Here is a 418496-nt window from a genome sequence, read left to right as displayed (position 1 = left end):
ACCACCACCATCCGAGCGCACCATTCCGTGGCTTCCCCTGCTGGGATTGGGCGGATCACCCCCCCTCTTGACGTCGTTGTTGAGCTGTTATTTGACTTCAGTCTCCCAGTGCTTGGGGACCGAAGCGGGGGTGTGGCAGGCATGGGGTTTGGCACCAGGTATCAGGTGGATGTAATGAGGGGCACCTGCCATCACAGGGAGGGGATACCTATCCGTGTTGAAGTGGTAGACGAGAAGTGGCGGATGAACCATTCCTCCAGCCTTGAGGCGTTTTCTTCTAGTGGGTGGGGCAGCATGACAGGTGGCCTGGGCGGGAGGCTAGTGTCACCCCTATCCGCCGTCCCCGTAGCAGAAATGGAGGGAGGTGGGAGTGGAAAGTCCACATGCACCAAGCTGAGGTCCTTACAGGCGGTGAGTGATAGGTACGGAGCTCGACAGACTTGACGAAGTGCACGTCCTGGAGAGTAGATCAGTCCGGGAGGCTGATGCAGCAGGGTGCGGAAAACAGGGTGGCCAGCGGGAAGTTGGCCAGGTCACGTAAGCCAGACCGACACTGTAACAGCGTAGGCCGGAGACCCAATGATGACACGACCTCATCTGCAAATTTGGTAAGAAGCTTCTACACCATCCCCGACACCGGCTCCTACTACCACCTGAGATCCCTAGTCCGAGAATTGCTGTTCGATACCACAACCGCATCCAGCCCATACGTGCACGAACTGATCGCTATAAGAACAGCCCAGTCCCAACCATTGTAAAAATTATCAATAACTTGTAATAAACCAGTGTATTCACTCCCAGTAAACACTACTTCTTGCACTGTCACTATGTTGAAATGCCCTGTAGTTTGAGCTTTTTCCCATCTAGTTATTATATGTCTTATTTGTGTCACTTATGTTACTTGTATATTATTTGTAATTCGTAACCCATTCCCCAAATATGTAACTGTATATTTTCAGCCTTCTGGCTGCCAAGCTCTTTCAATAAACCGTTAATTATTATTATTATTATTACATTAGGGTGGGACTGGTCACACACACACCTGGGTGCCAGTGTGTGTGATGGCCATAGCTGGGTGGAGAATATCACTAGCGAGGCGGGCAACATCAACGCTTAGCAATGACTGTTGAGACAGGTGGGCATCAGCCACCACCACACCAGTAACTGCGTCTGTAGCTATCTGGCCACCGTACTGCTTCTTGGCACTCCTGCAGTTTCTTCAGGTGGCCCAGTTTCCCACAGCCATGACAGATGACCGCCTTGGCCGGGCAGGATGTCTGTCAAAGGCATGGTGGCCCCCACAGTTACCACAGTGTCAGGGGAAAGTTTGGCCGGGAGAACAGCTGAACGGGTGGCGGCTACCACTATGGTGTCCTTGGGTGTGAAGACATCCTCAGTAGCCTCAGCCGCTGCCACTGATGGGTCGCGCCCAAAGCGGCGTCACGTTGTGCAGCCTCGAATGTGGTGTAATAGGCACGGAAGCTGTTAACATTACTGAAAATATTACAGTTCTGAAACACTTCCCGTCTTAAGGCTGAGTCACATAGCCCAGCAGTCAACTTACGCAATAGCACGTACAGTAGTCTGAAATATCACTCACACTCGGGGCACTGAAATCCACAGTCCATGGCTTGCTGGGAGCATCACAAGAAATACGCACTGATGGGCTCGTTAGGAGCATGAACATCACTAAAGAAATCAGACCAACGCACTGCCTGATTTGAAGCACGAAGGACAAACTTGCTGTTGGCATCCAAAGCCTCCACAGGGGCCATGGCCCCCCACTGGAGAGCAGGGACACACAGGAGGCGGATATGTAGTACGGCGTCAGCCTCTGGCCACTTGTTGAGCTGCAACCAGCACTCAGTTGAGCACCTCCAGGACCGAAAGGCCGCTGAGGACATCTCCAGGCCACATTTCTCAGGCACAGCGGCCATAGAGACTCGTGGCTGAGATGACATCGACAACAAACTTGCCTGCAGCGAGACGATGGCTTGCTGTTGTGACATCAGCACTGACTGGGCTTGAGCCAGAATCGCGGGTGTCGCTGAAAGGTGGCCACCGCGGGTCCTGGAGGCCGTTGAGAACTCCAGATGGCATGAGAGCGGCATTTGAGGTTCAGGTTCACAGCTAAACTCACTGCGCCATGATAGGTGTTTTCTCGAAGGGAAGGAGAAACACCGTGTAGTAGCCGAGAACTTTAATGTAGAGATGCTTACTCCAAGCCTGACAGGCAGCAACTGGCCCTGCAGACTCTCTTCTACCAGGGGTTGCCAGGTAGTATGAACATAACAATAATGTCTACATCTTTCAGGATATATTTGGATAAATATGTTTATGCTCAATTTGCATAAAATTTCTAGCCTTCCTTTTGCTTTTGTATTGTTTATAAATAACTGAAGTGACTTTCAACTACACTAACAAATAGCACTCCACTGTTCACTAGTACATTGAATGACTCTCAGCTTGGCTGTTCGTGGTCAAGTGGTTATAAGGAGTAATAATTTCTTAAATCTTAAGGAATAATAAGAATTAATGCAATACTTATTAAAAACTTGGTGAAATTGGTATTTTTCATACAAATTAATTGAGATTTCATCTGGAAATAAAATGCTCTAAAAAGTGGCACAATAATGACCACCCTTCTACACCATGCTCAATCCATGTTAGAGACTGGATGAGTACTGGGTAGACAAAAATGATCCTAATGCATCTCTAACCCTTGCTTCACAGGGTAAAATTTTTTTGTTCCAAACCATCAACAGGGGGAAAATCAATGTTGGAAATGTTTACTGTCCAGAAATTAAAGTGGTTACAAAATTACCGTAAATTGAAACAGAAATTATTTCTCGAAATATTTTACAAATGCTGTTACCAACACAGTATAATATACCTATTGCCTTTTATTACCATGGTATACCCCTGGTAATCAAAGGCAATAATCGGTCCAATTTGAGGATACAAAAACAAACGGACTGATAGCTTGCATAGCAAGATTTTTTTATTTTGCTTTACAAAAATATTGGTATATCATGTACAGTACACAATGTATTCATTAATACTACATGTTAGTTAATGAATAAAAAGCAAGTCGGAGATTTATTAAAAACAAATCTTTGACAGTCTTTGTTAATTCCATTACAGTGATCCCTCGGTTAACGAGCGCCTCGGTTAACGAATTACCTTCCATAAGATTCTTCACTTCGGTTAACGAGCAATCCCTCGATTAACGAATTCCTTACGAGCGCCCCTCAACATGTTTTCGCTTGCTCACTAGCTGTCGTATTAGTCTGCCAATACAGTAATCGGTTCTAGGGCCTAAATTCCTTACCATTTTAGTAAATATCAAGAAGGTTGTACTATTCTATCATTTTAAAAGTTTATATTAAATTTTTTAGTCATTTTAACAATTATTGAACATAATTGAAGTACAGGAAACAAGTTTTATGCGTGCCAAACAGCCACTCAACACAACAAGCTTGCCGTCAGTTTGTTTACAGGTTCAGAGAAAGGAACATCTTGTTTGAGACTCTTCAACTTAAATGCTTTTTTTTCTGTGTTTCCAGTCAAATTATTGGTCATTTTGAAATATATTTTACATATTGATAATATATAGCACAGTGCAGTGTTGATTTAAAGAAAATAATCTTGAATTACACCAAGTGAACTAAAATTTTATGGGTGAAATAGCAGCATGGGGTGACTTCTTTTCCACCCCAATGCCTTCTCTTCTCCCTTCTCCTCCACCCCCATTCTAATTCCCATCATCATCATCATCATAAACCAGGAGCCTTCTAGATGCACACCTCAAAGTAAGTGTACTTTACTACATTTATTTATTTTTTGTATGAAATTTTCGGTGAGCTGGAACCAATTACCCAAAAACCCATTGAAACAATGGTTTCGGTTAACGAGCAACCTTCTGGAACGAATTGTGCTAGTTAACCGAGGGACCACTGTACACTAAAAGTTTCTTTATTGCCATGGCAGTCAATAAAAAATAATAAACTTATTAAATTCCTAAATTTATGGCTGTAAATCCTTTTACTATGGCATGGATGAGTCCATTGATTACAATATCTCAACCCCAAGAGTGCAATGGTTGAGCTGGTGAGTACAGTTTTGAATATGATAACTGACTCCTTTGAGTTCAATAATATTACATGAGGATTTTATCAAAAGCAAGTACTGAAGTTAAAAATATTTTGACTTGTAAATGAAATACAATTGCACAATATATGCTACATAATGGTAACTCAGATAACCATCTTAATTTCACCACCAAATGCATGTTCACATAATGAAGCCAGATGGGAATTTTTAAAACCAGTACTATAGATGAGGGTAAACAATGTAACAATGTACACAATATGTACATCTTCACTAGTGCATTTACAGAGGCTCGTCATACAAACATTTCACAAATAATTATCTTTGAGATATTTGTTTTAATGTTGTTTTAATTTGACTTCATAGTACTGTATGTTTACTATTATGAGTTTCCTTCTGTTAAATGTAAACAAACACATCGCTGCCACACTGCACAAAATCTAGTGAGCAGGCAAAATGCTTCAGTAATCAAGAATATAAGGATATCTAATCTATACCAGTATTTTATTGATATTAAACTATAGTACTATGATAAAAGCAATGTTATTACATTCCATTTCTCAAATTATGGGTAGTTTATATTATCCACTTGTTGTAGCAACTGGCCAAAAGAAAATTTGACTCGATCATGTCTGTAATACTGGATATCAACATTATCACTGAATCCAAAGGGGTAAATTAGGGGGGAAAAGGTTAATTAATATTTTCTTTGGTGCACTTTCTTCCATTTTCTCCAACAGTTTCATTAACATAAAAATCAGCATAATCACTTCATTTTAAACATACCATACTGTATACAGTAGAAGTCCTAAAAGCCGGACTGCTTGTGGATTGGGTCGGTCCGGATTTTCGGATTTTCCGGATTCTCAGGCAGTACTTTTAAAATTCAGATTTAAGGAGGAATAAAGAAGAGATGAACAGGTACATTTTGATAGTTTATTCATGAGCAATTATAGCATGCTTCATTTATCAAAATGAGCAGTTTTTAAGAAAAAGCTGTGAATTCTAGAATTTTATTCTCTGCCTTTTTATATCATATACTGTATTGTAGACTTTCCAATGTCGTATGTTTCCATTAGAACAGTATTGCTCACACCACGTTCTAGTTTCTTAATTATTTCAGGTTTGTCACTCAATTTCAACATGTTCTTCTTTCTCTTCACACAACGAAGTTTATCTACTTTAGGAGCCATTATTATGGGCTTGTACAGTACAGTACAGTACTCTGCAAATGGAAAGAATAGGACTCAAAATTACATACGTTGTCACAGTTTGATTGCTCATTTTAAAATGGTGACCGTGTGGTCGCTTGTTTTCGCTGTGCAGCTGTGGCGCTCACGCATGCGCACATATGCACAAAAGCCAACTAAAAAAAAAAAAGTTTGATTTTTCAAAAAGTCCAGATTCTCAGGTGGTCCAGATTTCTGGCATCCGAATTTTTGGACTTTTACTGTACTTGGACAAGTGAGATGATAATGGTAAAAATTACCCCTTTTTTTTTTGTTTAGAAAGTTTTTTCAGATTGCATGCCCACAGTATCCCTAGCTCCTGATTTTAATTTGAAATGAACTTCAAGGAGATAAATTTTTCACTGGGGTGGGGTCAGGGGTTGAATCATTTTTGGCACTACAGGGTACTTGTAAACTTCCAACATTATAATATAAAACCTCATTACAGTATTTTAAACTAAATGTATGAGTCAAACTTGCCAAAAATTTGAACTGGTGGAGTGATATTTACATGTAGCTTCCACTGTGTGAGCACAACAAAAATTTATGAGAAAACCATAGGTCAACGATGTTAATTTATGCATGTTAAATGAGGAAAGAATGAGACGCTATCAAGTCATACAGGATAAGTCACATGAGGAGGTGGAGAGTACAGTAAATGTAAACAATGTTTTTAGAGTTAAGTGCTTGTCTCTTACAAGTCCAAGACCCACAATATATCAGATATTCTACAAAGTCAAGAAAATACAGTTGACCCTTTTTATTTCAAGGTCCAATACTTCACTTTCTTTATTTTGAAGAAACCTAAATTACTTAATTTTCCTTCACTGTGCTGTAAAACTCCTTTAAAATTTTTAATGGACCACCACATTCATCAGCTGACAATATGGGCATCTTAGCTGGGGCCAGCCACTCTTGCACCTACAGATGATTCCTAGATAATATGATCACCTTATTCTTTATGCCCAATTCTCCAGTTGAATTTAAATAGTGTTTTTAAATTAAATATTAATGAAATTAAAGGAAATACAGTACTATATTATTGAGTACAATGACTAAAATTGGTAGAGTACTGTATATACAATTGCGTATGAAGACAATTAAATACAGTGTTTTTTTCATTTCAAAGAGAAGAATTAAATATTTTCAAAAATTTTCATCGAACATGATTTCAAAGTTTCTTTGAAAACTATTAAACTTTATTTAAACGTTCATTTCAAGTCCCAGGAAAGCAGGGCTCTCGGGGGTATGAACAGCATCTTCTGCTAGCAGGGGGTGGTGTGGTGAGTTGGCCTGGTGCCAAGGTGGTCTGGTGGTAGGTCCAGATGGATGAAATAAATGTCTTTAAGGAATCTTTTAGTGTACTTTTTCGAGCTCCAGTCCCATTCCTTATATTTTCTACTGAAGTACATAGACGAAATATAAAACAATTTGCTATTTCACGGTAATTCTCAATCCCAGTCCTGTGATATATCAAAGGTTTACTGTGCCAATATTTGTGTTCAAATATGAGAAAGCTGTTGGAGCACTGAAGACTAATGTGAACAGAAAAATTTTGAGTCGGTAAATGGATAGGGTTCTTAGGAATTCTAATGTCTCTGACTGAAAGAGTTTAGTATGTAACATAATATGTATAAACAATATTGCAGATAAGGAGCATAATTTTTTTTTTTTTGTCATTCAGTCAAAAATTTTGAGATCAGGAAAGTGAACGGAGAGAATAAGAAAGTTGGAGGACTTACCAAAATGAGAAGATCATGAAAGTTAAAAGCAGCATAAAAAGATCCAGGAATGTGGACCGATAACTGTGAGATACAGAACAAAACAGCATGAAATAGTTTACTACATCAAACACATAAGATGAGGATGGCTTGAGTGAAATTCTATGACTAATTTTGGGAGTATATTAAAAACCTCTGTTTCAGTAAAGGATAATTGCTGCTAGAACTACAGTACAAGGAAGCATGAATGGAGGAGGTCTATCCCTGGGTGCTTTATTATACTGTATTATGGAAGGAAGCTCCTAGTTCTATTATATATCCTAAGGCATGAAATTATTGCTTTATAAATTGTGTAAGTTTTTGCAAACATTTTATTATGTTACATTCAAGAACATTCAAATGACTACTGCTTACTTTTACAAGTCATTATATATATATATATATATATATATATATATATATATATATATATATATATATATATAACCCCCCTTGTTTATAGGTCGATCCTGATTTTTTGACCAAGAAATCGTTAATTTACGATATTCCTCGGTTATAGTTCGACCCACGTTTTTGAGGGTAATGGAACAACAAAACCTTCACTAAAAACGCTCTACGTCCTATAAACTGAGGCTCGCCGTGCATGAAACACGAGTGTCGAAGGCAAATTGTTTACCATTTATTATTACGACACTTTACACTGAAACGCAGGTAGTTTCAACAAAAATATTGTATATTTCCATTCAAGTATTTATTCAAGTCAGTTAGGAGGGAATATTATTGTAATACAACAGTTTTTAACTAAACCATTCGAAAAGCGATTACGGTAACAACTTTTGAACGAAAGAAAGCGAAAGTCATTGTTTTTGTCACGATTTTATCCCACTTTCCACTTTAATACGTACGTAATTTCAGCAAAAATATTACATTTCCGTGAATGTATTATATCAAGCACAGTATGAATAGAATATCATTGTAATATAACAGAATTTTAACCGAAAACTATTAAAAAAACGAGTAACATCTCAAGAACAGAAACTTAGGTAAAGTCTTTTGTTTTCGTCATGTATTTTATCCTATTTTACATTGAAATACATCACGTTTCAGCAAAACTACTATTTATTTCCGAGAATATATTCATTCAGGCACAGTTTAGGTAAAATATACGTGTGATGTAATAGTTTTTTAACTGAAAACGATTCGAAAAACACGTGTACCCTCTAGCCCTGTTCAAGGAGAGGACTGGGAGAAGCTGTTTGGTGCTGCAGACGATGACAAGGAAAATGATTTTGATGGATTTTAATGAAAATATTCAGAAATATGGTATCGTAATATTTATTCAAGTCAATTAGGATATTATTGTAATACAATACAACAGTTTTTTAACTAAACCATTCGAAAAGTGATTACGGTAACATCTTTTGAACGAAACAAAGCGAAAGTCATTGTTTTCATCACAATTTTATCCCACTTTCCACTGTAATACGTATGTCATTTCAGCAAAAAATATTACATTTCCGTGAAGGTATTATATCAACCACAGTATGAATAGAATATCACTAATATAACAGTATTTTAACCGAAAACTATTAAAAATACGAGTAACATATCTTGAACATCGGAAGGTTAGGTAAAGTCTTTTGTTTTCTGCATGTAGTCTATCCAAATTTACATTGAAATACATCACGTTTCAGCAAAACTACTATTTATTTCTGAGAATATGGAAATGTAATATTTTTGCTGAAATGACGTACGTATTATAGTGGAAAGTGGGATAAAATCGTGACAAAAACAATGACTCGCTTTCTTTCGTTCACAAGATGTTACCGTAATCGCCTTTTGAATGGTTTTCAGTTAAAAACTGTTATATTACAATAATATTCTATCCTAATTCACTTGTGATGTAAAAGTTTTTTAACTGAAAACGATTCGAAAAACACGTGTACCGTCTAGCTGATACGGCAGAGCCCTGGTCGTGGAGGCTTTGTTTGCATCGGCCCTTCTTAAGCAGCTTTTAATTTTAGCGTACGTTGAAATTGTGTTTACCGGTGTATTCTTATTTTCTTGCTTCTTATTTTCCAGAAATATGACAAGTTTTTATATAATACAATTTTACTTTTAAACAATATTCAGAAGACACCAAACAAATACTAGTACGGATATTTGCGTGACTCTCCCGCCAAAAAAGACCAAACAGCTGGTACTCTCTCCCTCAGCCCTACCAAAAATAGCCCAACATCTTTCTTGTTTATTCTCTTCCGATTTCTCACTTTAACTGGTATTTTTTACTTCATATTGCCTACATCAGATAAACTACAGTAATTGAGGTTAGATATTGTTATAAATTTGATTACCGGGTCCTGGCAGGTACCGTTAGAACCACCTGACCCTACCAACAGTGTTGCAAGTCAGACAGCATTTTTTTTTTTTACATTTTTGGTGTCTCCATTTGTTAATTTTTTTCTGTGGGGTTTGCACAATAGTATACTGTTTTACCTACAGTATTGTAAAACGATTTGGGAAAAGAAATACTCGGTAACTTAAAATTTTAAAAGGAAAATTTTGAAACTGGCAACTGCGTGTAGATGACCTGACTCACATCATATTGATGTTTCAAATTTAATTAACAAAAATTTATGTATCTATAAATAAACTTTTAAAAATGAATACTTTATGTTTTACATAATCCTGTGCATACCATACCATGCATTTGGCTACTTTGGGCTTGCTATGATGACGCAAGAGATCTGCCCTGGCAACTGTACCGACACTCACAGCGGGCGGTGCGTTGGTGCGTCGTTTCCATTGTTTACTGGTAGTTACTGGTAAATATTTTTCAACCTAACGAAACTATTACCCGTATAGAGGTCGACCCCCAACTTTTTGCCCAAAAATTTGGTCTTAAGAACTCGTGCTATACACGGGTATATACGGTAACTTTTTTTGTCACCTTTAGAATTTCTCGAATTTTGTCAATATTTTCTTTATATATATATATATATATATATATATATATATATATATATATATATATATATATATATATATATATATATATATATATATATATATATATATATATATATATATATATATATATATATATATATATATATATATATATATAATGTGGACGATTCGATTTGAAACTTTTTGATTAGTTCTTGTTAAAAATATAATGTTTATTTGTGAACATCCATAACATCTTAGTCTTATATATTCACAGCCTCATTAGAAGGTTTCATCACTGCAGTCACCAGTTTCATGTCCAAACACTGTAAAGACAAAAGGAATTATTTAGAATTAAAAATATAATTAAGAAAATCTTTCACGGAGAAATGTCTTTCTAACACACACAGAGAAAACTTTAATTCTTATGAATTTACCCTTTTTTCAGGATTCCATCCTGAATTAACTGAAGTTGTAGGAATTTATGCACATGATGCATTAATACAAGTCATATCTGCATCATTAAGTGCTTCATGGCAAGTCATACATTTACAGTGATCCCTCGGTTAACGAGCGCCTCGGTTAACGAGATTTCGGTTAATGAGTTACCTCCCATAAGATTCTTAACTTCAGTTAACGAGCAATCCCTCGGTTAACGAGTTACTTACGAGCCGACCTCAACAAATTTTCGCTTGCACTGGGCGGTCAATCAGCTGTAGTATTAGTCCGCCAATACAGTAATCGGTTCTAGGGCTTAAATTCCTTACTATTTTAGTAAATATCAAGAAGTTTATACTATTCAATAATTTTAAAAGTTTAATATTAAATTTTTTAGTCATTTTAACAATTATTGAACATAATTGAAGGTAAAGTGACTAGTTTTATGCGCGCCATCCAGCCTCTTAACACAGCAAACAAGCGTTAGTCTCTCTCTCTGTTTTCAGTGGAGGTAACATCTTGCTTGAGACTCTCCTCAACTAAACGCTTTTTTTGTGTGTTTCCAAGCAAGTTATTGGTCATTTTGAAATTTATTTTACATATTGACAATATGTCGCGCAGTGCAGTGTTATTTTAAAGAAAATATTCTTTATTTACAGCTAGTTTAACTTTAAAAAACACGTGTTGACATTGCTTGAATCCAGCATGGGGCCTAAGAGATCAAGAAAAGCAATTTTAATCCAAACCAAGCAGGAAATTATAAAAAAAACATGAACAAGGCATTAGAACAAATGCGCTATGCAAAGAATATGGCATGTCGACATCAACTGTGTCGACAATTCTTGCACAGAAAGACAAATTTAAAGAAGTGAAAGTGAGAGACAAATCTACCAGTGTTTAAAAGTAGATCCTTAATTGCAGAAACTGAGAGGTTACTTCTCATCTGGATTAGGGAAAAACAGATGAAAGGTGATTCAGTTTCTACTGAATTCATTTGTGAAAGAGCCAGGGAGATATACGAACATTTAAAGACAGATCAACCTGGTTCTTCAGGCACAGAATTTGAAGATTTTTGGGCCAGCAAAGGCTGGTTTGAAAAATTTAAGAAAAGAAGTGACATTTTCAGTGTTGTTAGGCATGGTGAGGCTGCTAGTGCTGATAAGGAAGGGGCAGCTAAGTTTTTAGTGGAATTTAAAGAACTAATGGAAGAAAATTATCTTCCATAGCAAGTGTTCAATGTGGACGAAACTGGGCTGTTCTGGAAAAAGATGCCCAAAAGAACATTTATCACCAGAAATGAAGCCTCTTTGCCTGGGCATAAACCCATGAAAGACCGTCTCACTCTATTGCTTGGTGCCAGTGTTTTAGGGGATTTCCGACTGAAGCCTATGCTTGTCTACCACTCTGAAAACCCCAGGGTGTTCAAGCAACAGAAAGTGATAAGAACAAAGCTTGGAGTTTATTGGAAGTCCAACCATAAGGCATGGGTGACAAGACAGCTCTTTAATGAATGGGCTGTTGATGTGTTTTGCCCTTCTGTCAAGAGCTACCTAACCACCAATAAACTCCCTTTAAAGGCTCTTCTCCTCATGGATAATGCTCCTGGTCATGACCCAGAACTTGCCAGAAATTTGGAGTATCAATTTGAATTTGTGAAAGTGTTGTTTTTGCCTCCCAACACTACATCAATCATACAGCCAATGGACCACAATGTGATCAGCAACTTCAAGAAGTTGTACATGAAGAAAATGTTTAGGAGGTGTCATCAGGCAACTTCCAATGATCCCGAACTAACACTGAAACAGTTCTGGAAGACACAATTCAACATCCCGGAAACTGTAAAATTGATTGTGTCATCATGGCAAGAAGTCTCCACTAGATCCCTAAATTCTTCATGGAAAGCACTGTAGCCATCAGTAGTCCATGATTTTGAGGGATTTGAGGAAGAAACAGAGTTGCACCAGGAGATTGTGTGCATTGGTCAGTCATTGGGCCTTGAAGTGGAAGAGGATGATGTCGAAGAGCTTGTGATGTCTCATGAGGAGGAACTTACTCCTGATGACTTGAAGCAACTGGATGAGATGTTAGAGGCTGACAGTGGTGAGGAGGAAATTGAAAGTGTTGACCATATGTCAACTAAAGAGTTAAAAGATATGATTTATCACTGGGAGAAGTTCAGGGAACTGGCTTCAAAGCACCCAGATGTGGAAAAAACTGAACTAGCTTTGTGTCATGTTGAGGACTCAATGGTCTCCTTCTTTAAACATAAGTTAATGGTGAGGAGGAGAGATGCCCCACAGACCACAATTGACACTTTCTTCAGTAAAAGGCAGAGGGAACAAGATGCTATCCCTCTGCCTTCCACTTCAAGAAGGAGAGAGGATGATGCTGGCCCTCAGCCTTCCACTTCAAGAAGGAGAGAGGATGTTCATGGTGGAGAATCTGTCAGTCCAGAGGTTCCTGACATTTTCATGGAAGGTGACTCACCTTCCAAGAAGCAGTAAAATGCTTCTCCTCCACCTCCACTTCCTTCTCTTCTCCCTTCTCCTCCTCCACCTCCCACTTCAAATTCACATCAGCATCATCATCCAGGAGCCTTCTACACACACACCTCAAGGTAAGTGTCAATTTCTAAAATTTTTGTTGAATTTAGGCAATTTTTGGTGAGCTGGAACCAATTACCCAAAAATCCATTGAAACAATGGTTTAGGTTAACGAGTTTTTCGGTTAACGAGTTTTTCGGTTAACGAGCAACCTGCTGGAACGGATTGTGCTCCTTAACCGAGGGACCACTGTATACAGGAATCTCTCGATTTATGCGATAATTACGTTCTTGATAATGTACATAGTGGAGATTATGGGTTTGTTACTAATAAGACAGTACCCTATATTATACCAGTTAAGAACTACAGTCTACACATACCAGGAAATATAAAATACTCCGGACCTTTGCTCGTATCACAAGCAAACTGACGGGAATATTTTCTTGTGTTTAGGGTTTGATCCTTGTACTCAACATTTGTTCCATTCTCTCCATAACTAAACTTCAGAAATACAAGGTCTTAGATGCACTGATTAATGTTGCACTCTTGGCACTCTCCTTGATCTTCTCTGCACTATCACGAATAGTCCGTAAAGAGATTCACCAAGTCCAAGTGTATGCTTAATTTCAGCTGTTCGTTCATTTTTTTCATAACGTTTGAGCACATCCATCTTAACCTTAATGGTGAACTTAAACCATGCTTTGGTGCCATGATGCATGGGGCAGAACATGTTCAATATACAGTATACTGCAGTACAAAATACTGTAGCACTGTGACAATAGACTGTATCCACGCACTGAGGACTGCAAGGTGGGAACCTGCATATCTAAGCCATCTATACATGCACTTTTCATACAGCTCTAGCAACGTGACCCAATGATGATGTATGTCGATGGCCGTGTTATTTCTAAACATAAGCCCATGCAAATTAAAAATGGTGTAAAAATTGGGGTACAGTCGCCCACAGTTCCACCTGTAACAGTGGTTGGCACATTTTATGAGATGTGGCATCTGTGGTTGTTTATATTACAGTAAAACTCTCGGAATGGCCCTAAGGAACCTCACAATAGTAAGCAGACTAAGTATGCTACCTCTCTATTTACGTGGGCTTATGTTTAGAAATATAGCGGCCATCAACAAACTTCATCATTGGGTCATGTTGTTAAGAGCTGTACGAGAAATACATATACAGATGGCATACAGGAATACCTTGCTATTCACAACTCTGCTTATCCACAACTGATATTTCAACACCCCTATTCAATATTCACATAACATACCCCACTTATTCACAAATGAAAAATTACAATACACTACAGTAATATTTCAAACCTACCGGGCGGGCTAGCCGCAGCTCACATATTCCGACGTAAGGCCCGCTTCACACGGGTGTTCTGCTTAGAAATTAATGACATTTAATGGAACTGTTCACATGGAGCAGATGCATGAAAAATCACACATGGGAGGTGCTCACCCCACACCTGTACCTGTACTTCCAAATCGCAGCTTGAAAAAACACACTCGCAGAACAAAAATGTTAGTGTGGAATAGGCCTAAGTAGTGTGAGTCATGCTCTGCAAGCACTATGTTCCATGACATTTTGTTGTGTATTCATATACCAGGCTATTGAACATATGTGTGATAGTGTACTGTCTCTCAAGTGCCCTTATTCCTCTTCTACTGCCTCATCTGCAAATAGGCCTCGTCTGTCTGTGACCTTGGATGTTAACTTGGACATCAAAAGCGGCATAAGAAAGGCGAGGGCACGAGTCTAATTGGACATGTGCATGGCTTAGCCCCTTCAACCATGCACTCCACTGTGAAAAGTGCTGTGTAAATTAAGGAAATGGCTGGCATGCTTGTAACAACAGTGATAATCACAAGGTTTCATAAGTCTACCATAGAGAGGATGGAGAGGTTACTGCATGTGTAGATTGACGACCAGACCCAGCAATTATCCAAAAGAAAACCCGTTTGCTGCGGCATGATATTAAAGATGAAAGTGAAGGAAATGGCACAATGGAATTTTCTGTAAGCCGTAGATGGTTCGACTGCTTTTGTAAACGAGTCAGTTTTCACAGCATAAAAATGTCAGGTGAGGCTCTAGTGTCGACGTGCATATCGTCCAAGATTTTCCTGTTCTTCTGAAGGAGATGATTGAGGAGGAAGGCTTCACGCCACAGCAGGCCTTCAACATCGATGAAATGGGCCTCTTTTTGGAGGAAGATGCCTTCGTGCAGCTACATTCCAAAAAAGAGAAGACTATATCAGGTTTTAAAGAAGCGAGGGACCGTTTGATTCTCCTGCTGGGGGACAATACCAAGGGTGATGTTAAGTTAAAGCTCCTCCCAGTTTACAGCTCAGAGAACCCTCATGCCCTGAAGTGTCGTGTGATGGGGCAGCTTCCTGTCATCTGGCGGACCACCCCGAAGGCGTGGGTGACGTCGTCCATCATCCATGACTAAATCATTGAATACGTCTGAGTAAAATCACTCATGGTCATCCTCCTTTGATGGTTGATTGGTATGACAATGTAGAGGCATTTCTCCCCCACCGCCGCGTCGCTGCTGCAGCACATGGACCAGGGAGTTATTGCCATCTTTAAAGCCTACTACACCCACTGTGCCATGAGGCAGATCATCGAGGAGAATGACAGGGAAAACAAGCCCTCTCTCCAAGACTTTTGGAAGGTCTACAACATAAAGAAGGCATTGGGGAACATTAAGGTATCATGGCAGAAAATTACCGCACAAACTATGAATGGCGTGTGGAGGAAGATCTGACCCGAGTGTGTGCATGAATTTCAAGGCTTTTCTCCTGAAGTCATGAACAAATGTATGGAAGGACATTGTTGGCTTGGTAAATTAAGCTGGCTTTACCAAGGTGGATAACAATGACATTGACAATCTCTTCAAATTACGCACTGAGGACCTAATAAATGAGGATTTGGCCATGTTGGAGCAGTGTTGAGTAGTGGACAAAGAAGACCAGCAGCTCGAGAGTCCTCCACTTAATACCTTCACTGTTCCAATTCTGAGGGAACTTCTTTCTTCATTCGAGATGGCAATGGACATACGTTGGACGTTGACTCGGATGTGGAAAAAAGCACCACTGTCATCCGAAATGTCAGGAACGACATTCAAGCCTACTATGAACTTCTGGAGATGAGGAATACAGCTCGCCAACTAAACTTTATGTAATTTTCAAGCCCAAATTCTCATCTTCTCCTGATGTAGCTTCCACCTCCAAGTCCTTGTTCCTCCAGCAGCAGTGACCAGGAACCTCAGCCATCTATCAGCAGGGAGCCTATGCCTTCTATGTCAGTGCAATTTTTAGTAATTAAGAGTGGTGAGGAAAGTGATGCTAGTGCCAGTGCCGTCTCCAGAGGGGAGGCCGATGACCCTGGCCCCTCCTCATCCTCACCTTCTACACCTAATTTTAACGTGGTATATGACCAGTGGACCCCGAACCTGACCCTGAATACTGTCATCAAGAAGATTATCCATAATCCCAATTCTTCCTCAACTCAAGAGACAGATTCTACTTTGTTTTGTTCTGTTATTTACCGTATATCTCGGCCTACAAGGCGACGGGGTGTATAAGACGGCCACCAAAATTTTAATTTAAAAAGTAGCTTTTGAGCCCTATTCGCTGTATAAGACCGGTACCCCAAATGTGACACTTACCATTGGGAGCTTACTGACCCAGTAGTCCTTTACCAACCATCCCATTGACCAGTGCTGCTTACACATCCTTGGTTTTTTAAAATAAGGCCAATTCACTTCAAGTACGTAATGGCATCAAATGTTACAGGTTGGTGTAGTGTAAACATTAGTGACTCACTTAAAAGTCTGTTATTTAACTTGAACTAATGTCGGTGTCGAATACAATTGTTTCATTTACTTGAAATGGATTTACCGATTTATTTGCTTATTAATTTATTTATTTATAACATAAGTGTACAGTGAGTTCTGCTATAACGCGTGTTTTGATAACGCGAATTTGCTCTAACGCGATTTATGAATTCGGAACAATATTTGTATAACGCGATCGCTTGTTTGCTATAACGCGATTTTTGCTTACTATTTCTCCAATTTTGTGGTATTAACTGTGAATATGGTAAAGAAGAATATCTCCAAAAAGCATTCTGATGATAGAATTCCCGGTGATTATCGTAAAAGAAAGGATATAACACTTGAAGAGAAGCTTGATGTTATCAACCTCAAAATCACCCTTCTCCCCATCAAGTTACATTCATATTTTTTCAAGGTAAAGTGTTAAATTTACTGTATGATTTCATTATTAGATATGAATGTAACATTTATTTAGACTGTGCTATCCTTTGTGTTAGGCTAACTACTAAATTTTTTTCGATTTCGAGTAATCTGCACCTAACCCTATTTTCTCCATAAGCCCTGTTATTTCTATTACGCGATTTTCTATAACACGATATTTTACAAGAACACAATTATCGCGTTATAGCAGAACTACCTGTACTCTAATATATTAAACACACTGCAAGTATTTTCTTTAATTTATAAGCTTGCTTCAACCAGCTACAGTATTCTAATTCAATGGTGTTTCATTAGGATTTGAGTGAAAAAGATTGCTGTACATACCTTACTACATACATTTATTACACATATATATATATATATATATATATATATATATATATATATATATATATATATATATATATATATATATATATATATATATATATATATATATATATATATATATTTTACCTGCATCTGAAAATAAATACAGTTAACCCTCACTTTACGCGGTCCCGCATTCCGCGTTTCCACGTTAACGCGGTGCCTTGCCAGAACCTCACGTGCTCACATTACGCAGTACGTGAACCCCATTACGCGGAGAGTGTCCGGCGCGACGCTATTTTTAGATTCGCCCCACCCGCCACCCGCCCGCCTGCCTGCCTGCCTCTCCCTCCTCCTCCCTCCGCTTGGGCAAGCGGCGCGGTAAGGTTGCGCAGTGTGTGTCTTTGTTGCGTTATTACTGACGTCATATGACGTATCAGACCTGTGATTGGCCATGAATCCCTACCCCCCTCTGCTGCTAGCTGTAATTGGCTTAAAGTATTATGACGTGTCCACCCGGGGGAGGGAGGGAGGAAAGACGACGCTTGACCTAGCCGCGGCAGTTTCATCCCTCAAGGCCACTCCGTGTAAACGCGCATCCATTGTTCCGTAAAATGGCTTCCGCCGGACCACCACCCCCAGGGAAGCCCTGACAACTGTAAGTGACAGTGATGGTGATTCACCTAGTAATGGTGATTCACCTGAGGGCCAGTAATCTGCCCTCTGCCTCGGAACCAGCCTCCATCCCCGTATGCCGACCCATCTCTTCTACTACCGTAAGTGTTACACCTAATTTTTAGTTTTCTAACCTAACCTTTATTTTTCCTATGTTAACCTTTATCTTTCCTAACCTAACCTCTTCTATATTACTTGTTTTTTCATACCATCATAAAGTCAAGATAAAATTTTTACTACAACATAGTTGTGTGTCGTCAAAAAGTGGAGTTTGGGGATCGGCCCGGACTCCATTTCAATTAATCCCATATGTTATGTTATTCACTTTACGCGGGACCCTCCGGGTTACATTAACCGCGTAAAGTGAGGGTTAACTGTATATATATATATATATATATATATATATATATATATATATATATATATATATATATATATATATATATATATATATATATACAGTTGTACCCCACTTAACGCGGTCAATAGAACCCAGAGGGTCCCGTGTTAAGTGAAATCCGCGTTAAGTGAACAACAGAACATATGGGATTAATTCCAATAGAAACCGGCCCGACCCCCAAACTCCACTTTTTGAAGACACATAACTATGTTGTAGTAAAAATAAAATCTTAATTTTATGATGGTACATGCACACAATTAATACTTAAGAGAAATAGAGAAATACAGTCGCCAAGTTAATGTCCATTCAAATAATGGACTCGACTCCCTCCCCCTCTCACACTACACTGCCGGCTCTTCCTCTCTGAGAAATTTTTGGGGGAAAACCACTAAATTTTAATAAATAATACCTCAAACTAAAGTTAGGATAATACAATTGACATTGCTGGATTCCTTGTAAGACCAGGAATATTTTGAATATAAATGTCATATATTTTGCACAAAAGATAACATAGTTACTAGAGAAAACATTTTATCTAAAATTTGTATGTCTAATGCAAAATATATGATGTTTATATTCAAAATGATCACCAAATTATAAGAATTCCAGCAATGTAAATTATATTCTGGCCGGGTAATTTGTATGAATTTTATGAGCTAAAACAAATATCTTCAGTTAATAAAAAAAAAATATTCTTCAGACACTATCTGTCAATCAAAGTACCCCACCTTGCCTCCCCCCTCTTCCAACCGCGGTCAGTCCCAACCCTCCCCCCCACCCCCCACCAATCCTCCCTTCAAGAGAAGAGTGGGTGAAAAAAATAAATTTTAACATTTTGTATTAAATAATACCTCAGATTAAAGTTAGGATAATATAATTGACATTGCTGGATTCCTTGTAAGACCAGGAATATTTTGAATATAAATGTCATATATTTTGCACAAAAGGTAACATACTTACTCAGATTAAACATTTTATCTAAAATTTGTATGTCTAATGCAAAATATATGATGTTTATATTCAAAATGATCATCAAATTATAAGAATTCCAGCAATGTAAATTATATTCTGACCGGGTAATTTGTATGAATTTTATGAGCTAAAACAAATATCTTCAGTTCATAAAAAAAAAAAAAATTCTTCACAGGGTAACAGATGGTCGGTCGGTCCCTCCCTCCCCCCCACCCCCCACCAACCGTCCCAAGGAGATGTGTGGGAAAACCAGAATACTTAACTTTTTTGTAATAAATAATACCTCAAACTAAAGTTAGGATAATATAATTGACATTGCTGGATTCCTTGTAAGACCAGGAATATTTTGAATATAAATGTCATATATTTTGCACAAAAGATAACATATTTACTCAAGAGTAAACATTTTATCTACAATTTGTATGTCTAATGCAAAATATATGATGTTTATATTCAAAATGATCACCAAATTATAAGAATTCCAGCAATGTAAATTATATTCTGGCCGGGTAATTTGTATGAATTTTATGAGCTAAAACAGGCAGTCAGGCAGGGTGGCGGGTGGGGCAAATCTAAAAATAGCGTCTCGAGCCGGACACTCACCGCGGGGTAATACTGTATTCACAATATTTTATAATTGCAGTCATGTACTGAATATTCTATGTAAAAAATATAAATTTTAAATGAATTATTTCTAGTGTGGTCAACTTCCTACACAAAGACAGGCTATAAATAGTCCTCTTATCTCCCCTCCATCTCTTACCCTCTGATCTGAGAGAGGTCTTGGTAAATAACTTTTGTTTGTTTATTTTCATTGTTTGTCTAATTTATCATGTTGTATCAAAGTAATATTACTAAAGTTTTAGGCAGCTACCAAACAGGGAGATTCTACTGCCTGGGAAGATATTGGAAGCATAATGTACAGTATTGTCTAATGGTAGACCCTACTTCCATATGGCATCACGAAAAAAGTGACCAAGTCTTACGTTGCTGATTTATCTTTCTGCCTCATTTACACACAATTGCAGTTTCAATTGTTTCTCTTCCTTTGACAACACAACATACCTACAATATGATGTTTCTCACCTCTGATCTTTTTTCCATTTATTTATGGTTGGTCATTTAAAATAATGCCAATTCACTTCAAGTATTGGCATCAAATTTTACCGGCTGGTGTACACTTGTGACTCACTTAAGCGTCAGTTATTTAACTAGAACTAATGTTGGTGTGAGTAAAATATTTCCATTTACTTGAAATAGATTTGCCGATTTATTTGTTTATTTATTTATTTATAATATACTGTAATACATTAAACACACTGCAAGTATTATCTTTAATTTATATACTGTACTTGTTTTGCAAAAAAAGGAGGCTACCATTATACCTGGTAGGTGAAGTTGACCAGAAATTTATGGTGATCATTAAGGACCAAACTCCGAATCCATGACGTGACTTCTGTTCATCATTTATATCCTAAATTTACCACTGTCGGTAGTTTCAAGAATTAATGCAGTCATTTACTGAATATTCTTTGTAAAAAAATAAAATTTAAATTAATTATTTATAGGAGATAAGTATTATGATCAGTAAATATACAGATATGCATTACTGACCACCTCCGAACACAAGGACGGCTAAAAATAGCCACAGGCGGTCACAGTCAAGGTCACTTTCCCTTTCTTGTCACTGGCAAATGGGGGTGGGGGAGGGGGGGGTGATGATAGCAGCTGTGTTTATTACCGGGGTATATTGTTCTTTTATGGTATGTTAGACAGGTTTATAACACATTTTTATTATTTTAATATACCGGTAATCTTCATTTTAATCCAGCTTCCCAAACGTAAGTTTCAGTATAAAATAATTAGTGGTAGGACCTTGTGAGTGGTTTACCATGTTTCCATCACCACTCTTGACATGCTAAACCGCAATATTTAAGAGGTAAGAATTTTATCTCTGGTGCTTAAGACGACCCCCTAACTTTTTGCTGATTTTTTTTGTTCAAATTCCGTCTTGTAGGCCGAGATATAATGTAGCTGAAGAGGGTCCTAGTAAAGCAGCTCGAGGATTTTCTTTTATTTCTCCAATGTGAGTTTTTACCTTATTTACCAGTGTGATTATTACACTTTCGGAATATCATCTACTGTACATATTATCAGCTCACCTCGTAATGTAAGTGTTACATTTATTTATTACCGTATTATTTACTTTAATTATAGCTGTATATAATGTACAGTTGGGGTCAAAAATCTTGAACACTTGACAGTATTTGGCATGTAAGTACCTGAAGATCTTAGGTATTAAGGAGAGTTTTATCCCATTTTATGGTTCAGGCATAATATGTGATGACAAGTAGTGTTATTAGTATATCCCAATCATATATGTATAACTCACAAGTAGATGCCAGATATTACTAAGTGTTCAAGACTTTTGACCCCGACTGTACATTTAAAAAATATTTATGTTTGCACACTAATTACCAATAGAATATTTTATATGGCAGTCAAGGCATGGTAACTGAGTATGTTTGATGGTTGGAATAATGAGAAACAATATTTGGTACAATCTGAATAAGGTGCAAAAATTAAACAGAAAACAAACGAATAACTGAACACCAAAATTTAGAAATTGTTGAATGTCAAAATATTTCAAACTCAGTTAATTCGTTTCTCTCGGTAATTCAAGTGTCCAAGAGGCCCCCCCCCCCCCGCCCTTTTTGCCAAATTAATGAGGGTATAGTGTACTCAAAATATTTTTGAGGGGTTAAAATTCATACATTTACGTGGGCTACCAGTAAGCTCCTTTATCCTGAGCTAGTCTGTCGTACATTTAAATTATTTATGTTGATACATGAAGACCAGAACCTCATTCACAATACGGTATATGCCACTAGATATATACAAAAAACGAATATAAATGAAGAGTTACAGATTTTTTTTTTGTTACTGTTAACATCACTGGTGGCACTGTTGCCAAGTTTGATTCATCACTGTACTGAAGCTGCATTTCCCTAGCCCTCTTGCTACCAGCCAACCTGTGAGCTATGTTATGGTTATTTTTCCACTCATAATTTTGGGTAGATGTTTGTAGCTTTCTCTATTTTTCTTACTCAGTTACATGTACATAAAATCCAACATATTGGAACATGGAAAAAAAAAATTATCATAAGGCTAAAAACACAAAGGGAATAAAAAACTTTTGTGTGCGAGAGTTAGCTGGCCGAGTATGGCTGAGTAGAGAAACGGGATGGGGGAGAGGAGCGAGGCAGTCCTGTTGCTAGGGGAAGGACAGAAGCAGCATCCAAGCTAGGCTGCATTGCTTTGGCGAGCATAGAGACCGGCAACCAGCGTTCCTGAGGCTTTATGTATACTCGATTAAAAATGCATCTGTACACATTTTGCGTGAAATAATCTGTCATTACAGATGAGGGCTATTGCAAAATACCATATATTGCTTGTTAGTGACATTTCCTTGTTTTATCCATAGTAACTACATTACTGAACAGTATTGTTATTATATGCACATTCACAAAAAGTAGACTAATTTTGCGAACAATGTGTAGTGTGGTTCTTGTTGGTGGTTACATTGTGGCATGGGTGTATTGATCATTGGACCCAATGTGCACAGATAATTTTTTGATTGTGTGTAAACAAACTTACAAACTTATTTTTCTATCTGAAATGTCTTACTGTTCACGTTTCCATAGTTTTACTATGTTCTTTGCATATACAGTATTTTCATATCTTATGGCAAGCTTTCACTATGTCCCACATCAACAATCAGAGTTCTTCAGCAATTATTTCAAGAGGTTTTCTACATATGATGGTTGTTAGCCAAAGTGCTTGGAGAAAACAATTATGCATGTGCAAAGTAAGTAAGTAAGTAAAGAAGAAGAGATTTAAAACAAGTCACCATCTCTCTCAATCACCCTGTAATTGAATCAAGTCACCATCTCTCTCAATCACCCTGTAATTGAGACAAGTCACCATCTCTCTCAATCACCCTGTAATTGAATCAAGTCACCATCTCTCTCAATCACCCTGTAATTGAGACAAGTCACCATCTCTCTCAATCACCCTGTAATTGAGACAATCAAAATATTATTCTCTATTTAAACATACCTTCACAAGTATCACAGTAGGATCTGGTGGAACCTCTCTGTCCATGGTGTTGAGAAGGAGGAGGAGAGTCTGAAGAAGCCTGTTTTGGACAATCCTCTGTATCATGGGCATCAAAGCAGTCACATATATCACAGTACATCCTCGGTGCCACTACATGACGCCCAGCGGGACTGATTCCATTCCTGTTAAAAAGTAAACTAATTACTATTTTTTTTTTAAACGTAGCATTTCTAAGGGTGACAACCTTGATCAGCAGTGATACTCTGCATTTATAATTTATATCTCCAAAGTTCACTCCCAAGGCCAAGTAGGATAGCATGGACCAATCCTTAACAGCATATATAGAGTTTTGATACTTTTATTTTAAGGCATAAGACAATGGGTATAATTTTAATATAATGGTTGATCATCAATAAATGATTACCAACTTGCTAATTGTAATTCAATCCCATGGTTAATGATCTGCAAAGATGGCAATCTACTTAACCTGAAAAGCCCAGGCTACGTAAAATGTGCTGGTGCCCCCACGCGGACATAGGTCATCCAAAATACTATATAAAAAATATTCCACTCTATATAGAAGATGTGACTTAGAAATTAAAGAAAATATAACATAAAACTATAAAATAAGATAAATGAAGAGCAAGGGTGTGCATGTGTAGTATGTGAACATGTGTGAAGGTGGTGGGCTAGAACTGCATGTCTAACTCGCCTGCCAGGCTTCCGCATCTGTTGTTACTTGTAATAAATCAATAAAAAAGTTGTTGAAAAATAATTACAATACAAAAATTTTGCTTAGATATAAACAAAATATAATATAAAACAAGAAAATAAAGAGCATGGGTGTGTACAATATGTGTAGAAAGTGAAAGTGCGTGGAGGCAGTTATGGCCAAGGCCTTGGTTATAACTATGTGATAGACCAACCAGCCTCGTATATTGTTACCTGTAATGAAACTCTAATGTGGCTTAGAATATGGACTATTTTATATAAAACTATAAAATAAGAAAAATTAAGAACAAATGTGCGAAGTGAGTGTGTGTTGAGGCGATGGGCTACTGGACTATAAATATGTGACTGTGATCCCTCCTGAAATAACATCACGGCATACACACTAGCGTGGCAGCCGCACGTCTGTGACTCAGCTGGTTGACTGCCTGAACTGTGTCCATTGCTCAGAGGATGATTTGAACATGGAAGGAGCTATTTTTGTACACAAAATATGTGCTTTTGTATTTTATGATATGCTATGTATCAATTTTATTGTTTATTATAGCAATAAAAATGGCAGCTACAGATTAATGAACAGAGGTCGAAGGACGTGCATCCCTCATGATAGTTGGCGGGTAACTGACCACAAGGCACAAGTTTTGAGTAAAAAATTACACACGAGTTAAGTTGCCAATTGAACAAATATGCAATACGGTCCCACCTAGACATTCAAATTATGCCACAAAAATTATGAACTTTGAGGACCGTCACCCAGGGTCGCCTTAGTGAATGTAGAGGAATGTCACCCAGGCTGTAAAGGGTGAATCAAAGGTGATTTAATCACACATGCAAATAAATAGAAATAGGAAATCTAGCACAGAACGCCCAGATAATTTGTGGATTTTTATTTTGCAGTCCTATATTATTTGTGGATGACACCCTGGATGTACCCAAGAATATCTGCAGGTAGTTTTAAAGTTGCCGGCATTTTCGCGGATGGGACAGGGAGCCATTCATTCTAGAGACAATAATTTCTTTTCCTGCACTGTATATGTGTGTGTGTGTGTGTGTGTGTGTGTGTGTGTGTGTGTGTGTGTAGACACACACATATATACAATAGAGGTAAAATAAATAATTGTCCTAAGGGCAAACACATAAAGGGAATATACGTACATTTCTTTGTACAAAAATACAAATGTACCCCCTCCCTCCCGGTCAGCAAATGTTATTCGCAGATTTAGTGATTAGCGGCCATTTTGAGAACCTAACCCCCGCGAATTTGAAGGGCAAGCTGTACTGTAAGTCTCAACCATTTCACTGGTTAGGTACCAGAAGACACCGTGAATTATTAAATCGCAAATAATAGTTTAAATAGTTTGAATGGAAATAATTAGTGAAGTTCCAGAGGTAAAAAAATACACTGTTCCAAAAAGGCTTTAGTAAACACTATATATTGTACATAAAGCAGGAATACCCTGGTTATTGCAAAGAATGAGTTATTAAAAATCATTGCAAATAATGAAACTACAAATACCTGGGCAATTTTCCCCATAAGAATTAATGTAAATAGAAGGGATGTGTTTCCACGCGTGTAAGATTGTACCATTGTACGATATGTTTTCCCATGTTGAGGTGGGAGCTTGTCTGTGGCAGCGCCCGGTTGCCAGTCACCAGATGACGCTGTAAGAATAAAGTCTTCAAAGAACGTGGTCTATCATTCAAACCTCTCACATGGGGCAGTGAGTAGGATGCCGGTGCCTAACACGCCATTACAGCCCTGACGAGAACGCCAACACGGCCCCCACACGTCCACGATTCTCGACGCCCTCAATGGGACGCCAGGGCATCTCTACACCGGCGGGGAACACCACTCACGCCTGTTCTAACCCCTATCAATCAGTATTATGTAAATATGGGCTAAGGACATATATTCATTATATACATTCTATCACCCAGACTATTGAGCATAAAGCTACATAAGCATTTGTTCTGTCACACCTCCTAGGGTGGACAGCACACATAAACATTTGTAGTTTCACACAGATTCAGGTTACAACCCATAAATATATGTCCCCAGGCCTCCATGAGAGTAGGCCTGTGGAGTGTAGCCTCTTATCTCTGTGTTGACGTATAGATTACATACCCCCTTACAAGCAGACAGAGAGAGGTTCGCCTAGTTCACAGTTTCACACAGTACACCAGTTCACAGCCAGACACCGTACCAAAGAGACGTGTGTGAGCATAGCTCCCAAGGCTGTATCTCTCTCTAATTTTATCAGCTAATTACAAGCTAATAGCTAATGCTCAGTAGTCTGTCAACAAACAATTCTGTAACTACCAGAGCATCCAATATAACTAGAAAATCACCACGTGTGTTTACATTAAACCAGGGAACCACAAATGAAGATAATAGAACCTGTGTTCACTTGTGTATACTTACAAGCTAAGATAATTACAAGTGTAACCCAGGTGGGCTTGGACGACTCAAAACTACGACTGTATCAAAGGTGACACGCCGTGAGACTACCTATTATCTCACCCAGCTTCATCAAAGGTACCAGCGACTACTCTACACTCATTCAGGCAAGTGTTAACAAGTGAGATCCTTTGATATCAAACCCCGGCCCAAACAAGCCCAGCAGCAGACCATGAGTGCATTGATGGCTCAGATGGCGTCTCTAGCTACTGGCGGTGGTCATGCTTCTATGCCGGTCATGAAGCCCTCAGCAGCTGTCGCTCCAGAGAAGTGTGAGGCAGAAATGCCAGCAGCAGCGTTTAGGACATGGAGGCTGTCCATGGAGTCGTGGGTGCTGTTGAACGGGTGGTAACAACTGGTGGCCACACTCCACATTCGCCTGAACTGCGTCCCTGCACTCCAAAGGGTGATTGACTTGAGATACCCCAGCGGTCAGTGGGAGCAGCTCTCGCCCAAGGAAGCCCTGGATGTCATCAGTGGAATGGTTCTTCAATCGTCAAACCAAGCTGTGAAATGGAACTAGTTTTTCAACAGCAAACAATGTGAAGAGGAGCCCATGAAAAGGTATTTTCAACGCTGCTTCGCAGAGACAGTGGAGTGTGAATTTAAATGTCCCACCTGTGATAACGATCTCTCTGAGTACATGCTATTACGTAAAGTTATGGTGGGCCTGAGTAACCCAGTGTTGAAAAGGGAAATTTTCCAGGGGTACTCGAGTTATAATAGTGTTGAAGTGCTTAGAAACGAATGTATGTTATTTGAGGCAGCAGTGAGAGATACTGGTGAATTGTGTCGTACGTCTGGCCAGGCAGTGGTGGGAACAGCCACGGAGGCAGCGGTGGTTGGTGATGACGTCACCGGTGAGTCTGAGGTAGCTGCCGCCCGACCTGGACACCCCAGTCGCGCGCACTGTGGGAACTGTGGCATGTCACATGCCTCTGGTAGAAGTAACTGCCCTGCAAGTGGGGCCACATGTCGCAATTGCTCTAAGGTTGGTCACTTTAAAAAGTTGTTGTAGGAGTAAGTCAGTCCTAAGTGCTTCTGTGGATGTGTCAGGTGCTGTCACAGTGGCAACAGCCCAGCTATCCTGCCACCCCAGGTTTCAAGTGTTCGTGACCCAGGCCGGGGGCAATTCCCCCGCCACCCCTGTGCTGGCTGTAGCTGACACGGGTGCTATGGTGTGTGTGGTAGGGCCATCCCTGCTCCGGGACATCGGTTTGTGTCCGGGGCAACTTCGGGCCCGTAATGGCCTGAGGGACGTGGCGAACAAACAGCTCAAGTGTCTGGGGTCCGCCCCCTGCCGCCTCAGTGTGGGCGAGGGGTCCACCGTCCAGTAGGTCTACTTCATGCAGAGAGCCAAGGCCCTCTACCTGTCATAGGAGGCCTGCAAGTGCCTCAACTTGGTGCCTGTCGACTTCCCGCTCCATAGACGTGCTGTGGCTGCCGTGGGCGATGGAGGGGAGCGGCACACTGCCGAGGCCAGTTGAGATACCCTTGCCTCCTTTGGAGGAGAATGTTGCCAGGTTGGAGGCATGGCTGCTCACGCACTTTTCATCGACCACATTCAACACCAGCAGGTCCCCACTGCCAGTCATGACTGGTCCCCTTCACCGTATCCACCTGACGCCCGGCACAACCCCCTACGTCTGTCACACACCTGCTCCCGTTCCGAAACACTGGGAAGCGGAGGTGAAGGACCAGCTGGAGGAGGACGTCAGGAGAGGCGTCATCCAGCCAGTGCCTGCTGGTGAGGCTACAGAGTGGTGCGCCAGGATGGTCGTGGTGGCCAAGAAAAACGGTCAGCCCAGGCGCACTGTAAACTTCCAACGCCTCAATGCAAGCTGTCTGACGGAGATCGCCCACTTCCCCAGCGAGGCCACCTCTGGAAAAATCATAGCCTGTCTGCAGGCCTACTTCACGAGGTGGGGGGCACCTGAGCAGATCTCCACGGATGGAGGTACCAACCTTGCCAGCCTTGAGATGACAGATTTCTTCAAGTCATGGGGGGTCGAGGTGCGCCTCTCGTCGGCCCACTTCCCCCATTCCAATGGCAAGGCAGAGGCTGGGGTCAAGGCCGCCAAGAGGCTCCTCAGGGATAACGCTGGGCCCGGGGGTAGCCTGGACTGCGATAGGACATCCCAGGCCCTCCTCCAGTACCTGAACACGCCTCTGCGGGGGTGAACAAGTCGCCCGCCCAACTTGCCACCGGCCGCCAGCTCCGTGACGGCGTTCCCATGGCCAGACAGCACTAAAAGGTGGACCAGCACTGGCGGTGGGCACTTTGTATGAGGGAGGTGCGCTTTGCCGAAACCCTGGACGGGGTCCTTCTGTCACAGGGGGGAGGTGTCCCGCCAGCTGGCTCCCCTAGTCGTGGGCACGCAGGTGCGTGTGCAGGACGCAGCTACCAAGCTCTGGGACAGGACAGGTATAGTGGTGGAAGCCCGCCTTCACAGGCAGTATGTCGTCAGGTTGATTGGCAGTGGCAGGGTGTCCATCCACAACAGACGCCACCTGCGAAACGGCGCCACGCCTGTGCCTACTACTCCGGTGGTACACCAAGCTAGGCCTCCTGGCCCCCCATCTGTGGTGCCCTCAGTACCCTCGCCCTCGCTCGCACCCCCGGCCCCTCCCCAGTCGGGCACGGCCAGGCCCAAGGAGAGGCTGCAGGCCCCCGGGCTGGTTGGCGGACTACGTGGTGTAAAATTAGTTCAGAGGTGTTTTTTTTTCTTTGTTTGGCTGGTTTTTCTTGCATTATTGTTTGTTTTTATGAATGCATTGTTTTCCTTTTGTTAGTTCAAATGTGCATTGTCATTTCCTTTTAACTGGGGATGTAAGATTGTACCATCATACGATATGTTTTCCCAAGTTGAGGTGGGAGCTTGTCTGTGGCAGCGCCCGGTTGCCAGTCACCAGCTGACGCTGTAAGAATAAAGTCTACTAAGAACGTGGTCTATTGTTCAAACCTCTCACAACGCGGCAAATTTGACCATATATTTTTCGACACAGGGGGTCCCCGACTTACAAACATTTGCTGATACGAGCGAGGTCCCATAAGGTCAATTATTTTAAGAATTCAACATAAGTACAACTGGTTTGTAGTATTTACGTACGAGAACTAGATAGTAGATATACACTGATCCAAATAGGTATCTAGATGAAGGGGAATACTGCTGATGTTATGGCTGATCAAGGAGAAGGAATGAGGTAGTAGGAGACTAGAACTAAACTCGGGGGAGTCAGGAAAGTAATAGTTACAGTTTGGGTTGGTGTAACCCAGTGAGTTTTGTAGAAAGACATCAGGATCGATATGAGGGAGTATTGTGTCGACATACAATCTAGCACATCTAAGGGAATGACACTAGTATCATTATTGTGGGGACATTGATACTGATTGAGGAACAGTAAAAACTCAGGGTCACTGAGGTGTGAAAAAGGAAGATCTAGGAGCATTATAATAGTGGGGGGGGGAGGGGGGTAACGTACTCACAAGTGCAACAACCAACAGAATTAGGATGACTGTACATGTACTAAATGATTACGGTACTAAAATTGTTATGTCTATTGCGAATATAGCTTGTTTATACAGGTATTCAAATAAATTACTATCTTACAAAAATCCCTCCAATGTAAGTTATATTCACCCAGGTCGTTTGGGTGGCAAATTATGAGAAGAGCTTAGTCACTCTTAAGTAATGATAAATAAACACGCAGGCAGGCCTTCAGCACCAACTGTCAAATCTTATCTCAAATAAATAAACAAACAAATGCCAGACATTCTTTCACCCCCCCCCCTCCTTGTGTTCCCAGACAAAAGATTGGTGATTTCTTTATGTTTATTTTATATAATATCTCAGACTAAAGTTAGGATAATATAATTTGCATTGCTGAAATCCTTGCAAGACAGAGATTAATTTGAATATAAGCATCATATATTTTGCTCAAGATATAAAAAATGTAGTACATTAGTGTACAATACTGTAGTACATTTTATAAAAAAAAGTTTTTCAACTGTATTTTTGGGTAGATTTACATAGATTTCTTTATTTATTTTCATCCATTTACATGCACACACCATACTAAAAGAAACGTAATGGAAATACATGACCTTAGTGCAAAGCTGGAGTGCACATGTACTAATTTGATCACGGTACTATCATTGTTTTGTCTAGTGCATATTATAGCATGATTATATTCAAATTAATCAGTGTGTTACAAGAATCCCAGCTATGTTAATTATATTCACCCAGGTCATTTCACTGGCTTTTTATAAGAGAGAAGCTTAGTCACCTAAGAACTGATAAATATACACGCATTAGACCTGGGCCTGTGCCAACTGTCAAACGTACTACCTCCCCTCCCCCTACGCCCCCTCGCTCGCTCCCACCCTCTCTCTCCCCCATCTGCTCGGCGTTGCTGGAATCCTTGTATAACAGTGAATAATTTTAATATAAATGTCATATATTTTGCACAAGAGATAAAAATTAATCACTTGTATCACATTACAGTAGTGATTTAAGAGTAAAAGTGTATATGTACGTATAAAGTATTTCACATACATGTAAGTATAAATAAAAAGTTTATGTGATGATCGGACAACGTCCATTTCGGTTAATGCCACGTTTCCAAGAACGTATCTAGGACGTTAACCGGAGCATGACTGTATATATATATATATATATATATATATATATATATATATATATATATATATATATATATATATATATATATATATATATATATATATATATATATATATATATATATATATATATATATATATATATATATATATATATATATATATATATATATATATATATATATATATATAAAATACAGCCACTCCTCGAATTACGACCACCGGGACATACGACCGCCACAGTCGTACCAAAATTTTTTCAAATTACGTATTTTCGAGTCCCGACGTTAGTGATTGCGCTGTGTATTGACAAAATTTTCGTTTGTAATTCCCTTTAAAATGGCTGGCAAGCTTAAAAGTGAGAGTTTTGTGGTGCTGAGAAGAAAAAGAGACACCCATTTTAGATTTTCTATGTACTGTATTATCTTCGCATTTTCGACTTACGACCTGGATTTGGGTCCCTAACCCTGTCGTATGTCGAGGAGTGGCGTCAGCAAAAGAAAGAAAACTATGCTGTACTATATGTAGAATGTTCGCACTATTGTAATCTTCAGTCGATCAAAAAACAAAATCATAACAAAAAACATAAACAATAAATATTATTAAGACTACAGAAAAAATTAGGCACAACTTAATTTAAGAGAAGTTTAGAAAGTGAGAGAAATATAGACTTTGTAAGATTAGGTAACAACAGCAACTCTTGAGTACTATATACAGTACCTAAGTTATTATAAACATGGCGATAAACACTTACATATTGGCCTTGGTGTCATCAGATACATTCCCAAGCTCAAAGATCTCAATACGGGACTTAAGTTCATCATTTTTTCTCTGCATATCTACAATTACAGAGTTGAGGAAATTGACTTGTCCCTCAAACTGATCTCTCTCTTCCTTCATTTCTTTTACAAAATTATCTGAAATACAAAATAAAAATAAAGCAGGTGCTGGAAATAGTGGTAACATATTCCAGTCCTCCTGTAGACATAAGGATAGTTTCTTAAAATAATAAATAACACACCAATAAATAAGTTAAAACAAAAAATATTGTAACGTTTTCAATCTGGCTGCTGGACGATGCAATTTGTAAATAGTTTCACTACACACGGAAGACAGCTAAGAACAGTTGGAAGCTGTCGTTTCCCCCTCTCCCGTTTAGTGTGAACTCTTAACACACGGAGAAAGTTTATTCACTTTTGTGTTTTTGACCATAGCATAATTGTTTGTGTGCACATTCTGTATGTAAGAATGAGTGTGCATGTAACATAATAAAAAAACAGGAGAAGAAAATTATGTGTATCTATCAGAAATTAAAAGGTTGAAAAATAACCATAAATTAGCCCACAGCTTTCCATGGAGTGGTAGGGAGAGGGCTTGGGGTTGTGTGGGTACAGTGACGAGTCTTGCGATACCATTACAAATACAAAACTAATATAAAATACTGAAAACAAGCAAAAATAAATAAATAAATAAATAAAATAAGGAATATTATCACAGATGTAAAGTAATGGCCTAGAAGGTAAGTCAAAAGGTTGAAGCCAAGTCACAAATCCCTGTACAATACCTCCTTCCCAGCATTCATAAACTATACCACCTACTTTCTTATGTTAATTAATAATTGTGTTATTTCAAACAACATTTGTATAAAATCTTGCTTAAAAAGTGCAGCTAAAGCCATTCAAGAAAAGTTAAATGAAAGTTTAACACAACAGCCATTTGCGTAGACACTGGCTGCTTTGCCATAGCAACATAGACCAGTAGTGACACAACCTCTGCTGAAATCCTTAGCAACACCTCCCCCCCTACTACCCACACTCTACGCCCTCCTCCCGCTCCCCTGCTGAGCCTCTAACATGAGTGCAAACAAATAATTATTCCCTTTATGTGTTTGACCTTATGATATGTATTTTTTAATTGATTTTTGCACAATATGTATGTAGGGTTGTCTGTGCATATAACCAAGTAAAAAAAAAAAAAAAGGAAGTTACATATATATACCTGAAATTACAAGTTCAAAAATGACATAACTCCCCCCTCAGCCTTATAATAATTGTTTCAAATTTTATTTAATTTTTTTGGATGGAGGCTTGCGTGTGCATGTAATGGAGTAAAAAAAAGAAGAAGATAAAAGTTAAGTACAGTAATCCCTCGGTTAATGAACGCCTCAGTTAATGAAATTTCGGTTAACGAATTACCTTCCATAAGAATATTCAATTCGGTTAACGAATTCCTTACGAATTTTTCCCAACATGTTTTTGCCTGCTCACCAGCTGTAGTATTAGTCTGCCAATACAGTAATCGGTTATAGGGCTTAAATTCGTTACCATTTGAGTAAATATCAAGAAGGTTGTACTATTCAATAATTTTAAGGTTAATATTAAATTTTTTCGTCATTTTAACAATTATTGAACATAATTGAACTACAGGAAACTAGTTTTATGCGCGCCAAACAGCCTGTCAACACACCAAACAGGTGTCAGTCTCTGTGTCTTTTCAGTGGAAGTAACATCTTGCTTGAGACTCTCTTCAACTAAACGCTTTTTTTGTGTGTTTCCAAGCAAATTATTGGTCATTTTGAAATTTATTTTACATATTGACAATATATAGCGCAGTGTAGTGTTAATTTAAAGAAAATATTCTTTATTTACAGCAATTAAACATAAAATATCACGTGTTGAAATTGTGTTTGAATCCAGCATGGGTCCCAAGAGATCAAGAAAAGCGATTTCAATCCAAGTTAAGCAGGAAATTATTAAAAAACATGAAGAAGGCATTAGAAGAAATGTGCTATGCAAAGAATATGGCATGTCGACATCAACTGTGTCGACAATTCTTGCACAGAAAGAAAAATTTAAAGAAGTGAAAGTGAGAGATAAATCTACCAGAGTGTTTAAATGTAGATCCCTAATTGCAGAAACAGAGAGGCTACTTCTCATCTGGATTAGGGAAAACAGATGAAAGGTGATTCAGTTTCTACTGAATTTATTTGTGAAAGAGCCAGGGAGATATACGAACATTTAAAGACAAATCAACCTGATTCTTCAGGCACAGAATTTGAAGATTTTAGGGCCAGCAAAGGCTGGTTCAAAAAATTTAAGAAAAGAAGTGACATATTTAGTGTAGTTAGGCATGGTGAGGCTGCTAGTGCTGATAAGGAAGGGGCAGCAAATTTTTAGTGGAGTTTAAAGAACTGATGGATGAAGAAAATTATCTTCCACAGCAAGTGTTCAATGTGGACGAAACTAGGCTGTTTTGGAAAAAGATGCCCAAAAGAACATTCAATCACCAGAGATGAAGCCTCTTTGCCTGGGCATAAACCCATGAAAGACCGTCTCACTCTATTGCTTGGTGCCAATGCTTCAGGGGATTTCCGATTGAAGCCTATGCTTGTCTACCACTCTCAGAACCTCAGGGTGTTCAAGCAACAGAAAGTGGTAAGAAGACGGCTTGGAGTTTATTGGAAATCCAATCGTAAGGCATGGGTGACAAGACAGCTCTTTAATGAATGGGCTGTTGATGTGTTTTGCCCTTCTGTGAAGAGCAACCTAACCACCAATAAACTCCCTTTAAAGGCTCTTCTCCTCATGGATAATGCCCCTGGTCATGACCCTCAACTTTTCAGAACTTTGGAGTCTCAATTTGACTTTGTGAAAGTGTTGTTTTTGCCTCCGAACACTACATCAATCATACAGCCAATGGACCAGAATGTGATCAGCAACTTCAAGAAGCTGTACATGAAGAAAATGTTCAGGAGGTGTCATCAGGCAACTCCAATGATCCCGAACTAACACTGAAACAGTTCTGGAAGACACAATTCAACATCCCGGAGACTGTAAAATTGATTGTGTCATCATGGCAAGAAGTCTCCACTAGATCCCTCAATTCTTCATGGAAAGCACTGTGGCCATCAGTAGTCCATGATTTTGAGGGATTTGAGGATGAAACAGAGTTGCACCAGGAGATTGTGTCCATTGGTCAGTCATTGGACCTTGAAGTGGAGGAGGATGATGTCGAAGAGCTTGTGATGTCTCATGAACAGGAACTTACTCCAGATGACTTGCAGCAACTGGATGAGATGTTAGAGGCTGACAGTGGTGAGGAGGAAACGGAAAGTGATGACCATATGTCAACTTCAGAGTTGAAAGATGTTGTTCACCACTGGGAGAAGTTCAGGAAACTGGCTTCAAGGCACCCAGATGTGGAAAAATCTGAACTAGCTTTGTGTCATGTTGAGGACACAGTGGTCTCCTTCAAACATCAGTTAATGATGAGGAGGAGAGATGCCCCACAGACAAAAATTGACAGTTTCTTCAGTAAAAGGCAGCGGGAACAAGATGCTAGCCCTCAGCCTTCCATTTCAAGGAGAGAGGATGTTCCTGGTGGAGAATTTGTCAGTCCAGAGGTTCCTGACATTTTCATGGAAGGTGACTCACCTTCCACGAAGCAGTAAATGCTTCTCCTCCACCTCCACTTCCTTCTCTTCTCCCTTCTCCTCCTCCACCTCCCACTTCAAATTCACATCAGCATCATCATCCAGGAGCCTTCTACATACACACCTCAAAGTAAGTGTACTTTTCTACCTTTTTTTTTTAATTTAGGCAATTTTCGGTGAGCTGGAACCAATTACCGAAAACCTACTGAAACAATGGTTTCGGTTAACGAGCAAGCTTCTGGAATGAATTGTGCTCGGTAATCAAGGGATCACTGTACCTTGTAATGTCCCCTTTGTTCAGCCGTGACTTCCATTTATACACCTCGATCATATCGCCCCTCACTCTACGTGTCTCAAGGGAGTACAAATTAAGATGCTTTAACCTGTCTCTGTACTCAAGGTTGCTAATGCCCGAGATTAATCTTTTTCACAGTCGGATTTCTCCATAACATCGTTGTTCATCTGGTATCTGGTTTCTCTACTTACATCTCCTAGACTAAGTACTTTACATTTGTCTACATTGAATTTCATCTGGAAATTTTCAGACCATTCGAAAAATTTGTTTAGATCTTCCTGTAGTTTTGTGGAGTCCTCGTCAGTGTCATCAGCAAATGTACTTATGTTGCTGTCTATGCCTACATCTATGTTGTTTATATATATATAATAAACAATAATGAGCCTTGGGGTACTCAACTAGTGATATTACTCCAATCGGATTTACTATCGTTAATGCTCACTCGCTGTTTCTTGTCCCGTAACCGCGCCCTAATCCATTTTAGAATATCTCCTCCAATGCCATGAGCCTCCACTTTTCTTATTAGTCTTTTGTGGGGGACTCTGTCGAAGGCTTTGCTAAAGTAAAGATATACCACATCATAGTCGTGCCCGTCGTCCACTGATTCAAAAACAACTAAAAAGAATGTTAATACAGTCTCTCCTCGACTTACGACAGGGTTCCGTCCCGACGACCAGCTCATAAGTCGAAAAGGCGAAAATAATACATAGAAATTCTAAATTGGGTGTCTCTTTTTCTTCTGAGCACCACGAGAACTCTCACTTTTACGCTCGCCAGCTATTTTAAAGGGAATTACAGCGCGATCACTACGTCAGGACTCGAAAATACGTAATGTGAAAAATATTTTATACGCCCAAGGCCGTATGTCCAGGTTGTTGTAAGTCGAGGAGAAACTGTAGATTAGTTAGACATGAATGACCGCTTGTGAAGCCATGTTGGGAATCATTCGTCAACTTGCGCTTCTCCAGGTGATTTCGAATAAAGTTTGAAATTATAGCTTCCAGTAATTTGCCTACAATTGATGTTAAACTGATTGGACGGTAGTTAGAGGATAGTGATCTATCTCCCTTCTTGAAAATCGGTATTACATTCGCTATCCTCCAGGATTCTGGTACTACACCCGATTTAAAGGGCATGTTAAACAAATTTGCAAAGGGCATACTAAGCTCTTCCTTACAATCCTTTAAAACTCTGGCAAATATCTCATCGGGACCTGGTGACTTATTAGGCTTTAGTTTGTCTATTTGCTTACTAACATCGTTACTAGTCACTACTATCTTGCTTAACCCATTTTCTTCACTATCTCTGTATATAGTCGGTGCCTCGGGTATCATGTTTAAATTTTCGGTGGTGAAAACTGTTGAAGCATATCTATTCGGATTACTGCTCCTTTCTCCGTCATTATCAATTAGCTCGCCGGTATCTGACTGTATTGGTCCAATCTTTTCTCGTGTTTTAGTTTCATACATTTGAAAGAATCCCTTGGGGTTTCACTTCGCCTCCCTTGCTAACTTCAGTTCATTATTCCTCTTTGCTTCTCTTATCTCGGTCTAACCCTACCGGCCAATACCTTATAATAATCTCGGAGGTAAACTTCACCACGATTTATTCTCCTACCTATAGCCTTCCTTTGTCGAATAATATTTTTTAAATAATTATTTATCCATTTAGGGTCATTGTTGTTTGATCTTAGTTTTCTGTATGGTATGTTCTGCCTTTGTGCATTAAGTAACTAATTATTTAAATTGTTGTGGAACTCGTCAACCTCAGATCTCGTGATCAGGTCATCCTCAACCGTCATATTTTGTGAGGATATCGTTGTCAGGTCTCCAGGTAAAGTGAGGTCGCCCTCTGTGGGTACATTGTGTGAGGTCATGTAATCCATCCCCAAACGTGATACCCCTTTCTCTCAGCTGCCTTTTCAACCTATCAAGGTTTGCCCTTCTGAAATCTGGGACTTTAATGGAATTTTCCTTGTGACTGCCATTAAATTCTAATTTGAATCATACTTCTTTGTGATCGCTGTTTACAAGTTCAGTGACATTTTATAAGATAGAAACATTAAGCCTAAAACCACCTTCACCCTGGCTGGGAGGAAGGGGGAGGGGGAGGTAAGGTGTTGACAGTTGTCAGGGAGGGGAGATTACAAAGTGTGTAGTTGTCAAATAGAGGGAGTTTAAATTTTGTGCTTATAATATGTCACTGCATTGATTTAGCAGAATATAACTTACATTGCTGTAATTCTTGTAAGATGGTGATTAATTCAAGTGCAAACATCCCATAGTTTACACTAGACATGAAATTTTTAGTAATTAACTTAGTACATTTGAGTACAGGTTCACCCTTAGGACAATTATTTCTTTTACTCCTTTTCACAATATGTATTTAGGATGGTGTATGCATGTAAATGAGTAAAAATAGATGAAGAAAGTTACTACTATATCTACCCAAAAATTAATTTGAAACATAACCATGACACCTCACAGCTGGGCCCAGTAGCCTGGTGGTTGCAGTGAAAAGTTTAACCTGGCTACAGTGCCATGATTAATCACTATTAAGCACTATTATATCAGTAAACACTAATAGTAACAGTAAATCCAGTGAAATATGGCAGAGAGGGAGGAAAGTTAAGTGCTCTCTCATAATTTTTTCCAGACTAAAGGAGGTACCGGACCATCAGTTTCGGAAAATCGGTGGTGTACCTGTAACCCTAAATATACAAAAAGAACAAGGATGATCATCAAGATCAACCGTGATACAAACCCAATCAGAAAGAATGAAAAGTGAATAAGAAAAGTGGTATAAAGTTCATAAAACTGTGGAGTTGAGATATTTTACATAAAGTTTTGTATTCACAATACCTGAGTCACTATTGCTGATCTCTGTTGATGCTACCTGGACCCGAAGATCAACTATCTTGTTTTCAAGTCTCCGCTTCTCTGTTTCCAGGAGATTCACTTTTGCACGGAGAATGCTCGTAGTTTCTACATCTGCCTCAGACTCTTTAACTTTCTTAGTGGCTTCAACAATCTCCGTCTTGAGTGCAGATACCTGGTTTTGTAGACTGACAACATCTTCCACCAGATTAAACTTCTCTACTTCAAGCTCACCAACACGTCCCTCATGACTACGGCATCAGATAAAAATCAAAGCATTAGTACAGTATCTCTAAACAGAATTTATTACTTAAAGAAGAAATCATAATAAGTAATTTAATTTTTACTTATTTTTTTACAATATTAGTAGTCAAATATATGAACATTTCTTTCTTTTAATACAAAATTTTATGAATAAATGTATATATAATATATAACATTAGCTACCCTACATCAAAAGACTCAAGTACTACTCACACTTATATCTCTTTTGCTTTCCCTTAAAATGTATAACACTTTTTCACTTGTAAGAATAAAATCCATTTTAAAATATTAATGTGATTAGCTCTGTACACAATAAAATAAGTGTTGACCCTTACAAGAACCTTAAAAAAATATGGTGTCCATATCTTTACTCAAAATACCTGATGGCTATAATAAGCACTAAATATCCTGAACACAATATAGTAATAAAACCTGTTGGCTATGATGATAAAATAATTTGTGTTAAGATAAGATCCTTGTTCTTTAAACCTTGTGGAGACAGCCCTTCATCATATATTTCATTACATAATACACCAGACATATCTTTCCTTCTCATCTTCTATCTTATGTAGCTGCTGCTCTTACACAATTGAGAGAAAGCTTCACTTTCAATCATACTCTTCTTAGTATAAACTCCATCTAACATTTATTCTGAATACATGATCTGGTGAATCACTCACCCTACTCAAAGGGTAGCAGATTCTGTGTTAAGAAGGGTGAGTTATTCACCAAAAAATGTTTCCAAGTAGAGTGGTTTTTCTTCAATACATTATTATCAATTTTGTCGCTATTTATTTTTTTGCACATAAAATGTGCCATTGTATTTTATGATATGCTATGTATAAATTTGATTGTTTATCAAAGCAATTTTTGGCATATGCAACTTGAAATACAGTAAACCCTCGAAGATCGGACCCTGTAAATCCGGATTTCGGAAGATTTAGAAAAAAATTTGGGGGTTCTGGACTAAGAAGTCTCCCTAAGAAGCATTCCTAAAACAAAGTGAAGGTAGTTTTAGGCTTAAAGTTTTTTATCTTATAAAATGTCACAGACTAAACTTAGCAGAATATAACTTGTATTGCTGGAATCCTTGCAAGACAGCAAATAATTAGAGTACACCATATAGACATCACATAGTTTAGAAAAGAGATTCAATTTTAGTCCTTTAGTGTAGCACATTTGAGTACAAAGTGAGTACAGTAATATGTTGCTCAAAATTATGGCTTTTTCACAGGAAAAAGTCTGTATAACTAACCCCAGTGGTGAGGATAATATGTACTGTATTTTTTATGTTTTTTATATAACCATTCATCATTTTTGTATTCAGTACAGTCTCACCCAAAAGTTTGTTAACTCTCCCAGGCAGCTATTGCAGCACTGCCTGTTTCAGATGTTTGAAACTGTCTCAGTACCAACCAGAACATGAAACCGATACAAATGAATCTAAAGGTAAGAAGTAACATACTCAAGTGCATACATCTGAAGCAGGCAGTGCGCAATAGCTGGCTGGGAGAGTTAACGAACTTTTGGGTGAGACTGTACATTCACCGGAAGGTTCGGACAATCGACTTTTTCGGACAGGTGGTCCCCCTCCCTCTTTTAGTCCGGATCTTCGTGGGTCCACTGTATGTTCAAATTAGGCTAACCTTGTGCTTATTGAATCGTTTAACTCTTAACCTCATCATTTATATTTGAAGTTTGATGTTAATATATCGATCCTTTAACTTTGAAACCGTTTATAAAAAACTCGTTTAATATTATTATTAGGGAGTACAATAATATCTCTGTTAGCCAGAATCCCTCTTAAAAGGAACATTCCGATAGACGGAATTAAAATTTTCTCAGAAAATCGTTCCCAAAGACGGAATTTTCTGGAAAATTCCGGCTTTGGTAACGTTTTTCTGAGGGGCATATTTTCAAAAAAATTCCAAGAAAATTTCCCAGTCCCCAAAAAATTCCGGGGATAGAGGAGTCTTTCCCGGGTTTGAGAGATGAAAATTAGGTGCAATTTCGGGAACTTCTAAGAAAAATTTTCCGTTACCCAGAAAATTCCGAGGGATGACGTATTTTTTCCGACTTTAAGAGAATTGTCTCGTTACCCGGAAATCTCTCATTCCTGGAAGTGCTCTACACCAATTGTTCCGGCTAACGGAGATATCACTGTACTGTACTCAGTCGTTTGAACCTGTTGTTCGCCCTCAATGCTCTGCTGTTATTTCCTTGTTTAGCGAGAATTTTGCTTAAAGTTAGGTTTTCTGAAACGCAACCCCATCGCTAAATGAGGGATACCTGTATACAGTAGGCTCCCGCCAATAACGACTTCCACAATAACGTTTTCGACAATAACGGTAAGTTACAATAGATACCCATTTTCGATAATAACGTCTGGATTCTCTTGAATAATGGAGATTTCGCGGGAAGCATCCGAGCGCATCAATGATAGCGTTTGTTTGCCGCCATGTTGATGACGTAGGTGTCCGCTCCGCTTCACTCTCACACACGCTCGGTGGAATACAGCGCTGCGCCCACGTATGAGATTTTCGCCTCTATAACCAGTGGTTGCTAGGGTTGGTGATCAACAATGGCTTCCGCATTTTTGCCTTTGGGGGTTAGGGGAGGTGGTGGAGGGAGTGATTTGCCGCCTGCATGCCCGGAACTTTTAAAGTGAATGAGAAAAAAGACCCCAAAGCTAAGAGACAAAGCCTCAAGAAGCGTGCCTACTCGGTCAAGGTTAAAGAACAGATTGTTGTGCTCATTGAAAGTGTTGCACGGAACATTGATATTGTGAGGAAATTGAACTGTTCTGAGTCTACAGTGCGAAATATTAAGAGGAACTTAGAGGAGACCAAGAAGAGTATTACACTGGCTAAGAAATATTTCGGTAGTGATGGAAATGCGAGGCGAACTATGAATGATAAAAGTGATAGAAACAGGTTGGTAGTGATAACAGAGCATTTTCTTGTGAAATGGTTAGCTTGTAGAATGAAAGACAGTGCAAGTCTTAGCGGCCCTCAGATACGGAACAATCATCACACCAAGCACCTCAAAAACTCCCCCAAGCTAAGTGTTATATTACTCAAACTCTTTATTTTGATGATTGAATAACAATTCTTTTTATTTCAGCGAACAAAAAGTGTTAGGAGGGTTTCTAAGGGGAAAAATTGGGTGAAATTCTTGGGGCGGCAGCACCAATAAACCCTTTTTACATGTATTTTAATGTCACACAAATAACGTTTTCGCTAATAACGGCATTTTTCAGGCATCTATTAAACGTTATTGGCGAGAGCCTACTGTATATAGTGTAAACCCTCACAATTTCAGATTTCAGAGCATCATAATACTGTATAGCCTTTTTATATAGTAATAGAAAGTTGTGGGACAAGTCACCACCACCATCATCATCATCATCACCACTGTTTTACAGCCATTTCCAAGCGTGTGTGAGAAAATCGCAAGTATTTATGATGTTGGAAAAGTCTGAAACTTCAAATGCATGGTATGAAACTATTGTGACCTACAGTATTTGATGATTTCTCACACGGGGAATACTTGTTGTGGGGTACCACTGCCAATCTCAACCTCTGATTAGCCCAAAAAAGGTGACTTGACTCCTGTGATGTTGGGATACTGTCCACCTTGCCTCCACATGCCATGATATCAATCTTTTGTGTACTTGTTCTGGCAATATGGTATTCTTGATTCCTCTATGCTCAGCCACAATGGCATTATACTGTACAGTACACTTGAAATTCAAAGTTTTATGACACATCTAGAGCTGTGCTCTATCTCCAACACTGTTTAATATATATTTATAATTCTTAATGAGAGAAGTTATAGGTGATAATGGAGGACTAAAAGTTAATGGTACAGTAATATCAATATACACTATGCAAATGATACTGCTCTTATCACAAATAGTGAAGAGGTATTACAATAACTCGTTAACACTCTCAGGATTGCCTGAAATTTATTTAATGAGCCTGTTACTCACTCTGTTTGGAGCCCACAGAATGACCAGAAATTGCGGAAAAGACTTTTTCCGGAGCGCTATTCGTGGCTAAGATATTGTCAAGTATTTATTCAAATGATACCTTCCTACATTAAAAAGGTTGGGATATCACATGAAATCCTCAAAAATAAACAAATAAAAATAATAAATAAAAGCCATTTTTGCAAATATAAGTGAAAAGTGAGAGTTTGCTGTTGATTTCTCTTTGTGCTGTACCCAAACATTGCGTCAGTCAAAAGATAATCTAAAAAGTAACAGAGTTACAGAATAAAAAGTGAAAATAAGTGGTGGTAAGGCATGCAGTCACCAAAATATTTATACACATTTTTCTTCTTTCTAATCTTTTTGTTGAAATCTTTCAAAGTTATTATCTTTTATGAAGGATTATTACTGTACACATACTAAGGAATAGAAATAGACCAGTTAGAAGTTTCTGTGACAAAAAATTTAAATATTGGCAATGATATTTCCACCAAAGGATGAGGTACCAGCATACCCATATCATTTGTCGAAGGGCGCAAGCGGCAGTAGTAAGACGCCTCAATATCAAAAAGTAGTTGGAGTCTTTATTTACAAGACCAGCACCCAAAATGTGACACTTACCCACTGAATTAATTAAACCATCCTGATTTTTTAAATAAGGCCAATTCACTGGCACACCAATTATACTAGTGACGTCACTGAAGCGTGGTGGGAGTGTTCCCTCGTCTGGGTGGTGTGACTATTTATACAACATGTGGTTCAACAGCAACCACCGTATTCTAATTGTGATGTTTCATTAGGATTTGAGTGAAAAAGGTTACCAGTATGTACTTACTACATACATTTATTACACAAATATATATATATATATATATATATATATATATATATATATATATATATATATATATATATATATATATATATATATATATATATATATATATATATATATATATATATATATATATATATATACTGAATATACTATGTACAAAAAATGAATGTTCAATGAATTATTTATGGTGCATTAGGGTACTGGTCACTTCTGATGGGCTATAAATAGCCTTCTTTATCTCCCCTACATCTCACCCTGAGCCAGACGGAAGGGTCTTGGTAAATAACATGTTTGCTTATTTTCCATTTACTTTAAATAGATTTACCTAATTATTTGTTTTATTTATTTATTTATAATATACTGTAATATATTAAACACACTGTAATTATTTTCTTTAATTTATAAACTGTTTTGCGACAAAGGAATGTTCTCCAGTAGTGTTTCATTAGGATTTGAGTGAAAAAATATTACGTACTTACACAATTGTTCCTCTTACTTTGACAACACAACATACATACAGTATATTATTTCTCAGTTTTGATCTTTTTTTTTAATTTTTGTATTTATTTATAGTTAGTTACTTAAAATAAGGCCAATTCACTTCAAGTAATGGCATCAAATATTACCAGCTGGTGTAGTGTAAACACTAGTGACGTCACTTGAGCGTCTGTAATTAACCGTGGTCACTTTTCCTTTCTTGTCTCCTCACTGGCAAATGGGTGTGGGGAGGGGTGTGTGATGATAGCTGTGTTTATTACAGGGGTATAAATCTCTTTTACGGTATGTTAGACAGGTTTATAATACATTTTTATTATTTTAATATACCGGTAATCTTAATTTGAATCCAGCTTGCCAAACGTAAGTTTCAGTATAAAATAATTAGTGGTAAGACCTTGTGAGTGGCTTACGATGTTTTCATCACCACTCTTGACACAGTAAACCACAATATTTAAGAGGTAAGAATTTTAAACTTGGTGGTTTAGACGACCCCCTAACTTTGGGCAGATTTTTTTAATGTTCAAATTTCGTCTTATAGGATATATGGTATGCAAGACAATGGTGATGCCATTACGAATACGTATCAAATAAGCACAATATATTCATTATAATTCACCATACCCATATGCATGCCTTTACTGCACTACATTTCACTATCACTTATTATTTATCCAAGCGAGGTCTATATATTACAACATGCTTTTGTGTGGTATATGTGACTGTAATGTGAGTAGCTATTTCACCAACGTCTCATAAATTAAAAAATATTTCACAATATCATATTTCAATACACATCATTTTATCACTTCATAAGAATAAATATCAAGATTGTAAGTAATAAATATTTGGAGATAGCGGCGCAAACACCACGGTAGCCATTATTAAATTGCGCCCGGGACGCACACACCTCTCACTTACTGAGCCAGACGAGAACTAAAGTATTTGTCTGGAGGCCGCATGGTCCACTGCACATAGACAGGTTGGCGTTGCCACCTAGTCTTAGAACTTTGTTACACGCAGGAGAGTGGCATGAAGAAAGTGGCATTAAAATTTATGTATTTTGGCCAAGAACTTTTAGAGAAACTGAACTATACGTCATGGTGGCATATCTGATCGTGAGGCAAAAGTTTCATTTTCATTAAATAAAAAATGCCACTTATGAATGAATGACCCCGAGAGTGTTAACAGATTAGTGGAAAAAGGTGAAAAATATGGTTTAAGAGTTAGTGCTGTAGAGACAAAAGTAATGGTTGTTTCCAAACTGCAAATAAATCCTAAAATAATAATTATGGTAGGCAACAGGGAACTTAAACAAATTAAAAATTTTGTGTGTTTGAGAAGAAACATTGGCTGTGTTGGTAGATGTAGAGAAGAAATCAAAGCAAATATAGGACAAGAAAACAACATTTAACAATCTGAAAGACCCAATGAAAAAGGCCATTAACTTCAATTTGAGATAAGGGCTGCTGAAAGGCTTAATATGGCAAGGATGGACCTTGCCTAAATAAAAAACAAATGATTCTTGGCAGTTCCCAACTCCAATTTTTTAATATCTATATTTTCAGACTGGCTTTCACCCCCAGTTGGTCTGAAATTGCAAGAGTTTATTTACTCTAACAAAGAAATCAAGGATGCCTGAAGAAAAGACTATGATTGACTACTGAATGAGGAGTATGACTGGGGTAGTAGAACCAGTACAGGGACCATGTTGAAGGACTGAAAGAGAATGGATGAAGAAAGCAATTGATAGAATGAAGAATGGAAAGGCATTTGGAAGGTCTGGGAGAATTGCAAAAAATGTTGAAAGCATTAGACAATGTAGGCATGTCAATGATGGAATGTATTGTTCCAGACAACTATTGCTGAAGTTGCCAGATCAGGTTATGAAAGTTGAGGAAAGAGTGATTGAGAAATTGATAAGGGAGAGAGTAGACATGAACAGAATGCAGTTAGGGTTTATGCCAGATAGGAAGACTACAAAGGTACTATTTAAGGCCAGACAACTACTACCGCATATATGATAAATATCAAGGGAGGGAGAGAAAGTTATAATCTGTATTTGTAGATTTAGAGAAGGCATTTGACAGGGTACCACATGATGTAAGAAAAGCAAGTAATGAGAAAGCTAGGAGTTGAGCGCCTTGTTGGGGTGGTTATGGCATTATATGAGGGCTCAAAAACCTTTGTGAGAGTAAATGGTGTGGAATTTGAGGTGAAAATAGGGTTTCATCAGGGGTCTATCTTGACCCTTGTTCTATTTATTATGACGCTGGAGGCAATATCACGGGACTTTAAGACTGATCTGTCCTAGGATTTGTTGTATGCTGCTGACTTAGTGCTAATAGCAGATATTATTGAAGAGAGAGTGGAGAAATTTTAGAAATGGAAGGATGGAATAGTGTCAGATGGCCCGAGAGTGAATGTGGTGAAAACTAAGGTGTTGACTAGTGGCAAAGGACTCATGGTGAAGGGTGAAAAGTGGCCATGTGCTGTAAGAAAGATGTTGGCAACTCAATAATGTGTAATGAGTGTGGAAGTTGGTGACTTTATGTGTTCTGTATGCACAGTTAACCATGTGTCCAAAGTAAGGCTTGAAAAACTCAACATTGGGATATACACTTGGAGAGTTAAAAAGTTCTGTTACCTGAGTGACATAATTAGTATTGGTGGGGGTGCTGAAGCCTATTTGGTTGCAAGAGTCAGAAGTAGCTGGAGGAAAGTTATGTAGCTGGGATGAAAACTGTGATGTTGTATGGCAGTGAAACATGGGCAGCTAAAAAGGATGATGTAAGTAGACTTGAGTGAGAATGGTGAGGTGGATGTGTAATGTGACAATGAAAGACAGGAAATCTTGTTCAGAGTTAAAAGGTATTGAGAATATTGGTGAAGTTCTAAAAAGAGACAGGCTGAGATGGTGGAGAGAATGGATGAGACTAATTGGGTCAAGAGGCACAAGAGCCTAAATGTGGATGTGAGGAAAGCCAGGGGTAGGCCACGAGTGGCATGGGGAAAGGTTGTAGGAAATGACATTCGAGTTCAGCTCCTGCCAAAAGAGAACTGCCATCAGGTAATTGCAACTAACCCATACAAGAGTGGAAAATAGTGTGAAAACTTTCAGGATGATGATGACCTTTAGTTTATACACACATACATACAAATAAAGCACCACAAGTTCTTGTACCCTCAGGACCCACAACATGGCATACTTTATTACTTGGCAAAACAAAGGTACTGTGGTACTGTATATAACGTGAGGTATGGACAACGTCTATAGAGTACAATATTGTACTTGTACTATACAGTATATGGATATATGGACCAAAGGACCTAAACCTAAATTATTACATTCATAAAAAATATTTATGATACAGGTAGTTCTGCTATAACGCGATAATTGTGTTCTTGTAAAATATCGTGTTATAGAAAATCGCGTAATAGAAATAACAGGGCTTATGGAGAAAATAGGGTTAAGTGCAGATTACTCGAAATCGAAAAAATTTAGTAGTTAGCCTAACACAAAGGATAGCACAGTCTAAATAAATGTTACATTCATATCTAATAATGAAATCATACAGTAAATGTAACACTTTACCTTAAAAAAATATGAATGTAACTTGATGGGGGAGAAGGGTGATTTTGAGGTTGATAACATCGAGCTTCTTTTCAAGTGTTATATCCTTTCTTTTACGATCATCACCGGGAATTCTATCACCAGAACACTTCTTGGAGATATTCTTCTTTACCATATTCACAATTAATACCACAAAATTGGAGAAATAGTAAGCAAAAATCGCTTTATAGCAAACAAGCGTTCGCGTTATACAAATATCGTTCCTAATTCATAAATCGCGTTAAGAGCAAATTCGCGTTATCAAAACACGCGTTATAGCAGAACTCACTGTATGGCCATGACTCCCCTTTCAAGTCTATTAAAAAGTGCAAGCTTATCTTGTAATGACAGATAATTCACCCCCCCTTGTTTTCTGTGGGTTACACCAATGAATGTAAAGGATTCTTGCTTACTAGCAATAGTATTGTAATATAGGATTAAATATGCAAAAAGAATGTTCAAGCAGAGCATTGCAACACCAGCTCCATCAAAAACAAGCTTACAGATGCTGTAGTTCATCTGAGTGAAAGTTTCCAATCCACTAAACTTAACACTTTCATCACCTTTTTTTTTTGCTGTTCCTTTGGTTCAAGATTTTTTTTTTTTTTTTTTCCCTTTTTTCTGAATTTTCTTTTAATAATCAAATTGGTGCATTACCAGCATATGACAACATGGTAGAAAAGTGAAATGAGGTGCATTCACAACAATAAAGAAACAGTGAAGCACAAAATTCCATTTTATGGTTAAGTAGTCTAGCAAAAGCCCTTGAAAAAGGTACCACTGCCAAGAACCTCGAAGGTAGAGTCTGCTATAGTCCACAAGGTGTTTTGATTTGATTGTCTCAGGGGCCTGTGCAGCTAATGAAGTCAGAAACAATGCTTGTTTCCCTAGTCACAAAATTTGATTTTCTTTCTTTTTTTATCCTCATCACCACTTTTTGGATTACTAGCCAGTCAGGCAGTTAGTCAATCTACTGATGTGCATTGTTAAGAAGTACGTACAGGGCATGCAGGGATTCTTAAATATTGTATACGCTGTACATAAATATTCAATCCTCCATTTATGGCCTAATTGATCCTTTGAAAAAAAAAAAAAAAAAAAAAAAAGGTTAATTGTTAATGTATATGATTGTCTGTAATGGTCCCAAAATAAGACACATATCCTTCATAAAAACAAGAACAATGCTGGACTTTTTGTGCTCCCCAGGGCTGATCAACCATATAAACTATGTAAGCTGTAAAAATACCTATCCTTCCAGGTTTGTCCACAAGACCATTGCTAAAATGTTTGATAGTTAAGATAAATAAATGAGAAGTAAGGGCACTGATTTTCACCTAATTAGCTCACTTGTCCCTGAGAGAACTACTGAATTCATACAAATTTTAAATGGGTTATACATAAGTTACAGGGGATCTGCAAACCAGGTACATATATCCTCGATAATCGCGGGGGTTAGGTTCCAGAAAACTACCGTGATAAGTCAAACCGTACATATTGAAACACATAACATATGGGAAAAATTAGTTTTGTCCCACAACCCCAAAAATGCATCCCCTAACTGACCAAATTATGCCCCCAAAAATGTGTAGGTACACTAAAAGATACAATACTAGTAACATGTCTTTACTAATTAATGAATAAGAAATAAACAATGCACAGTACTGTACAATATTGTATCATGAATGACAGTCATAGTAGAATGAGAGGCAGGGTAACGGTGAGACCCAGTGGGTGGGAGAGAGAAGGAAGGTGGGATATCGTGAAGTGGACATCGTGCTAATCTGCTCTGGCTAAAGCAAATCCATCACTGAAATTTAATGTATGTATAAGTGAACAACGCTGTACTCCTTCCACATTACGTTACATAGATTTTAAATTATGGAGTAAGAAGGCAGAAAGGTGGGGGGGGGGGGGTTATTAAAGAGGCGGAGTGGAAGGAAGTGGTAACACACAATGGGTGTGTTGTCAAGTGCATGCTTATCCTTGTTGGGAACATCGGAACATTCAACCAGAGAACACACACGTCTTCATTGCTTGGCTGGATTAGGAACCTTGATCACGGGTGCCATGGTGGAGGGTAAATAGAAGTTACAAAAATTGCACCAAAAACCTTGGTTGGATAGTTTGAGTACCTTTGTTATATTACCTTTGTTTAGCCCTGCCTTCCATTTAAACACCTCGATCATATTGCCCCTCACTCTATGTCCCTCGAGGGAGTGCAAATTAAGATGTTTTAACCTGTTTCTGTAATCAAGGTTCCTAATGCCCGGGAGTAGTCTTGTCATTTTCCTCTGAATTCTTTCTAGGGATTCTATATCCATTCTGTAGTATGGTGACCAGAACTGAACTGCCTAATCCAAGTGAGGTCTCACAAGTGCAAGATATAATTTTAGGATGATCTTGCTAGTTTTGTAACTAACACTCCTTTGTATGAACCCAGGTACTTTGTTAGCCTTGTTTCGAGCAAATACACATTGTTTGCTTGGTTTAAGATTCCTACTTATCATTACTGTACTCTTAAATCTTTCTCAAAGTCGGATTTCTCTATAACATAGCTGTTCGTCTGACATCTAGGGTCTCTGTTTACATCTCCTAGACTAAGTACTTTACATTTTCCACATTAAATTTCATCTAACGTTTTTCAGACCATTAAAATTTTTTTTTTAAATCTTCCTGTAGTTTTACGGAGTCCTCATCAGATTTAATTAAACACCCTATTATAGTGTTATCACCAAATTTACTTACATTGCTGACTATGCCTATACTGTATCCATGTCGTTTATGTATACAGTATAATAAATAGTAATGGTCAAAGTACCGAGCCTTGGGGTACTCCACTAGTGACGCTACCCCCAATTGGATTTAGCGCCGTTAATGCTTACTCGCTGTTTCCTGTCCTGTAACCACGCCCTAATCCATTTTAAAATATTGTATTCACTACAGGTAATAGCAGACTTTGCCTGTGAGGGTCTAGGCAGTGGTGCATCTCTCACAGGTCTTTTATAAGAATCCATAATCATAAAAATTAAGCATTAGTACAGTGTCATTATTTGCTATAAACAAATAATTTTTGTACTAAGAATATTTCATAACTTATTCTGAAAAGTTATTTATGGAAATAATCATTTCATATAACGTTACGTATCAGCTAGGGAGTTTAATTCAAAAAGATTAATTCTGCAACATTTGATATTAGAATAAATGATTACAATAATTTTCAACTTCATTATATCAACAAAATTAACATACACTTAAGTGCTATGCTTTACCACATAAATAATGAGAGCAAACAGAACTATAGTCTATCAAACTACATCTGCGATCTCCTGTACATTAACACTTAAGATGAATTAAAACCTCAACTACGATACAGATGTGTAAATATTGCTACACAAACATACGCACAGTCATTCACATAATGTACGTAAAAATACCGTATGCAGTAAGAATCTGTCCTCAGGAAGGTAACCATTAACTGATATATCACTATAAGGCACACAGAATGCTCAGGTCCACACATGCAACACTCTAATGATATGTGACTAAAGACGTGTACTTTAGGTTGAGGGCTCAATACTTCCTATGGTAATACCTAAGAGTTGGAGGAAGACATTGATCTCTGGATATGAAATTGCCTATACAGTGGTCCCTCGGTTAACGAACGCCCCGGTTAACGAATTACCTTCCATAAGGATCTTCATTTCGGTTAACGAACAAAAATTCGGTTAACGAAATTCTTACGAAAATGTTTCGACAGGCTTTGGCTTGCTCACCAGCTGGAAGATTAGTCCACCAATACAGAAATCAGTTCTAGGACTTACATTCGTTAAAATTGGAGTAAATATCAAGAAGGTTGTACTATCCAATAATTTTCCAAGTTTTATATTAAAATTATTAGTCATTTTAACACTTATTTAACATAATTCAGTACAGGGAACTTGTTTTTGGTGTGCCCATCAGCCACTTCACTCACCCACCAAGGCCTCAGTTTGTGTGTCTGTTCAGTGGAGGAAACATCTTGCTTGGGGGTCTCTTGAACACAAAGTATTTTTATGTTTTTACAGTACAATTATTGGTCATTCTAAAATTTATTTAACATATTGACAATATATAGTGCAGCGCAGTGTTGATTTAAAGAAAATAATCTTGAATTACACCAAGTGAACTTAAAATTTTAAGGGTGAAATGACGGCATCAAGCATGGGGTGATTTCTCTTCCACCCCCACTTCCTTCTCTTCTCCCTTCTCCTCCACCCCCACTTCTAATTCCAATCATCATCATCATCAACCAGGAGCCTTCTACATACACACCTCAAAGTAAGTGTACTTTACTGCATTTTTTTTTAGTTTGTATGAAATTTTCGGTGAGCTTGAACCAATTACCCAAAATCCCATTGAAACAATGGTTTCGGTTAACAAATTTTTGGTTAACGAACGACCTTCTGGAACGAATTGTGTTCGTTAACCGAGGGACTACTGTACATTACAAAGACTTGGTCCATCTATGAGTCTGTTCTACCATTATTCAAAACATATCTTAATTTTTAAGTTCATATTGACAAATTGTCATTTTAAGATCAGTACAATTCAAGTAATTACACGCACAGCCTAACATTCAAGGCAAATTCATTTTAATGATAACACAATTTTATCAAGTATAAAGTACAGTATCTGAACTTCATACATTTGCTTCACTAAAATAAAATCTGATTAATTTCAAAGAAACAATTTAAATAACTAAATTACAATCACATGTTCTCATGCATTCTCGCTCAAAACACACTGTCATCCTAACACAAACATTTCAATGTCCTTAATTTTCTTCACAACTTTTTGCTGACATCATGGATGAGGTTTGTTCAGGAAGTGTGTGGGCTTGAAGTGCGTATCCGAGCCTCTGATACTAACTTGCGTAGAGACAGTAGGCTCGATTCTATCTGGCTATTGGTGGTATAGAATATTATAGTTAGTTATAATCTAACCTCTAAGTATTTATCTAACCATTATTACTAGCAGTATTAAAACATGATATTTATGTAAGGATTAATAACTCAAAACTAGTTCACTAACAAAAAACAATCAGATTTTTATCAAAAGTTATGTTATTACTGTAATATCCTAATTCTTCTTAAAAAATAAGCATCTTAGATCATATAAAAACGTCTCAGAGACATACTGTACACATTATATTACAATCTAGGAATCACTGCATCCCCTACATCTAAATACTGTACAGAAGCTATATACAGAAAACACAAAAGCCAGACAATTTTCGCACATACTGTCTCTAAGCAGCCTTCAGCAGCACATGAGCAAGAAAGCGCTATACAAATTGCATTTGTTCTGTTGGTTACCTCAAAAAATCAAGTACTGCACTGTAGTTTTATCTACAAAAATATATTACAGTATCAATCAAAAGCAGCCACTTATCTACTCTAACTTAGCATGATGATTATGACCATGTTACAATGGGAGGATCCTCACCCACATCAATGTGGTATAATTTTATGTTAAAAATAGCACTTTCTATATGGTACTAATAAGTTTCAGGCTATGTATATAATTATCATTTTCACCCTTCACAAATATTTTTTACCATAAAAAAGTTGGATTTATGGATCAAAAACAAAATTCCTGCATACTGTACTGTATTTAAAAAATAAAATCAATAAACTAATATAAAAGCCTCTACTAGTTAAATGAAGTAGACAATGATACAACATGCAGCAACCTTTCCCATAAGCCTTGCACAAGACCTACCCAATGTACCAGGCACTTCTTACCTTACACAAACAAGTCCAGAATACTGGGATCTGACTCTTGACTAGAAAAAGAAAAAAGTGCACTGGAATTCAATAAAATCAGTATCATTAACTGCATCTGTATTAATTACCATGCAACTGCAGTGGTGATTCTGACTAAGTTATGCACTAACCATTCTGTATATATTATAAAAAATTATCCAGATATAATTCAAGAATATTCAATAAACAGCCATGTAAGGCAAGCAACATTAGAAAAGCTGGACCATCAGAAATACTACTGTAGGTCTTGTGGAGGGCTTTCACTGACAAAGTGCATTCTTTCCACAATTAGCAATGTTGTGCAATCAACAATACTTTCAAACTGCTGTCACCTCTGGGATAGGTTCCTGGTACTGTATTTACAATACAAAACTTCATGTAGCACTTACATCAATTTAAAAAACTGAAGTTCAAAAATCTGATCACCACTGGAATAAAACAGCGCTATTCATTTCAAACACAAAACAAGGTAACACACAATTCAAAGTCTTGCATTACATTCTGACTAAAGACTTTCTTTCCACCTCTTAATTCACAGTAAAGCTCATAATCTTCCATTTAACCTTTGCTTCCTTAAACATTCTTAACCAATTATTTCAGTCATTCTATAAATTTAATTTCTGTCTACGTGCCCTAACCACTTTATTATTGTACAGGTATCCCCCGATTTACAATCTCCCCATCTACAGTATTTTACTTAAACAATGGTGATGTATTAAGACCACCTCCCCCCCTATTTATGATGACAAAATTTGCATGAATAATGGGCATTGTCTGGCCAATGCAGAATATAGAATGCATTTTTTGATCACTTGTCAGTTACAGTGTACCTGCATGACAGTCCAAGCTTTGTTCTATGGTAATCGCACATGCCTGTGATCATGTAGCTCAATGATTATCGATCAGTATTGGTGTTGTTAATTATCATCGGTGTTTTTTTTTTATACCTTAGAGAAAGAGGACTTCACTAACATTTACATTGTACTGTAGTCTGTTTTGGTGACTGTGAAGTGAAATTTGCTGTTTTTTGTGACTGCAAAGTGCTTTGCCTCTGAGAACATGATGTGAGCGGTGTTGGCCATTATAACTGTTTTTATGTTATTATTATTCACTCTGTTTTTGTGACAAGTGCTTTCACACTGTTTTTCTGACTGTGAAGTGAGCAGTGTAACTTTGAAAATGTCTGGAAAGACCAAGGCACCCAGGAAAACTGTGTCTCTGGAAATGAAACTTGACATTATGAAGCTGTGGGGGTCAGTGACGTCTCCACTCCACCTTCAAGAGTTCCCTTAGCCTTGAAGGGCAAATGTAAAGATGACCAGACCTGTTCTTATATGATGTGGTGAGTGTTGTTTAATTGTATTTTATGTATATTATTATTACAGGAATTTGACTTTTGGTGATACATTGGGTGTGAACATATCCCATTGAACCCATGTTATAATGATCCAAATTTACGATATTTTAACCTGCGATGGTTTTCAGGAATATAACCCCATCGTAAATAAGGGGATACTGTACCTGTATCCAGTTATAATTACTGGATACAGTAACTGATCTACCCACTTAATTCTGCAATGCATTCCATCTAAAAGTGACATTAAATTCACTGTTATTCCCAAAACATTCTAGTGTAAGGTCAAAATGACAAGAGGTAATTTTTTCCTCCTTATAGTTTACCTGAGAGTACTGTATACAGTAGTGACAATTCACCCAAATGACACTTTGAAACAATAATGAATTCTAATGACATACAGTAGACTCGCAACCTACGCGTATTTTTCTTACGCGGTTTCAACTACGGTATACGCAGATTACCCCGGGGGTTAGGTTACAATTTCAAACTCAAAATTTTTATGCCCAGTGCAAACTACAGTATCTTATTAGATACTGTTAACCTCACCTAACTTAACCCAACCTAACCAAAAATAATGTTTCCTTCATGTTTTGTAATAAAAACTCAGGTAAATGTTTTTGTTTTCCAATCATGATTATCATAATAAAAATACACCCTAAGTTGGTTTTCCTTCCAGAAATAATAATAATCAATGAAAACTAAAAACAAATTTTTCAATAAAAATAATAACCATTAAGACTCGGTACATTGACATTGTACGAAAGCAAAAACGTCATTAATACTGTAATGCATATTATTGTAATGAATATTATTGTAATGCTTATTATTGAAATGAATATTATTGTAATGATTATTATTGTCATGCTTATTATTGTAATGAATATTATTGTAATGATTATTCTTTTTATAAAAAACAAATTCAACGCTCACTCTATCTCCTGTAGTGGTGTTTCTATGGGATTGGTCCTTCCTCCATTCCATTACAGTAATCTTTATTCAGTCCGACTTCGTCAACAAAAGGGTTAAAGGGCGAGGGCTGTGGCACTGTAGACGTAATCCATAGTGTCACTTTGAGGGTCATCCACCTCATCTTCATCACGGGCAGGAACAGGACGTTTTATCTGTTTTTGATGTGCTACAATCCCTTCCAGCTATGCCCGTTTGGACATAGGATTAAGGAATGGCAGGAGGGATTTCAGGTCCTTTGTTTTTGCCTTCTGCAGGAGACGCTCTTCACTGTACTCGGGGTTGAGTGGCACGGTGTTCAGATGAAAGTCACAGTGCTGAAAGCTTCGCTGGCCAGGCATCAAACATACTTCGGTGGCTCTTGCATCACTAGCTTTGTAATCCTCCTTGAGTAGGTAACCTTCCTTGTTGTCATTTGTAGCAATTATTTGGGAAGCTTTGGAGAATTTCCCCTGGGAGGGCCTTCTAAGTGTGACAGCACTAATCATGGCTTTCAAATGTAAAAATGTAAAAAGTCTTCATGCTCATATGAGTGACAGGGAATGGTACTTTCTTGGCAGATTTGGTTACACTTATGTAGTCATCAGGGGTAAGAAGAGTCTAACACAAGTGTAACTGTTTTTCAATTAAGCCAAAAGATCTACCGGTATTACAGGGCATGTAGGAGTGTCCAGGAACCAAAAAAAATAAACTCCACTCATGACAATCTGCACTTCACGCATCACCGTTAAAACCATTACTGTACAATGTTTTTATTTTGTCCAGCACTGTTATCAGCAAAAATAGTCAATATATTGATATTTCTGTCTGCCGCTGACTCTAGCCACTTCAGCCAGCAACTCCCTATCTCTTCTGAACCACAACCAGCCACAGTTTCCTCCCAGACAAACATGGATGAGACACCAGTCTTGACAGTGTGGATAAAAAAATTGTAAAGCCACAACTTACATTCGTAATATGAGTGGCCATTTGTAATGCAGGGACAAGGGAGGGTTTGTTGCAAATCCGTACAAATTACTAATCTGTTGGCATCAGTGTCATTCTTCAGGGACTTCAGTAGTTCCTGTGCCACCTTTGCTTTCCTCTTGTGTACAATAGCTTTTCCTCTGCAGCATGTGTGTCCTTTCCCTCTGCTCTCCGCCTAGTGATTTCAGCATTAGCTAAATCACAAGAACTACAGGTGTCCTTCATTGGAGGGGCAAATCCAATATTAAAATTTTGAATAAAACTCATCACGATAAAAATGTGCAGACACCTTTCTTCACCCTTGTGCTGATCATCCACCCACTCATAATACTTTGCATAAAGTTTCTGAATGTTTTCACAACTCTTGAAGCACAGTAATATCTCCGTTAGCCGGAATCCCTCAAACCCAGAACTCTCCAATAGCCGGAATTGAAATTTTCTCGGAAAATCATTCCCAAAGCCAGAATTTTCCGGAAAATTCCGGCTTTGAGAAAGATTTTCTGAGGGCACATTTTCCAGAAAATTACCAGGGATGGTTGAGTTTTTTCTGGGTTTGAGAGATGAAAATCAAGCACATTTTCTGGAAATTCAGCAAAAAAAAATTTCCGTTACCCGGAAAATTCCGGGAATGAGGGATTTTTTCCCGGCTATGAGAGTCGTCACTTTACCAGGAAATCTCTCATTCCCGGAAGTGCTCTGCACCAATTGTTCCGGCCAACAGAGATATCACTGTATAAGGGGGGATTTGGCCTCGTATAGTGGCTGGCTGTAACACCCTTGATCCTGGATTTAGGGGTTGACTTTCCTCTGCTGTCTGGCAAGGGGGTGCCAGTCGGGGAATGTTTATGGGCCACAAGGTATCGGAGCTGCCCCATCTTAATGCCATGAAAGGCAAAGAACCCTTGCCTGCATATCTGGTGCTCACTCTCACCATGCTTCACTATATAGTTAAAATTACAGGGCTTGTTGCTAACTTCCCTATGCGTTCGTTTCCTCTTAATCGCAACTTTACGAATGGCACCGAGTAGATAGGCATTTTGGACATTGACATCTCCAAGTTTCCAAAATTCCTCAAACACAACCTTTACTACATCCTCTCCCAGCCTCGTAAAACACCCCTCATCACACTGGGTGCCAATGCTACGTTTGGCAACAACTTGTTGAGTGTATGCACTAATGTATTCTTCACCAACATTCTTTTTCTTCTTGACTACTTGTCTTTTCCACATCTCAGGCCTACGAGCTCTTTTTCTTGCTACAGGTAGCAAGTAGTAGGTATTAGGCAGCTACCAAACAGGGAGGTACTACTGCCTGGGAAGATATTGGAAGCATAATGTGTTGTTTAATGGTAGACCCTGCTGCCACATGGCATCACGAAAATTGTGACCAAGTTCCAGGTTGTTGACTTGACTTTCTGCCTCATTTACACACAATTACAGGGTCTCAATTGTTTCTCTTACTATTGACAACACAACATACATATATTGTTTCTCACTTTTGATCTTTTTATTTTTGTATTTCTTTATGGTTCTTTATTATTATTATTATTATTATTATTATTATTATTATTATTATTATTATTATTATTATTATTATTATTACATTTTCGCCCCCCAGGCCCCAATGTGGGTCAATGTCCTGTGCCCGGGTGGGCTAATCCCCATAAAAAAAAAGGTTCACCATCATCATCATCATTATCACCTTCATCGTCACTAGGTACAGGCTGTCTTTCTACAACATGTGGTGCAATACCACTTGGGCCTGAAACAGGTTCAACACTTTCATCACTCTCACCATCAGTAGTACAAGGTACTGTAGTACTGTATCACCTTCACCACTAACCCCTTCGACACTATAATTGGGATCAGCATCAGTATCATCCACCGTGGGAGGCTTCACTGGCATCAGGCTCTGGGACACCGACTCCCTAGGAGGCTTCTGAGAATAAAACATTACTGAAGAGAAGCCTCCATTCGACGTAGAGGGCTCAGGCTGGGCCTCAACATCAACGTAGTCACTATCACTTGACATTGTTGTGTAGTGACAATACACAACCGTAAACGACGATATTAATGAGGAAAAGCTCGCTCCCTTAGCACGAGATGCACCTCCTCCGCGCTCAAGATAAGGACTGAAAAAAGTGCGCCACCAGCCCTGCCTGGCATGCAGTTCTGCTTGCTGATTGGCTGCCTCCACCAACAAACTCCCTTCTTACCCCCAAACCCCCACCCCAAGCCCACAAAAACACTTAAGGCCGTATGTTTCACACAAAGAATTTGGCGGATGTGCTACATTCACCACGCAAAAATGGTCAAAATGTTGCTTTGATGAGATGCAGACCAGAGTTAGGTTTTGTCTATGGACTTTCAACCATATGGTCAGTGGCATTTTTGCACTTCATCCATCACCTCATGAAAATAGAGTGTTTTAAGAACCGTTTGCAGTCATAAACATGATTGTGGCCTGGGTGGCACTTGTGCTAGTTTCTCCACGCAATGCCTCATTTAACACATTTATGTATAAAATATATATCTGTAGTTCAATACATGTGACTACAAAATTGGATATATAGTATTTACAATATATGTTTATATAAAGATACAGGGCTCCTCGCTATACATTGTACCGATACATATCATTTCACGTTTAAGTTCTTAATAAATATAAGAAGAAATTTTCATAACAGATGAGTATACATCAATTGCCCCACAAGGACACATATACGTTGTCTGCATCATCCACTGTTCTATACTAAATCTGTGTGTATCCAAATTTTATGCATAAATAGTATTAAAAGCATATAACATAATGAAAAAATAATCATAATAAGTAATAAAAGTGTCCTACAAGTGTTAAGTTTCTACCACGCCAAAATACATCAGTCACCTCTTACACGACTGCAAGCTAATCCCATAACCACCGATTGGCACAACCAACGATTACATATTAGGGAAATACCCCACAAGTTTCGTTTATACCCTGGAGATCCGACGAACAGGAGAGGAGCGGCACAACTGTTTTGAATTTGGCGGGCGGTGGTGTGGTGCAAATTCTTGCTTCGAGAGGGCTCTGTGCACTGCCTCTAACTCATTCTCTCCTCTCTGCACTTGTTTACACTTACATGTGTCTCTGATTTGGTGTTTTTTCGTTATTTCCTAATTCGTGTATTATGCAATTATGTCTAAACACCCCAGTGATAGTTTTTCTTGTACTGGGCATCTTGATGTGATGTGATATGACATGATAAGGCATAATAAGAGTGGTGATGGACCAGCAAAGATTGGTAGAGACTTAAACTGGCCACCCTAGACTGTCCCTGCCATCCTCAACACAGGTAAATAACAATCTCAATTTATGCTTTACATTGCTTATCTAAGGCTTATTATGCTTGCTTTATATGTCTGCTTTATTTTCTTGCTTGACAGTGTGCAGTACAGAGATATATCAAGGGTAGATGGGAGTCTGGAGGATGGCCGGTCCCTAACCCCTTGAATTTGTTATGTTCTTATGGGATTAATTGCTTTGATAACCATAGATTCACTAACCAATGATTTTTCCCGGTCCCTGTACGTGTCGGTTATTGGGTATGCCTGTAACCACAGAATTTTCATAAAAGTCATTTAAATGTGTTAGTGTGCCTTATGAATAAAGAAAATTCTGTATACTGTACAGTAATATGAAGAGTGTTGGGGGTTAATTCTGTGTGGGAAAATACGGAGTCTAGGAATCACCATAAAACCCAGGCACTTGTTAGCTGTGAGAAGGCTGTGCATATACCCTTGTTACATAAGAAACCATAAAATTTATGGAAATATCATTTTGATGCTCTATTGCCACCTATAAATAATGAAAATAAACTATAAAGATAGAAAAATCAAGAGTGGAAAGTGAATCCTATGTGGGATAAATGGGAGGTAAGGTGAGCAGGTGGCTGGACAACTGCCTCTCCCCTCAACCCTGTTAACAAACAGTACAGTATCCAATTTCATCTTAATTCTCATACTATTTACATTCATTTGGTGCCAAGTTGATAAAATATTATCACAAAATAATCACTTTCCCTTACAAAAAATCCCACACCCAACCCCAGATGAGCTATTGCATTGTATTAAATTCCTAATGCCTCGTTTACAAAGCGTGAAAGGCTGGCTGTCCTCACCTTCCCTAGCAGTGTCGCCAGAGCTCTCCCATCTTTCATGTACCTCTGCTGTCACTGCTCAAGAGAATGAACCATTACATCTGTCTTCAACACTTAGTAAATAATATTGTAGTCTATTTATCAGCAATTAATGAATAATATTGTAGTGTGTTATGTCTGTATATACCCTGGTTTATACATTATCAGTTGTCTAAGTGTATAAGTATCCAAATTGAACCATTATGTATCACTCAAAGGTAAAAAATATTGTTGTTAGGAATGTATCTCAAAATCAATACTATATAGCGCATTATAATGACATCATTGTAAGCTGATTTGCTGAGCTTTCCAGGGATATTACTGTGCATGTTGGAATGCATATACAGTACTCCAAATTACATTAATTCTCATGAGGGAAAAGGCCTTATTCCAAAACGTTTTACTACAAGATGTGTTTCTGTGGATTGACTGATTAACTGTTGTAATTACATCCCTGGCGATGCAACAGCCCAGGTCATATGTCACTGAATTAAAATAAAGGCTTAAAAGACTCAAATCAAACAATGCAAGGTAAAAAACATTGGTAACAAATAACAAAGAACTTTCACAAAAACATTTAAAAGTTAATAGATAGAACTCAAAGCTTGAGAAAAAATTATTATTTCGCTCGGTAATAGTGGTGTATATTTTGCATTCTGATGAGCGCGTCCAGGCTGAGTACAGATTACTGTATTCATTTTTTCCCTCCGGGCACAAAAAGAATTGTACATACTGTAATGACTGCTTGTTGAAGGGTGAGACAAACTATCACTTACACTAAAAGGGCCAGGGACACTGGGAGAGGCCTCAGGAGGCACCACACTATTCCCATGTGGTACAATCTCCTTGTACTTTTACATTTTCCCACCCCTCTACCCTCGCCAGCAACACGAGGCATGAGTCAAACTTCTCACAACACAGTTATGAATAAATGAAATCATTGTGATGCACGAGAAATAAGCACAAGCCGCAAGCAAATGTGGGTCAGGATTATATCCTGGGTACTTTAAATACAAAAGGGAGCCTGGTGTGGTAACCTTGGAGTGCAGTCTACCTAGTTGCCAGATCGTGATAACGTTGCCAAATGTGTGTCTTGCGTGTCTAGCATTCATGCAAAAACATAAAATTATTTGAGTTTAATTTTTACTTCACTACTAAATTTATGTACGAAAACCCTAAAGCGATAATTTATATCATACAGAATTTTGCACATGAAAACTTCAAAAGTCTGACGAGCCACCACAGTGTTGCTTAGAACCTCGTGTTTCCTTTCAGGTTTTGGTGTTCCCATTTCATCCTTCCATCCTGCGTGGGTGTCTGAGGAAGATTCATATGGCCCTCCATTCCATATACATTATACACACCTCATAATGTATACTTATACATGAATGCATCTGAGATGAACATTCATTTTCTATTTCACTGAACCCTGGGGTTTCAATATTTTTTGGATTGGCTGTACAAGGGGGAAGAATTCGTTGCAAGTGCACTGGAAGAGAACCAAAGGAATGGACAAGGGGGAACAGCAAGACATTCCTCAGTCCCAAAACCTCTTACCCAGGAGGTGCCCACCATATAAATACTGTATGATGATATGTCTGACCAAGACCCACACAGTATGGTGAATATAGTAAACGAAGTGGCTGCTGAGAATGAAAGGAAGCCAGATCCACCATTATGTTCAGTCACTACCAAAGACCATTTCTTGCTTGAAAGTTAAAAACACTGACATTTTCTTTGAAAAGAGAGCAGAGTTTGAAACTGTATTCAAGACCCATCAACCCAATATACTGGTAGGTGTTGTGGAACTGTTGTATAAGAACAGGAGGATCAACCCAGTTTAATATAGATGGATATGGTTCATTAAAGAAGCTCTTGCAGACATGTTAGAGGGGTGTGGTTATTTATGATAAATAGGACTTTAGGGTCAGCCAGGTGAGGGTAAAGAGAGAGGATGTTTTTGAAGAACTGATATGATGTAAAATTAAACTGAAGGGACAAGACTTACTCATTCTTGGTTATATTTATAAATCACCAAATTATAGTTTATTGGACCAAGGGAATTTATGAGTCATAACATTTTCATGGTCCTAGCCCCCCATGGTCAGCTTGAACCAGACACAGCATTGGCGACCCAGCATTTTTTTCCCAGTAAAGTTGTTGTCTTTACATACAATACAGTACCGGATGTTAATCGATTTGTGGATCGTATTCCGGGGTAATGGTTAGCCAGTGCAGTTGGCGAGTTGTCCGGTCTTCTCGGATTATTCCTAGACGCTGGGTCATGCAGCTCGTTAACTCAGGGTGTGATTGTTGTGTTGGCGACAGCTTCTACACCTTAAACAAATTCACGCCTAGGTGGCCCTTGGGCCGTCCATCCTTGTTACACGAGGGGCAACCATGATTACAACATTATTATTACATCTTCAATTTATGCATGCAAACATTTGAGTTGCAAAGTGACATTTTATTACATGTTAGATTTGTTATCTTTTTGAAGAATGTACACTCACGTTCCATAGTTTCGATGCACCCTCTACCGCTACTCCTGGCTCAAGGGAGTTGGAGTCAGGGCTGCAAACCGAACGGTCCCTCTTGTATAGTGATGTTAAGTACTGTATAGTGATGGTAAATAAAGTGTTGTGAAGTCACTAAAAAACCTGTATCGTCCATATATTCTCTCAAATATTACATCATGAACTGCTATTCGTACAATACAGAGAATCTTCGAGCAACCACATTGCACCACTGAACGACGGGGGAGGGAGGGGATGTTCGGTGTGAAGCCAAGGCTACAACTTCCACCGAGTCAGGAGTAGGGGTAGAGGGTGCTTCGAAACTATGGCGCGTGAGTGTACCTGTACAGTACAGTACAGTATTGTAGATAAAAAAAAATATGATTCAATTTACATAATTCAAATTATGGTAGGGTTTTCAGGAAAGCAACCTTACTGTAAATTGAGGTATGAGAGCATTCCCTGATTTACAAAGTTCCAGTTTAGAATAATCTGAAGTTGAAAAAATTAATACCCTCTGTACTGTATATAAACTGCCCCGTGTTTCAATTTATGTGAGAAAAATCCAAAGTTAATAAATAGAAATTGATTTTTTGTGTATTTTTTTCACAGCACTGGGAGGAAGACACTAAGGTGGTAGACAGTTAACACAGGTCTTCCCGTCCTGTACAGCCCTGGGCCCAGATTCACTAACATAACTGTAACTTTGATAGTATCTTTCTCCTTATCTAGATAGGCTATGGTGACCATATGATGTCTGTAATAGGCATTTCACTAATGGTTCATATGGCGACCGCAAGTAAGTTTAGTTCAGTAAGCTACTGCTAGAGGGTGGTGTGGTGCATTTGTTTAGTTTCTTCACTAGACCTATCACTGTGCCCTGAATAAACACTGAAGAAATATTAACCAATCACAAGTTACCCCCGGTCAGCTGATAAAACATAAAAATAACAATGGAGGGACAATTTTAACCCTTACGCCCCGAGTGACGTTCCAGAATGCACGTCTTTTACCGCCACTGTTTAAATGCCTAGTGTGAGTTATCAGGTTCCAGCATGACTATTTGCCTCTCACACCACACCTCGGCCACAGGGAAGCTTCCTGAACATAATTATCTACTTTTGTTTGTTTCATTTCATTGTTTGTCTATTTTATCATGTTGTATCAAAGTAATATTGCTAAAGGTAGTGTACAGTATAGTCTGCATTTACGAGGATTTTGTTTACGCGTTTGGTCATTTACGCGGTGCCTTGCCAGAATGTAAATGCTTTAATTACGCGGTAAATTTGGTCATTTACGCGGAGAGCGGCTGGAGGTCCAGAGGCTCCACGCCATTTTTTATTCAAGCGGTCCATTCTCGACCATACGCGGGAAGTGGCGCAGATATGGATGCGCAGTATGTCGCTGTTGCGTTATCACTGACGTCATATAACGTATCGGACTGTGATTGGGCCACGCATCCTTACCACACACGCATTCCCTCCGCCGCTAGCTGTGATTGGTCTAAAGTTATATGACGTGCCCAGCCACGGGAGGGAAGTTACTGACCCAGCCGCGTCAGTTTCATTGTTCTCAGTCGCCGCGTATACTGTTCTCTCTTGTGCTCGCTAATCTGTTCAACAATGGCATCCACTGGACCCCCACCACCCCAGAAAAACCTTGATTTACCTGGACCCAGCCGCCCCAAGCCCAAGAAGATACGACGTGCCCTAAGTTACGAAGTTAAGTACAAGATTGTGCAAGAGTTGGAGAAAGGAACGAGACAAGTTGATTTGGCGCGCCAGCATGGCGTGAACGAATCTACGATCCGGATGACCACGAAGGATGCCGCCAAGATTAAAGAACACATGAGCATTACAAAGTCTGCAGGTGCTTCAATGGTGAAGTATTGTCAGAATAAGGTGCTGCTCAAGACTGAGAACTTACTGGTGAGCTACTTAATTCGTCAGGCAAGCCGGAACATGGCGGTCGACACGTGGGCAATGCTGGACTACGCTCGTGAACTGTACGCATCAGTGGCGCGCAAGATGGGAATTGCAGAGCCCAAACCCTTCACTGCTTCCTCTGGGTGACTGCAATGGTTTAAGAAAAGGAACAAAATTATTAACATTGTTGGTGAAGGAGCCAGTGCTGACCGTGCTGCCGTCATGGATTTTCCTCCATTCTTACGAGAAGTTATGGAGGAAGGACAGTACACCGACGACCAGGTGTTCAACATGGATGAATCCGGTCTGTTTTGGAAAAAATTACCTTCCAAGACCTTTGTTGTCAAGTCTGCCAGCAAGTGTCGGGGCCGGAAGTTGCAGAAGGAGCGCATCACCGTCCTGTTTACCACCAATGCTTCCGGTACCTGTAAGCTCAAGTTGTCGGTGATCCACACAGCCCGCAAGCTGCATGCCTACAAGAACATGGACATGACCAAGCTAAATGTCCACTGGCTAACCTCACGTAAGGCGTGAATGTTCACTGGTCTGTTCCTCTCCTGGTTTGACGAGTGTTTCGTTCCTGACGTCAAGAAATTCTGTGCGCAAAATAATGTGCCATTGAACATTTTGTTGCTGCTTGACAACGCACCAGGACACTCGCCCCTACTGTTGGATCATCACTCCAATGTAAAAGTGGTCTTCCTTCCTCCAAACACTACATCGTTAATCCAGCTCATGGACCAGGAGTTGATATGCAACGTTAAGGCTGCATTCTCTGCAAAGACGTTTAAGCTCCTGAACGACTGTACCAACACCAAGGATGAGTTGCGTAACCTTTTCAGTGGCACAGATAGCGAGAGCGACGACAACGAGGATGCAGAACAAGAGTTGGCGGAGCATGACGTGCGAGTTAAACAGTTTTGGAAAATGTTTAAAGTAAAGAAAGCTGTTGATTTCTTGGTGGAGGTATGGGGGCAGCTGTCTGTGGCAACGATTCGTCATGCGTGGCGGCATGTGTTGCAGGGTATCCCAGGTTGGAGGCACAGTCAACCTGTGGCTGGCGAGGTTCAGTCTGTTAAAGTGGCAGTGGACCTTGCAAGAGAAGCTGCACAGAGTGTTACAGCTGCAGGCTTCTCCGAGACCACCAACGACGACATCATGGAAGTAATCAGGGATCCTGAGGTGACTGCCGACGAGATGTTGGAAGATGATGACGTCAGTGAGGAGGCAGGTGGTGCGGCAGCAAGAGAACAGAAGTTAACTCATGGTGATGTAAAGGATGCCATCGAGTTTGCCGAGAAACTAAAGCTCATCCTTTCAAAAGACCATGTCAATCACCGGTATGAAGTCTTCAATAACCTTCTAGACCAAAGTATGGAGCAGTACATCCAGGTGTATCACTACCACATCAACACTAGCCGTCAGCGTAGCATCACCGACTTCTTCGCCCGCAACCCACCACAGCCAGCCCAAGCCAGTGACAGTGATGGTGACTTTGAGGGGTTTGTCAGGGAGGCCCTCACAACTGTGGTGGATAGTGATGGTGATTCACCTGAGGGCCACTAATCTGCCCTCTGCCTCTGAACCAGCCCCCATCCTCGTATGCCGACCCATCTCTTCTACTAACGTAAGTGTTAAACCTTGATTTTTCTTTTACCTGGTACAGTATATTATTCTCTTATTGATATTTCTCTTCTATATTATGTGTGTGTGCATACCATCATAAAATTAAGATACTATTTTTAATACAACGTACGTATTGTGTCGGAAAAAGTGGAGTTTGGGGGTCGGCCCAGTCTCTATTTCAATTAATCCCATATGTTCTGTTATTTCATTTACGCATTTCTCGTTTTACGCGATACTCCGCGGGTTCAATTGACCACGTAAATGCAGACTATTTGTATTGTAGTGTAGGATTACTGGAAAATATTGTAATGATTATGTTATAAATGTATTTATTTGTGGAATTACGCATTACTTGCTCTACCAAACACAGAGAGAGCCAGACAGCTGGCGACAGACTGCGTGTGTGTCAGGGCACTTCCCCTTATTTCCCTCGTCACTGAGGCGCTATGGAAGTTTCTAGAGGGACAATATATAGTTTTCTTATGTCTTTTTGATTGTTTTATTATTTATAAAGGTTAAAAATTATGTTTGGAAAAGATGATTTTCTTGTTTTACCCAGCGTGGGGGGTACGACCAGCGACACCCTAGCCCGGGCCGTAGGGGTTAAAAGAAAAGGTGGCTGAATTTCTCTAATGAGATATTTGATACTAATAATATTAATATTAATAATAATAAAAAGAGTAATAGTAATACAGTATTTTCTCAATTTAACAAACTAATTCGAGTCACCGCTTTCCGTTAAATATAAATTTCCGCTAAATTGAACTTTCCATTATTTTCGCTCGATTTAGCAAACTAGTTCACTAAATTGAGCGTGATTCCGTTAAATTCCATGCCAAATGCCGCTTGGCGCGTGGAGTTTGTTTACATCTGCTCAGTCTGTGACCTGCCGCTACCATGTGTGTTGTTCACAGCTACCTCTCGGTCAACTAACTACTGTGCTTAGACATCATGCCGAAGGTCTCTCAGGAGTCTCAGAAAGGAAGTGGTGTGGGGGAGAAAGTCAAAAGAGTGCGGCTATCAACTGGAAAAAAGTTTGGAAATACACTAATGGAAAAAAATTTAAAACAATCACTGAACCCCATAGTTTAAGGTAAGCCAAGAATAATGTTTCTAATGGTTCTATGTACATATCGTGTGTCTGAGGTGTCTCCGTAGGCGTGAGCGTATTAACGGAATTAATCTCGATTTAAGGAACAAGTTCACTATATCGAGCAAAAAATAACGGAAAAATTCCTTCCACTAAATCGAGAGTTCATTATATCGGATTCCGTTAGATCAAGAGTATACAGTATTCTATGCAATAATATTTTTCCGTAGGCCGGAATTGAAATTTGCTTGAAATTTTTCCAAAAAATTTCTCTCAATTCTGGGTTTGAGAAAGATTTCTCGAGGTTGAAAGTCGGGCAAAATTTCTGTACAACTCTGAAAACAATCTGGTAATTCTCCAATTTTTTTCAGGGTCTGGGAACAAATTCTGAGGTATAAAATCAGGTGCATTTCCTGAAATTGATGAGAAGAATTCCAGAAACTCTCTTCAAATTTTTTTCTGCAGTAGACTTACTGTTGCACCACTCCAAAATTAAGACCATGTACTGTACTGTATGTCTTGGCTGGGCCTCATAATCTCGCACTGCATCACAACCAGTGGCACAGTTTCTCAGTAACTTTTGTGTCCTCTATCATGTAAAGTATTCCTGTATTTCACTTATCACTTATGTTTACTATACAGTGGGCCCTCGGTGAACGAGCGCCTATGTTAACGAGATTTTGGTTAACGAGTTACCTTCCATAAGATTCTTAACTTTGGTTAACGAGCAATCAGTCGATTAACGAGTTTCTTACGAGCCGACCTGAACATGTTTTCGCTTGCATTTGGCGGTCCACCAGCTGTAGTATTAGTCCGCCAGTACAGTTGGGTCTCACATTACGCGGTTAATGTAACCCGGAGGGTACCGCGGAAAGTGAGGAACGCGTAAAGTGAACAACATAACATATGGGATTAATTGAAATGGAGTCCAGGCCGATCCCCAAACTCCACTTTTTGACGACACACAACTATGTTGTAGTAAAAATATTATCTTAACTTTATGATGGCATGCACACACAATTAATAATTAAGAGAAATATCAATAATATTAGGTTTTTTAACACTTACATTAGTAGAAAAGATGGCTGGGCACACGGGGATGGGGGGTTGGTTCCGAGGCAGAGGGCAGATTATTGGCCCTCACCTGTATCACTGGTATCAATTGTATCACTATCCACCACAGAGGCTTGCAGGGCCTCTTTGTTAAACCCCTCAAAGTCCATATAAGTCCATATCCTCACTATAATTATCACTATCACTGACTTGGGCCGGTTGTGGTGGGTGGCGGGTAAAGAACTCGGTAATGTTTTGATGACTGGGCGACCTTGTGCGCACCATTTTCGCGCCTCTTACACAACATGGCGGATGGCGGGAGGTTTGGATCCAAAAATGGCGCGGCTTGCCAGCCGCTCTCCGCGTAATGGGGTTCACGACCGCGGAATGTGAGCATGTTAGGTTCTGGCAAGGCACCGCGTTAACGGTGAAACGCGGAATGCGGGACCGCGTAATGTGAGGATTGACTGTAATCGGTTCTAGGGCTTAAATTCCTTACCATTTTAGTAAATATCAAGAAGTTTATACTATTCAATAATTTTAAAAGTTTAATATTAAATTTTTTAGTAATTTTAACAATTATTGAACATGCCATCCAGCCTGCCAACACACCATACAGGCGTCAGTCTTTGTGTCTTTTCAGTGGAGGTAACATCTTGCTTGAGACTCTCTTCAACTAAATGCTTTTTTTCTGTGTTTGCAAGCAAATTATTGGTCATTTTGAAATTTATTTTACATATTGACAATATATAATGCAGTGCAGTGTTGATTTAAAGAACATAATCTTGAATTACACCAAGAGAACTAAAATTTTATGGGTGAAATGGCGCCATGGGGTGACTTCTCTTCCACCCCAATGCCTTCTCTTCTCCTCCACCCCCATTCTAATTCCCATCATCATCATCATCATCCAGGAGCCTTCTACATACACACCTCAAAGTAAGTGTACCTTTCTACCTTTTTTGTTGAATTTAGGCAATTTTCGGTGAGCTGGAACCAATTACCCCAAAACCCATTGAAACAATGGTTTCGGTTAACAAGTTTTTCGGTTAACGAGCAACCTTCTAGAATGGATTGTGCTCGTTAACCGAGGGACCACTGTAATATATTGGCTTGTATTACTGTGTACACTAAAGAGTGTCATTAAAAACATGTTTTGTAGCATTCTAACACTCTCGGGATTGCCTGAAATTTATTTTTTGAGCCTGTCACTCACTCTGTTTGGAGCCCACAGAATGACCAGAAATTGAGGAGAAGATATTTTTTCCTGAGTGCTTTTCGTGGCTAAGATATTGTCAAGTATTAATTCAAATGATGCCTTCCTGCATACAAAAGGCTGGGATATCACATGAAAAGTGAGAGTTTGCTGTTGATTTCTCTTCGTGCTGTACCCAAACATTGCATCAGTCAAAAGATAATCTAAAAAGTAACAAAGTTACAGTATAAAAAGTAAAAATAAGTGGTGGTTAGGCATGCAGTCACCAAAATATTTATACACATATTTTTCTCCTTGCTAATCTTTTGCTGAACTCTTTCAGTTATTTTTTTTATGAAGGATTATTACTGTACACATACTAATGAACAGAAATAGACCAGTTAGAAGTTTGTGAAAAAAATTTAAATTTTGGCAATAATATTTCCACTTACCACTCAGTTGAGGTAGGCCTTGGCATATGCAAGACAATGACAATGCCATTACGAATATTAAAAAAATAAATAAATAAATAAATAAAAAAATACGAATTAAAAATGTCGTGGGCATTTTGAAACCCAAACCGCGAATTTTACGGGTATTTCATTATTAATATTCCAATACACATCACTTTATCACTCCTAAGAATAAATATCGAGGTTGTAAGAGATAAATATGTTAAGACAGCGGCACAAACACCACGGTGGCCATTTTTAAATCGTGCCTGGGACCGAGACACTGAGGCAGTAGCATTACTGACATTTGTTGTCCGTTGCCGCGTGGTCCACCGCACATAGACGGGTTGCCACCTAGCCTTAAGACTTGGTTCTGAGCAGGAGAGCCATGACAAAAGTGGCATTCAAATTTGAAGTAATTCTGCCAGAAACTTTAGGTGAAAATTAAAAACAAAAAAAGCCATTCTGGCATGTCTAATCACAAGCCCTTGTCATTTGTGGGTTTGCAATTTGCGATTTTGATCTTTTTTTTCATTTTTGTATTTATGGTTCTTTATTATTATTATTATTATTATTATTATTATTATTATTATTAGAGTTGTAATTATTATTATCATTATTATTTTATTTTTATTTTTTATTACAAATTTTATTTACTATGAATTATTATTATTAATACATTTTCGCCCCCAGGCCCCGATGTGGGTCAGTGACCTGTGCCCGGGTGGGATAATCCCCGTAAAAAAAAAAAAAAAAAAAATGGTGGCGATGGTGGCTAGCTTGTGAACCTTTTCCCACAGCACAGTGAGTCACCCCACGTAGTATCTCGTTTTGTATTCTCAAAACTTTAGTGTTTCTGTGTGAGATGGCCCCTAAAAGACTAACTTGTGTCAGTGCTAGTAATGCTAGTGGAGTGAAATGTAAAAGGCAGAAGTCAGTGATGACCCTGACAAAGAAAGTTGTATTATTAGGTAAGTTAAAAGAGGTGATGAGTGCTGCTGTGGATGGTCAGTTGTTTGGTATAGGTATACAGTAGTGCACTAAGGTAGTATAAGTTCCTATTCGCTGTTTTGCCTATTCACGCCATTCCTTGGAACATAACCCCTGCGAATAACAAGAGTTTACTATACACTAAGTCAAATTGCCACTTATGAGTGTATGATCCCGAGAGTGTTAAGATGTTTTTGGAAATTAATTTATTATTATTATTATTTTTTTTAGAGGAACTTACCTCGGGTTTTATGACGAGAGTCTATTTTATACGAAAATGTGATCAAATTTACATAAAAATGATAAGCGAAAGGTTTAGCAGGAACAGAACCCTTTCATACACAGAAGAATGCCTGTACATAACCTGTATTTGCCTCATGACCTTCATAAGTTAATCAGGTCAAGTCAGTATCAATTCATCCAGTCTTAAGATTTTGTATACATAAACCTGGGATGGGTGATACAGACAAGGAAAAGCCACAATGCCCCAGACTTAATGTGGGGCATTACATTCTTCACCTTACTTCCTGCAAACACTGACATAATGCTCTTCTCATTGGCTCACATACAGTATTAAATCTGTTGTTTATCTTCGTTCAAGACTTTTTTCACCAATACAAAACAGTGCAGACATCAAAGGCGCTAAACTAATGATCAAAGAATTACTCTCCTTTAGGGATATCCTAAGTGACAAGTCTTTCCACTAAAACTATCTTTGAATAAAGAGTCTTTTGAGAAGTACAAATAACATAAAACATTTTGATGTCCAGTCTATTATGTCAAATTAATATGTCAACATCCTCAACCCCCAACATCAAACAGTAATCAAATTCAGCAGCAAAATATTACTAACTAGCACTTGCTTAGCAACTAGTCAACTTCTGGCACTCACTACGCTCAACACACAAAACTTGAAAAAATAAAATAAATCAGACTACCTTGAATGCTTAATAACTCAAGAGTGTTCTCTCATGCGACGGAGCAACATGGTTCACTGAGAAATACACAATTTGTAAGAAAGGACTCGACGACAACTGTCCATTTTTCATTTCTACTACTACTGACATACTGTATTGCCGATCAAGAGCAAAAACAAGAAAAAGTAAAGTACAATAAAATAAAACAAAGTACACAACACACCAGTTAGCTTCACCATAATAATCAGAAACAAACCAAGAATCTAGCAAATATCTTTATATTATACATAGGCACAGCTGCAATGTATAATATTATATGCAACTCAAGCTGCCGTCTCGTCTGTGAAAATAAAAGTTTAAAGAAATAAAAATTAGAAAGGCATTATGACAAAAAAGAACTCTAACTACAATTCCTGGAACAGAACAAAATGCCTTAAATATAAGTAAGAATTTACAGTACGTCAAAATAATGATACAGTACTGCTGCGCACCAGACCTGACCTTAGCAATTTATAGCGGACAAAAAAGAAATGTGTTACATAGGTGTTCCAGTTATAAATGTACTGTACAGTACAGCATATGGAACTGGAATATGATACATAATGAGAACATAATCTTAATATTAAACAACAATAAACAGATATTGGAAGCATAATGTGTTGTCTAATGGTAGACCCTGCTGCTATATGGCAACACAAAAATTTTGACCAAGTTCCAGGTTGCTGGTCTGACTTTCTGCCTCATTTACACACAATTGCAGGGTCTCAATTGTTTCTCTTATTTTGACATGACAAAATATATTGTATACAGTATATTCTTTCTCACTATAGATTTTTTGGGGATTTACAGTATAGTCTGGTTTTACGCGGTTAATTAAACCCATGGAGGTCCACGTATAAAGCGAAACGCGTAAATAAAATAACAGATCCAATGGGATTAAGTGAAATAGAGACTGGGCCGACCGCCAAACTCACCTTTTTTTGGCTATCGCCAACACAATACTGTACATTGTAGTAAAAACAACATCTTAATTTAATGATGGTATGATGGCTTGGGCCAGGTAGTTCAGGGCCTCTTGGGGGTGGTGGGGGTCCAGCAGAAGCCATTGTGTAGAAAGAAAAAAGCATTGGTTCCTGGGCACGAGTGAATATACGTGGAGACAGTGAGGCCGACGCGGCGGCGGAGAGTGAGGGTGGCGGGAGGGCAAGGATGCCTAGACCAATCACAGCGTGCGGCGGAGGGGGTGCGTGGGTGGTAAGGATATGTGGCCCAATCACAGTCTGCGACATCACCGGTGCGAGTCTGACTTCAGCGCCCAGCACCTTGCACTGCTGCTTGCCGCGTACGTGATGGAATTTATGGTGTAAATAATAATTATCTCTTCTGACAGGTGCCGTGTAAATGGCCTTCCGCATAAAACCAGACTATACTGTATATATGGTTCTTTATTATTACAGTATTATTATTATTATTATTATTATTATTATTATTATTATTATTATTATTATTATTATTATTATTATTATTATTATTATTATCATCATCATCATCATCATTATAATTTTATTTTCGCCCTCCAGGCCCTGATATGGGTCATTGACCTGTGCCCTGGTGGGCTAATCCCCATAAAAAAGAAAGAGTATAATTACCTAAAGTAATAGAGTATAGCACATTTAAGGTCTTTCTATCTAAACTGAGGATATTTATTGAAGAGCAGATAATATAATATGATGTGATTAAGCAGTATAACACAGGTATCTCTCGTTTAGTAATTGGGATGTGTTCCTAAAACACCAATCACTAAGTGAAATGATCACTAAACATGGGAATATGAGAAATTATATCCTAAAAGAGGAACAATATCTGTGGAGATTGCCCGTCATTGTGTAGCCGGAGTTGCCCCACTAGCCGATTTGTTACCCAGTTGCACTCAGAGCAGGTGACGCTGAGCTGTGAGCTATGTTATTGTTCAACTCGTAATTACTGGTAAATATATAGTGATATCCCTGTTAGCCAGAACAATTGGTGAAGAGCACTTCCGGGGATGAGAGATTTCCAGAAAAATCCCCCATCCCCGGAAATATTTCCGGTGACTGGAAAAACTTTCCGAGTATCTAAACTATGCATCTTGTACAGACAAACACTAGCCCACATCCCCATAATGCTTCACTGTGTTGGGGAGTTTTCCAAGAGTCTAAACTAAAAATCTATATGATATGGCCATGAATGAAGCTGTGTGTTACATCAAGGACTGGTATTTTCCACTCCCCTGGAGCTGTGGGGGATTAGTGGATCTCATATAACTGACCTGACCTGACACAATGTCAGGTGAAGGTAGGGTGGGGTATTGGTGGTCTTATATTATTGACCTTCTGATACAATGTCAGGTCACCCATTGTCGGGTGGGGGATTAGTGAGTCTGAGGACCTGAAGAGGGCTTGAATAAACATGAAAGGTAAGATACAGTATTGTTTATACTTACACTTATCACATTGTATCCCTTCAACATTACGTTACATAAGATTTTCAAATGTGGAATGAGAAAGCTGAAAGGTGTGGGTGATTAGAGAGATGGAGTGGAAAGGAGTGTGTGGTGCCAAGCTCTTCAACAGCTGAACTTTTAATTCACCGCCACGTAGTTAACCACGCATAAATTTATGTCCAGCAATATAGGGGTGTTAGGGTGTCTGGGTGTGATGTTGTGGTATTAATTAATAAATAAGCAATATTGTATTGTCAATGACAGTCGTTTGATGAATAGTAGCGTACTACAATTGTCACTACTCTTCATCAAACTACTGTATGTACTGTCATTAACAATACAATATTGTTTATTTATTATTCATTAAATAATACCCTAACACAACATCATACACACACACACAACATGTAGTTTACAGTCTTTTGAGTGAGACACTGTGAGTTGGAAGGAGGCAGGGAGGCTGGCACTGCCCTTTTCACCAATGATCAGCCTCTTATGGTGTATGTTCTTCGCCCGCAACCCACCACAGCCAGCCCAAGCCAGTGATAGTGACAGAGGTAGAGACAGTGATGATGACTTTGAGGGATTTGTCAGGGAGGCACTAGTAAGTGTGGATGACAGCGATGAAGACTCACCTGAGGGCCAGTAGCCTCCATTCCCCTACGCCGACCCATCTCTTCTACTAACGCAAGTGTTAACCCCAGCCTTGTTTTTTTCTAACCTAACCTTCAGTTTATTCTTCTCTTATTGACTGTTCCCTTCTATATTATGTGTGGGTGAATACCATCATAATGTTAAGAGGTTATTTTAAGTAAAACGTACGTATTGTGTCGGGAAAAAGTGGAGTTTGGGGGTTGGCCCGGTCTCTATTTCAATTAATCCCATATGTTATGTTGTTCACTTTACGCGGGCCGCCGTGGGTTGAATTAACCTCGTAAAGTGAGGGTTCACTGTATTAATATTATTATTATTATTATTATTATTATTATTATTATTACATTTTCGCCCCCCAGGCCCTGATGTGGGTCAGTGACGTGTGCCCGGGTGGGCTAATCCCCGTTAAAAAAACAAAAAAAACATAACACACACACACACACAGGGGAATTGGTGGGTCTTCTGACCTGAAGATGTACTATGTTGTACTGTATTGTGTATAGAGGGTACAAGTATTAATAATAAGCACAGATTATTACAGTAACGTATCTGTACTAATTAATAAAAAACAAACAAATAGTACAGTATACACAGTGAGGGACCCTTTTGTGGGGGGGGTCATGGTCACTTTTACCCTCCCTATTGGACCCTTCTCCCAGGATGGGAGTTAACACTTGGTCAAGGATTATAAATGAAGGAGTTTAGTTTTTCCTTATAATATGTCACTGCTTTGACGTAAGAAAATATAACTTGCATTGCTGTACATTTGAGTACACACACACACACACACACAGGAATTAAGACAACAAGCATCCAGTGAGGGTCTTGTTGTGTAACTGCATGGAGGTGAATTAAAAGATCAGCTGTTGAGGAGCTTCTGGCAACAAGTGCTTTCCACCCACACTTTTCTGCTTTCTCACTCCATATTTTATAATGTTATGTAATGTAATGTAACCCGGGGAATGTCTGTATTAGTGATGACAGGGACTGGACTTTGGTTTGAGAATGCTTGTTGCTGGGTAAACATAACAACATATTTCTGCTTTTAACTTGGTGGTGTACTCATTAACCATTATTATACAGTACAGTATAGTCTGGAATTACGCGGTTTTTGTTTACGCGTTTGGTCATTTACGCGGTGCCTTGCCAGAATGAAATGTTTTAATTACACAGTAAATTTCATCATTTACGCGGGAAGCGACGCGGGCAGGGTGCGCACAAGGTCACCCAGTCATCAAAACACTACCGAGTTCTTCACCCACCACCCACCACAGCCGGCCCAAGTCAGTGATAGTGATAGTGAGGATATGGACTTTGAGGGGTTTGACAAAGAGGCCCTGCAAGCCTCTGTGGTGGATAGTGATACAACTGATACAGGTGAGGGCCAATAATCTGCCCTCTGCCTCGGAACCAACCCCCCATCCCCGTGTGCCCAGCCATCTTTCCTACTAACGTAAGTGTTAAAAAACCTAATATTATTGATATTTCTCTTAAATATTAATTGTGTGTGCATACCATCATAAAATTAAGATGTTATTTTTACTACAACGTACGTATTGTGTCGGAAAAAGTGGAGTTTGGGAGTCGGCCCAGTCTCTATTTCAATTAATCCCATATGTTCTGTTATTTCGTTTACGCGTTTCTCGTTTTATGTGGACCTCCACGGGTTCAATTGACCGCGTAAATGCAGACTATACTGTATATCATTATTGTCATTATTTCCTAGTGTAAAAGTATGAACTAATTGTTAAGAGGTATGGTCACTGGATGTGAGGAAGCCCACAGGACTGTACTTGTATTCTAGATACTTTAATATTTCTAGTTGAGACAACTATTACCAGAAACAGTTGTACTGTGGTTGGCAATATATATTATACATTAACAAATGCTTTATTGTGTTAGATTTAAAAGCATTAGAAATGCAAATTAGTTGTAAATCTCAGCAAAATATGCCGCTGACTATTTTTCTCATGGATGCACATTTTCTTATATTTGAAATGTTGGCTAATATTTAAATAATGACTGTAGACTCAACTTTTTTATGTTTTCCATATCCCATATGTCATACTGAATATTCAAAAGTTATTAATTTTCTGTGCAAGAGAAACAATCATTACAAGTTCATGTACCCAAAATTTGATAAAAAAAATGTGGGAAGAAAAATTACATTTTATATTGTTATCATGACTGGCAGTTACTTTTTAAAATTAAAAATATTACATCCAAGTACCAGGTACTTTAATAGAATGTTATAAATAAGCCTAAGCAATCATTCAAATGGTGCAACTATATATTTTTTTTCACCTTTTGACAATGAACATGGCAGGATATTGAAAGAAACATCAGAAAGTTAATAAAAGGCAACATATTGATCTAGGGTATCATAATCTAACCTCACCTACAAAAGGTAGCAGTTAATGGCCTCAGCCTGTCCCTCGGGCACCCCAGCATGTCCCTGGCTATCCCTAGCCTATCTCTGATTGTCCCAAGGAAATCACCTAGCCATGGCTGTCCCAAGTCCTTTGTTGACTAAAAAAACTAAGGAAATCAGTGAAGAAAACTTTAACTTCCACTGTCAAAAGTTATCCATCTTGCTATGCCTCCTTTTGGCATCCAGCAATCAAATACACACGATGATACCAGACAACCACAGGTGAACCCCAATATCCAACATCCAGATGACCGACAATTACATACTGTATAGGGAAAATACCCCGCAAGTTTCGTTGATACCCCAGAGATCTGATGATCGGCAGAGCTAGCGTGGTATGAATTCTTGCCAACACAGGGCTCTGCGCATTGCCTCTAACTCATTCCCGCCATCTTTACTCTTGTTTACACTTAATATGTGTCTCTGACTTTTTTTTTTTTTTTTTCACTTAATGTGTTACTCAATCATGCCTAAACACCCCAGTGATAGTTTTTCTTGTACTGGGCATCTTGATGTGATGTGATATGACATGATAAGGCATAATAAGAGTGGTGATGGACCAGCAAAGACTGGTAGAGACTTAAACTGGCCACCCTAGACTGTCCCTGCCATCCTCAACACAGGTAAATAAGTCTCAATTTATGCTTTACATTGCTTATCTAAGGCTTATTATGCTTGCTTTATATGTCTTCTTTATTTTCTTGCTTGACAGTGTGCAGTACAGAGATATATCAAGGGTAGATGGGAGTCTGGAGGATGGCCGGTCCCTAACCCCTTAAATTTGTTTGTTCTTATGGAATTAATTGCTTTGATAACAGCCAATTCACTAACCAATGACTTTTCCCGGTCCCTAAAAGTGTCGGTTATCAGGGTATACCTGTAATTAATTTATACCTACATTAAATACATGACAGCTGTATATATTAACGTGATACTCACATTAAAATGATCTACACAACAGTAGAAGCAGAACTCTAACATGGGAAACTCTCAGTGAGCAGTAAACCACCACATCTTCCTTCTCTTCATTTCCCTCGGTACCAAGACGAATATTTTTCCTGGTGTGGCTCTGTCTGTACTCTTGCACATTGGAACGAAGAACCAACAATGCCTTTTTTTTCTTTCCTTGAACATTATTTTTGGTCAAAGGTGGTTCAGAGCATGCAACTAAACTGGCTGACTCCCGCCCTTGGCTTTACCACTAACGGGTGACGTCACAGCCAATCACTGGCCGTTTTGTGGTCATGTGACTTTTGAGCAACTTTAACCCTTATCTTTTATACTTTCTGGCCCAATTTCTTTTAAAACATGGCTACCATAGTAAAATTTAGCAAATATATTGCTTGTTGACGTGTCATTTTATAAATAATCATGAACATCTACTCGTCCATTGTGTGTGCATGTGTGCAGGTTACAGTAAAAAAAATAAAAATAAAATAAAATATACAGTGGTCCCTCGGTTAACGAACACAATTCGTTCCACAGAGTCGTTCGTTAACCGAATCCAATGTTTCAATGGTATATTGGGTAATTGGTTCCAGCTCACAGAAAAGTACAGACTGTACAAAGTAAAAAAAAAAAAAAATGCAGTAAAGTACACTTACTTTGAGGTGTGTATGTAGAAGGTTCCCGGTTGATGATGATGATGGAAATTAGAAGTGGGGAGTGGAGGAGAAGGGAGAAGAGAAGGAAGTGGGGATGGAGCAGAAATCACCTTTCAGGGGACCCGTGCTTGATGCTGTCATTTCACCAATAAAATATTACGTTCACTAGGTGTAATTCAAGATTATTTTATTTAAATCAACACTTAACTGCGCTATATATTATCAATAAGTTAACTAAATTTCAGAACGAAAATAATTTTAATGTAAAAATGCAAAAATATTCAAGACACCAACAAAATCGATGTTCACTCCACTGTCAACAAAGCCAGACTGACACCTGGTGGCTGAGTCAAACGGCTGATGGGTGCACAAAAAACTAGCTCCCTGTACTGCATATATTATCAATATGTTAACTAAATTTTAAAATGACTAATAATTTTAATATAAAAAAAGCAAAAATATTCAAGAGCACAACTTTCTTGATATTTACTCCACTGGAAACGAATGTAAACATAGAACAGATTACTGAATTGGCAGACTAGCCCATCAGCTGATGCTCACAGCAAAACGTGTTTGTCGTAAGGATTTCGTTAATCGAAGTTTTGTTCGTTAACCGAATTGAAGATCCTTATGGGAGGTAATTCGTTAATTGAAATTTCGTTAATCGAACCGTTCGTTAACCAAGGGACCACTGTGTGTGTGTGTGTGTGTGTGTGTGTGTGTGTGTGTGTGTGTGTGTGTGTGTGTGTGTGTGTGTGTGTGTGTGTGTGTGTGTATATATATATATATATATATATATATATATATATATATATATATATATATATATATATATATATATATATATATATATATATATATATATATATATATATATATATATATATATATATATATATATATATATATATATATATATATATATATATATATATATATATATATAAATGTTGTTTGTCCTCAGCATGTCGTTGTGGCTAAAAGGAAAAATATAAAAGTGCTGCACATGTGGCATATCAGGCATCGCTGCGTGGTTTACCTAGTGACCGGTCATTCCCCTCGAAAGTGCACACTACCTGTACTCTCACTAAAACTGGATTTAGTCGCCTTGTTTAGGCTAAGTACAGGATGGAGGAGAAGGGGGGGAGGGAGAGGAACATCATCAAGTGCTTCAACATCTAACAACAAGTAAACAAATTCATTTATTTTTGTAAAACAACAACAAAATATACAGTATACAGGGTATGTAAATAAAAATAATAATATTTGTATGCATTACTTTTCACCAATAATTTACAATTATTATTTCATATGAATTTTGAAAATAATAAGCATTTTAAACACATTACAATATTTAAATTTATGTAAAAAATATAGAAACTTTGAGCAAGGCATATTCACAGTTGGGAGCTTGAGAGGCAGCATGCACTACAATTTGTTAAACTCGCACTTATGTACCGTACAGTATATACTACGTGTGTAGTTCGAGTTTTTAAGACCAAATTTTTAGGCAAAAAATTGGGGGTCGACCTCTACATGGGTAATAGTTTTGTTAGGTTGAATCTGTGCATGATGGGAAGGGCTAGGAGCAACTTTTAGTGTTAGACATGAAAAATATTTACCAGTTACTGCCAGTAAACAATGGGAACATAAAATATGTACCAATTAGTAATAAAAAGCTGTGCAGTGCCTTCAGCAGATGAAGCTCACCAACTTACAACAGGCTAAATTACCTTACAACGTGCTTTCAGTAGCCTATGTTGAAGTTCTTAGCACAGGCTAACTTATCATATCATACACGGTATCACAGTACCCATTGATCTACAAAAAATACCGGAAATAAAAACCTTTTCGATATTTCACACTTAATATAATACCCAGTAATCCACCTCAACCTCATATTGTTTACGATGATCCACGACGCACCACCAAAGCACAGACGGTACGTGTTTTTTTAATCGTTTTCAGTTAAAAAACTGTTACATCACAAGTATATTTTACCTTAACTGTGCCTGAATTAATATATTCTCGGAAATAAATAGTAGTTTTGCTGAAACGTGATGTATTTCAATGTAAAATAGGATAAAATACATGACGAAAACAAAAGACTTTACCTAAGCTTCCGATGTTTTTGAGATGTTATTCGTTTTTTTAATAGTTTTCGGTTAAAATACTGTTATATTACAATGATATTCTATTCATACTGTGCTTGATATAATACATTCACGGAAATGTAATATTTTTGCTGAAATGACATACGTATTACAGTGGAAAGTGGGATAAAATCGTGACGAAAACAATCGACTTTCGCTTCCTTTTGTTGTTCAAAAGATGTTACCGTAATCGCTTTTCGAATAGTTTTCAGTTAAAAAAACTGTTGTATTACAATAATATTCCCTCCTAATTGACTTGCATAAATACTCGAATGGAAATATACAATATTTTTGCTGAAACTACCCGCATTTCAGTGTAAAGTGTCGTAATAATAAATGGTAAACAATTTGCCTTCGGCGCCCGGTGTTTCAGGCACAGCGACCCTCAGTTTATTGGACGTAGAGTGTTTTTAGTGAAGGTTTTCAGAAACGAGTTTTATATGCCATAAAATATGGTGCTTTATTACCCTAATTTGTTGTTCTAATAACCTCAAAAACTTGGGTCGACCTATAAACGAAGCATATCATAAATTAATGATTTCTTGGTAAAAAATCAGGGTCGACCTATAAACGAGGTAGAATTATAGACCAGTATATACGGTATACAGATTTAATTATTTTATTATGATTACCTATACAAATTATTTGTAAATAATGTATTAACAATGTTAATGCTCAAACCCGACCTTTTTATCTCCAATAGTAAGCTTACTATGACTCAATATGTGCAATTATCTCTTGCACTCTGAGGGTAAAACATTAATAATCTGTACTTGGCCTGGGTACACTCATCACAACACACAATTTATACCACTACTGTACTGTATTGCACTAGTGAAATATTATTTTTTTCACAACTTTTCTTGTATAATTATTTTTTTTTTGCTAAATATGTACGCTTTATAATGGAACAAAGTTCATATTGCAATCACATGAAATAACGAAGGTATAAAGTGATGTATAAACATGTTTATTAAGCGTCAACAAATATTTTGTGTTCTACTCGCCCTTACGTATAGATATAATTATTTTATTGTGATTACTCACATAAAACTGTTTGTAGATACAGTGATCCCTCGGTTAACGAGCACCTCGGTTAATGAGATTTCGGTTAACGATTTACCTTCCATAAGATTCTTAACTTCGGTTAACGAGCAATCCCTCGATTAACAAGTTTTTTACGAGCCGACTTCAACATGTTTTCGCTTGCATTTGGCGGTCCACCAGCTGTAGTATTAGTCCGCCAATACATTAATCGGTTTTAGGGCTTAAATTCCTTATTATTTTAGTAAATATCAAGAAGTTTATACTATTCAATAATTTTAAAAGTTTAATATTAACTTTTTTAGTCATTTTAACAATTATTGAACATAATTGAAGGTAAAGAAACTAGTTTCTGGCATGCCATCCAGCCTGTTAACACACCAGACAGGCGTTAGTCTCTCTCTGTTTTTAGTGGAGGTAACATCTTGCTTGAGACTCTCCTCAACTGAATGCTTTTTTTCTGTGTTTCCAAGCAAATTATTGGTCATTTTGAAATTTATTTTACATATTGACAATATATAATGCAGTGCAGTGTTGATTTAAAGAAAATAATCTTGAATTACACCAAGAGAACTAAAATTTTATGGGTGAAATGGTGCCATGGGGTGACTTCTCTTCCACCCCAATGCCTTCTCTTCTCCCTTCTTCTCCACCCCCATTCTAATTCCCATCATCATCATCATCATCATCATCATCCAGGAGCCTTCTACATACACACCTCAAAGTAAGTGTCCTTTTCTACCTTTTTTGTTGAATTAAGGCAATTTTCGGTGAGCTGGAACCAATTACCCAAAAACCCATTGAAACAATGGTTTCGGTTAACGAGTTTTTCGGTTAACGAGCAACCTGCTGGAACGGATTGTGCTCGTTAACCGAGGGACCACTGTAATTTATTTACAATACTAATGCAACAAACCTCACCTTTTTATCTCCAATAGCCAGACCCCGAGCGTCTCACTGGAGAGCACCTCCATAAACCCAAGAGTGTTAAAATGTTAGCCATCATTTATGGGTTAAACAGAAGAGGAAGTATTACCGTGGCATTTAGAAATGTTTGCATAACACACCTAACACACAAAGTAGAGAGAAGAGAAGAGAAGAGAGAGAGATAATTTTTCCAACAAAGATACCATAGAAGGAGACATATTTTACATTAGCTTTTTTTTAATTTGATGGTGAGAACTTTTATTTGCAAAGGTCATATGCTGCATCTTCTATCTTCTAAAACAGGGGTGGATCGGGGGTCTGGACTACCCCCTCCCCCAGTCTTGATAATTCATGAAATACAAATTTGCATATTCATGGCAAGAATTCCCACCAACCGCTAAACTCAAAAGAGCTCTGCCCCCCCCCCCCCAAAAAAAATCGTCGTATAAACTGGGTACTGTAGTAATGAAATTTGCGATTTCCCCAATATGTAATCGTCAGTCATGTTTGCTGTTGTAATGGACATGCGCATTTGACCCCATCCCTGCTTTATATGGCCATGCCTGTCAAACGTGCAACAGAGAGGTCAGGGGTGCTGGAGGGGTTCGTGGAGGGCAAGGGGGGGGGGGCAACTAGTGCAGCCACTGTCTATGTCATTTTATGTTCTTGAGGCCTGTTCTTAGATATTTTATAATGAAATATGCTATGCGACATTTGGGCAACTATGTCAGCATACTAGTAGACAATTCTTCCTCAGTACAAATGCAGATGTCAGTGTTTGTATGCTACAGCCACTCTTGCTGTCTCTACTCTATTTTGGCTTTATTTGATCTTTAACCTTTATAAAAAGTTCCAAAAATATTTGAGAGATGTCTAGGAAGAGTGATGTAAGTCTTTTGAGGGTTGAGAAGGATTATAAAATGCAACAAACCTAAAAGAAGGCAACTCCAACACCATGCCACCCACCACTGCTGCTGCCTCCCACTCTCCTCCCTCCAGGTGTGTTACTCATTATTGGCATATAAAATGCTAGATATGACTCATATTCACTTGTAAAATAAACTAGTAGCCTTTCCAGCATATAACAACACCATTGCTTCATTAGTTTCGAACTTGTAGGGAAAAAAATGGTTTTCTCCAAACTTAATTTTTTTCAACTTCTGGGCACTAATACTCATAAAAAAAAAAAAAAAAATATGGACCAAATTTCAATGTCTAAAGTCCAATGGGGGTTGCTTTAAAATAATTATTGTATAAATGAACGTTCATGAATGAATACAAATTTACCAAGAGTGTTTTCCCCCTTGGTAACATGAAAAGATAGACTAAAATTACTAGTTAAAAACTTAGCTCTAGTCGGTTACTTTATACTTGTACAGTTCAAAGAAAAATGTATTATGATGAGAAGCGAGTGGAAAATCAACTGGAAGACGAGCTCAAAATGTGAAACTTTAAGGTTATAAATTTATCATGACCAAGCTATTTGCCTCATATGAGCTGAAATATTAAGTGAGGCATTACCAATAAAGTTTTTGATAAAGATCCACAAAAAAAATGTGTAACTGCTTAAGTGAGTTTTCAACTCCAATTTTATGTCATTTCCTTAACTCCCTTTAGAGATTGGCACAAAATAAACATGGCAGAAAACACCTTTATTTGTCTGCTATTCTTGAATGTTTAATGAAGATTCACAGAGCCAAATTCAACCCTTGAAGTAGATATGGGTTTCACCTAGACTGAAAGCTGAGTAGAACCACCCAACCACCCAGAGTTACAGTGAGGCTATATCTGAAGTGGTGATCCTGATGATGTTATTTTATAGCCAATGTCAAACAAACAAATGAGTGGACCAAAGCTTATGTGTCTCATATGTGTCCTAAGAAATACCCCTTATGCCCAACAGTTCCTTCACATATCCCAAAATGAAGGTACAACAACATTTAATTTTTTCTACTAAAGGAACATCATATGATGATTTTACCTTATTTTTGTGTAAAAGTATCGAATCAATGTTAATGACACACCTAAGAAACGTATTTCTCTAATTAACTTATCAACATAAAAATAATTCAGTTTTCAAAAATTAGAAAAACAATTTTTCAAAAGGTATGGATTTTTTCTAATACTGTACAGTATTCTGTATTATAATAAAAAGTGCTTATCACATGTTTACTAACTCTCCACATAAAGCTATGAAAATGATGCTCATTGAAGGTTTGACAATTCCAAACACCGATGGTAGCAAGAGAACTGCCAATCAATGACATGATGTCAGTGGACTAACAAGTAATTTAGGCATAGGATAAAAAAGAAACTGGATTACAGTGGCACACCTACAAACTATGATTGTGACACCTTCTCTCAACTCAGCTTGAAGTACAATTCACATTTGATGTGACTGTAATTCAACAGAAAATAGTAGTCATATGAATAAGTCAGTGATACACCCACAAAGCTAATGGAAAAAGCAAGAAAAAAATCCCTACAAAGATACCATAAAAGGAGACTTATTTTACATTAGCGAGTGAGAAATTTTTCATTGCATAACTCATATACTGCATCTTTTAAAACAGGAGCAGATCCAGGGGGGAGGGGGTCCTTGGGGGTCTGGACCAACTCCCTTTTCATCAGAAAATTCCAATAATTATGCTTAAATGCAGTACTGTGTTGAACTCAGGCATTTTTTTACAGTAACAAGTAATTACTTCTGAACTCAGAATATCTCCAAATATCAAGTGCACATGGCCTCAAAATGCCAATGATATTGGTCAGATTTTAAAAAAATTCCAGGGGTATAAAGTCCCTCCCCCCCCAGCTGGGTGGGGTTGCCGTGCTCGCCATGTTCCCCCACCCACAACTTCTTGGATCCCCTCTTTTGATATTCCTGGATCTGCCCCTGTAAAGGTACAAAGACCTGAAATGCACAACACAAAGTAGTTCACAACAGTAGTGATTATTTACACCATCTGGTAAGAACTATGATGTATTTAATGCTTAAATCATAACTAGAAATTATTATTGAATTCATTGGAGAAAAAGTTGAAGGGCACAAACAACATACTCAACACCATATTGAACTCACATTTCTGTTATTCTGTGGTTTAGTGCTCACATTGCAAGCACTTTGTCATGGGTTTGATTCTGGACCAGAATGGAGGATTGAGTTCCCTCCATGTACACTTAACCCTTCTGCACTCACCCATAAAATAAGTATGTGTACACTATCAAGTAAGACTGCCAATGATGGACTCACAACCTGCTATGTGGGTAAGGTAACCCTTTAGTAATTAATCATGAAGAATCAGGAATCAGCATCCAAATGCCTACCCCGCATCATTGCAAGAGGAGGCTTGTATACCTTGGGCAAATATATACCTGTACTGTACTGTATACCTTAAAAAAATTAAATAAATAAAATCTTATATATATATATATATATATAAATATATATATATATATATATAAATATATATATATATATATATATATATATATATATATATATATATATATATATATATATATATATATATATATATATATATATATATATATATATATATATATATATATATATATATACTAGTAAGTATATTATTGTAGGCAAGAAATTCCTGTAGAAACCAAAATAAATTTGTTTCTAGTGAAGTACCATTCTCCATATAGAACTACGATATGTTACATACCTGAGTTTAAGCTCCTCCATATTCTGGGCGAGAACTATATTCTTTGATTCTAAGTCTCTCTTCTCTTCCTCCACTAATCTTAATTTCTTAACTTCTTCCTTCAGCTTTACCTTTTCCTCATCTATCTTCATTTTCTCTTGCTCTAATTTCTTCACTGTGTCCTTAACTGTATTATAATCACTCTTAAGATCTTTCACTCTGTTGGCTGCCTCTGTTTCAAGTCTCTGTATATCGATCAGGAGCTTGTTCTTTTCTTCAACAGAACTCTTCAGGCTCGAGCTTAATCGTATATTGTCCTCCTCCAATTGTTTTTTAAGTGTTAGTTCCTCCTGCTTAACTTTTATATCAGAGAGGAGGTTTCCTTTTTCTTCTTTAATTTTCTCCAGTTCTGATGTTAATGTGGAGTTATTTTCCTGAATCTGTGTCATTTTTGTTAGCTCAGTCTCCAGTCTTTGAACATCTCCACCCAGTCTAGACCTCTCCTCTTCCGACTTCCTCAGACTACGTAATTCTTCTTCCATTTTGCTCTTCACCTGGATCAACTGGTCTTTCTCTGCTCTAAAGTTTTCAATATTTTTTTCATGCTCTTCCTTAAGCTTATTTTTTTCTTGCAATAAATTGAAATGTTCAGTTTCAAGCATCTTCAGTTTTTTTAATTCTACATCTAATATGTCTTTTTCTTTGACTAGATTTGCTCTTTCACCCTCAATGCCCTGCAAAGAGTAAATTAATTAATGTCTGGAAGTGATAGCATGCTACTGAAACAAATGATAAAAGAGGAATCAAATATATTAAAAATCTGTCCAAGCATGATTGTAGATTACACATTATCAAAATAAAACAGACAAATACATTGAAAACATCCAAATTCAAATTAATTGAGGTGGTAAGGGATGTAGAATTAAATGGTTTACAAATTAGCACACAGTACAGTTCTGTAGTTATAACAGAGGCTGTGTGACACATCCTGAGCCTCACATAGCTAATATTTCTTACAACCTCTCCCCATATTATTCTTGGTCTACACCTGGCTTTCCTTCCCTCTACATTTAGGCTCTTGCACCTCTTGAGCCAATTGGTCTCATACTGTACATTCTCGGCACATGCTCAAACCATCTTAGCCTGCAGAACTTTGCCACTTTTAATACCCAGTTGCCCTCTTACCTCTGAATATGGCCTCATGTCTTTCAGTGTCACATTACACACCAACCGTATCATTCTCATTTTAGCTCATTCAAGTCTACTTATGTCATCATCTTTAACTGCCATTCAACATCATACTTCTCACACCAGCCACATGCATTCTTCCTTTCACTGAGAGGGAAGGTCCTCTTGCTGTCAATAAAGGCAACAACTTCCTAAACCTCTTCCAGCCACTTCTAACTCTTGTATCCACACTGGCACTGACCATGTCACCCAAGTAACAGAACTCATCAATACAGTCCAGGAATATAACCCCAATGTTGAATTTCTTCAGCCTTGCTGTGGCACATGGTTACCTGCATATATAGTACACCTAAAGTCAGCAACATCCCACAGTCTGCAATCTACTCCACTGTACCTCTTGTATTCCCACCTTCCACACACATGGCACATTTTTGGGATGCTGCCAATGCCTTTTTTTTTTTTGACAGCACACTGCCATTTTCTATTTTCTGCCACGACTCCTTCACCCACACCACTAATCAATACTTTTGTTTTCACCACATATGCTCTCAAGCCTTTTGCCTGCAGTCCAACCTTCCATTTCTTACATTTATCCACTGTGATATTGACTCCAGTACCATGATATATAGAAGGGGCTCCAGACAAACTCTTACCTAAAATTCTTCACTTTTCTCACCATTTACTCTCACAGAGGTTTATAAGCCTTCCTATATGCCATGCCACTCAAACAAGGTGCTCCTCAATTCCAAGCTTTCTCATTCCACACTTTACAACTTCACCTGGTGCCCTGTCAAATGCCCTTCTCTAAATTTACAAATAAGAAACGCAATTTTCTTTCCTTCCCTAAACATTTTTCTAGCAGCTGCCTAGGCATACCGTATATGGCGGCGTATAAGTTGACCTTTGAAGCCAAATTTTTAGTGTCCAAAGTTAGAGAGTCGACTTATACGATGGGTATAAAATGATTACCTCTAAAATCATGACCGTAAGTGAGAGTATTTCGTATTACAACCTTCATATACGGTAATTGCTTCAGGCATAAATCTGAACTACAATTTGTTCATGTTCACTCTCTCCTTCCCTTATCAATTTCTAAATCACTCCTGGAACTTTCATAACCTGATCAAGCAGCTTCAGGTCCCTGTACAGGGCCTGGGGGCAAGGTTTCCCAAGGTTATGAAAGATTGCGTCAAATACAGCTGCATCCTCACATGGTTGGTTCATGGGTGGGAGGCCCAACCGCTTGGGTAATGCTGGATTTTTCTGCTCGTGGTCTATTTATAATTAATGTGCAAATAAAAATATTTCTTTAAATGTACATACAGCACTAAAAAAGTAAAATAATACAGTCATAAATCAATGTACTTCCGAGCTGAGCTAACGAGGCAAAGGGTTAGGTGCTGGCGTCGGGTGGTTAGGTGATGGAGTCAGATGGTGAGTTGACATATCAAGACACTTACACAGCACACAAATTAATAGCTCTAATAAACCATTGTCTTATAACAATTTTTTTTAAATATATATATTTTTTTAATTAACTGATACATGACAACTGATCAGTGAATAAACCAGGGCATATGGAGACGCACTATACACTAGTGACGTCATGAAGCTTAGCAGCTGCAACCACAACTGCTGAGCAACCTCATAAATTATCACAACCTATACTCAAATGTACTAAGTTAATTACTAAAATTTTATGTCTAGTGCAAACTATGGGATGTTGTACTCAAATTAATTACTATCTTTCAAGAATCCCAGCAATGAAAGTTATATTCTGCTAACTCAAGTCGGTGACATTTTATAAGTGAAAAACTTAAACTCCCTGACTTTTATAATCCTTGAGTATTTAAGTATGTGTTAATCTACCCTCCTGGCTGTCAACACCCCCCCCCCCTCCTCCTCCAAGCCAGCAAGGGAGGCAGATGGCAGTGATAACAATTAATGGGTTAAATTTTGTTTAAGGCTTAAAGTTCTCTCTTATAAAATGTCACAGACCTGACTTAACAGAATATAACTTGCATTGTTGGAATCCTTACAAGTTAATGATAATTTGAGTATAAATATCTCATAGTTTGCAGAAGAGATAAAAATTGTAGTCCTTTAGTGTAGTACATTAGAGTACAAAATGAGTACGTACAGTAATATGCTGCTCAACATTATGGTTTTTCACAGGGAAAAGTCTGTATAACTAACCCCAGTGTTCAGGATATTATGGTATCAAATGTTACAGTATTTCAAATAAATTCTTTGTCTAGTTCTGTACATAGAGACTTGTGGATAGAAACTGTAATAATTTGAGCTTATTAATACCAGTACTGTACTCTTCACATACAGTAAAATACTTATTTTTACCGTATTATTCGGCTTGTCATTTAAGAATATCGTTTTGGAAAGGTCTCAAGAGTGAATTTATTCAGGATTATTATGGTATCAAATTTACCTCTCGAACACAAATACTGCAGAAGTTTATAAGAAATGCTTTGAGATGGGGACAGGAGAAGGGTCCATTGGAATGTGACCGTACAGCCCCCTCAAAGGGTCGGCTCACTGATTTTTTTTCACCCAATACTGTACTGCCTCATTCATGATAGAATATTGTTTTTGTCTTTTCATGAATTAGTAAGGATACATTACTGTAATAATCTGTGATTATTAATACCAGTACTCTTCATATACAATACAGTACAGTACAGTGGGGTATGCTATAACGAACGGATCCTACTACGAATATTCCTATAACGAACGGTTTTACCTATAAAATTGAGAATGCTATAACGAACGCAACTCCTACAACGAACGCGGATGAATACGGGACTATTTCGTCTGGCGCATGAATATTGTTGTACCACGACCCAAAACAAGAGCGTCAGGTGCCATCTTTGTCTCATTGTGTAGCCAGTGCACCACTGTTATTGTTGAAATTTCGTCTTTTGATGTGGAAATACGAGTTATTTGTATAAATGTTTTGTTATACAAGTGTACAATTGTAACAATGAATCGTCCAAAGCGAGTGAGAAAGCTCATAACTCTTGAAACTAAGAAAGAAATCATAAAGAAACATGAGAATGGAACAAGCATTGCGAAACTTAGTGATGAGTATGGGATGGCTAAATCGACTATATGTACGATTTTGAAGAATAAAGAGGAGTTGAAAACTGTGCAAGTGGCTAAGGGAATCTCTAGACTTAGCAAAGCAAGGTGTAATGTGATTGAGGAGACGGAAAATTTACTCTTAGTGTGGATAAAGGAGAAAGAAATGGCAGGTGATAGCATTAGTGAAGCTATAACTTGTGAGAAGGCCAGACAATTGTTTGAGGATCTTAAAAGCCAAGACTCCCAGGGGAAGTGATAGTGATGTGCCATACCTTTTTGCTTTCTCACTCCATATTTTAAAATGTTATGTAATGTAATGTTGAAGGGATACAACTTTGCTCATTTATACTTATCACAATTTCCCTAAAAATACTTTAGGTTTTGTGTTTAATAAGACATCTAAAGAGAGCTCAGGTTCTCAACTGGCTCAGCCATGTTAATATTGTTATTATTATCCACTCTGTATCTGTGTTTTTTCTGGCTAAATAAACTGTTTCAAGTCAATCCAATTCAATCTTCAGGTTATGAGACCCACTAATCACCCACCCAAGAAAGAGAAACTTGACATTCCATCAGAAGATCAGTTACATGAGACCCACTAATCCCCCACAGCTCCATGGGAGTGGAAAATACCAGTCCTTGATGTAACACACAGCTTCATTCACGTCCATATCCTATAGATTTTTAATTTTTAAATATATTTATTTAACCAAGCTTTTAGATAAACTATTCTGGATTATTATAGTAAAGAAATGTATTTACAGACTCCGGTAGTTTGGACTCGAGGAAAACATCCCCAGCACCCAGAAACGTTCTGGGGAAGTGGGCTAGTGTCCATTTGTGCAAGATGTCTAGTTTAGACACTCGGAAACTTTTCCCAGTAACAGGAAAAGATTCCTGTAATAAGGAATTTTTCCGGGCTTGAGAAAATCGTCTGGTTACCCGGAAATCTCTCATCCCCAGATGTGCTCTGCAGCAATTGTTCCGGCTAAAGGGGATATCACTATCACAAAAAATATTAATATATATATATATATATATATATATTAGCATAAATCTCCTCACCTTTAACCTTGAAATCTCCTCTTCTAATTTTGTTTTCTCAGTCTGCAGGGTATTCTTCTCTTCCTCTGACACAGCTAAACTTTCCTGCAGACAACCCAAGCGTGTCAGCTCGCCCTCACTGAGAGAAGAAATTATATTTAAATCTTTGATAAAACCTGCTTGTACATCCACAGTAATAGCATGTCTCTAAATACCATTTTTTTTATCAGTACAGCATCACATTAGCTATAACAAGACATAAAATCAAAGAAAATTTTATTCATATAAATTTGTCGTTCACTACTGAATATACAGTACAATCTAAATGCCAAAATACTATTATAACTGAATAAAGGCATTCACAAGTCACAACCCACAAGCACAGTGCTAACGTCAGAGATCAAGAGGCAGTGACAAGGCAGTGACAAAGTGTTAGGCAGGGATTGATTACTTTGTCAACTTAAACCTCACCACATAAAATTTTCTTGCTTGGTTAACATACCACACTGGACACTTGCATACAAATTAGTAGTTAGTAGATGTAACTTGCTTGCAAATCCCTTAAAAGTTATCAAAACTGAATGACCTCATCAGGATCCTGGCAAATATGGTAGGTCCGTACTGAAAGACTTAAGACCCTCAAAATGCTACTATCAAGTGGGGAAAAATCTTTGGACCAGTCCAAGGAGACTACAATATAGAGAATGACTTGATCACAGAAGATGATGAACTGCAAAAATTCATTCTGCCTTCCAATAATAATGAGGTACAATCTGTACAGGTAGACACTGATTTACAAAGCATCAGTTTATGAAAATTCTAAGTTATGAAGAAAAAAATATTCAAACACTGACTTATAAATAAAAATAACAAAGTTATGAAATTCCTGCTCATTATTTTCATGATTTTTTTTCCTAATAACAATGAAAATATACTAAAAGATTGTTTTGTTTTGTTTTACTTACTTATGCAAAGTTATTTTTCCATCATGAAACAGTTGAAAGAAAAAATATATTTAATGAAAGCACTTTACTGTCAGGACACATGAAGAAACACAACAACAGAACAGGTAACTCGCATTTTACGCGCATTTGATTTAAGCGTTTTCGGAATAAAACGATTGTTCAATTAATACCAAAAGCTAATTTACGCGCACCTATTTTTTAAATAACTCGGTCAAGACAGTTTAAATTTGTCGCACGTATTTGCCTGGTCGCCTGGCAGTGGAGTCGCATGTGATGCCTGGTGAGGTGCTTGTAAGTTATTACTATAAAGTCGCAGTCATATCAACATCAATGAATTTAATATTATTAATACTAATAATAATAATTATTATAATAATGTATTATAATAAAGATTATTACTACTAAAGATGAAGATAATGACGATAATGAAGTATTCTGTACAACAACTGTGACAACGTCCAGCAAGCTTCCCGTGTATCGCTTTCTCAGGTCACACCAGCGCTACTTTTTTCTGTGCTCTCATTTGCATTGTGTGTTTATCACGTACCTTTTTAGTGTTAAACGCTGTTTCCCCCATTGAGCATGTCTGGAAAATGTTCATCTGCCTCCTCTGGGGCGCCTAAAGCTAAAAAGGCACGAAAAACAATCGCAATGGACGTGAAATTAAATGCGATCACCCGCCTTCAGAGAGGAGAGCGTGTGTCGGAGGTTGGCCGCGTGTTTGGTTTAAGTGAGAGCACTGTTCGTACCCTGTGTGGTATATGATGGTTCCCCTAACCTGTACCATTTACATGTATTCTTATGGGAAAATTGTTTAATTTAAGCGTTTTTGAATTAAGCGGTGGTTTTCAAGAACGTAACCCCAGCGTAAAACGAGAGGTAGGTGTACCATGCAGTTATGGTGGTTATGACTTGTTTTTTAAGTGATTGACCAGAAAAATGATCTTTTGTGGTCTGTATGTACAGCACAGTACAAGTATTGTACACAATTTTATAGTTTGCTTGCATGCTCCTATAATTTCATATAATTCATTAACTATTATAAACAGTATTACTTGGGTAATATATTTATCATAAATGTTGGCATAGCGTTTCACACTGTTCACTTTATTTCCAATCTTGTCCAGTATATCAAAAGTACAAAATTATTAATGTACTGTTCTGTATGTACATCACTTACTGGATACGTATTATGTCTTTCACTGAAACATTTTCAAGGACACATCCCTCCCTTAACCAGGAGGATGCCTGTAATTGACATAAGAAACTTAAGAATACAGGGCATCCTTGCTTAATGTCGGGGTTACGTTCATGAAAATGCGACATTATGCGAAACAACGTTAAGCGGATCAATTTTCCCCATAAGGAATAGATAAAATACTGGAGTTATGTTCCCCAGCCTCCCTTTGCCCCTTGGAAAAAGTTACATATCCAGAAAATCATTGCCATTTCTGTAGAAAATAGTATATAGAACTGCAGTACTAAGTTTGTATTGATACTCACCGATGGCGGAGGAGGTAGAGCGAGTGTGTGGTGGGTAGTGGAATGAAGGAGGGGGTGGCAGGAGCGAAGGAGGAGGGTGGCAGGAGCGAAGTAGGATGGGGGGAGCTGAGGAGGATGGGGGAGCTGAGGAGGATGGGAGCTGAGGAGGATGGGGGAGCTGAGGAGGAGGGGGGGAGCTGAGGAGGAGGGAGCTGAGGAGGAGGGCTGAGGAGGAGGAGGAGGGCGGTGAGTCACTGAGACTGCAGCTGCCGCCTCCTCCTTCCTGCGCTGACTGTGGTTCCTCCGCCACTGCTTGCTCCTCCTCCATTGTTGGCGGGAATATCTCGGAAGCAACCGTAGCTGAACTGGCTGCTTCACCAGTCATCTTTATGTTGTGGAAGTCATACCGATGCTTAAATCATTTAAACCAGCCTTGACTGGCTGTAAAGGTCTCTTCCTTTGATCCTTCACCCTTTATTTCATTAATGTCGTCAAAACAAGGATCTGACCATATGCTGGATTACCATAAGGCTCACAGGGGCATTGCGTTGATTCTGATCCTCCATCCACATTGCCAGCATCTTTTCCACCTTCTCTATCACAGTGCTTCTAGTTAATCTAGCACGATTCGTCTTAGTAGCACTCAGAGAAGAACCACTTCCAGCACTAACCTTAATCTTGTCAGCGTTGGTCAGGATAGTACGCACCGTTGTGGAGGTTAGGCCAAGCACAGCGGCTATGTCCACAGAATGTTCCTCTTTTTCAAACCGGGTTAATACATCCATTTTCGTAACAAGGGTGATGGTCTTATGTTGCCACTTCACTACACTAGCATCAGCAGCACTTGATGGGTGCTTGAAAGCCATTTTGAAAGGTTAGAGAACAATTTTAAAGCAAAAGCACTTAAGCACACACAAATGATGTGAAGCCGTAACAGAGACTGGCTTGGCGTCGCTTGGGGACACTGTGACGTTCCGTGAGTGAGGGCAGCGCGCCGAGCCGAGAGAGCGTAGCGCGGCCAGACACGAGCGGGTGATGCGCAGTAGAAAGTAGTCCGCGACGACGCAAAACGACGTAGTGTCGTATCACCGGGAAGTTAAACGAATTTTTGGTCTCTAAAGTTCAGCGACGTAGTACCGAAACAACGTTAAGCGGGACGACGTTATGCGAGGACTTACTGTCCTGAATTCTTTTCTGTTAATTAATTTGCCACATACTGTACAGTATTACAAAAGAGTTTATGTGGAGAAATTGGACAATCAGGCAACTATACTATTTCCACGCTAACCTGACACATAAGCTACACCCCTCGTCTATAACTACAAATAGCCGATTGGTTCATAGGAAATGTTCTTGTAGTTGTCCATTTATTCAAACTAAATATGTTCACAGTTGGTAAGCAGACCTGTTATTCTCTAAAATACAGTGATACTGTATTTGTCATAAAAGGTCGAAGTCAAAGATGAAATTCGCTTTCAAATGAAGTCTTTTCATGTTATAAAAAATATAGCACAATCGGTAATGAACTACAGTTTGTAGAGCTGTATATATCCCAAATCATTTATATAACTGATAAAACTCAATATAAATACGTGCAGTCTGTGAGGGAAGTAAAAGGCTCAGGGGAACAGCCACTGGACTTTGCAGCCACATCGACGAGGTGATCAGCTGAGTGACAGATCAGCTGGACACTTGACTCGTACTGCCAGTATGGTAGAGCTTGCATTAGAATGCTGTGACACACAAATTAACTATACCTTGTCAATCATTGGCCGAGATTTTCGTTCGCTTGCACCAAATTTCTTGATACTTAATGACAGAGGATGAAAATGTTAAACCCCTACATCGCTTCTTAATAATTTGTAGCATATATTATTACTTAAATCTTGTCACAACGCAGCATTTAAGATGGAGAGATGCCAAGTTAATGGATAAAGTATTTAATAATCTGCTCGTGGGTGTGAGAAATGTTTTTCTTGGTTAAGTACCACAGCGCTGACATCTGTTAACAGTTGACAGCTGACGTCTGCTGGTTGTTGTGTGTCAAGATGAGCGACATTACCGCTAAGTCCAGTGGCTGTTCCCTTGAGCGTTTTACCTCCCGCCGGACTGTGCGTATTTATATCGAGTTTTATCAGTCATATAAATGATTTGGAATAGTATATCCAGCCATACAAACTGTAGTTCAATACCTATTGTGCTATACAGTATGTTTGATATCATTTGTTTCTGTTTGCTTATATTTGGTAAAAAAAAATAATAATAATGAAAAGACGTCATTCAAAAGCGAATTTCATCTTTGACTTCGACCTTTTATGATAAATATCAAAAAGTTTCTAACATCGTCTCTGAAGCGCTAATGCCTTGAAATCATTTGCATTTTGATAGTCCAAATATTTAACATTATTTTAGAGAAGGACAGGTCTGCTTATGAATAACGAACATATTTAGTTTGAATAAATGGACAGCTACAAAAACATTTTCTATGAACCAATCAGCTATTTTTATAGAAGAGGGGTGTGGCTCACAGGCCAGGTTAGTGTAGAAATACTATAGCTGAGTGAATGCTGGAGGAGGTGAGTCTGTTTGTCCTCAGAGAGTTTGAGATATAACTTCAATGGAGATTGCAGGAGAAAGATGACACACTAAAAGCTTCTTTGTAGACTTAATAAAAAATGTTTTTTTTTTTTTGCATATTTTCATTATTACTATGGAAAATATTACAAATCATGCAACAACAACAAAATAGGATTTTTTCATGAATCACACAAAGCAACAAAATTAATTTTTTTGTAACTTTGAATTTGGGTAAACCAAACCTTTGTAAATCAGGGACTGACTGTCTACAGTTTCCACAAGGACGCCAGTATCCAAAGGTAAAACCGTTTTATTAAGTTAGGTTCTAGGGTAAGACTTACTTGGGCTGGAGTGCATCTCAAATTTTAACCCTTTGCAGATCTATCATACAACAGGTGCAGTACAGTACCAAAAATATCCTGCAACTATTGCAATATATTTCTCACAGGCCCAAGTAAAAACTCCCAGGCTTTGTTTTGCAAAGCATCTTTATGGGGACTTCTAGCATATGCCCTGGGGTAGTGTAAGCCTCTCACACACGAGAAGTGGCTGGATCAAGGCTGAGGCAAGACGTGAGGTGCCCCCTCATACAAGAGGAAGCTGATGCCATCATATTTGATCCTGGAGACAAGGATGACCCCCACCCCCATGCAGAGAGTTATGGAAGAGAAAATGACCAAGACAATCTCTCTCTCTCTCTCTCCCACTCTACTCTCTCTCTCTCTCTCCCACTCTACTCTCTCTCTCTCCCACTCTACTCTCTCTCTCTCTCCCACTCTACTCTCTCTCTCTCCCTCCCACTCTACTCTCTCTCCCACTCTACTCTCTCACTCTACTCTCTCTCTACTCTCTCTCACTCTACTCTCTCTCTCTCCTCTACTCTCTCTCCCACTCTCTCTCTCTCTCTCTATTCTCTCTCCACTCTACTCTCTCTCTCTCTCTCTCTCTCTCTCTCTCTCTCTCTCTCTCTCTCTCTCTCACTCTACTCTTTCTCTCTACTCTCTTTCTACTTTCTCTCTCTCTCTTTCTCACTCTACTCTCTTTCTACTTTCTTTCTTTCTCACTCTACTCTCTCTCACTCTACTCTCTTTCTCTCTCTCTTTCTCACTCTACTCTCTCTCTCTCTCTTTCTCACTCTACTCTCTTTCTCACTCTGCTCTCTCTCTCTTTCTCACTCTACTTTCTCTCTCTCTCTATTTAGTCTCTCTCTCACTCTACTCTCTTTCTACTTTCTCTCTCTCTCTCTTTCTCACTCTACTCTCTTTCTACTTTCTCTCTCTCTCTCTTTCTCACTCTACTCTCTCTCTCTCTCGCTCTACTCTCTTGTAATGATTGTTTCTCAGGCCACAACTTACAGCCCAGAGATGAACAACATATATAATAGTAAGAAGATGCCCACGTGGTAACCCACATAGGTTGACACACCCTACAGTGACAGTAAGACCTGACCCAGGAGAGGGCACGGCCACTAGGTACCCAAGTTAACCCGGCGTTATGACCGTCTTACTCAAGAAACTACACCTGGGAAAACACAGCTGTCTAGACCTGACCTAAGAGAGGTCAGTGACATTTATTCAGAGTTCTCACTGCCACGCCTTTAGCTGAACCCTGTGACATGACCGTGTGACTCAAGAAGCAACCCCTCCAGCCAGTACACCGTGTCTAGACACACCCAGGTGGTGTTAATTAGGAAGCATTACCGACCAACGACATGACCACGCACCTGGGCAAACACAGCTGTCCAGATCTAACCAGTTTAATGTTAATTAAGAGAGGTCATCTGCCAGTTCTCCTCCAATATAAGAGGCCTGCAGCTCCTTCCACAGGGGACATTATTATTATAACAGGGAAGGGGCCGACAGCTCCTTCCCAGAGTCAGACAGGGCGAGACAGAACTCAAAGTCACGCTTGTCACCAGTCGAGGTTGGGAGGGAGACTTCCCTCCCCAACTAGCAGAGTCTCCCACAGGAGACAGAGTCCAGCAGCACTTGCAGACAGCTTCCCTAGCCACTGAGCCTCCCTCAGGTCACACGTGAGTCATTGTCAGAGCGATCCATAGGGTGAGTTACTTACGGTGTGAAGTGTATCCATTTCATGTTCGTGTCCGAGTCATTGTCTAGTAACGTACATATAATGATCTTTTAATGTGTCCATACCACTGAGTTGAATAATAAATAGCTGTACTTGGACTTGGCATTTAGAAAATTCCCCTAAGAATATATATTAACATATAAATAACTAACTGGTCACACTACCAAACTTTGCTCACTTTACATCTTACTATAATTTCTAATCTTAGTTTTCACTCATTACTGTATACTCTTTCTCATGTATGTATCTGTGTGTGGAGGAGAGCAATTTGTTAATAGTATTGTCAATAACCTTATAACACTCATATACAGTAATAAATACAGGAGACAGCACCAAATACCTACATCCCACTAATATGTACAAATTTAAGCAAGTACAGTACATGAATCACAAAACCAAATAAAGCTCAAGCAACAAATCAGAATAAATAAATGGGCATCGTGAAAAAGAAGCAGGACATAAATAAAATTATCACAACACAAAAAAGTGTACAATACTTAGGCAGAAGTGAATAAGAAAAGGGTGAACGTACAAGGTCTTCCCAATTTCAGCCATGGCCTCCTTGTCAGCCTGCGCTTGCACCAACTGTTTCTGCAGCTCCTCACGGTGGGTGTTACACATGGTCATCAAATGCTCCACTTCAGCTTTCAAGGCTGCCACCTATAGTTATGGAGGGCAAATATATGCCAGATAGAGGATAGGTGAGCCAATAAAGGAACAAGAGAAGGTAAATCACCTTTCTAGATGGAATATATTGTTTAAGAACAAATAAAAGTTAAGGGGTTAAAGAAATTGTCAAGAAACAGACACAGAACATGAGACAGTTACTGTATATACACTCATGGTGCATGCACTGATTACCTTGGAAATGAAAATGTGAGTGATGAAAAACAAACAGCAATAAACAATTTTAATGCAGATTACAATTCAGAGAAAATGTGATTTGTTAATTACTGAAGGCTATGAAGATTATTTATAAAAAGAGAGGTTAGAAACAACTAAGAGGATGATAAGAGAGACCATTTGCTAAAAATGTAAATGGTACACATCCCAAGATGACAGATGTGATATCATTATGATGGCTATCAGGGTAATGATGAAAAACTTTGGGTTAAAGGAAAATTACAAGAAAGGATAAAGGTAACATGTACTGTGGGTGGATAGGAATACACGGCAACAATTTTAAAACCAGAAGACAGTGAATGTAAGACAAACAATAGGTAGAAAAGGTTATCAATAAAAAAGATGTTCAGCAAAAGAGGTTGTAAAAAAATCTTAAATACAGTAATGAATTGTAGGCGAGATGGGGTGTAAATTTTGAGAACCGAGGAACAGGTTATACAGTACATTCAACAAGTTTCAAATATTGTTATTGAAGAGTATAGTAGGTCAGTAGTATACATATCACGAGCAAAAGAAGGTTGGTTCAGGTTTCAGAAAGAAGACCAGATTTATGAGGGAGCACAGTATGAGTGGGCTATAAACACAGGACTATCAAAGGTTGACTGGATGGAGCACAAGGGACACAGTGACAGTATGATAGAACAACGGTGTTAAGGGTTGTTGGGAGTACAAACTGGGGTACCAATGGTGGATGGTAATAAAGAATTAAAGCAATCAACAACTGATGTGCTAATGTTGTAGTATAGGAGAATACAATACAGAGTGGTACAAGGGTAAGGTTATAAAAGACTGGAGGTTATAACAGGTTAGAGTGGTGAAAGACTGGAGGTTATAACAGGTTAGAGTGGTGAAAGACTGGGATTATAACAGGTTAGAGTGGTGAAAGACTGGAGGTTATAACAGGTTAGAGTGGTGAAAGACTGGAGGTTATAACAGGTTAGAGTGGTGAAAGACTGGGTTATAACAGGTTAGAGTGGTGAAAGACTGGGGTTATAACAGGTTAGAGTGGTGAAAGACTGGGGTTATAACAGGTTAGAGTGGTGAAAGACTGGGGTTATAACAGGTTAGAGTGGTGAAAGACTGGGATTATAACAGGTTAGAGTGGTGAAAGACTGGGGTTATAACAGGTTAGAGTGGTGAAAGACTGGGGTTATAACAGGTTAGAGTGGTGAAAGACTGGGGTTATAACAGGTTAGAGTGGTGAAAGACTGGGGTTATAACAGGTTAGAGCAGAAAGATGTTATAACAGGTTAGAGGGTGAAAGACTGGGGTTATACAGGTTAGAGGAGAAAGACTGGGGTTATAACAGGTTAGAGGGTGAAGATCAGTTATAACAGGTTAGAGTGGTGAAAGACTGGGTTATAACAGGTTAGAGTGGTGAAAGACTGGGGGTTATAACAGGTTAGAGTGGTGAAAGACTGGGGGTTATAACAGGTTAGAGTGGTGAAAGACTGGGGTTATAACAGGTTAGAGTGGTGAAAGACTGGGGTTATAACAGGTTAGAGTGGTGAAAGACTGGGGTTATAACAGGTTAGAGTGGTGAAAGACTGGGGTTATAACAGGTTAGAGTGGTGAAAGACTGGGGTTATAACAGGTTAGAGTGGTGAAAGACTGGGGTTATAACAGGTTAGAGTGGTGAAAGACTGGGGTTATAACAGGTTAGAGTGGTGAAAGACTGGGGTTATAACAGGTTAGAGTGGTGAAAGACTGGGGTTATAACAGGTTAGAGTGGTGAAAGACTGGGGTTATAACAGGTTAGAGTGGTGAAAGACTGGGGTTATAACAGGTTAGAGTGGTGAAAGACTGGGGTTATAACAGGTTAGAGTGGTGAAAGACTGGGTTATAACAGGTTAGAGTGGTGAAAGACTGGGGTTATAACAGATTAGAGTGGTGAAAGATCTGTAACAGGTTAGAGTGTGAAAGACTGAGTTATAACAAGTTAGAGTGGTGAAAGACTGGGGTTATAACAAGTTAGAGTGGTGAAGACTGGGGTTATAACAGATTAGAGTGGTGAAAGACTGGGGTTATAACAGATTAGAGTGGTGAAAGACTGGAGGTTATAACAGGTTAGAGTGGTGAAAGACTGAAGGTTATAATAGATTAGAGTGGTAAAAGACTGAAGGTTATTTACTACTAAAGATGGGACGGGTTGGAGAGGAGTTAGGGAGGTGAGGATTGGACGAGTATAAGGGTGTCAAACATTAAGGGATTTGGGGAATGAAGACCTACAAAAAAAAGTCTACCTCTAGTTGCATACTTCAATATATGTAATAGTAAACTGCAGGATTAATCTTCTACTTTTCTTCAAGTTTGTAAACCTTTTTCCTAATATGATGCAGAATGGCTGGAATCAAGAGCCAAACCAGACACACACTTTCATTTAGTGTTACTTGTCTTCCCTTTCCACACTATCCTGTGATTCAAATTGTTCAGGCATATAATTTCTAACGCTGGTATTTCAAGTAATTTAAGATAAATAAATTTGGTGACCACCTCATGTGTAGGTCTGGTACATTTTATCTACAATATCAATCACAATTAAGTTGATTTTTTGTTTAATTCTTTTTCAATCAAATGTTAGCCAAATTCTTTACCCTAAATATAAATCATATGCTCCACCCATGAACTTAAAAGACAAGTGCTCAAGCCACAACCAGGAGCATCAAACAGTATCCCTAACCATCTGTTTAATGTGTTAATCCACTGTTTATATTTTAGCAATGTTCTCAAATTTTTTCAGAACCATTACATGTTTTCATCTTTTCTTATGGTGATGTTGTCTTGTCACTTTCTAAACTGGTTTTATATAACTCTCCTTATAATTTCTCTCATGTGATGGAGTTTCTCCCTTTTGATCAACACAAAATAATACAAAGAGAGGATGCAGATCATCATCATTATCATCACCATCATTTTATGGCCATTTTCCACACTACTGAACAAACAATGACAGGTTGAGAAGAAACCATTTGACAGATGCTTGATAAGATGTGTTATGGAAAATGGTCGTAAAACATTGGTGATAATGGTGAAGATGGAATCAAGGACGGCATCACTGTATAAATATTTCTGTATTACAGTTACTGCTTAAGAAAAATAAAGTAGTAAATATCATTAAAAATTTCTCACCAAATTTGCAATGTACAGTACGTAATTACAAGCAATCTGTATTACTTATTTTGACTCACGAACGGAACTCAAAACAAACATGAATATCTAAGAAGATGGGAGCTTAAAGAAGGGAAGAACAGAGACAATAAAAGGATGCAAAGGATATTACAATACATTGCAATGCAGTACAGTACAGATGTAGAATTTCAGAAAACAATCTGTATGTGCAATACAAGGAAAGATTATATCAATACAATACAAAGCATTTACTAAATAATAAAAGAAATGCAACTAAAAGAAATGTTTTACATAACAAAATTTTAGCTTATTTTTTTTATGAATGTTCTTCATTAAACTGTACTGGTGTGTCTCGCATAATTTAATAGCATATATTTACACACACACACTGTAATTTATAAAGGTAAATACTTAAAGGTACAATGAATACCTGTATATGGCTTCCTCATATACTGTACAGGATTTAGTTTGTAAAGAACCTTGTATAGCATACTGTACATTATATTCCATGACCTCAACACACATAAACAGGTAACACCACCCTAAAAGTCCTCCCTCAGTCTTTCTATCGACCTTAGTTTAGATAATCTTTTAAAACACAGTCATTGGCATCACTTCTATAATACTGCTCCAATCTACCTTTAAGTATCCCCATTCAGATTTATCTACTATTCTTTAACTTCCTAATTTCTTTGTGCAGTCACTCCCTCAATTGCAAATCTACTCTCCTACAGTACAGTACAGCACAATACTCTGAAATTCTTTAGTATGTGATTTCAATCTACATTTCACTTTCCGAGTGTTACTCTAGCATACAACAAAGTCAGGTGCAATAGTGTTCTAATAAACCTCTCTAGGAAGGGTAACACAAATTATTCACTGCATTACTCTCCTTCTGAGATTCAACAATCTACTTGTCTTTGAAAACTCAGTCTTATTATTTATTTATATTACACACACTATTATTTTTAACACTCATCAGGGTGAGTAGCCTGGTTCCCCATCCCTGAAGATTTAATGTTTTAGTCTCTAGCCATTCGTTACTCTTTGAAACCCATTTAATGCCTTGGCCGCCCTTCTACTTTAAGTACTGTCAAAATACTGGAATTCTTATAGAGTGTCTACTTTCTGTTCATCCAAACATACTTCAGAGCAAGTTCCCCTTTCTTAAATATTGTTAACTTTTATTAACTTTCTCTTTGCCTTAAAATCAAGCATCTTCTTTCATCTTAGTATTGCAGTGAAACCTCACAAATCTGAACCTCATTAATTAATCAACTTTTGATTAACCCTTAGGCCCCGGGTGACGTTCCAGAACGTCCGACCAGAGCGCCCCGGGTGACGTTCCGGAAAGTCTGTCTATTCCCGCCACCTTTTTTTTTAAGTTGATTTTTTATTGATTTATCCTTAGAGGCAGGGGGGGGGAGGGGTACTGCCAGCAGCACCCTAACCCAGGGCTTAAGGGTTAAATAATGCAAATCTGTCCAAAATCTTTCTTATGTTAAGTGTATGTGCCTCATCCACCCATACATACACAGCTTGGTATGTGCCTATATAGTTCCAGTAAACCCTCAGCACAAAGTAATTGGCATATGTGAAATCTTTGCCTTGATTTGGAAAAATTTTATGCAACTTTATGTGCTGAAATACAGAAAGACCCAACTATATCATGGTAATGTATACCAATAGCTGCGGTGACATAGTTCAGGATTACATTCCAGGACAGTAAACTCCACAACACTGATTGCTAATAAAACTTATAGGGAAATTTGCATCACTGCTGCCAAGGTAATACAGCAAATAGCACCACTCTCCCACCCATGGATTGGACATATTCACATTTTCCCAGCAAGTCATCACCTCTACTGTCAAACTCCTACCCTGCCCATCAACACCTCCTGCCTATCTTCTGCACAACATATTTCCCATCCTCCCCACCATACCTTACTGACTGTCTCCTGCCTTGTCCACCACCCATCACTGCCAACCTTCCATCCTGCCCACCATGCCTTACTGACTGTCCCCTGCCCTGTCCACCACCCATCACTGCCAACCTTCCATCCTGCCCACCACACCTTACTGACTGTCCCCTGCCCTGTCCACCACCCATCACTGCCAACCTTCCATCCTGCCCACCATACCTTACTGACTGTCTCCTGTCTTGTCCACCACCCATCACTGCCAACCTTCCATCCTGACCACAATCCCTTCATGCCTTCTGCCAACTCTGCTCTCCACCCTTACTGCCAACCCCCTGCCTTGCAAATTCCTCCCTCCCACCAACCATTACTGACAACCTCCTAACTGCCCATCTCCTATCCTGCTCACTTCCTCTCAATGCCAAGAAGCCCTGACCACTACCACTCACTGTCCTGGCCTGCCCACCATATTTGAGAGGTGCTGTTAACATCAATTACTGTTGCATGGGTTTGTTGTATGCCACTTGTAAATATTAATCCTGTAGTTCAAATTATCAGTAATCTGACACACCCTTATCTCCATGTATTCAAATGAGTGTGGTTTCACTGCATCCAAATATTCATAATCATTCTTACAACTTCCTTATAATTTTGATGAATGTCTCTATTACAAATTTAAATAATATCCACCCATCAAATCCTAGTTACCATTCTTTAATCTGTATTGTCAGCCATACCATCCCTCACCATCCCACTAATGAGTAAATTTTTTTTTTTAACTAGACCTCCAATGTTACTGTACCAGCCTCTCAGAGTTACACTCTTACACCATGTATGGTTTTCCCACTACCACAGACATGCTTCATAATTATGTTTGTGTTAATTAAATAATTCCTAAATATATAAAGTATGCACAGAAACATATACCAATGATAACATAATGCATGGAATTATGCAAAAATAAATAAAACTGCAGTATTTGGGGATCCACTGGTCACAGGTAAAGATTAGAAAGAGTGGTATATGCTACTGTATTTTCCACATCCATATACAGTATACACATACATACCTTCTGGTCCCTTAGTGTTACAGCTAACAAGCTTTCCTCCCGTTCGGTGCGTAATTTGCGGTTTTCCTTATCCAGAGCAGAGAGCTGTTCTTCTATTTCTGCTTTTTTCTTAAATACCTGAAAATATTATATTACTATTACAAAACATATCTCCTATCTACTTAACACCATAAATTTTGTTTCTTATAAAGTGGTTAACACTTAAGAATGGGTAATACTGTACAGACCTGATCTCCAAAACACTCACATCAAAATATAACCCCACAAATTCTAGAGGCAAGAACCAAGCAATAACACTTATAAAACATTTACAATTTGACAGGAGCAAGTATCACAACCCAGTAATGACCTGTAACACATACAAACACTTCAGTATACAATATTGGTAACATTAATGAAAGAAAAAGCTGCCATTAGGGTAATACTAGAGACCTGGTCTTATGATAATGAGACTTGGAGTACAGTCCTGTACAGTACGTAAATGAATATTACACAATGAAGGTACAGCATGAATAATAATTATTTTCATTTGGAGTTGAAGTTTATTTTATTCTATCCTGCAGTCACATTGTTTCTACTCTTATAATAATTTAGAAAAAAATACTTTTAAAAATAACCTGACATATCATGTGGGTAGAATTTTTTATATTCCCTGTAATCCATTACAAACATTTAAAGTTAAATATTGTATTACCCAAATGGAAACTGATTAATTTTCATAACATCTTTTAACTTACAGTTTTACTGAAACAAATAGCATCTTGGAATGGACTCATTATATGAAACAACACATTTTGGCTCTCCAAAAGATTCATTGTCATGGAATGCAAAAGGATGCACCCAAGTCGTACCAACGGTGAGGAGGCTTAGCATATGTCCCAAATAGGATGAAGAAATATCATTAATGGATTAACAGAGACTAAATGTGAAAATAACCTGGGTGTGTGAATTGACAACAAACTAAAGTTCTTGGAACATTGTGAGAAGATTGTGAATCATTCAACTAAGCTAATAGGTCTTATAAGAAGGGTGTTCAGATATGCTCTTCAAAAGTTAAGTGTTTCCACGACTGGAGGATTGCCACCCTGTCTGGTCCCTGAGATAAGCTAGACTAGCGGTTCTTAATCTGGGGGACACGCACTCCTAGGGGGTGTTTCAGTGTGCATTTATTTTGGCATAATTAGTATGATACTCGGTTACCAAATGTAATCGGATCGTTTTGCCACAGAGCCACACATACCAATCCTTCCGGGTCATCACGAGTTACATGTAGCATTATGGAAGTCATCGGACCCATCCTGGCAGATACATTTTTTGAGATACTGCACATTTGTTCCCAGTAATTCTTTAATATAGTTATTACAATCTTTATATGTTTGCTGAATAAATTTGAAGGAACTAGATTATATTTCAACATAGCAACAGATTATTACAATCCCTGTACTATGATTTCTAATTACATAAGTACAGTGGTCCCTCAGTTAATGAATTACCTCCCATAAGGATCTTCAATTCAGTTAACGAACAAAACTTAGATTAACGAAATCCTTACGAAAAACATGTTTTGTTGTGAGCATCGGCTGATGGGCTAGTCTGCCAATTCGGTAATCTGTTCTATGTTTACATTTGTTTCCAGTGGAGTAAATATCAAGAAAGTTGTGCTCTTTAATATTTGTGCATTTTTATATTAAAATTATTAGTCATTTCAAAATTTAATTAACAAATTAATAATTAATAATATATGCAGTACAGGGAACTTGTTTTTTGTGCGCCCATCAGCCTCTTGACTCACCCACCAGGCGTCAGTGTGGCTTTGTTTACAGTGGAGTGAACATCGATTTTGTTGGTGTCTTGAATATTTTTGCATTTTTACAATAAAAATATTGGTAATTCTGAAGTTTAGTTAACATATTGATAATATATAGCGCAATGCAGTGTTGACTTAAAAAAAATAATCTTGATTTAAGCCAAGTACCCCCTTCTTTCCTCACCCAGCCAAACTGTGTTTCCTTGCTCTTACAATCTGTCTCACTTTAAAAAGCTGGTTTTCCGGCATCTTCGTGGTGTAGATTAATACAGTATTACCTTTTTTCTATATTTTCAATTTCTTTCCATTCTTTTTTTTTTCGCCCCCCAGGCTCCGTTGTGGGTTGTTTGACCTGTGCCCGGGTGGGCTAATTCCCGTAAAAAAAAAAAGTGACTTAAAACTTTATTGGTGAAATTACTGCAGCAAGCATAGGTCCCCTGAAAGGTGATTTCTCCTCCATCCCCACTTCCTTCTCTTCTCCCTTCTCCTCCACCCCCACTTCTAATTCCCATCATCATCAACCAGGAACCTTCTACATACACACCTCAAAGTAAGTGTACTTTACTGCATTTTTTTTTTACTTTGTATATGTACTTTTCTGTGAGCTGGAACCAATTACCCAATATCCCATTGAAACAATGGATTCGGTTAAAAAAAATTTTGGTTAACGAACGACTCTGTGGAAAGAATTGTGTCCGTTAACCGAGGGACCACTGTACTGTATATTTTCAGCTATTTATTAATCATATCAATTGAATTTTGTCTGACAGTGATAAGTGGGACCATGGAGTGACTAAAACTGGTAAACATAATAACAGATGAGAGAAAGGCTGGGCCTTGCACAGGTACTGAGTAATAAGGGCCTGCTGACGAGCATTAACACGGGACAAGTACAAGGCCTTGTATTCCTCCATACCCTTATCAAGGGCAGAGCACATAAGGTTCAGAGGATGAGGCCTGGTATCATATTCTTCTAGCTGTTCACTGAGACGTGCGATGTTTGTGAGCAACTCAGTCAGCTGCTGTGTTGTAGGTTCACCAGGCTTAACGTCATCCTCTTGTGTTGGGTGCTGTTCTTCCTGTTCTTCATCCTCCTCCAACATTTCTTCAATTGTCAGTTGCTGCTGATGTTGACCAACGATTTCTTGCATATCTTCAACCTAAACATCGGAAAATCCCGGTGCTGTGTCCATTAGTGTTGCCGCCACTGACTGCCTCTCCACTTGCCTCGGTCTGCTGTGCCCCACTTATCTTGGAGTTAGTGAACAAAGGCTTCCATGCGTGTAGCACTGTTGCAACATTAATCTTACGCCATGCCTCAACAATTCTGTTCACTGCATTTTTAATATTATATTTCTTCCAAAATTCACAAACTGATAACACTTCACGGTTGCGGGGTGGTGAGGTACTAGGAGTCAGGTCGTCTACCATCTCCTCCTCCACCTGGTTAGCTGACGAAAGTCTTTATAGAGTGACTGATAGTAGAACAGTTTAACATTACTGATGAATTCGTGGTCAAGTGACTGCAAAAGTGATGTGGTGTTAGGAGGAAGGAAGATAACTTGTACATTAGAGTGGCATCCAATTAGAAACTTAGAGTGTCCAGGAGCATTATCCATCACCAGGATCACTTTGAAGTCAATGTTCTTCCTCCGGCAGTACTGTTGGGCGTCAGGAACAAAGTGCTTGTCAAACTAATCGGTGCATAAAGACGTTGTAACCTAAGCTTTCTTATTAGACGTCAAATAAACATTGAGCTGCGACATGTTGGCATGACGGTGGGCTCTAGGACAGGCAGCACGTTTAACAACCAAGGGTTTCATCAAGAAATCTCCACTTGTATTAGCTGTGAATAAAACTGTAATCCTGTCTTTTGAAGTCTTTACACCCCTTGCCTGTTTTTCATCCTTGGCAATGAAAGTGGTCTTAGGTGAACGCTTCCAGAAAATGCCAGTTTCGTCACAATTGAAGATCTGGTCTCAGAAATAACCACCCTCTTTCACAAGAGCTTGAAAGACAGGAGGTAATTTTTTTGCTGCTATGACATCAGCCGATGCACTCTCCCCATGGTAGTGGACAAACTTTATAATGCTTCTTAAAGGCAGCCAACCAACCAACAGAAGCATTGAATGGTGGTAGAGAGTTAACGTGTTTCTTCTGTGCAACTGCAGCGTAATAAACACGTGCCTGATGCCTTATCTGTGGCCCAGACAGGTCGCACTGCTCACGGTTTGTTCTGTGATAACTAACAGTAGGTTTCATTGTGAAGTATTGGAGAATGTCCTGTTACTAGAAAATCTTGAGAATATATTCACAGAAGCAGTTTTGGCTTCCTTGTTCTTCTTAAGGGAACGTATGGTTGATTCGGGCAGTTGAACCTACTCATGATTTCACAGGTACGAGCACCACTTTTGATCATTTCAAGCATCTCGTTTCATTTCAAGGGTGTACAGTATTTCCTCTTCTTGACCCCCTTACGGTAGTCACGCTTGGCTTGGGGCTTTACTTGTTGACCTTCTCTATGGCCATCATTACCACCAGAACCGCTCCCGACATTTACATTACGCACTTTACTCATTATTAATGCACAAGAATCATTAATAATTAAACAAGAATCTCACAAAACATAAGCACGATGGGTTGTTATCCAAGGTCACTGCACCGCTCGCTCATTTAAACTAACTGCCATTACGCCGTAAACAAAAAACACTCGGCGGGTCAACGGATAACAAAAGACCGTAACAATGAGCGTTGTCCACTCAACAATGACTCGCGAAACTGGTAATGAAAATCGCTATTCTTGAGAGGCTGGAAATTTTTAAAGTGACGAGAAACACATGAATCGTGAATCTAAAGCTTGCTAGACTTGAGATCCTACTGTAATGAATATTGAATACAGTTAAAATCAAATTAATTTTGCAGGTTCTGTGGACACGATTTGCCTGAATGAGTTGGGCTGGGGACCACTAATTGAAAAGTAACTGAAGTTATCTCAATAATCTGCCAAAATTCCAATTAAGTTAATCCATATTTCAAATTTAATTAACCAAATTAATTAACTTAATTGGCAAAAAGTTAAGTTACAGTAATTAAATTAATGAACCCAACCCTGGCAAAGTGTTCATGTTATTGCCACGCACAATTGTGCGCGCTGGCCACATGTTAAGTGAAGAGACTGTTTACAACTCAGAATAGCTTACTAAGCGAGATGGAGCTGGTAGCAGCTGTGTGGGAGCCTGAAGGGCAGACTATCGCCTTCTACTGTAGAGGCAACATCTTGACTCTCATCAGCCAACATCTTCCTGCAGGACATTATATTTGTTCTCATTGGTCTAACACCAGACCCGTAAAACGTGAGTGTGATTGTGAACTGTTGGATCCTCTGAAAACTCTAAATAACTTAAGTAAGTGTATTTATGTACTGTATAGTGATCATATTATTTAATCTGTGTGTCCTGATATACCAGCAGTTGTTATATGTGAATTGTATTCAACAGGTATTGACCGAATTATACTCATCGTGTCAACGACAAGGGTCTTATTGTCCTGCACAAACCAAAATCGCTCCTATGAGCGATTACAGTTAATACCTGTACAGTATAATTATCAAAATGAACACTGTGGCCCCTTTTGTCTTGGTAGGGTAATCAAAATAATTCGTCCATTGTGTCATAAAGTCTAACACAAAATTAGAAAACTTCTTTGATTCTGTGTACATGTGAAAGTGTATATGGGAATAGAAAGTACCATCTTTCATACAACAATACACACCTCCTCTTTCTCCTTGACCAGACGATCCTTCTCTGCTCGTAGGTCAGCCACGGCCTTCTCCATGCTTCCCTCTCGGTCAACAGATGCACTGGTCATGGCACTTACTTGGCTCTCCAAGCTTTTGACTTTTTCCTATAAAACACAAGTAGATGCAGCTAGGCATTAATGGAAACCAACACCACTAACAAACCTGATAATGAATAAAACTTCAGAGGAAACTAATAGTGAACAAATATTTTGATAAGTAGTACTGTACAGTAGAATCCCGGTTATCTGGTATCCTTATAAACGGCAGATTCAACTAACCGACCACAGAATGAAATTATAATAACATGAATAAAAATTCCTCTCAAATCAGCTAGAATAGTAAGTTTGAATGCCGTGCACAACAGGGATGAGCTGCCATATTTATTGCTATGTTAAACAATAAAATCTATAAACAGCATATAATAAAATAAAATAGTACATATTTTATGACCAAAAAATAGCTCATTCCACATTCACACCATCCTTTGGGCAACATGACCACAGTTCAGGCAGTCACCCAGCTGACTCACAGACATGTGGCTGCCACGCTGGCAACACAGTTATATCCCAGTAACCCACCGTCTCAACACACATTCATGCCCCACATACACACCTATGCTCTTCATTTTTCTTATTTTAGTTTTATATTATATTTTCTTTATTTGTAAGCCACATCATTTATATAGAGTGGAATTAGTGTTAAAGAAGTACATTTATCTGAGACACAAATTTGTGAGGTTAGCCTGTAGCACTGTACATTGTAGGATTTATTGGGGGATCCTATGAGTGAGATTCAACTGACCGGAATATCTCTCTATCCGGCACCTCTCAATTCCCATAGGTGCCAAAAAAACCGCAATTTAACTGTAATTTGTTTTATTATAAACATTAAGGTTTCTTATCTTTATACTGTTTACCTCTGTGGCAATCTTTATTGACTATAACTATACTGCGGACAGATTTGCAACAGCCAATCGGCTGTAACTCTTGAGGAGGCGACGGGGCGTCTCTTCTCAGTTGGGAAAAAACGCACTACAACACTTACAATCCCAGTCAGGAGAATCAGTCACCACCCACTAACATAATACTACAGTATTACCCCGCCTAACGCGGTTTCACTTAACGCGTTTTATCATATACGCGGTGCCTCGCCAGAGCTGAACTTTCAATTAACACGGATTTTTTCCACATATACGAGGTGAGTGTCCGGCTCGAGACGCTATTTTTAGATTTGCCCCACCCTGCCTGACTGCCTGTTTTAGCTCATAAAATTCATACAAATTACCCGGCCAGAATATAATTTACATTGCTGGAATTCTTATAATTTGGTGATCATTTTGAATATAAACATCATATTTTTGCATTAGACATACAAATTTTAGATAAAAATTTTTCTCAAATTAACTATGTTATCTTTTGTGCAAAATATATGACATTTATATTCAAAATATTCCTGGTCTTACAAGGAATCCAGCAATGTCAATTATATTATCCTAACTTTAATCTGAGGTATTATTTAATACTAAATGTTAAAAACCCTGGAAGGGAGGATTGGTGGGGGGTGGGGGGGAGGGTTGGGACTGACCACGCGGTTGGAAGAGGGGGGGAGGCAAGGTGGGGTACTTTGATTGACAGATAGTGTTGTGAAGATTATTTTTTTTTTTATTAACTGAAGATATTTGTTTTAGCTCATAAAATTCATACAAATTACCCGGTCAGAATATAATTTACATTGCTGGAATTCTTATAATTTGGTGATCATTTTGAATATAAACATCATATATTTTTCATTAAACATACAAATTTTAGATAAAATTTTTTCTCTAGGTAACTATGTTATCTTTTGTGCAAAATATATGACATTTATATTCAAAATATTCCTGGTCTTACAAGGAATCCAGCAATGTCAATTGTATTATCCTAACTTTAGTTTGAGGTATTATTTATTAAAATTTAGTGGTTTTCCCCCAAAAATTTCTCTGAGAGGGAAGAGCCAGCGAGTGTAGTGTGAGAGAGGGAGGGAGTTGAGTCCATTATTTGAATGGACATTAACTTGGCGACTGTATTTCTCTTAAGTATTAATTGTGTGCATGTACCATCATAAAATTAAGATGTTATTTTTACTACAACATAGGTATGTGCCTTCAAAAAGTGGAGTTTGGGGGTCAGGCCGGTTTCTATTGGAATTAATCCCATATGTTCTGTTGTTCACTTAACGCGGATTTCACTTAACACGGGACCCTCTGGGTTCAATTGACCGCGTTAAGTGGGGTACAACTGTATACAGTACTGTGCTGTATAGTGGAGGCAAAATATATTTCAACAGATATTGCCACACAGATGTATGTGTATTATGAAGTGAAATTAAAATACAGAATTATATACAGTAGAACGTCGATTTAAAGCGATTCAATTTAAGATTATTAATTTAAAGCGACACCCACAATTAAGGACAATGTTTTAAATTAAAGAGAATCTTTCCTATTTTGCGCGAGTCAATCTGGTGCATCATATTTTAAATTTTGCGCCTAATGTTTCTCTGGGGACGCTACACTGTCCTAAGGGCAAAGCTCTACTGTACATGAAATCAAAATAATGTACTAAATGATTATTATAATTTTTGTCAAGTGTAAACTATAGCATGTTTATATTCAAATTAATCACTATCTTATAAGACTTCCAAAAATGTAAATTATCTTCTCCCCGGTCACTTCTATGACATTTTATAAACAAAAAACAAAAACTCAAGCTAAAGGACATACATAAACAACTGTCAAACATGTCACTGTCACTTCCTCCTCCCCCCTCCCAGCCAGGGTTTGGTATTTAAGACTTACAGTTTTTATCTTATATAATATCACAGACTAAAGTTAGGAGAATATAATTTGTATTGCTGGAATCCTTGCAATACAGCGAATAATTTGAATATAAACCTCATATATTTTGCACAAGAGATAAAATTTTAGCCCTTTGTAATAAAATTAATTTGAACTAAAATTTGTATGTCTAATGCGAACTATAGCATGTATATATTCAAACAAATCACTATCATGTAAGAATTCTAGCAGTTTTAATTATATTCTCCCAGGTCAGTTCAGTGACATTTTATAAGAGAAAAACTTAAAGTCACTCTTAAGGACAGATAAATAAATAAGCACTAGACCTTGGCATCAACTGTCAAACATATCACCCCCCCCCCATCTTCCCAGCCAGTAAACAGACCATTTCACATCCCATAATTTTAGCTGTGTTGATTTATGAGTGTTTGTTTTAACATAATACAGTAAAAGTCCAAGAATCCGGATGCCAGAAATCCGGACCACCCGAGAATCCGGACTTTTAGGAAATTCAATTTTTTTTTTTTTTGCGGGCTTTTGTGTGTATGTGCACATGCGTGAGTGCCACAGCTGCACAGCGACAACAAGCGACCACGCGGTTGCCACTTTAAAAAGAGCAATCAAACTGTGACAGCGTATGTAATTTTGAGTCCTACTCTTTTCATTTACAGAGTACTGTACTGTACAAGCCCATAATAATGGCTCCTAAAGTAGATAAACTTCGTTGTGTGAAGAGAAAGAAGAACACGTTGAAATTGAGTGACAAACTTGAAATAATTAAGAAACTAGAACATGGTGTGAGCAATACTGTTCTAATGGAAACATACGACATAGGAAAGTCTACAATTTATGATATAAAAGAGGCAAAGAATAAAATTCTAGAATTCACAGCTTTTTCCTTAAAACTGCTCGTTTTGATAAATGAAGCATGCTATATTTGCTAATGAATAAACTAACAAAATGTACCTGTTCATCTCTTCTTTATTCCTCCTTAAATTTGAATTTTAAAAGTACTGCCTGAGAATCCGGAAAATCCGAAAATCCGGACCACACCAATCCCCAAGCAGTCCGGATTTTTGGACTTCTACTGTACTACAAAAAACAATGTTTTGTTTATTCTAGGAGATGGGCTGAGGTGCATCTGGGTAGACTCTCAGTTTTTTTAGTATTTTGTGTTTCTCTCAAGTACCAAACTAAATTATTCCATTGAAACAATACTTTGTTTTAGTGCGAATTCGGTTTAAAGCGACCTCTCTTGGAACCTATCTCTTGTTATATCTCTTGGAACCTATCTCTTGTTATATCGACGTTCTACTGTACTGTACCTTCATTCATTTTGCAATAACAATAAATTCCCCAATTTATATAGTATCATTTTACAAAAAAATATTATTTTATGGAATGAAAGCGACTCATCATAACTTTTTTACAGCCAATTTCTACACTTGTGTGAGTTAGCCACTTTTACCTGACACCAGCTATTGGGTAAAACCAGAATGGGATCCCCTCACCCCCACCCTACTGAACAATCCAAACTCTGGGTGCCAGTCCTGAAAATTCAACAAAGGCCAGGGGATGGACACAGCTTTGGTGACCTGGTTGTCATCAGACATTATGCTAGTAAAACTACCTTTGGTTTGAACACAAGGAATATTAATGGGTGTACCTTACATACCCACGTTGTGACTGTACCCTATGTGTTTAAAGTGAACAAAAAACTATACAGTGGTCCTTCGGTTAACGAACGGTTCGATTAACGAAATTTCGGTTAACGAATTACCTCCCATAAGGATCTTCAATTCAGTTAACGAATAAAACTTCAATTAATGAAATCCTTACGAAAAACATGTTTTGTTGTGAGCATCGGCTGATGGGCTAGTCTGCCAATTCAGTAATCTGTTCTATGTTTACATTTGTTTCCAGTGGAGTAAATATCAAGAAAGTTGTGCTCTTTAATATTTTTGCATTTTTTATATTAAAATTATTAGTCATTTTAAAATTAGTTAACATATTGATAATATATGCAGTACAGGGAACTAGTTTTTTGTGCGCCCATCAGCCACTTGACTCAGCCACCAGGCGTCAGTTTGGCTTTGTTGACAGTGGAGTGAACATCGATTTTGTTGGTGTCTTGAATATTTTTGCATCTTTACATTAAAATCATTGGTCATTCTGAAATTTAGTTAACATATTGATAATTAATATAAGACTGGAGAAAAAGCCCCGAGGAGGACGTCTGGTGCCGAGTGTTCGCTCTCCCAGAGTGAGAAAACTGTGTTTAATAAAGGAAAAACTAGGGTGGAGGTGACAAACGCAGTGTGGTCACTCGAGCAGCAGCCACCACCCTCCTGTCCGATACTCCGGCTGTTCCACCCAATATGCAAACTGCCCGTCGCCAATAATATATAGCGCAGTGTTGGTTTAAATAAAATAATCTTGAATTACACCTAGTGAACTTAAAATTTTATTGGTGAAATGACGGCATCAAGCATGGGTCCCCTGAAAGGTGATTTCTCTTCCATCCCCACTTCCTTCTCTTCTCCCTTCTCCTCCACCCCCACTTATAATTCCCATCATCATCATCAACTAGGAAACTTCTACATGCACACCTCAAAGTAAGTGTACTTTACTGCATTTTTTTTTTTGTACTTTGTATGTACTTTTCTGTGAGCTGGAACCAATTACCCTATTTCCCTTTGATACAATGGATTCAGTTAACGAAATTTTTAGTTAACGAACGACTCTGTGGAATGAATTGTGTTCATTAACTGAGGGACCACTGTACTGCAGTTACCAATATGTAGAATATCTTTTATTTAAATATCTTAAAATAGTGGAGTCTTGATAATTCAAGGGTTAGGTACCAGAAGACATCGTGAATTATAAAAAAGGTGAATTACTGAATAATTTAATTTACTTAAATGGAAATATCTAGTTTGGTTTCAGAGGCCAAGAATCACTCAAAGGTAACAAATAATAACATTAGAAATGTATCTCCATATTTGCTGAGATTTCAAGGTATATTATTGTACAAGGTGGAATGCATATACTGTACTCCTAATTTCATTCACTTTTATGAGGAAAAATTCCTCATTATTAAATGTTTCATAACAGGTCACTTTTGTATGGAAATTTTTTGGGGGACAATAATAAATAAAAGGTAATTAATTGTGTACAGCAAGGGCCTTACCTCCAATTCAGATGCTTCTCCTTCCTTGAGTAACACCTGTTCCTGCAGCTCATAAAGCTCCAGGTCCTTTCTCTTTGTCAGTTCTTCTTGGTCAGTTACGTGCTGTTTCCTAAGATTCTCAATATCTTTTGTCTTAGTACCTATCTTCACTTCCATTTCCATGATCTTATCCTTCATCTGCTTTAATTCCTCATGATATTTATCTTTTTCTTGTTGCTGCTGTTTACTAGCACAATTGTTATCATCTGCTCTGGCTGCCTGCTCTCGGGATAATGCAGATTCTTTTTCACGAAGCACCTCTTGGACCTTCTCTAACTGTTTACCTTTTTCTTGTAACTGGTTGTTCAGATTGGTGAGTTGTTGGGAGGAATCAGATGATGATGAGAGGCTTGCATTGACCTGCTCCTTCAACTGATCTCTCTGTTCTTCCAGAGCTGCAATTTTGGACTCTGCTGATGCCAGCTGTCGGGAAGATTCACCAATCTCTGCCGATTTTGTTGTAATGCTGGTTTCCTGTAACCATAAAAATAAATGCAGAGATATTGAAATCTTTAAAAAATATTAAAATTGTAGCAGCCGTTTACTGCAACAATAGCAGTTGTTTAAACTGGAATATTCTGAAGCATTAAGAGCCCCATGACACCTCTATGTCCATCTACTTGTACGATGACAAACATTGACATTAGACACATATTTTGGAAGGAGACCATTCAGTATACTGCCAGGATAAAAAAAAAATATATACATATATATTGATACCAGTCATGCATAGCAATATGAAACATTGGGTAAAGATGTTTAATGTATACAATCATGTGGTTATGGGCGTATGCTGGTAAGCTTGCTCCACTTGTACGGCACTGTTGCCATACAGCAGTCGCATTTTTTTTTACAGCATAATCATCCACATAGGAATCGTCCAAGTGGGATGGCAAAAACCGCACAGAAAAGATGATCGTCAAGATGGGAATCATCCAAACGGGATGACACCCAGCTCTGAGCCCCTCATATCCTTAATCTGGCCCTGGTTACCCGACATTGTCAAAGGTGATGCCACGTGATGCCTCAAGGGGGAATCCCAGGTGGAGTTCAGGTGATATGGGCCCTGATGTGGGTCAGTGACCTGTGTCCGGGTGGGCTAATACCCGTAAATAAAAAAAATAAAAAAAATCCTTAACTGTGACTTTACCCCACCCCCAGGCCCTGCTCCGATTATCCCATCCCAAGAAATGGTTTGTCAAATCTGCCCCTCAGGTACGAAAAGTGACAGCTATGGTCAGAAGCTGGTGGGCCATGTAGGTCAACACTGACTATGAGATCACATTACCGACAGGTCAATTATTTGATTGATGCAAATGCATCAGTTGCATCGGCCTTGATCCGACCCTGTGGCTGTACATCCCTAAGAATATTTAGAAATTACACCAGTTTGGCAGAAAGGTTGTTACTAACTAATAAATTAGTGGGGTTATTTGTGAGTCACTTGGGCAGGGACTGGGATGGATGATTGAAATTAAAAACTGGGTTCCCAGAGATACAAAACCTTAGAGGACAGGTAAAAACAGCCCGAGAATGTTTTAAGTGGAGGACTGTGGTAACCAACCCTCATATATGAGCACAGTACTTTGATTAATTGATGATCATAAAATTGCATTCATACATATATGTGTACTGTATTCTTAATTTTCATCAGTTACTGTTCAGCAAACAAACTTCTCCACATGATATCATTCAGGATTTTGTCACCTCTCAGTGGCGGGCCGTTCAGGTTCCCCGCTTTCACATCCTCCTTAACACACTTCATCTGTGCGTGTCAGATACTTCTAAATTTTTAGTCAGCATGTGTACTATATGAGATAGAAAAATGTAGGTTGTCCCTAAAAAATAATATGTAAATTATCTATAAATAGTGTTGGATAAGAAATCTTGATAAAATAAGTTTTTCATACGACAACGTGTGTCGAAGAAAACAAATATCAGTAACCATACGACAAATATTTATACATGACATTATACCAGCATTATCATATGTGTATGAGATCATGAAAGTTGTTTCTTGGTAACCATACATGTTTAGCATTAAATAATTATAGAAGAGCAGTTGTAAAAAAATTACCGGTAGTACAGTTTGTCAATGCATAATGGCATTTTTTCTAAGACATGGCAACGATACACAACTTTAACATAAGAAAATTTTATCATCACATGTTCATACAAATTTTCATGTATGAAGACCCCAAGGTGATAAATTCTTCCAAATGCATTTATGCATATGAACACCCTGAGAGTGTTAAATTCTTTGTCATTTATCATATCTATCCAGTGATTTAGTTCTTAAGCATCCATTTCGACTGAACCTAAAGAAAAATATGTTTCTGATTATCACAGAAGTGTACTTACCATAGTTTTAATTTGTTCTTTCAATTCCTGTAATTTCTGATTGTATTCTCTTTCCGTCACTAAATACTTATTTCCTGCTGCCTCACTCTCAGCTGCTCTTGCTTCCACTTCACTTTTAAGAGATGTTTCTGTTTTCTGAAGAGTCACCTGAGATAAAAGTAGGGCAGAGAAAAATTATGTTTGATTCTAACCAAAGACATTACCAAATTTTATTCACTCATTCCACCAGATAAAATACCAAAGGTAAAATGATGTGAATGCCATGCTGCCTAACCCATGTCCAAATTAATCCAAGATATAACAATTCTGGAATACAAAACACACAGAGCACAACATTACATTATAATATAGAATTCTTTATAATATGGCTGGAGTAAATTTTTCAGCATATGGAGGTGGGTTTCATGTTACTGACCTGACCTGATGCAATGTCAGGTCACCCATTGTATAGAAGCTCATCTCTCATTTGCAATGGAGGTTGGATGGGGGATTTATTGGTCTCATATTACTGACCTGGTGCAATGTCAGGCCACCCATTGTCGGAGTGAGGGATTAGTGGGTCTCATGACCCAAAGAAAGATGTCTTGAATAAAGACAAAGGCTAAGGTACTCCTTTGTTTCCCTTTTCCAGTACAAATGGTACTTTAACACACATACCGAATGTACAGTACAGTATAGTATATATAACGGTAATCACTTTTTACCACTTTACACTGCTTTAACATTGTATTCTTGGCTTGTTAAATGGCAGAGAACTATGAAAAAAGTGCCTCATGAACTAGACTTAGAGGAGATAAGGTAGGAAATGCATCATCCTATCACAAACATCCCATGCAAACACATGGCAGCACAGCATTAGCCAACTGCAGCGTGCAAACCTAGGCCCAAGTTACCCAAGCAGTCTTCCCACCCACGCACCTAGCACGTGAGGACACGGCGGAGCACTACAAAATTTTTATCACTCCCGGAATCTTTGTCCTCAGGCCAGGAGCATAAAGAATTGGAGGGATTTTCTCAGAAATTTTCTGGAAATTGCACATTATTTCATCCTCTGAATTTGTTCTCAGACACAGGAAAGATAATTGTGGACAGAGTTTCTAAAATTTGGGGGGAATCTAGCCAGAAAATGTAGCTGATTTTCAACCTCAGAAACTCATTTGTGTACCCGGAATTGAGAAAAGTATTCAGGAAAAAATCCACGCCGATTTAAATTTTCCGGCTAATGGGGATATTACTTATATAAGATCAGCATAGAGGTAATACTGTACTTGCTGCATCATATGTGCAGGTAATATGGCTATCTTGAACTTGTTTTGTTATTTGATAAGATATAAAAGATTTAAACAGTTTCTCAGCTAAGTACCCAGATTATGCAACATAGTTTAATACAGTACTATATTGTCTTGGTAATTGTGACTATTTACTGCTTATACAAAAGTTTATTTATTTACCAGTATTTTTGTGAAATAAAAAATGCATTTATATTTGAAAGGGTGTGATGAATAATATACTGTACTGGATGCTATGTTTTGAAGCTTGATGTTTTTTATGGTGTAGATGCAGCTGTAACAAATCTTCAGATGAGTACAAAACAGATGCTATGAAAGTTATAAACAATACTTACATGTGTTCACTGTCTTATTATTTTGTGAGTGTTTACAACTATAACCTCATAAAACCCTTACCAAAATGGATAATAATGTTTAGTTCAATAATAATTGTTCCTTAGGAAAAAACACTAAAGGGAAACTGTTAATAAAAGGTAGTTTAAGATACAAGGGAGAGTAAGATTTGGTAGCACTGTGTACTGTTGAGGAAACTGCAGCAGCTTCAAATATTTTTTCCTGGATATTCATTGTTTAGTTTAAAGGTGCAACTGTGATGTAAAAAATGTGGTACAGCATATGATTTAAGGTTCATATTTAGCATATATGATGACACCCAGTTTTTGAGGATATTTTTTTCAAGTTTCAAAAATGGTCTTGCACACCAGAATATAAGCTACAATAAATGTGTCACCTTTTACATGGTCTCTTTCTGCATTAGCAAGCAAATGACAGATATAATATTTGGCACATAATGTATAAATCAATAAGAAGAATTGAAATCCTACCATGAAATTTTGTAACTGCTCCTCTTTCTGTTTAAAGTTTGAAGTAACTTGAGTGAGCTTCTTTTCAGTGTCAGTTACTGTAGAAATGGCAGTCTGCAGCTCCACCTCTATCTTTGACTTATGGTTCTCCAGTGACGCAATCTACAGAAAAGAACAAAAAAAATTCATAAAAATGGAACTGTTTGTGAACATGCAACAGATACACACACACACACACACACATAAAAGGACAGAAACATACAAAAAGAATACAAGTGACGTATATCCTGATGATCTTGAACAATTTCCATGCAATATAGATGGGAATGGTGTATGCTTGAAAGCTGACTGTACACGTACTCCTTTAGAACAACTATTACTATTTTTAACAATACATAAAAAGTGCAAAAGCACAGCATACATCAACACAAGTCTCATATTTACAGAATTACACTTTCCAAATGACCTGTACTGTATTACATTTCTGTGCCAAAAGTATGGAAGATACAAAACAATCACTGTCGGGAACAACAACCTAAGATGTCTGTGCTAAACTAGCAAAAGTAAAAATATTTACTGTATTTGCAACCGTTAGATTCAAGAAAATATATGATTAATAATCTTGTTTACTATCAAATGCAATAACCATACATGTAGTAAATGGGAACCAAAATTATTTTTGTCATGTGGCAACTAACTTGCCAAGTCCTCTAAGTTTTCAAGGTACTATGCCAAACTGGCCTATCATTAATTATAAAGTCAAAACAGAGTGACCCTGCACATAATCTATTACTTTTAACAAACAATCTGGTCTGTTTCTCAAAAAAATTTAACTTCTCTCAATATCTCAATCTTCTTAATTGATTCATAAAAATTAAGCCTACTCCACTTTCTTATATTTATCTTCATCATTAACATTTTACAGCTTTTTTCCACACTTGCGTGTGTTAGCCACAATTACCAGATGACAGCTCTCTATGGTGAACGGCCTCTTGCAGCCTCTCTCGTCAGGTTTTTAACTCGAATATTATTTCTTACAACCTCTATCCTTGTCATTCTTGGCTTACCCCTGGCTCTCCTCCCAACCCCATTTAGACTCAAGCATCTTTTGTCCCAAATGGCCTCATCCATTCTCTCCACATGCCCAAACTATCTCAGACTACCTCTGTGAAAAACATCATCAGGACTCTTAATGCCCAGCCACTCTTTTAGCTCATTCAAGCCTTTGTATGTCCTCTTCTTTAACTATCCATGTTTCATTGCCATACAACATCAAACTTCTCATGCCAGTTGTATACATTTTCCTTTCTTTTGAAGGAAAGGTCAATTTGCCATCAATAAAGGCATCAACTCCCTAAACTTTCTCCAGCCACTTCTGACTCTTGAAACTCAGCTAGCTTCAACACTCCTTCCAGCACTGATCATGTCACCCAGGTAACACAACAGAACTCATTGACACAAGCCAGGAACATATTCCTAATACTGTACTACAGTATTTTCTCCGGCCACTGGCGTACCCACCTTTCTTACAGATAGCACATGGCCATTTTCTACTTTCCACCAAGGGTTCCTTACCCACACTACCAATCAATACTTCTGTTTTCATCATATTCACTTGCAAACCCTTTGACTCTATTCCACCCTTCTATTTCTTAAATTTCTCCACTACCCCATCAATAGTATCTGCTACCACCACTAAGTCATCAGTAGACAACATTGCCCAGGGCAGACCAGTCCTAATGTCCTGTGATATTTGCCTCCACATGATAAACAGAAGAGACTCGGAACAACGGACTCCTAAAAAAATTCTCATATTTCTCAATTTCCACACCATTTACTCTCACAGTATATTTTGGAGCCCTCATATAATGCCATAACCACTCAAATAAGACAATCCTTGACCCCCTACCTTTCTTATGGCCCATTTTACTTCTTCACATGGTACCCTGCCAAATGCCTTCTCTAAGTCTAGAAATACCTGTACAGTACTACAAAAATGGAGTAAAATGAGCTGGAGTCAGCAGATTCCAGCTATCATCCCTGGATGGGAAGGTGGTGAGCACATGATGATATACTGTACTGTGGAGGTGTGAGGATGATGCTACCCTTTATTGAAGCTTGTTTAAATAAGACATCACATCCTAGAGGATTATCTATTGTGTCACCCCTCAGAAATTCATAAAGGAAATGATGTATCACAAATATTGCTTCCTCATAACCAGTATTCCTCAATCAAAACTACATGTCCTACTCAAATGTTAAAACTCTATATGCCTATTCCCTTTAAAAAAAACAATGGTATTCCTAAACACTTTCTCCATGACAAGCATTCCATGACACGTGAAGCAAGTTTTAAGTCACTGATGAGGGGCTCAACACATGAACTTATTAACCTACTGTCTAGTGGGGTTACTCTATCAAAATTCACCATAATTCCTCTTCACAAGCTGTTTGTGCATCACAATCTACAGTAGTTTACAATTGATGTTTTAATGATACAGGCAGTCCCCATGTTACAAATGCTAAAAAGTCTGTAATAAAATTATATATTTTTACATTAAATATATTGTTTAATGTCACTTTATTTACAGTAGTTACATTTTTTGCTATGCATGGGATAATACTGCATTGTTGTTTTTTATGGGCAGGGTTGTGTTTTAACCTAACCTAACCAGGAACGTAACCTATTCATAACTCAGGGAATACCTGTATATAAACTGCATATCCTATGAAAAATCAAGTGTACGTAATATTAATACTTTTTAATCAAATTATTTTTCTTCGTTGTAATTAACTCTTTTAGAATCTTAAAGAAATTAAGTTCCTACAGAATACAGTACAGTATATACATCATTACCACAATAAACCTTTTATTAATATTTGTACTGTAATATATAAGCATGTGAAACTGTAAACTCTCCATGAGATATACAGTACTGTACTACTGACTTCTACTGAAAAATGCAAGAGGTATTCAATAAACTGATGAAAAGTGGTTTAAGGTATTATGCTTATCTGGCAAATGAAATTCTATACACAGTACAGTACAGTACTCTGCATAAGGTGCAAAAATGTATTATGCCAAGCCTAGCACATCTGCAGAAAATACAGAAACAAATACAGTATTATATCAAATTACCTTTTCTGTGGCTTCTTGATGTTGATTGGTTGTTCCTCTAAGCTGTTCCTTCAGTTTGCTTATCTCACCTAAGAGATCCGAGACTTCTGATGACCCTGACTTCAACTGTTCCTGGATCTCTGTTAATAGCATACCTTAAAATTAGGATTCATCAGATTTATTTACTGTTTACAGGTAGAATATGCATGTCCAGTTTCAAAATTTACAGAATAAAAAAAATCAATACTGTACTAACCTGTTATATCTTTTTGTAAGGCTTCTTTTTCAGTTCTTTCCTTTGTTGTTTCCTTTGAGAGAGCCTCTATTTGTTGTGATGCATCAGTCAATTCCTTCACGTTTTTATCCAGCTCTAGCTGTAACTCTCGTATTCTCGAGTCTTTCTCAGTAATTTCTGTAGACCTCTCTCTAGAACGGACCTGGTCTTCATCCCTGCTGGACTCCATTAACTTGATCTTTTGTTCCCGTTCATTTATGTCATTCTTCAGGGCTTCGTTGTTAGTCTCTAAATTCTTGAGTTGTTCCATCTGTTTAGATAACTTATTTTCCATTGTTTCTTTTTCTCCTTCCATATCCATTATCTGAAAAACAGAACATGTTTACCATATTTCTTATAGTGAAGTATAGCTTATAGTGAAGTACTGTACAGTACGCTCGCAACTTTCGCTTATTTTTCTTACGCGGTTTCAGCTATAAGCTATACGCAGATTACACCGGGGTTAGGCTACCATTTCCAATTTCAGACAAAAATTTTCAAAATGGGTCATAGCACACCACACGCTACCACACCAAAACTCCAACCCCGCCATCCAAGCTCTGTCTACATAAAGTTTTTCAACTAATATTTTTGGCTCGATATAGTAATATATGTAACTTTCTTCATATATTTTTACTCATTTACATGCACACACTGTCCTAATGGCAAAGCTGTACTGTACATGTACTCTTTATAATGTACTAAATGATTATTAAAAATTTTGTCTAGTGCAAACTATAGCATGTTTATATTCAATCTTATAAGAATTCCAGCAATGTAAATTACATTCTCCCCAGTCACTTCTGTGACTTTTATAAGCAAAAAACAAAAACTCACTCTAAAGGACATAAATAAACAAATAAATACTTCACTAAAGCACGTTTTTTCCCAACTGAGAAAAGGCCCTGCCTCCTCCTCAAAATTTACATCTGATTGGCTGTTGCAAACCTGTCCGATTTTGTCCTGAAGAAATGATGTATTTCTTAATGAGTTTATTCATAATCATTGAGATGACCGTTTCTGACGAGAAAGATATTTAGCTAAATTATAAAAAGATACATACAGTCATTATTTCAAGCATAAGCAAGTAGGAAGTTTATCAGAAGTATTATACATAAATTAACTGTTGAACTCTGGTAGCAAATTCATACTACCCACAATAAGGCATACTAAGACAAATTAAATCTCATTAATACTACATTATGCAAAAACAACATTTTAAAAGATCAGAATCACATTGAAATATTACACGACCGTCAACAGAGGCGGGAAATATAACTGCAAACAAATCCATATTTTTCCCGCCTCTGTTAACATTCATGTAATATTTCAATGTGATTCTGATCATTTAAAATTTTGTTTTTGCATTATGTAGTATTACTGATACATAATTTGTCTTAGTATGCCTTATTAATTTTACATTTTACTTTTATCCTCTTCACCACTGATCGGCTCATTAGCCGCTTGGGCAATCGGTAACGTCTCTGTTACGCACTGTTGGCAGGTACTGGACATGCACTAGCTCCTGAATGTACCCGAACCTGCTCCAGTGTTGGTCAAGTCTTGTCTTGAAAGAGCTCACACTCGGCGCTGTCACAATACTTTCTGGCAAATTGTTCCAAGAGTTTACAACTCTCACTCCGAAAAAGTTTGCCCTCACAGTTTTCTGGACTTATGGCTTCTTCAATCTTGAGCTATGACCCCTTGTGAGGCGAGTGTCCACCAGCGCCAAGTAAGGACACTCGACTGAGTAGTGCCCCTTGAGATGCTTATACACCTCAATTAGATCACCACTTGCCCGTCTGTAGTATAAGCTAGGCAAGTTCAGGCGCTCCTTATCTCTCAGGGTAGCTGAGGTGCCAAAGTGCAGGCACCAGTCTGCTGGCCCTCCTTTGAACATTTTCAACCAACTGACAGTCCCTAGCATATCACGGGGACCAGATGGGGTGACAGTACTCCAGATGGGGAAGCACTTCACTCTTAAAGATCGTTACGAGGGAGAGACCGTTTAGATATCTTAACGACCTTCTTATAAGACCCAATAATTTTGCCTGATTTACCTTCTATAAGCAATGGCCCGAGAACTTCAGCTCATTGTCAACATACATACCTAGGTCCTTCTCACATTCAGTCTCAAATAGTGCAGTTTCTTCATCCCGTTGGAACATATGATACGCCTCCTTTCCATTGGTACGCCCCAGGTGCATCCTCTTGCACTTCGTGACATTGAATCTCAGCAGCCATTTCTTCGACCATTCTTGGAGCCCACAGAGGTCCTTCTGCAGCTCTTCACAGTCCGCCTGGTTCTTGATTTCCCGAAATAACTTGGCGTCATCGGCAAACATTTGTATGGAGGAGTGTACGTCAGGCATGTCATTTATGAAAAAACAAACAAACAACAGCGGGTCCAATACACTGTCCTGTGGTACCTCGCTTGTAACAGGTACGGATGATGATTTTGTGCCATTAATCACCACACACTGCTTGCGGTCATGTAGAAAGTCTTCTATCCACACTAGGACATTTCCCCGAATTCCGTACCCTTCCAGTTTGATTTTCAGCCTTTCGTGGGGTGCACTGTCGAAAGCCTTGGCAAAATCTAGGTAAATATTGTCGATATTACCACCCCGTTCCAGAATATGGGTCCAAATATCCAATACCTTGAGCAATTGTGCTAAGCAGGAGTGCCCCGGCATAAAACCGTGTTGGCAATCCTTTACAAGGTTGTTTCGTAGTAGATGTTCCATTGCGGCACCTCTGATAATACTCTCAAGTACTTTACATATTATGCTGGTCAGGCTCACCGGTCTATAGTTGTTCGTGGAGTGACGATCGCTCTTCTTGAAGACAGGACTCACATAAGCCACTTTCCATTCACTGGAGACCTTTTGTTCATCCAGGCACTTACAAAACAGGATTTTCAAGGGCCCAGCAAGCTTGTTGTACAACTCTCTTAGCACTATAGGATGCACCATGTCAGGGCCGGGACTCTTATGGACCTTTAGCTTTGACAGTTTATTTCTAATACCCTCTTCTGTGAACACAATGTGGGTCAGTGCTGTGTCGAACCGTCTGTCCTCAACTGCAGGAAGGTTATTCGCATCCTCTCTTGTGAACACCGTGGAAAAGAAGCTGTTCAATGCCTCAGCTTTATCCTGGTCAGAATCTGCGTAACTACCATCTTCAAGCCTCAGGTCTAATACTCCTACTCGCTATTTTAATTTCGACATTGCATAGCGGTAAAATGTCTTTGGGTTTGACTTGACCTCGCTTGCAACCAGCCTCTGGAACTCCTTTTCAGCCCTTCTACACTCTATCTTTGGTTGGTTTCTGGCTCTTGCATACATCCTCCTGTCCTGCTCATCGTTTGACCCAACCCACGTCTTGAATTTCTGGGTTTTCTTCTTAACTTTGTCGACCGCCGCGTGGTTCATGTGTAGATATCCCCTGGTATTCCTAGAGGCACTGGGTTTGGTCTTGGGTATATATTTATCGATCAGATGGGTCACTTTACTAGTTATGATATTCAGCGTAGTGTCTGCGTTCTTGTACCTTAATGAGTCAGGCCAGTTGATATCCCTCATCTCTTCCCTCATCCCGTTGTAGTTTTCCTTGTAATATTTGCACCTTGGACTGGCCTTATCTTGAACTAGGTAACAGTTAAATCTGATTGACAACACTGGATGGTGACTGGTGCCAACTGGGGCAAGGTGTTCCAGTTTGGCCACCATACCCTCCTCGTTTGTTATGATGAGGTCTAGTGGCTTGGGTGTTTGCTCCCCTCTGTAGTGTGTTGGGTCTCTAACATGTTGGAACAGAAAATTATCTCTCAGGGTTTCTACAAAAAGAATGGCAAGGCTATTCAAGTCATTTGGGGTGGACTCGTTTCTCCAGTCGATGTCGCCATAGTTAAAGTCCCCCATGATAAGGAGGTGGCTAGGGTTGAGCATCGCCACGTTGTCTACTAAGGCTCTTTAGTTCCTTTGATTTAGTGGGCCACAGTTTCAGGATCTGTAGATACACCCAACAATAAGAAAGTCCCTTCGCTTTATTTTAATTTTACACCACTTGACCCTTCAAAAACATCCTCTCCCTGTATCCTCGCCTGGCTGGCTCTACGGTCTTGCCTAGCATAGATAACCAAAGCCCTCATGCAAGTTTCTTGAGAAAGGTTCGTAAATGAGTCATATCCAGTCATACTGAACTCACATTCCTCTGGGTCGATTCTCCTGTTCTTGTACAACAGTTCGATGACTCCTACAATATCTGGTTGGTGTAGTCTTAGTAGTGTTTCAAACTCCTCTCTCTTATCAAGGAACGTGTCATTATTAGTGTACATGACATTTAAGCCAGAATTTGTACTCGGTAACGTCTCTGCTCTTAGTAGTAACCCCCCCCCCCCATTCTGAGAAGCTGCAGCATTTGCTAAGTACACTGCATTTTGCAGAGTGTGGTTAGAAATAGCATTATTTACACGGCGCTGTGGGTAAAAATAAGAATATATATTAAATGCATCCTCCGAAAGCGTGAATTTGCTACCAGAGTTTGACAGTTAATTCATGTATAATACTTCTGATAAACTTCCTACTTGCTCCTGTTTCAAATAATGAATGTATGTATCTTTATATAATTTTGCTAAATATTTTTCTCGTCAGAAACGGCCATCCCAACGATTATGAATAAACTCATTTCGAAATACATCATTACTTCAGGACAAAATCAGACAGGTTTGCAACAGCCAATCAACTGTAACTCTTGGGGAGGGGGCGGGGCATCTTTTCTCAGCTGAGAAAAGATGCGCTATAGACCTTCGGCCCCAACAGTCAAATGTGTCACTGTCACCCCACCTCCCCCCTCCCAGCCAGGGTTTGGTGGTTATAGGCTTTAAGTTTGTATCTTATATAATATCACAGACTAAATTTAGGAGAATATAACTTACATTGCTGGAATCCTTGCAAGACAGCAAATAATTTGAATATAAACATCATATATTTTGCACAAGAGATAATAACTAATCACCTGTATCACATTACAGTAGTGATTTATGAGTTGTAGTGTATATGTACTGTACTGTTATGTACTTATGTTTTCCTCAGTCATCCCATTAAGTGTCTTGTTTTCTCTTGACACCCTATAATCACTGTGAAGGTTAAAGTCTTCTTAAGATTGTGATATATGTTTTGTTATTCTGATTTGTAATATGTTTTAGTAACTGATATGATTAAAGAACATTATTATATGATTTTGTGAAACAGTTTTCAATGTGAGAATATTGCAGTGGTTTAAATAAAGAATGTAAACAAAATGGAAATAAGTTAGTGAAAACGTATTGGAACATGGAGAAGCAGCTCTCTCTCTCTCTCTCTCTCTCTCTCTCTGGGTATTATTGGTGAAGAACATGGTATTTTGTATCGTGAAAAAACCCACAGGTTGTAAGGGTAATCCAGTGTTTTTTGGTAGTCACAAGATATTGTACAGTGACCCCTCGGTTAACGAACTGCCTTCCATAAGGATCTTCAATTCGGTTAACGAACAAAAATTCGGTTAACGAAGTTCTTACGAACCGACCTCAACATGTTTTCGCTTGCACTGACCGGGCAACCAGCTTTAGTATCAGTCCGCCAAAACATTAATCGGTTCTAGGGCTTAAATTCCTTACTATTTTAGTAAATATCAAGAAGTTTATACTATTCAATAATTTTAAAAAGTTTAATATTCAATTTTTTATTTTAACAATTGTGAAACGTAATTGTAAAGGATACAGAATAGTTTAACTGAATGGCAGCTAGCTCACAGGCTAGATCGCTGATCTCACAACAAAACGTTGTTTTTCTAAGGGAGTCATTTTGAAATATATTTTATATTGAATGTATAATTAGTTTTCTTCTAACTGATATATATATATATATATATATATATATATATATATATATATATATATATATTATATATATATATATATATATATATATATATATATATATATATACAGACCTCGCTTAACTAACACCTCGGTTAACGTAATTGATTAACGAACTGCCTTCCATAAGGATCTTCAATTCGTTAACTAAAAAATTTCGTGTTAACTTTCTTACTAACCGACCAACATGTTTTCGCTTGCACTGACCGGCAACAGCTTTAGTATCAGTCCGCCAATACATTAATCGGTTCTAGGCTTAAATTCTTACTATTTTGTAAATATCAAGAAGTTTATACTATTCAATAATTTTAAAGTTTAATATTCAATTTTTAGTCATTTAACAATTATTGAACATAATTGAAGGTAAAGTGACTAGTTTAATGCGCGCATCCAGCTCTTAACACAGCAACAGAGTTTCTCTCTCTGTTTTCACTGGAGGTAACATCTGCTTGAGACTCTCTTCAACTAAAGCTTTTTTTTGTTTCAAGCAAATTATTGGTCATTTTGAAATATATTTTACATATTGACAATATATAATGCAGTGCAGTGTTGATTTAAAAGAAAATAATCTTGAATTACACCAAGAGCTAAAATTTTATGGGTGAAATGGCAATGGGGTGACTTCTCTTCCACCCCAATGCTCTTCTTCCTTCTCCTCCACCCCCATTCTAAATCCCATCATCATCATCATCATCCAGGAGCCTTCTACACACACTCAAAGTAAGTGAACTTTTCTACCATTTTTGTTGAATTTAGGAAATTTTCGGTGAGCTGGAACCAGTACCAAAAACCCATTGAAACAATGGTTTGGATTTAAAACGACCTTCTAACTTATATATATATATATATATATATATATATATATATATATATATATATATATATATATATATATATATATATATATATATATATATATATATATATATATATATATAATCAAAAATTGGTGTAAGAAGTGTTGTGATAACTCTAGGTTCAGCAGCTAACTATGCTTGGTGCTCACTTTACCATCAGCTAAGTTAAGTAAAGAAAAATTCCAGTCGAGTGGCCAATGATTAGCACTCTATTAGGCTTAGGAAAATCAACAATGAAATGTACAGGTATGCTTCATTTAGCAATGAGGATGTTTTCTTGAAAACCCTGGTTAAGTAAAATTATCGCCAAATGAAGGAAAACGAGAAATAATATCCAAGGAGATGGAATGTAATTCTGTAGCCAGCATACATAGTCACACACACACTGCTACTTCCCCCTTGCCAAGGAGATATAAATCATTACTATAAACTACACTTAAGTTTACAAGCAATGTCAGACCTGTACCACTTTATAAGTTTGTCATACATTTCATGAAGGAGCTTTTTATATATTCAGTTTTTAATGGAAGAAATAGAGTATAGCAGGAAGATATTATATCAGTGTAAGTAACTAACTAAAGACATAGAGCATACTATACAGTTCTTAATGCAAACAACTTACTATTTCACACCACCAGTGTCAAATCTACTTACTCTTGCCTGCAGCTCTTCTACACTTGCTCGAAGATTTATTTCTAACTCTTCCATTTCAAATGCTCTGTTTGCCTCGACTGTTCCTCGTTCCTTCAGCTTCCGTCTCGCATCTTCCAGTTCCTTTTTCATTTCTTTAATTTTCTCCCCATCTGTTGTGTTCTGACTCTGTTGTTACAAAAATCAATTGGTATACATCAACATAACATAATTTTTGTAAAAAGTAATTCCAATCCATTCAGTATAAACACCAGCTACTGAACTATTCTAGTTTAAATAAAGCCTTTCTAAAAGTAAACAAAATATATATATATATATATATATATATATATATATATATATATATATATATATATATATATATATATATATATATATATATATATATATATATATATATATATGGTAATATATATATATATATATTATTTTATCTTGTTTTAAACCCACACTACTATACTGCTCCTCTCTTAATTTACAGTCTGCTTTTGCTATAATTTTCTCAATATCTATCATCTACTGTACTGGTATACTGAACAAAGATTCACGTATAATTCCTGCACCCATTCTCACCATCTTTCCCTTCACCCAGGGCACTATACATGCTCTTGCATCAGTCCTCTGTAATACACAAGACTAAACACAGTCCTTGCCTTCTGTCATATCAGTATTTTAACTCTCATCCATAACTATGGTTCCAGCCACTCCTGTACCTTAATATTGTTTAGTTTACATAATGTCCCATATCCCACTCAGCCACTCCTGTACCTTAATATTGTTTAGTTTACATAATGTCTCAATTACTTCACTTTTCATGACACTGCTCAATCCATGATATCCTAACAGGATAATTCTTCCTCTTCCTCACCTTTATCAATTATCTGTTGTACAAAATATTTTACTCTGGTCCCATTTTTTCTTCTTCAATTAATTCCCTCCTTCATCCTTAAATACCATTTTTATTTCGTTCTCACTTTACATTGTTCCCTCCAGAACAGAACATCTTTCTGTTTTATCTAAACATTTGTGGCAATCTTTCAGCCATTTCATATTTGTTCACCACTCTTTTAATTCCCTCCTAATTTCCCTGTATTTTTCCTTTCTCCATCACTCCTGTCATACAGCTAACAAACAAATACCTTTCCCTCCTACCTCATGAGAACTGTCAACCCTTCCCTCACCTTTTTTAATATACTGTATACAGTACAGTATATATTCTTATACCCAAACGCCTCAGCTGGACTAAACAAGACACTTTTACTGTTCCCATTCTTCTTTAACCCCTTCACCCTCATATATGTGCCAGCCTTATTTATCTTAATCATTACTTCAAACTTTAAGTTAAATTCTCTTTCATTAGCTTCAGTGGTTCCCAAACTAGGGGTAAAAATTTGACTTTTTTATTGTGGTAATTGGGTATTCTGCCAAAAAATACAGGAAGTACTGTAAATAGTGCATGAACAGAATGACCAACTACAGTAAAACCCCCATAATTCAAAATAACAGCGGCTCTAGCCCTTACGAATTATGAGATTTTACAAATTACGAAGGACACCTACTCCCGAGGGAAAAACAATGGTATTTTTCTATTATCTGCCCCAATCAAAATTTTAATTTCCAGATTTAGGGTCATCAGCGATAACTGCTCAAACACTGGGCAATGATGGAAAAACAAGTGGATAAAGCTTGCGTGGTAGACCATAGATTAAGTGCACTCCATGACTGACCCATATGAACTGACCAACATGCATATACTAGTTTACACTGAGGCATCCCATGGCGACATGTGCATCATACATATTTGTAAATATCTCATAATTCAAAATTTTACCAAATATTAAGAAAATTTTTAAACTGTACTGTATATTGTAATATTTCTAAGCGGCAAAACATTATGAATTATGAGTGATTTTTTATTAGGAGAGGACAAATTATGGCATTTTACTTTATTGTGAAGTGTGCAAGGTCAGTTTTTCCTGCTTCCTCCACAGGAAAACAAAGAGCCAGAACAAGTTGGATATGTCATATGATGCCACATTGGCACTATCCACTGCCAAGTCCCAGATTGGGCATCTGCCTGTAGCAAAGCAGCCCCATCACCTCACAAATTATTAATATGTTATTTCTAACAATGGAAGCAGAGTTGAGTGAACAACAAAACTTGATGATCTGTAAATATGCTTCCATGATATCAGTTGATGATCCAAGTACAGCACAGAACCAGTTACTACTGGAATCAGGTGAGGTCAGCCCATTATAAAGATAGCAATATGAAAATGGAGTAATGATTAAAAAATAAAAATTGGGAACCACTGGCTGGGAGTATTTTAATTTATTTTTTAAATTAGTCATCCACTCATAGTTTATCCCACTACTAATGGTCAAATACTCCATGCACATCCAACCCATCATTTAACAATACCATATCTTCTCAATTATCCAACTTCCATGTATAATTAAGATTTTTTCTAGTCACATAAAGGTATTTTCAAATATCAACCTTCTCACACCACAGATCTCCATCACTCTCTCCACTTTCATTTATTCCTAACACACTATACAGAACTTCCCACAGTCTTCTCCACTTCCCTACCTCCAATTATTTCCGTTAAACTCGCCATCATTCTCACTTGAGTTCACATTCTGATCCTTCTAAAAAACAATAAAACTGGGCTAATTTATTTTGTAATTTCAATTAAAGGAAGAGGACTATACACATACTGGCTAGCAATAAATCAACTTATAAAAGCAATAAATGAAATACACTATACATTACTCAGTATAATTTGGGGAGGCATATTACATATAATAATAATCCCAAATTTAGAAACAAGCTCAAACAACCATCTTGAACATTTTACTGGATATTACACTGACAATAATATAAGAGTTTTTCTACCCAGAGTTCTATTGAGTTCAGAAATAGGAGGTACAGTAAGTGTGCCTAATGTTACTTACAAATGCTGTCAATTCCTATGACTGAGTAAATATTTAGATGAATAGATCAATACTGTACAAAGTCTGACCTTCTAATTATGTGTGAAAGAAGATGAAAAGAAATAACTAAGATGCAGCAAAAAAGGATATTAAGAATTAGTTTAGAAAACAGTGAAAGATATAATACAGTACTGTATAGATAGTTTTGAGAGAGATGGCACCAGAGTTCTGAAGAAAAATAAATACAGAAGTTTTTGGATATGTGAGCTAAGAAACACTTACCGTACTGTATAGGACCACTTGTAACAACATCAATAAAGCTCACAATGTGAATGGGAGGTCAGCAATAGAAAGAAAAGTGAACTACAGGTATGGGATCCATATAAAGACAATGATAGTGAAAGCTTTTGTTGGTTGTCGGTATAAACAGACTACGTATAACTAATACAAATTTCCAACATAAAGATAACCATGGTTTAGATAGTCGCAAGAGTTGCCCATATTCATAAAAAGAATGTGATATTTTTTGTGCATACATAAGTCAATAGAGCTGATAATTCATCAAATTACACACTCAGGTACTGTACTTGGGTTATAAAGGTGGCAAAATATTCTCACTGATCAAGAATTAGTATGAGCATTGTAACAGTGAGAAATGGAAATACAGCAACAGAACGACACTATAAATATGCATTTCATAAAGAGATTAGAGAAGCATAAAGGGTTCAGCTTAACAAGCGTAAAATGAAAATTAAGTACTATACAGAAACCAAAATATACATTAGGAGCGGAAGTTACTGGAGTAAGGGAAAGGTACCAGTAAGTTGAGGAAACAAACAAAAGTAAAAGAAATTGAAAATGATAAAATAGTTGTCTCGGATGAAATAATAAACTTAAAAAAATAAAGAACTTAATACCAATAAAACATAAAACAGAATTTTCAATTATGGGAAATCTTATAATGTGAAATCATCATATAGGCAAAGGAATGTGCAAATATCAGAGACCATCTTTCTTGAGCATGTGGCCATGAATTTTCAATTAAGGGAGATTATTAACTGAAGATACAAGAGTGTACTGCATTTCACTGCAACAAATTAACAGTTGAAATGTAAGAGCCTTAACAGAGAACTGTTGATGGATAGGATAATTCTACTGCAGTAGGTTCCTGCATCATCAATATTGGGCCATAAGAGATTGTGGAAAGGAGAGTGTAGAAAGTAATAGTTCAGAGGGAGGGAGGCTGTGTCAGATGTAATAGTTCAGAGGGAGGGAGGCTGTGTCAGGTGGAGTGTAGAATAAAATAAGTTAGAATTCACAAAGTTGTAGAAGCTAAGGGCAACTAGGAGACGATTGCAGAAGAAAGGCATTAAAAAGGAAGAAAAAAAGAACACAATACAGGGGGGGGGGTGTACTGTATATCTGAACAAAACAGACAGCCTGAGTGGGCTAGTGTGATGTGTGTATCATCATCATGTAGCACCTATGATGGGTGAGTTTTCTGACTGTGCAAGGAGAAATGCCAGGAAAAAAAGTAAATTGAGAAACAGGTTCTTATTATTTATATTAGGAGAAAATTACTTTTCTGTTTCCTTAAATATGTTTCCAGACCACAATTGTGAGACCATTATGAAATACATATGGTGGGCATCAGCCATTTTTCTCAGCTTCAATAAAAGTAATTTCAATTGAAACCATATTCATAAAAAAGTAGAAGATACTGTATTCCTTTTACATTTAAATATAAGTTACCCTCACTGAATTTGGAAAGGAGCTTCAGCAACTACAGAGCTAAATATTAAATAAAGATTTATTATTAATATAAATATACAGTATAGTCTCGATTTACGCGTTTGGTCATTTACACGGCACCTTGCCAGACCGACAATTTTTATTTACACGGATCATTCCATCATTTACGCGGGAAGCAGCGCGGGCAGGGTACACACAAGGTTGCCCAGTCAACAAAACATTACCGAGTTCTTCACCCGCCACCTACCACAGCCGGCCCAAGTCAGTGATAGTGAGGATATGGACTTTGAGGGGTTTGACAAAGAGGCCCTGCAAGCGTCTGTGGTGGATAGTGATACAATTGATACAAGTGATACAGGTGAGGGCCAAAATCTGCCCTCTGCCTCGGAACCAACCCCCCATCCCCATGTGCCCAGCCATCTTTTCTACTAACGTAGTGTTAAAAAACAAAATATTATTAATATTTCTCTTAAATATTAATTGTGTGTGCATACCATCATAAAATTAAGATGTTATTTTTACTACAACGTAGGTGTTGTGTCGGAAAAAGGGTAGTCTGGGGGTCGGCCCAGTCTCCATTTCAAATAATCCCATATGTTCTGTTATTTCGTTTACGCGTTTCTCGTTTTACACAGACCTCCACGGGTTCAATTGACTGCGTAAATGAAGACTATACTGTATAAAATTTTCCAAGCATTTTTTCAAAGGAACACAGGTAAAGTATTTGGGTCATGGGTAAAACTTCCCAAAATGTCCAAAAGGACCACTGCTTCCTGATATAATTCAGTCAAAATAATTACTGATGATACTGTGCTGTGCCACCGGTACACTCTTATGTCCAATGGGAGACTTTGGTGGATGAGTATTGTATAATAATATGCAAGGCTCAACTCACCACACAATTACACATCATCACCATCACCATCATCATCGATTTACAGCCATTTTCCATGATTGCAAGGGTGAACCATGGTTACCTGATGGCAGTTCTCCATGCTGCACAGTCTGTTGCAGTCTCTCTTGTTAGGTTCATAACTCTAACATAATTTCTTACAACCTCTCCCCATGTCATTCTTGGTCTATCCCTGGCTGCCCTCCCCTCCACATTTTGGCTCTTGCACCTCTTGACCCAATTACTGGCCATCCCGGACGCAAAGACAAGCAGAAAACGGCCGCTAAGTGCGCAGTGACCACGAGTGCTAACTGTCAAAACAACACTGTCCCTTTATCTCCATCACCACTGCTGCCACAGGGAAGTTTCTAGAGGGTCAATATATTGTTTTTCTTACTTCTTTTTTATTGTTTTATCATTTAAAAAGGTTAAAAATTATTTTTGGAAAAGTTGATTTTTCTAGATTTACCCTGCGTGGGGGGTACGGCCAGCGGCACCCTAGCCCGGGGAGTAGGGGTTAAGGAGCAATTGTGTCAGACAACATTACTGCCAAAATTTAATTAAGTGTCATCAAATTAAATTACCATAACCTAAGTCATACCTAAACAAAATCATGTTTACCAGGTACTATAAAAATATTTTCAATGCATGAGGCAGGAAGTGGTGGTGGTGGTAACGGGTGTGTGAAAGAAATTCACTAACAATATTTACGTGAGATCAAACTAAACATTAAGAAAAATGTACAGTACAATACTGTTACTGTATTTAACCCTCTGTTACTGCTAGCCATGGTTGGAAATCTCACTCCCTCACAGTCCTTAAATGCAGATTGTGTCAGTAACAGGAACAGTTCTTCCATTATAATGAACATTGGGTAGAGCGATCCAAATTGCACCTTTAGAGATGCATCTGCCAGCCCAAGAAGCAAGTGGGATGAACTTAGTCATTGATAGGGCCAGTCCACTGTTCCTGTGTTTCCGCTTATCTCAGTGTCAGATACGGCTGGGCGGGAGGGGTTGCACCAGCACGGGAGTGCTTAGTGATGCAATTTGCGTCGAAAGACCATGAGAGGGTTAAGAGTACCTAAGCAAAATTTTGTTTCTGGTACTTCTAAAATATCTTAAATGTGGCGTTGGTAGCTGGCGCTATTCATGCTCTACCAGTGAGGGAAGGGAGCCTGTCCAGTGCACTTGTAAACTCTTTTGCTACAATACCACACCAACCACAAGCACAATAAATCTTCAACTCTGATGGCTACATATTGCATATCAGTTTATAACATGGGTTTTGGGGAAGAATAATTTTGGAATGGGTACCATTTTGGCTTTTAACATGGGATCTTAAAGTAAAATAGGTCCCACTTAGTTGAGAACCTTACTGTAAGCAATTTCAAGTTAATTTTCTTGCATCTAGCTACTTGATTCAAAACTCTGAAGCAACTTAGCACCATATTGGCATGGTTAACAACACAATCTTTTCATAACAATTTCCATTTTTAGCTTTCAAACCTTCAAATATACCAAGTCAAACATTAAACTTTATAATCATTTCCAGACAGAGTACAGTACAGTGCTACAGTAGCAAAGGCCACATATGGTTCATAGTTCCATACATAGTCAACATCACTTCAGCATTTCTAAGGCACAACAGGAAAAGATTTAGGGAGAATAAAAAAGCAATAATATATTATCATTACAAAGCCATTTTCAACTAAAAGCAATGAATGCAATTTCATTTTCCATAAATTCTAATGTTGATTTAATTACCTTCACAAGGAATTTAAGCCAAGTCAACTGATGATGTGAAGGATAAATTACACCTAAGGCTATATTCAGTAGATACCTCAAGTCATTGCTTAGTTACTAAAATTAATACCAGGTAATATCTTTGACATTGACTTAAATAAAGCTAAAAACATGCTTTACACATAGTTAGTTATTGAAATAGACTTCATTCAGCCATGTGAAAACTAAATTAAGAATTTAAATAGATCAAAAAACATTTTCAGTTATTTATTAGTGAGAATACACAATTAATTGAGGTCCATCACTGAATAAAGATCTATAAATCAAGAGCCAAAAATAATTTGTCAAGACTCTATTTACAAATCACCAGTGGGACAAAACTCATGGAGAATGACTTACAGATTCCAGGTGTTCCACATTCTGGAATGAAACCAGTGGTGCATATACAGTGTATGTGCATACTAAAAAAATGTACAGTAAACAAAATTATGCAATTAAAACCTATTTTTATATTGTTTCCCCTTAAAAACCAGTCACTAGTGGTCCCTCGGTCAACGAACACAATTCGTTCCAGAAGGTCGTTCGTTAACCGAAAATTTCGTTAACCGAATCCATTGTTTCAATGGGATATCGGGTAATTGGTACCAGCTCACAGAAAAGTGCATACAAAGTAAAAAAAAAAATGCAGTAAAGTACACTTACTTTGAGGTGTGTATGTAGAAGGTTCCTGGTTGATGATGATGATGGGAATTAGAAGTGGGGGTGGAGGAGAAGGGAGAAGAGAAGGAAGTGGGGATGGAGGAGAAATCTTTGGACCTACGCTTGATGCAGTAATTTCACCAATAAAATTTTAAGTTCACTATGTGTAATTTAAGACTATTTTATTTAAATCAACACTGCAATGCGCTATATATTATCAATATGTTAACTAAATTTCAGAATGACCAATAATATCAATGAAAAATGCAAAAAATATTAAAGGGCACAACTTTCTTGATATTTACTGCACTGGAAACGAATGTAAACATAGAACAGATTACTGAATTGGCAGACTAGCCCATCAGCTGATCAGCTGATGCTCACAACAAAACGTGTTTGTCGTAAGGATTTCATTAATCGAAGTTGTTTTGTTCGTTAACCGAATTGAAGATCCTTATGGGAGGTAATTCGTTAAGCGAAATTTCGCTAATCGAACAGTTCGTTAACCGAAGGACCACTGTATTGCCTGATATCCACTAATCAGGGATATATTTTACAATAGACATGTAAACTAATTAATGCTTAAAAACAAACACCTAAACACAATCTGGTGACCACCAAATAAATTACCCATCTATAAAAACAGAGTTGGAAGAAAATATCTTTTCATTTGTCAATATATATAATTTACCCAAAAAAGTCAGTCAATATAAATATTAACAGAATGGCTTGGTAAGGATAACAAAAGTGGATGCCCTCATCTGTTTCACATCACTCATTAGTAAAAAAAAATTACAATTGGAAGCTACAGAAGTTACAAATTTACAGGAATATATTTGAAAGACATTTGTGGAATATTCCAAGATGGGGGACTTTTATTCCAGCTTTGAGAGAGTCGTCTCGTTACCCGGAAATGATCTGCACCAATTGTTCCGGCTAATGGAGATAACAACGATCACTGTATATTGGTTTTTACAATTCAATTTAAATAAAAACAAACTTAAATTGATCCAGCAGTTCAACTATCAAAATAACTGAAGGGATTCTATAAAAGTTCGACCAAACTTTACAAATAAACCAGAAATATGAATATAAGACAGAATCTCATGTTTTTTTTCCATATACTGTACAATGCATAAGATACTTATAAATTAGCTACTTAGCTGAGAATACCAGCTGGCAGACTGGAGGCTGCATAGCCAGAAAACCAATCATGACAAGCTGGTATGCCTGCCCAGCAACTGTATTTTGGGCTAAGTAATGTGCCACTCTAGAATTACACTGTAGTTATATATCACTTACTATGAAAAAAATAATGTATAAAAAGAATTAATATAAATTCAAGTTTTTGTAATTTTAAATGTGAAAGAATTAGTTTCCTGACTGAATACAGTACTGTACTTCCTAATGATAATAACAAACGAGTTCATTTTAAACAGTTTCAAAGCTAAACGATTTATTTGTTAACATGAAACTTCGATATAAGCAATGTGGTTCCGAGTTAAACAATTCATTAAGCACAAGGTGATTCTAATCAAAACAAATTTCAAATTGCATAACCTCATATGTGAAAAAAATTTGCTGCGTTAAAAAATTTAATTGATAAAACGCATATCATAAAATACAATAGGCACACAACACAGTTCAGCCAGGCTGACTCTGAGACGTATGTGATGTGTGTCTGCTGCATTGTGTGTATGCCATCATGTCACATCGGGGAGAGGGAAAACGCAGCTGGGCTGGCAATTCGGTGACTGAGTTACAGCCCACTGCCTCCACAAATATGTTCATTTTCCACATACAGTATACACATCCATGCTCTTCATTATTCTTATTTCATAGTTTTATATTATATTTTCTTTACAGTATTTCTAAGCCACATTGTTCAGTTTAATTATATGTAACAATGGCAACACGCCATCTCACAGGCAACCTCATTCCAACTTTTCCCCTTCCCACTGAATGAACCTACTACAGTATTGCTAAACCAAATTTTGACAACGTAAAGCGAGAGATCGTAAAAAAATTATTTTTATTACTAAAATAAATTAATGTTAAGTGAATTAGCGAGGGATACCTCGAAATCTATATTAAGTAATATTCAGGTCATGAGCCAAGGTCTGAAGGTTCTCTGATCTAACCACCTGAGGTCACGGGGAAATAAGTTTGACAAGGACAAGATTTTTTTTTGTGAATTTAAGAGATACCTGGCTGGTAAGAGTGTGGACATACCTGTAGGTGTGACCCTATGATCTGTTACTGTAGTGACAGCTCCTACCAGCCAGGTCAGATACAGTAAGAGAGGTCAAGAGTGAGGACTTAGGTTTTCAGCATTACACAACCTTCACAGGGTCATCTGATTTCCTAAATCTTTTTTTTTTTTAATAAACAACCAACAGGATACTTATTTCTTCACATTTAAAATGATAACTTAAATATGAATAAATTCTTTCTACATTTTTTTTCCATAATAAGATAAGCTGTATATACCCATGGTTAAATGCACATTAGTCGAGAATATGATCACTTAGCACACCATTTCATCCCGACTGGTTTCCCAGCGAAATAGCCTCCATATTTTTTTACAAGAAATAACCCACCCGTGTACAGGTCATTGACCCACAACGGGGTCTGGCTATATAGCCACTTCCTAATAATTATTGGTGAAGCAAATATGTAACAAAATTTTCATATAAAAAAAAATTAACCAAATGATACCACTGAAATATACTTGAAGCCTTGAAGCCCTTTCCAAGATCCACCAGAATCCACCTATATTTTCATATTACAGTCAGCCCTTCACATACGCGGGTTTAGCATACACGGATTCGCAAATACGCGGATTGCCCCGCCGGAGGAATATTCTGTACACTGAAGTAATTGAAGTACATTCAAATCAGGCGCCATTCAAATCGCGTGCGGCACCGCACACCGCCCGCCACCCCACACACACACACACACACACACGCGCGTCACGCCACCCCGCGCTCCCTCACTCAGTCAGTCTCACTGTAACCACGCTTGTGTTGACATCAACACTCTAGGTCGACCCTGATTTTTTGACCAAAAAATCGTTAATTTATGATATTCCTTGTTTATAGGTCGACCTAAGTTTTCGAGGGTATTGGAACAACAAAACCTTCAGTAAAAACACTCTACATCCTATAAACTGAGGCTCACCGTGCCTGAAACACAGAGTGCCGAAGGCAAATTGTTTACCATTTATTATTACGACACTTTACACTGAAACGCGGGAAGTTTCAACAAAAATATTGTATATTTCCATTCAAGTATTTATTCAAGTCAATTAGGAGGGAATATTATTGTAATACAACATTTTTTAACTGAAAACCAGTACTGTACACTAATGTACAACAATTTTTATCTCTTGAGCAAAATATATGATATTTATATTCAAATTACCTGTATTGGCTGTCTTGCAAGGATTCCAGCAATGCAAATTATAATCTCCTAACTTTAGTCTAAGATATTATATAAGATAAAAACTGTAAGCCTAAATAAACCCCTGGCAGAGCAGATGGGGGAGGGAGGGAGGGTTGGAGCCAGCCAGCCAGCGAGTGGTGGGGGGGTGGGGGGGGTTGAGGTGATATGTTTGACAGTTTGAGCCGAGGGTCTCTGTGTGTTTATTTAACAGTCCTACTACGCTTCTCCCATTTTAAAATGCCAGTGAAATGACCTGGGAGAATATAATTAACATTGCTGGGATTCTTGTAAGACACTGATTAATTTGAATAGCAACATGCTCTAATTTGCAGTAGACATAACAATTTTAGTACCTCAATGAAATTAGTACATGTACACTCCAGCTTTGCACTAAGGTCATTTATTTCTATTAGTATGGTGTATGCATGTAAATGGATGAAAATAAATGAAGAAATTTATGTAAATCTACCCAAAAATAGTTGAAAACTTTATACTGTATTATAAAATGTACTACACAGTATTGTACACTAATGTACTACATTTTTATATCTTAAGCACAATATATGACATTTATATTCAAATTATTGGCTGTCTTGCAAGGATTCCAGCAATGCAAATTATAATCTTTTAACTTTAGTCTGAGATATTATATAAAATAAACACCTTAAAGAATAAAGTTATCACCAATCTTTTGTCTGGGAACACAAGGGGGAGGGGGGGGGTGGGGGGGGAGGTGAGGTGACAGTGTGGTGTTTGTTTATTTATTTGAGATAAGATGTGACAGTTGGCGCTGAAGGCTTACGTGTTTATTTATCATTACTTAAGAGTGACTAAGCTCTTCTCATAATTTGCCACCCAAACGACCTGGGTGAATATAACTTACATTGCTGGGATTCTTGTAAGATAGTGATTTATTTGAATATCTGTATAAACAATCTATATTGGCAATAGATATAACAATTTAAGTACCATAATCATTTAGTACATGTACAGTACAGGTTTGTTCCACGGAAAAATCTTTTGAACAACGAAAGAAAGCAAAAGTCATTGTTTTCGTCACGACTTTATCCCACTTTCCACTGTAATATGTACGTCATTTCAGCAAATATATTACATTTCCATATTTATTTCTGAGAATATATTCATTCAGTCACAGTTAAAGTAAAATATACTTGTGATGTAATATTTTAATGAAAATACCTGGTATTTAGAAATATGTTATTGTAGTTTTCTTTTGTTTCAAATTTAATTAACAAAGATTGATGTTTCAAATGTAATGAACAAAAATTTATGTACAGTATCTATAAATAAACTTAAAAAAGTGAATACTTTATGTTTTACATCGTCCTGTGCTACCATACCATGCATTTGGCTACATTGGGCTTGCTATGATGATGCAAGAGATCTGCCCTGGCAACTGTACCAACACTCACAGCTGGTGGTGCGTTGGTGCGTCATTTCCATTGTTTACTGGTAGTTACTGGTAAATATTTTTCAACCTAACGAAACTATTACACGTTTAGAGGTCGACCCCCAATTTTTTGCAAAATAATTTGGTCTTAAAAACTCGAACTTCACACAGGTATATATTGTAAATAAGGACATGGGGGGCCAGGGTTTTTTTTTAGGGGGGGGCAGCAAAAGTACACGGATTTTTAACATCCACGGGTATGTCTGTTACCTAACCCCCGCGTATGTTAAGGGCCGACTGTACAAATATTAAAAGTACCTCCAAAATATGCATTTTACTTTACTGTGAAGATTAATCAACATGCTCTTCCTTAAATGGTAAACCACTTAAAAATAAAAGTTGCTTCCTGTACAGCAGCTGCAACAAAAAGTTAAGTGTTCAGGTTTATAAAGAAAGGGTGGAGCTTTTGAAATCTTTAACTCAGGAGTGATATAGCACTTGACACTTTTGAGGGTATATATACTGCATAAGCCACATAAACACAAGTGACTACAGGGTAATAATGAAAATGAAGTTCCTGTTTTGAAAAATATAATGTTTCCTTGTATTGTCATGTATTATGTTTGGCAGCTAAATTAGTATGTACATATAATTCTTCAGGCAACAATCTAAGTTTTAATGGTGAAGAGTCTTCTTATGCGGTTTTCTATTAATGCCCGGGGGTGAACAAGACACAGGTAAACATGGTACAGTATGTATTAAATGGGTACATGGTTCTTTACCAGAGTGGAGCTTTTAGTTTCGTCTAACAAAAAATATTTGTAATTAGTCAGTAAAGTATTTTATAATCCTAAAGCTATCAATCACTTAGACAAGTAGCCACCCTAAGGTTAAAGTCAAGCCATCCATGACACACTACTCCAAAAATTTTCAGGTTATCTTTACCTATCCCAATAGAATCTGTCTCTCAGGGGATCTTGATCATTATCCAGTCTTCCTTAATTATGTAACTATAATATCTTAATTCTTCTCATTGCTTAATTTTCAGTATTACTATCAGTAAAACACATTTCAAAGGTCTCTGGCCTTCTTCTGATGTCTGGAGAGTGCCCACACTTTTGATCCATTCAAAATTACTGTCCATTTATTCCATTTTAGTTGCCTTTTCCTCAAACTAAAAAAATAACTAAGGGCACTCCTCAATTTATGAAAGTAAACAATTAGCACCTTTCTTTCGATTGACAACAATTTATAAGTAATTTTGATTTTACGATAGTTCTTTTTTATTTTGTTTTTCTAAGGAAAATGCATTACTTAAGTTCCATCCAGTGTGATAAGCTAGGACATACCATAACATTGTTCATAAGCACACTGAATCTGCTGAATCCAGTTCCACACTCCAACAGATCTCTCCAGCAATATCTTGCATTTTCCACAAAACTGACCCAGCAATATCCCCAGTAGTAAAAATACTCCACAAGGCCATCTCCTTAGATATTAAGCTGGAGGTGATAGTGTGCAGTTGAGTTTTAGGACTATTGCAGTTGACTGTGACAACTACAGTACAGTATTAACCCGCTTTACACGGTTTCACTTTCCGCGATTTCTCATTTACGCGGTACCTTGCCAGAACCAGACTTTCACTTTCCGCGGTGCATCTACTCATATACGCGGTGAAGTATAATTTTTTTTATTTTTTATTTAGCTCATAAAATTCATACAAATTACCCGGCCAGAATATAATTTACATTGCTGGAATTCTTACAATATGATGATCATTTTGAATATAAACATCATGGATTTTGCATTAGACATACAAATTTTAGATCTAATGTAATAATTTGGTTTACACAAAGCAAATATTTTATCCTTTGTGCAGAATATATGAAGCTTACATTCAAAATATTCCCTGACCTGCAAGGAATCCAGAAATGTCAATTATATTATCCTAACTTTAGTCTGAGTTATTATTTATTACTAAAATGTAAATATACTATTTTCTCCCAATCGCTTCTGTGGTAAGGAGGGAGGGAGGGAGGGAGGGAGGGAGGGACCGACCCAGCTAGGGCGGAGTATTTTGATTGACAGATAGTGTCCTTGAAGAATATTTCTTTGTTTATTTACTGAAGATATATGTTTTAGCTCATAAAATTCATACAAATTACCCGGCCAGAATATAATTTACATTGCTGGAATTCTTACAATATGATGATCATTTTGAATATAAACATCATGGATTTTGCATTAGACATACAAATTTTAGATCTAAAGTAATAATTTGGTTTACACAAAGCAAATATTTTATCTTTTGTGCAAAATATATGAAGTTTACATTCAAAATATTCCCTGACCTGCAAGGAATCCAGAAATGTCAATTATATTATCCTAACTTTAGTCCGAGGTATTATTAATTACTAAATGTTAAAATCTAGAGTTTTCACCCAAACATTAATCAGAGAGGTAGGAGCTAGTGAGCTGGGAAGAGGGGTGGGGGGGGATTTGAGTCCATTATTTGAATAGACATTAACCTGGCGACTGTATTTCTCTTAAATATTAATTGTGTGAGCATACCATCATAAAATTTAGATGTTATTTTTACTACAACATAGTATTGTGTCGGAAAAAGTGGAGTTTGGGGGTCGGGCCAGTCTCTATTGGAATTAATCCCATATGTTCTGTTGTTCACTTTCCGCGGTACCCTGTGGGTTCAATTGACCGCGTAAATCAGGGTATTACTGTATCAACACAATCAGTCTTGTTTTTCATTAAATTGTTGTCTATATATTTTGTATTTTCAGTCTTTATGTATGTAGGATTTTTTTGCAAAGCGTCATTTTATTACATGCTGGAGAACCTCTTTTATTTACTTTTGAGAACTATAGAGTAGGTTCCAATTCATAATGGCAATCAATAAACAAATACATGAGATTTATGAGAACTTGATATACAATAAGGTTTTAAGGAACACAACCCTATCATAAAGAGAGGGACACTTGTACTGTCACTTCATCAGATCTCTCAGATTATTAAACTTCTCTCAAATGTTTTTTGTTGCCTATCATTATCTTGATTTTAGGAATTATCTCTAACATGGAAACAATTAATTCCGTCTTTTTTTAGCAGTAACGGCTGACTAGTTTTTGCAATGTCTCTTTATTATCTGCAACAAAAGCAATATCACCTACATATCAATGAATATTCCTTCAACTTCTCTTACTAAAAACTATAATTAGGTGCACTATTATACAATGCTGGAGATAGCATGCATTCTTATCTAACTCCCTGTACAGTATAAGTATACCTTAACCAACCAGTAAGCTCATTATGGTACCTACAAATATTGTATCAGCTTACTGATGCTAGTTATGATTTTTTTTAATTCTAATAGCTCCATCATTAATGTTGTTTTTTATTTGTTTATTTGAGAAGTAAAACAAATGTTCGGAAGCAAAACTTGACACAGTCTACAGGTGGGTCCAGGGCAACAAATAGATGACTAGACCGGAAAATCCTCAAAACTAGTTCAGTCTTGATCTCAAGGGTCTACAGTATACATATCTGTATTTGAAAATATGTTTAATAAAACTTTCCATGCCGAGCTTATTAACCTATACTGTATTAAACAGTGGACACTCATAGGCTCCTGGTTGTTTTGCTAATAGCACATAAACAGTACAGCACAGTATATATATTCGTTAAAATCACTAGTGTCTCAACTTTGCAAATGACACATTTTAGACAAATATTTATTCATATACAAACCCATATGTTTTCGAAATTCTGGTGAAAGCTGGTCAACCTAACCAGCCATACCATTAGTCATTTTATTCACAGCTGCCTTAATTTAAACATTCAAAACTGGTAGCTTTATCATCATTTAGTGGCCCCTTTCCCACACTTACATGGGTTAGCCATGATAACCTGACTGCAGCTCTACAAGATGTATGGTATCTTGCAGCCTATCTTATCAGGTGCTTAACTCTGAGGTCATTTCTTACAACATTTTCTAAGTTGTTATCGGCATACCACTAGCTCCCTTCACATTCAAACTCATTCATATCTTGATCTAACTGGTCTCCTCAAAAATCGTCACATGCTCAAACCATCTCAGCCAACCTCTGCACAAAACCTCACCAATACTATCAATACCCAGCCACCCTCTTAGCTCTGACCAGTTCCCACTTCTCAATGTCACATTACACATACACCTCACCCTTCTTATTTCAACTTACTCAAGCCTACCTCCAGTACAGTAAACCCTCGAAGATTCGGACCCTGTAAATCCGGATTTCGGAAGATTTGGAAAAAAATTGGGGGGTTCTGGACTAAGAAGTCTCCCTAAGAAGCATTTCCAAAACAAGGTCAAGGTAGTTTTAGACTTAAAGTTTTTATCTTATAAAATGTCACAGACTAAACTTCGTAGAATATAACTTGCATTGTTAGAATCCTTGCAAGACAGCGAATAATCTGAATACAGACATCATATATTTTGTACAAGAGATAAAAATTTTAGTTCTTTAATGCAGAGTACATTTAAATACAAATTTTCAACTCAAATTTTTGGCGAGATATATGTAACTTTCTTCATTTACTTTCACTCATTTACATGCACACACCATCCTAAATAAGTATTGTGAAAAAAGGAAAAGAAATAATTGTCCTAAGGGCAAACCTGTACTGTACACAAATGTACTAAATAATTACTAAAATTTTTGTCTTGTTTATATTCAAATTTATCAATCTCACAAAAATTCCAGCAATTTAATTTACATTCCGCCAAATCAATTCACTGAAATTTTATAAGCGAAAAACTTAAGCTCCTCTATATGATTTATAACTAGCAATGGGTAATCTCCCCGCCGGCTGGTCAATACACCTCACCTCACTTTACCCCCCCCTCCTCCCCCCTGCCTGGCTGTCAACACCTCGCCTCCCCCTTCCCAGGAGTGAAGGTAGTTTTAGGTTTAAAGTTTTTATCTTATAAAATGTCACAGACTAAACTTCGCAGAATATAACTTGCATTGCTGGAATCCTTGTAATATAGAGATTAATTTGAATACATGTAGACATCATATATTTTGCACAAGAGATAAAAATTTTAGTCCTTTAGTGTAGTACATTTGAGTACAAAGTGAGAACAGTAATATGTTGCTCTAAATTATGGCTTTTTCACGGGAAAAAAGTCTGTATAACTAACCCCAGTGGTCAGGATAATATATACTGTACTGTATTTTTGTGTTTTTTATATAATTATTTATGGTTTTTATACATTTAGTACATTCGATGGAAGATTCGGACAATCGTTTTTTCTGGACAGGCGGTCCCCCTCCCCCCCCCACATTTTAATCCGGATTTTCGAGGGTTCACTGTACAATATTCATTTTAACTGCCCTTGTTACACTGCCATTCAAGAAAACTCTTCTCATGTCAGCTATTTACCGTACAACATTTTCCTTCATGTGAACAGGACCTCTTGCCATTAATAAGCCAACAGCTCCCTAAAATTCTTCCAGCCATCTCTGACTTTTGCAGCTAATCTAGCTTTGGAATCACCTCCAACATTTATCACATTACCCAAGTAACATTCTTAATAGTTACCAGCCTTCTGATTCTCCTTTCCATCTGGTTTCTTGTACACAGTAGGTATTCACTTTTCCATGGCTCAAGTGTCTTGACAACCTAACCCGATCTTCCTCACATAGTACAGTCGGCTCTCAGTTTACAGCTTTTTGTACATGATTTCACTTAAACACAGTCAAGTAAGTGGGACCCTTTATATTTGTACACACACAGGATCCACTTACACAGTTCATCATGGTTGCTTAATGGGCCTGAGGTGCATGCCTTGTATGATCAACATACAAATCACATGTATACATCCTAATATGCGGGTGGTCTCTCTGTCTCAAAACACCAAGTCAATCATCCCCCCTTGACCAATAGCATCTCAGCTTTTAACATTTGTTACACTCACTGTACTTGCTGGAAGGACAGCATAGCAAGCTGGATAAAAAAAATATAAAAATATCTGAATAAAATACAGCATTTCACCATCAATGCATGTTGGAAAAATTAATGGCCAAAGGCAGTGAATGTTTTTTGTGGTTTCCTGAGAGTGCAACATGTGATAGATATGGCTCACCATGTCAGAGGTGATCTTCAGGTGGCAGATGTGGAGGACTTACTGGAATCCCACTGTACTGAGATCAGTAAAGATGAGCTGTAGGAGCCAATTCAATGAGTTGCCAGTGGTGAGGACAGTGAGAAGTAAGGGTGGAGGCGACACCAAAGTTACAGTTAACAATGAAGAGTCTGGATATGTAATTTTGATTGGCTAAGGAAATAGAAGACCTTAATTCTGCTAAGGATCCATTTTTTGGAACAGAGCTTGAAATTCAAGAGAAAGCTTGAGGGTGTACTGACTTTTTACTGAGAAGTGTACACAGAATTACAGAATTAATCCAAACAACTGACCATCAGCAGTTTTTTTCTTTTTTATGTCTACCACCACCACCACCACTGCTACCTGCATCATATTCTTTTGCAAGTGTGGCACCATTGCCGCTGCAGCTGTCTCCACCTCCACCAGCTCCGCTCCACACTCCCCAGCCTCCCTAGGGTATTCAGGTAGATCCTCAAACTTCTGACTCCAACATTATCATCATATTAAGTTCATCGTCATCACTAAAGGTTAATTGCAAATTTAAACATCATTAACATTTTTAATTTAATGTTTTGTTGTGTGTATGTTAACTTATTAGATGAAGGAAGTCATCTTGCAAATCTGGAACCTAATTCTGCTTTCCATAGTCCCTCTGTCTTCTTTTACATGGTGTTTTCAAGAACGTTATCACTATATAAATTGAGAGTCAACTGTACCAACATTCACACTTTTATATTTTCACTGCATACCTCCACTCAGTCATACTGTTCTCCAACTTACTCTGCCCACCTTCTTTTATTTCATCTGCCTCAAATTGTTTTTTATGTGATGTACTCTTCACAGATCCATCTCTTCTATGTCCCGTTCTATTTCATTTCCTTTATCTTTTTGTACATTTCTCAGCAAATATATCTTCTAACATAATCTTCTATCTCCTTGTACTATATTTCTCTGTTCAGAATGTATTCTTATCCCCTTCACTACTGAATGCCATTTTTAATATTTTATTTGGCTAACACCAGACAATTTTATTCAACACACAGAGATCCCTCGTACCCAAGAAGTTAAGCATGTCTACATTTCTCTTTAGTTTTGTATGGAATTCTTTGAGAGCCTTATGAGTTCTCTGAATTCATTTTTTTGGGGGATTAAAACTTCAAATTTAACCCCTGACTTATTTTCAGCCTTCTAAATCGCTTCTCAATTTTATCCATTTTTTCAATTTCTGAAGGTTTTAGCTTCATTACAATATCATGGGAGTGCAGTGGTCAAGTGGATACAGTGTTCACCTCCTGTCCTAAAGGTCATTGGTTTTTATACCAAACACTCCCACTCTATCAATCTGTAATGGGTACATAACTTTGAAAATTGGGAAAGTGAAGGCAGTTTATGCAGTGCCAGCCATACTGTCTCTTTCTATACTGAAGGCATATTATATGGTGTCCTGCATCCACATGGGACAGAACCAGTAATCATGCCTATGGGACCAACTTTCACTTTCACAAAATAATGAAAAATTACTCAAGTTTTAAAGTGGATTCCATATATTTGGTGACCTACAGTACACTGACAGCTAATCCTCTATTTTCTCCTCAGCTGTAGAGTTAAGCGCCTATTCACAATAAGATGGAGTAGGTGTCCTAAGGGTACAAACCAGCTTTCCTTAGGATGATGTTTACTGCCCTTGGTACTACAATAACAAGACACCATTGTCAAAGAAGGTCATTTTAAAAGCATTACTCATCCTGGGATTCACCTTTACTCCTAAGCTCTATACAGTGATATCGCCATTAGCCGGAACAGTTGGTGCAGAGCACTTCCGGGAATGAGAGATTTTCGGGTAACGAGACGACTCTCTCAAAGCCGGAAAAAATCCCTCATTCCCGGAATTTTCCGAATAACGGAAAAATTTTCTCGGAAGTTCCAGAAAATGCGCCTGATTTTTATCTCTCAAACCCGGAAAGAACTCCCCCATCTCCGGAATTTTCCGGGTATCGGGAAAATTTTCTCAGAATTTTCCGTTAAATGTGCCCCTCAGAAAATCGTTCCCAAAGCCGGAATTGTCCGGAAAATTCCGGCTTTGGGAAAAATTTTCCGAGAAAATTTCAATTCCGGCTATCGAAGAGTTCCGGGTTTGAGGAAATCCGGCCAACGGAGATATTACTAAATAACCATCAGAACCAAACCACGTCCCATTCCCATACCTTCCAGTTACCTAGCTTATTGTCCCCAACTCATCTTTGTATTTTGTTTACTGTAATGTTAGCAAGACAAATAATCCAACAATACATGCAAAAACATTTGGTTATATGAACATCTTTGGTATGGTCTTCCAAAAAAGGAATGTCAAGTGTATAATAATGAGCTCCACTAGTACAGTACATCAAAAATATTAGGTAAAGACAACACTTTCTGACCAAACAGGTGTTAAAAAATATTACACATGCATTACCCTCCTCTGAGTACATTAGCTATATGTTATCATATACCATACTTTTATCCTTTCAAGAATTAACTGCTTACTCAAAACAATAATATAAACAGAATACAATATATAACTAACTTATAGGTCCATCTATTGTGGCTGTGATGTTTCATTATTACAGAATACAACAATACCAATACACAATAATCATTTCTACTAGACTAAACTAGTAAAGAATTGTAATATTTTCTTCTCAATATATCAAATTTTTTAATGTCAATATTTTAGAGGCTGTGACAGGAAGGAGCTCTGTGCACATTATACCTAGACTAAACTACCTTTTGCAAGACATCGCAAACAAGCACAGGCATCCCCCGCGTTACAGAATCCCTGGTTACGGAATTTCGCCCTTATGGAATTTTGAAATTATGACCAAAATTTCAGGCTACTGAAAAAAAATCACCCTTACGGAATTTTGGTAAATTTTTAAATAAAAAAATGCAATTTTTAACCCAAGATTTTACCCAAATTTTTTAAATTATTTCATCTGGATTCTCTGTGGTAGCCACAAGGCCACTCACCTCCCCAGTTACCAGCAACCACTACAACAATGGTGCTACTCTGTTAGAATTCTTTCCCCAGCTTATGTTCAGTTATGCATCAGTGTTCAGGACTGTATTCGCCCTTACAGAATGACGGTTAATTTAGTAATATTTTCAAAAGAAAAAATCACGATATAAAACAAAACAAATTTACCGAAATTGTAAAATTTACTTTGTGTGGATTCTGGTGGTAGCTACCAGATGGCTGCCAGACAGCTCACCTTACCAGCTGATAGCAGCCATAACAACAATAGCGCTGCTCAGTTAGAATTCTTTCCCCAGTTTGTGTTCAGTTATGCAACTATGTTACTGTGTAACCTTATTCAAGATGAGTGGAAAAATATCATTAAGTTCAAATGAAAGCAGTGATGATAAAATATTTCATAAAGCAATTGTATTGAACACAAATACGATGTTTTAAGAAGGTAACTCCCAGTAACTCCGATCGCATCATTTAACCTCATCACCTCCTGCAGTACTCATCATTTCTGGTAAGTAAATATCGAGTGTTTTGTTCATTTATTATCATGTTATATCATGAATGACTCATTGCATGTGGTTAAAATCATCTAATTTCATACAGTATATGTGCTTGTGTCACGTTTTTGGGCCTCAAAAAATTTCTGTGAACACATCTTAACTTTTATAAGGGAAATCAATGAGAATAATGGCTTCACGTTATTGAATTTTGCATTGCGAAAAGATTTTTAGGAACGGAACCCTTCTGTAACCCAGAGGATGCTTGTATACAGTATACAGTAGTGTATAACAAGAATAATAATAGTAATGTTTGCCCCTCGTGTAACGACTAGGCGTGAATTTGTTTAAGGTGTAGAAGCTGTCGCCAACACAACAACCACACCCTAAGTTGACGAGCTGCATGACCCGGTGTCGAGGAATATTCCAAGAAGACCGGACAACTCGCCAACTGCAATGGCTAACCATTACCCCGGAATATGATCGGCAAATCGATTAACATCCAAGTTCTCAATTACTGCTGGGTAGACAGAGGCAAATGGCATAGAGGAACTTGCCCATAGTTTTACCCTGCCTGGGGATCAAACCCGGGTCCACTCGCTTGCTGACCATTACTCCACAGGCCTCTCCAGTGTATAGCATATGTACGTACTCTCAGCCAGTTTTGACACAGGCTGTCTCACTAGAAGCATCCTTCCAATAATAAAAAGTTTTCTTAACATTCAATACAATATTTAAGCATCCTGCAGAACTCTGTAATTTGTATTTGTCAATTTCATAAAATATATTAATAATATACCAAGGAATACCTGCATCTGGGAAGTTTCCAGTCAATGGACTCAATGAACCTATGTTAATTTTCATGTTCACCCCAGTAATAGCAGGGTCACAAAAAGCATGTTAACAAAAAATTATTAAAGCAAATTTATTAAAAAAATAATAATAATAAATAAATAAGCAAATAAAAACAAAGATATGTTAACTTTGTAACAATGAAAAGCATTCTCATCTGTGTTCAGAAATTTTACCATGCAATGTTATTTATACTATCAATCACAGTATCAGAATGGTATGAAAATGGTTTAAGGTATTGGCTGAACAAATAACAAACCAGCCCTTACCTCCAAGTCAGCCTTTGTGATGGATTCCTCCTCTAACCTGAAAGCTAAATCATCAAGCTCTCTTTGTTTATCTTCAAGTTTCGTGAGGAAATCTTCTCTTTCCTTCTCCAAACTGCGAATTCGCTCCCCAAAATCATGTAAACGTTCTTCCGATTCAACTTGCAACTGAAAGAAAAAATTTATACTGTTTATGGCAATATATACATTCACACAATGTAAAATATGTATATTTTCACATTCTATAAATGTGTATTTATTTATAAAATGAGCAAAGATGAGGTCAATTCACTAAACTGAGCAGTAAATGTGGACACAGACCTTGAGGACCCAGGTTGTGTGATAGTGTCAGTTAGCAGTGCCTGCAGTGCAGTGTCACTCAACAGTGTGTGAGTGTCAGTTAGCAGTGCCTGCAGTGTCACTCAATGGTGTGATAGTTTCAGTTAGCAGTGCCTGCAGTGTCACTCAACAGTAAGTGGCAATGTCAATTAGCAATGCCAACAGTGTCACTCAACAATCTGTGAGTGTCACTGGGGTACACAGAGGTGTAAAAGTGAGTGGGCTACCAGCAGTAATGTTTCACAAGGAACCTGTGTGTAGAGCGGGCAAGTTTGCTCCCCACCTGGGGCTTTGTCTGAAGGGTTGTTAGTTCTAAGGCCCTCAGTCTGCTTGGATAATTGAGAAGACATTGTTCCAGAATCACCTTAGTCACTCTGTGTTACACCTATTCTAGGGATGTTAGATCATATCTACAATATCCTAAACTAGGACATACTTGAGATTTGTACAGTTGAAGGAAAACTTTCCTATCTTTGTATTCAAAGATACGTTTTATAATTACCAAATCTCAATTTGCTTTTCTCACTCACTTGTTGCACTGCCTTCAGTGAATAACCTATCACAATGCCAAGATCTTTCTCTTTATCAACAGTATCCAAAAAAGTGTCATTAACTGAATAGTTGTGCCTAGAGTTGTTGTATCATGTATGTAGGGTCTTGCATTTGACAATGTTCAAGAACATTTGTCAGTCTTGAGACAATTTGAACAGCTCAATCAGGTTTTCTGCATTGTTGTGACATCCTCTTGATTTGCTACCTTCCCAAATATCTTTGTCATCCACAAACTTGACAATGTGGCTCAATATACTGTATTTTCATAAACGGGAATACCCTGTTTATCTCACGGGATGTGCTCCTCAAAGTTGTTGCCATTAATGAAACTGTGAATATTGGGGTAATTTTCCCCATAAGAATTAATGTGAATTGGGGTGGATGCGTTTCCAGCCGGCAAATTACACCACATATTTTTTATATACAGTAGTACCCCGATTTACGCGGTCAATTGAACCCACTGGGTACCGCGGAAAGTGAAAACCGCGTAAAGTGAACAACAGAACATATGGGATTAATTCCAATAGAGACTGGCCACACCCCCAAACTCCATTTTTTCTGACAATACCTATGTTGTAGTAAAAATAACATCTTAATTTTATGATGGTATGCTCACACAATTAATATTTAAGAGAAATACAGTCGCCAGGTAAATGTCCATTCAAATAATTGACTCAAATCACCCCCCCCCTCTTCCCAGCTCACTAGCTCCTACCTCTCTGAGAAATGTTTGGGTGAAAACACTAGAATTTAACGTTTAGTAATAAATAATACCTCAGACTAAAGATAGGATAATATAATTGACATTTCTGGATTCCTTGCAGGTCAGGGAATATTTTGAATGTAAACTTCATATATTTTGCACAAAAGATAAAATATTTGATTGTGTAAACCAAATTATTACATTAGATCTAAAATTTGTATGTCTAATGCAAAATCCATGATGTTTATATTCAAAATGATCATCATATTGTAAGAATTCCAGCAATGTAAATTATATTCTGGCCAGGTAATTTGTATGAACTTTATGAGCTAAAACAAATATCTTCAGTAAATAAACAAAGAAATATTCTTCAAGGACACTATCTGTCAATCAAAGTACCCCACCTTGCCTCCCCCCCCTCCTCACACTCAAGCCAGCTGGGTCGGTCGGTCCCAACCCTCCCCCCCACCCCCAACCTTCCCTCCATACCAGAGAAATGTTTGGGTGAAAACACTAGATTTTAACGTTTAGTAATAAATAATACCTCAGACTAAAGTTAGGATAATTTAATTGACATTTCTGGATTCCTTGCAGGTCAGGGAATATTTTGAATGTAAGCTTCATATATTTTGTACAAACGATAAAATATTTGCTTTGTGTAAACCAAATTATTACATTAGATCTAAAATTTGTATGTCTAATGCAAAATCCATGATGTTTATATTCAAAATGATCATCATATTGTAAGAATTCCAGCAATATAAATTATATTCTGGCCGGGTAATTTGTATGAATTTTATGAGCTAAAAAAAAAAAAAAAAAATCATACTTCACCGCATATATGAGTAGATGCACCGCGGAAAGTGAAAGTTCGGTTCTGGCAAGGTACCGCGTAAATGAGAAATCGCGGAAAGTGAAAACGTGTAAAGCGGGTAATACTGTATAGCGCAGTGCAGTGTTAATTTAAAGAAAATAATCTTGAATTCCACCAAGTGAACTAAATTTTATGGGTGAAATGGCAGCATGGGGTGACTTCTCTTCCACCCCAATGCCTTCTCTTCTCTTCCACCCCCCCATTCTAATTCCCATCACCATCATCATCAACCAGGAGCCTTCTACATGCACACCTCAAAGTAAGTGTACTTTACTGCATTTGTTTTTAGTTTGTATGTAATTTTCGGTGAGTTGGAACCAATTACCCAAAAACCCATTGAAACATGGTTTCGGTTAACGAGCAACCTGCTGGAACGAATTGTGCTCGTTAACCGAGGGACCACTGTACTGTCAACCTCTCATTCCACTATTTCCTCTTCTTGTTTGTCTTCTTATTTTCTTACACCCACACACTTAAGACTGCACTTTCTAAGGTAATAGCTTAAATATCATAGAATTTCCTAACATTTTTGTTTAGTTCTTACAAATTTCAAGGTCTACTGCTGACCAGGGAGAACAAAAATTATTTAAATTTTGCTCAATAAATTGGGAACTTTACATTTCTGATTGTCTCATGTACTCCTACAAACTGTACTGCACTCTATCAACATTAACAGCTCATTCCCTCTCCCATCTCTTTTGTATGTGTACAGTAGCTACATGTCAGCTTGCACACAAAGGACTGTTCACCAAAACAACCTTTCTCTGCACATTAGAGCTACAGCACACAGTGCAGCATATACCATATTACACTAAATAAGGATCATCATTCAAGTGTTTTTGATTATCATATGAAAAACTGTTTACCTGATCAAGCTGTGCTCTCATTTCATGTGCTGCTCTGGTAGCTTCATCTGCCTGTGCAGCCATTCGAGCCACCTCGGCTCTTTCCATGTCTCGTTCACGCATGAGCTGATCCACATGTTGTGTCTTTTCTGCTAGTGCTTCCTGTGGGGAACACCAAGCCTTCAGTGTTAAATGTACATAACAAGTCAGTTGTCTTCACGTATACCAGATGTTATAATGAGCCACACAGCACTGGACATTCCTTATACAGTAAATAACATTCAGTTATTAGACAAAAAAATACTTATTAAAAAATTTATGTATAGTACACAGCAGTGATGGGCAAATTGATAGTAATTTGTAATATACAAAAGTAGACTTACTTGTTGAGTAAAAGTAAAATTATTAGCCTAAAAAACTGAATTAAACATAAAAGTAACTGATGTCTACATAGTAACAAAAAGTATGAAGTAATTATCCCAATTGATATTTTATTACTAAACACACATTAAGAACTGGTAGTCTAATAACACTTTCTAAATCCTATAACAACTGAAAGAAATAATAAGTGGAATATCAAGTTTAAAATGCCACCTTAAAGGTACAACTGCAGTACAGTGCTGTATATATTGGGCTCACTCAGAGAACTGAGAAAACAAAAAGGAAAATAATTTTCTCTAACAGTCTTTTAAATAGTGCTTCTCTGAACCACACAACATTACTACCAAGGTAATGGAATGACATAAGAATACTGGGTAACATAAACAAGAAAAAGAATTTTTTGAAAAAAAAAAAAAAAAAAAAAAAAAAAAAAAAAAAAAAAAAAAATCTCTCAGTAGGCTACATTACATTACACAACAAACATTACCACTCAAGATTTGCTGGAGTTTAATTTCACCAACAACTGATGTTCAAAGTTCTTGTCACTAATACATGAATGATGGGGTGTAAAAATTAGTCCTGCAAAACTATGGGAACCACACAATGGTTCAATCACAAGACATTTTCTGTGATGTATGTCAACAGTGTTATAATATTTTAACCATTGACTAACACTGATGAGCCTTAATTTAAAAAGTCTGAATATTTCAGCAAATAAGAGAAATCTTACCTTTAACTGTAGATAATTTCTTTCAAAGACAAACTGTGTCAGCTATGAAGAAGGATAATTCTATACACCAATATTTTTAAGTTCAATATTTTTGGCATGCTATCTTTGTACATGTTTTGCAAGGCTACTACAAATGGTTAATCTATAACTGATTTATTACTTATATTTACTTTTCTAAATGTATCTATCAAGAAGAGCTACATTAAAGGAATGATCAGCCTTCACCCAAATACTTTCTGAATGTCTCATTCCTCAATGATAACTCCTATTTCCCCAGTATACATCTATTGAAGTATTTGGTCGTCATATATGTTTCATAAGTTCTAAATATTTATTACAAACCGAGAATAACTTCAACATTCATATTTACAATTTTTAAATGGGTTTCTCGTTGAAGAATCCCAGACTAATGCTTCAGAAATAATATGTTCACCCAAAACACATAAGCTTTAAGATGTAAAACAAATAGTTATCATATGAAACTTTAACCTAAAATTACTTACATAAACTCTATCTCCCATGACCAAGTTTTGTTACGGGGAGTAGTAAGTAGTTTAGTAGCCCATTTATTATAACTATCCCTTACACACACACATGATATACCACACAAACCTTCTAACTATACAGTACAGTATTTCTTAAAGACAGAAAAGTAAGCATATCAATAAACTGCGCTAGCGCGCGCACGCACACACACAGGTATAAGACCATTTATCCTGCGTCCTGGTAACGCTCCAAAGACTGGCTATATTCTAGAACCAATTATTTAAAATTATCGTAAAATGTAATTCCTAGGCTGAGAGGATATTTTCAACCACTCCCCACCTGTTATGTTATGCTTATTTTACAATTCTTAATATTGGGTAGATTTATTCAAATTTCTTAATTTTTTTTAACTCGATTACATGCACACACAATCCTACATACAGAAAGTGCAAAAATATATAATTATCATAACGTACAAAGTTTTACATATCCACAGGTGCCATCATCAAGCTGTGTGGTTAGAGGGTAAGCGGAGGAGCACCATTGGTAAGGACGCTGCTGTGTTGCTGAGGTGAATATCAGAGGCGACTGCAATGCAGTGTGTACATTAACTTTTAATGTTACAGTGTACAGTTAAAGCTATTTTTAGAGGTGAATTTAGTGATCTGAACAGAAGCTTCACAGCCAGTTACCGAGGGTTTGAAGTACATTTTAGGCCTGGCGCAACAAATTACAAAAAAAAAACATCCTGCAACCCCCAGGTCCCAAGCAGGCCTGATAAATGGTCCCATACCTGTATATAATTTTTCTTTTGTAATTATGATAAAATATATTACCATCTGAAATATATGATCTCTTCTCAACTGAGTACTGTACTATCTGTCATGTCCTACTTTATAAGGTGAATATTTAAAAGATATTGACATTAATTTTTACCCAAAACAATTACAAAGGATTTTTGTCATCAGACACACATTTTCCAATTCAAAATACGGTGAAGTATCCAATCATACCAACTGCTACTTAAGATTAACTGTTTTGCCAAAATTAAATTACCATTCTTGGCATATATTTTATAACCACAAGATTGAAGTTGAAAACTGGCATCTTGTACACACACTGACATTTTTCTTGACCAGAGATATACAAATGATAACCCTCTAAAGTGTTTCATCACTGATTGAATAAACTGTTATAAAGCAACACATTATAATGATAATCATAACATCTGGTGCCAATTCTCAATTCCCTCTTGCAAAATAGTATACAAATTTCAATACAGTAGAATCAGAGTTATCCGGTATCTGGGCAGCCAGCAGATTCAACAAGTGGCATCAAAATGAAATAATAATAATGAAAATAAAAATTCCTCCAAAATCAGCTAGAATCGTAATTTTGAATAACTCTCGCAACGGGGATGAGCAGCCATATTTATTGCTAGGATAAACAATAAATCGATAGACAGCATATCATAAAATACATTAGCACATATTTTATGGACCAAAAATAGCTCCTTCCATACTCAAGCCAATCTCTAGGCGATGCAACACAGTTCAGCCAGGCAATCAGACATGGGAGCTGCCGCACTGGCTGTGTATGCTGTGAAGTGACATCAGGAGGAAGTGCAGCCATGCAATTATATCCCAGTAATCCACCGTCTCAACACACATTCATGCCCCACATACACACCCATGTTCTTCATATTTCTTATTTTATAGTTTTATATTATATTTTCTTTATTTCTAAGCCACATCGTTTATATGAGCGGAATAATTGTTATACAAGTCTGCTTTTCTGAGACTGACCGGAATTATTTTTTTATTCGGCAGCTCTCAATCCCTGTAGGTGCCAGATAGCTGGGATTCTACTGTATATGGCTACATAAAAATAATATACAACTCTGTGTCAACTATTCTATAAAAATATACAGTAAATATGGAAGAAAATATTGCATTCAGTATAAAATTATTAAAGTTAATATCCTCTTCATGTAATATCATTTCATCCTGTAAATTATGAGATGGCACCCATAGATAAAACATCAAAAGATTACACAATAGATATTTTATAATGATCATTACATTTAAAGCACCCAGCATCCTGAAAATACCCAAATTTCAACCTTCTCTGCCTTTGCCATCATTATATCAATGATATATAGTCTTTGAAATGGATCTGTTATATTCCCTCTCCCATCATTGCAAAGGCAGCTTCTCAGACTAGTACAGTGATGCCAAGTCTGAGGGAGGAGGAAGGCAAAGCGCACGTTGTTGTCAAGTCTCAGTAAAAGCCGTCTTGGTCCATCACATGCTCATCCGGCTCCTGCACAGGGAAGACACAAAACAACCCCTTAATGATCAACCCAATCGCTTCACCCATGACCACCATTTTAGTGTGTTGCAACATCCCTGTGTTTCGCTTTAGATGAGACTTTTAATGCAGAAATGTGACGCATCAGACAACTTCACACTCGAACTCTGTTGTTATAAGAGCCATTCTAGTGCATCTGCAGTATGTCTGGTACCCAACGTGGACTGTAGAAAGGCCTATACAGTACCCTTTAGAAAAAAAAATTTATGACGACTTTCAACATAATTCTGTAGAAAATACTGACAACCTGTTAATAACACAGCCATATCAGCACAAAACAGTTATAGGCTGACAGTGAGTCATCCATAAAAAGGAGCAATAGTCAGTATCTTCCATCTAGCAGAAATTATGTCCTTTTTTGCATCACTATGGATATTTTACTTCACCAGGAGATGAACAAAGATATCATTGCACTGAAGTTGTAAATTTTGCTTTCTTCCAAAGTTTTCTTTAAGAGACACTATTACTCTAATAATACTCAATTTAACACGAGGAAGATTGGTCCTTCAACTGATCTTCAGTGACATTAATAATACAGTACTGTACATCATTCTCAATTTATATAATAGATATTGTTTATTTGATGTTTAACTATACTATATATATCTTACAAATCTGTTTGTACATGTACAGTGTAAAAGAAACAAATCTTGTCAAGTTGCGGTGTTACAGAAAAAACAAGAGAAAACTTTTGACATAGAACTTCACTTACAACAAGTTGCATAAAAAATGTCTCCCTTTTTTGTTAGAGTACAGTATATCATAGCATAAGTTGACATCCTGAAACTTTATCAGTATTCAGACTTCATTGTCATCCCACATCTTACAAAATATGTACTAAAGTTATGCAAACTGCACAACCCATCACATATATTAATTATGCTGATATGACTTTCTTTTACAGAACTCTACTTATAATAAATGACATCACATTTCTGCAAATTTTAGTGGTTAATTCTGCTCAGTGTATTGTACAGTATCCTACTTTATCATGTATGTTACAGAAGGATTATCATTGAGGATATTAGTAATTTAAAAAAAATCCAATATGATGTTATGTCTAACTGAGCAAAATTATGGATGACTGACTTTTTTATTTTATTATACAGTACTGTACAGTCTATATCACTAATTTAGGGTAACCATTTTTAGCTTGTTAGTGTGAGTGAGAGAGGAAGAATGTTGTACTTCATACATCTCTTTTGCACATGACATATAAGTTTGGGAGTCTTCATTACATCTATATTAAAAATTAGTAAAGGATGTCCAACTATTCCCACAGGTAAATGTAATTCACCTTCATCAGACATAAGAAATACGGTAAAGTTGCCAAAGCCTCCTTAGCATCACACAGAGAGGTACTGATGATTTAAACACATGAATGGCAAAGGCGAGATTATCACAACTGCAAAAATGACAGAAATGCAGAGGTCTTGCAACACTTAGTCTATATTTGCAGTGCAATAATTTTTAGTTGAAGTTGAGCATTTTCAGCATAGATGTGGAGATAACCCAGGAGTAAGGTACACGTCCTGAAACAGACTGCACACATTGTGTTAACAAGGATGCGAGTTATATGGGGTTAACATTGTATACAACAGACCTTCACCTTTAGTTAAAATGCATCCAGTATTTGAAGAAAGAAGTACTGTACCACATCACAGAAATGTATGTTTAAATACAACCAAGGGTCAGTTTAATATATAACTAGTGGAATTAAAGCAAACACTCTTTCAAAAGCAGATTGGCTCATAAGGCAACTACAGCTAAAACTGACTACAGTGGGGTATGCTATAACGAATCTAATTGGTTCAAGAACCTTGTTCGTTATAGCATTCGTTCGTTATAGGATTAATTCGTTCCAGGCCCCCAAATACAACCACTTAACACTGAAAAATATAATATAAAATTGCAAAAATTGTAAAAAAGTGCATAAATATGCATCTAAACCCCTGAAATAAAGAACATCATTAATACTTGTAATAAAAAACAATAAATTGGTAAAAAAAAAAAAAAAAAAAAAATTCTAAATAATGTTCGTTGTAGGAGTTTCGTTCGTTATAGCAATCTCAATTTTATAGGTAAAACCGTTCGTTATAGGAATATTCGTAGTAGGATCCGTTCGTTATAGCATACCCCACTGTACTTGAAGAGGTCATTAAATGATGCATCAAAGCATAACCATTTAAAGAGCAGAAATATATACACTGTCTTGTGTCTAAGTTAATTAATGTTACCAGCCTGAGTGTTGTACTGCACAGACAATTAATGATTTTTACGTCTTCAAAATAAGCATAGAACATTTATGTATTATAGACAGCTATATTATAACATCAATGTATCTGAAGAGGAGAAAATAAAACCCTACCAACATGAAAACAAAGTTATTCTTAAAAATAACTTTAAAAATTTTAATTCTTGAAGCTATCATTTACAACAATATTTCAGAAGTCTGTGAATATAAAAAGATGAAAGAAGGTTTTTCATTATCCTTACCTGTATACTAAATATGGTAAGAATTCTAATAAAATGAATGACTTGTAGAAACACAATATTGCTATAATGAGTCATCTAGTATTTCAAAGATCAGCATTATTGAAAATAATTTCTCAATTCTTCCCAGACCAACACTGGAATGCTGATCCAACTACTCCAAGTATACTTCATTACAAACTTAGACTAAAACACACTACCATAGGTCAAAGACAAAGACCAAACCTCAATAAACTGTGTTACTCAAGGCTTTGGATTAGCCTATCTTACATCCATGTAAAATGTTCTCCAATTTATTTTGAAGTTTAACGCAGCATAACTAAAATAACAGAATAACTGCTGAAGCATGTGTGTACCTTATTCATGTTTTATAAAAAAAATATACATTTCAGGAAAAATAACATCTCTGAAAATGATGAAAGATTAGGTCAAATAAATGCATAATCCTACCTGGAGAGCCTTGGTGCTGGGAACTGATGATGTGGAAGTCCTAGTTGGTCTCTGTAAAGGTTCATGCCATTAGTCACTCCACAAAAACTAACATCATCCTCACTGTAAACGACTCGTTGGTCACATGCACTACTGTACCAGAAATGCTCAACCTCATTCATCTTCTCCAATAAATTTACTGACATCATAAAAAAATCACAAAGGAGGACCATCAATGCTTCATACCTCACCCCAGTAATTCACCACAAACTAAAGGAAACGGTACAGTACTTTCAATTATTTATACACATGAATTGACTATTTTTCTCTCTATTGTGCACTAATGGTACTGTACAATGAAAGGTGAAATCTGGCATTCCTATACAAAATTCCAGCTACTTTAATAAAAAACCAAAAGGTATAATTTTAAAAAGCTGCACAATAAAAAAATGCTCTGCTTCTAGATTTCAAAACTTATTGTCTTCACTCACTGAAACTACAGGTAATAAGGGTTGTCAGTGATCTATGAAATCTCTAGCTCTAAAGATACACAGTGAATGAGGTTGAGCAAGATTAAACTTCAGTCAACAAAATAACTGCATGGTCTCTATAAACACAACTAATACAAAGGTAGATCAAGTCAGGTAAGAATAATATACAGGTATAAAAGAATTAATTTTCACTTCTTAAAAAGTATCAAATTGAGAAATAAACAAAAAGGATAAGGAAAATGACTGTGTACCATGCTAAACACACACCACCATCCCAACCCAAGTGAGGAAAAGATGACAAAATGTCCCAGTCTCATTAGTAAGGTAATAATGGACATCACTGAAGAGTTTACAAGATGTGTATGTATAACTTCTACATCATTTTTGTACAGTAGAACGTCGATTTAAAGTGATTCAATTCAAGATTATTGATTTAAAGCGACACCCACAGTTAAGAATAATGTTTTAATTTAAAGAGAATCTTTCCTATTTTGCAGGAGTCAATCTGGTGCATCATATTTTAAAATTCGTGCCTAATGTTTCTCTGGGGACGCTACACTGTCCTAAGGGCAAAGCTGTACTGTACATGTACTCAAAATAATGTACAAAATGATTACTAAAATTTTTGTCTCGTGCAAACTATAGCATCTTTATATTCAAATTAATCACTATCTTATAAGAATTCCAACAATGTAAATTATATTATCCCCGGTCACTTTTGTGACATTTTATAAACAAAAAACATGAACTCAAGCTAAAGGACATAAATAAACAAATAAATACTTCACTAGACCTTCGGTGCTAACTGTCAAACATGTCACTGTCACTTCCTCCCCCCCCCTCCCTCCCTCCTCCTCCATCTTCCCAGCCAGGGTTTGGTGTTTTATGCTTCAAGTTTTTATCTTATATAATGTCACAGACTAAAGTTAGGAGAATATAATTTGTATTGCTGGAATCGTTGCAAGACAGCGAATAATTTGAATATAAACCTCATAAATTTTGCACAAGAGATAAAAAATTTTGGTCTGTAAAAATTTCTTAAATTAGAACTAAAATTTGTATGTCTAATGTGAGCTATAGCATGTTTATATTCAAATTAATCACTATCTTATAAGAATACCAGCAATGTTAATTATATTCTCCCATGTCAGTTCAGTGACATTTGATAAGAGAAAAACTTAAAAGTCACTCTTAAGGACAGTTAAATAAATAGGCACTAGACCTTGGCATCAACTGTCAAACATATCACCTCTCCCCCCCCCCCTCCATCTTCCCAGCAAGTAAACAGACCATTTCACATCCCATAATTTTAGCTGTGTTGATTTATGAGTGTTTGTTTTAACATAATACTACAAAAAACAAATATTTTGTTTATTCTAGGAGATGGGCTGAGGGGCATCTGGGTAGACTCAGTCTTTTTAGTATTTTGTGTTTCTCTCAAGTACCAAACTAAATTATTCCACTGAAACAACACTTTGATTTAGTGCGAATTCGGTTTAAAGCGACCTCTCTTGGAACCTATCTCTTGTTATATCTCTTGGAACCTATCTCTTGTTATATCTCTTGGAACCTATCTCTTGTTATATCTCTTGGAACCTATCTCCTGTTATATCTCTTGGAACCTATCTCTTGTTATATCTCTTGGAACCTATCTCTTGTTATATCTCTTGGAACCTATCTCTTGTTATATCGACGTTCTACTGTATTATGAAGTTTTCTATGCTCTTGGACACATCACAAGTATGTCTAGTAAATGAAATATTAAATTAGAGGACTTGTAAAAAAAAATATAAACAGCATAATTCACAAATGTAGGTTAAGCGACTATAAATTTATATAAAATCTATTGTAGTGGAGAAAAAGGCACAATACAGTATACACTGTATACACATCTCCCAAGGACCACATTATTTAAGTGTATTTAATATAAAACAAACTTTCTGGTTTTCAATGAAAGCACCAAAAAGTTACTGTGTCAATTATATCAATTACTGTAGAGTTTTATAAAAATAATCTACCCTTTCCTCAGAGTATGAACCAAACAGCTTCTTTTGTGTCTAGCAGCTGTGCCATTTATTGGGGTTAAGTTAGAGTGTGGCTGAGACACCTGAAGGGACATTAGGAGTAGCTGACTCATATATGACCACCAGTGATGACCAAGAAATACTCACAACAGCGGGAGCCAACTGAAATCACTATGTTGTATGTGATGGTGATCAATTTGCAAAAGTATAATAGGGTCAATAAGAAAGAGATTATAGTGATGTTAAAGGAGGGGACCTGGAGTAACTAGGAGCAGGACAACTATAAGGAGTTGGCTGAGTCAGGGATGGTGGTGATAGTGTTCTGCTTGGCTGTTATTAAAGGAGGGAACTACAGTACCTATTTGTAAAGAACACAATCATGTCCTACACAAAACATTATTAAACACAAGTCCTAATAAATAAATTACAAACATTTTGAAAGTAATGAAAACTACTACATTATAACTCTTGCCTCTGAGGAAACAAAAATAAAATTTCTCCATTTACAGACAAAACAAACTTGCCACAGAAACCACATATCAAGATCCTCTTATTAAGCAATAACTTAAATAAATAATAAAAAGAAGGAATAATCAAGAGAACAGATAATAGAACAGCAAACTGGCGAGTTATACTCAATGAGTAATGGACACTAAAAACATCAGCTGCTCCTTCATACATTAATTCTACCATGGCAATAACCGTACTGATAAAAATTCCATTCTATGTTGAATTATATAAGAATTAATTTCATGTCCTCAGAGGCAGATTCTTCCCCAATCTGTTCAAAACAATCTTCCACATTTCTCTATTGGTCAATTTCAATAAACTAAAAAAAATCCAAATCTATATTAAATACTGAATTACAAAATGTGTGGGCATCACATCATTTCTATAAAGATAATAAACCGTGTTTCTTGGATATAATGAACTTAATCTTGTGGGGATGAAAACATTAACATTTCAGATTCAATCCCAAGCCTCAGAAAATATGGACAGAGAATTTTGGTCAGGACTATACAAAGAGCTGGTCACCCTGTAAACTAAAGGCAAACTAAATTCTCTTAAGGGTGAAAACAATATATTTTGTGTTATCAAAACACTCATGAGGCACAAAAACCTTTACAGAATAAGAAAATGAGATCAATTGAATTGTGATATCACTTCCAGAGACCCACAAAAAATTATGAACATCATACACCCTGTATAGTAATTCTCAAGATTTTCTCTAATTCAAATAAGTTTTGAAGAAACTTAACTTATTACAAATTACCAATATTAAAATAAATTATGATGACCAGTTTCACATGATACATTATTTATCAAATAACTTTTCACCAATATTTGAATGATGAATAGATATAATGATAATGTCTTAATTCAACTAACTTGTTTCAAACAAACATGTCCAGAATAACATAATTTCTGGCTTAAACTAGGACATTCACAATTACTAAATGTCTTACTAAGCAACAATTATGAACAATGGTGTATGTGTGGAAGATCATTCTGGAACAGATGGGGGATACAATAAGGCATTCACACTACATGCTTAAGTGATGAATGAAGCAGGCAAGTTTGTGCTACTTATATCTTAACATGCAGAGGTGAAAACTGCAACAAAACCATGAGTTAGGCTAAACCAGGCTATCATACATGACTCAACAACAATAATGTACAGGGAAGATGAAACGTACTCACTAAAAACTGACATACAGTATACCATTACATAAAAACAAATCTATGCACAGTCAAGAAAAATGCCTTAAAATACATGTAAACCCAAACTCTAAAGGCTCTCTATTCTATGCATACCAAACATAAGAAAATAATGAAATGCAATGATACCTGCACTGCAATTCTTGTCATAAATAATGACATCCTTCATATTTACATCCTATTTAACTGTGGATTTCAATTAAATATGTCTTTAGCATGAATTAAGTTTCAACAGAGGTGAAGAAAAAGATAAAGCACCAGTGAATACAAACCTAGGGGCTGCATTCTATACACAGGAAATAACTATGAAAGCTTCTGCACATGACCATTTATTAGGTGCAATTTACTCATATTGTACTGCATATGTAAACACAATAATGTTACATCAACAGAATATATGCAAACATTGAAGCTTACAATACAGTAGATATAAATTGAAGTACAACAAAAGTTTTGCACAAAACATTAAACTTGTAAGAGATTGTAATAATTCAAACCAGCTGCAATGCCAAGTAACATAAGCAATTTGTCCTTAAAAATATCCTGTCATTCTGTTTTACTCCCAACATACCAGGTATTTCTATTTTTCTCCAAGACTGACACATCGCCCAACATGGTCCCTTATACTGTATTAACTTTGTGGCAAAATTTGCCACTGCTATGATCTAGTGATCCTTTTTTTTTATGATAATAAATCAGCAGTTCTTGTTGAACAAGTCTACCTATTTAAAAAAGATTTAATGTTGAAATTTATTTACCGGGATATCACCTACTTTTCAGCATGGACAGAGCTACAAGAGGTGGTTTGTGCACTACTGACAGTAACCAAGGCTCACTCTAGATCAGAGGGGGGGAGTAACAAATCTTCAGTCATCCCAGACAGCACCTAAATCACATGCTCTCATCACAGGACATTTTAATTTCAAGATGAGAGAAAGTGGGTGAAACTTACCTCACCTCACAAGCTGAAGGAAAGGAATTCCTCAACCTCATACAAGACACATCATGTGACAGAACCCATGAAGGGAAGCAACATTCTTCACAACTGGTGAATGAGGTCCACATACAGTAATTAGCTCCAGCCAACTGCCAATATATACAAAGGTGGAATACAATGTTTGAAGGGCAGGATAGAGTAGATGAACAGGAATATTATAACTTCAACTGCAGGGATTATCACCTCATGAAGGAGAAGTCTGAGAGAATATTCTGGGGAAATACCGTTAATCATTTGTGCCTTGTGTTAGCCAAATAAAATATCAAAAGTGGCATCCTCATAGTGAAGGGGTTAAGGAGGAATCAGGTACAGACAAATTATGGCAAGAATTTATGGAAATCCTTGAGACAGCAGAGGAAGAATGTGTACCCCAGAAGTTAAGGAGTGAAAGAAAATCCAGATGGATGAATAAACAATTCAAGAGAACCATCAAAAGAAAATACCAACTGTGGAAGAAACACCGAAGCAAAAACATGATGTAGATTTTATAGTAAACTAAAAAATCCAAATTATTAGGAAGGTTCCAAGTCCTTTTATGCATATACCAGAAGCAAAATGAAGAGCAAAGATCACCTTGGCCCTCTGAAGGATGAGGACAACCTGGCTTTGGAGGACAATAAACTGTCACCATATACCCAAAACTATTACTTTTCTCAGAGTTCTTGTGAGATACTGAATAATATGCCAATATCTAGGAGGATACATACCTAATGGATTGTCAATGAACTGAGAGATAGCATTCACAGATGTCATCATCAAAATTAAAGCAGCGAGCCTAAACGAATTCTATTTTTCAGAAGTGCACAGACCAAGGTGATAAAGGAGGTAGCAAGCGAGATGCACTCCATTCCTACAGTATTTAAGAAATCCCAGTCAAGAAAACCTGCCTAGGAATTGGAAATCAGCTATTACCCAAATATACAAGAAAGGTAAAAACTTTGCATCAGAAAACTATATACCAATCAGCATACCATCAAGTACAGTAAACTCCCTCTAATCTGGACAATAATCAAGGGGGAAGGCCTGTCCAGTTTAACCAGGCCCTTAAAACTGATAAATCTTCAGACTAGACACAATAGGGTGGATCTCATAGATACATTCAAAACCTAGAAAGGGATGGATGACATAAACCCTGCTCAATTGTTCAAAATTAAAACGACACCATCACAAGAAGACACAGCTTCAAGCTCACCAAGGTGATGTGCATAAAAAGCACTTTTTAAAGGGTGTTTGACCTATGAAACAGTTTACCAGCTCAAGCTGTGGAACCGATAACAGTACTGAGCTTGAAAATAGCCCTCTACAAGAATATAAAAAACAATGGGGGAACTTACAAAGACCATTGGCCTCCTCCCATTTTGAATGCCTCCAGCTGGGGGTGGTCATTAGGTAAATAAAGCAAACCTACAAGTACAATGGGGTTTACAGTGATGATGTCACCACAGGTTTAAAAGTTGCTGCAGTAGATAGAGCTTTCCCACATTGTGTTTATACAACTTAATATGTCAGATTTTATAATATACTAAGACATTATTATCTACATCTTATCAGTAGCTTTGTATTTAAAGGCCAAGAATTTATTGATACAAGTATATCATTAAATTTGTAAGTGATGCACTGAGTTTGTTCACTAGAATACTTGACAAAAAAAGTACTTTACATTTCAATATGTTTAAAACTTAAAAAAATATATGAATTGTAATTAGACACATAACTTAAAGTCTATGGATCACAAGCACACAAGCAATTAGTCTCAAGACAGTACAGAGACAGTACAGTATATATTGCAGTACAGGAATACCTCACGATTCACAACCCCAATTATTTGCAATTGATGTTTTAACACCTGCAATCGATACTCTCAAAACGAATTATAAAAAATAATATCAGTTTGTCACAAGTAATGAATACTCTAATGTGGCTTAGAAAAAATAATAACATAAAACTATAAAATGGGAAAATGAAGAGCATGGGTGTGTACTGTATGTGTGGGAAGTGAACGTATATGTGGACTTGACATGTTGCCAAGTTAGACTGTCACTGTAGCTACATCCCCTTACCAAGCCAAGCTGTGATCTGTGTTACTGTTATTTTTCAATTTGTAATTTTCAGGTAGATACATATTAAGTAATTTATTTTCCACTCTGTTACGTGTACACACAATTGTTCATACAGAATGTTCAAAATAAAATTAAAGATATGATTATCATGAGGTCAAAAACATTAAGAAAATAAACATTTCTTTGTGCATAGGAGTTAGCACACAGATAGTGGGGGGGAGAAGGGGGAGCGGTGTGGAGGTTCTCAGCCGCTCCTGTCTCCCATGTCCTGTGTGTAGTGAAACTATTGCCAAGTGGCATTGTGGTATTTTTTTATTTTATTTTATTTGTACTCTATTACAGTATTACCCGCTTAACGCGCTTTCACTTAACGCGTTTTCGCATATACGCGGTGCCTTGCCAAAGCTGAACTTTCACTTAACGCGGATTTTTCCACAGCAACGCGGTGAGTGTCCGGCTCGAGAGCTATTTTTAGATTCGCACCACCCCCCACCCGCCACCCTGCCTGACTGCCTGTTTTAGCTCATAAAATTCATACAAATTACCCAGCCAGAATATAGTTTACATTGCTGGAATTCTTATAATTTGGTGATCATTTTGAATATAAACAACATATTTTTTGCATTAAACATACAATTTTTAGATAAAATGTTTAATCTGAGTAAGTATGTTATCTTTTGTCCAAAATATATGACATTTATATTCAAAATATTCCTGGTCTTACAAGGAATCCAGCAATGTCAATTATATTATCCTAACTTTAGTTTGAGGTATTATTTATTAAAATTTAGTGGTTATCCCACACATCTCCTTGGGACGGTTGGTGGGGGGTGGGGGGAGGGAGGGACCAACCGACCGACCATCTGTTACCCGGTGAAGAATTATTTTTTTTTAACTGAAGATATTTGTTTTAGCTCATAAAATTCATACAAATTACCCGGTCAGAATATAATTTACATTGCTGGAATTCTTATAATTTGGTGATCATTTTGAATATAAACAACATATTTTTTGCATTAAACATACAATTTTTAGATAAAATGTTTAATCTGAGTAAGTATGTTATCTTTTGTCCAAAATATATGACATTTATATTCAAAATATTCCTGGTCTTACAAGGAATCCAGCAATGTCAATTATATTATCCTAACTTTAATCTGAGGTATTATTTATTACTAAATGTTAAAAACTCTTGAATGGAGGATTGGTGGGGGGTGGGGGGAGGGTTGGGACTGACCGCGCGGTTGGAAGAGGGGGGGAGGCAAGGTGGGGTACTTTGATTGACAGATAGTGTTGAAGAATATATTTTTTTTTTATTAACTGTAGATATTTGTTTTAGCTCATAAAATTCATACAAATTATCCAGCCAGAATATAATTTACATTGCTGGAATTCTTATAATTTGGTGATCATTTTGAATATAAACAACATATTTTTTGCATTAAACATACAATTTTTAGATAAAATGTTTAATCTGAGTAAGTATGTTATCTTTTGTGAAAAATATATGACATTTATATTCAAAATATTCCTGGTCTTACAAGGAATCCAGCAATGTCAATTATATTTTCCTAACTTTAGTTTGAGGTTATCCCACACATCTCCTTGGGACGGTTGGTGGGGGGTGGGGGGGGGGAGGGAGGGACCGACCGACCATCTGTTAGCTGGCTGTGTACTGTAGTGTGAGAGGGGGAGGGAGTTGAGTCCATTATTTGAATGGACATTAACTTGGCGACTGTATTTCTCTTAAGTATTAATTGTGTGCATGTACCATCATAAAATTAAGATGTTATTTTTACTACAACATAGTTATTTGTCGTCAAAAAGTGGAGTTTGGGGGTCGGGCTGGGTTCTATTGGAATTAATCCCATATGTTCTGTTATTCACTTAACGCGGTTTTCACTTAACGGGACCCTCTGGGTTCAATTGACCGCGTTAAGTGGGGTACAACTGTAATTTTATTCATTCCTGACATTTACTGGTACAGTATAAAAATGATCCTTCTGAGTAACATTTAGTGTCTTATAGTCCCAGTCAAACCCTGTTTCTATTATTTCTTGTGGCCAGAAATTTCCCACTTTAAGTGGCAATTTTCCAGTCCCTAATAGCCTCAGATAATGAGGACCCCCTGTGTACTGAGTGTATATGAAAAAATGTGGAGAAAGTTGCCATCTGGGAATGCATCCCCCCTAATTACATTGATTCTTATGGGGAAAATTTACCCAATATTCGCAAATTCGTTATCCACGTTAACTTTTAGGAACGCCAACCTTGGCGATAACCGGGGTACTCCTGTACTGTATATCATTACCAAATTAACTTACAATTAACAAAATTGAAAAATGTCCTTTCATACATCCCCCTGCACAATACTGCACACAGGCAAAAGGACAACTGAATCCTCAGTCATAAAGACAGTTCTTTCTGAAATATGAACATAAAATATGTCCTTAAAAAATTTGAATTATTTTCATTCAAACATATACCGGTTGTCTAGAAAAGTCAGAGCTTTCCATACCTAATCTTTTACTTGTTAATATTTCTCACGTATATACTGTACTGGACTGGACTGTACTGTACATACATATAGTTCTCAGCAGCTCTCATACAATCAACATATTACATAAAATGTGGTTTTAGAGTCTTAACCTGTTATTGTGACTAATTTATCTTAATACTCCAGTATGTGTTAGAAGGCCAGCTTTGTTAACACATCAAACAGCTGATTGTAGAGGCAGTCGATGATGTCATGCCATATTCTTTACAGAGTGCATTGGTTCTAATGCCTTCTTCGTGTTTCATAATAATTTCTGCACTGTATATAATCAATAAGTTAACTAAATTTCAGAATGACCAATAATTTTAATGTAAAAATGCAAAAATATTCAAGAGACCAACAAAATCGATGTTCACTCCACTGTAAATAAAGTTAAACTGAGAAGAATTGGTGGGTGATTCAATCAGTTGATGGGCGCACAAAAACTGTTCCCTGTACCGTATATACTATCAATATGTTAACTAAATTAGAATGACCAATAATTTTAATATAAAAAATGAAAAAATATTCAAGAAACCAACTTTCTTGATATTTACTCCGCTGGAAACGAATGTAAACATAGAACCAATGACTGTATTGGCAGACTAGCCGATCAGCTGATGCACACAACAAAACGTGTTTGTCGTAAGGATTTCGTTAATCGAACTGAAAATCCTTATGGGAGCTAATTCTTAAACCGAAATTTCGTTAATCGAACTGTTCGTCCGAGGGACCATTGTACTTTAAACCTTCCATCAAATTAAAATAACTAACAAGACTAAAAAAAATTATACATACAGTACAGTTAAAATGTGACTAATGTACTTCATGAAAAATATGTTACTAAGCCCTTCTTTCATATTAACACTACCTATGAAATACATCGTACACACACAGTAAAAAAAGTATCGCTCGGGGGGCGGGGTCTGCTGACTTCCATGATGATCCATACATCACCCAATGTGTTCATATTCAGTTATACCATCACCTATATATGTTGTTAGCAACAGATATGAGAGGACACCCTCAGGCAAGGACAGCAGGAGTACCACCACAACACAGGACCAACACACACACATATTCCACTATCCCTCCTCCGTGGTGTCATATTGTTTTGTACATAATCCGTGAGGTACTTTTTTTACTGTGTAAACAATACTATGTCATAAAATATGACAAAACAACCGATTCATCTTCAATTAATAACTGATCTATACGACATTTCTCTAAACATTAAATAAAAAGTTTCAGAGTGTTTATAAAGTTGCCAAACAAGACAAAAAACAATTTGAAATTATGAATCATGGTACAGTATTATAGAGGAGTTGCACAAAACCACACAAACTTTGGTATATATGGATCGAGCTTTTTCACCTACAAGAAGACCAAAAATACTTCACTATTTCTCAGTACATCTATACTGTATACTACTGCTATTTATCACACTCTTAATTTTCTTTACATGAATAATACTGTATCTTAGTTCCTTAAACTATGGCTGCTCTTTATCATCTTCTACATACAGTATGTATTTGTGGTTACTGTAAAAAACTAAGACCAACTTAATGATTCATGAAGATATGATACAAATAACTAAGTAAGGAGAGTAATTTATGAATAATTTTTGGGTAATGAAAGAAAACAGAAGAACGATACACAGTACAGTACACGAATGACAAGAACATTACATAAATTATTGGCTTAAATTAATAATTCTCAAATTAAGTAGGCTATTGAAGTACCAGTAACTTTCAAGAAGCCACCAACTGTGCACAGTAATATAACCGAATAAAATAAAGCTTACAAAAAAGTTTCTCAAGATCAATTATCATAAATGTAAAACAGTTATGCTAATGTTTACACTACAACAAACTATTTGTGGATTTATGAAAATTATAAAACTATTAACATGCAGCACCATGTTAATTCTGCTCCATCTTAACTCTATTTAGCCCCCACACACCACCATTAAAAGTCACTCCCTAAGCAATAATAGTTGCCACATTGGGTTAGATTCTGTTAAATCAAACATCATTAACTTTCACCCTTCACCTTATTCAGTCCAGAGCCAAAACATAACAGTGAAATTAAGGTCCATCAGTATTATCACAATAAGTAATTTATTTCAGTTACACTTAAAACTTACACTTGCTTGAATGTGCATTTATGCCAACACAAACAAAATATAACTCACTCTAAGATTCAAACTCATTCTATTTCCAACACAAAATATGCAGAGAGCAAAGCACACACAGCGAAGTCCTCATAAAAATGTGTTTTATCTATTTTCTTTCAAGTTAATATCAATCGAGCTGACTGTAATAATGTCAGTGATCCAAATTCTAAAGGAATATTAACTGTGGAGCTGAATGAACCTGAGTCTCAAGGGCAGTATGATAAAGCACACTGCATACAAAGCCTTAGCACCTAGGAGGCATTGCACTCATTTCCCCTACTCTGAAGGTAGGTACCCATTCACAGCTTGATCAACTGGCATTGCCCTGGGCACAAGCCAGCATCCATAAATACAGGAGAAGAGAGCTGTATAAGTACATTACAAAACTATCAGCATTTGTGAGTAACAATCCGCTTCTGTTATAAACCAACAGACCACTAATATCCACTTAAAATTTTGGTTGGGTTCTGTTTCAATGTTAAAATTTTGTGTGTACCAATAACTGTCCAAGAAGGCTGGTCTAGCTTACCCCATATTTCTGCTGCTTTATACTGTGATCCATTGAAGCAGTGGCTTTTAAAAGTTATATTATAAACATCATTTCATTATGGTATTTACAAGAGGCATGTACAGTATAGTAGTGCAGTGAATGACAATCAATAAGCCTCAAGAAAGATGCATAATGATTTAAAAACTTTCTACAACAATACATTTGCTCAGATCTTACAAAGCTGGATAAATTTTATTATTTAAAAAATGATAAGCTCTTAAACTTGCATTCAGAACTGGTTTGTGAGTGAGTCAAGACAGACATTTAGCAATCACTTGAATAGCCATTCACATCTACAGTGCTCTGTAATAATCTAATTACTGTACTGTATTCCCACAAAATATTCTTCAGAAAGCCACTGCCCAGGATAACATCCATGAATAACAGCAAGAAGTTGGGAGACACCGTACCTGGCCTGGTGTGAGGGATGTGACGCCAAGTCTTACCCTGGTACCCCGGATAGATGAAGTGGTGGATGATGCAACCGATGATCCACCTAGTGACTCCCTGCTGTTGGATCGACGGACAGTGGATCGGGGAGTCTGGGGCATTACAGATGTCCGACGAGGAGTGGCTGACCCACCAGTGAACTTGCTCACACGAGCAATAGGAGCAAAGAGTCCATACTTGTCTTTGCATTCAAAATATCTGCAGAAAAATAATTGTTGGAATGAATACATATACAGTTACAGTATGTATGTACGGTATTTATATTACAGTACAGTATACATACACAAGTAATATCTCCGTTAGCTGGAATCCCTCTTAACCGGAACCCTGCGATAGCCAGAATTGAAATTTTCTCGGAAAATCAATCCTACAGCTGGAATTTTCTGGAAAATTCCGGCTTTAGGAACAATTCTACGAGGGGCACATTTTCTCTGGTACCCGGAAAATTACGAGGCGGGATTGTTTTTGGGTTTAACAGATGAAAAATCAGGAAAAATTTTTCCGGTACCCAGAAAATTTCAGGCATGGGTGATTTCTTTATGGGTTCGAGAGATGATGTAATGCACAATCTCTGCAACTTCCGAGAAAGTTTTCCCAATACTCGGAAAATTCAGGGGATGAGGGATTTTTTCTGGTTTTGAGAGAGTCATCTTGTTACCCAGAAATCTCTCATTCCTAAAAGTGCTGAGCTAACGGATATATCACTCCAGTATATATATATATATATATATATATAAGACAGCATCATCATTACAGCGGCACCGCCATTTTTAAACACCACTGTATTTAAAAATCTCTCGCGCTCACTAATGACATCTTACAGCCAAATAAATGAAAACGGGACTAGTGGCAACTGTCTCAACATCCTGGGTGCCCTGATGGGTTGTAGGTGGGGGCAGAGCTGGCCTCCCTGCCTTATTCCACATTTATCCCTCTCTTGTTCACTCTCTCCTTGACAAAGACACACTAGCATACCACACTACATATTCATTTCATATCTAACTTACAAAGAAAATCATATTGTTTTGGTGACGAGAGGTAGAATGTCCCAGGCGCTGGGTGAGTTGGGGGATGGGGGAAAAGTGGGGTGCCACACTACAGCCTGTCATTCCCCTCTTGCTCAGCCTAGGAGTGAATTATGCCTGGCCTCCCTGTCTTATCTCGTATTCATTCCTCCTTTGTTCGCCGTTTCCCTGACAGACAAACACTAACATGCCACACCACATAGCTTAAGAGGTACAGTACTAACAACTTATATTCAAGTGTTTTTGCATGGTGACATATTTCTTTCATATCTAACTTACAAAGAACACGGTATTGTTTTGGTGACGTGAGGTAGAGCGTGGTGAAATGTTTAGTTGCAAGAGGTGTTGAAAATGTCATGTTAGTTTTTGATAAAGTGTTTACATAAATATTTTGTTTATATTTTTGAAAGTCACATAAATCAAAAGAAATAAACAGAAAAAGGTAGAAAATAAAATATATTGAAATAAAATAAAAATATAGCATTGTTTATGTTCAGTCAGCAGGCCAGAGAGTCGAGGCCCATCGTTGCTGTCACATGGTCCTTATTATTCTATATCAAACATTCGTCATGGCAAAATTAGTAAAACATTTATTCTTTATTACTTAGTTAACCATGAGCAAGTGAGTAATGAGTGGAAATAAATAAAACATTTATGAATGCAAAATAGTAGAAAAAAATCATTTTAAATTCATATTTGGCTTACTTGCCTGAAAGGCTCGGGAGAAATCTCCAAGATGCATGTAGTGTACATACAGTGTATTGATGTGTACCAAGAAGTTTAAATCCCCAGAGCACAAAATTATGCAAGTGTTCTGTCTTTTGACAATAAAATACTGTACACCAAAAAAGCTCTTTTGGGGGAAACCTGGCAGGATGACTTATACCAGAACTGGTGGACACTTATTGAGTTAACTGTTAATCTTTTACTTTACATCTACACTATTATTAGTTTTCATACCCACACAGTACAGGTACTGTATTTTATGTACAATATCTCTTAATCATTCACTTTATTGTTGACACGTCAGTTTGGATTGTGTTACTCTAACATTAGCAGCGTTAACCCTTATACTGCTCCCGACCACCTGGACGTCACTAAGTTTCGCTATTGTTTGATTTGAGTCCATTCAATGGACCATCAAGTTTGAGGACAAGTTTATCTTCAGACACGTCACTGGAGCAGTTGCCATGCAGCAATAAGTCTCAGTTACCCCCTTGATGGGCAAATATTACATGAGAAATGTAGAGTGTAGCAACAAGTGCTGTGGCTCCCCTAACTATCTCTTTCTCTTAGCACTGCCTTCTCACCCATTTAGGCAGCCTATTTTAATCATAAAAAGTGGTATAAATTTTGTTATCTTACTGTATTGATAAAAATCATTTTACTGTATTTTTGTAGACAACAGGTCCAAAAAATAACTCTACCACTCTCTCATCTTTTACAATCAACATCTTTTCAATATATTTGCTTCATCCGGCAGTCACTCCTCTTTTTTTCCAGGTATATATATAAAGTACAGGTTGTACCTCTCTAGTCCGGCATTCTGTGGTCCGGAAACTCCCGTGGTCCGGAACGACTTTAGTTTGTCCAATAGATAGATAGGCAGCTTTTTTTTCTTTTTTTTTTACTTATCTGAATTATTATTATTATTATTATTACAGGAGTATTAAATTTTTGCCCCTCAGGCCCCAATGTGGGTCAGTGACCTATGCCCGGGTGGGCTAATCCCCGTAAAAAAAACAAAACAAAGCCGCGGGAAATTAAGGTTTGTTTACATCCGGCAGTTCGGCTGCTCTCTTTCTCTCTCTCTCTGCTTGTCTATACAGAGTACAACATTTAACCCTTCAATATATATGAGCAGTAAATAAGTGTTGCTTTCATATTCTTATGTAGAGTAATGACGATATGTTTTCACATGTGCGCACTTACATACGCGGTCTCACTTTTTTTTACCATTAATGGTTAGCTACTTATATTGTTCCATTTATTAACATTAAATAACATTACTTAAAACAACCATATTAATTTTACTACAGCTACAGCCAGGGTCTTATTTTCTTCAGTTTTATATGTAGAACCAGTCAGTCACTGGTTTTGTAATCAACGAAAACAATGCTGTGTCATTTCCTCGTGTTTTAATATTCTACATATTATTAATGAATTGTATTGCTCATTTTGCACACATAAACATTAATTCAATAAAAAAGACATTCAGTAATAAACAATAATGAATCTTTTGTACATAAGAGAAATGACGCTGTTTACACGATTATGCACATCATCTGCACGTTGGCGGGCCGTTCAAACCCGTCGAAATTCAAGTTTCCGCCGTCAAAATTTTTATTTATTTATTTTTTTGTGTTCCAATAAAATACGTTAAGAATTAAAAACTCGTGAAATTTGAGAAGCTACTATATGACATTTAACCCTTCAATATGTCTTCAAAGAGACCATGATGCAGAGAAAGTGGTGCTAGTGCTTCCAAGCATAAGCACAAGTCACTATCTATCCAGGAAAAGGGTGAATTTCCATGGTCCGGCACCGGTCAGGTCCCGAGGTTGCCGGACTAGAGAGGTACAACCTGTACCTCCTTCATTATGAGCTATTTCACTTGTTCTGTTGACTTTCTCAACCTATGTAACTAGTTCCCCAATGAAGCACTAGCTCCTCTTGCAAAACTTTTAACAATCCTTCAACCTATTCTTTATCAACTCTTTGATACCCATTCTCTTTACTGTACTGTACTTAATTTCTAATACAGTATCTCATCTGCCCTTTTCCTTAGAATAATAATCATAGCTAATCTCTCATCCTTCTTCTTGTCATACTCAGGCTGTTACATTTCAAAATTATGCCAAAAAGAAAATATAAATGGGTAGACACTTTAGTGTAATAGTCTCTTGAAAACAAATGAAAAATACAACCCAAAAGCCTTTACTGTGCTACCTTACTATACATAACCAATATGGATACAGGAACAGCTAACAATGGATATCATAGATGAATGTACAAAACGCTAAGATGATAATACAATACATGATGGCACAAGAAAAATTAATAATGATTGCCATAAGTAAAACAATAAAAAGGAGACAGCTTCAGAGTGAATAAGAATTTGTTACTTACTTTTTGCCAGCCACTGACCCATCATTTTTCCCAGTAGGTTCATCCAATTCCACGCCAGCCCAGACACCCTCAGCAAAATCTGCCTTGCCGACAAAGCGTAGGGCACCATGTCGGACACCTGTAGCACTAGCGATGACTACACGATCTCCAACTTTCATATCGGGTGAAGACGAAGCTAAAACAAATGAAGGAACCTATATATTTTATCATCTCAAGACCCCAAGTGTCATCGTGTAATACAAGTTCCATTCACTGGCCATTACTATAACAGTCTACGTGCTAAATACAGAAACTCTGTATATTATACTGTACTAACCTCTGGAGGTAGACAATCACAGCTAATCTTAATAGAAAAAAAGATCAAAGTAAAATTTGAGAAAAAAAAATGACTGATGAAGGTTTAAGAAAATAACTAACCAGTCCATTACTAGGAATGATGTATGTAGAACTCAGTAATAAATGTTATATGAAACTTTTTTCTTGGCTGTAAAAATAAAAATGAGATAATAACTTTTTATAAGTTGCCAAGATGACACATCTAGACAAAATTATAATTGAATTATGAGGTAATACTGCAATGTTTTGCCATCCTCAGCTCTGAATACAGTACCCATATTTTATATACTGTACAGAATATTGTACACCATTTTACCAACCACAGAATTCAGTTTTAGATATACTGTACTGAACTGTACTGTACAAGCGCATCCACAGTCACCATAAGAGATTTCTAGCCCAGCACAGCAGGTTTGTTCGGTGGCTCAGGACTATCAAGTATTATTCACTTCATTCTACTCTCTGTGTTCCTCAAATGACAATTTGTGATCATTTACAATGCTCTAGTCCTCTTCCTTTGCTAACCTCTTTAAATCAATTTGCTTATTTTCATCCTTCATATAATACGGGAGAATACAGTCACCTCTCGATTTACATGTTTTTGATTTACACTGCCACTCTCAAGAAAGTACCTACCGTGTAAATCAAGAGATGACCAAATATGACTTTTTATTGACCTGCGACAGCAGCCACACCCTTTGTGGTCTGACTGTAGCCAATGTGCTCACTCACTCAATTCACTATTGTTCAAAAGTTTTTTTAATTTTATTAATAAAATTAAGCAATACAGAAACATCATTTTTTACCATACTTAAGAAAATTATTTCAACTAGAATTTGATCAAACTTTTTAATAAAATGAAGACAATAAGTTCCATTGCACGAGATTTCAGTTTAACGAGCTTAGTGTTTCAAGGCGTGAAATTTCAAAGAATTAACTTCTATTTACCAAGCAAACATCCAAATGAACCGTAACATTCTCGGTGTGGGGCTCGTCACACTCTGTCATTGGTTTGAGTTGCCGACCAGAGTAGTACATTCATAGGACTCAATTTTTATACAGTACAGTATTCTGAGAAGTCAATGGTCAGCTAACCCAACCTGGCTAGCCAGTGCACCAATACAACATGGTGGTGCTTGGTGATCATCATGCTCAACCAATAATGATAGGCCAGCACCAGCAGCAGTCATCTTCAGCTCTGCTAAGTACAGCGCAGTATACAGTGGTCCCTCGGTTAACGAACGCCTCGGTTAACGAAATTTCGGTTAACGAACTGCCTCCCATAAGATTCTTAAATTCAGTTAACGAACAAAAATTCGGTTTACAAATTTCTTACGAACCGACCTCAACATGTTTTCGCTTGCACTGGCCGGTCAACCAGCTTTAGTATTAGTCCGCCAATACATTAATCGGGTCTAGGGCTTAAATTCCTTACTATTTTAGTAAATATCAAGAAGTTTATACTATTCAATAATTTTAAAAGTTTAATATTCCATTTTTTAGTCATTTTAACAATTATTGAACATAATTGAAGGTAAAGTGACTAGTTTAATGCGCGCCATTCAGCCTTTTAACACAGCAAACAGGCGTTAGTCTCTCTCTGTTTTCACTGGAGGTAACATCTTGCTTGAGACTCTCTTCAACTAAACGCTTTTTTTCTGTGTTTCCAAGCAAATTATTGGTCATTTTGAAATATATTTTACATATTGACAATATATAATGCAGTGCAGTGTTGATTTAAAGAAAATAATCTTGAAATACACCAAGAGAACTAAAATTTTATGGGTGAAATGGTGCCATGGGGTGACTTCTCTTCTCTTCTTCCTTCTCCTCCACCCCCATTCTAATTCCCATCATCATCATCATCATCATCCAGGAGCCTTCTACATACACACCTCAAAGTAAGTGAACTTTTCTACCATTTTTGTTGATTTTAGACAATTTTCGGTGAGCTGGAACCAATTACCCAAAAACCCACTGGGACCACTGTACTGTACTAATTCTTATTAGGTTAAGTTTTAGGGCCTAAATTCTTCCATGGGGTTTAAAGTAAACTTTAGGCTGGGAAATTGGTTCCGTAGAGCAAGAATTCACCTAGCATGCACTTTTCAAGAATGCATATTGCTCATTAAGCAGAACCTTACTGTAATCTATTTGTATTTGAAAATTTTTGTTAAATTAGTATCACACGTTTTGAAGATTTTACATTTTTCTGTACCATAATTTGTTTTCATTTAATTAATACAGTACAGTACAGTGGTCCCTCGGTTAACAAGCACAATCCGTTCCAGCAGGTTGCTCGTTAACCGAAAAACTCGTTAACCGAAACCATTGTTTCAATGGGTTTTTGGGTAATTGGTTCCAGCTCACCGAAAATTGCCTAAATTCAACAAAAAAGGTAGAAAAGTACACTTACTTTGAGGTGTGTATGTAGAAGGCTCCTGGATGATGATGATGATGATGATGGGAATTAGAATGGGGGTGGAGGAGAAGGGAGAAGAGAAGGCATTGGGGAGGAAGAGAGGTCACCCCATGGTGCCATTTCACCCATAAAATTTTAGTTCTCTTGGTGTAATTCAAGATTATTTTCTTTAATCAACACTGCACTGCATTATATATTGTCAATATGTAAAATAAATTTCAAAATGACCAATAATTTGCTTGCAAACACAGAAAAAAGCGTTTAGTTGAAGAGAGTCTCGAGCAAGATGTTACCTCCACTGAAAAGACACAAAGACTGACGCCTGTATGGTGTGTTGAGAGGCTGGATGGCGTGCATAAAACTAGTTTCATTACCTTCAATTATGTTCAATAATTGTTAAAAGGACTAAAAAAATTAATATTAAACTTTTAAAATTATTGAATAGTATAAACTTCTTGATATTTGCTAAAATGGTAAGGAATTTAAGCCCTAGAACCGATTACTGTATTGGCGGACTAATACTACAGCTGGTGGACCGCCAAATGCAAGCGAAAACATGTTCTGGTCGGCTCGTAAGAAACTCGTTAATCGAGGGATTGCTCGTTAACCGAAGTTAAGAATCTTATGGAAGGTAACTCGTTAACCGAAATCTCGTTAACCGAGGCGCTCGTTAACCGAGGGACCACTGTATATAAATACAATAAATTCAAGTATGAAAATAGACTAGCATAATACAAGAAAATTACACTCAAAAAGGGGGAAAATAAACATAAATACACATAGTACATATACTTGGGGATAACTGAGAAGTGTGGCTGTCAGATCAGATGTCTTAAGTAGATAAAGACTTACTAGACAGACCCAATTCTTATATGCAGTATACAGTCGACCCTCGTTAATTTGGACTAATAGGGGGGGAAGGGTGTCCGTTTTAGCCGATTGTCCGAATTAATCGATTTAGGGGTTAATATTGCATTATATTTCAAAGTCATTGTTTCCGTCACGATTTTATCCCACTTTCCACTTTAATACGTACGTAATTTCAGCAAAAATATTACATTTCCGTGAATGTATTATATCAAGCACAGTATGAATAGAATATCATTGTAATATAACAGTATTTTAACCGAAAACTATTAAAAAAACGAATAACATCTCAAAAACATCGGAAGCTTAGGTAAAGTCTTTTGTTTTCGTCATGTATTTTATCCTATTTTACATTGAAATACATTACGTTTCAGCAAAACTACTATTTATTTCCGAGAATATATTCATTCAGGCACAGTTAAGGTAAAATATATGTGTGATGTAACAGTTTTTTAACTGAAAACGATTCAAAAAACACGTACCCTCTAGCCCTGTTCAAGGAGAGGACTGGGAGAAGCTGTTTGGTGCTGCAGACGATGACAAGGAAAATGATTTGATTGGATTTTAATGAAAATATTCAGAAATATGGTATCGTAGTATTTATTCAAGTCAATTAGGATAGAATATTATTGTAATACAACAGTTTTTAACTGAAAACCAATCGAAAAGCGATTACGATAACATCTTTTGAACGAAAGAAAGCGAAAGTCATTGTTTTCGTCACGATTTTATCCCACTTTCCACTGTAATACGTACGTCATTTCAGCAAAAATATTACATTTCCGTGAATGCATTATATCAAGCACAGTATGAATAGAATACCAATGTAATATAACAGTATTTTAGCCAAAAACTATTAAAAAAAACGAGTAACTTCTCTTGAACATCGGAAGGTTAGGTAAAATCTTTTGTTTTCGTCATGTATTTTATCCTATTTTACATTAAAATACATCACGTTTTAGCAAAACTACTATTTATTTCCAAGAATATATTCATTCAGACACAGTTAAGGTAAAATATACTTGTGATGTAGCAGTTTTTTAACTGAAAACGATTCGAAAACACGTGTACCATCTAGCTGATACTCAACAGCTGGTGGTGCGTCATGTGTCGTTGTAAACAATAGGAGGTTGAAGTAGATTACCGGGTATTATATTAAGTGTGAAATATCAAAAAGGTTTTTATTACTGTGATACCGTATATGATATGATAAGTTAGCCTGTGCTAAGAACTTCAACATAGACTACTGAAAACAAGTTGTAAGGTAATTTAGCCTATTGTAAGTTGGTGAGCTTCATTTGCTGAAGGAACTGCACAACTTTTCATTCCTAATTGGTACATATTTTATGTTTCCATTGTTTACTGGCAGTAAATGGTAAATATTTTTCATGTCTGAAGCTAAAAGCTGCATCCCCCCCCACACTAGTGGTGGAGATGTTACATTTAACCAAAAAGATGCTGGTGTTTTATCCCAGCCGTGGGTGTACCAGCATTTTAGCTTAAGGTCCGCGTAGATAATATTCCTACAAATCTTTAAAAAAAAAAAAAAAAAGATTTTGTCCGAATTATCCGAAATCCGGATTAAAGGGGTCCGAATTGACGAGGGTCGACTGTATTTACACACAAAAAATAAATGTTTATTAGCGCATTAGTTCTATTATCATAATATTTATTGATGACGCTGCAGCAAGAACGAGAAGAGTCTCATGGGTGAGCATCTGCTGCAGTTTGGGTGTGACATCAGCCCACGTGATGCTTAAATGGAGGCAGGAAACATATAAACGTAAAATTATGATCTCGCCAGTTTGCCATGTGTCATAATAGTATGAAGACTACAGCTTTTTAAGCGTAGTTTAATTTCAATTTTTTTCTTCAATACTAACCAAGTGCTGTACAGTAACAATTGGTCACCCACTCTACCATATTTAAGGTTTACTATGGAGAACAAAATGTAATAATATTTCTTTCTTTGCATATGTTGGGCTCAAAGACCGAAAATTACCACAACGCATTGTGGTAATTTTCAAAAGAACCGGAAAGTGAAATTTTGCGTCTTGGGTTTTACCCAATAGATACAACCTAACCTAACCATACCTAACCTGTAGCAAAATTTTGCTTTCTGGTTATTTTCTAAGCAACCACAACACGTTGTGGTTAGTTTTCGGTCTTTGAGCCCAACATATACACTAATTACATTGGAGTTGAAGAGTTGTAAACTTAAAATATGTCACGTACCTTTTTTTCAGTCAAAATATTTTATGGTTCCTACACTGAACAGTACTGGCCATGGTGTACACTTGCTGACTGACCCTCATTAAGTCTTGGGGGAATTTTAACGTCTTTAATACTGTATTGTACTAACCATTTAAGGTTTTCTTTTTGCATTACAGTACTGCACTCAGTACCATCACCTTTTTATTTGTTTTGTAACATTTTACAGGCAGCACACCTGGTTAGAATCCACAATGAATTATTCACTCTCATGGAAGAATTACATGTGAGGACCTCAGCATAAAAGGGAAAAAATCTATCATGAGAGGAAAGCTCCAACAAAAAGATGCAAGATATTATCAGCCAACATAAAGCCTCAGCTCCGGGACTACGGAACAGAACACACAAACTGACACTACAAAACAAACACAATTTCCATGACATATCAATAAAATAAAATGAAAGGATGTTAAACAAGAAATATTTGCCAACAAGTAAACCTTCTGAAACATAGTTATTCACTAGTTCTCCATATTTTCACTTTAATATGCCATGAATTTCTGGCCAAGTAAGCTTGACCAGGTACAGTAAAACAACTCAGCTAGGGTGCAATACAAAAGGATAAACATTGCTGGGGACAATAGAAATGTACTCAGGCAGAAGCACCTAAAATGATAAGAGTGAAATAAAGTCTGCACCATATATAACAGCAACACACAGTACAAGTACAATATGTCCGACTGAAACTGACAACCTGACAAAATAATTCAGAAAAATAATGTTGACATTCAGAATACATCACAGCACTCAAGTCTTAATTGTTTTTTTTTGTTTTTTTAATAAGACCTCCAAGCCTTATATTCGTTATGGTAAACTTGCCAGGAGAAAATTTGCCTCCCACTTCTTTACCTATTACTGTATACTACACCATCATGCTCTGAACATATGAAGCTTAAAAGTGTCCAACATCTCTCATTGTCAAGCCTCTCTGTGGCCTACCTAAAGAGGTTTTAAGTAAATAAGACTGCAATCATGCTTAAAACAATAATACACTATAGTACAGGCATCCCCTGGGTTACGAAAACTCTGGTCACGGAAATTCGCGCTTAGGGAATTTGGAAATCAGCTATGACCAATAAATTTGGGTTACAGCCCCAAAATTTGCTCTTTCGGAATTTGGGCAATTTTTTTAGTTTTTCAAACGTGAAAATCGCGATAAACCGTGGAACAAAAATTTGAATTGAAATTACAAAATTTATATCATGTGGCATTCTTGGTGGTTGCTGCAATACAGTGGAGGATGGAACACCCACATCAACAGTGCTCAGTTTGATTTCACACCACAGATTGTTTGGTTTTTCATGTGTTCAGGACTGTGTTCTGTGTACCCGTATTCAAGATGAGTGGAAAGAGACCATCAAGCTCAAGTAAAAGCAGTGGTGCTAAAGGATCCCATAAAGGAATTACAGGTGTACCCCAATAACCAACACATATAGGGACCACGAAAAGTCGTTGGTTGGCGAATCAACAGTTATCGAAGCAATTAATCCCAGAAATAACAAATACTGTACGGGGGTTAGGGACCGGTCACCCTCCAAAAATTCGCATATACCCTCAATATATCTATCGTGCATATTGTCAAGCAAGAAAATAAAGAAGACATATAAAGCAAGCATAATAAGCCTTAAATAAGCAATGTAAAGCATAAATTGAAACTTATTTACCTGTGTTGAGGATGGCAGGGACAGTCTAGGGTGGCAAGTTTAAGTCTCTATCAATCTTTGCTGGTCCATCACCACTCTTATTATGCCTTATCACATCACATCAAGATGCCCCTAAGAGAGGCAGCACAAGAGGAACTATCACTCGGGCGTTTAGGTATGATTGCATAATGCATGAAGTCAGAAACAACGAAAACACAGTCAGAAACATGGTAAGTGTAAACAAAAGTAAAGATGCTGGGAATGGGTCAGAGGCAGCGTGCAGAGCCCTCTGGTGGCAAGAATTAACGCCACGCCACCACCCGCCAAATTCAAAACAGCTCTGCTGCTCCTCTCCCAATCGTCGGATCTCTGGGGTTTCAGGAAAATTTGCGGGGTACAATATTTCCCCTATATATATAATCGTCAGTTATACAAAACAGCGGTTATTGGGGTGTCAGTTTTTGGGGTATACCTGTACGTTAGACATTAAACTTATGTTGTAAGGAGGCAACTCCCAGTAACTCCAATTGTACCACCTGACCTCACCACCTCCTGCAGCCCTCAACATCATTTCTGGCGAGTTAAATTCAAGTGTTGTGTGCATTTATTACCATGTTATATCATGAAGTAATCGATGTATGTGTTAAAGATGTTTATTTTCATTCGTATGTGCCAAAAATATTTCCTTGGGAACACATCTCCAATTATATAATGGGAGCCATTGGAAAAATTTGTCCCGCGTTACGGAAACATTTTCAAAGATCCCTTCCATAACCCGGGGGATGCCTGTATAGTGATCTAATTCCCAGGAAAGAGAGAAAAAGTAGAGGATCATGAGAGAAACAAGAGTACTGTATGTAAACCCTCTGAAAGAAACAACACTTAATAGAAGCTAATGATCTCTGACTATTGTATGCTTTAAGCTCCAGCAACATATACCTGGGGTGGAACTAGAAGCTTTCTTGGGTGTAGAAGCAGGTGCAGGAGAGCTTGACTTAACAGATGCAACAGTAGCAGGTTTACTGTTTGCTGGAGGACTAGCTGGTGTGACCTTACGTGTGGTTGTGGTGGGGCCAGAGGCCACGCTTGCTGCTGGTGTTCCATTGGCTTTTGGAGAGTCTGACCCAAGTGTCGATGATCGTGAAGTCAGGATCTCTATGTCTTGGTCGGTGAGAGGAGTACGAGAGAGTCGAGTAAGTCGTGAAAACACTCCCTTTTTAGGCTCACACTGAAAGTAGCGCACACCTGCCACACTTCCATCATTTTTACCTGTGGAAAAAAAATTTTACTTGTAGTTTTCCAATTAATTAAAAAAATTCACCTGCTTACAGACTCACACATCCTTCAACATCCTAAGGAAGGGTGTTTGAATGTGCATGGATTCTTTAAATAATAGCAATATAAACCCAATGACATTCTTTAACAAAATATTGAACCTAGATGTCTTGGGTTTTGTGTAAAACAATGCTGTAGTACAGTACCTACTGTACATGATTAAGTGAAAACTTGGAAAATTGTAAGTCACAGAAATGTCCATATTTGTCACACTCAGGTGAGATCTGGATGCAATGACCTTCATCCACTAAACCTAAGTAAGGTAATAAAGGAGAGGTAAACTAAGAACAAGAGAAGTACAGTATACCCTGGCAGAAGTAAACCTAAGTAGTAAATAAGGGAAAGGAAAACTGAGAACAAGAGAAGTACAGTATACCCTGGCAGAAGTAAACCTAAGTAAGGTAATAAAGGAAAGGAAAACTGAGAACAAGAGAAGTACAGTATACCCTAGCAGAAGTAAACCTAAGTAGTAAATAAGGGAAAGGAAAACTGAGAACAAGAGAAGTATACCCTGGCAGAAGTAAACCTAAGTAGTAAATATAGGTGTTCAGTGATGAACATGAACTGATGGTACATACAGAACTAGCTACTGTAATAGTGGGATATAACAGATGGGTTCTTTTAAGAGCATATACTACAGGGAGTGGAAGTAAGGGAGAGTTTTGAGAAGACAAGAATAACTGCAAGGAAAGCTTCATTGTGTGATAGAATGATTGTCAAAGACCTTCATGCAAGAAGTAGTGATTGGGAAGTGGAAAGAATCGTGATGATAACTAAACAGCGCGCCAAGGATGAATGGAAAGGTAAAAGAATCAAAGAAATCAGGTTCAAAAAGAAATTCATAAGCAAACATGGAAGCAGGACAATGGGGATAATAGAAGGTTGTTAAGATATGAGATGGAAGACAAATATACCGTATAACTGAAATTAAGCTGCATGATATTGTGGATGTACTAAGAAGAGTTGCTATGACTACTGTACCGGTATTCAGAATAATGATGAATGGAAGAATGGAAGGATCAAGATGCTTTAATATTGAATGAGCTGAGGGTTGAAATGGAACAAGAGGAGCTCATGAATGCAGTCCTGGAGAGTTCAGCCGAGGAATGTGGATTCGAGAAAATAGGAATGAAAAATAGATGATGCGGGAAGAGGCAGGAGGTGCAAATTAAGGAAAAGAGAAGGGCACGTGTGCATCAGGTGAGAGTCAATCAATCGGAGTAACGTCTTCATATCTGAGGGGTGGCAGACACACTCCTCAAATCTAAAGGTTTGGAGGCTATTTTTTTACCAATCCTCCAGGATTTTCCATCTCTTTGGGGACCCAGTTTTTAATTTCAGTCAACCATCCATCCCAGTCTCTACCTTCCCCTGGCCCTCCTACTGAAATTTTGCTCATAAAATTTCAGTTATTATCGCCCATCCCAAATTACACAGTGTGACCCAAGTACTGAATCTCATTTTTCTTTTTCTGTAAATTTCAAGTACACAGTATAAGAATTTCTCTTGAAGTTTTTGCTAACCTTAGCACTTCTTCACTTGTTTTCCAGAATGATGACTGTAAAAACTGAACATTCTTTGGTTTTCATTGTCAATGTAGTTGAAGCACATGGGAAGTGAATGTGGTTATATTCACAGAAATTTGTTTTCAATTTTCAATACATAACAAAGTTCAAGCAAGCTAGCAGTCATAAGATCACAGCATATGGTGGTAAAATTCCAAGCCTTGCTTATTATGTTATGAAGATACAGGTATCCCTCATTTAACCATCATTTACTTAGTGATATTTCAGTTTTGCAATTTAAAATTTTTAAAACCTTTTGTTGTTTAAAAATCATCAGTTTTGGGTTTTACGATATTCGACTCACTGGGAAAAATTCAGGAAGGAGGTCGGGTAAACTGGGGATTCTGTGCTCCAAGTGCACATCATTACAATACTGTAATGTGGCTTAGAAATAAAGAAAATACAGTACAATATACAGTATTTTATAGTTTTATCGTATACAGTAATGTACTGTACTATAAAACTATAAAATAAGAAAAGTGAAGAGCATCGGTGTGTATGTGTGGGAAGTGAATGTCCAGTATGTATTGATGCACTGAGCTGTAACTGCAGTCAGCTATGTGAGGTAAAAATAAAAATAATAATAAATAAGAGAAAAGAAAAAATACTGTAATGCTAATTGTGGAATTGTGATGAAACTGGACTGTATTGGAAAAGAATGCCCAAGAAAACCTATCTAATGAAGAGTGAAGAAAAAGCACCAGGGTTTAAGGTCAGCAAGGACAGACTGACGATTTTCCTCATGGCGAAAGCGTCAGGCACCGCACGAATGAAGCCACTCGTCATCCATCATTCAGCTAGACCTCGTGCCTTGAATAATGTGCACATCTCGAAACTTCCTGTAATTTGGCGATTAAACAAGAAGGTGTGGATGACTTCTCATATTTTTGATGAGTGGTACATCAGCCATGCCACCCCATTTATCGATGTTAACAAAAAATTGAACCTTAGCAACAAGGCCTTGGTTCTCATGGACAATGCATCTAGGCACTCCAAACACCTGTGCAGTGTGAATAAAGACGTAAACTTGACCTTCTTCTCGTGACTTCACTTATTCAGCCACTTGATCAAGGTGTTATTGCCTTGTTCAAGAGATATATCTCAAGAATACCATGAGGCAAATGGCTGAAGCTATGAACAAGGACAACAATATGACTGCAGCAACGTTTTGGAAGAGCTACACCATCAAAGATGCCATAACTAACATCACAATTGCGTGGAAAAGTGTGCCAGAAACTGCACTAAATGGTGTGTGGCGTAATCTGTGGCCCGAGGTAGTCCATGATCTCAAGGGCTTTAATGAAGGCGAGGACGTGAAAGACATTATGAAGCTCGTTAAGGAAGTGAGAGGTGATTCAGGATTTCAAGAAATCCAAGAAGAGGATGAGACTGAGCTGCTTGTTAGCATGGAGGATCCTCTCACTTCTGAAGAAGTCTTGGAGATGGTGGAGATGGCAAAAAAATACGAGGAAGAAGAGGAAGTGACAGATAAGCCCCAAACAGTGGGGAAGGAACTGACAATTCCTAAGCTGAGGGAGTTTATGCAGCACATCACTTCTGCCACCGTCTGTACTGCAACATGACCCTGATATGGAACGCAGTATGCAAGTGATGGAGGCGTTGAATCGGGCTGCATCTACATCTCTCAGCTGCTAGATTAACTGATTATAGCCCAGCAACAGAAGAAAATCACCTCATTCTTCCATCCATTATCCTCATCAGGTGAGTTTGTTCTGAAACTGTGTGTTATGAAACTGAGTGTTCATTGCTTGGAAAAATAGACATTAAATTTTGAGTGTATGATATGAAATAATTATGTGGTAGAAATTCAATAATTTAATGAATGTTTTCCATTCCTCCAGCTCCTGGGGTAGCTGGCCCATCTACATCTGGGTAGACACGGCCGTCATCCAGTGCTTCCCGGGTGTCAGATGTGTCAACAGCCACAGCACTAGACAGTGATGTGGATGATGTGTTGGACAAGTTTTAAGGTGATTAAAATTCTATTTTTGATAGCATAAAGTAATTAAAAAATAAGTTGAGAGAAAAGTGAGTCAGACGAGAGGCGGGTGGAGTGCGGCACTAGCGCCACCAGCCTCCTCCATAAGCTGATCGCTAGTAAACAGACCATTTCGCATCCAGTAATTTTAGATTGTGTTGATTTATGAGTACAGTATTTGTTTTAGCATATTACTGCAGCCTGTACAAAACAATGTTTTGTTTATTCTAGGAGATGGGCCGAGGTGCATCTGGGTCGGGGAGGGCCAGTGGCCCGAGACAGCAGACAGTACTACACAGTACAGTATCAGTACCGTCCAGCTCTCAATTTGACCGCAGAGAGTGCTTGCTGCATATATACCATTACACCATATATTTTTCTCATATTTACTAGTTAATAAAAGTCTCTTTAGTATTTTGTGTTTCTCTCAAGCACAAAACTAAATTATTCCATTGAAACAACACTTCGATTTAGCGCGAATTCGGTTTAAAGAGACCTTTCTTGGAACGCATTTCGCATTAAATCGACGTTCTACTGTACTAGCTGTAGTTTATGGGTAATGAATGTGAATTTACCCTCAATGTACTGTAGCTTGCTGTAAAACAAAAGATATTTTGTAGATTATGTTTCACCCCAGAGATTTCAACCCCATGAAAAATTGCCAATACCTTGTATTGGTACAGGACTAAAGTTGGGGGTTGCAAATGGTGAATACTGTATATAGACATACATATAATAAACCACAAATAATTAGAATTTGTAAATTCAGAAACTGTATATTTAAACAATAAGCATTTTATCACATTTTATCATTTTAAGCCATTTGTTCCACAGTTGTCTTTCATTTATACACAAAAACATTTAATGGTACACATAACCCTGCTTGTACTTCAAACACTTAGCTATAGCCTATTTTTTCCAGCTGAAAAAAAATGCCCCGCCCCCTCCTCAAGAGTTACAGCTGATTGCCTGTTGCAAACCTGTCCGATTTTTCCTGAGTACTGATGTATTTCTAAATGAGTTTACCTGTATTCATAATCATTGGGATGACTGTTTCTGGCGAGAAAGATATTTAACTAAATTATATAAAGATACATACCTTCTTTATTTCAAACAGGAGCATGTAGGAGTTTATCAGAAGTATTATACGTGAATTAACTGATAAACTTAGGTAGCAAATTCACGCTTTCAGAGGATGCATTTAATATATACTGTACTTATTTTTACCCACAATAAGACATACCAAGACAAATTGCATATCAGTAATACTACATTATGCAAAAACATTTTAAAACATCAGAATCACATTGAAATATTACACTGCCGTCAACAGGGGCAGGAAATATGACTGCGAACTACTTCATATTTTTACTGCCTCTGCTAACGGTCGTGTAATATTTCAATGTCATTCTGATCTTTTAAAATGTTGTTTTTGCACAATGTACTATTACTGATACCGGTATGTAATTTGTCTTAGTATGTCTTATTGTAGGTAAAAATAAGTATATAATAAATGCATCCTCTGAAAGCGTGAATTTGCTACCCGAGTTTATCAGTTAATTCACGTATAATACTTCTGATAAACTTCACACGTGCTCCTGTTTTAAATAAAGAAGGTATGTACTGTATCTTTATATAATTTAGGAAACAGTCATCCCAACGATTATGAATACAGGTAAACTCATTTAGAAATACAAGGTACATCATTACTCAGGAAAAATAGGACAGGTTTGCAACACCCAATCAGCTGTAACTCTTGAGGAGGGGGCGGGGCATTTTTTCTCAGCTGAAAAAACGCACTATAGTGTGTTTACTTCTAAGACACCTCATCTATTAGATATTTTGGAAAACTTAAAAGTTATCCTACACTGAATAAGTGATACATGGAAAATAATTTCCACTGAACCAAAAATATAAAAAATCAAACTACAAATTAAACTCACCGATAGGATCATCAAGAGTAACACCAGCCCACTCTCCTGGTGCAAACTGTGTCTCTCCAATGTAAGAGATGACGCCGCCCTTGCTGCCACCCACCCATACTCTGTCTCCGATGATGAAACTGTCAGTATCCTCGGTCAACACAATAGAGGCGTCTGGAATGAAATAACAAAGAATTTATGTTTAATTACATTTACCTGTAGCTACGGTATAGTAGCCATCATTGTTATAGCTAGCCATAAAAAGCGTATGGGTCAATTATATTGAATACATTACCTTAATGTTTAATTGTTTAATCCCTTCAATACGGGAACACCAATCTTAATACCGTACAGTATATTATTTAGCTAATGCCAGACAATTTTATTCAGCACAAAGGGGACCCTGTACACAAGGTATATACAGTAATCCCGTGTTTTTCGCGGGAATTGCATTCCTGAAACCCCCGCAAAAAGCTAAAACCGCGAATACTCTTTTAGGAATCACTGCACCTGTGGCTACCAAACAGCTCAGGTAGGTCATGCACTTAACCACACCATGCTCTCCACTCACGGCCCAGTGGTCACACTGATCACTGAAGCACTGTACCAGCATTTACTAGCATCATTATTTGAAACTAATCATATTGTCGTATAATATTGGAAAAACGTAAACACAGTTATATACCAAACAATTTTATTTACAAGTTAATAAAAAAAAAAATTATATTTAGATGAGGTCGGCAACACCCGCATTGTCAGCCTCTCCCTGCTGTCCCGGCGTCTGCCAGCCCTCACGCAGTCACAGTAGCGTTCACAGTACGGTAGGCACGTGTGGACTGAGGCTTCTCGGAGCAGCGGGTGTCTAAGGCAGGAAAGGGTGGCGTCTGTTTACCATGTAGGGTTACGTGATATTATGTTGTCTCGCACTCAGGATGGATGGATGGAAACTCTAGGTGGTGGTTTTCTTATATAAAATATATTATATACAAGACAGTCTGGTGCTGGAGATGCCGTGTGGTGAGAAGCTTGGTCAACTTACCCAATGTGGTGACAACCCGCACTAAAACCGCACCTCACAGGGGAATATCGAAAATGGCGCGAAATTTAATTTTTTGGTTTTTAAATGATATTTTATATATGAAATTAAAAAAACGCGAATGGTCAAAACCGCTAAAAAAAAAAACAGCGAAAAACATGGGATTACTGTACTGTACCCCACAATGTTGGTAATTGGGGTATGTGGGGTCACATCTCCAAAAGTACCGGGTACTGAACTCCTTTCTGCCGGATATGAAAGTCGTATTCGTGTGAAACAGTGAAAAACATTATATTCTACTGTATAATTATATTTTAAAAAAAAATTTCCGTGAAAGGTCACTACAGAATATTTACCCTTGCCTAACCTAACATACCTATGCTAGGATGGAAGAGCATCATTTTAGGTTAGGTTAGGTTAGGGAGGTTGTTATTTTGTTAGTAGTTAACAGTTCATATGGGAATGTTCACTAGGCAGTTTGCTCAATGTTTAGATCGCTTCTTGGCTGGCGAGCTTATCAACAATCTAACTTAAACATGACAACAATGACAACGTCGCACTGGATTTCCTCAAAAGAAATAACACAGAAAAACTACTGTAGGATAATTGTAATACAGTACAAACTTTTACTGATCTTCAAGAGGCAAGAAACAAGTTTTCTTCTCAAGACTTTTTTCCTTGATTAGCTCATAATAACATGCAACTGTGTAAATTATTTCCGCATGTTCTATGATGGTACAGTACGTACATCCTACAGTAGGTAGTTAGGGCAAGGCACGCACATGATCTGGGCTATAACCTTATCAGTAAAGATTTGGGTAATACAGTATAGTCTCGATTTACGTGGATTTTGTTTACGCGTTTGGTCATTTATGCGGCACCTTGCCAGAATGACAATTTTAAGTTACGCGGTTCATTCCATCATTTATGCGGGAAGTGGCGCAGGGAGGGTGCGCATTAGGTCGCTCTTATGTTATCGCTGACGTCATATGACGTATCAGACTGTGATTGGGCCACACATCCTTACCTCCCTCCGCCGCTAGCTGTGATTGGTCTAATGTAACATGACGTGCCCTGCCACCAGAGGGAAGAAGTCGCTGACCTAGCCGGGCCAGTCTCATTGTTCTCAGTCTCCGCGTATACAGTTCTCTCTTGTGCCCGCTATTCACTTCACAATGGCTTCCGCTGGACCCCCACCGCCCCGGAGAAACCTTGAACTACCCGGACCAAGCCATGGTTATGTGAAGGAGGTCATCGAGTTGGGGAGAAAATCAAGCTCATCCTTGACAAAGACACAGTCAAGCATCGGTATGAAGTGTCTAATAACCTTCTGTCGAAAATTATGGAGCCGTATGTCCAGATGTATCACAACAACATCAATGCTAGTCGTCAACGTAGTATTACGGACTTCTTCGCCTGCAACCCACCACAACCACAGCCAGCCCAAGTCAGTGATAGTGACAGTGACGATATGCACTTTGAGGGGTTTGTCAGGGAGGCTCTGCAAACCTCTGTGAATAGTGTTAGTGATTCACCGGAGGGCCACTAATCTGCCCTCTGCCTCGGCACCAGCCGCCATCCCCGTGTGCCGACCCATCTCTTCTACTAACGTAAGTGTTAAACACCTTTATATTTGTACAGTAGTGTAGTTTTTTATTTAGATATTATGTGTGTGTGTCAATACCATCATAAAATTTTGATGTTACTTTTACTACAAGGTACATATTGTGTCGGAAAAAGTGGAGTTTGGGGGTCGGCCCAGTCTCTATTTCAATTAATCCCATATGTTGTTATTTCGTGTACGCGTTCCTCGTTTTACGCGGACCTCCACGTAAATGGAGACAGCGTAAATGGAGACTATACTGATATCATTTCTCACTCTTGATCTTTTTTTTTATTTTTAGTTCTTTATTATTTTTATTATAATTTTATTATAATAATTTTGAATTTTGAATTTTTTATCAAATTTATTATGAATCTTTTAAATTATTATTATTATTATTATTATTACCACTTTCGCCCCTCCCCCAGGCCCAGATGTGGGTCAGTGTCCTGTGCCTGGGTGGGGTAATCCCTGTAAAAAACAAATAAATAATAATAAAAATAAGTTTGATTGCCGCGAAACATTAAGTAGTGTCACTAGCATGAACCCAGGGGCCTAATTATCTACCAAACAAAGCATTTTCCCAAGACATGAATATCATATCCAAACTGAGCTAACCTAACTTCCGAGCCATGCCCCCGACATATTAAACAGAAAGATCATACAGGTACTATGATATGGTGTAATTTTGCATTTTTTGTGCACACGAGAGCAGCCACCCGGACAAAGCGGATCAAAAATGCTCATTGAGCATCGATCAGGGCGCCTTACCAATTTATTGCTGTGGAAGACTTAGTAGGGTTAATATTTAGTAGTTGCCAACATCTAACTGAATATTGAGTCATATATGAGGAGACAGAAAAAAAAAATTAACTAATTTATTGTATAATGTTTCCGTTGGAAATTAATAGTTTCCGAGTTATTTTAACTTTTATTTTATAATATTTGGCCAATCAGTGTGAGTGTTTATGCGACGTCCTAGTTGTGTGTGCCAATCAGCATGAATGCCAATGTGACATTATTTGTGCACCAATCTTTGCAAGTCTCAATTCATGGGCAGTTGGAAGAGGGTGTCTGTGTGTGAAGGTTATACATTGGCTGACTGGCGTGTTATTCAGAGAGTTTTGGACAATGAAACAGCAGCCATTGACATTTTTAGGGCTCATGGTGTTCTTGCTTTATCTATAAAGCATCCAAGAAGTAATTCAATATCAGTACCCTGCAGATCCCCATGCATGATACTGTAGTAAGAGCCGGATATTCTTGAATAGTAAGAGATCTGGTCAGTGTGGATTTTCTGAGTCTACATTTAAGGGCACTTGGTTGGACAAACTGCATATGCCAGCCTGGAAAAATTTATTGTTTAGCAACATGTTCGTTAGGAAACACCTTTCTCGGTAGTATATCACAGGAAATTTGGGAATATCATCAGCAAGTTTTGTGGACTGGAAAATTTTTGTTCCGAGGTATGCAAACATTGGCTAGATAACCAGGAGCCAATTGGCAAGCCTGGTATTGCTGTGGAAGTGGATGAAAGTAAATTTGGAAAATCAAAATATAATCGTGGATGTGAAGCAACAGGAGTGTGGGTGTTGGCGGGAATAGAAAGTGTCAAAATGAAAATTCATTGTACCAGTGTCTGACCGCAGGGCTGAGATCCTCATACCACTTATTCAGCGTTATGTGAAACCGGGTACAGCACTATTGCCCATACTGACCTTTGGAGAGCTTACAATACCCTAAATAAATTTGGTTATAGTACTGTATTCACAAAACTGTTATTCGCAATGAGATTTTTATGGATCATCTACTGGTGTGCATACACAAAATATTGAACGTCTGTAGAAAGACATTAAAAGTTGGGTTCTTCATGCAGGGAACAAAAAAGAACATTACCGGCAATATTTTGCTCGGTATATGTTCCAAGAACATCACTTAGACGAGGACACCATACTGCACCATTTCCTCGTTCAAGTTGCACCACTTTATCCTCCTGTATCTCTGACTTCCGGTAAGTCTCTTACACACTGGGGGTGGGGTTAGGTTAAGCTAGGTTTTTTGAGGGCTTTACATTTTTTGACCTCACGCTTTTTTCAATATCTCAGCAACGGCTCATTTCCAATGGCAATAAAGGTCATAATTGTATTTAAAACAATGATTTACACTATAAAAACCCACTTTCAAAAGTCATTTAGGTGCTGTCAACTACAGGTACTGAATATTTACCCAAGGTAGGGCCACTAATGCAAGCCCAGGGGTCTAATTATCTACCAAACAGAGCATTTGCCCAAGAAATGAATATCACATCAAAACTCACCAATGAAAATTTGTCGAAAAGAAACATCGGTAAATTTTTACTTTGAGACGAGAGTCCCTAAGGGTTGACCAATAGGTTTTCCTGAGTATTTTGGTGTGTTTCAAACGAATCTAACCTTCATTTTGGAAGGAAATTGCTCGTTTTTGCCCCCCCCCCCCCCAACAATAATGGGGGAGAGCCTGGAAAATCAGGGTGTTTGGGTAGGGGAGAAAACGAAAACAAGTCATCTTACCTAAGAAAACCTAACCTCACACCTAGCAGGGGGCTTCGCCCCTGGACCCCCGGTAGGCCTTGCTGAAACTAACCTAAATGTTTCAGTTGTTTAAAACTTTGGGGCGCCCCATGTCCGAAAGTACAATACCTGAGTTAGAAGTGGAAGGTCCAGGGATACATAAGAATTGAATAGAATGATCATCTTGGTCATTTTATAATAATGCATCAGTCTTTATTTTGAAAATAAAAATAGGTTTTTCCTATGGTATCTGATGAGTTTCAAACGAATTTGATATTCATTTCCTCCGGAAATCCCTAGTTTTTAGATTAACCCCCCCCCCCACCCAAGAATCATAACGGAAAAAGTTGGATTTTTTCTCGAATAAATCACATAAATAAAATACCAACCAACCAAACCAAACCAAACCTAACCTAACCAAAGTTGCACCTCTTCCGTTTCTTACTGTTCGGCTGAGGAAAACTGTTGACACCTCCAAATGTGTTGTTCTTCACGCAGTGTACACTGATTATTACACTTTGGACAAACACGTGTTTTCTAAAAAAAAAAAAAAAAAAATTGCATCACCATTTTTCTGATGAAACTCAGCAATTGGCATAAAATAATCTCCATCACAATGTCGGCACATCTCTTCCACCTGTTCAGCCATGTCTGGTACCGAAAATTAAAATCTCCGCTCCTGACGCAACCACACATTGTTCATTGGCTAAGACAAAAAACTTTTTCCCAATAATAAGTCTCCCATCGCTATAGCCAATAAGAAACTCTCACACCACCCCCTGCACATGTGCTGTAGACTCGTAAGTGAATACAGAGGTAAGGAGAACTGCATGAGGGGGTGTCAGACCTTTTCCGCGAGATGTAAACAAATCGTGGCGACACTTGTGACTGACCAAATCTAATAATATTGAAAAATGAATACCTCGCTTATCCTTAATTTCTGGTGGAAATATCATAGAATAAAATTTTCTTAGAATTGTCTAAACATTACAAAACATATATTAATAACAGTGAAAGAAAGAACGGTGTAAAACTATAAATTCACCATCGTCTTTCTCGTAAAACTCAACAATAAACTTAAAATAATCGTAGGAGCACAAATGACAACCAACCTCCACCACAGCCATTGTGAGACTGGTCTATGAAATTAAAAGCGTACCCAGGCTGCTTCCTTTGAAAAAAATCAAATGTGATTGGTCGAAAAAAATTTGCGTGATGATATCGATGCATCATCGGTCACGACTGGATGACGTCAGTCAATATTGCGCATGCATGATGCGCCGATAACATCTCACAAAGACTGAAAACTACGTAAAATCAATTAAATTAAATTGTGTCGCTATTATCCATTTCCGCCTGGTATATATGGGGTTCAAAATGCTCAGAATAGGGAGAACTAAATGTTTATAACTTTCGGGTGCTCTATGTCCTAAAGTAAAATAATACCCAAACATCAACATAACAAACATGGTTGCAGGAATCTCGTCAACATTAAGTGATCCATCACAACAAATAATAGTACACTACAACGGGTATGTCGTCAATAATAACCAAATGTTCTAATCACTGAGCTATATCACATACTGTGAGTTACAACTTTGATTTTCCAAATCTAAGTATTGGTGAGAATCATGCAAAATATTTGAAAAAATCTAAATTAACAAACCATTTAGCCTAATCTAACACTTTAAGCTAGTAAGGTTAAGTATGATTCGTTTGCTTAAAAAAAAAAGATATCGCAGCCACCATGACTGTGATACTGATCTTGACAATCACTGAAACATTTATGTGAACAAGACATGTGTGTATAATCACCTGTAGCAAACCTCTTGATGGTGGGCGCCCTGGGCCCTGGCAGGGACGTGGTGCGGCCTCCTCCAGCAGCACCTACAGGCCGCTTCAGGCTCCCCATTGTACTGTACTGTGCTGTTTACACTGTCCTCTTTATTATGAAGATGAACACTTATATCTCATAAGAATGTCAACAACGTAGTTTCTTGTGGTATTTCACAGTTCAAGTTTCCTCAGGTCCACATTGCAGTACTGGACATGATCGCAGACGACACACACACTTCACATCTTCCCACTGGATCTACACATCATTCCCATTATTGTACATGGACGGAGTTATGGACGTCATGAGATTAACAAACAAAGAAAAGAAAGGAAACCCCAATGACACAATTATTTACCCAAGGGGGCACATATAAACACGGGGACAACGACGTCACCCGCCACACCAGCTGAGCAACTACGTCACTACTGCCACTCTGTTCTATTTCCGACGATTTTACCTTCTTGACTATGTGAAGTAACTGGTTTCTTTTTCTTCATTGATACATATATTAGATGGTATCATTCTATGATTTTTTTATGTAATCACATACAAACACTCATGTGAAACACGATTTTCCAATCACATAAATATTACACATATTTATCATTTTCGGCACCTTGTTGGGCTAGCAGTTTTAGCAGGCCCCTGTTAAGTGGCTCCAGTGGTCGTGGATGAGTCACATTCTTTCTCGTAGTCACACACTGGCTGACTCATGACAGGTTACGGGGAAAACGTTACTTGACAAAAACTACAACATGCTTACGTCCGAATTCACAATGAGATTTTAAAATTTGATTCTTTGCAACTGGAATTCCATATGTTGACTTCAAGGAAATTGTATTATTATTATATAGGGTTATTTTTCTTAAACTATGTTTTGTAAAGTAACAAATTCAAATTTGAATTAATTTATCTTTGAAAGTAAGCCAGTAAGCAATCAGATAACAATAAGCATTGCAATCATTGTCAGGCCGCATAAGAAACTCTACTTGTTACATGCATCCAGTCCTTTTATGAACATCGATGTCAGCAAGGCCGCTAACGCGTGGATTCCACTGAAAGTTGGGCATTTCCTCTTGACATAAAGAAGCAGATGGTTCACTCTTGGCTAATAGTGTCACAATTATGGACACCACGACAGGGGCGGATCCAGGGGAGGTCCTGGGGATCCGAACCCCACTTTTCATTAGCAAATTCCTACACTTTTTCTTTAATGCATATTGTACTCAGGCGTTTTTTAATGCTAAAAAGTAATTAATATTGACCTCAGAATATCTCTTAATATCAAGTGTACATGGCTTCAAAACGGCCTGAAAATGCTCATGATATTGGTCAGATTTAAAAAAAAATCTGGGGGCTTACAGCGCCCCCCCACCCCACCAAAAGGGAGGGATCGCTTTGCTAGCCATGTTCACCCACCCACAACTTATTTTGATATTCCTGGATCCGCTCATGAAGAGCGGTACACTACTCTGCTTTTACGAGTGAATATTTTTATCACTAAAGTAAAAATCTTGGATGTTCGAGAAGCGTCTGACGAGGTGTATACGCGGGCGCAGGCTACCGAGGGCAAGGTAGGTTATCTACCTACCTTGACCTAGGGGCAGTTGGTCACTCGCTCCTGTTAAAAGTGTAGAGATTAAGCCTAGCAGAACAACTGAAGACAATTGTTGTGCAAGTATTGTGAAATTGCTGTGATTAATTTAAAGTGAGACGACTAAGGAATTGTACACTGGTAGCGTGCTGATGTTACGAGTGTCCGCTGTTAGTTTCTGTTCTTTGTACAAAATTCGTTGTTTCTGATGGTGTGTGGGTGTCTCGGGCAGCTTCGCTCACTACTCGCCCACACCCTCTGAGCCCTTATTTAAGTATTAACTTTGTTTATTACATTGTATTATGTTTTATTGTATTGTTTTATTACATTAGGTTTGTACATAGGTTATAAAATATGTGGAATTAATGTCAGTAGGGTAATTTAAATATAGTTTTATGTTTTAGCCAATCAGGATATGTTACGTCAGTATTTGGCGGTAAAAGGTGACGTCGGTGACCAACTGGTAGTCAGTCTAGGAACAGATGTCTTAAAGTTAAGTAATATACTCTCTCTCTCTCTTATGTTTTGGGAGTTGGTATTTGACTATTGTGATTTGTGTTGATTGATATTGTGTGATAATGTTGGACCTTCAGTCGTACTCAGCCACTTCCAAACATCTTGTCGTATTATTGTTGTTTTAGTGTTACTTCATGAATTTCAATATACCCCATAGTAATGAGGTGATGAATTTGGTGGGGTCTATTCCTGGACCCATAGTACAAAGAGAAATTTGAATTTGTTACACCCTATGAGGCCAAGGGTCGTAACACTGACTATAAAAATCTTAGTTTGGGGTTAAGATGTGTTGTGAAGAATTACTGTTTATTAAAGAAGAATACAGTGTTCATGTGTATTTCTGTGACCTGTGGAAATCTACCTGACTGTTGTGACTGTAAACTGTACCGATCGTCTGAAAATTACCGGAGACTAGCGGACGACAGCCAGTGGTAATTCGACAACACTTGTGAGATATATACTGCTTCTGTGGAGCTGGGTAAGTGGTGATGGAGGAGGATGTCATAACACTGTAAATGACTGTGTTCGTGTACAGTAAACTGATACCGATCGTCTGAAAATTACCGGAGACTAGCGGGACAGCCAGTGGTAATTCGACAACACTTGTGAGATATATACTGCTTCTGTGGAGCTGGGTAAGTGGTGATGGAGGAGGGTCATAACACTGTAAATGGTGTTCGTGTACAGTACCAAGAAAGATATAGTCTGGGGCCTTATGTTTTTCCGTGGCCTTGGATGTTTATTTTGTATTGGGTGGTTGGTATTTTGATTGTTACGAACTTCAGTGACCAAGAGTTAATATTGGAGGAAATCGGAGTATTCAGAGGAAACCTGCGATGTTTGGGAGGGTCTCACGAGTGTCATGGGGTCAGGATTTGAACCCATTATATATTGGTAAGATGTGTGTGCCTTACCACCAAAACTTGGTTAGTCTCCCTTCCCTCCCCCCCACACACACAAAGAAAAATTAGAGAGGGAGAATTAGCTTTTTTAACTTAAGGTAAAAATCTTTATTGGGTTTTCTATAAAAAAACAGCGAGAGCGTAAAAAATAAAGACACCGGATCTAAGCTAGAGGTCGTCTGATATAGGGAATTATCCACCATTGCACTCCTCACCAAGACTCGGTGAACCGTGGAAATTTTTTTTTTGTCAAGTATGAGTTGCAGGTGTTCTCGAATACCAGGACGTCCACCACTCATTCCTTCTTCAACTTTCACATTCCTAATTTTGTTTCTGTAGGTCACACATTTCTCTCTCTCTCTCTCTCTCTGCTATTCCGACCCCCTTCTCCTTTATCCCTTTACTAGCCTTCCACTCTCTCTCTCTCTCTGCCGTCACCCCCTACCCTTCTGTTTGTCCGTTTACCTGCCTATCACTGTCTCTCAGTTCCTATTTATAATCATATGTGCCTAACCTAACTTAACCTAACCTGACTTTACCTCCTATCTTTACCTATTTTATCTAACTTTACCTAACCTATCTTTACCTAACCTATCTTTACCTAACCTGACTTTATCTCCTCTATCTTTACCTATTTTATCTAACTTTACCTAACCTATCTTTACCTAACCTGACTTTATCGCCTCTATCTTTACCTATTTTATCTAACTTTACCTAACCTATCTATACCTAACCTATCTTTACCTAACCTAACTTTACCTTTGCCTTGGCAATTTTGTGTCGTTTCGCGATAAACCCAACAGTTAAGAATCAGTAAAATACAACCAATTGATATTTCTTTTGCCTAAACAAAGGGCTCTATATTAATGATGAGCTGTATACTGTACCTATACAGTACCTGCATAGTTATATGCGTGACAATTTCACTGAATAAATATTATTATTACTATTATTCCAACTTGGAATAATGTAGCCTGATTTTCAAAAATGTTCCACTGTAGGAGCCTAATTTTAAAACTAAGTCTTAAATTTCTAGCAATACATTGGTAGTTGCGTAGCTCTGAAACTGTACTGTACTTTAAAGAAAGTTGGTCATCAATAAACTAGCGAGCACAATATAAGATGTGAAAAAGTGGTTTCACTGTCAACTGTTACCAGCTTGTAAATACCACGATGTTCTTTGCATCACTACTAAAATGGCAGTGTTAAAAAATCTACAATAAATTACACTGGTAAATGGTCTGCGATATTTTTGTTCATATTAAATGGTGGGTTTTTTTTGGTTTCATGTACTGTGTAAAAAATATAATTTTGAATGTAAATTTTCCTATCGATTGTAAAAATATAATATAATCTTAACCGAACATAATAAAAACAATGTATATTTTGAAAAATCAATTCTCCCAAAACCAATTTTTTGGGGGGAATAAGCAGGAAATGTATACTGTATTAAAAACATGTTGCTTTGTGAAATTATCCCTCGATATCTAAAGTTGGATGTCGATAACCTACTGACTATATTTAACTGTTTTTACTGAATAATCTGCTGTTATTGCACAATAGCAAATACTGTCAGGTGCAATGGGCTTTGCGACACGACCGTAGCGGAGGATCAAAAATTTAATATTGAGTGAGCTATCCTCCATTACTTTATTTTTATTCTCCTCACCACTGATTGGCTCGTCAGCCGCTTGCGCGTTCGGTCACGTCTCTGTTACGCAATGTTAGTTAGTACTGGAGATGTACTGGCTCCAGAATGTATCTACCTGTGTCAGTGTTGATCAAGTCTTGTCAGTCTTGAAAGAGCTCACAAGTTCAACATACACTGGCATATTGTTCCAAGAGTTTACATTTCTTACTATAATCTCAGAATTCTTGCTTGAATGCAACTACAACCTTTACATAATCCACCATTGGACGGCAACGCTGGTGAATAGTGTCTACTATAGGCTATGAATGGTAAAACTGGACTCCTCCACATAACAGCTTCATCCCCCTAAAGAAATAACGAGTAGTATAAAGACCCCTGACCCCCTCCCCCCCCAGAAGCTAGGGGTGGTGAGATGTTCCGTCAACAATCCGCCTCACCACATACTATTTATTGTCTTACTGCTCCCCATGGTATGTGGAGCGTAAAAAAAAACCTTGTATAGATAAGGCTGTGCGGTGCTGATATACCGAGGGAAGTAACCCCTTCCCTCCCTGCTGGCCTCTCTTGCCTCACACCATTCATCCTGCTCCACACTGTACATTATCCAATCACCTGTGTGCTGTGTACTTCGTGCATTTTCTTTTCTTACTGAAGGAAACATTACGTATTTATTATTGAAATTTACTTCATTTTCTTGTATTAGAGTCACACTTTATTTTGTCTGCCAGTAAACTAATATAATGATTGCATGTTGAAGAAGTACTTTGTAACTCATGTTTTATAATACTTGTCAGCAAGAATCATGAAACAGTGATAAAAGTGTACTGTAGAGTGCAGATACGAAGCGAAGTTGTGCCCTGCCACTCTCCACCAGTGGTCGTCTACCTTAATTATCGAGTGTGAAACTCGTAGACATGTTGATACCCTCTTATACTTAATGTTGATATAGTCCATGAAACCCCCACACGGCTTCCTCTCACACCAGTTTATGGCTGGGTTCACCAATGCTGAAGGGTGAAATCAAGGCTAAGTGACAGTGTGTGGTTCCTGAGTGACCGTTCGCCATAATATGCACCACGACGCACCACAACCACACATTAACAGTTACCACCACTGTTGTGCACTTTTACTGCATACTGACTGTAGCACTGCGACTTCTCTGTCTCACTGTCTGTATAGTTTACTTGTTTCGCTCTGTAAATATTATGAATATGACCTAGATTATTAAGTTTCAGAGGTTATCTGAATATTTACAGCTATTACGCGTTTTTTGTCTCTTGCTGCGTCAGTTGTAAACTTGTGATTTTTTTTGCACAGTATGGTCGTTATGCCCCTGTTACTGTTAACGTCAACATATTTACACTAATATTCAATCCTTATTCTAAGTTCCTATATTTCTCTTCAATAAACACCAATGTAATAATGGTGAGGAAAGGTTCAGGGAAAGTACTGGGTCAGCAGTCCACTACATACCACAGTCATCTTTCTCATCTGGTGTAGTAACAAGAACTCTCCGTGATTAATGTCAATAACCTTCACAATTAATGGTTTCATGACATCAAAGCCTTATACGGTCAGGCGGGTGATAAACGTCCGACAAGGAGACTGGTTAGATAACACAGAGAAGGTATGATCAGTGGAGGCGGGCAGTGGTGGCCATCGGGGATGTGGCAGTAGTGGTGGAGTGCCACGACCTGCTTGCTGCTGTCCGCCCTATATTACACTACTAGTTCCCACAGTCACGTGCTGGCAGTGGAGCGCGCCTGCCTACACTGCCTGGTCGCACTGGAGGACGCTCACACGGAAACCTGCTTACTTCCGCGTCTCTATATGGTGCTCTCTAGTCTCTGCAAAATTGGCGACATTCCTTTTCCACTTTTTCGAGGTAGACCGTGATTGTCATGTTGTAATAAATATAATACAACTAAACTGGAACGCATGAGTGACTAGAATATAAAACAGAAGTACAAGAATTTAATCCAGTGAAGGGGGTGAGAGTGCGACCAGCTGACAGTGAGACGCCACACAAATTGATCCAGCAAACACGCCAAGTCTTCACCGTAAGCACCCCTCCCACACCTGTCTTACTGCAATGCACCACACACACACACACACACAGCACTATATCACACGCACACACACTTCGCACTACATCACACACACACACACACACACTTCGCACTACATCACACACACACACACCGCACTATATCACACGCACACACACTTCGCACTGCATCACACACACACACACCTGCCTTGAAACATACCCACATGCACACATCTGTCCTACTACACCTGCCCCACACTCACAGGTTCCCTCTAAGTAGATTTCCGACAGGGGCTTACGTCGCTGCCTCCGGCCTTGCTTACTGAGTCCCTCACCGCTACCATCACCACCATTAACTTCACCATCATCATCACCAACAGCACCACCATTACCTTCACCATCATCACCAACAGCACCACCATTACCTTCACCATCAGCACCACCATTACCTTCACCATCATTATCACCACCACACCACCATTACCTTCACCATCATTATCACCAACATCACCATCATTACCTTCACCATCATCACCAACATCACCACCATTACCTTCACCATCATTATCACCAACAGTACCACCATTACCTTCACCATCATTATCACCAACAGCACCACCATTACCTTCACCAACAGCACCACCATTACCTTCACCATCATTATCACATCACCACCATTACCTTCACCATCATTATCACCAACAGCACGCCACCATTACCTTCACCATCATTATCACCAACAACACCACCATTACCTTCACCATCATCAACAGCACGCCACCATTACCTTCACCATCATTATCACCAACAACACCACCATTACCTTCACCATCATCAACAGCGCCACCATTACCTTCACCATCATCACCACAGTACCACCATTACCTTCACCATCATCACCAACAGCACCACCATTACCTTCACCATCAGCACCACCATTACCTTCACCATCATCATCACCAACAGCACCACCATTACCTTCACCATCATCACCAACAGCACTACCATTACCTTCACCATCATCACCAACAGTACCACCATTACCTTCACCATCATTATCACCAACAGCACCACCATTACCTTCACCATCATCACCAACAGCACTACCATTACCTTCACCATCAGCACCACCCATTAACTTCACCATCATCACCAACAGCACCACCATTACTTTCACCAACAACACACCATCATTATCACCAACAACACACCATCATTATCACCAACAACACACCATCATTATCACCAACAACACACCATCATTATCACCAACAACACACCATCATTATCACCAACAACACACCATCATTATCACCAACAACACACCATCATTATCACCAACAACACACCATCATTATCACCAACACACCATCATTATCACCAACAACACACCATCATTATCACCAACAACACACCATCATTATCCAACCAATCATTATCACCAACAACACACCATCATTATCACCAACAACACATCATTATCACCAACAACACACCATCATTATCACCAACTTACCATCCCATTATCACCAACAACACACCATCATTATCACCAACAACACACCATCATTATCACCAACACACCATCATTATCACCAACAACACACCATCATTATCACCAACAACACACCATCATTATCACCAACAACACACCATCATTATCATAACACACCATCATTATCACCAACAACACACCATCATTATCACCAACAACACACCATCATTATCACCAACACACCATCGGTATCCACCAACAACACACCATCACACGGTATCACCAGCTTACACCATCATTATCACCATAACACACCATCATTATCACCAACAACACACCATCATTATCACCAACAACACACCATCATTATCACCAACAACACACCATCATTATCACCAACACACCATCATTATCACCAACAACACACCATCATTATCACCAACAACACACCATCATTATCACCAACAACACACCATTACCTTCACCAACAACACACCATCATTATCACCAACAACACACCATCATTATCACCAACAACACACCATCATTATCACCAACAACACACCATCATTATCACCAACAACACACCATCATTATTACTATATTAATTTGCTGTCAGTCCGAACAGAGTATGACGATCATCCAGCTTTGATACAATGATATGAGTTATGGGATGTCATCTAGGTTGGTGAGTTCTGAGGTGACTAAAGAGGCCGATACGGGACCGGCAGAGTTGTTCACATTCGTTGCACATGTGGAGGGCTACATCTAGTGCGGGAGGGGCGGCGACAGCGTCTTTCCGGCGTTGGCGTTTGTCTGCCTCGATTTGAAGTCGGGCTAACTCGAAAGTATTGACACCTTCTCGTGTGGTGCTTCACCAAGCGTTACGGTGTGGAGTAATCGTCTCCCAGGGAAGGGGGTCGATTTTGCACCTTTTCCGGTTTGTCTTAAAACTATCCTTATATCTTTTCAGTTGCCCACCAGCGCTACGTTTAATGTTCGTTAGGTGCCTGTAAAGTAGCTGCTTTGGCAGTATACTGTCATCCATGCGGGTATTATGGTCAGTCCAGCATAGTTGTTCATGGATAATGGTAGCCTCGATGCTCCTACAGTTGGTGTCAGCAGGAATACTGGCATTTGTTCTCTTGTCTTCCCAGCGAACTCGGAGGATGGAACGTAGACTACGCTGGTGAAAGTTTTTAAGTGCCTTGATGTGCCTCCTGTATGTGACCCATGTCTCGCTGCCATATAGCAGGGTGGGGAAGACCACTGCTCGATATACGTGTAACTTTGTATATAATTTCAGCTCCCTACAGCTGAAGACACGGTTTCGGAATCTGCCAAAGGCTTGAGATGCACATCTGATCCGATGCTGAATCTCTTCATCGATGTCTACAGTGGTGGACAGGTGGGAGCCGAGATGCCGAAAGTGGGTACCATTAGAGAGGGTAGTACCGTTAAGATGGATGGATGGTGGAGGTGTGTCTGAACCAGGGACAGGTTGAAAGAGAATCTGAGTCTTACGTACATTCACCTCAAGGCCAAAGTGTGCATACGCATCTGTGTAGGTGTTCAGGATCTCCTGTAGGTCACGTTCAGTGTGAGCCACAAGATTGAAGTCATCTGCATACTGAAGTTCAGTAATGGAAGTTGCTGACACCTTTGTTCTTGCCTGGAGTCGTCTTATGTTGAAAAGACCTTTCATCCGGTACTCTATGTCCACCCCGTCGTCTAAATTGGCACTGGTAAGAGTAAGGAAGGCACTCAAGAAAATGGAAAAGAGAGTTGGTGCAGATACACACCCTTGTTTAACCCCCGTTTGGATGGGAAAGACCTCGGACTGGGTGCCATTGTGCAGGACACTACCATTCATGCCATCATGGAGTTGCCTCATAATGGCGATTAATTTTCGGGGGCAGCCAAAACGGCTGAGGATCCACCAGAGGGCTTCCCTGTTGATCGAGTCGAAGGCCTTGGTTACTGTAGATCGATGAAAGCCAAGTACAGGTCACTAGGCTGTTCTCTGCACTTTTCCTGTATCTGGCGGGCAGCAAAGATCATGTCAGTGGTGCCACGTGATGGTCTGAAGCCATATTGAGATTCTGGGAAGAAGTTTTCCGCCTCAGGGAAAAGTCTGTTTAGGAGGACTCGAGCAATATTCTTGCCAGCTACGGACAGCAGCAAGATCCGGCGGTAGTTGCCACAGTCTGACCGGTCTCACGTGTTCTTATAAATATTGATGATTGAAGCTTCTTTAAGAGCTTGGAGGATTTCCTCCTTTTCCCCTATATACTCCAGGAGAGAGTGGAGACGGCAGGTAAGCAGAGGCCCTCCTGCTTTATACACCTCAGCTGGGATTCCATAAGGCCCCGAGGCTTTGTTATTTTTCATCTGTTTGGTGGCAGTAGCTACCTCGTCCAGGGATGGAGGATTGCTGAGGTGGGTCAGCTCTGGATGCTGAGGGAGCTGGTGGGAAGTCAGGACATCCACATCAGTGTTTCGGTTGAGCAGTGAATGGTAGTGCTCTTTCCAGCGCTGAAGGAGGCCTTCATCGTCTTTAATTATAGAGTTACCGTTGGATGAGCAGAGGGGGGCTACGCCCTGAGTGGTTGGCCCATTAAATGTTTTGGTGGAATTAAGAAAATCGTGCATCTTGTGCTGATCTGCAAATTTTTGTGTTTCACATGTGTTATTTTTAAACCAGTCATTCTTTAAATTGCGAAGTTCCTGCTAGGCCACAGCTTTCTTCTTGGGGAAGGTATCAGGTTTAGTCCGAGACTGAGGGCTGTTCTGCCAGTCAGTTAAAGTATCACATTTATCATTGATGAGTTCATTGATTGCCGGGTCATTTTCAACAAACCAGGCTTGGTGTATTCTTTTGATCTGGCCGAGGGTCTCTCTGCAGGTTTTTGTCATGACAGTGTTAAGAATATCCCATTCGGCACTGGGATTTGAGTTGTTCATTGTTGGGTTGTTTATCGGCTCATGTTCGAACTGTTCTCTGAAAGCTTGTGCTACCGCTGGATCCTCCAGCAGCTTAATGTTAAAACCTCTTCTTGAGGCTCGCTGCCTTCGCCGTTTTGGGGCGACGTGAAGTGAGAGCTTGGCTCTGACGAGACGATGATCAGTGTCGCAGTAGTCTGAGCCACGCATGGCACGGGTGATGAGGACATCTCGGCGATCTCTTTTTCTGATAATGATGTAGTCAATGAGATGCCAGTGTTTGGATCGTTGGTGTTGCCACGAACCTTTGAACTTGTCAGCTTGCCTAAACAGGGTATTGGTGATAGTGAGGTTGTGTGCAGCCCACTTGCTCAGGAGGAGTAGGCCGTTGGGATTACACCTGCCTTGTCCATTTCTCCCAATGGTTCCCTGCCAAATGTCAGCATCTCTGCCAACTCATGTCATTGAAGTCACCAAGGAGCACAACCTTGTCTTCTATGGGGATAGAGGTTAGCACTCTGTCGAGGTCGGCGTAAAAGCCCTCCTTGATGTCATCCTCTACCTCCAGTGTTGGGGCGTATGCACTGACGATAAAGGCATGACGTGAGTGATTGTGATTCAGTGGGACTTGGAGCGTCATGAGGCGCTCGTTGATCCCAATAGGTATTTCAGTTAGCCTGTGTAGGATGCATTGGCGGATGGCAAAGCCAGCTCCATAAATGCAGTTTCTCTCCACAGCAGGCTTATCCTTCCAGAAGAAGGTATAGCCAGACCCCCGTTCTGTGAGTTGACCCTTGTCTGGGAGCCGGGACTCACTAATGGCTGCTATGTCGATGTTATACCTAGCCAGCTCGATTGCCACAAGGGCGGTTCTTCTTTCAGGACACTCAATTGTGTCATTATCCAGAAGGGTCCTGACATTCCATGCAGAGACCATAATAGGCTGTATAGTTTGTTTTTGCTTGGATCTGTGATTTTGATTGTGTTTTCGACCGCATAAGGATGACCTTCTGGATGCGGTTGCCCAGTCAGGTTGGTTTTTAGGCAGGCTATGTTTAGGGCACCTTTTCTAGCTCCCTCCCCATGTTGGGTGAGCAGAGTGGCTCCTCGAAAGGGCTGCCCAGTCGCACAGACAGGACCGGATTGCACTGCTGCCTAGATTCCAGTGCATAAACTACCATCTTATCTTTATTTATTTATTTATTTATTTATTTATTTATTTATCTATTTATTATTTATTATTATTACTTTTTTTACGGTGATTTGCCCACCCAGGCACAGGTCACTGACTCACATCGGTGCCTGGGGGGCGAAAATGTAATAACAATAATAATAATTATTATTATTCATAGTAAATGAAATTTATAATAAAATAAAAACAAAATTTATAATAAAATAATAATAATAATTATAACAATAATAATAATAATAATAATAATAATAATAATAATAATAATAATAATAATAATAATAATAATAATAAAGAAATACAAAAAAGAAAAAAAGAACAGAAGTGAGAAACAATGTATGTACGTATGTTGTGTTGTCAATAGTAAGAGAAACAATTGAGACCCTGCAATTGTGTGTAAATGAGGCATAAAGTCAGATCAGCAATCTGGGATTTGGTCACAATTTTCGTGATGCCATGTGGCAGCAGGGTCTACCATTAGACAACAGATTATGTTTACAATATCTTCCCAGGCGGTAGTACCTCCCTGTTTGGTAGCTGCCTACTACCTACTACCATCTGTGCAGAGTTGTGACTGGAGACTCCGGCAGTCATCTCTGCCTGTCCCCGTCACCACTCGTCCGTCGCCATAGGACTTTTGGGGGTAGAGGGGTTTTGATGATGATGAGAGGTATGATGAGCTGGATGATGGCTGTGCGTGAGTTGATTTATGTGGTGAGGCAGGAGCGCAGGCTGCAACCACACATCTTGGCTCTCCCTTTTCCTGATCCAGTGGTGCATCATTATCACCAACAGCACATCATCATCATCATCAGCAGCAGCGCATCATCATGATCATCATCATCACCATTTTGATACAGTCATGAAGTCGGAGGGAGACAAGGAAGAACTGGCCTTTAGGAGACTGTTGTAATGGTTTTGTGTACTGGGAGAGAGAGAGAGAGAGGTACGAGCAACTTGGGTAGGGGCTGAGGGCGTGGGAGCACATTAGCAGGGGTCCGGGTGCCTGGGGACACACACATATACAGTACACTTGTCACCAGCACCTTGGATGCCCCACTTACTCCTCAGCTGAATGACGAAATTGTCACTTGAGGGCATCACGTTTTACGTAACAATTTCAACACTTTTTCCTTCCGCTTGAGCACATAAATTTTCATGATCAACATTTTCATCCCGATACACCCTCAGTATTACTTATCTCCCGTTATTTAGCCTAATGGTTAAATTGTTTTGTGGATACAAAATACAATTTGTTGTATTACGATTCTAATTTATAAACTATCAGTTGGTTTCCAAATCAGCTATAATCGAGTGGAACTGTTTGAGAAAAACACCAAACGCTGCTCAAAACACGGTCGACAGCTTAGACGTACAGCTGCGCCCGTCGTTCACAACTCCCAACACGCGCGCCACCTCCTCACCCACTCACAGGCTATACCAGACTGACTACGCTGGTGGTGCAGTGCTTACCTGCCACGCCTCACCTTCCCCGCCAGATAGGTGTAACAATTGTTATATGTGGCAACGCAGCCCCATTGCTGGACTGTCTGTCTGTCTCTATCTGTGATTGTCTGACTTTATTTGTGGTCAATTTTATCTACAGGATACGAGTACCAAACTGTATAAGGAAACGGTCTCCCTCTGGTCTGTTGACTGACGTTATTTATATACACGGCTGTGTTCCATTTAATTTTCCACATTTGTTTGTTTATGATTGTTGGTAAAGTAACAAACAAAAGGTAAAGGTGCAATGAATCTCAACCTTTACCTGGTGATATACAGTAGAGAGAATGGAGTAGTGACAGCTGGCAGTAATAGAGGCACGTAGCAAGGACATGTCATGGAGGACGACTCTGCCATGCTTCCCACACGACTCATCAACCTTCATCAGAGTCACTGGACGTGCGAGGAATGCTCTCATATACGGAAACACGCGACAAGAAGTGAATGAGAAGAGGCAAACCTAGAAAACTCATTACAAATATATAAGAAATGCAAGGAATGTGAGACGGGAAACGGGAAGGAAGTGAGGAAGGAGACATAAATAGAAACGAGCCAAACACGGAGCAAAAACCAAAGGAAATTGTAAATAAACTTCCGACTTGAAGAAAGAGGACGTGAGGGTCTAGCCAGGATGAAGAGAGAAGGTCGGGTTGGTACAGCAAGAGGGTGGGACGTTGAGGATAGGGGAGACTTGCTGGTGATGGTGGACAGCATACACGATGAGGATATTTAGGCTGTAAGGGAAGTATGAATGATTCAGGGTGTCAACGACAGCCACCAGTATATGGAGTTGACGGACCCAAGGGTCTGGACGGACCATCGACATACCCGATTACTACCCGATTATACTTTTTACTTTCATCCTCTAACCCACTGATCGGCTCGTTAGCCGCTTGGGCGATCGGTCACGTCTCTGTTACGCACTGTTGGCAAGTATTAGGCAGGCACCGGCTCCTCAGTATCCCGCATGGTGCCCTTCCTTCTCACCTCTATTAATGACCTTGCTTTCCTTTTCATCACTTAACCCATCAACATTTAACCCATCATTATTTAACCCATCACCACTTAATGTGAATCATTAGTTTATAAAGATTATGGGGTCTATTTGTGGCGTGAGGATGAGGCAGGTGAGGGGAGGGATATGTTGCGGGGATGGCCGGGGCGGAGGTAAAATTCCTGCGTTCGGAACTAACCCTGACTGGTGAAACCCAAGACTAGTTAATTCTAAGGCTGTAACCCAAGCTTCGTCCACCAGCATCACCTGACTTTAAAACTCAATGTTAGAAACATTTCGGAGTTCAAACATTACGCTTAAATATAAATATCTTATAAAAGCCATTTTTTCATAACTCTGAAGTTAGTAACTCCAACACCTATGCATTACGGGTTAAATATTCTCTTTTTTTGCCATTATACATGACTGTGGCAGACCAACCGGTGAGAAAACACGGCATAAAACAATGACGCTGTTGTTGACACCGGTTGATGAAAGAACATGATGAGGTGACTGTTGTTATCATAGTTACTCCTGTAGTTTTACTCTTGAATTATTCAGGACCAAGATGTTAAGTTACTGTCTCATCCTTTTATCTTCTTCACTATCTCAGTTAAGTCATTCAAAGTGTTACACTATTATGTCTCTGATAAAAGTGTACTGTAAGTGGAAGCGTCCAAGGTGTAACTGCTAAACACCAGATTTAAATTATAATCCTGTAAATATTCCATGACGCCCCTCAGTAATTTTGATCAGAATGTATAAATTTATCAAGTGATTTTTCGACGCTCAGCCATACCAATAAAAAAAAATATAATTTAAATTTGTAACTTTCTGGTTAAATAAACTACTTTGACTTACAAAGCATTGGTACTGTTAAAGAGGGTGACGGGGTGTGTGTTTGAGACTGTTGTGTGGCGTGAGTCAAGAATGAAGCAACCGTTTACCATAGGGCGTGGCTGGTGTGATGTGGTATGTCATGGGTCGTGGGGGTGATGTGGGATGGCATGGGTCTGGAGGATGATGTGAGTGTAATCTATGGTCGGTTTAGTGGCGTGAGGCTGGTATAAGGCGTGGCGTGAGGCTGGTATAAGACGTTGCGTGAGGCTGGTATAAGGCGTGGCGTGAGACTGGTATAAGGCGTGGCGTGAGACTGGTATAAGGCGTGGCGTGAGACTGGTATAAGACGTGGCGTGAGACTGGTATAAGGCGTGGCGTGAGGCTGGTATAAGGCGTTGCGTGAGGCTGGTATAAGACGTGGCGTGAGGCTGGTATAAGGCGTGGCGTGATAAGGCGTGGCGTGAGGCTGGTATAAGGCGTGGCGTGAGGCTGGTATAAGGCGTGGCGTGAGACTGGTATAAGGCGTGGCGTGAGGGCTGGTATAAGGCGTGGCGTGAGGCTGGTGGGCGTGGCGTGAGACTGGTATAAGGCGTGGCGTGAGGCTGGTATAAGGCGTGGCGTGAGGCTTGTATAAGGCGTGGCGAGGCTGGTATAAGGCGTGGCGTGAGACTGGTATAAGGCGTTGCGTGCGGCTGGTATAAGGCGTGGCGTGAGGCTGGTATAAGACGTGGCGTGGGCTGGTATAAGGCGTGGCGTGAGACTGGTATAAGGCGTGGCGTGAGGCTGGTATAAGGCGTGGCGTGAGGCTGGTATAAGGCGTGGCGTGAACAGTAATCCTAGACGAGGGCGAGGCCGCGAGGGTCGTGCTGAGACAAGAAAGGGTGGAGGGGACCTGAGGACTGAGATAAGGCCTACAGGATGCCACCTGTCTTTATAATCTTATCTTCTCATGTGTTGGAACAATGGCATTATGATGCCCATTATTATGGAGAGACCAAGAGAACAAATACCTGGGAGTCATAGACAAAAAATTAAAATGCTCCATGATGTCCGCGTGTCCTCTGCGTTACTGGGTGGAGCTGGTGGCGCCTGCCTCCTTTATCACGTTGTTTCTGATAGCTGACTCTGCCTCAACTTGTATTTTTTTCTTCTTTCTTTTTCTAAAGTATTCTTGCATAGGTTGGTGATTTTATTTTCGTTAGTCAATAAAAACCAACAGAATTCTAAAACTGAAAGTAAAATTAGATAGTGCAAAATTTTTTAATACAATAAATGTTTTTGCACTGAGCTCAAGATTAGTTTGCGGAATTCTCGCGAATTATGAGTTGTTATAATTTCCAGCTCCGCCTTAAGTTTAGATATATGAAATTCTCAAAACACCGAGTATGAATATGATATTTGAGTGAAAATCGGTGATGCATACAACACCGAAGTCACCCTTACGCTTCTGGCGCCAATCACGGCTTCGTATCTTTACTTTATTTGATGTTCTTCGCCACTGACCTGCTCGTTAGCTTGGCAAGTATTGGGCGTGTACTGGCTCCAGAATGTATCTATACCCAAGAGTTCACAACTCTCATTCAAAAAAAGTTTGTCCTGACAATTTTCTGAACCTGTGGCTTCTTCAGCCTTGAGCTGTGACCACTAGTGGGGCAGGCATGTGTGCAAGTTTTATACTCCAAGGGCGCGCGGTCTGTTCTGTCCTGCTTGGTTTTCCCCGAGTCTGGTTTGGCCAGTATTATCTTGGTGTAACACTTACCATGTATTTATTCTTTTCTAGGCACTGCCTGGCACCACTGTGTTTTGTTTTCATCAGCCTTACATTGCTTTAATACACTAAATAACGGCCTTGTACTGATGTCTCCTTCTGTGGCACTGTTCGCAGTGTCTTGTAATAAAAGGGAAGTCTTCTGCCCACGATAGCCACCAACGGCTTGCCCGCACGCCCACGATAGCCAGCTGTTACAACTAAAAGACAGGGCAAGATATTTGAGCTTGTGTTGTATAAAGCTATCAACCATCAGACCAGTTGCCGACTGCCAGTGCCACCTCCCATAGAATGACCACTCAGACAAAAGTTCCTTAAAGAATCTTTGAAAGATAGATTTTGATTGGATAACCGAGAGACAACCCTCTTTATAGCTACAAGCCATGGATAAGTCAATCGGGTTGGGTGTACTAAAGGTGTGGCCGGGGGCGGGCAGCAGTACAGGGCGGCGTACTTTGGTGAGCGTAATATCTCTTTAATTGTGTGGGTATAAAGTGAAGCCTCCCACGTTATTGAGGTAGAACAAATAGGGATAAGACCTGTCACCTCATACCAATGCCATTGTTTGAATAAATCATAAAACGTAGATACCTCTTTATATGTCCCCTAACTAATATAATAACAGTAATGGACGACTCAAGTACACGTAAAACGGAGGCAAACACCTGTTAAATAACTAGGTAAAGAAATCAGCGCGAGAGAGTACACGTAAGTAATGAAAAAAAACTAATTACAGTATTAAGAAGGAAAGAAATAAGAACATTTTCCTTAATTAATATAATAATCATACAAAATATACAAATAGGTAGGTATACATAAAAATAGGTAGGTATACATGAGTCTCCTGCCGCTCCATCACTCACATCTACTATTATGTCAGCGTCTGGAGAGCCTTGGCACTGTCCTGTGTCTCGCCACGTCCCTTTTTCTCACTGTTACTGTCATAACTGTCACTGTTACTGTCATAACTGGTACAGTTACTGTTTAAACTTGCACTGTTTCTGTTTCAACTGACCGTCACTGTCTTACTTGGTATTGTTACACTCAACTTACACTGTTACTATCATAATCTGCCTTGTTACGGTCTCAAGTGCCGCTGCTTCCGTCATAACTGTTTTACTTTTACTGATTTAACCAGTACTGTTACAGTCTAGACCAGGGGTCACCAAATTTTTTTCACAGTGGGCCGGATAACTGAAAGAATGACGAGCGCGGGCCGCATAATCATTCTGTTCAATACTTGCAAGCCAGAACGAAAGCTCTGGTAACGTCAGAGCGTAGGCGGAGCTACCACGAGCCGGGTAAGGACTTGGGATCCGGCCCGCAGGCCGTAGTTTGGTGACCCCTGGTCTAGACTGTCAGCGTTACTATCTTAACTGGCACTGTCTTACTGGTATCGTTACAATCTCAACCGTCACTGATAGTCTTAACTGTCACTGTCACTGTCTTAACTGTCACTGCCTTAACTGTCACTGTTACAGTCTTAACTGTCACTGTCTTAACTGTCACTGTTACAGTCTTAACTGTCATTGTCTTAACTGTCACTGTCTTAACTGTCACTGTTACAGTCTTAACTGTCACTGTCTTAACTGTCACTGTTACAGTCTTAACTGTCACTGTCTTAACTGTCACTGTTACAGTCTTAACTGTCACTGTTACTGACTTAACTGTCACTGTTGCTGTCTTAACTGTCAATGTTGCTGTCTTAACTGTCACTGTTACAGTCTTAACTGCCACTGTTACAGTCTTAACTGTCACTGTTACAGTCTTAACTGTCACTGTTTCTGTCTTAACTGTCACTGTTGCTGTCTTAACTGTCACTGTCTTAACTGTCACTGTTACTGTCTTAACTGTCACTGTTTCTGTCTTAACTGTCACTATTGCTGTCTTAACTGTCACTGTTACTGTCTTAACTGTCACTGTTACAGTCTTAACTGTCACTGTCTTAGCTGTCACTGTTACTGTCTTAACTGTCTATGTCTTAACTGTCACTGTCTTAACTGTCACTGTCACTGTCTTAACTGTCACTGTTACAGTCTTAACTGTCACTGTCTTAACTGTCACTGTCTTAACTGTCACTGTCTTAACTGTCACTGTTACTGTCTTAACTGTCACTGTCACTGTCTTAACTGTCACTGTTACAGTCTTAACTGTCACTGTTACTGACTTAACTGTCACTGTTACTGACTTAACTGTTACTGTCTTAACTGTCACTGATACAGTCTTAGCTGTCACTGTTACTGTCTTAACTGTCACTGTTACAGTCTTAACTGTCACTGTTACTGTCTTAACTGTCACTGTTACAGTCTTAACTGTCACTGTTACTGTCTTAACTGTCACTGTTTCCGTCTTAACTGTCACTCTTACAGTCTTAACTGTCACTGTTACTGAATTAACTGTCACTGTTACTGACTTAACTGTTACTGTCTTAACTGTCACTGTTACAGTCTTAGCTGTCACTGATACTGTCTTAACTGTCACTGTTACAGTCTTAACTGTCACTGTTACAGTCTTAGCTGTCACTGTTACTGTCTAAACTGTCACTATTACTGTCCTAACTGTCACTGTTACTGTCTTAACTGTCACTGTTACAGTCTTAACTGTCACTGTCACTGTTACAGTTTTAACTGTCACTGTCACTGTCTTAACTGTCACTGTTACAGTCTTAACTGTCACTGTCTTAACTGTCACTGTTACTGTCTTAACTGTCACTGTTACTGTCTTAACTGTCACTGTTACAGTCTTAGCTGTCACTGTTACTGTCTTAACTGTCACTGTTACTGTCTTAACTGTCCCTGTTACAGTCTGAACTGTCACTGTCACTGTCTTAACTGTCACTGTTACAGTCTTAACTGTCACTGTCTTAACTGCCACTGTTACTGTCTTAACTGTCACTGTTACAGTCTTAACTGTGACTGTTACTGACTTAACTGTCACTGTTACTGACTTAACTGTCACTGTCTTAACTGTCACTGTTACAGTCTTAACTGTCACTGTTACTGTCTTAGCTGTCATTGTTTCTGTCTTAACTTTCACTGTTACAATCTTAACTGTCACTGTTACTGACTTAACTGTTACTGTCTTAACTGTCAATGTTAGTCTTAACTGTCACTGTTACAGTCTTAACTGTCACTGTTACTGTCTTAACTGTCACTGTTTCTGTCTTAACTGTCAATGTTAGTCTTAACTGCCACTGGTACAGTCTTAACTGTCACTGTTACTGTCTTAACTGTCAATGTTAGTCTTAACTGCCACTGTTACAGTCTTAACTGTCACTGTTACAGTCTTAACTGTCACTGTTACAGTCTTAACTGTCAATGTTAGTCTTAACTGTCACTGTTACAGTCTTAACTGTCACTGTTACAGTCTTAACTGTCAATGTTAGTCTTAACTGTCACTGTTACAGTCTTAACTGTCACTGTTACAGTCTTAACTGTCACTGTTACTGTCTTAGCTGTCATTGTTTCTGTCTTAACTGTCAATGTTAGTCTTAACTGTCACTGTTACAGTCTTAACTGTCAATGTTAGTCTTAACTGTCACTGTTACAGTCTTAACTGTCACTGTTACTGTCTTAACTGTCACTGTTTCTGTCTTAACTGTCAATGTTAGTCTTAACTGTCACTGTTACAGTCTTAACTGTCACTGTTACAGTCTTAACTGTCACTGTTACTGTCTTAGCTGTCATTGTTTCTGTCTTAACTGTCAATGTTAGTCTTAACTGTCACTGCTACAGTCGTAACTGTCACTGTTACAGTCTTAACTGTCACTGTTACAGTCTTAACTGTCACTGTTACAGTCTTAACTGTCATTGTTTCTGTCTTAACTGTCACTGTTACTGTCTTAACTGTCAATGTTAGTCTAACTGCCACTGTTACAGTCTTAACTGTCACTGTTACAGCCTTAACTGTCACTGTTACAGTCTTAACTGTCACTGTTACTGTCTTAGCTGTCATTGTTTCTGTCTTAACTGTCAATGTTAGTCTTAACTGTCACTGTTACAGTCTTAACTGTCACTGTTACAGTCTTAACTGTCACTGTTACAGTCTTAAATGTCACTGTTACAGTCTTAACTGTCATTGTTTCTGTCTTAACTGTCACTGTTACTGTCTTAACTGACAATGTTAGTCTTAACTGCCACTGTTACAGCCTTAACTGTCACTGTTACAGTCTTAACTGTCACTGTTACTGTCTTAACTGTCAATGTTAGTCTTAACTGTCACTGTTACTGTCTTAAATGTCAATGTTAGTCTTAACTGCCATTGTTACAGTCTTAACTGTCACTGTTACAGTCTTAACTGTCACTGTTACTGTCTTAGCTGTCATTGTTTCTGTCTTAACTGTCAATGTTAGTCTTAACTGTCACTGTCACTGTCTTAACTGTCGCTGTTACTGTCTTAGCTGTCATTTTTTCTGTCTTAACTGTCACTGTTACTGACTTAACTGTTACTGTCTTAACTGTCAATGTTAGTTTTAACTGCCACTGTTACAGTCTTAACTGTCATTGTTTCTGTCTTAACTGTCAATGTTAGTCTTAACTGTCACTGTTACAGTCTTAACTGTCACTGTTACTGTCTTAGCTGTCATTGTTTCTGTCTTAACTGTCACTGTTACAGTCTTAACTGTCACTGTTACTGTCTTAGCTGTCATTGTTTCTGTCTTAACTGTCACTGTTACTGTCTTAACTGCCACTGGTACTGTCTTAACTGTCACTGTTACTGTCATAACTGTCACTGTTACTGTCTTAACTGTCACTGTTACAGTCTTAAATGTCACTGTCACTGTTACAGTTTTAACTGTCACTGCCACTGTCTTAACTGTCACTGTTACTGTCTTAACTGCCACTGTTACTGACTTAACTGTCACTGTTACTGTCTTAACTATCACTGTTACTGATTTAACTGCCACTGTTACTGACTTAACTGTCACTGTTACTGTCTTAACTGTCACTGTTACTGTCTTAACTGCCACTGTTACTGACTTAACTGTCACTTGTCACTATTACTGTCTTAACTGTCAATGTTAGTCTTAACTGCCACTGTTACTGACTTAACTGTCACTGCCTTAACTGTTACTGTTTCTGTCTTAACTATTGTCACTATTACTGTCTTAACTGTCAATGTTAGTCTTAACTGCCACTGTTACTGACTTAACTGTCACTGCCTTAACTGTTACTGTTTCTGTCTTAACTATTACTGTTTCTGTCTTAACTGTCACTGTCTTAACTGTCACTGTTACTGTCTTAACTGTCACTGTTACTGTTACTGTTTCTGTCTTAACTGTCACTGTTACTGTCTTAACTGTCACTGTTGCTGTCTTAACTGGCACTGTTGCTGTCTTAACTGGCACTGTTGCTGTCTTAACTGGCACTGTTACTGTCTTAACTGTCACTGTTACTGTCTCAACTGGCACTGTTACTACCTTAACTGTTACTTTTTCTGTCTTAACTGTCACTGTTACTGTCTTAACTGTCACTGTTACTGTCTTAACTGGCACTGTTGCTGTCTTAACTGGCACTGTTACTGTCTTAACTGGCACTGTTACTGTCTTAACTGGCACTGTTACTGTCTTAACTGGCACTGTTACTGTCTTAACTAACACTATTGCTGTCTTAACTGGCACTGTTACTGTCTTAACTGTCACTGTTACTAACTGGCACTGTTACTGTCTTAACTGTTGTTACTGTCTTACTGTTGTTACTGTCTTAACTGGCACTGTTGCTGTCTTAACTGGCACTGTTACTGTCTTAACTGGCACTGTTACTTAACTGCTGTTACTGTCTTAGCTGGCACTGTTACTGTCTTAACTGGCACTGTTGCTGTCTTAACTGGCCTGTTACTGTCTTAACTACTGCACTGTTGCTATGCTGTGCTGGCACTGTTACTGTCTTACTGGCACTGTTGCTGTCTTAACTGTCACTGTTACTGTCTTAACTGTCACTGTTGCTATCTTAACTGGCACTGTGCTGTCTTAACTGCTGTTGTTACTGTGCTTAACTAGCACTGTTGCTGTGTGTCTTAACTGGCTGTAACTGTCTTAACTGGCACTGTTGCTAATTGCTGTCTTAGCTTACTGGCACTGTTACTGTCTTAACTGTCTTAACTGTGTGTCTTAGCTGGCACTGTCTACTGCCTTAACTGTTACTGTTTCTGTCTATAACTGGCACTGTTAACTGTTAACTGTTTCTGTCTTAACTGTTGCTGTCTTAACTGGCACTGTTGCTGTCTTAACTGGCACTGTTGCTGTCTTAACTGTCACTGTTACTGTTTTAACTGGCACTGGCACTGTTACTGTGTTACTGCCTTAACTGTTACTGTTTCTGTCTTAACTGGCACTGTTGCTGTCTTAACTGGCACTGTTGCTGTCTTAACTGGCACTGTTGCTGTCTTAACTGGCACTGTTACTGTCTTAACTGTCACTGTTACTGTTTTAACTGGCACTGTCACTGTCTTAACTGGCACTGTTACTGTCTTAACTGTCACTGTTACTGTCTTAACTGCCACTGTTACTGTCTTAACTGTCACTGTTACTGTCTTAACTGCCACTGTTACTGTCTTAACTGCCACTGTTACTGTCTTAACTGGCACTGTTACTGCCTTAACTGTTACTGTTTCTGTCTTAACTGGCACTGTTGCTGTCTTAACTGGCACTGTTGCTGTCTTAACTGGCACTGTTGCTGTCTTAACTGGCACTGTTACTGTCTTAACTGTCACTGTTATTGTCTTAACTGGCACTGTCACTGTCTTAACTGGCACTCTGTGCTGTTACTGTAACTGTCACTGTTGCTGTCTTAACTGGCACTGTTACTGTCTTAACTGGCACTGTTACTGTCTTAACTGTCACTGTTGCTGTCTTAACTGGCACTGTTGTCTGGCACTGTTGCTGTAACTGGCACTGTTGCTGTCTTAACTGCACTGTTACTGTCTTAACTGTCACTGTTACTGTCTTAACTGTCACTGTTGCTGTCTTAACTGCCACTGTCTTAACTGGCACTGTCTTAACTGTCTGTCTTAACTGGCACTGTACTTAACTGTCACTGTTGCTGTCTTAACTGCACTGTTACTGTCTTAACTGTCACTGTTACTGCTGTCTTAACTGGCACTGTTACTGTCTTAACTGTGTTACTGTCTGTAACTGTCACTGTTACTGTCTTAACTGGCACTGTTACTGTCTTAACTGTCACTGTTACTGTCTTACTGTTACTGTCTTAACTGTCACTGTTACTGTCTTAACTGTCACTGTTACTGTCTTAACTGGCACTGTTACTGTCTTAACTGTCACTGTTACTGTCTTAACTGTCACTGTTTCTGTCTTAACTGTCACTGTTACTGTCTTAACTGGCACTGTTACTGTCTTAACTGTCACTGTTACTGTCTTAACTGGCACTGTTACTGTCTTAACTGTCACTGTTACTGTCTTAACTGGCACTGTTACTGTCTTAACTGTCACTGTTACTGTCTTAACTGGCACTGTTACTGTCTCACTTACTGACTGGCACTGTTACTGAACTTAACTTGCACTGTTACTGTCTCAACTGGCACTGTTACTGACTTAACTGGCACTGTTACTGTCTTAACTGGCACTGTTACTGTCTTAACTGTCACTGTTACTGTCTCAACTGGCACTGTTACTGTCTTAACTGGCACTGTTACTGTCTTAACTGTCACTGTTACTACCTTAACTTACTCTCTTGGTGTGACTTATCGTTTATAAAATCTTATTTACTGTATGAAATAATAATTGTTTTCATTGCCGTAAGACATATATGTCTCTTACCACAATGTACAAGATTACCGTCTCGCCCAGTATTACATTGAACTGCCAGGGTCTTTACAGAGCATCCCATGTGAGAGTTATATGACTGTTATATGACTGTTGCATACAAAACAGCCATCCCCACTGCCTAGGGAGGTTCTTAACACATACGTGATAGTTATTTTACGACGCACTCACCCGTCACACCATTCCGTCAACTTGTGAGAATACTCCACATTTACACAACCCGCCATAAACGCTCCACCTCCACCCGCGGTGACATTGGCGGACCACAGGCAGGAATTTTGGCGCGCTTGCCACGATTATGTATAGCTGTGACGCCATATCTTAAGGTTAATCAGTTGCTGCTGTTTATCAAGGCGCGCTAAATAGCAGGGGATGCTGTGGGCATGATAGTAGTTCAATTTAATGAACATGTGTTTGCATGAACATTGACTGATACTTTTTCTCTATAAGAGTTCATATGGAAATTCGTTCATGTTTCTATATAGCACAGGTATTTTAATTTTACTATAATATGTATTTGAGAAGAAATTAAAAGACAGAGTTTAGATGTTGTGGTCTCACTCATTATTATAAGAAATAAACACTACATCTGTGTTAGCGTACTGTAGCCTCGGTGTGAGTTCACAGGATATTATTGAATCGTGTTAGCCGTTGTGTCCGAGTTTTCTTTTTAAACTTTGATGAGAATAATAAAAGAAAATCCGATTAAAACAAGCAATTTGGTAGCCATATTTTTTTTTGTGAAAAGTCGATAAACATCATAAGCTCTTGAGGATCTGTGCGAGTCTAAGAGTGTATATCGCGTGTTTGTCATTGTATCCTTAGGTATTATACTGTACATGAACCTTACTGCGTCTTATCTATACTCAAATTTGATTTAACTATTGTTTTGTGTGTGTGTGTGTGTGTGTGTGTGTGTGTGTGTGTGTGTGTGTGTGTAACGCTTGGAGGATCACCACAAGATAAGGTGTCAATACCTTCGAATTAACCAGATTGCAAACCGAGGCAGACAAGCTCCAGCGCCGGAAAGATGCTGCCGCCGCCCCTCCCGCACTAGATGTAGCCCTCCACATGTGCAACATCTGTGGATGACCCTGCCGGTCCCGTATCGGCCTCGTAGTCACCTTAAAACTCACCAACCTACTGGAGGTGACATCCTTTGTAACTCATATCATTGCATTATAGCTGGATGACCGTCATACTCGATTCCGAGTGACAGCAAAGTAGCAGTAGTAGTAGTGTGTGTGTGTGTGTGTGTGTGTGTGTGTGTGTGTGTGTGTGTGTGTGTGTGTGTGTGCGTGTGTGTTTGTATGTGTGTGTATAGGTGTGTAATAATTAACGGTTTATTGAAAAAGTTCTGTAGCCCGATGGCTGAAAATATACATTGAACATCAATGACTTATTCCATACATAAGAACATAAGAAAATAAGGAGTCTGCAAGAGGCCGATTGGCCTGTGCATGGCAGCTCCTGTCGAGAGTTACTACCACTCTCTATCATCCATGAATCTATCTAGCCTCCTTTTAAAACTTTCCAGCGTTCCAACACTTACTACAAAGTTGCTAAGCTTGTTCCACTCGTCCACCACCCTATTTGTGAACCCGTTTCTTCCTCTCTCCCTCCTAAACCTAAACTTATCCAACTTAAATCCGTTGCTCCGAGTCCTATCCTGCTCGGATATTATAAAAACTTTATCTATATCTCCTTTATTTATTCCTTTCACCCACTTAAATACTTCTATCATATCTCCCCGCACTCTTCGTCTTTCTAGGGAAAGCAAGTTTAGTTTCTTTAATTTATCTTGATATGGAAGGTTTCTAAGTCCCAGAATCATTGACAGTGGTGGTTTAGCAAAAGCCTTCATTACAGAAAGGTAAAGGAACATACAGTGAACATACATATTAGTGTTTACAGTGGAGGTCACGTAGATCATGTGCGCTGAGATGTTGAACAGCAAACACGTAGTGTAGTAACTCCCTCACAGATGGTGTTATGAGGGACCTCACGTGGTGTAGTAATTCCCCCACAGATGGTGTAATGAGGGGCATCACGTGGTGTAGTAATTCCCTCACAAATGGTGTTATGAGGGACCTCACGTGGTGTGTGTGTGTGTGTCCAGGTATGAAGGTGATTCACCTGCTGGCCAGTACCTGACGTACCTGCCAACCTCCCCCCTCCGCCTCTGGGCTTCAACCTGCGGTTCTTGGCTGGCTGTGGCGGGGACTGGGTGGTCGGGAGATCCCTGAGGGAGGCACTCTCCACGAATATGCGGGCAGGACGTACTGTGATTGGTCTGTGTCCGCCATGACGTGCTCTCGCGCCTCTCCTACAGATGAGATAATTTACTTCATATAACGTAATCCCTGTTAGAGGAGCTGCGACACATGACAGATTGTGTTGTTTGCCTCAAGTTCTCATTCCGTCCACTCAGTAATATGGAAAACTCTGTTAATATTATATAAATTCTCAACTGAGAACATAACATGAGGAGTAATTTTACAGGTAGAGAATTTACCTCTTCATAAAACCCGCAGTACGGAAGTTTTGTATTTCACAACAACGTGAGTTGTAATCATATATACCGCCAACTAGAGTTTATCAATAAACTTGATGGTTTATTATCGTTTCGTATTCTCTTTTTTTATTTTAATTCTTCGTTGGAACGATTTGATCGTCGTTAAACTTAAGTCACAGAAACCGACCACAGCCAGAATGCTGTCAACACAATCAAGTCATTAAAATGTGTACAGCCTTGAGAAGGTCAGTGACGGGTGCTCACAGCCGGGGCAGGGTCATCATAACTTGTTCCCGGTTTTTTAGTTCTCGGAACTTGTTGCGTTTTCATTTACTTCATAAAATATTTGTTGTCTCAATTACCATTTAATTATCGTCAGTATCCTTTGAACATATTCACAAAGGCTAATAGATCAAAGAGAACTAAAATCTCCTCTGATAAGATTACACATACTTTATAAAAAAATTATGCGTAAAATGTTATATTTAATCACTGTCTAATTAGTGATATATTAATAAATTTAAGACTAAATTTCTTCACAAAAACATTATAAGCTGAGAGTCACTGGTAAGGGCGTGAAGTAACTGCCTCAACATTCCACAGGAGTCTCCCGCCACCGTGTAAGGCAGAAGGTGCAGGAACATAAGTAAACATCACAGTGAGGTGCCCTATAAAGCGGCCGCTGATGACCTTAAGAATAGCGCCTTGGTCCGTGAGTTGAAATTGTAGAATTAATTTGTACCTTCAGAACAAAAGGAACCTGACTGTTCGCAACAATTATTGCAGGGCTCTGATCACACATGTTTCAGAAAAATACATTTGACTAATCTGTACAGTGTACTTGTACCGAGAGACCAGCACGTAAAGTATCATTTCATTGCTCCTGTGTCATGAGTATGGCGGGCTATGTGTCATGGACACATACAGTATACTATTACACACTTTGGCACAACACACTAGCTGTATTTTCTGTTTTTTATAAATAAAACTTCACCGGGGACTAAGCTGTAATCTCCACTTGACCCGGACTTAGGGGCCTCCCTCCTCACTACAGGGTGACGGTGTTTTGGTGCTCTTGACTGAGGAACACTTCATCACCGGCCATGATTTTATGATTGGGTCCGGGCCTGATCATGACCGAGTGACGTCATTGTTCCCACAAATCCCTACCGGAGGCTGATGGTGGGTTACAGTATGTGTCTTCCAACCATTTAAACATTACACTAAGTATATGACATGAACATTCAGTGATGATTTCTGTATTTTCTCTTCGAACTCGTGTGATTTCACTAACATTTCACTCACGATAAAGCTTTCGTTTATGTATAAAGTTTCTCATATAACAAACAAGTTACTCAAGGGGTAAGGCACATACGACGTCATGATCAAATCCGCGGTGCTCCTTAGTGATGCACTTATAAAAACATATTTGGTCGTGATTTCCTGGTGTGTAAAGTCACATTTATTCACAATGCTAAAACACGCGCTTTATAAACACATGCATCATGGAAAAAACGTTTAGTTATTGCCTATAAATGCTTACTCCAATTACTTACTGATGTTCATTTGGCGACAGAAATTTGACATTTCCACCCCCTTGAAAAACTCAGTTCACCCCTGTAGGTGTTGGCAGGTCCCGGGTTTTATTGTATGAGCTACACAGGGTTGCGGACGCGGGTGCCGGGATTGGAACACACTGGTGGTAAGGCGAGGTGTGTGGACTGCAGTAACAGTGGAGGGGAGGAGCAGGTTCACCATTCACCTGAGCTAGTATGGCTTCCCCGGAAACTTTCAACAGAGGTGAAGGCCTGTAAGCCATCTTAGGGTGAGGGAGAACCTTGTCTTAATAATTAAGGCTCGGAATACTTCACCTGGCATTTTAAAATATAGTTTGACGGCATTCCATTGTTATTTATTCAACATAATTCCCATTGTTAAGTGAATAAGTGTGAAGAGTCTTCACATCCCCAGGTACGGGGAAATTTAACGCATAGATATGTGAGAACGCCACCAAAGACAGCGCCACACTGTACCGTACACATACTGCAGGTCGTTCACTACCCATCCTTCGTGTGTCACACGTCTACCAGTTTATTTTACTTAACCTTTATCCTATTCACCACTCATCGGCTCGTTAGCCGCTTGGGCGATCGGTCACGTCTCCGATTACTTTTCCTTTTCTTTTATCCTCTGTACCAAAAGATCGGCTCATTAGCCACTTGGGCAATCGGTCACGTCTCTGTTACGCACTGTTGGCAAGTACTGGGCATGCACCGGCTCCTGAATGTACCTGAACCTGCTCCAGTGTTGGTCAAGTCTTGTCTTGAAAGAGCTCACACTCGGTGCCGTCACAACACTTTCTGGTAGATTGTTCCAAGGGTTCACAACTCTCACTCCGAAAAAGTTTGCCCTCACAGTTTTCTGGACTTGCGGTTTCTTCAATCTTGAGCTGTGACCCCTTGTGGAGCGAGCGTCGCCAATTGCAAGTAAGGACACTCGACTGAGTAGTGCCCCTTGAGATGCTTATACACCTCAATTAGGTCACCCCTTGCCCGTCTGTAGTATAAGCTAGGCAAGTTCAGGCGCTCCAACCTCTCAGGATAGCTGAGGTGCCGAAGGGCAGGCACCAGTCTGGTGGCCCTCCTTTGAACATTTTCAACCAACTGACAGTCCCTAGTATATCTCGGGGACCAGACGGGGTGACAGTACTCCAGATGGGGAAGCACTTCACTCTTGAAGATCGTTACGAGGGACGGACCGTCTAGATATCTGAACGACCTTCTTGTAAGACCCAATAATTTATTTGCCTGATTTGCCTTCTTCTCGCAATGCCCCGAGAACTTCAGCTCATTGTCAACATACACACTTAGGTCCTTCTCACATTCAGTCTCAACTAGTGGAGTTTCTTCATCCCGTTGGGACATATGAAACGCATCTTTACCGTTGGTACGCCCCAGGTGCATCCTCTTACACTTTGTGACATTGAATCTCAGCAGCCATTTCTTCGACCATTCTTGGAGCCCACAGAGGTCCTTCTGCAGCTCTTCACAGTCCGCTTGGTTCTTGATTTCTCGAAATAACTTGGCGTCATCGGCAAACATTTGTATGGAGGAGTGTACAACGTCAGGCATGTTATTTATGAAACAAACAAACAACAGCGGGCCCAATACACTGCCCTGTGGTACCCCACTTGTAACAGGTACGGATGATGATTTCGTGCCATTAATCATCACACACACTGCTTGCGGTCATGTAAAAAGTCTTCTATCCACGCTAGGACATTTCCCCAAATTCCGTACCCTTCCAGTTTGATTTTCAGCCTTTCGTGGGGTACACTGTCGAAAGCCTTGGCAAAATCTAGGTAAATATTGTCGATATTACCACCCCGTTCCAGAATATGGGTCCAAATATCCAATACCTTGAGGAATTGTGTTAAGCAAGAGCGCCCCGGCATAAAGCAGTATTGGCAATCCTTTACAAGGTTGTTTCGTAGTAGATGTTCCATGGTGGCATCTCTGATAATACTCTCAAGTACTTTACATATTAAGCTGGTCAGGCTCACCGGTCTATAGTTGTTCGTGGAGTGACGATCGCCATTCTTGAAGATAGGACTCACATAAGCCACTTTCCATTCACTGGGGACCTTCAGGGGCTCTGCAAGCTCGTTACTCAACTCTCTTAGCACTCTAGGATGCACCATGTCAGGGCCGGGACTGTTATGGACCTTTAGCTTTGACAGTTTATTTCTAATACCCTCTTCTGTGAACACAATGTGGGTCAGTGCTGTGTCGAACGTTCTGTCCTCAAACGCAGGAAGGTTAATCGCATCCTCTCTTGTGAACACCGAGGAAAAGTAGCTGTTCAATGCCTCAGCTTTATCCTGGTCAGAATCTGCGTAACTACCATCTTCAAGCCTCAGGTCTGATACTCCTACTCGCGTTTTTAATTTCGACTTTGCCTAGCGGTAAAACTCCTTTGGGTTTGACTTGACCTCGCTTGCAACCAGCCTCTGGAACTCCTTTTCAGCCCTTCTACACTCTATCTTTGCTTGGTTTCTGGCTCTTGCATACATCCTCCTGTCTTGCTCATCGTTTGACCCAACCCATATCTTGAATTTCTGGGTTTTCTTCTTAACTTTGTCGACCGCCGCGTGGTTCATGTGTAGGGATCCCCTCGTATTCCTAGAGGCACTGGGTTTGGTCTTGGGTATACAGTATATTTATCCATCAAATGAGTCACTTTACTAGTTATAATATTCAGCGTAGTGTCTGCGTTCTTGTGCCTTAATGAGTCAGGCTAGTGGATACCCCTCAACTCTTCCCTCATCCCGTTGTAATTTCCCGTGTAATATTTGGTGACTGGTGCCAACTGGGGCAAGGTGTTCCAGTTTGGCCACCATACCCTCCTCGTTTGTTATGATGAGATCAAGTGGCTTGGGTGTTTGCTCCCCTCTGTTATGTGTCGGGTCTCTAACACGTTGGAACATAAAATTATCTCTCAGAGTTTCTACAAAAAGAGTAGCAGGGTTATTCAAGTCATTTGGGGTGAACTCGTTTCTCCAGTCGATGTCGCCATAGTTAAAGTCCCCCATGATAAGGAGGTGGCTAGGGTTGAGCATCGCCGTGTTGTCTATTAAGGCTCTTAAGTTCCTTTGATTTAGTGGGCCACAGTTTGGGGATCTGTAGATGCACCCGACAATAAGTAAGTCCCCTCCCTTTAGTTTAATTTTACACCACTTGGTCTCTTCAAAAACATCCTCTCCCTGTACCCTCGCCTGGCTGGCTCTAAGGTCTTGCCTAGCATAGATAACCACACCCCTCTTGCAAGTTTCTTGAGAATGGTTCGAATATCGTTCCAGCCTTGGGGCAGCCTTGGGCAACACCAGCCTTGGGACAACCTCGGGCACTGCCAGCCTTGTTGTAATGTCCTGTTTTTTTAGAGTAAAATTTTCTCAAAACTCAGTTTAGAGACAACAGTTTCTCGCCAAACCAAACCGCCCAGTGTAAGCTGTGAGATTCCCGGCAAGTTTATAAGTGCCATGTATGGGCCTAAACTGTAACCAATCGCAATTATCTGTGAACGTGACGTCATAGGTACAGCTAAGCTGATTGGTTGAGACTTGTGATGCTCCCTGACACAAAAAGACGTACGCGATTTTCAAAATTTCAGTCTGACGAACATGGCAGGTATTTGTGTGTACCCTATTTGGTATATTCCTTATTTCGAGGTTATATTACGAGATGTGACCCTTTAAATTTATTAATTAAGAGTGTCAGCTTGATGCAGTGATTAAGTCATTCTTAATAACTTGTTTTAAATAAATAAACATTGAGAGGTAAGAGTGATACCAATCCTCCCTTGCAGGGGCGGATCCAGGAATATCAAAGGGTGGGGGGGGCGGTTCCAAGAAGTTATGAGTGAGAGAATATGGCGAGCACAACGAGCCCACCCAGCTGGGTTTTTTTTCAAGCTGACCAATATCACGAGCATTTTGAGGCCATGTGCACTTGATATTAGGAGATATTCTTATTTTGAGGTCAACAGTAATTACTTTTTACTATACAAAAACGCCCAAGTACAAAATGCATTAAAGAAAAATGTTGTAATTTTCTGATGAAAAGAGGAGCTCAGACCCCCAGGACCCATTTGGATCCGCCCCTGCTTTGTACTGAGTTAAAAGTTAATGGAAAGAAAGTAACTTGATTTAAATGACGTAAGTGAAAGTACTCATTGAGTATTTATAAACAAGTGAGCATAAATTAGTATAAATCTGACTGTACTGTATAAAGACAGTATCATGTTGTGTAGTGAGTGGGTCAGTAGTGACTGTTAATCCTTCTTCTCACACGTCTTCCCCCGTTCCTACAAGTTGTGTGATGTAATGAAATAGTGTTATTGTAAACCAACTATCACCGATTCCTCCAATCCCTCGGTTATTATTCATTACACCTCTGTGCGTCTCATTTCCCCTCTCCCGCCTCCCTCCGCCAGACAGTTGTGGAGACGGGAGGGAAAAGTAACCGCTCAGATACCTCCTTCACTCTCTCCCCTCTTATGTCTCATAATACTACAACTATTTTACTTTAAAATTAAATATCCTAATACATAAGTAGCTATCCTAGCTGTGTTGAGTTAGTTGAACCGCAGATCTATGCGGCATTCAGTGACTGTTGCCTCATAGTCAATATCTGCAACTGTTGTCGGCTTTGGGGCCGATGCTCTCGTTCCCCTGAGGCAGAGCAAAGCAGACCTAAGGAGAGAGAAGGACAGTCGACATCTCATCCAGGCTGTAACATAACTTCTGGGCTGCTGCTTCTGTTCGGATAGCACCTCCGCGAGTCTGGCGTAGAAGCATCTTACACTTGGTCCCATCCCTCCAGAGGTTGTGAACACCAGAGGAGTGAAGCTGCCTTGATCAACGTTCTGAATTCTCTCCCCGTATGCCCTTACCTTGTCGTTCTCGTTCCTCCTGTGTGCAGCATCAAGAACTAAGTTACAGTGACATGCGGCCATGGGATCAAAAATCCTGATGTTGAAGAAGGCTCGCTGTCCCAGCGTCCAGAATCCTCGAGCACTGACGTCAACACGGGCTTCGTTGGATGTGTTTGAAGTCCTATGTTGGAAATTCTCACCGTCCAGTGGAAGGAGGGTCGGTTCTACCCTGACATCACGGCAGATTTCCTTCAACATATTTGCAGTGAGATCCCTTACTTCGTCATGCCTCATGCATATGAAGCCCTCTTTCTTGCACACCATGGCGTGATCGACGTCATAGGAAGAGCCACACATGCATTGGGAGGGCAAACCTTCTATTGGCCTACCATACTTTAGAGCATTGGCATCTGTAAATTCTTGTTTATTGAGACTGAAACCATTTGCCCTTATCGGTAATGAAGTTAACCAGTTCGAGGCGCCCACTTCCTGCGCTATAGCTACTTTTTTTTTTTTTTAAATTCTCTGGTACTTGCAGCAACAGTTGCTGCAACTTATCACTTTGGCCGTGCTGTTGTTCTGTCGTAATGGACTTTCGAATCTTGTTTACTTCACTGGTATCCACCTCACCTGTTGCGTTCTGAGCTATTATGTGGTCCATGTGGGCTGCCGTGAGCTTAACTGAGTTTTGATGTTCAGTGGCCACAATCTCCTCTGGATTGGTCAATCCCATTCCTCCCAGTCTCGGTGTTAGTGCAAGGAGTGATCTTTCTGCTGGGGTTAAGTGAGGGTGTTTCACTATTTTGGTAATGAAATTGACGCTGATAGATTCTTCCAGAGAGTGGAGGAGGGGTCCGACATCAGGGATAGTGCGCATCAGGTAGTTCCAGCGATCCTTGACTCCATGGGTGAATGCCGCAAAAGCCGCATGTGGCTCTGTGTTAGCAATCTCAGACAGAGCTTGGATTTCCCAAACCTACTCATTCACCTTTCCAGTTACGTACTCGGTCTTGAAGTCCGTTACTGCGCCTAGGTGTCTTTGGCCATTCTTTGTTATTTTGACTTCACTTCCACCGGACACCTCCATTGCCCGTTCATAATGTTCTGGCTTCACAATGAGGAAGGACTTGCTGGCGTTTGCGTGATACTCAATTTGTGGGCCTCGTGATGTTACCAGGTCCCACCACTTTTTGCTGTCCTCCGTTTTTCCTGCTCCTGTAAGGTCATCAGCGTACGCCACTTGCTTGACCTCAGTAGTTAAAATTTTATTGTGTGTTGGAGCACTGATAGGCCTATTGCATACATTGCCATTGCAACAGGGTCCCCTTGCGTTGTTCCCTCGGTTGACTTTATGATGGTATCACCTCTTAGAGCCTTGTTGTTTACTATATGAAGGCCTGATGGATTCCTATAGGAGTTTTCAACATACATTGCAAAGCTTGGACACTTGATCTTGATGTTGTGCAGTGCGGCCTTGCGGTTAAGTATGTTGAATGCATTTGAAGCGTCCACCAGGAGAACGGCCTCACAATCACGCTGCTCTGCTACTACTACTACTACTAATACTACTACTACTGATAATAATTATAATAAAAATTCAGTAAAGTTGTCATACAGGTTTACAATTGGATAAGCATGTTTTTAAAACTGTGCAGTTAAACAGTGCAGCATGAATATAGACAATGTAGGTATGCCGTGCACGTAAGCTGAGGGAGTATACAGTTTCCTGTATGCCGAGACAGTGCAAGTAAATGACAATGGAAAACAATAAGGTAAAAAAAAATGACCAAGTATAGCCAACAAAGCTGTCAGGAGCTCATTTCCGTTATTCTCTTTTTTCCTCCCCACCTCCTCAACCACTCCTTGTAAATTTTTAGTAAATAAGAATTAGGGAAAATATATGTTGAATTAAAAAAAAAAAATAATATGATGGATTGAATATTGAAAAAAATGCGTGAAGAAGAATAAATAAGACAAAAGAAATATAAAATAAATAGAGAGTAAACAAAAGAAATATAGACAAGAAAAAACTCTGTTACAGCCTTGGGGCACCACCAGCCTTGGGGCACCCTCGGGCACCACCAGCCTTGGGGCACCCTCGGGCACCACCAGCCTTGGGGCACCCTCGGGCACCACCAGCCTTGGGGCACCACCAGCCTTGGGGACACCACCAGCCCACAGCCTTGGGCACCACCAGCCTTGGGGCACCACCAGCCTTGGGGCACCACCAGCACCCTCAGGCACCACCAGGCACCACCAGCCTTGGGGGCACCACCAGCCTTGGGGCACCAGCCTTGGGACACCACCAGCCTTGGGCACCCTGGGCACCACCAGGGCACCACCCAGCCTTGGGGGCACCACCAGCCTTGGGGCACCACCAGCCTTGGGACACCACCAGCCTTGGGGCACCCTCACCACCACCCAGCCTTGGGCACCACCAGCCTTTCGGGCACCACCAGCCTTTCAGGGGCACCACTCAGCCGGGCACCACCAGCCTTGGGACACTACCAGCCTTGGGACACTACCAACCTTGGGACACACACCAGGGCACCACCAGCCTTGGGGGGGCACCGGGCACCACCAGCCTTGGGCACAGGCACCACCAGCCTTGGGGCACCACTGCACCACCAGCCTTGGGACACCCTCGGCACCACCAGCCTTGGGACACCCTCAGGCACCACCAGCCTTGGGACACCAGGCCTTGGGACACCCTCAGCCTTGGGACACACCCTGGCACCACCAGCCTGGGCACCACCAGCCTTGGGACACACTCGGGCACCACCAACCTTGGGGCACCCTCGGGCACCACACCAGGGGCACCACCAACCAGCACCCTCACCACCAGCCTTGGGACACCTCAGGCACCACCAGCCTTGGGACACACTCGGGCACCACCAGCCTTCGGGCACCAGCCCCAGGCACCACCAACCTTGGGGCACACCATGGGCACCACCAGCCTTGAGACACCACCTTGGGGCACCTCGGGCACCACCAGCCTTGGGCACCCTCGGGCACCACCAGCCTTGGGCACCCGGGCACCACCAACCTTGGGTACCCTCGGGCACCACCAGCCTTGGGGCACCACCAGCCTTGAGACACCACCAGCCTTGGGGCACCCTCAGGCACCACCAGCCTTGGGACACCCTCAGGCACCACCAGCCTTGGGACACCCTCAGGCACCACCAGTCCTTGGGGCACCACCAGCCTTGAGACACCACCAGCCTTGGGGCACACCACCAGCCTTGGAACATCCTCAGGCACCACCAGCCTTGGGAACCCTCAGGCACCACCAGCCTTGGGGCACCCTTGGGCCAGCCTTGGGCACCCTGGGCACCACCAGCCATGGGGCACCACCAGCCTTGGGACACTACAACCTTGGGACACCTCGGGCACTACCAGCCTTTCAGGCACCACCACCACCAGGGACACCACCAGCCTTGGGACAGGCACCACCAGCCTTGGGGGGCACCACCGGGGCACCACCAGCCTTGGGGGCACCTCGGCACCACCAGCCTTGGGGCACCACCAGCCTTGGGGCACCCTCGGCACCACCAGGGGCAGGCACCACCAGCCTTGGGCACCACCTTGGGGGGCACCACCAGCCTTGGGCACCCTCGGCACCACCAGCCTTGGGGCACCCGGGCACCACCAGCCTTGGGGCACCCCGGGCACCACCAGCCTTGGGACACCCTCGGGCACCACCAGCCTTGGGCACCTCGGGCACCACCAGCCTTGGGACAGCACCACCAGCCTTGGGGCACCCTGCACCACAGCCTTGGGGCACCCTCGGGCACCACCAGCCTTGGGCCTCGGGCACCACCAGCCTTTGGGGGCCAGCACCAGCCTTGGGGGCACCCTTTCCCACCCTCGGGCACCACCAGCCTTGGGGCACCCTCAGGCACCAATGAAAATAAAATTGTAAAAGTTATGTGTCGCGTGTTTATGTGTGTGTGTGTGTGTGTGTGTGTGTGTGTGTGTGTGTGTGTGTGTGTGTGTGTGTGTGTGTGTGTGTGTGTGTTGGTACACGTTAATGGAAGGAGGAGGACTGCAGAACTTTTTCAGAACTTTTTCAATAAACCGTTAATTATTATTATTATTAATTTACAAGGGAAAGACATTAGTGTAACCATAACGAAAACACTCGACTGTGTTTATGGGGGATGAGTATAGCTGTTATTAGGTGAACGGCATAAACTCACAAAGGAAAAAATTTATAAAAATGGGGATCACCTGAAGATTAGACGATCCATCTTATCTAACCAGAAGATTACTCACCCTACCTTTATTACTTAATGGCCACCCACTAGAGTTGGCCATAACGAGGGAAGGAGGCCAATGGCCTGTGTACAGTAGGTGTGTAGGATCCCTCCAATAGTCTTGATAATTTTGTCAAGGGCTATTTTGAAGTCCAGTCCTGTTCTTGATTCCACAGCTTGTCTGAAGGGTTGTTAGTCCTAAGGCCATCAGTCTACTTGGATAATCAAGATGACAGTTCGGGAGTCATCTTTGTCGCTCTGTGTTGCACCTTTTCTAGTGGTGTTTCGGGAGGTAAAGTTTCCATACCTGAGTACAGTAATCCAGACTGGGACGTTCTTGGGATTTACACAGTTGAAGGAACATTTTCCTATTTATATATCCAAAAGTACGCTTTATAATTCCCAAATCTTCGCCTTTAGTTAATGATCTATCACAACGGCAAGATCTTTCTCCTTATCAACAGTATCCAGGAAAGAGTTATTAGCGGAATAGTTGTGCTTAAGGTTGTTGTAACCTACGTGTAAGGTCTTACATTTCGTATTGTTAAAGAGCATTTGCCAGTCTTGAGACCATTTGAACATCTCATTCAGGTCTTCCTGCATTGTTGCGACACCATCTTGACTTGCTACCTTCCCAAATATCTTCGTATCGTACGGAAACTTGATAATGTGGCTCAGTATACTGTATCATCTGTATGTCGTTTATATAGATCATAAACAAGGTGGTCCAAGGATAGAGCCTTGTGGTACTCCACTGAGAACCTACCTAATCTAACGTAACCTGACCTAACCCTCTCAGGTAGCGTTTGGGGGGTTAATCATCAGGTGAAATAAAATGGGGTGCTTAATATTCAGGTGATCTGGAATAAGAATTAAATTAACGGAGGGAAATACAAAAACAATAGTTAGGGGAATATTGGTGGTAAATAAGGAGAGGCAATTATTTGGACACCCAGCCAAGGTTTCAAGAAGACCTGCATCCAGGCACTACAATGACGCCGAGAAACAACGATCATCTAAATCACATTTCGGATGATGAAAATACAGTAATAAGGAAAACATTGTATAGTACACACAATGACAAATACAAAAACGCCTGTTTACGAGATGGATGAATAGTTTTAGATGAAATATCTGGAGATTGCAGTATGAAATGCATGGAATAATTACCCCGCAGAATGAGTCACCTTCATCAGTCACCCTTGTGTAGATGCGCTTGAGTGGCATGACCGCCATCTGCGGAATTCGCGTCCGGAGGCTCGCACTGGCTGCGCCTTCCTTTATGTTAGTGTTTGAATGATTTACTGGCCGTCAATAGCTAAGGTCATTGCGACCGTCCTTTAGGCTAACAAAATATATTGTGAACAACTGTTTTGTCTCTTGTTTCATTGAAATAAAGGTGAAAAATATGTTTTCACTATTTTTAAAAATTTATTTTTTACACAGATTCCTATGGTTTCCATTTCAATTTCAGTTTCAAAAGTCTTTTGTAAGAATCATTTACAAAAATAAGTAAAGCATGTTTACAGTATTTGCATCTTGCCATCTTGTGATTTAAACTTTTCTAGGAGGAGATTGTGTCCGTGATGATATAAATAATAAACAGGCGCCAGACACCACCGGTACACCTTGTGTATGCATCTTGTCAACTGATATGGACATTGATAATTATCAGATGACGAAGCACGATACCACTTACTAGTCTGTCACCATTATGTTATTGTGCAGTACATTGAATTACACGGTAATAAGAATAGTCACCGTTGCGGAGAAAGCAGCAGCCAGACTTCTCACCCCAGCAAGAACTGACAGCCAGGTAGAGAATGTAGACAGTAAACACAGTGCCAAGGTGAGGATGGCAAGGGAGGAGTGAGTGGTGATGGTGTTGGTGGCCAGCGGCCAGTCATGGTGCTGATGATTCTGGCCCAGCCACCACCCCTCTCTCCGTCCCACCCTTCACTGTCCATTCACATTCCCCCACTGGTGTATGGTGTTAAAGAGAGAGATGCACAGTAGCGAGGTAACATGCACGTATTTCTATGCTTCACCTTACAAAGAAAACAAAACAGAGTGCAGTCTATACTCACTGCCCACTGACCAAAGATTATAAATGTTCACAACAACACTCATTAAAAGAAGGTCGATCGAGGTGTGTAGAAGATAGACAGATATTACTTCGTAAAATCGTCATACAAGTTAACATTGTTTCGTCATATACTGTACATAGACAGTGCATAATATACTCACACAAAGGTCAGTCGCTTCAACTAAAGTTAATCCAAGAAGACCAATAAATACTTTACAAGAGTTTGCATGTTTAGAGACAACAGACACGAATACCTAACAAAGGGTTATGTACTCATAACCAGACGAAAGCTAAACCCTTATCTAATTAACTCTGACAGTTACAGAGGTATACGTAATGAATGGCTAGAAGAATAAGGTCTTATTTTAATACTGTACACTGATGTACAAAAGTGTACGTAGCTTAGTGTGATCTATCTTACCATGAACAGTACAACTTTATACTAGAGTGACATGTTCTTTACGGTCCTGAAATCTCCATCCGGTTGGTGTTTAATTATCTAAAAATGTCCGGGATTTTGTCCTACTAGTTATTTTTCAAACGAGCAAGACAAAAAAGGACTGAAGAAGGACTGGTGAAGGGAAAGGATTCACTACATGTAAAGAAGTACAGTACATTAAAATTTAAATAATTAATTGCATTGATTTGTTGAGGCCATAACACTTGTTCTTATTTATAGATACTCAATGTAGACAACGTGCACTACACAGTATGTTATATAATCACTCTGTATACTCACTGTTACATGTTGTGTATGATGTACTCTTATTATATGACACATTAATACAACGTGAGATACACACCCTGACAGTAGTGTCCACTTTTTGGAAAGTTCAAATATGGTGACCCAACTTTATACAGAAGAAAAGTGGGTGGTGACCAGGGGTGTTGGTTCTCCTCCAACATTGTTTCCTCACCTTTACCCCACCCTTACCTCTCCACCCTCACCTCCCCATCCTCACCTCCCCACCCTCACCTCCCCACAGAGCGCTCCTCTACCTCAGAACCTGTAATTGTTTAGAGAAATGACCACCGATAATGACAGCTACTGCAACGAGTCAAGTGAAGTGAATATTCTGTTTACTGCGTGGTCATAAAATAGACGATGGTGAGTAACATTGTTTTATATTATGTAAGATGGTTGCTAGTCACAGGTTAATTGGAGTTGTCATATTGTGGATATACTCCAAGGTCCTTACGAGACACATGACTCGAACAAGGTCTATACTGTATAGGTAGACCTTGGGCTCAAAGGAATGAGGAGTGGATTCATCGTAACTGCAGATTTAAGAATGACACCTAACGAATTGATTTAAGGCAAGACACAATAATAGCATCAAAAGAACACTGGGATGCTAGTTTCATGAGATATTTTCAAGTAACTCCTCCTGGACAAACGGTCAACATGTGGCATGTCTTACAAAGTTTGTCCTTACTTTAGTCTCTTAACTGACGGTCTCGGTGCAGTAGCGACACTTTATGGGTGTTATTCTTTATGCTTTAGGTTAAGTTAACAAGTTAGGTGTATTGTAACCAGGGCCGGATTCAGGAGTGGGCAAAGTGGGCAGCTGCCCAGGGGCCTCCACAATCTGGGGGCCTCCACATATTACAATGTGGTAAAGGGAGGACTCAGAACACGACTAACTTAAATGTCTACTACGCGAACAGTAGAAGTATGAGAAACAAAATGGATGATATTAGGGCCTTGGTATGTACCGAAAAAATCGATATAATAGTATTCACTGACACATGGATCAACCTAGACTTACGTGAGTTACCTGTTGAATACCAAATTGCGGATTACAAATTGTTCCATACCGCTAGGCAGACCAGGAAAGGAGGCTGAGTAGCCATCTATGTCAGGGATAATCTGAAGTGTGAAATAAATAAGGAAATAAAAACTGAGCGGAAAACAGAAACAATTTGGATAGAATTAATCGACGGTAGGGAAAAATTAATCATAGGAGTAATATATAGACCTCCCAATCTTGATAGAGTTAATGAGCGACTTATCTGGGATGAAATGCGCAGGGCTTCCATACACAACAAAGTCTGTATAGTAGGCGACTTTAACCTTGGCCAAATAGATTGGACTGACCTTAGTGGTAACTCAGAATCAGAGGATTTCCTCGAAACGATCCAGGACTGTTTCCTAAGTCAACATATAACCGAACCCACCCGGGGTAATAATATACTCGATTTAGTTCTGTCGAACAGAGAAAACCTCATTAGTCATGTCGAGGTAGGGAATGAACTTGCAAACAGCGATCACAAAGAAATTAGATTCCAGTTAGATTTTCAGGTCAGACGTAAAGGGAATTCCATTAAAGTCCCAGATTTCAGAAGGGCAAACTTTGATAGTTTAAAGAGGCAGCTGAAAGAGGGGGTGTCACGCTGGGATGTGAACCTGACAGATGACACCGACCTGATAACGAGATCTGAGATTGCCGAGTTCCACGACAATTTAAATAATGAGCTACTTAATGCACAATGGCAGAACATACCATACAAAAAACTCAGATCAGACAACACTGACCCTAAATGGGTAAATAATTATTTAAAGAACATTATTGGCCAAAGGAAGGCTATAGGTAGAAGGATAAATCGTGGTGAAACTTACCTCCGGGAGTATTATAAGGTATTGGCCGGTAGGGTCAAGACCGAGATAAGAAAAGCCAAGAGGAACTATGAACTGAAGATAGCAGGGGAGGCGAAAACAAACCCCAAAGGATTCTACCAAATGTATCAAACTAAAACACGAGATAAGATTGGACCAATGCGTTCAGATACCGGCGAGCTAACTGATAACGACGGAGAAATGAGCAATAATCTGAATAAATATTTTTCAACAGTTTTCACCACCGAAAATTTAAACATGATACCCGAGGCACCGACTCTATTCAGAGATAGTGAAAAAAACAAATTAAGCGAGATAGTAGTGACTAGTAACGATGTTAATAAGCAAATAGACAAACTGAAGCCTAATAAGTCACCAGGTCCCGATGAGATATTTGCCAGAGAATTAAAGGAATGTAAGGAAGAGCTTAGTATGCCCTTAGCAAAGTTGTTTAACATGTCATTAAAAACAGGTGTAGTACCAGAATCCTGGAGGATAGCGAATGTAATACAGATTTTCAAGAAGGGGGATAGATCACTATCCTCTAATTACCGCTCAATCAGTCTAACATCAATAGCAGGTAAATTACTGGAATCAATTATTTCAAACTCTATTCGAAACCACCTGGAGAAGCACAAGTTGATCAATGATTCCCAACATGGCTTCACAAGCGGGCGTTCATGTCTAACTAATCTATTGACATTCTTTTCATCAATTTTCGAATCGGTGGACGAGGGGCACAATTATGATGTGGTATATCTCGACTTTAGCAAAGCCTTCGACAGAGTCCCCCAAGAAAGACTAATTAGAAAGGTAGAAGCGCATGGCATCAAAGGTAATATCCTTAAATGAATTAGGGCGTGGTTACAGGACAGGAAACAGGGAGTGAGCATAAGCCGCACTAAATCGCATTGGAGCAACGTCACTAATGGAGTTCCCCAAGGCTCAGTACTTGGACCATTATTATATATTATATACATAAACGACATAGATATCGGCATAGACAGCAACATAAGTAAATTTGCTGATAACACTAAAATAGGACTTGTAATTAAATCTGATGAGGGCTCTGCAAAACTACAGGAAGATCTAAACAAATTTTTCGAATGGTCGGAAAAATGGCAGATGAAATTCAATGTGGACAAATGTAAAGTACTTAGTATAGGAGATGTAAACAGGGAAACCAGTTACCAGATGAACAACGATGCCATTGTGGAATCCGACTGCGAGAGAGATTTAGGGGTAATGATAAGTAGGAATCTTAAGCCAAGTAAACAATGTGTTTTTGCTGGTAACAAGGCTAATAAAGTACTTGGGGTCATACAAAGGAGTGTTAGTTACAAGACTAGCGAGGTCATCTTAAAATTATATCTAGAGCTTGTGAGACCTCACCTGGATTAGGCAGTTCAGTTCTGGTTACCATATTACAGAATGGATATAGAATCATTGGAAAGAATCCAGAGGAGAATGACAAGACTAATCCCGGGCATTAGGAACCTTGAATACAGAGACAGGTTAAAGCATCTTAATTTGCACTCCCTCTAGAGACGTAGAGTGAGGGGCGACATGATAGAGGTGTATAAATGGAAGTCAGGGTTAAACAAAGGGGACATTACGAAGGTACTCAAACTATCCAACCAGGAGCGAACTCGTAACAATGGTTTTAAATTAGACAAATTTAGATTTCGGCGTGAAATAGGTAAACACTGGTTTGGAAACAGAGTAGTGGATGAATGGAACAAGTTACCAAATATCATCATTAACTTGAATACGCTGGATAGCTTCAAACATAGGTTGGATGCTTATATGAACAATAGGGGTTGGGTATAAACGGGACTGCCCAGTATGGGTCAATAGGCCAGCTGCAGTTTCCTCCATTCTTTTGTTCTTATGTATGTACTGTACATGGTAATAAGTCATGTCTGCCCATTGTATATTTTCTGCGTTTTGGCTGCTAAACGTTTTCATTAAACTGTAAATTTTGATTATTATTAAATATTACTATTATTACAGGAGTGGTGTAGAGAGAGACAGAGCGGGTGAGGGAGTTACTGGCCTAGCGCTGGCCATCTCCAGTTACACCCTTCCACTGTCCCTTCTTACCACGTGTCCTGCTGCCCTCATCTCACCTTACTTCACCTCACCATCCTCACGTCACATCACTACCCTCCCTTCAGCTAACCAACTTCACTTATTACCCACATCATGCCTCACCGCCTTCTCTCTACCAACCACCCTTGTGTACTGTAGGTGTTGAGAGAGAGAGAGAGAGAGAGAGAGAGAGAGAGAGAGAGAGAGAGAGAGAGAGAGAGAGAGTTGTATCTGGGGAATCAACGCGGGCAGACTTTGGACTTTCGCTTGATTAATAAGAGGTAGTGGCTAAGCCCCTCCTCCTCCCTGCTATATGCTAAATGGTTGCCAGTCACCACATTACTTAAGGTAATCTTTCACTGAGCATTGCCAGCAAGGGAGGTAGCTGTTACCTTCCCCGGTGCATAAAATTATCAAGAACAGTCACCCGGGATTTAAAGTTGGTGACTAATCATAAAAACAAAACAACAACTAAACAGTGAACGCGTCAGTTTGTACAACGTCACGTATATGTTTTCTGCCCAGAGGAAACAGTTTGAACTCTTTCTCTCTCTCTTCTTTGTTTATGTCTGTCTGTCTTTCTCGCTCTAACTTTATTTTTCCGACAATTTAAATAGTTGTTGAATTATCTTTTCTCTTTACATCCCCAACAGGCCAGAACCCTTCCTTACTCCTTAACAAACTTTCTCACTCAGTCACCATGAATAACTCTCCCTCACCATGGTTCTTATCCTCCCTTCCTCCCTTCACTCACTCACTCATTTACTCCTTCACTATGAATCTCCTCCACCATAGTTCTCCCTCCCTCCCTTCCTCCCTCCCTCCTTCCCTCACATCCACGACTGTGATAGTCTTTTTTTCCAAATATCATAAGAATGGAGGAAACAGCAGCGGGCCTATTGACCCATAATGGGCAGTCCCATTACACCCAACCCCTATTGCTCATATATCCATCCAACCTATGTTTGAAGCTATCCAGCGTATTCAAGTTATTGATGATGTTTGGTAACTTGTTCCACTCGTCCACTACTCTATTTCCAAACCAGTGTTTACCTATTTCGCGCCTAAGTCTAAATTTGTCTAATTTAAAACCATTGATACGAGTTCGCTCCTGGTTGGATAGTTTGAGTACCTTTGTAATGTTATGAGTACCTTTGTAATGTTATGAGTACCTTTGTACTCATAACAAAGTTTTCTATGTGATAATTACCCCAACGTTCTTATGAGCGACGCCTTCAGTCCCCCAAGAAGACAGGTCTTACATTCAACATCAGTAACAGTAGCGAGCAGCGGTGTGTCAGTCTTCTACATCACTTACCCGTGTCTAACATCCTCACATCTAGGTAAACCTTCACAGAATACTCTACAGTTTTCACACACATATTTCCTGCCTTCAACATGACTTTCTAAGATGTAGAAAATACGAATCGCTGATTTTTTCTCTTCTTCCTAATTTCTTAGACTTTTCAAACATGTAAATTATTGGTCAAGTCATTTTCTTCTCATTTATTGTCTGGCTGTTCACAAGTTCACCTCAGTCTCCAGCAGCAACCATTCAGTAAGATTACCTGAGTTTCTATATATTCCCAAAGGATGTTACAGTGTTTCCCTTTCTTCATCCATATTTGTTTTCCCAAATATATAACATCAATATCTCATATACATTCCTCATAAAAAATGTGTCTTTCATCAGCATCGTCACGGTATTAACTGTGAGCCAAAATGTAAATTATCTTTCTTTATAATCTTCTCTTGGTTTCGCTGAAGAGTTATATAAGATGCATTTATTGTACGCTCTACCAACATTGTAAACTCTTCCCCTCACGCCTCCAGGTGCCGCGAGAAGCTCAAGGGAGGTACAGGTATTTACTGTTTGTTTGTCACGAGTCTGAAGCCCTTCAGTACGTGACGTCACGTTTGATATTTCATATTAACGCCAGAAGATTTTATTCAGCGCAGAGTGACCTAGAGTACCCAAGGAGTTAAATGGTAGGCTGTCCTGGCGATATCTCAGGCACATTTGAGCTAGAAATCTGAAATTTGGACATTTTAGTGAAGAAATGCTTTGGCATTTATACTTCTAGGTTTTGAATTCTATTTTGTTGTAGATTTTAACCCACTTTGTTCATGGCATGCCATGAGGGGCGATGTACTGCACCATTACCTGTTCCTTATCTGTTTTCAGAGACCACAAGTCACTTGTCTTTTGTTTATCTTGGTCCCCAGGAAGTATCTCTCGTGTTCCTCGGTACACTCCGGTCTCCCCACACCGTCTTCAACAACTTCGTCTCCCAACAGTAGATGAATGATTACGACAACCGCCCCTCACTCTGCCAGATGGAGATTGCTCATGTTGTTCTCTCTTCCCAGTTAGGAGTCCTTCCTTCATTTTTAGCTCGTTTGTTTTTGAGAAAATGAAGAGCTATTATCTCACCCCGGCGGCGTCGTCTTCCTATTAACTCAGTAGCCTTATAGAGACGAGCGAGCCTTCACCCCGGTACTCTGACGTCTCTCCCAGTGATCCTTTATTCCTTCTCTGTTTTGTCTCTGCCTTCAGGGGATAGAAATGTTTTGTGGTGTTTCTTCCTCTCCTTAAGATCAATTACAAATTCATTTTACTACTCGACCTACAAACCCTTCATGCTGAGTCTAGAAGAAAGGCCCCTTGACCGAGTACACGCAGACACATGATTTGTTCTTTGTTCCAGTTTTGAGAGGTCGAGGTCTTATGAGTTGTTGACCGCTGATGTGTGGGTGTGACTGTAGAATTGAACAGATATGTTTTAATGACGACTTTTCTTATTGTCGTCAACTTCAAATTTGTTTAAATTTTCTCTTGAGTATAACTTCCACACTTTTCGTATAATCTTCGTAGTACAGTTTACATGAGTCTTGAAACTCATCAGTGTGACCCGGCCCAGGTGTCTTTTAGTGTGATCCTGTAGAGTCAGTAGTTATAGACTGAACATGGCAGGTGTGCTCTGGTTTCCTTCTGTATTAACACCGGACCCAAGCGTTTGAGGATGAAGACTGGAACACAGAGGTCTGATGCCTTCCACCACTGTATTGGTTCATCTTTTCGCATTTCTTCATTCATCACCACACTACTATCAATTGTGGCAGGCTTTTTTTTTATTAAAACTACTAATACTAATAATACTTTTGGTATGGCGGCCGAATGGTTGCAGCGTTCGCCTCCTGCCCTAAAGATTGTTGGTTCGATCCTGGGGTACTCCTATTCCATCCAGTTGTAAATGGGTAACTGACTCTACAATTAGGAAAATGAAGGTTGTAACATAATGGGCTGCCCACACACCCACGCCCGCCCACCCAGGCCCGTAACACACACGTTTTCACAGGAAGGAATATAAATTTGATCTTGTGTTTATAACTCTTGCCAAACATAATTGCTACACAATGAGTAAACCAACCGTCCTCTCTCCAGATAGACACCCTACCTGCTGTCACTTGGGTCCCAGTGCCACACTAAAACTTCGCCCACAATATTGTTCGACCAGTCACAATGCAGAAAAGAGGCCTATTTATAAAGCTTTAAAAAAAGGCACGGTGATTGGATACTGGGCTGGTCCTCAGAATTGCCAGTATTCTTTCCCTGTGTGTGTGTGTGGGGTGAGAACAAAGCCTAAAGTCGTGCGATCATTTCATACATGATTAATTAAGTATTAATCCTGATAATCGTCCGGGTGTATGAGCGAGGCGGTCTCTTGTGTCTCAATAAAATAGAAATAAGGTAATTTTCTCCTTTCATTTTCCCTTGACCTCCATAATAACTAACTGAAGTTCCCCCCAAAATGATGGACAAGCGACAGTATTGGTCTCTTATTCCTTATGAAGACACAATGATGAGTGAGGCTAATATATTATATACATTCTTTTAATGAGTGATGCTACACTTAAATCACTAATAGGATGAAGTTCAGCACCTGTTACAAGGCAGTACCTGTGTGTCCCTAATGGGCAGTCATGGTTATGGGGCCCATTTTCACGTTCACATTACACCTGTTACTAGAACTTTATAGCGAATTCTTCTCTGTATTATTACAATAATTTTTTATTTTTTCAAACGACATCTCCAGAAAGAAAATAGTTCTCTGTATGACTCTAAAAGATTTTCAGGTCAGATATTAATGACATCTTCAAGCCGAAAAATAACTATCCACGGAATTTTTTCAAATTATAATTGAAAATACCCTAGTGACTGATGACGTCACGCTAGGCATTAGTATCGAGGTATTGGCCTTGGTGAACGGCCCTAAATACCATACCAAGTCCATCAGCTGCTTTTCGTGGTGAAAACTTTTGCTTTAAAATGGCAATACCTGTTTACTGTACCCCAGGACACTAACATTGAGTCAATCTGCACAATGAAAGTTTCTGTACCTGCCAGTGTCACTGTATTGTGTCAGAGCACTAATATGAGATCAGGACACGAGCACTCAACAATTAATTCATCATCATGTAAATTATAACATATTTATATTATATTTAGATATTGTTAATTTAAGGATAAAATAATATGTTCTTTGAGTATTTCATTTGTGTTTACATTTTAAATCTTTTAAGTACCTGTATTACGAATAATTTACCTTGAATATACCTGTATACTATTGACCATTAAACTGAACAGTAATGCAGCGCTGACCATCATCGACTGTTTACTTGAAAACAGGTGATGAATTTCTTTAGTGAAATAACGAATCGTTCTCAAAGTAAGTATTGAGGAAAATAATAATTCTTTGTCTCACACTTGAAACTTTCATTTATACATTCATTGCTTCTAACAGTTGCTCTTCTGTCATAAAGAAAACCTTTATGGGTGAAACATCGACCATTCGCTTTTTGCCCACAACCCGCCATTGCTACGTTCCCTCCTCACCACGTATATTTCTTTCCATATATTAACTTATTTCAGAAGATATGAACTTGACTCAATAAGCTCCCCGATGAGGCATTACTTTGAGTAGATGTGTAAGTTCAATCTTCATTACAGTTTTGGTCTATGAATCATCATCATCATCATCATCATCATCATCATCATGTATCAGACAATGCACAGCTGAAAGAAGATGTCTCCCTTGTTTCATAAAAAAGTTAGTCTTTCCTCACTCGTGGAATAATGCAAATGTATAATTCATGGTATGTGTAAATATGTGTGACAAACATTATGTGTTACCTCATGATGTAGCAGCGAGGGCCTCAGCTCCGTCAGACCTCCACAAAATAAACAATCTAGTCATTTTGGGCTGGAGTTATTTAGACTAGTGAGTGTATCTTTAGTCAATAAATACACGAACATGGGATGACATCATCGCCATCAGGGTTACTCTGTGTCCAAGCCAGGCAAGGCAAAGGTCACTCCTCTACCCACACCTCGCACTGTACTTAAACTGAGTGGCCCGCAATATACAGTATACACCTGGTGGCCGTTCCTGAGTAGGGAGGTTGGATACCCAGGAAGAGGAAACCGTGAGCCCCCAGAGTGCGGGAGGAACTATGTGGTGCTGTTGCAGGCTAAGTGACGGTCATCAGATTCACAAATTCATATTCTAATATAATCACATTTTCTAAGCTATGAATAATAAAGCTGTGTCTTGCACCACAGGAATGCAAATGAGGCAACAGAATATAACAAATATTTAAACAACGTGAATCACTGTTTGCTTATTTTGTTGGAGTTGTCAGCCGTGACTCAGGGTCGTCCCCAAGGGTCTCCCGGGGCAGCAAGAGACCACTAATGTTACAAACAAGAAATCCTGAGGTCGACCTTCACCTGGGATACGGTTCGGTTTACTTTTTGAACTTGCAAGAGTTAAGACACATGTTCCTTCACTCCGCGGAAGGTCACGAGATGGATCCCATGGATACTAGAATGATATATTGTAAAAGCAAACAAAAAGCGCCAAGAGCCAAGGGGCATCTTTCTTCTTGGTGTTAACCCTTGCTGTACGCTGCCCAGCCGGGAGACGGTCTGGTTAATCGACTGCACGGTGACCGAGTACCACAACGCACACCATAACCAATATGTTATAACGTCACCAGAAGTATACTTAATATAACTCAAGTATTAATTCTTGACCAGGGCACAGGAGTGTATGAGTTATAATACGCTACACAGATCAGAGTACTCCTTCATTATTAAGTAATTTCAAATCAGTAACCTTCAACCTGCCTTCTGATATCCTCTCCTGCATCCTGATACAGGGGATGCAGAGGCAGGTGAGGTGGTGTAAGGTCAGGTGTGGTTGTGAGGGCAGGTGAGGTTGTGTGAGGGCAGGTGAAGCTGTGTGAGGGCAGGTGAGGTTGTGTGAGGGCAGATGTGGTGACGTGAGGATGAGTAATTATGTTGGTCTTCATTTCCGAGTACAAGTATTAGTTTCTTACAACACACAGCTCTTGGGAATGTATAAGGAAGCCATGCCAATAATGTCATCTTATCGAGAAAGAGACAGTGAGTGTGGGGAGCCTGTTATCGCCCTTCCTCCCGGGACATTAAACATGGCCCACATCTGTATGTTGTGTGTTGGTCGCTGCAGCAAAGGTAAACACCGTTGCCAATACTAAATCCAGTTTTGGTTTGAAAGCATTAAGCGACAAATCGTGTGATGACTGGCGCCACTGTTGTTAAGGTATTCATGGTGTTTACTGTGTTTATGAGAAGCTTACCAATATTTATTGTTGCAGGAAGCCACTTTTTGTTGATCAAGTCTCGTTGGAGTGTTCGTGTGGACCTGTAAGTGTATGAACATGAGAGAAATACGCCAATATTCCGTCCTAGGAGACCAAAATAAACTAATGATTAAAGAAAAACTAGCAACTTGTCTATTAGTTAAGGTCTTACTCTCAGTTCTAGCGACATGACGAAACTTAAGACTTTATAAAAAAACATCCGAACAAAATCGTGCACAAAGACGCAGATGATGTTTACATGAAATGAAAAGACCGTAAGTGCATACAGTACACTAACGTTTCAGTAGAGCTGCACACATACATATATACACAGACATACATACACTGACTGTTCTCCCATGATAACAATTAAGTTCACACGTAAAAACAAAACAACATCAACGCGCACAGCATACATGGGGAGTAAGTGTTGGTGCTAGATTGTATACTTAACGCGCGCACACACACACACACACACACACACACACACACACTACTACTACTACTACTACTTTGCTGTCATTCGGAATCGAGTATGACGATCATCCAGCTAAGTTACAATGATATGAGTTATTAAAGATGTCTCCTACGTTGGTGAGTTCTGAGGTGACTAAAGAGGCCGATATTGGACCGGCAGGATCGTTCACAGAAGTTGCACATGTGGGGAGGCTACATCTAGTGCGGGAGGATGGCAGCAGCGTCTTTCCGGCGTTGGCGCTTGTCTGCCTCGTTATGCAGTAGGGCTAACTCGAAAGTATTGACACCTCCTTGTGTGGTGCTCCTCCAAACGTTACGGTGTAGAGTAATCGTCTCCAAGGTGAGGGAGTCGATTTGACACTTTTTCAGGTTGATCTTAGACTATGCCTATACCTTTTCGGTTGCCCGGTAGCATTACATTTACTATTCGTTAGGTGACTGTAAAGTAGCTGCTTTGTGAGTCTACTGTCGTCCATGATGGTAACATGGCGACTACAGCGTAGTTGTTCATGAATAATGGTAGCCGCTATGCTTCTACAGTTGGTGTCAGCAAGAATACTGGCATTTGTTCTCTTGTCTTCCCAGCGAATTCGGAGGATGGAACGCAAACTACAGTAGTGAAAGTTTTCAAGTGCCTTGAGGTGCCTTCTGTATGGGGAGGACCACTGCTCGATATACATGCAGCTTTGTAGATAATTTCAGCTCCTTACAGTTGAAGACACGGTTTCGGAGTCCGCCGAAGGCTTGAGATGCACATCTGACCCGGTGCTGGATCTCTTCAGCGATGTCTGCGGTGGTGGACAGGTGGGAGCCGAGATACCGAAAGTGGGTAACATTAGAGAGGGTAGTACCGTTAAGCTGGATGGATGGTGGAGGTGTATCTGAACAAGGGGCAGGTTGAAAGAGAATCTGAGTCTTTCGTACATTCACCTCAAGGCTGAAGTGCGCATACGCATCTGCGTACGTGTTAATATCTCCTGTAGGTCGTGTTCAGTGTGAGCAACAAGGGTGAAGTCTTCTGCATACTGAAGTTCAGTAATGGAAGCTGTCGACACTTTTGTTCTTGCCTGGAGTTGTTTTATGTTGAAAAGATCCCCCTTCACCCGGTGCTCGATGTCCACCCCACCGGCTAAATTGGCACTGGCACGAGTAAGGAAGGCAGTCAAGAAAATGGAAAAGAGAGTTGGTGCCAGCAGGGCCGTCCCTAGGAGGGTGCGGGGCCCGGGGCAACTCAGCCACTGCGGGGCCCCACCAACCCCCATGGGACTGTCGCTATGGATGGTAAGGTCACGGTTGCGATGGTGGCTTAAGCCGTCAGGTCAGATTAACCAGTCAACAGGCAATGTGTCCGAGGTCACTGGGTCTAGTGCTGGGCCCCGCGGGGCCCCCACACGCCCGGGGCCCCGGGCGGTCGCCCCTGTTCGTCCCCCCTTAAGGGCAGGCCTGGGTGCCAGTACACACCCTTCTTTAACCCCTGTTTGGATGGGAAAGAACTCAGACTGGGTGCCGTTGTGCAGGACACTGCCATTCATGCCATCGTGGAGTTGCCTCACAATGGCGATTAATTTTGGTGGGCAGCCAAAACGGCTGAGGATCCACCAGAGGGCTTCCCTGTTGACCGAGTCGAAGGCCTTGGTTAGGTCGATGAAAGCCATGTACGGGTCACGACGCTGTTCTCTTCACTTTTCCTGGATCTGGCGGGCAGCAAAGATCATGCCAGTGGTGTCACGTGATGGTCTAAAGCCACATTGAGATTCTGGGAGGAAGTTTTCAGCCTCAGGAAGTAGTCTGTTTAGGATGACTTGGGCGATAATCTTGCCAGCTACGGAGAGGAGCTAGATCCCGTGGTAGTTGCCACAGTCTGACCGGTCTCCCATATTCTTATAAATATTGACAATGGAAGTGTCTTTAAGAGCTTGGGGGATTTCCTCCTTTCCCCATATGAGGTGCTCCTACCTTCAGTTTTGCCCATTAATAGGAATACTGATAATTATAAGTAGACTCATCCAAGGAGAGTGTAACGAATCAAATAACATTACTAGTACAAAGCAGATAAACGAATTTGTGATTACAAATGTGTCTTCAAAACACCATCCACCGCACTAACGTAAACAATTATATAATATAATAATCGTCGACAGTATCAGCTTGGTGTACAGTACGATACTGGTGTTTATACGGACACTCTTCACCTACTATAAAAACCTAACAACGTATGTCCTTGTCTCATTCTCCTGTAAACTAGTGTCGTGGTTGATGAAAAATCTACAGTGGTTTGTGTCTAATGGCCGGTAACGAAAAAAAAAATAACTAAAGGGGCTTCAGTGGGGAATTGTATGTGTTTTATGACCGCATCATCTGTTTAGAGTTTGTTGAAGAATATTAAGTGGTTTCTGTATAATGAGTGGTAACGCAGCAAGTGACGACGGGCAGATGGAGAACAAGCCTCGGGTGAGACCAGCAATGCACTAAACTAAAGGAGCATAACATGTTATATCTACGACCAGACTGACTACTTAAACACGTTAAAAACTACAGTAAAATGCCTGCGGACCGGAAGAGTGAACAGGTGCACTGAAGGTCACTAGTCTTATATCACAACCATACGAGCTGTTGCTGAACAAACACTTAAGTTGCGGGAGAAGATAAAACCAGTAATTTTCCCATATACATTACTACAAACACTTTACCTGCACTAAATCTTGTGTACAGTGAAGCACAACAACAGCCTTCACCATCACCGAAAACTATAAATTCTAAAACCTGCTCTCGCGTCGATAATGAGGCAAGACTTCTTTTTCCCTCTAAGAATTGTATACATTAGAGGTCGTTGATAGCGAAGGGTATGCATTCATTGATACTTCCGTGCTACTGACTTACAAACAAAACAACAAAAACAACTAAAGAAACAAAGGAAGAAAACAGGTAATACGACAGATTCTAAAAGTCACTTCCTGGCGCGTTCTGAAATTGCAGTTAACTGTCTCCACAGTTTTTTACTGCCAAGCTAACAGTTTTCGTCCGTTACTGTGACGCAGCTGATGTTCTCAAGGGGTCTCGTGTAGTTTTCCTGCTGAGTCACTGGCATTTTTGTTAAATCTATATTAATTCGGGACTAAGCCAAAAGTTCACAGAAGCAAAGCAAATATCTTTTATTTGGACTATTGGACTCGGCTTTTGTTTTAATTTGTCTGACGAGGAAGGGAAACGAAAATAATTGATGACGGTGAACGAATGATGCTGTATTGTCGTTTGTAAAGTGAACAACATTGTTGTGTGTGGCAAAATATGCATGGATCAGCCTGCTGTAACAATGCAAAAGACACGTCTTTTACAATAAGGTACAATACATACAGTACTTGTAGAATGTCAAGAATTATCGTGTGGCAAAATGTGGCAGCATCTTGTGAAGCCGCCCCTCACAGTGATGGAGGAAAAATTAAGGATAGTTCATCTCTACAGATGAACAATGTCACACGAAGGCACAGATCTACCCCAAAATTATAGAAGTATTTTTTTTTAGTCATTAAGAACTGATTAGGGTTGAAATCAGTGAAGAAATGGGGTGGGGGGGGGGGCACATACGGTATAGAGCATGGTTCTGTAAGCTTTTGCACCCGATTTCCCCTTTTCTATCTTCCTCTTAGGACTTTTCCCCCTCCCAATTCGAACAAAAGAAACCGAAAACTATTAAAATTTTTGTTCACGATATATCTATATAACTTACTAGCAGAATCGCTCATCCGCTAGGCCACGGTAGGACGCCACCCTCCGGGAGGCTCCACATTGTCTCTGTTCAGTCCCCAAAACTTCTTCTTCCATCAATAGTTCATTAACGGTGTATGTAAGTTCCACCATGTTTTTCACTACAACGGTACAGCAAAGTATATTTTTTCAGCACTAAACTGCTATTATTTTATTGTCTAATCATCACTACATATAACACCACCCATTATCACTACATATAACATCTATCATCACTACATATAACACCATCCATCATCACTACATATAACACCATCCATCATCACTACATACAGTATAACACCACCCACCATCACTACATATAACAACATCCATCATCACTACATATAACACCATCCATCATCACTACATATAACACCATCCATCATCACTACATATAACACCATCCATCATCACTACATATAACACCATCCATCATCACTATACTGTATATAACACCATCCATCATCACTACATATAACACCATTCATCATCACTATATATAACCCCATCCATCATCACTATATGCAGCACCACCATCACTATTATCACTACTACCACCATCATCATTACCACCACCATCATTACGTCTACTATTTTCCAGTCTCTACCACCACCACTATCGCCACAAACATACTCTATCACCATCACCACCACTACCACTGTCACTACCACCGTCACGACCACCACTACATATAATACCATCCATCATCACTGCATATAACACCAGCCATCATCACTACATATAACACCACCATCATCACTACCATATAACATCATTCATCATCATTACATATAACACCATCATCATCACTACATATAACACCATCCATCATCATCATCATCACTACATATAACACCATCATCATCACTACATATAACACCATCCATCATCACTACATATAACATCATCCATCATCACCATATAACATCATCCATCATCACTACACATATCACTACATATAACATCCATCATCACTACATATAACATCATCCATCATCACTACATATAACACCATCCATCATCACTACATATAACATCATCCATCATCACCACATATAACATCATCCATCATCACCACATATAACATCATCCATCATCACTACATATAACACCATCCATCATCACTACATATAACACCATCCATCATCACCACATATAACATCATCCATCATCACCACATATAACATCATCTATCATCACCACATATAACATCATCCATCATCACCACATATAACATCATCCATCATCACTACATATAACACCATCCATCATCACCACATATAACACCATCATCATCATCACCACATATAACATCATCCATCATCACCACATATAACATCATCCATCATCACTACATATAACATCAATCATCACCACATATAACACCATCCATCATCACTACATATAACACCATCCATCATCACCACATATAACACCATCCATCATCACTACATATAACACCATCCATCATCACTACATATAACACCATCCATCATCACTACATATAACACCATCCATCATCACCACATATAACACCACCCACCATCACTACATATAACATCATCCATCATCACTACATATAACACCATCCATCATCACTACATATAACACCATCCATCATCACTACAGATAGGTAAAGTAGTTTCCGAGATTCTCGTGCGGACACACACACAAAAACACACACACAAACAAACAGACATACAGTACTTCCTTGTTTTATATAGATAAATAACAAGCTAACTCATTGATGAACAGAAAAAGTAATTATTCTTCGGTAATGATAGGCAATACCTAAAATTAGTTAACAAAATCACTACAAATATCTATCCCAGTGAGATTTTTGGAACTACTTCATATCCACAAGGTGTTACACTGCATAAATTTTTCTCCGTTTAAGGACCTCTGGTACAAAGGAATAAATGTGACCATGATGTTTTTGCCAGGCACTATGGACTTTTGTTTGAGGGAATTTTGAAAAATGCTGGTTGTATTTGATCGAAATTCTAGTAAATGTTTTAATATCACTCTTTGAATTTTGCTATATTCTACTGGCGGAAACATTAAAACAAAATCCTGGCAAATGTTTTAAAAATTTTCGGGTGGAAAAATGTGACATCGGCCTGTGTTGTCGGTACAGGAAACCTTAATGTTGATCTCACGTGTGCAGGAGACTAGATGACGTCATCTTGCTTGTTTCCAAATTCCCGTCTTTATTTCTGGAGTGTTAAAAGACGCGCTATGAGTGGTCAAACAACAAGAAATATTTGGTCTAAACTGTAAGATTTTAACTATTATTTATCAACTGTAACGTAATATTTACGTTAGCTGAGAGTCAAGTGAGTGGGTAGAAGAGTTTTGATCAGGGAAAACTCTTGTAGTGGACGTCTCCCCTACAACTGCATAGCCGCATTCCACCTGCTACGTCTTCCCTAGCAACCAAACGAGCGGCCCAGGGGAGGGGCGTCACCAGATGCCACAGTATCCTAGCAACCAGCCACCAGCTGCTACCGTTCCCTAGCAACGGAGTCAAAAGACCGGCGACTTCCCACGGTCTACTTCCGGCGGCTGTGTATATAAGCTCTGTCTCTCCATTGAGATTCATTCTGGCCTCTCTTCTTGAACACGCAACACCTCCTCCTCCGCCGCTGCCTGGCGGCCCTCGCTTCTCCTCCGCCTGCCTGGCGGTCCTCGCTCCCGCCGGCGAGCATGGCGACCCACCAGCTGTCCTTCTCTGAGCGTCCTCACCAACCAGCTCTCTTATTCTGCTCTCGGTTCCTGAACATGCAACACCTCCTCCAAGCAAGCTCCTCGCTGTCCCGTTCTCATTCAACCTGGAGCCAGCAACAGGCAACATCTTCTCTAACGAAGCTCCTGCACATCTACCTCCTTCAACACGCTACTCACCGAACGTGTCTACTGAGCAGCTCCTCACCACACGGCATCTCCAGCACCAGACTGTCTACCATATAACTTATATTATATAAGAAAACCACCACCTTAGAGTTTCCATCCATCCTGAGTGCTAGACAACATTATATCACGAAACCCTACACTCTATTGTAATCTTAAAACAACACTGTGAAAGATAATAATGACCACGAAATATTCCATGAGATCAGTAAGACTCCGGGGAAATCCAAGAGCCTACTGGAAATCGCGATATACTGTAATGGCTTTGTTGGCAATCCTTGGTCGACTGGCATTACTGTTAATATATACCCGCACTGTCTGCGACTCAAGGTACAGTACATTGTATGGACAGTATACTTGCACTGTGTATATTTATTGTGTACCTGCATTGTCTATATTCATGCTGAATTGTATTCCTGAATTGTCTACACATGTTGGATCAATGTTAACTCGTCTGACGATTTTATTTAATAATAATGAAGTGGATTGAATTGAACTTGTCTGTTTCAAGGTAAATTCATGCAATTGAGATATAAAATAAAAACATAAATGTGTTGTACTTCATTTGAAAAAGACAAAAACTACCAACAGACAGATAAGAACATTGAATAATCATATTTATTCATTTATTTATGACACTGGGAGTTAAAATAATGTAAAGTGGATATTGTTTCAAGTTAACGAGATTAAACGGCGCAGACCGTCACACCGGGATAATAAGTAAGAGGAATCGTGTACAACAACGTTCAAACATCTGTTGATAAGGGCAAAATGAATCCCAAGTACAAACCTGGTTGATAAGTACAAAAATGGCCACGTTGTAATACGGAGGTAAACGTACTGGACATGTTTACAGACACGGAATAACTATGTGCGATACTGAACATGTAGCTCTGACTTTCGCTACCAGCAACTTTTGGAGCTTCTATTACTCGTATTTACATGTAGCTGAAATTTGAAATTGAAACAGTTTAATTGGCCAAAAAAAAAACTGATCCAGAGTGAACATTAACAACAATATTGACATGGCTGAGCCAGTGAGAGCCGGGGCACACTTGGTGTCACCTGATAAATACTGTGCATTTAACTTAAGGGAATTATTATACAGGGAGGTTAGATAAATCTCTGTGCATCGGCAACAATAAACAATATACTGTACAGTAGTTGTTCCTTGTTGCACCTACATTGTTATATACCGTGTTCTACTTACAGTAAATATTGGGATAGTATCCACTTTCAACATTTACTGCGACCATTTCCAATATACTGTATAAGGTATTATAAAAAGGAAAATACTGTCCCTACATTTTTAATTATTGCAGGTACACGGGAACTTTTGTAACACCCTGTAAAACATTTAGTATCATCTGGATTACAACATGCTACATTGAGCTAGTTAATACTGTATATTTTATAATTTTACCACATTTTTCACACATGTATTTACGGTGTGTACCATTTAAAACGCAACCCAAACAACAAACGTGTTGTGCCTCGATTTTTTTTACCAGCCGGTGTTTTGTTGTTTTATTTGGCACTTGTGTCTCAGGATAAGCATTAGTGAATACTTCACACACAACTGCAATCCATTTGGATGCAAAGTAATTGTTACCGCAATTTGTACTGCCAGTAAGGCCCACTCACACCTAGTGACGCACCACTGTCCAAGGGAGGGAGGTAGTGGTGAGGCATTCATTAGGCTTAGCGCAGTTTGGAGTCGCACTCAACAGGGTGTTGGCAGCTAACGGGTGCTATATGTTAGTTTGGCATGGGATTGGCTGCAAGGACTGGCGCAATGCCTGGCAACATCACCTCCTCACTTAGTCTAATGTCCGGGGCCCAAGTTTTGAAGCTCCAACAACTTTTCCCTGAATACGAATTCGCAACTTTTCGATTTACAACATGTACCTACTTACTGCTAGGTGAACATGGACCAAGGGGGCTAGGAAGAGTGTCCAAACAACTTCCGCCGGCCCGGGAATCGAACCTGTGACATCTTGCTTGCGAGGCAAGAGCGGTACCGTTCTACCACCAGCGCCCCATCTTTTTACCGCATTATAGATAGTATGGCTAGAGCCTAGGGGTAGCGCTTATTAAACGATAAAAGAATTCTGCACTGATTCCTCCACCCCTTTGGCATGGGTGCGCGACACCGCGGATTTTATTTTATTTTTTGTTATGAACATCACGGAAAAGGTTAGGAGAGTCCATTACGCAAAACAGGGGGAGGATTTGTCTTCTGATTTCGTATTTGTAATTTGTGATATATATATATATATATATATATATATATATATATATATATATATATATATATATATATATATATATATATATATATATGTGTGTGTGTGTGTGTGTGTGTGTGTGTGTGTGTGTGTGTGTGTGTGTTTGTTACAGTAAATGTCCGTAATCAGGAAATACAACGTAATTTCTAAAACTTTCAGTAAAGACCTGTAATCCCTGATTTACTCAGGAATTTAATGTACAGGGTATTTACTAAAAGTGGAAGGGGATACGTGTATTTCCTAATATTAAGGACTAGGTATTCCATATATTTACGATATATCATGGACAAATTTATAAAAAATATTGACATTAAAATTAATTCTATAATGTTTCATTTGACTGAGTAATTGCATCATTTTTTCGTACAGTTTATGTTGCCATGGCGTCTAGAATTACAAATAAGTTTTGCTTTAAAACACTTACAGCGATTTGTGTGACATTTCTTTGGGCCAATGTAGTTACATTTAGTAAATCCTTGTCCACCAGATGTAAACTGAGCAATACAATAGACCGTAATGATACCGATTTAACTTGACAAACATCATCAAATGTTACTAAGCGCTAAGGGCACAAATCTAATTAATTTCTAGGATATAAACCTCTCAATATCCCTGCTGTAACAAGTATTTAGTACTGCTCTGTCTCTAGATCTTTGTAGATGATAAAACCAAGTAAATATCTTGGGCTCCCTTTACCATGGTCTACAGCTGGAAAAATAATAGCAACATTATCTTCAGGCTCCGCAGTTTTGCTGTTTTAGCGACTTCACTTTACCAATCTTTGTCAATAAATTTGTTAAACTAAAAAAAAATTACCATTCTCTCAGCTTGGCGCGATTATCCAGAACATGCCGTATCACGCTGCTTCTTCAGCTATTCCTTGTGTGTGTTTTGTACATCTTGTGGTGTAACAGATGACATCCCTGATGCAGAACTAATATTAGTTTAGTCACCAGGGTTGTCCTCGTCAGGGAGTGGCTGGCTGGGTTGATCTGGTTGGTTGTCATCGGGAAGTGGCTGACTGGGTTGATCTGGTTGGTTGTCAACAGGTTGATCAGAGCTGGCTGGGTTGATCTGGATGGTTGTCAACAGGTTGATCAGAGCTGGCTGGGTTGATCTGGATGGTTGTCAACAGGTTGATCAGAGCTGGCTGGGTTGATCTGGTTGGTTGTCAACAGGTTGATCAGAGCTGGCTGGGTTGATCTGGATGGTTGTCAACAGGTTGATCAGAGCTGGCCGGGTTGATCTGGATGGTTGTCAACAGGTTGATCAGAGCTGGCTGGGTTGATCTGGTTGGTTGTCAACAGGTTGATCAGAGCTGGCTGTTGATCTGGTTGGTTGTCAACAGGTTGATCAGAGCTGGCTGTTGATCTGGTTGGTTGTCAACAGGTTGATCAGAGCTGGCTGGGTTGATCTGGATGGTTGTCAACAGGTTGATCAGAGCTGGCCGGGTTGATCTGGATGGTTGTCAACAGGTTGATCAGAGCTGGCTGGGTTGATCTGGTTGGTTGTCAACAGGTTGATCAGAGCTGCATCAGAGGCTGCATTGTTGTGGGGACCCACATTTTTCTTCATACATTCACTAAAACTCCTCCAGTTAATCATGATAAAAATCACCGCTGTATTTAAAAAAAATGTACTGTACGTATACCCTAGCTGTTGTAGTAAATACAAGAACATTCTAGGTTAATCAGGGATCACACGTATTTACTGAAAGTTTTAGGAATACGTGTACGTGCATCATTTCCTGATTACGGATTGCTAACTAATCTAATCAAACAGAAACTAAATTAATCCACGACTTGACATTTTTAAATACTATAGACACGAGACATTGTACAATCAGCATACGGTGATGCACACTTCAACGCCATGCATAAACAGTAGTTATCAAACTTGGCTCAATTTTGTACATAATGTGAGCAAGGACAGGTTTTGTGGTGGCTGAGCACCCACCTCGCCACACTGACCTTGAGGCAGGACAACTTGCCACCTGCTGCTCCCTCCCGAGGCTGTACAGATTCCACAAGTCTTCTAAAAACTATCAATATGACTAAAATCTCCCAGCCTTGCACTTTCCTGTAGAGCTGACTAACACACATGATTATATACGTCAGATCCCACAGGTTAATCTCGTCACGCTAAGATCTGATCAGAATCCGTCACATCACATCATACAGGTTTGGTGTGGTGTTGCAGATGGTGACGGAGTGTGTCCGGCAGTGTGACGGTGATGGAAGGTGCCCAGCAGTGTGACGGTGACGGAGGGTGTCCAACAGTGTGACGGTGACGGAGGGTGTCTAACAGTGTGACGGTGATGGAGGGTGTCCAGCGGTGTGACGGTGACAGTGTGTGTCCAGCGGTGTGACGGTGACGGAGGGTGTCTAACAGTGTGACGGTGATGGAGGGTGTCCAGTGGTGTGACGGTGACGGTGTGTGTGTCCAGCGGTGTGACGGTGACGGGTGTCCAACAGTGTGACGGTGATCGAGGGTGTCCAGCAGTGTGACGGTGACGGTGTGTGTCCAGCAGTGTGACGGTGACGCAGGGAGTGCAGCAGTGTGATGGTGATATGAACATAAGAAAAACATAAAAAAATAAGGAGTCTGCAATAGGCCGGTTGGCTTGTGCATGTGCATGGCAGCTCCTGTCGAGAGTTACAACCACTCTTTATCATCCATGAATCGATCTAGCCTCCTTTTATAACTTTCCAGCGTTCCAGCACTTACTACAAAATTGCTAAGCTTGTTCCACTCGTCCACCACCCTATTTGTGAACCAGTTCCTTCCTATCTTCCTTCTAAACCTAAACTTATACAACTTAAATCCGTTGCTTCGAGTCCAATCTTGCTCGGATATTATAAGAACTTTATCTATATCTCCTTTATTGATTCCTTTCACCCACTTAAATACTTCTATCATATCTCCCCGCACTCTTCGTCTTTCTGGGGAATGTAAGTTTAGTTCCTTTAATCTATCTTGATATGGAAGGTTTCTAAGTCCCGGGATCATTTTCGTCATTCTTCGCTGCACCGATTCCAGTGAATTGATATCCATTCTATAATAAGGGCACCACAACTGAACCGCATAATCGAGTTGCGGCCTGAATAGCGCAAGATATAGTTGCAATTTGACCTCCGCACTCTTATTACTTACACTTCGAGATATAAAACCTAATACTTTGTTTGCCTTATTTCGAACATTGACGCACTGTTTTCTAGGCCGAAGGTCCGGGCTTACAAGTACCCCTAAGTCTCTTTCACAAGTCGACTTCTCTAGGTTGATGTTGTTAAGGCTGTATACATTGACAGTATTTGTTCTTCCAATATTAAGTACGCTGCACTTGCTGGTGTTGAATTTCATTTGCCATTTCTGACCAGTCCTGCAGTTTATTTAAATCCTCCTGTAGTGTCATCCGCAAACTTGCTTATGTCACTGTTGATCCCAGTATCTAGATCGCTTATGTAGATTATGAACACGAGTGGGCCCAGTACTGACCCCTGGGGAACCTCACTGGTTGCACAGCCCCACTCAGATTTCACATCATCTTCGCTGACCCTCTGTGTTCTATCGGTGAGCCATAATTTTATCCAATTTAAAACTTTCCCCTCGATACCATAAGCCTTAACTTTTCTCAGAAGCCTCTGATGTGGAACTCTGTCAAACGCTTTGCTAAAGTCTAAGTAAATAACATCGTAATTTTCGTCATTATCTACTACCTCGAAGACTTTCCTAAAAAAACGTCAGCAGATTTGTTAGGGTGTCCAACAGTGTGACGGTGATGGAGGGTGTCCAGCAGTGTGACGAAGGGTGTCCAGCAGTGTGACGGTGATGGAGGGTGTCCAGCAGTGTGACGGAGGGTGTCCAACAGTGTGACGGTGATGGAGGGTGTCCAGCAGTGTGACGGTGTGTCCAGCAGTGTGACGGTAATGGAGGGTGTCCAGCAGTGTGACGGTGTGTGTACAGCAGTGTGACGGTGACGGAGGATGTCCAGCAGTGTGACGGTGATGGAGGGTGTCCAGCAGTGTGACGGTGATGGAGGGTGTCCAGCAGTGTGACGGTGACGGAGGGTGTCCAGCAGTGTGGACGGTGATGGAGGGTGTCCAGCAGGACGGTGATGGAGGGTGTCCAGCAGTGTGTGATTTTGGTGATGGAGGTGGTGTCCAGCAGTGTGACGGTGACGGTGTGTGTCCAACAGCAGACGGTGATGGAGGGTGTCCAGCAGGATGATGGAGTCCAGCAGTGTGATTTGTGACGGTGTGTGTCCAACAGTGTGACGGTGATGGAGGGTGTCCAGCAGTAAAGACGTGATGGAGGGTGTCTAGCAGTGTGGACGGTGTGTGTCCAGCAATGTGGCGGTGATGGAGGATGTCCAGCAGTGTGACGGGTGATGGAGGGTGTGTCCAGCAGTGTGATGGTGATGGAGGGTGTCCAGCAGTGTGACGGTGACGGAGGGGTGTCCAGCAGTGTGACGGTGATGGAGGGTGCCCAGCAGTGTGACGGTGATGGAGGGTGTCCAGCAGTGTGACGGTGATGGAGGGTGTCCAGCAGTGTGACGGTGACGGTGTGGGTCCAACAGCAAAAGACGGTGAAGGAGGGTGTCCAGCAGTGTGACGGTGATGGAGGGTGTCCAGCAGTGTGACGGTGATGGAGGGTGTCTAGCAGTGTGACGGTGACGGAGGGTGTCCAGCAGTGTGACCAGCAGTGTGACGGTGAAGGAGGGTGTCCAGCAGTGTGACGGTGATGGAGGGTGTCCAGCAGTGTGACGGTGATGGAGGGTGTCTAGCAGTGTGACGGTGACGGAGGGTGTCCAGCAGTGTGACGGTGACGGAGGAAGTGAATGATCGTAACAGCCCTTCAACCATGCCGACCCTCGACTCCACATTGCTCATTAAATAATGATTCACGACTTGAGAACAATAATGACCACCATATTATGTCTAAAAGTTAATTTGTTAAATAATAAAGGATTTTTTAAGTCCGTAATATCCCAGACTTCTTGCTGAAATAGATAATCATTAAGGTAATTCACTTTATGAAATGGTAAAGTCTTGGATGACAGAGATTACCAGAATATTGATGTCTAAACGATGGACAGTTGTTGTGCAATTTTATGACGAACAATCAAAATAAGTCTTTGCTTTCAATGCGTGTAAGATGATGGGCCAACTCATGTACACGCGGCAGTGTTCGTATACTGTTGTCAAGGTAGCTGAACTTGCCTATGTCCCTGTATCTATAATGTCATTCCTGCGAAATAATAATAATAATAATAATAATAATAATAATAATAATAATAATAATAATAATAATAATAATAATAATAATAATAATAAAAACAAAAACAGGCGAGAGTGAGTCATCCCCAACGCACCATGTTCTTATCTTTCTCCTCGCTCTCAACACCTATCTAGTGGAACAGTGAGGGAAGAGTTACGAAAACTCACTCGTGTGAGCTGCCAGTTCCCTTCACACATAAACCCAGAACACTAATGCCATCAGGGAGAGAGGAGGAGGCGATGTTAGAGTTAGACAAAGCCGCTTGTGCTCGAGATGATAAGCTTGGTGACAACTAGGCGAACTACTAGGTGACGTACGTGTTAACAGGCACAGTATGGTGAAATGTTTGGCGATACACATGATGAAACACACTCGTCAGTATTCAGGTAACCTTTACCTCCCTACAATAGATAGTCTACCTTATCAGTGTGGTACTAACTCAAGACGGTGTTGGTGGTCCCTTCACGAGGTCCCCCCTCCCGTGCCTAAGGTGTCGCTGACTCGCTGGTAAGAAGAAACTCATTATAACATGACGGGTGCATGTGAGATGGAGGTGAGGTATTATATCATATACCTGACTTATGTTATGAAAGTTCCTGGCCAGGTGTGGTGGTCAGTGTGGTTGATCCAGCATGGTGGCGAGTGTGGTTAAGTATGGTGGTGAGTATGGTTGAGTCAGTATGGTGGTGAGTATGGTTGAGTCAGTACGGTGGTGAGTATGGTTAAGTCAGTATGGTGGTGAGTGTGATTGAGTCAGTATGGTGGTGAGTGTGGTTGAGTCAGTATGATGGTGAGGGTTGGTTAGGTCAGTGTGGCTGGTGAGTGGAGATGAGTCATCGTGGTTGGTTGGTGGGTGAGCCTGGTGAGAGTGGTGAGGCTAATTCCTACAAATAACTCAAACTGTGTGTGGGGTGTCAACATGACTACGGCGGTGCAGGTTTTCTATTCTCTTACTCACATACCTTAATATCTTTCCTAACTAAGTTTGGGGTAAGTCTCAGTGCAATTTCCAGGGCCCTTTGGTTTGTCTTCTTTGTACTAAAGTATAAGTGAGGCCATTAAATGTGCTCTAACTTCACCTAGACAGTTACCCAGGCCGTGGGTGATCTGTGGTGAGCGTCGACCCCAGGCAGTGGTCACGTCTTACCAAGTCAACGGTTGACACGATGCGGAACGTATGTGACACTGTGCCAGGATATATTGGCGATAAAGAGAACTGGGAATTATAATAATTTTATTTATTATGTAAAGATGTTGTTTCACCAGCTAGCACATTTAGGCAGAAGCACTATGTATTAAACTGGGTTTGGCATAGCTTTGACTTGGGTTATTTGATATCAAATGTCAAGCGCGGCACCACTGATTGTCACGTCACACCACAATGGTGTTATTCATCAGGAAGTAAAGCGTGTTTTGTTAGTAACAAACGCACTATGTTTAGATATGTGTTCACGGGAAAATGTGCTTACTCAGCTTATATATTTTTTCACACACATGGACACGAGCCAGATCATGTGTTTATTGTGGCTTAAGAGGATACATGAAATGTCAAATGAAGTTATTTTAACTAACATGTCAGCGGGTTACATTCTTCAACTATATTCTCGCACTGAACAATCGTCTCTCTCCCTAGTGCCCACACAGATAACGTTATTCCGCCTCTACCGTGTTGACTTTGCGAGGAATGAATACAGTACTGTAAATTAATATGGAATGATGAACCCGATCGTCCTATTATCCACGCACACACACACACACACACGAACTGATCGCTATAAGAACAGCCCAGTCCCAACCATTGTAAAAATTATCAATAACTTGTAATCAACCAATGTATTCACTCCCAGTAAATACTACTTCTTGCACTGTCACTATGTTGAAATGCCCTGTAGTTTGAGCCTCTCCCCCACCTAGTTATTATATATCATATTTGTATCACTTATGTTACTTGTATATTATTTGTCACTCAGAAGACCCATTCCCCAATTATGTAACTGTATATTTTCAGTCTTCCGGCTGCCATGCTCTTTCAATAAACCGTTAATTATTATCATTTTTTATTACAAGTGATTCTAACCGATTTTTCAGAAAAAAATTAATTTTTTTACTCAAGAAATTTTTAGAATAATTTTCCGGTAAATCAACGAACTATACTGATGCAGAAGGATATATGAGTGTGGCAGGCCGTGATGTGGCAGGGAGGGCTGGCACTATTGATGCAGTGAAGCCTTGTGTTGCCTCACAGTGGGCTGCTCCACCTTACCTATGACTGATAAACTCTTCAAAACTTGTTCACACAATAATCTTACACCACTAGACGGGTTCACGAGATTTCTAAAAGTAATTTTAGATTAAGTTCAAATATTTAGCCTGAAGCTTTAAAAAATTATAAGGAAAGATCAATTAGAAAATTAATAATGATCTTAATACAAATCTTATTTTAGACTTAACTTCAGAAACAACAGCAAACTTAAAGAGGGAAAGGAAAAGCTTTTAATGCGAGTTAAAGCGATAACATCTGAGACGCTCTGATATACAGTTGTTATTTGCACATTTATCCCTACAACTGGGATGAAAGCTCACACACAACATGGTGATGAAAACGTCATAACAACATGTTGGGATTAAGATGAACGCAGCTTATACTACCACTCCTTGTATGTCGGGAGAGCAAGTGTGCTTCACTTTACCTAAATGCAACAACAACTAGGTTGTTAGAGGTCTTCACCATTTTGAATTAAACTAAACATCTAGACATTGTATACTCATGACAGTGGGAATCAGTGAGGAGCCTGTGGACACTCTGGAAGCATACTATTCTCAACGTTAAAACACACTACCAGAGAGCTATTTTAAGGAGTGACGTGTTAACGAAGATGTCACAACCTGGGGTGTTACTCACCCTGTCAGCCCACCAGTGCTATATCTTCCACCAGGGGTCAACTAGCCCCGGGTCACCCAGGGGACGAGGGTTAAGGAGAGGCTGAGAGAAACAGACTGTACAGGAGTCGTAGATGGAGCTGGGACTTGTGAGATGTGTTGGGGACACCATGAGAGGAAATTATTGAAACAACATTTCTCTCTCATTGATGGCGACATGATGACGTTGTGATATAGATGGTAATGATGAGAATTAAGTATGGAAATGATGATAGTGGAAAGTGTGTGGATGATGAATATTCCCACCTCCTCCCCCTGACCTTATAACAAAACATACACTTTAAAATCATGAACTTTGATCTAAAAGATCTAAGATATGCAATTGCACAGATACCTGATAGTTGTGTATGAACCTCTGTCCTGCGTGGCAGTGATCAGTGATGGCACCCTTAGTGTCAAGACCTGACCGAACTACTAAGATTGGGCAAAACTGTACATAAGAACATAAGAATGGAGGAAAATGCAGCGGGCCTATTGGCCCAACTCCTATCGTTCATATATCCATCCAACCTATGTTTGAAGCTATCCAGCGTATTCGAGTTAATGATGATGTTTGGTAACTTGTTCCATTCATCCACTACACTATTTCCAAACCAATGTTTACCTATCTTGTGCCTACATCTAAATTTGTCTAATTTAAAACCATTGCTTCGAGTTCGCTCCTGGTTGGATAGTTTGAGTACCTTTGTTATATTACCTTTGTTTAGCCCTGACTTCCATTTATACACCTCGATCATATCGCCCCTCACTTTATGTCTCTCGAGGGAGTGCAAATTAAGATGCTTTAACCTGTCTCTGTACTCAAGGTTCCTAATGCCTGGGATTAATCTTGTCATTCTCCTCTGAATTCTTTCTAGGGATTCTATATCCATTCTGTAGTACGGTGACTATAACTAAACCGCGTAATCCAAGTGAGGTCTCACAAGCGCAAGATATAGTTTTAGGATGACCTCGCTTTGTATGAACCCAAGTACTTTGTTAGCCTTGTTTCGAGCAAATACACATTGTCAGTAAAGTTGTTTAACTAATTACCTCCTCTATCCCCTCTTTTATGCTACTGCCCTTAACACCTCTCTATCCTTCCCCTCCCTCTCTATGACTGCCTCTTCTACAGCCCTCTCTGTCTCCCTACATAGGTTGAGGTCGGACCCACGCTTCGCATTCTCACAGTAACGTCACTGTGTATTTGTTATCTGGGCGGACGTGGCTGCTCAGGTTTACTGACGACACACTGATATTAAGTCTCTTTCGTCAGTGTCGTTGTGGTCAAGTAAAGAAGAGGTAAAGAAAGAGAGGCAAGATAATTTTTTTACTGATGTAACTAGGTATTACTGAGTTGTTTTATTCACCTCCCAAAATAACAGTGATGTAGGGAGGCGCGGGAGAGGAGGGAGGGAGGGAGGCAGGGATGGAGAGAAGGTCAGTTATCCATGACCTAACAGTTGAGGTCATGACGAAGCACTCCCTTTATCAGCTTCTTGCAACTCCAACCTATACATATTTCATCTCGAAATAGGCGTCCTGTTTATACTTACATTACCTCCATGTACAGTGTACTCGTCACTCCATATGCACGTCATTTAGATAAACAAGAGGTGTACGTACACACACACACACACACACACACACTTCATTAACTATATTACAACTATATTACCCAACACCTGTACACACACAGAGCAGATTACAGGCATGTGTATGTCGTGAACGAACGCATAGTGTTCCTTCAAAGTGGACACAAAATGAAATATATAGTGAATGTATATTGGCACTGGTAATGTATATTCTTGTGTGCATCCGTGTGCGCGTTTACATGGGTTCGTGCGCGTGTGAGAAGGCGCATGTGCTTGTACGGACCTATATCAGTAAGCATGCATAGAAATATCTGAGAACCCGTGTAGAGGAGATGATGTCACTCAATGAGGCATGACGGCACGATGACCCCCACACACGCTCGCCGCCTGCCTGTCCCACACTCACGACTCGTGATTTGTAGAGGAGAAAGTGGAGGCTATTTTGTGTGTGTGTGTGTGTGTGTGTGTGTGTGTGTGTGTGTGTGTGTGTGTGTGTGAGAGAGAGAGATAGAGAGAGACGGATGTTATAGTAATCATCTTCCTCGAAGTTGTCCTAAACCTAAACTAACATAATTTTCTCTTGAGCATTTCTGATTCGTCAACATGCATACAGCCTCTAAACTTGCCAATTTCTCCTAATTGTTCCTAAAGCATTACTCATATGTATCGTTTATTTTATTTACGGAATATTACTGAATTTATGATCGTAAAGGTGACTGAGGTCAGTGCGTTCTCCACCAGCTGTTGCACTCAATTGACGCTCCCACCCTCCCTCTCCCGACACTGTACATTAGTGTATTTTGCACTCAAACAAATATAAACAAGTTTCCCCCGAGAAGTGTTTCTGGAGTGATATGACACGAGAAAATCACTCATTCTGCTTTTTTCTTATTTCCAAAATAAAATTGCACCCTTACGAAAAAGAAAAAAAGAAAAACAAAACACCAACAGCGTCTGGTGTTATCACAAATTATGTCCCTGGTATACAGGTAATAACTCTTATGATGAGGTCCTGATATCCAGCAGGGCACTATTAGCATCTTGTGCCGGTGGTCCAGGGGTGGACTGAGGACCAACGATAGTTCCTAGGCTATATGACCAATGGGCAATGTACCTTATTTCAGCTGGGCTAGATGCAGTCAGTCTCCAGGTATTTTACTTTTCTAAGTATAGTGTGGTAACAGAAACGAACAGGAATCATAAAGAATCAACCTATTCACAAACAATTGTTGCTATTTTCATGAAAATTTATGTTGCTGGGAGATGCTCAACTCTTTAAAAACATTAAATTGAAAATGTAATGTTGCTATGAGGATAACGCCATCGTATCGCGGTTGTACAGTTTCCAATACATACCAATTAGTATCAATGGTATAGATCCAATAGTTCTTATTAGATATAAATACCAAAGATAATTGCGTACCTCTTTCTGATACCTTTAAAAGACTTACAAGCCATTTAGTTCATTAGTCAAATACTCGCACTAGGATGTAAACTTACCTTTGATGGTTTATCTTCAAATTCAGGAACAAAAAGTAATATAAAGTCAAATAATAGACTATTATTAATGGTGTTATAGTAAGTATGACCAGCCAACAGCAGCACTTGACACTTACCAGAGAGGCGGCGGACCCCAGCCTCAGACAGACGCCGCTGGTGCTTGTGGATGTCGTCGATGACGCCGCTCGTGTCTACAGGCACACCAACATGCTCAACACTACATTGTTATTATAAGACGAGGATTATTTGGTTCATTCACAGGGTTTTCAACATGCCAGTGAAAATGCGGACTATATAATGTGGTGAAGGGAAACAGCAATTTGACATACACTGCAAGTTACACACGACAAAAAACAAACATAAAGACTGCATTCTGACAAATACTTTTTAAGCACATCATCACAACATAACAATTTAAACTACAAGACTAGAAACTCTAAATCTGAATCTCAAGTTTAACTAATGACGTGCAACAAATCAAAGTTAAAGTCTAAACATAAGAGACAAGTATCGTCTTTTAAGACAAGAAAATAACTTACCGAAGGACTTCTTGCGAACATCCTCACTGAAGCGTCGCCTGGCCACCACCTCATCCTCGTGAAGTGTAGCTGGTAGGGGGAGGGGGCACACACACCACAGTTAACACAATATAATAAACTAAACGATATTGTAAAGAAAAAGTTAAACTTTAATGGCTAGTGCAGGTAAATAAAACGATGTAAAGTAACAACAAGAAATCAGGAGTGTATTTAACTTCATAAGTATGTAAGAATGATAAGGTGATGATATGTTTAATTAAAACTGGTAATAGTGGAGGAATTTATAGAAAGGGTAAATTTTTCCGGAGCTGTTTGGATGATAGCAAGTAATAAAAATGAAACTACAACTTTACTCTTTAATATTAAGTATTTTTTGTGAAAGAAGAGCAAAATTACAGTGTAAAACACTGCGAAAACTGATTAAATGGCAGTAATTTAACGTCTCTTGTGCGCAAATAATTATTTATAGTAAATATGGCGGCGTCAATTCTCCAGTAGCCACCATGTTGCGGTCTGATCTTAAGATATAAGGAAGGGAATCCCGGTACTGTATCTGTCAATATGTAAAGGAAACGAAGGGGGGAATTTCATCGGGAGTTTTTAATACCGTATTTATTGACTTGCTTGTCTTTATTTCTTATTTTATAGGACTCAGTTTCCACTTTTCCGACTCTATGTCTGCGCAAATCCTTTATATTTTATCATTACTACGCAATAGGTTCCAAAACTCCTTTTAGGGATACAGAATGAGAATCATATCGTGGACATTGAATCCCATATTAGAGGTTTAGGTACCTCATATTTCAATTTGGAGTTTCATTGGAAGCGAAGTCAACTGTATGTTCGTATTCTTATTGATCTTCCTCAAGGAGACGTTTAGTTTCATGGCATCGTGTACTGGATATTTTTTCTATTAATTTTCGGAAGCTATATGTGCTTGTTGAGGATCAAGACCGTGTTAAGGCCTGGTTAGCATCTTAATATGGCTAAACGACTTAATATTTTTACTTTTATCCTCTTCGTCATTGATCGGCTGGTTAGCCGCTTGGACGATCGTTTACGTCTCTGTTACACACTGTTGGCAAGTACTAAGCATGTACTGGCTCCAGAGTATATTTGTACCTGCGTCAGTGTTGGTGAAGTTTAGTCTTGAATGAGCTCACACTAGGTGTTGTCACACCACAACACTGGCAGGGGGTTCCCAGAGGGCGGATCCCCCCACGGTTAGCAAGTTTGGTTCGGTTCTTATTTAGTAACATGCAAATAACAGCTCTGGAAATTTTAGTGCAATTACATAAAGTTCCTTGTGGTGAAAACTGTTGTAGTGGACGTCTCCTCTACAAACTGCGTAGCTGCACACCACCTGCTACCGTCTTCCCTAGCAACCAAGCTTATCCCCATTCCAATGCCCGCCGTATCTTAGCAACGGAACTAGTCACCGGCTACTTCTCGGGTTTTCCCAACATGACTCATAGAGGACTGGCGGCCGCTACTGGGTGTATATAAGCTCTGTCTCTCCATTGAGATTCATTCTGCCCATTTTCCTGAACAAGCAACATCTCCAGCAAGCTCCTAGCTGTCCAGCATTCATTCAATCAGGAGGCCAGCAACAGGCAACATCTCCTCCAGGAAGCTCCTTGCTGTCCAGCATTCATTCAATCAGGAGGCCAGCAACAGGCAACATCTTCTCTAACGAAGCTCCTGCACATCTACCTCCTTCAACACGCTACTCACCGAACGTCTCTATTGACCAGCTCCTCACCACACGGCACCTCCAGCACCAGACTGTCTATCATATAACTTATATATTATACAAGAAAACCACATTAGAGTTTCCTTCCATCCTGAGTGCTAGACAACATTAATATCTCGATACCCCTACAATGGTAGAGTGGAGGGGTATCAGCATTGCTGGAAATATTCAGGAAAATGGGCAGAATGAATCTCAATGGAGAGACAGAGCTTATATACACCCAGCAGCGGCCGCCAGTCCTCTATGAGTCATGTTGGGAAAACCCGAGAAGTAGCCGGTGACTAGTTCCGTTGCTAAGATACGGCGGGCATTGGAATGGGATACGTTTGGTTGCTAGGGAAGACGGTAGCAGGTGGTGTGCAGCTACGCAGTTTGTAGAGGAGACGTCCACTACACTGTATCCTCCACTTTTACCTTAAAAATTTATCCTAAACTTAATGTTACACTACGAGTCTGAAGAAGTGTATGTCGTTAAAGTCACGATAAGGACAATGGATGAAGTGTATCTGTGTTTTAAGCATACCCGATAATAGAAACACGTACAATATATATATATATATATATATATATATATATATATATATATATATATATATATATATATATATATATATATATATATATATGCTGATAACCATAAGGTTATCAGCATATACCTGGATCACCTTGCACCTACAGTGATTTACTTGCATATATATATATATATATATATATATATATATATATATATATATATATATATATATATATATATATATATACTGTTTGTGTGTATGTGTGCGCACACGCTTGTTATTGATATTTTATTTATTTATTTAGTTATGCTTCAACACCGACTTACATTTTCTATTTTTTAAACTAAGTTTTTGTTTTCTTTTTAAGACAGCATGAGAGGCTAACTCGTGTAAACTTGCAATATAATAATATATACACATCTGATTTTTTTTAGTTGAAAATGCTTGTAAATTTGTGTAAACGCCAGAATGAAAAGTAATTGCTATATATGAACCAATAGTGTGCATATAGTTTGGGTGTACACTAGCTATAAAACGGTTCACATTGAAAATTTGTATTATTAATACTTTATGTGTTAACTTCGTGTATATATATATATATATATATATATATATATATATATATATATATATATATATATATATATATATATATATATATATATATATATATATATATATATATATATATATATATATATATATATATATATATATTACTGTGTGAATGTTTATACAATAAAAAATAAAAATTAGATCACATCAACTATGTTATTTTATATAGGAAAGTAATTTAATTGCCATCAATAGTTACCAAACACCTAATACTTCACAAGAATGTGGTGTTAATATAATCCAATAAAACTTATAATTTAAAGCCTCTAACAATGGCCAGGTATTGATAATATATAATTACAAACCGTAACTTTATGCAACAGTGATGTGAATATGAATGATAATATTTGAAGAAAATTTGGGGTCTAATATTGGCCTTGATATGACTAACAGGGACTAAATCTGTAAGTCCTGTCATTTCTCATTAATTACAAAATACCCAGTGGGTTATCATCTCATGTTATTGGTTCTGCGATTGATTGAGTGTGTGTGTTGTGTGTGATTCAACCTACCCAGTGGCCGGCGGAAGTTAACATCCTCACTGAAGCGCCTTTGGGAGGGCATCTTGTAGGATGGCAGGTCGGGGAAGGTGAAAGGAAGGAAGGGCTCCTCTGGATCAGCCTTTTTTTCCACCAACACGGACGGGGACAGACCGTTCTCTCGCAGTGGGGACTTGGCTCGTTTGAAAGGGAAGCCGCTGTTGTCACCGTTTACTCCGTTGGTAATGCTATTGTTGTTGATGTTGGCAATGGGGACGATGATGTTGTTGTTGTTGTTGTAAATATTTTTGTGAGTCTTGTTAATCGAGAGAGGTGTGGGTCTGGGTGGTGGCGACTGACTTTTGGGGCTGACGGTGCCGTTTAGGAATGTGGAGTCTGGTGTAGGGGAGGGAACAGGGGAAAAAGAATTAGTCGACGAAATATCTGCCATATAATAACAACAACAAAAACGGGAGAAAACTAATTGCTTATGGATAGAAAAATAAAAGGAGAAAACAATCTTAAGGATATATATATATATATATATATATATATATATATATATATATATATATATATATATATATATATATATATATATATATATATATATATATATATAGTATATTAAAGAGTCTACGGTGTGGTGGTACTGGAAGTAGTGAGAGTACACCCCGCCTTACCTTCCTTTCTGGTGAACTCCTCACTGAGGCGTCGGAGCTTCTCTACCTCGGCGTCCACCCGATCACCGTCTACAGGGTAATAAGGAACAAAGGTGAACAACTACTCAGGCTCATGCACACAAGTGAACCGACCAACTACATCATCATGCATGAAATAAATCTGACAAAGAAAAATGAAAATGGTGATACTTCCTGCGATATATAAAGCGTGCAGTGTGCAGAAGTATAAAGTAAATAATAAGTGAGGGAAGTGACACGTACAAAAAGTGAGTTTGAGAGGGACACGTCCGTCACACCCACCTGTAAACCTACCAGAATGATGCATCAGTTTCTGAAAACTGTAAACCTCTTTATAAATTAACATAAATAAATATAACAACTATTTCCTTATTATAAATTATTTTGAGTTGAAAACAATTGACAGTCGACCATTTCTATTAATTGTAAAGCATGATAATAAGATATCACGAGTAGAGATGAACACTACTACAGCAGGAACCGCAGCAACTTTCCACAACACTGTCGGGCCTGACGTTCCTATGAGAATTTGTGGATGACTGAACTGCTTTTCAATTTTTTCTTCATATTTGTGGCTTTTCATATCAACTTCAAGAGGGAACTGTAAGCTAAAAGATACCGTCGCCATTAGCATAAAATATGACCTAGGTATTGTTACAAATAATTATCAAATTGAGTCTTAAAAATAATATAAATATGAGATAAAACGAAAAAAAAGAGAAAACAAACAATTTTGCACCCATATATGTTGAGGTCTTTCAAAGTAAAATTGGTCTCCAATTTTAAACTTACTTTCTCTGCAGAAAACGTTCTCATCTCCCCCCTCCCCCCTAGGCCCCGTTGTGGGTCACTGTCCTGTGCCTGGGTGGGCTATTCCCCATTATAAAAAAGAGAATTTAAGTTACTGAACGAAAACAAATAATATTTATAATCACCTCTAAGGACATTACTCAGTGAAATATTCATATTAGGAGTTAGCGGAAGACCGACCCACTCGATGTCACAATTTTAAGTTAAAGTAGTTATTAATACAGGAAACTTACAGAACTAACACATTTGGAGTCTACCAATCAATTAATCAAAGTGCCATCCTCGTGTCTGATGGCGATCACGGTCCTCCACTCAAAATGTTTTCATGTTGTCTTTACCAATTCATCCAGATTCTCTCTTCTCTCTGGGGTTTAGAGAATTTTATTTTATTCATCTATCTCATTCTCTTCCTTCCCCTGGCCTTCCTAACTTTAATTATGATCAGTAATATTGTTACCAATATTCCCTCATTATATGGCCAAAATATCTAATTTTCCACATTATATAAAGTTTCCAGTAATTTTCTCATTGTTTTCGCCAATCCTAGGAAGGTTTCCTTTGTTTTCTTATCAGCACATTCTATTTTTAGCATTCGCCTGTAACATCACATTTCAATGGCCTCTAACCTCCTAGTGTCTACTGAAAATTTTCAACGTTTTTTCACTATCCACGATAAAATCTATATTATATCATATGTATAGCGAATATTTGATATTACTTTGCCACTGAATTTGACTTTTTCTTTGCTATTTACAACTTTACTCGTTTTTTTTGTCATAGTCCCACCCTATTTTCCTTCTTTTCTGACTTTACTTATACTTTTACTTTTTTATAATTTCCCTGCAGTTGTGTCTGCTAAGAACAATAGGACCAATTGGCCCATACTAAGCAACTATGTTTACATCCAATCCCTATTATTCATACTCGTATATCTGTGCAACTTTTATTTGAAACCTCCCAGCAGTAGATAGTAGGCAGCTACCAATCAGGGAGGTACTACCTCCTGGGAAGATATTGGAAGCATAATGTGTTGTCTAATGGTAGACCCTGCTGCCATATGGCATCACGAAAATTGTGACCAAGTCCCAGGTTGTTGATCTGACTTTCTGCCTCATTTACACACAATTGCAGGGTCTCAATTGTTTCTCTTACCATTGACAACACAACATACATACAGTTTATTGATTCTCACTCTTGATCATTTTTTTCATTTTTGTATTTCTTTATGGTTCTTTATTATTATTATTATTATTATTATTATTATTATTATTATTATTATTATTATTATTATTAATAGTAGTAGTAGTAGTAGTAGTAGTATTACTAGCAGAATCGCCGCCCTCCGGGCAGCTCATCCGCTAGGTAACGGTAGGACGCCACCCTCCGGGAGGCTCCACATTGTCTCTGTTCAGTCCCCAAAACTTCTTCTTCCACCAATAGTTCATTAACGGTGTATGTAAGTTCCACCATGTTTTTCACTTCAACGGTACAGCAAAGTATATTTTTTTAGCATTAAACTGTTATTATTTTATTGTCTAATCATCACTACATATAACACCACCCATCATCACTACATATAACACCATCCATCATCACTACATATAACACCATCCATCATCACTACATATAACACTATCCATCATCACTACATATAACACCATCCATCATCACTACATATAACACCATCCATCATCACTACATATAACACCACCCATCATCACTACATATAACACCATCCATCATCACTACATATAACACCATCCATCATCACTACATATAACACCATCCATCATCACTTCACATATGTCAATTCATCCATCACTACATATAACACCATCCATCATCACTAAGCATATAACACCACCCATCATCACTACATATAACACTACCCATCATCATTAAGTATATAACACCATCCATCATCACTACATATAACACCTCATCCATCATCACTACATATAACACCATCCATCACATATAACACCATCCATCACTACATATAACACCACCCATCATCACTACATATAACACCATCCATCATCACTACATATAACACCATTCATCATCACTACATATAACACCATCCATCATCACTACATATAACATCATCCATCATCACTACATATAACACCACCCATCATCACTACATATAACACCATCCATCACTACATATAACACCATCACTACATATAACACCATCCATCATCACTACATATAACACCATTCATCATCACTACATATAACTCGATTCATCATCACTACATATAACACCATTCATCATCACTACATATAACACCATCCATCATCACTACATATAACACCATCCATCATCACTACATATAAACACCATCCATCATCACTACATATAACACCACCCATCATCACTACATATAACACCATCCATCATCACTACATATAACACCATCCATCATGACTACATATAAACACCATTCATCATGACTACAATTAACACCATTCATCATGACTACATATAACACCATTCATCATCACTACATATAACACCATTCATCATCACTACATATAACACCATTCATCATCACTACATATAACACCATCCATCATCACTACATATAACACCATCCATCATCACTACAAATCGGTAAAGTAGTTTCCGAGATTCTCGTGCGGACACACAAACAAAAACGCACACACAAACATACAGACATACTTCTTTTATATATATATATATATATATATATATATATATATATATATATATATATATATATATATATATATATATATATACATATATATATATAAATTATTATTATTATTATTATTATTATTATTATTATTATTATTATTATCATTATTATTATATTTTCGCCCCCAGGCCCCGTAAAAAAAAAAGTTTGATAGCTTGTTCAACACATCCACAACTCTATTTTTAAATCAATGGTCATCTAATTCACCCTTAAATCTAAATATACAGTATCTAATTTAAAAACCATTGCTGTGTGGTGTCATAGTTTAAGCACCTTAGTTTTAACACCTTTATTTGGTCCTTCACTCCACGTCACCTCAATATAATACAGATTCAGTTTTCTTATTCTGCCCGGGATTAGCTTTGTTATCCTCTTCTGGATTCCTTCTAGGGAATTGATATCCATTCTGTAGTACCTGTGACCAAAACTGAACAGCATAATCCAAATGTGGTGTTACTTAATCACACGCGACATAGTTTAAGGATAATCGCTTGTCTCACGTCACCTTATATCTCTTTATATTTCATATCTAGAATATATTCTTTCGTCCGTTAACAGTCCTTTTTAATTTATTTGTGGATATCTTTGCCATTCTTCTTTCCTTATAAAAAAAAATCCCTCTCCATTTTGTATAAAATTTCAACTGTGTTCCACTTTCTTTTAGCCTGGATCCTTTTTTGTCCAATAAGTTTTCGCTCACTCTAATATTATTTCTTTGAATGATTCCACTGCTATTCTATTTTTTTTCTTCAAGTCTTTCCCCTGACAGCGCTGAAATTTTTTTGGGGGGTTTCAATTTCATGGTCTATTTCTGTTTCTGCTTCCCTGATTTCCATTTAATTTTATTTAGCCTTTAATGAATTAGCAAATAATCTGTTTGACTCCTGACAATATTGCTTATATCGCCTTGAGGTGGTTTCCATATATAAAGATGGCTTGAGTAATGTTGAAACCATGTATTTACAACTATCGTCTGGTTTCATGTGTATTACCCATCCCATGTTGTCCTATTCCTAATAGTTCTTCACACCCCTCCCAACCTTAGCATTAAAATTACCCATTTTAATCAAACATTGAATAAATTTCACATCTTGTTTTGCCTTCTTTAGATCTCTGTAATATTTTACATACCCTCTCATCCTTGCTATCATTTCTTGGTGCATAAACCAGAATTATTACCAAGTCTATAGGTATAAAATAACGCGGTCTGACACTGCCCAATATCCCTTTACACAACTTCCCAACTTCTGGTTTACAAAAATGCCGACACCTCCCTCGTTGTTTTCTTCTCCAGGTACACTATTTGAACCTATTCATCTTACTTCACTTAATCCCACAATGTCCCACTACAACATTTTCATCTCCCTGTAAGCGTTGGAGTATTTTCCACTTTCATACAATGTCCTCACATTCCAACTTCCTATTTTGGGTTAATGGTTGTTTACCTTTAAGCTTTTTCACTGACGTTTACTGTACTGTTCATGGCTTTGTTTTGCTAATATTTACTAGCTCTTGGTGACACACTATCTACAAGCGCAGGAGCGGTTTAACCTTTAAGTGACGGTGATCCAACTGGAGGGCCCAATTTTTTCTTATTGGGTCTCTCTAAGGTTGTTCACGAGTAAGAGATGAAATTCAATGAGAGTGGCTCACCCCGTCCATTCGTCCCAGAAGTATGTAGGGAAACAGACTAAGCTGTGGTAAAGGAGGTGTGGAGTCGGGTCAGGAGTCGAGGAAATGGGAGTCGGGAGTTGTCAGACCGACTCGACTCGACTGGCTTTCTGTTCAAGAACAAATATATGAATCAGGCATTATTGCAGTGATGTCCCTAATTTTCTATTATAAAAGAATTTATTATTTTATGCTATGAATTTTTGTAATATAATTTTGACGATAGTCTTTTACCATTTGAATTTTTTATATCAAATTTGTTTCGTTAAACTGAAGAGGTCCGCTACAACAATTAGCACAACTTTGGTGAGATTAAGGCAAATTAATTTAATAACTTTCATGTAGTTCATTTTAATAGTATTTTTTAATAATTATTTACTTAAGGAGACATCATTGATCACTAGTATGAACAAAATTTTGCGAGATCGAACTTTGATATATGTAAATGGTGTTATCTAGTTATTCTTGAATTTAATAATTTATTTTTCTTTTGATTGAAACTTTGGTCGTAATCTTTTGTAGTTCTATATCGTCAGATCTTAATAAAGCTGTAGCAGTAGCACGTGTTTACTTTTACCTATGGGTTAAACAAATTAATTAGGATGGTAGAAATAGTTGTTAAAATAGGCCAGGGTCGAGTCGTAGTCAGGGGTAGTAGCATAAATGAGGAGTCGGGTGGGTGGTCGGGTTTGTCTTGACTCGCGTAAAGGACTCACTTATTTGGAGCAAGAGATGCGAGTTCTTGGCAAAAACATGCCAGAGAACGATAGGGCAGCTCATGTCAGCCCAGAATTTGACCAACACTGGCACATGTTCAGGAATACTAAAAAAACAGTATAGGCCCAGAACTTGCAAACATTGACAACAGTAAAGTGATAGTTAATGACACAACGTTGTATTACAGTACACTTTGAATTTTGCAACTGTACAAAAAAAAAAACACTTCTTATTTGTTAAGAGAAGTAATATTTTGACCTTCATGGTTCCAACACACACCCACACACGCACTCCACATTTCACCATGGTTGGAGAACTTCTTACGGTGTGAGGGGGAAGGATATGGAAGGGGTGGAATACGAGGAACACGCGAGGGGGGAGGGAAGTAGGTGTCATCCTGAAGGGGCGAGTGACGCAGCTCCCATTCCCGAGCCCTCTGACTCATCCTCCCTTTGAGGAAGACGAAGTCATCTTATACGGTCACAAATTCTGACTTGCAGTTTGTGATGATTTACAAGACCAAGCTGCACTGCATTTAAACGCTCTTGTATTGTGTGTAAAGTTGTACGGGACGTTTTGTAGCCGTTCTCACATGATAAATGAAGTCGTACACTGCATTTACAGACGCTTTGATAGGCTGTGCAACAGTGGAGCGCCTTTACATTTTTTATGTTCGTGTGTATGTCGTTGCTGTATACAATTAACTCAACTGCTGCTTTTCTTCAAATGTTAGTTACTGTCCATTGTACAGTGTGATGAAGCTACTGGATCACATTTTAATGATAAACGACTCGCAACGCGGTGGGGGGTGGCAGGCCCAAGCCAGGCTCTCCGTGATCCACGAGTAACTAGTATCAGTGAAGTGGGCCCCAGTCGTAATAATTTTCAACCTAAATTAAATATTAGAATTAGGGCCTTTATATTAGGATTAGGGTCCATTAGGACAGCTACCGGCACACCGATTCCAAAATAAAAAATACGTCTCCTCGTTAATATAACGAAGCAACAAAGATTATCTGGTGATATATACCATAATGTACAGATCACATCGTCAAAATAATGTATATTTAATGCAGACGGCACACGTCCATAAAAACAATAATATGAATGTCAAAGTCTTTTATGTGAGTGACATACAGTGATCAAAAGGTTGTTAAGAATATAAAAATAACAAGTGTTCATAGAGACGATATACACTAACTCATTATACAGTATTGTTAAAGTTACCTGACGACACACTTGAGTCCCATCCTAATGAGATGGGATGTGACAGGAGTCCAAGCTTAAAGACAAAATATAATATACCCAAACATCTTCAACTTCTGGTGAGTGAGCCACAATTTGTCACCTTGCGTCATCAGAGTCTAGTGTTCTAATACTAAACTGAAACACTTTTTATATTAAACAAGACAGGAAGCAGATGTTTCAATCTCATTTAAAACCACTATATTAAAAATGACCTTTGAAAACAAAAAATGCTGATTACCAATAAATGGAAAAAAGAAAATACAAAGTTCCCAAGCGCTTTTGTGTAATTTACATCTTCAGGGGTGAGTACAGACTAAGGAGTAGTTTATAACTAGGCTAACATATACTGTACAGTAAAAGAGAGTAACATTACGTGCCATGGGACAGCAGGTGTTCACCATCCGAGTATGCAAGTCATTAAGTAGTTACCCAACCCCTATACTGGTTGTAAATCTTCTTAATGACTAAATTATCCAATTTTTACATGCGTTTACTCAAATTCATGTTAAATTGGACTAATGGCTATACAGTACAAACTGGAAGGAGACGCAGCTCAGCAGTCACCAGAAAGTCTCTCCGTTCATCCACCGTCTGCCCACTTAACATTCAGTACACAGTATCGGTCTCCCGCGTGCGGTCAACAATGTACTTTCACTTAACCAAACACGGGAAGAGATCCCTACAGGAAGACCAATACCGAAATGACTACAATCTGCAGGAGCAGCAGAGGACGACCTGTATTAATAGCTTCAGGGATAACTAACCGTTAGTTCATCTTCGCTTCACCAAAGTATTCAGTGCAGAATAGTGAGATTATTCTTAACTCATTTGTAATTCACGGAGAACAGACAAGAAAATGTAATATTATAGAAAATTTTGGCAAAATCTTATCTAAATATAATAAAGATAAATGTGACTCGTGGTATTTGTTAGGCTAACAAAGATGAGATAATATGTGGGCGGTAGAACCTTAGTGCTACACCCTCAATATTTGTCACACGATGGTAATGTGGCTGAGAACATACCAATTAGAAGGTCTCAGATAAGGGAATCTAAGACTAATAAATATTTGATGTGTGTTAATAAGTGTAGAACGAATGTGTTTAGAGGATCAACCTACAGGACAGCGGCAACATTGGTACTAAAAACTTTCCAAGTATCAGCGTGAGTGCGCACAGCAGAGTTAGTATGTTTATAAGGGATTAAGTCTAGTTCGTGTGTGGTGTCGGGTGGCCCTGTAATGTCCACAAATATGGACATAATTGGTGGCGTCAGACCTCCGACGGGCCTTAATGGGGTGGCCGCCTTACGATACTCACTTCAGATAAAAGTAGCTTTTTGTTAGGGTTTCTATAAGGGAATACTGGCCAATTTTGTCTCCTGGTCCCAGGATGCATATTATACGGTGTGTACCTCGAGTGGCAAAGTAAGCAATGCAGGGCTAGTAAGAGCATGATGGTATACAGAGGACCTTCCAACTGCAAGCATATACAATATACTGTCCTTTTTGCACTAATAAACACGACGGAGGCACTATAAGCCTACAATACACTGTGCTGTGCAACAACCACCTGACATTTGATAAACACGAAGACTTTTATGATTATATCTATCTACAATTCCTCACGACCCTCTGAATTTCTACCCTCCTGCACAGTACCTCAGCCCTCGCTACCCTCCTCCCGCCCTACCTTCTACTCCGGTACGCATATTTCTGACTCCGGGAAGAATTTATTGACAATCGTCTTGCTGGTAAGGAGGAGGAAATTATGTTGGCGTCCTTGTGGGAGGAACTGATCCAGCGTGGGTTGGAAACTGATACCAGGAAGACTCAAACACTGGACGTGGGAAGTGGGTGTGTGAGCTGAGGGCTGTCAGGGGAAGGGGGGTGGGGGGGGAAGTCCACACTTGATGCAGTCAGAAATACTCACTAAAGCTCAATATACTGAGGACAAAGCTACACGTGAAGGGTTAATGGTTTACACTGTATACAAAACATTATCGACGCGAGGTAAATGACGCAACATTTAAGTACACACAAAGCACAAAATAATATGTCACTAAGGAAAGAGAACGTAGTTTTAACGATAAAAATCTTTCATAAACACGAAAAAATTAAATAATAGATGTGTGTTGTAAAGACTTGGAACTCCTCTCATATATATATATATATATATATATGCTGATAACCACAAGGAAACAACACAACACTAAGTTCCCAAGCGTGAACATGTGAATTACACAGAAGCGCTTGGGAACTTCGTGTTTTCTTGTTTCCTTGTGGTTATCAGCATATACTTGGATCACGCGCACCTACAGTGATTTACTTATATATATATATATATATATATATATATATATATATATATATATATATATATATATATATATATATATATATATATATATATATATATATATATATATATATATATATATATATATAATAACTGTTTACTAAATTCAACTTACACATACTCTTGTTCCAGAACATGGCGAAGTGACTTAGGAAAATATTTGTCGATAATTAATTCCCAAAACAAAGCATCAACTCTTCATTCCACAACAGATATTTTCTTTACCTTGTAGCTGAACAACAAGCTTTTATGCTTTAATTCTGACTATCAGGATAAAGAGTTAAACGATTGAGCGGTGTTGGGTTTCATCAGGTTGAGCTGGCCAAACTGGGGTTAATCCCACGACCTGTTCTGCTGAACACTACCACACAGCCCACACGAATGTTTAATATCTGATGCCAAACTATTTCCTTTGTGACCATGAACTTGTTACAAGGATTACATCTCAAGATTTACTTTGCGGTTTTGTATATAAACCTAAAACCGGTTAAAGACAGATTGATGAAAACCTTATGATGAATGCGAATAAATAAAAAGCTGATAGCATAACTCTGGCAACAGCTTCAGTATATATCAAAGGATGTAAACCTACGTGATACAAAGGAAGGTTCATGGCCTGAACTTCACCCCAGATCCTACACTGTGGTGTGGAGGACGAGACGCCTTTGTGGTTCACCACCATCTTCCACTGCCACGCCCCGGGGCTCCACTGGTCACCTGCCTGATTCTTAAATCCCACCAAGATGTCTATTTATGGCCAGGTGGGCGAGAAGAGAGCAGCAGCACAAGGTGGCTGTGTCTTACCGGGAAGGTGGCCTTAAGTCACCTCCGACAGGCAATAATTTTGGTTATTGAATGTGGAACACTTGTCCTCCACCAGGATGCTCATATACTCCTACAGCTGTCGGTTACCAAAAAAATTCTCTCACAACATGCATTGTGTATTTTTGTATTTACCTTCATAAATGAATTTTATTACACTTCTGATAATAGTCGTTTTACTACGTACAAGTCAGTATGGTTTTATATGTACAGTACAGTACCTTACCATGTTTCAACCCGCCTTCCTAACTCTCCGGGAAAGTTTATTAGATATTTATGTTCACAACAGCGACGGGTGTTGGTACGGCATCAGCCACATCCACTACACGCGTCTCCTGATAAAATCCCTACCCCTACCTTATGGATATGTTTCCGGTTGAAATTTTTGGGCTTTATTTGTACAGAAGCGTAGGAAGATAGTAGAGGGTTGATGGCAGCGGTAGAGCAATGTGCGGCCATAGACCCCGCCACGAACAGGACACAAGGGGAAGAAGAGGATGTGGAATAGACGTCAGCCACTAGATGTCACGAAGCCTTCAAAATTTTTTTTTACAATTTGTCCCGCGAGGGGGCTAGTTTATTGGGCACCCCCTTGCATCCTGTGCAAGGAGAAGCGTAAAAGCGTTTACAGCACTCTGCAGGGAAGCGTGCGTAGTTCATGCTTGCCTGCGTGACTCATGCATTAAGGGCGTAAATGCTGAAGGGTTATGTGTTTTGTCACCAAGTTACATAAAGTGACAAAATGATGAGTGTGTGGGGGGAAAGTTCCCGGTACATTTCATCTGTTTATGGCAAAGCGTGGCAGGTCCTTAATAATGTCAAGTGCCAGGCCTGTCACTAGGAGGACGTATATCTGGTCAGGGAGGGAAGAGGTGTTGGTAACGGCTGGGGACCTGCAGGAGGAGGTCATAGGGCAAGTGAGGATGTAGTGAGAGAGGATGTGAGAGTCGGGTTGACCACAAAGTTTATAAATAATGCGGTCAGGCTCAGGGTTGCCAATGTACTCCCATAGGTACCTGTACCCTAGGCGTAGCCTCATGTACATAATCTGTTGAGATCGAGTCAGGGATTGATACTCTTTGTAGTAGCGGTTGTCGTCACTGGTTACAGCATCATAGTGGCCTAGTGTGACTCTACCCCGTTGTTTCAGGTGTGTCCAATGTTCGTCGAATGCATCTCGTTGCGCGGCGTGTATGTGACATTTGAGATGATTTAGGGCGAGGGCGAGGGCGAGGGTGGCTTCAATATCTTCTTCTTGTGTCGCTTCTTCGGCAAGCCGATCAACAGTGTCATAGGCAGTTATTCCTACATGTGACAGAATCCAAATAAACTTGACACGGACGTCATCAGTTTGCTCTAGCCCGTGCGACGGCGGCTAGGGTGTGTTGGGCGGCAGGGGAGAAAAGGGAGGGTAATTTGAGTTTCGCTAGCGCAGACGTGCTGTCACTGATTATAAGGAGGTTCCGGCGTTCAGTGCGGGCATAGGTCGCTCCCTCATGAATGCCCGAGAGGATGGCTATGCTCTCAGTGTCAGTGGAGGAGGCCCAATCATGGACCCTGATTTTCCTGCGGGCCTGGCGCTCAGGAATCCACACAGCTGCCCCAGCGCCGCCCAGCGTGGTAACAGACCCATCACAGTAGACAAGGAGAGGAGGGTGGGAGGTCGTACGAGAGGAGGCGATTGCATCAATCTGCTCAAGGCAGTTAAGTTTGAGCATATACTGCAGTTGGGTGGATTTACGACCAGGGAAGGTGTGGACGACAACATCAACACTCGGGGAAGTCCACGGCGGTAGAGGTGGATGAGTGTACTCGGGAGGGAGAGAGGTCGAGGGGAGTAGAGATGATAACGCAGGAAGTCAGCAGCAGTGTGGACGGGCCAGTGTTGAGAGGGGGAGGGAAGGGTAATGGGGACAGGCCAGCGCAGGAGGGTGTTAAGATGTGAATGCAGTGAGCGCAACAAGGAGTCAGTTGCCCACTGCGAAGAAGTTTAACACCAAGGATGGCATTGAGGACAGTAATTCGATCGCAGATGGAGAGCAGGATCAGCTCCCGCTGCATGATTTCTGTTCTGGTGGTCATAGGGCAGCCGAGGATGAGTCTCATCGCTGTTTTGGATTTTCTCTGTGCTTTGTTTCTCGCTCTGGGAAGCAACTACAAGGACAGGAGAGGCATAATCTATGACAGCTCTGACGATGGCAATGTATATGAGATGTAGAGGCCTGACAGAGGCTTCTTTGAGGCCGTGGGTGAGGAACTGGAGGGGTCTCGTTCGTTGGCGGCACTCGGAGATGACGTGGGCGGCGACAGCGGAGGTGGTGGCTCTGGTAATGGCACGCACGGGTAGCCCAAGGTATTTGTAGGTGTGTACTTGTTCAATGTCATGTCCTTACAGAGTCAGCGGTGTCTAACGCCGGAAGTGCGAGATGAACTTTGTTTTAGTGTGTGAGATGACTAGCCAGAGTGTTTGACAGGTCCGGGCGAACGTGGAGAGTATACAGTAGGTTGTTCATGTTGCACTGTAGTAATTTGGAGAAGATCGTCAGCGTAACTTATGCTGTGTCCGTCTGGAGCGCGCTCAGCAAGAATGTCGTTGAGGCGACAGATGGAGTTCATGAGAACATTAAAGAGTGTAGGGCTGAGAACACTGCCCTGAGTTGTGCCAAGATCAAGGGCCCTGAAAACAGACACGGGCCTGTCGATGGGAGAGGTAGTCAGCAATCCACGTGAGGAGTTTGCCCTTTACATCCATGTGCGTGAGGCCCTCAAGGATCATTTCACTGTTGGTTTTATAAAATGCACCCTTGAAGTCGACGAGGAGGAAGGTTTTAGCTGAGGTGTTCGCCATGTAGTGAGCGATGCAGTGAGCAGTATTCTTTCCAGGGCGAAACCCAGAGAGGTCAGCGTGCAAGTGGGCTTCAATTTTCCAGTGGAGGCGATGGCGCACCATGCTTTGAGAAGCAGGAGATGAGGGAGATTGAACGATATTCGTCTTGTCTGCCTGTTTTAGGGGCTGGGATGGTGGTGGCAGTCTTCCATAAATGGGGCAGCTGTCCAGTATCGTAAGAGAGGTTAAATAGACAGAGGAGGGGATCACCAGGGGTGGCAACAAGGGCATGTAGCACATCATATGTGATGCCGTCATCGCCAGAGGCGGTGGACTAATCGCGTTTAACACCATTTAGTAGTTTACACAGTGTGAAAGGCACGTCAGTGTCTGCAGGCAGGTCTTGGCACTCAGAGATGTGCTGTCGGCGTTGTGGTTACAAAGCGAGGGTGAGGTCACGTATAGCGAGTGGTAGTGCGTCGATGGAGGCAGCCTCCTGCCACGTCCGGGAGAGTGCCTCGACACGGGCAGCAGACCTGCGGGGTGGAGCGCCGGCCCGGCGTTGGAGCCCCGGGCATGGTTAATGGTGCGCCATTCATCACCGATAGATGTAGACTGGTTACTAGAAGAAGCGAAATCAAACCATTGCTTCTCTCGTGGGAGAGTGATGGCAAATTGGAGCCTTTTATTTGTGCGCATTAGGAAGCGTAGGGCATCAGGGAAGCTGGGAGACTTCTTCTACTGGTCAACTGCTAGTTGGTGCCATACTCGGATAGCTTTAACATGAGGGTCGCATTTAACATTCACACTGACTCCTGGGCTGGTAGTTGTAGCGACGGTGTTTTGGGACAGGGCGGAGGAGTGTAGCGCATTGTTTGGACACATCAAGGTAGAGTTGGTCTGCAGTGGTAACAATGTAACCCTGAAACCATTCAGCAATGGCGGTGATGAAGGCAGGTTCGTTGGGAGGGGGTAGACTGAGCCTAGGGCCCTTGGGTGGGGCGGCTACTCTCACGTACTGGAGGGTAGTGTGGATAGGGAAATGGTTACAAGGGGAGTGGAGGATGAGGATGGAGTGTGGACGGTGAGGGTCAGAGTAGAGAGCAATGTAGTCAAGTTTCCCTCCCCCAATGTGGGTGGGTGATGAAGGGCAGAGAAGACGTACAGGGTCATCAGTGGTTTGTAGGTAGGAGAGCCAGGAGTTACCCTGGGAGTTTGAGTGGGGCCCTTGGGAGCCGAGACTAGGGTGTCGGGCATTGAGGTCCCCCACAAGGAGGGTGGGGGTGGAGGTGATATGTTGTGGTAGGATAGATACAGTAGAGGTGGAGGGAGGCACATGTACTGTATATTGACAATATTGAGGGACATACCTTTTAGTGTGATTGTGATGGCGTGTGCGTCGGTAGTGTTGGCATCAAGGGGGATATCGAGAGGTTGGTAGGGAACATTCTTCTTGAGGTAGATGCGTAGTCCACGTGCATGTCCTTGTGGTGGTCCATCGACGTGGAGAACAAGAGTGGGGGGGCTTTCAACACACGTGTGGCCACTGAGCACATAGGTAGCAGCAGCGTACCGCATTTCTTGGAGGCATAGAACGTCGATTCCTTCGGTATAGGCGTAGGTTTTGAGGGCAGAAAACTTGTTTTGCAAGCCATATACGTTCCAGGTGAATACCTGCAGTCCTGTAGCGGAACTATCCATTGTGGTGTATTTAACTGGTAACTAGCGAGCCGGTTGGGTACATGTGTATCCCTGGCATAAACGGGTGGGTCCCAAGTGCCTGTATGCCGGTGGGGAACAGGGAGCCGGGGGTGGTGTCCTCGGGTCCAATGGGGAACCATGGTGGAGACAACACAAAGACAGGAACAGGCGTGGCTTGTGGTGAGTGGAAAGATTGAGGCACAACATGTGGTGATGAAGCAGGACGTGGATCGACGGCACCGGGACACACCGTGTCAGGCCCAGTAGGCGCCACGCCAGCAGTGATGGCCAGCGGCGGTGGAATAAGCAGTGAGCATAAGAGGTACACAGGGAGGCTACCAGCTTGTGTCAAACAAGAAGAGGAGAGTGACTGGTTGGCAGCAGAGGGCAAGAGTAGTCGGTGTAGGTCGGAGATGGTGGTACAGAGTGAAACCAAGAGTTGTTCAACACGGTTGTTATGGCTCACAATTTCGTGGAAGAAGGATATGACCTGTGTCATGTCAAAGTATGGGGGTTGGGGGCCATCGCTGGGAGCAGGCCTGACAGCGTCAGAGTAGAGACGGGGAGGAGGCCCAGTAGTGGTTGAGTTAGGAGATGGCAGGGGCTGTTGGGCTGCAGCCAGGTAAGACCAGGCAGGGGTAGGTGTTGTTGAAGCAGGCATTGCTTGAGGCAGAGGAGGCGATGCAGTGGAAGGTGTCCTGGTAGACTGGGGGAGGAGGTTGAGGTTGACGTGGCTCTTCGGAGTTATGGTTATGTGAACAGAAGCGACATCTGGGTCGATCACGTCGGCAGCAGGCGGTGAAGGTGTGACCCCAATGGGAACAAATAACACAAAAAAGCAGGCCCGGGATGATAGGGATGTGCATAAAGATGGGGGAAGGACTGGGTGGGCCTCAACAGTGGCTGGGCACTCCCTCCCCTTCCATTTAACAACGACGGCGGCTTGTGGGGTGTTCATTCGATAGTGTCGACGTATATTGAGTATATGAGGATCAAAGTCACGAGCATCTTCGATATCAGCATATGGGGGAATTGTTTAACTAGGATGTTGCAGCATTCAGCTGTGTCCACTGGTGAGGACTACAGGACAACCCCGTAAAACCCAACAGTACTAAATTTTTCATAGACCTCAGGAGTGTGACACTTGACAAAGTTCCGGTTCCTACCTTTTAGGAATTGAATGGTAAGACCGTGTTGTCTGCAATACTTTGTTGTCCAATTAAACTGAACAGAGACGTTTGTCAGTGAGTCCTTGGGGAAGTACAGGTTCAGCTTATTTGGCTAGTTGGCATAAGAGAGGGTGGCAGGGGACGGCCCACCGCCCATGGCATTGGTGTTTCCACACCGGCTAGTGTTTCCCATAGAAACATTCCTGTTACAGTCACAATCACTGAGGTCTGAATCTTGAAGGGTGTGGGATACAGTATGACCAGGCGAGATGGCAATGGTATCCGTATTAGGGATGTCTGTATCCATGAGAGAGGAGGTACCTCCCCTGCGTTTTCGTCGGTGGTGACTCCCCATTGCTGGCAACACTTGCCGGCTGAGGAGACCTTTGTGAGATGATCAGAAAGACAAGAGCACCCATGGGCAAATCTGTCCCTTTATGTGGTCAGACCACAACTGGAAGCCTTCAAGGAAAAAATTCTAAAAACAAAATCTCCCTACGACCTTTTGAACAGGCGCTGTGAGCCACGGGACACCACCAGGAACTTCGGCAAAGTAAACAAACGAGTTATGTGAGGGGGCCACATTTCGAAGAGTAACTGAGGCAAACTGGTGACCGCTGTTGGCTGACGGCCGGCCTGCTTTGCCCAGATGGAAGTGTTGTGGGATGACGAAGGTATCTTATGACATCGGGAAAGTTTACATCTAGTCATACAATTTGGGAATTCTTAGTGGGATGAACTATTGTTAGTATACGTGAGAAGTGTTCTCAGCTACATTCTTAACGCTGCATACTCTGTGAGCATGAAAGGAAATTCTAAATAAAAGGAAAATGTTTATTGCTAAAGTTCACCGAAGCTCATAATATTGGACTTTATAGAGACATTCAGAATCTTGAAAAGGATGGAAGACGTAAACCCAGACAGATTTTTTGTGATGCATCACACCCAACCAACACAAAGGAACACAACTTCAAGTTCACTCAGGTGTCTAGGGAGAATAAAAGGAAGTACTTAAGCCGTGGAAACAAGAACAGCCCTTAACAAGACTACCAAGAACAGTGGGGAGACCCTACACAGGACACTGGCCCTCTTTCTCTATCTTGGCCACCTCTAAATAGGGTGGCCATTAGGCAGGGAAGTATATTAGGCAAGATGTACTACTCAAGCGAAATCTTAAACAAACTTTGTCTAGGTATTAACTTTTATTGGCAGTTTTGGAAAGTGCTGAGGACGTCAGATGACATTTTCTACAAAATATGTTAAACTTTTTTGTTACTTACAAATAAGACTCCAGTCATGGGCAGATGTCCTTATAGAGACTAGGTCTTGTCGGAAAAAGCTGGAATAGTCTAAAAAAAATGAAATGGAGGACAGATCTTAGTTAATACAAGATAAGTGAGAACACAGAGATCCAACACAGAGAGAGAAACAACTGCAAACCGACCACACAACCACACAGTGTCTTATCGAGTTAATGTAGGCTGGGCTAAGTAAAGTCATCAGCAGACAGCTCTTGGTGGCAGAATGCGTCTACCATGTTTACCAGATGTTGCCCAAATATTCGTATATAATTTTTATGATATCCATTAATATAATCTAACGACAAAGGCTCTCACAATGGTTGCAGACATCCTTTCAAGGCTAATGTTATTATAACGCCTAATGTAATTAATATTGGTTTTATCTTCTAAACAATATTCTGGTTATATAAAAAAATAACCATACTTTGCAAGTGACCGCCTGTTAGGTACGTAACAGTCCACATGATAATTAGGTGGAAGGTAATAACGTCATGATTGGAGCTGCAGTGTTCAACTCTGCTCACAGGCGCCGCCATCTTATTCACAGACAGAAAAAAGTGGTCATTTGAACATCATTATACTATATACATATGAGGCTTGAATATTTGTGTCGTTGTTTAAGTGAGCCCGTTTGAGGCGTTCTAATGTCATCAGCTGAAGGAGGAAGTTAAAGTGAGAACTGTTGAGAATATTGTTTACTTTTATTAAATAATATATATATATTTTAAATAAATTTCCTTTATATCCTTGAGCGGAATGTCAAGGACCCATATACAGTGACTGTCTCACCCCTAAGGACTAACCTCAATCCATTCTCTCCTCCCAGTTGGCAGGAAAAAATAAACTGTGGAAATCTTTAGGTAACGCGCCAAGCCTCACGCCCCAGCATTTACCCCTTTAATGGGTAGACCTCTTGCATGCAGCGATATTTCACCCGGAGTTAGGTGTATGAGGCCCAGGTGTTAAATATGAGGCCCAGGTGTTAAATATGAGGCCTAGGTGTTAAATATTAGGCCCAGGTGTTAAGTATGTAGTCCAGATGTTAAATATGTAGCCCAGGTGTTAATTATGAGGCTCTGGTGTTAACTATGCAGCTCAGGTGTTAAATATGAGGCCCAGATATAAGATGGACGACCTACATCTCGAGGGTGACTATCGAATCAGGGTAACACGTTCCCTCGGTGAAGAAGTTGGTGGTCAATTATCAACACATTAACTAAAAGTCACAATGAGATAAAAAACGTTAAGCAATACTGACAATTTAGAAATATAAATAAATCTTATTATAACTCACGTAACTCTTCATTATCCCCCAAAAGGTGTGGTCTTAGTAAAATACAAAGGGATAATAATTCATGGCCGCAGTACCGTCGACGTCCAGCCATACAAGGTGTTCCTCCTCTTGCCCGCGACGATCCTCCCCCTCTCTCCCACAGTAAACACAAGTGACAAAGCAATTATGTGAGTGCCCGCTCTGCGCCAGATACAACAAAGAACACTACTATACAGGGCGGGTATAGCAGGAACCAATGACTGGTCGTTTCATTAAAGTCTCCTTAAGGGAAGATCCATGTTGTTGCGCCATAAAGCTTCACGCCAGGACACGCCCAACGCCGCCTACCTGAGCGGGTAGCTGGTCACCCAGACTGCTCACCAAAAAGATCCGAACTTGAGTAATTCACTGAAGGAGATAAAAATGTCACAGATCTCCTAAATAGACGCCTTGATTGATCTACACCAGTTAATCTGGCGTTGTCCCCAGTGATAGCTGGCCAGCCACGGCAGTGACGACGCCCCACGTATAACCAACCAGGTCCATCATCTCCACTCTGTCGTGCAGAGGTCAATCATTTGCTTCTGACGGGTCTAAAATTTTGTGTGTTGAGTGGAATACACACACACAGTGTGTGTATATGCATATATATATATATATATATATATATATATATATATATATATATATATATAGAGAGAGAGAGAGAGAGAGAGAGAGAGAGAGAGAGAGAGAGAGAGAGAGAGAGAGAGAGAGAGAGAGAGAGAGAGAGAGAGAGAGAGAGAGAGAGAGAGAGAGAGAGAGAGAGAGAGAGAGAGAGAGAGAGTCATAAGTGTATATTAAGTGGAAGTATAAGTGTTTAAGGAGGAATAAGTTACCGTGCCCTCAAATGACGTGTCGCACCCTCAAATGATGTGTCACGCTCAGATGGCGTGTCACAATCTCAGATGGTGTGTCACACCCTCAGTTAGTGTGTCACAATCTCAGATGGTGTGTCACACCCTCAGTTAGTGTGTCACAAACTCAGATGGTGTGTCACACCTTCAGATGGTGTGTTGTTACCATGTTACTCCAGTAAGTTAAATAGGTAATGGTGTAACTGTAACAGCTTGTGTCATGTAAACACCTGATGGCCGCCACCCTGCCTGTCTGCGGGGTCGTGTTATACAGTGTATAGTCATAAAACGCCATGGCCTCGCTGCTCATATATCACACTCCAGGCACGATGAACTTTTTTTTGATCTTGTTAGGAGAGGCATAAGCAGCAGGCGGCGCCACACACACGACCAGCTCCCGCTCAGCTGTGACACGCCATCCTTACGAGATTCCAACGTGGGAGTGTTTGAGGATCCCCAGCCGGGACTGTGCTGGGCGGGGCCCTTGACCATCTCTCCTCAGGAAGATGGTCGCCTCCCTCACCACATCCCGTGAGGGATAACACCAGCCCTCTCAGTATGGGGCGGGTCGCTGTTTACTGAGCTATTTTGTGTACTGGTTACAATGAAGGGCTGGGTTCTGCGATTTGGTTTTAGTCTGACTGACTACCTTTTGTATGTTTTGCTATTATTAATAATGTTGTCATGATTGTAGTTCCGATACTCCAAGATTACTAAGCTCCTCCTTATGTGTTAATGGTTCAACATTCAATTATACGAATATAAAACTTTATGGGTTTGTTGAATAAGCCTCAAGGCTCAGGCCAGGCCTTCCGACGTTAATGCCCTTAGTATCACCCTTGTCATCACCATCTATAATGAGTCACAGTACAAATTGCTGGTGTAGGTCAGCGGGCTGATGAACTTTGGGTTGTGTACGGCTGGGACCAGGCAGCCCCGGGTCCCATAATATCTCACACAGCACACTCGCTTGCTCTCATCCATAACTCTGCGGAAACACACTTCCCCTCTGGTCACCTGTCCGTCAGTTGCATATTCATCCATTACACAAACGACTGTCACGTGTCATAAACACGTGAGGTCGTGGAGTTGTTTGCCTGTATGAAGAATGATGATGTAGGTGGACGCGTAAAGATCTAAACGTTTACTCAATAGTGATATATTATGTTACAGTCACGTAATTAACGTTGAAAATGGTACAGTCTTGCATAAGACGAATGGTCGTGGCAGATCACTAACATCAGGTTGAGGGACTACATTAGGCTGTTGTTTTGGTGTTGTCTGGCAGTTTGTCACACCTACGCTGCACCATCCACGCAGCCGTTCATATACGCCTAATACACCCCTTTACTTTCTACTCCGTTGACAGTTTTTTCATTCTTTGTTTTCTTGAGCAATTGTCTTATTTCTTATGTGTGTGTGTGTGTGTGTGTGTGTGTGTGTGTGTGTGTGTGTGTGTGTGTGTGTGTGTGTGTGTGTGTGTGTGTGTGTGTGTTTTCATACAAAGGAGTGTTAGTTATAAGACTAGCGAGGTTATCATAAAACTATCTATATCTTGCGCTTGTGAGACCTCACTTGGATTACGCAGTTCAGTTCTGGTCGTCGTATTACAGAATGGACATGGAATCCCTAGAAAGCATTCAGAGGAGAATGACAAGACTAATCCCGGGTATTAGGAACCTCGAGTGACGTAGAGTGAGGGCGATATGATCGAGGTGTATAAATGGAAGTCAGGGTTAAAAAAGGTGATACAACGAAAGTACTCAAACTATCCAACCAAGAACGAACTCGTAGCAGTTATTTTAAATTAGACAGATTTAGATTTAGGCGCGAAATAGGTGGACATTTGTTTGAAAATAGAGTAGTGGATGAGTGGAACAAGTTACCGAACTTAATCATTAACTCGAATACGGTGGATAGCTTCAAACATACAGTAGGTTGGACGGATATATTAGCGATGGGGGTTGGGTGTAAACGGGACTACCGCAGTATGGGCCAATAGTCCCGCTGCCGTTTCCTCCATTCTTATGTTCTTTTGTTCGTATGTGTGTGTGTGTGTGTGTGTGTGTGTGTGTGTGTGTTACTAGCTCTTCCTCACTGGATATAGAATATTGTGAACTCAGTATTTCATACATGTATTGATAAATTTTGATGAAACTTGACAAATGAATTCGGTGTTGGCTAGTAAAGAACTTATATGTATTTGATTTAGGTGAGTGTAAAATCAAAGAACTCTGTGGTTGTGTCTGTGGAGAAAATATTCTAAAATTTGGTGAACGGATTTTCACACAACTCGAAAAGTGGATTAAGTAGCACAGGAGCTGGAAAACGAATGACAAAACCGTTTATTTTTTTCAGGAAAGCTACTTGATGTCTTCACAATACCAAGGAGTAAAGTTCTCGATGATTCTATCTGAGGAAAACTAGTAATCTAATATGGCCGTCGTCGCAATTCTAGAATATCAGGAAAACACTAAAAGGGCTATAAGTTTGTTACTATTTGTCGTAGGAAAATTAATTTAGGATCTAGTGTTTCCTAATATTTGCGTATTGGGGCGGCGATCATCTTGGATACTGAGTTCTCCTTGAGTGTGATTTCTGGGGACTTTACTCCCTCGTGTTGTGTGGACGTCAAAGAAGCTCTCCCGAGAAAATCAGCTTTCAATATTTTTTCGTAGTTATCTGTGAAATTCAGCTAATGATCTTGTGTTATGAGTGTTTAATCGACAAGAATAAAACTTATACAATAGAAAATGTTGAGAGGATAAAGATGGCGCTGTCTTGATCAAAGTTGTGTGAAGGTCGGGTGTTGTGCTCAGGTTAACATTTTCTTACATTTAACTTTGATTTATCGTTTTTTGTTTGGATACGTTTTTTTCTTACTCCTTTTATGTTTTTTCTGGTGTTGTGATAGATAATGTACCAGAGGGTGGCTCATACTGGTCAATACTGGGAACAAACCCTACAAATGCCACTGACGATGACGTAACCTTCACCTGTCATAAAACTCTTAAGTCTAGAGTTTTATGACGGGTGAAGGCATCAGCCCTGAGTGACGTCCGTGGTTTGGTTCCTGAGACGAGAGAGACTACGTTGAGCCTTAGGAGAACACTGAGTCCTGGGGTTGTTAACACTTTCTCTCATTTAAACGTTATGTTTAAACCATTATGATAAAAGATCATGACAGTACACCTGAGTAATTTGACTTAAGATTAATAATAATGTCTGACTTTCCATGTTTTTATTTCCCTTTGGGTGAGCAGGTGCTATACCTCGGCTACTTCAAGGAATTACAGTGCGTGAGGGTGCCAGAGGCTGCCTCACTCCACTACTAGGGAAGGTGGGTGTCATCCGACCCAGAGCCTGGCTGGGAGGGTAAGGCGTGGGCTGGGCTCCACACCGCGACTGCATGACGTCCTGGGTGAGATAAGGGAAGGGGGTATGTGTTGGTGGTGATGGACCAGCCAGCAAGTCACAAGTGTTGTTCTTTCGCCCGATACTGGTGACAGCTGAGGTAGAGTACCACTGTGCCCCTCTCGCTGAGTCAGGGTTACACCGTCCCCCTTTTGTACAATATACAATTATACGCACCTTTACAATACATGTAAACTGAAATTAATCCACGCTCTTACTATGGACACATGGCCCAAGTGTCCACTACAGCGATTAAGGTGGAGTACAGAGGTAAGCGAATAGTTCACAATATACAGTCCATACACTGGAGGTATGTTGGGGGTAAAGAGCCAGTCAGCCGTCTACCTCTTCTCCACACACCTCAACATTCACAACACACCGATAGCAACACAACACGGACGAGCCATTGTCATGTCAGACCCTAGAATAACTAGCGGCCTCTCACTCGACATGTCAGACCCTGGACTAACTAGCGGCCCCTCACCCGACATGTCACACTCTGTACTAACTAGTGGCCCCTAACTCGACATGTCAGACCCTGGACAAACTAGCGGCCCCTCACCCGACATGTCACACTCTGTACTAACTAGTGGCCCCTAACTCGACATGTCAGACCCTGGACTGACTAGTGGCCTCTCACTCGACATGTCAGACCCTGGACTAACTAGCGGCCCCTCACCCTGCATGTCAGACGCTGGACTAACTAGCGGCCCCTCATCCGACATGTCAGACCCTGGACTAACTAGCGGCCTCTCATCCGGACATGTCAGACCCTGACTAACTAGCGGCCCCTCATCTGACATGTCAGACCCTGGACCAACTAGCGGCCCCTCACCCGACATGTCAGACCCTGGACTAACTAGCGGCCCTCATCCGACATGTCAGACCTGGACTAACTGCGGGCCCCTCATCCGACACATGTCAGACCCTGGACTAACTAGCGGCCCTCATCCGACATGTCAGACCCTGGACTAACTAGCGGCCCCTCACTCGACATGTCAGACCGTGGACTAACTAGCGGCCCCTCATCCGACATGTCAGACCCTGGACTAACTAGCGGCCCTCACTGACATGTCAGACCCTGACTAACTAGTGGGCCCTCATTCGACATGTCAGACCCTGACTAACTAGTGTCAACAATATCAGGTTTAACTTTGGTCTATCTGGTTGGCTTATATGGTAAGTCCGGCTGGTAAATGGGTGTGGTGGTGTGGCTGTGCAGGGATGTGGTGGTAGGGTGGTGATGGTGGTGTGGTAGTGGTGTTGGTGATGGGGTAGTGTGGTTGTGGAGTGGCGTGGTGGTGTCTTTGTGTAATGATGCGGTGATGGTGGTTTGGTAGTGTGGCTGTGTACTGGAGTGGTGTGGTGGTGGTGTAGTGTAGGATGATGTAGTGGTGTGGTAGTGTGGTGGTGGTATGCTGGTGGATGCATTGTAGTGGTGTGGTGTTGTGGTGGTAGGTGTGTTGTGTGGTAGTGTGGTGGTGGTGGTGTTGTGATGGTATTATGGTGGTGGTGGTGTTGTGATGGTGGTAGTGGTGATGGTATTGTGGTGGTGGTGGTGGTGTTGTGATGGTGTTGTAGTGGTGATGGTGTTGTGGTGGTGGTGTTGAGGTGGTGTTGTTCTGGTGGAGGTGGTAGTGTTTGTAGTGATGTTGGTGGTGACGGTGGGACTAGTGGCGGTGGTATGGTGGTGTTGTTGTAGTGATGTTGTGGTTGTGGGAGTGGTGGCGTAGTGGTAGTCATGGTGGTGGTAGTAGTGTTAATGATAGTCGTGGTGGTGGTGGTGTGGTGGTAATGGTAGTCGTGGTGGTGGTAATGGTAGTGGTGGTAGTGGTGGTGGTCGTGGTGATAGTGGTGGTTTGGTGGTGGTAGTGGTAGTGGTGGTAGTGGTAGTCGTGGTGGTGGTATTGTTAGTGGTGGTGGTGTGGTGGTGTTTCTCTACACCATTTGCCTCTGTCTACACAGCAGTAATTGGGAACCTGGATGTTAATCGATTTGCGGATTGTATTCCGGGGAAATGGTTAGCCAGTGCAGTTGGCGAGTTGTCCGGTCTTCTCAGACTATTCCTTGACACTGGGTCATAACAACATAAGAAAATAAGGAATCTGCAATAGGCCGGTTGGCCTGTGCATGGCAGCTCCTGTCGAGAGTTACTACCACTCTCTATCATCCATGAATCTATCTAGCCTCCTTTTGAAACTTTCCAGAGTTCCCGCACTTACTACAAAGTTGCTAAGCTTGATCCACCTGTCCAACACCCTATTTGAGAACCAGTTTATTCCTATCTCTCTCCTAAACCTAAACTTATCCAACTTAAATCCGTTGTTACGAGTCGTATCCTGCTCCGATATTATAAGACCTTACAGCTCGTTGACTCAGGGTGTGGTTGTTGGGTTGGGACAGCTTCACTAACAAATTCACGCCTAGGTGGCCTTTGCCGGGCCATTCTCGCTGCACGAGAGCCAACCATTATTATTGTTATGGTGGTGTGTGGTTCTACGAGGTAGTGGTGGCGGTGGTGGTAGTGGTAGTCGTGGTGAAGGGTGGTCGTGGCGTTGATAGTGGTCGTTGTGGTGTGGTGGGTGTGTGGTAGGTGGTGGTGGTGGTGGTGGTGGTGGTGGTAGGGTGGGTGGTGGTGTGGTGGTGGTAGGGTAATATTAGGTGGTAGTGGGAGATAGTGGTGTTATGGGTGGTGGTAGTGGTGGTGGTAGTGGTTGGGTGGTGGGTGGTGTGGTAGGGTAGGTGGTAGAGTATGGTAGGTAGGGTGGTGGTGGTGGTGGTAGGGTGGTGATGGTGTTGTAGTGAGTAGTGGTGGTAGTGGGTAATATTTAGGTGGTGGGGTAGATAGTGGTGGTGTTAGGGTGGTGGTAGTGGTAGTGGTGGTGAGGTGGTAGTGGTAGTGGTGGTGGTGGTAGTGGTAGTGGTGGTGGTGCTAGTCGGGTGGTGGTGCTAGTGGTGGTGAGGTAGTGTAGTGGAGAATTAATTGGTGGTGAGGTGGTGGTGGTGGTGGTGGTGGTAGAAGTGGTGGAAACAATTGGTGGTAGCAGTGGTGGTGGTAGTGGAAGTGGTGGTGCTGGTGGTGAGTGGTAGTAGTAGTTGTTGGTAGGCGGTGGTGGTAGTGGTGGTAGTAATTGGTGGTAGTAGTGGTGGTAGTAGTGGTGGTGGTGGTGGTAGTAGTGATGGTAGTGGTGGTAGTTGTGATGGTAGTGGTGGTAGTTGTGATGGTAGTGGTGGTAGTGGTGATGGTAGTGGTGGTAGTGGTAATGGTAGTGGTGGTAGTGGTGATGGTAGTGGCGCACATTATTCAGAGGCAGTAAGAAGGACAGATGGGGGACACAGATGGCCGCTCATGTAACACACTAGTTACTGTCACTTCTTGTTAGCGCCAGGAGTGACCAGTCAATTATGTGTTTTTATGCTCAGCCTTAGATATATAAGGGTCGAACAACAACTTCAGTAATTATCCCGCTTACTGTGCTGCCTCACACGTTAATTTTAAAGTGTAAAAAGTTTCTTCTATGCTTATTTGTACTTTACCATACAGTTATGCGGATGTAGGTAAAATAAAGGCAGCATAATATATCAATTTGTCAATAAAACAATGGAAGAGTAAGTGGGCTACACATGCCTAACGTCCCGCGAAGAGCAGCGTGGATACGGTGCACTGTAGCGGACACCACAGTCGACCACCTTCATTTTCCATAAATGTAATCTTAGAAATTCATTCTGAACTAGGTGAACTGGGGTGCCCTGGACGCGAACCAGCGATCTAAGGGGACGCTCATTGATGACTTTAGTGACATTGGTATGGCGTTCTAGTAAAATCTGTTTTTCAACATTTACTTTTTAATCTGAAATTTTGCTGCTGATAAAAACGACACTGAAGCTAAAATACCAAGAGGTTCACACTGAAGAGCAACATACTGTATATTAAATGTAGAAATGAGCTTATAACAGCTTCATTAGGCTATCCTTGGTTGAGACGAGTTACTATTTGCAATTGTTTGTAATCCACAACGTTTTTGTACGTCTTTAACCCTTGGCGGTTCAGCTGATTACCTTTTTTGTGCATCTAATGGCCGAGATGCGAGACCCGGGAGTGTCCCTGGGGAGGGGATGAGACACGCAGCCTGGTGGAGCAGGTGACGCCCACTGTCCCACACTAGGTGGTGCTGAAGCCTCCCTGCTGTTTCACAACAACATTACAAGTCAGAAAAATCAGGTCAGGGACACTGAGTGGCGTTAGGACACACCCGGGGACACCGAGTGTGGGCAGAACACACACAGGGACACTGAGTGAGGATAGGACACACACAGGGACACTGAGTGTGGGTAGGACACACACAGGGACACTGAGTGTGGGTAGGACACGCTCAGAAACACCAAGATATGCCAGGAACAAAGTAAAGGGACCCCACACTGTACTGTTGCCCTTCCATACACTAATGATGGTCGTCTGTCATGGCTGAACCTGTTTCACCATACTCTCTCAGGCAATGCTGAGCCAATATATCTATACACGTAGATATTTGACACGTGCTAAGTACTGTACGTAGAGCGTAATGTCTCTAGGCTGTTGTTTACTTATCAGTACACGCGCACACACACGCGCACACACACACACCACCAAGCACTAGCAAGGTTTAGCAGTGGACTACTGCACCATCCTCGTCATCGCCACCTCCTGCCACCAGCAGTCCCCCTCCCACCTCGTCTGAAAGACGAGCACTGCCGCACCTGACACCACTAACAGAGAGAGTTGTATGTATGGAAGACTAGCACTGCTGCACCTGACACCACTAACATAGAGAGTTGTGTGGCTGGAAGACTAGCACTGCCGCACCTGAAACCTCGCAGTGAGCTGTGTGTTTGGAAGACTACATAAGAAAATATGAATGGAGGAAACAGCAGCGGGCCTCTTGGCCCATACTGGGCAGTCCTATTTACACCCAACCCCTATTGCTCATATATCCATCCAACATATGTTTGAAGCTGTCCAGCGTATTCGAATTAATGATGATATTTGGTAACTTGTTCCACTCGTCCACTACTCTATTTCTAAACCAATGTTTACCTATTTCGCGCCTAAATCTAAATTTGTCTCATTTAAAACCATTGTTACGAGTTCGCTCCTGGTTGGATAGTTTGAGTACCTTTGTAATGTCCCCGTTTTTCAGCCCTGACTTCCATTTATACACCTCTATTATATTGCCCCTCACTCTGCATCTCTCGAGGGAGTGCAAATTAAGATGCTTTAACCTGTCTCTGTGCTCAAAGTTCCGAATGCCCTGGATTAGTGTTGTCATTCTCCTCTGAATTCTTTCCAAGGATTCTATATCCGTTCTGAAATACGGTGATCAGAATTGAACTGCGTAATCAAAGTGAGGTCTCACAAGCTCAAGATATAGTTTTAGGATGACCTCGCTAGGCTTGTAACTAACACTCCTTTGTGTGAGCCCAAGTACTTTCTTAGCCTTGTTTCAAGCAAGTACACATTGTTTACTTGGCTTAAGATTCCTACTTATCATTACTCCTAAATCTTTCTCGCACTCGGATTTCTCAATAACATCATTGCTCATCTGGTATCTGGTTTCCCTGTTTACATCTCCTATACTGAGTACTTTACATTTGTCCACATTGAATTTCATCTGCCACTTTTTCAGACCATTCGAAAAATTGGTTTAGATTTCTCTAGTTTTGCTGAGTCTTCGTCAGATTTAATTACACGCCCTAATTTAGTGTCTATATTAAACAATAATGGTTCAAGTACTGAGCCTACAGGAACTCCACTAGTTACGTTGCTCCAATGGGCTTTAGTGCCGTTAATGCTCACTCTCTGTTTCCAGTCCTGTAACCACGCCTAATCCATTTTAGAATATCTCCTTTAATGCCATGAGCTTCCACTTTTCTTATAGGTCTATCGTGGGGGACTCTGTCCAAGGCTTTGCTAAAGCCAAGATATACCACATCATAATTGTGCCCCTCGTCCACTGATTCGAAAACAGATGAAAAGAATGTTAATAGAGTAGTTAGACATGAACGCCCGCTTGTGAAGCCATGTTGGGAATCATTGATCAACTTGTGCTTCTTCAGGTGATTTCGAATGGAGTTTGAAATGATTGCTTCCAGTAATTTGCCTACAATTGATGTTAGACTGATTTGACGGTAATTAGAGGATAGTGATCAATCTCCCTTCTTGAAAATCGGTATTACATTCGCTATCCTCCAGGATTCTGGTACTACACCCGTTTTTAAGAACATGTTAAACAACTTTGCTAAGGGCATACTAAGCCCTTCCTTACATTCCTTTAATACTCTGGCAAATATCTCAGTGGGACCTGGTGACTTATTAGGCTTTAGTTTGTCTATTTGCTTACTAACATCGTTACTAGTCACTACTATCTCGTTCAATTTATTTTCTTCACTATTTCTGTATAGAGTCGGTGCCTCGGGTATCATGTTTAAATTTTCGGTGGTGAAAACTGTTGAAAAATATTTATTCAGATTATTGCTCATTTCTCCGTCGTTATCAGTTAGCTCGCCGGTATCTGACTGTATTGGTCAAATCTTTTCTCGTGTTTTAGTTTGATACATTTGATAGAATCCCTTTGGGTTTGACTTCTCCTCCCTGGCTACCTACAGTTCATTATTCCTCTTTGCTTTTCTTATCTCGGTCTAACCCTACCGGCCAATACCTTATAATAATCTCGGAGGTAAACTTCACCACGATTTATTCTCCTACCTATAGCCTTCCTTTGTCCAATAATATTCTTTAAATAATTTTTTATCCATTTAGGGTCATTGTTGTTTGATGTGAGTTTTCTGTATGGTATGTTCTGCATTTGTGCATTAAAACTCATTATTTAAATTGTTGTGGAACTCGTAAAACTCAGATCTCGTGATCAGGTCATCCCTAACCATCAAGTCTCCAGTTAAGGTAAGGTCGCCCTCTGTGGGTACATTGTGCGAGGTCACCTCATGTGAGGTCCTGTAATTCACCACCAAGCATGATTCGCCTTCTCTCAGCTGCCTCTTTAATCTATCAAAGCTTGCCCTTCTGAAATCTGGGACTTTAGTGGAATTTTCCTTGCGGCTGCCCTAAAATTCTAATTTGAATCTTATTTCTTTGTGATCGCTGTTGGCAAGTTCGTTCCCTACCTCGACATTACTAATGAGGCTTTCTTTGCTTGACAGAACTAAATCGAGTATATTATTACCCCGGGTGGGGTCGGTTATATGTTGACTTAGGAAACAGTCCTGGATTGTTTCAAGAAAATCCTCTGATTCTGAGTTACCTGTAAGGTCAGTCCAATCTATTTGGCTAAAGTTAAAGTTGCCTACAATACAGACTTTGTTGTGTATGGAAGCCCTGCGCATTTCATCCCAAATAAGTCACTCATTAACTCTTATCAAGATTAGGAGGTCTATATTTTAATCCTGTGATTAATTTTTCCCCACCATCGATTAATTCAGTTTTTATTTCCCTATTTATTTCACACTTCAGATTATCCCTGGCATAGATTGCTACTCAGCCTCCTTTCCTAATCTGCCTATCGGTATGGAATAATTTGTAACCTGCAATTTCGTATTTGACAGGTAACTCACGTGAGTCTAAGTTTGTCCATGCTTCGGTTAATGCTGTGTTAACGATTTTTTTGGTACATACCAATGCCCCGATTTCATCCATTTTGTTTCTCATACTTCTACTGTTTGCGTAGTAGACATTTAAGTTAGTCGTGTTCTGAGTCCTCTCTTTGTCACGTTTAGGTTTTAACTCCCTGCTTAATTTAGTTTTGTCATCATTCCTAGCACTATTTCCCTGTAACCTTTCACTTTGTTTTCCCGCTCCCACTGCAGTCTCCTCCACCCCTGTGCTCATATGTTCTCCTAGCAGTTTAAAGACTTCGACATCTTTTGAACTGCCCTCTCGAGAGAGCCGGCCAAAGTTGCCACCCCATCCCTAGACAGATGCACCCCATCCCTAGCATAAAGGTCCCCTCTGCCGCACCTGACACCACTAACAGGGAGAGCTGTGTGGCTGGAAGACTAGCACTGCCGCACGTGACACCAGTAACAGAGAGAGAGTTGTGTGGCTGGAAGACTAACACTGCCGCACCTGACACCACTAACAGAGAGAGTTGTGTGGCTGGATGACTAACACTGCCGCACCTGACACCACTAACAGGGAGAATTGTGTGGCTGGAAGACTAGCACTACCGCACCTGACACCACTAACAGAGAGAGTTGTGTAGCTGGATGACTAACACTGCCGCACCTGACACCACTAACAGAGAGAGTTGTGTGGCTGGAAGACTAACACTGCCGCACCTGACACCACTAACAGGGAGAATTGTGTGGCTGGATGACTAACACTGCCGCACCTGACACCACTAACAGGGAGAATTGTGTGGCTGGAAGACTAGCACTACCACACTTGACACCACTAACAGAGAGAGTTGTGTGGCTGGAAGACTAACACTGCCGCACCTGACCCCACTAACAGAGAGAGTTGTGTGGCTCGAAGACAACACTGCCGCACCTGACACCACTAACAGAGAGAGTTGTGTGGCTGGAAAAATATTTAGCCGCATCTGACACCATTAATAGTGTTAGTCTATATTAAGGCGGGGTAAGTACTAATTAAAGATCCAAACCAGTTCCCGACAAAGCGGAGGCAACAGCCAGTTGAGCTAAAAGTATTAACCCAAGTGATGAGTACCAATGTTTCATAACTAAATGTCTTCTAACTGGAGAGCGGCCAAAATATCCTCCATATAGTATTAATGAGACTAAACAATAACCCTATTTGTTCTTTTATATTTATTTTATATTGACTTATAGAGAAAAAATAATATGGGGAACTCAGAGACCCCTGGTGTAGGATGATAGTGTAGCTCCCTGGCCTGACTGAGAGACCCCTGGTGTAGGATGATAGTGTAGTTCCCCGGCCTGACTGAGAGACCCCTGGTGTAGGATAATAGTGTAGCTCCCCGGCCTGACTGAGAGACCCCTGGTGTAGGATAATAGTGTAGCTCCCCGGCCTGACTGAGAGACCCCTGGTGTAGGATGATAGTGTAGCTCCCCGACCTGACTGAGAGACCCCTGGTGCAGGATGATAGTGAAGCTCCATGGCCTGACTGAGAGACCCCTGGTGCAGGATGATAGTGTAGCTTCCCTGGCCTGACTGAGAGACCCCTGGTGCAGGATGATACCAGAGACCCTGGCGCAGGATGATAGCTCCCGGCCTGACTGAGAGACCCCTGGTGTGGGATGATGGTGTCCCCGGCCTGACTGAGAGACCCCTGGTGTGGGATGAAAGTGTAGCTCCCCGGCCTGACTGAGACCCCTGGCGCAGGATGATAGTGTAGCTCCTGGCCTGACTGAGAGACCCCTGGTGTGGATATTAGCTCTGGCCTGACTGAGAGACCCCTGGTGCAGGATGATAGTGTAGCTCCCCGGTCTGACTGAGAGACCCCTGGCGCAGGATGATAAGCAGCTCCCCGGCCTGACTGAGAGACCCTGGTGTGGGATGATAGTGTAGCTCCCGGCCTGGGAGGACCCCTGGTGTAGGATGATAGTGTAGCTCCCTGGCCTGACTGAGAGACCCCTGGTGTGGGATGATAGTGTGCTCCTGGCTGACTGAGAGACCCTGGTGGGGATGATAGTGTAGCTCCTGGGCCTGACTGAGAGACCCCTGGTGTGGGATGATAGTGTAGCTCCCCGGTCTGGACTGAGAGACCCTGGTGTGGGATGATGGTGTGGCTCCCGGCCTGATGAGAGACCCTGGTGTGGGATGATGTGTAGCTCCTGGCCTGACTGAGACCCTGGTGTGAGGATGATAGTGTGCTCCCTGGCTGACTGAGAGACCCCTGGTGTAGGATGATAGTGTTCTCCCCTGACTGAGAGACCCCTGGTGTGGATGATAGTGTAGCTCCTGGCCTGACTGAGAGACCCCTGGTGCAGGATGATAGTGTAGCATCCCTGACTGAGAGACCCTGGAGGTGCAGGATGATGAGTGCTCCTGGCCTGACTGAGACCCCTGGTGCAGGATGATAGTGTAGCTCCTGAGGATGCCCCTGAGGATGATGAGTGTAGCTCCGGGCCTAACTGAGAGACCCCTGGTGCAGGATGGTAGTGTAGCTCCCCGGCCTGACTGAGAGACCCCTGGTGCAGGATGATAGTGTAGCTTCCCGGCCTAACTGAGAGACTCCTGGTGCAGGATGATAGTGTAGCTTCCCGGCCTAACTGAGAGACCCCTTGTGCAGGATGGTAGTGTAGCTCCCCGGCCTGACTGAGAGACCCCTGGTGCAGGATGATAGTGTAGCTTCCCGGCCTAACTGAGAGACCCCTGGTGTAGGATGATAGTGTAGCTCCCTGGCCTGACTGAGAGACCCCTGGTGCAGGATGATACAGTGGCTCCCCGGCCTGACTCTCACTGCCTCTACAAGACCAACCCGGAAGGACCACAGCAGCAACACCGATAATCGCTACCCAACAGCTAAACGGCCATCGATGGTGTAATCTAGCCTGACAAACTCTAGCCTCCACCTGTAGCTGATTGTCACTCTCTGAACCAGAAAAAAGCCCAACTAGTACCAGGCGTCTTAAGTGGACACAAGAAACCCACAACAACGTGAGTGAAACACAAGAACAACATCATTGTCTCTTGCAAGATTCGAACTTCACATGACTCAGATAGCAAGCCTGGGCACCACCAACTATAGAGTAATGACAAAGATTATTTAAACCTGCCCTGCCACTGACGGAAATTCTAATTACAGAAGAACTTAGAAATTCAGAAAATATTGTACTGGGAATAATTCACAGATATTCTACTTCTAATGTCAGAAACTTTTTTGATAATTTGAATGAGGTAATTGGTAATCATAGTTACATGGCAGACAACATCAACCTAGATATATTAATAAAAAAGTCAGACGCCACTCTGGCGTGTAACGACTACCTGTGCGACTGTAACATTATAATATAATTTTCTCCAAATTCATCAACTCAATTGTAAGCCAAGTGTTCTAAATTTCTCGCCCCAAATTATCCGGCATACATAATTATACTATAAGACGTTTCAAGTGAGGTGCCATTTCAAGAGACTCACGGCTCTCAGAAGTCTCCATCATGTTAATTTATTCTATAACTGTCATACTAACATCAATACCTTTCTGGCTCAATAAACTGTATCAGTCGCCCCTTCAAGTTATGGTGAAGACTGAATGTTAGTCGTGTGCTGTACTGAGAGTGATGTTGATTCTCTACCAAGACGTTCGCTGTGATGTGATGTTACTTTACAGTACATGAAACAAGAACAGTAGCAGACTCTAACGTTATTGTGGTTGTTAATTCAGGGTGTGGTTGTGGTGTTGGCGACAGCTTCTACACCTTAAACAAATTCACGCCTAGGTGGCCCTAGGGCCGGTCATCCTCGTTACACGAGGGGCAACCATTATGTATGTATGTATGTATGTATGTATGTATGTATGTATGTATATATGTATGTATGTATGTATGCATGTATGTATGTATACACGTATGTATGTATGCATGTATGTATGTATGTATGTATGTATGTATGTATGTATGTATGCACATATGTATGTATGTATGTATGTATGTATGTATGTATGTATGTATGTATGTACGTATGTATTTCAACTGACGTTCACCGAACGTCAATTAATAAGAACAAAGAAAACGAAGGAAGGTTGGACAAAGGAGTCATCCACACCAGACCCTCCTCACCCACATCACACATCTACCCTCTCATCCGTCATCCACATCAGCCCTCATCATCAGCAACACACATTCACTCCCTTCTCCGTCATCCACAACCAGACCCTCCTCATCCACATCACACTCCACCCCCTTCATCCGTTATCCACACTCGGCTCTTCTCATCCACCTCCAAGTATTCATGATGGTGTTGTGACGCGGCCCTGGAGGCGTGGGTGGAGGTGCAGCAGGGGGCGTGGCTGAGTGGGTCATGGCGAGGGGTGAGGGGTGGATACGAGTGAGGTGAGATGGATGACTCGAGAACCCGGAGGAGGGACTGAGGTAGGTAGTGGTGGATCAGGAGAGGGGGTTGTGGTGGGGATGTTTACCAGGCAGGAGAGGTCGTGGGCGTAGAAGACTGGTCCTAGGTGTGTTTATGGTGGGTTCTGGGCCGTGGCTTTGTGCACTTATGACAACTCCGTACTCGACACACTGGCCAGTACTCAGCACAAGACTTGAGTGAATGTTGTGTTAGGGAGACACGTCTGAGTAGGCTTCTTCAGGTGGAGTGTCTTAACACATACTCGACGCTTCGCCTGCTATTTAAAGCAAGGAATGATGACGTAATGGAAGGGACAGTCAAGGTGTGTGTGTGAGTGTGTGTATGTGTGTGTGTGAGTGTGTGTATGTGTGGCATTTCTCATCATCTTAATATACAACAATGCCACTATGACACTCAGGCAATGTTTGTTTGTATTGTGAGAGGGAAATGTAGATGATGGTGGTGTTGGTAGTGGTACTTGTGGTAGGGTCCTAGTCGAGATTGTCGTGTTGTGGTGATGAATGGTTGTGAGAGGTGGTGGTGTTGGTAGTTTGGTTGTGGTAAGATGGTGGTGATTGTGGTAGTGGTAGGAAGGTAGTAGAGTGGTGGTGATAGTGGTGAGTGTTGGATAGTTAATAACAGGTTATTATACTTCTGCCGTCCCTCTGTACGTGGCCTTGTTCGTGTGTCTACTTGTCTGTATGTCCGTCTATCGCTCCGTGTCAGGTCATATTGTTGAATATAATTCCAGATAATGTAGTGAAATATTACGAAGGCCCGCACGTCGTGGAGCCCGTCAGCTGTCCTTCATGTGAACACGAGAAATCCTGAAGGAATGAGGAAGTTTCTTGAGACTTGTGAAGCACACTGGTTCATTGGGCTTGGGTGTGATTAGTTATGTCTTGAGATACAAAAATAATAACTAAGGTTCCAATGTCAATTCAATTTATATGTGGATGAAAGAACAATTATTATCAAATGTTGTTCATTTTAAGAGCAAAACAACAACAAAAGCCCATTTCGCTGTCCATTTGCACACCTTAATAAGATTTTCTTTCTAAACTGTCATAGGGATGCGTAACGACCTACAGGAGGTGTCTTAGGCAAGGGTGTGAGTGACCTGCTCCACTCATCTAGTTCAAGAAGCACTGTGTACCCCTAACACCAGTAAAATGGATAACGAATGGGGTGATACGATGATAAAATGTTGTTCGAGAAACTATACACGAGGTGAGACAACAAAAACTGCATGTAAAACTAAGTATCACAAGTTAGTACATGAGGAACTCGTACTGCCATACACCCAGCGATAGTCTCTGTGAATAACTGCCGTACAAAACATAGTCAAGTAAACATAAAGCGTGTTGGTGTAGAAGACCTGTAATGATACAACCTTGGGCACAGGAAGTAAACAAATAGACACGACTGGTAGTGGAGATGATTACAGAGAACATGACTTAGTGGTCAGGAAGGTGCAGCAGGAGGAGGAAGGACGGTGGTAAGAGGAAGAGGAGAGGGGAAAGGAGGAGAAAGACAGGAGGATATGGTAGAGGAGCGGGAGGCACAGAAGGAGAAGGCGGAGTAGATAAAAATTAGGAAAGCTGTGAGAAGGGTAAAAGATAAGGTAGAAGATGATACAAAGGGGCGGGGAGAGGAACGAGAGGAAGACGAAAATCTGAGTGAGAAATTATGGAGGAGGAGAACAAGGTGAAGATGAGTCAAATAAACAAGAACATAAGTCAGTATAAAACGAAGGAGAAGAAAGAGAGATTGGATCGATAAAAGACATCGAGCTTAGCAAAGGAGAAATAAAACAAGGAATAACAGAACATCAAGGTGAATATATCTTAACGTAAGTATCAATGTACAATATTTGGAAAAAGCAAGACGACAGTGTCAGCTCCCTAGCCCAGCTGTCCCTACTGACCCACCTCCGCCCTACACCAACCAAGGTGATACAAAAACCATGTTTACGATAGTACTCTCCTCCATCCTTAATTTCGCGACGGGGTTGAAGGACTAAAAAAGAGACGGATGCTCTTATTACACGGCTTCCAAGCTCAAACATGGGCAGGTAAAAGTTCCGGGAAAAGTGCATCCGTTTTGGGGTAACTGGCAACACCTGTCTTGAGGCTGTGGGGCGAGTCAGGGCGCTGTTTCTGAATTTTCATGACGTCATCGATCAAACAACAAGTCATATGCCTAGTGTGTGGGGATGACGCCACTGTACAGGAACGAGGAATTATTGGCCAACTTAAAGCTGGGTCAGTAAAGAAGGCATTGTGACGACGCCCACTGCTACACAAGGCAGAGCATGTTACCTCTTTTAGGGTGAATCATCAAGGAAGATTCTCAATGCAATTATCCACGCTCATGTGCACGGGCTAATGTATGTGCTGCAGCCCACATATTGTATACATCATGGCGTATTATTGCTATCATGTGAACAACAGGATTATGGATAGTATGTAATTTAAATAGTCAAGAGAAAAACAATAGTCTTTAAAATGGTTAATTCTTCCAATGCATAAGTGACCATACTGCGAGAGAGAGAGAGAGAGAGAGAGAGAGAGAGAGAGCTGGGTTATGTGGGTGAGGTGGGAGTCTCACCCACGTTTTCCTCACGTGTAGTATTAAGGTTACTGTAATCTGGTGTAAGGTGGAAGCAGCCCTGGTGTAAGGTGGAGGCAGTCCTGGTGTAAGGTGGAGGCAGCCCTGGTGTAAGGTGGAGGCAGCCCTGGTGTAAGGTGGAGACAGCCCTGGTGTAAGGTGGAGGCAGTCCTGGTGTAAGGTGGAGGCAGCCTGGTGTAGAGTGGAGGCAGTCCTGGTGTAGGTGGAGGCAGCCTGGTGGGTGGGAGGCATCCCTGGTGTAGGTGGAGGCAGCCCTGGTGTAAGGTGGGCAGTCTGGTGTAAGGTGGAGGCAGCCCTGGTGTAGGTGGAGGCAGTCCTGGTGTAGGTGAGCAGTCCTGGGTGTAGGTGGAGGCCTGGTGTAAGGTGGAGGCAGCCCTGGTGTAGGTGGAGGCAGCCCTGGTGTAAGGTGGAGGCAGCCTGGTGTAAGGTGGAGCAGTCGGGTGTAAGGTGGAGGCAGTCCTGGTGTAAGGTGGAGGCAGTCCTGGTGTAAGGTGGAGGCAGCCCTGATGAAGGCCAGCTGGGGTGAGGAAATGCTTGTGAGAGACAAGTGGGTGTGTGGGGCGGCCACCAACGGGGAGGCCCTCAACTCTGACATGTTATCAGGTTATATTACCTCTATAAAACCTTACATTTATATGAAAGATTCTCAACGAACTTTTTATTCTATGTTAGTAATATCTACCCACATTACTGTAAAGCCCTTGTTTAGTTAAGGGGTGTTTTAAGCGGTAAAAATATTGATGGTCACAGATAACTACCGGAGACAAACCACCATGAAAATCATATATTTTTTTCCTCAATGGTTCTTTATAATGTAAATAGTTGAGTGAGCTCCACTGTGATAATAATACTGATGCACAGAGTTGGATGGTAAATGTTTAGTCTTTACACACTGGAGGATAACTATTGCTGTGACCTTGTGCTGTTGAGAGTGACGTGGTGGTGGAGGTCAGGATGTGAACCTCTACCCTGGCAGGTACTTGAGGCTGAAGGACGTCATCCATACGTCAAGAAATATAGAAGATTTGAATAAAATAAACGCTTGGAAGACGCCGAAGGAAAAAGACGAGACCACGTGTCACCTTACACTGACAAAGTGTGTGTGTGTGTGTGTGTGTGTGTGTGTGTGTGTGTGTGTGTGTGTGTGTGTGTGTGTGTATGGGAGGCAGACAAACGCCAGCGCAAGAAAGACGCTGTCACCATCCCTCCCCCACTAGATGTAGCCCACCACACGTGCAACATCTGTGGACGGCCCTGCCTGTTCCGTATCGTCCTCTCGAGTCACCTCAGAACTCCCCAACGAAGATGACTTCCTTAATAACTCATATTATTGTATCATAGCTGGATGGTCGTCATACTCGAGTGACAGCAAGGTAGTAGCAGTAGTGTGTGTGTGATATTCTTCATCTAAGTATCATTAGATATTCGGAATCATGATCTCAATAATGAAATTCTGTAAAGCATCATATTTTATTGTTGTGGCCAATAAAAAATCCATGTATCTGTCTGTATGGGGAGGGAGGGGAAGGGAGGAAGGGACAATGTTAGTTATTTTCCACGTGGGTGACTCCCCCACAGGGCGCCTCCCTCATATATTTGCCGTTATACTGAATGTTTCCCCTCGTTTGCTTCTTGAGGATACTGAAAACTTATTTGTATTTAATGCTCCACGCCAAGAATTTCTTTCTTTTATTGATACATTTGTCAGATACTTCATTGTTGATGCAACAAGATTTAAATAAACTTGATAGAATTAATTGAGGCTGACCAAATTTTCCGTGAACATACAGTACTTCAGCTCTTATAACGGTGTATCGGAATTTAATTTGGAATTGTTAGTGCAGAAGACTTATGATACAACAACCAATAGAGCAGCCCCTTGTCACAACACTCACACAATATAGCCAATTTTTTTATAAAAAATTTGTTCTGGAAAGTTTTCATGATGTCACCTTAAAAACTAGCGTGATGAAGTGCACCCTATATACCGTCTTAATGCTGGATGTTATATGCACACACACAACTGAGGGAACATATCAGCTCACTTTCTCAGCTTATCCTGGTCAGCGTGACTCGTCGACAGCCAATATTATTTGATGCAATATACTGTATATATATATATATATATATATATATATATATATATATATATATATATATATATATATATATATATATATATATATATATATATATATATATATATATATATATATATCATCGGTCCATATAGCCCGCGGACTTCCATTATACAAACAATACCTCAGGGATCGCTACCACCGCGCCACATGGACAACACAAACAATCCTAGGCTTTGTTTTATTCCACACTAAGCCTGTTCATTCATCTTTGTTAAGCAACGTGAACCTCCATTGGGGATTGCCAACTCCGACCACATAGTTGGCACAGGCAATCCTCAATAGAGGTCATCCTCAAGATCGAGGATTGCCGGCCCTAGAGCCACCTCGGCGTGAATTTGTTTAAGGTGTAGAAGCTCTCGCCAACACAACAACCACACCGTAAGTTAACGAGCTGCATGACCCGGTGTCAAGGAACAGTCCGAGAAGACCGGACAACTCACCAACTGCACTGGCTAACCATTACCCCGGAACACGATCCGCAAATCGATTAACATCCAGGTTTCCAATTACTGCTGAGTAGACAGAGGCAAATGACGTAATGAAACTTATCCATAGTTTTACCTTGCCCGGAGATCGAGTCCGGGTCCAGTCCCTTGCGAGGCGAGCAAGCTGACCATTACACCACAGGTGTCTGAGGGTGACCTTTGACCTCAGGTCAGTTGAGGTCTCTGATCACCGAGTTGTTATTACAGAGATGATTTACCACTGAACAGTGCTAGATTGTTCAGTTATTAAGTCAACTTTGCGCATTATTTATGTTTGATAAATAACTGACCAATCAAGCACTATTCAGTGGTAAACCATCTCTGTCATAACAACTTCGTGGTCAGACCCTCAACTGACCTGGGTTGACTGGGGACACACCTACACTACCGTGGGAGGCGGGAAGGTCAAAGGTCAAGCTCCTCTTATTCTTATTCACTAACTGCATCAACCCACCCACCTCCCGTCTGCTAGTGTGCTGACAGCCGGGAGTGTGAGTGTAGCTGCTGTGTGGGTTGTCCTACACTCCAGGTACAGTACACTAAGGGTCTACACCTTCTTTGTTGTCCATACCCCACACGGTTGATGGTCCTACCCGTTATCACTGTTGACATCAACACTAACACTCACGCACAAGTTAACTCCATACACGTTTCCATGTATGAGATCCCACTGATATACTGTATACATAGCATATATACCAACATACATAACCACAGTATACTATGTACAAGTGAGGGCAGTACACGTTCACTGTAGTGTACTGAACAGCTCTCAGTATCCATGGATTAAATAACTAACACAAGTGTACTTACAGTGACCTATAATACAACTAAACTTGCCTCCTACCACCACGAACACTATCACTCGACCACCACCACATGTCCCCGTCAAGTGTGAGTGTGTGTGACGTGTAAGGGCTCCCACCACTACCTTCACATACCATTATACTGTATATTTCACTCAACTATTTCAGCAAAGAAGTTAAAGTTTTTCTTATATTTAGTTAATTTCAGGCTGACAGTGAGATGGTGGTGCTGGCGAACGATTTCTGACGTTACTGTACTGTTTTATTGATGGAGTGAGGGTAGTGGCCTGTCCTGGTGATGGTTCGTGATGGGTTAAGAGAGAAAATTATACCGCCATTAATATGACTTAAGAACGAGGAAGAATGAAGGGACTGTTGCCTGAGCTTAATATAAAATGATATGAAACGTCACGAATCAATGTACAGTAGAGGTTGATATTAATTTTATGCTAGGTGTGTGTGTGTGTGTGTGTGTGTGTGTGTGTGTGTGTGTGTGTGTGTGTATGTGCTTGTGTGTGTGTGTGTGTTCGTTACACTGCTTGATTTATTTAGTACTTTCTGTCACTATTCCCGCCATGCTTGCTGATATTACACAAGTGAGGGAGAGGAGAAACACAACAGGTAAGAAGAAAACAAAAATAAAACCAAAGAAATAACGAAAAGAGACAAAAACAAGAAAATATGAAAGCAAAAAAAAAAAGGTAACTTAACAAAGGAACAGGAGATAATAAACAAGATAAGGAATAATGGATAAATAGAGGTGAAGCAAATGTATAAGAAGTATAATATGAAGGAGTAAGGGGGGAGAAAAAGGCGGAGGGCGGAGGGGTATAATTATGAAATTATACTGAGGAAAAAAGGTAAACGGAGAAATTGTTATGGATCATGAGAGAGAGAGAGAGAGAGAGAGAGAGAGAGAGAGAGAGAGAGAGAGCCATGTGCCCAAGGTGTCATGACGTCATCCTTCAGGTATAAGGAATGAATCACCAGCAGGAACGGTGCACCTTCCTGTCACCACCCTGGCCACACTTACCTCACCACCTTGGCCACACCTCCCTCACCACCTTGGCCACAACTCCTTCACCACCCTGGCCACAACTCCCTCACCACCTTGGCCACACTTACCTCACCACCTTGGCCACACCTCCCTCACCATCCTGACCACACCTGCCTCACCACCATAGCGACACCTTCCTTACCACCATGGCCACACCTACTTCAGCACCCTGGCCACACCTACATCAGCACCCTGGCCACACTTGCCTCAGCACCGTGGCCACACCTGCCGTACTGACATTTGTTGCGGTGTTGGAGCAATAGTTGAGTTACGTGGTCAAGACGGTGACTCACTCCCGGGGTACATGTGTTGGTGTGCTTGTTGCTGACCTGTAGTGTGTGTGTTCTCTTTACCCTTTAATAACCCAAGTATCCTCCATAACATTAGGTATACGATAGTTCATAACATGGATACATCATAAAATAGTACCAATAATGAACAACTAAACTACTCAGTCGTCAAAAAAAGAAACAAAGGTGAACTTAAATATACTGTAAGTTACTGTTTTACTAATATCAAATTCTATGTCAAAATTGTCAAAATACAAATGATGATATTAAATAATAATGATTATCGAGAATTGTTTATTGGCCCTCTTAGGTGAGCGTTATTATCAGTCAGGTAAGGAAAGGCGGTTGAATGAGTTGAATGTCTCGTCATTTTTTATTGTTGATGGTTAGTGTAATTACTAACTAGTCACATCGCGCAACTGTTGAAGCGTTATAACGTCAACGGTTATGGAGCTGCTAACGGATCTAAAAGTACTGTATTATGGACCATACGTAAAGTTAAATATAAATGTAATTATTAAACGCTATCATAGTCAAACAGACACAAGACTTTACAACCTGAGTACTCTATAACTCCCAAATAGACGGAGACTTTTATGTTTTTTAGTGTAACAAAAATTGTGTTAAGCGGAACACTGACTGTTCTACCTTTTCACACTGTTTCGTATCGCTGTAATGTAGACAAAAGTCCCGGAACATTTGGAAGTATCTAGCATCTACTGCTGATTATATACTCTATATGATTGGGTTTATATATCAAATATTGCTACTGTTAATCACACATCTGTCGGAGCCATAAAATGGAAGCAAAAACACTCCTTATTAAAAAGAAAAATCTAAGAAAAAATGTTGAAATTACAATCTCCTTCACCTATAAAATAACCCCATTCCACGCTAACCTGGCCCGTAAGCCACGCCCCTTGTCGATAGCTACAAATAGCTGATTGGTTCATAGAAAATGTTTTTGTAGCTGTCCATTTATTCAAACTAAATATGTTCGTTATTCATAAGCAGACCTGTCCTTCTCTAAAATAATGTTAAATATTTGGACTATCAAAATGCAAATGATTTCAAGGCATTAGCGCTTCAGAGACGATGTTAGAAATTTTTTAATATTTATCATAAAAGGTGAAATCAAAGATGAAATTCGTTTTCGAATGACGTCTTTTCATGATGCAAAATATATAACACAATCGGTGATGAACTACAGTTTGTAGAGCTGTATATATCCCAAATCATTTATATAACTGATAAAACTCTATATAAATACGCGCTTATATACATACGCGCAGTACTGGGTAAGGTAAAACGCTCAGGGAAGCAGCCACTGTAGTTCATTACCAGTTGTGCTATATTTTTGGTATAATTTGTTTCTGTTCTCTTTATGTTTGGTACAAAACAAAGAAATATGAAAAGACGCCATTTGAAAGCGAATTTCATCTTTGACTTCGATCTTTTATGATAAATACAGTATCACTGTATTTTAGAGAATAACAGGTCTGCTTACCAACTGTGAACATATTTAGTTTGAATAACTGGACAACTACAAGAACATTTTCTATGAACCAATCAGCTATTTGTAGCTACAGACGAGGGGCGTGGCTTACGGGCCAGGTTAGCGTGCAAACACTATAGTGATCCTCAAGCACTCATATGAGAGAGAGTAGCGAGTGTCCAGCGAATTTTATCCATAACTGTACATGGATGTATAGGTACCAGTGTGTGCACACTGCGGCACCAGGGCGTATACATAAACACGCCAGTGTGTACAGGGCACATGAAAGCCTCAGTGTGCTCCTGTGAAAGCAACATTCATCAAGTACACACGTGAAGTTACCAATGTGTATGCCTGTGTATACATGTTAGGGTACCAACGTGTACATATGCGAGAGTACTAGTGTGTACAGATATGAGGTTACTAGTGCTTATACAAATGAGATTGCCAATATGTACACATATGAAAGCACTAAGGTGTACACAGGTAAGGCACAAGTGAAGACACTAGAGTATACACTGTACACATGAGAGCAACAGTGGGTACACAGCCAACACAGGCGTATACTGCCATATGTGTATCTTACAGACTCATCCTTACTAGTGCATCTGAGAGACACTTCCTGCTTGGTAAACATTGATACTTAACGCAAACAGTAATTCGTAGTTAAAGCCTCTGTTGGTAATACAGCGGTAATGTTCCAGGTTCGAACCCTGGCTAAGGTCATAATGTGAGAATGGTGTATCAGTGTTTTATAACGACCGACCGAGGAACACATTATTCTGACGTCAACAATACCGCCTGTAGCGGTATTGGAGGAGTTATGGTTCCTACAACCATATGACACCAACAAGACTTGACAATATACTCCACTAACTTAATGGCATCTAACTCTCATAGATTTTCTGAGTCAATGTAAAGTTGAAGAGCCTTTAGAGCACAAATTATAAAGTGTTAGTAATAAACAGCTAGATTTTCAAGAGACTGTTGTAAGTCATACTAGGTGAGCTCAGTACAGTATTATGACCACTATGGTTTTCACCTCAATAAAAAAAATATATATTGTAGGGCAGATGAGTAACTGTACACTTAGAGTCATGAACAGCAGCTCGCCCCTCCTAAACAGAAGCAGTATCGAGCCTAAATGAGATAAAACAACACACCTCACCAGACAACAGTCAGGATAAGTAAGTTCAGACTCATTCTCGAGGCTCACTTTCACAATGGTGATCGAACTTTTGTCCCTGATGTACTGTAATTTTTATCCCTTTAACCGGGAATGAGTAAAGACATTTAGTTGCGATACAGTCCCAAGGTGTTCGTGATGTCTATTATTGGCAGCCATTTTTGCGCTGCAGCATAAGACAGCCAATGAGATGCGCTCTCAGAGACCCAGACAGAGGGGGGAAATGTGTCGTAAGAATCTTTGAGAATCTTATTGTTGACCCTATGTGAGGAAGACGACACTGAGGCCTCACTATGAGGGTGTAAAACACCCTATATTATGTTTACACTACACACACACACACACACACACGCGTCATTTTGTGTTCACATTCACTTAATGTTGTACAATTGAAAGCTAGACTATTGTTACCATGTCTCGTGACTGTTTTGTTCAATACTTAGGCTTACACAAGACACTACGTCATCTTGTGTTCGCTCTCACGTAACAGTCTACGATTGATAACTACACCCTTTAACAAGTTACTAAATTGGTGATGGAATCGCTCGTCCCGCTGCGTTCTTGACCTCTCCTTCTGGTACGTTGACAACTCTCAAAAGGCAACAGTGTGTCAAGAAACTCATCATACACACTGGCTCCTTCATAAGTTCGGATGAGTTAGGTAATAAGACATGACTGACAGTGTTCAGGGATATATCGCGTGTTGTACTTATGGTAACTCAACACTGCTACCATCATGGGGCTTCACTGTGTGGTAGGAGACATAAACAGCTGCTGCTGCTCTACCATAGCGGTGCTCGTACACTTATAACTAAATACTGAAGGTAAATATGATTTTGAACTCTCTCCTCTTTGTACATACAACTATTAGTAAAGTAGCAATTATAATAATTATAATAACGATAAGAGATAATAAAGATAAAAATAAATTAAAAATGGTAAAGATAAAAATCATAAGTATACTTATTAAGACCATGGTGGTGATGGGAACACACCCCCACGTATCGCGGTGTTGTGGTGACGCTACACTACATAACATAGATGATGTCACACACATCTGACAGCGCTTGAAAGAACATACTCTCTGACCCAACCTCAACCTACTAGAGTCAAGCTTCCTTAACTAATGTAAATTTATTTGTATTTTATTTGTATACTTAAGCTTTTTAATAAAAAAAACCCCTGCTTTAACCACATCTCAAAGTTAGACTAAGTAATTATGTAAACAATGGGTGGCGTCATCACCCATACTACCTCCATGACGCTGGGATAAGAGCTCATGTTTACTGTCAGTACGAGTCACCTACACCGTGTACTCGTTATGGACTCTCGCCACTTTTAGGATACTGAGTTCAGCCTCAAATATTCGCAAAGCAAATATTGCTCACAAGAGAAGACGTAATGGTGCACCTAACACGGTTTACCTTTACCTAAAACACAAAAATAACACCTAAAAACAGCATCAACATTACTGTGAGACTCTACATTATTTAGATACTTTCACTTTTTTCATGCAACGATCCTTTACTTTGAGTTCGTAGAGTCTCAGTATAATTATGAAACTACTTTTTAATGAACCGGTTAGGTGCCCCTCACCTCTTCAGTTAGTAGAAGTAGTCGCAGTCGAACCCTGGATGTATCTGTGAACTACAGTTTATGAAAGTTAAGAGACGTACCAAGTATTACATTGAGTAACAGTTAAATGGGACTCAAGATCTCTTATAGTAGCCAGTATTTGGGGTTGTGTATACACTACGAGGTCAATGTTTACGTTAAACACTTGTAGAATTAAATACACACAGATGTCACAGTGACGTTGTTCAGGCTGTACACGAAGCTGATGAAGTAAACATCTTATACTGTCTCTGACTCACGCAGAATATTACACGTTAAACAAAATAAAAATTAAGTAAACACAAGAGCTCAGAACTCTAAATTAACCTATCTTGTTGGCACTAATTTTTCCATTATTACATATCTACATACAACTACGCCGACGTCCCTTTATTAGCAAACAGAACACGAATTGCTGCAACACGGACTAAATGAACACCAACAACATAATACTCACAGGTCACCGAGCTTGTCAAGGATCACTTCTTATCTTCACGTTCAAGTCTCCAAAACTGTGTTCAATGTTACTCGCGTTTGTTCCTCAGGACTAACAGGTTCCTCGTCACAGAGAGTCCACAAGGTGAGGAGAAGCGTGTAGTAAGGTGAGCACCCCCGGCGAGGGAGAGTGAGAGACTGAGGTGTGGTGGTGGTGAGGCTCTGTGGGCTAGCCAGGGTAGCGCGCCCAACTAAGTTAGCGTAGGAGTGCTGCCCACCCTGCGACCCACAGTCCTGAGGGGCGGGGCTGACCCTCACTTAGCTGTGAGGGAGGGGGGGGGGGAGGGGTGGTCTATGCTGCCACGCACACAACTGAGGGAAGATGACAGTGTAGGGTAGGACGGGAAGGTGCTGTGAGAGGTGCAAGTGACTTTATATCTACACAGAGAGCAAGTCTTAAGTGTAGGTCATCTGCTGAACCTAATAGTGCTTGCGACTGTGGCAGAGAACAGGTAGTGGGGTAAATTCTGCATCTGTTTGAGTGTTTTTCTGTTTTCGTTCTTTGATTGTTCAAATTCGTTTAAATATAATTATGTTTATATATTTAAGTTCGGGTGCTGGAGTGACCATGTTGATGAAATTATGTGTATAATTATAATATGTAATATATGTACTGTAACAGTCGATGAGAGACTAAAAAGTACGAGTATTGACGCGTGTAAGCCCGGATTGCTATGTGAAAGTCACGTGTCATTGAGATTAGTGAGTTTGCTTAGACAGAGGAAGTAATGTGGAAGATGATGGACTCCTTCACCCACAACCGAGCGTGTAACCCTCCCCTCCCTCCAACCATCTCTTCCTCCCTTCTTCCTCTTACTTACCTCTTCTTCCTCCCTCCTTTTCCTCCAACCATTCTCCAGTGACGCATCTTAATGTATCATAACACACACTTGATAAAATTAAACTCTCCAGCACATTTCCTGGTATAAAGAAAATACCCAGACTGAGGAAACACTCATGGATCTGGACCTATAAGATACAAGTACAGCTTCTCACCGTCCGAGAAGCTTGCAATTATTAATTTTGACATCATCTACAGTATAACAAACTATAACCTTAAATCTTTAATTAACTAGTGAACACCCCAGCCTACTAGTTGGTACACATTCCAGATACCTTGTTCTTGAGTAGAGGGAAAGGTTTTGACAATGAGTAAAAGACCGCCATTATTTATAAAAAATAATAATAATAATAAACGGTTTATTAATAGAGTTGCAGCCACCGGCTGCAACTCTATTAATAAACCGTTTATTATTATTATTATTTTTTTTTATAAATAATGGCGGTCTTTTACTCATTGTCAAAACCTTTCCCTCTACTCAAGAACACCGGGTTTATGACTACATCTACTGAGGGGGATAAAACGTGAAACTGAAGACCAGGCTCAGCCACACACATGACGTCAGCCGTTGATAACTACGTGGCGTTTGACTAAATGTACGGTATTTATGGTATTTTCCAAGAGGTGAGTCAGGTAAGCTATACGCTTGTGTAGGGTATTGCTGTATGGACAGGCGGAGGCAGACACACCATAGCAGATTGGAAATTACATGATTTTAATATTTATTTCCATATATAGAAAGAAGGAAGAGTGGAGGCAGGGTCTGGACGCACCTCAGGGATGGTCGTCACCGTCGACGCCTACAGTGTGTGGCTGGTCACTGTGTGTTGACGTTGGGTGACGCCCCGGACACCTGTCTGCATATAACATTACCACTTCATATTAATGTCCAAAAACCGATCAAAGTCTCACACAGTATTGTTGATATGCTTTCGCTGATGATTTCAGTTTAACACAAATGTTTAGTTCTCTTACTTAACTGGAATCTTGAAATTTTGAGAGAGAGAGAGAGAGCATTTTAGCTTCAGTTACGCTAAGTTCAACAAAACAGACACCAAACATTATATACCACATCCCTGAGAGTGTGATGACATATAGTACTCAGTCTGTCCCTCCACACCCTCGCCCGCCCATAACAAATATTGTCTCCAGTCAGTTATCGCAGAAGACTACCCACAGGTTTTATATGTCACTAATTTCCAGACTATGTTCGAGAGTAAACATTCCAACAATGTTCTCACAGTCACACCCAGCCAGTCACAATCCCAGTCACAGTAACGGCCACAGTCACAGTCAAACCCACAGTTACATTCATAGTCACAGTCCCAGTCACAGTCAGAATCACAGTTACACCCAGTCACAGTCACACCTAGTCACAGTCACACCCAGTCACAGTCACACCAAGTCACAGTCCCATTCACAGTCACACCCAGTCACAGTTCCAGTCACAGTCACAGCCACACCTAGTCGCAGTCACACTCAGTCACAGTCACACCCAGTCATAGTCCCAGTCACAGCCACACCCAGTCACAGCCACACCTGTCACAGTCCCAGTTGCAGTCACAGTCACAGTCACACTCACAGTCACAGTCACACCCACAGTCAAAGTCATACCCACAGTCACAGTCACACCCACAGTCACAACCACAGTCACAGTCACACCCACAGTCACAGTCACACCCACAGTCACATCCACAGTCATAGCTACAGTCACACCAAGAGCCACAGTCACACCCACACTCACACCCACAGCCACAGTCACACCCACAGTCATAGTCGCAGTCACAGTCACACCCACAGTCATAGTCATGGTCATACCCACAGTCACAGTCACAGTCACATCCACAGTAACAGTCATACCCACAGTCACAGTCACACCCACAGTCACAATCACAGTCACATCAACAGTCACAGTCATACACACAGTCACAGTTACAGTCACAGTCTCACCCACAGTCACAATCCCAGTTACAGTCACAGTCACCCACAGTCACAGTCGTAGTCACAGTCAGTCACAGTCCAGATCATACCCACAGTCACAGTCACAGTCATACCCACATCCACAGTCACAGTCATACCACAGTCACAGTCATAGTCACAGTCACAATCCACCCATAGTCACAGTCACACCCACAGTCACAGTCACAGTCACAGTTATACCCCAACCACAGTCACAGTCATAACCACATCCACAGTCACAGTCATACCCACAGTCACAGTCACAGTCACACCCACAGTCACAGTCAGAGTCACACCCACAGTCACAGCCACAATCACAGTCACAGTCACACCCATAATCACAGTCACAGTCACAGTCACACCTACAGCACAGTCACACCCAGAGTCACAGTCACAGTCACACCCACAGTCACAGTCACACCTCACAGTTACACCAACAGTCACGTCACAGTCACACCCACAGTCACAGTCACACCCACAGTCACAATCACACCCACAGTCACAGTTACAGTCACAGCCACACACACAGTCACAGTTACAGTCATATCCACAGTCACAGTCACACCCACAGTCACAAACATACCCACAGTCACAGTCACACCCATAGTCACACCCACAGTCACAATCACAGTTACAGTCACAGTCACACCCACAGTCACAGTCATAGTCACAGTCAACCCACAGTCACACCCACAGTCACAGTCATACAGTCACAGTCATACCCACATCCACAGTCACAGTCATACCCACAGTCACAGTCATGCCCACATCCACAGTCACAGTCATACCCACAGTCACAGTCATAGTCACAGTCACACCCATAGCCACAGTCACACCCACAGTCACAGTCACACCCACAGTCACAGTCACAGTCATACCCACATCCACAGTCACAGTCATAACCAGCCACAGTCACCACATCCACATTCACAGTCATACCCACAGTCACAGTCACATCCACAGTCACAGTCACACCCATAGTCACAGTCACACTCACAGTCACAGTCACACCCACAGTCACTGTCACAGTCACAGTCACACCCACAGTCATGGTCATACCCACAGTCATAGTCACACACCCACACAGTCACAGTCACATCAGTCACAGTCACACCCACAGTCACAGTCACACCCACAGTCACAGTCACAGTCACATCCACAGTCACACCCATAGTCACAGTCACAGTCACACCCACAGTCACACCCACAGTCACAATCACAGGCACAGTCAGTCACATCCACAGTCACAGTCATAAACCACAGTCACAGTCACACCCAGTCACAGTCACACCCACAGTCACAATCACAGTCACAGTCACAGTCACATCCACAGTAACAGTCATACCCACATCCACAGTCACAGCCATACACCACAGTCACAGTTATAGTGACAGTCTCACCCACAGTCACAGTCACACCCAAACAGTCACACCCAGTCACAGTCACAGTCACACCCACAGTCACTGTCACAGTAACAGTCACCCACAGTCATGGTCATACCCACAGTCACAGTCACACCCACAGTCACAGTCACACCCAGTCACAGTCACACCCACAGTCACAGTCACACCCACAGTCACAGTCACAGTCACATCCATGTCACAGTCATAGTCACAGTCACAGTCACACCCACAGTCACAGTCAACCACAGTCACAATCACAGTCACGAGTCAGTAACATCCACAGTAACAGTCATACCCACAGTCACAGTCACACCCAGTCACAGTCACACCTACAGTCACAATCACAGTCACAGTCACAGTCACATCCACAGTAACAGTCATACCCACATCCACAGTCACAGCTCATACATCAACAGTCACAGTTATATTGACAGTCTCACCCACAGTCACAGTCACAGTCAAACAGTCACAACCCACAGTCACAGTCACAGTCACAGTCACACCCACAGTCACAGTTACAGTCACAGTCACAGTTACAGTCACACCACAGTCACAATCACAGTTACAGTCACAATCACAGTCACAGTTACAGTCACAGTCACAATCACAGTCACAGTCACACCTACAGTCACAGTCACAGTTAGATACAGTCACAATCACGGTCACAGTCACACCCACAGTCACAGTCACAGTTACAGTCACAGTCACAATCACAGTTACAGTCACACCCACAGTCACAGTCACAATCACAGTTACAGTCACAGTCACAATCACAGTTACAGTCACACTACAGTCACAATCACAGTTACAGTCACAGTCACAATCCACAGTCACAATTCCAGTCACAGTCACAGTTACAGTCACAGTCGCAGTCACACCCAACAATCACAGTCACAGTCACACCCACAGTCACAGTCACACTCACACCCACAGTCACAGTCACGAGTCGGACCCACAGTCACAATCACAGTTACAGTCACAGTCACACCCACAGTCACAACCCACAGTCACAGTCACACCCACAGCCACAATCACAGTCACACACCCACAATCACAGTCACACAGTCACACCAACAGTCAAACCGACAACCACAGTCACAGTCGCACCCACAGTCACTGTCACACCCACAGTCACATCCATGGTCACAGTCACACCAGTCACAGTCACAGTCATACCCACACTAGTCACAGTCACACCCAAAGTCGCAGTCACAGTCACAGTCACACCACAGTCACAGTCACAAACACAGTCACAGTCGCACCTAAGTCACAGTCACACCCACAGTCGCAGTCACAGTCACAGTCACAGTCACACCCACAGTCAAGTCACAGTCACAGTCATACCCACAGTCACAGTCACAGTCACACCCACAGTAGCAGTCACAGTCACAGTCACACCACAGTCACAGTCACAACGCACAGTCATAGTCGCAGTCACAGTCACACCACATTCATAGTTGCAGTCACAGTCACACCACAGTCACAGTTGCAGTCACAGTTGCAGTCACAGTCACACCCACAATCACAGTCATACCCACAGTCACACCCACAGCACAGTCACAGGCACAGTCACCCACGTCACACCCACAGCCACAGTCACAGCCACAGTCATACCCACAGTCACAGTCACAGTCACACCCAATAGTCAGTCACAGTCACACCAGTCACAGTCTCACCCACAGTCACAGTCACACCCATAGTCATACCCACAGTCACAGTCACAGTCACACCCACAGTCACAGTCACACCCACAGTCACAGTCACACCCTAGTCATACCCACAGTCACAGTCACAGTCGGACCCAGTCACAATCACAGTTATATCACAGTCACACCCACAGTCACAGCCGCCACCCACAGTCACAGTCACACCCACAGTCACAGTCACACCCACAGTCACACCCACACCAAGGTCACAGTCACAGCCACACCCAGAGTCACAGTCACACCCACAGTCACAGCCACAGTCACACCCAGAGTCACAGTCACACCCACAGTTACACCCACAGCCATAGCACACCAGAGTCACACCCACAGTCAGCCGCAGCCACAGTCACAGTCACACCCACAGCCACAGTCACAGTCACACCCACAGTTACACCCATAGTCACAGCCACAGTCACATCACACCCAGAGTCACAGTCACAGGACCAATCACCACGTTCTGTGTTTGTCTTCAGTCTTTAGTCTTCTCGGCGGCCTCAAGCCTTCTGTTATCATGGACGTCTTCAGTCCCTCAGAAAATTGTGCTGCAAATCAGTCATTGACAAGACTGATCAACTGAATATTAGCCCCCAATTTATTTCAACCAAATTTTAACAGACCTGACCTAAACTAACGTAATGTAATTTAACTTAACCTAACGCCAACATCATCTAGTCTAGCCTAACCCTAGCGCTGATGAAACCGAACATGGCTCATCTTTTTATAAGGGAAATATTAAATTTCCCTTTTTATGATGTTCAGTACGCTATTTTTCTCCTTGCTTTCGGATATTATTTCATATGATAACTGATTAGTTGATTTGTGAAAATATATAGAACGAAAGAATAATTTATAAAATGATGAAGAGCTACTGAGTGACCGAAGACGAAACTCACTTTAACCAATCAGGAACGACGGAAGTTTAATTTAGTTATGGAGGTATTACTACTTTTTCATATCTAAGGGATTTAAATGAACGAAAATCAACATATAATTAAACGTCTTCCACGAGAGAAAACCCCCGAACCGTTACCATGGCAGGGTAGATATCGAACTTTTGATAATGTAGGTACCGGTGGAGTTCGTCTCATGTCATTGTTTTCTTTCACCCAGAATGCTTTATGAATAATTATCATTGCAAAAACAATTATGATGACAACCATAACGTCAGTTTTGGTATCATTTGCACCAAGTGTTTATCTATAAAATTAGGAAATCCTCAAACCTATTCTCGAATTATTTTGGGGACAGACAGATGGAGAGACAAGCGAGGTTACCCTAAAACTATATCTTGCGCTTGTGAGACCTCTCTTGGATTATGCGGTTCAGTTCTGGTCACCGTACTACAGAATGGATATAGAATCCCTAGAAGACATTCAGAGGAGAGTGGCAGGACTAATCCCGGGCATTAAGAACTTTCGTACAGAGACAAGTTAAAACATCTTAATTTGCGCTCCCTCGAGAGACGTACAGCGAGGGGCGATATGATCGAGGTGTATAAATGGTGGTCAGGGCTAAACAAAGGTGATATGACAAAGGTACTCAAAGTATCCAACCAGGAGCGAACTCGTAGCAATGGTTTTAAATTAGACAAGTTTAGATTTAGACTCCAGTAATATTTGCTAGGTTAAGGTGGGTCTCGACTCTTGTCCTATATGTTGCTGGTTCCAGGGCATCCCTAATATACCCAGCTGTGCTTGCGTAACGAACTTTACAATTGGGGACATGGAGGTGGTTGAGTGTATTACTGGCCATACTGATCCCCATGTGTACTGACAGCTCAGTATTAAGTGTGATGTGTCTGTACTAGTAAAGGGACACCACGGGACCCACTTCACATAAAAAAATCTGAAGGATAGTAGGGAGGTAGACAAGGCCCATCAGAGGACCAAGTGGCGCTACAGTGTACGTGTGACCACACAAAACCACCATCTCAGATCATGAATATACAATGATAGTGGGCCAGGTGGTCCTCCTACGGTGGTGTTTCTACGGGCCACCGAGGCCGACTGGTCTATTTCCTTGTAACTCAAACTCAAGATGAATTTTTAATTGGTATAATTTTTTTAAGCAAATAAATATTTACATAGTGGATTTCTATACTTCCACCACACAGCAGTTGACTCCAATATCCAAGAAAGTTAAGATAAATGACAGGTCTACGAGGGCCTGTGACCTTACTCTATTAGTTCCTCGAAGATGATATTGATATTGACCCTGAAACAGTTTGTTTAGCGGCAAAACTTTAGCCTGTAAATTACAGATACGAAGTGAACAATAACAACAATATTGGCATGGATGAGCCAAGCGGGGGCCTGAACCCCCTTAATGGTAAATGTTTTCCTGGTAATTTCGTGAAATATTTATTTCTGTGAACTTCAGCTTAATTTTCCATAATCTAGTATTATTCAATTATTAATGGACCATCTTTCATTAGATTATTCTATACGACTTTAGACACAATAGCTTACTATAAATCTAATTATAAAATGATAAACAAACAAAAAATTTAACTCAAGCAAAATTACCTGATCGTTATATGACAAACAAACTGGATGCTGTGATGTGAAAACCCCCATTAATATGCGTTTTTTTCTTTCTTTTCTCATTATATGGTCAGGTCCAGCCTCCAAGGATAATTGATAATTCACTTCTGTGGAATTTCTGTGCTGACGGAAGATGAGGTTTTTTTGGTTGGTGGTGACGAGGTAGCTCACACTAACTCGTGTCTCTAAATAAACTATGAATTACGTGTCTTGTCTCACAAATACCGTAAGGTAGAGGAAAAATATTATTATTTTTTAAGTATGAAGTAATACTGAGTGGGGGTTGCTGGTTCGTTCCTGGGTACCCTAGTCGACCCATCATGGAATGGGTACCTGCCTTTTCAGTTGAGGAAGTGGAGGCGGCTAAATTAATGTAATGACGATCATACTGCTTCTTTGGGTACCGAATGTTTAGTATTTATTTTCACACACCAAAATTGTCTCTGAGAGATGTCTCATATATACGGAGAGGAGTAGTTTCCAGGTTTGAGTGTTGTGGTACCGGGGCATCTCTCGTCACGCTGGTCACAACATCAAAAAGAGGGAAATACGAGGGGCTGTTTAGTTTACAGTGAGTATTGTTCGTATTCATCCCACGTCTAGGTCGGGCGAGGTTGAATTGAAACAGTTTATTTAGCCAGAAAAACATAGATACAGAGTGGATAATAATAATGTTAACATGGCTGAGCCAGTTGAGAACCTGAGCTCTCCTGTAGGCACCTGATATATACTATACATTTATTCAAGGAAGTATTATGTAACATTTAGTATTATCTGGAATAGTACAATAGCATGGTGGTAATAAGAACATCTCATAATGTTACCACGGTTATCACTTCAATATTTATTAATTATATCTTATTTTATTTTTTTATTTATTTATATACTGTATACATAAATTACAGTGGAATTGAAAAACATAAGTATAATGGGGATCAGTACAACATGGGTTGTACAGTAATAAGGTTGAACAAGAGAACAGAGCTGTCAGGATTATGTCTAGTTGGCAATTATGTTTATTGCAATGGTAATTACTTATCTATTTACATGATAATTTCCACAAACGGTTTTGATGGTACAATAAAAGCAGGTACTTTAAATATAGTAGGTATTACAAGAAATATTAATACTTAGAGAATAGATATCTTTTAAGAGGTGATTTAAAGGAAGGAGCGTAGTCTTTGCTCGGATGGGGTGTTGTTCCACACCTTCACACAGTGATATTTTATGGAGGTCTGGGACTGAGAGGAGCGCATGGGGGTGGCCTTAGTAGCTCTGGGTGCTTTAAGTTGCATCTCTGATTAGTTTCAGCTTTAGAGTAGCTTATGATGGTTGAGGTTGGAAGACAGGCGGCCACGCGAGGTACATGGCTTGGCTTTACACACGCGTCTTCTATCAAATGGCATCCTGGATATCTTCTCCCTAGTACAAGCCAAGCTAACAAGTGCACCTACAGCATTTATGGTAAACAGACCGTTATGGAGTCACAAGCAAGACATGCGGCCAGCCCAGCTTGTTGTCCCAGCGGCCATGACGACTTTTTCTGGCAGTGCCCAGAGCATTGTTGTTGATGGAACTCACTCCCACCCACCCACACCTTACTGCCCTTTATAGCGCTCTATATCCGTATTCTGAGTTGTTGTTTTTTGCACCAAATAATTATAATTCGGGACGTTACGGTGCATGCGATGTGTAACATGAGATATGTTTTATCCCAGGGGATAAGACCACACTGCCTCGTGGGCGTGCGTGGCCGCTGCATCACGCACCTGGCGAGGTGAAATGTTTGTTGTCAATATCGATCTGGTTACCAGTTTCTTGCAGCTTCTGAATGGCTTGTGGTTCCATATAACAATTTGTATTTAGACAGATGTTGATCATCTTCATATTGTAACGACAATCGTACGTTTTTTATAAAATGTAAATAATTTTATTGGATATCGTAAATATATCACTAACCTAAGTTATAAAATATAGTAGACATTACAAACTGTATCTGACATTCTGCGAAAGTCTAATTTACAATGTCACCGTTTTAAGTTGCGGTAAAATTTTGAATTATGTGCTTATCTTTAATATAAAATGGTGCTATCCAGCATGACTGTAACATCCCTCAAATGTGATATGTAAATATTCTAACAATAACACCCGCTGTCTCACGCTCTGCTCCATGTCCAAGACCCACCTCACCATGACGCAACATAAAACTCTCCTTGTGGTATGTGACTAGTGGGCTGCGCTACACACCTTGGTCTCACACCTCGTGCGATAAGCTGTTCATTTTTAACGCTATCTCAAGATAGGGTGTTTTATGGACCCTCCACTACACCTACACGGCTCCACACCGTCAGCCTGCCAATACACAAAGTTCTTTATATCACAGCCTCTGTTAGCACAAAGACATATAGCAGACCCTTCCATGTGTAACGACCATTTACAAAATGAGAACATCCGACAATCTTAAGTTCATGCACAAAAATGTTATAGATCACTTATCAACTGAAACACCCTTCACGCCAATCCGTTACCTGTGCTGAGAACCAGTCAGGCTATATATTACTCGGGTCACCTTCGTCTTACTGTCTGCCTCACAGTAAACTGTTGGTCCAGACCAGAGCAATGAATAATGATGTGATGGTGGTGGTGATTGTGATGATAATGATGATACTTGTGAGGATAATGATGATGTGATAATGGTGGTAGTGGTGATTGTGATGGTGATGATGATGATAGTTGTGTTGATGATGATGGTTATGAAGATGATGATGATTGTGAAGATTATGATGATGACGATGATCATGATGATGATGATTATGGTTGTGATGATGATGGTGGTGGTGGTTGTAAGGATGATGATAGTTGTGATGTTGATGATTATAATGATGTTGATGATTTTGAGGATGATATTGGTTGTGAAGATGATGATGATGATGACGATGATGCTGATGCTCATGGAAGTTGTGGATGATGATGGTTATGGTGAAGATGATGACAATGAACGAGTTGTCGGTCGGAGTTTTTTTCGTAAGACGGCAGGTCAATGGGTAAAGAAAACGCTTAAATTCACTATGGTGATGATATTTTGAAATAAATTGGGCCAAAAAGTGTACAAAAATAAGGGTTAAAGTTGCTAAAAAGTCACGTGACTGCGAAAAGCTCTGTGATTGGTTGTGAGGGCACAGGTTGGCTGGAGCCGCCGAGAGGGAGCCTGGAGGGAGCCAGCTGTGGTGTATGTGTTGTTACCAGCAGAAATACAGGACTTGTGGCCATATACAATGTTCAAGGAAAGGACAAGGAGTCGTTGGTGCTTCGTGCCAATGTGCAAGAGTACCGACAAATCCTCACTAGGCAAAATATTCATTACAGTATCGAAAGATAAGATAAGAAAGAGATAGTGGCTTGCTCGACGGCAGTTCCCCAAGTCAATATCCAGCACCTACTGTTGTGAAGATCATTTTGATGTGAGTATTAAGTTGATATACACAGACATACCTTATTTTTAGGTTACAATAAATTACTGCTCAAGTATCATCGTGTGTATTTACTTGCTGGCTGTCACAATTATGCAAAAGAACGATAACTCCAACATGGAAGTTTTCATCACTGTTCTCTATTTCCTGTCTGGAAAATGATAGTTTTCATCACTGATGTCTATATTTAATGTTGTGGAAGGACTAGGGACAACCATGGCCAGGGCTTGAGATGTTTTGTTGACAGATGTAATTTAACATGCTTCAAAGCTGGATAGCCGAGTTCTTGATAATACTCTACAATCACAATGACATCTACTTTTGGTAAATTTCTTTCATGTGCCTTGATGAACACTGGAAGTAGTTGACCAACCTTCTCGGCTGATCGGTTCTGTAAATAATAATTATTAGAAAATTAATTGTGCTTATCTGTGCAACACAGTAATACTATTTGAATATATAAATATTACTAAGCAGATAAACTAATTCAATGAATATTAGCTGCCCCTCCTACAAATTTCATTGTAAAAACATTCTAAATAATATTGGTATTATTTTGGTTTTGGTCATCTGGGGAACCTTAAGATTCTAATTATGGATTAAGTACTTTAAGCAATAAGACACATTGTCTCTACAGGATTTCTGTCGCAAATGTTTTTTCGATCGCATAAGAAAACACAGATCATAGGTTAGGTTAGGTTAGGGTGTGATGAGTTATAAGGTCAGCTTAACATACATCGGTAAGGGAAGTAGTAACTCAAAACTAGTGATTTACGATAGAAATGAAGGTCTTAATCGTTCATAACACATCGCTAACCATCAGAAAAAACATAGTCTGCATGTCTAAGTACAGTGATGACCAAAACATAAAATTTACCCAATAAAGTCTGTCTCGAATATAAACATCCAAATACTTATGGTTGTTATAGTAAAGTTTTATCCCTTAATTAATATTATGATATATCCCAGTGGTTCTTTAGTGAATCATCAAAACAATAACAGCACTATGTTGTCATGTTCACCTGGCATCAGGCATTATCAAAACAAAGTCCAGACAATGTCATTACTTCTAAATTGACTCGTATCTCCATCTAGTACTGATATACTCTGTAAATGCACTGAAAAAACGAGTCTACCAAGTAAGAATACATGACAGCTGAGCTGGTATGAACATGTGAGTTTTTTATGTCCACGAGAACATAAGAATAGAGGAAACTGCAGCAGGCCTATTGGCCCATACTGGGCAGTTCCATTTACACCCAACCCCTATCGCTCATATATCCACCCAACCTATGTTTGAGCTGCTCTTTATGGCACATGTCTTCACTTACGAAATGTCCATGACTTAGACCATAAAAAACACCCTTAAAACTTACCTGAACGTGGCATTTGGTGTCTGAAGAGGCCACCTTTGTACTACCCCAGACTGCAGCGGTGAGTTTGATAGAGAGCGTCGTCTGCAGGGTAGGTGGTGACGTCTTTACAAATAGCGGCCCTGTTTCTCGAAAAATAAACTTATCTCGACTATTATAGCAGGACTTTAAACAAATTATATATACAGCATCACTCTACGAACGTGGCAGAGTGTATTTCTTGTGTTTACCCAGAACCGTCAACTCGTCCATTATATGGTTTCATTATTCTTTCCAGGTATGGTGGTGGGTCTCACTACTGCTACCTCACTATCTTTACGTCATTGATGCTACTACGTCACTATCACTAATACTACGTCATTGTTGTTACTACGTCACTATCACTAATACTACGTCATTGTTGCTACTACGTCACTATCACTAATATTACGTCATTGTTGTTGCTACGTCACTATCACTAATATTACGTCATTGTTGCTACTATGTCACGATCATTACGTCATTATCATTACGTCGTTGTTACTACGTCATAATCATTTGTTGTTACTGCGTTATTATTCCACTTAAATCATCATCTAAGGATTAAACGGAACAGAAATCCATAGGAGTCACTGTGTTTTGGTTAACGAATAAAATAAAAATGCCTTAGGCGGGAAAAACAACCATCAGTCAGGTGAATAAAGACAAAACCCAACCAATAGAAAACGCTCTCTATGTCTTGAGGATTATTGGCGATACAAAGTTTCACAAAGCTTTTATTAATAATTTTCAGGGTCGCCACAACACCTGTTTCTTCATTCAACAGATGTGAAGGTCGCTACAACACCTGCTCTCTTATTTAACAGATGTGAAGGCCGCTACAAGACCGTTTTCTTCAGCAACACCGAATGAACAGTACAGAAGCGGTGTGATAACGTTTTCGCAATAAGTAACTGATACATCTACCATAAGCAACACCGAATGAACAGTACAGAAGCGGTGTGATAACGTTTTCGCAATAAGTAACTGATACATCTACCATAAATCGTAACTCTGAAAAGCTACTCGTCTGAAGCAGTAGTTCTATTAGCAGATTTGAAAACAGGTCTCCAGAGTGGTGCATTGCAGGGAGATATAGACTGTGTTTTCGATTAAGATTTATAGGTCTTTCTCCTAATTCTTATAATTTATTAATCATGCACAAATCTACGACATTTTCCCGTCATTTATAAATTACAAAATATGTGGGTTAATCAATTGTGGGTTACAATTCAGTGACTACAGTCCTTATTGATAGTGTTTCATGATCACTGTAATCACACTCATTATCACATTCACGTTTGACTGGAAAAGGATCATCACATTTACCAGCAGCTGCTAACTTGTCTACAGCCAACATCTGGACTAAAGGAGCTGTATCAACCTCATTTGTTTTGGTTTGTTATCAGTTCTGGCAACATACTGGCTTCTTGCCTCAAATGTGGGTCTTCTGGCGTTTCTGTAATCATTAGTAGATGACTGACTTGAGATCCAAGTCATTGAGACTTGCTGATACTAGCTGTTTACACCATTGGTCAGACACAGTGATGGACCTTAGCCAATGTCGAAGCTCGCTCGTCAGTTAGTCAACACACAGCAGGCTTTCCGTCAACATTAAGCGTATTAAACAGATTCAGGGTTTTGGGATTCAAATATATCACTCAGGAATCCATTTGGAATTTTCGTAAATACAGTGTATTATAACTGGCTGCCTACATAATTACATAATAAACGTAAAAAAACCCAATTATGTTTCATTAAGTAACAATAATTCATATATATATATATATATATATATATATATATATATATATATATATATATATATATATATATATATATATATATATATATATATATATATATATATATATATATATATATAATACTTAAAGATGGTGAAGGTTTCCAGTACCTCAGTCAGAAATTCCCAAACATCTGTAACGCTAAACTGGAGAAAAACAAATTATCGTGGGAGCTCAGATTAGTGAAGTTCTCCTGCACTGTCAAACATCTGTTCAATTACACTTTATTTTAGTTGTCAGAAAAGCTGTACTCGTCTAAAGCCATCCAGACTCTGTTTATGCATTATACACAAATACAGTATTTATTATGTAAGACAAAATTAACATATTATTGCTTTAGAATGAAAGTTTAGATTCATACTTAACATACTGCACTGAAATTTACTAAATGCAAGTATTTTTGTTACTGAACCAGATAAAAAGTTGAAATTTGTTAACATTGTCCCTGGGTCGTGGTCACCTGCTGTACAGTGCGTAACTCGTTCGTTAAAAATAATTATATTATCCTAGTGGTTATTTTCCTCAGTACTGTAGATAAAATTTTCCTTGGGGCTCGACCAACCAGGAATAAGCTTGCAGAAGGGGAAGAATGCGTGGTCAACCTGGTAGTACGAATGGAAGGTTTGTTTAATATATGAAACAAAATTTTCTTTGTAATTCCGAAGCGACGTGGTTGTGTCGTTTCCGTTTCCCTCTTTTGAGTTTCAGGAGCGTGAAATGGACTGAGTCTAGTAGTATTAGACCGTGAGATAATATGGTATTTATTAAGGTAACTAATTTTGACCTACATTCTCTGAAATTATCCGATCTTTCCCGGCAAACAGTCACACCACTCCACGTGCCAGGTTCACCAGGTCCCTTCATTTTGAAGTCTTTAAAACCACACAAACTAAAATCAATACCTTCATTAATGCTGAGATAACGACCAACAGTAACAAGAAGGGACATCACTTTTTACCCACCTCAACCTGGACCAATGATTAATAATAAACGGGACAAGCACTGGTCAGACTCAGTGAGTTCTTAACAAAAATATGCAACATGAAGCCGTGTTTGACCCATACCTGGCAGGGCGGAGAGAAAGGAGCACATTTTAGGTGAACGAGAACGACAGCCTGAAAACTAAACAGCAACATGAGGATAAACTATAAGTGTGTGTCTGTGAAACATTTATGTCTTGTCTGTAAACATATATTAAGCAGCACCACAAGTTACTGTGTAGAAGCCATACTCTTGTGTTTGGTGGTGACTTGGGGGTATAAGTCATTTGGTGTAATGAAACTCGAGTTATTGTGTGGAGACCAGTGTGGAGACCTGGCGGAGGATAAAGGCTCTTTGAGTTTCTCTGAAAAAAAAAGACGAGCAATGACATACATGGCTGGCTTCCTCATTGCAACACAACAAGACCTGCAGGCACCTTGATCTTGACCTATGACCAACTTTCTCCATGATAAGTGATCTTCCTCGAACAGCACCACACCAGGCACCCAAGCTGATTACAGTCGATCCCTCCATTTATGAGATAGTCTACCACAGTTCAAGCTCTTTGACCTACATTTACAAATATCAATTTTTTTTCATTATTGGTCAACTTTTTAACTCTCCATGGGCTACCAAAACCGGTGCAATTATATGGTATTTATCTCTCACAGACACTTCTGTCTAGACACAGACACAGTGAGCAAGTTAATAAGTAATTGTATGAACGCATTTCATTAAGTGATCGTAATATTACTTCCCGGGAAGTACAGTATACTCACAGGGGTGTTAATTATTATCATTACTCCACTTCAGTTAAAACTGTTCTCTCCGTCATAGCGCCAGGTACCAGACTAGGACTACTAGTGTATGTTTTTACTGTACTATGAGGGAACCGACTGGGCTTAATTATTTTTTGAGCATTAGTAAATGATCTTTCTAAAAATATGCTAATCTCTTTTTAAATTGTAGCATAAACATTCAGTAAACTTTTGTCGACTTGGCGGGGGGGTCGAAACAGTAAACATGATCCCAAACCATCAGACATTTGAAGTTATTTTCATCTGGTTTCGAGAACACCAATTGATATATCTATGTTAACCCCCGAAAATACTCCTCTACCTGCTGCTAGCCTTAATTATTAGGTTACTGGGGACACATATCACCAATTGACTGACCTGGCCATATCCCTGGTTACTGCACAAAAGAGAGTTGTACGGACAATGACCTACTTGAAAAAAAAACAGACTACACAAACGAAAAATTTGCTGTATTGAAAATGTTAAAATTCGAAGATATTAACACCTACTGCTGTGCCCTCTTTGTTTACAAATCTATCAATCACTTGCTTGACAATAATTATTTCCAGTTCCGGAATAATCAGAGATACAACTTAAGGAACCCAGAGCTACTAAGACCACCCCTCATGCCCTCCTCTCAGTCCCAGACCTCCATAAAATATCACGGTGTGAAGGTGTGGAACAACTTACCCCCACACATCCGAGCAAAGACTACGCTCCCTTCCTTTAAATCATCTCTTAAAAGATATCTATTCTCTAAGTATTAATATTTCTTGTAACACCTACTATATTTACAGTACCTGCTTTTATTGTACCATCAAAACCGTTTTATCGGAAATTATCATGTAAATAAATAAGTAATTACCATTGCAATAAACATAATTGCCAACTAGACATAATCCTGACAGCTCTGTCCTCTTGTTCAACCTTAGTACTGTACAACCCAGGTTGTACTGATCCCCCATTATACTTATGTTTTTTAATTCCACTGTAATTTATGTATAAAAAAATAAAAATAAATAAATATATAAATAAATATTGAAGTGATAACCGTGGTAACATTATGAGATGTTCTTATTACCACCATGCTATTGTACTATTCCAGATGATACTAAATGTTACATAATACTTCCCTGAGATAAATGTATAGTATATATCAGGTGCCTAAAAGAGAGCTCAGGTTCTCAATTTTTTTTTTCTTAGGGGAATTAACCCACCCAGGCACCGGTCACTGACCCACATTGGGCCTCGGGGGCGAAAATGTTGTAATAATAAAGACGACGACGACAATAATAATAATAATAATAATAATAATAATAATAATAATAATAATAATAATAATAATAATAATAATAAAGAACCACAAAGAAATACAAAATGAAAAAAAATCAAAAGTGAGGAACAATATATGTATGTTGTGTTATCAATAGTAAGAGAAACAATTGAGACCCTGCAATTGTGTGTAAATGAGGCAGAAAGTCAGATCAGCAACCTGGGACTTGGTCACAATTTTCGTGATGCCATATGGCAGCAGGGTCTACCATAGACAACACATTATGCTTCCAATATCTTCCCAGGCGGTAGTACCTCCCTGTTTGGTAGCTGCTTAATACCTACTACCTATCAACTGGCTCAGCCATGTTAATAGTGTTATTATTATCCACTCTGTATCTGTGTTTTCCTGGCTAAATAAACTGTTTCAATTCAATTCATATAATGCACAAAGCTATAGTAAGGCAGCTAGAACAATATAATTATTTCATCCATCGCTACGCAGCTTCTGTATGCCACTCAGTCCTCATTTAGGGCTCCCTCAGTGCTCCCTTTGGGGTCACTCAGTGCTCACTCAGGGCTCCCTTAGTCCTCACTCAGGGGTCCCTCAGTCCTCACTCAGGGGTCCCTCAGACCTCACTCAGGGCCCCCTCAGTGATCACTCAGGGCTCACACAAGAACAGAGTAAAGAAACAGAAAAAAATAGAGACACAATTACGTAGAACAGTTCAAGGAAGTGATGACTCAGTTTATCAGTATGGTCTTCGAACTTTAGACTAACAATAACTTGAAGGACGACATAAAGACCTGTTAAAAGAGTGTTATCTAACCCTCACGTGACCCAGAGCTACTTAATCCTAACGTGAAGTGGAAATAAATACCAAAAGAGGCCAAAATCACTATAATACTTTTACATAATAATGACGATGATGACGACGACGATGCTGATGACGACGATAACTATGATGACGATGACGATACGGACAACAGCTCCTCGTCCTCCCTGGCACTAGACGATTCAACAGACGGCCCTACGAATAACAATTTACGACCAGAAACATAACAGGAACTCTCATAACAATAAGATAACGGAGAGAATTTCTTCCACTTACGGGTCTGGCGGAGGTCCAGCAGGGTGGGGAGATGGAGGGTGTGGGAGGGTGGTGGTGTGACGTGGTGGAGTGGGTGGATAGTGGTGTGACGTGGTGGTGTGGGTGGTTGGTGGTGTGACGTGGTGGTGTGGGTGGTTGGTGGTGTGACGTGGTGGTGTGGGTGGTTGGTGGTGTGACGTGGTGGTGTGGGTGGTTGGTGGTGTGACGTGGTGGTGTGGGGTGGTTGGTGGTGTGACGTGGTGTGGGTGGATAGTGGTGTGACGTGGTGGTGTGGGTGGATGGTGGTGTGGGTGGATGGTGGTGTGACGTGGTGGTGTGGGTGGTTGGTGGTCTGACGTGGTGGTGTGGGTGGATGGTGGTGTGACGTGGTGGTGTGGGTGGTTGGTGGTGTGACGTGTGGTGGTGTGGGTGGTTTGGTGGTCTGACGTGGTGGTGTGGGTGGTTGGTGGTGTGACGTGGTGGTGTGATGTGAGCGGAAGGGTTTAGCATAGGTAGGGCAGATGAAGTATGGGCTGGGGAGGGTGTGGTGTGGGCGGGGGAGATGTGGTGTGGGCAGGGGAGATGCGTGTGGGTGGGCTTGGCCGGGGAGGTGTGGTTGTGCGGGCTTGGGCAGGGAGGTGTGGTGTGGGTGGATGTGGGCAGGGCAGCTGTGGTGTGGGTGGGGGATGGGGTGTGGTGTGGGCAGGGGCAGGTGTGGTGTTGGTGGACGTGGGCAGGACAGCTTGGTGTGGGTTGGGGAGGGGGGTGTGGTGTGGGCGGACGTGGGCGGGGCAGGTGTGGTGTTGGTGGACGTGGGCAGGGCAGGTGTGGTGTTGGTGGGGTAGGTGTGGTCTCAACGTATGCCAGGCACTTCTCATAGTCAAGAGAGGCGACATTCAAAGGTGAGAATATATGATGATTATCAGGTATATTGCACACTGGAATGTATACTTAGAGTGACAGTTTTAATATTAGTATTGGTATTGGCTCCTTTATCAATATATTTGTTGCTGTATAAAAAATTGTGGATTTGGTTATTTATGCTAAGGGAATTCCTTAGTTGCGTTGGCTTTTGTTGTACAACGATGCTGCTTTGTTTTGATGGTCACGAGCTCTTCGTTCGTGGGCAAAGGGTCGTCAGTCACCACACAGCCGTCACATTGTCAACACGACCTTCTCTGACGAGAACCATCTCAACTTTCATTATTGCTGAACATCGGAGGAACACCTTTAATTTAAGTTGATAAATATACGTCCGTTGCTCCCTACAGTATATAGATTTATAGTGGTTAATGTGTTGAGTCTGTTTACTCAGTTCAATGTAGCGTCTGAGATATACCGGTGACTACAATTATTCTTATATAACCTGTATGTTTAACACAGTCCACTTGAGTTATTGTGTATCAGTACTGTACTATAGGTAGTCTTAAAGTTGGTTATAATGAATTGTTTATAGGATGGGAGAGAGCGGAGGGTATACACAAGCAATAGTTGTTGGGTGGTGTGGGCAGCAGGTGTGGGTGGTGGGTGAGAGGTGTGGGCGGTGGGTGGCAGGTGTGGGTGACGGTGAATACCTGCCATCAGGGAGAGGGGCAGAGGGAGAGGAGGGAGGTGAGGGACGACGTGGTGGGTGGGAGGGTGTGCTGGAGCGACAGGTAACCAGCACTGATTTATACCTGAGTACGACAGGTGGGGGGCAAAGGGCGGCGAGGGAGGGGGAGAGACGCACACACACCTTAACATTATTCTCATATATATTTTTTCGGGAATTCTGACTGAGATTTTCAGGCATTGGAGATGCAAGAGAAGTTGCAGCTGTTCACGTTAGCGTTGTAGAAGGCATAGACAAGATCCCACTTAGCATTCATTACGTTGTTTACAAAAAGGAGCATGTTGTCGGTGCAGTAGTCTCTGTATTGGATTGAGACTCTACTCGATCTTTCACGTCTTGTGGTTGATTTATACATGGCAAAAACTGGGAAGTGATCTGAGATATTGTTATAAATAATTCCACTTGCTAGGTTGTTAGGAGTGTTGTTAGTCCAGATATGATCTATCACAGTGGCAGAGGTGGCAGTTACTCTAGTGGGTTTGGTTATAGTGTTGAAGAAGAGCTTCGTATGACAGGTAGCAAGAAGGTCTAATACTGAGGTGTCGGTTTCTGATTTTAATAGATCAAGGTTGAAATCTCCTGTAATGTAGCAAAGTTTCCTCTCTGAACTTAAAATAGAGATAAGCTCCAAAAAATTTTCAAGAAATTTCTTACACTAGTGTGGGGCCTTCTGTTGACCACTTCTACTAGGATATTTCGTGTGTCGTTACGTAATTCAGTGAAAACACTCCCTGTACTCCTCCTGAACCTTTAAATCATCTCTTACAGGAGTGTTATACTTGCTATCAACATATAGTAGGGCGACACCACCACTGTGGCGTGACTTGTTGACGCAGTGTCTATTATGATTAGGAATGTTATACAAATGGTCAATATCGTTAGTGAGTTTGGTCTCGCAGAACCCAAGTACATCAAACTTGTGGGCAATAAAAGATATACACTGATCCAAATAGGTATCTAGATGAAGGGGAATACTGCTGATGTTATGGCTGATCAAGGAGAAGGAATGAGGTAGTAGGAGACTAGAACTAAACTCGGGGGAGTCAGGAAAGTAATAGTTACAGTTTGGGTTTGTGTAACCCAGTGAGTTTTGTAGAAAGACATCAGGATCGATATGAGGGAGTATTGTGTCGACACCATGGGTAAATGGGGTGTAACATACAATCTAGCACATCTAAGGGAATGACACTAGTATCATTATTGTGGGGACATTGATACTGATTAAGGAACAGTAAAAACTCAGGGTCACTGAGGTGTGAAAAAGGAAGATCTAAGAAAGTAATAATAGCGGGGAGGGGTAACGTACTCACAAGTGTTACAACCAACAGAATTAAGATGACCGGTACTGTTGAGGGTGATTCCCAGGTTGAGTGGGAGGTGCGCCTGTCACTCGGTTTTGAGGGTTGCTGGTTTCCACCACAGAGGGTGGACGTGTAGTACTCGAGTTGGCCGGCAGGGGGGAACTCCTGGGGTGATAGCGACAGTGGGTGATTCCCCTCAGTGGGGAGGGTTCTCGAGGGGCTTTGTGGGGTTGGTACAGCGGGTGGGTGAGTGGGCGGGTGTCCACTTGCCCGATCCTTCACAACAAGTGTTTTATGACTGAACGTCATAAAACACTTTGTCACGGTCAGAGGGGGGATGAGAATTAGGACAACATTTTGCTCTTCTAAAACTGCACAGGAACAGCGCGTTTCTTACTCGGGTCCTCAAGTTGAGGTTTAAACAACAAGAGAAGTATATACTGTAGAGAGTGTATTCTAACATTTGGCGGAAGAATTGAATTTGTATTCGCTAAATTAAACAAAATCCTACCGAGCTAAATATCATCTTCGAACACGTCTTAACTGGTGGTACCATCCCTTGATGACGTCACCAGTGTTTACTCTGGCCGGGGCTGCGATTGTCTGAGAGAATTCCAGGAGGGTGAGAACCACGGCCAGAAATAACACCACAAGGAAGACAGTTTGTTTATCTTGGGGCGCTATGGTGGGTGTGGGTCACTCAGCAAATTTGACACTCAGTCGTATTCCCTGAAGTGATGAAAAGGATTGTTGAGTTGTGAATACTGTTCTGGGCGTTTGTGTACAGTATGTCTCAGAGGCTGCTGCGGTGGTGGTTCTCCCCCCATGTCATTGTGTGAATTTCACTTAAGTTACTGTGGATTTTCTGTCAGTCTAGCACAGACAATTACCTTTACATGTGCGATAAAATGTTATGTAGTTTGATAGTTCACTGTAAAATGTTTTAATATAAGATTGATATATTATAGTCGACTTCAAGACAGGCACACGTCCTCACGCACAGTCGTAGGCAAAACACGTAAATAAAGGCGGAGATATACACATATACATACACCCTCATACACAGACTAGCCATAATAACTATACACATATCCTTCCAGTGGCGGCTCGTGAAAAATAAAATGGAGGGACTGCAAGCCTCACACAACAGTAGGATACACAAATTTGACCTACCTCAGGTATGAGTTGTAGTTGATGTCCACGAATTCCCAGGGCATGGTAGTAGTGTTGGTGGTGATGGACCAGTATTAATTGAAAATAAAGTCGGCGTGTCTGCTCTTCGATGTAGCAAAATTGTTTATTACTATTTCATTAAAATCCTTTATTTCTGTTATCATTTTATTTTCAATGGATATCACTGCTAAAGCAGACAGTCTGTCATTCACCATGGTACTGCGCAAAAAAGTTTTAATTCTCTTCAAAGTTGAAAAGCACCTTTCTGCTTCTGCCGTTGTCATTGGAGTTGTTATTAAAATTTTCAGCAACTTGACAGTGTCTGAAAATGTTGACTGTAGATTATTGTCATTCATCATCTCCAACAAGTCTATGAGACTTTCTGATTTACACAAATCTTCTCTTGTGTACAGTACAGTAAGTTCAGTTCTCAATTTGTCTTTTTCAAGCATGGGATATGCTGCAACTGCTTGTTCAAGTTCATTACTAGGGAAATTTTTGGTATACACTGGAAAATTATTCACTAAAAGTAACTTGCTTGCTTCCAAATGATTAGTAAAGCTGAATCTCTCTCTGCACTGCAGCAAAATTACGTCACAGACCTCCTTTGCAGCAGCTAATTTGTCTGTTTTAAATTTTCTTCTTTTCTGTTCTGTTGAATGGATAAAACTGGTGTAGGTCTTCCTCTTGCTTTGATTTCAGTCTTTTCATTTAATGTCAGCTGGGAAAAGTTGATGTTTTGCAAATACTTCACTCGATTTTCCATCGTCAAAGGGTAATTAAAGAAAGCACGATTTAACCACACCGTCCACACGTTGTACGAGACTGAGCTGCTTCAAGTGAGGCGGCGGCGCCAATTAATAACAGACATGAATCGTACAGCATTGACAGCAACTATGAAAGTAACTTAAATTTTGGTCTGATTTTAATGAAAATTCACTTAGCAATGTATTGAAAATAATTAAATAACATATAAAATGATATATTTGTTGGTAGTGTATTATTCAGCTGTCTCTCTAAAGGAATCATACGCCTGGCAGTGAGTGTCTGGGGGGACTGCAGCCCTATGCACGAGCCGCCACTGTAACCTTCCTAACTTACGTCATATGTAATCACCTTTGAGAAAACCCCGACTGTACGTCAGTGTCATTGAAAGAGAAGCACGAGAGAAGCACGAGAAATATTCAGTTGATAACAAAAGACAAAACCCACGTGTAACTGTTGAACATGCCTGTGTTGTTAACGCATAAGTCACTCTATGGGTGGTATCGACGGTAAGAATGGCACACTGGGGGTTGCTTCACGGATGTTATTGTTAAGATTACCTCCACAGTTTTACACAAGAGCTGCCTTAGTTGACACATAGTTTATAACTCACAGTTTCGAGAGTTTTGAATTAAGGTCTGGTTTGTATATCATTGTGAGAGTATTCTGTTCTACACGGCCCTATATCCGTAGGTCTCTGTTACACTCATCAGCGATAACTGGAAAAAGAGTTAATAAGTATTTATTTTCTTGGACATTTCTGACTGGGTATAGGTCATATGATTAATAATAATAATATATATAGATTAACAGCCTCATACCTAACCTAACCAAACCTAACCTAACCTAACCTAACCTAACCTAACCTAATCTAATCTAACCTAACCTAACCTAACCTCTCTCTCATCAACACGCACATCTGACCCGCAGCTCACAGCTCAGGAAACAGGTGTAAATATCATGAAAAGTTTCTCCTGACTCAGCTGGCCATTTTAAGCTGCGGTGACCAGCAGCCGCCGCCCACCTTGTACACCTTCATATATGTATTTCGAAAGTCTTACCACCGATAAAAAAAAAAAAAAAAAAAAAAAAATTATTATATATATATATATATATATATATATCTTGATAAAATCACACGGGAAAATGGAAACAACGGAGTACCATTTTCCATGTGTATCAAATATATCGTTTCATTATTTATATAATATATATATATATATATATATATATATATATATATATATATATATATATATATATATATATATATATATATATATATATATATATATATATATAATACGTACACTTTTAGTAGCATCTAATATTTTCTTTGGCATCTTATATCACGATTTATGTGCATAGGAGTGTCAATTTAGGTGTACGTAAAAAACAAACCATTTAAATACCTGACACATTGATCTGTACATTGATGACGATCTAGATCCATCCAGGTAAGACTTTTCTCACATGGCTTTACGTCTCGCCAAATAAAACTAATATTTCTAACATATATAGGAGGCAATAGGTTATTTTCCACCATTTAAAAGTGCAAATAATATAGAATTCTTTTATCCTCGTACAACAACACACTGTGCGTATGGTGTAGTAAATCTCTCATGGGAATTCATCAACTAGTTCAGGTCACATTTATCCATAGTGTTATACATGACCACAACGAATCCATTTATATACTGGTATCTTATCGCCTTTATCGAAACCTTAAATACACAATAAACAAAGACGTCAATGCAGAGTTTATATGAGAGAAGGCTTCATCATATCCAGCCAGTATCCAGTACCGGGGTCCTTCCAGTGTCACCCAGTACCGGGATCTTACCAGTGTCACCCAGCACCAGGGACCTACCAGTGTCACCCAGCACCAGGGACCTACCAGTGTCACCCAGCACCAGGGACCTACCAGTGTCACCCAGCACCAGGGACCTACCAGTGTCACCCAGCACCAGGACTCCCAGTGCACACACCAGGGACCTACCAGTGTCAGCACCAGGGACCCACTAGTGTCACCCACCCAGCACCAGGGACCCACCAGTGCCACCCAGCACACCAGGGACCTACCAGTGTCACCCAGCACCAGGAACTACCAGGGCACTACCAGTGCCACCCAGCACAGGGACCTACCTGTGTTACCCAGCACCAGGGACCTACCAGTGTCACCCAGCACCAGGGACCTACCCACCCAGCACCAGGGACCTACCTGCCACCCAGCACCAGGGACCCACCAGTACACCTACCAGTGTCACTAGACCTGGCCTACCAGTGTCACCCAGCACCAGGGACCTGTAGTGTCAGCACCAGGGACCTACCAGTGCCACCCACTAGGGACAGTGCCCAGCACCAGGGACCTGTGGCACCAGCCAGCCCAGCACCAGGGACTCTAACAGTGTCACCCAGCACCAGGACCTACCAGTGCTACCAGTGCCACCCAGCACTGTCACCCAGTACCGGGGACCTACCAGTGCCTACCAGGTCACCCAGCACCAGGGGACCTACCAAGCACCAGGGACTCACTAGCACCCAGCAATCAGGACAGCACCAGGGACCTCACCCAGGGGACTCAGTGTGTCACCTGGCACCAGCACCTACCAGTGGTTTCACCAGCACCAGGACCTACCAGTGTCAGCATAGTGCACCCAGCACCAGGGACCTACCAGTGCCACCTCCAGCAACCTACCAGTGTCACCCAGCACCAGGGACCTACCAGCCACTCCAGCACCAGGGACCCACCAGTGTCACCCAGCACCAGGGACCACATGGCAGCACCAGTGGGACCTACCAGTGTCACCCAGCACCAGGACCCTGTGTCACCAGCACCAGGACCTACCAGTGCCACCCCCAGCACCCTACTATGTCACCCAGCACCAGGGACCTTCCAGTGTCACCCAGCACCAGGGACTCCACTCCAGTGGGGCACCCAGCACCAGGGACCTACCAGTGTCACCCAGCACCAGGGACCTACCAGTGCCACCAGGGACCTACCAGTGTCACCCAGCACCAGGACCTACCAGCATCAGTCACCCAGCACCCTAGGACCTGTCCACCCAGCACCAGGGACCCACCTCCAGCACCAGGGACCTACCAGTGTCACCCAGCACTGGGACCCACCAGTGCCTGTGTCACCCAGCACCAGGGACCCAGTACCCAGCACCAGGGACCTACCCTACCAGTGTCACCCAGCACCAGGGACCTACTGAAACAATGTACCCAGCACCAGGGGACCTACCTGTGTCACCCACCAGGGACACCAGGGACCAACCAGTACCAGTGTCACCCAGCACCCACCAGGGACTCACCAGTGCCACTCATCAGGGCACCAGGGACCTACCAGTGTCACCCAGCACCAGGGGGACCTACCACCAGTGTCACCCACAATTAGGACCTACCAGTGTCACCCAGCACCCAGGGGACCTGGTGTCACCAGGCCTACCAGTGCCACCCAGCACCAGGGACCTAGTGCCACAGCACCAGGGACTGTCACCCAGCACCACCAGGGACCCACCCAGTGCCACCCAGCACCAGGGACACCAGCGTCACCCAGCACCAGGGACCTACCAGTGCCACCTCCAGCACCAGGACTGGACCTACCAGGTCACCCAGCACCAGGGACAGTGTCACCCAGCACCAGGGACCCCAGTTACCCAGCACCAGCCTACCAGTGCACCCAGCACCAGGGACCTACCAGTGTCACCCAGCACCAGACCCACCAGTGCCACCCAGCACCAGGGACAGTGTCACCACCAGGGGACCCACCAGTGTCACCAGGGACCTTGTCACCCAGGGGACCTACCAGTGTCACCCAGACCAGCCTACCAGTGCCACCCAGCACCAGGGACTCCACCAGTGTCACCCAGCACCAGGGACACCAGTGTCACCCAGGGACCTACCAGTGTCACCCAGCACCAGGGACTGTGTCACCCAGCACCAGGGACTCAGTGCCCAGCACCAGGGACTACCAGCACCCAGCACCAGGGACTACCAGTGTCACCCACACCAGGGACCTAACCAGTGTCACCCAGCACCAGGGACCTACCAGTGTCACCCAGCACCAGGACCTACCAGTGTCACCCTACCAGTGTCACTCTACCAGGGACTCACCAGGTGCACCCAGCACCAGGGACCTACCAGTGCCACCCAGCACTAGGACCTACCAGTGTCACCCAGCACCAGGGACTCACCCAGCACCAGGAGCAGTGTCACCCAGCACCAGGGACCTCACCAGTAGTCACCCAGCACCAGGGACTTACCAGAAAGACCAGGGACCTACCAGTGTCACCCAACACCAGGGACACCAGTGCACCAGACCTCAGTCACCCAGCACCAGGGACCTACCAGTGTCACTCACCCAGCACTACCTGTGTCACCCAGCACCAGGGACCCACTAGTGTCACCCAGCACCAGGGACTCTACAGCTGTCACCCAGCACCAGGGACCTACCAGTGTCACCCAGCACCAGGACCCACCAGTGTCACCCAGCACCAGGGACCTACCAGTGTCACCCACTCAGCCACCAGTGGTCTCAGGGACCACCGTGCCAGGGCACCAGGGCCCTACCAGTGTCACCTAGCACCAGGGACCTACAAGTGTCACCCAGCACCAGGGCCCTACCAGTGTCACCCAGCACCAGGGACCTACCAGTGTCACCCAGCACCAGAGCCCTACCAGTGTCACCCAGCACCAGGGACCTACCAGTGTCACCCAGCACCAGGGACCTATCAGTGCCACCCAGCACCAGTGACTTACCAGTGTCACCCAGCACCGGGGTGTTGTCAGTGTATAGTCTGAGTATGTTGTGTCGTTCACTACACTATAGTACAGTAGACATTATATGTTGTGTCAGCCTCTATATGCTCACACCACAGCAATACTAACGGAACACAAAAGTTCAATAGACACGCAGGATCCTGGTTGTGTTGGTGCAGGTGGTAGTGACCCTCGTTAGGTGACAACAACACCGTCATCAGATGTGTTTAGGACTTGATGGGTGATATTATCGTTAAATTAAGTGCAGTTGTAGGGTGTTAGATTACAGAAGATCCACACACACAAAAAACGAGATAAAAACTTATAGTGTTGTTCTGGGTAACAACCAAACAGACTTATGACCTTTTGAGTTGACGTTATTAAACTACTGAAGTTATTTAGGGCAAAGTGATAAGATATCTGTGAGGCACAAGTTGAAGAGTTAACAGATATTAGCGCTCAGGGGTAGAAGATAGCCCCCACAAGTTCACTTAAGAGTTCTCAGTCAGCAGCACAAGTGACCCTGAAATCATTGACGAACTTCCTTTCCACAAGAGGCAAGGGATATGTGTAGCGTTCTCGTTATCATGCTGCTTATTTTTACAAATCTAATAAACTTTAAAATAAAATATTATGTGTAAATTTAGGTTCGGTTTGGGAGTTAGGTTTGGTTAAGTTAGGTAAGATTTGGTTTGATTAAGTTAGGTAATGTTACGTTTAGTTAGGTATAGTTTAGTTAGGTTAGGTAGGATTAGGTTAAGATAGGTTATGTTAGCTTAAAAGTTAGTTTAGGTTAGGTTTGGCTTAGTGTACAGTATGTAAGGTCAGGTTTCGTATAGATTGGTTCTGTCAGATAATTCTAGTTAGTTTTGTTTAACATGTGTCTTAGCTAATATTCCTACTTATTTCTATGTTATTGTGCTATTATGGATATTTCTTATATTATATGTAAAGGTTTATACCGTCATTTATGCTCGTGTTTATGTTTTTGTCAGACTAAAAAACTACTGCTTCTTAGTGTGTCGATAACAGTGGCTGACAAAAGCCGGCTCGACCTAACGGATCCAATTAATTAAGTCACGGGTCAGTAGAACGAGTCGGAATGTCTCTTATCTTTCTAATTATCTTCGCTCGACCGATCATCAGCTTCCCTGAGCTTCTGGAAAATTATAGCCAATTAGAATTCTGAGTTGTCCTACATAAAAATTCCGCCCCGTGTTTACATAGGGAGACTCACTCAACGCCTCCAGTGTTATCACGATGCTTGGGTGTACTGTCCGCGTTACAGGACCTTACAACATTCGCTGCCAAGTATTTTGCCGCTTTGTCTCTCTTTTTATATCAGGTAAGGTAACCTCTAGGCCTGGGGGTATTGTATCACCTCTCATGACTAATGTTATGTACGCCTCCCTGTGTGCACGTGGTATCTCTCGGCTCTTCATATATATGTTGTTTATGTGGCATTAACTGTGAGCTGGTATGTTGCTATGCTTCATGTTAACTGTCTCCGTAACTGTTCTTTATGAATTTGTTTTGTGTGTTGTTGTCTTAGACTTAAGTATAATTAGTTATAAGTTAATTATAGTTACTGTTTTTACTTATTCCTTTACTACTCTATTCTTACCCTTGTCGGAAGTATTATATTTGAGAAAACTAGTTTATTTTCTATGGTATATAGAGAAGTAGAGCTGACCACCTCTAACGGAACCCTATCTCTTCACAGCTAGACAGCCACAGGTCATAATAATATAGGTTTTCTTGGTCAATGACCAAGGTTTGGTTTCAATCAGATATTTTTAGTTAGTCTTTGGTACGATCTATGTTGGTGTTTCCAGAACCCAGCCTAACCAAATACGAGTATACACTGCTATTAAAAACTCATAATTCATTAATATTGTAAAATTACGCGCGATAACTATGATGTAACGGGGGATTTTAGAGCTACGAGTATATGTAATAACTGCATGTTTATCGGAGGAGGGAGTCATGTCAGGGTAAGGAAGACATATTTTATCCTAAGTAACCATGACTCTAAAACTCGAATCTGTAATCATGGCGGGAACATCACAGGGATTAAGGTATTACAGTACATATGGATTGGCATGTTCGTCTGTTGGTGAATACTTTGTTAGTGCCCAGAGACAAATCCCTGTTTCGGAAAGGGTGGCCTTAACCTTTAACCCTTAACAGGACAAAGGGGTCTCTTAGTTGAAAAATATCGTCTGGCGTCAGCCAGAATTAAATTCCTAAGTGTGGAGATGTCCTTCAAAGGGTTAACTAAGTGACCCCCAAATGTATAAACAAATCACCTGTGTGTGCTGGGATTCGAACGCGGACCACCGTAGTTAGCAGTCAGGCAGCAGTCCTCTGGTCCACGATGAGCTAAAAAGCCACCTTTCCTTAGTAGCTCAGTTCCTGTTCAAGGTTCCACGCCGACAATTGCGGCCTGATGTGATACGGCAGCCCGCCCACACACAGGTCACAGAGAGCTTTTAATATAATTCCGACAGAACTGTGTTTGCGACTATAAATTATGAGAACCTGTAATATACACAGGTAATTGAATTGAAATACCTGCGCCCATAAGTTCATCGAGGTACGACTCAGAAGTTGAAATTTTAATAATGACAACAAATACCACGACCTTCGTCCTACTGACTCCAGGATAATTTGGAACATTCCTCCTTGTAGGGGACAGGCGAAAGTGAAAGTGTTTTTCATAGGCCTGACGGCCCACCAAGGGCAGCGCAGATACAAAACATTCACTATTAAGACTTGGTACACATGGTGGGGTTGTGTAGACGGCACAAACCAATGACTCTCAGGACTGGAGACGAGCACTATATACACTCGTCCAAACTACATAAGGGGATTTTTACTTGCGTAATATTATGTTCATCGGTACAGGGAAACTTGTGTCACTTGTTTGTGTATCAACATGTTAACAGACGGACGACAGACTGACAGATACACAATCATATAACAATATGTGGCGGTGTGGGAGCTGCTGCTGGCTGTGTGGTCACCAACCCCCACCACCTGAGGTATATCTTCCCTGGTAGCTCCTGTAACACACCTACACCTGCCTAGTTCACGTGTTGGTGCGACACCCCAGGCTCCTGTGGCCATCACCTGTAACACACCTACACCTGCCTAGTTCACGTGTTGGTGCGACACCCCAGGCTCCTGTGGCCATCACCTGTAACACACCTACACCTGCCTAGTTCACGTGTTGGTGCGACACCCCAGGCTCCTGTGGCCATCACCTGTAACACACCTACACCTGCCTAGTTCACGTGTTGGTGCGACACCCCAGGCTCCTGTGGCCATCACCTGTAACACACCTACACCTGCCTAGTTCACGTGTTGGTGCGACACCCCAGGCTCCTGTGGCCATCACCTGTAACACACCTACACCTGCCTAGTTCACGTGTTGGTGCGACACCCCAGGCTCCTGTGGCCATCACCTGTAACACACCTACACCTGCCTAGTTCACGTGTTGGTGCGACACCCAGGCTCCTGTGGCCATCACCTAGTTCAACACACCCTGTGGCCATCACCTGTAACACTACACCTGCCTAGTTCACGTGTTGGTGCGACACCCCAGGCTCCTGTGGCCATCACCTGTAACACACCTACACCTGCCTAGTTCACGTGTTGGTGCGACACCCCAGGCTCCTGTGGCCATCACCTGTAACACACCTACACCTGCCTAGTTCACGTGTTGGTGCGACACCCCAGGCTCCTGTGGCCATCACCTGTAACACACCTACACCTGCCTAGTTCACGTGTTGGTGTGACACCCCAGGCTCCTGTGGCCATCATCAGTAACAGTAGTTTTCGTGTTACTGCTGACAGGATTTATGGAAGGAAGCTGGTGCTCTCAAACTGGCGGGTATTATGACCTTACCTACAGCACACCCCACCTACACTCCTCTCACAACACGCAACAATATTTATCTCTTATCAACAAAAGTTCTCGTTGGAATTTTTTTTCAGAGAATTTTAAACCTCCAATAATACTCCATACTAAACTCTTCATGGTCCTTGTGTTACTGACATCAGTTGAGGTGATAAATGTATACAGATATTCTAATGTTTGTTTAATTATGTATTTCGATATTTTGCTATGTTATTTTTTAGATGGAGGACAATTGTTCCACGCAGTGTGAGTGGGAGCAGAGTGAAGTTAATCAGTCGATCAACAGCATATCCAACAAAATATTGCCGGATTTCCAGGTGGATCAGCTTGATAACTAAGTTTAGTAGAAAACTTAACAAATTGTCAATAGTTCCTTCTGTTTAGAGTTGTATTAGTGTGTGGGAGGCCTATGTGGTGTGGCCAGTGGCCACCTGGTCACCTGTGTCCTACACCATGCTCAGGAAGGTCGCTCCACCTTCGTGGGTGGATCACCTGCCCAACACCTGATTATTGGCGCCCACACCTGCCGCCTGCCACCAAACCCACACACAAGCCTACACATCTACACATATGCAAATATCCATAACACAAATATTCCAACATCTCATTATATTAAGGGGCAAAATTACACACTAGAGCCATTAATGTGTATGTACAGTTGCAGACGGAGGCTCACGTTGCCCTGTGTGTGTGTCTCCAACTCCTGCAGTAGCCAAGCAGCCGCCAGTCGCCTCCTTATCGACCAATGCTCCCTCCCACACCACTGTACCTCACGCTCGCCCACACTCACTGTAAGAAAAACCAGAGCCCTGGAACTGGTGGCTGATAAGGGATAATTTCCCACCGCTCGTTGCTAGTCAACGACTCGTGTTGTTAGATACACGACGTTTCCTGCACGACCCTCACTAACGACAGCCCAGACCAGAATGTAGCAAAGCTCTGATGTATCAGATAAAATACAAGGTCTACGTCTTTCCAGCAAATGTAAATTTATGAAGTAATTGTAGTGCATACGTACGATAATATTTCTTATGGTCGACCTTCACTACCATGCTAGTGTTTGTGATTTATCTTTAACTCTTAATAGATTTGTATACAAATAATAACTCCAGTGAACAAGTCATTCACCGTGAACAAAGGTACAGTGTTCGCTAGTAACTCGGTTCGCCAGTATAACGCTGACGTTTACTTATCTGTTTCTGAAAGAGGTAATCGTATAGCGACTTCCATATCTGACAACTGCTAATAAACATCGATGTAGGAAGCCCACTTGACTTATAAAACAAGTAGATGTGTGGGTGTAGAAGCCCAGGTGTGGAGAGCTGTGGTAGTGGCGATGGTGGGTGGACTACATCCGTGCACCTTGAGGGAGGTGGTGATGGTGAGTTACCCACAGTCCACAGGGCAGCAAGAGCAATAAGCGTTGGGTGTAAACGGGACTGCCCAGTATGGGCCAATAGGCAAACTGCAGTTTCCTCTATCATTATGTTCTTATGTGAACACGACAGCAAGAGTGACCCACCGATCCTGAGGTGGGGGAACATACAGACACATAAACAAGATTAACGGACAGTACTTGGAAGGCCGAGGAATAAGGACAACTCAGTCAGCGACGACCCAGAATTCAAGACAAGGGTGGTGTCGCTTTCGTAGGACTCTTATATGACGGGAAGCAGAAAGAGGAGTGAGGAGGTTGACGACGGGATGATCATCAGTATGAACAAGAACCGTGAACACAGTAACATTATCATTAACACAGTCAATGAACAGATGAACACAGACAGAGCTGGCACAGTGAACATACGAACAAGGACATAAGTGCCAGAAAAGGAGCTCAACTTTCAAACTATCTGTCACCCATCTCAGTCGCTTAACATGACATGACTGTCCATGTTATGGAAGCTAATGAGTGACCGAGGGAGTAGCCTGACCGGAACAAAAAAGTAATGAGGGAGGAACAATCTTGGGCGAAATCACACGCCTACAACCTTTTGAAGCAACACAGGAGTCCTCCCGCAGGGTGAGCACGTACAATACACTATTAAGTACTGAGTCCATTACGAAGACGAGTGTACGTGCGCTCGACCAACCTATACAGTAGCGTCGGGGTACATCTTAGCCTGGTTGTTTTAGCTGCTCAACTTTCACATAAGTTGCATTAAGAAATTTGGTCTCTCATTAAGACAGCGTAAATTCGGTTTCAAGAAGTAGTATTATACATATGTAGTATTATTCACATTACCTCCATTGTGTTGAACTTAAACTAAATTACTGAGTAGGACCGCCAGTCAACCTCTACCTGAGACATCATTACTGGTTCGTCAGTCTTTCTCTGTGAAAACTTATCGCAAATGAAAAGAAAAATATTTACTATGATTTCTTAAAAAAAACGTTGTTGAACATATAAAATTTAGGCAATTTGGAAAATAATGTTTTTAAAGAATGAAGCGTAAAGTATAAAATATGATGATGTGCGACTGACAGTCCTGGTGTCTGTTTTCTCTCCCCCAGTGTGGTGGAAAGCTCCCTACATTTCAGTCTCCATTAAATACGAACCCATCATCTCACATCCAAAGTACAATAACAGGCAGCAAGACCAAAACTACGCGAGCAATAAGTTCTCCAGTCTAGGAAATTCGATTAACTAGTTAAGGAGTTTTATTAGCGTATTAGTGCACATTACAGGCAGTGGGAAGAACCACCATTGTTGAATCTGTGTGTAAAATACGACAAGTTCTTGTCTTATTGTTAATTCTAGGGTTGTAACTTCAACAATGTTAGTAACCCTCGCTGCTGCCCTGCTTAGGTTCCAAGAGTTGTTGAATCAGCAGCAGTATCTTAACTCTTTTTGATAATGTGCTTATTAAGACAATATCAAGACAGCAGGCTCTCGTAATGATAAAGCATATAATTGCATCATGAACATGGTAAGGTGGTGCTGTGGCTGAGGAAGGCAACGAGAAACCATTTCTACTTCTAGGAATACATCTTAGGCAGTTCATGGTGCTGCCACTAGACACCAGGCAAAGTACTTGAGAATGTACAGTAAGATCTTGGGGTATAAGAATCTTTTACATATGATATAAATTACTCCTTTATATTTATAACTGAAATACAATATGTGAACTTGAGATCTCAACCTACTTAGTATTAAGGAAGTCAGGTGTTTAACAATGCTAACTAAACCTATGATGAAATAAGAAGTTAGGAGGTGGCAGGAGAGATTTTGGTGGTGGTGGTGGCGGAAGGGTGGAAGCAATACTCTTTTAGGGCCGCTGCTGATCCATGAACCTACAGTATATGGCCACTCTACAACAAAAGGTTATCTGTGTCGTAGTAACTTTAGCATGTATCTTGTCTTCTTCAGCAACAAAGAATACAAACCTGTACATCACACAGGGAGGTACCAGGCGTGCTCGAATGATACACAAGGAGGGTGTGTGAGAAGAACGATAACGCGGCTAAGAACGTCGGAGAAAAGGCTGGCAGGGTGCGGGTTAAGGGTGGAGTCCTTCACCGATACGGTATATGACCACGGGACCACCTCTTGTTGTCCTTAACCTGCTCACTCCTGCTGTGTTTATCTTATCTTAGCCTGTTAATTCCTAATGTGCTTATCTTGTTATCTTAACCTGCTCACTCCTGCTATGTTTATCTTTTTATCTTAACCTGCTCACTCCTGCTGTGTTTATCTTGTTATCTTAGCCTGTTAATTCCGAATGTGCTTATCTTGTTATCTTAACCTGCTCACTCCTGCTGTGTTTATGTTGTTATCGTAACCTGCTCACTCCTGCTGTGTTTATCTTGTTATCTTAACCTGCTCACTCCTGCTATGTTTATCTTTTTATCTTAAGACATATGAATGAAGGCTACCACTCTATTGACCCCATACTACCGCTTGCTCCCGTTTACACCCAGCCCTACTTGCTCCATATATCCGTCTAACTTATCTTTGAAGTTATCCAGCGTGTTCGAGTTATGATGATGTTGGTAACTGTTCCATTCGTGCTTGCTCTACTCTGTTTTCAAACCAATGTTTACCTATCTTGCGCCTCCAGTCTAAATTTGTCTAATTTAGAACCATATTCTGATTCGCTCCTGGTTGGATAATTTAAGTACTGTTGTTTAGCCTGACTTTCATTTTATACACCTCGATCATATCGCTCCTCTGCTGCAACCTCTCAGAGTGCAAATTCAGATAACATAAGAACATAAGAAAATAAGGAGTCTGCAATAGGCCGGTTGGCCTGTGCATGGCAGCTCCTGTCGAGAGTTACTACCACTCTCTATCATCCATGAATCTATCTAGCCTCCTTTTCAAACTTTCCAGAGTTCCCGCACTTACTACAAAGCTGCTAAGCTTGTTCCACTCGTCCACCACCCTATTTGTGAACCAGTTTCTTCCTATCTCCCTCCTAAACCTAAACTTATCCAACTTGAATCCGTTGCTCCGAGTCTTATCCTGCTCGGATATTATAGAACTTTTATCTATGTCCCACACTGCTTATTGATTCCTTTCACCCACTTAAAGCTTCTATCATATCTCCCCGCCTCTTCGTCTTTTCTAGGAATGCAAAGTTCAGTTTTCTTAACCTATCTGATATGGAAGGTTTCTAAGTCCCGGAATCATTTTGTCATTCTTCCTGCACCGACTCTGAAGTGGTTATATCCATTCTATAATAGGGGCACCAGAACTGAACTCCGCATAATCGAGGTTGCGGCCTGACTGGCACCAAGATATAGTTTACCCAATAAGACCTCTACTGCACTCTTGTTGCCCACTTCTAGATATAAAACCCATCTCTGTTTGCCTTATTTCGAACATTAACGCACTGTTTTCTGGGCCGTAGGTCCGGGAAGCACAAAGTACCCTAGGGTCTCTTTCACAAAGTCGGCTTCTCCTAGGTTGATGTTGTTAAGGCTGTATACATTATAAGTATTTGTTCTTCCAATATTAAGTACGCTGCACTTGCTGGTGTTGAATTTCATTTGCCATTTTTCAGACCACCCCTGCAGTTTATTTAGATCCTCCTGTAATGTATTTGCATCCTGCCCTGAATTAATTTGCCGCCCTATTTTGGTGTCATCCGCAAACTTGCTTATGTCACTGCTGATCCCAATATCTAGATCGTTTATGTAGATTATGAACAAGAGTGGGCCTAGTACTGACCCCTGGGGAACCCCACTGGTTACAGGGCCCCACTCAGATTTAACACCATCTACGCAGACCCTCTGCGTTCTATCGGTGAGCCATGATTTTATCCAATTTAAAACTTTCCCCTCGATACCATGAGCCTTAATTTTTCTCAGAAGCCTCTGATGCGGTACTCTGTCAAATGCTTTGCTAAAGTCTAAGTAAATAACATCGTAATTTTCGTCATTATCTACTACCTCGAAGACTTTCCTAAAAAACGTTAGCAGATTTGTTAGACAAGATTTTCCCTTTGTAAACCCATGTTGAGAGTCGTAGATTAATTTGCTCAGTAGTTGGACCATAACTATTCATCATAAATATAAACAACATAGATATCGGCATAGGCAGCAGCATAAGTAAATTTGCTGAGGACACTAAAACAGGGCTAATTATTAAATCTGACGAGGATTCCGCAAAACTACAGGAAGATCTAAACAAATTTTCCTTATGGTCCGAAAAATGGCAGATGAAATTTAATGTGGAAAAATGTAAAGTACTTATTCTATGAGATGTAAACAGGGAAACAAGATATTAGATGAACAACATTGATATAGAGAAATCCGACTATGAGAAACATTTAGGAGTAATGATAAGTAGGAATCTTAAACCAAGACAACAATACGTATTTGCTCGAAACAAAGCTAACAAAGTACTTGGGTTCATACAAAGGAGTATTAGTTATAAGACTAGCGAGGTTATCCTAAAACTATATCTTGCGCTTGTGAGACCTCACTTGGATTATGCAGTTCAGTTCTGATCACCGTACTATAGAATAGATATAAAATCCTTAGAAATTATCAGTGGTGGATGACAAGACTAATCCCAGGCATTGCTTTCATATCTGGGATGGTTCTTCTTCTGTCTAACTGTTAGATAGGGTGGAATCAAAGGCATTTCGTCTTATTAACTCTCCTCCTTTAGTTGACAATCTTTCTTCCCTTTCTCTTCGACGCAATGTTGCTTCACTCTCTCTCTTTTACAGGTACTTTAACGGGCAATTTTCGGTGGATTTGGCATCCTGTGTACCGCCGGCAAGGCCGTGGGCTGGTAACACACGTCTTGCCCGCGGTGCCCACCCTTTCTCTGTGGATGTCGGTCACACGAAAATAACCCGTTATAGTACCTCCTTCTTTCCTCACACAGCCAAACTGTGGAATGCTCTGCCTCCTTCTGTGTTTCCATACTTATACAATCTGTCTCACTTAAAAATCTGGTTTTCCGGCATCTTCGTGGTGTAGATTAACATAGTATAACCTTTTTCTTCTCTATATTCAATTTCTTTCTGTTCTTATTTTTTCGCCCCCCTAGGCCCGTTGTGAGTCGTTTGACCTGTGCCCGGGTGGGCTAATTCCCGTAAAAAAAAAAAGTAACTCATTGTTTAAATTATTACGGAACTCTTCAACCTCATATCTCGTGGTCATGTTCTGCGAGGTTATCGTGGTCAGGTCACCCAGTAGTTCACATCCAAACGTATGACTCCTTCTCTCGGCTGCCTTTTCAACCTGACAAAGTTTGTCCATCAGAAATCTGGACTTTAATGCAATTATCCTTGCGAATGACATTAAGTCCTATTTTGAATCTCACTTCGGTGCTACTATAGCGTGTGGTATACAAGATATTTAGGTTTTAAGTTAGCTTAGGTTAGGTTAGGTCAGGGTAGGTTAGATTTTGCCAGGTTAGGTTAGGTAAGGTTAGGTCAGGTTAGCTTAGGTGAGGTTAGGTTAGGTTAGACTAAAGATAACTTTGTAGACCGCATACTATAGTAACACCCTCACTTTTTTGTGATCGCTGTTAGCTAGTTCGTTCCCTACATCGACATTACTAATGAGTTTTTCTCTGTTTGACAGAACTAAATCTAGTATATTATTACCCCGGGTGGGTTCGGCACTATGTTGACTTAGGAAGCAGTCCTGAACTGTTTAAAGGACATCCTCTGGTTCTGAGTTACCCATAAGGTCGGTCGGATCCATTTGGCTAAGGTTAATGTCGCCTTCTGAACAGATTTTGCTGTGTGTGGATGCTCACTCTTGCTGTGTTTATCATGTTATCTTAACCTGTTCACTCCAGCTGTCTTTATCATGTTATCTTAACCTGAACACTGCTGCTGTGTCTATCTTGTTATATTAACTTGCTCACTCCTGCTATAGTCACCTTGTTATCTTAATCACTCGTGCTGTGGTCAACGTGTTATCTTGATCACTCGTGCTGTGGTCAACGTGTTATCTTGATCACTCGTGCTGTGTTCAACGTGTTATCTTGATCACTCGTGCTGTGCTCAACGTGTTATCTTGATCACTCGTGCTGTGCTCAACGTGTTATCTTGATCACTCGTGCTGTGCTCAACGTGTTATCTTGATCACTCGTGCTGTGCTCAACGTGTTATCTTGATCACCGTGCTGTGTTCAACGTGTTATCTTGATCACCGTGCGTCAACGTGTTATCTTGATCACTCGTGCTCAACGTGTTATCTTGATCACTCGTGCTGCTGTGCTCAACAACGTGTTATCTTGATCACCAAAGCAGCTCAACGTGTTATCTGATCACCGCCAGGCTCAACGTGTTATCTTGATCACCGGTGCCAGCTCAACGTGTTATCTTGATCACTGTGCCAGGCCTGCCCGTCATCTTTGGATCACTCAGCGCTGTGGTCAAACGTGTTATCTTGATCACCGTGCTGTGTTCAACGTGTTATCTTGATCACTGTGCTGTGGTCAACGTGTTATCTTGATCACCCGTGCTGTGGTCAACGTGTTATCTTGATCACTCGTGCTGTGTTCAACGTTATCTTGATCACTCGTGGCTGTGCTCAACGTGTTATCTTGGATCAATGTGCTGTGCTCAACGTGTTATCTTGATCACTCGTGCTGTGCTCAACGTGTTATCTTGATCACTCGTGCTGTGCTCAACGTGTTATCTTGATCACTCGTGCTGTGCTCAACGTGTTATCTTGATCACTCGTGCCGTGCTCAACGTGTTATCTTGAGCACTCGTGCTGTGCTCAACGTGTTATCTTGATCACTCGTGCTGTGCTCAACGTGTTATCTTGATCACTCGTGCTGTGCTCAACGTGTTATCTTGATCACTCGTGCTGTGCTCAACGTGTTATCTTGATCACTCGTGCTGTGCTCAACGTGTTATCTTGATCACTCGTGCTGTGCTCAACGTGTTATCTTGATCACACGTGCTGTGGTGACAGTTGCTGTCAGTGTCGCGGATCGTCGTGTACTGGATGCACTTGGCGAGCTGTCGGGTCTTCTGGTGGTACAGTATTCCACAATAGTGGGTCATACAATTCCTTAACTTAAAATGTGGTTGTTGTGGTGAATCCATGGGAAAATGTCACAGAAACATATTACAGTACAAAAAATATTAAAAATAAAAGTAATGAAAGTATTGCTTAAAAATAGGAGAATTTACATAGGACCGATAAAAGCAAGTCTAATAAGATCACTGTGACCAGTGACTATAGGTTGTCTAATCCAGCATATGTTTTTGACCAGGTGTCTGGCGTGAGGTCACGTTGAGGTGACTTGTATACATATATAACCATGTTCCTTTGCAGAGTCTGTTAGTATCTCTGAAAGCAGCGTAAATAGTGGAAAACTCGGAGCTCGTTACCGTTGTGGATCAGCAATACCTTTATTGAGTGAAACATTATTTTTATGCCTCCCGCCATGGAAATAACAACAGTAATAAGTGTAGTTACAATGTATACTAAGCATGTTACTAGCAAAACTAAGTAGTGGTGGAAGTGTGTTAAGAGATCCACTGGTCGCCGTCGGGGCAGTATGACGACAACCTAGAAAGTAAAATCCAGAGACAGGCCAGCCTCATAACCATGCCCCAGATCAAACCCAAATCCGCCTTGATAAAGTAGGCAACTGAATGAAAGACGAAGCTACCAACATCCGAGACAAGCCAGTTCTTTAAGTGACTGATTTTTACACATTTTTTGTTTCATGACCTTTCTTTGTTTTAGATATTAAATAAAATGTGACTTTTCTAAATACGTCTAATAATAACCGACTTAATATGTTTTGCTTTACTACAATAATTGTTTTTGGTATTTAAATAAAATGAGACTTCTCCTTGTGATTTTTTTTCTAGCCAAAATTGTGATGTTTTCCTGTGACTTTATTTCCGTTCACCGTCATCGTGGGACCACAGGAGGGGCGGGCAACCATTATTCCTTGTGGTAGTTGCAGTAGACGTGGTGACCAGGATAAGCACAGGATGGTGTGGTAATGATATTGTGGTGGTAGTAACACGAAGTGGGTGTAGTAGGTTGGTGGTGGTGGTGGTTGTGTAATGTTGGTGGTAGTGGTATTTGTGGCTGAAGCATCACTGTAGTGGTGGTGATGGAGGCGTGGTAGATATGTGGGAGTGAGGTGTGATGGTGTGGCTGACTCACATTACTGTGTGGTTCACGTGGGACAAGTTTGGTGGTGAGTCAGCACAACACAGCTGTACATTTATGGACTTGGTGAATTAAATTTACAAAGACTTGGCTTATCTTGACAAAATTCCAACATGAGTCAAGGTCAGAGGGAGGGAGGGAGGGAGGGAGGTCGGCACACTGCATCACCGGCATCAACAAGCTCAGGTCTGGCAAACAGTTCCTTCAGCACAGTATAGGATTAACCCCCCCCATTACATCTATGCAGGTTACACGCTCTGATCTTTTCTTATCAATTCACTCCGAGAGGATAAGATAATACTGTCATAAAGTCAGATAGGGAAAACAGTGACAACACACATTTACGATAAGCCAGTGACAATAATATTCAGACATCTATCCTTCTCTTTATGACACGTTAGAATAATTCATGAGAAACCTGTTGAATATTTTCTTTTTTTGTTTAACTATAATCTAGATCAGTTCTCTGTTCCAGATTACCCTTAACTACTCTTCATAGGAAACTGGAGTACCGTTCTTTCTCTATTCGTTAGTCCAGATCACTAATGCGCACCTCACAGTAAGGGAAAACATGTTTAATGTACTCTCTCTCTCTCTCTCTCTCTCTCTCTCTCTAAGACAAACTCTGTGATCTTCATGCTAGCCTGGAGTATTTCCATTCACCTAGCCAGTCTTTCTTTCTCTGATAACATCGAAAAATTTATCTGTCAGCATGGCAGTCTAGACTAGATGAATGTCCTTTCCTCTGTATGTAGACCCTCCCACCAAAGATATAATTTTTCAACTGAAAAAATATCATAAGTGGCAAAAAACTCCACTTACTGCCCATACCTGCACCTCCAGTCTTGTACTGTACTTCCATTGCCAGAACCGTCTGCCTCGAACTACACATATCAACAACATCTGTATTGTAGTGTCTATGTTAGCACCACCTGCCTCCTACTGCTCATATCAGCACCATCCGTATCTTCGAAGCCATCTGCTGTTCCAATTCTCTCTTAGCAACTATCCTTAGTACCTACTGTCGCGTCCGAGTCTACGGTAACATCTGGTGTCTCGTAATAACTACCTGCAGCGCCATCTCTCGTAGTGACCACCTACAACACCTACTGTCTCACAGTGATCATCTACAGTACCTACTTTCTCGTACTGTCTCTTGGTGACCATCTATTTCACCAGGTCTCCGGGAAGGTGTGCAGGGTAGGAGAACTGGTGTTGCTGAAGCAGGGGTCGGTGAACCCTCCGCGGCCATAATAACACGCCACGGGACCCCCAGTCTTGTGCACACGAGTCCTACGGGATAATGCAGCGTGTCGAGTCCTGCTGCGTGAAATTAAGGCTAATCGGGAGCCGCCCTGGGATATGACGAGCGGCGCCATAAAGACGAACGAGACCGACAACTAAGACGGGAGTAACGGAGAGACACCTCGCTGAGTTGGACATACACACACACACACACACACACACACACACAGTTACTCCACGAGTGATTTGCTCCTCAACCAAATTCATTGCTTTCTGTCTCCGTATTTGGTGGTTCATTTTTATGCACGCCAAAGTTACACCCCGAGCATAGCACTAAAGGATTGGTTACGCCCGTACAGGTCATGTAATCTGCATACCTAACGCACACAGAGACCCACCCCTCCTACCTCTGCTCAGGTTGGAACGTCCCTTCACCACCACAGAATGATAAATATCCGTAGTCAGTGCCGGATTTAGACCTGTGGAGGCCCATGGGCAGCCTCTTTGTGGAGGCCCCCCTCATTATAACTACCAAAGAGGGTGGGGTGGCGAGTGAAGCGAGCCTAAACATTTGGGAGTTCCGGGGGGCGCTGTAAGCCCCCCGGGAAAATTTTGAAATTTGAACACTTTCTTGTTGAATTTTGAAGCCATATGCAGTTATACTGAGGAAATTAGAACACTGAGAAAATTGTAATTAACTGTATATTTATTGATAGTGTACAAATTCCAAACACACACACACACACACAAAAGTGAGACATGACTGGAGTCATTCATGTGGTTTCAAGTCGACCAGCCCTGATATAGCTAATACCGCACATGTCAAAAGTTTTCAAGAGACTTCACAGAAAAGAATATATTATTAGTTATTAGAGAGAGATGATTCTTTGCATTATTAATCAGATAAACCTCTACTCAAATAATGGTTCTGTCCAAGAATGCATGTATAGGCTTCTTAAGTCCAAGGTCAGATAGAGTCAGAATAAGTATTAACTCAACTGTAAATAAAATTGAAATTTTGCATCCAATAGTAAAACAAATAAACAATTTAATGAATTTGATAAAATTATAACAAAAGTATGAACATGTTGGAAAAAAACAAGAATTTTAATAAAAATAACTGCCATCTACCATGGATAATGGATATATTGAACACAAACATTGATCAATTGCAAAATAGAAAATAAACATTACCTTTATTTACAGACCAGGCACTTTACGTGACCTGGCCGCTGCAAAGTTTTTGATCAACTGAAAGAACGTTCTCCAGAACAATTTGTGACCATGAGCACCAAGTACACCGTAGCATTATTTCACCACTTGGAAATGTATCTACAACTTTCTTGTCTATCAACAGCTTGTAAAGGTAATGTGCCCTCCCTTTCTCATCATCTTCGTCTTCAAGAAATTGAGTGAAGAATGCTGTAAACTGCACAAGTTCAACTCCAAGTGTTTGATCCAAATCATTTTTGTACACAGCAACCAATTTTGCTGCAGCTGCTTCAATTTCGTCACAATTCATTGACTCCAGTTTAGACAAGAACCCGAAAAGTGAACAGGTTTCCTCATAGGCCTTTAACCGTTGATCCAGTGAACTCAGGAACTGATCAATTGCTGGAAGGAAATTCTGAACCCGAAATTTTTCTGACTGTGAGAGGGCTGCTTCTTCTGATCGTCCATAATCCAATGGATTGAGTCGTACATTACGTGTCTGTGAATAATCCCCAGTTTCTGACATTTCCCTTCCCTTCTTCTCATAAACATGGAAGCAATCTCTTTTTTCTCGTACAAAACATTCCAAGGACTTCAGCATTGCTACTGCTGTGTTCAAATCGAGTTTAGGATCTTGCAATGCATAGCTTGTTGCATCAACTCTGCCAAGAATGTCATGCCAAACCGCAGCATAAATAGCAGTCTCTAACTTGCACATCTTATCATGGAGACCATTGGCTTCATAACATGTTTTGCTCGTCTCATTTTCATCTCTAGCTATTTTAGCAAGTGCTTCAAGGATTGGGAGATAACCTTGGACAACTGCTCTCACTGCAACTGCTCGACAGGACCATCTTGTTGTGGAAATCCTCTTTGGCACAGATACCGGGCCAGACGCTACAGTTTTCAATAAATCACTAAGAATTGCATAACGATGTGTAGAAGCTGTGAAGAACACATAAATTGCCTCAAGAAAATAAAAAAAATGAGACAGCTTCTTGACAACATTCAGCTGCAGCTTTTCCAACCAAGTTTAATGAATGACCAGCACAGGGTATCCAAATTGCATGATGATTTTCAGCTACAACTTTGGCTTGCAGACCATTGTACCTCCCACTCATAGATGTTGCATTATCATAAGATTGCCCACGACAATTTTGAATGTCAATGTCATTGTCTGCAAGAAACTTCATCAAACCTTCAAACATTTCTTGAGTCTTGTGTCCTCGATTTGGCAAGAATTTCACAAATCTCTCAACAGGTGTGTCATGCTCCATGTATCTGAATATCAGAGTTAGTTCATCAATATGGCCTTCATCAGGGGTGGAATCTAGAGAAATTGAGTAATAGTTTGAGAGCTTTATACGTGAGATAATTTCGTTCAGTACTTCATTGCCCATTAGTCTGACAATTTCTTCACAGATGGTTGAAGACAAATAGTTTGTATGACCAGTGCCACGAGTAGCATGATTCTGGATGTGTTGCCCGAGGAAATCATCATACTCGGCCAAAAGCTCTAGTAATCCCAAGTAATTTCCATTATGAGGAGATCCAATTATTTCATCATCTCCACGAAGAGCTAGCCCTCTTTCACATATAATTTAAGCATGCTCATCAATCGCTTTAGAAGACTACACCAATACTGCTCAATTTGACCCACATGTGTAGTTAGTTTAGAATCTATACCTCCAGCTCCCTTTGCACGACTTGCTGCTGACAAAACTGCTTGAATGTGGTCCTTTGATTGCTCATGGACAACAAGCCTATTAGCATGCTTCCAGTCGCAGAACCCATCAGATGTGAATTAAGATCTTGAAACACCCATTAGCTTACAAAAGAAGCAGTAGATCCGCCCATTTGCGGGGGAGAAACAAAGCCAAGAACGCTTTACAACTTCCCCATTTCGATTCCTTCGCTCAAACATGGCTGGTGTGCATTTGTGACTGACATTGTTTGCATCTTTTTGTACTGCTGATTTTGCATCCAAAAATTTAGCATCACTGTGGTGGAGACTCTCAGAACCGTTCGCAGCCCAATAATCAATAAATTGTTTTGTCAAATGTTCTGACCATAAGCTAATGTCAATGTAATAATTTTGTGTAGTTGCCATTTGCACTTCAGGAGGCACATGCTTTGATTCAATTTCAATCTCCTCGGCAGTCTGGTCATTTCCCCCTGTAGATAGGCTAGAGCTGCCATATAAAGAGGAAGCTCATGCATCACATGCAGGTATTTGTTCTGGTTGCCTTGAAGATGAGCTTGCAGAAGCACTGACTAGATGTTCTGAAGCTGATGGACATTCTTTAGATGTCTTTCTCTTTGCAGCACCACTTTCGAAACGTCGTACACATTTGTGTCTGTCCATTCCACTCATTTCTGCAACAATAATTTTCTGTCAACAAAGACGGACACCTAATTTTTCGTTATAATTAAAAACGTAACACAAATTGGCCGTTTGCTTTTTGCTACTTTATGGAGAGGTTAATTGATTACTTAACTCCCTGGAACATTTGGACGCCAGCATATTTTTAAAATTTGGAATTTTGGGTAAGATTATGACCTCTCCCTCTGACTTCTCCCAGTCCCACCCCTAAAGCTCGCCGTCGGTTTGCCTCCTTTTCACCATTGACTATACTGTGTTATACTGTATATACTGATCGTGGAACTGACAGAAACCGTCATTGACATAGTTAATGTACTCAAAATAAATAAAAACAACTCAACTTACTTGCAGCCAATCGACCTGTAGTATCTTAAAGCACAATTATATATGTGAACGTATATTCTAAGAGCACACCCACCCACACTCAAGCACAGGCATCAATCGACTCTCTCTCACTCGTACTCTCACTGTACATTTGCAAGACATGTTATAGGGAATGACAACTGACAAGATCATTCATCACTGAGCGGCTACGACTTCACTCAACAAGCACACATGACAATTCTCTCTCTTATTTTACATCTGCAAGACATGTTTATGTCTACTCGTGGGAAGTTCACAAGTCATGGGCGACGCAAGTCTCCTCTTTAATCGACAGACACATGACAACCGATGTGCAGATACTACACGACCCAACCCCCTCCGACCGACTGTCAACAAACACAGCGCCCTGATGGCATTCGTAATGGAAGTGATAATGAAAAAAATAATTTTTGTTTTAATCTTAATTTCGTTATTCCATGTAGTTCATTTTTAATCAATATATGTTTGTGGAATTCTAAAAATATATTATTAGCAACACAAACAATAGCATTCATTAAAAATATACGGTTCATAGGAAAACCAGGTATTCATGAATTTCAAGGAGTAGCTATCCTAATTTCTATCACGCTTCTTGCTGAACATAGTTTTACGTCATGGAATAGATAAACATGAATTTTAAAGAATGAAAATAAAAATAATCCAAATGAATAAACAAATAAATAAAATATTGTAATATGTGGAGGCCCCCAGATTGTGGAGGCCCCCAGATTGTGGAGGGCCCTTGGCAGCTGCCCACTTTGCCCACTCCTGAATCCAGCCCTGTCCGTAGTTTAACATCGGTGCTGCGGTATGAAAAGATTCATTTAACATGGGTAAAAATTTACTCCCGCTTCTTAGGTAAACACGGTCATCGGCAGTGACTATTGATGTTACTGTATGACGCTAATTATTTAACAGGAGTATTTCGTTATACGTACGGTGTACTGCTGTGGCATTGTTAAGATTAATACCTATATTCCACAAAACTTCTGAACTTGGAGTTGTTATATTAGGCTTTAGGTCAAGGCAGTTTATTTATTACTCACCTGAAACAGTAAATAGTAACCATAGATTCTCGTCTTCCTCGACAAATGTTGGACGATGAGGCAAAACTGTTACTGGGGAGAGGTAGTGGGTTAGTAAGGAGGGAACCAGTGTGATCTCAGTAAGAGTAACCTTGTTAAGTGTGTGATCCCGGTAAGTAAAATCCCGGTAAACATAATCCTGGTAAGTGTGTGATCCCGGTAAGTAAAATCCCGGTAAACATAATCCTGGTAAGTGTGTGATCCCGGTAAGTGTGAACCCAGTAAATGTTGAAACAAATTCTGTTTGTTCCTTTTTAATTCTTTCTATTTATTTACTTATTTATATATTTACATATTCTCACTTTATTTTTCCCCTCTGTATGTCAACGTTGTATTGTATCCTTGTGAGATGGTGGTGGGGAGGAGGGTGTGAGGGGAGGGTGTGAGGGGAGGGTGTGAGAGGAGGGTGGAGGGGAGGGTGTGAGGGAGGGTGTGAGAGGAGGGTGTGAGATTGTGGTGGGGAGGAGGTGTGAGGGCGTGTGGGGAGGTGTATGTGAGGAGGGGTGAGGGTGGGGAGGGGAGGGGTGAGGGGAGGGGGTGGAGAGGAGGGGTGTGAGGAGGGTGTGGTGGGGAGGGGTGGGTGTGAGGGGAGGGTGTGAGGGGAGGGTGAGGGGAGAGTGTGAGGGTGAGGGGTGGAGGGGAGGGGTGTGAGGGGCGAGGGGTGGGAGGGGAGGGGGTGTGAGGAGGAGAGGGGTGTGATGGGGGTGAGGGGAGGGTGTGGGGAGGGGAGGGTGGAGGGTGTGGGGAGGTGGGGAGGGGAGGGGGGGGTGGGGGAGGTGAGGGGAGGGTGTGAGGGGAGGGTGGGAGGGGAGGGTGGGGAGGGGGAGAGGGGAGGGGGAGGGCGGGAGGGGAGGGGTGGAGGGAAGGGGATGGGAGGGGTGTGAGGGGGAGGTGAGGGGAGTTTTGAGGGGAGGTGGAGGGGAGGGGTGGAGGGGGAGGGGTGTGAGGGAGCTTCTAGAGGGGGAGGGGGTGTGAGGGGAGGTGTGAGGGAGGGTGAGGGAGGTGTGAGGGGTGGTGAGGGGGAGTTTGTGAGGGAGGAGTCAGGAGGAGGTGGAGAGGAGGCGTGAGGGAGGTGCAGAGGAGGGCGGGAGGGGGAGGTGTGAGGGGTAGGGGTGTGAGGGGGAGGGTGGGGGAGGGTGAGGGGAGGGTGAGGGGGGAGGGGAGTTTAGGGAGGGGGGAGGGTGGAGGAGGGCGTGAGGGGGAGGGGTGGAGGGAGGGTGAGGGGAGGGGGTGGGAGGGGAGGGGTGAGGGGAGGGGTGGAGGGGAGGGGTGGAGGGGAGGGGTGTGAGGGGAGGGGGTGTGAGGGGAGGGTGTGAGGGGAGGGGTGTGGGAGGGGGGGCGGAGGTGGAGGGTGGGGGGAGGGGCGTGGGAGGGGAGGATGTGAGAGCAGTAGGGTGAGGGGAGAGTGGAGGGGAGGGCGGAGGAGGCGTGAGGGGAGGGCAGAGAGGAAATATGGAAGAGTTATTATATACATGTCTTACTGCATAATACCAAGACATTTATAACACCTCACTCTTTCTCAATAAGGGAGGTATGAATTAGGACTCTTATTAACGGTTACTGTATTTATTGAATACTTTATATTAGGGTTTAACAGTTACACTTCAAAATAATCAACCTATGCTCCTAGTTAGTTAAACGGGGACCACGTATCTCACAACAAATGGGAACTTAAGCATTTACTAAATAGAATACATCCAAATACCTGCCATGTCGCCACCACAAACATTCCACACCCTCACTACACAAAATTCCAACACAGAGGGACAGCTTCATGATGTTATGCCTCATACGCCTCCTCATTGACTAAAGACAGGCCTAAGGCATTCATACTATTGCCTCGAAATTGGCGGGAACTCTCAGGTGGCGGGAAACTCATAACATTGTATACCGGTAAGTGTGATCCCATTGTCTCCTCCTATCTCCAAATTGTCTCCTCCTATCTCCACATTGTCTCCTCCTATCTCCACATTGTCTCCTCCTATCTCCACATTGTCTCCTCCTATCTCCACATTGTCTCCTCCTCTCTCCACATTGTCTCCTCCTATCTCCACATTGTCCTCCTATCTCCCACATTGTCTCCTATCTCACATTGTCTCCCTATCTCACATTGTCTCCTCCCATCTCCACATTGTCTCCTCCCATCTCCACATTGTCTCCTCCCATCTCATCTCACATTGTCTCCTCCCTATCTCCACACTGTCTCCTCCTATCTCCTCTCCTATCCTCTCTCCTCCACATTGTCTCCTCCTATCTCCACATTGTCTCCTCCCATCTCCACATTGTCTCCTCCTATCTACATTGTCTCCGCCTACTTCCACATTGTCTCCCATCTCCATCTCCACATTGTCTCCTCCCATCTCCACATTGTCTCCTCCTATCTCCATTGTCTCCGCCTATCTCCACATTGTCTCCTCCTATCTCCACATTGTCTCCCATCTCCCACATTGTCTCCTCTCCATCTCCATCATTGTCTCCTCCCATCTCCACATTGTCTCCTCTACTTCCACATCTCTTCACATTGTCTCCGTCTCTACTTCCACATTGTCTCTACTTCCATTGTCTCCGCCTACTTCCACATTGTCTCCTCCTATCTCCACATTGTCGCCTCCTCACATTGTCGCCTCCTATCTCCCACATTGTCTCCTCCTATCTCCACATTGTCTCCTCCTATCTCCCACATTGTCTCCTCCCCATTGTCTCCTCCCTATCTCCACATTATCTCTCCTCCTTGTCTCCTCCTATCTCCACATTGTCTCCTCCTATCTCCACATTGTCTCCGCCTATCTCCACATTGTCTCCGCCTATCTCCACATTGTCTCCGCCTATCTCCACATTGTCTCCGCCTATCTCCACATTGTCTCCTCCTCTCTCCACATTGTCTCCTCCTCTCTCCACATTGTCTCCTCCTCTCTCCACATTGTCTCCTCCTATCTCCACATTGTCTCCTCCTATCTCCACATTGTCTCCTCCTATCTCCACATTGTCTCCTCCTATCTCCCGTCTAGTACTACCAGATTCAGGTACATTTTCAGAATTTCCTTGTAAATCTTTCATGACACACTCCTTTGTTGCCGCCCACCTTGAGGGACGCTGAAGCTTCCAGATGAACACCTATTCAGGCCGACCTACAGAATACGCCCGACACACACACACACACACACACACACACACACACACACACACACACACCGAGTTAGATAAGACCTGGTTTTGTAAGTTTCAATTGTTAATACGGTAATTTAATCACATTTCAATGTCTTTTATTATTTGTGGGGAATATTATGTAAAACTTGCTCTAGTTCTCAGGTATCACGTTCATCATATTCTCTTTGTAAAGCGAAGTCTTCCTTCCTTCCCGGCGACTTAGTTAACCTACAGTGCAAACTATGGTAGAATGTTTACAAGGGAGAGTAGTGCAACAGGGAGGTGGTGGTGGCACGCTGCTGTGACATACGTAAGGAGGTAAATGCCAAGGTGTGACGTGGGTGTGGTGTATGGTGAGGTGCTTGCGGTCCTCTCCCACCTGCCTCATGTTGGTGTCCTCACCACCACCACCATAACAACACTAACCTGTACCATTGTTAAAACCATCACTAACTTCATACCCTCGAAGAAAACCACCGTCAACATCGCAGTCCTCACTACTACTACTACTACTACTACTACTACTACTACTACTCTCAGAGGCGTCACTGGAGACTGGTGGTGGAGCTGTAGTGTGCCCGCCCGCGCCCCAGGGATCTTAACCTATTAGGGGTTTAAACTACACAAGGGGCCATCTAGGCTTATGAGTGTTTGATAAAGGAAAAGGTTTACAGTAATTGAAGACTATGCATATAAAGACTTCGAGGTCAGGTTAAGTGGTCCCCAGTCCTAACTTAATCTAAACCAAACCAACTTAACCATAAGGGTTGAAGCCCAGTTATAATGACACTTATCCTCTTTGTACAGTACACAGAATACATGAAGTGGAGAGACGACCAACACCAGCCCCAGAGGGAGGACCAACACCAGCCCCAGAGGTAGGACCAACACCAGCCCCAGAGGTAGGACCAACACCAGCCCCAGAGGGAGGACCAACACCAGCCCCAGAGGTAGGACCAACACAGCCCCAGAGGGAGGACCAACACCAGGCCAGGAAGGAGGACCAACACCAGCCAGAGGAGGACCAACAGCCCCAGAGGAGGACCAACACCAGCCCCAGAGGAGGACCAACACCAGCCCAGGGAGGACCAACACCAGCCCAGAGGTAGGACCAACACCAGCCCCAGAGGAGGACCAACACCAGGCCAGGAAGGAGGACCAACACCAGCCCAGAGGAGGACCAACACCAGAGGGACCCACACCAGCCCCAGAGGAGGACCAACACCAGCCCAGAGGGAGGACCAACACCAGCCCCAGGAGGACCAACACCAGCCCAGAGGAGGACCAACACCAGCCCCAGAGGGAGGACCAACACCAGCCCCAGAGGGAGGACCAACACCAGCCCCAGAGGTAGCCCCAGAGGTAGGACCAACACCAGCCCCAGAGGAGGACCAACACCAGGCCAGGAAGGAGGACCAACACCAGCCCCAGAGGGAGGACCAACACCAGCCCCAGAGGACCAGCACCAGCCCAGAGGGACCAAGCCCCAGAGGACCAGCCAGCCAACACCAGCCCCAGGGGGGACCAACACCAGCCCCCAACACCAGCCCCAGAGGGAGGACCAACACCAGGCCAGGAAGGAGGACCAACACCAGCCCCAGAGGGGACCAACACCAGCCCCAGAGGGAGGACCAACACCAGCCCCAGAGGGAGGACCAACACCAGCCCCAGAGGTAGGACCAACACCAGCCCAGGAGGGAGGACCAACACCAGCCCCAGAGGGAGGACCAACACCAGGCCAGGAAGGAGGACCAACACCAGCCCCAGAGGGGGACCAACACCAGCCCCGGAGCCAACCAGCCCCCAGAGGGAGGACCAACAGCCCCAGAGGAGGACCAACAGCCAGCCAACACCAGCCCAGGAGGGAGGACCAACACCAGCCCCAGAGGGAGGACCAACACCAGCCCAGGAGGAGGACCAACACCAGCCAACACCAGCCCCAGAGGGAGGACCAACACCAGCCCCAGAGGTAGGACCAACACCAGCCCCAGAGGGAGGACCAACACCAGCCCCAGAGGGAGGACCAACACCAGCCCCAGAGGTAGGACCAACACCAGCCCAGGAGGGAGGACCTTGAGTGAAGACCATAGCAGTAAATACAGTTACAATAAAAAGGTGTCGGGTGAAGTGAAAGTTAAGTTCTGTCAGTATGAGTCTGCCGACATCCACTCTCCTCTACAGTACACTGAGCATCAACCACTACAGCAGGAAGAGTTGAGAACACAATACCGTGCAGGAGCTAATGATAACTTCCACGGCGACGCTCACTTAATCTTATTAAATTATGAATCGTGGATATTTTTTGCTTGTTGTAGAGGCTTAGTGAAGATGTCATCCTCAGGCTTGAGGGTTGGCGACCACGGCCCTCTATTCCAACGATTTTGGACGCTGTTTACTAGTTCTCCCAGTTTTTGTATGTCTCCAGCGACCACAGCTTTTAATTTCATTCATCCACCCCGGACTATACCTTCTTACCCTCAATATCAATCTAGTTACTTCAGCCAATTTTGATTTTCATCATTCTTTAAAAAATAGTTTCTATGGTTGTCAGATGCTGTTTTAACGTCTACCTTTATAAATTATGTTACTCCCTAAAAGACATAAGCTTTTCATGTGTTCAGGATCTCTATTGCCTTCCATAGTTTCTAGTTTAGGATTTACTTTTAATTTGGAGACAACTAATACTTCAGCCCCAACAACATTAACTATAATCCCAGTCTTCGCTTTGTGTCGTTTTTCCACTACACTGTTGACCAGGTTTTGTAATGCCTCTTACTGTCCACACTAAGAACATCATCAGTATTTGATATGACTTTACCATTACCTTTTATTCATTCATTGCTACTTGTTTCTCTCGTTAAAATTTGGGAATATATTATACACTGTAAAAATTTTGAGGTACAAAAAGGGTATTTTAGACGAAAAAGGGTACAGTTATTGCAAAATACTCCTTGATAAGTAAAATACCCTTTATTTTGACTAATTACAGTACATGTGGTACTTGGGTCATCTTAGCAGAATATAATCATGACGACTATGTGTGGCGAAGAGGAGATGGAAGTATGATGTTGGTAATTTAATGATTTAACATATAATATGCTATCTTAATGACTATGTTTAACCTAAGTAACAATATTGTACACCTGGACACGAGGAGGAGGAGAGAAAATTAAATAAGAAGGGAAATAAAGTGATAAGGGATAGAGGAAGACAGTTAAGACACCCTCGGTTTTGAATACCTGTATATCGAAGTCAATGAGCCACAGGAAGGCCGAAGCTGCTGATCCACTTCATTGTCTTAGAGTTATTTTTGTGTGAGAAAGAGAATATTTTAAGTAACAAAGAAGAGTTCGTGAGAGAGTGACTGTGTTGGTGAAGGTCGTGGGCGTATGCTAGAAAGAGAAGTTATGACCCGACTTTGTGGAAATGACTATTGCAAAGTGGGAACGTGATGTGAGTGTGCACCCAACGGTCGGGAGTCTCACCATGTTATATCGGTTGTGTATGGTAATACCACCTTTAGTGTTTGTGGTGCTGGGTCTTACAGCATTAATGGTATAGCTGAAAGACATGTACGGATTGTCTTGATCAAGGTGTGTATCACCGACTGTATGCAGAGATAATGAAGAAAATAGATTAAGCGATATAGTAGTGAACAGTAACGATGTTAGTAAACAAATAGGTAAACTAAAACCTAATAACTCGTCAGGTCCAGATGAGATCTTTGCCAGAGTTTTAAAGAACGTAAGGAAGGACTTAGTATGCCTTTACCAACCTTGTTGAACATGTCATTAAAAACGGGTGTAGTACCAGAATCCTGGAGGATAGCGAATGTAATACAGATATTTAAGAAGAGAGATAGATCACTATCCTGTAACTACCGTCCAATCATTTTAATATCAATTGTAGGCAAATTGCTGGAAGCAATAATTTTAAACGCTATTCTAAATCACCTGGAGAAGTACAAGTTGATCAATGATTCCCAACATGGCTTCATAAATGGGCGTTCATGTCTGACTAATTTATTAACATTGTTCTCAACTGTTTTCGAATCAGTAGACAACGGGTACGACTATGATGTGGTATATCTCGACTTTAACAAAGCCTTCGACAGAGTCCCCCACGAAAGACTAATAAGAAAAGTGGAGGCTCATGGCATTAAAGGAGATATTCTAAAAAGGATTAGGGCATGGTTACAGGACAGGAAACAGAGAGTGAGCATTAACGGTACAAAATCCGATTGGCGTAACGTCATTAGTGGAGTACCCCAAGGCTCAGTACTTGGACCATTATTATTTATTATATACATAAACGACATATATATCGGCGTAGACAGCAACATAAGTAAATTTGTTGGGCGTGTAGGGCGTGTAGTTAAATCTGGCGAGGACTCCACAAAACTACTTGAAGATCCAAAAAAAAAAAAAAAATCGAATGGTCTGAAAAATGGCAGATTAAATTTAATGTGGACAAATGTAAAGTACTTAATCTAGGAGATGCAAACAGAGAAACCAGATATCAGATGAACAACATTGTTTTTGAAAAATCAGACTGTGAGAAAGATTTAGGAGTAATGATAAGTAGAAATTTTAAACAAGGCTAACAAAGAAAGTACTTGGGTTAGTTATAAGCCTAGTGAGGTTATCCTAAAACTTTTTCATGCTTTTGTGAGACCTCACTTGGAATACGCAGTTCAGTTCTGGTCACCGTACTACAGAATGGATATAGAATCCCTAGAAAGAATTCGGAGGAGAATGACAAGACTAATCCCGGGCATTAGGAACATTGAGTACAGAGACAGGTTAAAGCATCTTAAATTGCACTCCCACGAGAGACGTAGGGTGAAGGGCGATATTATGGAGGTGTATAAATGGAAATCAAGGCTAAACAAAGGTGATATAACAAAGGTACTCAAACTATCCAACCAGGAGCAAACTCGTAGCAATGGTTTTAAATTAGACAAATTTAGAATTAGGCACAAGATAGGTAAACATTGGTTTGAAAATATAGTAGTGGATGAATGGAACAAGTTACCAAATATCATTATTAACTCGAATACGCTGGATAGCTTCAAACATAAGTTGGATGGATATATATGAGTGATAGGGGTTGGATGAAAATGGGACTGCCACTATGAGTCAATAGGCCCGCTGCAGTTTCCTCCATTCTTATGTTCTTATGTTTATATAAATAAAACAGCTTAACCCATGCTACATCGGCCAGACCTTCTTGTCAGACACCTAAAACTTATAACATCTGTCTCTTCTCCTCTACCGAAGAAAGACAGATACAAAGGTACATTTTCTGAGAGTCCCGCGTGATGAATAATTTTCGGAAGTGAATATATTGGAATGTTATTAATTGGTTAACTAAAGCTAAGGAATGAAATTGACCTAAAAAAAAAAAACATTAAAATTACACCTAGTTAGTTATACCACAACTGGGTAAAAAATTGCGACTATTTAGAAACATTATTTTCATGTTTTACCTTAAGTTTAACTAGCTATAGTACATCCTTACATCCTGACTTAAGAAGAATATTCAACTTAGAATCTTTGGAAATCTGAACTCCGGGATGAACTTTCACTGGTAAGTCACAGCTTTCACCACAGTGGAATATGAACATCCATATAAAAAATCTTATATCTAAAGTTGTACCCGGAAACATTTAGCAGTAAGGTGGAAGGGGGAGGGGGGTCAAGTGTGCTTCTTAAGGGAGTCAAGTGAAACTACACACGATATAAAACTGATCAATTTTTACCAGTACGACTCAGTGTCCAAGAGCATATACAAACATGAAGGCAGGTGAGGGAACCCAACAGGAGGCAGCCTAGCTTAACTTAACCTAACTTAACAGACGCATAAGAACCAAACCTCACTAGAATCAGGTCCCTTTAACACTGGGGTCCAAGATTGATAAACAGATTAATTAATGTTAAGTTGGTTAAATTAGGTTAGGTTAGGCTAGGTCAGGTGAACTTAGGATAGGTTAAGTTAGGTATGGATAATTTAGACTAGATTAGATTAAATGAAATTAGGTAGAGTTAGGGTAAGTTATGTCGTATTAAGTTATGTTATGTCGTATTAAGTTATGTTATGTCATGTCACGTCATGTCGTATTATGTCATGTCGTATTATGTCATGTCATGTCATGTCATGTCGTATTATGTCATGTCATGTCATGTATTATGTCATGTCGTATTATGTCATGTCATGTCATGTCATGTCGTATTATGTCATGTCGTATTATGTCATGTCGTATTATGTCATGTCATGTCGTATTATGTCATGTCATGTCATGTTATGTTATGTTATGTGATTGTATAGGTGACAAGTTTGGTCACATGTAAACGAGAAAGGTGTCGTCATAGTGTGGAAGAGAAAGGTGTGGTCACAGTGTAGAAGAAGAGAAAGGTGTGGTCACAGTGTAAAAGAGAAAGGGGTGGTCACAGTTTAGAGGAAGAGAAAGGTGTGGTCACAGTGTAGAAGAAGAGAAAGGTGTGGTCATAGTGTGGAAGAGAAAGATGTGGTCTCAGTGTAGAAGAAGAGAAAGGTGTGGTCACAGTGTAGAAGAAGAGAAAGGTGTGGTCACAGTGTAGAAGAAGAGAAAGGTGTGGTCACAGCGTAGAAGATAAAGGTGTGGTCACAGTGTAGAAGAAGAGAAAGGGGTGGTCACAGTTTAGAGGAAGCACCAAGACGGTGGTGGGCGGCAGGGACGACGCAGTAGGTTCAGCAAGACTACTCCACCTCGCCTACACTCCTCCCACGACGTATCAAACTGGTCCACACACACACACACACTACATCGGGGATAATAATGTGGATATTTTATATACGTGGACTACATTATCACTCCGCGCGAGGGATGGGTCAAGTGAGTGTGGTGGCAGCCAGTACTGGGGGTGAAGACAGAGCTAACTGGAGGGTGTGAGTGAAGGAAACGTGTCGTGTGTGTGTGTGTAACTGTCACGTTATCAGAGGTTTACTTACCTTGGCTAACGCCCCAACCATAATTTAACTCCCTCTCCTATTTTTCTTACTCCTTATACACCATATTCAAAACGTTCCGTCCTAGTGGAGGAGATGGTTAGCGGTAGAAATTACTTATGGAATTCGTTCATATTTTTCACAGATGTTGTTTGGATGATAGAAAGTAGCTGAAGTGTCTTGGTGATGCGGAAAATTCGTCACTTGCTCACAGTGGCTACGAGGAGGAGTATTAATGGTACACCGGCTTCTAGGTACATAATCATATCCGCAGGAATACGAAAGGAGTTAAGAATGATAGATGCATAGAGGGAACAACTTGATAGGCACAGTAAAAGGCGGGCTCACCTTTCGCCAAGGGACCTCTTACTGAATGATCTATCAGAGGTAGAGGTGGAGATGTGATGGACGTGCGGAGATCCGAGGAACCCGACAGTAAATGATAAGTCAACAATAAGCAGAGCATCACCAGGTTGATACGCCGTGACACAATACGTTGAGGCTACACCCATTTGTGAGTTCCTGCAGACCCATACTGGGCAGTTCCATTTACACCCAACCCCTATTGCTCATATATCCAACCAACCTATGTTTGAAGGTATCCATCGTATTCGAGTCAATCATAATGTTTAGCAACTTGTTCCACTCGTCCACTACTCTATTTCCAAACAAAGTTTACCTATTTCGCTCCTAAATCTAAATTTGTGTAATTTAAAACCATTGTTACGATTTCACTCCTGGTTGGATAGTTTGAGTTACAGTACTTTGTTATGTCCAATTTGTTTAGCCCTGACTTCCATTTATACACCTCTATCATATCTCCCCTTACTCTACGTCTCTCGAGGGAGTGCAAATTAAGATGCTTTAACCTGTCTCTGTACTCGACGTTCCTAATGCCCGGGATTAGTCTTGTCATTCTCCTCTGAATTCTATCTAGAGATTCTATATCCATCCTGTAATACGGTGACCAGAATTGAACTGCGTAATCCAAGTGAGGTCTCACAAGCGCAAGATATAGTTTCAGATTGACCTCTCTAGTTTTGTAACTAACACTCCTTTGTATGAACCCAAGTACTTTATTAGCCTTGTTTCGAGCAAATACACATTGTTTACTTGGCTTAAGATTCATACTTATCATTACTCCTAAACCTTTCTCACATTCAGATTTCTCTGTAACATCATTGTTCACCTGATATCTGGTTTCTCTGTTTACATCTCCTAGACTAACTACTTTACATTTGTCCACATTTAATTTCATCTGCCATTTTTCAGACCATTCGAATTTTCTTTTTACATCTTCATGTAGTTTTGCAGAGTCCTCGCTAGATTTAACTACACGCCCAATTTTAGTGTCATCAATAAATTTACTTTTGTTGCTGTCTACGCCGATATCTTATGTTGTTTATGTATATAATAAATAATAATGGTCCAAGTACTGAGCTTTAGGGTACTCCACTTGTGACGTTACCCTAATCAGATTTAGTGCCGTTAATGCTCACTCGCTGTTTTCTGTCCTGTAACCACGCACTCATCCATTTTAGTATATCTCCTCCAATGCCATGAGCCTCCACTTTTCTTATTAGTCTTTCGTCGAGGACTCTGTCGAAGGCTTTACTAAAGTCAGGATATACCACATCATAGTCGTGCCCCTCGTCCACTGATTCGAAAACAGCTGAAAAGAATGTTAATACATTAGTTAGGCATGAACGCCCGCTTGTGAAGCCATGTTGGGAATCATCGATCAACTTGTGCTTCTCCAGGTGATTTCGAATAGAGTTTGAAATTATTGCTTCCAGTAATTTGCCTGCAATTGATGTTAAGCTGATTAGACGGTAGTTAAAGGATAGTGATCTATCTCCCTTCTTGAAAATAGGTATTACAATCGCTATCCTCCAGGATTCTGGTACTACACCCGTTTTTAAGGACATGTTAAACGATTTTGCTAAGGGCATACTAAGCTACTCCTTACATTCCTTTAATACTCCGGGAAATATCTCATCAGGACCTGGCAACTTACTTGTCTATTTGCTTACTTACTAACGTCGTTACCAGTCACTACGATCTCGTTTAATCTATTTCTTCACTATCTGTGCATATAGTCGGTGCCTCGGGTATTAAATTCAAATTTTCGGTGGTGAAAACTGTTGAAGAATATTTATTCAGATTATTGCTCATTTTTCCGTCGTTATCAGTTAGCTCAGAGGAGAATGACAAGACTACCCCCGGGCATTAGGAACCTCGAGTACAGAGACAGATTAAAGCATCTTAATTTGCACTACCTCGAGAGACGTAGAGTGAGGGGCGATATGATAGAGGTGTATAAATGGAAGTCAGTGCTAAAGAAAGGGGACATAAAGATACTCAAGCTATCCAACCAGGAGCGAACTGGTAACAATGGTTTTAAATTAGACAAATTTAGATTTAGGCGCGGATTAGGTAAACCTTGGTTTGGAAATACAGTGGACGAGTGGAACAAGTTACCAATCATCATCATTAACTCGCATAGCCTGGATAGCTTCAAACATAGGTTGGATGGATATATGAGCAATAGGGGTTGGGTATAAAAGGACTGCTTCGTATGAGCCAATAGGCCCGCTGCAGTTTCCTCCATTCTTATGTTCTTAAGTTTTTATGTTCACCAACGAAGACATATTTACGTGCGGAGGCAAGTCAAGTTCATGGTGTGGCCTCGGAGCTCACTGGTAGGAGGCTGAGGAGACAGTGAGTTTATTTACGAGAAAACAACCGGGTCGGGACTTGACAGAGTGAGGAGGTCGTGGGGGATGAGAGAGGCAGCAAAACGGTCCTCACCCCGCCTACCTCACACCCACCTACCTCACTCTGAACTGGTCAGAGCACAGTAGGCCAAGACACAGTAGGACAGGGAACGGCGGGGCAGGACACACTACAGGACACGGTGGGACAGGACACAGTGTGGTACGACACAGGCCAGAACATAGCAGGACTGTGACCTTCAGAGGAGGTCGACCAGCCCACCATGACCAGCACATCAACACATCCTCGCGTACATTTGCTTTACAAGGGAGCGTTTCGACTCTCACCAAATATCTTATATAATTAGGCTATACCTCCGTCCCTCAATAGTTATTTTGCTTAAACTTTTATCTATACACTTTTATTCCAATATTTTGCAACTGATCAAGGGAAAGGAAACGTTCCGACACAACACGTTATTATCAGCTAAATAAACCTGGACATACCGTATTTAAGTTTCCGTCACTGTTGACTGCCCTGACCAACCCGCCACCAACTTGCTCAACTCCACCAACATTCCTCACCGACAGTTCTGCTGCCAGAACAAAAATACAAATGATTTCGTTTTTTTCCGGAAGATTTGAGATTAAATGAGCAGCTATAATGTCATCAATACTGGCCATGACAGGTATAGTATTAGGAGTAAAATACAGGTGTAAATGAGTCTTGCATTGTACTGTTTTCCGATCCCCAAGAATGAGCTGCGCTTTGACATGTGTGTTACTCAATAAAATAAACTCATAGTCAGCTGAAAGTAAACAAAATAACCTTTATATTAACATAGTAACGATCAAGTGAGAAGAACCAACATTAATAGAGGAGTTGGGAGTGAGAGATACGATATCACACACACTGGTACACACAAGGCTAAGAGTAGCGGAGTTTAACTAATTCTGCCTCACTGCTACTCTTATCATATTGACTCCATATTAAACGCCAAGTTGAACTCATTCGTCTCCGTGAGATATATTGTGGCGAGGGTGTAGTCAGCAGCAGGTGATGAGTGTTGAGGAGGTAGTCAGTAGCAGGTGATGAGTGTTGAGGAGGTAGTCAGTAGCAGGTGATGAGTGTTGAGGAGGTAGTCAGCAGCAGGTGATGAGTGTTGAGGAGGTAGTCAGTAGCAGGTGATGAGTGTTGAGGAGGTAGTCAGCAGCAGGTGATGAGTGTTGCAGTGGTAGCAGGTGATGAGTGAACGTGAGAATTGATCAGCTTGTGGGTGATGAGTCATTGAGGTGATCAGTAGCAAGGTAGTGGTGTGGTGGGGTGTTGATCAGTAGCGGGTGATGGAGTGTTGAAGGAGGTGGCGTCAGTGGCAATTGATGTGGAGTGGTGAGGGTGATCAGCAACCAGGGTGATGGAGTCATTGAGGAGGTGAAAGTCAGTATGGGTGATGGGTGTTGAGGGAGGTAGTCAGTGTGGGTGATGGTGGTGAGGTGTAGTCAAGTGGCAGGTGATGGAGTGTGAGGTAGTCAAGTGGCAGGTGGTGAGTGGTGAGGGAGTAGTCAGCAGTGAAGTGTTGAGGTGGTGATCAGTAGCAAGAGTAGATGTTGAGGGAGGTGATCAATGGCAGGTGATGGAGTGTTGAGGGAGGTGAAGTCAGTAGCAGGTGGAGTAAGGTGTTGGGAGTGAGGTGGTGGCAGGTGGTGGAGTGTTGGGAGGTGAGTCAGCAGCAGGTGATGAGTGTTGAGGGAGGTGGTCAGCAGCAGGTGATGAGTGTTGAGGAGGTGATCAGCAGCAGGTGATGAGATGTGAGGTACAGTCAGCGGCGGGTGATGAGTCTGGTGAGGGTAGTCAGCAGGTGATGAGGTGTGAGGGAGGTGGTCAGTAGCAGGTGATGAGTGTTGGGGAGGTAGTCAGTGGCAGGTGATGGTGGGTGTTGGGGTGATCCAGTGGCAGGTGATGGTGTTGAGGTGTAGTCAGTATGGAGGTGATGGTGTTGAGGTAGTCAGCAGCAGGTGATGAGTGTTGAGGAGGTGATCAGTAGCAGGTGAGTAAGTGCAAGAGGTAAGTCAGCAGCAGGGGTGATACAGAGTGTTAGGGAGGTAAGTCAGTAGCAGGTGAGTAAGTGTTAGGGAGGTGAGTCAGTGGCAGGTGATGGGAGGTGTTGAGGAGTCAGTCAGCAGCAGGTGGTGGTGTTAGGGAGGTAGTCTTGACGGGTGATGGTGTTGAGGAGGTGAGTCAGTGGCAGGTGAGTGGAGTGTGGGGAGGTGGCAGCAGGTGTGGAGTGGGTGAGAGTCAGTGGCAGTGGAGTGGGTGTTGGGGGTGGTCAGCGGCTTGGCAGGTGATGAGGTTGAGGAGGTATCAGCAGCAGGTGATGAGTGCTGAGGAGGTAGTCAGTAGCAGGTGATGAGTGTTGAGGAGGTAGTCAGTAGCAGGTGATGAGTGTTGAGGAGGTAGTCAGCAGCAGGTGATGAGTGTTGAGGAGGTAGTCAGCAGCAGGTGATGAGTGTTGAGGAGGTAGTCAGTAGCAGGTGATGAGTTGAGGAGGTGTCAGTAGCAGGTGATGAGTGTTGAGGAGGTAGTCAGTAGCAGGTGATGAGTGTTGAGGAGGTAGTCAGCAGGTGATGAGTGTTGAGGAGGTAGTCAGTAGCAGGTGATGAGTGTTGAGGAGGTAGTCAGTAGCAGGTGATGAGTGTTGAGGAGGTAGTCAGTAGCAGGTGATGAGTGTTGAGGAGGTAGTCAGTAGCAGGTGATGAGTGTTGAGGAGGTAGTCAGCAGCAGGTGATGAGGTTGAGGGAGGTAGTCAGTAGCAGGTGATGAGTGTTGAGGAGGTAGTCAGTAGCAGGTGATGAGTGTTGAGGAGGTAGTCAGTAGCAGGTGATGAGTGTTGAGGAGGTAGTCAGTAGCAGGTGATGAGTGTTGAGGAGGTAGTCAGTAGCAGGTGATGAGTGTTGAGGAGGTAGTCAGTAGCAGGTGATGAGTGTTGAGGAGGTAGTCAGCAGCAGGTGATGAGTGTTGAGGAGGTAGTCAGCAGCAGGTGATGAGTGTTGAGGAGGTAGTCAGCAGCAGGTGATGAGTGTTGAGGAGGTAGTCAGCAGCAGGTGATGAGTGTTGAGGAGAGGTGAAGTCACAAAGGCAGGTGATGAGCAAGGAGGAGGTAGTCAGTAGCAGGTGATGAGTGTTGAGGAGGTAGTCAGCAGCAGGTGATGAGTGTTGAGGAGGTAGTCAGTAGCAGGTGATGAGTGTTGAGGAGGTAGTCAGTAGCAGGTGATGAGTGTTGAGGAGGTAGTCAAAGGTTAGTGATGAGTGTTGGAGGAGGTAGTCAGCAGCAGGTGATGAGTGCTGGAGGAGGTAGTCGCAGCAGGCAGAGTGTTGAGGAGGTAGTCAGTAGCAGTGATGAAAAGGAGGAGGTAGTCAGTAGCAGGTGATGAGTGTTGAGGAGGTAGTCAGTAGGCAAGTATGAGTGTTGAGGAGGTAGTCAGTAGCAGGTGATGAGTGTTGAGGAGGTAGTCAGTAGCAGGTGATGAGTGCTTGAGGAGCAGTAGTCAGTAGCAGGTGATGAGTGCTATGAGGTAGTCAGTAGCAGGTGATGAGTGTTGAGGAGGTAGTCAGCAGCAGGTGATATTAAGGAGGTAGTCAGTAGCAGGTGATGAGTGTTGAGGAGGTAGTCAGTAGCAGGTGATGAGGCTGAGGAGGTAGTCAGTAGCAGGTGATGAGTGCTGGGAGGAGGCAGTCAGTAGCAGGTGATGAGGGTTGAGGAGGTAGTCATAGCAGGTGATGAGTGTTTATATGCGTCAGTAGCAGGTGATGTGAGTGTTGAGGAGGTAGTCAGCAGCAGGTGATGAGTGCTGAGGAGGTAGTCACAGCAGGTGATGAGTGCTGAGGTGGTAGTCAGTAGCAGGTGATGAGTGTTGAGATAGTCTGTGGCAGGTGATGAGTGCTGAGGAGGTCAGTAGCAGGTGATGAGTGTTGAGGAGAGGTAGTCAGTAGCAGGTGATGAGTGTTGAGGAGGTAGTCAGTAGTAGTGATATGTTGAGGAGGTAGTCAGGCAAGCAGGTGAGAGTGTTGAGGAGGCAGTCAGTAGCAGGTGATGAGTGTTGGAGGAGGTAGTCAGTAGCAGGTGATGAGTGTTGAGGAGGTAGTCAGTAACAGGTGATGAGTGTTGGAGGAGTAGTCAGTAGCAGGTGATGGAGTGTTGAGGAGGTAGTCAGCAGCAGGTGATGAGGTGTTGAGGAGGTAGTCAGTAGCAGGTGATGAGTGTTGAGGAGGTAGCCGCAGCAGGTGATGAGTGTTGAGGAGGTAGTCAGTAGCAGGTGATGAGTGCTGAGGAGGTAGTCATAGTAGGTGATGAGTGTTGAGGAGGTAGTCAGCAGCAGGTGAGGAGTGTTGAGGGAGGTAGTCAGTAGCAGGTGATGAGTGTTGGAGGAGGTAGTCAGTAGCAGGTGATGAGTAAGCTGAGGAGGTAGTCAGTAACAGGTGATGAGTGCTGAGGAGGTAGTCAGCAGCAGGTGGTGAGTGCTGAGGAGGTAGTCAGCAGCAGGTGGTGAGTGTTGGAGGAGGTAGTCAAAGCAGCAGGTCATGAGAAGCGTGGGAGAGTTAACCTTCACTTGGCTTACGTCTAATTTTAAATGTATAAAGGTTACAACACAAGACAGACTGACTCGTCTCTGTTTATAACGTCGTTCATCACTGACAGAACACCGCGGTTCTCTAAATGTTCACCTTATGGCTCCCCGCAGTTGTGGTGAGAAAGTACGCTACATTTACTTGTGTAGATTTAACTTTAGGATATATAATAACCACACGTCTCCTGCAACTACAAAGACGACGTGAGAGTATCCATGGGTGTGATCCAGTGACGCCAAAATATTCAATGTTTGCCAACACTTATGAATTCTAACAAACTTACTCCTCCCCAGTGACGCGCCTCTGTGTCGTCTGGACCTTGAGCATGAGATTTGAGATATAGTTTTTTATTTATTCTTTTTTATTATTATAAAGCCACTGCGTGTTTATTAAAAGGTTTTTATAATACCATCAGGGTAAATGTAGATTGACTGAGAAATAATATGTTATCTAGGCAGACATGCTTAAAGATAAATCACTTACATGTTTACTTTCACAAGATATCTAAAGAATGCCACAAACTCTGATTTACAGCATTTACTTTAAATTATGTGAAGGTTTTAAGTATCTTTTAAGTCCCACACCAGGATACCTCACAGTATATCCGCCATCCGCAAAAGTAAGCCGAGACAAAAATTGTGCGAATAATATTTACATCAAAACTATTTGGTCACTGGCGGTGTTGTGATGGCGGAGGCTGGTGTCCTCACCTGTCGGGCGCAGCCTACACGCCACCTTTGTTTACATCACGCGACCTTGATCGAACACCACAACATCGTCACTGCTTGTACATGGTCTTATTTTACAGCCAGTAAATATATTTTACGAATATATTTTTCCCCTAAATTTAGTGACCTAGTTCTAGCATTCTTAAAGAGGATCTTAGGAAATGGTAACTGGGGCTCTATGGTTGAATTCACCATGATGACTACCATCATGGGATGATGGTAGATGATAAAGTGTGAATTAAATTTTATTATTATTTTTTTTCTTTTACGGGGATTAGCCCACCCGGGCACAGGTCACTGACCCACATCAGGGCCTGGGGCAAAAATGTAATAATAGTAATAGTAATAGTAATAGTAGTAATAATAATAATAATAATAATAATAATAATAATAATAATAATAATAATAATAATAATAATAATAATAATAAAAGAACCACAAAGAAATACAAAAATGAAACAATCAAAAGGTGATAAACAATTTATGTATGTTGTATTGTCAATAGTAAGAGAAACAACTGAGACCCTGCAATTGTGTGTAAATGAAGCAGAAAGTCAGATCAGCAAACTACCATTTGCAATAATTATAGTTCCCGACTAGACATGATACTGAGAGCTCTCTCCTCTTGTTCCACCTTAATACAACACATGTTGTACTGTTTCCTTCCATTATCATCTTTATATATATATATATATATATATATATATATATATATATATATATATATATATATATATATATATATATATATATCAACACCTTGTTACGTGTACTGTTCCAGATGACGCGACATGTTACATAATACTTCTTTGAGATAAATGTACATTATATAATTATAAGGTGCCTTCAAGAGAGCTTAGGCTCTTAACTGGCTCAACCATGTTAATATTATTATTATTATTATCGACTCTGTATCTGTGTTTTTCTGGCAAAATAAACTGTTTTAATTTAAGTATTAATAAAATTATAACTTGAGGTACAAAGACTGAAACATAAAGATGAGGAGAGATGGCAACATTTGTTATCAGTAGCCATCCCTTAACTGAACTGACTACCGCCAATATATATAAACACTGGAGCAAGAGCCTCGGCGTCGCCCCCTGTCTGGGCCCTGCCTCTCACTTGGGACCTGCCACCGCACCAGGAAGCTCCTTCAAGAAGAAGCGTTGCAGTCGACACAAACCATAGCAAAATCATATAAGGGGTTATGTGGAAAACTTCACCCACGAGTTCTAAAATCACCAACAATTAATTAAGCAAAGGAGCAAGTGCGTCCCTAATATATATATATATATATATATATATATATATATATATATATATATATATATATATATATATATATATATATATATATATTATATATATATGTATATGTATATGTGTGTGTGTGTGTGTGTGTGTGTGTGTGTGTGTGTGTTTGTTCACACTACCCGTAATAAATATTAATAATGTTTACACTAGCAGTAATATTTTCACTACAAGTAATGTCTTCACAACTACTAACAGCTAAGCTACTAGTAATGTCTTCACTACTGTACTAGTAATGTTTTCACTACTAGTAATGCCTTCACTACTAGTAATTATCTTCAGTACTAGATATACCTTCACCACTAGTAATATCTTCACTATTATTAGCAGCTTCACTAATAATAATACCCTGACTACTGGTAATGTCTTCACTACTAGTAATACCTTCAGAACTAGTTATATCTTCAGTACTAGCCATATCCACAGTACTGTAGGTGTTTTCACTACTAATGCTGTCTGCACAGTAACAACTACATTTTTTGCCCTTGCCCCATTTATGAATTTGAGGCCTTGCGTATTGTACTTGGACTACTTAAGAACAGTTTAAGTGGATGATAGCGAGGAATTCACAAACCCACAGACAATGACTGTATATTTTGCCGGACCTACTCATATCTTCCGCCAAGGTCATGTTTACTTCTATCAGCCAGTCCTGTGAGAGTCAGGCGACCAGTGACCGCGATACGGGCAGGTGAAGCAAGCTAATTAATCACACGTCGAGGGAGGTGACAGGCGCGTGATATATTATTGGTGCGATGCCATCTGTGTCAGGCTCACTCGCCCCTCCATATTCAAGGACGCCTCTCCTCTTACCATGTAGCACACAAGTGAACGATATCACGTGTTGTCCAACAAACATGACATCTGATCACTCTGGCCTAGGCTCGGTAGAAAGGCGGAGGTACTGTGCGGTCATTGGTGAGAGTATACGGTGTATATACCTCGTGTTCTGGCGCGTTTCCACTCCTCTCCCAGCACACACACACACACAGTGGACAGCGGGGCGAGGGCTTCTTAACGAGTATGGGTGTGTGTGTGTGGTACAATCGGGACTCCACCCAGCCCGACACTCAACAATCAACAAGAGTGGCCGGCCTACACCATCCTCTCTTACACCGTCTTACAGGACCTAAGCGATAGTGTAAGGAGAGAGAGAGAGAGAATAAGAACAAGCAGGTTGAACTAAATATTATACAGACTGAGAAGGAATTTCACAATCTGTTGTGTAATCTTAAGGAGGTAAAAGCTATGGGGAGAAAGCTGAGGTTAGCGAACACAAGCAAATGTTACTGGTGAAAGCTTAGGGACAATGAACTCCGAAAAAAAACATCCACATGAAAGTACAATATCACTAACACAGTGAGTGACATTGTCAGGTCAATCTACCGTAACTAAAAAGACAACAGAGAAACCCTTAGGGACTATATGTGGCAGTGTGAACCAAACAGGGGCAGGTCTTGCAACACACACACACACACACACACACACACACACACACCTTCTGGAATATTGAACACAACATTTTGAAATTCCGGAATAATAGTCGCCGTGCAGATGTGGACCTCAACATCGCAGGAGGAGATCACTAGTGTCTGCAACGACTCCTCCTGGTGTCGTGTTATACGACGCGGAAGATAGCACAGTAATATACGGCAGAAAAATGGATATTGTATGAGTTGTGACACCGGAGAGTGCAGGAGGGCACTGGGTACTGCCTCTACGACGCTCCCACACTGTGCCTCCCGCCCATGTGTGGGGGAGGCAGTGGGAGGGCGAGCGTCACTGCAGCTCTTCTTTACTTTGTCCTCGGGTTGACCACTCCTCCTGGTGCTCAGGTTCACCAAATTGGTCCTGCACCTGGTAGAATACATCATCCCACACACGTCTGCCTCACTGCACGTCACTAACACACTTCCCTGCCCTACACGTCACATCAACACACTCTCCTGCCCTTCACGTCACACCAACACACTCTCCTGCCCTACACGTCACACCAACACACTCTCCTGCCCTACACGTCACATCAACACACTCTCCTGCCCTACATGTCACACCAACACACCTCTCCTGCCCTACACGTCACATCAACACCCCTCCTGCCCTTCACGTCACACCAACACACTCTCCTGCCCTACACGTCACACCCACACACTCTCCTCCCCCCACACGTCACACCAACACACTCTCCTCCCCACACGTCACCAACACACTTCCTGCCCTACACGTCACACCAACACACTCTCCTGCCCTACACGTCACACCAACACACTCTCCTGCCCTACACGTCACACCAACACACTCTCCTGCCCGACACGTCACACCAACACACTCTCCTGCCCTACACGTCACACCAACACGCCTCCTGCCCTACACGTCACACCAACACACTCTCCTGCCCTACACGTCACACCAACACACTCTCCTGCCCTATCGTCACACCAACACACTCTCCTGCCCTACACGTCACACCAACACACTCTCCTGTCCTACACGTCACACCAACACACCTCCTGCCCTACACGTCACATCAACACACTCTCCTGCCCTACACGTCACACCAACACACTCTCCTGCCCTACACGTCACATCAACACACTCTCCGCCCTACACGTCACACCAACACACCTCCTGCCCTACACGTCACAACAACACACTCCACTGCCCTACACATCACACCAACACACCTCCTGCCCCACACGTCACACCAACACACTCTCCTGCCCAACACGTCACACCAACACACTCTTCTGCCCTACACGTCACACCAACAAACTCTCCCTGCCCACGTCACATCAACACACTCTCCTGCCCTACATGTCACACCAACACTCTCTCTCCTGCCCTACAGTCACATCAACACACCCTCCTGCCCTACACGTCACACCAACACACTCCCGCCCTACACGTCACACCAACACACTTCCTTCCCACACGTCACACCAACACACTCTCCTGTCCTACACGTTACACCAACACACTCTTCTGCCCCCACGTCACACCAACACACTCTCTGCCCTACACGTCACATCAACACACTCTCCTGCCCCACGTCACACCAACACACTCTCCTGCCCTACATGTCACACCAACACACTCGTGCCCTACACGTCACATCAACACACTCTCTGCCCTACACGTCACACCAACACACTCTTCTGCCCTACACGTCACACCAACACACTCTCCTGCCCTACACGTTACACCAACACACTCTTCTGCCCTACACGTCACACCAACACATTCTCCTGCCCTACACGTCACACCAACACACTCTCCTGCCCTACACGTCACACCAACACACTCTTCTGACCTACACGTCACACCAACACACTCTCTGCCCTACACGTCACATCAACACACTCTCCTGCCCTACACGTCACACCAACACACCTCCTGCCCTACTCGTCACACCAACACACTCTCCTGCCCTACTCGTCACACCAACACACCCTCTGCCCTACTCGTCACACCAACACACTCTCCTGCCCTACTCGTCACACCAACACACTCTCCTAGCCTACACGTCACACCAACACATTCTCCTGCCCTACTCTGTCACACCAACATACTCTCCTGCCCTCACGTTACACCAACACACTCTTCTGCCCTACACGTCACAACAACACATTCTCTGCCCTACACGTCACACCAACACACCTTCCTGCCCTACACGTCACACCAACACACCTCCTGCCCTACACGTCACACCAACACACTCTCCTGCCCTACTCTGTCACACCAACACACTCTCCTGCCCTACACGTTACACCAACACAACTCTTCTGCCTCTACACGTCACACCAACACATTATCCTGCCCTACACGTCACACCAACACACTCTCCTGCCCTACACGTCACACCAACACACCCCTCCTGCCCTACACGTCACACCAACACACTCTGCTGCCCCCACGTCACACCAACACACTCTCCTGCCCTACACGTCACACCAACATACTCTCCTGCCCTACACGCACACCAACACACCCTCCTGCCCTACACGTCACACCAACACACTCTCCTGCCCTACACGTCACACCAACACACTCTCCTGCCCTACTCGTCACACCAACACACTCTCCTGCCCACGTCACACCAACACACTCTCCTGCCCTACTCGTCACACCAACACATTCTCCTGCCCTACTGGTCACACCAACACACTCTCCTGCCCTACACGTTACACCAACACACTCTTCTGCCCTACACGTCACACCCCAACACATTCTCCTGCCCTACACGTCACACCAACACACTCTCCTGCCCAACACGTCACACCAACACACTCTCCAGCCCTACACGTCACACCAACACACTCTCTGCCCTACTCGTCACACCAACACACTTCCTAGCCTACACGTCACACCAACACATTCTCCTGCCCTACTCGTCACACCAACACACTCTCCTGCCCTACACGTTACACCAACACACTCTTCTGCCCTACACGTCACACCAACACATTCTCCTGCCCTACACGTCACACCAACACACTCTCCTGCCCTACACGTCACACCAACACACTCTCCTGCCCTACACGTCACACCAACACACTCTCCTGCCCTACACGTCACACCAACACACTCTCCTGCCCTACACGTCACACCAACACACTTCCTGCCCTACACGTCACACCAACAACCCCTCCTGCCCTACACGTCACACCAACACACCCTCTCCTGCCCTACACGTCACACCAACACACTCTCCTGCCCTACTGTCACACCAACACACTCTCCTGCCCTACTGTCACACCAACACACCTCTCCTGCCCTACTCGTCACACCAACACACCTCCTGCCCTCTCTGTCACACCAACACACTCTCCTGCCCTACACGTCACACCAACACACTCTCCTGCCCTACACGTCACACCAACACACCTCCTGCCCTACTCGTCACACCAACACACTCTCCTGCCCTACACGTTACACCAACACACTCTTCTGCCCTACTCGTCACACCAACACACTCTCCTGCCCTACTGTCACACCAACACACCCTCCTGCCCCACGTCACACCAACACACTCCTCCTGCCCCACGTCACACCAACACACTCTCCTGCCCTACTCGTCACACCAACACACTCTCCTGCCCTACACGTTACACCAACACACCTCTCCGCCCTACTCGTCACACCAACACATTCTCCTGCCCTACTCGTCACACCAACACACTCTCCTGCCCTACACGTTACACCAACACACTCTTCTGCCCTACACGTCACACCAACACATTCTCCTGCCCTACACGTTACACCAACACACTCTTCTGCCTCTACACGTCACACCAACACATTCTCCTGCCCTACACGTCACATCAACACATTCTCCTGCCCTACACGTCACACCAACACACTCTCCTGCCCTACACGTTACACCAACACACTCTTCTGCCCTACACGTCACACCAACACACTCTCCTGCCCTACACGTCACACCAACACACTCTCCTGCCCTACACGTCTCTTCTACGTCTACATATCTTTATCAATCACCTTTACGTCTCTGAGATAAGACACCAGGGTGATGTCTTACCTTTGTTGGAATAAGTTCCGCCACTCTCCCACACCCTCACACACCACCTATACGCACCCCACACCGACATGGGATACGGAAAAAAAAAGACAAAACCCCCACCGGACATAAACACCACCCCTACCGGATAAAACCCCACCGACAAAATCGCCTCACAGTAAAAAATTAAATAAAATGTATTTAAAGTTTTCAATAGTTTTCTTACAAATCCACTTTGTTAGTATCTCTTAATAATACAATGTATGTATGGAATAATTGACAACTAATACCTCACCAACATCCTCTGTGAGAGTTGGAATCGTGGATTCCAACAGGTGGTGGGCTACTCTCTCACCCTACAATTTGGACTGCTATTGAGTGCGTCAACATAGACGCAGCCATTGTGTCCACACATCTTACACTTGACGCGAGAGACCAACCACTCCAAAAAGGAGTAAGACGGGAAACCAGAGACCTTCAAAAACGACTCGGAAATCTGTGTTGATTTTAGAGATGATTGCAAGACATTGGAGGAAATGTTCAGAGGTACTGGGCATAATATAGGCTTATGATATGACTATAGTCCAGTATAACCTACACTTCATTTGGTCCACGCCGTCTTAGTAAGATATATTGTCAAAGTGGAGTTGTAAGAAATTAATAAAAACTCCAATTAGATTTTGTCTTATATTTGTTTTAACATGAGATAAATGTTGATGCTGATATAGTTTTAATTAATTCTTTATCATATAAATTACATTTCATAATGTTCGCTATTATAAACATTAAATAGATTTTGTTATATTTTTTACTATGAGGGGATTTTGTCTGTTATGGGTTTTGTCCGGTTGGGGTGGAGGTTTTGTCCGGTTGGGGGTGGGGTTTATGTCCGGTGCGGTTTTTGTCTAGTGGGGTTTTTGTCGTTTTTTGTCCGGGGGTGTTTGTCCTTGGGGGTTTTGTCCGGTGAGTTTTTTGTCATGGACCCCGTCGACACAACCCACGCCCAAATACCCCCATGCCCACACACCCCACGCCCATATACCCCAAACCCACGCAGCTTACGCTCACACACTGAGCCCACACATCCCATACTCACACCACGCCCACACCCACGGCCACACAACCTACACCCATACATCCCACGACCACACAGCTCAATAGGACACATCCCACGACCATGTACCTCAATACCACATACCCGGCGTCCATACTTACCCCTTCTTACTTTTTTATAAATTACGTCAATTCAGATTCACGTTTATATTGTGGAGCTACATGAAATATATATATATATATATATATATATATATATATATATATATATATATATATATATATATATATATATATATATATATATATACATATATATATATACAAGTAAATCACTGTAGGTGCGCGAGATCTAGGTATATGCTGATAACCACAAGGAAAAGAAGAAAAACACGAAGTTCCCAAGCGCTTTCGTGTAATTCACATGTACATAGTAGTTAAAGACCGTGCAGGTGTACAGTAAGCAATGTTTCTCGATATTATAAAACTCAAATAAACCACATTTTGGAATTTACATCAGCAGTCAATCGAAATAACAATAAAATACAGTATGAACTGAAATGTGGAGACCAGTTGATTATGATCGCAAGAAACAATTTTGTTACCCCACTAAAAGACTAACATTCTTTTTGGTGCTATTCTATTAGAAAACGACAAAAGGTTATGGGTAACTATAAAAAGTATATTCTTTCATTTTTATTTTTGTGTCATCAGCAAATTTACTTAAGTTGCTGTTTACGCCGAAATCTATGTCGTTTATGTATATAATAAATAATAATGGTCCAAGCACTGAGCCTTGAGGAACTCTACTAGTGACGTTGCTCCAATCGGATTGAGGTTGTAGGTCATATAGGGCCCCATTCTTAATAAGTCGCAAGTCCCTAATTAACGCAATCATTAGGATCCAAGCCCATTCGAAGTGGGCCCAGTGTTATATTAATAATTAGGTTGCAATTATTCGGGTCTTATAAGGACTGGGGCCGATTTAAAACGGTTACCAGACTGTCTCGCATCCACCTATGCTGACAATACCTCACTTTTTGCTGCTTCTACTTAGACTAAGTCAATAATATGTGGTGTCATTATTAGACATACAAGATTAAAGTTTATTTTGCTTAAGCATACCATTAACACCAAGTTAAAGATAAAACTCACGAAGTATGTGTGTAGTTTTCAGTTTTTTTCTTCCTCTAACACGAATACCGCTCAACTGTCTAAGGTCTGCAGCGTTATTGATCTTATACTGTTGGACAAGACATCCCGCAGTGCGCAGTTCCTGTTTCCTCAAAATTGGAGATATATTATTGAACATAGTGGAAATATTTCATCTGTGTTTCACAAGATCTTCAACAATTTTAATTCAGTGTAATAAAATATACCTGATTACTATATCACCGCTACAGTCACTAGCCACGCAGATATATACTGTAATATATTTTGAGTGTGTAAACGAAAGAAAATGTAGCATAATAATTATCTTGTTATATTTTTACTAATATCTTTCACATTAATCACAGTCGTATAACGTTTATCTGAAGCTACAGTCATACTGTTTACAACCTTTAATAAACCTAAGACGCTGACACGATAGGCGAGCTTCCTCCCACCAGGACCTCAAGGCCACCACACAATTCGAGTGCGTAGCCACAGAACCCGCCTCTCTATAATGATGTTTATTAGCTCTCCGTCGAGTCAGAGGTTGATGCTACCCATCAAAACATAGGGACTGTTCAGGTAACGTCCTGCCAAATTTGGGGGCTATATAAACAGATTAAAGGTTCGAACATCGAGGTGAGAATAAAAACCTGATCTCATTAATATTTACGCGACATATAAAAGCTCGAGTCGGGCTATTAACTTGTTTCTTTGGATACTAAATATGAATATTTCACATGAACAACTTTTTTTGTAACCTAAAAGTTGTAAAGGACGACAGCTTCACCCGCAGCGTCAGTGCACCATCCATCACAGCCTGAAACATCGTCTATTTCTAAAAATCCTGGAACCGAGCTACCTTAAACATAGTGGGTACTCACTGGCTCCTGCAGAAGGTGAGGGTGTGGAGAGCGGAGCGATCTTGAAGGTCTTGGCTGGCTGAGGGGAAGGAGGCTCGGGGGTGAACGGGATGGAGATCCTAGTCACCACACGCCCGATGCGAGTAGGGACGCGCAGACCTGAGGGCTTAGGGATGATGTCCATGGTGGCGTGGGTGTGCGGTGATGGCGTCGTAATAACTATATACCGCTATAAGATACTGGTGATGTTGATGTGCAGCCTGCGGCCAACTAATGTACAGTAGTGTAGCAGATCACTTAATATATCATTGCTGCTAACAAATCGCTGAGAAGTTAATCTTTCACTTGTGGCTATGAATTATGAACACTTTCAAGAAAATTTGCGTTTCTGGTTTTCTATTCACTTTTGATTCTATCTGATTGATAAAGTAATGTATGGTGTGACGAAGAGTTGTTTTAGAAGGACCTTCTCGGTGATTTTTGGAGGAGTTCGTCTTCCTGGTGAGACTCTGTCCTGCTGGGAAATAAAATGAAACATTACTAACATGACCTATGTTATGTGAACAAGGATGAGTTTGTTATGAGACACACAGATGAGTTTGTTGTAGAGCACGACACAGTAATAATGTGTAACCCTCCTCTTACACGTTTTTTTAATGTAATAATGAACCATCAATGTGTTAGAAATCAAAAAATACAATTTATATTTAAATATTTGATAATATACTAGATTGTAAAATACACACATACACATTATTTTGGTCTCTTTCTAGTTATCACACTACAGGATAAAATTTATACTCACCAATTATTCAACATATACAGTATAAAGCAGAGCGCGTATTTTTCACAATTACGACAGCTATACAAATCATGACTTTATTACTCGTCAATTTCCAGAGGACTTCAACATGGCGCTATTTCTTGACTTGTGTACCAATACGGCATTCATGATTCTCACAGCCTTTTACTATTTGTACATGGACACAAAGTGGGTTGAAACATAATTGGAAAATACGTTTTTGATTTGTGTGCTTGCTCTTTGTAAAAACCCGATCATTGCAACAGCTCCATCAATGTTCAGATCGATGCATTTGATTAATCCATGCCTGCCTCACGGATGAATACCTCCAGCGTCGTAAATATTGCGTCTGAGGTTACTGGAATCTCCTCAATCACGCGCTAGGATAAACTATAGATCTTAGTCTTTTTCCACTTCAGATTATCCCTAACATAGATTGCTACTCCGCCTCCTTTCCTGGTCTGCCTATCGGTATGGAACAGTTTGTAACCCGCAATTTGGTATTCGACTGGTAATTCACGTGTGTCGAGGTAGAGGAAACAAATAGACGTGAGCTTCCACACCATAAGGACTAGTGATCTCAACTCTCTGTATCACTCCGCGCTGGCATGTACAGATGCCAGCATTCACAAGCTGAATACATAATATGTAAATATGATAATTCACATACATAACATGGTACATAATAAATGGAAGTATTACATAGGATTAATACATGTTCTGTAATACTTTACAATACATAATTAATCGAGTAATATAAGAATACATAGCTTAAGGTACTACTTTGTGTCCATATTATACAAATAACAAAAATTTATCACTTGCACAGATACTTGAGCCCAGCTAGTGAGACACCAGGCGATCAGTTTCGGGTTGAGTCAAAAGGAAACAGACAATGCTTCAGGTCACTCATACTCTGTCTTCAACTTGCTCCTTGACTTCTTCATAGCACGAAGGATGGAAAACCTCGCTTCACACAGGTAATCCAAGTTATGGGAAATGGTCGCACTCCCCTAATAGCGACCTATACAGTAGTAGAAACAGACAACTAAAAATACTAGAACGTCAGAACTTTAGTAGAAACAGACAACTAAAAATACTAGAACGTCAGAACTTTACCCACTTCAGTTCAGAAAATCGATTCATTATTTCCAATTTAAAGATGAGGCCGATGAACACTTTGTGCTACATCGTTATCCTCCGCGACGTCACTTACACAGCTTGTGGTGCATCTATAGTCCTCAGATTGAAAACCTCTATGTTAAACTATGTCCTCCAGAGCACCTCCTACCTCCCTAATCACCAAAGACAGATAAATACCTAAACGTTACTAAATATCGTCGACAGCATAACTTTATACCTTTATATATTAGAATCCCCCTGTATATATGGGTCAAAATTAGAAACATATATGAAGTCAAATTAAACATGACAACAGATCGCCACTCCCTCTATCAGACCACGCGGACGTTTTTAAGTGATGCGAATTAAACATAAATTTTTTCTTGGTGATGAGTATTTGCGACAGTATTTTCGATTTTTTTTACTTTGAAATATAAGCTAATAGAGGAAAATATTACCTTTCTGTCACCCTCACATGTTAAAGAGTGTTCATGATCTCAAGAGAGTTTGTACACTGAGGACGTAGGCAAGATGTGTTGTGACAGAAGCTAAAGGAAATTCTTATGTAAATTATAAATCTGTACTTTCATACACACGCATATATAAACAACTACCGTATATATTGAGATACAAACACACACGCAAGTTGAAACTCACACACACACACACACACACACACACACACACACACATACACACAAAAGCATATCCCATTAGGTATACACTGTTTTACTTACTGCTCAAGGTCATTGTTTGATATAGGGATAAGCAACTATATTGTCTGTCCCTGTCCGCTCGAGAAAAACAAGAACCCAAACACGGTCAGCCTTGGGGTGAGGATGTCCCGCGTATGGTGGTGTTCAACTGTAATGAGTGCATATAAGCTTGTCAGAACCAGCAGCCTCCGTCAGGGTCCCTTCGTCAAGAGGGTGTCACTGATGTGTTAACTTTGTGTTTGTTAACGCACACACACACACACACACACACACACCTTGCACACTTTTACTCCGACCCTCCCTCCTGCTCTCACACACACACTCCCTCCTCCTCCTCTCCTCCTCCTCTCTCTCCCTCCCCTCCCCTCCTCACTCTCCTCCCCTCCCTCCTCTCACCTCCTCCTCACTCTCCCTCCCCCTCACTCTCTCCCCCTCACTCTCCCCTTCCCCCCTCACTCTCCACACACTCTCCCTCCTCTCCACACCTCCCTCTCCTCCTCCCCTCCCTCTCTCCTCTCACACTCCCTCTCCTCACTCTCCCCCCCTCCCTCTCCTCACTCTCCTCTCTCTCCCACTCTCCCACCCCTCCCCTCCTCACCCTCCCTCCTCTCCCTCCCCACCCTCCCCACCTCCCCTCCCTCCCTTTCCCCTCTCCCCTCCTCACTCTCCCCTCCTCACTCTCACACACTCCTCTCTTCACTCTCTCACACACACCCCTCCTCACTCTCACACACTCCTCTCTTCACTCTCTCACACACACCCCTCCTCACTCTCACACACACCAGTCAATTACACACTCAGGAAAAAAAAATCTTTACAATCCTCTTTCTGTCGTCCAGAACTATTACATTACATCTTAGCTTCATTAAGCACTGACGTAACTATTCAAACTTTCACTCTTCACACACAGTGATCATCCCAGAGGATAATTTTCGTGGGTAACAACAAGAAAACTTGCACCAGCGAGCGAAAGAACGCGAGGAATGGCTACAAGAGGGAAATGTGTGTGGAGTAGCGGGGTTCGGTGCCTTCTTCACTGCCACTTCATGACACTCCCTGGCACTCTGTCACCAATACGCCCCTTTTTGGTTTTCTATATCTGTCACACACTGCTCTTGGCGTCCCGTCGCCCCTTCACGCTCACCGTGTTGAAAATATTTCCAATCCTTGGGGGCTTCCACGCGAGTTTAAGGTGCCAAGATTGACTCCCAGTAAAGAGGTGGGAGAATTTTAGTAATAAGAATAAAATAAAATGTTTAAAATTTTGTTAATGTGTCAGTATTACTAGTCCAGTATAAAACATTTTGCATGTCTACCGAGATGGATGGTTGCAAGGCATTTCGATACAGTGGCGCCGATTAAAACGTTTCGTTATGTCTCATAATACACACCTATGTTGAGCGTCGGGTCTTGTTATTCTAGCTGCTGTGAAGTATATGGCGACACGACAGTCAACATCACGCCACATTCTTGTGTCTACTAACACAGACAGCCTCGTTAACACACCTCTCCTAGCTTCCTGTTCAAGTTACCGAAGAATAAGTCTAATTTTGTACCAACGAGTTTATTTCCTCTCTGAGACTTACCCGAATGGAGCATACTGAGCACAAGAGATTAAGGTACACGTTGGTCTAGTGGAGTCAAGTCTACTAGAAAGCTGTTAGGTTATCAAGTTAACTACTCAACTTCTAGTTCTACTTCTATAAGAGTGCCTTCGGACTACTAGATAGTCCTACAACACCCAACAGATGTCCCCAAAGAAGGTATTGTCAGATGCGTGCTCATCTACTGTATAAACTAGTAAATACGGCTAAAACCTTGATGCAAGAGCGGCCTACAGGTTACGGTGTGGGCAATTAAGTGTGGCGACACCGATGAATAGTAATGATAAATGTCCACACAAGATGCTAAGTGAATGATCTCTGTCTGTCAATCACATTTACCCAACAATTCTCTATATAATATTTACTTTAATGATTTTATAAATATATGTTTCTGCAACACACACACACACACACACACACACCACAACCGCATCCAACCCATACAAGCACGTACTGATCGCTATAAGAACAGCCCAGTCCTAACCATTGTAAAAAATATCAATAACTTATCAACCAGTGTATTCACTCCCAGTCAATCTTAACGTTTTTGCACTGTCACTATGTTGAAATGACCCTGTAGTATGACATTCTCCCCACCTAGTCATCATATTTCATATTTATATCACTTACGTCATTTGTATATTATTTGTCAATCAAGAGACTCATTCCCCAATTATGCAACTGTATATTTTCAGCCTTCCGGCTGCCTTGCTCTTTCAATATACCGTTAATTATTATTATTATTACACACACACAAAGTGATAACTTGATCGTAATAGAAAAAAATATATATATTTAACCGAGATAAAAAAAATTAAACCACAATATATATATATATATATATATATATATATATATATATATATATATATATATATATATATATATATATATATATATATATATATATATATATATATATATATATATATATTCTTCGCCACAGGAAGATTGGCACAAACTAGAAGTGTCTGTCTCTTTTAGTGAGCTATGACCAACAGTTTGTTTTTAATTTTTCCGTGTAATTGACACTAGAGAAGCGTAGGACTTGACCAAAAACGTAAGCTTCTAGGTACTGCCCGCAAGACCAAATATAAGCTCGCAGAGTCCAGTAGTTAGAATGTTAAATATATAAATTAAAATTCTCTCATAGAACAATACGCGATGATATTAAGTGTTGTCACCTAACCTGACCTTGGCTGTTGACGAAACAAGCTATAAAGCAAGTTTCGTCAGTAATGGCTAGTGCTACTTGTGAACAGTGTTGTGCCCTTCTGAGGTCAAAGAAGAAAACTTGAAATTAAAGGAAGTGATAGCGAGGATGAAGGAAGAAGACACGAGACAAGGAAAGCCCGTGTCTGACGAAAACTGGGGCGAATGGAAGGTTGTGAGGAGAGGAACGACCAAAATGGTGGTGAGAAAAGACACCAAGGAAACGACAACAGCTAAGTGTAAAAACTCTTTTAGTCCTTTGATAGACGAATTGGACGTTAGCATAGTCAGGGACAGGGCCGAGAGGGAAGGTACGAAAACCTTAATTGTTGGCGATTCCCAGGTACGGTACCTGGATAGAGCTTTTTGTCGTAGGAATAAAAATAGGATGAGGGTTTGTTTACCAGGAGTTAGGGTGGGGGATATAGTTGACAGGACAGACAATATCTTGTCTGGTAATGGGAACAAACCCATTATCTGCCTTCGTGCAGGAGGCGATGATATTGGCAGGTGTAGGAGTGAGGAGCTTCTTGATAAGTTCAAGACATCTATAGAATGCATTAGGTTGAAGGGAGGGATCTCTATCATATGTGGTGTCCTGCCTAGAAGGAGAGTTGGCAAGGAAAGGTTGTCAACGGCAGTTGGTGCCAACAGCCGTCTTGACAGATATTGCAAGTCAATATCAGTCCCATTCATTGACAACTGGGACAACTTTTACGGCAGAAGGGACCTTTATGCTAGGGATTGGGTGCATCTCTCTAAGGATGGGGTGGCAACCCTGGCTGGCTCTCTCGAGAGGGCAGTTCAAAAGATGTCGAACTCTTTAAACTGCTTGGGGCACACATGGGCACGGGGGTGGAGGAGACTGCAGTGGAAGCGGGTAAACAGATTGAAAGGTTATAGGGAAATAGTGCTAGGAATGATGACAAAACTAAATTAGGCAGGGAGTTAAAACCTAAACGCATCAAAGAGAGGACTCAGAACACAACTAACTTAAATGTCTACTGTGCAAACAGTAGGAGTATGAGAAACAAAATGGATGAAATCAGGGCGTTGGTATGTACCGAAAAAATCGATATAATAGCATTCAACGAAACATGGATAAACTTAGACTCACGTGAGTTACCCGTCGAATACCAAATTGCAGGTTACAAATTATTCCCTACCGATAGGCAGATAAGGAATGGAGGCGGAGTAGCAATCTATGTCAAGGATAATCTGAAGTGTAAAATAAATAAGGAAATAAAAACTGAACTGAAAACAGAAACAATTTGGATAGAACTAATCGACGGTAGGGAAAAAATAATCACAGGAGCAATATATAGACCTCCTAATCTTGACAGAGTTAATGAGCCACTTATTTGGGATGAAATGCGCAGGGCTTCCATACAGAGCAGTCTGTAAGGTAGACGACTTTAACTTTAGCCAAATAGATTGGATTGACCCCACCCGGGGTAATAATATACTCGATTTAGTTCTGTCAAACAGAGAAAGCCTCATTAATAATGTTGCCAACAGCGATCACAAAGAAATAAGATTTCAATTAGAATTTAATGGCAGTCGCAAGGAAAATTCCATTAAAGTCCCAGATTTCAGAAGAAACTTTGACAGGTTGAAAAGGCAGCTGAGAGAAAGGGGTATCACGTTTGGGGATGGATTACAGGACCTCGCGTGGTGACCTCACACAGAGGGCTAGCTCACTTACCTGGAAACCTGACAACGATATCCTCACAAAATATGACGGTTGAGGATGAACTGATCACAGATCTGAGGTTCCACAACAATTTAAATAATGAGTTACGTAATACACAAAGGCAGAACATACCATACAAAAAACTCAGATCAGACAACAATGTCCCTAAATGGATAAATAATTATTGAAAAAATATTATTGGACAAAGGAGGCTATAGGTAAAGGAATAAATCGTGGAGTTTACCTCGGATATTATTATAAGGTATTGGCGGTAGGGTTAAGACCGAGATAAGAAAAGAAAGAGGAATAATGAACTGACGGTAGCAAGGGAGGAAGTGAAACCCAAAGGGATTCTTTCAAATGTATCAAACTAAAACACGAGAAAAGATTGGACCAGTCAGATACCGGCGAGCTAACTGATAACGACGGAGAAATGAGCAATAATCTGAATAAATATTTTTCAACAGTTTTCACCACCGAAAATTTAAACATGATATCCGAAGCACCGACTATATACAGAGTCAGTGAGGAATAGATTAAGCGAGATAGTAGTGACTAGTAACGATGTTAGTAAGCAAGTAGACAAGCTAAAGCCTAATAAGTCGCTAGGTCCCGATGAGATATTTGCAGAGTATTAAAAATGTTAGCAAGAGCTTTGGATGCCCTTAGCTATGTTTAACATGTTCTTAAAACGGGTGTAGTACCAGAATCCTGGAGGATAGCGAATGTAATACCGATTTGAAGAGAGATAGATCACTATCCTCTAACTACCGCAATCAGTTTAACATCAATTGCAGGCAAATTAATGGAAGTAATAATTTCAAACTTTATTCGAAATCACCTGGAAGCACAAGAAGTTGATCAATGATTTCCATGGCTCCACATGCGGGCGTCCACGCGTAACTAATCTATTAACATTCTTTGTATCTGTTTTCAATCAGTGGACAGGGCATGACTATGACGTGTTATATCTTCGACAGAGTCCCCACGAAAGACTAATAAGAAAAGTGGAGGCTCATGGCATTGGAGATATTCTAAAATGTGGATTAGGGCGTGGTTACAGGACAGTAAACAGCAGTGAGCATTAACGGCACTAAATCCGATTGGAGTAACGTCACTAGTGGAGTACTCAAGGCTCAGTACTTGGACCATTATTATTTATTGCATAAACGACATAGATATCGGTATAGACAGCAACATAAGAATTTGCTGATGACACTCAGAAGAGAACTCCGCAAAACTACAGGAAGATCTACAAAATTTGATTGGTCTAAACATAGATGAAATTCATATGGACAAATGAAGTACTTAATCTGGGAGATGTAAACAGAGAAACCAGATGAACAGTGTTATAGAAAAATCCAAATGTGAGAAAGATTTAGGAGTACAGTAATAATTAGTAGGAATCTTAAGCCAATAAACAATGTATATTTGTTCGAAACAAGGCTAATAAAGTACTTGGGTTCATACGAAGGAGTGTTAGTTACAAGACTAGGGAGTCATTCTAAAACTTTATCTTGCGCTTGTGTGAGACCTCACTTGGATTACGCAGTTCAATTCTGGTCACCGTATTACAGAATGGATATGGAATCCTTGGAAAGAATTGAGAGAATAATAAAGACTAATCGGCATCAGAGACAGGTTAAAGCAGCTTAACACACTCCTCGAGAGACGTAGAGTGAGGCGATAAGATAGAGGTGTATAAATGAAGTCAGGGGCTAAACGGTGTGAAGATGTGGGACAACACACGGCTACCATACGAGAACACTGCACTCACTTCCTTAAAAACATTTCGCAAAAACACTTGTGCAGAACTCTCTAAACATTTAAATGTTTTTTACACTTTAATTTTCTTTTATTTTTTTAGTGATTATCTCTTTTAACTTCACGAAATGATCTGACTGTCCGTTTTATTGTTTCACTTTTGTTTCACTCATGTTGTGTTTGCTTCCACTCACTGTATACTGTACATCATATAGGAGAAATATACAAAAAATAATGTGTAACAATCTAATGTGTAATTATTAATACCATGAAAATGTAATTCAGATGATATTAATGTTTTATAATAATTTCCTCGAGATAAATTACTGTACAGTATTTGTTTTTATTTATTTTATTAGGCACCCCTACATCCTTGTGTAAGGTTAAGCGCGCAGAAGCGTTTACAGCGCCCAACAGGGAAGCATGCTTAGTTCATGCTTGCCTTTATGTCTCATGAGGGCGTAGAAGCCTGAAGAGTCAAGGACGTAGAAGCCTGAAGAGTCAATGGTTTTATGTCAAAGCAAGTTATTGGTGTTACGACCCTTGGCCTCATAGGTTGTAACAATATCACAAATTCAAATTTCTCTTTGTACTATGGGTCCAGGAATAGATCCCACCAAATTCATCACCTCATTACTATGGGGTATATTGAAATTCATGAAGTAACACTAAAACAACAATAATAAGACAAGATGTTTGGAAGTGGCGTATTGAGTGTCGGAATTAGCGTCCAAATATTATCACACAAACATCAATATCAATCAACACAAATCAAGGCTAGTCAAATACCAACTCCCAAAAACATAAGAGAGAGAGAGAGAGAGTATATTACTTAATCCTTAAGACATCTGTTCCTAGACTACCAGCTGGTCACCGACGTCACCTTTACTGCCAAATACTGACGTAACATATCCTGATTACAAAACGTAAAACCATTTAAATTACCATACTGACATTAATTCCACATATTCAACCTATGTAAAACCCAATGTATAAAAGCAATACAATAAACATAATGCAATAAACAAAGCATACTTAAATAAGGGCCCAGCTGGTGTGGGTGAGCAGTGAGAAGCTGCCTCGAGACACCTGCACACACCATCAGAAACAACGACCTTTATACAAAGAACAGAAAACTAACAGTGACACTCGTGCATTGGAAGCTCCAAACAACT

The 418496-nt window shown here is 40.4% G+C and overlaps 6 protein-coding genes and 1 long non-coding RNA gene across 20 annotated transcripts in view; 2 read left to right on the top strand and 5 right to left on the bottom strand.

The window, feature by feature from the left end:
* Positions 1-10164: 10164 nt before the first annotated feature.
* On the bottom strand, positions 10165-283963 carry LOC121868112 (restin homolog). Of its 9 annotated transcripts, none has more exons than XM_042368384.1 (26): positions 283764-283963; positions 280369-280437; positions 279946-280020; positions 200200-200352; positions 194297-194626; positions 185819-185993; positions 181661-181862; positions 168683-168733; positions 161794-161934; positions 158463-158627; positions 142520-142540; positions 134798-134962; positions 127349-127691; positions 127114-127232; positions 123996-124136; positions 121883-122029; positions 119483-119995; positions 113429-113560; positions 107851-107967; positions 101363-101490; positions 93737-93854; positions 88409-89121; positions 39178-39443; positions 32344-32506; positions 23761-23942; positions 10165-10335 (listed from the first exon to the last, which is right to left on the bottom strand). In XM_042368384.1, the coding sequence occupies exons 1-26, from the start codon at positions 283813-283815 to the stop codon at positions 10292-10294; spliced, it is 4725 nt and encodes a 1574-aa protein (XP_042224318.1). In that variant the 5' UTR covers positions 283816-283963; the 3' UTR covers positions 10165-10291. The 9 variants fall into 9 exon arrangements, with proteins under 9 accessions (XP_042224318.1, XP_042224323.1, XP_042224317.1 ...); XM_042368389.1 differs by having other exon boundaries at positions 181625-181862; positions 194414-194626; XM_042368383.1 differs by lacking the exon at positions 142520-142540 and having other exon boundaries at positions 181625-181862.
* Positions 283964-316228: 32265 nt separating this feature from the next.
* On the bottom strand, positions 316229-334529 carry LOC121868103. Its single transcript, XM_042368373.1, has 4 exons — positions 334442-334529; positions 333695-333822; positions 322027-322502; positions 316229-317969 (listed from the first exon to the last, which is right to left on the bottom strand). Exons 1-4 carry the CDS (start codon positions 334527-334529, stop codon positions 316229-316231), a joined length of 2433 nt encoding a protein of 810 aa, XP_042224307.1.
* Positions 334530-334554: 25 nt separating this feature from the next.
* LOC121868102 (keratin-associated protein 6-3-like) lies at positions 334555-335349 on the bottom strand. Its single transcript, XM_042368371.1, has 2 exons — positions 335135-335349; positions 334555-334774 (listed from the first exon to the last, which is right to left on the bottom strand). Exons 1-2 carry the CDS (start codon positions 335347-335349, stop codon positions 334555-334557), a joined length of 435 nt encoding a protein of 144 aa, XP_042224305.1.
* An 868-nt stretch (positions 335350-336217) lies between these two features.
* LOC121868101 lies at positions 336218-337827 on the bottom strand. Its single transcript, XM_042368370.1, has 3 exons — positions 337721-337827; positions 336877-337077; positions 336218-336602 (listed from the first exon to the last, which is right to left on the bottom strand). Exons 1-3 carry the CDS (start codon positions 337825-337827, stop codon positions 336218-336220), a joined length of 693 nt encoding a protein of 230 aa, XP_042224304.1.
* Positions 337828-357487: 19660 nt separating this feature from the next.
* On the top strand, positions 357488-360128 carry LOC121868100 (mucin-1-like). The gene is made up of 2 exons (XM_042368369.1): positions 357488-359004; positions 359168-360128. The coding sequence occupies exons 1-2, from the start codon at positions 357488-357490 to the stop codon at positions 360126-360128; spliced, it is 2478 nt and encodes an 825-aa protein (XP_042224303.1).
* Positions 360129-376381: 16253 nt separating this feature from the next.
* Positions 376382-418496, bottom strand: part of LOC121868110 — a 73823-nt gene continuing 31708 nt past the window's right edge. Inside the window, exons 2-3 of one of the 2 annotated variants that reach the window (XM_042368382.1) lie at positions 408430-408922; positions 376382-378853 (exon numbers count right to left, since the gene is read on the bottom strand). In XM_042368382.1, the coding sequence (XP_042224316.1) occupies positions 376482-377195 (714 nt within the window). In that variant the 5' untranslated portion in view covers positions 377196-378853; positions 408430-408922 and the 3' untranslated portion in view covers positions 376382-376481. Of the gene's footprint in view, positions 378854-408429; positions 408926-418496 lie in introns of both variants that reach the window. The other variant, XM_042368381.1, reaches the window with a different exon arrangement.
* LOC121868111 lies at positions 395543-396603 on the top strand. 5 transcript variants are annotated; one of them, XR_006089316.1, is made up of 4 exons: positions 395543-395560; positions 395779-395924; positions 396315-396442; positions 396568-396603. It is a non-coding gene; the product is annotated as an uncharacterized LOC121868111 (long non-coding RNA). The 5 variants fall into 5 exon arrangements; XR_006089320.1 differs by having other exon boundaries at positions 395779-395938; positions 396329-396442; XR_006089317.1 differs by lacking the exon at positions 396568-396603 and adding an exon at positions 396538-396551.

This window comes from Homarus americanus, unplaced genomic scaffold (assembly GCF_018991925.1).
Source record: "Homarus americanus isolate GMGI-L3 unplaced genomic scaffold, GMGI_Hamer_2.0 scaffold47967, whole genome shotgun sequence".
NCBI lineage: Eukaryota > Metazoa > Arthropoda > Malacostraca > Decapoda > Nephropidae > Homarus > Homarus americanus.
The sequence above is the reverse complement of the archived record's forward strand: the minus strand, read 5'-3'. Positions and strand labels throughout refer to the sequence as shown.

Bases quoted from the DNA above. Each gene is read 5' to 3' on its own strand.
- LOC121868112 (XM_042368383.1), bottom strand. From the start codon at position 283,815: ATGCCCTCCCAAAGGCGCTTCAGTGAGGATGTTAACTTCCGCCGGCCA. The intron at 200,353-279,945 runs GTAAGTGTCAAG...ATTTCATTCCAG, and splicing joins TGGGGTCCGCCGCCTCTCTG to ACGCCTCTATTGTGTTGACC. The intron at 119,996-121,882 runs GTAAGTACACTT...TTATGGTTACAG, and splicing joins AAGAACAAATTAAAACTATG to GAAACCAGCATTACAACAAA.
- LOC121868103 (XM_042368373.1), bottom strand. From the start codon at position 334,529: ATGACTGTGACTGTGGATGTGGGTATGACTGTGACTGTGACTGTGGGT. The intron at 333,823-334,441 runs GTGGGTGACTGT...GACTGTGACTAG, and splicing joins CTGTGACTACGACTGTGACT to GTGTGACTGTGACTGGGTGT. The intron at 322,503-333,694 runs GTGAGAACATTG...ACCTTACACCAG, and splicing joins GTGACTGGCTGGGTGTGACT to GACTGCCTCCACCTTACACC.
- LOC121868102 (XM_042368371.1), bottom strand. From the start codon at position 335,349: ATGACTGTGAATGTGGATGTGGTGACTGTGGCTGGTTATGACTGTGAC. The intron at 334,775-335,134 runs GTATGACTGTGA...ACTGTGCTGTAG, and splicing joins GACTGTGACTGTGGATGTGG to GTGTGACTGTGACTGTGACT.
- LOC121868101 (XM_042368370.1), bottom strand. From the start codon at position 337,827: ATGGCTGTGGGTGTAACTGTGGGTGTGACTGTGACTCTGGGTGTGACT. The intron at 337,078-337,720 runs GTGGGTGTGACT...ACTGTGACTTAG, and splicing joins GCTGTGACTGTGACCTTGGT to GTGCGACTGTGACTGTGTTT. The intron at 336,603-336,876 runs GTGACTGTGATT...TTGTGACTGTAG, and splicing joins TTGACTGTTGGTGTGACTGT to TGTGACTGTAACTGTGATTG.
- LOC121868100 (XM_042368369.1), top strand. From the start codon at position 357,488: ATGAGAGAAGGCTTCATCATATCCAGCCAGTATCCAGTACCGGGGTCC. The intron at 359,005-359,167 runs GTACCAGTGTCA...TGGTGTCACCAG, and splicing joins GGGACACCAGGGACCAACCA to GCCTACCAGTGCCACCCAGC.